The sequence below is a fragment of the Oreochromis niloticus genome, linkage group LG18 (genome assembly GCF_001858045.2).
Source record: "Oreochromis niloticus isolate F11D_XX linkage group LG18, O_niloticus_UMD_NMBU, whole genome shotgun sequence".
In the NCBI taxonomy this organism is placed as follows: domain Eukaryota; kingdom Metazoa; phylum Chordata; class Actinopteri; order Cichliformes; family Cichlidae; genus Oreochromis; species Oreochromis niloticus.
In genome coordinates, this window is record NC_031982.2 from 26,728,245 (window position 1) to 27,274,253 (window position 546,009).

At 40.2% G+C, this 546,009-nt stretch overlaps 17 protein-coding genes and 1 non-coding gene across 44 annotated transcripts; 7 read left to right on the plus strand and 11 right to left on the minus strand.

Annotated features, from left to right (window-relative positions):
• Positions 1-209: 209 nt before the first annotated feature.
• On the minus strand, positions 210-81,062 carry kirrel1b (kirre like nephrin family adhesion molecule 1b). Of its 2 annotated transcripts, none has more exons than XM_013272702.3 (15): positions 80,651-81,062; positions 32,879-33,028; positions 26,901-27,050; positions 25,254-25,411; positions 23,111-23,261; positions 21,632-21,737; positions 20,788-20,936; positions 19,366-19,493; positions 18,809-18,935; positions 16,761-16,861; positions 12,945-13,161; positions 11,246-11,353; positions 8,299-8,426; positions 7,504-7,578; positions 210-5,957 (listed from the first exon to the last, which is right to left on the minus strand). In XM_013272702.3, exons 1-15 carry the CDS (start codon positions 80,694-80,696, stop codon positions 5,292-5,294), a joined length of 2,460 nt encoding a protein of 819 aa, XP_013128156.1. In that variant the 5' UTR covers positions 80,697-81,062; the 3' UTR covers positions 210-5,291. The 2 variants fall into 2 exon arrangements, with proteins under 2 accessions (XP_013128156.1, XP_013128155.1); XM_013272701.3 differs by having other exon boundaries at positions 7,504-7,614.
• A 2,009-nt stretch (positions 81,063-83,071) lies between these two features.
• On the minus strand, positions 83,072-180,059 carry cadm3 (cell adhesion molecule 3). Of its 8 annotated transcripts, none has more exons than XM_025900158.1 (12): positions 179,768-180,059; positions 177,994-178,151; positions 143,263-143,412; positions 122,638-122,790; positions 116,286-116,423; positions 105,037-105,207; positions 104,373-104,463; positions 95,455-95,627; positions 94,640-95,074; positions 94,193-94,213; positions 89,636-89,761; positions 83,072-87,294 (listed from the first exon to the last, which is right to left on the minus strand). In XM_025900158.1, exons 2-12 carry the CDS (start codon positions 178,082-178,084, stop codon positions 87,176-87,178), a joined length of 1,668 nt encoding a protein of 555 aa, XP_025755943.1. In that variant the 5' UTR covers positions 178,085-178,151; positions 179,768-180,059; the 3' UTR covers positions 83,072-87,175. The 8 variants fall into 8 exon arrangements, with proteins under 8 accessions (XP_025755943.1, XP_005476798.1, XP_019203781.1 ...); XM_005476741.4 differs by having other exon boundaries at positions 89,636-89,752; positions 179,770-180,058; XM_019348236.2 differs by lacking the exon at positions 179,768-180,059 and adding an exon at positions 178,273-178,714.
• A 1,877-nt stretch (positions 180,060-181,936) lies between these two features.
• trnar-ucu (transfer RNA arginine (anticodon UCU)) lies at positions 181,937-182,010 on the minus strand. The gene has a single exon. It is a non-coding gene; the product is annotated as a tRNA-Arg (tRNA).
• Positions 182,011-183,613: 1,603 nt separating this feature from the next.
• sdhc (succinate dehydrogenase complex, subunit C, integral membrane protein) lies at positions 183,614-187,388 on the minus strand. Its single transcript, XM_003447458.5, has 6 exons — positions 187,256-187,388; positions 186,324-186,383; positions 186,122-186,223; positions 185,302-185,363; positions 184,172-184,335; positions 183,614-183,873 (listed from the first exon to the last, which is right to left on the minus strand). The coding sequence occupies exons 1-6, from the start codon at positions 187,270-187,272 to the stop codon at positions 183,769-183,771; spliced, it is 510 nt and encodes a 169-aa protein (XP_003447506.1). The 5' UTR covers positions 187,273-187,388; the 3' UTR covers positions 183,614-183,768.
• A 1,270-nt stretch (positions 187,389-188,658) lies between these two features.
• atp1a2a (ATPase Na+/K+ transporting subunit alpha 2a) lies at positions 188,659-239,548 on the minus strand. The gene is made up of 24 exons (XM_003447457.5): positions 239,379-239,548; positions 238,440-238,514; positions 237,152-237,211; positions 236,196-236,399; positions 232,319-232,432; positions 231,738-231,872; positions 229,198-229,315; positions 224,979-225,247; positions 223,160-223,358; positions 222,050-222,159; positions 215,829-215,963; positions 213,756-213,835; positions 212,050-212,159; positions 210,826-211,001; positions 207,395-207,531; positions 205,527-205,677; positions 204,632-204,800; positions 203,583-203,737; positions 199,830-199,953; positions 197,099-197,244; positions 196,867-196,997; positions 196,502-196,603; positions 196,202-196,293; positions 188,659-189,550 (listed from the first exon to the last, which is right to left on the minus strand). Exons 1-24 carry the CDS (start codon positions 239,388-239,390, stop codon positions 189,522-189,524), a joined length of 3,033 nt encoding a protein of 1,010 aa, XP_003447505.1. The 5' UTR covers positions 239,391-239,548; the 3' UTR covers positions 188,659-189,521.
• Positions 239,549-242,997: 3,449 nt separating this feature from the next.
• mpz (myelin protein zero) lies at positions 242,998-257,721 on the minus strand. Of its 3 annotated transcripts, XM_005476750.4 has the most exons (7): positions 257,498-257,721; positions 255,966-256,132; positions 253,253-253,466; positions 252,343-252,472; positions 251,786-251,828; positions 246,595-246,624; positions 242,998-245,568 (listed from the first exon to the last, which is right to left on the minus strand). In XM_005476750.4, exons 1-7 carry the CDS (start codon positions 257,541-257,543, stop codon positions 245,557-245,559), a joined length of 642 nt encoding a protein of 213 aa, XP_005476807.1. In that variant the 5' UTR covers positions 257,544-257,721; the 3' UTR covers positions 242,998-245,556. The 3 variants fall into 3 exon arrangements, with proteins under 3 accessions (XP_005476807.1, XP_005476809.1, XP_005476808.1); XM_005476752.4 differs by lacking the exon at positions 246,595-246,624 and having other exon boundaries at positions 257,498-257,720; XM_005476751.4 differs by lacking the exons at positions 242,998-245,568; positions 246,595-246,624 and adding an exon at positions 246,714-246,899.
• A 13,212-nt stretch (positions 257,722-270,933) lies between these two features.
• Positions 270,934-336,985, minus strand: lig1 (ligase I, DNA, ATP-dependent). The gene is made up of 27 exons (XM_019347486.2): positions 336,794-336,985; positions 336,169-336,231; positions 333,086-333,266; positions 327,737-327,893; positions 326,028-326,165; positions 322,831-323,214; positions 322,570-322,678; positions 318,371-318,457; positions 316,881-316,937; positions 315,758-315,816; positions 313,508-313,621; positions 313,185-313,351; positions 312,714-312,790; positions 311,595-311,686; positions 309,135-309,234; positions 308,826-308,911; positions 307,772-307,887; positions 304,013-304,108; positions 298,364-298,474; positions 295,637-295,708; positions 292,226-292,370; positions 291,571-291,653; positions 289,380-289,532; positions 281,140-281,193; positions 275,124-275,267; positions 273,747-273,839; positions 270,934-271,132 (listed from the first exon to the last, which is right to left on the minus strand). The coding sequence occupies exons 1-27, from the start codon at positions 336,808-336,810 to the stop codon at positions 271,058-271,060; spliced, it is 3,030 nt and encodes a 1,009-aa protein (XP_019203031.1). The 5' UTR covers positions 336,811-336,985; the 3' UTR covers positions 270,934-271,057.
• Positions 336,986-338,925: 1,940 nt separating this feature from the next.
• On the minus strand, positions 338,926-348,593 carry LOC100705068 (ETS translocation variant 3-like protein). Its single transcript, XM_013272695.2, has 6 exons — positions 348,467-348,593; positions 347,201-347,258; positions 343,161-343,392; positions 342,544-342,694; positions 341,631-341,721; positions 338,926-339,429 (listed from the first exon to the last, which is right to left on the minus strand). Exons 2-6 carry the CDS (start codon positions 347,256-347,258, stop codon positions 339,149-339,151), a joined length of 813 nt encoding a protein of 270 aa, XP_013128149.2. The 5' UTR covers positions 348,467-348,593; the 3' UTR covers positions 338,926-339,148.
• A 12,806-nt stretch (positions 348,594-361,399) lies between these two features.
• On the minus strand, positions 361,400-388,156 carry pip4p1a (phosphatidylinositol-4,5-bisphosphate 4-phosphatase 1a). Its single transcript, XM_003447455.5, has 7 exons — positions 387,889-388,156; positions 386,769-386,962; positions 378,211-378,317; positions 375,682-375,787; positions 369,351-369,403; positions 367,212-367,302; positions 361,400-364,168 (listed from the first exon to the last, which is right to left on the minus strand). Exons 1-7 carry the CDS (start codon positions 388,004-388,006, stop codon positions 364,025-364,027), a joined length of 813 nt encoding a protein of 270 aa, XP_003447503.1. The 5' UTR covers positions 388,007-388,156; the 3' UTR covers positions 361,400-364,024.
• A 1,109-nt stretch (positions 388,157-389,265) lies between these two features.
• dnaaf6 (dynein axonemal assembly factor 6) lies at positions 389,266-393,043 on the minus strand. Of its 3 annotated transcripts, none has more exons than XM_003447495.5 (7): positions 392,498-393,039; positions 392,256-392,324; positions 391,832-391,898; positions 391,626-391,731; positions 391,305-391,401; positions 389,768-389,853; positions 389,266-389,588 (listed from the first exon to the last, which is right to left on the minus strand). In XM_003447495.5, the coding sequence occupies exons 1-7, from the start codon at positions 392,780-392,782 to the stop codon at positions 389,459-389,461; spliced, it is 840 nt and encodes a 279-aa protein (XP_003447543.2). In that variant the 5' UTR covers positions 392,783-393,039; the 3' UTR covers positions 389,266-389,458. The 3 variants fall into 3 exon arrangements, with proteins under 3 accessions (XP_003447543.2, XP_013128166.1, XP_013128165.1); XM_013272711.3 differs by having other exon boundaries at positions 389,467-389,588; positions 389,748-389,853; positions 392,498-393,043; XM_013272712.3 differs by having other exon boundaries at positions 389,271-389,588; positions 392,256-392,714.
• A 509-nt stretch (positions 393,044-393,552) lies between these two features.
• On the plus strand, positions 393,553-394,788 carry LOC100704527 (MICOS complex subunit MIC26). Its single transcript, XM_003447494.5, has one exon. It carries the CDS (start codon positions 393,640-393,642, stop codon positions 394,258-394,260), a length of 621 nt encoding a protein of 206 aa, XP_003447542.1. The 5' UTR covers positions 393,553-393,639; the 3' UTR covers positions 394,261-394,788.
• A 299-nt stretch (positions 394,789-395,087) lies between these two features.
• On the minus strand, positions 395,088-401,382 carry eif3f (eukaryotic translation initiation factor 3, subunit F). Its single transcript, XM_003447454.5, has 8 exons — positions 401,237-401,382; positions 400,753-400,823; positions 399,166-399,245; positions 398,940-399,077; positions 398,756-398,847; positions 398,454-398,590; positions 398,183-398,296; positions 395,088-395,942 (listed from the first exon to the last, which is right to left on the minus strand). Exons 1-8 carry the CDS (start codon positions 401,346-401,348, stop codon positions 395,865-395,867), a joined length of 822 nt encoding a protein of 273 aa, XP_003447502.1. The 5' UTR covers positions 401,349-401,382; the 3' UTR covers positions 395,088-395,864.
• On the plus strand, positions 401,317-419,351 carry kcnj9 (potassium inwardly rectifying channel subfamily J member 9). The gene is made up of 10 exons (XM_003447493.5): positions 401,317-401,455; positions 401,757-402,333; positions 402,467-402,582; positions 403,175-403,634; positions 404,768-404,981; positions 408,272-408,473; positions 410,059-410,251; positions 410,501-410,698; positions 412,982-413,112; positions 418,048-419,351. Exons 4-10 carry the CDS (start codon positions 403,337-403,339, stop codon positions 418,312-418,314), a joined length of 1,503 nt encoding a protein of 500 aa, XP_003447541.1. The 5' UTR covers positions 401,317-401,455; positions 401,757-402,333; positions 402,467-402,582; positions 403,175-403,336; the 3' UTR covers positions 418,315-419,351.
• An 11,469-nt stretch (positions 419,352-430,820) lies between these two features.
• On the plus strand, positions 430,821-445,381 carry jcadb (junctional cadherin 5 associated b). Of its 2 annotated transcripts, none has more exons than XM_005476754.4 (4): positions 430,821-430,979; positions 436,754-437,186; positions 439,171-443,057; positions 443,269-445,381. In XM_005476754.4, exons 2-4 carry the CDS (start codon positions 436,861-436,863, stop codon positions 443,277-443,279), a joined length of 4,224 nt encoding a protein of 1,407 aa, XP_005476811.1. In that variant the 5' UTR covers positions 430,821-430,979; positions 436,754-436,860; the 3' UTR covers positions 443,280-445,381. The 2 variants fall into 2 exon arrangements, with proteins under 2 accessions (XP_005476811.1, XP_019203591.1); XM_019348046.2 differs by lacking the exon at positions 430,821-430,979 and adding an exon at positions 431,083-431,486.
• A 5,234-nt stretch (positions 445,382-450,615) lies between these two features.
• svilb (supervillin b) lies at positions 450,616-504,085 on the plus strand. 13 transcript variants are annotated; one of them, XM_025900031.1, is made up of 41 exons: positions 450,616-451,116; positions 461,010-461,073; positions 462,137-462,228; positions 462,331-462,388; positions 462,481-462,629; positions 465,268-466,096; positions 467,070-467,153; positions 469,437-470,738; positions 471,183-471,353; positions 471,537-471,574; positions 471,693-471,754; positions 471,910-472,046; positions 472,265-472,360; positions 474,160-474,451; positions 475,393-475,458; positions 477,351-478,062; positions 480,819-481,335; positions 483,766-483,898; positions 485,211-485,267; positions 487,040-487,117; positions 487,604-487,751; positions 488,044-488,139; positions 488,822-488,902; positions 489,070-489,247; positions 489,336-489,514; positions 489,819-489,974; positions 491,109-491,245; positions 492,212-492,359; positions 492,453-492,598; positions 493,835-494,010; positions 494,172-494,319; positions 494,632-494,911; positions 495,185-495,336; positions 495,603-495,708; positions 496,152-496,359; positions 496,445-496,578; positions 497,722-497,877; positions 498,886-499,029; positions 499,161-499,282; positions 499,662-499,817; positions 503,263-504,085. In XM_025900031.1, the coding sequence occupies exons 4-41, from the start codon at positions 462,381-462,383 to the stop codon at positions 503,347-503,349; spliced, it is 7,869 nt and encodes a 2,622-aa protein (XP_025755816.1). In that variant the 5' UTR covers positions 450,616-451,116; positions 461,010-461,073; positions 462,137-462,228; positions 462,331-462,380; the 3' UTR covers positions 503,350-504,085. The 13 variants fall into 13 exon arrangements, with proteins under 13 accessions (XP_025755816.1, XP_013128153.1, XP_013128154.1 ...); XM_013272699.3 differs by lacking the exon at positions 450,616-451,116 and adding an exon at positions 458,313-458,722; XM_013272700.3 differs by lacking the exon at positions 450,616-451,116 and adding an exon at positions 458,313-458,722 and having other exon boundaries at positions 487,607-487,751.
• Positions 504,086-505,385: 1,300 nt separating this feature from the next.
• LOC102082590 (acyl-coenzyme A thioesterase 1) lies at positions 505,386-513,140 on the plus strand. The gene is given in 6 exon segments (XM_019348047.2): positions 505,386-505,548; positions 507,832-508,293; positions 509,431-509,615; positions 509,975-510,503; positions 510,506-511,631; positions 512,880-513,140. Coding segments are annotated over 4 exon segments (1,248 nt in total). The 5' UTR covers positions 505,386-505,548; positions 507,832-507,836; the 3' UTR covers positions 510,583-511,631; positions 512,880-513,140.
• On the plus strand, positions 511,544-521,414 carry LOC100705734 (acyl-coenzyme A thioesterase 1). Its single transcript, XM_019347487.2, is given in 9 exon segments — positions 511,544-511,629; positions 512,593-512,655; positions 515,409-515,547; positions 516,107-516,167; positions 516,373-516,827; positions 518,217-518,235; positions 518,600-518,787; positions 520,717-521,078; positions 521,081-521,414. Coding segments are annotated over 8 exon segments (1,488 nt in total). The 5' UTR covers positions 511,544-511,629; positions 512,593-512,635; the 3' UTR covers positions 521,325-521,414.
• Positions 521,415-532,131: 10,717 nt separating this feature from the next.
• Positions 532,132-536,413, plus strand: LOC112842744 (acyl-coenzyme A thioesterase 5). Of its 2 annotated transcripts, XM_025900032.1 has the most exons (5): positions 532,132-532,584; positions 533,143-533,235; positions 533,357-533,553; positions 535,371-535,472; positions 535,599-536,413. In XM_025900032.1, exons 1-4 carry the CDS (start codon positions 532,230-532,232, stop codon positions 535,458-535,460), a joined length of 735 nt encoding a protein of 244 aa, XP_025755817.1. In that variant the 5' UTR covers positions 532,132-532,229; the 3' UTR covers positions 535,461-535,472; positions 535,599-536,413. The 2 variants fall into 2 exon arrangements, 1 of the variants encoding a protein (XP_025755817.1); XR_003214753.1 differs by lacking the exons at positions 532,132-532,584; positions 533,143-533,235; positions 533,357-533,553 and adding an exon at positions 534,938-534,987 and having other exon boundaries at positions 535,371-536,413.
• Positions 536,414-546,009: the final 9,596 nt, after the last annotated feature.

Here is a 546,009-nt window from a genome sequence, read left to right on the forward strand (position 1 = left end):
TTCAGAGAGCAGACAAGCTCAGCAGCTGGATGAGGGACAAGTGGACCAGTTCAGCTTCTTCCTCGTTTCCTAAGGCTATATGCCACGTCTCCTTCAGTCTGTTCTACCAGCTGTTCAGCTTTTCACTAGGGTTTGACTGATATATTGTTTGAAAGGCCACAAAGGGCACTGTTCATTTTTCCCAAAGTGCCACATATACATTGATTACATGGAACTTGTAAGTATTAAGAAGGTCAAAATACACATTTAAAGTGGTTTAGAGTCCTTAAAATTTTTAGCACCAATCAAAGTGCAACAAGCCTGAAGATTAACCCTTCCTATTCTAACAGGGCACATTATGCGAGGTTAAATGATACTACTATACCACTCAGAATTCTCGGCCATTCAATTCAGTTACAGGAGTTTGGATCAGGTCACAGCAGCTAATATTACCCTAATAGCATCAACCATCCACCTTTACACTTTTAAAAATGTAATCTATGCAACCTAATGTAACAAAGTTGTGCGCCTTTCTGTTTTGACTTAACAGTACTTTAAAAGTGTGTTGTAATAATAGGCTTTCCTGTTGTAAATCGTTAATTGGCCAATCAACATACATTAACAGAGTTTTATTTGTGTTTTACTTTAATTCTGAATGATACTATATGAGTGAACACTAGAATAAAATGTGGTGTTTTTTTTATCAAGAAGCAGATGTTGACAATTATTGTTGCTGATGAGCTCCATTCACTGCTCTTCATTAAATATTGCATATAGAAAATGGGTTTATCAACTGTGACTTGCTTTGACAGCTTTGAGTGTTTCCTCAGTCAACTTCTTGGGGTCCCGACGTCATGAAGAGGAGTGAATCTGGCAGCAAAATCGAAGGATGCTGCAGCTTGAAAATCACAAGGAAGGCCTGCCTTAGAAAACATACTCTACTCTGAGACCATAATTTATAAAGTGAACATCATGTTGTGTTCAGTGAGAGTTGGAATGATCGACAGAGCCGATAAACTCATCAGGAAAGTGTTAATTGAAGTCATAGATAATAGGCGTTGGGGCTATTTCTCCATAGACTTCTACACAAACTGACTTCTTCCTTCACCCAAAGTTGTTTGCTTTGTACTATACTGCTCTGTGTCCCTTTGTGTCATTGTCATTTGACATAGAAGGTTTATTTCTCATAGGACTAACTTTCATTTGAACTTTGCGCATGGACTGACAAATTTAAATCTGCCATTGGTGATTAAAATGACGACATCATTACAGGTTAATGAAACAACTAATGCACATCACCTTGGGATACCAGTACCATTTTGATCTCAGATGAGGTTTGATATAAACTAGATTACAGAGTATACACAGTATTATGCAGTAGTAGGGTTTCAAAAAATATTTTCAAATATTCATTTAACTGTTAAATATTACATTCTCTTTGTGTAGCCTAGCTGTTGTCAGGAGTGATCTCCATCATGCCAGCAGGTGACAACACGACTGTTTGATCGCTATTATATTTGCTGAAAATATCAGTCAAACCCTAATTTTTAAAGCCCAGTGGTTCCCACATATTTCAGATGACATGAAAACACACTTGGGTTACATGTAGCCAAAACACACGCACACGCGCTCCCACACACACTCACAGTCACACATGAGCTTACATAAACACAATAAACACAAATGGCTGTTGCATTTGTTTTTCTGCTCAGTTCATTTTTTGCACAGTCTTTTGGCACTCACTGGAAACTCCAAAAGGTAAAAATGGACACCGAGCCACTTCAGTCACTCTTGGCCGGGCCTGTCACAGCACAGCACAGCATGGAACAGAGCAGTTAGCTGTTGGTCTGGCCTGAATCTAGCCTGCGTTGGCCTAGTTGAGGCAGAATTTTGGCTATTTGTGGCCTGGCTGGGCAGTCGTTTTGGCCACGGATGCACAAAACCCTTCTCACTTTTCACTGGGTTGATTAATTAGAACCCCTCTATCTGATGCATACAACATAAAATAAAGTACTGTCTTTAAAAGTTAATACGCACGCTTTCAACTACAGTGGTGATGGATCACTATAAAGTAATAGAAAAAAAATTAAAATACTGATTTTCTTAAAAAGAAACATGATTATGGAATAATTTAACAATGGATGAATGTCATGAGCTCATGAAGCTATATATTCTCTAAAAAAGACACCCGACATACAAACATTTATGCAAGCAAGATAGATATACCGACCCCATATGTTGTAATCTCGGAAGAAAGCTATGCTGTGATGATTTTTTTCCATGAAAAGACAGATTCATCCTCTAAATTTGGAAGCTTGTAGGTGGCAATTAATATGACACAGGGGAGAGAGTAGAGTACTCCTTCTACATAAGAGCATCAGTACACATTGCAGTGAGAGGTACATATGGAAAAAAGGGGAAAAGGACATAAAATAACAACCCAGTGGAGTAAACACCTCTTCTCTTCCAACTCACACATCTTTTCGTTGCTGAACCAAATCTAAACACATGTTCTGCATTTTTGGCATCTGTGGTGTCTTTTACATATTCATATGTCCCCACTGTCAACAAACCGTAAACAGTAAAGAGGTAAAATCTAAGTACCTGGATGGCCTGGCCATGTATTTGTTGGCCTCAGTACCTCCTCTGTGTCAAATGTACTCCTTCTACACAAGGTCGTAACGACATTGTATGTCAGATGCAAAATACTGCGCAGCTACAACTCTGTAAAAGGGTTGTAAAGAGGTAATAGTATGCAATACCAAGGCTGTGATAACCATATAAATTTAAAAGGCTGCTCCATCTGCCATTCTTTTCTACGAAAAGGTTTATATAGTGACCTTGGAGCTACAAGGTTCAATCTGATGTTCTAATCAGAAACGGTGTGTCTGTGGTTTCATTTCTCTGTGTTTATTCAAAACAGAGGCAATAAATACATTTTTTACAGCCCCTTAGCACACAATTACCATAATATACCGAGAGGGGTTGATAGGGCGGCTGATACACTCAATGATTACCTCTGGAGGTGCTGAGATTTCAGGCTTCCCTTTGCAGCCTGGGGTCTTATTTTAAAACACCACTATTATCTGTTCTCAGATTTTAACTGCTGTAGAATAAAGGTACAAGTGGGTGAAACTTTATTGCTTCTGCTCTCTCTTAACTGTGTCTGTCCAGTAAAGTATACACAGTACAGTATGTGCTCTTAGGAAAAGGTACAATTCCCAAGAGTTGCTAAAATGTCTTAATATTTTGTGAGCAATAAAAATAGAGATCAGCCGATGAACCTTATAAGCTAAAGGTCAGTATATAGTGAAGACTGATGCTGCTGCATCTAATCAACAAACACGTCACCAGAAGGTGAAGTTTTGAAGTTATACCGTGAAGCAATCCAACCAAATCTCAGTAACAAAGTGTGCAAATTGTAACAACTTCTGTGTGGTAATCATTGCAAATGGCCAAATTGCTATTCAGTGACATTACTTTAGAGGAGCAACATTTTAAATGCTGATCATAACCCGGAGGGGTTAAAGGTCAATCACACGCATCAAAAGCTGACACAACATAATGGGAAAAATCTCGGACATAACATACCACCAAATTCCTGCTGCAGTGAGGAAACCAGCATACTTATACATACTTCAAATGTACAAAGTACCATATGAGCTAGATAGAATCCTCTGTACTTTCACTTTGATATGTTTGAACCTTCTCTTTGCTTGCAAAGTTTACAGCACAGCTCAGACTGAGCAGCTGCTTCTTCTCCATCCATTTCAATTGAATGTCGTCAACATTTGAAAAAGGCAGTCCAGTCAGAAGACTGGAAGTCAAAGAAAGAGCTTCACACCAAACAAAGATATCCATCAAAGACATTTGCCTTTGCCGGATATTCATCATTCTGAAGTGAAGCTCTTCATGTTTTTCTAATTTAAGTCTACAACATCCACTTTAAAAACACCATCCATCTCTTTGTAAAGGAACGTTTCCAATACGATGCCACATACACATTAAAAAGTGAGTGTCACCCAAAACGCTGAACCTTTGGTCCACAACTCCTTATAAAAATACTATAAAATGTTTCTGAATGCCATTTTTTTGTTTTTTTTTTCAATACCGGTCCGTATAAATATGGGAAAAAAATCTATTCTACTGTGCAAGTGATAGAAACACATACGTTTTTGACACTGAGGATAGGGGAGGTATCTTTTTGTACAAATTGCAGAAATTCATTTAATGAAAAAGCACTCCCACCTCATTTCACAAAAACCATTTATAGCATTGACCTTGAGTGAAATGTATAGAAATGCATCATGATGATAAAAATGAAAGATGGGGTGAAGGAGCATAGAAACGCTTGCTACCGCTCCGGTCATCTTAGATGTGGCATGTACAAAATCTCATCATCCAGAGCACCTCATTGTCCACGCTTTACAAAAAGAAGACACGTCTTAATAGTTCGTATGTGTTGGCACATAAGCATTGGCACTCTGGTCACTCACCTTAAGAAGCTTTGTCCCATTTAAATCAAGGTAGATCTTGTAAGGAATGGCAATTGGGTGAGTTTTAGTGAGGAAAGGGGAGTCAAAAAGTGCCACATATACTATTAGTCCAAGCTGCCCCATTGATGCAATACATAGAAACAAATAGGCTTGTAGAGATCTGTGTGTGTGTGTCTGCACGTGTGTGTTCTGCAATTTGTTAGAGTCACTAAATGTAAAACATGTGACTAGCAGAGGGGTTTGCTGTAGGTCACTGTACTGCATCACAATGTATAGTTTTGTACAAGGAAACATCTTTAAAATGACCCTAATCTCCATGTGCGGTTATTTACAGAGATGGGGCGGCAGGACCATGTGATGGAAGAAAACGGTCCAAGAGCAAGATGAGAATTGCTGGAAGAGAAAGGATCACTCGGCATCCTCTAAGCTCCTCTTCTTCATCATGTCTTCATAGTGCTCTTCTTGACTTTTTGTCTGTTTTCTCTTGATTGTGGCTCTCGCTGTTGTTTTTATTGGAGCATAAACATTGCAGACAGAAGATCTTCTTAGATGTGTATGAATATCGCTGTGCATGTGTTGCATGTATTGCTGTGAACCGTACGATATGCGATGCTGCTAACTGCTGGGTGTTTTATCAACTCAGAAATTTAGCCAAATACCATGCAGTGGTTAGGATGAAAACAGAAAACAGATTCTTAGGTGTTCATGTATAGATATGAGGGCATTTTTTGAAAATTTCAAAGATTTTTTTTATGTTTCTGTGTAATAAGTACTGCTCCTGCAAAAAGCAAATCCAAAAGCCTGTATACCACTTTCTCACACATGAGTCTGCATCCGTTGTGTGTGTCTCTGGGAATAGTCAGAGGGTGGAGATGAGTATGAGAAGCGAGTGGAGCTTCCATACTTTCCCAGCCCTGTTTCAGGACTTTGTGGTCCTGGTCCTGGTCCTGGTCCTGGCCCCGGTCCCGGTCCCGGTCCTGGTCCCGGTCCTGGACCTGGCCCTGGCCCTGTCCCTTGTCCCGTTGGGTACATCTCATAGGCTGGCCCTTCCTCTATGGGTGGAGCAAAGCCCATGCGGTAGCTGGGATACTGGGAAGGGTATCCGTAGTTGTCGTAAGCCAGTTGGGTGGAGCTGTCCAGCAGGCCGCAGTCTCCAGGGTATTCTCCGGGTGACTGAAGAGCTGGATTAGCAGGGGCTTGCTGGCTTTGTGCTGCCCTGGAGAATGTGTTGAATTGGGCATAAGTAGAATGGGACATCCTGGAAGGTGGACGAGGGTCGTAGCAGCCAGCTCTTGAGCCCGGCACCGCACTGGGGGGAACTGCACCGCTGGCAGAAGCAGAGGGTCCACTGGAAGTGGCTCCTGCTGGTCCGCTGCTTGGGTTTGGAGAGCGAAACTCTCCCTGGTAGTGGACGACCCGGGACTGGGGGCGCGCCTCATCATGGGTTGTAGCACGGACATTGTAGTAGCCATTGGTTGGATCCTGTGATCAGAAAAAGAATATTAATCTTTCAGTAAATCCTAATATCTCTCTCTCTTCATATACCATCTGTTCTGTGCTTGATTAGCTTAGTTTCACTTTGTTTCTATTACAAAAACAGTCTTTTTTGTATAGTGTATAAAAAAGCCAGCTTGGATTTTTCTTTGAATCAATTAGAGTGGCCCTACCCCCAACCCCCACCCCTCATCTGCTGGCCAATGGTCTGAATCCACGTTTAAGACATGTATGCCTCTTTTAAATATAATCTATTCTTAGTAAGGCCTTAATGCTTTCTATAGACTACTAAAGGGTTAGTATGCCAAGCAAGTGGTGAATATTTTTACCACTTGTTTGGGTTATGTATTTTATATCACACTGTTGCTACAAAACAAATCAAAAGAAAAAAAGTATAATAATCTAAAAATAAAAGTTAAATTAAAATTCTAAAAATCTTGCATTATGTTGTCTTATATTGCAGCAAACTGTAGAGTGTCACAAGATATGCATGGTGGATAATGGTGGTGTGCTGTTGTTTCATGCATACACACAAAAATGTAATGATATGAGTAATGCAGCACAGTGTATGTGTAATAGAAATTAATTATTAAATGCCAAAATATTACCAAAGACAGATATGTACTCTAATTACATTTACCATCGGTACTATCAGAACTTTAATAATTACAGGGGATATAAAGGGTTACGTCCAAATATTTAATATTTTTTATTTCTTGACAAAACTGCTGGGAAAAACCAAAACCAACAGGGCTAGGACTATTTACAAAGAGTTGTTTCTACACATGCTCTTTGCATTTGGTAGTATGGACTAAAATTCAAAGCAGTGTTTTTGACTTTGACTCTTCTTTGAACTTGCACCTCCTCGTCTAGGATTGAAATCAATATGAATTCCTCCAAGCAACCACTGTCTGCCATGCCCACAACAAGCCGAATATGCCAAAAAAGGCTCTAACTTACGGTTCGGTGTAAAGATTGTATAGAAACAATGAAAAACTCTGCTAACACTGAAATGCTCGATATCAAACCTGAAACTTCAGCATCCTGTGGAGGACTTTGCTGCTTTATCGCCCAGTTTAAAATGCTTAGGAAAGTAATCAAGATGTAATCAAGTTAAATATGCTACATCACTGGTGAAGAAACTGAAACAGTTACGTGTGTATTTATTGTCTTTTACTTATTTAGTCTAGAAAAGTTAAAACTATGCTATTTGCAGCTGTGTGCCAATCACAGCAGGGGCGAGCTGCCTAAGAAATCTGGCCTTTTCAAGAGATACCTGATCATCAGACTCAGTGAACTCAGATACAGATAGTGGAGGTTTCTAAGCCAGGACACTCACACTCAAAAAAGGCACTACAGAAAAAGTGGCTTTTAACTGTGATGTAAAGCCACAGGAAAAGGTATAGCAGGACCTGAAGAACATGATCACAAATCTCATGCACCATGCCAAATGTCCAGCGATGCTCTAGATAAGTGTTTTTTTTATTTTAATCGAGTACGAGCATGCCAAAATATCTTCGCTGACTCATCTCACCTTGAGCTCGTACTCCTCCCGGGTGTCGCTCTCGCTTCTGACGTCCTGCTTCAGGTCCATGTCATCTTTGAATGGCTGAGTGGAGGGAGAGAGGGAAACAGAGGGCAGAAACTAAACCATCAAACAACGAAACACACACACGGAAAGAGGGAGGGTGAAAAAGGAAAGGAGGAAGAAGAGAGGGAGGGGAGAGGAAAACAGAGTTTCAGGTTTTGAATCCCAAGAGACCGGAAGACGAGAAACGGTTAGTTGTTGGAGAAAAGGGTGTTTTTGCCCGAGCTTTAAAACCGCGTCAGAGGAGCTGCGTCGATTAGATTCTCCAGGACTTCCGGGGTTGAATTCTCCTCTAAAAGGAACACAATGTAAAAATGAGTGTGTGTCTGTATATTTGTTTATTATTTCTGTGTTTTTTGTGTGCACAAATATGTGTGCAGTGAGGAAAAACTGTGTATTTTTTCCCCAAGTTAGTTTTTCTCTTGTATCTATGCGTGAATGTCTTGTACTTATTTCTCCTCATATGTGTGTATACACATGCTTCATTGTGCTTTATTGATTTTGAGTCGAGTGTGTGCGCGCATATATTTTGACATCTTTTTTATGGGTTTGTGCTTTTTAGTGTGTCTTTAGTGAGGCCTTGTGCGTGTGTCTTTGTTCCCACTGTGTGAGTGTGAGAATGTCTGTGTGTGCCGATCCTGCCAAGTCGCCTTTAGTGTCAGTGTATCTGTACATTTAAGGCCATTGACCCATACGCCTCCTCTCCACGGCCCCCGGTGACTCAGATGGGAGTCTACTCACGGAGTACATGGCCTTGACCATCCGGGTTGCTGTGGAGACGTTGGCCGCCTCCTCCTCCAGGCTGTGGGTCTCTTTGTTCACCGTCTCTACCTTGATGTCTGGTTTACCGAGGGTGACACCCCTTCGACCTGGAAGAAAAACACAACCGCCGGTTATAATGTGTGGTAATGTTAAGATAAATGATTGACTTCTTTTTCAGTCTAGCTAGAAAAGTAGCAAGAAAAGAAAACTTCAGCATTATTTTTTGTTTTAAAGTTGTTCAGCTTGCCTGATTCATTATTTGCCTTGGCATGCTGACAGCCTTAAAAGAAATGAAAAATATCACAACATGAGCTCTGAGGATATGACAGTGAAAGAATATGCTAAAATATCTTCACTCTACTTGGGCAATAATTTCTTTATCAGGGGTTGTTTTGATTAAAATTTATAAGAAAGATGAATATCGTTTCAGCAGATGTCTCTGTCTGCAAATCCAAGGATGATTCATTATTTGTTTTGTTGTCTTTTATATACGAACTTCTCAGTTTTAACCACCTTTGTCCTTTCCTTGTAGGTCTGATATTAGTTTTTTCTTATTTGTTTATGTGGTTATCATTTTGTATTCTGTGTTTATGTGTATTCTTTCATAGTTTGTGTATCTTGGTCTGCTGTGGTTGTTAATCCATCTGCTTGGCTGGACTTTGTACTTTGGGTCGGCTACTGTTTCGTACGGTGGCCCTGAGAGGCCAAACGGACTGCAACTTAAGAAAACACCAGCAATAAGAAAAACGCTGCAAAAGCACACAAAACACAACAGAAATAGGAAAAATGACAACGGAAGTGTTTCTGGGGAGACAATAACCCAACGGACCAGTTGCAGGAACCCAAAACATGGTAGGTGTGTTTTGTCATGATTCATATAATACTGATGACGGATTTTTAGGCTAATAGTTGGGCTAACACACTTACCTCTCACCTTTTCTTTCTTCACAAAACCGATAGATCCTCCACTTCTTTTAAGTGTCTCCCAGCGCAATTCTTAGCATATTTTGGTTCCTGCAACTGGTCCTTCGGGTTATTGTCTCCCCAGAAACACTTCCCTTGAGCTTTTGGAAATCTGTTTTTTCCTATTTCTGTTTTCGTTTTTCCTATTTCTTTTTTCTTTTATCCTATTTCTGTTTTTGTTTTTCCTATTTCTTTTTTCTTTTATCCTATTTCTGTTTTTGTTTTTCCTATTTCTTTTTTCTTTTATCCTATTTTTGCTTTCGTTTTTCCTATTTCCATTGTGTTTTGTGTGCTATTGCAGCGTTTTTCTTATTGCTGGTGTTTTCTTAAGTTGCAGTCTGTTTGGCCTCTCAGGGCCACCGTAGTTTTCTAAAAGAAGACGCTGTGGAAGTGTCTGTAAATTAAAAAAAAAAAACTTTTCAGAACAAATAGCATACCATGTGAAAGCATCTAAAAAATTTTAGCCAGTTTTTCTCAAAAACAAGCAGCTCCACAGGTACATTTGAAATAAAAACAAAATTATAACGTGCTTTAAGTGTAGACTTTTAGCTTCACTGTAGGAATTACAGTCATTCAATAAATACTTTCCCATTTATAGAGCTCAAAAGTAATTGGACAAACTGTCATAATTTTAAATGTTGGGAAAGTTTTTAATACTTGGATGAGATTCTTTTGCAGTCAATGAATGGCTGAAGTCTGAGCCCTGAGCTGTTTCCTTCCTGCAGCCGTTTCACTCCTCAGTTGTTGCTCATCTTTGGGTCATTCTGCATTCCTTTTTTTACAGTTTTAATAAATGAGAAGCTGCTCTGTAGAGTTGAGATCAGGTGACTGTCTTGGCCATTCCAGAATATCTTTTTTTTTACTTTGAGAAACTCTTTTGCAGCATGCTTTGGCTCACTATCCATTACTATAATGTTATTATAACATGTGTGTGCTTTCTCTCCTTCTCCATACGTTTCTTATTTTTATTAAACCCTTTGAATTAAAGCTGGAAAACCTAAACTCCACCTCACCAACACATTTTGTGAATTTCAACTTGGTAAAAGTCAACCTGAAATGTTAAGATTAAATATATTTACTGTGTGCAAAGAGCTTTATTGAGCTAGGATAAAGCTGTCTTGTCTATAACTGCAAACATGTAAATATTAGGGCAATAAAAGAAGTGTATTTCTATACTGTCTCATGCAACCTAAAATGCTCAACTCAACATGCTTCAGTCGCAAAGCAGTCAATATTTGTCAGCACAAACAACTCACTTCCACAGCCAGAAACCTTAAAAGTAGAGATTTAAATCTGTGAAGTGTCGCGCTGCATCGTAGACGACAAATGAAAGACTGTTTATCTGGAGCCACAAAGATGTTTGTTTGAGTTTCTATTTCCAAACGGTGTCTTTTCTGTAGAGGTGTTATCAGCTCTGAACCAGAAAAAAATACACTCTTATCCACAGAAAATCCCTCTGGGGACTCTGCCAGTCACCTTCACTGTCTTTCCCACTTCTTTATTTGAGATGGAGCAGCTCAAAATTAAACAACTAAGAGACACTGCTTGTTTTTAGCTCCCCGTTTAACGGAAGCGTGATTTGTGTTCATAAATACTAATTGGATTGCTGCAGGCTGTAGAAATAACATATAGGAATTCATAATTTAAATACTATTCACCTCTGAATGCTCTTGTTTTCTGCTCTGTTGTTTATGTACTTTATCTAGCGTAGAAGCAGCTTATAAATATAAGTCAAAAGAATTGAAAGGGAAATGTACAGTAGGCGTCTTAAGGCAGTTTGCCATATTATATGAATATTCATTAATATCGCTTGCTATAAGGCTGGCAAGTGTCCCTTTTTTCCAGGAAAAGCAGAATGACAGTTGTAGAGAGTGGATAAAAGAAAGACTGATAGACACACACACAGTATAAGTGTGTGCATGCCCCTACACAAACACATTAGAGAGCGACTGTGTGCACTCACTGCCTTTGCGTTGGCGGTACAGGAAGAAGGCGAGCGGCAGTAGAAAAATAAGCAGCAGAATGGAGGAGACCAACGTGCCACCAGCGATAATTCCCACTGGAACAATATCTGAAACAAACACATGCAGAAAAAGGGTATGGGGTTGAGGGACAGCTGCTGCCTCATTGTTACAGAAACCTGCGCGGATGCAGCGTCGTTTAAGCACAAATCCACTGGTGTTCTAGCTTAATATTGAATCTCTGAGGGCTGCTTCTGTTGATAAGGCGCAGAAGCAGCAGTAGTCAGACAAGGAATGAAATGCTTTAAGTGAACATGTGAGGGGAAAATCCAGGCTCTGTCTCTTTTTCTCGCTTTCAAAGATGTTTGGGAGATTTTCTGAAGCCGGCGAAATCTGACAGTTGAAACAATAGCAGTTTGACAGAGCATGGAGAAGCCATTTTCTCAATGTAATGTGGCATACCAAGCTCTGGCAATAAAATATGTAACCATCCAGAATGGACTAACAACACTATCTATCTGTTCTCCGGCTGAGGCCACAGCTTAATAATCTTGTTCAAGGGCATTTGAGCTTGTAAGAAAGAGAAGAACATCTTGTTCGGGGACATTAAGTTCCCCGTCTGATTTTTTTTCTGTAAACAAATTCAGTGCTTAAAAACTCAGCTGTTTGCCTTCATCACAAAACAAACGACAAAGCACACAACCAACCGTCATCAAATTTGGAATTAAGTTTCTTAATTATTATGATGAAAACTACGTGATATTGCCTTAGATAGATGAGTGAGGAGCATCTAGACATGAAGAGATATAGAAATCTTTAATATGAAACATCCAGTTGATATTTCATTGTTCATATTAATAGTGTGTTGATGCAAATTCCTGTTGCCTATCACAAGAAGCTCACCCAGAAAAAAAAATGTTTTCATGGTGTTTAAAGCCCAATGAATTAATTTAACACCTTCCTAATAAATTATTTCCAAAGTCAATTTTTTAGAAAAATTGGAAACCTGGAGTATTTCTCACAAAGTTTGCCACATCCGAGTGATTTATACAGAAATGCCAGAACTGGAAGTCAACAATGAGAACTTTGCAACTCATAAATTTAACTACAGTTAAAGTGTTTTGCATTCACAAAAGGCTTCTCTTAGAAAAGTCCAGTGTAATGTTAACATCCATGGTTGCTACATGTAATCTTTGTCTTCTTCTATGTTTTTGCTTTATGTATGTAAACTTCCACAATGCAGTAGCCAAACAGAAAACATAACTTTAGCATTAAACCAGGAAGGCAGGAAGGGTTTTGTGCTTTTGCCAATGGAGTAGTTGTGTATCTATGTGTTTGAAAAGACAAGGAGAGCAGCTCATGCAAACTAGATACAAATTTATGATATATATGATAAATATTTTAATTCTGTTTATTAACTACTGCAATCTGCATTGATCACGTGCCACGGCAAGCTTCATCTGTGCTTTAAAGATGAACAAGTTATATAAAAAAAACAACTAAATGATGTTATTCACCCTAATCTAAAACCCTAACTTCAACACGGTCTCTACATAATGATGCATTCTAATTACATTGTGCTAATATTTGAATTGATAATAGCAAGTAAAGATGACTGTAGTTTATTTTCTGTAATGTGTATATGTGAGGAGTACTCAGCATGATCACCATGTTCAACATTTCCCTTCCCCCCCTTCATACCTTTCTCCTCCAGTGTGATAATCATGGTGCCAGGTCCGAAGGAGTTCCAGGCAGTGCAGTTGTACGGGGAGTGGAAGTCTGACTCCATGACATTGTTGATGGTCAGGGTGGAGAGAACAGCCCCGCCTTGAGATGGAGGTTTACTCTGCTCCACTGTGTACCTCTCCATTAGTGTGCCTTTCTCTTTTTCCCAGACGTTTTCCTTCCACGCCCAAACCTGTAACAAAGATACCAAAGGCCTGACTTCTAAACCTGGACAACCTGACAGAGAAGAGGCCAAGGCTATCACACACAGCTGGTAAAATACATTTTAAGACATCAGTAAAACATTTTGGAGTGCGCACCGGCTTTTGCATTTGTTCTGTTTCTTTAAAGCCTCTAAAAAAGCAGCCCAAGTGTACTTCAGTTTTAGATTAAGTTAAGAATAAAGACTTGATATATTTGTAAATATATAAATATGTGCCTAATCAACACATCTCCTCCAAGCTGTATTAATGCGATGCTGATCTAATCACCAGCATCTGTAATTTGTTTGATTTTTATCTAAACTCCAACATTTTCTGCTGCAATCATCCACTTTAACCTCAGGGATCAATAATGCTGATTTCACTTTTTCACGATAGCCTCACATCGAGGGACACACACACACACACACACGAGCAACAGATGGGCAGTTGTTAAGACGTGTTAAAAGAGACAAAAGCGAGGAAATACATTTTAAGATCGAACGATCATATTTTCACACCTTGGTAACTGGTACACTACTCCTTAATTAAAATATGTGCATCGAGTTTTCTGAGTGGGTGAGAAAACAGTTCTGCTTAAACAGAAGAGACACACACACAGTGCAGCAAGTGTACACGAGCGGTAAAAACTCGAGCAGGTTTTTCTACTTAAAATCTCCTGAGGTGGAATTCCCCGGGTATTAAATATAGAGCATGACAATATCAAATATACATACACCCAAATGTTGGGCTAATGTACCTCTTAACCTGGCTTGAAAAAATAAAAAGGCGAATGTCATTGAAGACTCAACCAGGGACAGTTTTTGCAGAACGCTTCATTTTCTTCACTCTCGCTCTCTTTTAATCGCACTTCCTCACAATAATTATGTTGCACCACCTTTGTCTGCATCTCTGTCCCTCTTTCTCAGTCTCTCATTGCTTGCATTATGGACACACACACACACACACTGCCCATACTTTTTCACACACACACACAGCATCATACTTCATATTTTATGAGTCCCTGTGTCTCTGCATTAAGCCTAGACTATAATGTCATATCACATTATACGCTCTGAGCTCTCTGCCAATGCAGCAGGGGGCTGAAGCTTTCTAAAAGCTCTGATTTCTGTCATGTCGACACTGCACAATTGGATAATTGACGCTGAAAGGTACAAAATTTTACTCTCCCTCCATCTCTCTCCTTCTCATTTCGATCTACTTCACCCCCACTCTCTCTCTCACTCATTCTAGCCTTCAAACTCAAATGGCGTAAGTGGATTTATTTCAGTTCTTTTTGCTTCTTTTTGTGATATGAGTGCATACTGGTCATCGTGTTCTTTTTGAAATTTTATATCGAATGCCATACCACTTATATTTTAACTTATATAAAACTCACTTTAAATTAAATTAGAGTTTGGTCAGGCATTGCTCTCAGTGACTTTAGGAGAAAAACAGCACACACAGCTGCTGGTATGGCAAATTCAGGCGGATACTCAATTACAGTTTTCTGGAAAGGCAATCTGAGAGAAAGCTTTCTTTTAACAGAAAAGATGGTGCTTACTTTGAAAAGGATTACTGAACTGAGTTTTTGGTGTACAGCCCGATTCTTGCTAAAATGGAGACGGTCTGGATGCTGATTGTCTTTATATGTGGGTTTGAAATTTATGTGATTATGGCATTTCTAAGTCATACTGATGGTATTTCACAAGAAAACTGAGTCAGTCTTTAGGAAAAATAGCCGGAAAGTGTTCATTTCACTGATCGCAATCCTACATCTTTACAAAGTCACACCTGAGCTCAAAGGAAGACCTTTAACCCACACACAGCACTGGAGGAGGTGTGGGTTGTGTAATGCCTTACTCAAGGGTAACTGTATAAAAGCAGACTGAAAGGGGAAAAAGGTTCACTCACTGATACAGGATTCAAATCTTTCAGCAACACATCTCTGTAACCTTCCAATCAGGCGATAACCAGCTCTGAGTAATGATACATGTGACAGGGTCACAATATAATATCTGCATATGAATAATGTAGAATCTGCAGGAAAGGAGCATTGCATATGGTGACAGGTGGTGACTGGTTTCTGTCTGTAGTCCACTTGAGGTACACGTGTTATTAACCCGTCATGTTTACGTTTCAATAAATGCACCATTTTATTTATATATTTACATTTTTGCTCTGCATTCACGAATAATGAATACCTCACAGTCATGAACAGGATACTAGAGCCATTGGTCGGATATCCTGAAAACACTCACAGGCTCAAAATTTTAGCTGGTCTTGCCAAAGCCTAAGTAGGTAAACTAGCATATGAATACTTCAAGGTGAATATATCATAAATAAATTACATTTTTGCCAAAAGAAATCTATAAACAATCTACTTTTGTTTTTTTCCTTAATTGCAGGACACTTTTTACTCCTGTGTTGAAAAATGAGTCTTACATCATAATAAGAGGAAGGGATGATCAATACTTTGATTGATCCTGATATAACTAAACTACACCAAAGGTTGTAGACAGTGAAATAAATCTGAAAACAACACTTGGCTGGCTTTGTAATGTGATTGATTCCATCACTGTGAAACTTGTCATGTTTACAATCGATTCCCAAAATAGAGGTACAAGCATCACTGCATCCCTGAGAGATGGTGGAGGATTCGGAGGAGATGATTCATTTAAAGAAACTTCAACATTTCTTGGTTCATTTTCTCTTATAATTTCATTTTTTCCCCACATATTTGACTTTAAGAGAACAGTAAACATGCATGTATGGTGGATATTGCACGATTACACATTGATGTGAGCTTGGGCTATTTGTAACAGCTAAAGACTTCCTGAAAGTTGACATATACACGTGCATCCACTGACTGACCAGAGCCAATGTATTTTTTCACTGGTGAAATAGTGGTAATTTGAGTGTCCTACAAAACCTGGGTGGTGACATTTAAAGGCTTGTAGAAACAGCTTTGTCAATAATAGAAAAATATGTCGTAGCTATTTTGTGATGGTGTGAGAGTTACAGCCAATTTCATACCTGCCTGTCATACACCAATTTGTTGTAAATTGTAAAAACTGCAAACACGTTTAGCCGTGATTTATTAATATGATTTTGAACATTAAAGTCATCAGAGATTTCCACTTTTTAATCACTTTCACTTTTCAATAAAAAGACTTAAAATGCGCAACACACCGCAAGCCATTCAAACACAAAACCTTTACAAATACTTTTGTAACGTGTGGCGTCAGTCGAAGCTGAATCGAATCTACTGCACTCCAACATCTCACTGGATCACAGTGCACAGTTTTGTGTGTGTCCTCTTTTTTTTCAGCCAAACACTACAGCAGCTGTTTTTGATGAGTCACACCTTCCACCACAGAGGAGGAACAGATTGTTCCCCCGTAATCATTGGAGAACAGTCGCTTATGTCGGTCTTTCAGCCTGTGTGACACAGGCTGGAGAGAGAAAGTAAAAATCATTTTGTTTTTCGGGGTGGACGAGGCGCTGCGATCACGATTCTGTCTGAGGCAGATGCAATCTGAAAAGGTCAAGCACCTCTGGAGAAGATTACAACTTCCAAGGATGGACTTACAATCTTATCAGGTGGAGGGGTGCTGGCGATGTAACACTTGATCTCCCCTCTCTCCCCTCTGACAGCGTACTGAACTGGATCACTGGAGATGATAGGGGGGCCTGAAAGGGTGAGATAGCACAAGGCAAAGAGAGAGAGAGAGGGGGGGGGATACATGCACAGAGAGGAGGATTACTACAATTCATAAAAGAAATCGTATTAACTTGTAGAATTAAGAGAGAACCCCAAAAAGCAAATGAGAAAATATTTTTTTTCTTATATAGTGTTTGCTATTAGACCGCGGCACAAATAACTGCTTTATTAAGGAAAGAAGCATCTAGTATTAATACGTCCCATAGACAGTTCTTCAACCTCTATACCTCTATATTTTAGACTGCATTGATAATAGTGTTTCCTCACTCTGGCTATGTGCTCGATGATTGTACACAAAGAGTTTTAAAAAAGGCCAAGGAAAAGCTGAAAGATGCATTCACAATCTGGTCATGCACAAAATCCATGAAATGTCTGTTGCAGGTGGGTAATTTTAATGGTAACAACAACTTTCAGCAAGTTGCAGAAAGATTTTGCTGTTATCTACTGCTTTTCACAAAAACACTCTGAGCAAAGTCACTGAAAACCTGCTCGCTGCAATACTGTCACTCTCTATCACAGTGAATGAAAGACTGTTAACACAGCACCCGCACTGCAGTGCTCTCCTTTTCAGTAATGAAACCGGGCTAATAAAAGTAACACGCATGTAACGGCACTGTACGAGAAATAAAAATAAATCCGAGTGGAAAATAAAGTTACTGTGAGGAAAATATTTTAAAGCTGCTTTTAGCACTGACCTTTGTATTGATTCACAAGTTGAAAATAACATCCAGTCATCTCATTTTCAATTGTCATGCATAGATTTAATTACTGTGTTTCTGGACTTGACTGCAGTGGTTTTAATCATCAGTCCGAGCTCTCGCAACTGAATCCAGCTGAGGAAAAACTCGGCTGCCCGGATTTTGATCTGGCACTAAAAAAATGATCACATTACTCCAGTGCTGGCAAATTTGCACTAACTGCCTGTTAAATTCTCTATTGATTTTAAAATTTTATTCATTACTTTAAAAAATTGCTCTGAAGTATATCAAAGAGCTATTAACACCATATTTGTCTCTAAATTTCCGTAGATTGGAGAAAGAGGCTCTGCTGTTTTGTAAAAGGGGCGTTTGCCATTCGAGCTGCCCATGGGTGATAACTTTTCAGTGTCTTTCATCTCTCTGTTGTTTGTTATTTCTCTTTTCTGCCAATTTGTTCCTATTTTGAACTCATTCCACTTATTTTTATGTACTTATTCTGAACTATGAAACCAAAGCTGGTGTGCTATACAGTAACCGTGCTCTGCTGAAGTATAAATAGCTCCATTAAAACAATGCATCATGCTTTGCAGTGAGTCATGGGAACGAGGTGGATGATACAAATACTGTTACTGTGTTCACATTAAGTGTCTGATTAGTGAATGAGTGCCAAAATAATCAGCAGATCATTAATAAAATGAAAAAAGCTTTTAGCTTTTCATTTGCAAGGACATACCAATGATTTTTTTTCTGTCCCCTTTTCTTGTTTGACCAGGAACTTGGCCATTTAGTGAAGATTTAAGGGGCATTTGTGAACTCTCTTTTTATCACTGTGTTCTTGGTGAATCAGTTTTGATTTATTAAGTACCTGCTGGCCGCTCTGTGAGATTTTGAAATATTGGGTTTTGGCCTGTTCATGACTGAAAAATTAGCTGATTAGATCGTTTGGGTCAGGCCAGAATAAATCAGGTCAGGTCGACAGGCCCATACAGTACTGTGCTCCATTCGCTCAGTGGCTTCAGCTGTCAGAGCGATTCAGATAGATGCATGCTTACATTTAACACTAGATCAAATAAACACATCCTGTGTGGTTTCATTATTCCTTGTTCGACATAGAATTAGGGCTGTGCTTTGTGTAGGGGGATCTCTTTACACATGTTGTGAGTTTTGCTAATATCGACACTTTTCTTGATAATGCAGAGTACGTGAAGATTAACTGACCGTTGACAGTGAGCGTAACCTCGGTCTCTCCCACGCCAATTCGAGGCACGATGGCCTTGCAGACATACTGGCCTGCATCAGCCTGGCTCACTGACTTCAGATGCAGTTGGTTGTTGTTGCTTAGCACCTGGACGCACACACACAGGTAGGGAAAAAAAAAAACAGGCTGATGAAGAGGAAAAGAACAGAGATAAGCAGACTGGAGAGAAAAAAGGAGGGTGGAGGGAGGATTATCTATTTTTAATTCATATAGCATGTTGATTTACTTGGAGGGCACCATTAGTTTTTTCCCCTCAAGCTTTTTTTAACTTGTTAGCTAAAAATTAAAAATTTAAGATATGAAGATGGCTTTACAACTGAGCAAACATTAACAAAATCTAGGTCCTTAATATAGATGTGCTTATATATTATATGGTTAGGACTACGACTACATTAGCTGTTCTCACTTTATGTTCTATATATTTCAGTAATTAATAAGTATTTACAGAAATAATACTTTAATCCATCATGAATTGGTGATCTTATATTTAAGTTCAAAGGTAAAAATGTCTTTTTACCATGCTGGAACCCTTTTTAGTCCAGGTGAGGGTGAGAGGAGGGTTTCCAGACCACTTGCAGTTCAGAGTGACGTCTGCATCCACATCCACTGTAACCGGCCTGGGCTCCACTACCAGTATGGGGCCAACTGCAAGAAAATAGCAATCAGTTCACCAAATGAGCAACAAAAGGATTCCTACCAAAGTCAAAGTCAAATTTATTTATATAGCTCCTTTCATACAAAGCAATTCAATGTGCTTTACAGAGACAAAAAGCAAAAAGCATTAGGACAAAACAAAAATACAATAATTACAATTATATTTCATGTTAAAACTACAAAAACAAAATAGTTTTTAATCCAGATTTCAAAAAACTAATAGATTCTGCACACCGAAGACCAGAAAAGCACTTTAAAGCCTATTTACACTGCTTTGGTAGTTTTTGCACTAATTTTAAAATTCCCTTTTTAGTCTTTAAGGTTCACAAGTCTACATGGCCTTGCATCAGACGGCCTCTGAAAATGCTATTGTTTTATGAACTGGGAATGCCCCGCAGAGTCTCCGGTTCTTCTCTTTTATCTGTTCCTCAAAGCAAAACAACAAACATGTAGTGATGCTTTCAGCCATTACACTTCAAGCCACAGCGTTACAGGGAGGGCAGAAGGAGCCCATTAGTACGATTATTAATGGCAGTAGTAAAATTAGTAGTAGTAGTAGTACTAGTAGTAGGAGTATTCACTTTTGCTGTTTTAATAGAATAAAGATTTTTATGTAAATATATTGAAAATTTTTGTCAAACTTATAATTTTAGCTATTTTTATAATTTTCAGCAGTCTTCTACACTTTATATTGTATAGAACACATTATATACAATATATAGTACTACAATAACACACAGTTTATTACTGTGTTTCTGTTTATCGTAAAGCATCTTGAGGTGGCTGCTGAGTTGATTTGGTGCTACATAAATAACACTGAGTTGATTTTCATTTGATTCGTTTAAAAAAATATTGATTAGTTGAACTGTCTAGAAAGTGTGATTACAGAGAAGAAATTATATTTTATTATAGCAGAATTCATTCATATTCTCTAAGAAAGAACTGTTCATTTCACTATCATAAAGCAAAACATTTTTGTGCAACATTTTTCTCTTTTTCTCCTTTTTCACTGCGTTCTTTTGAATATGTCCTTAACTATGAAGAACACATTGCTTCTTTCACATTTTGTTATTTACCTAATTCATTTAAGTGTCTTTTTAACATTTCTTTATGTTTAGGAATTTGACATAAAACTCTATTTAAACTGAGAGAACATGCAATAATAGCCTATTGGGAATTTACTCTGCGCAATACACGGATGGTGTATGGTAACAATATAAATGCACAAAGCGCATTCATGTCATCAGAATCCCACTCAGCTCAGGAGTGTTTGCACTCTACTCACAGTGCACGTCCACAAGGATGCTGACGTTAGTGCTTCCCACGGCGTTAAACACCTGACAGGACACGGGCTCGGTGAAGAACGAGTGATCTGCGGTGGTGACAAACACGCTTTCTCTGGCTCCCTCCAGCAGCACGCCACCTTTAGCCCACCTGACAGTGAGACACACAGCACAGTTCAACATGTTTCTAAGCGTTGTAAATCATTGTTATGTAGACCTCCCAGCGGGATGTTTCAAAAGCATAATGGCTTTTTGAGGTTATCTAAATGTTAGATTTCCACCATAAGACAATGATTCTTTTTATATTATCAATTAAGCTAACATTTACACGACTTTAATACGAAAACCTGAGGGAATGATTGCAAGAAATTTCTCTTCATTTCTGTTATCCGTGCTGTATCTTGCCAGATACCTGACTCAAAATCAAATAACCATATTGCACATCTTCCATTAGATGACATTTAATGTTCACTCAGTAGGCCTAGTGCCTAAGTACCTGGCAGTGTTCCCACACAGGGACCCTCTGTTGGAGTCTCAAACCTCAAATTACAACCATCGTGTTAAACTCCAGCATTTTGCAGTTTCAGTGCTTCAGTGCTGTCGCTTAAGATAAAAGTCAGCGTTTAGCTGTACAAATGTTCAGTACTTTTATCAATTCTGTTCTCTAAGCAGAAATTGCTATTCAGGAGCAACAGCAGGGAGAGGGTATAAGCGCACTCACACAGATGAAAGAAAACATATTGGCTTTAAACATCTTATCTGCTCTGCAGGACAAGCATCAAAAAGTTTCTCATAGCCTGAAGTGCACAAAAACCTATAAACACATATTAAAAAAAACATCCAGACCTGTAGCCCATGATAGGAGGGTTGGCAGTGGCCTGACAGGTAAAGGTAACCCTCTCTCCCTCAAGGACAGAGCGAGGCTCGATGGACAGGGTCACAGTGGGAGGGTCTACACAGGGAGAGATACACGTTTGATATATATTCTAAATGAACTTAACAATAATGTGAACATAAAGTGTATTTATAAAATATGCATGTAGCAGATGGCAATCGAGAAGTACCTTAAACCTTCATTCTTTTAAATGTTCAACAAGGGACACCTCCTATGGTTGCAAAAGGAACTCTGGTAGTAAAGAAAACTCTGGGTTCTCTTACTCTGAGACCTCAGTGAGCACATTCTGATGAGTTTTTTGTTCTCATTTGAAAGTTTCAGTCCTTAGTGAATATAAAAGTGTGCTCATTTTATATATTACAGTCCCCATTAATATCCAGAAGAACAATAAAGCAGATTATGACTTAGGGTGGAGCTAGCATGTGAATGACAAGCAGCTACTGAAAGAGCAAGCAGCGTCACCCAGTTTCCCAGATCTGCCCTCTGCTTGAAATTTCTAAAATGCTGATGGAGAAAATGCTTAAAAAGCCAAAGCTTAAAAACACTGGACTCTGCAAATCAGAACTCACAGCGGTGCCTTTATCTTTTATATAGAGATCATGAGTGTGAATAATATAATGACTGCATACTATATGAACAAAAGTACTGGGCCACATACATATTACAGCCTTGGAAACCTATGCCGTGAAGCGCCCGGTGCACAGTTTTTGTGCTGATGTTGCATGAATGCCAGAGGAGGTTTGGAAACCTGCAGTTATTAAGTTAGCAGAGTTTTGGGAATGTGTCTGAGTTTCTAGAGTTTCTAAATGCTTTGCAATAACTCTTCTCACAGCTGATTTTGGAATATTTAGGAGGAACAGTGGCATCCTATTACAGTGCTACACTTAATTTCAATGAGCTCTTTAGAACAATCCATTCCTTCACAAATGTTTGTGAAAGGCAGGCTGCATGTCTAGGTGTTTGATTTTATACATCTGTGGATATGGGACTGTCATTCATATAACGTCGTTCAAGGAGAAACTGGTTACTTATAGACTTCTGCACTGATCCTATATCTTAAGTAAAACAGTTATTAAAGCTACTTTTTCCTTCTTGACAATAATTCCTGAGTTCTTCACCATAAAAACTTTCTGGTTCAGTAGGTGATGAAGTACAGTAGATTCCTGAACTGCTTCAGGCCTCCAAATATGTGCTAAAACAACACAAATCAAGCTAAATCAATTTGGAAGACATCCAGATCTGAGAATGTATTGAAAATTACTGACATGTATATTATTTTTTGCTGGTAATTACTTCAAGTTGGTGAGTGCTGGCACAGCTAATTAAAAATATTTACAGCTTTTGCAGTTTGCCTGCAAAAAATTTGTTCTGCTTCGTCACCAGAGCATCTATGTGTGTTTAGAGTCTTGCAGACAGGAAGAGTAACATACGGTGAACATTGAGGGTTAGGGTGGTTCGTTTCCCCATAGGTACAGCTGGATTGCTGGCCACACAGGTGAAATTGCTGCCACTGTCCGTGTCGACTGGTGTGATGGGCAGGTAGCTCCTGGTCGTAACCCTTTTCCTGTCTGGCAGCACTTCCTGTTCGACAAAGAAAAAGGCAGAGACAGGGCAAGCATTAGCAGGGGAGACGATGGGATAAGAGGAATTTAGGGAGAAGAGCCCACAGAGTAAGATCAAAGAAAAGATAGAAGAGAGGAAGGATGAAAAAAGGAGAAATAAAGGTAGAAAGACAGGTGGGGGAAGGAAAGAGACACTGGTGAGTTACTAATGGAGCCATGAGAGATGAGAAATAATTGAACATAAATAGAAATCCATGGACAGAAATAGAAAAAAATATATAAAGTATGTGAAGTTAAGAAGGAAAAGAAAGATAGAGGAGAAAAGAATTGATAGATGAATCAATAATGTAAACAGTTCTTAGTGGCAGTCATAAAAGAGACGCCATAAATCTTCTTCAGACCAACATAAACATAAAATCCAGCTTTCTTGGAATGAGGAGGTGGCATTTTTTTAAAATGCAGCCACAAAATCTGTCAAGAAACTGTGTACAGCTTTCAGTGTAGTTTAAATGCGTGGTCAGTAACAGGGTAATATAAGAGCAGCATGTAATATGTATGAGCATGTGTGGGGGGCATAAAGCTGGCTGTGAAGAGATGTAAAAACATCTGTGTTTGAGTGCGTGAGTCAGTGTTTGCTGCTGCATCTCTGTGCATATAAAAGCGCGAGTGTGCATATGCGAGCGAGTGTCTATGCGTGCGCGCGCTTGTAGACCTGCTTTCATGTGTACAGGAGAATATGCGGGATGGCGAGGAATCTGAACACGGAAGAAATGTAACACTGCGACTGTGTGCAAGGTGTCACCAAATACATTTCCTGCCTATATGTGTGTATAAAAGAAAATCTCTGGCAGTGGGTTAATAAAACATGTCTTGGATCTTTGTGTCTTTCAAGTTGTGTCACAACTGTAAAGCGAGGAATGCAAGAGATGTCTGGAAAGCATGTGCTCTGCTTCCGGGTAGAGGACATGGCTGACACTCGCAATATAAAGTCTACTGAAGTAGGAGTGTAATTAAACACATGTGTTGAGAAGGTGTGCAAGTGCTACGGTATTTTTTTTTCTAATACAAAAATTATGAAATACCACAAGTACATCTACTTAACCACTAATTTTAATTAGCTGCCCCTGCAAACTCCCTTTAGTGCATCAACTGAATTGTTAAAAGACATAAAAATAGAGTCTGTGGTATTTTCTAATTCATCACTATGGATGAATGAAGCAATGCACAGCAGCCCAAAGAGGGAAATGCAATGTGCCTTTTAGTTTGTTTGTTCTAGTATTAGTTGTTTTTTACACATTAACATTTACATCTACTCAACATGCTGTGTTAACACTGCTGACTTTGGCATCTCTCTACAGCTGACAAAGAGCAGGAAATTTAGGACTGAAAGTTTGTCGTGACCTCTTTTAGTATGTTTCATGGCTTAATTTTCATTTCAAAATGTAAGAACTTTGGTGTAACCGTGGTTTCTCAGTGTGAGGGGAAAAAGGTAGTTTAGTTTGATTTAGCAAAGAGATTTCAGCAATGTTTCTGCACCTTCATTGCTGCTACTATAGCCAAAAAAAGCCTATTGAAAGTTTCTGTCTGTTGATTTGTAGGTTAAAATGTGTAACCATTAATCATTTCTTAATAAATATGGTGAGTGTATTGTTGACTAAACAGTAAGGAGCGCTTTGTGTGAAATACTAATGATCGGCACACTATTTCTCGACTGGAGGACTTCTGGGAAGCCGCCTGGCCCGAGGGTGTGCATACTGTATTTACCCGTCATAACACGCCTCCAGCAAAAAAAAGCATATAAACAAATAAACAGACAGAGTGGATTATATTACAAAGATTGCATTGTTCTACAGTTTGTATTACATAGTCTTACAGCGACAAGTGAACTCATGATCATCAAAATCATCATTATGTGAGCTTTACAAACTCCCCCTGGAAAAACACACACACACACACAGACACACGTGTGGCTGCTATTATCTGCATGTGTGCATGGGTGTGTATGAGTCACCGTGGAGTGGTAGGCCCCCTCCACAGGAAGGCCATTCTTGGTCCACTGGATGTGCGCTGCAGGCTTGGCCCCACGAGTCACACAGGTCAGGTTGTGTGAAGTACCAGCCATCAGCAAGAGCTCGGGGGCTCCCTCGACCACTGGGTCCTCAGGGGGGACTGAAGGGGTGATATGCAAATTCATATTTTAAAATGACACATTTATGTAAGTTTGAACACATAAATAAAGAAAAAAACTTTACATATACATATAGTACACCATAAAAACACATAATACTGTCTAACCTTTCATACATATCAAAAGACTAGAGGCATGATTTTCATGTGTTTCTTTTTTAGGTATTGATGTCTTATTTAACACAATTAGCTCCTTGGTTAAGCTTACCGTTTAAAGGAGTTGTTCACCCTCAATTAAATTTATATATTTTCCTCGTGCATTTCCTCTCTTGTTTAATCTACAGATTTTTTATGGTTTGAGTTGCCCAGTTCTGGAGATACTAGCTTCACCCAAGTGCCAAAAACAAGCAAACAAACTAAAAATCAGCAGCGATGTCTCTCTCCAGAAAGCATGACCCAGTTACTCAGAAAATCCACAATTTTGTTGTGAGCTGTTTCATAGGAGCTATTTTCTTACCTCTGTCTGCATCCGCCCACCAAAGGAAGGATGCAGCTAGCTAACATTACAGCTCAGCTGAAGGAGGTCGTCTTTAATGTTTACACCCTGTCACACTGTCACTAGAATGAGTTTCTCATCACGAGTAGATGCACGCTACCTTCTGCACAGAGGTATGGTTATTGGATGTAGTTTGGTGGAATAAAATTAGACCTGCATAAAACTTCTAACTGGTTTGTCGCCTTGTTTGGTTATATTTAAGGGAAAGCAACTTCTCTATAGCCAATATCTGTAAAAATGGGCAATTTACCCCAAAACTATCTAAATGGACCAACAGCACTCAGAGTCAGAGGAAATATATACACATTGGGTGAATTACCCCATTAATGTAAGTATATGGCGATGGTTAAGATGTCCCAGGTTATCAATCATATTGGCAGTGCTATGTGATTGTAAGTGACACCCATTTGACTAATTATTACCAAACCTTCTAAATCTTGGTAAGCAAAAAATAGAAATACTGGTTGCCTAACCTGAAAGTTGCATATACAGCTGCAAAAATCTTTCTTACTTTGAATTCTTGTGCTTTTACAAAACCAGCACAATGCAGGGACATTTTGAAGCTAATAGGTGAGACCTAGGTGTTGGTTAATTTGTTTTCATGCAATATTTTGTGTATTAGTGTAGGCTGAACTGAGATTTGTTTTTTTGTCAGACACCTTCCTGAAAGGGTTTGGGTAGTGGCAGCTCAGTTGTTTTTAAAGCTACAGACTCTCAAACAGCACATTTGGGACTATAACAAAAGCAAGCTGGCACAGAGGCTTGAATGAATGAACAACTTCTGCAATTTCCACTTAAATGTTAAGGATGTGGGAGATTTATATTAACTTATGACAAGGTTGGTTTAATGAAAGCAAAAAGGAAACCCAAACATTTACTGAGAGGATTCAATGCATAATTACATAACTAGTTAGAGGAAAATCAGAAAAATGCATCAGAAGAAGACCCCTGTATCAGTAGCAGCGGGGTACTTACTGAGTACATTGAGCTTGGCCCTCCTGGAGCGCAAGGCGGCCTCTGTGGCCTGACACTCGTAGAGAGAGTCATCAGAAAGCTCGGCGTTGGAGATCTCCAAGTTGTACTGGCCGATGTCAAGAGAACGCAGGATACGATACCTGGGCCACGCTGTTGAACAAACCCAGCAAACTTTCAGTTAGAGAGCATATAATTCACACTGTGACTCATTTACTTCAGTCTGTTTTTATTACAGTGACGCCAAGTCACATACTTTTTTGTACATAGTGAGCCAACTTGAAGGGAAGACTGATTGTTCTGAAATGATTGTTGGAGTGCAGGAAGAGACATTAAATGCTTCTATTACAGACATGAGTCATCACAACAATACTGGATTCACTGAATGATCTGTATCTGCTGTTTCTGAGGAGGAAAGTATATATTTTTTAGAAATACTCGGTGATGATTTCCTGTTGTGAAATATTTTGTTTCCACGTCACTTAGAAGAAAACAAGCTGGTATTTTTCACATTTACCCTTTCTTGTGAAATTGTATTGAAATCTATGTTAAAAATTATGGTTAAGCTATTCAAAATCTCAAATTCCTAAAAAAGTTTAGTCTATGCTACAAGTAACTGATAATAAAAAGAAATGTTGCTAATTTAAAGGTGGCATTCATCTGAATTCAGTAATATTCCAAGATAGAAAGTAGGCCTTTCTATCTAGTCTCTTATTTTCTGAAAAGAGATGTCACTCTTTCATTTTTTAGGTGATGTTTTGTAGACTGTAGACAAATTTCATTCACCTCTGTTTTGTCTGGAGGTTGCAGTCAAAAGCTGAAACTTTATGACTATAAATTAAAACTCTGTGTGTGTCTGTAACAGAACATACGTCACAAAAAACAGTTTCTCGGTAATATTGGTGAACTAACCATTTAAACTGTGGTTCCTTGAGGTACTTGTCATGTCTTTTATATAAAGACCAAAAACGAAAACCCAAAAAGCTCTTCTCCATCTTCTTTCATCCAGTTTTTAATATTATTTCTGTCCTTCATGTAACTGTGCAACAGAGGACTCGGACCTGATTTGTTCACAGGATAAAGCAAATGTAAAAGCTCTTTTGAAATGGATAAATGCTGAACCCCGATTGTTTTACATCCATCACAGGCAGAGAACAGAGAGCAAGGCGACACATATTTATGGGAAAGTGTCAAAGCTTTTTATCATAATACACAGATAACATGATTTATTGAATACCTTTTTTCATTAACCACAGCATCTGGAGATCACAATGATATGATATGCCCTCTACACAAACAACACAAGGGGGGTAATGAATGCATGAGGACACACGCACAACGGCAGTATAGTAACACAGTTAGCGATAAACAGCTAAATGGTTTTTGCACTAACACTGATCAAACGTGGCCACATATTCAATAACGCCACATCAATTCCTGCAGAATTACGGGCTGCGCTGTTCCAATTACAGCACCCTCTTTTTCTCTCTTTGAACCCTCAACTCGCAGACAAAGACATAATTGAGCGTGACATCCCACTAGGGGGCACTCATTGATCCTCCGTGCCCAATCCTAACATGACATCATGGATTCAGATGGCAAAGGCAGGCAAGCAGGCAGGCAGTTGGGGTGCAAGGAGGAAGAAGGAGGTTGGGTGGAGGGGGACAAAAGTATTAGTGGAGATTACATCATCCACTCCAGCACCTCGCAGCATAGCAACCACAGAGGTGAAAGCACCCTGGGGAGAAGGAGAAGAAGGAGGAGGAGGAGAGGAGGAGGAGGTTGAGGATGAACAATAAACTGCCACCACTTAAGCCTGCAGGTAGTGAGAAGATGCATGTGTGTTTTGGGTATTTGCGCTGTTACGTGATCCACACATGTAGGTGGCTGTACACTGATCATATATTAACTGGATTTAAACTGTATTTATCTGACATTTTACAGGCACAGCCAGGTGATGTCTAGAAGCTGTTTTGGTCTGTGAATGAACGCAGATCTCCTGCGTATGTGTGGGTGAGCTAACTGCAGGTGAGAATTGCACTGCACAATCTGTACGCCTACACTGTCATCCACAGCTGTATGTAATCATACAGGGCGCATAATAACAATCACTTATACATCATACAGCAAACATCTGCACCTTAATGGATCACCAATGAATTAATAATATTTGCTGGTGCAAATGTTTACAACTTGCAGACTTCACGACATGGCTTCAGGTTCAGGTTATGAGATGAGCATAAGGCTGAGTGACCGTATGTCACGGCGGGAAGAATGGCAGCCGACGACTAAGCATAAAAGATGGACAGAAGGCGATGATAGATGGTTGAGAAGCAGGAAAAGAGACAAAGAGGACAACATGTTTATCAAATGTGTTTGTCAGCAGGTCCACGCTGTAAAAGGCTACAAGGACAAAGAGAGCATTACCAACAACAAAATGAGAGCGGGAGGAGGAAGGGACGGGGATGGGACCGACAGAGAGGAGAGTGAAGAAATAAAAAGCAATAGAGGGGATCTGGGAAGCCAGCAAGTGATGGTGAAGCTGTAGTTTTAAAGATGAAGGAGCAGGAAATAAAGGCAGTGTGAGGGAGAAAGAGAGAGCGAGAGAAGGCGAGAGAGACGTGCAGACCTTTACTGAACCTGTGAATTAAATTGAGTTGAACACAAGATTCACATCACATGTCAGATTATCACTTGTGTGACTGTGTGTGTGTGTGTGTGTGTGTGTGTTTTGTGTCAGTGTGTGTGGGCGGTGTGTGCGTGTCTGTGTGGGTGGATGGGTATGTGGTGTTTTTTGCGTGCTATACAGCATGTAGCGTTCTTTGTGGATGAATTTACAGTGTTATGAGAAATGTGATGGGTGGTTTAGAGCTGAAAGTCTGTGAGTGCTAATGTGATATTTGTAAGTGCTAATACAAAAGTTTTTCTCTTACATTTTGTGAGAAGATGAAATTGCACATTAAAGCAAAAAAAAAAAGCAGCATGTTTATGTATAAATAAAAGCTTTCCTAACTATTTCTCAATAAATTGTTTAAAATAGCTTTAAAGGCAGAATGAATGAAAGCTGTGCAGTTAGTTTTTCTTCCATCTATCCTTTTTCTGTGGATTATGCAGAGTTGGATCAAGGTGGTTGTAGGCTTAGCAGGTCAATTCTAATGTTTCTCTCCTTAAAAACATTCTTCAACCCCTAATGAAGGATTCAGATGTGTCCACAGGTCAGATGAGTTGTATCATCTGTCTTGGGTCTACCCTATGAATCACAGGGTCACATACCAGATGGAAAATCAACTGTGAAAGCATCCAGTCAAAGTTGCTAAAATGGTATTTAGATACGTACCCGGGACCGGCTCAACTCGATCCATTCACGAAGGAGCACCAAGTCCTCTCAAAGACCCCTTGGTATTTTAAAATATTTCACATTGCATCTAAGAACCTCAGCAGCCTTTATTCTTTCAGTTGCTACTCAAAACTTGACCCTAGGTGAGAAGACTGACTGGTTAATAGAAAGCTTCACCTTCCAGCTCAACTCCCTTTCCACCAAGTGCTCTGGTACAATGTTTGTGAAATACTGATCCCTTGATACTTCAGTTGACACATGTATAAAACACATGTAAACTGGAAGAACAATTTTTCCATCACACCTCAGTAACTTTTCCAGCATTAAGAGTTAGTCTAATGTGGTATGGCAGGAGTGAAGCAGGATTAATCCTTAGTCCAGAGTTGAACAGCCAATCAGAACCTCCCTTTGAGCACCATATATGAGCTTAGCCAGGGATGCTGAGCAGTTACATTACAAATTACAGCAGACCTTTTCTCCCTTATTCTGGTTTCCTGTTAGACAGACGCTGTCCCCGACCTCCACACGACATGAAAACGCATCTTCGCCTAGACGGTTTAACAAAGTCCGGAGCTTTCAGACTCTCATGGAGAATTTAAGAGCTCCTTCACTACCTCTGAAGTTTTGCCTCCTCCACAGAGGATGTGTTAGTGGGATTCAAGAGTTTCTGAAAGTGCTCTTTCCACAGCAAAACAATATCCTCAGTGTGGATTACTGCTAAGCATAGCCTGGGCTAAGACTTGCTTTCCTTTTGCTGAGTAGTCTGAAGGTTTGTCAGAACTTCCCTGGATCAGCTGAAAGTCCTTCTCCACAGACTCCTTCACTCATCCTGCATTTAAATTTTGGATCCACAATCACCATAGCTACAGCACTTTAGACCTGCTGGTACGGTCTGGTACATCCCCCAGGCTAACTAGTAGGGATCAGTAATACTACATACTGCTTAGACCTTATATGTTACACTGCAAAAGTATATTTGCAATACTCTCAAAAAGCCTATTCATTTAACATAACATGTGAGTTGGAGAAACTCAAAAATCATGATCACAGAATAATTTTTTTTAAACTTATGAAAGTGTCAAAAGTATTGACTTAATTTTTGACACTTAAAAGTTGTCTTACTGCTGAAGTTAACACATTTCAGTAGGTGCAGCTTTGCCTTGAAGACACCTTTCGCCGTTTCATTATGGCTAAGTGAGCAGTTGGCGAGGTTTTGCAGTCAGCAGTTTCCATAAAAACTATGGGTGATCACAGCAATCTGCTATAGCGGCAAAAGCAACAAGGATTTTTGTGCAGCACCGAACACGTGTTTAGCAGACATGTTTCTCCATCCACAGCAAACAACCTTTCGTAACGACTCAACAGCTGATTGGGAATACACGTTATTCCGAAGCTGCCTGTGTTTACCAGGGGGTCTCTGACTGGTCTCTAGTCCGGGGACTGGGGATTTTAGCGATCAATTTCACCGTAACTGCTAGCAAATGACCAGGGAAAAATCCTTTTTCACGAGTAGCTAGTGATTTCAAGCCAGTTACCAATTGGTGTGTAGGGATGTATAACTGCAGCCTTAAACAATAAACGATTGATTTCCAATAACTTGAATTGGGTAAGTAGTTAAGAAAATGGGCAGATGGAGAGGAGCTTTCATGGACTGTTAGTTAGGTTTTTTAGAAATCATCAGTTTCTTTTTTCTATATGCTGTTTTCTATACTTCTCAAAAACTACACATTTGTAAAAGTAATCATCTTATTTGCATTTTTATTTATGTGTTTATATATTATGTATAATGGAATAGCTTTCTTTCTTTCCAACACTTTCATTTGTATAAATCAATAATGCACAGCCGATGAAGGTGACAAGATATGGTAGTTACCTGATTAATGTGTTATAGGGATGTTAAATCTGAATACTTGATATGCTGCACATTCTTAATTCTGTTTCAGTGAGCCTATCAGCTCATTTTTTTACCTGAAAGTTATCCTGGACAGAGGTCTATAAGCAGCCTTATTCATAAGCAATGCTAGCATTCAGTAAGCCACAGTGGTCAAAAGCTTGTTTGCATATTTTGAAGAAAATGAAGGTGAGGTTAGTTGAGAATGACATTTTTTGCTTTTCTTATTCTTCTCCTGGCCTCTCATTCTTTGATTTTGCATTTCTGAGTTTCATCTGATTATTCCACGTATACAGAAAAAAAAACGGGTTTCTGTTGTGGCTTTGACCCTTTGACTCTCACTTTTGGCTGCTTGTGATGTTTCCTCATCTTTAAAATGAAGCATATTCTACTGTTGCACTCATAGTAAGTCATTCTGGATGTGCGTGTCGGCTTAAAATGTAAATGTGAATGTGCGTCTGCTTTTGTCAGCAGTGTGAGGGATTTTCTCTAATTCAGCATGATATACAGGACTCATTTTTGCCCAGATTGTCACTCACACGCTCTTAGCTCTCTCTCGCATGGTACAGCGTTCATTCCCTTAATGTTAAAAAACCCCTACACTTTTCAACCATAATAGCTTTTGTCAGGGTTCTTACACTCCAAACTGAACCAAAACCGTAGCTGAGTTATTCCCCTTCTTCACTTCACTTTGATCCCTGCAGTTGGGTGAAGCTGCATTTTTTTCTGTCCCTGTTCTTTCCCCTCCTTTACCTCGAAGACCCTCTCCAATGCCGAGTGCCAGGCCATCCTTGGTCCACTGGACGATGCCGCTGTAGTTGAAGACGACACAGGACAGCACCACCCGTTCTCCCAGCACCACTGACTGGTCCGCGGGCTCTTGGGAGAAACGAACACACCACACTGCAACAGAGGGACAGAGAGGGGGATCAATTTTAAGTTCCTTTCACTGTGAACTGGCCATGAGCTGGCATTTTTATTGCACTGTATCGAGCTACACAGTCCCTCTCTGGTCTTATTGACTTCTGTTTGTCCATATGGAGGTTGCTGGGTAATTTGTTGTGTGCTTTTATTGAATATAGGGTGTTTTTATTGTTTCTTTTATTATGTGTTTTTACTATGACTGTATTTTAATATGAACCCGGTTTGAGTGAAATTTCTCTTACAGGAATAAACATGAACTTCATGCATATATAGTGTTCATTATTATTATTGTCTTTTTAGCTGGTCAAGAGTCCATTGCTTGAATTTTGTATATTTTTCATTCCTCTGTGTCTTTTCTCTCTGTTTTGTCTCTTTGCCTCCATTTTTGGTTTTCCCTGGTCTGAACTGAGGCTTCTGTGCAAAAGTGTGTGTGTACATGCATGGATGTGTAAGCGAACACTTGTGTAGCAAGAACATCATTGCAAGCTGTTATACAGCCTGCTCTTTTTCATCACACACAGTACAAAGGATTTTGCTTACACACACACATTTCCTGCAGCAAAATAAGCCTTTTGGCTATCGCAGTGCCACTAAAATACACAGATAGAAAACTACAAGTGTAGAGCAGGCATACATTAACGCGCTCGCTTAAAGAGAGAGTGTCAGGTGAGGAGGCGAGGCACTAACCCGGCGCTATTTTCAGCCGTTTGCATCATCAGGTAAAATTGTTTCATATTCTGGAGAAAGTCTTGCAAGAAGGCACGTTAATTAAGGCAGAGAGAGAGAGAGAGACTGCGCTGCCTTAGATGACACATGCACACGAACGTGCATGTGCACACATACACAAACACACTGAAACTTACAGAGACAGATGCTTTTTCACACATGCAACAACCAATTTATGCAGTTGTGCACAAACGCACTATATCACTAACACAAATGCAGTAGCATACTCAGTCTGTGGAAGTGTGTATATGTGTGCACACGTACACACACTTCCACAGAGTTTGCGTTTGTCTTCCCGTGGGCTATTCTGTTCTTGGATCATGGTTAAAACAATCCTATTAGCTAATTAAGGCAAAACTGGTTAATAAAGCGAGCCGTGGCTCTGAGGGACACATCTCAGTGGGATTCAACCACAAAGGTGCAAACAACAGGGCGATTTACTGATTTGTCAGGAGGATTACATGACTTGTCATGTTATTTGTGTGGAAGGCTCGTTTAATGAAGGCAGGACATTTTAAAACTTCACAAGAAGAGCTTTGATGTTTCGTCAACTTTCCTTTTGAATGCTGATTCAAGAAGACAACTGTGGCGACTGTGAGCTGATAGCTGTGTAATTTATTTTGAAGTTTAAGGGAAAAACTGCCTTAACACACTTCACCATTCTTAAAGAGGCTGTTGCTTGGTTGTGCTTTTTGTTGAGATATTATTTCTAGAAGGGACAGTTTTTGCACTTAGTTCAAATGTTTAAACAACCTGTTAGGTTTTGTGTTCACTCTTATTTTGCTTCAAGTTATAGAAACCCCAAAGGAGGTCAGGTTATTAATTTTCATCAGAGTTTAAAATCTCATCCTCAGACTTTTTAATTCTCCTTTAAGCTTTTGGCTCTTATGACATGTTTAAATAGCAAACATTTAACAGCATGTTTCACCTTTTTAGTTTGTTTTGTCTCTTTTTTCCCATACTACTGTATTTCTTCTTAATGTAAAAAGTTTTGTAATCATAGTTGTAGAGTCATGTACTTCTGTATTCAGTAGTTTCAAATAAAGGCAAACTGTTCATAAAACACTGGCATTTTTAGGTGGAACGTGGGAAAAAGAACTTTAACTAGTTCAGTCATTGGTTAAAATCCAAGCTGCTTTCGACTTTCAGCCCCTAAACTTCTCATTAATCTACTGGGAAAGATACAATGACACCCTCAGATTTCTGCGCAATCAAGCAAAATGCAACACACAGAATATGGAAGCTGTGCTGCATTTTCAGTGCATGGTACAACTCGACCACTCTCTTGTTATCACTCACTGTGCACACATGGATCACTCACAGTTCAACACAAGTTCAACACATCTTGTAAGGTTGCCAAAAGGGAGAGTAAAAAAGAACATACAGGAAAGCAGTCGCTCCAACACAAATAAAAGAAAGAAAAATATGTGTGTGTGCGTGCAAGGAGTCATGCAGTATCACATACACTACATAACAGAAGATTAAGAGTTTGTTTAAAAGTCTGTTTACTTTTACTGCATATTATTAGAACGGTGAGATAAAACAATCCACTAGCACACGGGTCAAAATAATTAAAGCATATGTACTTTTATATACAGTATGATTTACTACATGAATATAGAATGTTAATGCATTTTATTTCTTCTGATATGTTAAACAACCCTGACACAGAGGCAAAAATATCCATTCTAATGTTAGTTCTTGCAGGCCATATTTAAATTGCTTAAATTTCTTAAACAGCTGCTGCAAGCCACCCAGAGACCCACCTTGACTCCATCTCCTAATTTTCATGTTATAGCTAATCTAATCCATGTTGTTCTTGCCTTTTTCTGTACTTGGGGTCTTATCGCTGCTCTCTCTCTGTCTTTTTCCTTTTTCCTTGTATGAAGAGTTCCACCAAGTAAAAATGAATGAAAAGAAAAACAGCAATCTTCTTTTGTCTATAGTTCTCCTGATTGAAACACAATTTTTCATACCTGGTCTATGAAAAACAGGTGATAATGTTCCCAGGCTGTAAAAATGTGCATTCTTAGGTCTTTAATCTTAAAAAGTGAAAGTCAAACAGAATACCTTAAAATAAAACTATGAACGTGGGAGCTGCTGCTCTTTCTGAGTGGAAAAAGAAGGAGCTGCTGGGTTGTGCCTGCTAACTTGAGTGATTTACATGTGGGTCATGTTATGCATGATTTATGCAAAATTAACAGCTATTATGAGCAAAGGCCCTCTTCCTCGTGTATAACTCTGTACAGAACAACACATGTTCTCAGGGGACCGGCTGTGATGTGTTTACTCTGTGTGTATCTGTGTAGGAGAGAGAAAGAGAGAAGTAGTGACAGAAAGACATGAAGGAGGAGACAACAAACATTTCTGTTTGTGTGCTGTGAAATGCATGAATGTGTGGGTATGACTGCGTGGGTATACACTGATCAGCCACAACATTAAAACCACCTGTATAATGTTGTGTGGTCTGTTCCCAGCACAGTTCTGATCAGTCAGAGCAATAACTTAAGACCTCTAGGACTGTCAGTGTCTACAGTGGAAAGTTAGCAGTGGATCCTGCAGCGTGCATTTGTGGTTTTTGTTTTGGAGGCTGAGTTAATACCTTTAACATCTGTGCTCCAGAGCTGCATTTGCACTGAGGCTGGGCACAACGTTGTGTTGGAAGAGGCCAGAACCACTGGCCAGTGTAATCACAGGAAGTGTTTTTGCTCTGCAACAATGCCAGTGGTAGGTAACACATGTCAGTGTTTTATCCAAATGTATTCAAGGACTCTCACAGTTTAATGCAGAACATTAGATTTTAACTTCACCCGTCAGTGGGTTTAAAGTTGTGGCTGCCTGGAGTAGATTTGCGTGCATATTTGTGATTGAATACGTGTGTCTGCAGTTTGTCAGCTTGAAGCAGGGATTCAGATCAGAGAAGTGAGAGCTGTACAGACAGAGAACAGAGATGTAATTAACCCTACGGGATACCCCACCAACCCGCTGCCTCCAACAGCATACACACACCTCTGTCTCTCTCCCCTCTATCATTTTCTCCATTTTCAAACTCCCCGTGTATTTCTTCTAGCATGTGGTGAGTTTCTCTACATTTATATTATCTTTGTGTTACTCTTTTTCTAGCTTCTACATTTTCCTCAAATCTCTTTTTCTTTTTTCTTGTCAGTGTTTCCAAGTTCATCCTGTTTAACTTTGACTAGCCCACCTCTTTTAATTCAGTCTGACTCTTTCCGTCCTCATTTCCTCTCCTTCTTTGTGTATTTTTTTTCAATGCAGCAATGCACAATTTTTATAGCTTCTTCAATCCTCCTCTCTTTTGTTCTTTGGACCCAGCTCGTTGTTTCTCCACCTCCCTCCATCTTCTCTCTTTCCTCTCCCGCTTCACTTCACTACCCCTCTAGTACTCCAGTATTTCCCTCATTATCTCTCTGTATCTATGAACATTTTTTCCATGTTTTTTATATATTTCTCACTTTTCTTCGCCCTCTCTCCTATTCACTGTTTTCTGCTGCAATTGTCTCTTTCTGTCTCAACCTCCTCCTCACTCTCCTTCTCATCTTTACATCCCTGCATCATTACCCTTGGGGATAATCTTGGGCATATCTTCTCTTCCTCTTTTTTATTCTCATTGCATAATGACCCATTGGTACAATAGACACAGCTTCACAATAAAAGCCACAGTGCCCTTGCATATTATCCGTAATACCTTTAATATCTTTTATTCACTTTGGTCTTTTTTCCCCTTCAGGCTGAGCTTTGTTAAACATCAATACAAGCACTATCTAACTAGCCCTATCAATTTCTACTTGAAGTGTACAAGTCTTTCTGTATTATAAAGAAATTCTACGTTTTGCATTAATGCTGAAATATTAACATTCAGTGGCTGACTTGGACTAGAGGAGCTGCACTAGAATCTCACACAGAAGTGTAGGCTGAAGGGGGAAGCTGAGCAGCAAGGATGATTTTAGCCAGTGAATTTGTACTGTCAAATAATTCATAGACTTTCATAATGAGTAACCTAGGACATGATTTCATGTGAACATTTATGCAGGTGATTAACCATGTAAGAAATGTTTGCCTTCACTTGACACTTGACTTGATAAGTAGTTGTATGCCATCCATCCATCCATCCATCCATCCATCCATCCATCCATCCATCCATCCATCCATCCATCCATCCATCCAAAACTGCTAATTCAGACTCACAGTGGTATGGAGGCTGTCCCAGGTATCATAAGGAAATATGGTGTATACCTTGGTGTCTATTGTGACTGCTCCCACAAAGCTGATGTATGTTTCAGAGCATATTTAATGTTGTATTGTGGTCTGCATCAGCACTTTCACAGCTGTCATTGTATAACACTGAATGCATTGTCTTTTCCACTTCAAAACTCATCTTTTCTCCAAATGAAAAGCCACTTGCAAAGAAACAACACAATACGAATACACATGGCTCTTGTTTTGTCAGGGGGCCTTCCATACCTGATGCCTTGATGGAAAACACGATTCCCGGACACTGTCAACAATGCTTTCCATATGCCGGGTACAGAAAAGACTTAGCACCTTGCTTACTGCAATCAAAAGACTTTAACAAAGGATTAGAAAGAAGAAAGTTTAAAAAGGGTGCTGTTTGGGTTGAAATAACCACTTCCAAAAGGTTAGGGAATGATTACTTTAGTGGTTAAAAAATGTTTAAAGGGGAAATGGACAGTAGTCTCCTTTGTGAAAGTCATAAATTTTGTCAGCCCATTGATTTACTTTAGGAAGGAGTTCGGCCAAAGGTTTGCTCTGCACAGACAATCACAGTCGTAATCTACGCAACCACCAAACGATGAATGCAGTCTTTTTTAGAAAAAGACTTTTACTATTTAAAAAAAAATCAAGAAACCGTAGTACCTGTAATAAAACTGCAACTCTTCCGCAGTTTTGACAGCTGACAGTGAAATAAGATGGTAACCTGACTTGGTGTCAGCGCTGCTGCACAGTACAGGTGTGTGTCCCCATATAATATTTGCCACTATCCCTTTTTGCTCAGTTGTCTTTCCTGTGATAAGTACAAGTGAATCTATCACATAACTTCTTATTCCAAGTGCAGTTCACAGGTTTTTGATTAGCTCAAGGATAAAAAAAAAAAGAACAGAAAGAAATAGGCTGAGTGCAGCTGACAGGAATGTATAAAACTGGTATTTCAGGCAGCAATCAACTTTTCAGCGCTGTCTCTTCTCCTGTGAGCTAAACAATAACACTGCTCACTCATATCAAATCATAACTTTCATGCAGCGCTCTCCTTTTTGGAATTTGAGTTAATATGAAAAGGAAGGAAGTCTTTGTAACAAGAAGAAATCGGCTGACATTTTAACTGCCTTGACTTTAAAGTGGGATGTCTTGTCATCTTATTAGACATGGTCACAGTACTCCCTGAGGAACGCAGCTGCTGATTCCAAACAGCGAAGACCTCCAAGGTGGCCATCAGAGGCCAAATGCAATTTCCTACAAGCAAATGTAGAAATGAAAAGGCAGTTTGTGAGGTTTGTAACCCTAAACTGCACATCTCTACACCCTGAAGCATTCATGCTTCTAACCCCCACCCCAAAAACTGCCACGCTGACCCTTTCCTTGTATTCATGTCCCAGCTCTGCCTCTGGGCTATGGCTCGCTCCCATTTCAACTACCACACACCACTCTCACTCAGGAGAGAGAGCACGCTGTGTCTACGTGTGTATGCGAAAGCATTGTTCGTGTTTACACGCATGCCTGCATGCGTAGCTGTCATTGTTGTGTTGTGTACGCCGCACGCATATATTTGCCATTTCCGAAAAAGGCAGCAAAGGGCAAAGTGTGGCTGGAAGAGTCAAAAAAAAGGTGTTTGCCTCAAAGAGAGAAAAGGAAAAAGAAAGTGTTTGTGTGTGTTTGTGTGTACGTGCATGTGTGTGAAGGAACAAAAAGAAAGGCATAGAAATTAAACAGCATATAGATGGCTAACATCCAGTACTAGGAGAAAAATTATGACTCGTAATAAACTCTCCAGGCATTTATGTGATATTGGTAGCTTATAAGACTAATATATAAAATCATAACACTGGGAGAAGAAGAAAACGTGTAATAACTTTCTGAATAGTTACTGGGGTAGGCGGTCTGCCTCTGTCATCTATGACAGTGAGACATCACATAAGCGTATTTAAGCTATCATGACAGTTAGTAAGTTAGTTGGTGCATTACATTTTTTAAATGGTCTAAGAGACATCATTGTGGTGTCTGAAAAACATTTTCAATTTTGGCTTTCATGCATACATTTTTTATGCTTCCATAGTTTTAGAAATAATTCATCTACATTGCCGTATATTTTAATTTACCACTCCAAATGCTTTTGGGCCTTAACAAGCAAAGTGCTGTGTTACTTTGCAGCATGAACATGACTGTCAAATATTTGATGTCTGACAAAATTTTTATCTATTATTGACTTGTAGAGTCCAGAAATTCACAACCTTCAAGCTACAGGCTGAAACCTAGAATATCTTCCTTTTATGTGAAAGTTTGAATGTTTCAGTTATCAAAACAAATCAAATACCTACAACACAGACGTGGTAATTGAAGTATTACCTGAAAAATTCCTCTGATAATGTATGAGAGATATATTACACAGCCACAGTTAAGGACGGAGTGCAAATCTGTTTTAACTATAGTTATATTCTTTACAGAAATGCGGTGCATCTATGGTACATTTAGTCTGCAGTATATAGGAAGGCTTGGCACACAAAGCAACTACAGAAAAGATTTTTCTGTCATATTACAAAGCCATGTCTCCCTCCAGTCATTTACAAACAAAGGTCATGAATACAGTGACCTGTTTGTTTCTGATTGGCCGTGAGGGGCGACTGCATCATTCCTGTGGGTTGATATGCTTACCGCATCCTTGTTTATTTGATGTTTTGGAAATATAATTTATGTAACATTTATGCCCCCAAAGCACACAGCATTTAACTGACAGAGACGTACACGAGAGCGGACAGAGAGAGACAGAAAAGGACTCAGCGAGACAGACACAGTGGGACAGACACGGAGATCATAACTTTGCCGCTGTGTGCGTCAGTTTTTGCTGTGTGTTTGCTGTAAACAGTAGCTCCGTGATTTCCCAGTGCCCCCCCACCACCAAATGCTGCTTTTATTTCTCCTCACAAACACCTCCAGCAGAACAGAGTAGCAGCGTGAAACCAACCGTAGAGGTGATGCTGAGCAAACCCAGCAGTTATTGGAAATCACACGCGCACTCACAGGGGCAATTACCAATGCGTAGATATAGAAACGCACACTCTCATACACACAAGGGCACTCCAAAAAAGTAATGCGCGCAAGATTCATGAGCACATGAGCGTACTTACAAAAGCACAGGCACCAATCACACAAATATACACAATTACACTGCCAAAAACATTTGCACTTGCACTTACGCACACAGACACACGCATGTTTCTTCCCCAGTTATTGGCTTACATTCATAAAACATTTGACTTATCTGTTTACTTGAAAATCACTTTAAGGATCTTTCTTGAGCTTCCAAATTTTAGGGATCACCCAATAACATGATCCTCCTCTGGCTCCCTCTCCCTTTAAATTCCATTGTTTGTTTTTCTTTTCATTTTTGGCACAGTACTAGTCTACATTTACGCTGCCAAAGAATATACAGACAGAACATCTGAGTGAATAAAGGCAAAGGAACATTACAGGGGAACTGTTTATCACAACACAATGTGGTTGTTCAAGAATAGTTTTAAAGGGCACTTGAATCTATTAGAATTCTGGTCTATCATTTGTAGTTTGGCTATGATTTATGATTGCTAATAATAAGAAACTCAGTATTAATAAGCTTGAAGAGGCATCTAAAACCATAGAAACTGCATACTTACAACTACAACAGGTAATAATTCATGAGCCTTCTGAGCACCAAGCAGTTTCTGGGCATTTTTTGCTCTTTTTGTATTTTCATTCACTTTGTTTGTTCTTAAAGAAATCTGACTTGTTACAACTTTGGTCTAAATGTTGGTCCTCGTAACTAATTAGTAAAAAATGAGAATGCAGGAACATCAATACTAAATGGTAGCACGGTGGTGCAGTGATTAGCACTCTTGCCTCACAGCAAGAAGGTCCTGAGTTAGGTTAGATTCCAAGTTGCCCATAGAGTGAGTGCGAATGGTTGTCTGTCTCTGGGTTAGCTCTGCTTCAGACTGGCGATCTGTCCAGGCTGTACCCACGTCTCACCCTGTGGTAGCTGGGATAGGGTCCAGCCCCCATGTGACCCTGACAAGGATAAGTAGAATAGAGTGGATGGATGGATAGATAGAAACAGCACATCACACCAATCAGCCTACTCAAGTTGTACTTTCCATCCATGTCTGTCCAGACTGGTATGTGTAGTGAACACTCTGAAGGAACAGGGAGACACTAAAGATGAGTGTCACTATCCAATCAAATGTTAAATTACAGTCTAAAGACTACAAGACATTACAGTGAAACTGACCTTTGACCCTTTGGATCATCATCACATCATAATCTCAGACAGTTAAATGTAATGTAAATTTTTGGCCATCATGGTGGTGAGGGGGTTATCACGTGCTGCTAAGAAGTTACTGGGTTCGAGTCCACTGGGTAGGTGGGGACTTTCAGTGTGAGCGTGCATGTCTTTCCTGTGACTCTGTGGGTTCTCTCCAGGTGCTCTGGCTTCATCACACAGCTCAAAGCCATGGATGTTAGGTTAAGTGGTGATTCCACAGTCAGTTTGACCATAGGTGTGAATGTGAGCGTGAATAGTTGTTTTTCCCTGTGTTAGTCCTGCAACAAGCTGGCAACCTGTTTTATTACACACCTTACACCAGTGGTAAGCATGCACGTCCACACCCATGATTTGTTGCTCATTTCTGATGCTTGGTCACTACAGTCACAAGTTTAAATACATCATTCAACTACAGCTGATGACTAAATGTTACAATGGCATCATGAAAAGATCAGAAAATCATCTGACTCATCATCATGAACTCTTTCTTTCTGACCAACTTTATCAACCACTTACAGAATTCTCGCTGTTCTCTATGGATATGTTTATGCATGTGTTTTTCTTAGTAGGTCGGTTGCTTTTCCCTGCTTTTCCTTACTGTACTTTTTCTCTGGTAAATGCCCAACGCCTATCAACTGTAAAAATCAGTTTCGGTTTTTGTTTCATGCAAATGTTTCAGAACAAAACCTTTTAAGGAAATGAAGTGTTTGTATTTACTGAAATCTGAATGTAGATGACTTTAAATCTGAATACAGAACACAGAAAATGTTAAATTTGTATAAACAGCAAAATGCAGTAACAGAGTTATCATAAAGTACTAAAATGGGACCAGTTATACTCCATACAGAATAAATAAGAAAAGGCCCATTATCTTCAGCAGTCGGGATAAATAAAGATCAGAAACTGCAGGAGGAAATACAATATTCATTTGAATTGATGAATCACTACTCTTAGTATTAGTTAATGGTAGCCCTTTTAGCTGTTCCACACTAAATTGACATTTTCCTTTTTGATATTTTTTATTTTAACTAGCTTAGTACAGACAAGAGGAAAATATTGAATTTGCAGTGCCCTTGAAAGGAACTGACAGCTACCAGCAGCATTTACGGTGGAACATTTTCATGTGTATTTGTCATTACTGGTCTCATATAAGGGCAGCATGGCGTGTTGGTTACAGTGCTAACTCCACTATCAACTCCACTACCTGACCTTTCTGTGTGGACTTTACATATTCTCCGTGTGTTTGCATGGTACTCTTGACATGCAGTTAGTGAGGTTAGGTTAATTGGTTGTCTGTCTCTATGTCACCCTGTGACATGAGGCTGAGATAGCCTCCAGGCCCCCTGCGATCCTTATAAGTGGAGAATGGATGGAGTCATATAACACACCTTTGGCCTTAATTAATTTATGATTTATTGCATACTGGCCAAGAATGTGTTTTGTGAGGTCATTGTGACCTTGACCTGGCATAGAATGTCATGGCATAGATTCAACAAAGTGCTGGGAAAGAATTTGGTCCATATCGACATGATAGTATCACACAGTTCCTGCAGATTTGCAAAAACTCGCAGATACAAATTTGCCATTCCACCATATCTGAAAGGTGCTCTATTGAATTGCCATCTGGTGACTGTGGAGGCCATTTGAATAGAGTGAACTCATGTTCAAGAAACCAGGTTGAGATTATTTAACCTTTGTGACAACCAATGACAGCCCAGAAATGAGACCTTCTATTTCTACAGATCTTCTACTATCAAATTTTGGTGAACTGCAGGCTCAGTTTACTGTTCTTAGCTGACAGGAGTGGCACACAGTGTGGTCTTCTCCTGCTGGAGCCCATTTACTTCAAGGTTCAAAGTGTTGTGTGTTCAGAGATGCTCTTCTGCATATCTTGGTTGTAATCAGTGGTATTTGAGTAACTGTTGCCTTCCTATCAGCTCAAAACAGACTGGCCATTCTCCTATGACCTCTGACACCAACAAGGCATATTCACCCAGAGAAATGCCACTGACTGCATGTTTTCTTTTTTTTTTATAGCTGATTCTCTGTAAACCCTACAGCTGGTTGTGTGGGAAAATCCCAGTACTCAGCAGATTCTTAAATACTCAGACCAGCCTATGTCCGTCTGTGTGACAGTTATGCCATGGTCAAAGTCACTTAAATCAGCTGGAATTTTGCTCATTCTGATGTTCGGTTTGAACTTCAAATGGTTACCTTGACCATGACTACATGCCTAAATGCATTGAGTCGCTACCATGTGATTGGCTGATTAGATATTTCTGCTAACAAAGTTGTACCACTGTGTATATTTACCCTTTTTACTTTTAAAATATGAACATTTTATGTATTTATAGTCAGCTAGTACAAATATAGTCAGATAAAAACATTTAACCTCCCTACTCAAATGAAAGGAAATCTAAAACTATTTCAGTTTATTGTTTTTCAGGTAAAAGTTTTTTAGCTCCTAATTCATTTACCTTCAAACAGACAACTGTAGAGAACACCACAGGAGACAAAGCTTAGCTGCTAAGTACATACTGGTGTGTTCTCATCACAGATGTGTCAAGATTTTAAAAGAAACAAATACTTCTTCTTCCCCTCTCTTCAGTTTAATAAAAGAGAATTCAAATTCATCTGCAATTCCTTTGAACGATAACCATTTGAGAAATGTGACTGCAGCAGCATTTATGATCTGTGTCTCAGCAGTGTTGACAAATCTCTTTTGGTAAACTGGCGCCGAGTTCACAGGTTGTTCTCTCACCTTCATGCACGTAAAACGACCTACACGCATACATGTAGCATGCACAGTGATGACAGAGTTTTACTGAAATTTAGCTTAGTCAAAAAAGTACTAGACTAATCATGACCGTACTGCAACCAGCTTGGTTAGGCTGCTGTTGACTTCAAACAACTGTGCTGTATTAGTTTGACTCTTTTCCAGAAAGCAGGCTGCAAACCCACACTTACATGCACACACACAAGCACGCACATATATAAAAACACTTGTACATATGCAAAAGTACACACACGCACACTGGCAGCAATCCCTCCCCTGTCTTCCTATCTGCCTCTCCCCGCAGCTCTCTCTCAGTCTCTCTAATTGACTTCTGCTTTCTTACATTTCATTTCATCTCTTATTTCAGTTTTATTTCCCACTTTTTTATGATCCCCTGTCTTCAATTATTCATCCCTCTCTCTTTCTCTCTCTGATTTCTTTCCATCTGGTCTTGGTGATGTTTAATTCACCTCTTCATTTGGAGGAGGGGGGTGTCTGCTGCTGTGCACCGTTAATTGGTTTTTAAGAGAGGTAAGTACACACAAACGCACGCACACTGACATACGCACATGCTCGAACACACACAAACGCGCACACACACACCCTCCCCTCCCTCTGCTGTTAGAGCACACTGTACATGTCTGCTAGCATTAACATCACCAAATGAGCACGGAGTAAAAAAGCATGTGAGAAGAGGAGGGCAATTGTGTGTGTGTGAGTCAGTGTGTGAGCGGAGGGGGAGATTATATTTGCGTGTACGTGTCTGTGAGTGTGAGTGCATTTGAGTGAGCAGGTCAATGCTGTGAATGTTGCATTCGATACAAATTAGACCGAGCGCATGGATGAATATGAGCGTGTGTGCGTATGGGTGTGTGCGCGCTTCGGCACTTATAGGGTTGTGAGGACCCACTGGGGACTTTATGAATTAGGGCATTTTTTGAAAGTGAGAACATTTTAGTCATTCTTCACCTTTTTTTGAAAGGCTGTGTGAGGGTTAAGACTTTATGTTGGGGTTCAGAGTAGCAGGGTGAGGACTGAGTAAACCATAATCATATGGTGAGGTTTTAGGTCCTTACAGGTATACAAAGATAAACACGACTGTATTCTCCAGCCTGACTGTTCAATCCTCTCTTTGTACCAAATCTGATTGGTCAGAGAATCATCCAGTGTTAATTTTAGAGTGAGGAATGTGCAACATGAGTGGACTTTCCGGTTTTGGTTTATTATTTTTGCCACAGGAAGATAACACACTTCCTGCGCATTTTCACTTGACCACTTGAAACGGAGACTAACAGATCTAAAGCTTGTCCATGAAATTTCTGTGAGGCCTTTTATTGAAGAAATTTAAATCATGTCATTGAAGTTGTTGGTCGGGTTGCATTTTATCATATCACAGTACAACAATGAACATGACAAAGCATGTAAAAATAGTAAACTACCTCTGAATTAAGATGACTTTAAGCTTGAGGCTTTTACTGTGAAGCTAAACTTTTTGTAGCTGCTACTACTGGTAGATAATTAAGCCTTCAGAGACTAAGCTGGATGTGAAGCCTGCTCTATCTTCAAAACAGAAAAAGGAATGGTCAGATTTATTGTTCAAGTCATGAGCCCTGTTAGCCTTGTTCATGAGTAGTTCTTTGGCTGTGGTTACTAGTTGATCTAATTCTGGTTTCATAGGGGAAAATGGAATAACCAGTAACTACTTTGAGATTACAATAGTATAAATGTTAGTTTTTAGGTTTATTCGAGGGTTATTTAAGCTACTAAAGTTAGCAGGTAGAGTGCCCAGTGTATGTCTCTAAATGTCTAACATGTGGTCCGCCTAGTCCTCTGTCAATTCAGATGGTTGGACTTCTCAAAAGCAAATGAACAAACTTGAAAATTAATAATACTCTACTGCAACTTAAAACAAAGTTGAGAAAGTATGGAATCACACCAAATCAGTCTAAAATTCTAAATTCTAAGTTATATGTATGTAAAAAGATCTGCAGACTTATAGAGTTGAGAAAAACTAATTCTGTAGGTTCATTAATGGAAGCAACTTCCACATTATATGTCATTCGTGTCAGTATGTTTAAAGCTAATGCTGTCTTTAGTATTGCCGCAGCCATAAAAAATAGTTTACTTAAAGTGAGCACTGAAGCACTTGAAAATAATGTGACATTGCGAGATAATGGGTTTTTACTGAGTTTCTTTACGGGAGGAATTGCATGGGAAAAATGTTTATGGGCCTAATGCCAAATAAGTGTGTCAGTGCATGTCATTAAAGAGAAGTCATTCACATAAGTGCTTACTGTACGAGGCTAGTCGTTGACTGCAAAACTGTTTGTATTCCCAGACAACACTGCCGCCACATCATTAGCCACATCCTCTGACTCCAACCTGGACGTCGGATCAGAGGAATGGAATTAAGTCGGGGCCAGATTAGTCATTATCCAAATAACAAGCTCGCTCAGCAACGGTGGTGTGATTTACCCTTCAATAAGAATTGGTAAAGTGAACTCGACTGAGGCAGAGGAGATGAGGTTCTGCTGTGAAGTGTAACGGCGAGGAAAGAAATAACCTCGTTGTAGCCCTGAGAACAAGACGACAAAAAGCTCCGCTGCAAACAAGGACAGAGAGTACTTTCATTTTAATGATGATGAAAAATGGTTGGAGGAAAAATTGGAACTACCTTTGCCAAACAGATGAGATGTTCACACAGTTTCTATTTTAATTGTCAGTAAGTACATTTTCATGGCGTTCCTGCAATAATGCAGAAAGAACAAGAACCGGGCTGCCTTCCAAGCGCTTCTTGGAAAAGCCCAAAGTAAATGTCAACTTTTCTGCTCACCGGAGGTAAAAAAGAAGTTCTGCAGGTTAAGAAAATCTCTGTGAGATGTTCTGAGTAAACCGTGACCTCTCAGTGAAAAAGAAACATACATGCTGTCTCTTCCATGTATAATGCTTCAGAGGAGCTTGCAGTATGCAAAATGCATTCCTTGGTTTGCATGTTGAAAATAAAAGCATGAAATACAGCTCACTCATGCTGGCACAAAAGCACAATGCCATTCTGGCAAAAAGAACTCAGTTCTTTAAAGTCTGTTTGGGAATTCAATTTATTTATTTTTTTTAGCGTGGCTCATAGAAAGACGCGTAATTAGAATTTTATTTTGATCCCCTGCATTTCAAAAATTCCTTTTCCCAGGGCGACTGCCTGACATTTTACTTGCAGTTCCTTCGTTTCTTAATGCAAAGATATAATAGAGCTGCATAGCGAGAGTGTGAAAGCTTGCCATAGCTGTTGCGTTGGAGGCCCTTTTTTGTCAGAACTTCACAGCCCAGCAGCATTCAACATTCATCATTTTTTTTTCTCTGATGTAAGTGCAAGATACCTCTGCTACTACAGACTTTGAAGATCTGATCTCGGTATTGCAAAGAATGTAAAATATGAAAAGGCTCTTTCAGGTCTGTGGGTGCTAATTTGGACTGTGTCACTATATGTTTTATATCTGAAATGTGGAGTTAGAGTTGACTGAATCTCTGCTTTCACTGTCTAATGCTTTATTTAGGAACAATGTTAAGGCAGTATTGAAAATTTGGGTCCAGTAATCGATTTTCTTTTTTTGATAGCCTGCATCACTATGTCAGGCAAAGAGATGTAATTATAAATAAGAACATTAAACTTTAATGTTTCTGTATTTTTTGAATATTTAGTGAGATCAGTGCTTCTGACAACTTGGTGCTCCCCCATTACTGGGCTACATTTCTCAGGGATCATCTTTCAGTCAAACAGTGATGTGGTAAAGTGACTGCAGCTCAACTCCATCAGGGGACTCCCGATTTTCAAGAATTTGTCTCGAGGGCACCGGGAAGCTCATAGCCTTAATAATAAGGCTAAATGAGGTTTGTCTTTGGGAAGATACATTTTTAAAAGTGATCTTTGTGAAATTTGCTGCGAGGGCAGAATTAAGGTAATAGGATTTTATCACTGCTCTAGCTGGTCTTGCTCTCTCTCACTATCACAGCATTAGTGAAGGACAAGCACAGCTGTAGCCTCTCAAAGCAAAGACACTGACAGAATCGCAGAGCTCAGACTGCTGCACAGAGTTTTTTTCTGCTGATGAAACTTGAGTGGAACTTTTGTTTTGTTTTGAGTTTTTTTCTGCAAAACTGATGAGGCTGAGATCAGACTTGCTGACAATTTTCAGTGTACAAAAAATGTAGAAATACCTTCAGACTGACAGTCTGTATGTCTGACAATAATTCTGTGTATGCCTGCCATATTGTATTTAGAAATATTTAAAAAAGTATACCTAATTTTACTATATCTAGTTGATTCTGCTATGTTTATACAAGGTGTTTTGGGGTATAGTTTATAGTGCATTTACTGTAGGGATTGTACATATTCCAAAGCACTCTTAATTCCTGTCATTTGAATTTGATTTCATAGGTGACAAAGACATTGGTCCAAATTGAAAATAACTGAATAAAAATTCAGGAGCAGGACCGAACTTTGTCCCTCCTTCTCATACACCTAAAATCGTCTAATTGGCCAATGCAACAATGTGTTCTTGTTTCCATGCCACTAGTTTCCCTCCTTTGTTCACTTTTGCTGTCTGTCATCCTTTTCATAGGTACCAGGGGATCTCTCGATAGCTGGGAGCTTATCCTCATCTCATTTATCTGTTATCATAGCCATCTTCACTATGAATAAACATTGTGTTTGCATGTTTGATTTCTGCGTTCCTTCCTCATGAACCCCACATTAAAATCAAGCATGTGAAATTGACCTCGGTGACTTCTCAGGACATTATCAGTGAAGAATTGCTGACTTTGAAGGATGTGCCCCTGAACTCTGCAGCAGAAATTAGGCAATTTTCCATTTTTCATTTTAAAGCATTTCTACTTTGGCTCATGAAACCGGGGTGACTGCCTCTTGCGTTCTCCCACGTATTCAAAAACAAATAAACAGAAAATTGTTCATTTCTTGTGCTCCAGATGATTTCCCTGAAAAAGGCATTACCCAACACTGAAAGTTTTATAACAGCAAATGTGGCAGCTCTTGTGAAATGGGCTTTCACATGAATCATTGCTGTTGAGGCACACTGTAGGCAAAACTGACACTACAGTTACCATCCAAATGTTTCAGGTCATTACTTAAACCAAACCAGTTGGTCACAACACGTTTAACGGAGCAGTCGAGGACGCGAACGGACAAACAGAGCCAGTGATTGTCGCTCGGTCCATCTGTCCGTCTTTCTTTTTGTTTGTCTCTTCGCTGTCTGCTTCGATTTGTATCTGGCTGTGGATCACTGCGTCTCTCTCTGTCTTTCCCTTTCCCTCTGTCACTCTCTTTCCGCTCATCCTTTTTTCAGTCTGTAGGCGTGTCTGTCGGTCTCTGTCAATCAATCGGCACTGCTGTTGTGTGTGCGTGGGGGTGTGTGTGCACATCTGTGAGCGAGTATGATTTTTCTAAACTCATCTCCCACTGTCTTCTTCTCTCTAACTCTGTGCCCTCTCCTCTCTCTTATCTTTCCCCGTCTTGCTGTCAGTCTGTCTATTTCAATCCGTCTGTTTATCTGTTTATCTTGATCTGTTTTGGCTCATTTTTCCCCCCCTCTTTGAGCTTGTGTTGCTGTGTTTGACACGCACATAAACATCAACACACACGAACACACATACATCATCCTGCTTTCCTTCTCTGAGCTCCATGGGGACATGTATGTGGGACAAGGGGGGAGAGAACAAACATATCAAACTTCAATCTAGGCTTTTCACTCTTTCCTCCTCCTTCTACAAACCCCAACCCCTGAACACACGCACTCACACATGTGCGCTCTCCTCCTCCTCTTTCTCCTCCCCTCCTTCTTCCTCTCCTCCTCTTCCTCAAGACACGCTCTCCCCTTTGCCCAGACCCGGCAGGCTGTTTGGCAGGGCAGATACACAACAACTGGTGCACATGTGCCTCCATTCAGACACACACCCACACGCACAGACACGCACACATATAAATAAATGGGGAAAAACTTGAAAAACATACAAACAAGCACACGCAGCCATAGAGACACATTAAAAAGTGCAAACACACACATACACACACTGCCTTTTTAAACTGCTAATTGGCTTGTTGACAGTGAAATATTTAAAATGAACCATGAATAATATAAAGAGACATCGATTGTATATTTGCTGTGTGAATAAAACATGAATGCCCCGTGTTTCTTCTCTCTCTCCCCGCTCTCACCCCACTTCTCGTATCTAAATTAAATTCAGTTCAATAAAGCTTTACCAGCATTAGGTTTGTTTGAACAAAACATAAAGTAAAGTGAATACAACAAACTATGGAGACGCTCTCAAAAAACATTCAAAATTCACAGCAAACTACTTATTTTTCTCGCTCACTTCCCACCTCTACTCCACCCATCCAGGTGGCTCGGTGTGTTCGCACTCCTCTCTTTCTACCGCTCTCTTTCTTTCTACAATCTGCTGTATGGTGCTGAAAAGTAAAGGTGACAAGGAAGCGTCAAAGTAAGTAAAGTCAGTAAATCACCATTTTTTAATGCAGCACATTACAACGTAATGCATTTCTGTATTCAGGTTGCTTTTTTAAAGATAAATAACTACTACACTAAACTCACTAATCCCATTAGAGTTAAAATCATGTCCCTTTTTTGCATTGTAAACGTTCTTCAAGCATCTGTACGATAGTAAGAAAAAAAACATAAAACCTGTTTTTCCTGCTGCACTTGTGCTACAATCAGCTGGTTTCAGCTAAGCAGAAAAAAATGATGGAGCAGTCTACAACTTTTGAGGAGTAGAGAAATGGAGATTACTTCAGAGCAAGAGCCCGATGGTAAAGTGCAAACTGCTGCTACTGGTGCTTAAACAATAAGCATCTGCATAAACAACATGCTAACACAAAGCTGGTGGAAAAACCCAGAGTGATGTTAAAAATCAGTGTATACCAACTCCAGCCAGCAGTCACAACAGTATAGCAGAATCACTATGACGATCACTTTGAGCTGGTTTTCCACTTTGCTTTGTGATGTTGGTTAGTGTTCAGACTTAATCATATAGATCGTGTATTTGTCCTCATTAGGATAGGGTTTTGTGTCAGTGTGTGGGACTGTCGCCTAAGGTTTATATTGTTGTAATTGTAACTGTAATTATGTGACAATACATTTCAGGCCATGTTACGGAGTAATGCAATAGTAAAAAGAAGTGAAATGGGAAGAAGAACCAATTACTTTCCCCAGGGAGTAATTAAGTAACATAATGCATTTCTTAGTTTTTTTGGTTTTTTACGGTAACGTAATTCTTATTTGAGTAACAATGTGTATTTTGAGCAGAAATAAACATGCTTATAAAGTTGTAAGGTTAACCAAGTAGCCTTTGGTACCTAAATTTTACCACATAGCTTTTGCTGGCTAACTAACTAAGCAGCTACTAGTAAGGAAAAGTGAGTGGAAACAAAACAAATTATTGAATGAAAAGAGAGTAAAACACAAAGCTCCCAAATGAGATATAAAGTGAATCTCTTTGCTGACAAACTTGTGACTTCATACCAAATAGAGACTGTTATCGCTGCCTTACTGCAACTAGTGTGACAGCAGTGCACCAATGTCAGAGTACACTTTGTGCACATCAGTGGGACACCAGCATCTTCTGACACAATGACTACGTTTGACATCCTGTGGCATTTACACCAACCAAGTCATATTTCTGTGTCTAATTTTAACGATACTGTTTAATGTTTCCATAAATTAACGAACACAAATTATTCATCTGTGACGGTAAATTAGTGTGTCAAATTTTATGTAGCACAGAATCACAAGTTTTGTCTCAAAGGGTTTTCCATAAACCACACAACAACCTCTCTTCTTCCTCGAGTCAAAACACCACCAAAAAAAACCTCAGAAAGCCCTCTCTCCCTCTCCCTCTGCCTTCTGGTCTTTTTCCTCTCATCTCTTCCTCCTTCTTCCCCGTGTCTCGTTCGTTTCAATCTCTTTTCTAACTACTCCTCTTTCTCTGTGTTTTCCTTCTCTCCTCTCTTTTTTCCCTCCCTCCCTTCCTCTCTTATTTCTCTGGAACAGTTTTAATTAGCTGGTAGCCTGAGGTCAACCTCTGCTCCTCCGCATTAGCACACACACACACACGCACACACACAGACACACACACACACACACACAGACATGCATGCGCATTCACTTTTTATATATGTGTTAGTATGTATGTGAGTGTGGGTTATGACAAGCCAAATTGATTTCCGTCACTTTATTTTAACAGCAGATAAATGTACTGCTTCCTGCTTTCATGTTCAGAGCAGAAGAGTCGGAACTCCCATGATGCTGAGCAGGAATATGACAGAAAGGGTGCACATGTACAAGTGTGTGTGTGGGTGTGTGTGTGTGTGCAATACTAGTGGGCGTGTGTAACGTGTATCCATTAGTGTGTACTACATGTATAATAATATGTGAGTATGTCTAGTCTTGTATGATGTTTATGACTGCATGTAGGTGTGTGTGTGTGTGTGTGTAGACTGCAGCCCTCTGGAGGTTCTTGCAACATGCGACATTAGCAGTGACACAGAAAAGGTGCATTACTCCCATTTCATGTTACACACACTAATATGCACACACACACACACACACAGACACACACACACACACACACTACTTCCTCTTCAATAAAAAAAAGAAAAGAAAAAAATCCTGGACTTCTCTTCCAATTTGATGAATTTTTCATTTGGGGTTTTTTTACTCTAAAATCATCAGTGAGAAAAATCTTGTTTTTGTGACCGACTGCTGCGGGGAGAAGGGAAATGAAATCTCTGTGGAGATGGACCGGAGGACTCGCTTTTTAAAGACGTCTCTTTGCTTCCAGACGTGGAGTCGTGGGACTAGTGTGTGTATGTGCACTTTATGCAAGTATATGTTTTTTGTTAGCAGGATTTCTGAGCGTCTTATCCATGTGTGTTCATGTGCTTTGTGTGTGTGTGTGTGTGTGTGTGTGTGTGTGTTTGTGTGTGTGTGTGTGTGTGTGTGTGTGTGTGTGTGTGTGTGTGTGTGTGTGTGTGCACCAAGAGGTTGTGTCTGCAAATATATCTCTGTCAGTGTGGGTGCAGGGTTCTGTGTGTTTGCAAGAGTATGTCTGTGTGTGTGTGTGTGTGTGTGTGTGTGTGTGTGTGTGTGTGTGTGTGTGTAAGGGAGACAGGGACACACAAAGCAGAAGGTTTTTCATTAGACAAAGTATGAAGGAGGTCAAGGAAGATGCAAAGGAGGCTGGCAAGGAGCAGAGCCTAGTCACAGGACTATCAGCAGGGAAGCTGAACTTCAGACATACATACACACAGATACACTATACTCTATATTCAGTATACGCACTCAGTAAGCTGATGAAAAAACTGAAGGGCTTGAAGAGGAGCTCTGCAGCAGTACGCAGGTCCACGTGAGCCAACAAAAACAAGTAAAAATGTCCCTAATTATGAACAGATTACTGTTTGGGTGTAACAAGTTAAAGTGCTTCCTTTACTTCAATTTTCCAATGAGCAGCTTATCATAGTTAATTTTTTACTGTTGTTCCTTTTAACCTTTTGTTGCCAAGAAAAGAGAAAAACCTGACACATACGTTTCTATTTCTCTCCCTCTCCATGTCCGGTAGCTGAACTCGCTGCTATCATAGCCCACGTGCAACTTACATTTACGTTTAGGAATTATTTGCATTATTTTGAATGCACATTTTTTAAGGAAAAAACCAATAACAACAGCCATGAAGCCCCGCAAGCTAGTAGGTTCAAGTAACTTGAGCTGCACTGCATCAAAAACACATCAAAAACTGACATGTTAGTGCTGCAGCTGCCCTCAACCCCTCCACCACCCCCGCATCCACCTGCAGACTCTGGGAGGATATTTATTTATCACTCCCCGCTTTTCCATGTAACACGTTTAGAGCCTAGATACCGAACTCTAATTATATTCTGCTGGTGAAATAAATGAGTCGCATGTAAGTCGACTGACTGAAATGCAAATCGTTCCTGGGTGATAAGTGTCTGTTGGAGCTCTACTTCAAATTTGAAGAAGCACCTCTTCACTGGTGGCTCATTGAGAAGGATAATAATGCAAGTGCAACAGCTCCTCAGCACCAACACCAGCTAGCTTTTAATTTAGCGAAAGCTGTCACTGCAAGGCAAATTAATGAGCTTGTTGCTGGTTATGTGATAAAAAAAACAACCAATATCAACTCAATCTGAAATGAGTTAAAGGTAAATTGAAATGAGGATAAACCTACTTTGGACAATACAACTAGCATGGCTTGCAAAGGAGTTGCATCTTGAGAACAACCTTATAATATAAAAAGATTCTTGTCTTTGTCTCTTTTTATTTTGTTACTCAATACTACTTATACTCTCTTGTCTGTGTTTAAGTGCAGTTTACCTCAACTTTCTGCTTTGTTTGCAACAAATAAACTGCCCCCATCCACTGCAGAGATAACAATAAGCTATCATTTAGTTTTATAGTGCCTCTATCCATTTTGTTCACGTCTACCGGCTGGTGCTAAGTAACAGGGTTAGCTGCATATTTCAAACCGTACTTTTCTAAAGCTTTTTAACTCTGCCCAGAGGTGGATTTAAGAACATTAAACATTTTAATGCTCCACATTAGCCATAACTTTCTTCAAATTATGAAGGTATGCTCTCCACACTGTGGATTTATTATATGCATGTTTGGTCTGATGCTCCGTGTTGTTCATACTGAGAGAAATGTTAAAAGTCAAGTTGTTTGTTCACGATATTTTTATGGCGGCACGGTTACATCAGATGCACAAATTTTTGCTGCCTTGTGCATCCTCTTATGTATGTTTCTACCAAATTTAAGCTGACACATTTGGTAGTCTTAGAAACTTTGAGAGCTTCACTAGAATTTAAAGTAATTATGGGTCTACATACTGTGTATGTAAAGGCAGTAAACACGGGTCCACAAGGGAAATTTAACTGTAAGAAGACTAAATCAAAATTAAATAAAAAGACAGCAAAAAAGGCGGTTAGAGCTTCTGAACTTTTAAAAACTAGACAATGTACAAAATACAGCATGGCAATATGTAATAATAATTTTGGCTTTGACCAGATATTTATGAATGTAAAAATCTGTTACTACCAGGTTCACTGTGCATCCATGGCATTTGTTCAAAGCTTGCCCAAGCCTCAAACTGACTCATCTTGGCCTGAATCCTATACTAGGAAATTGTTACTGGGCTAGAGCGGTGAAAAAAACATCCACTTTCTCCTGTCTTCCTCAGCAGGAACAACTCTAATATCAATGCAGCTACAAGGGAATGGAATGGGTTTGCTGAAAAACTGCATTTTGATTCAAGGTTATAACACCGGCTGACAAAGGTAAATGTATGAGAAAGTGAAAGAGAAAAGAACTAAAACTAGCTACCACACCGAACTAGAGTCAAAGTTATCTCAAACACAGGACCACTGACTTGGGAGAAAGATACTTATTTACTTGCCTGATGCAGTAAATGATCCACTGTGTCGATTCCTTTTGTTGAACAAAGGCGTTTTCACTATGCGCAATCAGTCATTAGCAAGAATCTATTATTTGGTGTAAAGGGGAAATTTAATTTCGCAAGCAAACTCTTAAATCTAAATGCTTTATGGCTACAGCATTTTGGGATTATTTAGACTGATTCAGAGTGTATAGAAAACATGTCAATGGCCTGTGGTCTGAATGGTGAAGCGAAGTGTAGGGGCCTTAAAACGGAATTCTCTCTAATGGCCAGTAGGGGGAGACGCCTCTAGTTACAAAGAGAAATGAGATTATATACAGGGGTGCACATAAGTGGTCCGCAGGTGCGCGTTCGCTGTCAAAATAAAAGACGCGCATCGGATAAGAAGTTGCAACATGGGTTTGCGTACATAAGATTTTCTGGACGAGGACCAACATTTGTTTAGAACTCTTAAAGATGTCGAAGAAGCAAGCTCCTTTAAGCAATTACTTTGGTGTTCCTCCACCTCCAAAGAAATGTCAGAAGGAGCCCGAACCTCAAAAGAAGCGCGTATTCTCGGAAAAGTGGTTGCAGGAGGTGAGCTGGCTTCAAACAAATGATGAACGCACAGAGATGTGGTGCAGAATATGCCGTGAAAATCCCACTCTAGCGGACAAAGACAGTGCCTTTTCTATGTACGCAAACGCACGTTGCAACTTCTTATCTGGTGCGCGTCTTTTATTTTGACAGCGAATGGGCACCTGCGGACCACTTATGTCCACCCCGATTATATAGAAGTTAATGACTTCAACATGGTTCTAACCAGTTTATGGTTTCAATCGGCTGTTTTGCGGTTTGTTTAACACCACTTCAAATATGCTGTGTAGTCCTATGTAAAGTAAAATAGATGATAAAGCAGCTTCAGGGCGTGGGTATAGTCGACAAGCCTGTCCGCTCACGCTGGCTACATCCACTTCTTCTACAGACTACATTAGGAATGCACACTTCTAATCTGTTTCATTGTTGTCAGCACTGACAATGACCTGGTGTAGCAGAATGGGTACTCGTAATTACTACATAGTTTCATGCTGATCATTTGAAGCACTGAGTTGCAATGCTAATATAGCCAGCACTGATCCTTTGATTTCTACTTGTTCAGGTTTGGTGCCTTTTGTGGGTTACAATAACAGAGACACAACGTTATGCAAAAAATTAGTTCAAAGAAATCAGCATTTGCCAACAGTAGGAGATCCTCCTCTATGCACAGGTTTTCATTTTTGAAGATCATTTATCATCGTTACATATTTCAGCCTTTCAGCCTTGGTCTCCTAAATATTTGGTAACAAAGTAATAAAATTAAGTCATTTCTGAGATTATGTACCTGATTTTGTCAGGTTTTTGTTTATTTATTTGTATTTTTTTCATGTTGTTTGTTTGTAAAATTGTGCAATTTTGTTGCTCAAATGTGTCTGGAACCTCAGGAAAACGCTCAGTTAAAGGCTTATACTTGTGAGGTCTGTGTTGCTCTTCTCTAACACATAGGGTAAGGGGTAAGGGGTTAGGGCTGGTTCACTGTGATCATGGGTTGGCAGCATGTTTAGATAGGAAATGAAAACTTGCTACACAATTTAAAGTTAGATTGAAGACACTAAAGACACACAGTCGTGAACTTGTGTCTTGTAGCAAGGTTTAAAACTCACAAAAGTTGGAAAAAGTTGTAATTTCTTTATATAAAGGGAAACCCGTTAAAAGGCCGGGACCCCACTTTGCCCTACTCCCCTCCTCTACCATACCCCGCATGGCACTGAGAAATAAATCTGCTATAATGGTCCACAAAAAAATGTGGGGGAAAAACAGAATGATTTCTTTAAACACTCCCTCACCCACTTTGAATGTACTCTAACAGGAGTGAATAGTAAAATTTGCAGGGACTATTTTCAACGGTGGATCAATACACATTTGGTGCTCTAGTGGAATTGATTCAAAATAAACTACAGCAGCCATCATGGTAATAAAGGAACATGTCATTCAGTTTAATGTGTTTTCAATAGTTTTGGAACTACTGCAGAGGTCTGAGGCATGGAGGGATGAGCTTCATCAGACCCCGACTACGTTCAGAAGAATCAATTTAGTGTAAGTTTTCGGGATTTCTTAACAATTAGAAACATTTAGATGATCGCTAACGGTAAGAATGCGAAACACCGCTGAGTCAACTTGTCATCCCTAAGCAAGTAAGAGGTAAAGCCTGGCAATTTTGAGATCAACAAATCTGAGGCTCCGCCTTGACAACTTCAGAACAAACATGGAGGCTACCAGAATGTTAAGTGCTGCCTTGTCTAACATTAAACTCCATTTTCAAAGGTCAGGACCGCAGTTGAGGCGGTGATGAATCAAGCACTTCATTCCTTTGCTTATAAACCCCCCCTTTCTGTCGCTATCTGTCTAATCCCTGTACCCCCAACCCCCCTTGTACTTCTTCTCCTCCTCCTCCACCGTTTCCTGTATTTCTCTCTCATTTCTGCCATTTCCTCCCCTCCCCTCTTTCTGAGGTTTTCTCTGGCCACTTAATGGAATGCATGGCATTTCCTCCTTTTCTCCCTCCCCCTGGTTCTTCTTCTCCTTCTGTCCTCCTCTTCTTCCCATCTCTCTCCAGCCCCCGCTTTCTGTAATGAAATGTAAACTTTGACATTTGTCAACTTAGTCCTCCTATCAACAATTTGCAGCGTCCGGAGGTTGTGGGTTTATTGGAGCGGCTAAAGCACCACAGGCGGCGAGCCCTGACCCCTCACCCTGTTCCTTCACTCGTTTGTTTATTTGATTTTTCCTCTAATCTCATCATGTTTCTCCTCTTCCTCTCCCTCCTGCTTTCTTTGTGCCTGTTCTTTCTTTCCTTTAGTTTTGTTGTACTTTGTCTCTTTCATTCCCCTTCTGTGTTGCTTCATAATCTCCTTTTCTTTCTTCACCCACTCCCTCCTTCTGTCTCACTTTAATTCAATTCTCTGCTGACTGATAATCTGTTTTTCCTTTTTTTCCCCCTCTCCGCTGAGCACTCTCATTCTCTTATACTCTCTCTTTCATTCTCCAAGTTCATTGATAAGGTCTTTTGCCCTTTTTCTTCCCTCCTTGTGTTTCATATTCCAGTCCTCACAGCTTGAATCAATAGCAGTTTCGCAGCTAATTCCACAGCTCTGCATTAATACCCAAAGGCTCCAGTCTCCTCCATCACCCCCTGCCTTCCTACTATGAATATTCAAATGCGTGTTATAATAAAGTGGTTTTTCTAAATGCATTAGCACGCAGAAGGGAGAGGAGGGGTCCGTCCAAAATGAGGTTTTCACCATTTTGAGAGAAGTGAGTAGAGGGAAGCCCATTTGCAACATGATTCACAGAAACAAAGAAGAGGATGCTTTATAAGAGATGATAGGTTACTTCTGCTCCATTTAGAGTCTCGAGATCTCCGCGCCTTGTTTATGATGATGTTTTTCAACAGTTTTTTTTGTTAAATCTGCAGAACGGGCAGAAGAAGGAAAGGCCAGAGAGTACCACTGAGAGCTTAATGAAGTGGTTTTCCACACACATTACCGAGCAAAGATTTAACTGGTACAAACAAAATGATTGACAGAGCAGCGCTGTAACAAGTGATGCTGGTTCTGAGCCAGAAAATTCCACTTTGATAACACTTACATCCAGTGTTACCAACCTTTCAGTGTTTTTCCTATCTGTATTCTGAAGGTTTTTACTAAAGGGCGTGTTCATGCATAATTCAGGAACTAATTAGAACATAATATTCCTAAAAACATGGTTTTTCTTTTTGGCAGTGAATAGTATTTAGTGATAGCATAGTATTTTTTTTTATAGAAAGAATTCTAAAATCCCCCCCAGGGAAAAGTGTCAAAAATACAAACTTGATGAAGAATCAGTTTGTAGATTTTCTCATACAGTTTTTGTTTTTCACACACAGTGTTGGGGCCAATACTCAAAAATGTCATGTATTATACATTACTTATTAATTATAAAAAAAAACAGAAATTCGTTACACTAGTCATTAGATTATTTGCACATTACTCTGTACACACTGACACATATCCCTAACCTAATGAGGACAAACATACAATCTTTCTAAAAGTGTTTAAGTTTGAAACCAAAGCCGAGAACACAAAGTAACACTGAAAACCAGCCTGAATAGACTTCAAAGCAGTTACCACTATAATTCTACTGTGGAAGCATGCACAAGCAGAAACAGAGGCTGTTCATTACAGCATTTGTTAACTGTTAAAAAAGGGCTCTTTTTCTAGCTTTGTGTTAGCATGCTCTCTGCTTGCACAGAGGCTAAGCTATGTTAGCAGTACAATGGAGCTGTTTGCACTTTAGCATTTCTTTCTTGTGCTTTCGTGCTATTAAAGTAAGTAATAATAATAATAATAATAATGAGTAAGTAATGTCCATAATGCCACGCCTCAGGTTTTAGATGCACTACCATTTCCTTTCTCCCCTGCACAAAAACTGAAATCAGGTGATTGTAGCAAAAAATGGTATGGGGGTTTGCTCTAGATGCTCTTTGGGCAGACAGCTGAGAATCTTTGCAAAGAAACTAATTGTTACAGTAGCGTGATTACTGAATTTAATTGCACGTTGGGTTACTGTGTTATTGTAACGTGTTAGACCCAGCACTACTCACAGCTAGCACACAGCAGGTAACGGTCCACTTCAGGACCATTCACACTACTATAAATACAGTTTAAGGGCTGGGTTGATAGGGGACACAGCAAAAAGCACACACGATGCTCGCTAATGATGAACATATCGGATCAGAGCGCAACATCAGTGCACTACTACAGATTTTGTTGTAGTTAGCAGATTAAACTCTGGCTAATGTCTTAGCCAGCTGTGGCAGACATCATTATGTCATTCTCTATTGATTAAAATCTAGAAAAGTTCAGGGCTTCATAGTCGAAATAACAAAAATGAAACAAGTGTTTCAGATTTGTTCTCTGCAAAAGCCTGGCTTGCATATTAAAACATTTTCTAAACACAGTTAAAAATATGATTTTGTATTGATTTTCAGAAAGTTTCATGGTAATATAATTGTAGCCTAGTCACATGTTGTGTTTCCCCCTTGAGGAGTTTAGAGTTTCTTCTCAGGTAATGCTTTTCTTCCCTCTTTGTCCTTATTTTGCTTTTAAACTTACCCTGTTTAAAAGGACCAACCACAGCCAGCATGTGCTACCATAGCCAAAGACTTCCTTTCTTTTTCTTTCTTTATTTCTCTCCTTCTTTCACCTCCTTGTTTTCTTTCATCACACATTTTCTGTCCCTCCTTCCATCCCTCTATTCATCTCTCCCCAGCAAATCCAAAAGTTGTGTCGCCATAGCAACAGCTGCCGTCTGCGAAAATTACCTAAATCCCTCCCTTTTTTTCTCTCTCTCGCTCTCTTTTTTATACTGTGTGTTCCCAGTGACATTCAATGGATACTGTTTTGATGTGGGAACAAACAAATGAGTTGGGGGTGAAAAAGGAGAGGGGAGAGAGGTTGATGTTAGGGGGAACGTTGGAGCAGAGCAGCAGAGCAGAAAGAGGAGAGGAGGGATTAGAGGTGGAAAAGCCTGGTGGCCAGACAGGCAGCCAGTGAGCCGGAGAGAAAAAGAGAAAAAAGAATGAGACAGAAAGCAAACACAGGCAGGGACAGACACAGAAAAACAGCCAGTCATACGGCCGTGCAGATACATAAAACAGAAAACAAATAAACAAAGAGCAAGCAAAGAAAGGCAAGCTAAGGGCACACAAACAAACAGAGAATGAGACAGACAGACACACAGAGAGACTGACCCAGTGAAACAGGGCAGCACGTGAAACAGGTAACAGAAGAGAGGAGACAGACATGTGTCGCCATGGTAACACTGAAACCAGGAAAGGGGAGCGAGAGAAAAAGAGGTAGTGGTGTTGGTGATGGTTGGTGGTGGCGGTGAGGAGGGTGAGTGGGGGTTCAGAGGGGGAGATATAGGAAGCATGCCGTCCCCATGGTAACACAAACGGAGGGATCCTGAAAGAGGGGAAGCGAGACAAAAGACACATGATTCCACATTCATTTAATTCTCATTATGCAACACAGTGAAATTTGAGCTGCAGTCCTTTTATGCTAACAACAAAAAATATAAACGAATAATAAATAATTTCGTCATAAAAAATAATCATGAACAAAGCTAATTTTTTTGGTGAAATGAGTAGGAACTGTATGTGTCTATGATTTCTAAGAAACTTTAACTCGCCAATGCTCAATAGATGAGTGCCGGTGATGTTCTGGGAGGGCTTTATTCACTTTATGATTTTTTTAGGATCCTTTAGTCTTTTCATGGTTCCTTAAGAAGCACAGATGTTTCTAGCTTTCTTCACCAGGGTACAGATGTGTGATGACTATGACAGGTACGCTCGACGCTGTTCACCTGCTCCGCTTCAGCCCCGCTGAAGTAAACAGGGGTGTCTCTCTGGCTCAGTTTCTCTAAAATCAACACTTATCTCCTTAGTGTTGTTGATGTTCAGTAGTGGGTTGTTCTCTGTGCACCAAAATGAAAGATCGGCAATTCTCTCCTGATATGAACTCTCGTCACTGTTTGTAATCTGGCTGATGATCATGATGTCGTTCACAATTTCACAATAATTCTCCCTGTGTCTGGGAATCCAGTCATGGATATACAGCATGAACAGGAGGGGGGTGAGCACACAGCCCTTAGGGGACTTCCTTTGCTTAGCACTACAGTGCAGACTGTGTGACTCCCCGATCTGAACTGTCTGCGGTCTGTTTGTGAGGAAGTCCTAAGCGAGAAACCTTATTCTTCATATTTCAGCATCCTTCCTGTCATCCCTGAGCAGAGTTTCAGCTTGATTTGCATCACTGTCTTTATGTTGTATGATATGTTTGTGCGAAAGCTGAAAGCGCTTCTCTGAATGTGGCCAATTAGTGTCTCCAACATGCCACTTCGTGATTCTCAGAGTTTGCCAGTGAGAAGCAGTTTTATCTCTGTGATGAAGAATGCATGTGGTTGTGAAGAAACCCTGATGGATGGTGTAAATCATTACAGCTTGCGGCATTATTCTTGGTTGGACAGCGTACAAGGCAATCTGTTGTCTTATCATGTCTGTGAGACAAGGCCAGTTTCCAGGATCATGGCTGAGCCAATTCTGCAAAGACAATCACATTCAATTGAGATAAAGCCTCAGTGGAAATCATGTAGTTGGGAAACTTCCCCAGAACGCTTATCAGACGCTAGTAATTACTCTTCAGCAAACACGCCAGCAGATTTGCAACTATTGTAGCACTTAATCAGAGCATTGTGAAGGCAAAAGGGCTTGTGGCAGAATGTGACGAAATGAGTCAAGTTGCTTGACCTGAATGCACTGCTGACTACAGCAACTGTCATTGCCAGGAAAAGACTCACCAAACACAGCCTGAGGATTTACACGGAGAGCTAGTAGCAGCAGCAGGGTCTCAATGAGCCCACTGTCACTGAACAGAACTGAGCCCAACATGCGAAACACCACAGAGAGCAGAAGCTAACAGCTAACAAGCTACTTCTGTTGGCGCCTTCTGTTTTCAAAGCTTGTCAGGAGCTGCGACAGCTGAGCTCACACGATCTAAAAGTAACTTTGTGTGCATATTTGCTTTTGGACAATACTGTTAAAAGTGTCACAAAAGCTGTTTAAAAAACACACACATAGATACACACACATCCTGACAAACCATCAGTATTCACACTGCCTCCACGCTCTTCACAGCACAGAGTGTTACTGCAGGTATCGTTGAAATTTCCCCCTTTCCAAGGCATATTTACCATTGTGTCGGGTCATTAATGCACTCTCAACTCATAATTACTATATTTCCAACAGCATTTTAAGGCAGCATAATTGCAGCGTGCTGCAGATGGCTGTTGGCTAACTGGCTTGCAGTTACGCCTAATGGCTATTTGCTATCGGTGTAAAACAGGCTAATGGTTCACTGGCCAGCAGCTATAGCTTAAAATAGACAGCTGTCCTGTGTAGGCAAAGCCAGAATTGAAAAGACTATGTGCTCCTCATTATCTCCTTCTGTGAATTTGCCACACAACAATGGACCACAAAAGCAAAAGAAGAAAATGATCTTTTCCTTTTTTCCTGTTCGATGTCTGAGTGCACTGAGGCTCAATCCAAAAAGCTTCATTTATGCAACAAAACTGGACTGTGTTTATGTTTAATTATAATGGCCATGCCTCCTGAAAAAAATAATTATCCTTGTGCAGCTCTCTATAACAAATGTAAATTGATAAAGACAAAGCGGAACTGTTGTTCAAAGCCAAAACTGTGTGGATGTTTATATGCAGTGAGCTCCATGAAATAACATTTGTGCTGTTTTTGAGCAATTTTATCTTCCAACTCAACAGGGAAAAAGATGGAGACAGAGAATGTATATTCCCTTTCAAACAAGGAGACTAATTACAAGGGATTAAGTAACTGCGTGGGGAATAGTCAGGAAATCTTGCTCAAAAACCTTTTGTTCCAAACCCCATTAATTTCATCCTGCTCGGTCTAGTGTATAATGGGTCGACTTTATGTGAGCTTTTTCAAAGGACAAATCTGCAAGATATTTTCTGTGCTGTTAAGAACAACATCCGTTTATGAAAGCAGAAGCATAGAAAGCCTCAGTGTGAAAGGCTCAGGTTGAGCTGAGGCTGAAAAGTCGTGCACCCACACTCTAACTTTGCAGAGGAAGGATTTCATGTTGGAGAAAGTTTGATAAAAGTAGACTACCTTTTTAATAATTCAAAATGAAATAATTCTTAGGCTGCTAGTGTGCTTTGCAAAAAAAAAAAAAGTATAAAAAGTGTAAGTTTGTATCACTTTTTAAAAGACAGAATCTTGTCTTGAGGTCTGTCTCTCTGTTTCAGAGACAAGTTATGCAGTGTACTAACTGCATCCTTACGACATTTGAAGTAGAAAATGACATATATGAAAACTGAAACAATACTGACTGCTTGCACAGCTTTAAACCTGATGTACAAATATCTCTGCTTTGTGATGTTTTTGGAAACCTTTGTTTTGATCAATTAAACAAAGCTCCTAGTGCACAGATCAGTGATGTGAGTGAGGACTTTAGTGACTGTTGTGTTGATAAAGCCCATTTAGGATTGTTTGAGCACGGATGTTCATTCCGACCAGATGGAGGTGGTTGTTTTACAGATGATTCTTTTACTGAACTCATCATAAGCGACCTCTCTTTCAGGACCCTTCGGCATCCCATTAAAATACACTAGCCGTCTTTAAGGGCCTTTTTTTAATATGCAGTGTGAAGAGACAGTGACCAGGCTTCAAAAGTGTAAGAGGTGAGTAAAAATGATTGTTAAAAGTAGGTAATAAGATAAAATGAAAAGCTCACAAGCACAGCACGATCCTTCACGATCCACAAACTTCATTTTTGCCACCTCTGCCCCTCTTGCCTTCTCTGTCATTTCTTTGGCTCCAACACTACCACAGCTAGTACATCATGTGCCTATCTCTTTGTGACACCAGCAACTTCTGGCACCGCACTAGGATTTGTCACCTTGGGATAAAAACACCCATAAATAAGTGCATTAGAGGATAATGAATACCACCTATGACTCATGGATGACATGTAGCAGCGAAAGCTGTCGAAAGTACGGTCGACCCCCGGTATAGGGGGTCGGTATTAGGGACCACAGTGGCGCACGATTAGCTGAGACCCCCTCTAAAAACACTTATAACTGTCTATTATAATAGTTCAACATTAAATATACCTTAAACTATCATCCTAAAACACTTTAATATCATTTCAAAGCCATGTTGCAACAGGTCTCTCTTGAAGGCCTATATTTTACTGACACTTCCGTGGTGAATTTTCCACAAATAACTTGGAATTACATTCCACAGAAAAATCCACAAATCCACAAATACTGAATCGCAAATAGGCAGGGGTCGACTGTACATGAAAGCTTCATATACAGTGAGAAACTTTGTAAGACAGAAGCAGCAGAAGTAAAAAGCAGCAGAAGCACACCTGCCATTGCTTTTCAACACTCACATCATCATTGTGTCATGGTCATGGACCTTTGACCAGAGAGTTTTTTAGTGATTGGTGATGATTCAATTACTGCAGTGTATTCAGTTGACTTGTCTATGGACTTTTGTGTTTTGAGTTTTTTAGCTGTATATAATAAATAATAAAACGTTTGCTTTGTGTTACTTCCTCCTGATTTTGCAGGACCTGCATTTGTTGCCATGATGCCATATAAATGCACAGAGTTCCTAGTTTACAGCACTGATGGTGCACTGGCACTGTATGTGCAACAAGCATCGAATGGAGCTATCCTAATGCACCTCATGTCACTTTGCTTCCCTTTTGAGCACCTTTGTGCCCAAAACAATATTCTTGATAGCCACCCATTATCCATGCCCAAACCATAAGGTCACATTCATAATGCTAAATGAAAACCGTTCTTGTCACAAAACCATTAAATTAGTCTTCTTTGTATTCGCTTGTTTAGGCAATTGGCTTTAAATTCTCATATGTTTCATGTATTAAATTTGCCACTTATATTGACAACACTAAAGTTTCCAGCAGGATAATGAATTCTGACCCTCTCTCCCCACGCGACCCTTGTCGGTTCCTATTTTGGATCACCATGTAGCTTCGGCGCTTTCAGGGAAACAGTTCGAGGCCTCTGTGGTCAGAGCTGTCTGAACTCTGGGACTCCCAATCAATCCTCTCCCCCTCTCTCTGTCTCCCTGTCTGTGTTTCTCTCTGCTCACTCACCCTCTCTACACAATGATGGAGGTCATGTGTGGTCAAGAGTTGAGAATGGACAATCAGGCAGCAGCCATATACCCACTGTTATCACTACAGCTCATATCACTGTCTCCCTCTCTCTATATAGTGCAGTCATACTACTCTACTTACTATTTCTTTATTTCACATTTACAGTTTTGAGAAGTAAAGCAACAAAACCTTTTTTACTTTTACACGTCTCAGTCAACTGATTTGATACTGTTGAGAATAAAGAAAGAAATTGTTTGTCCAGCCTTGAACATGACTTTTGGAGGCTACGAACGCTCATCGGAATTGCTTGCTGACTGCTTGTTAAGACACAGTTTGCCCTTTTTAAATATGAAGAAATGTCCCATGGTTGTAGAGGATTTGGACAGAAGGACTGGAAGCTGCTTTTATCCATCCATCCATTTTCTTGACTCCTTATATGAAACCTATCGCAGCTCTCATAGGATGAGAGGCAGGTTTCATACTGGGCTAACATCAAGACAGGCAACCATTTAGAATGACCAGTTAAGCTAACATACACATCTTTGGACTGTGGAAAGACGTTGGAGTACCTGACAAAACCCATGTACAGGTAGAACATGCAAACTTCCACAAAGAAAGTGGAAGTTTGTTTCAAAAACAGTGTCCTGAAAACACATTATTTTTAAATTTTGAATGATGAATTTCATTTTAATACAGTTTGTATCATATTAAAAATTATTAAAGCGGAACAAAACTTACCAAACTCAGATTTTAAAAAATAAATTTTTTAAAACAGCTACTCATAATAATTTTATTATGATCAGCTAGATTGTGAAGCAAGGCTGATGTGTCGCAAACCTGCATTCTTTCTAATGGCCAGCAGGGGGAGACTCCACTGGGTACCAAAAAGAAGTCTGGCTGTCGAGAAGTCTAAGGAAAAGTTGGCCCTTGGCTTGCTTCCTCTGTGACCTCAATGAATACTTTTCTGATGACTTTGTGGTTTCAATCACTGTTTCTACTCTCACTGAATTCAACATGATGTTCATTTTACATATTATGTTTCCCGTTAGTGTCCAGAAGGATGACAAAGTAGAGTTTACTTTAGGTGCATGCATCGGCGTAACTTTGTGCTGAACATTGGGTGGGTCAAGATCTCTGTCTAAATAAATAAATAAATCTGGGTAAATTCCCAGATGATTAAACATGCAACTACTTTGCTGGTAAAAACTGAAATGAGTAAAGAAAATCAACAGCCTATTTTTGCAAGATAATTCATAATTTTATTGGGGGGTTAAATTGGTTGGGTCTGATTATTGCGGGGGTCATAACCCCCCCTAACCCCCCTTGGAAATTACGCCCCTGGGTGCATGCTCACTCAGATTCATTTGTTACATCTAGTTTTAGAAATACTAAGACAGAAGTGGCAATTCACTACCACTGGGTAACGTCACGGTAGCTATGCGTTTTTTGTACACTTCACAGTCTTCAGTATTTTGACAAATATCCTGGTTGGACGTGATTAATTGCTACAAAAGTGTTGGCATGGTGGCCAATTGCAAGTTAAGCAGGAAGTCCTGAACCCACTACATTTAAACTAACTCCTATTTCCATAAGTAAAGTGATATATCCCCCTTTTCACAGAGTAATTCATTGCCTTTTTAATTAATTTGCCCAGCACTATCTGCTGTAAATTCACTCTTCCTTTGCATATCTCTCCTTCTACCTTTTCTCCCAACATGTTTTTTTTAAAGTTTCTTCAAGTTCTTTTTCTCCCTCTTCCTCCGTTGCTATGGTAACTCTCTCTCTCTTTCTATCCTTCCCTCTATCTCTCCGGTGCACCCCCTCTTTCCCCTCTCTCTCTCTCTCCCTCTCTCCTTTTCTCTCTCCCTCTTGCTCTCTCTCTCCAGCGGCTGGTTGGATGGTTGCTATAGAAACAGACTTATTTAAAAGAAGAGCTAAGAAATTATCATTTTCTCTAGCTCTCCCCAACACGCTCACTTTTGCTCCCTCACTTCCTCTCTCTTTCACCCACCTCCCTCCCCTCCTCTCTCTCTCTCATTTCCTTGCTTTGCCTCAATCACAAGCGAGCAGACCTACTCTTTTATTTCCATTTGGCCCTCTCTGTATGACGCTGGTTTTCATTTTCACACAAGAACATACACATAAACCAACAACCTGCAATCTCTTTCTTTCTTCACCTTCCCCCCCACCTCCACCCGCCGCCTCCACCCTATACACGCACGCACACACAGTCGCTTTCAACGGTCGCTTTCACACACACACTTAATATGAATATACAAAATCTGTCCTGAAAGTGCCTTTTCTTAATGAACATGCATAATACAAACTTCTCTTTCAGCGTGACAAAACTGCCTTCTGTCTTTTGCGCTGGAGACATTATGAAAGAGAAACGGGGCACTCAAACAACCGAATCCATCAGAATCTAATTCAGCAAAAAGCAAACACAGTGGTAGACGTAAAACATCCACAGTAAAAAAAAAAGAAAAGAAGAAAAGACAAGAAAAAGAAAGAAAGAAAGGTTAAGGGCTTTTGTTTTGAGATTTGACAGTGATTGTGTGCACAGTGGTTTTATGTTCAAGTCACCACTGAAATTAAAGGTAATGGTTAACATAATTTTTAACATACGGAAGTTTAACTTAATGCTTCAAAATAACTGTTCAGAAGCATTTCTTGTTGGGTCCTGAATAAAGAGGCTTCAAGAAGATCATTGTTTTAAAACTGCTATAAACACGTTAACCTTAAATTTAACTATTTCCCTTTGGAAAATCAGATTTTAGTCCACAAAAAGAGACTTAGGTCCCTAAAATGTTTATTTAAGCACTTTAATAGTGTGTCTCAGTTTGGTTACTTTTTTGTAGTAGACCTAGACTAAACAGACTAATATTATCTCAAATCAAACATGATTCATTGGGCACTTACCAGAAATAATGTTTGCACTCTTACGCTGGCTATTGCCTACATTTGCAACTTGTTGTGCATCTGACAGCACATCATAAAAAATTCTTGTACATGTACAAGAATTTTACAAGAATTTTACATGTACAATTCACTGCAATTCACTGCAATTCACTGCAGTGAAGTCAGTTTTACACAAAAATACTTAAAAGTGCTGGTAATGCATGGTTTACCTGTAATGCCTGAAAAGCACCATCAAAGCTGGCGATGTATCCTCCTTCTGATGGCTGAAAACTGTTGGTGGTGGTCTCCCACCTTGTCACTGTGTAGCCAAAGTGGCAACCACTGAGGGCAAGAAGTGTGCAGCATTCCATCTGAACTTTATGACCATTATGAGTACACCATCTGTGTACTCATAGAGCACTTCATGTAGCTGTACTTGGTAGTGTGAGCGCATTTATGCTCCCAGAATAGAGAGCACAAGTACAGGAGGACACAATCTGAGACACAGCATAAAGTGTTTTTCATAAAATACATTATGACATTTCACAGAAGGAAAAGCACAGGTATAAATAATGAAATTCACAGCGACTGAATTTAATTCAATTCAATTAGCTACCTTGGTTGCAGGCACCTTCACAGCTGAATGATTATATTATATCATGAGTAACACCTGTTTACTTTTCCTGCAAGTTTCCTGCAAAAACACCCAGTTACAAACAACCATCACGACAACCAGTGCAAACATGCAGCTCTTCCAAAAGTATAAAGTCACAACGATTCAGTCAAATTTCCTTTCCTGAACAATAGCAAATCTTCCACTGACATAATCTCCACCTGTGACGCCATCACTTCTTCCAGCGCCACAGGGAACAAGAGACAAGCAGCGTGACGTCACCGTCCCCCTTCGCTGCCACCGCTGAGAGCTGCTCGCTTATCTCTCCTGCACCGGAGCGTATCAGGCTTCACCGAGGGGAGATAGTGTCACCACCCTCCCCACCCACACCAACACCTCAGCCAACCCTGCTCTCGCCTTCTCCTCGCTCTCTTTGCCTCATCTAGCCTCGCCAAGTGAAGTGGAGCCCGGGGTGTTATCAGTTCCTGATGGCTATCGACTTACATTAAAACATAAGAGGGGAGAGAGGAGGAACACGCAGATAGACAGACATAGGCTGGATGGAAACACACACAGAGTGGGTGGTGATGGATACCGGCTTTCATCATCTGTAATCATGTTGTCCATCTCCATCTTTAAATTGCTGCTGCTTCTTTTATCACCGTTTAAAATCCACCAAAGGAAAAGAAATAAAAGGGATACTTTGAGCCTTCAAAAAAAAAAAAATGTCTTGGTGGTGGTGCCTACGCAATAAAATCATTTGGTTACACAAGTTCAGTTTCTGATAAGGGAATAAGTTTGAAAAAGTCTCAGTGGGAAAGATTGGAAGGCGCTAAATTTTAAATTAAGTTAAAATGGTGCCAGTGGATACTCGGTCTGTAGGGTGTGAAAAATTGGAATTATGTTCACTACACACTGGATATGTGAAAGAGAAATTATTAAAAATGACAAACTTTTCCTTCGGCAGATGCTTTAGTTTAAGTACGATATGTGGTCTTCATAGACTTTAGTAACTTAGTCAAGAAATAACTTGAAATGCAAAGATCTGGTGTTATATATTCAGTGTATGTAGTTGTTGTAGTGTAGAACTTGTTGCACTGAGGAGCATTTCTACAATGGCAATAAGGAGTCGGCTCTACTGCCATCCATCCATCTTTTCAGCCGCTCATCTAATTCGGAGAGACGAAGCCCGTTCCTGCTACGACCATGCAAAAAGGCGGGGTACATCACTGCATCACTGTACCACCTGCTTTTCATAGATCCATATGCTGAATTACATATTGAAACACACAGTCAGACTTTTTGCGATAACTGAACATGAGATTTGTTTCTGTTTTTCCTTTTATCCATAGCTTTCTGGTTGGATCAAGATCAAGTAGCTAAGACAACAAAAATCTCAGGAATGACAGTTGATTTGAAGGTTTCCTTTTCGACTGGAAGGAAATATTATCTCAGCTGTTTCTGTTGTGGTTGGGAATCAGTAAGGTGTGTAAAACCGATATTGGCAAAGTCCTTTTAAGAGCAAGTCTCAGCAGTCTTCTTAGAAACAGCAGCTATTTCAGTCTAGTCAAAGCATTTATCTGACTTAGTGGTATGAGAACCACAACTTTGACTTCAGTCATCACCGGGATGTAAAAAACTGCATCTATAGATAGAATCATTGCTCAATGAGTAGATATAGCCACAACTGAAACATCTGTGCATCTGTCCAGCAACATGATTGGTTCACATTTCCCTTTTTGGCTCTTTGAGAACAGAGACAAGACAAATGTTCTCATTGATTTCAGGATCCATATCTCTACCTGATAATGTTTCTGATAAGGGTAAGGGTTAGGAAATTCACAACTGGAAAATTAAAATGTGCTTTATCTATAAAATAGATATGTAATCCTGATACAATTTAAAGCCTAAACCATGATAAACTCTTACCACTTGCATACCATTCAGCGCAAAAAATTTTTTGCTACTTTTTATAAATTTTATTCCACCGTTTTTGCATGATTTTCTGTTTTTGGAGACCTCTTGGCCACCTTTTAGTCAAAGCATTAAGCCTAATACCCAGCAAGCATACTCAATTATCAAAAATGTAAATGTGACAAGTCAATAATCCTTTAGCTACGACCTCGCTTAATTAAGTAATTGTTTCATTGATTACAAGGAACGCTGCATTACGGTGTTGCATAAGGTACAAACACACACATTTATCCAGCAGCATGCATAATCCAGGGCAAAGACAAAAGGGAAAACCTTGTGATAGTGATCTTGTAATGGATCAGATTGATTTAATTCACTGCGCCGGACAATTTCTCATTCTTATTCCTCAAGATGTCTCTGAATGGATTTTATGTGGGAGGCCCATTCAATTGTTCTCTCTCACCTCCACACGAGTCTCTCAGACAGCCAGCAAGCGAGAGAAAACACAGGCAGACAAAGAAACGGAGGGGGAGAGAGAGAGAGGCAGAAACATAAACTACCTCCACACTGAGCTTATTTGATCTCACAGCCCTTTTTTGTTGACATTCTTCCTCATATAAAAGGAAGCACTTTTATGCTTTTGGTGCTTTTATGCTTGATGTCTGCATTTCTTTGAAAGCCTCTCCTTGGAGAGGGTGGCCAGTTTGGTTTCTCACTTTCCCTTCCAAAAAAGCTAAGAAGGGTTACTTCCAGCCTTTTATCACTTTTATTGAATACTCGTGCAGAGAAAGGAGACCCACTTTATTTATCCTTGGAGGGCTGAGGACTGTGGTCGAAGGCGGCGCTTTGTGCATTGCAGCGTGCTGCTTGGAACAGCGGTGAAATATGCTGGAAATGCCTGGAAAACTCCAGGCCCTGCTCTCCCAGGAGAACCCCATCTATAATAGGCCTGGCTGTTTCCCTCTGCTCCCGAGCAGCAACCCTCTCCACACATAAATCTCTGCTCCCCAAACCTGCTCTCCCCCTCCTTCACTCCCGTTAACTCCCACTCCTCCTCTGCATTTCATTCCTGCCTTCATCAACACTACTGCATCTTCCTTCTTCCTCCGTTTTTTCTTCTTCTTCTATTAGTGCCCCTTTTTCGGTTCCACATCCTTTCTCTCTCCTTCATTGCAAATTTCTCTCCAGTCTCACCCACTTTTCTTCTCATGCCTGATGTACTTCTCCATTTTCTTGCTCCTTTGTTCCAATCCATATATTGCATTGGCCTCTCCAATCCTGCTGCTTTTTCTCCTTGTGCCATCTTTTTAGAATTTCCTTCATCCTCCTCTTAGTCTTTCCTACCAAAATGTATGTCCTTCCCTAATCTTTAATCCTGCTGTCCTCTTATGTCCAAACTCCCCTCTTAATGCTTCTTTCTCCCTCTATTCAGCATTTTCTCCGTCTCTCTGCCTCCTTTAACTATTCATCTCCTGTTTGTCGCCCCCTATATTACTAATCTACCCACTCCTTCTCTTCTGTTCTGTTCAGCTCCTCTATTTTATCGTCTTCCTCATTTCTTCCCCTCCATTGCTCCAACAGCCCTTCTCTTCTCCTCTTTCACCCTTAATCTCCACTTCCCCTTTATAGTTTCCTACTCTGCTATATTCATTCAGTCTTTTTTCCTCTTCTTAGCCAAATTCACCTCTTATACTACGCATCTCGGCTACACTTCAGAATCTCATTTCTTCCTTTTCCTTGTGCTCTCCTTCTGTTCATGTTTCTTTCATATATCTTCCTGCCTCCTCTAATCATAGATAGAAGACTGTTGCTCTTCTGTCTTCCAGATTTATGTCTCGCAATCATCCTTTCCTCCTCTATTTTCTTCTCCTCTATCTCCACACAAATGGCTCACATCATTTCTATGGCTCTTTCACCTTTCTACCCTCGTTCTCCCACCAAAAAATCCTTTGCTATTTTGCCCTCTTATAGTTCATTTTCCTCCTCTTCATTTTTTCCTTCCTGCAAAGCTTCTTTTCCTTTCCTTTCCTTTCCTTTCCTTATTTTACCAGTTTCCTTCACTCCTTGTCTGTCCTCTTCCTCCAATTCTCTCTCTAACCCAGATCCCCTTCTCTTGTTCTCGTGTTCTCTCATCTTATCCCACCACTTTCCCGCTCTGATCTCTCAATCCAACTCACACTACTCTTTTTCCAGTTTGAATTACTCTCCTGCCATCATCCTCTTTTCTTCTCCTTCTCATGTCTTGTCCCTTATTTTATCTTCTTCTGTGTATGTCTTCTTCTCTTCCTTTTCCTTTCTCTCTGAGTTTATGACCCCTTCCTCATCTAGGATGACATATCTATAGACAGATTGATGGGTGTCAGCCCTAATACCAGCAGAAGCCCTCTGTTAGCCTCTGCAGACTCTTCCGTCTTTCACTCCAACAAACACATCAGCCTGTGCAGAGGAGAGAAGGGGGAATTTGCCGCCATCATTTTAGATCACTGGATTATTGGGGCATCGTAGTGAATTAAGCGCCAACTAATTGTGGCGGTTATTTTATTTATTTATTTTAATTGCTGCTCCTTGTCACCTCAGATTATGCTTCTCCAACCATAAGGATATCAGATCTGTCAGGTACTGCAGGGCTTTGGGATGAGCCCCACACACACACACATATACAGAGAAGCTCCACTTGCCATCATGTTGTCTGAACTTCTGCTCTTAAACAAGGCTTGTCATGCTATTTTTAATTATTTTCATTGGCGAGTAGAGTTTTCTTCAGTGAGGTGGATTTTTTTTACAACCCAATTAGAACAACAGAGTCAGCCAACCTTGTATACTTGTTTTTATGGTACGATCAGTACACTATGGCACTAATGGCCAAGGTTGATTCATCCTGAAGCCGCTCATGCAAGAAATGCTCATCAGTTGTGCTTTAGATGATAAAAGTCATTAAAGTGAAGTACATGTGCAGTAGCTGTGCATAGTGAATAGAAGCAGCAGTGCAAATAAATATTGTTCGCGCATGTATCTAATATCTGTTGAAAAGTTTTGATATTTACGACGGAGCACAAGAAGTCATTTGTTTGGATTTGGTGCTGACAAAAGCTCTTTTGTAATCTGTTGTAAAGTGGGGAGCTGCTCTGAGGCCCAGACCTTTGAAGGCTGAAATTCAAAGTGTGCTTTGTTTTTGTAATTTCATTGACTGTAGATTTGTTTGTATAAAAGTACTGGGTCTAAAAACAAAAAACAAAAGGCGATGCGGCGGTAAGAACATGTTGAGGCAATCAAATATAATTGATGTCATGATTAACTGATTTAAAAAGCTTATCATGCCATGCAGATATGTGACTTGCAAAAGCCAGCAGCCTACTGCAGGATGCATGATTATTTAACAGGATAAGGTGAGCAGGTTCAACTTCTTTGCAGATGACCTTGACTTATTAATTTATTAATTTTGCACAGTGGCATCCCAAATGCAATAACAAGAGTTCTGAATGTCTGTGAAGGTTCTCAGTCATCCAGGTCATCATAGTCTAAAGAGCTTGGAAAGAAAAGCATCTGGACTTCTTTAAGTTGCTTGAAGATGTTTTACCTCTCATCCAGAAAGAACTGTAACTGAAAAATGAACTGAAGAAGCTTCTTGAATGAGAGGTGAAATGTCTTCAAGCAACTTAATGAAGTCCAGACGCTTTTCTTTCCAAGCTCCTTAGAAGAGTTCTGAATGAATTCTACTGATATAAATAGGGGAACTACTTACTTCAGTAGTGATAATATGAAACCTCAATGTATGGCTTTATTTAGAACATTATGTTTAACGCTCAGGTTTATTGTGTCATGTAAAAATGAGTATCCCATCCATAGAATGAGGAAAAGTTTGGCAAAAAATACTAAAACAAAATTAGGTCAAATCAGCCTGAAATATGTTTTTTTTTGCTTTTGTTTTTTTTTAGGTTTTGGTATTTTGCCTTTGTAATGACAGTGAGAATTGCGGGAAAATGGAAATATAGGGAAAGAGAAACAACGAGCATCAAAGGTCCAGCTCGCCTTGGCTGCCATGTTACACCCATCAACACGACCCTCTACACTCATACTGATGTCAGAACTTTCCAGACACACCTACTTGAAACACTGTAATAAAATCACAGATCACGAGTCAGATCGCAGTTGTTACTGTTAGGTAGTAGTGGTAGAAGAAATCCATTAGTATTTATCTCTGTGACGTGAAACTTAATTTTTAAATAGATAGTTTCATCACATATAAATGTTCCTGTTAACTACACAGGCTATAGCTGTGTTGTTGTGCAGTTTTCAAAATATTTACATGCTGTAAATGCCAAAAAAGATTTATGTCTTTACCCATAAACCCCCATCAGAGAGTATTTTTGTTATCTTGATGATTCAGAGAGGAATTATACAACTGTTTGAGGGCGTTACAGTAGAGAGCTTGAAACTAATCATTTGCCTCGCAGAATCTATTACTGTACGAAGTCATAGTGAGTCAAATCAACAATTCGAGGGATTGTAAAGATTTGCTGTTATCCAGGTCATCTTAAAGTTGAGGTTTTTTGAAGATGATTTGAATGACAGTGTTTTGGGTTGAAGGTAAAAAGGAAGTCCGGTTGCTTTTGACTGAACATTTCTAAATACATCTTGAGAAGCCTTTCTGAGGATCCTTGGGTGCCCCTGGAGCCCAGTTTGGGTGTAAATCTTTGCTGATGTAAACCATCAAACATTGATGGTCCAGCTGGGTTGCTGTGGAAGCAGAGACTGAAGCCAGTAGGGCTCTTTTCTCTTTCTCTCCCTCTCTGCTTCCTGAGCACTCCTGCTCTGCCTCTGTTTATCCTCAAGCATCCCCTCTTGTCAACAGATTAGGACTGAACCCCGCTGTCTCTTCCTTTCGTCGTCTCTCTCTGCCTCCATCTCTCTGTCTTTTGGCCTGTCTCTTTACATCTGCGCTTCTGCTCTATTCTTGTGACGAGAGAAAAGAGTGGAAGGAAGAGGAGGGGGAGATATAGGAGAAAAAGAAAGTGTATATATGTGTGTCTATGTGTGTGTGTGTGTGTGTGAAAGAGAGAGGCGAGAGATGGGACAGGTGCTTGCAGTGCAAGAATTGCTTTGCTTGCCTTGCTTGCATGATCAGGCTGCAAAAATGTTCAACTCAAGCAAAAAGGTCTGTTCAAGAATCGACTCTGAGAATCAGGCTTCCTCGCCTGTGGCCAGACCAGCGCTGGCAGCACAGCGACAGTTCACGGCGGCAACACGCTACATCAGACCCACGCACACACACACACACACATACAGAGCCCAATCGTAATTACAGGGGCCCACAGATGCGCGGTCAACCACGCAGAGATGTGGCTGGTCTGTGTTAGGGAGCCAGACACACCACTGGACTGAACAGTAAATCAGGCTGAGAGACCGTCTGAGGTAGAGACAGACAGCGGCAGAGTCCAGGCAGCAGACACCTGGAAGAGTCCAAACAGGCTAAACACACATTAAGCTGCAGATGCTGCATGTAGGGGACGGATTCACTCTGATCACATTTACAGGCTTACACCAGCTCAGCGGGAGACACTGATCTGCTTCTCTGCTCCGTACTCGTCTGTTTGCTGCTGTTCTCTTTATGTTTTGTTCTGCTCTGTTCTCTGCTGCTCAGGTTCTGTGCTTGTGTTGTCAAAATCACCTTGGTTCACCGGCCACAAGCGTCCCAACGGGCCAGACCAGTAAAATCTCCTAAAAAATCTACAAAATGTTCTCTTTCTTTTAGCATAAAGAAATACAAGTGGGCTTTTCTGAAAGTTCACATGTAATAAACGATGAATTTCCAGGCAGTCTATTTTGTAAACAGATGGTGATGACTTAAGAAATATATGACTAAATTTTCCTTGTAAGTCATTCTAGTGTCATGACAAAGAAATGCTTCTGTCATTAACAACATGTTTAGGAACGACTTCTTTACTTAACCACTTTGCTTTGACGTGGTATGGTAATGTCTTTGCCAGGAAGAAGGTGACTTGCAGCACAGCATTTCAAAATACAGCAAAAAGCCCAAAAACAGACCTTGCAAAGACATCCACTGCACTGGATTATGATGATTAGCAGGTATCATGTTTGAAACCCCTGATATACACTTTTTCTAACCTCCTCTGCTGGTTCTGTTGTTTTGTTCTTCCCTTCTCTCATTTCTTCTGTTCTTCTCTTTTTTATATTCTTTTGTAATTTGTTCTGATCCATTTTGCTTCTGTTTTCTCCCGTCTGACATAACTCAGTTCTGGTCACCTTTCCTCTGAGCTGAGATCTTCTCTGTTGTTTTTCTGTTCTGTTCTTTTCTTTGGTGGCTCTGCTTTGTTTGGTTTGCTTTATTCTCTCTTTATTCTACAAAAAACAAACTTTAATATACTTCACCCGTGTCTCTCCTTCTCTTCAATCAAGCTTATTACCAGTGCTCCTTGTAGCCATAACACCAGTTAATCAGATCTCTTTTCTAATCTTCAATTTCAGATATTCAGACTTTGACATATTATTCCTTAACATCTTTAACCTTCTTGCGTGAAGCACGAATGTCCTGCTCTGTTATAATCCTATGGGGTGGTCAGCTCAGCTCCAGTCTGGGAGCTCCTCTGACTGTCTGTCTAGGTAGATCATTGTCTGTGGTTCATCACACCCTCGGCCTGCGGCACCAGGGACCCAGGTGCTGAAGCAGGTACACACACACACAGACACACTCGCACACACGGTTGAACTGTTCACATCAGGCCACCTCAATTAATCACCTCTGTCTTTGGAGCAGTGACTGCCCTCAAACACAAACGCACACTCATCTGCTCATTCACTGAGGTGTGTGTGTCGCTGTGTGTATGAGAGAGGGCAATCTATCAAGGTGATCGATAAATAGGAACATTAATATTAGTAATGGGACTCTCTTTCAGTCCACTGAATATGTCTCCGTCTTTAAGGTAAAATATGAATTTTTCTTGGCACCTGAACGTTTGCAGCAGGACCGCGCGCACGGACACGAGCACGCAAGACTCTACCTGCATGCTAAGAAGGAGTACTAACACACACAGAGAGACAGACACACACGCACGCACGCACGCATCGACTTTCTCTCTCGAGGGACAGTTGTCTGCGCTGGTCTTTACACTACTCTCACTGCACACAGGCTCGATACAGAGACTGAAGGCACGATCGCGCCAAGCGCGTGCATGCTGCATGTGTGTGTGCGCGTACATGTTGGAAATTGATTCAGTGTGACTTATGTTAAAACCCGGCGACCAGACTGTGCATTGGATCCTCGCCTCATCAATCATCCCCCGGCTGGCAGGTTATGCGCAATGTGTGTTTGCATGGGCAAGCGTGCGCGCGCATTTGTGACCCACACTGCGTTTTCGTATGTGTCAACCAAATCTATCCATGCGTTTTAAAGGTCACGTCAAAGTAATGTCGTGTGCAGATGCTCCACATCTCTCCCACAAACGTGTAACTGAAGAAAAATGAATGCAGCCACTCTGGGCCGTTTGTGTCTGTACTCTAAAATCTAATTTTCCCCAACGGGGCAAAGACCCCGAACACCCCACGACTCTTTCCCTTCAGCTTCTGGGCTGAGGGGCTGATGATGATGTCCAGGGCGGCACAAATCTATAACAACACGCTCACAGAGAACCACGCGCACGGACTCATCGCCAGACATAAATCCACAATATACAAGCACTGCCAGCACAGACCGAAGGAGACCCACAAAGCTCACAGACGCCCGCACAAACAGTGGAAACAATAAAAGGGTGGAAAATCGGGTATTTATCAAAAACTTTCGTCTGTTTCTCGTGTCTTACTCAGGTCACACTGAGTGTCTTTAAACATCACTCACCTTGGTTTAAAGTGATCGCCAAAGTTATGATCCACAAAGCTGGCATGGTTCAGCCGAGCGCATTCAGATTCCTCCCCTCGGCTCTGCCTCCCCAACAAGACACCATCAATTCCTCCCGACCGGGTGAATTTAACTGGAATCCTCTTTGAGTCATGAGAGTGCAAAAACACACATTTAGAGAAAAAAAAATCCTATTCCTCTTTTCTTCTATTCCCCTTTTCTTTCTTACACTATGTCTCAGTTTTTTTTCCGTGCGTAAATGAAACCTGTCTCCACTTTTTTTGTTGTTTCTCACTCTTGGTCCCTTTTCCTCTGTGCGCTTTGGATTCCCATTTAAATAGAACTGAATTCCTCTCTCCCTCTTTTCTCTTACTCTCTCTCTCTCTTCCTCTGTGCCCCCCTCCTTTCATACAATCAGTAGCGCACACCCCCTCCCTCCTTCACTACCACCACCTCCACCTCTTCCACCCCTCCCGCTCCAAATCTCGGTTTTAGAGAGCACAGAGAGGAGGGCGCTGCTGCGGCCACAACAAGAACTGCGTTTAAAAGATAAAACGAAATCCAAACAGTCCGGTGTTAAACTTTACAAATGAATGCTGCTTAAACGATGAAAACCCAGATCATGCAGATTATGGATGTGAATAGTTCATAACCTTTAAATTAAAGTAGCAAAGCAGTGTAGATATGCAGTTAAATGTTTAAGAAGCAGTCAGATATTTTGGAAATTAATTCGATTCACATAAAAAACGATCAGAAATTTGCATTGTTCAAAGCTTTAGGCGCTTTGATCATTTCATGCCAGATTGTGTATATCTGGCTTTGGATGACAGGACTGCAGATTTTCATGTGCCGATCATAGTTTTAAAATACTAGAGTAAATTCATGGCTCATCAAATTACAGCAAAATAGTTTTTGAATAGCTTTTGAGAGCTAAACCATAAAAAATAATGAATGTTGAATATTTATACATGTTCCTATTACTGTTACTATTAGGACTACTGCAATGACAGTGGCCCAATCGTATCCAGTGTGCTAATGGGAATATCTGCTTATAGAGGGAATCCGTATTCATTTGTATTTATTTATTTTTAAAGCGTAAAAGCCACCAGAACACCTGTTTAACTGCAGCTAAGAAGTTTCATTGCCTGCAAATACAGCAACATGTAAATTGCGTTAATAAAAATTGCATAATTCACCACCCAAACGAGGTCAGCTTTGTCAGTGCACGCATTTGTTGGCACCTACATCAATGCATTTTTGTTCAGTTTGAGCGGGATCACATTTCTGAGGGTGAAAACTGATTAATTTATTATAACGGCATTCTGTTTATTCATCCCAACTACGCTTTTATATGTCTTCAAATGAATGGAGAGCACGCATCATCCATCTGTTTTGATGCGACTACATACTGTGTAATTAACCAGTAGCATGTGCACAATATAAGGCTGATTATTAACCTCCAGTACCAACATGTGCTAACAATTTTCCCCAAACCGCAGAGCAAACTAAATGAGAGGAAGCAAGGAAAAGATAAGAGGAATGAAAGGAAACCACACAGAAGAAAGACTTAATAATCGATTTCAGACATAATAACATGAATTTTGTTGCCAGTGTCCAATGTAAGTTAATAGAATTAAGTGAGAAAATCAGTCAGTAGCTTTCTTAGTTTTATAACCAAAGATCATTTCTGTTTAAACGAGAGTGTTCAGTTTACTATGTTGCACTGCCATCTGTTGGACCTTCTTTTTAGCTGCATGCTAGAAACAAAATATGCAGTGTGGCTCGTATGGACCTGTTGATAACCTCATTCTGCGGCTTTTAGATTTATGAGCCATTTTATCACATCAATTACTTTCTGGGGGGAAAAGTGTTTTTCACGCACAGAGACTGATGAAAAGTAAGATGTTTAATCACTGGGAAGAAAAAAACAGAATCCGCTGACAAAGAAAAGAAAGCTCATAAATCTCATAAGTCTGTTTAAAGTCCTAATCAAGTCACTACAGATCTAGCCTATAATATTCTTTTTTATATATATATATATATTTCTTATATTTTAGCTAAAGAGTATTTCCACAGGCGCAATGCTTGGATTCAAATTGAGTCAAGAATCAGAAACTGTCCAGTCCATCTAGTTCAGAGCGAGATGGGAAGCTATTCTCAACCAATATTTCTCTGATATGATGAATGTGAAGGCATTTTAAATGTTAAATAACAGAGAGCGCCTTGGAGCTCTTTGATCTTGAAAAGTCTCAGTTTTTTAAAGACGAGTCTGTGCTGAGTTATTAAATGCGATTAGCAGAATATGTGTTTAACCACATTTCATATTAAAAAAAAGTTTCATAAGAAGGCTCTAATGGGCATTTCAGACCTGGAATTTTTACTGTTTCCCAGCATAAAGAATAAGCAATAAGACACGTGAAATTAACCCAAATGCATGTTTATTGAAGTCAACAACTGAACTGTTATTTTAACAAAAATAACCCCAAAAAACAAATACTTTATGAACGTAACAGCCAACAGATGCAAAACCCACCACTGCATGCGGTTGGGCCTCACCTTGATGACATCATCAGCCATAGTACAAATTAACATACATGACAGCACTACTCCCATGTGATATGGATATTTATTCAAAAGGAAGACTTGTCATTCAAAATAATAATGATAAGAACAAAGACATTGTCTGAGTTACTGAAATAAGAACATTTTTGTGAATGCAACACACATGAGAGTGAATCTGAAGTTTGTCTGGGTCAATTATTACACGCTTCACACTCATACACAAACACAAACACACACACACATATGTACAAATACACCATAGTAACAGACATCAAGCCTGCTGTGCATATCCAAATATATGTGTGGATGTGTTTGTATCCAAAGTGTATGTGCAAAGTATGTATGGGGTGCGCTCGTAAGAGTATCCGGTAAAAGGCAACACTATATACATGAAATTAATTAAAAATCGTTGTTGAAACAATAAAATATGCAAAAAACTAAAAGTCTAACCTTCAAGTTTTGGAACATCTAATTTCAAGGAAAGGGAAAAAAAGATATCAATTGAAATGAAAACAATGAGATTATGCACACCTTTAACGAAACATAATTTAAAAATTAATTGGCTTATTCTACTAAATGAAAAGAGATGGGCGGCAGCTAGTGTGCGGCTGCCTGAAGAGGAGGTGGCACGTCGAGTGGAAGGGCAGGACAGCTCGCACCGACTGAAGAGGGAGAAGAAAAGCTGTTGTTTGCTGGCATCTGGTGACAGTCAATCATTACTGCACTGATGCACTGAAATACAATTAGACGTGAGTGCACATCTCAGTCCAACACTATACCCCTACGTGGTTTTGATAAGGGCAGAACGAGTCCTGCTTTGCCAGTTGCTTCGCTGCTTTTCTGCTGTGTTGAGGAGGTGCAGACGGATTTCACTGGGACATGTTTGCAGATCAGAGAAAAGCAGGGAGGTCAGCCGGTCAGGCCGCCGCTTCTCGTCTCAGGAGACGAACTTGTCATCGCTGCTCATCTGCAACACTATCTACACTTTCCAACCATTTCTCATGCAAGCTACATGCTAGCACACTAACTAAGACAAAGGACAGGACAATAAATTACAGGCAAATACAGGCCCATTAGTTTTTAAAAGACACTACACTTTGGTGAGTATGAGTCAGATATTCCTTTCTCCATTCACAGAGCAGAACTAGACTGAGGTTAAATACAAATCAATGGTAACATCTTCAAAGTGGACAACAATCTCTGTGAGACAGAGCCAATCCTCTGATCTGCAGGCATGATAGCAGTGAAATGATAGCAGAAGAGTGTTGTAGAGCAAACATCAGATAAACAGTGCGAGCTCAAACACACAGAATCCAAGCACTGTTTAACCCGGGTTCACTACAACATCACCAGTCACTAAATAGTCTCACCAAGAGCTCTTGGCAGAAAAAAAGAACAACAGCTGACCCTGCTTCAGGTCACATTACCCTTTGTAGAATAGCTAGCTTATAGACATACTACTTGCTCACAAAGAAGAAAGCTAGGTAGCGGTTAACAACAACACGGGGAAAGGAATGCAAAATCACATTCCCTGAACATTCCCATAAAATGTGTACAAAAACTATCAAAGACATAACTGTCTACAGGTAGACTGACAACAACAGCAAGTGGATTCCTCTCCAAACACTCCCAAACAGTGCTTCGAAGAGCCATCAGCACACGCCAGCAAAGCTATAGACGCTACTTCTACTGTACGTCTATGTGAACTCGTGGATGCGAGACCAGGAAGGAGAATCAGACATCAATCAGAGATGGAGTGGGGGAGACGAGTGATGAGAGGAGGGGACGTGGGGTGAAGGTGGATCAGGACGCAGACGGGATGATTGATTAAAGAATGCAAGGAATGGACGGGCAGAGCAGAGGGGAAAAAAAGAGAAGAGGACATTTAAGTTACTAAATGACTTTCTTCAGTGTTAGCGCCGCCCAGACTCGGCACTCTGCCCACCAAACCAAAGCTTGGCATGTGTACAGTCCAGAGCCCAGAGCCTCTTAGTTAGATTGCAATCAATTTCAATGACCGGGCCAAGTGGAGCTTTCAGTGCTAAGGCGAACTTCCAACCTTAATAAAACACTGTGCATTTATGGGAACCTTTTGCTAAGCTGGTTAATGATTCCTGCTTGCAATAACACACATACACACACAAAAAAAGAAAAAAAAAAAACAGTAACAGAAAGGTTTTTTGCCAGGAAGTTTGTCATAATGCATGTAGCCAGTCCTATTTGGCCCTGTAGTGAAAAGCAAGCAAGCATTTTCACCTCTGAAAGCAGCAAATGTGCCAACCTCTTAGAGGAAGTCATGATGTCACTACTCAATGAATTTAGTGCCAGGTGGCCTCGCCAAGACAAGCAGTCTGCTGCAGAGAGAAAAACGGCGAAGGTGAACCGTGGGATCAGCGGGGCCAGCTGGAAGGAAAGCCACAGTGGTCCACAAGTACAAACACTGGGCAGCAGTATTTAAGATAAACTCCACCACCAACTTGTCGCCTTTCAAAGCTCTTGACCAAAGGTGTGCTGCTGATTAGCATTTAGAAGCAGAGGGCCGACAAAGCAGGGAGAAACTCCCATCATGTGGCGAAAAAGGAACGAAGTGCATAAACAGTGTTGAAAACCTGAACATCAAAATCAAAACACAAGTTGGAAATTAGATTCATGGACTCCTGGGCTGACAAACTGACAAACACTGTAAAACGTTAACACTGACAGTAACATACCGAGACACTGACGAGAGAAAATCCCTCACGAGTCCCCAAAAGATCAAATTAAAAAAGAAGAAAAGATCAAAGAAAATCAGAATATACAAATATTTGCAGTTAATGTTAGTCTTCATCGCAACATCATTGTTGTTATGTTTCTATTTTTTACCCAGATATTGATATTTCGACTCTGCATTTCCACGCATGTAATAAAAACAGGCAGGCTTTTTTTTGAGTATATAAGTTACTGTAATGCAGTAACAGACTGTATGAGTTACAGGAGAGAGGGATGGAGAGAGAAAGAGAAGGGGGATAGAAGGAGAGACAGAAGGCAGAAACAGGACAGAGAGAGTGTATTTACAGCACACCAAACATTTTCTGTCAAGTAAAAAGAATGCTATATAATTCTATATATATATATATTTATATATGTATACTGGAGCCCCTCGGCTTTGCAGCACAAGGTGGGAATGCTGTTTTTGCATGGGTGTTGCATGTTTTTGTGGCGGTGCATTGTGGAAAACTCAATGGCTCATACCAGGGTTTGCGAGGACGTAGGAAGAGGTTTGATGGCATAAAAAGATTAAACCGTGAGAGAGGGAGATTATGTTTGTCAGTAATAATTTTCTTTAGATGGATTTCTCTGTCACGAGGAGGCTTATAGAGGGATTCTGCCTTGTTAGATGTAGAGAATGAGGAGAAAAAAAAAGTGAAAAGACAGACCTGGTTTGGATTAAATGTTGAGAAGACAGGTTTGAGAAGTGGAATATCAGCTCGACATGTTGGAATGTGACTTACAATTTTGATTTTTCACGGCGCTGACAGTTCAAAATAGGATACGATGCTTGTGTGACATTGTGTTAATGTGTCAGAATTCGGATGCGTGTTAGTAGGAGGCTCCCGTTTGTTATTCTGAGCATCTATGAGCATTCACGTCTGTGTGAAAACAGATTTACCCTTTAACTGACACAAGTATGTTGCATGTTCGTGTGTGTGTTTGAGTGTAACATTAGTTCATCCGTATGTCAGTGCAAAATCTCACTTCCCTGTATCAATGCAAAGAGGGTAGTATCAGTTGAAGCTCAACTCAGCCCAGAGTCCTTTCCCTCCATTCCCATCCCATCATCCCTCCAACAGAGTGAAGAACTGAAGCATCGTGAAAAAAAATCGAGGTTTCCTTTCCTTCACTCTTCCCCTCTCCTCCAATCCACGTCCTCCAACTTTTTCTCCGCCTCCTCCCGCTTCTTTCCTCCACCACTCTGTTCTCTATCTAGATAAAGTACTCTTTCTTGTCCTCTGCTCCGGAGTGACCTCCTTCTGCGTTGATGATGGCTGTGTCGGCATCCGGGGCATCATCTGAGCCCTTGGCCTCGTGGGTCAGATACGTTCCTGTGGCAGGAGAGAGAAAAATTTGGAGAAGTAAGATTAAATAAGGCAGTGAAAGTGTAACATTGTAACTGTAAAAATTAACCAGACAAAGGCAGTGTGTTGCTGGCTAAAGGTCCAGCTGCTGTATTTCACAGGGAGAGATAAGAAAAAGAGCTAACTTCACTCAGAGATGGAGAAAGATAAGAAAGACAGGAGAGGAAGAAGAGTGGTTATATTTAAAGGTAAGAACTGCTTAGTGGTATGTGATAAACTGGAAATTTAAACCTTACATGCAAGTTCTCGTGTTTTTAAATCAGATTATGACATTATGTTTTTTCATATTGTGAAATGTGCTGCAAAATAAACTGAGGCAGACTAACTGTGCTATTATAAGGCTGCATGAAAATACTCTGCAGGTTAGTGCAGGATAAACAGGTTAGCTTGCTGTACTGTGATGGATTAAAGTAAAGTGTGTGACTGGTGCACAGTGGCTGTGGTTTCATGGCCAGAGTTAGGTTACATCAAGTGTAGCAGAGATTAATATGGATTTTTGCTGATGATGCTGAGGTCCATTGACTGAACTCCACCTTCATACCAACTTTATACCATCTAGGAAAAAGGCAGCATAAAGCGTGTACTGACAGTGTAGATGGAAATCAGCCAGGACAACTCATGAAACATCTGCTGACATCTGGTTCAGTTCAGGTGTGTAAATGACAAAGAGCAGCAGGTCAGCTGATCACAGCCTGTACACTAAGAAAATCTACTTGAGCTCTCGATAGAAATTATTGTGAGTTATATTCTTTTCCGTACAGTGAGCCATTGCAACCAATTTTAGGTTTCCCCACCTGCTGAATCCCACTTTAACCCCTGACTGTACACATTTTTCTGTTTAGAGGCAAAGACACCCTCTACAATGTAGCTAACAGAAAATAGATATGTATTTTTTTTATTTTCCTTCTTTTTCTTCAGATTCAAGCTGAGTATAATTAGAATAACAAAAAGGTAGACTAAAGTTTGCATTCCCATCTAGTCATTCATTTTATCATTATGTTAATATAGCACCAGGTTCAGTTAGCTTTGCACAAAAATAGAAACGTCCCCCAAAGAGATACTTTTTACTTTCTTACTTTGAGTACATTTGAGTACTTTTTTGCTTTTCTGAGTAAGAAGTTAAATCAGTACTTCAACTTTTACTGGAGTAGTTAATAACAGCAGTATTTCTACTTGAGTACAGAACGTCTTCATGCCAAATATCTCTGGGGAAGAGACTAACCCCAAGTTGCTCTCCGATGCCTCCATCGCAGTATGAATGTGTATAAATGTAAGCTAGAAAGCAGAGAAAAAGTGATTGTGTGAATGGGTAAGAATGGGTGAATGCTCAGGTAGCGTAGAGAAGCTATTTAAGAACCAGTTTATTACTATTACTATTTTAATATGATGTTGGTGCCTGTTTTAAAATAATGTTAGGTCATCATAAGTCTGTTGAATCAAAGGTAATATGTTAAATAACCCCATCACCTATAAGGCTTTTACTTCTTACACAAATTTAAATGTAAAGGTCTGAGTGTTATTAGCTTTTTATCGCATGTACTGGGAGCTTACTTCTAATGAATAGGATAACTAGCATTGTGCCCACTATACTCATCACAAATGAGAACTATATCCATTTGCTGACATACAATTGCCTGAAGCAGTCAGAGGTAATTGGTAGTGAAGGGAAACGGACATCATTCCTAGTAGATCTGGCACTTGTAAACAACAGCCAGCAGGCAGTCGCTTTCAATATTCTACCAGCTTGAAGCACCTAAGTCAGGGATTGAATCTGGTTGACTGCGGTGGTGGTGTTTGTTTTAATCAACCACCCCACCTGGGTGCTGAAACAGGTCTTTATTACCTGTGAACTTTGCATTACAGTATTTACTGTTTCTGTCCTAAAATTGGACTGAACGCATTATTTTAAATTCCAAATAAAATTTGGTGATGTGCTGAAAAGAAAAGGCTGGTGATACATCGCCGATGACAGGCAGTCTAATTTCACAGGGCGGTTATGCGAACCAAAATGTTTTAAAAAGAATTAAACATTCTCTTAGTGTGAGTCATTCATTTTCTTATTCTGATTTGAGCATAAATAAATTCATTAATTCTGAGTTTTATGCTTATAATTCACATATACTGTAGGTGTAACTGCATTTGCATTTCTTTGTGTTCCTTCATTTGTATGCATATTTGCAGGTGTGAGGTCCAGTCTTGGAGCGCATGTATCCATATTTATGCAAGTGTATCTCTGTGTATACTCGTGCACGCATGAATGAGTGTGCGTCCGTGTGTTCATGAGTCCGTGTTTGTGGGAGGCAGTGACCTTTGTGTCTGATGAGGTATCTGCCGAGGACGATGAGGAGGCAAAGCAAGATAAAGACGATGACAGCCACTACCCCTCCGATCACGGCGTGGTCCACCCCCGAAGTCGTCGACATGGCTGTGGGGTCTTAAGAAAAGGTCGGGCAGTGTGGAAGAAAGGAAAAGAAAGGGGGGAAGGGGAAAAAAAGAGAAGGCATGATAAAGAAAGAGAGAAAAAAAGCAAGAGAAAATGAGGCAGAAGCAGTGAGAAATAAGGGGAGAGCATGACAGAGAGACAGAGATTGAGAACAGAGGGGGAGACGAGGGGGTGGATGAATATTGGTGGAAACGGATGATGAAAGGCGGTAGAAATAAAGAGAGAGAGAGAGAGAATAATGGGGAGAGTGACAGAGAGAATACAGAGCGAAATGACAAGAACAGAGAAGAGAAGACTTGTCAATATATAAAACCCACTGAGGCAAAGTTTCAGAAGACAAAGACGGGGATATGAAAAAGCCAGGCAAAAGAAAGAAGGCCACTGAGTCACCTTAAAAATTGTTTGCAGTCTACAAACCAAGTACCAATCACTTCGTGGGAACCTTGTGGGAACACACACAGACTCTTGATGTTGGCTGAAATCCTGGCCCCTTCAGCTGTGGTGATTTCACTATGACTGATTGATTTTATGCTCCTCTTTGAATTAAAATGTTCGGTCTTGAGAAATCCAAGGCAATGCACCGAACTGTACCAGAGTCCCAAACCTCCAGGGGCTCCCAAAGCCCCAGATTCTGCTTTTAGGATGATTTGATTAAATATACATTTATCTAACAGATTCATTCAATCACGGAGGATTTTGAATGAATATGTTTCATATACTCTAGCACATTTAAAAACTTTTTGTTGTTAATTTTAAATCATTGACATTCCATCAAACAAGTAATGAGTAAGAGTTCTTCATAACTTACTACAGTTTAAAATAATTGTCATGTATTGCAGGATAGTAACACTTAGTTTTTTAATGATTTAAAAGCTGTATTATCAATATATGTTTAAAAAAAGATACACAAGTTGAAATTGTAGTGCAACCAGAAAATGCAGCAGATAATTTATTTGTTGCATCGTTTGAAGCTTTTGATTCATGTTATTAAAACTTCTGTTTTCAGTGATATTTGGGTTTTGATTCTCTGTTATTTCAAATGTTTTGAGTCTTCAGTTTAGTTTTAATCCAGTACTTTTTACAGTATTCTCCTCTGTATTTCCTTTTTTCCTCCTGTGTCAAGTTTATTCTTTTGTCTGTGTTTCCCTGTTTAGTTGTTTTTACCCATTTTGTGCTTTGCTTTGCTAGCTAGTTGTGTCTTGTATTTAGTTTTATTCCCCCCCGTGAGTGTTTTATATTGTCTGCACCTGCGTCTTGTTTCTGTCCAGCTGTGTCTAATCCCCATCAGCCCTTATTGTGAGCTAATGTAATCCTATCATTCCTTTGTCCAGTGTCACAGTGTCTGTTTACCCTCTCAGTCTGTTTCCTGGTTATTCCTGCTTCCTTCTGGATTTATGTTTATCAAATTAAATATTCTCAAATTTAAAGATTTGGTTGACCTCAGAACTGCGCAAACAATGTACAAAGCAGCAAATAAATCTTTGCCCCACAACATTCAGAACTTGTTCCAAATAAGACCAAATACTCATGACCTGAGAGGAATCCTTATGTTCAGCAAGCCAGTAGTAAGGACAAATGTAAAATATCAGAGCATTACAGTCAGAGGAGTTAGTGTGTGGAACACCTGTACAGATGAAATCAAGACAAGTACATCCATACAAAAATTCACACGATTGTTCAAAAATAATAAATTGCATGAATATAGGAAATCTTCCTCTCAGTGACTGAGTTGTCTCATTGTGTCCTCATTTTTTTTATAGATCAAGGCCTGAGTAACCCAACCTTAAGTGTTCATTAAGGTGTCACATAGATATAAAACAAGCTCAGAGATTAAGCGGGTGTTATAGACAGGGTGATTAGTTTATGTAAAAATGTAGTTTGTTGTTGTTCTGGTTTACGTGCTGAAAATGGTTTTATTTGTGTATGTTAGATGTGTTAGACTTGTATATAGTTAACCATATATGATCAAATAATGCTGAATCCTGGATATGGATTTGTAAGCAATGAAATTTGAAATAAGGGGGTAGGAACAAGAAAAGTGTAAACTTCATCCTACTCCTTTTTGAGCACACGCATTCTGTAGACATAGATGTATACATGAAAACTTGATGATTTTTAAGTTTTATTTTTTTTGTTTTTTTTCTGTTGTTATTTCAATTATATTTGCATGTTCGAAATAAATTATATCTATATCTATCTATGTTACTTTGATCATGGACTTTATTACTGGACTGTGTATTTTCATTTTACTGTCTCTACATATCAGTATCTGGATCCTGAGTTTCCTTCTCTCCACACGAGTTTGCTCTGCAGACTCATTACACATAAATAGATTTCCCTAACCATTATGTGTAGTTATTTATGAGTCCTTACTAAGATAATATGACACAGCAGTTCAAAAATAATCTTGTTTCTTATTGACTGCTTATGCTCTACATGACTCTGCTTGGATCAGCTGGTTGTTGCTTTTGTAGTGTTCCAAACAAAAGTTGCAACCAGGGAAGTTGCAGGCCACCTTCAGATAGACAAACTATGCAACATCCACACATACAGATGAAGGCTGCTTCTCCCGTCTCTTCTTTATTTTGTTAATCTTCATTTATTGGCCGTTATAACAACTGACACCATCAAATCAGCAAATAGCTCAGCCAAGTCACGCTCTACATGACATAAAAGAAGTGTCATAAAAATACAGGACAGACCTAACGGTAGCACTTTATAATAATGTCACACTATTAAGCATTTGCAAGATATTATAAAGGTATTAGCAAGTGCCTAATTCATCATTTATATAACATTACTCCTCCTTAGTATGCCATTTATAAACACAAATATGTTTATCCATCTGTTACACCGGAAACAGCTATCACTGCTACTACATAACCGCTAGTAACAATGATAATAATAATCATAGTCATTTATCTGTATTTATAAACGTCAAACTAAGGAGGAGTAATGCTATACAAATGATGAATTAAGCACTTGCTAATACCATAATAATGTTCATAATTATAAAAGTGCTAACAACTTAACAAAAATTTCATTTATGTAGCGTCTACACTTTAACACAATTATTTCAGAACAGTTTTTCATTTTTCTTTTCTTTTTTTTTTGACTTGGGTAAGCTTGAATAATGTTCCATTGACTTTAAAAGAAGACACCCTTTTCTCTTCTTTAAAGAGTTTTTTTCTGTTTGTTTGTTTGTTTGTTATGTTTTGAAGAGATGAAGGTTTTTCAGCCAACAACAGAAAATTTTAAGTTCCTCTTGTTGCCTCACATCAGCCACTTAATCAACTTACTCTTCAGAGGAGAAAGCGATCTAAGTGGAAATAACACGAAACATCAATCATTTCGCCTGGCTCTTTAGAACTGATCAGACACTGGGTGTTTATTATTTGAAAGTCACTCAGGCAGGAACAACTGAAATGCAGCATGTCTTATACCAAAAAAACAAAAACCACACCTTAAAAAGATATTAGAGGAATAAAAAGGAACGATTTTGGAGAGGCTGGTTTTTATCTGGCAATCAGCAAGTTAAAACAATGTGGAGGACAAGCTATTTGTCTTTACACTCAATTGGATTGCAGGAAAGAGACAGTGAAACACAGCAATAGCTACTGTCAACCAGACATAAAACTGAAAGTGAAGATGGAAGAAAAGAACATTTCACAACCAGCTGGGTCACCAAATGATGTAGTGAAGGGCCTTTTTGTAGGAAAAAATATATTTCAGCCAATTGGAGACGTGAAGGGCCTGACAGTGGTGAACCAGAGGCCAGCTCTAGACAGAGAATGGGAGAAAAGAGGAAAAGGGGAAAGCGGAGGGTAGGACTCTGTACGCCGGGCAGAATAACACACAAACACAGAGAGTCGGGCACACACTCTGGTTGGCCAGCGTGGAGGTGAGAGAGGGGCATGCTGACGAGGCGAGACTGAGAATGAGCCCATAAATCCTGCTGTCAGCATCAAAGGAAAGCAGACAAGACCCAAGAACACCTCGAAGCCTGACCCCCCTCCCTCCTTGGTACGCACACATACACACACACAGAGAAACACACACAGAGGAAGTGGAACACTGTGTAAATGACTTGTACCACTTAAGGGGTCATGCTAGTCTGTGTGTCTTTGGGAGATAGAAGTGAGTGTGCAGTGTGAGTGTGTGCTGCATGTGGGAATGGTGGGTACTTGTGTCTGGAGCCAGTCTGTGTATGTATGGGCAACAACAAAGCATTATGTGGGCAGGAGTATAAAATATTCATCCCTCTACTCACAAGTTCAAAGTGTCCCCAGACTACTTTTTTCCCCCCAGAATCACAGACAGACAAAAACAAAACTACAAAGAGTCAGGCGGACAGACAGGTGGACGAAAAGTTGGAACGACAGAAAACAAAAAAACCACAGGTGACTGGTGGAAAAGTTATACCTGTAATGTTGCGTGCTTCATCTTCAGAAGTGGATGGGTGGATGGATTGTTGAATGTATGGATGGAGGGAGGGATGGTTGGTGGTTAGGTAAGTGGAGGAATGTTTGTTAAGGAAGAGATTTGGGGTTCAGGATAATCAACAGGAGGAAGAGGAAGACAAGAAAAAAATGTGAAACAGCTGTGACACAGCCAAACAAATGCCATTTTTTCCTTTATGGAGTGTTCCGTCGTTTCCTTTGTTGCCACGCTTTTTTCTGTGTTTGCGTGTGTGCGCGCATGTAACACAAGGTCAGAATATTTTTGACTGCTACACAATTCAAGATCAATTTCTGGTACAGCGGGAAAACATAAGAAAGCTTCAAACGTTTTGGATTTTCTCGGCTATACTAAGTTTCTCGCATCTCTTTGCTTACAGGTGTGTGTGCGTAAGTGTGTAACTGGTTTTACCTGTGAAAGTGTTAACTCCATTCAGCTGGACTGAAACTGGGGGCGTAAGGGAGGAGGCAGGGGATGAGTAGGCGGGAGTGGCAGTGACAGGAGTGATGCTTGAAGAGCTGGTGGAAGGAGGAGTTGGGGATGAAGTGGAGAGGGGGGAAGAGGAGTCTGGAGAGAATGGCAGGTCGGGGAAGAGAGCGTTGGAGAGGGTCGTGGTGGAGGATTCAGAGATGGTGGTTGACACATCAGTTGATGAAGGGGAGGAGTTTGAGGAGGAGGAGGTGGTGAAGGGGTCAGTAGTGGAAAAGGGGTCAGAGTAAATGGAATCAGAGCCAGAGCCGAAGAAGCCATCAGTAGGAGAGGAAGATGGGAGGGAGGAAGAGGGGGTGAAAGATGAAGAACCAAGTGAGGGAACTGTGACTTTTGGGGAGTCTGGGTCCACGGGATCTTTGAGGAGGTCGAGAAAAAAAATGAAGCGAAGCAGGAGAAAAAACGGGTGAGCAAAGCGCAAAAACGACCACGAATTGAATCAACGGGTCACATAAAAGCAAAGGGAGAGAAGCGCAAGAAATGAACGAAAGCGGTTGGATGGTTGTGGTCAGGCGCGGTTGGATGAGAAAAAAACAAAAAGAAAAAACAAAGACAGGAGGAAAGAAACAAAAGAAAATCAGAAGAGAAAAAAAGATGGAAGTACAAGCAAAGCCACAACAAACAAAAGAAGAAATAAAAAAAACGTGATGAAGAAAGAAAACATCCCCGAGTCCCTCTCCTTCCTCTTTCTGTCACCACACATCCCTTGTTTCCCTCTTTTTGCTTTTTCTCCTTACCTTGCACCAAGAGTGTGTACTCCCCCTCGCTGCTTCCAATGCCGTTGTCAGCGTGGCACACGTAGACGCCATTATCTGATTTGTTGAGCATCAAGAAATGCAGGACAGCACCATCAGGTTTGGCCTGTAAGGGGAGCCCTCCATCTTTCTTGTCCCACGTGTAGATAGTGGGCCTGGCAGACAGAGAGAATGAGAGACCTCAGCTGAAACATATACAGGCTGAACATTTTTTTTTAAAGTTGCTTAAATTTAAAGAAAAAAAATCAAAAGATTCTACAGTGATGAGAGATGGGAGCTGTGACAAGTGCTTCTGGAGAAAGAAAGAAGGTTGAGCGAGAAAGGTGAAAAGAAGGAATGGTCAAAGGAGCGGGGAAACTGGGAGGAATACAGACAGAAAAAGAAAAGATAAAAGCAGGAGAGCAGAGCAGACGAGACACGGTTAGAAACAGGAGGAGAAAAAAGGAGGGATGGGGAAGTTGTTGCAGGAGACAGCAAAGCAGATGAATAAAAAAGAAAGATGGAAAAAAGAATGGCACGGCTTGAAGAAGAAAGGCGCTTAAAAGCGACGGAAGGAGAAGAAGACAACAGAGTGAAGATCAGCATTTCAAATCAGGCTGCGCTAAAAAATCCATTCTGCATAACAGATTGTGAACGAGAGAGATAGCGAGACGAGCTTTGATAAAAGAATCAATTATGTAAATGTGCAAGTCCTTAAGCACTGTACAGTAATTAGGATGACGGGGAGTCTGAATCGGGGACAGACCTGAATATACTGGACTGATTAATCACTCTTGGAAATGTGAAAAAACTCCTAGCGACACCTAAAGGTGCGATCCGTAACTTCACGGCTTTGGCCAGGTTGGCATTCGTACGCTAAATGTAAATGGCAGGAATTATGAACCTCTTTGAATAAGCTACTTCAAACCAGTATTTTAAAACCCAGTTGGATGAGTCGCAGCTGTAAAGGAGTACCTCTGTTGGTCTTTGCTGCTGGGTGAAATTCTCCAAATGGCTGAAAGCTAATGAAAAACACAATCTGCTCCCTTGACACTTCCCGTGGAGCAAACGCTTGGAAAGACCAAGTGTCAAAGTTTCGAGTACGCTTCATTTTAGGCAAAGAAATCCTAACAATCCTGAAGGGAAAGCCTTTCAGTGCTCCGAGGCAAATAAAACATGATTATTCAGCCATAAAATGTTTAAAAACCAGCATGTCATTTCAGTGTATTGTGTGGTTACCTGCAATAAAATGTAATCTTCTGTTGTTTTACACCGCTTCCAAATGCTTGATAATGTGCAATTAACCGAACAATTAACTCCACATTTACAGGCTGTGACTCGTGTAGTAATATCAAACATAATGCTCGATATACGTTTACATACAGCGGGGCAGCTTAAGTGGAGAAAGCGGATTGGTGAGATCACGATAATGATCTGATAATTCCCAGCGTGCAGGTCTAAACTCTGCGCTTTATTCTTGGCTGTGAGCCCCGCTTAGGTGGAAAGTTTTCAATTAACACACATGCATTAGTAAACACTGTACAAAAGTCATGATACGCTTGAAGACATTCTTTATTGCAATTATGGGTACTTTGGAGCTGCATACGCCTCCCTCTCCCAGTTGTAATCATTATCACTGAGAAGAATGAGCTTTTGGGTATTTCTGCTAAATTATTAATATAAGATTTGTTAAATTAAGCTAATTTATAAAATCTTTGTAATTCAACAGTTATTTCAACCGAACATATCATGTGATCAGATAATGGTATTTTTACAATTAGAGATTATAAATGGATAAGCCTTGTGATTTTTTATGTTGTTTTTATTTATGATTAAATCCCAGAGACTACACGCGAATCTCATTGCTCTCGCTCTTTCACACCCACTCTGTGGCACTCAGTCCCAAGGTCACTGTTTCCTGCAGAATATAGACAGCCTTGAAGCTGCTCTAATTACCTTTTTTGTATTAACAATGGGTGAAATGATTATGCCACTAATTTTTTTTTCCGTTTTCATCAGTTGAAGCTTGCAAAGAAATTGGAGCAATAGATGCTAAAGAGCCACAGCCGACCCTTTGGGAGTTTTTAGAGACTAAAGCTGCAAAGGTAAAAGAACATCGCTCAGCAGACTGGACATACAGACTGAACTTACAAATGAATGGCAATGTTGCTCTGTGTGTGCACGTGTATAAATAAACTTCTGTTTGACAACCTGTTTGCTGTAGATACACAACAGCGGTATTTAACTTACAGCCAGTGGGCCAAACTGGGCCCACCACAGGCTGGTGCACTTATTCATTAAATCAAATTTACTGAAGAGGCTCCAGCTACGTTTAATGTTGTATGAACTCCTTCAGTTGTAACCAAAGCATTTGTAACTAATTCAGATAATAAATAAAGTAAAATGGGCTTTATCCGTATCCACAGGCATCATATCTGTACTTGCATGAAATTAATGCGGTTTAAAAGTCACTAAATCTGAAAATAAAATTGATGACTTGGGGGCCTTTTATTCATTATTCACTCTTTATTTATTTAGTGCTGTTATGATAATTAACTGGACCCTGATCTCCTGTCATTCAAAAAAAAGTGACCCCCAGGCAAAGAAGGGTATGGAAAGGTCCTGCAGGCTGAGTATACCTGGCTGAATGTGGCAGCAGCAATGTGGCTGTATGGTACCGACAAACAGTGCGGTGCAAATGCCTTTCCTCATTTCTTTATACTTTCCTTCCAAGCAGACTTTCTTGTATTTTTAAGGTGGTCTTAGGCAATAGTTCTCGAGGCGTTTTGATCTTTTAAGGTTTTTCTGCTTTTTCTACTCACTCTCAACTCAGTTGTTTGTGCCTATCTTTTTTTAGAGAAATTTTGGGAAGTACAAATTTGTTAATGTACTTAAGTAGAATTTCCAGATTGTCTGTACTTTACTGGAGTATTTATTTATTTTTACATTTACTCCCTACATTTTTAAACAAATATCTGTACTTTCTACTCTTTACATTTTCAAAACAGGCTTGTTACTTTCAGTTTAACACATTTGAAGGGACTTATTATTTCATGTCACTGCGGGCCTTCAAACATTAAACCGGTGTGAGCCTAAGCAGTAACACATAAAAGACAATCCTAATAGCAATACAATCACCAGGGGTTATTGCATAAAAAAAAAGATGAAAGAGGCAAAACCATATAAGCTATGCATAATTTATATTGCCAGTCAAAGTGGGCCGGTGTTTGTTTTTTTCTTTGAACAAGTGGAGATGTTTTTAAGTTGTGTACGCAGTACTTCAGTACTTCTAGCTAACCCTACAGAAGAAGAGCAAGTACAAAGGCAGTAACATTTTTTAGGTGGCAGGTAATTTCAAATGTAACGTTATTATCAGGTCAACAAATATCAGCAAGCGCACAAACTGTGTGCAGTTTGTCGCACAGTGTGTCTGCCAGCGAAGGGTCCAGCTGCTGTTCTTCACAGGGAGAGAAAAGTGTAAAATAACTTCACTCAAAGATGGAAAAGATCAGAAAGGCAGGACAGGAGGAGAAGAAGAGAGGTTAAACTGGAAATTTAAAGTTTACACATAAGCCCTTTTTTGTTAAATCAGATATTGGCTCTCTATATGATATGAAGCTTTTTTTTTTTCATATCTTGCAAAACAAACAGAGTTATACCAACTGTGTGTTACTGACAGGTTGCACAGTGGATGTGGTGTTCCTGGTTATAGTTAGGTTACATAAAGGATAGCAGAGATTAATATGAACTTTAGCTGATGACACGTAATTCACTGAATTCCACCTTCATACTGGTATAAAGACAGAATAAACAGGGTCAGTGTAGAGGATAAAAATCAGCCAAGATGGCCCTGCTTGCATCTTTTTAAATATAGTTGTCTAACTCCACAAAGATCAGTAAACCTCAGAACAGCAGCAGCAGGAGCACAGATCAGCTGATCGCAGCCTATACACTAAAAGAATCCACTGGAGCCCACAATAGAAATTATTGTGAGATATTATTCTTTTCCCCACTGCGAGCCACTACACCTAAATAAAATTTAGACTAAAGTAAAGTTTATATTCCTGTGTACTAACATCATTTTATTACAGCAACATCGCACAAGGTTCAGTTGGCTTTACACAAAAATAGCTGATAGAAAGGTTCAAAAAAGGACTTTTTACTTTCTTGCTCTGAGTACATTTCAGAGCCTGTACTTTTTCACTTTTATTTGAGTAAATAATTTAAATCAGTATAGAATATCTGTACCTTTGCCACTTCTGATGAACCAATGTCTATGCATAACAAACAACAAAACAAACTATTTTAAATCTTCATGCATTTAACTACTAGCAGCCTGTTGCACAAACAGCAGGCTGCCTTATTTAATATAAAATAAAATACCAATGATAACACATTTTGATTACCATGAAATAGTACTTTTGCAACAGTAAGGTGATTTCCAAGAGTTAATAGCTTAAAACTTGGCACATCTCCGCAGCGTGTCCTTTAAAAATTTTGAGAAACTGCACAAGTATAGCACAAATGAAGAAGTCGCAGGGCTAAAAAGATACCTGCAGCAGATGAACATTATGTAAAAGTCACGTCTTTAAAAAATAGGAAAAAATCCAGCAAAGACCTGACACAGGACCAGAGATGCATCTAGTCCTTAAGTTGATTCATGTTTGCCGAAGCCACATCAAAAATGTTCTCGGAATGAAATTGGCAAATGAATGTGCTAAGTTACACAAAAAACTGGACTGAAAATCTGTGAAAAACAGGTCTGGATTTGGATCCAAATGAGAAATTTTTTGTTGAAATTGTTGTCATGATGCACGGTCATGAAAGGTCAGGAAAGAGGTACAACAGTGAGTGTCTACAGGTGTAAAAAAACACTCATAGTTTGGAGCTGCACTTCAGCCTGTGGTGTTGGGGATCTTATGAAAATTGATGGAATTATGAAGGCAGAAAAGATTTTGATCCACCATGCAATACCATCTGGAAAGCATCTGATTGGCAACAACCTCATTTTTCAGCATGACAATGATCCCAAACACACTGCCAACACAGTAAAAGCAAACCTGGATAACAAAACACAAACAATGGAACAGTATCAGTCATGGATTGAGTCTCCCAAGGGCTCAGCATTATTGAAGCAGTGTGGGATCATCTTGACAGAGTATCGAATAAAACACAGCCAACATCCAAATAAGAGCTTTGAATGTCCTTCAAGAAGCCTGGAAAACTATTTCTTGAGACTACTTGAAGAAATTAGAAGAAAGCGTGCCTAAAAGAGTCCATGCTATGTAGAAGAATAGAGGTGGTCATACCAAATATTGACTTTCAAGCTGATTAGAATTATATTATATGAACTTTGTTTTTGCCTTGCTTACTGCATTTCCATCTATGATTGCACATCTAAATAAACTGCTGCACCTATTTCCCATTTTCCTAGCAACATATAAAGAAATGAGATGTGCTTCAAGACTTTTGCACAGTACTGTAAGCTATATTACTCTTTGGCTACAAATATTTGGTCTTTTTATGATAACTGAACTACAGGACATGGACGGCCTTGTCTGCTAACAAGCTGCAGGTTAGTAATCTTGTAATGTGTCACCTGCTGTTTTCTAAACATAGCCACAACCTTGCAGACCTAAGGAAGCTTGCAAGCATTAGGTCAAGGTTATGCCAGGCTTTTAAGCTGTAAACATGTTAAGTGAAAAGTCTGGGGAGAGTTTAACTCAGTTATGTGACTTGAAGAATAGAAATGTAAAGCGATTGTGAGCACTACCCCGTGTTCCTGATCAAATAAATGGGAACTATAATAGAATGTAGCGCACAAATCCTTTTCTCTTCTATTAGAAAGTTCTTGCCGCTGGGCGTCAAGGAAACACAGTATAGAATTTGATACGCTGTTATTCTTTTGAACCTGACAGGATGTGACCACAGAGAGAAAAGTGTGTATCCTGGAATGGAGTGTGACATTCATTGAGTTTGATTGGGGCGGGCGGTTAAAAAGGAGGACAGGGAGCTGAGTGGCTGGGTGTGTCGGAGGAAAGGTGTTGTTGCAGTGATTGGGTTTTGACTGACAGCTGCAGGGGCAACCTGTATCTGATTCGATTGGACACTAGCTCATCCACAAGCAGCGGTGCACATAACTGAGCACACTCCCCTCTCTCTCCCTCACACACACACACACACACACACACTCTTGTTTGCGCTCCCCCTTTCTGTCTTAGTCATTCTCTGCTTGTCACCATATCTTTCTGTCTCCCCTCTGCCCACGCTTTTCTCCGCTTACCTCTCCTCTCCTGTCAGTTTGTTTTCCTTTCCTCTCTACCTTTCTTTTCTTTGCCTCTTTTTTTCTCTCTTCGCTTCTTCTGTTTTTTTTTCACTGCCACTCAGCAGTCATTCTTATCTAAAGCCTCTCCATGTACTCCATGTAAATTTTTACAGTGGGTGATCCCAATAGGAGCACCCTGAACATTTGCCCTGTCAAGGCCATTTCAAAGCAGACACTGCAGATCCATTTATTATAGCAGAACAAGACTATTCCTTATGCAGAACAAACGTGATTCAGTGGATGGTTGAAATGTTTCCCAAACAATGGATTTCTAGCATTGGTGGTCCCCCGACTGTGGCACACTCTCCATGCCTTGCTTCCTTACTGCCTATAATTTATCCACAACCATGCTGCCTGTTACAGCACGTACATGCAATGACAGTCACCTCCTCCTCCCCCGCCCCCTGTGCGTTCCACCTGCCAATCAAACTTACCAGCTAGTCTTCTTCCTAGCCACTCCTGTGATGAGCTGACAGGGAAAGAGAATGAGTAGGGAAGGGATGACAGCAGAGTAGAGGGAGAGCGAGGAGGGGAGGGATGGGGGGTTTAGAGGGAAAAGGTGTGAGGAGAGATAGATGAGAGTTATAGGAAAGGACGAAGTGAGGAGGAGGAGGAGGTGGAGGAGGAGGAGGAGGAGGCCAAAGGGTGGAGGCATGACAAGGCGGAGAGGCGCGAACGAGCTATGAGTGACAAGGCGGCAGAGAGATACGTGGTGATGGAAGGATGGAAGGAGGAAGAAGAGGGAGAAGAAGTACGGATCGATGGAGATTCATCTATAATGCAGAAAGGCCAGGGGAAAGTGCATTTGTGTGGGCAGGATTTAAGATGCGGCTTGCAGTTTGTTTCTGTTTGCATGCGGGTATCAGAAAAAACATGTACACGCTGTATCAGTGAACACACCAGAGCTTGTTTGAGCAGATTTTTGTTTTTGCTAACTGCGTCCGTGTGTGCTTGCACACAAGTCCTGTTTGAACAAGAGACCATTTGCACAAGAAGGCATCAGAAACCGAACATGTTAATTTTTGATTGCTTACAAGTGTTTCTGTGTGTGTGTGCGCTTACTGTGACTGCTGTTACCCGCATAATTAGTGTGAGTGTGTGTGCACTTGTGATTGTGTACCCATGCTGTGTAACCTTACACCTTTACAGTGAGAAAATGTGACAGTATTTACATGCGTGTCTATTTCATTGTATGTTGCTCTAAAATGCCTCAAAATTCGATTGAGGTCCTCCACACAACCGGGGTGAGAGCGTCGATTACAGTAAAGCCAGCCTGAACTGTTCATTACAGGCAGGGCTCCCATCGATATATCTTACAGTAAAACAGGCCAAAGTGCTATATAAGAGGCAGCATTTATCTGAATGTGGTCATGAACTCAGGTTTACTAGACAGGAATCATGTTAAGCAATTGCACTTACTTCAGAAAAGCTACAGGCACTCCACAAAAGACATATAAACCCTGAATTAACTGTCAAGAAAAAAAAATGGTAGCACATGTTGAAATTTTAGAAAATATTTCTGCTTTAATGATCATTGAGTACTTAAGGCCCTGCGAACAAGAAGAGGTGCAAGGAACGCGACTTGAAAAGTATCTTTTGACATCAACTACAATGACATCTCGCTCCAAGAGTAAAAGCTGATGTCTTTTAACCATGACCACTAATGATTCTATAACCAATCGTAGCACTGTTAGGTCTTCATTTAGTCCATTTTTAGCCTGCCTTGTAAAGCCTACAAAGTAGAGATCAGAGTAACACTTACGCAACTTTAATACAGGGGCGGAAGTGTGAAGCTAAGTGGTTGCAACACCTTTAACTTTGGGCTTTTGTTTGTCAGCGACTGATCATATTAGTTTTAAAAGCTTTCCGGTAACTACAACAATAGGTGAACCCATTAGTGTCGACATTCAGCGGTGATCCTGCTGTCTTCGGTTCAGTAAGAGTGAATTCAGCTTGTTGCTCAGTCTAACCTGTCAGGATCAGTTGAGCACAAAACTAGCAATTATTAGCATTGTATAGAGAGATGGTAGTTCAGCATCCTGTTATGTTGGACTGAATTATTAGTTACTGATAGTTAAACCTTGAAAAAAAGGTGCAACTTGGTTACTTTACCGCTCATCCAGCGGGATTCTTCGGCTCTGAAAGAGTCACTGTGATTGTCGTTTTGTGATGTTTTTGTGTCTTTCACAATCATTTTTTCTTTGTTCGGTGACACACTGTGAATCACAGCTCAGCATACAAGAGCACCATCAGTCACAAGTGGGAGGAGCTTTACTGCCAATTCAGTCAATGACAAGGTTCACTCACTCCAGTCATTTAAAAATATTTCAACTGTGAATCATTCAGCCTTGGTTTTCTCGCAAGCTGCTAGAAAATCCTGAAACGTGACCATGACATTATGTGCTACATAGTTAAACCAGATAAAGGATATTGTTTGGGTTAGTATCTTTTTTATTCACTTTTTAAAATATTGTTGTTATGACTAATATTTGTGCCTCGACTGCATACGTGTGACTGGGTGCAGGTGGTGTCTAGACTCCGGCTAAATCAGTGAGCACTGTACGTGTTTAAGCACTGATGCATCTGGTTGTCTTACTCAGGGTTGCCGTTGCCGACACACCGAAGAGAAAACTTCTCCCCCTCTCTAGGCAGAGTGCTCTCAGGGTGTATCACCACGTTCGGGGAATCTGTAAGTGTACGACAGACACACCCACAAATATACACAGAGACACAAAATATAGTTATATAACAGAAGACTCGTAACCATGCAAACTTGCAGACAGCACAATCCCATTCATCCCCATCTCCATCTACTCCCATCTGCATCCTGTAGGCGTCACCATCTCTCTGCCTCCCACAATGACATAACCCCTTACACAACATCACTTTCCACTGGCGATGCAGTACTGTCATATTTCCCACAGGGTGGCAGCAGTGACACAGACTCCATAACTCCAATTATAGTTTCATTTTAGATGATAACCCCCTCTCCTTATTCACTGTGACTCAACTCTGGCTAAGTGCACCAGCAGAGGAAGGTGAAATTCCTGTGTGGTCATGATTACAGGAAGCTAATGTGGAATTATTGGAGCAAAGATCAAACTGAAAAAGGGGAAAATGGGCTTATACTGCCCAATAAAAGAAAAGGTCAGGATAGAAATAAAGAAACAGAGCAGTCTGAGGTTTTCCATTGCATCTCACCCGTCCCTGAGTGGCTTCTGTAACAGCCCTCCTTCCCCCCAATTTCCCAGTTGACTCACACAACACCCGCAGAGCCTGCTCGCTCCTCTTGTCCCCCAGAGTAAGAGAGGGGTGGTTGACGGCGCAGGTGATGAGCGTGTTGTCATCGCTGGCGCTCACCTCCAGGGTGAGCTCGCTGCTCACGTTGTACGTGGGGTTGCCATCAACAGTCTCCACCACCTGTGGACGGCCTGAGGTAAAGAGGAAGAAGAAGAATACGGTCAGGAGGAGAGCGACTGCATCTCAACCTGGGACTGGTACAGTAGTCTTGAAAAAAAAAATTCACACAACTCACAAGCTATGACACAGAAAAGGACTTTGCACTGTAATTAGGATGTGGCGGTTTCATGTCGCAGAACTGTGCAGAACGACAATGACCCCCATTTGTTCCCATTAAATGAAAAATGCTTTTGCAGTTACCTTGTGCCCTCGGGTGTTTTGTTCCGCGATGTATCATTTTGTTCCGCATACACTGTATGTCTGACAATCCATTTCAAACCATATTTTTAGCAATGTGAGAAAACATCATTGTTTTCTCTCGTCATCATCATTTTTTTCCCTGCTGACTCATTCAGCAATGCATAAATCATTCTGTCCAGTAAGACTTCACATCACGGAGAATCTTTGTGTTCAAAATAATTAGCTTACTGTACCTTAACCAGAGTAGGCATTAGTGAGTCAACAGAAAATTACTCAACAACACTTATAATTGATCCATATTTTAAGTCATTAATCAAGCCAAATCATTGCACACGTTCTTCGTTGTCAATAAAAGGATGTAAATCGAAGACATCTTCTTTCCACTGTTTAAAAATAGTCTTATAATTGGTAACTGCAGCACCACATTTGTTCCATTTTGCAATCAACTACTGTGGTTGTGGTTGAATTTCCTCAAACTCATCCACTGACAGTTGAACACATGAAAACAGTTTCTTCTGGCAACACTTATTTTTAAATTCTCATGTAATCAAAACACATCTCACAGCTTTGTATCTATCCTCAAATGTGTTTTCCATAAGGGTAAACCTTGCACGATGGCAGCTCCAAATGGCAACTGAAAATTTCAGCTCTCTTCAGCACCCACAGCCACTGCAATGTAACATCAGTAAACTGCATACAGCACGCTCATGTTTACTAACCAGGCCAGTCTGTGATGTTTCATGCTGAAGGACACCAAAGGGACAAGAGAGGCTAAAGATCTAATGCTGCTAAGTCCAGCTTTCTTTGGACTCGCTTGCTCGCTGTTGCTTAGGAGACGGATTGCATTGCATATGATTTGATCCATCACTGTAGACAGACAAGCAACTGTACTGAAACAAAGTATTTATTCTGGCAAATAAAGAGCATCTGCAACATCTTCCACACAATCTGTTGAAGCTCTATTTCTCAATTTAAAATGATGAAACAGGTCAGATTTTATAGAAAAACTTTTAAGTAACAATATGCTCCGATTTGCATATACTGTAGAAACACTTCAAAAGCTGTTATACTTCTTTCCTTTAAATTTATGGAAGCTGCCACGAGAAACTGTGCTGAAGAAGAACTGGGCAGAGGTGCCTGCGCCTGAGCGAGCAACAGCAGCAGCGCTGCAGTTATAGTATGAAAGCATAAACACAGTTGAGTTGTTGTCAGCCAGAAATCGCATTCTATTGTAAGAAGAGATATCAAACTGGGTGGTCAGACCGTGAAAGTGGTTGGTGAATCTTGGAAAGTGGACCAGAACCTTATCATTTACTCCTGCACGGGTTGACGCACACACTCACACATGCACACACAAGCATGGGCACATGTAGGTCAAGCTCATGAATAACATATACACAGCGGAGACAGATAGTGGCAGGAAAGAGGATTGAAAAACACACACCTGGTTTTTTTTTTTTTTTGTTTTTTCCCCACTGTCTCACACTTTCTCTCAAAAACTCAGATATTATAGACACCTCCCTCTCTTCTCCTTCCTCCCCCAGAGAACTCTTCAAATACCACTGAATCTAATGACATCTCTCTTTTTATTACCATGACCAGTCCTCTGACCCACAGAGAAAATTAGTTTACTTTCCAGGTGCATTTCAATAATCGTATGCCACTCTAAGGAGTCACTTTCTGTCTCTCTCACTATCTTCTCTCTCTCTCTCGCTCCACACACAAATACAGGCAGTATATTGCCTTTATTAAAGACCACGGATCTCAAAAACCAGACTTGGGAATGGTGAAGCCCTATTTGTTTACTCCCTGACTCTTGTGTACAGTATTTTTGAATTCGTGCAATTGAGTTTTAATACGCTTTTTGGGCCCAAGGGGTCATGGCACCGATTCAACATATTCATTAAGGAAAAAACAAGATGCAGTCAGTTTAAGTGCTTTTTCCCAAGACAGCTGTGATGCACATTTGCCCATAATTCACATTTCCTCAGTTCATTATTAGATAATCAGTGCAGATTTGCATGTCAGCTGCTGCAAGCGGAGCAATAACCAAATCAGACTGGAAAACAGCAAAAGGTTGTGCTACATTGGATTATGCATCAGCTAACATATTCTACTGTTTAAAGGGTCAGTTTACCAAGAACCTGAAAGTGGCTATAATTATTTAATAGTTAAAACATTTTGTTCATTACTTTGAATTTAAGTCTTGCTTGTTTTATTCCAGAGTGATTGTAGCAACATACAGAGACACTCTGAAGTCTTTTTAACTGTAACACATAAGCATATCCATGCAGATCAATTTGCTTTGTCCCCTTGGTCTGTGATATTCATCTTGAGGTCTCCTGTCTCCATCTATATAATGTGGACTTTAATAGAATCTGGTGCACACAGCATTAGAGAGCGAATCTAAAAAGAACAAAAAAAAAATTCTCTGCAGAAACAAGGTCCTCGTTACTGTTTCTCCAATTAAAGTGGTTCATTGTGGAAGAACTAGGATGTTATTTCTGGAAACATAGGTCATTGTTAAATTTTTTAAATATTTTACTTCTGACTGCTGTGGGCATGAAGCACAAAACTCTATTCATCATCACCGAACTGAAGATGAGACAGAAATCTTCAGACAAACTCAAAACCTGAACAAGATAATGGATATAATGTGTACTGAAAGTCGCTGTAATGAGTACTTTTTCTATTAACAATGTCCTACATGACTCTGTGATTGGGGTGGATTCTAGCAGGGAAGTCTCTCCCACAGTCTGGGAGGCATTCAAAGATTATCTGGGGTGGGGTGCCTGTAACTCAGGCTGTAGCCAAATATCATCAGGAAATGTACCCAACCCCAAGTTGCACTCCAATGTATTCACTGGAGTGTGAATGTTAGATAGAAAGCACTTAAGCATAGAAAAAAAAAGTACTTGTATGAATGGGTGTGAATGGATGAATGAGGCAAGTTGTATAAAGTGCCCTGAGTGCTCAGGCAGAGTAGAAAAGCACTATATAAGAACCGGTCCATCTATCTTGGAGAGCAACTGGTCTACATGGGAGAATAATCTGTTGCTATAGTTTACCTGAGGATTATGGCTATGAAAGCGAATCCAGGTTCACTACTTCTTTTGCCTCCATCAACCAACATCAACTTTCTTCAGAGTTTGTTCTTTTTTCCCCTCACTGTTATGGTGGTTTCAGACAGTGTTCTCAATCTCTGGGTTTGTATAACGTCAATGAGAGGAGATGTCCTTAATATGGTCACATCAGGCACGGCATTAACCTACTGTTCAAATCTGTTGTTAATGATGGGCAACCAATCAGCAGACATTTGGCTTAATGAAAGCGGCAAAGAGAGCTAAAACAGCTTGGTTCAGACAGAAAGGCAGCACAAGTGTCTGGTATACAGTAAGAACTAGCTCTCATTTCTTTATATTTTGCCAGGAAAGTGATAAATAAGAGCAGCAATTCATTAAAGCATGTGCAAACATAAGTGGAAACACATTATACAAGGCAAAAATAGAGTAAGTATAATCTCAACAAGGCTGAAAGTAAATATTTGGTATAACCACCATTATTCTTTAACACTGCCTGAACTCTATTAAGCAAGCTTTCTTGCAATTTCTTTAAGTAGCCTTCATAATAACGAAGTAAATGATGAAGCTGTTGCCAATTAGGTGCTTTCCAGATGGCATTGCATGGTGGATCAAAATCTTTTCTGGCTTCATAATTCAATCAGTTTTGGCACAATCCCAAACACGACTGGCTGAAAATATGTCTATGTATATGGCTGAAAAGCAGCTCCAAAGCATGAAAGAACTTGACAGTGCTTTACGCTCACTGTTGCACCTCTCTCCTGACCAATACTGATGAACATTTAGACAAAACAATTTCAAAATTGGATTAATTACATCATTAGAACTGTTGCCAATGATTTAGAGTTCAGTTCTTGAGTAATTTGACCTACCTCAGCCTGATCTCCCCATTTCCCTTCCATGAGAATGGCTTCCTGTGAGTCACCCTGCTGCTAGCCCCTAATATATTACATGATTCATTATAATTAACAACAGTTTAAAAGTTTATGTCACAAAACACTTCACAAAAATACAAAATAATTACAAAAACATCTCATACGATCAAAGTAATGCCTTTAATGACTGCTAAATCTTTAAACTAAATCTTAATATTCAGTGTTAGGAAAAGTGTGTGCAGCATTCTCCTTCATTAATATTTAAGCTCAACGATACTCCAGCACCTGCTAAAAATTTCATGGGATACCGACACTTTTCCATAAAACTCGTATTCCTCGATTAAAAAAAAGGCGGGCAATCGGCACATCCTTGAAACTAACTTCCCCCAAGGTGGTGATGCCATGCAGATGAGGTGGTGGAGCTGCTGATGCATCAACCCTCAAGCGTACAATCTGCTATAAAATAATCATATTAGGAAAATCAAACAACTGGATGCAGCAATTACTGCAACCAGCGTGTTTGGTACTTCATGGCTAAAGAAGCGTGCTTGTGACCAGAAGGTCCAGATTAGAGCGGAAAAAATTATTCAATTAATCCATTAGTTCATGGACCAAATGTCCCAAAATCGCTGCTTTCGTAGTCAAAGCAATGAAGCCGCCAGTGAGATTAAATTGTTTTGTTTGTGCTAAAGACAGACTTGACTGTGTGGTGTCCTTTAATTATTGCACTGGGAAAATGTGATATTATCCAATCAAACTGTGATTTTATTTTGTTTGAAAAAAAAAAATCCACTGATAATAAATAAACTGATATTTTAACGTTTGAAAACATTAACTGAGGAAAAACGATCATCATTTTGCCAATGCTTTCACTTTTAAATCGAATGTTTTGCAATATGATTTTACAATATCTTAATGCCTATCTTGACTCATAAAGATGATATTTTATTTTCAACATGCTACGAGTATTTAGTGACTCTTTTTAGACAAAGGTTTGAGCAAAATTAATCCATTACTAAAAAAAGAAGAAAAACAGCTCAGTGTGGGGAGCTAAATGAAATTAGTGAATAAGTTTCAAATTTACTATTTAAAATTCACTATTATGCCAACTGGTACTTTACCCCCCACCACGACCAGTTGAGCTGATTATAAGACTCCAGTTTCTCAAAGGTGTGAAAATGCATGACTGTGATAGGAAGAAACAAATGCACAGCAAAAAGCCTTCCTGTGAAAGAGTAGAAGGTTTTAAAATAATCGAAACAGTCATCAGATTTAATCTTTAAGTGGATTAGGTCCAGAGAAAGCACTGAAGTCTGATTTAAGCGTTCATATGAGGTCATCTAATTTGGAAAGAAAGTTAATTAGTCTTGTTACTGAATTACTGAGTGAAGCTGATGGGATGCATTTGTCTTACTGTGTCCATGTGTGTCCATATTCGGTGGTTCAGATGACAAAGTGCTATACTCAGGTTTAAGATATAGTATTTCCATTTTCTTCCACTTACTAGTTTAACTTTATTTCAATTAAGTTTTTACTCAGAACCACTACATTGAAAAGGGCACTGTTTTTTTTTCCATCTGCAGTAATTTATATTTGCAGTTCGGGCTCTTTTCTAAGATCTCTCAGCCTTAAACATGCATATAGTGACATGACTTTTGTGATTTTGCTTCTCTACATTGTCGCAGTTGATTTTAAATCAAACAAAGAAGATGTGGTTGAAGTTCAGACCATCAACTTTAATTCAGAGGTTTAATTCAACAAGTTTCACATGAACTGTTTGGGAATCAGAGCCATTTTTATGCATAGTTTTCAGAGGCTTAAAAGTAGTTTCACGGCCAGGCAAACTCTGCTCATTAATGATCATTATTAATCATTACCTAGAGTCCACTTTTCTCCAAGTGCTGCGAGTTTTACACTTTAAGGAACTGAAAAACTTTTTCCATCACTCTGTTTCTCTACCTTTCCTTTCTCGTCCATTATGTTGCTACACACAGACACACGCCCATGTACCCTTCACCATCCGCCCTACGTCCTGCATTATGACAATTTAGGTTGGAATTCAACCGGTATGGCATTAAGTGCCACCATAAATCCCCATTATCCCCAATCCAATACATCGATGTCACTAAATGATCCATAGCCCTTTCACACAGTACAACTAATACAGTCTTCAAAGCTCTTAGCCTTTCATTCTTCTCAATTACCACTCCCTTTCCCGCATTCTCTCTTGCTCTCTCCGCTCACTGCTAAATCCTCTTTCTGGATTTCTCTCTCCATTTCGTCAGCCTTCCCTTCTTTTCCACTTCTCTCTCCTGTTGCGCTCCCCAGTCCCCTCTTCTTTAAAACTGGTCCCCCTTTGCTTCATCCTTGCCCCCCCAATCTACTCCCACTCAGACACAAAGCTGCCTCACTTCTTCTGCAGTTTTCTTAATTCCCCTTCAGCTCTCTCTTCTTCCTTCTGTCTCTCTCAACATCGGCTTTTGCAGCTTCCATCACTCTCTTAGTATACTCGCAGTCACTCTGTCTATTTTCATGCACACACATGCACGTGCTCTCGTTCATTCATTCACCTCTCTCTCTGTTCGCTGTTTTCTCAGCAGCCCCTCACTGTCACTTACTTGATACAAAGAGTCTTTCTCACACACACACACACACTTTACTGTGCTGCCCTCATTCCCTTCTCTCTCTTCATCTCTCTCCATCTTTCCTTTACTGTCAGTGAAGCTGTCACAGACATTGGTGAGAAGCAGTCTATGGGCTCATCTTTCCAACATCCACACGCTTGGACTCACACACAAACATACACCGCAACTGCATGAATGAGAACCTGTAATAATAGCACACTGACCCGTGGTGCTCTTCTGTGATCTAGCCGGAGATGAGCACTGTGTGTGTGTATGATTATTATCTGTCCATTACTAATGTTTGTGTATTGAACCGAATGGGTTTGTGTTTGTGTGTGTGTGTGTTTGTCTTTGTGTTTGTGACAGAGTGTGTGTCATCCCAGCAATGACTGATTGGTGTTGCGCAGTGTCAGGATGGCTGAGCGAGGCCTCAAACACAACATCATTCATATGGAGTTGATCTCCTTCAAATCTCTCTTGGTGTGTCTCTATTTCTCTCTGTGCTTACTCAGTTTCAAAGCCTGGGTTCATCCAAATTCCACAAAATAAACTATGTCTGTATACTTTACATGCAACCCTTTCACCAAGCCAGATCAGTGATTCAGCAAAACCTTGAGGAACACTTAATGTTTTACAAATTCATTAATTTTTGCGATATCTGTGCAAGGCAGGGGCATGGACCCGGTAATTTTGTACATGGTGTTTAATATCCTAATCATGACAAGGTGAATGATGTCATCTGGGCTATTTCAGTGGGAGGAAATGAAGCTGCTAAATGAAGAGGGCAAAGTTCAAAAGAAAAGGACTGGAGTCAAATAGTCAAAAAATTTACCTCCTATGTGTTTTTACTCATGAGTTTTCCTTGACCTTGGTGGGAAACGTGATGAAGGTTGAGAGATAAGGAGTTTGACAAAGATACATTTACATGCTGGCTGCTTGATGACATGCATCTGTTATGTTAAAACTACAACATCCTGAAAATGAACTGTGATTACACCTCACCCCATGCTTTTTTACCATGTTGGTTTATAAAATATCAGCAACAATGGTGAAATTAAATGGTTGTGTTAGGAAATGCTGCTCACCCGCTGTCCACTCCTATTTTGTTCTCCTGCTTAAGACATTATCTACATTGAAAATTGCCTTTTTAAGGCTTCTGGCATCTCTGAGGTAAAATTAATTATTGATTATCCTAAAAGCTGGCAAAACAGCAAATTACAGCACGAGGGAGAAGACAGCAGTAAATTATATGATGATCTCTAGCTTGTCAGTTATGTTGATTGTTTCTGTTCCTGCGCCGTCTGATAGTGTGTCACTTTGAATTCTAGGACAGCATTATCTGCTCACCTTTTATAAAGGATGGCCCAGCTTGTATCCAGTCCTACAGGAGATAACAGAGGCATGAAAACACCTTTCCATAACATCAGGAGAATGTTATGGAACGTGTTATTCTGGCTGACACTTCTGGGTCACTCAGCTGAGAACCTTCCTAAGAAAATTTGACTATTTAACCACAACCATGTGGCTGTAGCAGGAATAAGAAAGTCTGAACAACACCTTTATATTGCATTATGGGAACTATAGGATGAAGTATTTCAGAATTTATCCCATAAATGGAACAAGCTGTGAATGCATCAGTTTTGAGTCACGTAATATTCTGTTTTTCCACTAGAAGTCTGCTAGAGTGGCCATTTAAGATATGCATATAGTTAAGAGACAAGAAAAACGACAAGAAAAAATACCACAAAGAATTGGGAAGGATTCTGATGACAGTGAAATGAGCAAATCACAGAATACAAACTACCTTTCTATCAAGTCTCCGAACTTCCGTACCTTTAATTTCCGTCTTGCTGTGTAAAAGCCTCCCTACTCTGTGGAATGACATTAAACACTATGTATGTAAATCATGCAGTGTGGCTATGTGCAATGCAAATATATAGCTCCTGGGGATACGACTGTTTCTTTAGATGAGGTCGAGCATATGAAATCGCCACCATGTCTGTGGAAAGACATGCTGCTGTTGAATTTCTAAATGAAACTTATACTGTACGCTATAGAGCGCTACAAACAAAATAACATTCACTTACAGTGTTTATCTCAAAAACTGGGCAAATAAGACCAAAATTATTGGTGTAGCTAGCCTGTTCTCATTGCTGTTGCATTTAAAAGCAATGGATAAGCATCATTAGATGATATGCAGGACTTATGTTGAGAAAGGGACATATTTAAACCTTAACCGCAACCTTTTATTTAAAAAAAAAAAAAGAGCCAAGATTTTTTACTAATCATAAGTATAAAGTAAAAGCAAAATTAAAATGCAAGAGCAAGACAATCCAATAAGCAATTGACATTAAAGTTAAAAATAAAGTCCAAAGCCTGGCCGGCAAACTTGTGACCACCACTCCAGCCTCTAAATGGAAATGTTGCCACTTTGCAAAAAAGGAGTGCTATCTCTCTGTATACAATGGCACCAGTGACAAGGACAATACTGTGTGTATCTCTGTGATGGCAGTGGCATCAAACAGAACGGCAGTATTTGGGCTATGAATGCTTTGAAGTGGCATTACAGGTACATACAGGAAAAAAGCATCTATTTGTATTTTGGGTGAAGTGAGCCTTTAAACAGAAATCCAGTTTCTAAAAAGCGACAATCTCCGCGCTCTTCTCCTTCCTTTCTGTCTCCTGCTTTTAGTTCAGCTGTAACAAAAGGACCAGATAATCTGTCCTCAGGCGGGCAGCTCTCCCATTACTCCTTCTCTTTGTAGCTTTAGTCCATTCTTTTGAGTCCTTTCAATCCATAATTATAGCAAACACTAACACAGTGCCAAAGCATCAGGGCAAATGATGGGCATTTTTGCATTACAAAGCCTGAGCGTCCATTTTTACATCAATAAATCTTTATCTTATTATATTAATGTAATTACTGTAAAAATGCCTCCTAAAGACGATTCACCAGTGTAAACACCGCAGCGTACTGTATATAAAGTAGGATTTGCGGCATCTGTTGGAGAGCTGTGACGACAGACAGAGAGCGCTGTTCTTCCAGGACAATGAGAGCTTAAAGCTTACAGAGTTTTTTTTTGGCTTTTTTTTCGTGTGAGGGCAGATGGTGGAAGGAGCGAAAGGGCGACAGAAACAACACTTCAAACATGTTTGTTCTGCTCGGTAAAGCAAAACAGAAAACCTCTGACTGATTTAGAAACAAGAAGCAGGGGGGGTTATGGGAAAGATGGTTGCAATTTGGAGAAACGAAAGCACTGCCAATACCACTGTGAGTCAGAAGCTGCCAATCGTCTCCTTGATTTTCAGCTTATCTGTTTGGAAGAAGCCAGTTAATTTGTCCTCTCATGACATCCTCTCTGTCTTTGCTGTGCCTCTTCCTCTTTCTTCCTTCCTCTTCTCATTTCTCCCGTTTATCTGTAACAAAAGACTAGTCAGCCTGACCTCATGCAAAGCTCTCCCTATCTCGGTTTCTCTGTTCGACCTCATCCCTTCATCCTCTCCTCCGCCCTGCCTTTTATTGCTGGATTCTGTCGTTATCCCTAGCTAGATCCGACCCACGCTATCTCTCGCTCTCTGTTGTGTCACTCCCAGTTGCAGATATGCTGCGGCTCAACATACACGTGCACTTGTGCAAATAAGCTATGGAACAACACACACAAAATATAATAAAAGCCACCACATACACGTCTCCTGGATACATGTGTCAGTAGAGGATCAGAGTGTGAAAGAATGATGGGAAAGAAGGGCACACACGCAGCACGTTTCTGGACTCGGACTCACAAGCAGCTTGCTCTCGCACATGCACACACACATATGCACACACAGGTTCAGGGCACACAGAGAGACAGCAGGCAATATGGCAAGGACGCAATACACACACAGCATGATCTTGCAAATGCTCAAACGTGAGGCATATGCGCACCAATGTCGCATACACGCTCGCAAATACCCATACACAGCGTACAATCAAGGATCACAGTCACCCATAAACACTTGTGACCACAGAAACCTCACACAAACACACCACAAGTAAAAATCACATCCTTGCATTCCTTCAGAATATCCTTCCAGCTGCATAATGACACACAAGCTTTCCTAAACAAACACACAGCCACACCCATACACTTCTTACCAGGAGTACAAGCTAGAGTACAAAAACTAACACGTGCAACACACATTTTTCTTGACCTCACAACACCCTCGCGCACATAACACAAAATTATAAAGACAGACACAAAGCACTGCACACACTGTCCGTATCTCTCACCTTTCAGCAGCTGGTCTCCTTTGTACCAGTGCAACGTGGCGGGGGGTTTGCTGCCAGTGCTGGTGCAGGTCAGGGTGACTTTTTCCCCCTCCTTCACTGCATGCTCAAAGCCTGAGATCTGAGGCTTGCCAGGCACACCTAGAGAGGCGTAAAGAGTTTTAGAGTTAGAAAGAGAGAAAGAGAAGACTTTTATGCAGCAGGGCTAACCTTGTAAAATTAAGGCCAGTTGCTGAGTTTCTAACAAGTACTGCATGTGTCTGCAAAGTTGTGGCCTATCAGCAAAATGTGCAGCAGCATCCTCAATATCACAGACAAGCTTGAATTTATTTGGTCAACTTGGAAAGCTCTGATAGAATCCAGCTGGGAGAAAAATAATGATGCAGGCTTGCTATGATTTGCACCCAATATGGTTCGTAGCCATTTCACAGCAGCTCTGACCTTCCAGAAGAATCAGAACATGCTGTCTCTATTATAAGTATCTGCCATGACTGGTGCACTAGACGTTTTTTTTCCAGTTTTGCTAACAGGCGCCCAATTAGGATGTGCAGATAATGACTGTTTCAGTCTCAGAAGGAAGTGACTTGCTTCTGTTAGTTAAACACAGCACAGTTACACCTCTTTGGGCTGAATGGGCATCCGAGTTTAATGTTTGCAGCCCAGAGGCAAAACACTCCCCCAGTTCCAGCTTCCCAGAGCAAATAGAACAAATTATTTTTTGCTTTGTCTTTTAAAATAAAATGAGAAAACAAGAAATCTGCATGCCTGTCTGAAAAGCAGTAAGACGGCACAACTTGCAGAAGCATTTAAGCTCAGTTGGTGAACTGCTGTGACTAAACAGCTCATTCTCATTACTAGGCTGTCAAATACTGACGTTTTTGTCAAAGCTGCTGGTGTCTCACATCTTTCACTCCCAACCCGTCACTTAGGGATGCTTGTGTCATATTTAAATGACCAGTGTAATTGTTCAATTTGCAGGGTTGATGTTGTGAAGGGGTATACTGTAACACCATCCATCCATCCATCCATTCTCTTGCGCTTATCCAGGGCTGGGTCACAGAGGCAGCAGCCTAGCCATGTACTTTAACACATGCTACAATATTTTCCTGAACCCAGCTGAACCGAGCCAGCAGTTTTAAGTATCTAAACTAGTGGATATGAGTCAGATGATAACAAATCAGTGAGGAAAAATAAAGGGAAAAATGCAAAGCACAGCATTCCAAATGGGACACAAGCTGCAGTCTCCTGGCTAAGAAATCTGTGAAAATCTCCACCTTTGCAGCTTCCTAAAGCAGACATTATCACTTTTTAAAACATGGCCGTGATCCATCAGTGTCCAATATTGCCGAGAGGGACACGATCGGCGTCTGACAGAAGGCCAGTATTTGATGCAGTGAGAGGAAAATACATCGGATGAAATGGATGTTGGTGTTAGTGCAAACAATACATTTTAGAACATTCGGAAAGAAACTCCTGTCTATAAAACTGCCAAAGGACCCAACCCATGCATGGGGCTGTAAGGAAATTTATAGCAATGCCTTTTATTGCAAAAAAGTGTACAGTAAATCAATTACAATTACAAAAGTGTTTTCTTTTTTTAATTTGTGTTTGAATTAACTGCAAAACACATTTCACTGGGTAATTACACAAAAAACATACAACAAACCCTTAACTCTGTCTAATTTTTCTCTTTATTCACAAAAAAGGTCATATTCTCCTGCTCATTTCACAGTCTCATGAAAAATTTGAAACGCTCACCACATTTTTAACAAGACTTCAAAACACGACGGTAGCTTACAGAAACCAAATATAGAAGAAAATATTCCCAAAGGAAAACGATTAAATCCTTCATTAACTTAACATTACAACAGTACTTGTGGCACACATATTAAGTATTCCAACAGTCGCAGTGAAGCCCCAAATGGCACGACGGCTGTCTACTGATGATCATGGAAAAGAAATTAATTCAGTGAGAATAATAATAACGCATTATCCCTTCAAAATCAGCAGCAAGGGTTCTGCATGTATGTATTTCTACAGTTTCAGTCAGTCTTCCAAATAGCATTGCATTCATTCTCAGGTCAGCTCATAATGTCAAATAGATTATATTTTGCATACAATATTAATTACAACTTCCAGGATTCATTATCTAAAAGTCAAGGTGAATGCTATTTGTGCAAGAATACTGGTGGCCTGGGTGACCATTTACAGGAGTGAAAGAGAGGGACAGAAACACAGCATGAGCCAAAGGTCAGGTTAAAAAGAAAAAAAACTTGAGCCGAGTGAAATACCAGATGCCCTCCTGCCAAACCAAAATTTCATGCTACTCTCCCAAAGGGTGTTCTTCCAGATTCTGGCACAGTCGGTTAAACACATTTTTTGCTTAACTGCTATTTTAACTTGGAGCACAAGTGAAAACAATGCAAGCAGAAAAAAGACTCTAAACATCCATTCTGCCAAATATTTCAGTATCCACTTTTCTTCACCACCATGGCTGAAGGTAAGAGGAGAAAATTTTCTAAACTTGCAATACGCCATCTGCAGCTTTTGCGGACGGCACATTTCTCTAAATGTTGGCGGCGCTTACTGTCATTCTGCTTTTGCAAATAATAAACATTCGGTTTGACTGCAAACTGTCGTCTTATGCATTAAGGCAGGAAAGACAGAGTTGCTTATATAGTAAGAGAGAAAGAGATAGAGTTGAAAGAGCAGAAGCAGAGATGGTTAAGCCAGATTATGTGGATTTAGGACCAGGGCATAAACGAGTCCCAAAGAGAAAATGTATATTTTATTACTTTTTGTACCAAAATATTCATAAAATTCAGGAAACAGCAAATGACAGAAAACAGATTAACAGAATGTATTTCTACTATTTTGCCCAAACCACTGCAAAAAGACGAACAGAAGTGCCAAAAAAAGTGCTGTGAACTAGCCATGATATACATTTAAAAAAAAAAAAAAAATGTGGTCAATTTTTAATGTAGCGGTATTTGATGTAGTGCACTGTGTGCGGAAGCTCTCTGGCAGTAAAGTAGCATTGAATATTAATAAGGGAATAATACTGGATATATAGAATTGGCTGGAGAAGTCCTGTTGAGACCCTTTCCTCTACAAGTAGAATAAAAGAGAATAAAGCCATTATAAATTATTCTATGGTTAGCTCAAGAGCGGAGGCATGCCACACGTTTCCTTCTCACAGACACACGCAAACTGGCCACGCTCACCAGTTATGTGCTGATGTGTGATTGTGCACGACGGTCAGAACAAGTCAAAACAAGGATGAAACATGCACACACAAACGCTGCTCTACCAAAACTCGATATCTTTGCTTGATTTTCCCATAGGGGTCCATGCGTTTTTTTAGACATTTTACCATACATTTTTAATGGGTTGGCTCCCTCTCAGGAGCCATGAAATATTTATTGAACTCAGAATACAGTGTCACAGCCGTCAATTACAGAGAATAAAATACGCTTGAAACACAATTACTGCAAAATTGAAGAAAATACTGAGAAATGATTCTCGTGTTAATTTGGCTCTTAAGAGCTCAAGTGGACCCGCCCTCACGCTTGCTTCAAAGTGTACCTTCCCCTCCCTCTATGAATTAAAAAAAATCATTATTGAGCACACTGCTTATGTTGTCCAGGGGAACTAGGTTTTATTATTTTCAATATTGTAGCACTGACAAAAAATTTGGGATACGTTTCAACAATACTGATTGAATCTATCATTTTGGTGCTGTTGATTGACTAATTTCAAATATGGGGAAAAAACCTTTGCCCGCTGAGCCACAGAACAATCGCAGAGCAATCATAAGCTGCCTTGCCCCACCCTAAACGTAAATCTCTTGTTTCCACTAAGTGCATTCTCCAAGAGAATTAGGCTGAAACCCTCTGCAGCTTGGTTTTTCAGCCAGGAATTTGCTGGCAAATTATAAAGTGCTGAATCAAAAAAAAAGCGAGAGGAAATTGCATCTCATCAATATCACAAATTAACTTACAGTAAATATTAATTCTATCTCCATGTTAGGAGGAAATGCAACATGAAATAATGGAAGTCCACTTTATTGAATACATACTAATGTGAGAGTTTTCAGCACAAATAATGACTTAAATTCATTACACACCAATTTAGAAGTGGCACTGGATGCCCTTAAGTGTTGCCTGTGAATTTGTCCATCATTGCCTCCCAGAAATATCCCGCCAGCTGCTTTTTCCATGTATAAAATAATTTTTTATTGTGTTTATGCGTTGGTGCATTCCACTATTGCCAAGTATGCGAAGTAAAATCATTAAATATAGACAGAATAAGCTGACACAGAGAACCAGTAAAAACTCAGCTAATAAAAGTCAATACCTGAAAGAGCGTCCAAAGCCAATTATGCCAATATCCAATCAATAAAACAGCCTACTCTCCGCTGACGGGATGACGGCAATTTATTCAAGGCTGCAGGCATTCATTACACTTGCATTACCCTTCATATTGCACCAATGTATTCAATTTTATTTTTATTTTTATTTTTAGTTTGGCTTTTTTTGGGGGGGGGGCTTAATATGCGCAGTTTAATTCCAATGCAAAAATACCAAAATGTACAAAAGTAAGCTAAAAAAGATTTTTAAAAAACAACTTCTTGTTCAGTAAAAACTGAAAAGCCAACTCAATTTCAGAGAAAACAGACTTCTTTCACGGATTACAAACTTATTCATCTAATGCTTTCCTGGAGCAGTGGAACTAAATTAACAGTTTCTATAGATGCCCCAGCTTACTTACCTAAACCTGTGTCCATATGAGGGCAATGTTGAAAGAAACTGTTATGACACCCCCTGATGTATTTTTAGTACTGTATACTGCTGTCCGAATGGTGGGAAAAAGGCAGCAGAAGACACATTGGTTTATCCGGGGCTCATTCTACAACAAGGTAATGACCCAAAACATTAGGAGAAAAGAACTAGATGGTAGTCTTTAAATGATGGAAGACCAGACTTAAAAGCCATTGAGCTGGTTTGAGATGAAATGGACAGAAGCAAAAACAAAGCAGCAAACACTGGGACACCTGTAGGAACTGGAAGATAACACATTTATCATTGTGCAAACTGTTCTGTTAAACTTGCATAACTTTTCACTTTTTGGTGACCCAAAAATTATTTCAATTTTGGAAACTCTGAATGTTTTTAATTCTTTGACTTATTGGCAATAATATCCATCTTATAGAAGATGAGTGGAATTAAATGATCTCCACAACCTTATGCACAGATTTAAGCAACAGTATGAAATGATTACATGGAAGACTATTCAGTACTAGCATTTAGATGTTCTGTTAAATATTTAAATATGTTTTCTTGTTTTATTTAGTGGGACAGAAGATTGGCAGAGTAGACCTTTTGATTTGCAGTTGGGTAGCTTAACGGCAAATAGTTGTTTTAGGTGCTTTTCCAGCTTCATCTATACTCTGAACTATACTCTCTCTGTCTTTTACTGCACAAATTAAACACATTGTGTTTGATTCAATCATTCCCCAAACTTTGTGAAGATTCAGCATTAAAATGCTAGCTTACCAGTGCAAGTCTGACTTACACTGAACATTAACAAAGGCAAACTTCATTTAGCTTGAGGGTAAACTCTGCGAGTAGGTTGCACTAGCAAAATACCATGGCGATGTATCAAGATGAATTCAAGCCACTTGTTTACAGCTCGACAAGTCAAGTTGGACTTTTCTGCAATTTAAAACACCTGTGTTTACTTTCTGAATGTGCACTCTGAATGCAGCTTGGAATAATTGCAGTAGTATTTCCCATGAAAGTGGGAATAAACAACTTGAAAACTGAGTGGGGTGATAATAGCATATGTCAGAAGCTTTGAATGATCCATTTTAATTTGTCACAAATTAAGACAGACTGCAGTCAAGCTGATTTGTACAAATGTCAATCAGCCTCAAAAGAGGCAAGCTGAGGGTGAACACAATGAAGACAAGAATGCCGTTGTGGACCATTAGCCCTGAGTGTGAACAAAGAAATATTTTAGAAAAGCCTACAAGAGACAGAGAAATATGAAAAATATGAAAACCTAAGGATCCTTCAAGGACATACAGGAGACAGGAAGGTTAGACTTATAGTAAAGAAGGTTTTATTGAAATTGAAAAATGAGCAAAGCGTCTTTCTTTTATACTTTTGTCCTTTTATCTCTTTACCTAGTTAAGACATATGAAAAATCCATAGGTTTCTTTCTGGATAAGTTCATATAAAAATATGTTTGACAGTATCAAAGGTAAAGCAGTTTCTATACAAAATGACAGATTTCTCCCACAACATGAAGAGTGACTGATAATGTGTACTTTATACATATTTTTGTGACCCACCTAGCACTGTGACGGTGGCGCGGGCGGTGCGGACTGGCATGGTGAAGATGGAGCAGGTGTACTCTCCCTCGTCAGACAGCTGCACCTCCGAGATGGTGATGGAAAGCTCGGTGGATGTCGAGCGATGCAGCTGGATGCGGTTGTCTCTCAGCGCTGAGGAAGAGAATATCAATTATTAGAAAATGTACTTTATGAAGTGTTTGAGGAGATTTAGCTTGTATTAGCTGTGTTTGTTTAATTTATCAGTTATTTTTGCCTTTAAACTTTAGTTAGAGAGCTAAATAGTGTTTTTTTCAGTGACTGCTATATATGGGTTTCTTGTTTTAATGAAGTAAAAGGGAAAGAAATAAAAAAAGGAAGAAGACAGAAGAGAGGGGAGCATGATCAAACACAGCAGAGAAAAGGAAAGAGGCAAGAATGGAAAGGAAAAAAGGATGCAAGAAAAGAAATTACGAAAAAGGAGGGAGGTGACAGAGGTATGGGAAGAAAGAATACCGTCACAGACAGTTAAAAAAAATAAAGTGAAGCAGGGAGGATGGTGATGGAGAGGAGGGTGTGCAAGAGGTGAGACAGTAGGGAGAAAGACTGAAAGAACAAGAAAATGGGAGTTAGAAGGAGGGGAATGGGTTAGAAAGGAACCCATAGGGAGAGAAGAGAAATGAATAGTTAAGAAGGTAATGGTGAAGATGAAGGAAAGAAAAGGCTGATAAATGTTTGTAAGGAGTATATGAGGGGGAACAGCAAACGCACAAGTTTGAAAAAAGTACGAAAAGAAACAATAATGAAAGGGGTGGTGGAGCCGAAGTGAGGAAAACAGGAGGTGGGAAGAGAGAAAGAAAGTGCGCTAAGGAGGATGAGCAAGGAGGGGAAGGGCAGAGTGAGAAGCAAAGAGGAAAGTAAGAAAGATGATCCGCAGAATTTAAATCATGGGAAAGAGAAAGGTAAAATGAAAAGAAGGAGGAGGGAGGGGGAGAGGTGTTTAGAGAAAGAAAAAATGATGTAAGACGGAGAGGAGAAGGAGGAGTGACGAAGATGAGGTGAGAGAGGAGTAAAAAATAGAGATGCAAGTGCAAACGAGGCAAAGGAAGACAAAGAGCAAAGAGAGAATGGAAAGGAGACGCAAATTGAGAATGAGAGACGAGGAAAAGTGCAAGAGGGGAAAAAAAAGCTGAAAAATAAAACAGAGGAAGCATAAATAGCGAGGAGAGTTAGAGAGTAACCAGAAGGAACAGAAGGGAGAGGAAAAGGAATGAGGGGGATAAAGAGGAGGGAGGCGAGAAGGGGGAATAAGAGAGACATAAATGGCTTTGTCATCAATGAGAAATCCAGCCATGAAAGAGGGAGAGAGCGCAAGCGACCGAGATAGATGATGATGATGAAATGCTACGAAATAACCGCTCGTTTCCGTGATAGCATTGACCTCTGCAGTGTTTGTGCACTGTGATTGCTGCCGGTCTCCCTGCTTCCTATCTGTCTGTCTATCTAGATGTATATCTGTCTATCTCTCTGTCTCAAGAAAAACTTTTCAGCTTTGTTCTCTGTGCAGAGCTGGCTCTCTGCAAATAATGGCTAAACGTAAAACAAGCAGGCTGTGATAAAGCAGACACCTGGAAAAAGCCACCATGCTTAAGTACAGTGAATAGTCAGATTTGTTTTCACATTCAAAGTTGTTTTTTTAGCAAGTTCTTCTTTGTGTTTTCCCCCAGTTTCAAACTAGGACAGCTATGTTAGTTTAACTACAATAAAATGGAAAGTCAGTGCAGACAGAATCATTATAAGAGCGAGACAAGGATCTCAATCCTTAGAAGGATCCATCCATTCTTCCAACCATCATATACTGCTTCTACGAGTCCTAGTCGTGAGGGCCTCAGTCTACCCTCTTCCCAGTCACCTCCTTCAGCTCTTCTGGTGGGACACTGTGCTATCTAAGCTATTCTATCCATTTGTCCTGGGTCTACCCCAGAGCCTGCTCCAGGTTAGGCATGCCCAAAACATCCCACTTTGAAGTCAACTGGTGGTTGAAGTGGTTTGGGAATGAATGACTGAGATTTTGGTCACTAACCACAGCTAGTTGCCTTAGATGAGGATGGAAATAATAATAATAATGGGTTGGATTTCATATAGCGCTTTTCAAGGCACCCAAAGCGGTTTACAATGCCACTATTCATTCACTCTCACATTCACACACTGGTGGAGGCAAGCTACAGTTGTAGCCACAGCTACCCTGGGGCAGACTGACAGAGGCGAGGCTGCCATATCGCGCCATCGGCCCCTCTGGCCAACACCAGTAGGCGGTAGGGTAAAGTGTCTTGCCCAAGGACACAACGACCAGGACAGAGAGCCCAGGGATCGAACCGGTGACCTTCCGGTTGCAGATACGCGTCCCAACCCCCTGAGCCACGGCCGCCCCTGCTCAGATTTCACTTCACTATGTCACTATGTCTACCAGTACCACACACCCTCCTTTGCTCTCTTGTGAATGACAGATACTACTCCACTTGGGCAGCAACTCAATTCCAACACAAAGTCGGAGCTGAGAACCAGACCTGGAGGTGCTACTTCACACTCAGCTGGAAACTGCCCTGTAGGAGGTCATTTGATGAGGGTAACAAGCACCTTGAGGCAACAGTTGTTGTGATTTGGCGCTACATGAATAAAATAAAATGGAATTGAACAGAACCACATCATCTGCAAAAAGCAGAGATGACATTCTGAGACCAAGGCAGCTGACACCCTCCACAGGTGCGTCTATAAATTCTGTCCATGAAAAAATTATGAATAGAATCAGTGACAATGGGCTGCCCTGGCTGAGTCCAAGATCCACAGCAATACAAAGAGTAGTGGATGTGTGCTTTCACTTGAAAAGCCTTTCAATAAAATAAAAAATTGGACAGCAGAGGTTCAACAGCCTCAAATGGGTGTTGAGAGAGATATCTACTTGTTATCATAGTAAAGATGTAAGTGTGCCTAATTAGTATTTTCTCTACCCATAACATGAATTTTTAAATCTCATTTTGAGACAAACTTTTTAGGCAGTGTTTACTATTACTGGTAATTATGTGCAGGTTTTTAATATTCTGGAGACCATTAAAATTCATGTTACTGCACCCTGCCCACTCATTTATAAAGGGTAGTCAAAATAACTGACCATATAATCACCCTGCTCTCCGACCAAGACGTTTGCTAAGAGTCAAGGCTTGCTTTGGAGGGACCTCCTGGCAGGACACACCGACTGCCTGCAGAAGAACTTTTCTTGGCTGATTCAGGTCAAAAATTAAAGTTAGCTAGCTTCAGCTTAAGCTATTATAATTTTATAAAGTGTTTAAATTGCTTCAAATTATTCACCTGTAATTAAAACAAAACATATTTGAGCTGTGGTGGAAGAGTCATGGAAGGATCCAAAAACTGAGTTTACCCACTCTGCTAAAATGGTTTTTAGAGAAAGAAAAATTGAATTTAAATGGTCAAGCTAAAGTTCAAGGCAGGGGGTAGGTACATGTACAGCTTATTTACATATCTGTCTGGCTCTTTGGTTGACCACCTTATTTTAAAAAATATACTTCTCCTCTCCTCTAACACCAGCCCAAGCAGAATACTTGTGTCACTATAACATGTTTACAAAAGAGCAAAGGCACAAAAACTAGGAAGAAAACAGCTAACTTGGCAACACTGTTAACCTGCTCCTGTTGATCTTGCACCTCTAACAAATCACACTTATCAGTGATTTCAGTGTATTAGGTGAAACCCTGCAGAAACTACTAGTGGTCAGCAAAAACAAGAGTTTCAGGGGGTAAGAAGCTATTTTATCTTGGAAATCTTGAAGGGAGAGCATTAGGTAGGTCAGTCCAAACATGTGTGTCAAGTTTCATATTGTCTTGCCTCTGTTTTCTTTTCTTATTGTTTATCTGGCGTTCTCGGTATTGAGCCACATCTGTGGCTGCTTGTCTCATCACCCTTTTGTCATTCTTTCTGTCTCACTATTATCACCCTTTCTCTTCATCTCTCCATCTGTCTATTCTCCCGTCTTTGTCTTGTGCACTCCCACACACATGCACACATGCGCACACACACACACACAGACACACACACACACACACACACCTTTGTTTCTCTTGGTATTTTTTCCGTTATTTCATCCAACACTACTTTATCTTCATGCCTTATCACTAAGCAAGGTCACTACATTTGTCTTCATGAGCTACCCTCTCTGTGTGGGTGTGTGTGTAGGTGTGTGAGGCATACGGTCACTCACTCTCGCACACACACAGACACACACAAACACTTATCCATGCCCCCTGGACCTTGTGCTCAACTATCAGTCTCCTTAATTCTCTTCCCCTCATCTCTACTCATCCCCCCACCCCCACATCTTGTTCTTCGTCTTTCTCTCTTACATCTCACCCATTTCTAATCATTCCAGACTCCAGGCTCTTACACTCTCTCTTTTTTGGGGGGTTATTTCTTCTTTCATTATAAACGATGTATATTTCTTGCCAGTACAGGTGTGATGGATTTTCAAAAACGATATGATATCTAGTTACGGGGACGTATCGATCCAGAAGCCCCTGAAAATTGTACATGTGCCGTGCCCTGCTGATGTGGGCAACATAAATAGTCTGTCAATAGGTCACACGCTGATGTTTGGTTTTTGTTCCTTCGCTTAAGGGATATAATGAATTTCTTAGTTTTGAGATAAACTGGATTGGCGCAAACGTTATATACGAGTGTGCCTGCTTTATGGTAGAGGAATATAGCTCAGAAGTGAAGCCCTGCTCATTTTCTCACAGAACTTGTTAGGTGGCTGACATTTGGAACACATCCAAAGCTTGGACAGACATGAAACTCTGAACATCTAAGATTAGACTTCACAACTTTGAACACACACAGACATTTTTCAAACTTTCTGAACCAATGGAAGGCAGTGCTCTAGTCTCCTCTGCTGAATCTGAATGTTTAGAAAGCAGAATATCCAAAACTCTGCACTATTTGCAAAGATTAAGATGTTAACGTTCTCAATGGTATGGATATATGACAGAAACATAGCCTGGCGTTAGCAGCCTGTCAGGAGGCCAAAAGGGCAAAAAAATACACTGCATATCAATGATGGACGTAGCCTCTGGGTCTGAAAAATGGAGCTAATTTAGAAGCGCCTCAAACCTACATTCTGATAAATGGTCAGAAGGCGGCAAATCCACTGGCTGCAAAAAATGCTTAAAAATCTATTTTAAAAAAGGCCATCACTTGATTTAGGGCCACAGTAAAAGCTTCCCTTATCAGTTTATGAAGTCAATCATTAGCCTTATTGAAAACAACACCAGCTTCAATTTAAAAACGTATTGTTCGATTTGAAGTAAAACAGATGATAAAACAGTGTTTGATTTAGGAAGAAGCTTCTTTGTGATGGGTAAGTCACTACCATGTTAGGGTCCTCGCTTTGTCATTTGGATCCACCCCTCACTCGTTGCATCAGGATTTTAAAAACGCAAAAGGGGGACAGTCAAGTTAAGGCTTCAAAACAGGGTTTGATAAACCAATAGGTCCTGGAAGCAATGTGCGTCTTTCTATGCAGTCTATTGTAAAATATTGGTAAAAGAAAATAATCAACAAGTCCAGCTGGTATTTCTTTTGTGCATCTCTGGCTTCAGTTTCCACCAAATGAATAAAGTATTCCCTTTATTATCTATGTTTCCCAGGAGCATGCAGTCTTCAAGCTTAACATTTTGCTGCATGCACCAGTATTAGGAAGCCAGAGTTAAAGATGCATTTTTAGAAGTGATGAAATATACAGCTGTTGATTTCCCTTTTATTTCTGGTTGAATTCAGAGACTGTTGCGCAGTATTTTGTTCCAATTTGTAACAAAGGCTCCTTTTGAATTTGTTACAGTCCCTTTTTGTGCCTCTGACTGGGTTCTTCAGCGTAGCAGCTTCAGCTGCAGCTCACAGGTTTCGCAGCACAGAGAGCCATCTGCTAACCAGACAATAACCATGAATTCTCAGTAATAAAGCTGAAATAATTAAGTGTTTCAGAAGGAGAACATGCTACCATGTAGATGTCTGTTCTTGCCAGCCTCTTTTCCATTCCTGGGTAGAATCATTTAATACTTTTGTATTAAAATCTCATATTGAAAACATGACAGCACTTAACATTTATGATTAATACACAGTATATTCTGATCCTCTGCAGATGCACTTCACTTGTTTAACACCGCATACCGTGTCACTTTTTATTCTGCGCTCCATCAGGTATTTCACCTTTCATTCTAAAGCTTCACAAATTTCAGGGAGGAAACACAATATGATAAACAGGAACAAAAATCAATAACCAAAATGCATAATTAAATCTTAATTCTGTATCAATTACTAACAGCTACAGACAATTACATGCATTCACAAAGGGATTTCATGCTTTAGCCACACTTTGTCCAGAGGTGCAATGGAAACACACACACATAGGCACTAAAGAGTAAGAAATTTCCACATTAATCACAGTACAGGACTCACATCAAGTATTATTACAGTAGAACTACCGCCATCTCTAATAAAAGCACTTCAGTGATAAAATCTAGCAAGCAAGAATCATATTATCTGCTTTTTAGTTGCAACTATACTGTTGTTTTAGTGTTTCTACTGCAAACTCCATAAACAGTTTACTACCGCAAAGTATAATTTGTGTCCTTGCCAAGGTGTCACTGTGAACAACGGAGACACGATATCAGCTCTGTCCCAATTACCCTGCTCCTTGCACCATACAGTTATAGTAATGCTCTTGAATGAAACGTCGGCCTGATGGGATTTATCACTAAATCGCTCGCAGTAACAGTGGCTCATCAACAACGTTTAAAGCCTAAATGCAATCAACAGCAATCAATTCTAGATTATTATTTCAAAATTTCTGTCTGATTCTTTTGTCAAAGAAAAGAAAGGCTGCATACTATAAAAGTATCTACTTTTTCCTCACATGCGTTAGTAGCATTCATAGTATTCGACTGTATTCACAAAGAAATGCACATTATTGTGTAAAACTTCCTCACAATTTATTACTAAATAGCTATATACAGGATCAAGAAACCCTTGTGCTACTAGCCTAAACAAGTGTAAGTGGTTTCTAAATGGTATCGGGTGGATAGATTTAGCCTTTGTGCGCTCTTACATACCAAGTACAAGATGTGTTTATCAGTGTACACATATTTTTTACATCCGTGCTGATGGTGTCTTTTCATCTTGTGCTTTTTGTGTGTGTGTTTGTAGTTCTTTGACCAGACGTTGGTTCTTGTCTGCCGCTCAAACTCGAGAGTTGATACTCCCCCAAAGGTCTAACTGTTGATCTGGTCACAGTAGCTATTTTCGCCTACTCATCTTCCTCCTGCACCTCCTCCTCTTCCTCCTCCTTCAATCTTCCTCATGCTCTTTCAACTTCAAACATTCGGGTGGGGTGGGCTGGTAGTGAGGTTTCTCTCGCAACACATACCGAGTGCAGATCCATGTATATTTTTTTTCATCTGCTTCTTTATGCCTTTCCAGCCAAGTTTCCACTATGCTGAGAACTCTTTCAAATTCAAATTTGCTTTATTGGCACAACAGGAAAGAAACCCGTGTTGTTGAAAAAAAGTACATAAGTTACAGACTAATATTTTTTTTCATATATAGTTTTTATATCTCTGCCTCTGTCTTCCACCCGGCTTCTCCGTGTCCTTATCCTCCTCTTCGGTTCAAACCGAATCAGCATTTCACCCCTCCCTCCTGCGTCTGTCACAATTGTTCTTGTCATCAATCCATTCTTTCTCCAACCCTGCCTTGTTCTTCTCTTTCCACTTCTCCTGTCCACCCCCCATCTTCCTCTCCATCACTCTCTCATTTTCCCATTTTGTTTTACATTTCAGGCATTTAGCTCACACTCTCATCCAAAGAGACAGCCTCTCTTCTTTCTTCTCTCTCTGTCTTTCTCCCACACGTCTCACCCATCCTGCCATCTGTTTCTGAATATTCTTTCCAGCTCCCTAATTATCCATCCTAACAACAGCTGATCTGGGTTCAGTGACCACAGGCTTCCCTTGATCATGCCGTCCCCACTGATCTGAGAGCGTCAATTGATCCTGGATCAGTGCGCCAACTACGAAACGCTTGATAAACGCACACCCCTGTCTGTTTTATCTACTTTGCCATCCTTCCCACTGCCTTTTGCTGCCTCTAGATTCACTTGTCCTTCTCACCCTACTTTCAGATTTCAAAAATAGTAATTTAGAGGCAGCGGCATGAATGTATGCAAAATCAATGGAAAGAAGCAAGCTGAGGCAGATGAACTAAACTTTGCCCAAGGTGGTGCAAACTGAAGCAGGGAGGCATTAGTTCCAGTTGAAACTTGAGAGAGAAATGTCCCCAACGGTGTAGCGGCTTCAAGCAACATGCCAATGAAATCCTCCCATGTAGTTTTTACAGTAGTGAAAAATGTCCATTGGGGATTTCTTGCAAATAACACTGACCGATGACACATCCTAAGACCCTAGCGAAGACATAGCTTCAGCTGGCTGCCCGGTCCAAAAGGATTAAAAAGGAAGCACATCAGAATGAAGTATAACAATAAAGCACAGAATATTTTCTCAACTTCCCTCACCTTTATAGAAAAAAGAAGTCAAGACAATCGTTATCATAATAGCTGTCACTGTCAGCCTGCTGCTTTTGAATGTCTGCATGCTATCATTAACTTGCTCAATTTTCTAAGTCAAAAGATCAGATTCATGCAAAGTAAAGTGAGATTATTTTCGCCTGATGTTCCTTTATGTCCCACAGTGTTTTGACTGGACTGCTAGTTGATACAGTTCTTTTTCTTTTCATCTTCTTTTTATAAGGGTGAGAATTTCTCACGTGGTTTGTTATTACTAAGGAAAAGGCTTTTTTTGCATGCCTCCAAAAACATCAACACCATAGATTTACCCTTGACGAGGTTTCCTGTGAAGTGAAGTCGCTGCATACGTGACTTCACCTTGAATTTTTCCTGGTTGCACCTTGTGTCAAAGTCTATGGGGAAACCAACTGTAATGCTCATGTGTTCTCTGACCTCAGTAGACTCTTTTCTGAACGGATTAGGGTTTCATTTGCTATATTCACAACCTACTACAACAACACATCATGTTAATTTATAAATAATGGTCCCAAACTAATGTGTCATTGATGTATTTGCATCTGCAGCCTGGAAAGAGACAACTTTTCACCACTTGACAAACCTGTTACAAGTTTTGTCCAAAGATGAACAATGCTACAGTCACACTAGGGAAAACAGAGGTTGGAGATGCATTAAGACAGTGATAAAATCTGTTATAATGCCGATTAATCTGCAAGAATCAGAAATCTGTTGCCATCTAAATTCATAAAAATTTACATTCGAAGAACGAATTCTGAAATTCCTGCACAAATAATAACATCAATGCTGCAGAAACGCAATCTAACTGCAAAATACAGAACTGCTCAGCAGCCTTGCTTCTACAAAAGACTATAACCAGAATAAAGCCAGCTGGCAACCACTTGACTCTACAAGAGAAGTTGTGCTGATTGGTGCAGACTCAGACTGAATGCAAGACTGACTGGAACATCTTGGCAATGTGTTTGAACTTATAAATTAGTTTGCAGTTATTTGCAAACCCTCGGCAATCTCTCTGAGAGCGATCACGGTCAGTCTGGGTGAGACCACGGCTGTTTGGATACAGGCTGCTTCACAACCTTCGACCCATGCAATCACCTTGTGATTAAAAGTTGTTGCCTAGAGGCAGACGATGCTGCATGCTCAACCTCTGGGCAACCAGGCAGTCACCACAGCTACTTGCAAGAAAATTTCAATATAATTACCAGACAGCCAACACTTTTTCCCAGCTATAAGGTTCTATTTTTACTCTAGTATGACTAAGACAATGACTTCAGAGTGATTTTGAGAATGACAAAAACATAATATAAAACAATTTTTTATATGAGGTTTTAGAGGCATTATTTCTTTTACTTTGGGCAAAGCAAAGTCTGAAGTTATTGTCTTTTTTCTACGCTACAATAATCAGCTGCTGGCTTCATTTTTTTAGTATTCTAATGGTATAGATCCTCTGATCATCAAATAAGTGAGAAGCCTATTTCCCCAAATGCCAAACAATTCCTTAAAGGGAGGCTCTGCTCTTTTATATTGAAGGCAGGCTTTAAACTGTAGAAGAACAAAAGGAAAAACACACTTGCACTAATGATGTGCTGGTGAAATATTACATTATAAAGATGAGATGTTCACAGTCACAACTCTCAGTTTCAGCTTTTTATTTATAATTCTATGAATCAGGGTTCAGCGCAACCTGAGGAAGGTCGTAAGTGGCAAAATGTCACTTTATTGATTTAAAAATAAAGGAGAAAAAAAACAATCCAAGAAAAAGAAAAGATAAAAATTAAACAAATACAGTAGCGGCATGTGTATGCCTGCACTGCTTTATGTGTGATTTATTCATTTAATTTTATTTCTGAGGGTGAGTGGCAAAAGGCCAATTTTCGAATCACACAGTGAATTTCTTCATATATTTACTTCATTAACCTGAAAAATATGACTGTATATTTGACTTTGAATTCCCTATGTGCCTTTCTCTTTCTTCTCCTCGTGCTTATCTGCCAGTATAGCTGATTATTTTAAGGACACACGGAAAAATAAGAGTTCAAATAATACAAAGAGAAACTGTATAAAAAGCCATCTTTCAAGTGCTGGATTTCAAAAGCATCTCCTGCAGTCTTTCGGTCCTGTGATGGTTGTTGTTAATACATTCTCAAGAGAGCCTTCCAAGACACCAGGAAAACTCTGACTGATGCGATGTGGATCAATAGTTTTTCAGAAAATGTCAAAAAAGCATCTCATGCGCTGCATTTGGAGTACCGCCTCGCGCTGTGTTGTGAGCACTCATTGTCAGTTTGTCTCCATCTGTGAGAGGCTGAGTGGGGAGCTCATGCAATCAATTTCAATAATTCTGTGCTCGTTTCACTTAAGATTGCTCAACACTGTAAACTTTAAAAGTGCTTAGTGTGCGTTTATAATGAAATGATGTACAAGTTACAGTCATTTTCACCACAGTTAAAGTCTTCCTACTACACACCCTCCCACAAGGCACAAGCCCTTCCTGTCCACCATGGTTTGTAAATCACCAGAGAGCCATTACCTTGTTAAATTGCACCGAGGCAGATGATAGCTGTCTGATGTCTGCTCATATGCTTTTATGGAAAGGAAGGAAGGAAGCCACATCACAAATAAATAAATTTATAGATGGACTGAGAGCATATACACAACTTTCTGGTAAGGAAATGTGCCTGCAAAATCTTAAACTGAGTATTTATGCCGCCGGCCTCTTTTTATTATTCTACGCTGTAAAGCATATGAGGGCTAACTACGCTGCAAACATGGTGCCATAAAGCTGAATGGAATAAAGACATCTTAAAATATCATAGCCATTCTATCTATTTTAAAAATAGAGGAAATAGTAAGTGTGCGATGCGGTGGAGAAACGGCTGGAAAAACCTGACCTAGTTCCACATACGTGTTAGGCTGCGCAGTTTTAACACTTTTGTCAATCATACAACACAGTTTAGTATGACTCAGCTGTTTTTTCCCCCTACAGAGTTTGTTTTTTAATCGCAACCAACCAAACGAACTATCCCTATTAATCCTTATTTCATAGGCTGAAGGTTAATCATTGGGTAGCACGTAAATATAAAGTGTCTAATTTGTTCTGTTGTCATATAATCCTTTCAAAATGGAGGGAACCAATCTTCATATTTTTGGAGACGTCACCCAATATGCATTTCAGAGTTTGTGCTTAATGTTTGAAATCGTTCCGAGATGCTATTTAATTTCACTTCTGTGGGAATGTAAAGCTCAGCTCTGTCCTACTGCTATTTAGTCTGTTAAGACATTTCTGAAGCACAATGTGTATAACACTGTTTTTTGTTACAAGAGAAACTCATTGGCAAATGTAGAAACGCATTAAGATCATTTCACATTTTAAGCTTGTGCTTAATATAACTGTCTAGCTAGTTAAACGCTAATTGGCGCATAACATAATTGAATTTCTCTCATAAAAATACAACTTATGGTGAAACAAAGTGGAAAAGTGCCTCAAGTGAAATGTAGAAGCAGCACATTCCCGTTTCAGTTTTTCTCTGCCTCACAGTATACACGATGAAAATTGTTGCTTTTGGACTGCAGTTCAAATAAAGCAATGAACAAAAAGATGTTTATGTGATTAAATGATAATTCAATGAAATCCCACAAGAATTGAACAAAAAGAAATAAATTAAAAGTCAATCTAAAAAAAATGGCAAGATGAGCTCAAAGGCAGAGCGTTCAATCACATTATGCAAGAGTGATGTTTGATTACGCTCTTGCCTGCTTTTAATGATAGGGTTTTCTTCATGCGGACACTTTTGTCTGTTTCGCTGGATCATTTCTGCAGTTTCAGTTCCAACACTGATTGATTAATACAGCACTACATTCCCACTGGACTATGACTTTTGGAGAGAGAGGTCAATGTCAGTGCAACAAGTTATAATGCTTAATGCCTTTTCCTTCAAGCAACTTCTTCCATAGCTTGGAACTGGATATCATATCACATTTTATTTTATTAGTAGTAATGTTAGGGTCCTTCTAACCTAAGACAAATAAGGAAGAAGAATCTGTTTTTATATTATGACTGCTTGTTACATAATATAGGGGGAAATGCAAAATAATTTTGACTCCTTTATATTGCATTTCCTGTCTATTAAACTGTCTATCTAATTGCAATGGGGCAACTGAGTCATAGACTTGTCACACCTGCTCCTGTCAGGTGTTTCCATCAGAAGTAAAACTGAAAAAAAGATTATGAACCAAAACCACAAAACTGAGCCGACAAGCTGGAGAAAGTCACCGCAGGAGAGAAGTCTGTATCAGGGGAAACAAGGAGGCAATATTATAATCAAACTCTCACTCTTGTATAATTTTATTGAAAGTTCTGCCTCTGAGCTCATTTTTATTCACTTTAAAATTATTTATTTTTTTCTGAATTTGGGGGAATTTTGCTCATTTACCGCAACATTTATTTAATCCCAAGGATGTCACAGTGTACTGTGGGAAAACGATGCAAGGTCCCCCAGAGGTTAGGGTTTCAAAATGAACAATAAAGTATGAAAAATTATTATCAGGATGCTCACAGGTTTGTCTCTTTTCTGACAGAATACACAAGTCGCTCAGCCTCATCCTGCCTTCCGGTGGTCTTGCTAACTATACTGTAGCAAGCTCACCCCACAGCCGGGAGTTCAGACGACCAAACAACTATGTCAAGCACGCTAAAACAAAGTTTCACAACTATTTTTTTAAAACTTAGTGACTCTATATAAAGCTACTGTAAGAAATGACTAAGTGACCTTTCACAGATGTACTGAAACAATTCCACTTAAGACTTGTTTTTGATAAAATAACAAACTGAAAGTTCTCAGACCGAAGCAACTTTCTGTGAATATTTAACTCCCTTATGTCCATCATTTGGTCTCAGTATCTCTGCCCCCCTCCTTTCCCCTGGCTTGTCTCCTGACAGTTCAGCATTAATGTATGAACCCATCTGTTTTCATGCCTTCCTAGCTGGCTAATCTCTTCTATTAGCAGCAAAAGGTCTTTTTTTTTTCACTCATCCATCCATCCATTCACTCCCACATGTTCCCTCCAGGGTATATGTGAGTCCTTAAAAGGGTCTTAAAATAAATGATCTCAAATTAAGGCCTTAAATGTATCAAAATATCCTGTGTTGGCTACAGTTATCAGATCATTTATTTATGCCATGCAGTGACAGGCTCCTCTGCACTAAATGTTCACGCTTGGATTAATGCAGGACAGGATTAGCTGTAAAAAGCATTTTTTTTGTAATTGTATCTGCTTTAATAAACACAACTGGGCTTTATGTCCCTCAACAATTAATTTCCTGTTTTGCTTCATCTTTATCTGGGCTGTTGTAGCTGCAGAACTCTCATTAGCTCTGCTCCACTGGAACCAGACTGGTTTCCTCAGTTTTGTTCTTTTACTCTATTTTTTAAAGTGTTCTCTTTCAATTCACTTCCATGAAGCTCTAAAAAGGATTTGTGCTTTTTTTTTAAAAAAATGTGCCCCTTTTCTCTGTTCCCTTCTCTGTGTCACTGCCTCTCTGTATCACCTCTCATCTATGCAAAGCAGGGTCAAATTTAACTGATATCAATGGTTTTGGCTAAGTGATTAATGATAAAAGTCAGCTTGAGCTTTCAATCTACCATGGAGAATTGGATTGAGTTGATGTGACCCTGTGATAATGCCAGCAACGCCAACATTTCATATATCACAGCATGGGCTTAGATGTTTCATTTTTCACATTACTTGTGAATAAAAATGTATTTATAAATTGAATTCAAGGTCTCTTTCCAAGTTACTTTCCCTGTATCATTTTTACAAACCCAATTCTGCTCTCTCTATAGTGTCACATCTACCACTCTGTCCTCATCCCCTCCATTCATTTTTTCATCACATCTCTCTTTATCTCCTCCCCTCCTGTTCTTCTCCTTACTTTAATGATGGTAAAACTGTCATGTATGCATCAACGGCAAGGTTTTCATTTTAATAGGGATACCTGTTTAAAGAAAAACAAGCATCCGTCATTCCATCTTTGATTATTCCTTTTTCTCCTTTGCCATCTCAGATTTTGTCACAGAGCAGTTTCGTCAGTTCCACAGTCTGTGTGGTGGCCATCTCTGTAAGGAGTTGTCACTCATCATTTGCTTCGTCCTTTCTTGTGCTTCTTCTTTTATCGCTCACCATGCTGTTCGTTCATCCCTCACTCCCTCCCGCTACAAAGCCTGCTGCATGCTGTGCTATGTTGAAACATGATGGTGAGAAGTTCTGATTTCTCTCATTCCCCGTTCTCGTCTCCTTTTCTTTTCCTCCCCTCTGATTTTTTTTTTCAATCGTATCTCTAATTTTTTCCGCTTTTTTACTCCTGTTCTGATATGCCCTTCTTTTTTTCTCCTCACTCTCATCCATCTATGTCTTGCTGTCTCAGTTCTGAAGTGCACTGCCTGCGCTTTACTGTCTGGGCCAACCGCGTAGATGACTTGCTGCCTCATTTCTATCTATCATATCCAAACTGGACAACTGAGGAATTTTTAGTCACTCTTTTCCCGCTCTCATACTGCACTTTTTTAAAGCCAAGCATCCTTTCATTTAACCTTTTTAATCTGACTGACTTTTTTCTTTCTTGGCTCGACAATTACAGCGAACTACCAAGAAAGATTTTTTGGGGAATGGTAATGTGTGGAGGGCGTTAACTGAAAGATGAAGAACATTTTCACAAATTACTGTTATAATTAAACACTGCAAGCTTTTGACACTTTCTTGAAATATATATGGCGCTGTACAAAAGTTTTGAGCAAGGCTTTCTTGTCATTTTGGAGGAATGGGACTAAGAATAAGTTTTATCAGAGGGCAGCTCAGGTTAGTGGCTGTCAAGGAGTCGTTCATAAGGAAGAGAAGCAGGGAGAAAATGCTGCGGTATGCTCAGTTACACAAAAACTGGCCTGAAAATGATTTCTATTATTCTATTATTCAGTGATGAATCTAAATGTGAAATTTCTGGTTTGAATCATGCTATTCAGTGTTTTTATTTTCCACTATACTACATCACTGTTTCATTAAATCTCATAAGCTTTGTTTCCAGCTGTTTTCAGTAAAAGCCTTACTGTTACCTGCTTAAAACTAATGACAGAAAACGCCAGGTGATACCACATAAAACAGTGCAAGCATTTATCCTAAGCAAACTAAAATGGCGTTATGAGAAATTCAAATGACTAGACTTAGGAGGTGAAATCATACATTTCAACAACTACCAATGAAAAGAAAAGGTCTCCTCTCATTTGAATTCTTGCAATCAGTCCTTCAAGGCCATTTCCTTGTGCATCTTGGACATGCTTTTCTGCTTTTCAATGCTTCGATCACGGTAATAGCATCTGCTAAAAGTCAAAATGCTCTCTCATCTTCTTTCTCTTTCCTCTTAGACAACCGTTGTCTTCCATTTACTATCCAGTCTCCTTTCTGCCTCGTCATTATCGTCATTATCTGTAATCTTACTCTGTCAATACCTCCGTTGCTTTATCTTTTTATATCTTTACTGTAAAAAAGACAAGAACCTGACGTTACCTTCCTTCTTCCCCCATCTGCTGCCCTTTAAAGAAAAGACATGGTCGAAGATTTCTCAACTCCCTTCACACCTTCCACCCCTCCAGCACCACCATTCACCCAGATCTGGTTCTTAACTCTGCTTTTTAACCCACTACAATGGGTTCCTTCTCCCTTTCCACCACCACCTCCTTCTCCAATACTCGTCTCAATTCCCTCCCAAGTAGGGGTTCGATCTGTAAGTGTTGTATCATTGCAGAGAAGAGCCTCACTTTCTGTCTTCAATCTCTACACTGTGGTTGAAGCTCCATCTGGAGTAAAGACTCGCTGCTCTCTCAATTTGCCCTTCCCCACCTCTGTTCCCCATTCTCTCGCGCCTCTCTCTGTTTTCCAAATTGTTTGTTTCAAAAAGTCTGGCCCTTTGCAGTGAAAACTTCTCAGCCTGTAGCCATCTCTACTCTCGCAATTCTCAACCCCATCTCTCAATTACTTGAATTCCACTGTTAAGCGTGTATTACTGCATATGGGAGGCTTTCTATCTCTCTCGTCGGGCTCGTTTGTAATTCCCCAACTATCCTATCACTCCTTCCTTCCATCCGTACCACTCTCTCCTTTTTTCAGTCCCGAGTGCCAAGCCTGCTCTGTGATGCTGGACTACAGAAAATGGACAAACTACAAGAAAGTTTCAGAGAATTTTTTTTTAAACGTATTTGTCTTTAACCAGCACTTAGGCAGTATTTTTTGTCATAATGTCAAATAAAGAAAAAGCGACTTTTTTTCTCACAATCATAGCCTATTAATGTCGCTCAAACTAGCTGCTGGGCATGCTCCTTTTCACTCCTCGTGATGTTTTGAGCCATGGGTTTGAGCCAGCACAGTCAACAGGCATGATTAGAGCCAAAACTCCATATTTAATGTCAGTCCTTATTTACAGTGTCATTTTTTTAACCCCACCAACAGCAACTCTTTTTTTTTCCCCCCCTTTTCAAATGCGAGGTCTGTTGTGTGATTTTTTTTTTTTGACCACTGTATCATTGAGTGGGAAGTCTCTCTTTTCAAAATGTCAATAAAAGCCAGCCTGGCACACCAGCTAGTTAGCCCATCAAGTGGCACAAAATGGGTTATTAAAAAACTGCGACAGATTTTCTTAAAAACAGTTTGAATTTTTCGCTAAGATGCACTTTAGCCCCCAGAAGTTTGTTTATGTCGTCCGTTTTCATTTGTTGCACTTACTGAGCGCTTTTGGCACCGTGCAATATTACAATAATATGTTGCTTGCCATCTCGGTCTCCTAATGTCGGTGAGGCTTTTCTTCTCTCGAACAAAGCATTTGACCCTGTTTATGTGAAGTAATTATGGTGCCTCATTCAACAACATTGCAGCAGGAGACATCTTTATTGCACACCCGTCCTCCAAAAATTCCATTCAAACAGAATTAATATTCTTCAGCAAATATATTGGAAGCATATACCTTTACAATAAATCAAAATAGACTCTATTTACATCTAGTTATGATACTTCATGCATCCTTGATACATGAGATAGTGTGCAATATGCAAATGCATCCAAGACATATTCAAGAGGAAGTGAAATCCTTTTGTTTAATTCACTTTTAGGGGTCATTTTAGTGAAGCATTTTACCAAGCTGTTGAAAAATCATAAGTGCAGCCATCTGTCCAATGCATATCCATAATTTTTACGCCTTCCAAGTGTTACTATAGCTGGGGTGGTTTTTTTTACACATGCTAGGTTGTGACTTTGCCTGCAGTTGTCTTTTCTCAAATATACAGCAGCCAGTCAGTTTCACAGGCATCCTCACTCTCTCTCCATCCGTTTGCTTTAGGTGAGGGAGCTGCCTGAGTAGAGCGAGCCGGAGGCAGGACACATGACGCCCACTCATTTGCTGTGAATTCACCAGAGAATTAACTGTGCTATTCTCACATGAGCACAATCAGACATCACATTGTACTACAGAGTGGGAAGGTTAAAGACCGTTTAATGTCTGTTCTCACGTACATCTCTGATGGGTAATACAGAGAAAAGTGCAGACCAGAACTTCTTGACATCACTCTGTGTTAGAAAGCACCATTAAAGTAGCCTTTACATGGGTTCCCTTGCAATAACACACATCACAGCTAAAGTGAAAATAGCCATTGTTTTTCCAAGTTTTTTGATCCTCTAACAGTTCAGGGGCTTAATGATCTGTGTGTGCGCGTGTGTGTGTGTGAGACAACTTGTGTATGTGTGTCTTCATCTTTAAGCATTTACTTTGCTTGAGGGACAGAATGAGTAGGGCGAGGAAAAGCTGGAGCCACGATGATTACTCAAGCTCAAAACTAGTAATCTAAGCCTTGGAGCAACGTGGCGGATGACACTACTTCACCATTTATATCCTTATAGTTCACAAATACAACTCATTTGTGACACTAGCACTTTATGAGCAGTTGTTAGCTGTTAATTCTATTTGCTTGTCTGCTATAGCAACAATCAGAAAGTGCACAAATTCTCCTTTTTGCCTTTTCTCAATTATACCTACTTGTGACACAAACAGGGAAGCACTGAGCTTTTAAAACCCATCCATTCATTTTCTTATCTCCTTATCCAGGTTTGGATAAGAAGCTAAGGATCCTCCTGTGGGGAGCTGGAGCCTATTCCCAGCTGTCATTGGGTGAAAGGCAGGGTACAGCCAGGACATGAGCTTTAAAATGCTTCACCAAACTGTGACTTTTGTTTTAGGTTTGTGGTCTCGCACTAAAACAAAATTTATCTCACAGCTGTGTAAGCCCTGCACATTCCATCAGTGCTATTCCCTATAACAAATCATGAAATAGGAATATACTGGGGTGAGAATTGGCCTCAAATAGTGTCCTGGCAGTCTTGCGGGACTGGTGAATACAAGAAAGAAGAAAAAGAATATATATATATATATATATATATATATATATATATGTGTATATATATAGATATAGATATAGATATATATATATATATATATTTTTTTTTTTTTTTTTTTTTTTTTAACTTTTCATATTTTCCACCTGCACCAGGAAGCATTTCCTCCGAGTCATTAAAAATGGATTGTCTTGTGTGAAGTTTTATCTAAGGTGTTATTTCATCTGACCCAGGAGTCTGACTCGATCTCAGTTTTACAGCCTTCTTTCTAACAATGATATTTAAAAAAATGGAAAACTGATACACGATGTTGAAAGTACGCATGTTTTTTGTTTTGTTTTGTTTTTTCAGATTGTACCTGTACTTCCAAACTTTTAAAGACAGGGAAAATTGAATGTGTTTTTGTTTTTATATGTTATTATGCAGTAAGTCTTTACTGGGCCAACAATATACTAGACCAAATTTTGCTAAATGTGGCTGATCTACTAACATCAATTTGACACCCCTGATCCCCAAATAGTGTCCACACGGGTAAGTCCATGTGTTCAACATATGTTATTATCACAATATATTATTGCCAACCCCGTATCACAGCAAAACGTGTAATAGACATGCTGGTCCACCGTGTCCATTCCAGACTTTGCTTCTTCTAAGTGTGAAATGGACACGCATGTAGAAGTTGCAGTAAGCTGGAGTGCCAGCAGAGGGAGATGTTTTATTTTAAGCCAACAAGAATACAAGCGTTTAAACAGACATTTTTAGCACATTTACATGTATATACATATTAGCCACCTAGCTTAATGATTTCTGGTGATTAAGGACCCTTGAACCTACTTCATACCTTCCTTGCTCACTAGCGACTTTTTGGCTTTAAATATATTATCTCCCCTTGCTGTTACGGCAACTTCTGCATCCCAAACGGCGTGTCTATTGCACGCTTTGCCATGATATCAGGTTTTAATTGCACAAAAGGCTATGGATAAACTAATAGGTTGTTCAGTACTTTTTACATACTAATTTTCTATAAATAACCATCAGTGCAAAAAATCTGCTGCCTAATGGGAGGAAAAAAAAACGCTAAATGTCTTTTGGCTTCGACAGCTGGACAGGGGATGTTAACAGCCCTCAGCCTGAAAGTCATCTGTCAGGAAAAGCTGGCTAAAGCTAACACGGTGCAAGCTAAAGAGGCACTTAGAAAATAAACATCCTTCTGAGAGAATCTTGGCTTTTTTAAAAAGAGCACTGCATCTAAACCAGAGGCAGCAAGACTTTTATATGAAAGTATCTGAAATTCAGGTGTCAGGCTGAGTCCAGATGCTGCAAGTGAGCTGGCAAAAATCGAATCGAATAAGAACTGGTGACTATTTTGCGTCATATTTTGAGGATAAAGGTGCGCACTGAAATTTTGGTCTTCCCTTTGGTGTGACTTGAGCACAAGTGGTTTGAAAAGCACTGATCCAAAACACATTTGGCAAAGTAAATTAGCAGAATTTGTACATATTTTGTAATTAGCTCCTAATGATACTCTGATAGTTTCTCCATCCCTGACTTCCTCTCACCTCTCTTTTCTCCAAAGTACAGGGTCTGCTGTGCAGTGTTGGACCACTGCAGTGAGGAATTGTCGCTCTCTGCCACCCGGCAGGTCAATGTCACCGTACCCCCCACGGGCACCGTCTCATCGGAGGTCATTGGCTGCAAGGGGTCGTCTTCTAGGTAACAGGAGAGAGGGAAGAAAAAAAATCACGAGACTGAGTGATAGAAATGCATCACAAGTCAGTGAGATGCAGTGCTCATATGAAAACACAGGCAAAAATAGTAGCACACACCAACACACAAATCAGATAAACCCACAAAATGCATTACCCGCCTCGATCTCACTCTTTCTCTCTATCTCCCCCCGCCCATCTCTTTCTCTGCTTGTCAGATTATCTATATATCTCTATCTGTCTTTCTGAAAGCTCAGACACAATACGCACACACACAGACACACAGACAAGCTGTCAGAGGGACAAAAAAGTAGACAAATGGCTATCTACTTGTATGTCTGCGAGGCCAGTGTAAGAGCAATGAGTCAGTTGCAGCCCTGGCATCCAGGGACCATCCGACCTGAGGGACCAGCAAAGATGAAGCGACTACGGCAGACAGTGGCTCTCGATGGGTCAAAGCAACAACAAGAGCGCTGTCTCATACCTCTAATGGCGTTCTAACTCTCCTTTGTCAATATCTGTGTCAGTTTTTAACGCCATGCATATGCATCGGCTGGTCCAGAGGAAGCTCAAACAGGACAGGCATTATGGAAATGAGCAGGTCAGAGGAAAAGGAGAATGAGAATATAAATGACCCGACATAATGAAAGGATTCTAAAGGCTGTAGCTGAAACTGGAACACCGCAAAAATCACTGAAGAGTGAACTGTCTGGGTGTGTAACAGTATTCAAATTGGCTCAAATTATGGTATTTAACAGTGCTCCCTTGATAACGGGTGATGGTGCAGGCTAATTCTCCTCTGCATTCAATGAGGGAGACAAATTATGAATCAGAACCAGAGATCTATACTAAAATATGGAGTCCTTCGTTACGGTAAGTAAAGCCTAACATGGTCGCTGCTGTTTCGTTTGTTTGCCACGTGAAGTTCCACGTATCTCGGCCTCGTGTGCACCCTTCGCACCCTCTCCTCTCCTACTATCTTCCAAATGTGCCGGTGCTCACTCATTCTAATCTCAACCAAAAGGAAAATATGACATAATTGACGACAAGACCAAGCCAACGTGGGGGAACATCTTATAAGAAAATACGCCTCAAAGCGGTCTCCTCACCCCTGAAAATACGGCGCATATAAATAGTTTAATTGGAACCAAATTGTCAAGCGGGAGACAGGTTTATATTCGGGGTGGAGCGTTATCGCATCCTTGCACCGGCGGTGGAATTGATTTTTTTTTTTTTTCTGCAAGAAGAACATCTGCTTAAGTGCGCTTCAGCGGAACTCCCATCAAGACACGCAAAGGAGGGGCACACAAAGAAAGGATGCAGAAGAGGAGGAGAGCAAGCTAACTGAATGTAGCATCAAAAACGCACATTTGCAGTACATGAGCCGAGAGCACCTGGGAGAAACTATAGGCATCTTTTTTTTTTTCATTTTAAAACTGGCCAGCAAGTCCAGCATCACAGAAAACATCAGGCAAAAAAAGCCTTCAGGTTTGCCTCTGGGCTATAGGGTTTCAGAGCGATAATAAAGGTACAGCTGCTCTTTGCCAGCGGGATTCAAAAGACACTCAGAGACTTCCAGAGCCCTTCATGTCAGGAAGTCGCTCACTTGCTTTCTCTCCTGTTTTACTGCAGCTCTGACCTTGTGGTTAGTTTATCTAAGCACCATGATGGCTGAGGGCTGAATGTGTGGTCAAGTGTACCGCGGATTAGTGTCTCCTTTAATAGCATCTTGGGCTAATTCTTGTGGCTGATCGCACAAGCTCCTCCACTTGGCATGAACACTTTGGGTAAATTGGCTGTCCCACTGCACTACTCATCAAGCCAACCGCAATGAACGACGACAGGTTAGCCAATCTTGCGCTGTCTAGCTGCCACAGTGTGCTGGCATTTTCTGATCAAGGACAACCTGAGTTTGAGGCTCAGTGTGACATTTGTGCTGGTAAAACAATATCAGTAGCCAATTAGTGACTTTTCAGTGAGGAGACGCGCTTTTAAAGTGGACATATTTTAAAGGATCCTTTACATAATGTTGAATATTTATCACCAGAAAAACCCCAGAAATGTCGCTTTTTATCAGTGGGACACTAAATGCCAGACAAAGCTTTTCTTTTGGTCAAGTTAATATCAACCAATTAATCATTTAATCAAATTGGAGTAAAGTTTTCAAAGCCATCACGTCACATTTTTCTCATAAATTACACTTTATCTCCCAGATGTTTCTCCAAACTTCAATCTGAAGTCAAAACTTGAAAGCGCAACAATTAAATGTCTCGACGTTTCAAACTAAGCACGCCCCTGTAATAAATAACGACCCAGAGCCAAGGAGGTTAACTTTCAGAAATGTAGCGGCCCTTGTTATTATACACGTTTGTTTGTCTCGTGGTTATTTGTCATATCTCGGTCTTTTATTTTCATTTAAAATTATTGATCTGGGGTGCTGGTTTGTTAAAGGTTAGAGAAGTGAAAGGGTCTGAGGAAGATTGCAGATTCGATCCATGAACTGGCGTGGTAAATGTGAAAGCTGCACTTGTAGCTCGTTCATTAACACTGCTGGAGTGTCTTGGAGCAAAACATAATTTCCAGCTACTCCAGTAGCACTTAGCAGACGCCCAATACATCAGGCTCCGGTTGTTGTTTGCCACGAAAACATTGTGTGTAAATTAATGAAAGCTAACAAATAAAGGTTAATCTCACTCTTATGGACCATAAGGCCTAAAATGCTTTAATCATGATTAACAGGCACTCTGCATCTTAAATTTAAAGCTCCACTAATGCATACAAATTATTTGAATTGTACAGTATACGAGCATGCTGACGTTTTTAGCACAGTTGGTCAAATATTAATCAAAGAAAAGTTTGGCTTAATTAAGTTGAAGGACCATGTGTGTAGAATTTAACTGCAAGAGCATAATTTATCAATCTTTTAGCAATATCTCAAATCGACTTAAACCATTATTATATGGTCAGAGGGGTGCGGTTAGAAGCAGCGGGTATGAAGATGGATGCTAGAGATGTTAGAGTATTTGAAATGAGTTATTAAAAAGTTTGTGTGGTTAACATATTTTATGATACAGTCCAGTGTGGCGCACCCAACCCATCTGCTGGTTGAAACTGGTTCATACAAGTGCTAAAGAGTCTCTCGCCACTAGAATCTGGCTCCGATAATCCTCGGATTCAGATACGACCGTTCTTTTTACCTTTGAATCTCCTTAGCAGCAAAGTTAAAGGAGGGAAATGAAGTTCATCTGGAGTTTAAACTGTTAAGTCAGGTTAAACACTCAAGCTGCAAAAATAAAAGGAGAGACCGATCTATCCTTAGCAGACGTTAAGTTAAACTGTGGTTTGCTCCTCTTTTTTTCTCTCCTCACATCCACGCCTCCCCTCACCAAGCTTAGAGCCAGCGTAAGACACGGGTATTTAAAGCAACACAATTTACACTTTCCCTAGCCAGAAACAAGGTGAGAGAACGCAAGGGTAGAAGGCTGACTGGGATATCAAGTCAATGGAATGAGGGAGGGAGGAAGGAGGACATAGAGAGAAAGATAGATGGATAAGGGTATGCAGAGGAGGGTGGGTGACAAAACGAGGTGGGAAACTGTGCGCGTGTGTGAAAAGAAATGAGAGGGAGGGGAAAGAAGGAGCTAGTGAGACAACAGAGGAAGTGAGAAGCGCTCGAGGGATCTCCAGTGACAAAAAAAGAAAAAGAGAGAGGGAAAAACTTGAAGGAATAATTCCACATTTTTTAAACATATGGTTTATTTGTTTTCTGTCAGAGAGTTAGATGAAAAGATCGCTATCAATCTCATGTGTATGCATTACATATAGAGCTGCACTGCAGACTTGTTCAGTTTATCCAAAGAGAGACAATATACCAACTAAAACCTCTCTTCTGTTACAGTCAGCTGCATTTCATATCGCATTTAATTACGTTTTGGGCGGTTTATTGTGAAAATCTATTCATGCGCACTGAGTTTGGATATAATTTTCAGCTTGTGGTTAACTTCAAAAATTCAAAGTCAATCTGTGAAGATGTCTAGACAGAAGGTACTTATTCAGTCAAACAAAAATAATTCACACAGTGCTGAAGAAAAGTGTTGCCATAATGTTTTGAACTTTGACAATGAACCGCACTCCCCAGGCTTTACGTTAGAATGAAATTAAGCACACATGTTTTTTCTTTGCCTTTACAAACTTCTGCAAACAAACAGCTTTAATGATAAAATACAATACTGTGCAGTGGGGCTTAAGTTCAACCTGTATAGCCCAATGTTACCCTGGTATCTATGTATTTAAGCTAAACTACATAAATATGTATAAATAAGAACAGGCGAAACTAGTTTAACCAGGTCCTGACTTCAGCTCGGTACCACACACATAGACTCACACACCCACACCCACACCCACACCCGCACACACTGGATTAATTTTAGTCGCCTTATTTCACTCTCTGGAAGTGTGTTTCCCAAAAAGTTGAACTACTGCCTTGAGAAAAAAAGTTCCCTCTTTATTCCTCCAATTTCTCTCCCTACAAAGAACAGACAGTGAAAAATTCAAACCACCTTGCACATCTCCATGTTCACCCTCTTTTTCCTTCTTACTCCATCTGTCTCCCTCTAGCTTCTCCCCCCTCCTTCCCTCCATCTGCCCCGATGTCCTCCCTGCTTTCCTATCATCCCCCCTCACCTCCTCGCCCTTCTGTCAAGCCTCCTTCCCCTCCTCCTCTATTACTGATCAACTCGCTTAATTCTCCCCATCCTTAATTCCTTATTTTCCTCCGTTTTTTGGTCCCCCAGGGTGGATTTACAATGTTGTTGCTAATTAACTCAGGTTAATAAACTTTATTTACTGTTAAACAACTGTGTGTGAGAGCACCTTCACATGTAGGTCTGGTCTAAGTGTGCATGTGTGTTTATGTGATAAGATTTCTATCCTCATATTTGCGCACATGTGGTTTATATTTGTAAGCAGAGCGTATTTGTTGCTTTGCAGGGAGGTAATTATCTGACTGTGTCTCAGTATGTGCACGTCTGCGTGTGTGTGTGAGCCCCGAGAATCTTATTATCGAAGATGTTTGCATGCCAGTGCGTGTTTGTGCTCAAGCACACAGTGGTGTTTGGGTTTTTTTTGTGGTTAGGAATATATCTGTTTGTGCACAAATACGTGGGAAGAAGCGTGTGTATCTGTGTGATTTATGAGATGCTTTTTATCTCCATGTGGTTGAGGCGAAGTGCATGTGCACGCTACCCTGTGCATTCCTATGCGTGTATCCATATTCCACTGCAGCTGCACTGAGTCCAGGGCTATGGTGTGTGACAGACACAGTCATGTGTCATGGTGCCGCTGATGCTGTACACATTTGATGGGAAACTCAGCCAACAATGTGCGGGTTGATACGGCGTGGTATGATACAGGCCATTACACACACACAGAGGCATCCACTTGTGCAGACTACAAGAAAGCTGACCCTCCCCCCCAACACACACACACACAAACAGCCCTCCCCCATACAGACACACCCTCACGTACTCACCACTCACCCCCAAAACTGTACACAGGGGCATAAACACACACCAGACGCGAGAACATTAATGGATAAAAATGTGCTTAAAAAAATGCAGCATTAGATACAGCTGGACTCCAGAAGGAGAACATGCGAAAAGCACATGCATGCACACTTTTTCCCATAATGTACAGAGGACACATTCAGAAAGACATACACACAAACATACACCCACCCTGACAGATACAGAGCAGCCTCCCCCACACCATCCATCTATGCCCAGCTGTCCCAACTACCACCCCCATCCCCCTGGGTAAGTGTGCGCATATCTGGGACTGTAAATATGTGTGTGTGGGTGTGCGTGCCCTTCTGCCCACCTCTACCATCCACAAGTTCACTCCCACCCAACTATTGCACCCCTCACTCCACGCTTTACCTCTCTACCATTACCGTCCGGCTGTTACGACTCACAAGATGCAAATTTAATCCAATTTTGTCTTAATTCCTGGTGAGTTTTTTTTTTAAAGAAGCAGACCCCCCGTTCACGTCTGACTTATGAAATGCAGATCATTGTCGAAAAAAAAGGCTCTTTACAGCTTTGCAGCCTTTAATAGAGATGCGATTGTTGCAATCCTCAGTCTGGTGTCACATTATTTGGGATCCTGAACAAATTACTTAAAATCTTCAAGGGATGTGGATGAGTGTGGAAGTAAAGGGGGGGAGTGCTGGGTGGGACTGGATGTTGGGATTTAAGGACCCCCTATCTGCCACCTTAGGACAAACAACCTCCTCAGCCCTTAGTTTTTACCCCAGCCCGCCTTTTTTCTTAATCAGTCCTACTTGTGGGGGATTCTCTGAGCCCCCAACAGGCCCCACCACCTCCCATCAAGTACCCCTCCACTACCCTGCCAACCCACCCTTCCTATGTTCGCTGTCAAACATAGTTAGCTCAGAAATCGGGCAATCCCCTCCTTACCCGCATCCTCCACGAGCTAGAGCCCTCCCATTCACACGCACGCACACACCGCCACCATCATAGCCCAGCAGTGTCTGCAGCAGTAGTGAGGCGCCAAGCCGCCCGCCCACCCTGCCACTGGAACAGCACTATGAGAAAGAAAAGGGAGCGCAAGCAGGGAGAGAGGGAGGAAGGGGGGGATTCAGTTTGCAGAAAAGGGCAGCAGCTTCACTGCTGACAAAAGAAAAAGAATAATGATTTGCAAGGAAGAGAAAGACAGAGAGAGTTGGGATGGCGAGAGAGCAAGACAACGATAGAGAAAAACACAAGGGAAAAACAGGGAGAAACAAATGAAAGAGGGAAAGGGAGAGTGAGAGGTGAGCGAAGGACATGGCAGAAATAAGCATATATAGATTGATGAGAGCAATGAAGAGAGATGACAGGGTGACTTAGAAAGGGGGCAAAAAGACCGAAAGAGTGGGAAAAAAAGAAACAATGAGAGCAAGATGGAGGGAAGTAGAGCAAAGAAAAAAGAAAAATGAGAAAGCTGACATATAGCATGGATGAAAAAAATGAAGAGGTGCTGACATAAGTGGTGAGGTGGGGAGAAAGAGCAGCAATAAACGGCGATAGCCGTTAAAGATAGGATAGGATATTTTCAAATGCGTGGCCACAAGAATATTCACACTTCTTGTTATCATTCCTTGTCTCGCTACTGGTTTGAACTGATCTCTTTCTAAGGTCACTTTACTAGCCCTCGAAATTTGTTTCATCCTTACAAAATCAGAGTGAAATAAAACTTCAGTAGTGTGAGTGAGTCAAATCAAGTGGGTATCTTCCGAAGCTATGGCCTTTTAAGCATTAAATTCCTTTTCCATGTTTTCTAGGTTAGTATTCCTATGATGGGAGCAATGTTTTTTGGTTGTCACCAAAGTGAGCAATTGCTTCAGTGTTGTAGAGCCAAAGAAGTCTCAGACTCTCTACATGTCACTAGTTTTACAGATATTTTAACAGGTCATAAATTTGCACCGGTTCAGCTAAGATTAGGTTCAGCACAGGAAAGTTCTGTACCCTATGATTTAAAACAAACCCTATGCTTAACATCCAGATTATCAGATATTAACCGTACCCATCATCTTTCCCTTTAGTCACCTTACAATTTTAGTTGCCTAAACCCATCCGCACTTTAATCACTTATTTGAATGTTTCTCATCCTCCATCATCATACTTGGAATGCACAGCTGTCTGTGAAAGAAAGTGCCTAATTTTCTGTCCTTCTCTTTGTATAAAAAAATGTACAGGCATAAAAAACTGTGGCTAGCTTTGAGTAAAAGCTGTTCATTTCCTGCAGCTCTCTGAGCCACACAGGTTTGTGGTTGGGCTCAGCCAGCAACATCAAACTGTAAGGCTGAAGAAACCAACCTCAGAATGTAAACACTTCATACTAATTTAAAATGGTGAAAGCACAATTTGACCCCATTTTTTGACGCAGTGGAGTGAAACTGAGTATTGCTTCAGAACCAATATGCCTACTGTACATACAGATAAAATGTGCGACTTGAATCTGAACCTATACTTTAATGGCATATATGCTTTATTGAGTTGCTAATCAGGCTGAAACCCATTATTCAGCTGCTGTTTGTTACATCATAATTACCTCTATAATTATCTCTGCAGAGTTTCAATACAGCTTTGTCAGCTAAGCTTCTTTAAAAATAAATCGGATACAGTGGGGTTGGGAAGACAGAGGAAGACAGATGCTTTAGATTTTAAAGAGAGAAGCCCTGTCCTGAACCAGCACACACACGATTTCATAAAAAAAAAATCACCCACCACAAATCATCACATGATATCAAAAACAGCAACCAAGCTTTATCTGTCCATCTGCACTTCCGCATACACACACAGGAAGATAAAGAGAGTTAAATCTTTAATGCTTTGGCAAATGCACTGACTGCCCTTGCCAATACGCCACTTAAAGAAATGAGTAGTCAATTACCAGAAGTCTGCCCTTTTGACTAAGATCACTGGACTTGCTATGGTGAGACTCAGAATCTGCTCTCTCTCTTTCTCTGTGCTCATCTCTCTGTGAAAGATGGGTGTTGTCTACCCATTTTTCAAAACAGCAATAACAAGAAGTCTGGAAAAAATTTGTGTACTGTTCTGGAAAACAAAAGTGTGTCGCAATCAGATACTTGGACTGTTACATAAGCAGGAGAAGTACACACACACACACACACACACACACTGGGTGTTCATTTAATATAATTTACGTTTGAGTGAAATTACACCTTGATGATGTTGCTTAATGATGTCTCTGTAATGATTCTGAACAAACTGATTAAAAACTCGCAAAGTTTTTGTTTTTTGTTTTGAATGACAGGTTTTGTTTGATGTAAGGCACAACAGCAGAACACAGCCTGCTGTATTAAGAAATGGTTAAACATTAAAGTTTGTAATATTATATATGAGTGTAGCCTCAAAGTATGTGAACAAACTTATTTGTTAAATTAAGTTTAAATTCCAAAACATCTAAATCTTAATTTCACAGAGGAAGGAAGTGATCCTCCCACATTTTTGGCAACAGTGTATTGACTGTCAGGTCATATTCTCAGGCTTCAGTCTGTGTCCAACATCAGTGCTTGACCCTTATAAATGCTCTTACAGCTGAAAAGTATTAAGTCCCTGCAGCCAGACTTTTGTGGACAGCCTCCTAGAAGAACGGAGGCCGGCACAGCTGCCAATTAGTTTCCGTCCATCCATTTTCTTAGCCACTTATTCAAAAACCAAGGCAAATTTAGAATCTCCAATTAAATTAATATGCATATCTTTAGACTGTGGGAGGCACTTACAGGCAAAGGAAGAACATGATACAAACCCTTCACAGGAAGGCATGGGAGGCCACAGTGCCAGTTTAGATCCTAGATTAGTTTATGAGAAACATGAAAACATACTCTGTATGGCAAAGTACAGAAAGGCAAGTACAGTCGAGCAAAGTCACCACCTTCAAACTCAGCAAACTCACTCTTGTGCTCTCACATAGTCACACACACACCTATCCGCTCGTAAAACCTTCTGATAACAGGAGGGACTTATAGGACAGGGAAAAGAAGGATTGTGCTCTCGATGTCAATGGAAGGGACAAGATTAAAAAAGGGGAATTCAGTGAGCAGGGTGAAGGAAAAGACTCAGCAAGCGGTGATGGAGGGACAGAAGGAGGACAAGATCGAGGGAGAGGGGTGAGTCAGTGAGCCAAGGGTGACGAGGGAAGATATGCTTCAAATTAAATCATTTGGAACAAAAGAGGATTGTTGCCAAGCAACCCAGCCAGAACAGGGTTACCAGGGCAACAGAGGTGACCCGAAGCTTGACCTAAGAAATGGAGTCGCCCTTGTCGTCCATCAGCATACACACATGGGCACACAAACACACACCTCCGCCTTGCTCTCCGTGCCTGTTGCTTTCAAGGTCCATCTGACAAACACAAACAGACAGAAGGTTTCTCCTGGAAAACGCAGAACACAACCGAAATGTCAACCCGAGGTACAAACAAAGTGCAGTGCTTTCAATCAAGGCCAGTTTTAAAACTGAGTGGGGCCAGGGTTAGGCAGTTATGATGTTAGGCAAAATCACCAGCTAGTGAAGCACAACACAGAAAAACTGTCCAATGTCCAAGATGGGCCTGTAGAATAGATGAACATTGCTGTATTTTTCACAGGGTTTTGGCAGCAATATCAATATACAAACACTATTTAGAGCTAATGGATGGCTCCCTGATTCTCGCTTAGTGAGGGAAAGCGCATATAAAGGCTTATTTAAGGACCTATTAAGTTTAATAGAAAGGAGAATTTAGTTTAAAATTATGGCTATGATGTTACTCGGAAAAAAAGCGCTAACAAAATACTGCAAAGCAAAAAAAATCAAAGAAAATGCAGAAAAATTTACTTGGAATAACTATCTGCCAACAGAACAGGACAGTTTCACTTGTCAAATAAAGTAAATCTAAAATAATCCTTAAACTCGTACAATCAGTCTAAAAAAAAGTCCATTTGTTTAGACACAAAGAAAAACATTGGGGAAATCTTCTCAGAGAAAATTGCATATTGTGTTTAAAAAGCGCAATCCTGATTAAAATTATTATACTGGTACTTGGAATTATATTGGCTTGGTTAAAGAAAGAAATTATTCTCAATGTTGTGATAAGTGGTGAATCATTATCAACAGGAATTGAGAAAGCTTTGGTTTCTCTTCAAAGGTCTTTTTTTAACATCAAGCAGAGCATCACTTCTGTTTCTGAAGAATACCCCTAGAATACATCTGATATCACAAACTCATCAACTCTGCAGCCCATTGCACTCATGGTGTCACAGCTGTGTTACGCTGTTATGAAACCAAGAAGTACACAACATGAGCAAATGCGTATTGAGGCTAACATGTTTAATTGCTATTTCGCTAGCTGGGCCCACGTCCTCATTTTAGGTTTGACAGCGTTTTAGTAGGTAAAGGTGAATGGCTTGGACATGAATTGAGCTGCGGTTTGGGGAAGGCCTCGAAGGGGACTGGCGACGGCTCCTGGGCCTGGCAGATCCCCATGTACTAAATAGAAGTGAAGAAGTTAAAGAATTGAAAAGGTGAGGGAGGGTGGGGCACGTAAACGAGAATGAACAGCTTACAGAACTGAGGGAACCTATATAGATGAGAACCAGAAGGAGCGTGTTTGGAGGCGTTGTCCCGCTCCTGAAATTCTGATACATAATCTCCAATACAGAGCTTCCTGAGACAATGACTTGGGATGCAAAACTACTTTTGTGCACTTCATGCTTATTATTAAGCAGTAATAACTGTAAATTATAAGAAGACCAATACAAAAAGCTATTGCTATTGGCTATTTATCAAAGTTAGTGGCTGAGATGATAAACACATTACTGCTGTTATTTTCTGTCCTGTGTTTTGTTCATTGGAACATGTGATTGCTTTGTTGTGGTATAAGAATGACAACTGAATATTGAATTCCACTAGATCATTATGTGCTCTTATTACACAGAGGTGTATTATGTATAAGAAATGAAAGGGATTGAGTCGTTGAAATAATAAATCCTGCCTTTGACAAAGTAATATCCTACTTATCAGTGCTGAACAAAAAAAAAAAAGAAACAAGTGAAATACTTTAACATAAAAACTGCAGACATATCTTCTTGACAAGCAAATACGGCCTTGATTTGAGATAGTTCATTTCTTTTTCTTTTTTGCAGTGCACAAGGTTTTTAAGGCTGATTGACTAATTTCATATATAACCATATATCATCCTATATTTATTGGGATATGTGCTCGATGAAAAGTGTTTTGGGCTGTTTTATTATGACACTAGAGTTCCTCATGACTGGAAGAGTTTACAGCTGAAAAATAAACGTGTGTTGACTTGGCTGTTTGATGGACAAACTATATGTAATTGTGACACTGATTCTAGACTACCTCAACCACAGCAGAGGATTTCTACCCTGAAATTCAATGTCATTTTATTTGTTTGCGTCTTTACAAAAAAAACTAAACATGTATGAATAGCATGGAAATCATTTGAGAAAGATTTCGGACGAAAAGACGAAGCGTTAAGCTGTCAGTACGCTTCACACGTTGAGCAGCGTATAAAACATTCTCATCCAAACCCCTCTGACATGGGAAATGGTTTGTTTCCCCAGCGTCATTCAGAAAAAGTATAGCCTAAACATTTTTACCTTTACACATGGTTGCACTACAATGTACAAACCACTTTGTTTCAGCCTTCGACATAGTACTTACAAGAGCAGCCTTTATAGTTTCAATCATCCCCTCTTCCAGTACAGACGTGATCAAAAATCCACTGAAATTACTTTAGAAAACAGCCTAGTATGTTTTAACACTTCCTGTTTTCTTCCCTGCACAATTAAAAAAATTATTACAAACCTGTTCGGATACACTCATACTACAAATCATGATACTTGCAGATGCTACTGAAGTTTCTCTAGTATCATGTCAACTCTCCTGTCTGGCTGCTTCCGCTTGAAATCACAAATAAACGTGTTCTCTCGTCTCGTCATGTAATTGTTGCTGAAGTACATGAGAATGGATGTTCGGGCTGGGCGTTTTTTTGTTTCGTTTCAGGCAGACCTTCTTCCTTTCTTCTTTCCACTCCTCTCGTCTCTGACTGCTCAGCAACATGACATGAAAGGACGAAGGAGTGTTTTTGCAAGCGTGTTGATGATGGGGGGGGAGTGTACAATTGTGCGTCTCCCTTGAAATAGCACAGAGAGATAAAGCAGGGTTGAGAGAAGCAGAAATGTTAATGTGGTCCAAAGTTTGCAGTCTGTGTAATGTGTATGAGTCTTTGTATTTCATGCAAGGCCTGTCTTCTCTTCGCTGAAAGTGTGTGTTTGCAGGTGTACAAGAACTCTTTCTGCTTCGCTATCCCGACATGTTTCTTGTCTCGAGGGACCACTTTGAGAATATGTCTTCGTTGCTGTGTGTGTGTCTGTGTGTGTGTGTGTGTGTGAGAGAGAGCGAGAGGAACCATGATCAGCGCTCCTCTTCCCCCATCATGTCTACTGGAATGTGTGTATGCCTTGTAACAACGAACCCCAACTAACGAACGCAACCTTTCAGATGGCCCCCACGGTTTGTCACTCCCAATCAAGACAATGGAGATCAATGAAAAAGCAAGACGAGGGATGAAGAAGACAAAAAAGACGGGGAGAGCGGTGGCGGCTTCCAACAATGGCACCACAGACACAAACAGTGAAACAATAGAGCCTGGACAGTGGCGGTTTAATCTGCGTATGCTATGAGTGGCGGGGTACCGCTACACATTGTTAGGGTGCCCCTTGTGGGGTAACTGACTAATTAGGGTCACTCCAAGTGGTCTTAACTGTAATGACTGCCTAGACTGGTAAATTGGCGCGGCCCTGTGACCATCTGGTGACGCCCTTGACAGAAAATATGAGGGCAGCCCCTCACAGTATACGATGCAAATGTACACAGATGCACACGCGGCTGAAATGCTCTCTGATTTTTTTTATTCAATATCACAAAATGCAAATTCAAATCATAATATACACTCTCATTTATTCTGATTGATGCATTTCTACTGAATTGCATTACACTGAAATTAAATTATCACTTAGCTGGAGACCTTGTGAAATTTTTATCAACAACCCCTGGACCGTAATCACTTTACAAATGCGAGCAAGGCAGCATACAGCGCACACCTACACACTATAAATACATGCCACACAGAGGGCACTAGAAGATGGTGTTATTACAGTAAATATAGCAAATAGGTGGGTAAAGAATCAGGACAAGGCACTACTTATGCAACCAATAATCTTTTATGTATTTAAAAAAAACTGTTTTATTCCTTTAATGTCTCAGTGTAACTGACATCCGTTTGATAGTACTTACCATAATGTATTCAAACTGAATTCATCTTTGCACAGCATTTCCATGTAAATTTTATTCTTGTTCTTCAAGGTAAAAAAGGCTCAGAGAGAACACTTAAAGCACTACAGATCACTAAAGTACTTTTCTTGACAATAAAACTCTTACCATCTTCTTAAGATCAATTAACCCATTACACTGATTCCATGGTAGGTTGAGAGCTCCATTATACTTGTTGGCAGAACAGAATAATCAATCTATAAACCCAAAACAAAATCATTTAAAAAAAAAATCAATGTTCAAGATTTAAAATATTTTTCAGGTCTTTCTTTGTGCAAATACAGTAGAGAGGAACCATCACTTTAAGCAGCAGCCTAACTATCTGACACAACATATAATAAGGTAAATACCGGCGAGATCTATCATCCTGTCCCTAATGGGTGCTATAAATTTATATTATCAAGTTATATGTCAAGCTAAAAACCTGGAAAAACACCCAACACCCCCTGGTACATCGTCGTGCATGCAAGCACAGGTGGCATGATGGATGTACAGTAGGCTGTGCAGATGTGTGTGTACTGCACCAATCAGTGTCATTTAAAAGGACCACATCAAGAAATCTGCAACTGCCAGAAACTACGAAGCAAATGTTGGAAATTTACCACTATGGATTTCATATTCATCCACTTTCTGCACTGCTATCCAGTTCAGGGATGCAGGGCGGCCGGAGCCTGTCCCAGCTGTCGTGGGGCGGGGTACATCCAGTCTATCACAGAGGTAGCTCCCAAGACACAGCGTATAATACAACATGAGTAAAGGTTGGCTGAAATGCCGCTGTGGTGGGGCGTGTTCTGCTGGTGGAGATTGCCACGTGCCACGGAGATTTGTACTTGTCATGTGTCAAAGTAACATCCATATAAATACCACGGTATGACTTCCCACCAAAACACTGTAATAAAATGAGAAATCTCATTCACTTCATCAGTCAGTGGTTTCAATGTTATCCTGGTTGTCTTAACTGTTCACACACACCTTACTTGGCCATTTCCTGAGAGAGTAAAGTCTCACAAACTCTGGTATTTCAAAACATAAGTAATCCAAGTTAGCAGTCTGCATGTCTAGAAAATAGTTTCTAGTAAGAATCTATTCTCTTTTTTTGTTGGATAATCTGACATTTTTCACACTGTACAAAAAAACATTAACATCCAATCCACAGGCTTGCACACTACATTTAATTCCCCCGGCAAAGCTACTGTACAGCAGCACATTACTATGATATACTTGCGCTCTCCATTCATACACTCAGTCCTGAATCTGAATCTTATTTAATGTCACGAGCCACATTTGCCTGGAGTGGAGCCCTACAAGCTCAGCTCTGAGAGGAAAGGACTGAAGTCATCTTTCTTCTCCTGCCGTCTCACTCTGTTTCAGCTTTCTCTGTCTCGCTTGCTCTGCCTCTGTATCTCTCCATCTCTCTCTCTCTGCTGTGATCACACCCACCCCCTCTCTCTCTCTCTTCCTCTGTCTCCCTCTATCTCTGCTTCTCTACCTCTCTCTTTCCCTCTGCAGTCAGTGAATTCCCCTGGGTTCGACAGCAGGAGACTATTACACTCACAGACGGATTCTCTCTCCTCCAATTTCTCTCTGTCCTCTTCCTCCCAGCTCTGCCTCTCTTTCATCATTCCTCTCTTCCTCTCCTTCTCCTCTGTCTCCTCTGTTCCTCCTGTGCTCTAAAGCCTCTATCCCCTTATTCATTCTCTCCATCAGCATGAATGTGTGTTTTTGTGCATGCACAGGTCTTCCCACCCTCCCTCCTCTTAGTCTTCTTTCCCTCTTCATCCTTCCCTTCCCTTCCTCTTTCTCTTTTTCTTCAGTCAATATAATTGGCATCGCAGGAGTGCTCCCTGCAGAGTATGCTAAAACAGCAAGCACAAAAACAGAGGGAGAGCAAGAGAAGGAGGCAGAAAGGGAGAGACATAAGGATAAAGGCAAAAAGACAGAGAAAGCAAGAGGGGAGGACAGAAAAGCAGAGAGCCTGAAAAGAGGGAAGAAGATATGACGAAAAGGGGACTTAAAAGTGATGAGAGGGGAGGAGATATAAACATAGAGAATGGAGGGGAAAATGACATATAAAAACACAAGGAGGCAAAAAGAAAACAAAGGCAAGAAGAAGATTTCTGAGAAAAATAAGAAAGGGTTGAAAGAAAGGAAAATGAGGAGAAAGGAGGTGGAAAAACAAGAGAGGAAGTAAGATAAGACAAAGCAGATGAGGTAAAAGTAAAAAAAAGAAAAAAATCTGAGAAGGAACAAATAAAGCAGGAAGCGAAAGAGCTGCTGTGACACAATAAAAGAAGAGACAAAAAAAGAATCCCGAAATAAAATTACAGGGTGTTCAGAAAAAGAAAGGAAGACAATGTGGAAATAAGACAAACAAAAAGGAAAGTGAAGACAGAATTAAGATGCAAATGTAAGACAAAGGCACATGCAGAAAAGGAAATGAGGAAGAAAAAATAGGGGAGCAAAGTCTCAACCACGGCAATCAGCAACCAGAGAAACCAGAACGCATCCATTCAATTCCATTCAAAAACCAGCCAGCCACTCAAGGCAAATTCAGCCATATATCTCCTCCTGACTAGACACACAAGTGCCAAACCACATTACACTGCAAGACAACCATCCTGAAATAGCCCAGACCTCAGCTGCAGCAGCAGCAGCACTCTCTGCTCTCTCTGTCTCTACCTTTACAAGCTCTCTGCAGGTTTCACAAAGAATAATTTAACTTTTTTTTTCTTTGAACTTATGGGCAATATTTCAAGGTAAATGACCACGTCTTACCAGCGTAACTCACAGATTCCTTACAGGATTCAGGAAAGGAGAGCATCAGACTAATGAGAGCTTCTGCACTGGTCCCAATTAACAACACAATGTCAGCAACAGGAAATCTTCTTGGCAAAAAGCACATTCATCAAAACTTCAGGTGACCCATCCTGAAAAAGAGAGCTGACGAAGCTGTCCAGCCCCCCGACTATGTTCTCACTCAATTGGCAGAAACGCAGGTCAGGGCAGTGCAAAGATTACTGCGAGTATAGTACTTATATTGCCAAAGACTTAAACATCACAAGACTTCTGGCTAATGAGTCTCACACTAATGAGCTAATGAATCTCCTGCTGACACTCCGACTTGCTGAAATGAAATGCTATCTTTTGCAGGCTACAATGTAACACACATGTAGGGCTGCGACTAATTTTTGTTTTTGTTATTAATTCGTCATTCATTGTTTCATATATTAATTGATCACCTCAGTGGGGAATGTGTCAAAAGATAAAACAAATGAGTATCGCAACATCAGAGAGGAGCCTTAAAACTGCTTAAACTGAATGAATGTCACAAAGTCCAATGTGTTGAATTCCCACTCCTCCTTTTCTCATTTTCTCTAATAATAAAGAAAACTGCACTTATGTGAACCTGCACCGCCGTGCCACTTGTGGAACAATCAAAATAAGCTATGCACATCCTATTGTTCAGTCCAAAAACAGATTCATCCACACACTAAACCACTCGCATTAAAAGATTTATTCAGCTAAACAAACCATCACAAAGCAACCCTTACGTGGTCGTTCTGTGGCCCTTCGCTCGCCACTCGGCCTTTGGACGAAAGCATCTGCCAAATGGATGAATGTAAACACCAAGTAGCGCTTCACACATTGTTATTTCAACGTATCTTATCACAATTTAACTATGTGACAATTACGAAATTACAGAGAAACACTGCGGGTTATCTCAGCTTTACACTTTTATTTGGCTTTGCAGCTCACAACTTTATGATTTTGGCTCAGGCCGGAAAATGTTATTTTCAATCCTTCATTTATTTATTTATCTTTGAAAATTGGCTCTAGAAACTCACTGTAGCTACTCAGCAATAAAAAGCAAACAGACACATACTTTCCCCATACAGGCTTTTCCCTCAGGAGTTGGTGGAGGCCAAAAATAGAGCTAAAAAGGGTAAATATTGGCCTAGTAGTCACCAGATGGCCAAACAAACACTAACTGAATGATAACGGTTATTTGCATATATAAGTAAGAGGATAATGTCAATCCATATTAAGATATTGTTTTGGTTCTCTATTTCTCAAGCTCTCAAAAAAAGTGTCTAGTTTAGCTTTATATACTTTGCAAAGAAACAAAGTAACACCTTCATTTTAAAAAGGAGAATATGAAAAGGGGAAAAGAATATTGTTATCAGAAAGTAGAATATATGAGATTAATACTCTTAAAGAAAAAAGTGGACCAAATGCCATGTGAATAAATCCATGTATATATAAAAAACTTGAATCATTCATCAACATATGTGACATCAAAAAGATTGTATTTCATTTCTTTCACTTAAAAAGAAATCCAGATGACACATATTTGCCATTACTGTTAATGAAAATATGCCACAAGCTTTAATACTGTAATGTAAATTCTTGTTAACAACATGCAAGATTTCCCAGATTTCCTCTGAAATCTGACACTCTCTAAAATGCAGCACAGAAGCCCTCCGAGGCTGACAATCTCCCTTGTAATAGTGTCATTTGTTTATGGTAATTACTTTATTGTCAAAATCTGGCTAGGGTTTACAGATCTTACAGTGCAACAAATAGAACACGATAAAACTGCCAAAATGAACTTATTTGAGATTCAGTACAGCTTATAAAAATTCTGATATTATGAGCGGGCAGTGTAATAAAAAGGACAACATGAAATTATCTGTTAAGGAACATGAAGTCCAATTTTGTTTGCTAAAGCAGAAATGATGAATAAAACATTACACAGCCTATTGTACTGCTAACCATGCTCTGCTCTGAAATAATCTAAGACGGGACATGCAGGACAAAGAAACTTATCATAGAGTGGTGGAAAAATAAGACCCTTAATGCAGACGTTTCACACATTTTCACACTTCTCAAGGCCTTAAATTTAGATTTATTTTAAGGCTCTTGCAATTTTAAAAATCCGTGGACGCTCTCGCTTGCTCTGTATTTCTTATTATCCCTCTGTCTCCTTTGACTCTGCTTCTCTCCCTCGCCATGTGTGTCTCTTTCCCGCTCTACCTCTATCTAATCTTGCTTTCTGAAGCCAGGGAAGCCAAAAAAAAGAAGGGCAGATTCTATTCTATTCAAATCCAAAGCCGGGAGAGCAAACTCAAATCCAGCTGAATCGCATTTAAAGCTGGGTTCCACTCTAAATGGAACTTTGTCGACTGACTGTTGGTTTGGGCACAGGGGCTACTGTGATTGACACTCTGTCTACAGCACAGCTGAGGCGACATGTTGCAATGATGACTTCAAGTTTTTATTTTCCATGTTTGTAAAGTATTTCTATGAATATAACCAGAATTCCAGTTATTGCTAGTAATGCACAGATTAAACTTTTGATTCACGAGCTTTTCTTCTGGAGTACACCACCATCTTGCTAAAACATGTCAACAACTAGTAGGTAGATTGCCATGCAACTTTGTTCACGTCTTAATCTTCTCTAGAGGCTGAATCCTAATGACTTCCTTGAGACCAGCACTCTCCATCATATTCAAATTGAAGGTTATCAGTTAAATATTGGATGAATTGCAATGAAATTTGTTACAGACATTCACGTTCCATTCACGATTCTTCTTTCCGCTGGTCTCACAGCAGATCATCTCCTTCAATCTCAGCATCCTCTTCTTTTACACTAACCCTCTGCATGTCCTCCTTGACAACATCCATGAGCCTTCTCTACATTGGTCCTTTTTCCCGCCTGCCATGTTTAACATCCACTGTCCCTCCTCTGCACATCTTCACATCCACCAAAACTATCTCAACCCTGACTCTCCTATTTTGTCTCCACCCAAACACTGAATTTCAAGTTTACTTTTTCGTGCCCCATCATCGGTAAATAAATTCAGTCTGTCCACTTCTTTGGGTTATGACAAATAAAAAAAGCCTTACCTGAACTTTTTGTTGTGCATATTAGGATGCCAAAAAGGTCATTTCATTACTGTTAAGAATTTTATTTGATGCATTTTCTCCAGAGCTAAAGAACTTGAAAAAAAAATCAGCAGATAAGAATTTTCCCTCCAAAACTCATGCTTAATTCAGCTTAGACTTGCTATTTCGCATCCACTGCGTGGTAGACTCACTGCATCATCAGCACTTCCACCGACCTCAGGTAGCCACAGATAGCTGATGGCAGCAACACTGCAGCAGGTGGCTGATGTGTGAAAGTGCCAAGCAGCATGCCATTCAGTACAATAAAGCAATCATTGTTATCCTATTGTTTGTAAGAAGAGGTCAAAGAGGTCAAAACAGCAACTCAGTACTGAAAAATGTTAAATATGTCTTCTCTGGCCATGATGAAGGCTTGGCTTTCACATTAAGCCCACAGGCAACACAATTTACTAAAAGGCAGCTTACAGATTCAGCTTACTCAGGCAAGATATCAATCTGATAGTTGGCCATAAAGCATTCCTAAACTTAAACTGGAAATGTGTATAAGAACATTAGCTTACCTCACTATTTTACAAGTATTGGTCCTTGTTATAAACTGACATCATCAGCATGTCTTTGTAGGCATGTTGTGAGGATAATTTTAGCACTTTGCTAACCTTAATACTACCCACAGTAAGCACAGCCTCAAAGAACTGCAGACTCTTTCATGTTTTAACATGAAATTCAGTTGTCTGTGCTTGCCATAGGCTTTAAAGGTAAAAGCCCAGTGATAACGAATCATTGTTAATGAAATTCTCCTTCAAATTAAGTGAGTGAGGTAGGATGTTAAGGTCAGGAAAAAAACTTTATCACAGATAGAAGTCAATTTCTGTCTGTGACAGTTTCAAATATCAGCACCACAGAAGTGCCAATGAAAGACAATTAGATTTCCTGTTGTATCGGAGCTGAAGGGCCTTATATACGGCAGGTGGAAGATTTCAAATACCATGGCTAATCAACTCCTGGATATAAATTATTGTCATTCCAGTGAGCAACAAAGTACATTTCCCAAAACATTGTCATCCTCTGTTGGTCTTTACAACTTAAATCTTGCATAAAATGTGCTGCATTGGTATATATCTCTGCAGACAAATCTATGCACTAACACTGTCATGGTTAGGGATTCCCCCTCGGGCCACTGGCGCTCGAAAATGTATGCAGTCATAGCGGCACAGTGGGAGAAATCATCCGACAAATGGCAGGTGTTGTATCACTTTTCTATTTCTTGTTTTTAATGGATTTACTTTCCTAACAGAGCAGATATCTGTGACTTCACTTTGAAACTGTTATATAAATAGTTATTTTATCAGACTGTCTATCATGTCTGGCACTCTGAATTATTCATACTTATCTTAGTAGTATTAAAGTAGAGCTTTAAAGGTCCCATTTCAGTGCTTTTTTTAAAACAGAGAATAATATGCATGATGATTTGTGTTGAAGCAGTGCATGTGTTTTTATTCCTCCCAACAGTGAGGTGCTTTTCAAATACATGAGCCGCTGTGGCTTTGTTAATATTGGTGTATGAGCGTTTGTATGTCTCAGCATGTGTTTCCCCATACAATAAGAAACTAATAACAAAAATTAATGGGATATTTGTGAATAGCTAATAGAGTTTTGTTTTGTTGACATTTCTATGTGTAACAGAATAAAGTCCCACAGTAAAGTGCTCATATAAATGTTTGAGAGTGGCTCACAAAATGTGCTCCTTTATCAGGTGTTTTTTTTCCCCTTCAAATTGAAGATGTCAGATTTGATTCAGGTGGAGGTTTCATTTTTCATTTCAAACAGTGCAATATCAGTTGATTGGAGGGAGTTAAGAGATTCAACTCTGACAGTAAATTTGATAGCAGTACTTGAAAGACAATTAATCAAGACACCAAGATCGCCGCCTCCTTCATTCGGTTCTCAATTCACTGTGCTAGCATGTGCCCCCTGAAACCACTGCTATTTGCATGTATATGCATGCAGTGCGGGATAACTATTGTTTAGAGGATATGTGCCAGTCAATTTACGGCATACTGGCTGAGGCTAATCCGAAACTGCCAGTAAAAATGATTGAATTTTTACAATTACTTCACATCTTAACATGTCCGCAATTTAGCTGATACTCTAAACCAGAACCAAGCACAATGCCTGAGCAGATGCTGCAGGAGTTATGTGATTTTTACCAAGGCCATATTTCCAGGCCACATTATTACAGTGGGGCTTCAGTATGTGACATTTCACTTGCTGTGTTTTCTCACTCAGAGCAAAGTGTGAAACTTTAGTTTGACACAAGCTCTAAAAATAAAAATGAGGACGTTAGATTTGACTTGATGTGACACTTGAAAGTAAAAACATAATCAAGTCTTTAGTTTTGACCTGGTAAAATGCAAAACAGTAATAAGAAAGGACAGAAAATAATTGTTTAAGGTTAAAAGAAATGATTATTTATTCTGGAACTGTGAAAATATCTTTTACTATTTAAAAAAATGTATTAGAAATGTTTCTTTTGGTGAATTCAACACTCCAAACACGTCATCTCATAGGACAGAAAGCAGCAAATTTTTACTTAAATTGTTACACGATTATCAAAGTTGCAGAATGATTTTCTGTTTATGTACTTTGGACTCTGCAATTAGTTAAGCAAAGCCTGGCATGCTGTGGATTTCCAATCAATTCTCATGCCAGGGTTTCAAATAATATTATTCAGATGGTGGCACCTGTATGTATCTATGTCTGCACGTACCCTCTCTCATCTTTAACGGGTGGGCCAATCTGAACGAAACGTTGCATGAACATGTTTTTAAAAAAAGATTGATTATAAATCCCAATCCTTTTGATTTTCATATATATGATCTTCATCTCATCATCCTCCTGCAAATGCAATGTTACATTCTAAGATTGTGTTTCTTTCATGTGTCACATTCAACATACGGCACCCATAACATTCAACAAAATTTGTATCCACAACCGAATTTTGTGTGAATCACCATTTAAATTATTTATAAAATAAATCAATATTTGTATTATGTCACTATTTAAAAATTACAGGTTAATTATTACCAGCCAACATTAGAGGACTCTATATAAGTATCAAACACAAGGTTTACAATTTAGGTTTTTTTTGTCTTTTAACTTGAACTCATTTCTATGGCGCTCGACTACATTGATACCTACCCTTTAGCACTTGAGCACTGACACATTGGTTGTGGTATTACTTGTCACAGAGTGATCAGTCTTCTTTTGCAGAGCAACAAAGTCCACATTTGCATGTTGGAGAGATGGAGGAGACATTGATTTATGTCCCATTTGACATCTTACAGATTTTTAGTTTATTTTGATCGTTCACTTGCTGGTTAGGTCTTAGGCACCAAAAACAACTTGCTTAAATTTACCACATTAACCCTAAATGTTAAAAACTTAAACTTCATTGCAAAGCAATCCTTTCAGATTCCATATCTGTCAAGTTCATCTCACGACTGCAATAACCCGGTGTGTCACTGCACCAGCAGCGACTATTATGAGAAGTCTAATAAAGTTGGTTGGTTGCGTCCTGTTAAAGTTTAGCCTTCAAACTTTGAAAACTTCTTAAGTGAACATATCAGCCTGATACAATGCAAACTCACATAATGGCCTTGAATGTAAAGTATACAGTAAAATTAACATTGGGAATTACGCATTACACATAAACTCAATGTGCTTAACATAAATGATAAAAACTGAATGCCCAAGGGCAATAAAAACATCATAACAGGCCTCACAAGCAAATAAAATACTAATATAAATATTTCTAAGATACTGTATCTTATATTAGATTAAATGGTAAACTTTTGTCCAAATAGAAGCATTTTACTAAGCTACACTAAAAACTTTTTTTTTTTTTTTTTTACACAGAGGATATTGAAACGTTTGAGATATATTCTTAAAGTGCTTTCAATTGCATGAGGGCTTGGAGTGGTTTAACACTATTGAATGGCAGCTGATTCCTCCACAGACTTGCAATACACAGCAGTATGAAGAAAAGCCAACATGTAGCCACCCTTCCTCTGGCAGCTGACCCTATGACGTCCTGAGTAAAATGCACTGGGTGGTTGATGAAACCAGGCCAGCTCTGAATCTTACAACCCTGAGGGGAAGAACCAGAAAATGTCACCAAACTCTTCAAACAACAACAAAAAGATGCTCTCGGAGGCACGCTGCTGAGCGCTGTCACAGAGTCAAGCATGACACCTCCCATGTACAAGTCTATATACCTCCCCTCCCTCCTGCCTGTGAAGATATCAACCTGAAAATAGATCAGTGAAGCTGAACACCAAGCCGCCATAAATAAATCACAATAATATTTAAATATTCATTGTAGAATAAGAGAATAAGGGGGGAAAAAGCAGAGGATAAACTCCTTCTTCTTTGGTTCACACATCAAAACAGTTTGCCTTGAGGAAGTTTGACTGCATTATCAAATTCTCCCTTCAAGGTACTCATCAAACATACAGTAGCTTGTGTAAGAGGCTGATAGTCGTCACGCCTCGGGCTGCCCGTGTGAATGAACAGCAGATAAGGGCGTGTAGCTCATTAACTCAATTATATTATTCACTTCTGCCGTCTGTCGATGCACTACAAAAATAGGATCGAATGTGCCGGTAGATATGAAGTCATCTTCGTTGACACACAGGCCAAGGTAGAGTGATCATACTGTAAATATAAAGAGATGGGGGTTTCCATTCAGAAAATACATCAGCGTGGGCTTGTAGAGCCTCGCAGCAGGAGCTTGGTCAATAAATCTGTTCTTTAAAAAAAAAAAAAGCCTATCCTTTTGTCACACAGAAGCAGGAAAAAATCTGAAACAATCAAAATAGCACTCGACATGCTGCGGCATTCTCAGCGTGGAAAACGGGAGGTCTGGCATGCACTCCTCAATCCTGCCCCGCTGTTTGCTTTTGATAGCAAAAGTCATAATGACATTCAAGTACTCACCAGGCTGAGAAATGAAGCTCTGACAGAAGGAGAGAGAGATAGAGACAGAAGGAAGAGGAGAGCATGGAAGTGTGTGTTACTCACGTAATACTCAGATGAGTGTGTGAGTGCATGTGTAACCTACTGTACGTGTTAGGGTGGTGAGTCGGGTGAGACATAAGTTGGTTTTGTGCCAAGTGGTGCAACTCGCTGCGGTGGAGACAGCAATGTTCCGCTGAAACCTAAGTCTGTTAATAAAGTGCGTGATTAATTTGCTCTGTGTCATTTTCCCAGTGTCCTCCTACAACACTACTTCAGAGATGACTTGAAGAGCCATTTAATTACTCAGCACTTTGCTCACTCGGAATTGAAGAATTGCTGGTTGGACAACACCTTATGGGGAAAAAATATATGCATAAGCAATTTGGGAACTGTTACATATCAAACGCCTACACTGTGTATATACAAGAGGAACACAGTGCGGGGAGTATATATATGTATGCTGTATGCGGGCTCGCCGGCTAAACACAATTTTTCATCTGGCAGTCAACAGCCTGGCTCACAGGGGTATTTTTGTTTAAGTAAAGAACAGAGTGCCTTCAAAGCTCCATTTGAATATATGTTTGTGTGTATGTGTGTGTGTGTGTGTGTCTTATTCATGTCTTTATGCATAAATGTACACATGCGTTTTCCTGGAAGTGTTTTTGTGTGGTCACAAGCATCTGCTTGTGGGTTTGCGTTGCTGCCTCTAAGACCCTGTTTATAATTGGTTTGAGCTGGTGTCTTGGGCCATCACATTACAAGTAAATATCACCATATGCGTTTGTCTTTATCATGTTTCTTTAAAGTGTTGAGCTGACGACTAGTGCTCAGATTTCATTAGTGTTTATGTAACCCTTTTTAGGTCAAGAGTTCGCTTACACAGTTATCTTGTCAGTTGCACAATCAGATATCATCCGATATTATCCCACATCAGAGAAGGACATGCACATGAGAGAGGGCTTTCTGGCAGAAAGCCACCCCAGAAACAGTTTTAATACAGCGTTAATACTGTGAAAGGCTCTGTTTTAACAAACTACTATCTTTTCCTCAACTTAGCCATGTAGGTACTTTATCAAAAGAAGAAAAATGCATAAAAAATCAAAATACAGTGTTAGTCTAATGTAATTTGGGTTTCTCAAGGGTAAAGTCCTGTGTTTGGCCCTCATCTTCAAATTGACTTTATTGCGCTACAAGTCTTCCACTACAGAACGCGTTGTGGTTTAATATTTGTTCCTGAGTTGCAAAGCTTTGACATCACAACAACATAATTTGTTAGTTGTAATGATGGTCATGGAGCTTCATTAATATGATTATGTAGGAACAACACTAGCACGCTACAGCACTCTTAGGAATACATCAGGGTTGCATTTGTGTTTGCGCAACAAAAACACCAAAAGCTAAGCTAAAGTGGTTTAAGAGATTAGAGCGATGTGTCTTGGTCATCTAAGAATCTCACTGAAACTGTCCACAACCTAATTTCCAAAACTAAAAGCAATGACTTGCAAATCATTTTCAATACAATCCCAACTTTTTTTTCCAGAAATGCAGTTGTTTATTCATGTCTATGTGTGTGAATGGCAACGTACAGTCAAGAACTTCATGTTCACTGAGCAAGGAGCATGTTTAAGTCTGCGTGAGAGGAAAGCTGGCTGAAAGACAGATAGATAGACTGCGTGTTTGTGTGTGAGTGTGTGCGTGCGTGCAAGCATACTGGGGTTTCTTAACAGTCTGCCTAGCAGAGGGTGAGAAAGCGAAGTGAAGGAGAGTGAATCAAAACGAGGTGTGTGTATCTTAGAAAACTGGCAAAGGTGAGTGTGTGTGTGTGTCAGTGTGTGTAGCAGATTCCCATGCAGGGATAAGCAGCTTAGAGAAGAAGCATATTCTTTTCTAAGTAAATCTCATTAATTTTAATTAGCTGTATATTTAGCCCATACACCTGGATTGGGTGTAATTCCGTTTGTATATATAGCGACAGGTGAAATGAGTCAGGTTGCAATTATATTGCTGAGCAGTCTCGCATTAGCATAATGTCCTGTTTTTTGATTGTGTCGCATGGCTAAGAAGGATATCAGAGGCAAATATGCATTCCCTTCATTTTCCTATTGCATGCTCTGTGTAGCGCGCCAGGGCTCGTCCTTTTAAGCGTTCACCTTTTTTTTCTCTTGTGAGTTCTTTCTCCCTCCCTCGCTCCCTACACTGTTTCTTTTCATTTTCTCTCCGGTCTGTGCACCCCATCATTAGAGTGCGCTCACTTTTTTTTTTTTCCTCCTCCCTCCCGACCCCTCCTCCTCCATTTCCCTGCCGTCATGCACCCTTACTGTATGGTTTTCTCTTGTTCACGTGAATGCCTCTGTCTTTCTCCCTCTGTCTCCCTCGCCCTCCCTCCTTTCCTGGGTAATCAGCTTATCCTATGTGTGTCCAAGCCTCTATGTCTGCGTTCCTCCTCTCTTTGTTTCGGATTCATTCAGCAGGCAGATTAGAGATGCCTATTTGGTGCCTTTGTCTTCAACCGGCACAGTAATGCTGAGTTACACCGTGTGGTGATGGCCCCATCGTCAAAAGTCGCATCCACTCACCACGAGTTCATCGTAGCTTGATCGGTGCAAACGGTCAGGTCCAGATTAAAAGCCGAGCCCGGACCTTTCCACTGGTCAGCGCAAGTTTAAAGCCTGCACTTGCATTACAATGACTCACTGATCATAAGACCTTATCTACCGCTTAAAATGACGCATTATATTTCATTAGTTGCTAACAGAAAACATAGATGTGACACTTTTTAAAAGCTCAAGGATAACAGAATAAAGCAAACAAGATTTTTTCATACTCATTAGCAGACTGCTGCTTTTTTTTTTCTTTAAAGTGATGACTTCAGTTCCTCCACTTAAGACAAGAATAGATGGGAGCAGCAAATCTCATAAAAGTGTAATGATACTAATTTAGGTCACAATCGCTGTGTACAATGAAAATGTTCCAACAATGAAAATATTCACTGTATCAGGCGAGTACCTGTCTAGGTTGTGACACTGAAGGAGAAGAACAATAACAATAAACCAAAAACACTATAAAAGAACTTGAAATGAGGTGCATGAACACAGAGGAAACTAAACAAAAAGACAATTTACTTCCTCTTTCTTTTAAAACATTTAGCAGTCTTGCATAATTTACACCTTGTATTAAAATTCAATTTCTTTGGATCTCTGTAACTCAGAAAAAACATGGCTTTACAGAGAGTAAATACATGGCACGATCTTAACACTATCAGGTCCTCCACACCACCCACAGAGATGATCAAACCTCAGCCAGGAGTAAATACAGTGTATATTCACATCCTGCAACCACTGCAGAAAAGTCTAAACTTCTCCAGAGTTTGCCATTCCTTCAGCCTCTCCAAAGACACCTACAGTGGTACAATACAGTACCACACTCAGATCCCATCAGTTTCTCACTCCTATCCACTTTTTCCCCTAGCCTTTACAGTAGTTGCAAACTGCAGCAAAAAACCCTCGTCATCATTTTTGTTGCCTTCCAGGAAAGACTCGTAAAAGACGACCTTTTCCACTTCAATGAAAAGTAAATCCAGGCTCTATGGTATCATGTCTAATGATCCTATGCCCGTCATGGCTGTTCTTGTTGACAAAGCAACCTCCCCAAATGACACCCCCGCTTTGCATTGGCTGCATTCAAATATTTGATCCGATTACAATGCAGCCATAAATGATGATGAAAACACATACACTAAATGCCAGGAAGTGCATTAATTCAAAGGGCATTTAAATAATACAGACTGAATTTCAATAGCAGATCTGCAGTATATATAGAAGCTATGAGCATTCAAGCAGGGTGGTACAATATGATTGGGAGGCATAAGGAGTGCAGCAGTGCAGTGGAACCATAAATGAATTCCACTGAGCGGTAGCTGTGTTACAATGCAAAAACTTTAATAATGATACTGTCCAACAGTTTCAATGCAGAAAACATATCTCTGTAAACAATAAACTTGCAACTAAAACAATAAAAAATATGCCTTGTATAGGAGGCAATATTGAACTCTGCTCCGGCACAATAATATACCATTAAAAAGTATTTGTATCAGATGTTAGGATCCAACTGGCACTCAGTTTAACTGATAATCAGCCAGTCGATGGTAAAGCTATTAAAAAAAACTTTGACGCATGTGCAGATAAAGGACACAGATTCAAAGACCTTGTCACTCTGTCTGCTGATTCACTTTAATAGCGCTAAAGCAAAAGTGTCAGACTTCAGATTTATTCTCGTTATGCTCGTGAGAGTTTATACTACATTAAGTACCAATCTGGAGAACTGCTTCACAGTCCTTTTCCTACACTGGTTCTATATTTGACACTTATATTAGAGGCTCAATAAGACTCACCATCCAGTCAATGGACAGTGCTATCCCCAGCAGAACTAGGTAGAGTTCCCTACACAACACACAGGTGAATTGAAATGGCTTCATGGTTGTGGTATCAGTGATAAGATCCCCCCACAGACACACTCTCTACCACGAGTTGAAGTGATGGCATCATCAAAAAGAGGCAATATATAAGAGCAACCTCTGCTCTTTCATTGGTGGAGCTCCTGCGCTCAGGGGGAACCCTCAGCACTCAGACTCAATCAATACAAATGCTTCGCTTTACAGCCATGCACTCGAATCTTCCAGCACCCGGTCATAGTTGGAGTTTACACACAGCACAGTGATGTGCTTCAACAAACAGATACACCTTTCCAGGAAGCCCTTGGTCTGACCACCCATGCGTTAATGACACCATTGGTGATTTCCACCCCTGCAGCAATCAATTAAAATACCCGCCAGAGAATTCCAGCAGATAACATGAGAAAAGCAGGCAGGTAGGGATGGGGGAATGAGCGTGAGGGCCTTGATCAAAGGAAAAGCCAGATGAGTGCTGAACACAATATGGGCTCTTGTTGGTGGAAACATGCTAAATTAATTTATTTCAAGGCTGACGCTGTTGTTGTTGTTAGGTTTGTTTAATCGGTAGTGTGTTTGTGAGGTGATGGTTTTGAAGCTGGCTGCTCTGTAAATGCGGGACCCCTATTTTTCACAACCCTGAGTTGCTGCAAAGTGATGTGTCTTCTGCGAAGCACCTGAGAGGGCGATGAATGGGTTGCCGCTCATCAAAATCTCAAGAGCACTTCTTTCTTTTAGTTTCTTAATGGCATTTGCTGTTATTATGATGGCAGCATGCAAGACTGATCTGTTCTGATGTAATCTCACATTGCCTGAGAGAGCCTGGGTGGATGAGATCTGCTTCAGATTGATGAGGTCTAATGGAGTCTTGTTTGGGTGCAGCTGATACTTCTAACATCCGAAGATACTGGCGCGCCACTGCATTTTAATTCTGCTTAATTTAGCCACAAATGACTTATCAACACTTTTGCCTTGTTGAGCTGTGACTTTCTCTTCCTGCCGCTTACGCATGTGTAATGTTTCAGCATGTCGAGAGATGTATGAGCATAACATGAAGAAACAGCAATGTGCATAATGTGTGATGCAAATCATTCCCGGGGACTCTAGTGCTCATGGTTAGAGCTTTGTTGGGAGTTTAATCAATCAGCCACAGCACACTAATTAATCGGCATGATGAACAGGAGAAATAATTGGTTTTCTGCCAGATGTGAATCTGTTTCAAACTAATGCCAGCCAATCAGAATCCAATTTATAATCAGAAAACTGATCTGGACAAGAAAACACTTAAAGGATCAGAGAAGAATAAACACACAAGACAATAGAAGTAATATGGCTTTAGATTTAAAATTCCGATAGCAGACAGTCTCCTGGAGCTTCACTACATGTTTTAGCATGTGTATTTTAGATGCTTAATTGGATCCATATAGTGCCACAATCTCCCTCAGTCTCACAGATTCAAATCTGGGATATGTGCTGGATTATGTCATTGTCGTTTTTCTCTTAAAAGACAAACATATTGCTAATTAACTGGCATGATCAGTATAAGAATAATTAATTGGGCTCCTCCCCAGATGTTTCTGAATGAATCTGCAGAAAACTAATGAGGGCTGTCTGGTTTTTCTATTGAAGCGGCAGATGTCATTAGCTACAGCCCACATTGACAATACTGATCAGCCCACACTCCAATCAGACCAGGTAACCAGTGGCTGAAACTAATAGAAGAGCACTGGAGGAAATAAATAGCCAGCACTGAGATTGGAAACCACTGGTTTAGCCCCATGCCAGTGGAGCCAAATGGAAAAATAGCTTAGGCCTCTTATTAATGTCACAGTGGCTAGGCGGTAATTCCCCCAGGCTCTGTGTACCTCGGCTTGTTAATGAGTCACTGCTTATCAGTCAGCCTTGTTAACAGGCAGAGGCCTCCCATCCAAACCGCCTACTGCTATTGTGTGCTAGCCGTACTGTGTATTAGCCAAATGTTCCCCCATCTTGGCACACAGGAAGTCAACACCAAACAACAGCAACACACACAGGAAGTGGGCTTTTAGCCAGTGAGAAAGAGCTGCTCCTGGGGGAAAGGAACCCATTCTGCAGCAGTATAAAGTGAACCACTGGCAGAGACACACACATGCAGAGCCCTCCCGCCTATAAATCTTACCACACTAACAACTGGTCCACACTGCTCCCGTCCTTTAATCCTTATCCATTACTAGCCTCAGCTGGAAGCATCGGGATTCATTCAGTGTTTCTGACTAGCAGAACTCGCTGAAGTAAATAAACTATTAGGCATGTTTCCTGCCATGAATGCAAACACTCTACTGGAGTCTGAGATCAGACTGCCATCAGGCTGCCATAGCGTTGAGGGCCAGGTGGTTGATTGGAGGTCGCAGCACACTGTTCTACTTGCTGTCAACTGAGTGCTTCAGCAGACGGACCCTCACACTACACAGCAGTCCTGTGGTAACTGGGTCAGCGGTACAGAACCAGGGCACAGCCGGCCAATTGCATGCCTAATCTGTGCCCTTCTGAGAGGCACTTTCCATCTACAGCGCATGGCTGCACATCCAGCTGTGGAAATGGATATGTCAAATGGCGTGCAATTAGTGTCTCCCTGATTCGTTCACATGCTCCAAGGATGCCCGGTCACAGATAAATCCAGAGCAGAGTTAGTGCTGTCCTTTCCATGACTTTGACATACATCAAATGGAAGTTCGAAGTCCAGGATTGATCAACAGTTTAAACTCATGAATGCTATCATAATATATGATCAACCACATATTTCCTGGGAAAGTATTTCTTTTTTCTTAATTGTAACACTCTGACCGATGATAAGACACAAACAGTCCATTTTTAATCCACTGTGGACTCTCAGTATAGCAATAATAGACGGTCCTACTCTGATGGCTCATCTGCTTTAACGTTGACTTGCTGAGCTAATCGTTTTCCTCTCTGATACATAACACTGAATTATTTAAGCTAAGTAGACCCTTCTCTTGCAAGGCCACTTAGCATGGAGATCTCCATTATGACGGCATTATCTGACTGTCTGCCCCACCCTACTCCACCTTCTACTAACAGCTCTGCTGCTGTGTCACAACATTCAGACAGATCGGAGCGGATGTGAGTGATGGGCTGGTGCTTTGCGGCTTATGCACTACATTTCCCTCTATAACTGCAACACCATTGCTTACCACATTACTCAAATGTCAAGCACAAAACAGCAAACACAAGATTTATTCATGAATATATCTATTTTTCTGTATCTTGAATTTTTTTGGCATTGTTCCTTGGTGTTGTATGTGTTGAATAAAGGCTGGGTTCCTTGTTTGCCAGTGGGAAAATCTACAAGTTTTCATTATTTCTTGCATCAAGGCCACTAAGACAAATTTCAATACTACTGATAAAAAAAGTATCCAGTCTTCTTCTGATTAATGTATTTCTATATGGTGCAAAAATATATATATTTTCGAACATTTTTGACAAGTGATTCTGACTGATTTCACTGCAGCAATATTATTAATTTGATTTTTGTGGAATTAATACAAGTACTTGATCATTCTTTGATGACACATATTACTGACAAAAAGACATGGATGCCAAAATTGTTAACTCAGCACTCCACGGTTGCTTCTCATCTCTCAGCTGTGCTCTTTGACGTGTTTTCTCATCTCCTAAATGCTGTCAGACGTCCCAGGCTTAATTACTCTCCTTGACTGACATGATAATGTAAAACAGCACTTAGGTGAGACCAAAGCAAGAATTGGTCACGCATGGTCAGGCCTCCCTCCAGGCACACCTTAATCAAATGTGACATGCGTGTGAATGCGGGCCAAAATCATTTTCGGACCCAAATAACGAACCAGCGCCTGGGTTTCAATGACGAGCTACACAGTTGGGGTCAGCATCCTGACAGGAGATTGATATTTCATCATCAGCGCCTCAGTCTGAGGTGATTGTTTGTGCATTTCTCATCTTCAGCAACTTTCAAGGTTTTGACATGCTTCCATTTGCATTTGTATTACAGCACCCTGATCCCAACTTCTTGACATACCCATATTCTTTCTCACTTTCTACCACACTGACCAATGTGAGCTCACACCGACAATCCTTCGCTGCCCCAAATTGAATTCATAAATGCATGGAAACTCAAGTATACCTATTTCAACAGAAAATAAAAACAGCTGATGTGGATAAACAAATTCAAAGTACAGTAAATGTAGTCCGTGTGCGTGCATATCTATGGGCGTATACTGTGTATGTCTCCATGCATATGCATGCAGTGTGTATTCACAGGTGCATTCAGATTTGTGAAATAGTGTGGGTGTGCATAAGTGAATACAAGGGGCCTCTGAGAATATATATTGGAAATGCAAATCAGGGAACATCTATTAGGAGCCTTATTACCTGCTATATTGTCTCACAGTTCTTTGTCAAACTGTGCAAAAAAATACCAAGTGTAATGAGAAACATGCCGACAGGATTCTACCTATGTCAATCAATTTTCTGTGGATTGAGGGCCAGTGGTGACGCACCATTTTACCACTGGCAAAATTCGCCCTCTAAAGGTTGTATTACCAGCAGTCAGTCACTTGAGTGTTATGTAATTGGAAAGCACATCGGTCTGTATATTCTTGCCACTCACAGCAAGGATGATATCATTACAAAGTGCTTCTCTCATCAAATCCTCTCTTACCATCCGCTTTGAGCCGCACCCAGCTCATCGCAGTTTGAGCTTCAGCCATAAGGACTGTCATGTGTCTGTATAAGAGTTGAATTTGCACACTGCTTTGTTCCTACCTGAGAAAGCACAAGACAATCACTCTTTATCTCCAAGTGTATACTCATGAGAAAGACAGAGAGATGCTGAGCAGGTAAACATCCAAGACTGCTAATGATGAGTGTTTGCCTGTGTTTTTGCGTCTTATGCGACCTTATGCAAGTCATTTAAGATGTCACTGACAGAGAAAAAGAAGAGGAAGTTACTGGGCAAGTGTGCTACTCTGGCAAAGGACCTGCAATGCATTGCTGAGCCCTACACCCACGTGCGAGTCACACACATTCCTAAAAAACAACAGCAGAAATTCCACTGGGGTCTGGGGAGGTGGGAGTGTCCCATGTGCTTATTAACGCCGCTCTGATTGCCTTGTCATAATACAGAAAACAACGAAAAAGCCTCAAGTAAACAGATAAGGGGCACCACCAGAGACAGAGAGAGTGGGTCAGGGAGGTCAGGGGCCCAGGGAGAGACAGTAAGAGGCAGACAGATACAGAGGGAGAGAGAGATGTGCTTACCAAAGCTAGTATTGCTGTGAACTGCAGCTGTGAAGAGTACTGTCAATAAGCTGACACTCCATAATGCAAAGGGGGCTGATGGGAAGGCCATGTTCGGGCACACAGATCCGCCTGTCTCACTGAATCCTCAGGAGGGCAGAGGAGCTCTGGAGTGTCACCTGCAGGGAAAGCAATAGAGAGATAAAGAAAACAAGCAGGCAAGGCCAACTGGCCACTAATTGCATCCCCTGCCACTGGTTGGCTGCAAATGAATAAACGCTTGGCCCACCCGTTACTCACGCGTTGCTCCATGGGTATTCATCGATCTGGTTGTGTCATACTATACCGACAACTGATTGAGGGAGGTGGGAGTAAGGAGAGAGTGGGCGGTGATAGAGCCAAACAGAGGAGTAGACGGAGATGGTGGCGATGTTTAAGTGTTAATGAGGGGAGACGAGAAGAAGGGGGGGGTGGGGGTGGTGTTCATATTACTGTGAATTTATTCCACTTTAACAAGCTGTGCGCATGTGGAAAGAAGGAAAACGAATGTTTCTGGGCCCATTTTCAAGCTCCAACTAACTCATGCTAATTAAAAATAACGCTAAGCAACATTCCCACAATTGGCAGTGAAAGAAAAAAAGAGAAGAGGAAAGACAATGAAAGCCACAGCAGCAGCGGAGAGATACACCTGCCGCCCGCTGAGAATACACGGTGCGCTTTGCACTAGACCGGAGACGGACCGTCGTGCTTAATAGCTTCTCTGGCACTCGTTCTCACTCTCTCTCTCTCTCCCTCGCTTTCCTTCTCTTCCTCTTTCTCTCACGCACAATCCTTAAAATAGCAATAGCTTGCGCAGAGGTGAGCCCTCGGTCCATCTGTGGACGGCTCCCTCATGGTCAACGCCGAGAGGGAACCGGGGCTGTAACGTTGCCTGCGGGACGGACGCGCGAGCGGGCGGTTAGGGCGGGGACAAAGGGTGGGATGGAGTAATGGGGCGGAGGGGGGACGTGGAGAAGGAGGGGGGGGGGCATGTCATGGGAAAGGGATGTTGGGGACTAGAGACGGGGTGGGGGGTGTCTATGTTTATTGTTGCTCCAGCCCTTCCTGTTGAGTGATAGCGAGAAGCGAAAACAAAACTGGAGCAAGTGCATTCATGGGAAATAACACGGAAACTGAGCGCGAAGAACAGAAGTTCTTTGCTTACGCTTAACGTGGAGAGTGAAACCAATAAAGATGATGACAATAATAATAATAACAATAATGAAAACAACAACAGCTCGCGCATGGCTACCTGCATTGCTGCGACGGACCGCGAGAGCACCAAAGGACTGGTTCTCAGGTCGGAAAACCAGTCCTTCTCCCGCGCTTGCAGAAAAATCTGGTGCTCTTGAGAATTTGGGAGACTCTTGAAAAGGCTGGAGAGAGGTGGCTGCTGCACACCCCGCGAGTTGCGATCTTTTTTTTTTTCTGCAAAAGAGCTCGGAAAGAAAAAAAAAAGGAGGAGAGGAGTCGGGAACAGCGCAGACAGCCCGACAACAAAACGTACATTTAGAGTAAATTATGAAACACGCAGGGATTATACACTTCTCTCCCTGGACAGGCATAACGGATTACACAGAGAGAGAGAAGGGAGACTCGCAGTGCGCACACGGACACATTCCTGGAGACGGAAAAGCGTCACCACTGACAGGTGTCTCCTGTCCGCCCTACAGGCTACATTCTAACACTGTACATTAATACAAACTGTGAAACATTGCACGGCAATAACCACACACACACACACACAGACACACACACCGGTATAGTCCGCCTCCGGAGTCGGGTTTTGTTGATGCTGGTCTCCAATAAGGTCCCCAGTAAGGTCCCTCCTTTGATGCGCAGCAGTCGCTTGTTCGGAGCCTTCTTTCAATCTGCTTTTATCGACTTTTTTTCTCTCCTTGTTCCTTCTCCCGACTCCTTGTTTTTCTTGCTTTTTCCCCCTCCGCTCACTCTCTCACTCTGTCTTTGTATCTCTATCTCTCTCTTGCTCGCTCTCCACGGCTACCGTTCACTGCAGCAAAAACAGACTGTCTGAAAGACGAGCGGGAGGGGAGGGGACACGGGAGGGAGGGATGGAGGGAGGGAGGGGATTTTAATACGATTTGGCCCGTACCACCGGGATAACAGGGCCAGAGCAGGGGCCTACTGGCTGAGAGCAGCATGAAGGAGATGGAGCGGATAGTAAGATCTTACCATAGCGAAAAATCATCGTAATGTTGCTATAATACCCCACAGTGAGTCATCTGACCTTATCTGCCTTTATGGAATTTCATTTTCCCCTGTTGTACATAAGCTCGCTTTATCTAAAGTTTCCATAGCCTACAGAGTAGGTACAACATTTTTCTCCTGAATTCAGACCTACATATCTCATATCGGGTCATCTGAAGCTGATTGTCACGGTTCTCAGTGGAGTATAATGTTTCTTATCATTGATGCTATGGAGCTATTACTTATATCTTGCAGATAGGACCACTACTATTTCCCATCGGTTAGATAATTTGCAATGGTTGCCTAATGATTTAACCGAGTCCTTGGCCTTGTGGAGTTGTGGGACTTCCGTTTCCTCCCTATTTTCCCAGAATACTGTAAGTCCTACTTTGCTGAGACGTTATCGTTTCACAGTTTGTGTAGTAGTCCACCAATGTTTCATAATGGTTACACCCTTGGGAGTTTTACATATGCTTGCAAACGTTAAAGGGGAGAGTCCTTGTAGTTTTGACGTTTTTGACGTCAGGCCCGTTTGGGAATCAGGATCCAAGGGTGGAAGGGAGAGAGCGAGGAGGGGGGAGGGGTTGTTCAACTTGCCAGAGAGGATTAAGGATTAGTTTGCGGGCGGATTAGGTCTGTGTGTGGGGAGGCATGATGGGGTTAAACATGGATGGCACGACAGCCCAATCAGTGGTGGTGGCAACAAACTGAAACCGAGGAGGTGGGGTTGAATGAAAAAATAAATAAATAAAAAAAAATATAAAAACCATGGGGAGCGCGGGAGGAGGGGGGAGTGGTAAGGGGAGTCGTGGCGTTTGAGAGATCTTCAAGCAAGCAGCTGCTTTCCCACACTGAAAGCAAATAACAATATCAGCTCTGGGCTCCCAGATTTGGGGGGTTTTAAAGATGGAAATACTCCACCTTCAGGGATCCTTGAAAGGATTCCAGAAAGGTCCCCACCCTGATTTCCCTTAATTAAAAATACACAATGACTTTCACCAACTCTTCTTCTCCACTCGCACTGTACAATGTAGTTATGGTCTTTAATTCAATACAGAATCTGCATACAAAAAACCAATTTTGAGACGACACCATTTTCTAGCACTATGAGTCATTTATGTTCAAAGTAAACCGGAGTCTTTATCTCTCCCTCTGTCTCTGAACCGAATGGGAGGATGGAAACGCGGCATCTGGCATCATTAAACACTTGTTACGAGGACGGCAAAAGGCTTTAAACGTTTAGCTGCTGCCGCTGCTTCAGGAAAGCTTTTTGCTCTGGTTTAAATGAGCGCACTGCCCCAGGTGCCGAAACCGTGAGCGTGCGCGCGTGTCCGCTGGTGAGACTGTGCAGTAATGTGCTCCCGTGATAACTGAGCGCGCAGCCTGGACAGTAAAGCTGGGAAGGAAGCCCCGTGAAGTTCTGCTGTGTTTCACGCCTTTTCCCTATTTCAAATCTGCATATTTTAAAGAGATGACCTTTGCGCGGTGACTAGGCTCGTGTGAAATTACCAGGCCAGATGCACTGTTTTTGAGCTTCTGCAAAATAAACACGACTATGAATCATCTTATTTCCACCCATCCACCCTTGCCGTCGACAGAGCAGAGCAGCCCTGTTATGCAAATTTTATCTGCAAAGAACATTTTTAAAAAATGTAAGCTTTATTCTTAACCCTTCTCATTAACGGAAAAAAAAAATACAGCCGGATCCTTACATCCACATCTCTGCCGGGACTCGAACCCGGAGCCTCTGGATTAGAAGTCCAGCGCGCTATTCCATTGCGCCACAGAGACTGAGGCACCGTTTTTTCTATCAAAACCGGGTTTATACTCCCCCTCCCAGCCCTGCGCAGCATCCTCACCATCCCTCAGCATCAGGACCGCAGCTCCGTGGTGTAATAATTTGCCAACCGGTAGGGGGTGCTGCCGCCGCATAATCATCAGTGACTTAATGTCTCATAGAAACAGTGGGAACTCCCGCTTTTCATCCCCCATTGGTTTCGTGCAAGTTATCTCGTCAAAATATCATTATGGTGATGTTATCAGAGCAAAACTAAAAGATGGAACATTGTGCATTGGAAATGCATCAACAACTATGAGCCAGAGTGCTTGTTGTTTGTAGGGGAATAAAACAGCCAATACTTCTATTACCCCCCCCATTTCTTTTTTTTACTCCCCAAAAATGAGAAGAAATTCCACAGGGTTTAGTGCAAACAGTCTATAAACAAATTCGGTCTTGGATCCCACAGAGCCTGAGCAATTTTCCCGTCCATCACAATAGAAAATTGCAGACCAATGGATGTGCAGCTCAGGTGGAAATGTGCCTGTTGTGTGGATAGGACTTTGTGTGGGGAATCCTGCGTATGCCAAATTAACAGCAATCAGACAAAAAACTCATGTACAGAGAGGCATTTTGCAAGTGTTGATGTAACATTGAGCTGGCAGTGGTTAGGTATAGCGATGCCTGTCCAACAACAGAGATGATATGACTCTGTGGAGATTACAACACCATCAAAAGCACTGAATTAACTCTTGAATTTTACAAATACTGGCAAAAACAGTTTGCTGTGTCCTTTACAAACAGATTGACAAAACACATGACGCAACACCCAAAAATATATATTTTCATCAGTAAACCAAAAAGACATTCTGCCTAACAGGCATTTCCCCTCCAGGCATCAGTTACAAATTAATGAGCCAATTTTGTTGCAGCTAACTAGACTAGAGGCTAACCTCAGAACATTTACCTGTTTTTTGTTGATCTGTATGCACTTGTTACTGTACGCAGCACAAGCGGGAGTTGGATCTGACTTTACATCACAGCTTGCTTTTATTCACACTGCAGGACAAAAGCGGGTGAGATGCAGTGTGTATCTCCTGTGCGGCTCAGTAGGAGGTAAGGCCCGAGGCAGGCTGCCGGTGAGGAGCCTGTTCACATGCACAGCTTCCACCACTGAGTTGCCTCTCTACATTTCAGCCTCTCTCTTTCCTGCCGTTAAAAATGTATCTGAGCATCTGCAGCATGGATAAGTTAAAATATAAATGACAGCCTACAGTTTACAAAAAAAAAAAAGAAAACAAAAAGATTGCCACAACCACAAACACACCTTTCTGTGCACAAACAACATCAGCAGGCACACTGGTTGAACTGGCAGTGACTGAGCACTCAGGGCAAAGAAAAGTGATTAATGATTTTGACGTCACAGCACGATTAGGCAAATTACATAAGGCATGTAGGACATGTCTAATTTTGGCCGCTGGTTGTTGTTCACACTGAGAACAAGTGTGAAATAAACTGGGTCACATTTGCATGCACTTTGCACTCTGCTGCATCATTTGCTGACCCCAAAGACTCTCCAAGTGTAATTAATTCAAAAGAAGAAACATCAAAACATAATTTCTGAGTTTAGAATAATATAATCCTTTATTGAACACTTTGACGACATAAGTCTGCATTAGGCCACGGTACATATACACAAAACAAAACTCCCACAGTGAAATTCAGTTCGCGTTCACTTTAACTCGCTCTGTTCATCACGTCTGGTCCTGGGCTCAGATCATGAGCAGGGCTATTGACGTGATGACGGACAGACCAATGACTGTGTAGCCGGTGCGGTAGACCTCTGGAATTTTGAAGCCTTTGCCCATATCCCAGCCCTGATTAGATAATAATAAACAGAAGAAGATCATAAAAAGAACATTAAGCACACAAAAACATCCTCAGTTTATAAATGTTGGCAAATGTAATCAGTAAAATTAGTAAACATGACAAAAGCAAAACAAAACTCTGTATCCTCTTAAAAGCTTAAGCTAAGCAGTCCAGACACCTCATAAAACATGCAAATAGAAACACTACCAAAGAATTTCAAACAGACTCTAGTGTGAGGAAGAAAAAGGTAAGCAGTTCCTTGGTTAAATCGTTAGGCAATTTAAAAAATGAATTATTAAATCTTACCAAGTGGCGGATGCCATTATAGGTGTGGTAAGATACTGGGAAGGCAATCCCGAATTTGGCCAGCCCAGTAAGAAATGGACCAATGGACAGTGAGTGGATTAAATCCAGATAGTAGGGATAGCTCCCTGGCAAAACCAGAGCCGCCACCGCAAATGCTGAGATAGCTAAACACAGACAGAAATCCTGAGACCACCACACCTTTCATAATCAGTAAGAAATTAAGACATGTAAAAAGATGCTCCACATGCAACATTTTCTCTCCATAAGCCACTTCACCATATGATCCAGCTCACCAGTAATTTTTCAACGTGTAAAAGACTCGGTTATGTAAATACTTTTTTTTTTTTTTTGCTCTTGCTGGAGTGACAGCCAAATAATGGCTCTGGATCAAACCAGCGCTTCACGGGCTGCCTGCTACAATGTACTGAACACAATGGTTCATTTAAAGCTTCTATTTCTGTACTGCCTGGATGATAAAGAATATAAACTAAACAACTCTGTGTGAGAAAAGACATTCTTTAAAATATTTATATACATACAGAAAGCTGCATTGAAAATTAAATGTTAAATACTGACTGTTATGTTTAGATAGACTGATATGGCTTCCTGTCAGCTGGTGACAGTTTTACTTCCCTCACTGTGAATTGAAGTCGATTTCAGGCACGTGATTACTCATGTGACTCTAATAGAAAGCTGAGAGTCAGTGAGTGGCACTTAATGTCCGAGAGTTAGCCTAGCTGTTGAGTTTGGCCCTTATCAAGCCAATTAACACATAAACAAAGCTGATTCAGCTTTTACAGCATGTTCCATGAAGGTCAGCAGCACTGATATACAATACCACAATGACACGTGTTTTTACTCCAGGCGAATGACTGAAAGCTGTTAGCCATCTAGTGTTAATTTTCACATGTTGGGTTTAATTGTATTGAACAACTTCTGTTTTGTAATTCCAGTAAATGCACTTAGCAGAAATCAATAGTGACAGACTAAAATGCCCTGAAGACATTTCCAGGGTCACTCAAAAGCTGACAGCGGCTGTATAGCTTCTTTCAGAACTGGTATTTTAAGGGCTAAATTAATCATTTACTAGCTCTAACTTTAATTTTGGATGGAAAAAACAAATGTGTTACCTCCACTGAGCCCAACTCCAGTTCCTCTGTGGGTGATGGACATCATCATGGGGACAGACCACCTGAGACGCAAAAAAACCCCAAAAAACACAGAGCACATTTAGATTTCACACATACAGGCCTCAACTGATGATTATTTAAAGTTTTAAAACAGTTTTATGCTGAATGAGGCTTTGATTAACAAGTAACAGCACTGCAATTTTTAAATTTTAATCATGGAACTTTTATTTTGTCCCAGTGATCGATGCACATGCAAAGTTTTCATGCATAAATATGAATATGCTAATGCTCTAGTACAGAATAGGCTAAACTCGGTGAAAGAGTATGACTTAAATCACTGGATTACAGATTGGAGAAGCTAAAAATTGTTGACAGTGTTAAAAAAAAAGGTGCCCTGAGTCATCACAATGATCCCAAATGACAGAAAAATATTAAAGTTAAAAAAAAGGCAGCTGAACCAGGAGGGTAGCCTAGTGAGAAATTACATATACCGACATATACTGAACAAAAAAGGGTTTCTTTACTGCAGGCGTTAGGATTCCAATAACTTGGTGACAGTACATTATAAGGTGCTTATTGCACTAAATCTCAGGTATTTGTGGGTTGCCCTGCTGTTTTATTAACTTCGAAAGAATGAAAAACCTGCACAATCAGAAAAAATGACTTTAAAAGTAATAATATTTGCAGCTCAGAAAATGTGTTGCTGCAGATTTGAGGTGTCTCTGAAAACATAAAACAAACGGAGCAAATGATTTTTACTTTAACTGAGTCACGTCTGAACAACACTCTGAGTAGACACCAGAAGGTATGCAGTACATACTTGTAGATGGTGATATGGGGAGACATGGGTCGGTTTAATCTGGAATTTTTGTCCCAAAACTTGTTCATCTCCTCCTTGGCTGTGGATCCCATTGGAGCCACACTGAAGAGGAGAGAAAATGGGGTGGTTACAGAAAAAAAAAAGTTTGCAGCAGCACCTATGTGTGCATTTCTAAGCACTAACAAACAAGCACAGAACTCACTGTCTGTACAGGACACTGTACTGGGGTTTGGCGAGACAGACACTCTGACGTCCCAACGTCCTAAAGACAAAAAAAAAACAAAAAAAACAAAACAGGTTTAGATTTGAATCCTGGTTTACTTCAGAGTAAACCAGCAGCACCATAAGAAAGATATGTTGTTAAGATGAAAATTTTTCAATAAACAAAAAATAGGACACAAAGGAAGTTTGAGTTTCGCTATTATTCACACTGTAAAATTGTCATTACTGTCAATAAAAAAAATGCTTAAGAGAGAATGTTTTGTAGTTCAATGTTGTATTTTTATAGTTCTATAAACAGTTATGGTCATAAATTTTGCATATTCTTTGGGAAAACCCAGCAATATGTAAAGCTAAGTCTTAACTCCAGCTCTAGGGAGAAGAGAACAGATGAGAAATGTCTGTTAAACAAACTCCAAAGGGTAATAGGTTCACTTCTATTAAACAAAGATCTGTTTCACATTTAAGTTAAATCAGACAAAGCTTGACAATCATTTGACCTGGGTAGAGTTACGACACTGGAACAGTGTAGGTCGATTATCACTTAACAGAAACCTAAATCAAACAAATTCAGATTATCAACAGCGAATCAAGCATTTGTCAAGCGGTCATATGAAGGTTAAGGCGCCAAATAACCGCTTACGTCTGACATTATTAAAACTACCTGTCAAAGTCCACTCTCAGATAACCAAGAACATCTGACGCTAGCACGATAGCTACAGTGAGCTAGCGGCTTTCGCACCACACTTGCGGTACACAAGGATAATAAATGGAGACTACAAGTTACACCGAGGCGCGTCGACCTCAAACGTGCAATTAGCTTATTATACATTTTCTCTGAGTGCCTTAATAACCCCAAGAACAAGGAGTAAAAGCTCCCCGAGCCCGAAAGTTATGCACCAAAGATAAACTGACCTTAGAAGCAGCGCCATGTTTGACGGGCAGTGAGCGGAAGTGACGTTACGGATGTTGTTGTTCCGCGGCGTTATCGAAAAACCTTGAAGAGCATCTAATCTTGAAAAGGAGTTTGAACTGTCTGAGTGCTGTAAGGTATGGCGTAATGTTGAAGCTGACGTGTAATAATTAGGTTATTTTACAGAAAATGTCTGTTTTACTGTTGAAAAAATGTTTTTATCTTGAACCTCTTTCCAGCAAAATGCATCCGACTTTAAACGAAGTCCCATATTTATTCAACATTTTAAGGCTGAAATCAATTTTTACTATGAAAAACTAAAATAACTACAAAAATATCTGTTTCCTTTACTTTTATGAACTTCATGTTAAACATCAGAAATTTAAACAAAAATAAAATACTCACTGAGACATTTTATTTTTTATTTTTTTTAAAATAGGTAAATCCCTATGCTAATGGAAATCAAATCAATATGAAAAATGTAATGAAAAGGAAATGTGACTGTATAAGTAAAATGCAAAATTAGGTTAAATGTTTTAGAGTTTACTTCTTGATTTCCTCTGGGTGCTCTGAGTACCTCCCACTGTCCAAAGACAGTTATCAGCATCTGTAAGTGAATGTGCGGGTTGTTGTCTGCCTCTCTGGTACCCCTGTGATGTACACAACCTGTCACCTGTCACAACCTGTGCCCTACCTCTCAATCTCACCCGATGTAAGTTAGTATAGGCACAGTCTCCAAAAGTTGATTCTGTTCATCTGGACGTAGCGTTTTGTGGGAGAAATGTTTCGTCATTCATCCAAGTGACTTCTTCAGTCTATAGGCACAGTCCACTTGACAAAATGGACTGATGCAAGTATTTGTACAGCTGTGTGGCTTTTAATTTAAAAATAATTGTAACAACCCAGATGCCCTTCCTGACACAATCCCAAAGGGATTTATGTTTTCTCCTGAGGTTGAACTTGGGAGCTTTTGCTTTTTAGGCAAATGCATAACCCACTACACTAAGGAGCTACTCTTTTATAACAGTTCCTTGTCAGGATTTGGTTGCTTTTCTTTCTGTAACACGACAGCAACATGCAAACACTGAGTCTTTGTTTTCAGAAAAATTCCGACATATTTTTTTTATTCCTTTCAATCCTTTGCTTTCGTGGGTGTGAGTATTCTTATCCACCGGGGAAACGACTTTCCTAAATCAAATCTGCACAGGATGCCGAAAAAAATATCAGATTCATCTCCTTTTTCATGTCCGGTGATGATTGCAGTTTAAGTCTGATTTTAGAGGAGGGACACAACTACTTAGTGTGTGAATTCTGTCTGAATCATTTTTATTTTTTTCAATGCCTATTTTGTCTGGGTGCACCGCCCGGCTTAGAGAGCCCAAGAGAAGTCACAAAGATAAAGGAATATTTTTTCAAGAAGATCATTATTGGAATATCCTCCCATTCATCAATTACAAGAACAAACTAGCCCACCAGTCATGTCTTCTGTCAAGTAAAATGGATGCATTGAACAAGTATTGTAAAATGGGAGCTCCATGCACTCCACACTCATAAATACAAATAATAATAATAATAAAGTTAGTGATGCCCAAAAGCTCTTCTAGATATTTCCAATTATCTCCTCTCACACAAGAATCAGCCAGTACATTAAAAACATCTGTGTAATATTGTACAGATTGTGTATTCCAACAGATAAAAGAGAAAACCTGGCAGAAAATACTTTGGGTCTTGTTGGCTTGTTCCTTCATAACCTGCAGATGCTCAGTTTGATTGGATCCAGCATGTTTGGAGATGACTGTCCTTGGGGTCTGCAGCAATGTTCAGAGGGGTGGCACATCAAAATCAGGTTGCTTATATGACTTTGCAATAGGGAACAATACATATAGGTGAGTAATGTTTAAATGATGGGCAGACATACTTTGGAATACATTTTATTTGTCAAATTTAACACAAACAACATCTGATACTCCCTTCCAGCCAAACAGGCCACAGTACACTTTGGTAGCAGCTTGTGTAAGGCACAAAGGTTTACATTACTATCACTATGCTGGAAATGTTTTCTGATAAAGAGAAAAAAAGAGAAAAACTCAAAAGCCTATTTTCAGCAGTATTTCTCTGATAATCAGATTTGTGAACTGATCCATGCAATATTACAACTGACAGACACACACGCACAGTTTTACACTCATGAGCGCAAACAAACACATCTATGCATACACACGCACACACACACGCAGACACACACCTCAAACTGACATTTTCTGAATGTTAATAATATGTCTCCAGCTCCACCCAGCCTGGAAGAGATGAAGAGAGAGAGGCAGAAAGACAAAGAGAGAAAGTGTCAGGGAACAAAATGACAGGCGAGCATTTTTCATAATATCCTTTTGTATCGCTCTATTTGTATTCATCTCATTGCCTTTGTCTCCGTACATTTCCAAATGAATCCCCTTATAACTCTAAGACTTTGATCAGCCGCCCGTGACACACAGATTAACAGAAATGATGAACTGTCACGATAAATTGTATTTGTCTCCCCGTGTCTTGCCCCTCATCCGCTGTAAGGCTGTGGCAGTGAACAGATTTTGAGCCATTGTAAGGTGCCCATATCATCTGCATAATCTTCAGTACATATCTCAAGAGTCTTCATCAGCCTGCTTTAATTTCCTTTCTAATCATTTTCAGCTGGCTCTGGTGGTGTGGGACAGGTTTAAGTTTCCTGGTTTAAGTTTTACATATGAACATGAATAGGCTGAGATCAGGTCTGCATGCTATATACTGCAATTGCAACAATAGGGTGTGAACCCTTTAGAATTTTCCATATTTTTGTATAAACATGAATGATTTTGTATAAACATGTCCTAAAATATCCAAGGAAGAAAAACAGAACAGCATTAATTATATTACACAATAATATGACTTGGTCCTTTACATTTTGAGGAAAAAATAGTCAGTATTAAAGATCTGTGAATGGCATCTGAACCTCTGTTTTCAGCATCCCATGTGACACTTTTGTGAAGCAATAAATGCAAGTATAAATATGCAGTGATCAGTTCTGCACACTGCCTTCGAGGAATTTAGTCCATTTCAGTATTGCAAACACAAAACTTTGGGTTTTCTCACACAAACTGCTTGCTTTGGGCTGTTCCACAATTTCTACAACATAAAGGTTAGGACTTTGCCTCGACTACTGCAAAACATTAACTGAATTCTCCCACTAACATTCCTCAGCAGAAATATTTTTGTGTTATTAGTTGTTTTCTGGCTTTATGCACTTTTCTTATTCTTATTCTTGACTTTACTGTGAATGTATTCAAATTAAGGCTGGGTGACATGGAAATTTTTTTTTTATATCAGTCACTGAGATATATTGTGACATATATCGATAGATCACAATATATGTAGTTTTTAAAATAAATAACATAGGTTCATAATTCTTTCTGAGGAAAAAACAGGAAATGATGGATACAAAAAATATTATTTATATTATTTTTTGGTTTTATCTTCTGCGGGAATCAGCTCTTGTTTCACCACAGAGTGATGTGATGTAATGTAAGGATATTGTTTCCATTCTTGTGTGGATTTCTGGCACAATGTCTTTCATTTTGTGAATATTAAAACATTTCATGAAGGAAAAATTAATGAACATTAAAACATTATTTTAACAAATACTTTCTCATACTCTTTTTAAAAAATTTGTTTTAGTTAACTCTACTCTGCACACCTAATGCTCACCTAAACCTGGATCATTAGGGTCATGTCACCCATGACACCAGCGGTGATCATGCATGATATGACAGAGTGCTGAGCGAGTCAGAAAGGATTTTACTCAGATCTGTGGAAGTGGAGTCATACTTAGTGCTGTCAGGAAAGGAGGTGGAGGAAGGCCAAACATGAGAGCTGGAAGGTGAAAGCTCAGAGGAGGACATACCAGCGTTTGAGGAGCCTGAGCAGGGTCAAAATGATGACACCCAAAGTTCATTATGGATGAGGAGTATTGCGTAAGCTAGGGCTCTGAAGTCTTGGGATTTGGTTTCTCGACTGCCATATAGGACACCGGCCTGTGAAGCGAATCATCTTTTCATGATTTCATCAGATTGAAGCAGAAGGTTGCATTTTTTTAAGGAGATGTCACCTTCGAGAGAGCTTTAGCCTTTTCCCCGTGATCGGACGTTAAGATCATTTGTTACTCTGATCGACTGGCCAATCTTGAAGAATCTGTCTCGACTTATTGAATTGTCTATAACTAGGAAGCAGTAAAGTTGGATCCTAGGTTATCTAAGTTATGTCATGAACACAGATATGCTGAAGAATGTTTTCAGCTCCAGAATACGTTACGTTTTAATGCTACCTTCAGCATTAAAACTTAAAACCACTTCCTTCTGGTTTGTGTCGTCTGACATCTTTTAGTCTAAGACCTGGTTTGCTCTTTACTGTTTGATGTAATCAGAGGTCCAACTGTCTTGGCAGTAGTTTCAGTATAGTTGAAATTAAAGTGAAAAAGGCAGGAAATGTAGAGTTAGCATATATATTATATATGCTTATATTATATATACTTTAAGGATATATATTATTAATTAATAATAATTAATATAAATCAACAGGGTAAAAGTGTGTGTGTGTGTGTGTGTGTGTGTGTGTGTGTGTGTGTGTGTGTGTGACACACACACACCAGCTTCTCAGCTGAAAAGGCTTCTAGAAATGTGTAATGGCTGAAAACATGATACAATTTAATACTTCTTTTAATACTTCTTATTATGGAGGGTGAGTACCATCACATTGTTGCTGCTCAGGCTCCTCAAATGCTGATATGTCTTCCTCTGACCTTTCACCCTCCTGCTCTAATGTCTGGCCTTCTTCCACCTCATACCCCTGACAGCAATAAGACTGACCCTCCCTGCCACAATTTTGAGAAAAATCCTTTCTGCTTCACTCTGCCCTTTGCTTCCTGAAGTATGGACAAAGGTTAAAAATGCAATGTGATAAGTCCTTTTGTCCACTGACTAAAATTTGTTTCGGGTGCCATAAAATTACTTTACATTTCTGAAATCATATTAACTCTTTGACTCTCAAAGAAGATCTCAAGAAGCAGTTTGATTTTTAGTAATGGAAACATAATATCTGCAAAATTATTATCACCCAATTTTATGGTCATAAAATTGGAAGCTGCAGTTCTCATCATTTTGGAAAGTAAATCCATGTGCTGTCTTAGCTCAACACCCACAAATGTGGGATGTCCTCATTCGTCAGGATGTCCTCTTTACAGGACAGTAGGACTCATATAGATTGCATAAATGATAGCTGGCATCAAAATCTCATGTCCTCCACGAAGGACAAAATCATATCTCAAGAGCCCACACGGTATCATTTCTTTTATATAGATTTAAACAGTTTTAAAGTTTTAAATAGACTTTCCAACTTTCAAATGTAAACAAAGGAGAAAATAAATAAAACCAATTAGTGCTGTGAAGTTGTGGGATTTGGTTTCTTAACTGTCATACAGGACACCGGCCTGTGAAAGGGATCACTCAATTTTGATCCACTTATGCTTCACGACAATATATCAATTAATAATTAATTAATTCTTAAGAAAGCACAAGAAGTGCAGTTCTGACTCAGTGAAGTGGGCAGTGAGGCTCTTATATGGATCAGATATGTGACTTGACCACAAATCTGATGTGGTAGCAAAGTGTGACTCAGATGTTCTCCTGTCTCTTTACACTCCACACGCAGCTGGAAAAGAAATGGCCAGGGAGTCGGTAATGAGGGTCAGTTACTTGAATCATTCACTTAAACCTGACATTTTTGGCTCTGTTTACATTACATCACATCTTTTACAATAAAGTAAACTGTTGCAGTTGCATCAGTGTCTCTTTGTTTTTTGTCACGGGGCATGGTACAAGAGAAAGTGTCTGGGACTGTAAAGTCTTGCATTGTGCAGGTAAACATTCAGCTGTGGATTTTGCAAACATCCTTCTTTGCATCTGTGCAACTTTAAATAGACAGAAATCTTTCCACACTACTGAACATTTCAACGGCGTTCTCGTCTTTTGAGCCTTGGGCTGTGTTCGATGCGCTGTCATGTTTAGCAATGCTTCGTTAAAATTTTATGTTGTCATTTTGTCTTTTATCCTGCTCACACTCCTAATGTACTGATGTGCATGGCTACAGTAGCCCAAACATTAGCACATGTGCTGCTGTCAGTGGCTCCTCTTACGCTGTGCGTGTCTTAACCTGATGTTGCTTTAACTCTATTCCAACCAGGTGACTGATAACACGTGGCTCTCTTCTTGTTGTCACTGGCCTGTCAATCGGTTGTCTATCAAAACATAGCTAGAATGATTAGTGTTGCCTTTACATTGACCATGTCCAATGCTTCTTTTGACAAAAAGATAATTTGGAATAACTGTCTTTATCCTTTTATCATCCAGCCCGAGTTCAAATATCATTCAGGCTTGTCTGTGTCTCCTTGAAGCCCTGCAATACAAGCCATTGTTCAGTATTTTGATAGTGGACGAACATGAATATTAGACAGTGTGAGAGAGGTCCTTAGATGATCAGAAGTTTCCTCTGGTTCATTTGTTACCTGCCAGACTGTTGAACATCAGTCTTGAACAGTATGTATGACTGTGGATTTGTGAAGTGCAGACTCTTTAAATATGGTGATGAGCATTGACAAAGAGTCTGTGAAAGTTCTCAGAAGTATAACTTTGAAAAACATGTGCTCCAAAGATAAGACTTTAACAGATCCCTGTTCTTTAGGCTCATTAAAACATCACACCCTCACACCTGATTTTTAACATCTAATTAACTGCTAAGTCTAGAGGTTCACATGTTTACAGATATGTAATACTGCATAATTTCTCTAAATAAATAAATAGCCAAGTCTAATATTCTTGTCCCGTTTGTTTAACCGTGTGCGCTCTTCTTCAGAGACATTTCGATGATTCTGTAAGCCATATATTGTTGGAGATATATAAAATAAAGGGTCACAGATGTTTTCATACAGCAGCATTTAGCACAAAGGAATGGTTTTGATGTTTGTGAATAATTAGGCATGTATTTATAAAATGTATTACCAATCAAAAGTTTGGGGCCACTTAGAAATTAGTTTGTGATTGATTGGTCATTAATTATCATTGAATTCTGTTTACCACTAGCATACCTAATATAATGCCCACTTTTTGCATTGGTTGCTGATATTGTTGAGGTGTAGTTTGCACTGTATATACATATATATATATATTTTTATTTTGTTCATGTCAGCACAGCAGAAATGGTTGCACCAGTTAAATAAACTACAAAGAAATCCTAAATGAAAATACACTAATATTCCTTTTCTAAGAAATTAAAACCATGTGCGAATTCTGGAGTTTCCATATAACAGTGCCTACTACGTCCTTAACAAACCACAACAGTCTGGCTCTTGCTCAGCTGTGAACCACAGTCGCTCAGTTCTCTTTCTATTATGTTTGCTTTGTTAGTGCAGGCATTATTTAAACATATTTAATTATTTAGCAGTTTATTTAATGTAATAGCACTTATTTATTTGAATAAGAACACTGATGAGTTTCAGAAGAAAACACTTCTTTTTATGGCTTTTTTCTCCAAACAATAATCAAACCAACAAAGGCTGATGCTCCAAACACTCAACTGGTCATTTTGTTTTGCTTCTTTTAATCAGCAGAACAATTTCTTTTCAAGTGTGCTAAGGTAATTAGAAAAGTCTTTTTTTCTATGATGAATGATCAATTAACTTTTTAACCTGAGAAACCTTAGATATCACAATGGAGCACAGAAGTAATCATTGATGAAAATGGGTTTTTCAATGGGCTGTTTCATTTCTAAAATGGATATTTCAAAACAGAGACATTAAGTGAACCCAAAATTCTAAGCAGTAATGCATGATCTTAATCCTTCCTGGATCAGCTTTGACTGAAAACTTGGCCCGAGTATCAGATCACATTAGATTTCAATGACAGAGCAAACTGCCAGAGAGTGCTGCATTTACTTGCTATTTTGTGAGAAATCAAACCTGGAAGACAATAATCAGTGAAGTGTTGCAGAGGCTGCATTTTTGAAAGCTGCAGAATTGTTCAGCATTGACTGGTTTGCATTCTGCTGGGTGGCTGATAGATTTCAGCTGCTTTACTAAATGCTGGGAATGAAGGGCCGTTTGTGGAAAAAGCACAGCTTCTGAATGATGTTTGACAATACGTGTAAAAATAACAATAATATTCAAATCCGTCTGGAAAACTTGGTGAACTACAAAATTTACATAAAGTCATATAAAATGTGAGAGCCCAAAAAGACGGCTGCTTCCAGTGTTGAAAGATATTGCTCTCAAACCCATGAATCACAGGAGCAACCAGATGAACCAGAAGAACCTCAGTGATGGAGTGTGAAGCCTGCATTTGCAAGTGTTAGAAGTTGTCAGAAATAAACTATGCTTTTAATATTACACCAAAATTAAAGCTTACTTCCTCTGCTGTAAATACACTACACTCAACACTGTTGGCTACCTGTACTTTCATTTTTAATCTCAGTCCACACCACTTCAAGGTGCTTTTATATATATAAAAACTTTGTGCTTGTTTGGAATGACATTGAACTCAATCTTCTTCTGCGTGTCACCATCTGTCAAATGCTTGCTGGGATGCTTTAGGTGAGATCAACAGAGCAGAGCTGTGGCAACACTGTCAATCAATGTGTCCTTAAAGGACTGGACAGTCTTCTCTTTTATGGTGTTTATTTTTACAAGGACGGAAGGCTGAGCGAGTTACACAAGGTAGAAGGAAAGCTTTTAAAAGTTTGGCACATGTGGTGGTTGAGATAGGGGTATCAACAACTATACCGCACCATCACTTGATTATTATTCTAGCTTATTAAGAAGATAAATAAGCTTAAAAAAATCTTTTAATCATGGTTCTCTCTTAATAACTGCTTACCTCCTGGTTGCCTCCGCAGAATAAATTTACGGACCTCATCGTAAATGAAGATGAGAAGACTGTACGGTATGCCACAGAACCACCAAAGGATCCTGAGGGGGGAAAAGGAAGATGACTCACAGGCAGAGTGCAAATTGTTAAATTCATTGCAGCCATTTTTGAATATTAAGGATAACAACATGGTGTTTAAGAAGATCACAGACTACATTTAAAGTCCAGAGTGACAGGCTAATGGCAGCCTATTAGGTCTTTAAGAGGTTATTTTTCAGTTCAGTGGAGATATGCATATGCAGAGCATACTTCAGGGGGTACATGCGCAAGGCAACGTCCATTCCAGGGCAGTAGGAGAGGAAGGCAGCCAGAGCTGTTTCAACAAACAGGCCAAAGATCAAAATCCTGTTCCTGTTAGGCAGAAAAAAGGCGCACATCAGAGAAAAGAAAAGGTTTATACAGGTTTATAAAGTACAGAACATTAAAATAGCAGTGACGATATGATCCCAGTATTAGCAACCTCAAATAAAAGAGCCAAAATCATTTTTCATTTTGAAGAATAAAAGTACCTTTCTGACTACCCTCATTTATGCATCTACATGCTTCAGTTCCTCCTTCCATCAGCACTCTTTTCCTTTCTTCCACCTCCCTTACTTCACACCCCACTCACTTACTTCATCCCCTGCTGAAAGAGGGAGTTCCTCCTTGTCTTGCAGATGATGAGATCAGCCCACTGGACAACCACAATGCTGGTGAAGAAGGCTGTGTGGCAGGTAAATTCCACAATCTTCCTCTGTTCATAGGTCTGCCAGGATGAAACACACATTGTATTACTCATGCGTGAGAGTGGAAACATTCATTTATTCATTCAGGTCATGTCGGCGAGTGTCAGTCCCCATTCCTTACCCACTGCTGCCCAAAGCTGTCCTCCAAGTCATTGACTTCACGGTCATCCCAGTCGATGCGGATGCCTACTAGGTTTCTTGGGAGGAAGCCGTTTTCAGCCAATATCACAAAGTAGGTGAAAAAACCAGCCAAAGCTTGGATCATACCTGGATTACAAATGTGAAAGCCCATTCATAAGACAGCAATGCAAAAACTCATTTAGAGGATCTAAAAATAATGTAACATTTTATAGCTGTTACATTTCAAAGGTTCATAAGGTCCATCAATGGTTTTGTGACTTTGTAACTTTTCTAATAAGTGGTATTATACTGTGGTGAAAATTAAAAGTTTCAGTTATTTCAGAGAGGAAAGCGATATTGATTTATCACTGTCCCATTTAAAACACAGTAAATATTCTGTCAGTGTTAATTAGTTAATGCAAACATAATTTTCCAAATAGATTTGTGGTGAGAAGTTTATACATGGCTTGGATTTTGTGGTAGCTTGTTTTTAATGATTTATTTAAAGCTAGGGGCAGCACAGTGGCATGGTGGTTAGCACTGCTGCACACAGTGCTAACCACCATGCCAGACTGGTGGTTCAATTGGTGGTTGGTGGTTCAATTCCACCACCAGTCTGGTTTGCATGTTTTCCCCGGCTTCCTCCCACAGTCCAGAGACATGCAGTTAGTGGGGATAGGTTAACTGGAAACTCTACATTGCCCATAGGTGTGAATGTCAGTGTGAATGGTTGTCTGTGTCAATGTTTTTTTTTTTTCTCCCTGTGACAGACTGGCGACCTGTCCAGGGTGTACCCTGCCTCTTGCCCTAAGATAGCTGGGATAGGCTCCAGCCCCCTGAGACCCTGAAAAAGGATAAGTGAGAGAGAATGGATGGATATAAATATATAAACACACACACAGGATCAGGGATGTACATACCCTAACTAACTGATTAAATGTCTCTTAGGTTGTGGCACCACAACTAGATGCATTTAGTAACCATCAATAAGGTTTTGGCATGATTCTAGCTGAATATTAAACCAATCTAAGGGAGAGAAGATTCATTTAAATTGGTTGGTAAGCCTGTTTACTTGTGTGGATTAGAGAAAAATCCAAAATAAACTTGTGCACTAATTTTTGTTTTTTAAAGTCATTAAACATGTACAATAATTCCACCCCAGAAAAAGAAAAAAGAAAAAATAGTTAAAAGCCCACATTTAAAGCAACATCCATGCCAGTGATGAGTGTATTTGAACTTGTGACCACAAAAGTATGTGTTGGTTGTGTAGAGTTTCATCTGGCTACTTATTTTGTGTGTTTAATTTATCTTCTGTACCTGTCTTGAAGCACTCGTAGTTAATCTATGATTTTGTTAATTAAACACTAATATAGTTCCTATTATTTCTTATTATTAATACTGAAACACCTATTCATTTCCAGCAAATGTTGTAGGAAAGTGCAATCCTGTAAAGCAAACTGATGTGGCATTTTAAGATGACAAATGCAAAGTCTACCTACACCATCAGCAAATACATTTTGAACATGCATAGCAACTGTATAACTTGTGTGCCATAACAATTTTTCACACGTATTTTTGAATTAACAAGCAGGACAAGGGATTAAACTAAAACCTGGACAATATATACTGACTTATATCCCTACAAAGTGTATGTTTTAAGTCTATAGTAGCCCAATCCATTAGTGTTTGTCAGGGAAAAAAGCAGCATAGATTAATGTATTTTCATCCCTCTTTCCTCTGTGACATTATTTTTTAAAGGTAAATAGCTCCAGACAGCTGAGTACAGCCATAATAGGTGTTAGTGACTTTTAATTTGATGTTGGCAAATTCATTTTGTCAGAGTAGGCGTAACATTTTCAGCAGGATGGACATCTTACTGCAGAGTATGAAGGCTTCACTTATACCAAACCTTCAAAATGACTGATTATGGATTAAGACAATGGTTATTAATTACTGTGTTGATGAAATTGTTACATTAAAACTCTTTGTCAGTGTTTATGTTTAAGGTTTTTATGACATCATCTCAGTGACAAGAAGCTGGTTGCACCCATTTTAACTTTTTTCTCACTGGCGGTGGTTTGTGCTGCTGTTGCATTCACCAAGTGTCACTCAGGATCACATCATCAGTAGGTTTTTCAGGACTTGTGGCTGTGATGTCACAGCAGTGGTTTGTAAATGTGATTTGTTGTGCCCTGCAAACATTTTGCCCCAGCAGTGTTTATCTTGCACACATTATGGGAGTTCATGAGTTACCGGCTGTTTAGAGCATGTTCAATTTTAAGATTGCATGTCATCCAGTGAGGCCCTGTCATAGTTTGACCTATTTAACAGCCTATAAAATGAGGCCAGTCTTTGATTTTTCGCTATTCCCAAACCATGTAAAACCAAAGATGAAAAAGCATGGATTGAAGTGAGGCTCCAACGGCTGGAACACGACCAAGATTAAGCAGAAAAAAAAAAGTTGCACTCTCTACTCTCAATTTGCTCGAAATGTCACAACAATTAGAGGAAAATTGTGGGACTATCTGCTCACCTCTGGATCTATTTTCCTTTACTGTATGTGCCTACACATTTACAAAGCCAGTTAGAAATGTCAAAATTTCCTTTAAATGTCAATATTTTATGTTTATATGCCTTTGATGTTTATTATCGCTGAAACTTCACAAGAAGAGGCCTGTCACAGTGAATCAGGTTTACGAGCTGCAGTGCTGAAAGATTACGAGAGGCCAAACCTATTTGTCCGTATGCCATGCTGATGAGGCGTTCGTTGACCAGCTTGTCTGTTTTGGGGTTTCTTGGTTGTCTTTTCATAATGTCGCTCTCTGCTGTCTCATAGGCCAGGGAGATAGCTGGAACCTGGAGGGTATGGGAGGAACAGAACAGAACGACCTCGGTTTCAGCTCCCTGTACGATGAATGTGCAGGAATTTGTCTTTGTGGCATCTGTACAAAGGCATGATGACAATGCCAGACACAGGGAAGACTAGACTGTTAATATAATCACTCAATCACTGAGTAGAGGGAGAAAAGGGAGAGAAACGACAGGGAGGGAGGGAAAAAAAGAAGTAACGACAGTGATAGAGAGGGAGGGGGGGAGAAGAGACAAGAGGAGAGAGACGGATAGTGAATTTCAAGACATTCATAAAATAGCAGGCTAGAAAGGTCCCTGTAATAAAGATCGTATATTGGCTGGTTTTACCAGGTAAGCAACAGAGCAATATGTGTGACTTAGGGCAGGAATCTTTGGGTCTTAGGAGGGCTTTGAGGTGTGGACTTGGCACTGTGTGAAACTGAGCGCATGCTCTGTGGTGTACAAATCCACTTTGTTTTGGTGTTACACTCCCTTGACCCACTGCAGCAGTGAAGAAAGAAGAGGATAGAGGATGAGAGAGGGATGTGTAGACAGGGTTTGGTTTTTTTTTGCACCTTTGAAAGTACATGTGTAAAAACTAAGTCTCAGTGTTGAAGCATTCTTAAGTGTGCTACATCTTGCTTTGATAAGCATCCATTTCTGCATGGTAGTTCTTGCTAAAAATAATCCTAGCAGACTCCAAGTGCTGATTGTCACTCCTAAATCTCAGCAGAGCCCTCCAGCCTGTAGCTTGGAGTGGAACGTCGCTGTTAACAAGCTGTTAACAGCTTTGCCACCATTGGAAATTTGTACATTTCTGCACTTTTGTACTGTACAATAAACACTTCTCGAGTACTTTTTTTTTGGCTAGTCCTACTCTTCAAAGCTCACATCCAGCTGTTTGCTCAACCAGCAGTTACTGGATACATGAAGACATGTTACTTTGAAGGGAAGGGTTTTTATATGCAAAACAGGTGAACATATTTGTGTGTTAAAAAAAAACAAACTTCAGTCATGTCATCTTTAAAGAGAAATTCAACCAATAAAGAATGCAGTATGTCTGTGATCTGAGACAGCTGAGTAAATATTTGTCAACAGGAATAAATCTGTTCTGCTGCTAGGAAACCAAAGAAGTTCAATTTTGATGTCACCCAAGTAAAATAAGTCTGAACTGCTTTATTAACAATGTTAGCAAGCAGTTCCTCTTTATTTTTAACCTGTGGGGGGAAAAATGTTTCTTGGCAGTGGGAGACTATTTCTAATGTATGTTCCTGATTACGTGAGAAACATTGTATAACAGCCAGTTTCGGGTGCACGCTAATGGCTCCTGGGTGAGAGCAGGAAAAATTAAAGTTAAAATAATGGACACAACTGAACAAGTCTTTCTGAATATATTCATTGTGTGATTCTTTTTTGTTGTAATGATGGATTACGCCCCTCAGGCAAGCAGTGTGCCAGCAACCCTCTTTTTTTTCTTTTTTTTGCTGCTAGAAATACAAAGGAGAGACTGGCATCTGGAAATACTAGAGCTGTGAAATGTAAATCTGTATGCAAGTGTCACTCGGTCTTTGTTCTACATGAACAAATGGACGTCGACGGTGAGGCAAAAGTGAATTTCTTCCCCCCCAACTGAAAGAGCAAATGAAACCAAACATTTTTCTTTTTACCTTCAGGCATTCATATTTGACACCAGTATTAGTGCCATTTTCGTTAATGTCACCTTTAGCTTGCCGGTAGCTATGCAGCATGCTAATAATTAGCACCTTCTCTTGAAGACAAATCATTAAAATTAGCCCACATTTAGCAGGTGAAAGCTCACAACTCAATAAATAAAGATTTATCTAAAATATTATGCTGCGTTATGAGTTCTAAAGGTTCTATGCAGAAATGGTAAAAGTTGAACAAACAGCAGTATTTCAAACACAAAAATAGGTATATAACATGTAAGACTTGACAATTTAAGTATGTTTTGCAATTGTTGTATATATATTTAAAAAACAAAAAAACAAAAAACGAGTCTTGCATTAAAGGTGCCATTCTACTTGGGGATCAAGAACAAGTATTGGGGTAAAAGTCCTGAAACTGAAATTGTTTTGGAGCTCTCATGAGTCACATATTGGTCTGAGCACTGAATCCTACTACAATACTACTAAAGAATTTGATTGCATTGATTGATTGATCATCAACAATGTAAAAAAGACAAACAAATGAGGATTATGTTACAGCTATGGCAGGGGAATTGTAGGATTGCTTTATTTATGTCGCTCAATGCAGGGACACTAATAGTATGTAGCCAAAGATTTCTGGTGAAATACACAGTTTAACCATTTTTCATTGTGAGCACATTTTGTATTGGTGTAAACAGCATGTGTACATGTGGGATGAATAATGTGTGTGATAAATAGCTTTGGTTAGGTGTAATATGTAAAGATGTGCTAATTAGCTTTGTGCTTATGCTAGTTAGCATAGACGGTGTAGAAGATGGACATAGCTTCCAGGGTTGTAAAAAGACTTTCTCTTATATTAGTCTTTTGGGAAAGTAGCTATGACCTCAGAAAATACTACGCTGATGTGTTTATGGGCTAAGTCACTAGTTTCAGGTCAAATCGAGTAATACAATATATTTATTTTAACCGTGGTTATCATTACTGTCAGAAGAGGATTATATAAGACATATTCATTGGCTAATGACTTGTGATTGACAATGTGTTAGCCAATGAGCATGTGACTGAGAGCTTGTCAGTCATGAACCGCTGCATGTATAGAACTCTTTGTCAGATCTACAACTCACTTGCAAAGCAGCAGTAATACTCTGTTACAGCTGTTGAAACCACAACCATATAGTCATTTCTGTTTTAGTTCTTGTAAGGCTGCCTAAAGTCCTCATAAAGGGAGCATGTGCAGCTGGTGCATTGTAAGATGAAATGGCAACAGCAAAAATGGTCAACTCAAGGCTGATGATTCAATCAATAACTGATCATGCCTGAAAAAGGGCAAAAAATCAGTGAAACTGTTGCTTATAAGAAATAACGCACCAAGTCTTATGACTGGCTTTAGGCACTAGATTTTCATCTGTGACTCAGAAAATTCACACTCACATTATCTTTGGGCTGATGCAATAAGATTATGAATTTGTCATGAAGTCACTCACTTGCAGCTGCTTAGCATAGTTAACTGGAGAGGAAGGAGAAATATTTGATTGAGTCCAAATGAGTGATGTTAATCCTAAAGCAGTTAAGTTGAGAAAAGACACAGACAAATATACTGATGAGATAAAGCTTCAGGTTAAACGAAGCCATGAAGCTGGAAAGATTTACTTTTATAAAGTATTTGTGCTGTCAAGAGTCCAAATACACTTCAGATAAACACTGCGCTCTATTTAAGAAGTAGCATTACATAATCAAAATTGAAAATTAAATCTCTGAAGTCTTTAAAATAACATTTTTAAACTATAAATTGTTCTAAAGGCATCTAAGAATAAAAACAGCTGTAATGTAAACGTCTTAACTAATGTTAAGACTGTGCGGTGATGCTTGGAAAATTTTGCTTGGCTTCTGGCTCAAAAAAGTTGGTCAAGGAAACTATTTGAGGTATTATTGCAAAGAGATACTTCAGTTTGTTTCCTCAGTGCTCACCATGTCTGTGCCCAGGTCAATGCAGAGGATGGTGACCGTTCCCAGAGGAAGAGGAACACTCGCAATGATGAAGAGGAGGAAAGGCGAGATCTCTGGGATGTTGCTGGTTAATGTGTACGCAATGGACTTCTTTAAGTTGTCAAAGATGAGACGACCTGCAGCGATGGAAAAGACAAGAATAGATAGATACATATTCATATATTAATATTACTGTGCATATGCATTTGGGTGAAATTATATACTGTTATAGCTTGAACATTGTCTTTTAAAGTGGGTCAGGGTCGAGTGAATTTTCTTACTTAAATGAAGGTCACTCTGACCCCTTCATCAGCATATCCACAATACAAACGGATTTTTTAAAATCTAAGACCATATTAAACACCCATAGCTAAATTAAATATCAGTCTCTCAAAGCAAATCTAAGGTTAAATCTCAAGTCAAATCCTTGAGAGCAAAGGCATGTCAAATTACAAGTATTCCTGAGAAAATTGTAGGTCAAAATCCGTCCTTCGGGTCGCCGAATGTTCTTTATTAATACATCACATTTGAACATTTACATTTCCATTAAACTCATTTTTTTCCTAATCTTAACTCAAACTTCTCAGAGTCCTTTCACCGCGACACCTACATAGTGCTGAGTAAAGTCTTTTAAAATTATTCTAGTTAATTTTATCTGTTTGAAAATTTTATTGTGTATAGGGCAACGTTAAAAAAATGCTAAATTAGCTGAGAGTTAATTTTCTGACTGAGGCCTGACTGTAGTCGTACCCTCATGTCTACACTGCAGCACACACTCTGTGAAATCAACCAGACTTCTGCTCATATAAACTGCTATTCATTCAAAATAGAAAATCTCTGGTCTCTAGTGCTAAATGACAAAAGAGCTTTCTGGGAGCTTTCTTTTTTTTTTTTTTCAAATTCTTGATCCCTTTATTTCACTGACTCACTTTTTTTCCCAATGTTTTCTTTCCCTCTTTGTTTCCTCCTCTATAATTTTCTCCTTTTATGCCTCCATTCTGACACCCGGCCTGCCTTTCCCCCACACTCACCCTCCTCCACTCCGGTGACGATGGAGGCAAAGTTGTCGTCCAGCAGGATCATATCAGCCGCCTGCTTGGACACATCAGAACCGGCGATCCCCATGGCAACGCCGATGTCGGCTTTCTTCAGCGCCGGAGAGTCGTTTACTCCATCGCCTGTCACAGCCACGATCGCCCCCTGTACCCACAAGGACCGGCGAACAAAAAGTGTCAAGAGGAGAAAGATAAGTACCGTGATTTAAAGCCTTTCTCCCCCCTCCGCCCCTTCTGTCTTAATAATGTCTTTTCAAAGCAGCTCTGGGGAGATTAAATGAAAAATGGAATTGAGTTGCAGTCATTCAGTCACGAGGAGTGAGAGGGAGTGAGCCAGGGTGAATTGTAGCATGACCTCAATATATGGGGATGTGAATGAGTGCACGCACACATAATTTTAAAGTTTTGTACATGAAAGCTCAGCATTTAATTTAAGGCACATATAGGGTTTAATACGAGTTTAACATAGAGTTAATCACATGCTTAAACACACAAACAGGCCTCCATAGCAGGCGCACACACTTAAATGAGCGTGAGGACAAAAGCCAGCATTCATTCATTCAACCACCTGCACTAAAAAACAGCTCAAGTACACAAACACACATACAGACAATTGTATTCAGTATTAAATGGCAGGAAGACACACACACACATGCACACGCCTGTATAGAACCATACCTCCACACTTAAACATAAACAGGCACATTCAAGCATTCATTCAGTCTTTATCACAAACACCCAAATGCCTGCATTCATCTATATAAACGGCACACATTGCAATTCAGCTTTAAGCTCTCAAAAAGACCCAATCACACATTCACACACACACTCTGTCTCTCACTCACACAGACACACATGTGTGACCCTTGACCTGTCTCTGGCAGCCTTCAACAATGATGAGCTTCTGCTGTGGAGAGGTTCGGGCGAACACTATCTCAGTGTGGTTCCTCAGCAGGTCGTCCAGGTACTCAGAGCTCATCTCCTTTAGGTCAGAGCCATGCACCACACACGCCTTGGCATCCCTGGGAAACACACAAGCAGGTACAATTATGCAGAGGGTGGTAATGACATTTCCCTCAAGTTTGTCATTGTCAGGCAACCACACAAATGCAGCAGCGGGAAACATACATTTCCATGCTCTGTGTCTTAAAAGAACAGTTTGACATTTGGGAAATATGTCTGAAAGTAAGAAAATTAGCCAAGCAGCAAATCCATTAATGCATTATATTTCCTTTGTCTAAATTACACAAAAATAAAAGTCTAATGATGAATATTTGCTGTTTTGTATTATACAGAAAATAAATTATTGGGGAAGTAATTCAGCCTCCTGGAGTATCGAAGTACATGCTTATGTTTTTCTGTCATCAGGATTTTCTGTACTATATTATTATTTCAAAACCCATCTACTAGACTGCTGATTATCATATGGTGGGAAATGGCTGCAATTTCTTGGGGTGTTTCCTGTGTAGTGACTGGATATCCCGGTCAAGATTTCTGTTTCTGTCCAGAGCACATTGTTTATGAATGCAGATGAATGAAATAATAATAATAATAATAATCATAATAATAATAATGATAATATTTGCATGTATTTGTGTATGCTGGAAAACCGTGTGGTTGATTATGTGTCTGTATGTTTTAACATGTATACTTATCTTCACTGTGTGACTTTTATTCAAACTGTGAAGCACTTTGTAGCTGTGTTTTGAAAATTGCTATACAAATAAAGCTATTATTATTATTAGTAGTGGTAGTAGTATTATTAGTATTATTATTATTATTATTAGTGCTCTACATATTACACAGACTATTTGATTGATTGTAACAGAAGTCTACTTAAACAACTGGACTGAAGAACCTGGAATAGAAACAAAACTGTGAAGACTATAAAGGGATCCAGAGAGTTTCTGTTATCAAGAATCTTGTCCCTAGTTATTTCTGTCTACTTTGTACATCCTTCAGACAATTCAGTTAAATTTATTTCAATTCAATTTATATAGCACCAAATCACAACAGCAGTCGTCTCAAGGTGTTTAATATTGTAAAGTAAAGACCCTACAATAATGGAGAGAAAACCCCAACAGTCAGAGGATCCATTATGAGTAAGCACTTGAGGACAGCGGGAAGGAAAATCTCCCTTTTAACAGGAAGAAACCTCTGGCAGAACCAGGACAACCATCGGCTGTGACTGGCTGGGGGTGAGGACAAATGTCACACTGTGGAAGAGAGCCAGAGATGAATAATAACTAAGGAGTAGAGTGGTGTATAAACACATAAAGGATGGAAAAAAGGTGAGTGAAGAAGAAATGCTCAGTACATGATGGGAATCCCCCAGCAGTGTGCATCTAATCCAGCCCTAAATATAAGCTTTATCTAAATTTTTAAGCATAATCTTAGAAGTAGAGAGGCTGTCTGACTGAGCTCCATTAAAGAGGCTTTCTTTTAACCTTAGTGACCTTCAGAGGTCCTAGTAGACAGATTTTATTACCTTCAGACACATGTAACAAAGTTGTTTCTTCTGATTCTGATCTTTATACTACGCTTTTGAATGGAAAGATATGCGACCGCTATCCTTTTTTTAAAAATTTAAATCAACTGCTTCCACTTTACATGCACAACACATCCAGAAGACACAACATGGTTCACAAACTGAAACACTCTCACAGTCACACAGACACTTACTATTAGATGTTCAAGCACACAGTCAGAACCTCCCTTTATACACACACACACACACACCTGGGGTTAACTTGGCTCAGAGGGATGTTTAGTCTCTCAGCGATGTCCTCAACCGTTTCGTTGCCCTCAGAGATGATTCCTACACCCTTAGCAATGGCCTTGGCTGTGATTGGGTGGTCCCCGGTAACCATGATCACCTGACCATGGACAGAAGGTCCCCATAAGTCACATGAAGCCTGACTGTATCTCATAAGTATGCCATGTATTAGAGCATTCCTAAGCTACAGTTTAGTATAGGCTCTGCAGGCACATAACTCATCCAGATGTGTTGTGTAGTTAAACTGGGAGGGAGTGGGGTTATTAGGGGTTAAAAGTCCAAATCGTACAGTAAATTCATTAAATCTTAAATGTGATGCTTTCTTATAGGCAAAACAGGATGATTTTACAAATAATCCATCAAAATCTTTGTCTCTGGGCAAAAGCAACTACAGAAGCAACTACTGAAATGCTAGTATCCCCAAAAAACCTATTCATCCACTTTCGCCAATCCCCAGCACACCTGCAGAAGGTAACAATTCTTATGCCGGTTTTAGGCACCGTATTTTCGTCTATTGTTTAGTTCGAGTATCATCCAATCCTTTGTAATCTTCCAATAAAAAGTAACTGACAGATGCAGACTTTGCTAAGAAGCCCACTTTTCATTTCATCACAGAAGTGACAAAAGAACATACTGGATAATGGAGATTATTTTCTATTCTTTCAAAGTCACCCAGTGGAAAATAATCAGTTCCCTGATGAGAAGCTGTTGAAAAGGAAAGTTATAAAACTAATAAAAAGAGGGGAAGTATATATAAGTATACATTTAACTTGGATATATATAGACCACTATAAAGGAAATCTGGCAAATATTAGGATCTATAACCATATGTACTGTTCATATAGTACATTTTCAGCAGCACATATACAGGCTGCATGAAGGTACATTAAACATCACACATCATGTGATTATACAGCATAATGAGAATTTAACATCCAGCTAAAGGTATTTAAAGAAACAGGTCCAAAATTTGTTAGACAAAAACACAGTTTTTGTAGTTTTACCTCTGTAAACCACCAAAGTGGATTTCAAATCAAATAATCAAGAAGTGATTAAAGTGCAGACTTTCAACTTTAACTCAAGGGGTTTGACCAAAAGTGTTACATTAACTGTTTATGAAATACAGTCATTTTTATACACAGTACCCCAATTTCAGAGGCACTTCACGATCTTGATTGTTTGATTTAAAATCCACTGTGGTGTTGTACAGAGGCAAAACCTTCTGTCTTTGTCCAACAAATCACCCAACTGTACAGCTACAAAAATTATATTTCCCTGGATCATTTTAAAGTTACTATATTTTTGATTATTTATTTGTAGAAATTGTTTAGAAATGGGATCATTTCCCGTATGTTTAAACTATTTTGATAAAGACCAAAAGTGAAAATCTTACACTGCAATCCATAATGTAAACTTTAACTAGATTTATATGTTTTAGAGCCACTAAAACAGAGATATAGCTTAATACATGTCCTAATGCCTCAGTCAAAAGAAAGCTTATATATTCAACTAAAACTGTCATAAAACTTGGAGTTTTAAAGAAGGGCCACCTCCACGGGACAAGACTCAGCTGTCCATCTGCATCTAAAGGACAAAGGTCACTCTTTCGAGGATGCCAATGTTCACATTTTGGACAGAGAAGACAGATGGTTTGAAAGAGGAGTGAAAGAAGCCGTCTATGTCCACTGTGAACGACCATCTTAGAACAGAGGTGGTGGTTTACGACACCAACTGTCTGCCATCTATAATCCAGTTCTGAGATCCCTTCCCAAGAATCTTAACACCCACTCACATCCTGGGCCATCTGACCTCAGGAAATCACATGATAGGGTGGGGCTAGGTTTCACAATGAGCTCACCCGAAACCTTGGTTGATTGTGACCTACACCTGTTTTCACACCTTGGCTCCTGTGATTAGGTAGAGGATCATTAGGGGATCCATTGTCCCTCTTGGGGGGGACACTCCCACAGAGCTTAAATCTGGGACTCTCCACCATTTGACCCTAGAACTGAAGAAGCTTCTCGGATGAGAGGTGAAACGTCTTCAAGCAACTTAAAGAAGTCCAGACGCTTTTCTTTCCAAGCTCCTTAGACTATGATGACCTGGATGACTGAGAACCTTCACAGACATTTGAGTTTTAAACTTTTTATCAGATATGTTTTTTAACACAAACTTTCCAGCTGTTTTCTACAAAAATAAATATAGCAGCATTTTCAGTCACTTCTGCCTCTAGTTCACTTTTAAGCCAATTACAGAGTGTCTTTCAAAAAGAAGCGTGATAACTACTGTACCTGAAATTAAACATGCAAAATCCTCTTCCCATATTTGTAGTTGTTCCCCTGAGTTAGAATGCCTCATTCTCCTCATTATCCATTTTTATCTCTGCTGGAAGTTGTTTAACCTTCCTGCGGCCTGGCTTATTACTTTTCTGACGAAAAAAAAAGAAATCTGCTCTGTGTATTTGGAGTCGATTAACATATAATGACAATTTGCAGTAAATCACTGAATCTGCATTTAGCTAAATGGATTCTTTTTACAAATTGCTATCAGAATATATTCCGCTCATTCTTTATCACCTTCCATGCTTTTTATTTTAACGCCAACAATTCAATTTGCCAATTATTTTGAATTCTTCATCCCAAAACCATAATTTATTCGTAAAACTGTCAGTCACTTCTTACCCGCAGATAGTCACACCTGCAACAGCAGCTCTGTTAAACTACCGAGCAAACTCTAAAACTGTTCGAGTACTTCAGCCAGCCTTCAAAGTGTTTATGCAAAACATGCCATAAGCATTTTCATCTATAGTCATAGTCAAAGGAAGATGGGTTTTTCCATCTGCAGTGATTTATATTTAGCAGCCTGCTGTTCTGTGACCTCTACACAAGCTATGTGGAAAGCATAAAGTGGGGAGATCAGCAGTATGACTGTAGCAGAGAACAGGCATCCCTTACAACACATATGACAATGAATAAGTCATATACAGCATACATGACAGGAGGACCTGGGATGAAGGTGGACTGCAAAGTCGCTTGCAGATGCAGAACATTTCCGACAGCTTACAGCAGCTTAAAATAGCATTCCCGTGTGAGTTTTGCCAGAAGGCTAGCTGAGCCTTCTGGCAAAAAGTCTGATGTCAATGCTAGCCCACACTGACATCAGCTGATCTGTTGGGATTGCGGCTGAGCTTGACTTTGTGCCGTGCCTGAACTAATTTGTCCATTGGTCATGATCTGTCATGGTCCTGAGAAGTGATCAGTTGTCATTTGGACTTCACTGTGTGATTTGAAAAGATATTTGACATGCAAATCCCTTCGTTAAAAAGCTTGATGAATGAAGCCAGGGGGAATGGAGTACCAGGAAGTACTATAAATGAATCTGTGGAAAGAGTTACCTTGATGCCAGCAGAGCGGCATTTACCCACTGCGTCAGGCACAGCGGCACGCGGAGGATCAATCATGGAGATGAGACCCAGGAAGCAGAGCTGCATAGTGGGGAAGTTCGTGTCGTCACAGTCGAAGGTGAATCCTCGAGGGAACTGAGATGAGGATAGATTCAAGTGGCAGAAGCCTGGAAGAGGAGAGAGATCAGTGAGGTGATTGTTCATAACAGACTGAAATGAAATCTCAAAGTACACTGCAGCTACTGAAAAAACAAGAGAGAAACATATTTTTTAACTTTAAAAAGAGGCTTGTTTTTTACCACCCCCAAGAAACGTATAACAATAAACAATACTGATTTTTGATGGTGGACTTTACTGTTACTGTTGCTATTTACAGGTAAGCTCGTTAAGGAAATGTGAGTAAGATTTATATAAGAAATACACCCTCAGAAAATACATCTGGTTGCAGTAATCCTGTACATTTCCATAAGCTTATTCAGATTCAGAAGTCGCAGATTTGCAACACAAATTGAATCGGGCATTTTTATTAATTCATGATACACATCGCTTCCGTCATATATCTCTCTCTCCAATCGCCCAAAGTGAGATACTTAGGATGAAGCACCACACTCAGTCTAAAACGGGAGAAGCACCCGACCCATCATCATCATCACCTAAGGCATAACTGAGACACACTAATTTACACAATTTCAGGAGTTTCACTCTAAAATGGCACCATTCCATATTCCACTGTTGTGACGCCTACTCTAACAAAATGATGATAGCACATAATTATTACCTATGGCACTTTTTAAAAGATGCCAGGTAAGTTTTCTCCTTGGTTGTCAAAATGATGACATTTACAGAGTCAGAATGCCGAACACTTTAGAAACACCGAAAGCTGAACTTCCAGTACTGATTTTTTTTAACCCCAAATGTGCTGAATTTTCACCTGATACTCCTTAAAACGCTGCAAACAAATGTTTCTAATATTTTGTGTAACATTGGTTATAAGTGTTTGCTCTGTGTCAGCTCCAATCCAGGGCAAGAGCCCAAAACTTCTTTTTTTCAAGAAAGTGTTGCAGTGCAAGCATTCTTTACCTTTATGGGGACATTAGGGCAAACTACCCTGTGTACCAAGGCGATTATAAAAAGTAAGTGCTGTGTCCAACTGCTTCTCCTCTCTACCTATTCCCAAGCAGACTGCTTTTATTTGGTGCCACTAGATAAACGTACCAAGCACCCTTTCTCCCAGTCCACCCAGCTCCAGATAGGCACTTTGGAAAGCCTCTCTCCACATTTCATCCATAGGCTCCTCCTGGCCTTGTATCATAATGGTGCTGCATCTGTAAAACAATGAATAATAAATTTAGAACTACGGTGCTTACAATAATCAGTGTGTTTGAATTACATAAGCAGGATGAGCTCCAGCTAAATGGACAATATGATATGTGGTGTCAAAAAGATTTGCGCCTTTAAAAGGATAAGTTGTTTTTTATCAGCCAACAGCAGCTTTACTGTGGCTTTATTCTAAATTCAATATTCATGTCAGCACTGAGTTGGGTTTGTTTTTGCACCACTGTTACATACAAAGTATATGCGCACACTGGAGGAACGCTTAATCTCATAATTAGGCAGAGATGTGGACAGCAGGAAGTTAATCATAATCCAAACTTTGACATGTAGTGCCCTCAGCCACAGCTTTTTTCTGTGGCTGTACAGCATAAACTGCAGACCCCTGTAGTTCACAACTCTGCTTTTGTTTTGTTTTGTTTGCTTCTTTTAAAAGTAGATACTTTCTTAGCATAAATGGGAACTTCTAGGGAGTGATGTAAGTATACAATAATTGGTAAAACACTTGAATGCAGCGCTGACAGCTCACATAAAAAACCTTAAAACCATGGTAAAACAATACTCTCATACAACAACTCTTATTAACCGTAAAGTGGGGAAAATAACACAAAGAAGTAAACTGACAGTGGCATCCAGGCTTTATTGTGCCTATATGAAAAGAAGGAAATACAACAAGATTTTGACTTGTCGGAGACAAACGTAAAAAAAAAAAAATCAATTCCCTTCAACTTGCTACAAGGCATCCACCACACAGTGAAGCAATGCAGAAAGAAAATGAAGCTGCTCAAACAGGATTACAAGAAAACAAAGGACCACAACAAGAGGTGATGTTGCATTACCAACCGCTGGCCAGCTATTACATCACGTTAGAGTTCCCATTAGCAGTGCGAATGCAAGCAGAAAGAAGGCTTTGAAAGTATGCAGCTCCCCAGGGACTTTCGCAGTTAGTACTTACCCCCGGGTAGAACTTTTGCTGCAAAAGTAGCTGTTAAAGTGCAATAACTTTTTCCACCCCGACCACCAAGTCATACTGTTTTTTAAATCAACTATTATCATTTTTAAAATTTTAAAGGGAAAAAAGAAAGTTTAATTTTAGTAGAATAAATGTCAACATGATAGGATGAGAGAAAATGTTCAGTCAGGTTAGTTTAACTTCATATTTTTCCCCTGGTCATCTACCGCCCACCTCTAGTGACTCTACGCCCTGCCGTCTCTAACAGTGGGGCATCCATCAGACTGTTAAAGAGTGCCAAAACGAATCCCAATTATGTATGTGCACAAATGTTAACTTTTCTTAATCTGTACCCACTGATAATTATTATGCATGAATAAAGACAAATTAAAGGATATTGCTGCCATATTTTAAACAAAGCCTATGAAAAAAGATCAAAACAACAGGTCTTATTATGTTGCTGGATTTTAATCTTTTCCCTGACAGTAACAAAGCAATATATAGAAAATTAACAGCCTGCATAGTCTTTTTTTTACCGCAACCGCAAAGCAACAGGAAACATTAAATGAAAAACGAGTCAAATGTTGTGCTATTTTCCTACTGAGACATATAATCGATCCATTATTGATTAACCAACCTGTCCAGGATTCTTTCGGGAGCTCCCTTCATGACCAGAATATGACCAGAGGGATTGTCCTCCGCTTCATGGATAGAGAGCTGAAAGAAAACGCACAGGAGGAAATGTGAGGACACGACACTGTGGGATTTGTTTTAAAAACAATGCACACATGTGGTTCATTGTGGATTGTCTATCGTCAGTCTGATTTTTTTTTGTTTTATTATTTTTTTATTTTGTTTTCATTGCTGTCATATTTTCCAACTGGTTCAAAAAATAATAATCTCAAGGTTGAATTGACTGAGTGTACCTTGAAAGTCATATGTATGCCTTATGTTGAAGGGGGCATTCATTTACCCAATTGCATGTATTCCTCTGGTGTAGCACCTTGCATTATCCCTTCCCCCATACCTACAGTAGTTTGTGTGCACACACTCACTCACACACACACACACATTCCCCAAGGTAATTTGTATCTGAGTCACAACATATCTAATCTCAGAAAACCAGAGCAAAATTGCTTTATTTCCCCTCCCCTAACACAGACGTGCCTATTTTAAGTCAGGGAACAGGTGCACAAGATGCATGCAGGAAGTACTTTGTTTGCTTCAACACTGCTGCTGTGTAATTCATATGCTGGTTCAAATCTCCACACAAGCTGGGAAAGACTGGGTGTGGAAGAACGAAGCAAACACACATCTCTGTGCGTTAATTGTTGCACTTCCCCTGAGCAAGGTGTTAATGCTCTGCGTGATGGCTTCATATAGTTCAGTATTAACTTTTGGCTCTGTTGGTGTTGACTGTTAGAGGATGGAGTGAAGCATGTGGATTAACGTAAGACCTTTCACAACTGCCTCTCGACTACAGATACTGTATGGGAAATGTTTGTTCAATTTTATTAAAAAATAGCTTCTCCTCAAAATTTTTTAATCCACTTTGGTGAAAAAATAAAAATGCAGAGCATGCTTGTCTTTGCTCAGTCTCATAAGAAGCAACCTTTGCAAATGTTTGATATTGTCTAGCATGATGGCAAATTTTAATTAGGGATGTACATCCTGGTCTTCTCACCTGTTCTTCTCCCAGCATGTTAGGCCTTTTTATTCAGGCACTGTTTATAAGCAGGTTACCAGCCCATTTACAATTCAATAGCATATTCAACATACAATAAATTTACAAATGGAATTTCTGTGCATTGAAAGGCAACAACAGAGCACTTTCTTAGTATCCCAGCCAAGCCAGTTCATAATCCTGATGTATCTTTCTAACATAAATAAAACACATTGCAGAGCTTTAATGCTGCAACAGTTTTTCCTGTGACCAACAATGCTGCGTTTGTGGCTTGTTGGGCAGCTTCCAAGCATGAATGCGTGCAGCAGTGTGAATTTTAAGCAGGGTGTCTCTGGTAAAAGAGCAGACATGTTCAGGCTGCCTCCCCTCAGTAGAAAAAGGTTAAAAAATGAATATGCATGATTTAGTTCTGGCATATAAGGAAAAAATTCTGTTTTTTTCCCTTTCATGGACGTCTTGGAAATCTGTGTGAACACCTCACCACAGCTCTGACAGAGCTGTGAAAGATCATTTAAAGTAAATAGAGGAATAACCTGTTAGTTGAAATGAATGAATGAATAAAATGAATACATTAAAAATAAAACCATTGGAACTGCAACCCAAGAGATCTGGACCCATACTGACATTTTAAAGACTTTGTGCTTGACTTTAACTAAGTTTCATGACATTATTTGGTTTTGTGTAGTCTTGCTCACACTGATTACATAAGAAATCTAGATTCTTACAACACTGAAAAAATTATTTTAATACAAAAATTGACAGAAAAGCAACCAGATTTATGTGATAACATATGTTAGTGAAGCTGTCATAAACATAAAATTGGTCAAGATTAGAAATAAATACCTCCTCTGGCTAGTGTGCAACAATATCTATTTACATAACAGTTACTCCATTACATTTTTAGGTTGCTTAATATATTTATATATACAAAAACCCAGAATGCACCGTGATAAATTTCAGCCTTGTGTTAATTTTCTCATCAGTTCAAGCCCAAAGCCATGACGTGACACTAGTCTCATGCAATACCTGATATTTGTTGGTGGAGTTGAATGGGATCTCTGCCACTTTGGGGTTTGCGGCTCTCATGTCACGAACACTCCCACAGCACACCTCGATGCATTTCAACAGAGCTGACTCTGATGCGTCCCCCGCTGTCTCCCTCTGGGGAAACACACACAGGAGCACATTAGCACAGTCACTAACATATGCATATTAGGAAATGAGTGTTGTCTGTCTCATTGCCTGTGTTTATCGTACTGCAGTGGAGGGAAGCTTTGGCATTATGTGTTATTTAATTGATTAAAACACTAGCTGAGATACCTGAGAGGACTTCCTTTACATCCATTATGTTTCTTATTAATTATGCAGGTAGTGGAGTATGATCTGAATTACCAATGCTGGCCACAACATTGTTGTCTAAGTTAATAACTTAATGTAAAAGAAATGAATGTTTTTCCCTTTTTTTAAAATCTACAAGATGAGGAAGAGTTTTATTAAAACAGCTCAGTTTCTTCAGGAGAAATATAGCTAATTAGTTGGGTACATATGCTGTTTGTAAACTCTCAAGGGCAGCTTCTAAAGGTCTTGATGATTTTCTAAATAAATACTGTTGGAAGAAGACATTTGAGTATTGCCTGTTGGCAATAATCAGTAGCAAAGTGTTTGCGAAGATTGTAGTAAATGAGTAAATTATTTGGTTATATTTTTCCAATAGTGGCGTGAAGAAATAATATACTCGGGGAAATTCAGGGAGAAAAGGTTAATTTTGATGCTCGATCTATTTATCTGGCATGTAGGGCAGCAACAAAGACTTTACACTTCAGTCTGTCCTGGGGCCAGTTTCTCAGCGATGCTCCAGCTGTAGCTGGGGGTCTTCAGGTCTGTTTCCACAGACCACCCACATGTGTGTCGCCGGTGGTGAAGAACTGTCCTTGATGGAGTTATTTTCTCGAATGCCTGAGTAAACCATATTTAATTAAAGCGCTCTTTAAATCATTTGTGCTAGCTGTTATGATGACCTATAAAAACCTGAACCCACTGTTTATAGCTGTGCGAATAAAGGCATGTAAGAGGTGTGTCATTTCCTTAAGATGATAGAAATTCATCTGTTTAATGTTGCATTTTAATCTAAAACGTGATATTTTTCTAACCCAAACCAATTAATTCTACTCTTGCACAAACACTGAGTCCAACAAAACACAAACTTCAGTATAACAAATTATCTCAGATCATATTCAATGAGGTCATTTAGCTTGACGGCAATTTTTTTCTGTGTAGCTACATGTGACCTTAATTCAAAAGAAAAAGCTTCATTAGTCTTAAGATGTGTAAACTGCTTCCACATGAAGACACATACAGAGTAACTTCAAGTATAAGCTACACTATATGTGTTTGTACTATCGCAGATGAAAGACATCCAAAGAGAAAGAACCGTGGCAATATTTTTGGTCATGGCTGGAAAACAGATTTTAATATTGCACACAAAGAGGGCTTCAAAGTTGGCCGTTATAACAGTCTGTGACTAAAAGCAGCCTGGGAAAGAAATTTAGAAAGACCATCTTACAACGTGTCTGCTGATAAGATCTACATCTGCTAACCAATGAATGGGAAAGGAGCTGGGAGATAACGCGCTGATCAAAAATATATGGGTGTCAAAGTGGGAAAAAGCAAACCTAATGTTTGGGATTCTAATAAAAAATGTAATTTATTGAGCTGTGGCAGCACAAGATTGATGTGTCCTCTAGCTGTTTTCAAGGAGGTTGTAGTATGGAGCGAAATATCGTGGGAATTGATGCCGTGTGGGGAGTGAATCAGTGGGTACAATCTGCATACATCAAACTTGATGTTGTACCTAAGTTTATTAGATCCATGTCTCAGAGTGTGCCCTGCAATAAACTTTACACAGATGGTAAGAAGTCTCCCAGTAGTATTATTCTCTTATTCCTAGAAGCAGCTTGTTTGATATTTCTTTGTTTTTGGAGGTTTATCAGCTTTAACTTGTCTGATAAAGTTGCTTGCTGTGATACTTGGATAATTTTAGAGAAAATTCTCTTTTGATAACCTGTGAAATCCACCTTCATAAAAATTCCATGATATTAACGGCATTTCAAACCGCTCTTAGAGCCAATTTATTAAAATCCATGCTAAACTGATTGACCTGACACCCAATACACCAGTGGGAGTGAAACCAAGACAAGAAATTTCTCTTTGTTTCTGTTTATTCATTCATGAACAGCCGCCAAACAAGGACACGCACTCCACAAGATTTGTCCTTGTTTGTGCCTTTTCATGAATGAATAAATAGATCATGGAAATTCCATTTTTCCTCCTTTCCAGAGTAAGATGGGGAGTTGTTCGCGTAATGTTAACGGAGCCTCAACTGCTGTGTTCGAGGGCTGCTGGGATATACGCATGTCACTTAATCCAAGGAGGAATTCTGGGCACCTTGAGGGGTACAGAGGCTGCACTGGCACCATCTGCTCCCATCTGAGTCAAGAAGCTGTAATCCCTGTCACTGAGAGCCATACTGAGAATTTCTTCAGGTCAATGTAGCACAGTTTGGAGGGGCAGCAGTCGGTAGAAGACGGAGATATTATTGACTTACCTTCCCAGCAGTGTGTGTGTTTGTGTATCTGTGCTGGGGGAGTCATTTCCAGGGGGGCATTGGATTATCCTCTGTGTATGTGTATTTATGTGTGAGAGAGATGCCAAGCCAAGTGTCAAGTGGTACTGACAAATTATTTTTATGGGTTGTTTTCATTCCCCTGTGGCTGCCATGCAGCTGAGGATGGGCTGACCGCAGGAGAGAATACAAACTACCTTTGCTCAAGTATGGCATAAGAAGATGGTTTGGTAACCAGTCCGTTAAACTCAGATAACAACTTTAAAATCTGATCAGAAGGGCAGGGAACATAATTGGCATGCTGGCCCCATCTTTTCCCTCTCGTCTCATCCGAGAGATGTTTGAAGAGACAGCGAGAAGGGAGGGCCTCGAAATTACCAGAGACCCGAACCACATCCTGTACAAAGAGCCGGAGCCGATACCCTCAGGCAGAAGGTATGAAAACTCAACATGGAAAGTAAAAATTTCCACTATCAGGGATCTGTGTAATACTCTTTCTGATAAGAGACACAATAACGGCTACTCTAATGTAAAGCACGCTGCTTACGTTTCTTTTGAAGTGTTTACACTTTTCTTGAGCACAGTCCCATTATGCTTTTCAGCGTTACGCATTTCAAAGGAGCATATTGTGCTTTTAACCTCTAATACACTCAGTATGAGAGCTGATGGCGTGATTCATTTAAAGATAAACTGTATGATCATTCAGAAAACATACATCTTTTATATGCTCATATTTGCATAATGCAAACAGCAGTAGTGGCATGTCGTGCTGTTGTATACCTACGCCGCTCTACATTTCAGAGGCAAATGTTTTCCTTCTAGCTTCGCTACATTTGTATTATTTATGTACACCAGTTAATTTTCAGATTGAGATTTCAAATTGAATCTCTGTTAACAACGTTAACCTCATAGATTAAATTGCCGGCAGTATGTGCAAACGTTTAAATTAGCCCCCGCTTGAACAACTGCAACGTGCAAACTGCAAACGCCAGATATATGATGTAATAAGTATTATAATAACATGATCAGGTCTATTCTTCAGCGTGAACTTTAAATACATTTTAAATTTATTATGTAGTTTTACATTTTTTTATTAGGGTCTTTTACACTTATACTACTTTTACATGGCTTTATTGCCACTTTGAGTTAAGCACATATTCAAGCATATAAATCTTAGATCGGAAGTATCGCCATTTTGTCTGCATGGAACATTAAAAGAAGCTAAGATGTGTAACAAGTGCTTTGATTTATGTTACAAAAGCTGCTGCTGTTTGACTCTGCTTTTTGCATTTTTCTGTACTTTAACTTTAAAGCTATTTCAGCAACAAATGCAAAGGTATGTGAAGTTGATCTATCTGTACCTGTGGGCACGACAACAGCACTTATAGGATTAACAGGTTTCAGTCTTGTCATGAATTAAACTGACAGAAACCCAAACATTTTGTTTTTTAAATCTTTTTTTAGATTTAGTGAGTGAATACTGATTTCACCACTTCTTATTTTGGAGTGACAACTCAGCTAACACTTCCCACATGTTGTTAAGTTCACCCTACTGGCAAACCATGTTGTCAAAAATCATGTCATGAATAATGTGCATGCATTATTTGATCCAAATATAAAAGACCCACTCAGAATACCCTTGGATTAAACTAAAAGTGGTATACTCCACCTTTTTAGGGAGTAGAGATAATTCATGAAGCTGAAATATAAATGCAAAGTTTTAAGTAACTTGATGTTATAGCGTGAGCGCTGCTGTGTTGCATGGTATACATGGGGCAGGTACATATATATTTTTCATGCTGCATTGCATATAACCACTTATAAATCCCAAACGACATTTATCTTTCAGTACAGCAGGTTATATTTTTTTTCTCCAAGGATGGTGAAGCGCATCCTTCCTTACCCTGCTTTTGATTGGTGAATACTCATTGCCTTCATTGGTTGGTTTGGCTGGGTTTGGACATGAGGTGTGATGACTAGCTGGAGTAAGCCAATCAGAGACAAGAGGAGAGTGGGTTATGCCCACACAGTGTATATAAAAGATAGATGTAGCCTCTGGGGCTAAAGCCTTGAACCTCGGTTCTTTCTGCCAGCCAGCAGTGCGTGACTATTTTGGTTGCAAAAAGAAACCTGGTAATAATAGAAGTGTTTGAGAACACGCTCATTTTCTCTTGATTTATGACCTCTGTAACATTTCCTTGACATGTTTAAGTCTCAGTCTCTAGTCTTACTGAATACAACATGATTTTTTTTAAATATATAAGGTTCTATTTAAAGTAAGATAGAATATATTTAAAAAGTGCATGCTTTAGACTTGTGATTGACAAGTCACTAACCTATGAATGTGTGGTGTCACATCCACCCCTCAGCTGGTGAGATATGGTTTCAAAAAAGGAAGATGGTGATAGAAACAATGCTCAACTTAAGGTTTTAAAACAAGAGTCAAACTTATGTGTTAGGTAATGTAAGAGTGGCTTCATCCATCATTTATAGAGGCTATGTTCATGCATTTTCCATATTGAAGTTAAATAAATAAACATATAGTGCCTTCAGTGCTACATTATATGTGTCCAGTGTTCAAATGCTGGTACAGCACTGAGTCAGGAATCGGTCGCTGTCCCTGGTTTCAGTTCTTGGGTTTTGAGTTTTGTTTGTTTGCTTGTTTGTTTGTTTAGTTGGTCGGTTGGCTGTTGGTGCAAGTATAGCTTCTTGATCATTTTTAGGTGAAGTTATATCTATCTGTATATCTGTCTATATATAGAGAGAGAGATATACATTGCTGTGTTTTTGTTATCATCCTAGTATTACTTCTCGTTGTATTTAAGCTGTAGTCATTGCTTAGCGTGTGTATGGGATCTCTGAGTCACATTTTGCTTCAGATGAGTGTCAGCTTTCTGACTTCACAGAGTACAGTCACTTTCAGTTTTCTGTCTTTATTCCCCGTTTCCTTCCCCTCTGTTTTGTCTGGCATTGTCCCTCTGTGTAAATTAATTCAAGCATGTTTAAAATGTACTTTCATATTTCATGTCTCTGGTTCATTTCCTGTTTTACTTTGTTAGTTTTTTGTGTCTTGTTTTCAGTTTCACTTCCTCCCTGTCTGATTGTCTGGATTGTCTGCGCCCATTTCTTGTTATTCTCCTGTGTCTAATTCCTAATCAGTTGCCTGTATAAATTGTCCTGTCCCTCTATTTGTCTTGGTCATGTCATCCGCTTATGTCTGTTTAGTCCTGTATTGTTCTGCTTTGCTTTCAGAGTTCCTCCGTAGAGTTCTGGTCTCCCTCGTGCCTTGTGGATTAATGTTTGGATTTTATTGTATTGGACTTATCTCCTAATAAAGCTCGCTTTTAGTTGGATTCTTCACGCCTCTTCTGTGCTGCACTTTGGCTCCTTTACACCTCTACCCTCCACACACAGCACTGTTTGTTCAAAAAGCTTATTTATATAGCTGCCTCTCCCTGTTTTATCTGAACCAAATTCATTGTGAATACTGCTCCTCTTCTTTGGAGATGAAGAGAGCAGAGGATATTGGGGGGAAAAAATAAAGATTATACATACTTCTTCAGGCACCAATACACCAATAAGTGTGAGTGACTGGCAGTATAAATATATATATACTTTCTTTTACCATTACGGTGGGAAGGTGCTCCTGTCCGGGTTTGAAAACAGCTCTGTTGCAGAGGCCAGCCACGCGAGACAAAGCAGCCCAAGTAGGAGAGCTCTTGTCAAAACCCAAACCTGAGAGAATAGAAGAAGGAACTGTGTTAGGCTTTTTTTTAAAAGTAGGACTCATGCAGTATTTATGCTACTGACTTAACTCTCAGTTCACAGAGTACAACTGAATATTGTAGCTAAATAATAGAATCGGGGTCAGTTAAGTTGAACAATCACTGTTTCCTTGACAAAAGTGATTTTTCAAATCCCCAGTCTCTAAAATGCCATTCATTTTTAACTAGAGGGACTCAAAATAAAAGGTGTTTGGAAATGACTTGTATCAAAATTTCAACCCTCCCACCCAATTGCACTGAAAATGACCTTCACTCTACTGCAGGTGCCTGCATTCATTTTTCATATTTGCCTGGACTGTGTACAACGGGCTCCGTCACTGTTATTGTGGAAACAGACTGACACACTATGGCTGGGATTGTTGAGCTTGACACGGTGCAGTACAAAAGGCTAAAAAGGCTGCAGCAGCTGTAAAAATTGTCTGCATACTTTATGGAGAAAAAAAATTGAATACACTGTGTTTTTCGTAGCTCTTGCCCCGTTTCTCTTGTACAGCCTTTGTCAGCACCACTGGCTATTCCTTGTACGAGTTCACAATTGTCTGACTCAGGACTAATTAGTATTCATGGAACACCTGTTTTTTCTCCTGCCAGACCTTTTGGTTATTGCTAAAAGCTTCTTTAAAATTTGGCTCGATTTTCCACAGGAGTCAAGAATCCGATTGGTTCCACAGAAGCAGTCTTGCAGAGGAATTCTGGGAAAAGACATGTTTGTAGCTGAGGGTTATGCCGCCCACCGCATACCGCTGCTCAATTAATCCAAGCAGTAGAGTGAACAGCCTTGTTGGTTGGCGGTGTGAACATTGGACAGATGAATTTCAGCAGGTGGTCGCACTCCCCCCCCTCTGCATCCCCCACTCCATCTCTCCTTTATATCTTTCACTCTCCAAGCTCTGTTTCTCTTTCCTTACTTTTCCCCTTGTTTTCCTCCTCTCCTTTCATCTCAGTCTTACCAGTCTGGTCCTCGGTGGTGTCCGCATCATGGATCTGGTTGTCGAACCACATGTGGGCCACCGTCATACGGTTCTGGGTCAGCGTGCCCGTCTTGTCGGAACAGATGGTGGAGGTGGAGCCGAGAGTCTCTACGGCCTCCAGGTTCTTTACCAGACAGTTCTTCTTGGCCATTCGCTTGGCAGTGAGAGTCAGACACACCTGGGAGGACGGTGGGAGGTGAGGGCAGAGAAAGAGTAGGGGAGGGAGGGAGAAAGAGGAGAGGCGAGGATGGATGATTGTGAAAGCATGTGTACGCAGCAGAGCATTCAAGTGTTTGTGCATGTGAAACCATGCGTGGTCCGGGTGCCTTCTCAATGAGAGTGTGTGTATGTGAGTGAGGATCTCGCTGGTTAGTTAACAGCAGGTGAACAAGAACATAAAAATATGATGAGTCGACATATTCCATATGTTACCCACATAGCAACTAATATATCACACAAAATGTACACACAAGCATTTCCACACATACCTTACTGTATGATGTATTTAAAGGGAATGCAACTAAAGAAACCAGCCACTGGAAGTTAATTTATTTTCTGTGACCACTGAAATGTCGACTGATGGCATTTAAAATGCCAGCTGGCATCCACCTCAACCTACTCTCTGTTTGTTGTTGCAGAAAAAGTTAGCTACATTTGTTTTTTGTAAGAACAACATTCGGTAATAAATCACTTTGCTGTGTTCTGTAAGATCATTAGACCTACACCTAACATTCAGCGAGGGTAAATTAGTGATAGGAAAAGCACAGGTGTAACTAATAACATTGATGATGGCGTGGTTCCATGTAGATGTGCCAGTAAACCGTGACAGTGAGCCAGCAGGCATGCCATCAGGGCTTTGGAACTGGCACATGTAAAGCTGCACTAATCAATATGTTTATGTCAACAATATCAAATGGGTATGAAAGCAGCTGCTCGAGATGAAAAGCCCGTGGGAAATTAATGCCACCTACTGCTATTTTCCTAATTTTTGTAAAGCCTTTAAGTCTTTTTTGTTTGTTTTTTTGGTTTCATTATTGCTGCCTGTGATCTTAAATTCCCATTATCAATAGACACAGACAGACTTCTGCTATACAAATTTAACAGGTGAAGAATGTCCATCAAAGCAAGAAAACAGAGCTTAAAAGCAAATGAACTTTACATTTTCTTACAGTAATTTCAGAAGCTGGTTTCTGATCTCCCAAATTGCAAAAACACAAAGAAAGCAGCTTTAAGCAATCATGCTAATGATACCTTGTACAACCAAAAGCTAGACTGCAACCAAATGTACAAAAAGTAATCAAACATACCCACACACTACAGTCCACCCACCAGTCAGCTCCTGCTCTGCTCATTATGGCTCTTTACAGTTTATTTAAACAAAATCTCACTGTTAATGTAAAAACATGTACCTGTAAAAGCCCCCCCTGCAATCAACTTGAATCATATTCTTTGTTTAAAACTATCATTTCAAACACCATTTTGTATCTTTGTGCAGCACAGCCAGTTTCTCTTTCCCACATGGCTCCATTCACTTTCTTTTCCCTGAAGCATATTATGGCGTGATCTTGCTACAGGGGATTATTGTAAACTGAAGTGCACATTGTATCCTTGCAGCAAAGACAGAAAGAAGCTGTGCAGGGACATAAACTCTCGTTAAACCGTTTAAACTGCTCGGCTATTTATAGAAAATCTTGCAGATATATTTTTGAGAAAATCATTATTATAAAACTTATTGTTCTAACAAAACAACAAACAAGAGGGAGAGAGACACACAAACACTCAGATACACTATACTCACAGTGACAGTAGCCAGAAGCCCCTCAGGCACATTAGCTACAATGATGCCAATGAGGAAAATGACGGCCTCCAGCCACGTGTATCCCAGGATGAGTGACAGGATGAAGAAACTGACTCCCAAGAAAACAGCCACCCCAGTGATGATCTGGATGAAATGCTCGATCTCGATGCTGATGGGTGTCTGGCGGACCTCCAGCTCAGATGCCAGGGTGGCGATGCGACCCATCACCGTTCGGTCACCGGTGGCTATCACAATGCCACGAGCTGTACCTGCAGTAGGGGGTCATTAATTTAAATCAGTCATTCTGTTTACCACAAAGGGACATTACCGATAAAATTAGTTCAATGCAACTGCCTTGACTCAGTTAAAATTGGTTTACAGGAGATTTCTGTTCTGCAGGGCATAATACTGTAATTAGGATGACTGTGCAATAGATAAAACAAAAATAGGCCGCAAAAAAACAGCAAAACATGAACAGCTGCACAGTGGCGACAGTATGAATTAAAATAAAATGTGATGATGATTTCACTCACTGGCCCTCTTTCCAACAAATAGTGTTTATATCTTTGTTTTAAATGTGTAACTAAAGTTATTGCTCGGATGTAATACAGGGTCTCATTCCAGTCTTTAGTGTAATTAGGAACAAGTGCGTGTGAAAATGCTCTTGTGCTATGTCTCAAAGTACAGCAGTAACTATTAAATAGGAGTTATTATTTTGAATCTAAAAGAACATTTTAATGGCTTGCTTAGTCATGTAATTCTGACAAGTGAAGGTGTTTGAATGTGAGAGTGCAAAGCTGTGGTTGGTCCAAAGGGGAAGGCTGCCATGAAGCTATGAGCTTTGTTATAAAGTCTTGCTGTCAGTGATTTCTTTTTTGGTGGGGGTCCAAACTGGAACTCAGTAGGATATTTTTGAAAGAAGAGTGGCATATACAATACTGTGCAAGAGTCAGGAGCCACCTCTCATTTCTTCATATATTTCTAGGAAAATGGGAAATAGTTCCAGGATTTATTGCAACATCCTGAAGCAGAGATGGAAATAGAATATGCAAGACAAAAAAAAAAGAAGAGTTTGCACAATTTTAATGAGTTTGAAACTCAATATTCTGTATGACCACCTCTATGCTTCAGCACAGCTTGAACTCCTTTGTGCAAGCTTTCTTCTGTTAATGACGAGTTGAACCAAAAATGTCAAATTTGGACTCCTCACTCCCATAAGACCTGTTGCCACTGATTTTCTGTGCACTTTTTGTGCAATATGACATACCTCAGCCTTTCCTCCCTGTTTTCCTGACAGCCACCTTTCTATAGAGACATTTCTGATGAGGCTTCAGTGAACAGTAGATGGATCATCTGAAGAGTCAGATGCATCTCTCAGGTTTTGTCAGGTCTTTGCTGTTTTTTTTTTTCTTAAGGACATGACTTTCAGATACTGTTCATCTGCTGTAGATTATTTTTTCAAGGCTGCCACTTCTTTTGTCCTCCACTTGTCCAGTTTCCTAACATATTTCAAGGACTCACTGCACATCTTACACAGATATGCCAAGTTTTATGCTAATAGCTCTTTGGGAATCACAGTGTTAGTGCAACAATACTATTTTACGGCTGTCAGTCCGTGTTATGTTCGCCATTTTTTGTTGGTTCATCTAAAGAAATGCAAGTATGTGTTTTTGCAAAGTGTCTAAAGGCACAATTTAAATTTGATTCTTTGGTTTGTTCATTATGTATCAACAAAACACTGCTCCATCCCTCGAATTTAAAGTTATGTGCATTTTTTATGCCTGAATGATTTGTAGATCAGCGTTAAGTGGCTTTTAAAAAAAAAAGCTAAATATTATGAAACGAGGGGTGGCTCAAGAGTTTTGCACAGTACTGTAAATATGTGTCCTAAGCAGTATGTCTGAGGTATTATCTGATCCTTTAATAGAAATGTAGTTCCTGGTTGGGGTTCTTTGTGAATGGGTTGTCAGTGAACCAGGCAACAAAAAAGAAAAAAACTCAGTGATATTTGTTGGGAAATGAAAACACACGGTTCTGTTTTCCTGACATTAATATTCAAGTGATTAGATTTTAGCCACTCATGCAAATGCTGAAGCTCACAGGAAAACCTCTAGGCTCTCTGGACCAGAAGCCTGAGGTCCACATTCTGCATTAAATAGATATAAAACATTCACCAAACACACCATTTTTTTCTGTGCAATTAAAAATTAAATTAAAGTCTTTGAATGATTCATCAGTTCAGTAGTTAACAACATCAATTTGTTGTAGTCGCTAGTCAAGAAGCATCGGTTTTTCAAATGATGACTTTTTTTCTTTTTAAGGCAGCTCTTCACATGAGAGGTCGTGAGATTACAGACCACTGGGTGTGAGTTACAGCTTTCAGCTGAGTGACCAGATGCTCTCGCTGCTGTAGTGAGACTCAGAGTTCTCAGAGTAATATGTGAAGGGGCAAACAAGTGTAAACAGCGTGGATACCGTGGACACTGCAGACGATGCACTCTAATGTGTAAACAATGACGAGGTTCGATGGCGAGACATAACTCGTGATAGATGGAGGTGAATTACAGGTGTTGGCCAGCGATCGGTGGTTGGATGGACTGAGCAGATGCTCGAGAAAGTGGATGAGGAGAGAATCCAAATAAGCAGACTCTACCTTATCCTCTGAAATGTGAAAACTGTGAGTTACTCTGCGTAACCAGCACAGTTTCTGACAGAGATTTTTCCGTATGTAGGTATGTCTTTGATTTTTGAAGAAAAGCACACTTAGTTATATACAATAACTAACCGCAGATGTTGCCAATTAACGATTAATTGAATCATAATTGTGAATCTTTTATGATTTTTAAATCGAATAGACATGCAGAGGTCCATTTTCAGCAACTGTCACTCCCGTGTTGCACTGGCACATTGTGTTAGCTAATGCAAGTTTATCATGTTTGAAAGCTAATTTATCATTTAAAAACCTTTTTCCAATTATGCTGGCACAGCTGAAAACTGTTCTGCTGATTAAAGAAGGAAAAAAATAGCTTGTTGAGCGTCTGTAGCATCACCCTCTGTGGGTTTGATTATAGCCTTAAAATGTCCCGCAAAAAATAACTTTCTTCTGAAATTCATCAGAGTGTTCTTGTTCTAAGAAACGAAGAGTATTCTGTGTGCTAAATTGCCAGGAAAAATAAGCTTTGTACAACTGTGCTCTACTCGTTTACAAACCAGCACAATCTGGTGGGGACTATTTAATGAAGCTTCCTCTTGAGGACCTGAGCGGTGTTTCTTAAATTGTACTTGTAATCTTGCTCAGTCTCTCCCACGTCTTGTTCTACTCTGGTTAGGGTCAGTTTGCAGTACACTCCTTTTATATGCAATCCTGCTTCTTTTCAGGAAGCCCTCCAACTGAATAGCCTTCGATTTTAAAGAAAGACTTTCAGAATGTCCATTACATCTGAACCCATAAAAGCCGATCTTCCACACACCCAGCCAAATTTATTGTTTCTTTAATCAGCACATCTTTCAGCTGTGCTAACATAATCAAAGCCCGTTAACATGCTAAACCTGCATTAGGGAGCATAATGTGCCATTTGAACACAAGAGTGCTGAAAATGGGCCTCCGTACACCCACACAGGTATTCCATTAAATTACAGCATTTCTGATTGGTTTAATGTTCAATTAGTTGGAAACAAATGTGCATTTCAAAAACAAGGACAAACACTTCTGAGTTTGTAGATAAGTAGGATGTACTTTTTTTAACACTTCACTTTCATAAAAAAAATAAATAAATCTCTAAATTAAGTCAGAAAGAGCTCCACAAACGTGTGGCCAAAACGCAGATCTTCAAAGATAACATGCAAGTGTTCAGAACTGTTCAAAAAATCTAGCTTCTAAAATTTCATGATAACTCCATCAACATTAGATGTTCTTTTAATGTACATCTTGTTCAAAAATCTATCTGATAAATCTGATAAAATCCCTTTGAAACTTGATGACTGACAGCCACTGACCACTTAAATTGCCAGTGACTCAATCTCAGATGAAAATGCTTATTACTAATCCTCATGCATTCAGCATGAGCAGCTACACACTGCGCGGTGCAGTGTACGGATCATGTACTGGAACACATTCACGGATGGGTGGTAAAGCAAAATGATGCTGATCTCCAGATGGCTTAAAGGAAGACATTTAGAGCTGATAAGAGACAATCTTGGCCAGATGTGGCCTACTGACCCTCGACACAGTTTGTGGAAAAGAAACAGATGTTGCGGGTCTCCAGAGGATTCTCGTGCGTGAACTCCGGGGAGCGCGTCTGAGGCTCAGATTCTCCCGTCAGAGAGGAGTTGTCCACCTTCACAGGGAGAGAGAGAAAAAGGATGTGAGCGCGGTGTTATCAGAGAGACTGAAGAGGTGAAACTGACAGAGTGGAAATGGGAAAAAAAAGGACTTTATAACAACAAGTGATATAGCGCTCTTGTCTTGTCAAAACTGTGTTCTGATCTAGGTGCTCGCTGCAACACGGTGTAGAAATTTGAACCACTGAGAGAAACTTTCACCCTATTCGGCAACAGCAAGTGCAGCTGCAGAAAAAGCCTTTGATATTTTCTATACTGGTAGGACCTACAACATTATCTGATTTCCACACAAGTCATAAAAAGCAGATAAATTAGACCTAATTAAATACAGGTAAGATATTAGACTTGGTAAAACGATACAATATTACATATCAGTGAGGGAGAAACGTGTGTGAAACTCTAGGAGTAGCATTCAATTTAAAGGTGAAATGAATCAGGGATGACAATTAGGTGAAAGTGAGCAGCCCGTTTTCATGGTAGGTTTATTCCCATCCCCATGTACAAAATGTATTATGGCTCAAACAAAGGAGATTTCTGAGGATCTGAGAAAAACGGATGTTCAGGATCATCAGACTGGGAAAATGTTGAAATGTATAATCCTTCTCTGGAGAATATGGACAACTTCGTAGTCAGACAGACAAAAGAAATTAAAGATCTTTGTTGCTCACTTCAGGTGTGCTCAATGAAAAAAACAAAACAAAACAAAAAATACTACAATTAAAGGCATTTAGTAGTCTGCCTGGTCGGTCACAAAGGAACTCAATGCGAAAGGCCTCTTTTACATTGGCTAATGATTCCACCATCAGAAGACTAACTAAACAACATTGGTGTATATAACAGGATCGTAAGGTTTGTGAAGCCCATCTGTATGTCTGCTACCAACTGCTTAAACAAGAAGGCTGTTCTGACAGTGCTTTATGGATCGGTTCAATGAGAAATGTTGTAGAAAATATACATATAACATATATTCACTGACCACAACGTTAGGTGCACTCGTTCATCTGTTGATGTAAATATCAAATCAGCCAATACCTTGGTGTATGGTCAAGATGACCTGCTCAAGCTCATTTAAGTGACTTTGAACATGGCACGGTTGTTGGTGCCAGAGGAGGAGGTGATAGCTCCTTAAAGCTGAATGCATCACATCAAGTTCAAATGATATCAAAACGGTTTCTCCAACGTGACAAAGAGTAAAATGGGCTTCAGCGACATCAGATCTCAAATCAACAAAGCACCTTTGGGATGTGGTGGATTGTGGATGTGCAGCCAACACATCCATGCCATCTGGCATCTTTTCGTCTTCTTGCATTTGATTTTTTATTTAATGTTTTTCACTTTATTGAATTGAAAAATTGAAAAATTATTATTATCATTATTGTTATTATGAATGCATAATGATATCGTGTCAGTGGAAAGCCCTGGGATAGACACTAGTGTTTCCAAAACCTTGTTGAATCCATCCATGAAGAATTAAAACAGGCAACTGCCCACATTTAGTTTAGATGTTTAATCAGTGACCAAGTCAGATATTTTTTATTTCAGTTATCTAAATCTGGTCCTCTTTATTTTCTTTTAAGACCTTTGTCAGAGTCAGATGAACCTTTAGGTCATATTTATGCAGAAAATATTAAGAAATCTCCAAGCGAGCGCGCAGACCTTACTCTGACTCGACATAAAAAAAGACGAAAATTTAATCAAAACCAGATTAATCTTTCACACAAAATATGTATACAAAATGCCCTTTCCCTGGCTCATCAGTATGAGGTGAATTCTACAGGAACAATCTGACTCAGTTTTTCATTAAACTGCAAATCTGAAGCAGACAACTAGCCGCTCAAACATCGTGTTTGAATGTGATTACGTGGTGGCTTGGAAACGAGCCAAAATGAAAGCATTTTCTGGGTGATGTAAATATGGTCATAGCTAACACAACAACAGTTTTCGCATGTAAAACTGCACATTGCTTCTCACAGGGGAAAAGGCTTTAAAAAAGAACATGTTTAAAAAAACATTCAGAAAACATTATTGAAATCATTTTTAAGGGGAACTGGGAAAAGTGGACAGTCCACATGAAATAACAGGAAGTGAGACAGTCTCGTCTTATGATTACTGTAGCATTGTTGTGGGTTGGTGCATCACTTTGATCCAGACTAAAATATCTTTCAAGGACTGACAGCTGGTTTGCAGTTTATCACAAGGCCAAATATTTTATCAGTTATTTGATTTATTTATCATTCTCGTCCATGTCACCTGTACTTTGTTTACCTGCAAATGTTAGCATGCTCAGATGCTCTTTATGATAAACAGTGTGCTAGAAAAAAAGAGAAAAAAGATAGAAATACCAAAGTCGACTGAGCTACTGTAATCCCACTGCGACTTCCAGGATCCCCAGGGACGGGCCCAGCACCCCTCCCCTACCTTGCATCCGCTGGAAGAGATCACTCGAAGGTCAGCTGGGACGCGGTCTCCCCCTTTGATCTCCACCAGATCTCCCAGCACCACAAGGTCTGCATTGATCTGCATCTTCTCCCCCTCCCGGATCACCATCGCTTGCTGGCATGGAGAAAAAAAGACGAGCAGGGAGAGGGAGTGTGAGGAAGAGAGAATGTTTGGGAACAGAGAGAGGATTTAGTCAGATGAGGAGAGAGGAGAGATATAAAAAGAAGAGAAGCCAGGGGGTATGGAGGTATGTAAAAGACAGATATAGACGAGAAGGGAGACGAGAGGAGGAAGACAGGTAGGGAAAAGAGGCGCGAGAAGTGTGTGAAAAGAGTCTAAATAGATTAAAGAATTAGGCAATCAAAGTGCTAGAGGTGGATAACGCAAGGGGAGTTTTTATGCAAACACACTCACAATCCAAAGTTGGCTCAAACATTTATTCTTCCTTTGTGCAAGCTTATTAGGTTTCCACTCAAGTGAGTGTGTAAGCCCTACTTGAGGGACGGCTTATTGATTCAGAAAGCTCTGAGACTACACAAACACCAAATGCATCAACTTACCTGTGGCACCATTTTCTTGAAGGAGTCCATGATTCGAGAGCTTTTGGCTTCTTGGAAGTAAGAGAAACAGCCGGTGACGATCACCACAGCTGCCAGCACCACACCCAGATATAACTGAAACGGAAAGAAAGCCATGTAACGGGGAGACGGTGTCTTTATCAACTTAGTTTGGTTCATGTAAGGCACGCTTAAGCGCAGGAAATGGGGATTTATCAGCTTGAAACGGGTCTTAAAACAGTAAAACCTTAAATGTACATGTGCAAGAACAGAGTTCAGAGGGAAAAACCTGAGGGAAGCTCACAGACTTAGTGAGAGATTTAAAAAGAAGAAGTCATCCCAGAGCCGAAATCTTCTGTACTATTTTTGTTATCTTGGACGGTTCAGTTCTCGTCAGTCCAAGTGAGCATCTGTCACCCAAACCCAGAAAACCAAGGACTGAAACTCCAATCTGCGAGGCCACTAAGAGATGCTCACTGAGCTACAGCCTGGCTTTTTAGACTTATGGTTATGTAAAAGCAGGAAACATTCATTCTGGTGTATTTTTATTGCGTTTTTGGTGGCTATTTTCAGGTCTACTGTGAAAAGGCTGTTATGGGTTCAGCTCTCACTGATGCAAACAAGACAGCCAGGCACTTTGGATGAAAGTATCTGCCAGCTGGTGTACTGTATGTCTTGGACTCGTGGAAAGAAAAATTACAAAATCCTGAAAACTTTCCTTTTTGGAAGGTGTAGCTTTCATTTGACAGCAACAACAGAATGTTTTGCTCTTTTACACTTCAGTGGGTTATTTTTTCTTTCTTTTTTTAAAAACACTAACACTGTGCAAAATCTTCTGAACCAGGAAACATATCTGTATCCCCTGAAAAATCACTTGTCAGTACTTAGAACATTTTTCTCCATTTCAGTGTTCAGTTTGCAGGTCCTGATTTTGTCTCCATGTGAGTTTTGCAGATTTTAGCACAGCTCTTTTACCTCCTCTCACTTCAGAAAGAAATATTTCTGTTCACCAGCTGCATGGAAATTATAGAAACAACAGCTGTCAAGGCAGGTGACATTTAAATCAACAGGTTCTTTCCCAAATGTGAATTTTAACACCAAGAAATATATTGCGTTATTTCAGCGGCACTTTCAGAAGCCTGCTGGAACATTTTCTCAAATTAAATGCAATTCTTCAGGTCAATAAAATGCATCAAAGTAATGTAAAATTAACTTTTCATCTGACAACAACCATATGTGGAGTACACTTAAGGTGGAATTTCTTCTGTAATAGCTGCCAGTACACTTTGCAAAGGCTCAAAGTGCCGAAGCTGCAGGCTGTCAGGGCTTTGAAGTAGCTTACCGGAGCATCCAGCTGTACATGCTCAGCGCTAAATGGAGAGATTAAACTGCTGGGGGATTAATGTGCACGTGCACGTGTCTTTCTACTGTACGTTACTGTATATTATGCAAGAGCCTAATGCTGACTGGAGTCTGAAGAATGATGATGATGATTGCATAATGAGTGAGAGCCATAATGTGCAGCATGGGTGGTGCTTGGCTCCTTTTGCTCAGTGGTTGGTCTGGGTATTTATTCGTGCGACTGCTAGGACTAATGCCAGTGTCACTGGTTGTTTTTGTGTCACACTCGGAAGAAGGCAAGGACTCTATGTCACGGTGTAACCGATATTCTGTACTTCTGAGGACCTAAGCCTGCTGTGTCTAAAAAGTATTTTTGGATTCACGTTACACTTTAGAAGTTGAGTTTTCCTCCTGTTCCTTTTCTGGTTTCTTTCTTTATTCTGTTTTCATGTATGCTGTCTCTGTATTGGTCCCTGTGACCAGTTGGGTTGTTATGGGAAACTCAGAAAGGAGATTAAGATCTCAAGACAAAAACCTCTCCTGAGTAAAGGTCACGTTAAGAAAATATAACCAGGGGAAAAAGAAAGCCAAAGAAAAATCCACCTTAGTTGGACTAACAATAAGTGTGTAGCCACGTCGTGATTTGTGATGTGATACTTTTTAATTCTGTTTTTTTCTTCATTTTGTGAACTGCAAGGTAAATGGCATCTCCGTCCATTATACTCAGCTGAAGGCAGACATCTCTACAGCCAGTAACAGCCAAACCATCTAGATAGATAAATACCACTATAAGCAGAGGAAAAGCTTGTCCTTTGAATTTTCTTTACTCTCTGGCCTTTGGTTTAAGATTTGATTCAAAGCAGCTGAAAGGTGTGAGGTATGTCTTTAAAAAACGATTCTGTATTTATATGTAGTCATGTGAAAAATAACGTTTTCACAGGACTCCTGTGAAAACCTAAAAGTACACCCCCTGACTCAGTGGCTTGTAGAACCACCTGTAGCAGCAATAACTTGAACTAACAGTTTATCAGTCTCTCACATCATTGTGGAGGAGTTTTGGCCCACTCTTCTTTACAATGTTGCTTTAGTTCATTGAAATTTGCACGCATTTGTTTATGAACAGTTTTGTTAACATCCCAATCACACCAATTCAGTCAGGTTGAAGTGTGGGATCTTTTTTTTCTTTTTTAGTCATTCTGTTGTAGATTTGCTGCTTTGCTTGGGATCATTGTCCTGTTGCATGACACAATTTGGGCCAAGCTATAGCTATCAGAGCGATGGTCTCACGTTTGACTCTTGAATACTTTTGTGTTCATACTTTTGAGTTCGTGGTTGACTGCACCCGGGTCCTGTGGCTGCAAAACAAGCCCAAAAACATCACCCCTGCTCCACTGTGCTGACACAAGTGCTAATAGGTGCTAATATGCGATGTTTGCTTTTTTCTAAATGTGGCGCTGTGCCTTATGGTGAAACATCAGCATTTGGTTTTGTCAGTCCAAAGGACATTATTCCAGAAGTCTTGTGGGTTGTTTAAATCCAACTTTTTAAAACTAAGCTGAGCTGTGCTGCCATGTTAATTTGAGAGAAAAGAGGCACCTGGCAACCCTTTCAAACAAGCCATATGAACATTTAGGTGTTCAGTGTTTTTCTAATGGTACTGTCCTGAATTTAACATGTGAGCTGCAGAGCCGGAGATGTAGCTCTTGGACTTTCCCTTAGCATTTCACAGTCTGAAATTTGGGTGAATTTGCTGGGATATCCACCCCTGGGAAAACTGTGGCATTGTGTTAACACATACCTACCTCAGACCAGCAAACTGCTAAAACATCTGTTTTTATGGAGGTGGTCACATTTACTGCTCATCAATTAGTCAAGTGTATCTGACTGGCATCACAGGACTGCTACTCACCCTCTTAATCCCTACTGAAACTTTAATGCTATACTTAGTTTTTTGCATAACTGTAGTGGAGATTTCTTTGCAGTAATTTCATATTTAAATTTTTATCCCCACTGGAGTTTTGAGGGGGTCTAACAGAATGGTCAAAAGGATGTGTGATGTAATCAGATGAATTTTGTCAATGTTCTCACCCCTTTTATATACACCTCTGCAAACACCCATTTGGTTTATATGTGATTGTTGGTACAACTCTGTAACTTATGCTTATGGGAAATGATGTTGAGTCCCACCAAAGATAGAAAAGGCAGGAAAATCCATAAAGTTAGTAATATTTTGCTAGACCTGGAGGATACTTTAACTTTCATATAAAATTAGAATTAGATAAATGCTCCACATAAACCAAATACATCTGTCTGAACAAGATGTTAAAATTATGCTTTCTTATGCATGGACATGTGCATTTCCAGCTCTGTGTATATATCTGAAGGAGCTGTATACAGGTGTTTGAGTTGACACCCTATATCAGTATATATAATGCATTTTATAACTGCAGCTGCCTTTGCTTTTCTGCACGTCTTACTCTGAGTGTGTGATTAATATGTTAGGTCCATATGTGTGCAAGTTTTACAAGCAGTTTCTCACATTGTCATTGGGCGGCTCCTCCTCCGTGGCCACCTGGATACTGTAGGCCAGGAAGCAAAGGATGGCCCCAATCCAGAGCAGAATGGAGAAGCCGCCGAAGAGCTGGCGGCAGAATTTGACCCACTCCGGCGTGGTTGGGGGAGGAGTCAGAGTGTTCGGACCATCCCTGGCAAGATTCTCTACAGCTCTGGCATTGGTCAGGCCCTGGGGGAGAGCAATTTTTAGGAATAAATGTCTTTCTGCTGTCACAGGCAATCTTATTACAACACAATGGCCCAGTTTTCACCTTGGCTTAAAAAGCAATTTTACAGCTGTAGTTGCAGAACATCAAGTGTCCCCGTCTGGCCTATTTAACATCATAGAAAAGATGCTCATCTAAGATGCTCTGTTGGATGTACCTATTGAACATTTTCCTCTTAATTTCTTTTTTCCAATATCTCATTTAGCGAAATCCCGTGTAAATATCCATAGTGCTATGATTTAATTAGAACAGATAATCACACATCTGATTAATTGACTGTCTTTGGAGCTTGACAAATGTTTGCCATTTTTACATCTTGCACTATTTCTCATGGTGTAGAGCTTTGATTTTTTTCCAAACTCATCTTTAAAAAAGAAGATAAAAAAGATAAAATCTTATTGACCTCACCTCGAATGTTACACTTAGAATCAGCAGCAGATGTGGTGAAAGCAAAAACTGTGGTTTATCTGCAATTTGTTTTTATCCTAAAGTGTGTAAGTTTCTTTGAGTGTGCAAAGGATTAAAGATGAAGAGGTGGCACTGGGGAGAGTCTATGTTGACCAAAGTAATGCTTGGTCTCCGTTTGGATGTTGCTCTTCAGTCTGGGCAACGAGAGATTGCATCTCTGTACGGGATATTACAGCAGCGCTTTCTTGTGTGCTTGTGTGCAAGTGTACATGTGTACTTAAGAGAGTTTGTGTGTAGCTGACATTACCAGTCTGAGGTCCACTGCATATCGTTTCCCCAAATCATCCAGATCTATTTTGTGGTCATCCTGCAAAAATAAAATGTTTCTTTGATATTGAAGCCTCAAGAATTGCAGCAGCACTGTCTCTCACTAATAAAAGAGTTTATTGTTTGTATCTAACAAGGATCCAGCAGACAGACAGACAGACAGACAGACAGACAGATAGACAGATAGATAGATAGATAGATAGATAGATAGATAGATAGATAGATAGACAGATAGACAGACAGATAGACAGATAGATAGATAGAGCTGAACTGAAGATGAGTAAACTCTATTGTTTCTTGAGTGTGTAAGCCAATAAAAACTGATTGTTTCCTGCTGCAAACAGAAGAAACCCATCCTGAAACACTCAATTTTCTTGTTTGATGGCATATTTCTGCTACTGGTCCAATCCCAAGACATTTCCACTGTGGGTGAAATGGAGTTTGGCAGTGTAGCAACAAAAATGTCAGCCATCAGCTGTCAGCATTGTATCAGTCACACAGGATGAAGGGTGAATTTCTTAGTAAGACAGGGAAAAATCCATATTTTTCCTCACCAACAGCCGCCTCACTGGCTGCAAGTAATTTGGCCACAATCAAGTAAACAGTTAGATAGTTAGGTTTTATTTATAAGCACCTAAACCTAGTATTGATTAGCTATTGTCTGGTGGTAGTGAAAAGGATTTCTGTGGGGAAAAATGCAGGAAATCAGTAACTGAAGAAGTATATGAGCCAGACAGATCAAAGCAAAATTAAACACTTCATCACAAAACTTCTCCTAAGTGTTGACAGTATCAAAGGGATTCTTTTCTTTAATCAGTCACAAGCCAATCTGATAACTGACAAGAGCTACTTTATCAGAGATAAAGTAGCAAAAGGCAAAACTTAGCCCACTTTTCATGGACATCGCTTGGCTGCATTCTGACAGCACCTCAAAGAGCTACAGCTCTGCACAAGACGAAACTCTGCACTACACTGCTGGTGGCCCACAAATTATTCAGTATCTTTCCGAGTACAAAGAGAAGCAGCCAGAGGGTGGCTGAGCAGATAGGAGAGGACAGACTGGCTCACAACTAGTCTGCAATTGACTGCACTAAACATGTTGGATTGCCATTTTGTTTATGGGTCACTGTTTTCATTTATAGCCTTGTTAAATAACCTGGTGTCTTTGCAGTAACACTATTTGGGGATCATTTGGTAGCAGCGGCATTGGAATCAATCACTGTGCCGAATGAGTATGAGATGGAGCAGTGACAGCTTGTTTTTCTTACCAAGGCCACCTCCTTCTTCAGCTCATCCAAGTCCTTTCCCTTCTTATTCCTCTTCCCTCCGTTCTCGGCGCCACACTAGGGGAAAAGAGTGCGATAACTATACATTAGGGTATCATTGTAAACCTAAAATAAGTGGGAAAAGTCACTTGCTTGGTAGGCACATTGTGCCCTGCCATTTACATTCATAGCAACAGAATGCAAGCATCAATGTGAGCACAATGGACTTTGTGTTTTCTGGTTTATTTCAATCTCCTGACACTGTTGGCAAACCATTCACCGAATATGGACGAGAAAATATCTTTTTCTAATACTGCAAGTTCCTCATTTGCGAGCGCGAGCGAGAGTGTGTGTGTGTGTCACGAACAGTTGGAAGAATTGTGCATCATGGAAATCATCTGCCGCTGTCAGTCTCCTCCTGGCGGCACGTGTGCATGTCAGTGAAGGAGGGATATACAGCGTGAATGAGAGGAGAGTGTGAGCAAGTGACACAGTGAAAAAGTAATCAGAAAGAGCCAAACAGGGAGCACAGAGCCGGCGGAGTGCCTGAAATGTGTCTGGCATAGCAATTTCCCACCACTGTGTGTGAGGAAGATTACCAGGCTGTCCTCCCATAAAGCTAAATGGAATGGGCCTGATGGAGAGAATAAAAGCAAAATTACATAATTACCCAAATAAACAGCAAGCCGAGAACAAAACTTATTGAGGAGGAAAGCCATTATCCTGAGATGTTACTGTCTTTTTTTGTTTGTTTGTTTTTTCAAAAGGCATCATTCTGACACTTAGAGACATCAAGTGCTGAAGACGCATTTAGGAAAGTCTGTGATGCATGTCCACACCATATGCTGTCATTGTACATATATTACAGTAAGTAATGAGCGATGTTCATTCATTCATTTGCTGATATTAGAAAGAAAAGCTTCAGAAATCAAGAGAACTCACCCCTTTGCCCATGTTGGACGTCCAGACGTCAGCGGGTTATAATGTGAAGAACAGCACTCATGGACCGCGGCCACAGTTGAGACTCTCCTCCCATGTGTGGAAGACACTGGTGGCTTTTTTGGGCCTGGCACCCCCACTACCAAAAACTCTTGTCAGGGTAACCTGACCCATATACCCCGGCTCCACTGGCCCTCCCCATTACTCCACTCCTTTCCCAGGGCTTCTTCATATTCACACCCATCAACCCTACCGTGACCAAATGGTCCCACACACACACAGCAAGTACCTGCACCTGCTTAATACGTCACTACCTCCTGTCACAACACACACGGCCTGTTAGAGAACAATGGCTCTTCAATCACTCGTGTCAACACTACAAGTGAAACCTTGCTAGCAACATAACATGCAGCATTTCTAACAAACATCATAATGAGGGACCGTTAGTGACCCTTAAGAATTCTCATTAAGACTCATTATCATGCAAAGGCAAGTACAGTGTCCAGCTGTTTTGTGAACAGTAATGATAGTGAGAAACTGCTGTGTTATTGTATAGCGCTGAAATGATTTCTTCATTTGTTTTGTGCATGAAATCAATGTGACTCACTGCCAACACAACACTTAAATTAGCTTAAAGTCCAAGTTATTTACTACATAAGGTGGGTCATGACCACTGCGCCCACACAACAGATGCAGCAGATGATCTTGTATCTAATGTGCACCAATGTCTTATCACTTTTTGCCAATTGCTTTTGGAGCAGATTCTGTGCTTGGTGTCTGCTTGCATTGCATCGCATCTAATCCTGTATGAACTTTGTACTTTAGGTCTAAGCGCCTGTACAATGAGTTTCTCTGTAGTAAAGGTCTTTTATTTTTAATGGTATATTAGCATGGTTGTTTGAAATTCAGCATAAAACTGTGAAGATAAAGCTTCTTATTAAAGTGTCTAAGATATAAGCCAGAGAAGTGATCGTACAGGTCAATTAAATGAGTAACCTTCTAAGAGAAAAAGTATCTTTAAATCTAATTTGGAGGTTGTATATTTCACTGATGATGACCTAAATCTTTGTACTAAATGTCACCAATTTATTAAGAAAAAGTTATAAATAAATATGTGCAAAAATGAAATCCTCACACATCAAAACCCTTTAGAATTTCACACTGGACTTAATTACAAGAAATATAAAAGAGAGCTATAAACACTCACAGATACTTTGATTCATTCGAAAAATAAAGTTGAATTAACAAACATTGCTTCATTTGTGGCAAGCAGCTGATAATTGTGATAGAAAATGGTATACATGAGTGTAAGCAGACAGATAATGCCTTCAGTGCATACTTAGTCTTTTTACTTGGCAAGGGAGTTAATCCCAGTAGACTCCTGTGTAAATAAGCAGATGCATATTTACAGCCTGGTACAAAAAAAGGGCTTTGATCAATTTCCTTGTTCACGGCTGTGTGGGGAAATTTTTTAATAACTAATTTATTTAAATTTGATCAAGTCTAAATTTCTCAATTTGAAGGGCATAGAAATGCTGCTACTACCTTGAATGACAGGTGGGTTCTGACTAGGCGCAAACCTGCATCGTTAGCTGAAGATGCTTAACTACTACTACTCCTTAATCATGTTTGTGCTGTTTGGAGCATTTATCATGCAGTTAGCTCCCAAATAATGTGCTTATTGCATGGTTTATTGTGCCACAAGACTGAATAATAACTCTGATGCTCAGTTCTGGTAAGTAAAATTTGAATATTATTAGCAATTTAGCACAGCTGTACTGTAATTAGCAGTTATCTGTGAAGGTGCCTTGCTAACCAAGTTAGCAGACAGCTTAGCCCTTTTCCCTCTGTGTTATTATCTCAAAACTCAGAGGTTATTGTCTCAAAATTTCAACTCAATGAATGACCGCCTCTAAGTTTCAACAAACCTAACTTAAAATTTTGAATTATTAAGTCAAAATTTTGAAACACTATCTAGAAAGTCCACAAACCAACGGGTAAAGTCAGGGTGGATGTGTTGTTGTTGTTGTGTCATTCTAAAAAGGACATTTTTTAACAATAACGCTACACGAAGCTACCATGTATTAACTACATATTTGCCTGTTAACCTTCTACTTATATATTTAGGCAATCTGTATGTTTTGACTGATGAGTGACTTAATTCTCATTTATTTATTGATTTATTTATTGGTGAAGAGGATATCAACAGACAGGAGTGTGCTGATGCTACTGTGTCAACTTTAAATCATTTAAATAAAATCTGATGATGCTCTTTTAATGTTAATACTTTGTAAAAGTTACAGATATCTTTTTTCAGCTTCTGATGTGTTTATCCAAGAAAAAGTTTAGTGTAATAATATACACTTTTTATATTTTACAACATAGTTGTTTGTCAATTCTAAATAGGCAGCTTTAGCTGGTGAATACATGACCCAGTTTTTAAAGGTCATAGTTAACCTGCATGGTCCGATTCTTGCATCCTCTACATTACTGCCAAACAGAAAGAAACTTGCAACTTTGTGCAAGTCCATGAATAGTCAAATTTTGTTTTTGTCTTTTTGTTTTACTTTTGTCCCACCAATCCCGAGACTGTGTTTGAAGCCACAAATCCTGTTCTAAAATCCTCACAACACTTTGTAACAGCTGTAACAGCAAAATATACCTCAATGTATGAGCAACTTCAGGGATGGCTGAAGTTGCTCATACATTTGGAAACTTTGGGTGGCTCAGGCAAGCAATCTGGCTTTATTACTCCCCAACTAATTTCTGGCTAAAGTCTGGCTTATACTGGGCATTATCATCCATCCAGTTTAACTTTGGGAAGCGCAGCATATAAGCATCTGTTCCACAATGTTACAAGATAATACAAAAATTTCATCTGCATTAGCTTTAAATTGAATTTTTAACACACTTAATTATGGTTGTTAGAAAAAACCAAAATAAACCTACATTTGCAGCATTCCGTGGTTTCCCATTGGCCAGTCAGTCATACACTGTCTCCGGGCAAGTCAGCGCACATCTGTTAAAGACTCTGATGTGAAAAATGAGGCATAGTATTTTTGAAAAGGTTATGCTCACTAAATCCCACCAGCATGTTAATTCAGGGGGGAAAAAAATCCCCTAAAAAATTGTATGTTATTTTGCCATTTTGTGAAAGGGTGGTAAATGGTTGCTAGGCTTTTATTTCCTGTTCATCATTATTACTTTTTGATTGTAGGATTGCAAAGGGCATGATGAGGAGAACCCATTTTAGCGCTCACCTGCCACCATCATGCAGGAAAGCTTAAAAGTTTAATTTCAAAACTGAATTCCTTTTGTACTTACAAGAAAACCACCTGGTGATCACTGTGCAGCATTTAAAACCGCCAGATTACATCCACTAAAATGGTCTTTTTGAAAATGCAAAAAGCTTTCAGATAGCTAATAAGGTTAGTGCTGTTCTATAATGAGTTTTACTTCTCTTCCCAGCAATAAGCATATTCAAATATTTCAAATGGTAACTATATCATTTTGGAAGGACCTTCGTCTTTTGAAAAGTTCATAAAAGTGAGTCTTGGCAGAGACGTACGTGACAAATTTACAGAAAGCTTAGCACTCGGCACAGAAAGAAAGACACGGCAGGCACTTTCAGCTGGGTTTACTTTTGTCTTCTGTTGACAACAGCTGGCGACGTGGGGATTTTATTTTTATTTACGTTCTCTTTACAACATATTACAGTCACCAAAAGTCGTTAGTGCTTCGAAAATGATCACAAGCATTAAAATAAATGTAAAAAAATGTAAGAAGCTCCAGTCATTTCAAATGAAGGAATGTTATTCTGCAACTACGACTAACACGGTTCAAAATACATACAAAACGTGTTTAAAAGGCAGTTTTAATGCTGTTTGTCTTACGTCAGGTGTCTGTGTGGCTTTGCTGAAAAAAGAAGAAAACATTCTAACTAATCCATTTGACTGGATAGTTAAACAGCGACTAGTGAAACCAGTTATATCGATGTGGATTTTAGCACCTCCATTCCTGTTATGAATTTTAAAGAAACATTCAAGTCTACGCTTTCCACCCTGCATATTAAGCTCACCAATCGCAGTCCATCTTTGGCTCAGGGTTGGGGAAGGAGCACCTTTAAAAGAAAGCTCTGGGGGAAGAGGAGGCTCTATCTGTAGTGATACATATGGATTTTTGGCTGGGCTTAACACACCAGATAAGTCTCTTCCTCTAAAGATTTCTCCCACAGCAAGCACCTTCTCCCCCCATCTTTTTTTTTTCTTCCCAGCCACATCGTGCTGCATCTAAGGCTAACCAAACCCTTATCCACCCTTCATCTTCTCTCTGACTCCGCACAACAACCTTGATTTCCCTTCATCTTTGAATAAAACATACCATAGAGACAGCCACACAGTACCTTCCATAACACACAAGGTCAGAAATATGACATATTCCAAAGAGTTACATTACATTTCTTCCCTGCCTCCATAAACATGTTCTCCATGTGTTTTCTTGCACACATGTAAAAATGCCTCAGAAACATTTGCTTTACTTAGGGTGACATACTGCTTTTGTTTTGTTTTTTAAATTTCACATGTAATCTCATTTTTAACACTTTTAACAAGACACACATATACATAAAACACGCAACGGCGACCGGAAGAGAGCTAGCTAGATTATAAGTTTTTGTTTGGTGTCTTCAGTGAGGACTAAAGGCGGATTTGTGCCCATCTGTTTCTTTCCTCTGGAAGTAGTGGGCAGAGGAGAACCTTTTGGCTTTCGAACCAGCAGAAAAAAAGACAGTAAAGGGCCGGAGAAGAAGGGCTGGCAAAGGGATGTGCCCCGGGGGGAGGTGGCGCTTGAAGGGCAAACGAGAGGGCGTTGGTCGATCACTGGTGAACACGAAGGGAGGGGAGAGAGAGAGAGATGTCCATCACCGAGTTGAGAAAAGAGAAGAAGGAAGAGGAGGAAGGACAGAAGAGAGAGGAGCAGAGCATTGAGCTGTAGGCCTGGCAGTCAGATAAGGAGAGGCTTAAAGAGAGGAGTGGATTGTGTATAGGCCTTTTCTGTGGGGGAATAATGCAGTGCAGACTCACTAACCGGCAGGAAGAGGAAGAGATAAAGGAAGTCAAAGACGTTAAGGACGGCGAGAACGAAACAGGGAGTTTAGAGAGAGGAGATGATTCTCAAGATGGGGGCAGAGATGAAGAGCGAATAACAGAGGAGAGGAGACCGCAGAGGAGGCAGGGAGGGAGATGTAGAGAGAGATATCTTGTTACCAGCACACGCTAAAATAATTAGCCCTGGGTTGGCGAAGAGAAACGTGCAAGCGGATTAACTGGACCTAAAATAACTCTGAAGCTGCACCTCTTCCTGGTAAGCTCTTTTGTCGGACTCGTGAGAGCGTTGGCCAGTCTCGGGGGCCGTGACGTCATTCCAGGTTGTCAGTCCCCGGCCGTCGAGTCAACAGCAAACCGCCTCATGCACTTAGCGCAAACAGCACAGCAGGGCCCCCACCACCACCACCTGCTCTGCTCGCCTCTCTCTTCCACCCCCTTCCCCCAATCTCCTGTCGTCTGAAAAATGTGCAGCTGTTACAGTAAGCCCGTACGCTCTTATAGGACCAGAAATAGCCCCCTTTAGCCAGGGCAGGGACACAGCGACAACCTCCATTAGCTCAAATGTGAGAGGATTGAATCACCCCAAGCTCGAGGGCTTGAACCTCTATCTGCGCCGGCTGAGAGCAGGAATCATATTTCGCTCCCACTATCACTCTCCTGTCCCTCTCTGTCTCGCTTTTTCTCTGTCTAAAGTCCAGAGTGCACTCGCAGCTCCGCATAGTGTGTGTGTGTGTGTGTGTGTGTGTGTGCGCGCACGTGTGATTGAGTCGTAAACATTAAGCGGGGAGATTCAGGGGACTCTAAACACGAGGGGATATCTTTCAGGTTCCTCTTAAGGAAGTTATGTGCATAGTTAGGCCCTAAACAGTTTTACAGTTTGCCCAATGAGCGCATACAGGATCCCCGGCGAGGCGTTGTGAAAATTATTTGACACCGTTGCCGCTGATATAGTAGGACTATTCTTACAGCCAGTGCTGTCTTGAAAGAGTAGAGATAATGGAAAATAATGGGGGTTGCATCAGGCTGGGCAGAAAAGGAGGGAGCAGACTAGAGGAGTGGAGGCAGTCATGGAGAAGTCAGACCTTTATCTACAGGAGGAAGAAAAGAGGGAAGGGAGGTGAGAGAGAGAGAGAGAGAGAGAGAGAGAGAGAAACAGGATAGAGCAGTTAGCATATAAATCACTTCTGTAATTTGAATTAACAAGAAAGTCAGGAAATTCACAGTGAAAGGAGGAAGAAATGGAATAGGAGAGCGGAAGAGAAAGAAGATCAGTGTGAGGTGAGAAAGTTGGAGTTTGACATGTCGCCTCTGAAAAAAGCAAATTGGCTTGTCCCCGCAGCCAGGGCTTCGTGATGCGTATCGGACGCACTTGGAGAAAGCTCTTTTTTTTTTTTTTTTTCGGTGGATAGGATCACAATGAAAGGAACCAGAAAGGCAAAACCCAGGGAGCAGCTTTTTAGATTTTGTTATCAAACCAAGCCGTCTTAGGGTCTCGCTTCAAATGGCATATCTTATGACCTGACAAAAGCACTCGGGGTGCTGGCTGGTGTAAGAGATTATCACGACATCTAAGATCTCAGCCAGTATAGCTGCGTTTATAATCATCAGCCTGTGACAGGAGCAGTTATGATTTGACTCATTTATTCAGGGACTCAGGTTAGCGTTGTGGGTTGAAAGCAGGTATGTGGTTTCTCAATGGACTTCCCACTCTCTTATCTTCGATGGGTCCCCCCCATCCCACCCCCACCTCCCTCCCTCGTGGTCTGTTATTTGAAGGTGAGCTGATTGGCGAGCCTGGAGAGGAAGCCAAGCGGTTCGGACCTCCCTGTCCCTCCTTCACCGCTGGGGCCCTCCTCACCATTTCTACGAGTCAGCTCCAGCTCGATGGTCATCAGTACCCGACCCGAGCCCTCCTCTCCTCCTCCTCCCCCCACCCTCTCTGTTTTTCTGACTATGGTTCGCTGCTGCTGCTGCTGCTTGGGCTGGGCCTTCCCCACCGCTTGGCGTACGGGCTGGAGCAGCCGGTCAGCGAACCCGCCCCAGCCCCTCCCCGTATCCTATTTCTTATCCTTGCGTGACTCCTGCTTCTTCTTTTCCGAGGTGGCCGCCTTCACCTTGGAGGGGTCGGCGGGAGGCACAGGGCCCTGTGGGGGGAGGAGGGAGAGGGGAATTGGGGGAGAACAGGGGAGGAGAGTCACTTCAGGAGGAAAGGAGCGTGAGGAAGAAGAGAGAAAGAAGGGGGGGGGGTGACACAGGTGTGTTAGAGGTGAGAAGATGAAATATGGGGTTAGCAGGATGGGTGGAAATGTGAAGAGGAGAGAGAAAAACACATTTAGGTGGAAGAGGAGGAGGGTGAGGAAGTAGAGAGAGAGTCCTTTTAGGGGAGGGGGTAGCAAGTGAGGGGGGGCGGTGTCCAGAGCTGTAAGGGGGTGACAAAACAGGTAACCATGCGTTAGGATGGGACCCAGTGGCAGGTAGGCTCCATACACCTGTGACAACTGAGTGACAATTGATGATTAACAAACAGACAAACGCACACACACACACAGACTAGATTTTGATTGGCTATTGAGTAAATATTGCCCTTAAATTATTAACATATCCAGTGCCTTTGAATTTGGCCTTGGTTTGTATGAATTAACTCTTTGTCGTCCTTGTCTCGGTCAAAAATAGTTCCCTATCTTATCAAATACTCAAAGCACTTTACCAGCCACATTCACCCATTCACTCCCACACATTCACGCAGTGCTTTTTATACTGTACATACAGCACTTTTACTTTCACTTATCAAACACACACAGATGACACATCAGGTGCAGTTTCAGGGTTTCGGAATATCTCGCCCAAGGACGCTTTTGCATGCCGACTGATAAAACCACCGACCTTCTCATTAGTGGACGACCTGCTATTCCTTCTGAGCCACCGCTGCATCCTTCAAAGAAAATGTTTACAAATGTCTCAAATTTAGCTGGAAAGTGTTTTCATCTAGGTTACATTTCAGTGCTGAACATTGTTCCTCTGACTGGAGTTCACTACAGAGTGAGGACCTTTAGCTCAATGCGAGGAAGCTGTTTAAACACTGTTGAAAGTGCCGTTGCAGATGGAGCCAGGGCAGTTAAACGCCACCCATTAAACTCTTTTAAATTATTTTTAAAACAAAGATTTTTCATGTTTAAAATAAAAATAATTTTGCATTTAAGTCTGACTTTGTGATTTACAAATAATTATACTGTTGTCATTTTTTTTTCTCCCGTTTTTATGTGTTTCGCTTGTTGTTCAAATACATAAATGGTGAAAATGCAATATGTTTGCACGACCGTCTTAAAAAGAAATGCGTCTCTTGGGGGTTAGCCTGTTAAATATGAAACATGTTTTTATCCCAGACACGTTTCATTCGACCATTAAATACTAGGTGCCTGCTACATATCTTAGACTTTCACAGTAACACCAAGAACAGAAAAATTAAATCATTTCCAGGGTAGCTGCACTTTGAGGCACAGCGTCCCATCACATTTAGAAAGGGCAGTTCCAGGGTCAGAGTGGCAACAGAAAATTAAATATTTCTGAAGTATCTAACTGAGCTACTGAATAAATAATAACTAAAGTGTGCAGGGGAATAGTTGTTATAAATCTTCAACACTGTTTTGCTGTAGCTGTGGTCAGGGACAGACCTGCGTAAATCTCTTAACATCCTCCAGGCCTCCGGTTACCCTTTGAGGGTTTGGGTTAAGGTTAAGTTAACATTATGCATCATAGCAGAAGAACTGAGAGCTAGGTACACTTCACTTAATTTTTAAAAGTAACATGCTCTAGTTTGTAGAGTGCACGCTTGTTTAACCTGTGGCTAAAACACACTCTAACCCTAACCCTGAACAAGCCAAACTCTTTATTTAGCTTCTGCTTATGTAACTTTGCAGTTTTACTGGCTGTCCTTCTGTTTATCGTTTGTGTGTTTTCTAAAAAAAAAAAATCTCCTATAAGAAATCTATAAACGCAGGAGGAGGAGAGAGAGAAAATGAAGTAAAGTGTTGCTTCATTTGAGCACAACAAATCCAGGAGGAAAGACTTGACCAAGTGGAGATAAGGTCAAGGCAACACTTAACTTTACAATAACTGTATTCCAGTGCATTAACCCCTGAGTTAACCTATTGAAAACTATCACAAGCGCATGATAATGCTTTGATGGAGCCTAATAAAACTTTGCTCGTATGTAATGGTTTTTATAATGCCATTCTTTTTGAACCCCGGGTCAGCACAGTGTTGTCGTGTTACAGAGAACAGAGTGAAGAGGGAAGCGTGCCGGATATGAGGCTTTGAGACTGAAATACTTCTCCTCTAATACGTGAGGTTAGTCAACAGTGGAAAGCACACTAGAGGCGGTTTCTACCCACTGAAGCTCCCAGTAATAATACCCCGCTGATTGCATTAGAAAATTTATCTTCTTTAATTACGCACTCTGCAGAAGCTGCACACACAGACGGCAGTTGAGACACACAGTGCAACCAACTCGACAGGGAAGCTGCAAGGGCCGTCCGGTGTCATTATCTTCGATCATGCTTACATTCTCTCATACATCACTGTATTGTTTACCATTATGCATCCCACGATAGGCTCGAGTTTTGCACTGCAGTGTTTTCCATAGCTCCCACGCTAACGACGGGCTTGCTTCGTAAACACACTCCAGCCTGCTTATGCAGAACGCAGTACCACCCTCGTTACAGGGGCTGCACACACTTCAAAGGAAATGTGGGTACAGTGGCAAAATAGGAGGGACTGGCGGGGAGGTAGATAGGTAGGTAAGTGGCTGCGTCCCGTGCTGCATACTAAAAAGAGAAGGTGACAGGTGAGGAGGGAGATTGAGAGGTAGATGAAGAGCGAGAGGTAGTGATTTTCTGTCTGGAACCAAAGCTGATCAGAACCCAGAATACCTGAGGAGGGAGAGGAGAGAAACTGGAACGGGAGAGAGGAAGGGGGCGGCGGGGTGTGGAGAGGAGGGTGAGGAGGCAATCGGCAGAGAGAGAGAGAGAGGGAGTTAAAAAAAATGAAAGAGCAAAGAAGGAGTTACAGATAGATGCTTCTCATGGTCAGCAAGGTAGTCAAAGGCATGGAGAGAAGAGGAAGATGCGACTGAAGAGGGGGAGACGGGACCGGATAAAAGGAATCTGAATGAGAGAGAGAGTGTGCGAGGGAGGGAGTGGAGTGAAGTGAGGCAATTGGGGAGTGGAGAAGAGAATGGGTGGGTTGTGTGTGTGTGCCTGTGTGTGTGTGCTCAGATCGATACTGAGTGCACTCAATTATCATTCCAGTACAGTATGTGTGTATGCGTGTTCAATCCTGTGAGCTTTCTTATGTGTGTGGCTGCGGGGGTAAAGTCCTCTTCCACAACTCCACCTAATGGGGAGTAGCGGGCACCACAGGGTTCCTTTGTCTCTCTGTCTCGCTCACCCCGTCGTTCACTTCCCTGCCCAAAAGCCTTTTTTGAGATTTGTAGTGCAAGCCCAGCAAACAGAAGAGCAACGAAGACGGCGATGCTGATGCAAAATTGTGTCGTGTCAGCAGAGCCTCCTAATAAGGGCTATTTGATCAAACAGCCACTTATGAGCGCACTATAAAATCCCACGAGTCCTCTCTGTGTGTGGTGCAGCTAGAAGACCAGAACCAGCTCAGAGGAGCAAAATAAATAAATAAGCTAAAACACACTGGAGAGTGAGCTCAGATGGAAAAGCTGTTTTCGCTGTATATTTTTCTTCCAAGCAGAGACTTGCAGGAGAGTAACTGCAAATGACAACGTTGTCAAATATTTCAGTGTCCTTTTGGCGGCGAGTTATTTATTCATATATGCACTGTCATCCGCCGCAGGCACTTGAGAGCAACTGACTGCAGCTCAAGAATAACCTGACAATCATATGACAGTAGAAAGGAAAGAAGAAGACAGAAGGAGGAAGCAGGGCTCCGCGGAGATGAGAATGAGTGCACTTGTTTAAGGTAGGAGGAAGTCTCGGTCCTTGCCGGTGTCGCCATCTAGGTTTACGCTACAGGGGCAACATGGCGCACTCCGGAGCCCGCCACCGCTTTACAGTTTGCTTCTACCTGTGGCTAAATGACTCGCTGTTACAATAACACCTTTGATCTCCTGCCGCGGATATCTTTACACGTCTCTCGTTTCAAAGCCGAGTCTTGATTGTTGAAAACGCCTTGAACTCAAATCCTTTGACTTCTGTCTCTCTATTTTTTCTTTTTTTTATTATCAGCATGCAAAGCATACAGTCGATTACAACCCTCCAGCCCCTACATTACCACAGAGTAATCAAACAGAACTTGCCCTGGTGCCTTGTATGCACAAAAGAATACAAGCCACCAAAATGTCTGATTAATCCACCTCTTGAGGCTATCACACCCCCATGAGGAACAGAAGGGGGGAAAAAAATACCCCAAATCCTTGGCGTGCAGCAGCGTAAAACCACTGATAACAGCCCAGACCATAATAGGCCCCGTGATTTTCATTTGACTCCCAGTGAGCAAAATCAGCAGCTCCCGTCCATTTCCCCACTGCGAGCAAATCATAGTCCCATTCAGTAAGGCAATAGCATTAGTGCCATAACCTGGCCTCGGCCATTTCACAGTCACTGGTTTGAGTTTTTCCTTCTTTTTTTTTGTTTTTTGCCCTGTGGCTGTTTACTGGCACCATACTGTTAGGACCCCTCCCATCCCACCCCCGAGGGAGCTGAAGCAGTGGTGAGGACCACGAGAAAGAAAGGTGGGACGGTGTGGGCTTTAAAGCACTACGAACGCTGAGACGGCACAAGAATTTTAACAGCTTGAACACTGTTATTAGTGTTAGCGGGCCCGGCTTTGAATGGCATGTTATTTTGTTGTTGATATGTTGCTGAGAGGAGGAGCCGGCTGAGTGTGAGGGCATACTCGAGCTGGTTGGACTGGCATTGGGGGAATGCGATTAGGAAACTGTGCCGTTATGCACTGTCATGTTGGATGTGTGCTATTGTGTTGCTGCACTGCAACAGAGGAGATGAATATTCCCTCTGACAACATGTTTCCTGAGCCCAAATACTCAAACACTGAATGCCATTGTAACCTCTCCAAAAGCACATCATTTTACTATTAGCGCCTGAATGTGACAGCAAACCAATCTGTTGCTTTTGGTGTTGTCGGCTGGATGTGTATATGCGCCGGTCTGTGTGTGTGTGAGTGTGTGTGGTGGGGCTGGAAGGAGGCAGAGGAAGAGAGGAGCGGGGGCAGGAAGGAGAGGAAGAGAGGCGTGTGGAATAAGTAGAAGGGGAAACTTGCCTGTCTCTGCTGTGAACCCTCTTTCTTTTTCTTGCCATGTTTGCTGGAGGGGACAAAAGAAAGACAATGTCAGGATGTCGAATCTATCTCTCCCTCCAGTGGTCACAGGGCTGCATTGCCTGGCAGCCATCATAAAGAACATCAACTTAATCTACTGGCCCTGTCTCAAGCACAGCCCCCAGGTGCTAGATGTGTTAAGATCTCATAAGACTGGAAGATTGGAAGGGTATAAGCAAGATGATGAATCTGTCATCTTCATGATCTAGTAGATAATCCACTCAGAAACCTTCACTTCACTACTTTTAATCATCTCGCCTTGGACCTATGCAGTACTGTTTTTAGATTAAATCTAAATCGAGAGATCATTATCTGTCTCTTTACAGCTGACTAACTTCAATTTTAAACCCCGCACACCTAACCAAATCAAATCGTGGCACAGCAGCTATGCCAGCTTGGCCACGCAGGTGTCCATGCCAGGGATGGGCTCCGGCTTCAGCTCCAGTCCCTGGCAAAAACCCGACTGGCAGAGAGCCGCCGGCCACAGGCCGGGCACTGACCTGACACTGAGGCTGAAGACTCGGCGTGCCACCAGGAACCTCATCAGGTAGTAGATGACCACGATGAGCAACAGCAGGCCCAGGACCACCCCGATGATGGCTCCTGTGATCACGCCAGCCTGGATGGGCACTACGAGTGGAGGAGAGGAAAAAGCAGATGAGGAAAGGTCAAAAAGGACAAAGATGGAAAAGTGGCAGTGAAAAGCAAATGCCAGGTTGAAGTCAGGAGTGTTCATAAGAAAAAAAATGTGCAACGAACCAAAAAAAAAAAACAGTAAAGGAGATGGAAAAGAAACGATCTTGTCATTTGTGGGAGGAAATTGGTAGGAGAGGAAAGGGTAAACAAAGCTAAAAGGAAAGTGAATAAGAGATGAAAGCAGCAAAGAAAAGTAAAGCAAAAGATAAAATAAAGGTTGAATGAAAGATTAAAGATACCAGCACAGTGGAGGTAGAGAAGGAGATGAAGCGACAGAGAGATAAGGTAGAATAAAGGTGAAATCAGAGAGAGAGTCATGGAGAGAGGTGCTGAGGGAGAAAGTGGAAGACGATGGCGTAGGAGATGGAAGAGAGAAATGGGAGGAGAAGATGAGAAGGAGGGGGAGAGAAGAAGTGAAAGGGAGGCAGTGATAGCAATCACAAATAGAGAAAGAGATAAAATTGTAATTGATTTCATTTAACGGGAGGTGCGAAGAATTCTAAATGAGGCAAAGCAACGACTGGTTTGAAGACAGTCGCTTGATTCTGATGAACGGCGAGAACTGAGATTAATTTCAGAGTTTCAAATGATTAAGACAAATGAGAACAGTTCACTTTCAATGGAAAAAAAAAAAGAATCACTGAAATATGGCATACAGGACGGGTGGGAATCTAGCAAGCAGGAATTTAATTTAGGAGACAAACCCCGTCTCACCTTTCTCAAACACCAGCAGTCGGACACTGGAAGGCCGGCCCACTATGTCAGGGGGGTTCTTGGCGTCACAGGTGAAGGTGCCGTTGTCGCTGAGCTCCAGGTTTTTGAGCAGGATGGATCCGTCACGGCGACCTGGGTTTCCCACAAACTCCAGTCTGTCTCTAAAGGGACCCTTGTTGTCCAAATAGGCAGCACCACCAGTGTAGTGGAAGATCTACAAATAACAGACAACACACTGTCACTCTGACTAATGCTGCATTTGGATGTTTAGTAAGTAGAGCAGCAAATCAGACCTGAGAGTTCCTGCAATAACAAATTTTGCCACCATTTGTGTGCATTTTTTAAAAATATAGAGATGCACGAAGCACCTGTCAGGGGGGCACTCATGGAGCATTAGAAAAAATTAGGGCACAGCTTTTAAAACTGGCAAGCAGCTTTACACGAGGGCCAGAAAATAATATTCAAAAGCAGCTCCTGAGGGGTGTAGCAAATGTGACGCCAATTACTGGCGCACGAAAAACATATACAACATTTATAACTAATATATGGTGGATAATTGATAACTGAGGGGGTTTGGGGAATTCCAGGGAGTGGACCAAATCCCAGTGAAACATATGAGCAGTCTATTGTTTTGCATTTATAACCTATTAATTATTAAGTCCATTCAGCGTGCTGCCATTACTGCAGCAGCAAGTCTACAGTGATTACCACTGCCTGCTGACACTGACTGCAGTGACCTATAGATAGTTTAACTGACAGAGTTAGCCAGTTTACTGTTTATTGATGCAGACGTTGTGCCTGTTTGGTTGCCCTATTTAGAGGTTCTTATCTTTCCCAATAATACAACAGTAGGTTGATTAAATAAGCCCATTCTTGATTTATTCCACCACCACAGCTCCCAGAGCCAGAGCTAGCTACCTGTTTCACTGTATTAAATTAAGCAGATGCACACTAATCACTGTGGTACTGCAGTTAGCCATGATGTTGTTACTGGGAACAAGGCACTTTTTCTTAATAGTTTTGATCTGTTCCTGGTGCACATCTTTTGTCCTCTGCACACACAGGTTAATGTATATGGTCTCAAACAGGGCAGCTTGCAGCTTATTGAAAGCTTGTATATTTCACTCCTGCTGGACCAGCTGAAACTGCAGTATTTACTGCACAGTGTTGTCAAAGGTAGTTTTACATGTAAAGCAATTTAAAAACCGAAAACAAAGGAGAGCTTTGCATTCAGATGTCTGCATATTGTCGTGACTTCCGGTTCTCCTTCCTGGAAGAAGTGCCATGACTTTTAAAATGATGACATGCCGTCACCAGGTATCGATTATTAAACATTAAATGGCCACAGTGGCAGAATCGGGGTGATGCTCTGGATTTTACAAGGTCAAGGTCAAATGTGGCTTTTAAAGATTCATCTATAAATAAAGACCTGAGGCCTGCTGTTACCAAGTCCCATGTGAAAAGAAGAGGACCTTTCATATGATTAACGTGTCAGAAATCAAGTATGACATTTTAAAGGGACAAATGCAGCGTGACAACAGATAGAGATATGAAACTGTAAATCTGTCCAGGCAGGGAAAGAAATGAGCGACTGAAGATAAGTGAGGAAAAAAATAAATAAAAGAAGAAGAGAAATCTACTTTCAAAGTGAGGCCACCGCGGGAGACAGATGAAGGCGAAGGAGGTGAGGGAAGGACATAATGAGAGAGGAGGGGAGGGACAAAGAAGGTAGAGCTGTGGAGGAGGAGATTAAGGGAGGTGGACAGAGGGAGGCGCAGTCAGGATGGGGAGATAGAGAGATTAGAGAGATGGCAGGATGATAAGGGCAGGGAGAGTGAAATTAAAGAGCAGGAGGCAGGTGAGGAGTGGGGAGATTAGCAGAGAACGTTGCTTTTAGTTAGTGCAGATGTTAGAGTAAACTGAGTACTTGTGTATGATGACATTTCAGATATGCACAGTACTGCATTTGCTGGATTAAACATGGATTTGTTTTTGGATAACCACGCTCCCTCAGCGCTCTACAAATCACTTTGTGAATTTTGGAAGACATTTAAAATACAGACATCCGAAGATTAAAGAACATCTCCCGAGAGAAATCAAATCGTGTGGCCTCCAAAAGAAAACCACACCTTCTTCCTATTATCGGTTTTCTTCCTCTGCTTGCCGTGTTTCACAGAGATGGTGAAAACAATAAAAAGTCTTTTGGCAGAAAATATAGACATTGTTGGCAAGTCTAAATTTCTGTCAGTGCAGCAGACTTGTGTACTTCCCTCCTAAATATTTATACATGACTTGAATGTGAGAACAGTGGGAGTAAACAACATAAGAATGTCATTCATGCAAATAAGAAGAAAGAAGGAGGGAAGGCTCTCCTGCTGCAGCCCGCCTTAGTGATTTACATCTGGCTCTTTAGCTGCCAAATGCTCCATTATTTCAACAGCTAGACGCAATCGTTGGCTGTCTGCTGTTTGATTCTGGACAAGAGATGTTTTACTGACACAGCTGCATGCTGCAGATGAAAACAACACTGTTGTGGACAGTGAAACAATGACTTTATAGATGCCACGCTCGGTGATGTTCCGCTGGAGTTTCATCAAGCGCAGCTTTGATGCGACTATACTTGAATTGCTTGTTCCTTTCAAAGTAGCCGACTTATAAACACACAACCTCATTTTGCATAGCGTGTGTATATGTGTGTGAATTTGAGTATTACAGATATGGCGTCCCGTGAGCCATCAGGCCTGTATGTCCAGGAGAAGGTGACGTCCTCCGAGGTCCAGCGCCAGGAGAAGAAAGAACAGGAGAGTCGGATGTCAGAGCCCACCAAGGCGTGCCGCTCCCAGCCAGTGTAAATCACTATAGCCTGGGACTGCTCAGGCACTGGGAGACACAAAGCAGGTTTAAGTGGTTAATTCACACATGGAAAGAACAAAATATTCTGGGAGCTCATATTATTTTTGATACTATGAGCTGACCTTCACTATATACTGTGTTCATGCATCTAAATCTGTAACTATAAAAACACATATACATAGTTGTTAGTATGAGCTGGTAAAAAAAAAACAAAAAACATGCACTGTTTCTTAGAATACCTTGAGTACCTTTGTGAATATTTTTACACCTAAACTGGTATCAAAAGACACAAAGTAGTCCTCTTTTAGCATAATCCTAGGTGCATGCATATACATCCAGATAGTCACTGACAAACTGCACATTAAGTGGGGTCAAATGTGCCATTGATTCAGAGTTGCACTCAGTAAATATTTGAGTTGTCTCTAAAAGGGGAGCTTCAGTATGGATAACGTTGGCCTAATCATGTGCACAGTTTATGCTTGAATAATATTTAATGATCTATGTTAATTCAGTCTTGGCTGCAAAAATCAATATTTTAACTTCCTCAAAAAATGCAGTCAGCATCTCAAACAACTACCAAAGCCCCTCGGAGCTGCACAGCCTCACCGCTGAGCAGTATCATTTTTTGTATTGTTCACTTTCCCTTGGACCACGCCACCAACGAGTCACAGTATTCTCACTGCTGTATCAACATGAATGCCCTTAAGCACTCTGGAGTTTTCAGCACCCAGGGAGTAAAGTTCGCAGCTTTCACTGTGCACATCCTTGAGCGATAGCCAACCCCCGCAAAACTTGTCAATGAAATCACGCTTGACGTTTTTAATTAAAATTCTGACAAAACATCTGACAGGAGGGAGTTTAGAAAGCTGCCTCCTCGAGAGCAAAAACCCTCAGTTAAAAAGTCGTAATGCTGCTGCTCTTTAACGTTGCAAGCTTGGAGACACCTGCTTCGAGAGAGAAGCACAGATGGACAGTGCTGACCCATTACTGGAATGCATGCAAAAAGAGACTGCATCCTCTACAGGTGTACTGTTGGCCTTTTAGATTAAATCAATACAGCAAATGCCAAGATATCAATTAAAATGCTTTAGCTAAGTGTTAATCCAGTGTGGTGGGAGGTATTAGAGTGCACTCTGAGATTAATTCAGTATCAAAGCTATTAAACCTTTTTCATTGTCATCAAGTTCATTAGTTTTCAGGTAGCACAAAACACACAAAAACCCACTTTGCCATATCCTCACATCAGTAGAAAGATCATTTCTACATCATCAGTTTCAGTAGATTAAGTTAAGTGTGAGCTTTTTTTTGTTAGAGAAGTCCTCAAAAATGAAGTTAAAACTTTAAAAGAAGGTGTTTTCTTTCATTTTTCCCCCCCGTTTCTTTTGGTTTTACCTATTCCCAGGAGGGCAACCGACGTCAGCGCCAAAAACGTCAGCATGGTCTCTGGCTTCTACGGAGCTCCCAAAAGACTGATGCTGCAGACCCGACTGGAGTCGGTCGAGGAAGAGTCCCTCTCTGGAGGGAGCGTGAGTGGAAGGAGGAGAAAGAAAGAGGTAAGAGTGGAGGGGTGCAGGATGCCAGGACAGAGGGCTTCAAAACAGGACAACAACAGAAAACCCACTGTCCCATGTTTTATACCCAACCACACCCCTCGTTCAGGCCTCAGCCCGGCCCATTCCTCCTCTCCTCACACTCCCCTCCTCCCGGCTCTCTCCATTTCCCTCTCTGAATTAAATGAGCGCATGTTATCTTTTGAAGTAGGAAAGAAAGGCAGGTGACAGACACCTGCGCTGTACAGTAGTTGGTGAATTAATTGGATAAACAATAGGCAACTGGGGGCGAATTTGCAAAGTATGTGCGACATTACAGAATGATGAATGCAATGTGTCACATTAAACCCTCACCTTGATGTGACTGAGCTGACAGGAGATGCTAATTAACACTTAGTGTGTAGGTGCAGGTAAAGGCGTGCAGCAGGGACTCGTGACCATATGCGGCTGCTCTGTATGTGATCACTGCTCGCATGTTAGTGTAACATGGAGAAAGATGGGAGGCTGGTTTCTGTTTACACTGAGGGAGGAGATCCAGCAGAGAGGTCAGTCCAGGGCCCTCTCCTCCTTCCCCCATGCCTCACCCCTCATTCTCCTCTCCTTGCACTTTCACCCCGTGGCCCAAACAATGCACCAACTATTTTCTCTCATTGTTCCCCCTCTTCAGATTCCTCTCATTTGCTGACGTCTCGCGCTTGAACACAAAGGAGAGAGAGTGGACAGGGCCTGACTGGTGTTTGCCTGTCTGTCAATGGGGCTTTCTTCCTCTCCCTTTCTTTTTCCCTGCCCAGACAAAGCTGCGTATTGAGATCGCAGCACCCACTCCTCACTTTTCCAGTGGCACAGACAGCAGTTGAGTGTGGGGAGAGACATGCTATATATAGATGAGTTGATATGAGGACAAGAGAAGAAGCACAGACGTGAAAGTGAGGCAGCGGCGAGATATAGGCGCAGGGTGAGGAATATATGAGAAGGAGAGCAACGGTGTGAGCGAGAGTGAAGTAAAAAACAAAAAGTCTGATTTCTGGAGGTTTCATTCAATCATTCTGTCACCCGTCATGAATATGGATTCATTTAGCCGCTGGCGTATTTGTAGTGAATACAGGCTCAAATTAGTAGTTCTCCTCTAGCTTCAGCAAACACACAAGCTGGATACACTCAACATTGAAGGGTAAATCATATCAACCTTGATTCAAGTCCTGCTACCTCTCTTTAGAATTTGTATATGATGAGTGAGAAGAGCTGGCACTTGACAAGGACGTCCACTTTACCCACTTCACGTCATTATTACACTGAGCCCACTTATCCAAGTTTCCTGGGATAAAAATCAAGGCTCTCGTTTTGCAAGGTAGCACAAAGCCAAGAGAGCAGCAAAGCGCCGAGCATCAGATCAACTTTCTCTCACGTTTGAGACGACAACATAAATTTTTTTTGCCACTTGTGACAGCCACTCGTTCATCTTAACACCTCAGATACCCCCCTGACGGATCAGCTGAACAAAATGGACCATCTGCCAACTTGTTGGCGCCATCAACTGTCTAAGCTTTGGCTTGAATGTCTAAATCGCGACATCCTTAACAATTATTGCAGATCCTGCCTTCAGGCCCCAGAGAAACAGGGGGATTCTTTATGAGTCTGGCAGGTGCAGAATGTGGCAAGCACCCAAACTCGTCAGCACCGAGCGATGGTGGCAGCGGCAGCGGCTGAGCTTGGCAGGCAGAAACTGTATCACGTATAGAGCGAAGGCCTCCATTCCTGGCAGTGATATAGCACACTAATGCAGGAGAGGGAGAGCTCATCTGCTGCTAAATTATACAGAGAGGAGAGGTAGAGGAGAGGGGAAAGAGGTACCAGCGGGAAACACGCAGGGAAAACTCGATCTGTAGACCAATTTTAACTTCTTTTTTTTTCCGGAAAATTATACACAAGTCCTCAGCTGCACTTTAGTCATATTGAGGTGGACAAGGCTTCACATCAATTGGTGTTATTAGAGATGACTGAATACGCAAAGTACCTCAGGCTTTAGCGACTGTGCGAATGAAACCATCTCAGCTGTCTGCCTGTATAACCCATCAAGCTTGTTTTCACGGGTGGAGACAGTGGCCTCAGTTGTATTTGGTGAGGGCATGTCATTAGACACCCATATAAATTTACAGAGCATATTTCCTTGTGATTTTCTCATTTCCTTTGACATCAAATTATTTCCAATGGAATGAGGAAAAAAGAACATACCAAGCACACTTTGAAAAGCCCACAGATAAACACAGGCTGGGAAGGCATCCCGAGCTGTAGATGTTAGGGGCACTTGTCAGCTCTATCCATGTCTAATTTTTCTGCAATGTCGAGTATGTTTGTCACAGCTGAGTGCAGCACTGATCACAAGGCAGGCTGGCAGACGTGCAGAAGGGGAATGTCTTTTCAAAATGTGGAGGGCTTCTACGAATGAAGAGCCGCTTTAAGATGGGACTGCTGGAGGGTTTCTTGCCGGTCGAGATGGGAAAAAGACAGAAAAGATACACACCACAGAGGCTGGTTCATACCAAGGTCAAAAGACTAATGACCGTCAACAGCGATCCAATGGAGTGCACTGCAATCTCAACCCCTTAAGCACAAGCATCTCAGTGTGGGCCAAAGTGAAGCGCTGAGACGTGGGGAACAACAACTGCTGCCATCATAAACCCATCACAAAGCGGTCTCGTTAGCGACTGGATCGACTCGCAGTTTCGCTCAAAGGGGTTGAATAATCAAGCGAAACATTTCCATAACCAAATAAGGCAAATGAGCCATGGCGAGCAATTGGCCAGAAAACTGTCAAAAGTTCAGGCTAGAAGGCAGGATTAAATATAAATACGGCCGTGTTATGCCACCATGGGTTCCTAATAGGAGGCAGGTTAACGATGCAGTGACAAAAAAAACCCCCAAAAAGGTCAACAGAGGAAAGAGTAGATGACCAGAAGTATGACATAGGTGTGTATTCATTAGTAATCTTTGACATTTAGAGAAGTTATTTTAAGTAGTGGGAAGTGTGTTTCAAAGAGCAGCAGCTGCTTAGAGTTACAGTTTGAGACTCGTTTGACTCAGTTTAGATTCAAAGGTTTTATTTTCACTGTTTCTGTAAATGTGTAATGATATGAAAACCTGAAACAGCAACTGCTAATTTCTGATTCTTTAGTGAAGCCGTTGTTTGTTTTCTATACTCTTCATAGCTATCCAAATCTATCCTACTTGAAAAAGTAATCACCCCCTAAACCTAACAACTGTCTGTGCCATGTTTGCAAACAAGAACTGCAACCAAGCGTTTGCAATGACTGACGAGACTTCCACAGCACTGTGAAGAAATTTGGGCCATTCTTTGAGCAGAACAAGTCCAGACTGACTACGCCACGCCAAAGTTTGAAGCTGGTGTGTTTCAAGTAACTGTCCTGCTACATAACCCGAGTACATTTGAACTTTCTTCCACAGGATTTTCTGGTAGAGAGCAGAATTCATGGTTCCATCAATTATGGCATTCAGGTTCTGAAGCAGCAACTCCACACCATGCAAACTACCAACACCATGTTTGACTGTTGATATAATGTCATTTTAATGAAATACTGTTAGTTTTGTGACAAATGTAACAGGACTCAAAACTTCCAAAAAGTTAAACCTTTGTCTTTTCAGTTCACAGATTGTTGAGTCCTTTTCTTTTTATAAATGTGAGATCAGCCTTTATGTTCTCTTTGGTCAGCAGTGGTTTTCACCTTTAACTCTCCCATGGATGCCATTTTTGCTGAGTCTCTTTCATATTGTTAACTGAAACATGAGAAGTCTGCAGTTCCTTTGCGACCTCCTGAATAAGTCGTCAATGTGCTCTTGGAGTAATTTTTGTAGGCAACTCCTAGGAAGGTTCATCACTGTTTCAAGTTTCCTAAGTTTTCTCCATTTGTGGATAATATCTCTCAGTGTGGTTTGCAGGAGTCCTAAAGCATTAAAATGGGTTTGTAAGACTTTCAAGACTAATAGATGTGACTCAATATTTCTCAGTTGTTTCTTTACATTGTGTCATAATTTGTTGCTTTTTGGGGTCTTTTAGCCTACTTCACTTTGTTAGTAGGTTCTATGTATATGATTTATTGATGTGCAATAATGAGGCCTGTGTGTGTCTACTCAGATTTTCAATAAATGTGGTTAGTCACAGTTAATTCACACAGGGTCAGGTAACTTTTGAAAAATAGGCAAACAAATAAATCAGAAAGCGGGGAAATATTTTCTCCTCGATTGTGACTGCAATTGTGCAAGAGGGAAGGACACACTTTGCACCAATCACTAGTGAAATCAAGCTTTCATGCTCACATCCACAGCTATGCCCAGTTTAGAATTATCAGTCACCTTCTGCATGCATGTCTGCAACAAGCACTCTGAGAAAACCCTCAAATGCACAGGAAGAAGATGCAAAAACCGCACGCTACACCCAACCGACCAACAGGTTTGTACAAATTTGGAGCACTTGCTAGCTGGTTTTCATTGTTTACTGGATGTAGACTGGTGTTTGTGAAGGTCATGTTGTCTAACACAGCTCTGCACCACTCCGCTCCCATGTCAAATAGTCCTTGCAGAGCCTAGGGGTGTGTTTTGATGGTCCCACTGAGCTCAAACCAGATGGGATGGCGTGTCACTGCAGGATGTTGCTGTAGCCCTGCTGCTCAAAACAGTGTTGCTTTGAATGCTGAATAAATTTCCAGCAGTCTCACCTGCTAAGTCCCCCCTCCCCAAAACCCACACACCATTACAGCTCATCCTCTGTCCTTCATGGTGTGAAGCACACATGCAGATGCTCAGCAAAGTCCAGATTTACACCTCATCTAATGTGCATTTGTTGAGTTTATTGGCCTTGCTTTTCTTAATGTCCTTCAGCAGTGGTTTCCTTGCAACAGCTAGAGTATGACAGACTGATTCACACAGACTTCACCTAGCAGTTGAGGTTAAGATACTTGAACTCAGGGAAGCACCACTGTGGTGCTTGTGGTGCCTGAGGTGCTTTTTTCAGACTGACTGACCTTCATGTCTTAATGTAATGATGGACTGCTGTTTCAGTTTACTTGGCAGCGCTGTTGTTGCCATTGAAAAGGGGTTTATTTGCTGTGCTGTACAAACGTTAAGTTGGCACTGGGAAAAAAGATGTTTTCAAAGAAAATAATAGGTTAATACATTTTTTTAAAATCACTTTTGATGACTCAGGTGATGTGAAGAATCACAGACATAAGCAGCGTTGTTTTACACTGTCAAAACAGAGGAGGGGGGGACATTAAATATGTAACTGTGTCCAAAGTATAGACAGCCACAGCATGTGATAAAATTGTAAACTGTGATGTAACACCTGAACACATAAAAACCAGCTGAAAAGCAAAACTGAAGAGAAGTTCATCCTGATGAAAGGGAATAACTCATTAAAAGTGTTTTTTTTTTGTGTAAACTCTGAAAAAAAATCTTTGATGTCTGAGCAAGCAGAGAGACTAAAGGATGAATGTGAATATCTACACACAAGTGTCATTTACAGGAAAGGATTACAACGGTTATATTTCACAGTGACGCCTCAGCCATTTGAGTTCAGTCATAGGTTCTTTTTTTATTTTTTATGTTGTGGAGAGTATTCCAACTTTTCTCCTTTATTGTCTGGTATTTTTTCACTGTTTGTGCTTAATAAAAAAAGTCAATAAGATTGAAAATATGTCTAATAAAATTGTGGGTGAAAAGCAGCAGTGTCACACTGCTTTGTGAGTCCAGATTCTTAAGCAAAGGGCAAGAAACTGTCTGTGATGTATCACATTGTAAGTTGCGTTTGTTGTACTTGGCATCCACTGTTGTTAATCTAACTCTATCAAGGTTATTGTACTTAATCAAAACTAAACAAAAAAAATAAAGATAAGTGACATTTTAGTTAACTGAAATAAAAACTAGATTTTAGGGTAAAAAGATATTTTGTGCTTACAAAACTTGTATAGGAAAATTCATACACACTGACAGTTTATTAGGTACACCTTATTAGACCCCCTTTTGCCTTCTAGCTGTTTGGTCAGAAACCTGCACATCTCTGGAAGCTCTCTCCCTGTTTCTCACACAGATGGAGCAGATACTGGCCCTGCTGCTGGACCTTATGTAACCTTTGTCTCCTGGTTTCTCCTTCACACTATTAAGGAGACATCCTTTCACAACTCTTTGGGCTTGCCCATGAAGGTGAAATGGAGGAAACTGATTCTGTGGACAGATGTGCAATATCCACGTAACGAATTTAGACCAGAAGTATCTACAATCAATTAATCAGTTACAATATGTGTACCATATGTGCACACAGTCAATCTATGAGAGCCAGAAGTCTGGTTGGGTTTTAGGGGAGCAAATACTTATTCCACTTAATGTCACCGAAATCAGTTTATAACTTGTGTTTCTAACTTCCATAGAAACTTCTATAAAAACTAGACTGTTAATTTCTTTGTAAGTGAACAAACTTACATATTCAGCAGGGGATCCAATCATTCCCACACTGTATGGATGCAGCAATCTGGATGGGCTGGACTTCCTGTGCTTCAATGGGCTGTTGGCACTCATGCTACCAGCAGTGACACTGTCAAAAAGCAAACCCAGAAGGGATAAAGAGAGAACAACGGTCTGCTGCAGACAACGTAACTCCTTATTTGGAGGTACTTTTATTTTTTTTCTTTCTTTATTTATTTCGGGGATTGTCGTCTCCACCGTCTTACTGACAGTGAGCAGCTGGTTGTGAACATGTCATCATTCAACTTATGCTTGCTCTAGTGTCAAGGGATACCACTGGGGGGGGGAAATTACAGCTTTCCATAAACAACATGTGTTTACATTCAAGTGCCACAGATCTCAAGCAGCAGCAGAAATTATGACCTTTGTCCACTTTGAGCACAGAATGACTGAGTGTGGGTGGTGGTGGTGGAGGGGCAGTCAACAAAAGTCTGATTTTGAGGGTGCTGCTCAACCATGAGAGATATCGCTGCTAAACTTTTTCCCTAATTAGGTCTGTTTTTGTGCTTAAATCTAAATAATTTAAGCACAGCAGTGATTTGTCATGGCCTGTCAGAAAAGAAAAAACACTGGAAGACAATTACCAACGCCACTGTTTGTGGTTTAATTTCAAGGATTTGTTGGCACAGTTAAACCCAACTCGCATTAGTTAAAATGAGCTGATGAAGTGCACTGATGAGTCACACTGAGCGCACAATTCTGCACTGTCTCTGGTGTTGAGGAGCTAATACCCTGTTAGAGTGGAGACTGGAGGACGAGGGAAATCATATAAAGGGTCTAAAACAGAGGGGGCCTGACATCATCAAATCCGAAAGGTTACTGGCCAACGCTGGGTGCTCAAGCTCAAGAAAAACACTATTGATATGCCGTGGGTTCGGCCGGGCACAATGGCAGGGACTGTCCCTCCCGCTCTCCCTTGTGGCCTGGCATCGCAGAGATGTCACAGAGAGCACCAAACAAATGGACGGAGGGATAGAAAGGGATGGAGGGAAGGCGAGGAGGTGGAGGAGAACAAACTCATTGTTCTCAGGGTGGAGAAAGCGCTATTGTGAACAAGACAGATAGCTTATGTGGGAGAATGGGGTGGGGAAAGAGAGAGGGACACAAAAGGACAGAGAAAGGTGAAACCTGGCATTTTTTATAGATGCCCCCCCCACCCCACCCGTGCGCTTGGAGGTAATCCATAATCCTGGCTTTAGGGTACACTTCCTGAAAGTTTAAAGAGGAACACAGCAGGGACAGTTTCAGCACACAGGAGCAATCTTCAGCTTGCCTTTCATGTGCATCAAGCCTAGAGATCCTTTCTCCTTTCAAATCGTGCTTCACATCCAAGAGCCTCCAGTCACTTCTTAACATGTGGATAAACAGTTCAACAGAGGCAGGGAGCAGGTAGGTCTGCAGCAACTGCCCCCTGGGTCCAGTCTGAGCGGGTGACTCAATGTGAACTAACAGCACAGCTGTTTGAACATGGGCTGAGACCTCAGTGGAGAGATGGAGGCCGCTGTGCTGCAATGCCCTGCAGGCGTTCGATGCGTGCCAGCTGCCCCCCTCGGTAAACATCAGTGACACAAATACACGGGCAGTTAACCAGGCGCACACACACACACACACACATACACATACACACACGTGTTCATGGAAAGATGACAAAAACAGCCTCATTCAGACATGCAGAAAAAAGGGAACGAATGCAGAACAGTGTCAGCATGCAGGCGCTTAGACCCAACAGCAATCCAAGGAGATTTGATCATTTCCTCTCCACTGACACAATGACACAAATTAGACACTCTCCACGTCAACCTTCAGTTACCCACAACAATGGACAATATCATACAGCACACACAATATGGGATTAAATTAATTACATGTTTTCCTTCTCAATATTTCACGCTCTGCTGCCTGCGTGATTCCCATTTGGGACTTTTTTCCTCAAACTGGATGTTTAAAGCTCATTTCAAAAGCAACAGCACAGCTGAACACTGCTGGTTGAATTTCAGATTTCAGTAACACCAGCAAGCCCTTGTTCTTACTTTTTGTTTTTTTCCTTGAAGATGAGATGTGATGATGATATTCAATATGTGCTTCAGATTTTCCCAAAGCTGTGTGCAGGAGAGACGACACATTTAAAGCAGAAACTAGACTAAAACATTTCAGTCTTTACACGAGAAAAAGGAAGACTGAATAAAATAGGAGGAAAAAATGTGCTGCAGATAAACAGAAGACAAAACAGGCAGGCAAATCTGGATTTGGAATTTCCATGATTATTCAGCCACAATGGTGTCCTTCTCAAACTCCCCCTCAGCAGACACAGGACACGGCCCACACGCACAAATAATAGGCAAACCACCAGCCGTGCAGTATGCATACTTGCATGCAGAGAAAGCATAACAAATAGCGATCTCAAGAGCTTTCGACTATGGGAAATATAAACCACTCTGCATGTAAATACACTGACAATAGTGTGCCACATGCTGCGTGAGATGCTGCACAACTGGCACAATTTTCCAAGTCTATGCAAGAAGCTGTGAGGATGCACAGTGGTGCCTTTAGCTAGATGACATCTGCATGCCAGTAAGCAGGCAGGTATAATGCTTAATATGTTCATCATTACAGACCGAAAGGTTTGCTAATTAAAAGTGCAGCTGAGGGTAATGACTCTTTTTTTCTCAGTCATAACACATTGGAAATTCAAATTCAGACAAGATGAAAAGTAACATTATCAATGAAGTGATTACAGTTCATCATTAAGGGAAAATGAACCCAATTTCACAACAATCCATCCAACAGCAGTGGAGCTTTAATTTGCAACAAAACAGGTAAAGTCAATGGATTTTTTGTGTGTGGGGGGCTGAGCAGCAGCGTGATCCAGAGGTTTGTGCTGCCTCACGCACCAAAGGGTCTGGGTTTGAATCCACCGGGACACATTTGTGTGGAGTTTGCATGTTCTCTGGCTTCCTCCCACACAATAATCACCCTAATAAGACGTGCTTATTAGGTAGATGAAAACTGAACAGTTATGGTTAGAGGCAATCTCACTTTGCACTTTGAGTATAATTAGCTTAAAAAATACACAAGGAAAGCTCTCGATGCTTTGTAGATACTGAAGTAATATTGCTATTGTGATTCTTTTTTCTTAGTGTGATAATGACAAAGTCAAAATAGTCTTAACTTGTAGTAGATTTTATAGCAATCAATCTTAATCTGTTGAGACATTTTATTCTGGACCACATGCAAAGCCCCACCTTATCTTAAAGACCTCATAGTATCTTATTATTCCCGTAGCATACTTCAGAGGAAGAGCCTCCAGCGATCTGGCCCATCTTCTGTGGAATCGGTTTCCAGGTTTGGAAAACAGGCGCCCTCTCTACTTTTAAGATTTACCTTCAAACTTTCCTTCTTGGAACTGAACCATCCTTTAGTCATGCTTCTACAAGCTCAAGCTGCTGGTGGGCCTGTATTTATATGCCACTACTGCATATAATCAACTTTGTGTCCCCTTTGGTAATCTGAAGCTAATGGCCCCTGAAACTGCTCCCTGTTTATTATATTGTTTGTTGTTATGCTCTTTTTCTCTTTGTTCACCTCTTCTTCTCTGTTCCCCCCTCACCCGAACAAGCAGAGACAGATGGCGGTTTCCCCTGAGCCTGGTTTTGTACATCACACTGTATATAAAATCTGGCCATCACGATGTCACCTTTTGGTTAGTAAGGTCTCACAGTGAGGCCTTGGCATCTCGGGGCTTGAAACCAACAACAAGTGAGGATGGATCTGAATTAGAAAACAAAGACACTCTGTGATCATGTGATGTTGAGCTGTCAGTCATAAGGAGGGTATGCCACAGAAGTGCACTGGTGAAAAGGCTTGCTGTGTGGAAGCATATTAGTGGAAAGTTGACTGGCAGGAAAAAGGGCGGTAAGAAAAGTTGCACCAACAAAGGGTCGACTGCAGGCTTGAGAGGATCGTCATGAAACATGGAGTCAAAAGCTGGTCTCAGGCTGATGTGAGTGCATCAAGAGCCACCAGCCTCAGAAGTCTTCAGGAAAGGAGCTCCAACTGTTGCTTTCCTAATCTAAAGCCACTGCTGAACAACAGACAAGGTCAGAAGTCTTATCTGGCATAAGGAGGAAAAGAACTGGACTGTTGCTCAGTGGTCCAGAGTCCTCTTTTCAGATAAAAATATACTTTGTGTTACATATGGAAAACAAGGCTCCGGTGTCTGGAGGAAGACTGATGAGGCACTGGATCCAAGGTGTTTGAAGTCTAGTGAGAAATTTCTGCAATCTGTTGTTATTCGGGGTGCTATGGCAGGTGGTGGTGCTGGTGGACTATGTCAACGCAACAGTCTAACAAAACATATTATAACACTTCATGCTTCCATCTGCTGAAAAGCCTTATGGGGAGCTGCCCAGAGTGCCAAAACTACCATCCAATGCTTTGCAGTCCATATTAATAATACCTTTAAATTGGCTAACCAAGTCACCTGAAGATGAAGATGAGAAACACCCGAGGCATAAACAGAGAAGAGCTGAAGGCCGCCATCAAAGCAACCTGGGATTTAATAACATCTGAGCACAGCCACAAGCTGATCACCTACATGCCACGTCACACTGATGCAGTAATTCACTGCAAAAACTCAAAATCTTACCAAATATGAAAATGAATTTTCACTTGTTCCATTGGCAGATTTTTTCACTTGTTTCAAAGTAAAATATCTTGTTTTAAGTGAAAAAAAATCTGCCAATGGAACAAGTGAAAATTCTCTAATTTTTCTCTAGTTTCAAGATTCACTGTCTTGAAACATGTTTCTGTACCTCACTGAAATGTTGCTCAGTAGCTGATCGTGTCTTATTTTAAGTGTAATGAGATCATTTTGACTAGAAATAAGACAAATATACTTGGTAAGTGTTATGGCCCGTCTAGGCGCGGCCAGACCACAACATAAAGGGTGATCCATCCCCGTCCAACCCCAAGCAGCACGTCACACACTTAATACTTTGTGACAGTGATTTATTTACAATGAGTGCATTTAAACAAAGGAAGGGAGCAAATGATAACTTCAGGGTGAACCCAAGGCCAAAACAACAAACAAAAAGGTAGCCTATCTCAGGAGTACATAACTTACCTATTCAAAAGAACCAAACCAAACGACAAGTACTTTCCTCCCTACCTAACAAAAACAGGAGAAAATTAATCAAACAAAACGGCGGTCCACCCCTACATGCTCTTACATCAAACCAACATAGTGACACAGTGAACGGTCTGCCGGCTGGGTTGGGCGGAGGATGAATGACCTGGCAGTCCTTGGCGGTGTCTTCTTATGCTCTGCCTCCTGGTTGTTAGCCAATCGGTACAATCCATCCACCCTGGATGCACCAATCATGGAGGAGCACCTGCACACTCAAATTTGCATATTATAATTACGGCAACAGTCGTAACAGTAAGCTTTTGCAGTGGATGTTAAAACAAAGCCCTAACTAAGTATTCAGTACATAAACAAACATACTTTTCAGAACTGGACATTTTACAGTGTCCAGAAAAAAAACCTTAACTCTAAAATAATTTGAATGACTGAATTTCTCGTTTTCATAGACAAAATTGTAAAGTCAATTCAGTTTTATCTATATTGCGTCTAATAACACAGCAGTCACCTCAAGGTGCTTGTTATTGTAAAGACCTTACAATTATATCAGAAACCAAAACGAGCACTTGATGACAGTGGAAAGGAAAAACTCAATTTTAACAGGAAGAAACCTCCAGCAGAACTGTGCTCAGGGAGGGAAGTCATATCAGACACCGTTTATATTTCGCCGTACCTCACAGGGAATCATCGAGTATCTTTCTTTACCTTTCCTTACAATGTAAAATGCCCTGAAATGACTGTTGAATGGGAGTTTATGGTGGATTGACATTACCACCCCTAGAGCCAATACTGTGGCTTAGTCAGTAAGCACTGCTGCCAAGATGCTTACAGATACAAGAGCTTATTTGCAGTTCACCAGTTTTCCCCCACCGTTCTTACTGCAGCTCTGTTGCCCTTGCATGTGTGACTCGCAAAACATATCTCTCAAGCAGTGAGCGTCTGTCAATGTCAAAATATTTCCCGCTCATTCAGGATGTTTAGCATTAAAAGAGATTCTGAGGTGCTCACACAGACAAAAAGCACAAACACCAAAGTAGTTCAATCTCCGCGAGCACTTGCTGCCTCTCACATGGAATCACTGTGCAGAAAACTCACAATCCTCTTTCACCACGTCATAATCACCCATCCTTGGCGCTCGAACCGCTGCGACTCTCCTTCCACACATCTGTGATTGATTCATGCTGGACAGTTAGTGGATTTCCATCATCTAATGCAAGCTGTGAGTGCTTCGCTTTTGTCCTGCTGTTTGAGCAACTGTCAGCTCCGGCATCGTCAGCTACTAATAACATTTCAGGCAGTTGGCAGTCTCTTTGGCTCGTACTATTATTACCACACACTTTGCCGTTGCCTTTTTGAGGAGAAATAAGGACAGTCTAAAACATATTTGCATGCAAACCATACTTTTCTGGGTTTACTTGGCGGCTGTGCAGAGTGAATTTCTGATAGAGATCTGATACCGGCAGGTATGCTGTAACTGCTGAATCGATGCAGGTTTTAGGAATTCATGTGCATCGCATGTGGCAAGATGTTTACGCAACTTTGACTCTCAAAAGGAACTCAAAGTAAGTAAAAAGGAGCAGCCTCCACAAATCAATGACGTACACAGGACGCTTAAAACTGGCAAGTGCCTTTATTTTCATTCAACAGTACACAAAGAAAGAAAGAAGCTATTTACAATTACAAGAATGAAAATTCAATTATTTATTATTCCCTGCTGATGACTACAGACGATCAGTAGTAGTCCTCCGGGTCAGCTTTATCCCCCTGATTCTGGATCTGCTGCTGCTTCTTGTACAACTCGGCGATCTGCAGAGATTGAGAGGGAGAGAGATGTTTAGAGAGAACAAGGGAGACGAGACGAGACGGTTTGCGAGAAAGAGGGGAAGCAGGGTGGAGGGAGGGAGTGAGGGAGAGACTATCATGAAGTGAGGTCAGAAACATGAAGAGGAGAAGCTAAAAATATCAGTTTGATTATTCATATGCTGGGCTTTGATGTCGGTGACTCCCAGCTGCTGAGTGCGAGACGGGGGCTGTGTTCACTTGGGCTCATCGGAGTTCGGGGGCGAGGGAGGAGGAAGGCGGGACAACGAATAATGCGCGAACAGCAGGCCCACCCAGAATCAGCAGTATCAGTACCAGTACAGCAGGGTGGCACGGTGAGGATGGAAAACAATGAAACATCACATTATTTCTCCTCCGCATGATCAAGGTAAAGCTTTGATTCTCAGCCCAAAAGTGGTTGCATCCAACATGATCTGGCTCGTCTTCATGTTTTCTTAATTCCCACTGACTCGAATGAGGTTAAGGTTTATTTAAACCGTGCACTACGTCAGGCAATGTGAACCGATGTGCTGTGCTAACGAGCGTGTGTGCATCTTCACTGATGACAACTGACAGATGCATCATTTTAATGCTGCTGATGTTCCTACTTGATTCGCTGCAGCAAACGCCTATATCTACACTCTATAAGTAACAGATGGGCATTGATTCAACTCAGTGAATAATAACATTTTATTGTAGTTCAGTCTTTAGAAATGCTACACAAGTTTGGGCGCAGGTGGTGTTACACTACAATGAACCTGGCATGGAGTTTCCCGGTGAGGCGCGGCGTGCGTTTCAGAGCTGGTGCATCTAAGGCGATGCATGATGCAAGAAAGCATGTCGTAAAATGTTTAGCAGGGAATCAAACTTTAAAAATCTCGTTTCATTTTGTTGACTTGTTAGAGTCAAACGGTTTTGAACGTAGGGGATCTCTTTTTATCACGCCATGAATCAGAAAACATGGTCAACAGCAGGAGGAAAAAAATAATATCAATGTTCATCGTGTTTTCAGGTAAAAGATGTTCTATAAGTCAGGCTATGAATGATACATGAACGCAACCTTCAGAAAACAAAACTTTGAGAATACAGAAAGCAATAAACATGGAGACTTCAGTACGAGTTTCAGGCATCATAAAGAAATTCTTCTTAACACAGAAGTGGAGACTTCTGGTCTCTGAGTATGAATTAAAAAAAAGACTCTTTTACATCATGTTCTATTTGACACGTAGGCCCAACAGACATGGTAGTAAATTTAAAAAAAAAAACCCAACAACTTCATGTCTATTTTGGACATTTCTTATCTACATTCACATGTAATTTAAGGGGGATAGTTTAATTGCTAACTCTAAATTGCCCATAGGTGTGAATGTGAGTGCGAGGGGTTGTCTGTCTCTGCGACAGACTGGCGACCTGTCCAGGGTGTACCCTGCCTCTCGCTCTAAGACAGCTGGGATACTCTACAGCTCCCCCGCGACCCTGACAAGGATATAAGCGGAAGCGAATGGATAGATGGATGGATTTTTAATATGTGCATCCACTTTTGTAGCAGAAAGACCATAACTGGTTATTTATTTATTTTGTACAATGAATGAATGATATAGGCTTGGAGATGAATTTGGACACACTGTTAAGGAAACTGATTGAGGGATTAAAGAAGAAGTATTTGGTAGTTTTAGCCCTACAGCATAAAATAGGTAAGTACAAATTCCAGTATTTTCTGGCAATATTCTAATATATATCAATATTTACCACTATTTCACTAATACTACAATCTAGGGGAGAAAAACTAAACAAAAACAAACTGACAATATATTTGGAAATATACTTTCAAAAACATAAAAACATTTGTATGCACATGACATTTCCTGTATAAAGTATACAGTCCATATACAGTCCTGTAACTCAGGTCAGCATAGGGATAAAAATTTTATATGCTCATGGGTCAGCAGCCAGGTCATACAGAGGCAGGCAGACATCAACATGGCATTAAAAAAACAAAAAAAAAAACCTAAGGAAACTGCGGAAAGTTGATTTGTGTTCTGGCCAAACTTTCTGGGAGTTATGTGAAACACAAATCCACTGTTAGACTAAAATAACAGAATTAATGGGTTGTGCTGCTGAGCTTGGCGTTGTCTACTTAAATTTGTTTTTCTGAAGGTACGACTGTCCTGCAGTTCTCTACTGTACAGTACAAATTATGCTTTGCTGCCTCACAATATATTGCTCAGAACCCACCACTAAACCAGGAGGTGCTGCTTTAACTGACTGTAATACAGCTCTGTTCGACATGCAGCAGGAGACCATTACATAAACCAATTCCTGTATATAAAAAAGACTGTCCTTGGAGTGCTATTCACCCATGAAATTTTACAGGACGGCTCTTGTGAAGCGACCATGATGTTGATGACGCTTTTCTATACAACACGGTCAAACAAACATATGACTGAATTTTACTAGGTCGTGATCTTCCCTCTTTGACCTCATGATCCTTCACATTTTGTAGTCCTATAAGAGCTCTATCTGACATTGTTTTATATGTGAGTCTACTGCTGGTTTCATATTCATTGGTGGAGGGGGGACCAGTACTGATCTAATGTACCTGAGCTGCGGCCGTGGCATCCTCGGGCTTCTTGTCGTCTCTAATCCTAAGGAAGCGAGGGAACCTCAGAGAAATGCCCTTCTCTGGATCCACCTGAAGAAGAGCAGATCACAAGAATTATAATTAAAACAAGCAAACAACCTGTGATACTGGGTTATCATTTGTTGTTACTTCTAAAGTACCCCCACGTACTGGATATTTTGTTGACTAACATGCACTGAAACATATTCAAGCCCTGCTAGCTCAAGGTTTGGAAATATCAACTCTTTCTACTCCGGTTCCAAAAACCTCTTTGAATTATTTGCCTTGTTTAGTATTTTACTGGCTTTAGAAATTGTACTGTACATTTTCTTTTTCAGAACAACCAAGGCTGCTTGAAAATGCAGATATATTGAATGCGAAGGGTGCATTTAAGATTTTTCAGAGCTGTAGTTACAGTTTATCAAATGCGAAAGGGTTTTTGTGTAAATTTGGGGGTCAAATGTAATTAATAAGTATACAACACTGACAATAACCTGACTTATTAATTCAATCTTTAAAACTTCTGGTAAAAGTTGCAGTAAGTACAGGATATTTGCACAGATATGAATAAAGCTGTGCCTTGAAATTTTGGCTTTTGAAAAGTTGGGAAAATGGCTTAGACCACCATAACAGCACATGAATTAGCGAAGGTCCCAGCAAAGCATGGATACCATTCTGTTCATAAGTACCTGAGCTGTTCACATGAGAGCTCGAGCTTCACGTACACAGAGGGGATGAGCATCATTAGCAAATGCACATAGCACTTTTAGTTACATCAAATTGCACTGCTATAATTTCTCAGAAAATATACACTCTTTTTCAGGCTACTGCCTATCGCAGAAAGCTGTAGCCACATTATGTGTGAAGCCTCAGGGTAATCTTACAAATTACCTGTCAAAACCAACCTGGGGATGACGGCATTAAAAGAATTGATACTGCTAATCCTCTTTTTGGTTACTCATCCAAACATCTGATATTCAACTGTTTAAAAATACGATGTAAAGAAGGTTTATTGAGAACGAAATGCAACACCTGGCAAATTTCAAACCAGATTTTTTTTAATTAATTGTAACGTTTTATCCATCCCAGTGTTGTTTTACTTTGCCTGCTGTTAAAACGAGAGCTATATTCTGGCAAACCTTTTTTATTTGCGCTGAGGGACTCTGCATCTAACATGCAGCCAAACCACGGGTAATAAACAAGTATCTGTTCTATTAAAACTGGACGCTTTTACAACATTTTTAATAACTCAATTAAGAGGCACTAATTATGACTTTTCACTGTAGGCAACAGAGCATAACAGGCAGAATTTATCAGTGGAAACACATGGAGGGCGGATTAAGACACTGAACTGACCATTCCCATTGCAGCTTTGTAGACCGGAGACAGTGAGAGGTCAGCGCACTTCACCTCCCAAACCTGCACAGCATCCAGCCACACGTCGGGCTCGGCTGATTGGTCAACGCGGTAGTAAGCACGGGGCTTAGGCAGGATGTGCTCCTAGAGAACATAAAATGAAAAATTAATGATTAAATCACTAATTTATCCAAATTAAGAATAAAATGCTAGATACATTTTAGAAATGTGTACCCAGAGTTAATGGTGATTTCTTCAAAAGAACTCAAATTCGTTCTTCTTACAGTACAATTATATAAACATTTCAAACACAAAACTCTTCAGATATGCACAGCTTGTGCAGGGCACTCGGTCACACATAAAATGTCGTGATTAGAATCCAAGTTGGATGAAATAACATTTTTACTTTTAGCATGACATAAACTGAATGCATGTAGTCACATAATCAGACAGGCACCACCAGATTACCTTTAGCATCTGACTTTTTAACGCCACTCAGTACCAAACAGAGAAAACATCACAGAGTTTGCAAAAGACAATTCATATGCCCTCAGTTTGTGCATATACACCCAGTTAACTGGAGTAGAGGTCAGTTAGTTCAGGTTTATTACATCCCTGCAGCATCAGATGGCAACAAAATCCATCAATAAAGTAGCGTTCACACAGGAAGAGCCTAGCAGCAATAAGGCAACCAGCAAAGGAATGTCAATGTACTTCAACAACATTTAGCGACAACTGTTGCCAGCAGGTCCTGAGTTGACCTTAAATGACAATATGAGTCCAGCAGTTGGGTGGCACTAGCAGTCGTTTAAAAACAGCATAGAGTTCAATACAAGGTATATTCAAAAAGTCCTGGCTTTACACATAAATGTTTGCTTAAGTTTTAGGTGCATAGTGGGATTTAAGGAAACATCTAAAATGGCCCAAATAGCTGACCCTAAAAAGGATTTGGGGCAAATTCAAGTCTGGTAAGTTTTTATTTGTGCCGATATTCTCCTTCCCATGTTTAAATATAGTAAGCAGCAACTCTTATTATTAAAGCAGCTGTTGAAATATAGCAGCCATGACAATAAAACTTTGACCTCATGCATTGTTTGTCAACTGATATACTGTTAAAATCTCCTTCAGAGTACTTTATCCCACGCATGCACCCAATGCCGTGGGTGTCTGAAGGAAAGCATGAAAAAAGTGACTCATGCCGAAATGAAAGATTGCCATCATTTGAACAGACTGATGAAGCCAGCAGTGTTATGTATCCCACATCTGAAAACAACTAGAGTGTACATACAGTGAACATGCAAATATGCACAGTGTAAAAATAGGGCAATGTATGCACAGAGAACCTGGTAAAAAAGACAGTGATGGAGCGCTTTTGGTTGCCCTGCTGAATTGTGCCGTGTCTCAGAAACCACATCCCAGGAGGCAGACACAGAGTCTCAGCACTCTCATATTAAAATGGTACCTACTTTCTTGGTGGGGGCAACATGATTTCAAAGACACATTATCACACACCTACACGAAAGATTTCATTTAGAAACAACCTGATATACTGCACTTTTTTTCTCTTTATTTTAAACTCGATATTTACCTCTCAGGCTTCACCGCCAAACTGTTTCTGTTCCCGCGAGGCGACCGAGAAAAAAAAAGTCAACTTCTGCAATATTTAATAGTACCATTTTAACTTTGACACGAGCAATCATTCTGTCAGCGTAGGTGTCATTCTCTTACAAAATGATACCCATCTTGTTTTGGCGTGAAACAGCCATTTCAGCGAATGTGCCTCTGAAACGGTTTAATGTTAACGAGACTGCTGCAGTGTCCACAGAACTGGGTCATAGTTAAATAATTCTGGGGGAAAGAAAGCTCCAGCTGTAGTGGTGCTGTTTCCCCGCACACATTATTTATACTGTGGGCATTCAAGTGACACTCCAATACAGAGTGAATTACAATGCATGAGCTGGTAGGCGTGTAGAGTCTTATAAAATATTGATTTCTGTCGGAGCTCAAACCTGTGGCCTTTCAGTTGTACTTGGGGATACACAGATACAGCTATATAATAGATAGAGTTATTATTGTAATCATTAGATGGGTCAAGTATCAGGTGGAGTTAATAAAACTGTAATATTGCAATTTTACACGCCTTCCAGAGCATCATAATTATACTTCACACAAGCCTAAAAAGGTGTGTGAGCTATTTCAGTTACATGCAATTATTCATGTTGATTTAAATGTATTTACACCACCAAGAACCAAGTGAAGAACTCATCTTCGGGGCATGTAAAAGTGACTTATTTAAGGTGGAGTGGCAATTATATAATCAAGTACAGTTGTTACTGCTGGGAAAACGGCGCAGTTTGTGCCTGCTGTGGAACATTTTGGCTTATATGATGTGAAACGGTAAGCTTAAAAAAAGATAAAAGAACTTCTACTTCAGAACGAAACAAAATAGATTTTAGATTTAATGAAATTACAGATCAATTCAGGTTTACTACAATTTTTTGTACAACACGTTCTAGACTCTCACAACAGCTGCTATCACAAAACACAGCTGGAAATATCGTCACTCTGACCTGCAGCTACAAGGACGCAGTCATTTTCTATTTATGATACACTTTTAATGTGAATGCTCTACATTTTAAGCACATGATTAGCAATGACGAGGAGAAGCTGCATTTAGGTATTTAACTCTCTTCCAGGCTTTTAATGTGAAATGTGTGATCAGTAAACTAATAATAACATTTTATCAAGGTCACTGAATGAGAAACTGAAATTCAGTTCAATTCATTTTTAATTGATGATTTTCACTTTTGAAATGATATATTTTAGTTACATATTTTTAAATAGATACTGTATTTGTTCCTTGGTTGTACCTGAATCTATAACACATTGCTTCCACCAGAAGGTGACAATAAGGCATCAAAAGTATTATTAAACAGTATTATTATTATTATCAGTATTATTAAGCAAGAAAAACACAAAGAATGTGTGATTATTAATAATAATAACAAAAGAGTGCTACAGGAATGTTTTTTGCAGGCCATCCTGCAAGTTAGGACTCCACCCTATGCCAGAATCATACTATCCATGGATATACTTTTAACTTGTTAAAAAAACCTGTCACATCATGATAATGATATAAAATGATAAAGTGGCGTCATGCGTTTACTTTGCCTAGCACAAACGACGATGACAACAAAGTCCAGACATGTCTGAGAGCGAGAGCAGTGTGTCATTTTAGTACTTAAAAAGGGAGTTTCTTCAATGACATCCAATAGAACATGATAACGCAATATGCAAGACAAATGTTGCTGCTAACAATGGGAACAGTGAACTTGTTTCACCACTTGAGGCAAAAACACCACTGACTACTGCTAGGCTATGAAGGCAGGTAAAGCAGAAATACGAGCAGCGACCCAAATGACTCACCTGAGCATCACTTGAGCACTCACTCCTTGCACTCTATATGGCAAGAAGAGCCAATGGTGGATGGAAATTACTAATGCGGTTACACAGCAGTAACGCAGGACTTTAAGCAACTGGTTAAAACGCTCAACTAAACCCAAGCTAACACACCCTGAGTAAAAAAATATTTTTAGATTTAAACTTTATTATGTGATCATATTGTGCAGGCTCCTGAGGAATTACAAGGTTAAGTTGCTTTTCCTATTAAACTGTGTTAAGCAGTTGCATTATTTTTTTTTTTTTACTGAAAACTTCTGGAGAAAACGCTGCCGAGACTACTATTGTGCTTACAGTTGACTTATGCCATGTCAGTGGATATAATGCTGTGTCACTGCTACATTAATGCTGTGAAGGCTACACTTCAAATTAGGTAGTCTGTCATCAATGACAGTAACTCAATGGAAAAGGAGGATGGAAAATGCCTTTCATTTTGTTTGCACATAAAAGCTGCTGCCTGCGAGCTAAGATCACCAAAGAAATGTTTAATTTTTTCCCCTCTATTGTCATAAATATGGTTATTGCAAATTTTCAAAATATCATGATATAATTGGGCTTTACTGCCCCATTACCATTTTGGGTTAATGTAGAAAATATGTGAAAAATAAAAGTTTATGGTACTTACATAGTTTGTTCTTCACAAATTGACACCACTTCTATGATTTTTGAAGCCTAAATGTAATTTTCAGTTAATAATAAGCTATAAACGACTGAACGTGAGTGTCACCACTGCTTAGCTGTTTTGTTCAGATCAATGACACTGAAGTTCTGGAGTCTCATTTAGCCATTTGTTACAAAATGCCTCTTTCCTTCAAAAGTGCCAACTCATTCCCAAATCATTTCTGGGAGACTTTATTTGAATGTCAAATTGTACTTTTGCTTAAAATCTATAATGAATGTGATTCAGCATCAGGCCACAAAAACTCCACTATCAGTCAGCCTCTAATGTGTACTACTCACAATCATTTTCAAGCATCAGAATAAAGATTAGACTGAAAAATGGGGGAGGGGGGGCAGCTCCCGGTGTTACAGCACAGCAACTCGCCACCCAGGGGATTGTGAACCGAGCCAATCGTCTCCCCGTCTCGAGTCCCTTCGGCTTGCAGCACTGCTGCAACTAAAGCAACACGGCCACACCACTGGCCTTCCTTAATTCACCATCCATCACTTTCATTACAAAGCAGCACAGTGCAGGCTCTATTGGTCTCAGGAAAAAGAAAAAAAAAGAAAAAAGGTTACACCACTTTCTAAATCACTGCTTCACTGTAGTGATTCTACACTGTGCAGCAGTTTGTTACACCAAATTCAACCCTTTAATCTCTAAAAGAGATGTTTTAAAACCCCCACGGTGTTCACCAGGTTTGCTCAGTCTGTATTAAATAACGATTACTTTGTTTTATAAATAGATGACTGCATTTTAAAAACCCCTGTCTCTTTTATTCCTGTAAAAGAAGGAATAAATTTAGCTGATAAAGCCGGCAGAATACAAAAATGAATTTACACTCTCGTATCGGCTATCATTTTCAGAGAGCAGTTGTCAAGTTTCTTCAAATGCTTCTGCTGCTCTGCTGCTCTGGAGCAAACCTCTTCAAATATAAATTGAAAAAGAAATTCATTAACCAGCTTCAGAGCACGCCAACACAGTTTCACTAAACACATTTTATTTCATTGGTAAAATAGAAATGATTCATGGTGCCTGCCCGGCATTTCCTAAACACACCAAATGAACACCTCTGAAAGGCATGTGCTACTTATTTTAGGTAGGACGTAACACGTGCACAAGCCTGGAGGGTAGAAAACATCATCTGTAATCCCTGAGCTTATTCCTGTTACTTTTCTCCTTTTGGATAATTAAAGGTATCCTCGAGGTGCTGTTTACAAATTGAAGTTGTATCTTAGGAGTTTATCTGGACACTGGTCCTGTTATTTCGATACTAAAACCTTGGTTCATATCTGAAGAGACTGAATGAACAGAGAATATAATCTACGAATGCATAGTTGTGGAATTTCACGGCTCCAACCCCCCAAGAACCTCAGGCAAACTCATTGTGGTTTTGCTCTAAAATTTACTGCATCTGTGTTTATGTTACTATCAAGTAGGTACTTATCAAACAATGAATTCAAGTAATCCTAAAGCTGAAGCTTCAGACGTCTTTACACAGTACTGTCATCTGTTATCTCTGAATGAAGTCTCTGAGATGGGATATATATACTTGGTATGGTCTCCTCAGGCACACAGCTCTGGCTTTGAGTGGAGAAGCCGGCCATTCAAACCTTATGTTTGCGAGGGACAGTCTATCAGAGAAAAGCTAGCTTCAAGGAAGCACTAAAAAAGCCCATTTGAAAAGACTGTACCAAGGCCCAGTATAAGACAAATAAAGATTGTTTTGAAATCACACAAAGCTAATCTTGTTGAGTCTACAGTTACATATTTGGCTCCCGTATATTTGCGATTTAAAAAAGAGGAAGAAAGAAAAAAAATCAAGACATCAATGTAAGGAAACAACAGTGTGACTGTTTAAAGAGTAAGTGCAACAGCCTTGCTGTGACACTTTACCTTTAAGAACTTGTAATGCTGCTCCAGATCTTCATCCTTGAAGCCTGTCCCGATCTGGAAGAGACGAAAGGAGATAAGAGGCACGCACACACACACATATACATATACACACACACACACACACACACACACACACACACACACACACACACACACACAGTCTTAGATGTGTGTGAGGCAGCAGACATTTGGCAGCAGGCTGCAAAACAGAGAACAGCAAGAAAATCCCTCCCTACACCACGAGCATCTTGTCTGCCTACTTCACATTAAGCAACATGTCACCTCTCAAAAGACCTGAGCCCGCTGAGACACAAGAATCACCCAATGCGCTGACACACACAGAATAAGCGGGGAGGAAAACAGGCTGGTGTGTCATGCAAATATAGGATTTCCCAGCTTACAGATCTGCATGTATTCTGCAGATCTCCATGATAAGCTTCACTGTGTGCTTTAAAGGTAGCATTCAAGAAGATTTGGAGGTTAATCCAAGCATGTGTTCATGCATTCGTTATCTGTGCTGGTCAAGTCTTCTACCAAGCCAACTGCAATGTATTTTTAAGAGCACCTGTTCCACATGAAGTAGAGGTAAGCCAATTACTGCACAACTAGTCTGTTTTGTGGATAATCAGAGCCTCCCAGCAGCTTAATCCAATCAATACAAGTGTATGTGCGCAAGTTAACAAAAGCAAACAGCAATGCTCACCAACATTCACATTTTTGACACAACAACAACGAAGCAAAATAAATTATTCTATTTTGGTAGTTCTGGGCTGAGCTTCCTATTCTTGGTCACCTCAGCCAGGTCCACATGTTTGATTTGCCCGATTGTTATGCTGGATGCCCTTCCTGACACAACCACACAGGGATTTGTTTGTTAGATAAATGTTTAAACCACTACATTATGCAAACACTCTTAATTTGATGATTTAATTTTTGGTTTTATAACTCAAAGCACAGGGAGATCAGTGTGAGCTTCAATGCAAGCCCACTGACTCACCATGCTGCAAATTTAAAAAATATATTTAGTTAAAACTTGACAAAAACCCAGCAAAGAAAATGAAAACCCAGACTTGGACGGAAATAAAGTGCATGAGCAGCAACATGGAGAAGCGGTTAGCACGGTCACAGCAAGAAAATTCCTGATTCAAACAACTGCCTGGGAATGCCCCATCCAATTGAGGGGAGTATGGAGCGCTCACTGTGGCTGAATGGGTTCCCTGTGGTTTCCTCTCACAAAGACATGCTTGGAAGGTTAACATATCTTATGTGACCATCTGTGAGAATGTGGGTGCATGTGGTTGTATCCGCATTTGCCCTGTGATGGACTGAATAGCTCAGAGTTAATAGATGGAAATCTGTATGTTTTTTCAGTTTTTAACCTTGTCAAACATGCCTGAGGAGGCGTCGGTTCATTGAGACCGACTGCATGTCAACTGCTTTTACAAAATGTTTGTATTTTTAAATACATGGACTAAATCCTGCCCCTGACAACTAGCCCTAATATTACTTTTAGTAACAAACAAACACTGAAACTAATAAAAATGGATCCAAAACTAAACACTGACAGCTGTGCACGAACGTCCTTGTCTCTTGCACCCTCTGCATGCCTATTTTCTTTCTCCCATATGTGGGAATTTTGTGTTTGTGACGTGTGTGTGTGTGTGTGTGTTTTGCAGTACCCTCTTTCAATTTCTTCATGGTGGAGAAAAGGTTGTGTGGCTCAGGTCCTATTTGTTTGGCAGCACTTTTCTTTTCCAATAGGCTTTTTTATTTTTCTATTTTGACGAAAACCTCTCAGCTTGCTGCTCTGACTCATTCCTGCCTGCCTAATATCAAGCTCCTGCCAAAGACTGCAAACTGTAAATACACTTCTAAGGTATTTTAATGGGCTCACAGAGAACAGACTCAACAAACAATCATTTAATGAGATGCGTGTTGACATAACTACCAGTATTTGTTAGAAAAACCTAGCAGAATAAAGGCAAACCAATGGTTTTGATGTACATTAATAAACTGTGGACATAAAGTGGAGAAGACTGAGATTTAGATCTTGTTTTCCACTGTGAAAGTTCTCAAAACTACAGTATTTCAGTACTGGTCATTAACAAATTACCACTGAATCAGTCTTAACTATGTATAAGTGCTGGTTTCTCATTGTGTACAACTACTTTACAAGTACTTGTTTTAATCATTTAAATGACTGTAAATAGCTAAATGTATCTCTCAGCTGTCACCTTCCATTTCATTAGTGTCCCTTTTCTTCTCTGTGACAGCAGCCTGTGTGAACTGTGTGTCCACAGCAGCAGTACTGCTCCCAAATCTGCTGCTCACTCAAGGACACTTCACAGGACATACAGGTGAAATTACATTTGGGAGATGGAAATGTGGTTTAGATTCTGCTTTCGGCTACAGAGAGGGTTACTGAAGTTTACAATGTCAAAGACAAAACATTTATTCCTTTGTTGTTTAGCTGACACTGGAGAGCAAAAGGAAGATGAGTGCAGCACACAGGAGAAGTGGCTGCTGCAGTCACATGGCACACACTGACAACTGCAGAAAAGATTAATGGCGTGTTTCCATGTGCCCACTCATCTCATGCACATGTGAAAAAATATGTACACTCCAATTTTACTGAACATAGCTGTCCACGTGAGACGTTTAGACAGGAAACATGATCTGAAGTATTTTTTTCTTCCATTGTACAAAAACAACTGCAGGAGTTGACTGCTGCTCAAACTGAAATGCAAGTTCAACACGTTACACGACTTTCAGACTCATCTAATAATACTTTTCAATTAAGCCCAAACATTCAAAGCTAACTATCAGCTTAACCACAGTTAAAGTTGGTCATTTTAAACAACAAAAAGCCTTTAAAAGCTAAATGCCCTTTGAAGAAGTGGGAAATGAATTAAAAAGAAATCAGGAAAAATGTTAAGACTGTTTCACAGTCAGATACTTTGCTTAGAGTCGTGGGAAGGGCCTTGAAGGTGGGGGTGCTGTAGTGTGTTACAAAAGTTGTCGGTCCTGCAACTAGTAGACCCCGCTGCACACAGCAGACACGAATAAACACCCAAAACTGAACTGAACCGCTCAATAACAGCCGAGAAAAAATACAGCGGCTTGCACACAACATAACACAGATGCGACACTAAGTAAACTGCACAAGACGGACACACACACCAGTCAAACTATGAGGTTTGTTAAGACAAAGCAGTGAAGACATACAATAAAACTATTTGTGCACTGCTGACCAAAACCTATCAAAATATGGAGCCAAATTTATAAGTACCCTTTTGGTAACAAAGGCAGAACTGTGAAATTACTGCTTGATTACAATGTTAAACTGCACAGCGGCAGCTTGTAAGCCAAAGCCTGACCTTCATCTGGGTGCAGGTTATAATACTCCAAATGTGACTTGGTGCTCAAAAGTTTAGGCGATAAATGTCCATGAGGACATTTAGCTAGTGCGAGGTATTGGCTGATAGCTAATTTTGAAAAATGCACCACTTCTAGAGATGTCCAGTATGTACCGTCATTTAACCATGATGCTTTTATAAGGGGGAAACAAAAAGTACTTTTACTTATTTTACCCCCAGTTTGCCTTTTGCAACTGGAGGTGCTGCAACACTGGCAATACCCCCACTTCTCTTGGCGTTGGTTAGGCTGATATCAATGCATTTATGTTCACCAAAGACAGTTAAATGAGTCATTTGATTGATTTGCTACTTTCCTTCTGAAGTGGAGCCTAAAAATAGGTCAACAATGCAGCCATATGTGATCTAATGTGTACTTGAGGCAAGAATAGTGCCACTGAGTTGTGAAAATTCTCATGGTGACCTAAAAAATTTAAGACAGTTTAATAATCTTTAGGGCTTTTTATTAGTACTTGTTAAAGTCATTTTAAGACTTTCTAAAGGCCCTGTAAACACAGGTGACCTAAAGTAATGCCTGACTGCCTCAGTCAGCTGAAGGGCCTACTCTGTAAACATGGTTTAAATGATGCCCTTCGTCTTTGAGAACTTTTGCTGAAATTTACTGTTAATGCCCAACAAAAAAAAAAAAAAAAAAAAGGCATCTGTCCAGAAAACATTGGCTTTGTTAAGCCTTTACGTCTGTGAGAGTGTCAGCAACACTTACATCTTTCTTTCCCATGTTTTATGTGTGAACATGAATAGAAATGGAAAATGAATGACACTGCCTACAAAATCCCAAATGTTTCCAAGCCTGATTTATAACAAGTAGCCCAAAAAGTGCCAAAACATCAGTCAGTTAGCTTGCAACTTAGTTATACAGTTTTTGGCTCTGGCTTTTGAAGACTGTTTGTCCCCGTGTATTTTTAAAAATATTTTTAAAGTTACTGTGCATGGAGGAGGTGATGCTCCAACATGACTTTAGAAAAGCACAAACTGTAACTGCCAAGTTGCCTTTCAGAGAATTTAGTCAGTACAGCACATATAGTATGGGACATCACACCCCCGTGTGTCCTGGCTGAAGAAACCTGCATTCATGCCTTTAAGGTGGATGACCTGTGATAGCATGCATACCACCCCGCCTGCACATATACCCCATGTCATCACAGTCATTCCTCAGTTCTTATGCTCTTCATCTCGCTAAAAACATATCTGCTGAGTTGAGATAACTATCTACTCCTAGTTATCTCTGTTGTCTGACTGCTTTAAGTTAGTTTAACTGACCCTGCTGGTGTTAGCTTCCACCGCACAGTTGGTGTGTAGTTTGCCCGCAGAGTGCCAATTTAGAGTGTTCCTGTGCAGTGCTTTGCTTTGCGTTTTGGTATGGATGCTAAACAGAAGCAAGGAAAGCAGAAATCTACGGTTCACCGTTTCTCTTCGCACAACGGTGATCATCACCGGTCACTATGGACGATACATGGAGCCGTCCCAGGCTGCTTATCTGGCCCTGTCCCAAGACCATGGTGTCGGTGGCTCTGCAACACTGCTGTCTAAGCAGAACAGATTCTCCGCGTCACATCTGGATTCATCAAGCTCATGCTTTGCGTATCTAGCCAGAGGTAGAGCTCTGTGTAAACAGAGGTTGTCCCACCAGATTACAGAAGCTCTCTCACTGGCGTACAGCACCAAGGGCCTCGCTTTGCCCCAGGGTATAGGAGCTCATTCCACCAGGGCAAACTCACAGGCTCTTTCTAAAGCCGTAACTGTAGGTGATGTTTGTACAGCAGCTAGTTGGGCATCACCGCACACTTTTGTTTGGTTTTATTGTTTGTACATTACAGCTCATGCTGTCCTTAAGATGCTGGTGGTCCAACTCCAGTTCAGTGGCTGCTCTGCGGGGGTGTATATATATGTCCCATACTATATGTGTTGTATGGAGTGAATCAGCTGAAAGGGAACGAACAGTTACGTTTGTAACTTCTCTTCCCTGAAGGAGAGGAACGAGGTCCAACACGAGATTCCCCGCCCCGCAGCTTGGCTTGGTGAAGAGCAGCTATTGAACTGAGGGTTGATTGATGAGAGGAGCTATATGTGCAGGCGGGGCTGTACGCATGTCATCACAGGTCAAAGGTGTGAATACAGGTTTGTTCAGCCAGGACACGCGCGGACACGATATCCCATACAATGTGTGTTGTACCTCTCCTTCTGGGAATAGAAGCTATAGAGGTAATTGTTTGTTCTTCACATAAATAAGCTCAAATAAAATGGGGGCAAGTGGATTTCACAGTTGGAGATTTTATCTGATCTGAAAGTGGCCAAACTCTGGACAAGTGAGAGTAAGAGTTGGGGGGACTAAAAAATAAAAGCAAGACTGGACGCTGCAGGCCAAGCTGACAGGATAGTTGTAAACCCGTCACCTCTGTGGCTCATTCGGCATTTTTTTAAGTTTGGATCTTTGAACTGGAAAACTAAAATTAAAAATTGCTCACAATGTACTGAAAAAAATCTCCTAAAAATGAAGGATTTTCAAGCACTACAGATAAAATCAACACGAGCAAAAGAAAAGATTGATATAAAAATCAATGAAGAGCTAAAAACCAGACTTCTACAATTTTCACTCCATCTTTTGTTATCCACAGCAAGGGAAATAATTATTTCACCCACTGCTGAATTTGTAACTGTTCAATTTACAAAGAAATGAATGGCCTTTAATTTTTTTTCATTTTAATAAATAGAGAAAATACCAACCAAAAATCTAGAAAATAAAACCCATTACATAAAAGTTATAAATTGATTTGCACGTCATTGACTCAAATAAGCATTTGATTTCCAAACAAAACAGTACTTTTTGGAGAAAACCTTGTTGGAAAGCACAGTGGGAAGATGATTCTTGTAGTTAGTCAGTGGGTTTACACACATCTCTGGAGGGATTTTGGCCCATTCTTCTTTATAGAAAGTCTATAAATGTTTTCGGTTTCTTGGCTGTTGCTTGGCAAATCAAAGCCTCAGCTCTGTCCACACATTTTCTATAGGATTGAGGTTTGCAGAGGTCACTCCATGACTTTAATGTGCTTTTCCTTCCTTTGCTGCCTTAGCTATATGTTAAGCGATATGCCGGTCATTGTTACGCGACCCATCTTCAGTGTTCTGGGTGAAGTAAAGATCTTCTCGTCCAAGATTTACACGGCTCTGTCCAGTACTCTTATCAGCATAACAGCCCCAAAGCATAACATTTCCACCTCCGTGCCTGTCTGTGAGGACAATGTTCATACTCAGGACCATACTCAATATTTCTCTTCTTCCAAATACGGCAGAGTTCGATTTTGGTTTCATCTGACCACAGCACTTCCTCCCTCGCCTTCTCTGAATCAATTAGATTTTCCTGGCAAACACCAAGTACTAAATCATGTTTTGCTTGGGGGACAAAACACCTATTTCACTCAGTGACATGCAAATCAATTTATAACTTTTACTTGATTTTTTTCTGGATTTTTGGTTGATGTTCTTGCCCCATTAAAATGAAACAACTATAAACATTACAAACTGTTCATTTCTTGTCAAAAGAGCAAACTTCCAAATTTAGCAGGGGATCAAATAATTATTTCCCCCACTGTACATCTGCCGAGCTGTACTTACTCAGGATAGTGATCTCAAATATGAAATCTATTTACAGATGAAATAGTTTAAAAAAGAGAAAACTACCAGCATTGCCTGAAAAGTTAACGTGGGTCTTTAACGGGCGCTTTAACCTCCATCGGCTCCACTGGAGCAGCTCATGGGCCAAAAGCGTAAACGCTGCGGTTGTACCAATGAGCTCCCAGGTGTGAATGTGTGTAAGTAGATGTTGTAGAAAGAATGTGTGTGTGTGTGTGTTCGCTGCTCTCTAAATCCCTTTTCTCCGGATAAAGACATAAAAGTTATAGAGACGGAAAAAAAATGGAGATGAAAGGTTTTAAGAGGACAGAGGAGAGGCTGAATTTATGCTCTGTGCTGGAGTCATACTCTGACTTGTTCACACTGTCATTATCTCACACACGTACAACTACACACACTGAAGTGGTCACGCATGTTCCAATATATGCTTACCACTTATTCCAAGACGCATCCAGTCACACCTCCACACTTGTGGACACAACGATTTTCCTCTAACTCGGACTTGAGGGGAAACACGACAGTTCAAAGCGCGAAACAGACTCACAAACACAGCTCCCACACACATAAGAGGCAAAAGCAGCACACATACACACAGAAAAACCTTCGCACTTAATTAACACTCCACACTCTACAGCACCTTAATACAAAGATGTGAAATATGCATTGCACAGAAGACAAACAATAAAATATGTCAAAATTAATTATCTTTAAGCAGAAAATTAGCTGCACTATTAAAGACTTTTTAACACTATCCTCCCACACATCACATGTTTACATGCATCAAAAGCCACAGGTCAAAATTTAATTACACTGATTAACATTTTGAGCTGAAGGACTCAACAGCTGCCTGGAAATGTTGACACACTTGTTCTGGATGAAAATATTAAAATAGTGTCTCTGGAGACGTTTAATGTGGAACGCCAGGAATGCAAGGCCATTCAAAGATGTTTATAGAGCGCAGATATTCCTTACAGTCAGACTGGGAGAAAATAAACTTTGTGCTACTTTTCTGAAAGGAAATTGAGGATGTTGTCATCTAGCTGTTTTTTTTTTAATCTTTACTGTTTTATGCATATATAGAGCTGCTTGTTTAAAAAAAAAAAGTCTTATGTCTATGTTTTTTTTTACATAGACATAAGACAAAACACACACACACACACACACACACACACACACCTTGCAGACGGACTGGAACTCTTCATTTTCTTCATCGTAACAAGCCAGCAGGAAGCCCCCATAGGTGCCTGTCCTTTTTCCTTTCCCCAGATAGGCCCCAATCACACACAGGTCCACTGTGTCTCCAACTCCCTCCAAGTAGTCCTTCTTCAACTGGGGGAGGATAACAGCATGTGAGAAATACATTTATGTATAAATCACCCCAAGTTTTGGCCATCGTTCAACACAGGCAAATAAAATGTGTGACTTTAAATGTCTGCAATTTAAAAAAAACAAAAAAAATCAGTGTTAAATGAGTGTAATCAGTTATGACTCCAGAGGGTACCAATTATCTGTGCATAAATTAAATGCCTGAGGGTATGTTCATGTGTTTTGTTTTTTTAAACAGTATTAACCGTCACAGTTTTCGAATGCTGCGTGAATTAGTTGAAAACCCGATAGTTTAAAAATGTCCTCCAGAAATTCAAACTCAGTTTGGATGAAACTGTTTTAAACAACAGTGTAATCAACTGAGGTGTGCAGAAAAACCCCCAAATTCAAAATCTGTTACACTTATCTGTGTTTATATTTTTGAGCAGAAACCTGAGAAAAAAACATGTCTGTAATTAGAATACGAGGTACGGATGAAAAATTTCTGAACTCTGCAGCTGAAAATCAAAAACGTGATTTCGACTCGGCAGATATTCCCTTCAAGGCTGTCTCATCGTGCACCTCTGCCCACCTTCGATGTTAAAGGCTTCGAGATCACCCTCTTTCAGTCCCGTTCCCTCCCCTTTTTCTTGCCCTTCTGTGACGTATACTGGATCTTCTCCGGTGTGTAAAAATGGCGCTCATTAAACTTGACCATCATTTTGGAGAAAAGGAAGTCTCAAAAAAGTCTCAAGAAGGCACATCTGGTAAGCAAAGGCTGTCTAGGTTTGCTGAGTGCTTACAGACGCTCCTGCAAAGTTCATGTTTCTGATTAATCTTCTCACTTAAACAGAGCTAGGGATTGAAAATCTCACCATTAGAGATGAAGTCACATCCATGTGAATATCAGTGACATAGTAACTCCTTTTCCTCATTAGCATCTCATGGCATTGGTCATTATAGATATTAGTATAATAGTAAAAGTATAATTAGTAATATGAAGGTCTCAACCAACATGACCACTTCATCTATGATCATGCTCATCTCCATCTGTATGCAACATGTGCTAATAAATAATTTGGCATTTCTGTAAGTTTTTTTTGAATATGCAAAATTCAACAAAATCAAGCTATGTTAGCTTTATTAAATATTGTTAAATAGATCAGGAGTAAGAATTTGGTAAAAGTGTAAATCGTGTGCATGAAGGTTATGTGAGGAAACTGGAAAAGTGCCTGTAAAATGGCAAAAGTGACCTTGAGCACAGCTTGGACTCATTAGGAGATAATTGTTTGGAAATTTCACAAAACTCTGACCAAAAGTCTAGTAGAAATAGTGGTTTTTGTGAAAATGGAAAAGTGCCTGTATGAGACCTTCAGCACTATTTGGATGAAGACCAATTAGGTGATCATTGTGTTTCCAGTTTGAGTACATTTTGACTGGTTTAGTAGGAGGAACAGCGACTCTTTTGAATTATGGAAAGACAGATGATGGCTGTTTCACTATGGCATAAGCAAATTAACAAAACAAAAATAAACATCAAATATCAAATGAGCAGGCTCCTGATTGTACTCTACATCTGACATATTACCTGTGGGCTTGAAAAACTGCAGATTCTTCAAGTGAAAAGCTTTAAAAATTGCTTGAGTTGTAGCCAGAGTCTTAGCGCTCATCGCCATTACTGATTCAACGATTGAAAGTCATGTCAGTTTGACAAAGAAGTTGTGTGAGTTGTTTGTTTTGGGCTTGTCTGTGGTTCAGGGTAAGAACGGGACTTTCAGGGAGTGCAAGAGAAGATGACCTTGAAGGCTTTACCTTTAAATAAAGTACGATTTGGAATTTTACTTGGCAAATGTTGGGGCTTTCCAAGCACACCATGTAGCTACCAAGAAGCAAAAAATGAATTGCCTTTCTATAGTCACTCTAAATATATGTGTGTTTGTGTCATAACTTTATGATAGGGTAAGTGCACATCCGTTGTTAGGCAGTGTGTGTGTGTGACGTGAATGTGAATGAATAATGGGTAACAAAACCAAAGTGCATCACCACACATACACACACACACCTTGAGCCAATTATGAGAGCGCTTGGCAATTTCATAGGTGGCATCCTTCTCTAGAGTCTTCACCATGAGGCCCTCGCAGGAGTCTAAACACACAAACAGATTAATACTCCAACACACGATTCCTGCTACGCAGAAAGGAAATTAAGAGATTATCTTTCAGATACATAAAAGGTCTTTGTTTTCTTTTGAAATACACAAAACAAAAGCAGGTTGAGGACACAAAGACAGCCAGTGGACAAGGACACAGGCGTATAACTCAAAGAGACGCACGGGAAACACAGCTCTATGTGCTTCCTCGTAAACAGAGCCAGACAGACAACGCAAGAAAATTCAATTACACAACTAACAAGTCCTGTCTCTCTTATGCAAACACACAACACAACAAACACACACGCCAAACAAAGGGACGGCATGCAGGGAAAGGACGACTACTACACACAAAGCCCTCGCACAAAATCACAAATGAAATGAATCTCTCGCACAGCACACCCCCACACACACAAAAAGGTTCAAGACGCACAGGGACAGCAGGCGAGGAAAAAAGAACACAGTCGGTGCACACACAAAAAGTTATGAGACACAAAGAGACAGCAGGAAGGAAAACAAGTTAGAAAGCCTGTCTCCATCTAACCGGCACGTATACGCACGCACACACCTCGGACAGATTGCTCCAGGAACTCGGCGATGGTGTCGGTGTTGTCGGAGTCGATGGATCGGGCAAACACGAACTCCCCCTCCACCTCTGAGAAGCTTTCTCTCAGTAGAGCCCGACGCCGACACAATGGCTGTCGCACCAGGGACTAAACACAACACACACACAGAGAAACACACACACAATTACAAATGGCAAAACTGTATCATTACAACCATTTCCTCTCTATAGCTCGGAGCCTTGCGATGACAAGGATGAAATGCCATCTCAACCATCTACCCACTCATACACAAACACACAGTCTCAGAGTATACTCACAGACACACAGCCACGGCAGCTTTGGGCACACATACAAACACCCACACGTATACATGTGCACGCACAGCCACACACACGAGCAGCCTTAAGTCTGCAGAACACACAGTCTTATGCGCGATTTATACCCTTACTCGAAATGTATGCAGACAATGAGGCCGACGCAGCCTGCAACGTTCTGCAATTACACCTTCGGTGATTGTTCTATGCTACAGTGTCGACTTTCTTTTACACTTACATATATGCACTTTTCCACAATCAATGGCGATTGAAGCTTGTACGAGATAAACAGAGGCTTACTGCAATTTTTCCTCAACCTGTAAGGAAACTGGAGGGCTGCTGCTAGCGGGCTGTTGAAGGGAAAAATGTGGAGTGAAGTTGAACAACTATATTTTGTCGGGGGGAATTTCACTGATATTCAACTTTTATTTTAATTCATTTGACTGACAAAAAACTGAGGTGACAGGTGTGAGCTTTATTTGAAAATCACTGCTTTTACTGAAATTATTGCAACTCAGAAAACAGAAGAGTCTATGCACAGATTGGTGGAGCTCTGAAAACAAGGAAATGTCATACTGGCAGACCAAAAGGCTGCTGCTTTTGCATTAAGAGCATGAAAAATAATTACAGCCTATTACATTTTACATTTTATTTTACAAAAGTTGGTTCACAACATTTCTAGGTAGTAGTTTGGTGCAAGCGACGCTGCAGCACAGCCAACCTTTCGTTCCACACATTCTTTGTGAGGATGATTCTAACCATCTACTAGAGTTTAATTTATCCGTTAAAAATAACTGAAAAGGCCACATATTCTTCTAAATATCACAAGTCAGACAACACTTGGCTAAAGCAGCAAAGCACCCACATACAGCATTGACAAGAGGACAATACACTAAAGGTCAACAGATGCAGGTTTCATCAATTAATGATGACACTGCAAGGTTTTTTTTTTTATGCTTCATTTTATTCAGCTTAGTTGCAGCTCTGAAATACTGCTGCAATTTCTGACTGACCAGAAACCCCAAAACATTGTGGGAAGCTGCTGGGGATCATACCCTTAGGAGTTCAGATTTTGACTGGAATTGCATTTTTTAAACATCTTCACATTATGTCTACTTTTGTCTTTTTGACTATAATTGAGGTAAATTTTACATCTATATTGTCATTTGACATGTGTCAATTGCCTGTAGTTGGCAGCACATGGATTTATACACTCTGACAGTAGCTTGGCACAACAGCTAGGCAATGCCAATCCTTAATGATGCTCTTGTCTTTATACATGTCATTGCTCTGAAATAGGACTTTGGCATATTGTGACACGGTGACATGCATTAATACAAAGCTGAAGTGTGCTCTGGCATAGAGGTTGTCGGACATGCACCTGGTATTTTGCAAGAATATATAGCAGTGAGCAAGAGGGGGCGCAGAAAAGAAGCCAAGTTTGGTGCTACATTCACTATCATTTCATCATGTACACCAGGGGTTCTCAAACTTTTTCTAGCATGCCAATTTCAGAAGGTGAAAAAAGTTAAAGCCTTACAACATTCTTGAATTTTACTTAAATGCAGGTCAACACAATTCATCAGCAAATTGTAGATTATTACAGTTATTTTTTGGTACTTTTCAAATTCCAAGTGCCATAGCTGCAGTATTACAGTAAGAGTGAACATACCCATCTGTAAATACACAACATATTCATTCATATCCATTATTGCGAGAAGTTCTAGCCTAGTTGACCTCAGCTCCTTGACCTCTGCCAATCTGCCATATCTACAAAATTCTCTATATCTATCTAAAGAGAGAATTTCTGTGACTCTTTACAAAGTTTTTTTTTTTTTCATTCTCTGTGCCGTTCTTCTGTCTCCTTTCTGCACAAGAGTTATGGAGGCTGTGTTGCCAGTGATAAATTGAAGTTTGGGCAGTATTTTGTGTTCAAACTCAGGAGGACTTGTGTCACTACATGGAATCAAGACCGATTTATAAAAAGAGCAAGTTCAAATCCACCAAGGGAGAGAAATCTCGAAGGATAATGAGACAGATGAAGCTGGACTTGAACTAGTAGTTTGCTGTACGGCTGCCAGCCAGTGCTCATAGGAAGCTTTGTATGAGTCATACAAATCCGTTTACCCCAATGCGTTAAAACCACAAATTTATTTATTTTCCCTCCTTTTATATTCTTGTCTTAAAAAAATGAACCCAACAAAATGAGCATATGCAGTGTATGTGTAATATTAGGTCCCTAAAGTAGATAAATAATTTAAAAAAAAATAGCACCAAGGACATGACCTTGGTGTCCTGTGTGGTGGCTACTGCTGACTAATAGCTCTTGCTGGTTGGTCAGGCCTTAGCAGGGGAGGTAGCTGGTGTGAATAGCATTAAAAAACCCTCCCAGGACAACAACAGCGTTAGCAATGACAAGGACTATAGGGCAAAGGCAATTGGATGTTTCCAATTAATCGAGGAGAGAGATAAACAAAAAATAAATTAATAAATAAAGGGCAGCAGCCATAAAGAAGACAAAGCATGCATATACAGAGAAAAATTAATTCATCACATTTGCATAAATGCCATATTAGGAGGAAGTAGCAATGAAATGGGACAACTTAAGAAGACAGTATTGGTCTTTTAATTACATAATTTTGTTTCTGTCCACTTGGGAAAACTCACATGGCACCGGAAGATGGAAACAGTAATTAGGATTTTCTTTAGCAGTCTTAAGAAATGTGCTTAAAAACTGAGCGTTATTTGGATAGAAACATATACTCTATCCCACACTCAGTCACAGTTACCACCCACAACACACACAAACAGCCTGCAAACTGCACCGTCTCACTCTCAGACAGACAGACACACACCTACCCACACACACACGCACGCACACACACCCCGTTGGAATTACAATGAGCATTACAATCATTATGTAGTTACGGCCTCCAGAAGCAGCGTCATTGGCATTCAGGGCCGATGCTGGCAACTTGGCGGGCGACGAGCACACGGGTACTCACAAACAATAAACACGCGCGGCGGTTTAAAGAAAGAAAACAGGAGTGTTTTAAGAGATCTCTGGGAAAGATTTTCATCATCATCACTAGGCCTTACCTCGCCATTGAGGTAGAGGAGGTCAAAGGCGTACACACACACTTGGACTTTGATCTCCGAGGCATCCACATCCTGCAGGGAGACATCAACACACATGGATACATTTTAATATTTTTCCCTTTGACAAAAATATGCAAATAGACGCATCTTATTCACAAATCGCTACATCCAACCTTGGGACTTGTTACAAAGAGCTCTTTGATTTCTCTCCCTGTTCATGTTGAAAGTTAACCACCCAGCCTTCCCGTCTTCCTCTTAACAGCATCACACCTCCCTGTTGTGTTCGCCCTCTCTCAGCCTATTACTTCCTGCTCCTCTGCTCACTTCACTCACCTCTTCTGCTTCTCCTTCTCCTACTCTCACCTTTCTTGAACCTCATCCTGTTTATTCCACTCCTTGTTTACTCCTGCTGGTTTCTACTTTCCCAACTCGACCTTATTACTGGGTTTCCAGCACACCCCTGATGGAACCTAAGGAATGTTGAATTCCGGGGATAAGGCTCCACAAGCGATTTACAAATCCATTACTCTGTCTGTGAAACCATTCTTTATTAGATACTAGCTTGTTTCAAACTAGTGATGTATGAAATCAGGTTGCATCATTAAAATTTAAAAGGATACCCCTGTGCAGTTTTAGACCACTAGTAGCACAACGAAGCAATGCTTTCCAGAGAAGATTTCAGGAGCATTTGTTTCCATGCAATCACAGCAATACACATTCTTAACTCCTGATTTCAAAAAATCCCAGTTTTCTGCAATGGCAGTGACATGCCAACAAGTGCAATGCAGCACAGACTGACTCAGATGGCTACCATTTAATGAACCTGCCAATTGTGGACCTGCGAGGTGTCCGCTTCTCAGACTACAGACTCTTCCTCAGTTGTGCATTATGGGTCTCCCAGTTCTCCTTCTATTCTGGTTAGACTGTGCGAATTTGAGAAGGGAGCAGTGCCCATGGCAGCATGAAATCTTCAGTTTTTTGGCAGGCTTAAAACAAAATCACTGACCACTTTTATAAAAATATTCTTTTTTTGGACTGTAATTGAACCCACAGAGGCTGATGCACAACAGAAACAGTTTCAGCTGTGCTACCATAGTTAGAAAAGGCTGACCAGTCAGCATGATAACATGATAAACTTCTCTTAACTAACAAAATGTGCCACTGGGACTCAACTGATGACTTCTGATAACAAGCCTCTGTTTGCCTATTTGGGATACTTCACTAATAGTCATTATTTATTTCAGATGAATATGACCTTTCCAAGTAAATATTCTTAAGTCATCTCAAAATAAGGTCAAAAAAATGCTTGATTGAGTTTAAAAGCCACTGTTCAAATGTGTTTGTATACGTGAAAAGAAAACATCAATACCACAGCTGATCTTAAAGGCATCTGATTATTTTAAGTATGAAACACTCTTCAAACAAACTTTGCCTCCTAAGTTTATTCTCAAGCCAACTACTGTTGTTTTAAATCATCATGATCATTAACATCAGTGTACTGAAAGCCTACTTGCCCACGTGGCCTAAATTACCCCCTCCAAACCTAAGCATGGTGATTTTTAAGATTTAAGGTTTATTTTTTAAAGGCATGAGCTACAACAACTAACTATGTAATCTATCAACCTACCAATTTATGTCAGTACTAAAGTACAAACTGACACTAAATCAAATCTGTGCCAAATTCCATCCGCAACTAACTTTCATACATCTGTCACCAACATATAAGAAGCTCATGATGAAATACATACTCAGCTTCATCAACATTTCCTTCAGGTAATTATTAGTTAGATAAGATAGTCAGATTAGATAATTTTGTAAAGTGTGACTGGCAGGTTCAGTTCTCCAAACTTCTGTGAGTGATCTGATAATGACTGGATGGAAGAATTAAACAGCAACGACTAAAAAAGTTTTAAAAAAATTACAAAAAAACACCGCAATCTTTAAACCTGAAGGATTTCTCTCTTTAATTCTTCTTTTCACACCCTCATTACTTTCCTCTCTGCTCATTAATAATGTTTAATTAGTGCATATCGGGTTTCATCTCCTCAGCAGAAATATTTCATTTCAGGAAGCGTGCTTGTGGTATTGAAGCAGTTGAGATGTTACAGAATGCCAGAAGGGCAAAACAATCAGTATGTGCATCAAACCGTCATTACAAATAATCATAGTTTCATGGTGGCAGTAACAGTATCCCCCCAAAAAAAAATGAAAAGGAAAAGAAAAAGTCATCAAGATAATCATTTTCAGCAATTTCCATCACCATGTTCTCTGTATTTTCCTCCTCATTTCTCTTTTCCTAATTTACAAGGATGGCATCATGCATACAAAGAGAAAGTAAAGAGAGCAGTTTCACACTAATGTGATTGGTGTAGTGGAAAGAGGCCGTTAGTCTGATCAAAACTGAATAAACACCTTGCTGACATTTGCAATCTCAGCCACCACCACCACCCTTCTCAATCCATTTGACTCTTCCTTCTCCTACTTATCAGTCTCCCCCTCGTTCTGTCTGCTTTTTCTCCGTCCATCACCCTCAGTCTGCCGGATCATTTCACACTATTATCTCGCTCTACTCTACCTTCAAGTCTTTATCTCTGTCTTGTTTTCTCTCTTCAACCTTTTCACTCCTCCTCCTTTCTCCTCTCATTATCTCCTACTCTCTGCCTTTATGACACCACAGCCATTTTATTTCCCTTTCCTCTCCCCTATTACATCCCGCTCTGTCCATACCTTTCTCTTACGAGTGGTGAGGACCTGGAAGGGCTGGATCTGTTTCTTCTCGTGATCCCAGGCCACTGCCTCAGTGTCCAGGACACAGGATACAACAGAGTCCTTCTTCACCTGCGTGAAAAACCATGACAGAGCAACAAAGAAAAATAGATAAATAAAAAGATAAAAGATTGCACTCAAGAGTGAGATGAGAAAGATGAGAAAGATTTTTTATAGATGAAGGGGGGAAAAAAGCCAGACTGCATATAGGGAACATCTGCTGTAGCAAACAGAAGACTGCTGGATTTACTTCAATGAGACTTTCAATCTTCTGACAAACTCAGACATTCAAACTCTGTATGAGACTCAACTTGGCGCTTTTCAAAGACATGAACAGAGGCAATCATACTGAAGACATGTTCAGGTCATTTCAGGACCCGCAGCTGCCCCCAATTTGTTGCCAAATGCTTTGGAAGACAGCACATTAACATTTTTTTATGCCCTACATTTATTGCTACTCTTGAGCAGTCATGTCTGATAACTGAAGCCTCTTCTTTTCAGACAGTTTCCAAACTGTTAAGCACGCCCCCTCTTTTGGTCGGACGCCCACGTCTGGTCAAAAGCTTCACAAGAAACATTCTGCAGTTTGTTGTTTATCATTTCTGCATTAACTAAAGGCTTTGGCAGCTGACAGTTATTTCCCTGTGCAGGAAGACACTGATAGGGTTTAAGCTGCGGATAAACCGTCTAGCTCATGGGCAGATTATATTGACCATCACAGCCGAATCCCAAGATCAAACTGAGCAAACTGAGCGGCTGCTAATTAGCTGAGCCACCAAATCATGTGTGTGAGGCTTTAATCCCTCACTTCCTGGTCAATTTGGGACCTGTAGGATACCTCGAAATGTCTACATTTCTAATCTGAATCAGACTGGGAACTTATTAGCGAAGGAAATCTGAAAGGTAATCAGACACCTAATCAAAGCTAAGCGTAACAGACACTTTAGCTTGTTTGCAAACAGTCTGAAATATCAAACACAATCAGTTCTCCTCATAAGGTTATTAGGCTAGTAATGAATTAATTACTAATTAATGCATCTGTATTAATATTAATGTATTAATATTAATTCACAATTTGAAACATTAAGGCTCTGTGGTAGCTTGGGGAAAATTGGTTTTCCCTTATTAAAATGCAAAATAATGCAGCAAGGTGCTGTAAAATCTAATCAAACCATCTTCTCCATGCAGGCAACCTGGGTTAGTTTGAAGTTTAACTCAGTCAGTGTGTTCACCAAGTGTGTTGGCACACACAGATACACTGCCACGAAAACATAATGTCAAGATAGGCAATGTAAATGATTATTTAAGCATTTTCTTTAATTAACTGTCTGCCACATTAATGATCAGTAATCAATTTCTGAGACAAAAACTTCACATAACCAACATGAGCCATTTTCAAAGCGCAAGAAATTCAGTATCTTAAATTATGAACCATTAACTTCACAAACCCATAAAAAGGAAAATTACTTAGAAAGAAAGAAAGGCAATGCCATCACTCAAATCTATCTCGAGTCATCCAAATAATCAAGCAAAGATGCCAAAATCTGACACTATGTCTGTTTCTTCTTGCAATTTAGGAGGCGATAATGGTGAGAAAGACAGGTGAGAGACAGCGAAGGAGAAAAAGTCTGAAAATAATCCAAGAAATGCTGGTAAGGGGAGTGCAAAGAGAACAAGGCGAAGGAAGAGGAGCAAGGGAGGAAGGAACCAAAAAAAAAGTTAAAGAAAATGTTTTAAAAGGAAGGAGGAAAAAAATGGTGCGAAAGAAATGGTGAGAAGGGAGACGGGGATGAGAAGGAACCGAAGGCAAAAACAAAAAAAAGGTGAGAGAAGGCACCAGTCAAGATTGTCGACAGGCAATGAAGAGAGAGCGAGAGCAAATATGTAAGAAGTGTAGAGGGAGTGAGAGGAGAAGGGTATAAGTGGCAGAGAGGCAGACCAGAAAGGTGAAATTGCAGACAGGTAGTATCAAAGCTTAAAAAAAGATGAGAGGAAGAGAGGCTGAATAAGACAAGAGTGGAGAAAGAGAGGTGGGGAAAAAAAGAAGAGAGCGAGCCAGGAGTAGTGAAGAATTGAACAAGTATCATCAAGACGTAATGAAGAAGAAAGGCGGGGAATGATTAGACAGGCAGACATGAGGAAGTGGACGGAGAGAGCAATAAGGTGAGTGTGAGAGACAAAGATCCGTGTAGCTTTTAAAGTTATTAAAAAAAAAAGGGAGGAAAATATCAGAAAGATGAAAGTCAGTGTGAGGGAAAGTTAGAGTGCAGATGTTATGAGAGAAGATGGGATACAGGGGTTAGATTGACTGAGGTGAGATATGAGCTATCATTTGAGTCATGTTGGCAAAAAGCTACTGTCCAGCAGGATGAGGAAAGAGATATTATTTTCCTCCCATGTGGCAGAGGTGTGCTAGTTCATGTAACCACCGTGTGAACAGCTCTAAAATCTTAAAACTAAACAAGGTCAAATAACTTTAATCTTATTGTGAAAAAAATCTTATTTTAAATAACACAATTAATCCCTAAAGCTCTTTCACAGCAGTCTGCTAGCTTTTCTTTTTGGCTTTTTTAGACCTTTTATAGATCTTTTTCATAGCTGACATTATAACATGTCAAAACAGGAAAACCACATAATAATATAATATATAATCGATAACATTAACGGTGGTTTTATGCCACTTAGATGAGCTGGGTCCGGGGTTTGTTACTGTACACCGACTGGAAAGGCTTCCTCGACTACTTAATGGACCAGAGCAGCCGTTAATGTTAGTTCCACCTAAGCGTTTCCTGCTTGATGAGTCAAACTGTCTGAAGTGAAAAGGGTCTCCTAGAAAACTGACAGTAAGGAGATATAAGGGAATGAAAGAAGAGAAAGATAGGAAAATCATGCAAATGTTTCTCAGCCAGCTTTCAACCATTTGAATAAGGATGAAGTTAATCAGTTGTGACTTAAACCCACAAAGACGTGAGAGTTCCCCGTCGTTGGAAAGCATTGAATGTAAAAGAGGATATCAAGAAGTTATATAAAACAAGTTAGTGTAAATTAGGTGGTCTTAAGTGAAACGTATAACACAAATATTGTTATTGTTTAACCATTTACACCCCACAAGTCCCAAGTTAGAACTACCTGTCAGTAAGTATAAGCACATCAACAATTTATCAACTGTTGGCAGACGCAGCCAACAGTTGATGGGAAAGAAGTATTGTAGAGATGAGAATCGAGAACTGGGAAACTGGTTCCAATCTGTCCAGTTCATCAAGCTCATATGCCTCCAAACTTGTTATTTCATTTAAACCAGAATTTTACATGGTTGTCTGAAGAGTGCACAAGGCTGAGCAATGTTGTCCAACTTGTGGAAGTGGAGGTTATGCACACCGCTGTTACACACCAGCTTTTTTTCCTACACTGTGTTCAGACCATAGAGTTTGGAGGGTAAAGGCACTGTGACATCAGCCATTGGTTTTGGCTCCACATTCTCAAAACCTTAACTTTAGCATTGTGGACACCGCCATGCTACAATTCTGGAGTCAGAAGCTGTATCCTTGGACCAGATGGGGACACTAGGCCAGATATGTTAGCGAGCTTTCACTATAAAGTGCAGAAATGCAATGCAGACAAACACGTCTGCTTGTTAGACCTGTGGAACAAAAGAATAAGGAACTTGAATCAGGAAGCACAAACTTCTTCAATATTATGGACAACAAAGCAAGTCATACTATTAGTCAGATAAACCACTGAAAATGTTTTAAGAAGCATAAACAGCATGAACGTAATGGAGATGGTCAAACTCAGTTACTCAAATGAGCTTAATTGAAGCTGAGCAAAAATTTTACTACCCCATTGTATCAACTTCAAAAATACTAATGGCTGCTGGTGCTGACCTCAGGCTCCTAGTAAATGCACCTATGGTAGAAATGTGAAAAGCCTAAAAGATTTTCTGAAAAGTTGCCCTCTGACCATTAACTTGAGGTCGAGGTCACTGCGATTTGAGCAGATGGAACTATGGTATCAATTTTAAAATCCAAAGTCATCTCGTTCTTGAGTAATCATGATAACAAACTTGGTGTCCACACCACCCATGACGTGGAGTGATGATAATACCCCATCAGCTTTCTGTGGCTGAAGGGTTAAAAACCTCCTTCGGTCCAGTTTTTTCTCCTCTAGAGCAAACAAATTTTGATTCTATCAGCGAAATAGTAAAGAATAAGATATTATCATTGATAAATGTTATAAATATCTTCTTATAGATAAAATGTAGAAGTGAAACTAAACTCAAGCAGCACAGATTTAGTCGGGGATGAACTCAGAGAGGCATTTAAAAACAAAACACAGCCGCACATAAAGAGCCAATCAGTTTAACACAAGACACTGATTAGATTTGGGGGGGTGGTTATTCCCTGATGATATGTTCACAGGTTGGAACAATTAACGGCTGACTGTACTGACGTCCGGAGGGAACATGACCTCTGTGAACCATCGTGAGTCATACACTGGAAAATTAGTTGCATGTTTGACCTGCAACTGCAACCTTCAGGTCTGCATCTTCGCATTCTCACCTTGAAGTCAACAAAACACGTCTGGGATCTAATTAATGACAACCTTGACACCACAAAATACCTTGCAACATGAGGAAACAAAGTGTGAACTCTACAAAAGGTCAAGTCTGACCTGCAAAACTAAAATACTTAAACTGAAATTTACCAAAATTATGACATGATGTGATTCTTTTGCTTTCTTGCTACCGGTGTTGTGGTGCCATTTTTTTTCCCTGAATTTGTTGTGAGAAACACCACCTGTTTCCACTAACAAGCTCTAGTAATTAATAATATCTTAATAAATTCTTGCACATAGAAATATTACACGTCTATTCTGAGAATTCATCTGATTCGATAATCTGCTCTAATTAGCACAGACCAGATGGGAATTTATTTTAATGTCAATGACGTTTCAACAATAGCTGTGCATCCAACAAAAGGCTCGAAAACAAAATAAACGAGAGCAGAGTGCAAACTGATGTAGATTCATTTGGTACTTGACTGCAGTTCCTTACTACAGCAGAAAAACACACTCAGCAGGCACTGAAGCAGTGAGCACGCTCAGATAACCTCAGGCCAACTGCCAAAGTTTCAGGTAGTGGTGCTCTTTTTCCTCACTCCCCACGCAAGCAGATCCTCACTAATTTGGCAAGCCTTCCCACGGCTGAAATTTAAAGGTAAAACTGCAACAACGTGTGTTTTTGACATCTATTAGAGAGATGACAAGCTGGTTAAAATTCCCATCCTGAGTGGACAACTCAGTAGTTTTAAAGCAAAAAAAGAAATCTAATGGCCAGCAGCAGCTCTCAGTGATTGCAGGGAGTGTAAGGACAGGAAAGAACAAATAAACTGAACAGGTGTTTCCAACTGTGACAAATCTAAGGCAGAAAGGAGAAGTATGCACATGGAAACGAGACAGATGAGAGATAGGCGAGAAGAAGAACCAAAGTGACGAGGCAGTGAGCAGGATAAATGTGTTCAGCTGTTATCCGCTATGCTGTAAAAGGCCTCATTTGACAATCACACTCTCCTCTCTCCCAAAGGGCTGAGCTGCGGTGTCGAAGTGTTTTACCTTGGGAATGCGGGAGATGATATCTGGGTATTTGCTGGTGTTGTCTTCCTGGTTGCGGCTGAATATTCGAACCTCGCCACTCTCCAAAATGTGAATCTGTAGAGGAAAACAAAAAAGTCACAATAAAATAGATAAACACAAAACAGCATGATTTATGTGTTGGTTAAAACATGTAAAATTACAACAACAATAACAACATCAACAAAAAGAGACTTGTGATGTTGCATACAGATACAGATGGATCGACTTGTAAAGAATTCATGGACCTCAAGGAGGAAGAACAACAGCTATTGTTATTAACAACTAACCACAGGAGATACATGTGTAGGTGGAATTCATTACCGGCTTTTATTATGCCAAGATAACACTATAATAGTTGAAGTGTCAGATAGGACAAACGTATTCGGGCAATTATAAAATCATAACTTATGTTGTTCAACAGGATATTTAAAGAAAAACATTCAGTCTACACATGAGGTGCCTGCTACATTTATCCTCCTTTATGCAGAAGATACATTTAAAATCTCTTGTGCAAAAGTGTTCTGACTGGGACAGGCAGCTCACTAAATACACAAAGATAGACACGATAACATTCACAGTCAGATTTTACCGATTCCAAATCATTTAAAATTACCTTCAATTCATTTAGTAAGACCAGTTCACCGAGATTTAGTTGATATTACTTAAAATTCAAATACTCCTTTTGGCCAATTAAGTGGGAGCTTTGGGGACAGAAAGAAGAAATAAGACCTGGAAATGAAGAGAGCAACTACCCACACAGTAAGATTATGAAATCATGCAAGCATTATCAATACATACATGCACACAGGATGGATCCCTGACCAATTAGCACCAATTTTCTGTTGATCTATTCCGGTAATCGGTTCAGTCTTCCAGACTAATGACTATCTTTATGTAAATATGTATTCTGACGGAACATACAGCTGACAACATTTATGGTCACTCAGAGGAGAAGGTTTTAGGGGTCATCATTAAACTGAGGCTTCAACAAACAATTAGTCTCCCAATTATTTTCTAGATTAATGGATTAACTGTCAGCCCACCGAAATGTCCAAATGAGCAAGTAAATGGCAGAAAATCACAATATAGCTACGCTGACACATAATGTGTTTCAGCAGTCCATCTCATGCAACAGGATAAACACCTTAGCTTAATCAATCCAGCTGTCTACATATGCAACATAATGGCTTGTGTTTTACTTTTATTATTGTATTGTGCTTCATATACAAAACTACAGTAATTGTCTATTAGGCTCTTAATTCTTCCAATACACGGGTTATCTGCAGTTCACTGCATAATGTGCATAAACACATCTTATGTGGAAAAAGTTAGCAGCTGCTCCTCTGCTAATGCAAGACAGTCTAGTTTGATTCAAGTGTTACGTAAAACAAAGAAAAAAAGATGATGCATACATCTAAAAGAGAAAATATATTAAGTTGTAGCTTCATATTTATATTTTAGCTGATTCACAGTTCAAAATATTCTTCATTTATTTTATCCTTTGTTTAGGTGCAGCCGCTCAGTTAATCCAGCGTATGAAACAAGCCGTTTTAGCTCCTCTCCCTTTAAGCCAACTTTCTTCTGGGGCTCCTGTACTCACAGCTATAGCTGTGTGCCTGATATGAGATATAGGGAGATCCACTAACATCAAACAGAGTCAAAAGCAGACTAAACTGTTTGAGATAGAGCATTTAGAAGAATCTGAAGCCTGAGCTTTAGGCTCACAGGGATTACTTGTGCATACACTGAGCTCATTATTTGAAAATTTGCCCATGTTTAACATGAAAATCTACCAGTGTAACAGTATGCATATTTCAGAAAATAAGGAAAAGCCTAATAGTTCCCCTTTAAGAAACTAATGCTGCATTCCATTTGAAGTACAAAGTCATAAATTCTGACTTCCCAGTCAGACTTTTTAGCTGGAACGCTGGGTAAAGTTGGCCTTGAGGTGGCAGTAGCGTGCATAAACATGGAGTAAAACTGTAGAACATTTCATCTGTACCAGTACCGCTTTGTATTTGTGACTAAATAAGCCATACACAGAGTACAGACCAGGCTGTATCCATGAGTGTACTGCTGCTGTGTTGTTAAACACGCCAAATAAAGATAAATAAAAAGCCTTTGTGTTGTACTACTGGGCGACTGCTAAATGGCTCTAATATCCTAGGGAGCAAAACACTGCCTGTTTTTCTGACTGGTACTACTACCAAGGGAAATGAACCACAGTGGGTTTACCATTTCTGCTGGAAAATTTGTTCTGGTAATAAACTTATTTTCACTGCATTTGCCAATCAGCTAACTGAGTTAGTCCAGTGACAGACAAGATCTTAACGTAGGTGAGAGAGAAACACCGTCGCTCCTTGTGTCTTGAAGTTTCCCATACTGTGTCGAGTGCAATGATGACAAACAAGCCATTGTTACACACACTGTTGGGTCAGCTCATCGTCAGGCTGATCTCGCTCCCTCTCTCTGTATAAATGTTCCCTTTGGGTTTTCTGTCTTGTGTGCAGGTGTAGTCTGTTCTCTTTTCAAGTGTATGTGGGGACATGTGTGGCTTAAGTCACATGCTTCCAAGTTAACAGTCACTTTTTCCATACGCTCATTTAGCTATTGCATGTCTGTTCACACTGACATTATGAGCTTTAAATAAATTTAGTGATTCAAACTCAAAGTGATATTTCACAAACTAATTGGAACTTTTGCTCATTAATACTCAGAGAAATGAACATTAGCACAACAACTGTCCACTTTTAACATTTTTCTTTAGTCTTTTTTGTCCTTGTGACATCTCTTCTATTCAGCTCATTTCTTTTCTAACCATTACATGTGTTTAATCCCCATTTTTCATATTAACTACCTAGGATATCTGCAGATTTTGTCTATTTTTTAACCTTCAGACAGGGACATCTAATTATTTTGCTCATTTACAGTTTTTTTTCTTCAGTTGTCATACAGAGCAAAGCTGACTTTCTGTTGGCTGCAATATCTGACCACACAATCATACACACACACACACACAGAAGGTTGAGTAGTGAATCGTGAGTCCCCCTGCTGGCCATTTAAGGTAAAGTCCACTGCAGTGAGGCCAGAGAGAAGAGGAGGACGTCATACGGCTTGCTCGCCGGCTCGCTCCCTCTTTGCATCCAGTTCCTCTGTTTCTGTTTCTCTCTCTTGCTCTTCATCTTTCTTCTACTCAATTCAACTCAGTTCAAAGGCACTTTATTGGCATGACTGTCCAAAATTAACAATACAGCTGGAGGGGTTTACATTACAATCTCTCTCTTGCTGCGTTTCTGTACGTCTCCCTCGAAATTTCCTCATACCCTCTTTTCTCTCCTGTTGTGGTTTGGACTCCCTTTTTCTCTGATCTCTCTTGTCTTCTCTGTCTCTACCTTCTTGCCTCATGTCTCTTCATCTCCCCCCTTCCACCAACTCCACCTCCTCCTCCTCCTCCTCCTCCCCTCTAGCCCACAGTGGCAGAAGTAGCTCACTCTACCCACAGGCCCAAGGTATAAGCAGCACTACTGTTTATCTTAAAAGAATAGGCACAGGCACACGTATACACACTGTCAAGTGAACAGGCAGTGAGAGTCACAGAACAGCAATACTTCATACTCAAAAGAACACAGCCAAAAGGTATATGCATGCAAAATTCAGCAGGCATATGTCTGGTGCCAAATGCAAGGAAAACAAACAGTTGCACTCTGTCACTTTGCCATCATGTGCACAAACACAGACCTGTGCACGCTCGCCATCGTATTTGTACTCGCAGGTGAACGCTGCCTCGTCAAACTTCTTCATCACTTCGCCAACACCCTTAGTTGGGTGAGCCAACATGGGTCTCAGTGGTACACCTGGAAGAAAAAGGGTGAATGGCGGGAGAACTGGAGTAAGTAAACGGCTAAAAACAACCAGACAGCCAACGTCATACATTTTTCATGAATTATAAATAGAAAGTAATTTGTGGTTTGGCCCAGGAGAAGTTTCAATTCATTTGCCATTTTTTCTGGTTCTTGTGTAGAGAAAGCACTAGCCCTCCTAGCGTTAGTCTAACAGGGCTTCAGGTTCCAAGAATCTCGTATCCTTTTACAACAAGAAATTAAAATAAAATAAACCAAGAAAACGTGAAATTGGCTTCAACGACACATTCCCACATGACACATCAGCATCACACCCACAACTGTTTCTGTGACAAAACCACAGTCGAAATTAGTTTGTTTGTACTCCCATTTGGCCTCAATATTAACGTTCTGACTCACATTCCCTTGGGCTGTGCTGCTAAGTTAAGCTTCAAAAGCAGCAGACATAGCATGATATAATGAAAATATACCAAACAAATTCCTTTAATTGCAGCTTACAGAGCAAGAAGCCCAATATGAAAGGACTGCAACATTTTGTCCAAATTGGCTGGTGTTATGCAAACACTCACCAGCTCCTTTAACTATCTCACATTTCAGAACAAAACAGGCCCCTGAAGAACAATTATTTACCTGCCAAAATAGCGGCTAGATTGCTCTAACTGACCAACAACGGCCAATTTAGTTTCCCAATTTAGTATCGTTCAGATGGTGGCTTGTATTAATTTCCTACGTTGGTGCCAAGTCTCCTTATCACAAATAGCCTGACAAGAGTATAATTGGGAGCTAATCCTTAGTTTAGCGTATCTTCTATCTTTCTGTGATAAATGACTTAACTACAATAACTGACTCACCTCCACTGAATGGATCAATAAACACACACCAATCACTGCTTAGGATCTTATAACCTTTCTGCCTCTTGACTGGTTGCTTACCTGGAGTGAGCTTGCAGTGATTGGGCAGCTGGTCTATGCCCTCTTTTAGCAAAACGGGGATCAGAACGTCGTAATTGGGCATCTCGCTGTATGGGAGAGAGCAGGGCAGCGAGTTAGACATGAGACAGGGTGACTGGAAAGAATCCCCCACCCCACCCCCCAAAAAAAGAGAAGAAAAAAATCAATATGTTCAAAACGGAATGTGAGGGAGAATGAGGGATGGGACTTAAAGGGGGCGATGAGGCATTGTGGTGGTGCCGAGGAGAGAGTGCAAATTGAAACAAGGGTGTTTGTTGAGGCTTCAGTTACCAGTAAGTCTGTTTGAGAATGAGACTCTTCTCTTCAATCCACGCCCGCCTGCTCTCAGCACTCATTCCCTTCCCTGCGTCGATCACAGCGGGAGGAAAACCTATAAGGAAGGGGGGGGGAATGCATTTCAAACAGATCTTTGCAAGTGTTTGAACATTTGTATGACCTAACATTTGTTGGATGAGAGTTCAGAAGCACTTCAAAGGCCAGGAAATATACAAGACTTGCAGCAATTACTTGAGTATTGCTGCACTTCACTTTTTTATTCATTTATTTATTTAGCTCAACAATGAACAGTGAAGATTGGATTTAATTCCCACTGTGAAGTCCAAATTAATTATATTGTTTCCCAGTTTAACATGAATAATTATGATACATTTAAACTATGACTGAATAATAATTTATTAAGTTAAATTATTCATCGCCATGATCCTCTTCAGCCCAACAAATAATTTGCTCCGAGTTGACCTGCCTGATTAAATAATGGCTAAATAAATAAATAAAAATGTTAAGAAAAACATTTCCAGACCAGGCCACAGATCAATGCAAATTTCCCCTATGAGCCTCTGGTCTAATTGACTCTTATTAAAGCACACCTCCAGTCGTGACTAAGCAACGCATTTTAATAAGTCTAGTGTTAGTAAGAGCAGTGCTGAAAGTAGGTGGTAAAGCGAGGCAGTCAAAACTTTCTTCGTAAAGAGATGAATTTAGCAACAGATCAGGTCAGAAAACGCGTTAAATATATCAAATTACATATCAAACCTGTTCCCATCCACGGATGATGTACACTGCTCTTTCATGCATTAAATCATGTGAAGCTGATCTATGACTGCTCTAATTCATGTGAAGAATATTTTAACGCTGATTTAATGACTAGCCTAAAAATAAAGCACATCATTACTTGCTCTAACACTCCACCTCCTCCTCCATCGTTGTCACCTCCAAGATAGGATTCAGATTCAACTTTTACAAAGAATAATTGGATCATACCACCAGAAATCTAATTATTTTAACCATTTCAAGTATGCAAAGTTCACCGTGTGAGAAAATATATGAATTTGAAATATACATTGATCTGAAGTTCGCATGAGACTCAAACAATCAGATCTAAGCCCTTTTGCAAATTCCCACCAAATAAAAGATTGGTGCATCCCAAAACTACAGGGCCAAAAGTTGGAATTGTGTACGTCAGTGGCTTTAAGAAGCTACCACAACAAAAATATCAAATGATTTGCAGATGCAGCCCCCAGAATCCGTCTGCATGATCTTCTTCCCACTAAAATCACTTAAGTTCTGCTACATAATGCTATTTAACGACTGGGTCCCAAATCTGCCGAAATGTTGGCTGGTTCTTGAAAGGGACGGGAGAAGAAATGGCTCAACAACAGCTTATCGTTGGTGGAAACATGTACTTGATCACAGTGTAAGACACATTTACCAATTTGATTGTGCTTTGATCCATCCATAATCTCCTCCTCCACCTCCCAATCTGTGTTTTGTTTGGTTTTTTCAGTGCAGAGAAGTTTATTATGAACTATGCCTAAAGCTTTCAAAATGCAAGTAAGGCACAGAGGGATGACATACTTCATATCTTATTCTTTTCCCCCCCTAGTTTAGTAGCAGTGAAACAACTCCCGAATCATTTGCTGCACAAACTGAAAAGCCTGCAGCTTGATACTGAACAATCTGACAAGGACTGGGAATCGGGATTCTATTAGCCCCAACAGTGTGACACAGTAAACTCGTTTGGTTTCGCAAATCAAGTAGAAATCATTTCAATATTTAGTCCTTTCACTGTTAACCTCCCTTCTCTCCTTTTCTTGAGTTTGGTGTAACGCAAAGAGTGATGATTTACATCAGAAGGTACTCGGCTATGTAACAAATTCGTTTATAAATTAAAACAACCAGTTAACCAAAGCTCTGTACACATCATAGGGCAAGAAACCTCTGAATATGTGCAAAAGAGCAAGAAAAAAATAGGATTTGAAAAACTCATAAGACCAATTAGTAAAATAAAATAAAATTAAAATTTAATGCCAAATATTAGTATAACCCAGAATGAAAGTAAAACATGGATGTCTTTAAATTTTTATTAAGTGTCAATAGAGGGAAGGAAGGGAAGGACAGAGGGAGGGAAGGCACTGAATTGTAAAATGTCAGAGTATGCAAGAGATTTCAAGCCACCACCACAAACCCACTAACACTGACTGTAAAACAGCTGGATTCAGGTGAGATGCAGAGACGGAGTAAGAGAAGTTCTGATTTCAGAAAGTCTGTACAAGGTGTGGCAGCCACTTAAACCAAAAGTTCACTAGGAAAGGATCTTTTCATGGTGAGTGCTCACAGCAGGAATGATTTAAACAGGAAAAAAAACTTTCTTTCTTCTTCTTTCATATACTTATGGAAACCTGGCTGCTGTTTAAAAAAAAACAAAAAAAAGAACTTTTCCTTTAAAATTACCTTGTCCAGGTGGGGTCAGGCATACAGCTTGGCTCAGTGCAGAGAGCACACTTTGCTCAGCAAGACCAATCCTCAGCTTCCCAGCCAGAGACCTGTCCATCAGAACCAAAAGTTCAACAGCAGTCAGAAGACACGCCTATTTGCACCAACTCTAGTCAGTTATTTGTACCTAGCTACCTTGAACAACACCTGCGAGCAGAGATTGAAAATAAAAGATAATAATAAAATATAAAAGATACCCATAAAAAGGTCAAGCCAAATTTTGCAGCCTTGACTTGAGTTTTTTTCCCCTTTTTCTTTTTTAACCAGACCTCAGGAGTTAGCAGTGAACCTGACTGAGAAAGCCAGACATACTGCAAACTTAATTATTTCAAATTACCAAAACTAAAGGCAATTACAATTTTGTCTGTTCACCTGGATCAATAACAGAAAGAAACAAGTTGGTCAACAAGCTCCATCTAGAAGAATCTTTCTGTAGGTGAACCAGTGGCAGGTTTTTCACCCGGTTGGCTTTTGGCAGCACACCACTAAGAGGTCACTTAATTAATTAATAACTGTGCTATCAAGTCCTCCCACCCCTACTCCTCTTTTTACTGTGTGCACATTGCAAGATGGAAGTTCCCAAGCCCCCATTTATTTTTCCTATGTGGATTATGTTCAGTTATAATATTAAAGGATGTAATGTTAAAGGAAAATTCTTGTTTATGAATAATCAAGTTAAATAATCATGATTTCAATTAATAACAAAACTAATGGATGTTGATTGTGATTAACTGTGTTTAAGGTTTTTTGCCATAATCATAGAGCCACACTCTGCTTTACTTTACATAGGATCTAGTGATTGATAGAGAATTAGGGCAATATTCCTAAAAGCTCCTTTTTGCAACCATTAGAAAGAATGCAGGTCTAAGAGATTTCTGCTTCTGCAGTAGTTTTCAGACTCCAAGGCTACATTCATCTTTTATATACATGGCTAAACACTTCCAACATATACACAGAGGGTTATGGAGTTATTATGCATTTCTGCGTCTATAAATGTGCAGATGCCCATGTATGCCTGTGGTCACACGTGCAGCCAAGGCTGTCTGTGCATGTGTGTGAGAGAGAGTCTTATTTTACCTGACTATGTAGCGGGCCTCTGAAAAGCGGCATGCCACAAAGAGGCCTTTGATGATGTCGATTTTCTTATTCATGGCCTGAGGCAGGCGGGAGGAAATTGAGATTCACAGAAGAAGAGCGAGAAGAGACAGAATGCAAAAAGACTGAGGTCACCAGCGAGTACAAACTCCATGTTCAATACAGAGGAAAAAAATTAAAATAAAAAATGACCCAGCAGCAACCATGAAGGGAAAAGGAACTAATTGTACAAGAGAATCAACGCCGGTAACAACTTATTCAAATGGTGGAAAATTAACCTTGCCCCTCTGAAGTAGACAAATAAACTATTAATTTCTTGTTCGATACACAGTCACATTAACATTTCCTTTCTTTTTTCCCTTCCATGACCTCAATACTGAGAGGCAAATAGAGCGAAAACAATATTTTCCCAAGACTGCTCTCCTCTAATGAAAATGTTATTCTGTGGCTCACCGAGTTCCCACTCATGCTGGCAATTTCCTTCAATTTCCTGAACACGCCCCCTGCTGTCAGACTGGCCGGCTGAAACATCATGCGCTGGTTGCTACGGGAGCTCTCGGCCACTAGGCCCAAATCTCCTTTCTCCTGTGCCTCTGCTTTGATTTTGTCCAATTGTCGCCCTGGAAACAAGAGTGAAACGGTAAATAGCAGCAGCCTCGCTGGCTGATGAGCTTCAGAGAAGGGTGGCATCAGCAGTTAGGCTGGGAATGCACAAGCAAGTGTTTGGGTGCAGCAGAGTGCTTCCACATGTTCGTGTGTGCGTGTGCGCCTATTACCAGTGGCCTGAGCAACAGCTTTCATCAGCACCGTCTCGCCAACACCGAGCTCCATCCCTAGATAGGCAGGACCGAGTTGGTTCAGACACAGATACACGCAGCAGAGCAGGTCATCTAGGAAAGAGAACACATATGAAGGCTTTATTATACTCCAAACACAGCAGCACACACACACACCTCCAGACAAGTCTACAAAGAGAAGCACATACACACAAATAAAAACAGATAGCACCAAAAATGGCACTTAGCCAACAGTAAACACACATACAGACGCAAACTCAGGCACATGGATAGACACACTCAAGCAGCGACTCAAATACACAACCACACTGTGAGACACCGGCAAGCTGCACAAATGTGGGCACTGAAAACTCTTGACGCACAAATAAACACCCACAAAATCACATTCAAATACATACAGACAGGCAACACAAGACTAAGGGGTTTCCGCCAGAAAAGTTGTTGACTGTGGCAGCTTTGGCTTCAACCAGCAATCTTCCCTTCTTCCCCAGAGTCCCCTGTTCTGGGTGCTGGCTGTATTTGTTATAAAAATATATCAGGTATCTTTTTTTATTTTTTTAAGGCATGACAAATTCCCTGGATGGAGTTTCCACCAACTACTGCCATGACTAGACTGGATGTAAAATTTCTTGTGGTTCATTTATCGTGCATCAAATTTGGTAGATTTGCAGCTGCAAGTTTTTAGTAATATTAGCATCACTGATATATGTAATTGTTTCGCTTTGTTTTTTTTAAATTCTCTTATTTAAAGTGTACATTAGGTGGCAGAAAATCTGTCAATATCAAGAGTTTTTTTTAAAGTCATTCTTGACAGAACAAGCCAAAGTTCTCTGAAATGTGTTTCACCCACAAAGGCCAAAAGTCATGAATTTTTTAATATCTTTGTGGTTTTCACTGATTTAATTTGGCAAAAAAAGGACAAAAATTCCAGGTAAAAGTTTCAAACAACAGCTTAGGGCTTAAGGGGTTAATATAGTGCACTCCACCAGTTGTAACCTTACTTTTCTGGGACAGACACAACAGCAGAGCTACATACTGCAGATCTAGATCTACACACACATAATGGATGAGAGAAGAGAGAGAGAGAGACATGCTTTCAGGCTGCACCACTGAGAGAGCACTGAATCATATTTAACAGGTTTTTTTCAGCATCCAGGAATTTCTTGTTTACCAAATGGTCAAAAATAAGAGGAAAGTGCAGAGACTCGTTGCTTTTACTTTATGTAATCATAAAGGCTCATTCATAGCCAAAAAAACCCTGGCATACAAGTATGACTAATTACGCCTACCATAACTACTAATGGCTCAGTCACACTAAGGTAAAAATATCTATGTATCTATCTATTCATAATTCTATATCTATCTAGATTTCTCTCTCTCTCTCTATTTATCTATGTGAATCTCTCTCTTGCAGTTTAAATCTAACAGATTCCTAATAGTTGCAGTGACTAACTTCTGGCAAACCACATTCAACTGCAATGTGCTTGCGCAAGTTGCCTGGTCAGAGGCCACCTGTTTCCAAACAACTGTAGTCCGACACAGACTGACGGCAATCACTCACAGACAAATTGGTAAATGTTAGCAAATAGCTGCGATCCCAATTTATAAATGCAGATAAATTACCAATATATTGCAATGAATCTGAGGCAGTCAGCCCAACTCCTTCAATAAGGGGCTTGACTCAACTGGTTGCCAACTAGTTGTACGCTGGTTATATTCCTACATTCTTAAAGCGTCACTATGTGTGGAGGAATTTCTGAATTTTTGTTTTAAATTTCTGAGGCTCTGGAGGGATTTCTGTGTGCACAGATAGCAACAAATTTGTGATTTTCACCAGCTTATGACATTTAATTGCTATAGTGTCACAAAAAAATTGCATGTAATCGCAAACTTTTCCCCATCCGAGCTCATTGAATTGTTTCTATTTGGACAAAAGCGGTCAGCAGAACAGTAGGCTAATTAGCTACCTCGGCTCATTTAATGCCTGCAGCTTTTGTGTTGCTGAGGCCTGACACAAACACAATTATATACACAATGAAACACAGGCAGAACACCACACACACAAACACCATCAGATTCCCACATTCTCATACACACATCGGCCGACTTGTCCTCCCACTTTTATGTGCAACCTGGCGTCATCATCATCTCCTTGATAGAGCGGCTGGCAGCCAGCTGCCTGTATAGCTACATCAGCATGCATTATGGCAGAGATAAAATAGCATTTACCTGGGGAGAGCAGCAGCACAGAGCGAAACAGGTTTGACAGTGTCTCGATGTTTCTCAGCCTAGGAAATGACAACAGGATTGCTTTTAGACAGGGAAGACGAGTTAAACGAATTTTAAGGCCATCCTGTAAATACTGGTAGGTGGGAAATGAGATTAGTCTGGAGGTTTTAATCGGAAATAGGGGCTTGGGAGGCAGATGAAGAGTTCATTTATGAAACACTATACATCAGTTTCAGATAATAATATGTCACTGCCAGGAGATTTGTCATTCAATATCCTTCAAAGATAAAAATGTTTTCAACTAGCAGCAAGATACAAAGGTTACAAATCATTATTTAAAATGTAGGATTTCTAAAAATAACATGCAATTTCTTGTTGGGTTTTTTTTTTTAGCTGGTTTACACGAACCCAGGTTTACAAAACAAAAGATGGAAACTAAGGTGGGGAAAAGTTGACTTATTTTTGTCAGGTATAGTTACAATACTGGCTTTCATATTAAACACGACCATCCCTCTGAGCAGCCTGACGTCTAAAAGCTGAGACTGTTTTTTCCACTCTTGTATGACGGCCAATATGCTCACATCAGGCATGAGCACATAAGCCCTGCTAACCCGCTGTTCAAACCTTCTGTTTACAAGAATCAGCCAATTAAAAGAAAGGAGGCTTAAATGAAGGGTGGCCTTTAAGAGAGGGGCTAAAATGCTTGTTTTAGACAGGGCAAACTGAGGAGCAGCACCGCAGCTCTATATGAGGCAAATAAGGATTATTTTAACTACTTTAGTAAAACATAAGAATAAAAATATGCAGCTGGAAGTGAGCATAATAACTCCACATTACAATATATTTGAGCAATCCTAGAAGGTGACCCATTTTAAAATTTCTTCATGTTCCCAACCCAAACCAGTGAATTATTCAAATTTTCTCACTTTTCCTGACTGGCGAGCACTTAACTAATTTAGTTCCAGAAATTCCCAGCAGGAAACCTGAATGGTAATTTTATGAAGAAAAAGAAACTCTGCAGTACGTGTGTGTGCTTTGAAAGACTTGCAATCATTTTCTTACTAATGATGTTCAACTCATTCAGGCATTTAAAAGAAAAATTTCCCCCATTGGGAGGTCTCACCTGCCAGAGTCCTCTTCAATCCTCTCAAAGGTGCGAGCCACTGCCAAGTAGGGCACTCTGGAGAGTGATGAACACGTAGTTAGCAGGCAAAGCATCAACACTGACAGATTTTCCCACTCGCGGCGCTGAGCTGACTCGGCTATTCAGAGCGACTAGCAATTAATGCAACAGTAGACTAAGCTTTGATTCAAGGTTATCAAAAACCTCACAAAAATGACAGAAGGGAGGGCGAAGGTGACAACGCCATGTTGAGAAAAGTGTGTCGTTACAATAAGTTTGACAGAGAAATATGGTGGGAAGTGCAAATTTTTTTTGAAATATAATTTTATCTTTAGATTTTTTTGCATATATTCTGGATATAAAGCTACTATATGATAGTGTGTTTTTAATCCTTACTGCGAAGCTCTGACATTCAAAGTGTTTATTCAATTTCAGAAAAGAACACAATTTAATTCAGAGGCTGATATTTAGCTTTAAGAAGCAGCAGACTTCACCTGCGCACCGCTTAAAGCAGGTTAAAACAATCTGTACAGCAGTCGACCCGAGAATAAGCCGAGCACATAAGCAGCATGCCTTACAGCGTGACCTTGATATAAAATTCCATGATTTCCCTGTGATTACCCATTACTAAGTCAGAGCACTTCCCTGGCCTGAAGGTTTTCATTCCTTCAGTTTTTTCCCCTTATAAATAACTCGCAGATCTTCACAGAAAAACAAACAGGCTGGTGTTCACTTCAGTTTGGCTCAGAGGGAAGAAGGGGAAAAAAAAAAAAAAAAAACCACCAACAGTGTGATGACTCTAATCGCTGTTGAGTGAAAACATTGCATCCCAAATCTTGCCTGTTTAGTGAGTAGATTAGCTTTGTCTTTTATTTGACAGCCAGAAGTGGGGAGTAAAAGCAAATAATCAGCAGAGAAAGAGACAGGTTGACGTTCGACTATAGTTCCTGTCCACATTGCACTCCCAAGCTTTATTATTACCCTGCTTGGCATAATTCATGATAATCAATCTCAGGGCATCTTGTTTAAATAAGTCTAGGCACATAGGCAGGCTGTGATTTCTGTATTTACTTTAGGATTACACAAATTCTCCAGTAAAGGGAAAAAATAGGCAGCTGCCTAGTTAAAATAACGGCTGTTTTTCCAGTGATCCTTCACATAAAATTCTCATAATTTCTGCCTTATGCAAAGATAGTTGATCATCCCACATGCTCCCCCCCCTCCTTCTGTCTTTCTTCTTTATATTTTAATGTCTGATGTCCAAGCGACTGGATTTGGTGGGTGGATAGAGAGGCTTATGTGAAGAAATTATATTATTTTGGAGACATTCTGAAACAGGGAAAAGCAGTATACAGAAGCAGTGATAGAAGCAGCGAGGAGTGCCAGTAACTGATGCACGCTGGAAACAGTTAAAGATACATATGAATTTCAATCAAGACATTCAATCAGAGAACTTGTGTTCCTATTTTTGCAGCAGATAGGTGACTTACTTCTGGCCCTGTTTCCAACAAGCGTGGTCCACGGGATGATATTTTGGTCTCGATGGATCATAGTCTGTTTGTCCTGAGGTTGCCTCACTGAGGAAATAACACAAATTTTAAAAGATAAAATAAGAGAGCACATTTGTGTCCAACTAAATGATGGCAACAGCTGTTACAGTCACTGGTGCCAGCTCAGATTCCTTTGTAGGCAGAGAGTCACGCACACAATTATCATAACAATGAAACAGTTTAAAAATGTGAAGAATATTTTGGAAGATATTCTAGTAGCTTTTCTGGTTAGCTCACAAAGAAAGAAGCTGAACTATTGCAAAGTTTATCCGAACTGAACGTGTAAGTAGATATAAAAAAAAAAAAAGAAAAAAAAGAAAAAGTTCTGCATATTAAATAGAAAAGTGTTCCCATTGTCAGTAGTTATTGCTTCCAAAAAACAAAACAAATGACTGGGATAATTTACAAGTTTAAACCGTCTCTTTTTTACTGCAGTAACATACAAGATGCGAGTTTCTTTTCCTCAAACAAAATATCATTGTCTGAATTCATTACACAGAGATAAACTAACGCTGTGAACTTTCTTTTGTGTGCAATACCTGTCAATCCCAGAGTGTCACACACAAGGTAGTGATAAAAAAATAAATAGTTAGGAAGATGAAAAATGCATTCCCTGCTTTCCACAGCCAAAAATAGTTTGGATCTTGAATAGTTAACATGACCTGAAAATGACAAAGCAGTAATTTGCTGCTGGCTTATTTACATGTGGTAAACGCATTGCTTTCTGTAAGGGAGACTGAATAATTGCAAAAGCAATCATAATAAAGAGAAACGGATTGGTTTCCAGCAGTAGAGAGTGCATGCCTGAGCTGAGAATACAACAATCATCATATACGGTGTTTGCTCGTTGTAGGAGGTGCAGGAAAAGGAGAAATTAGCACAACTGTAAAAGTTGTAAATAATAGCAGCATGGAGCAGCCTAATGACTCTCACACCTTGCTGAAATGAAACAAAGGTAAATAAAAAAATAATGCCTGCATTGGTCCTGTTGTCATTCATTAAATACTGGTTTGGTAAATATGTATCCTGGGTATGTTTATTTGTCACATTTCATTTCACAAAGATAAGAAAACAATGTTCCAGTCGTGCCTGATGCGGTTTTACACATGAAGAAAGATTTCTGCTCTCTTAACTCCTGACAGTGCTTATTATTTAACAGTGACACTGGATCAGAAATCAGAAAGGGCAGATCCTAAAATCAAAGGTATCGGTATCGAATCAGAAATGCAAAAGGCTGGTTTGAGTCCACCTTACTGACTGCTCATCAGCTTTATGGGCTTTGGTAAGGACGCATGGAGTATTGCTGGCTAATAAATTACATTCTTTTTAGGATAGAATAGAATAGCCCTTTATTGTCATTGTACATGTACAACGAAATTATGGATGCTCCACACAGGTAGGGATGGGTATAGTTTAGGTTTTATCCGATACCAGTACCAAACAGGTACTTTTGAAACGGTGCCGGTGCTTAAACGGTGCTCGAACCGGTGCTTAAAGAATGGAGAACACAAAATTGGTCCAAAAACCTCTCATGTTCAGCTGTTTCTTTTGTAAAAAGATAACAATGTTAGCCTTTTCTGCAGCTATAGGGCATATATGGTCTCACTCTTGGCTGGAAGCAGTGCTTAAACAATGGAAAAAACACAAACTTTGTCCAAAAACCTCTCATGTTTAGCTGTTTTCCACTTTTTCTTTGGTCATTTTAGCCTTTTTGGCCAGGGTGAAGGGAGTATCTGCCATCAAACAAGAAGACAGCCACATGTAACTACGACGGTGTTTGCTAGTTCACCTTACATGCATGAATTTAATAACGTGGTTAGCCTACTCAACGTAAATTACACACGAACAACATTAAGCTACTCACGCAGAGAAGAACGGCTGCTGCTGCCATCATCATCAGTCATCATTCTGCTACACTGGCAGGGCTAGGGGCCAGGACTCTACTCTTCGGGTTCTTGGGGGATGTTGCTAACTCCGGGTCTCGCAGCAAGCTATCAAATACGGTGCATTTCTCGGCTTTTAAAAAAACGCTATGCGTCGCCAGGTGTTTCATCAGATTCGAGGTGTTACCTCCTTTGCACAGTATCAGCTTAAAGCACATGTTGCAGGCTGCTGAGTTTGCATCTTTTGCTGTGAAGTACAGCCAGACTTTTGACCGTTTTGCCTTGGGCATTTTTAATCTGTAGCTCTGCTCTAAAAGAACGTACGTACCTGGCCCCGCCTACTACGCTTGCAAAGGTAAAATGATTGGCTAGAATCCAAAGTGTATGACATCTCAGTAAAAAAAAGCACCGAAATAAAGCACCGAAATGTGCGCTGCTTTTCAGTCCGGTTACTACCGTTTATGTCAGAACCGGTGCCATTACCGGTACCCATCCCTAAACACAGGTATAAAATATAAATAGTAAGACAGCAGTAATAAATAAACAGGAGAAATATATAGAATCACAAGGAATATATAGAAACCAGAGGAATAAATAGAAAATAAGAGAAAGGCACACACTGGAGAACAGTTATAGTTCTGGTAATGGAATATCAGGAAGAAATTACGTTAAATAATGCAGAGCGCACACAGCATTAGGAACCCCATTTAAGCCCAGTCTCAGTGATGAGTTTTGCTTCTCTTTTGCACTCTGCATCACTGTCTGTTTACATGAAGGAGGGGCAGACACACACACAACACACACACACACGTCGCAGCTGACTAACAGACTCTGGACTACAGTTTATTTGCGATGATGATGATAGTGTTCGTTATCCGTGTGTGCAGCAAAATCTGCTCCCCTCTTCACCCCCAACACTTGTGTGCTCTACACTGAAGAGCTCTGCATAATTATGGTTGAGACCAAGTAGCTGCAACCAGCCAGGCCCTCCTCCTCTTCACACGAGCGAGTCTCTTTAAATCAGGAAGGAAGAGGAAAGAGGACAGCAGAACCTGATGACACAGCCTGTTTAATATTGAAGAGGTGGCGCACTCTTAAGCATGTTTTTCAACTGTAGACTAAAAGGTACAACTGTACCGTAATGAAACATCAGTGCTGGTGTTAATATTCACTAGCAAATTTATACAAGTCGGGATTTCACGGATTGAAAATGGCTCAATGCGACAGCAACTGTTTGAAGTAATTGGGACTACTTAGATAAAACATTTATAAGTATTTAAAGAAAAAGCTTGATAATGCCCACTTATCCAGGGTGGGTGGCACGCCTCCTGAGCCTTGAATAGAAATCTGTAGAATAGAAAGCACACTCATTTATAAATATACACTGACAGATTTTAATCTATTTTGCTAATCCTATTACTGTCTTTTTGTATTTGTTTGTTATTTTTAGGACTAGAATAATCACCCAGTCGATCGTTTTTTTGTCCTTTTTTCCCTCTCGCTTAATTGACAATTAATCATCAGGAACATTCCTAAACAAAACAAGCACATCGCTGTAGTGATGAATGCAAGAAAATAACCTTGGTTTGATTCACTTTTTAAGGAATCGATGTCATATACTATTGAATTTTTCGCATTTACTGCAGATCACTATTAGTTAACACCAACAAAATGTAATGACAGCATCATTTCACCTGTTTTGGCTACAAGTCTTGATAGAGACTGCTCAAAGGCAGACAGTATTTCTCATCCACCCACCCAGCTGTGCCTTCACAGCCATCTTTTTTCTACATTTATTCTTTCAAAGCTCAAAGTAACCATGCATTTCTCTCTTTTTCATCATTTTTGTAGATGCCTGAACTATATCTTTACAAAACTGAAAAAGGAACTGAATTCAGTGTTTCTTTGCAGTGTGAGTGCCTAGTTTGAATCAATAAAATATAACCTCTCTGGCAGCTACCATCAATCAACATAATAAAATGATTAGGTAGTCACTGAAGAATATAATGGAAATAATTCTCAGTAGCTGCTCTCCTTCTCCTCTTCTACACCTTGTCACTAAATTTTGATCCTTCTTCTTTTCCCCACATGCACGTACAGTTTACACTTTAGTAAGAAGAGGTCAGGGGTGAAGCTCAGCTGAACAGGCCGACATGTGGATAAGTTTAGTGTTCCAGCAAGATAACAAACAGGCAAGTAAGGTGGCAGGCTTATCAAGCCTGAGCTACCTGTAACCTCCTGTTGCGCCTGTCTTACCCTTTCGTGTCTTTACTCTCCTCCTCTGACCTCTTCCTCTCTGGACTCGTCTTTTTCTCCCCCTCATTCTTCTCCGGCTTCTCCGTCTTCACTGCTGCTTTTCTGGGAGCTATCGAAGGAAATAAATAAAAGACAAGGTGAGGGTGATGCAGGGGTTGAAGTGGAGAATTATTTTACCTTGTTCTCCAAACTGATAAAAGCACAGCACATTCACATGCTGTTTTTTTATGCAAGCACAGAACTATGCAAATTCCTTCTCACCAAAGAAACTGCTGATGGGGGCTTTCCTGGCCGGCTCCTTATCTTTCTGCTCTTTTGCTTCTTTCTGCCTTTTCACCGTTTGACTTTTCGGGCTCTCTTCTGTGCCTCGCGTGTCCTTTTCAACCACCTCCGTTTTGGCTACGGCAGGCCCTTTCTCATCATCGTCATCTGTCTTCGGCTTTGCTTCATTTTTCTTTTCCGCCTCCTCAGCTTTCTCCTCTTTCTCATCAGAGCTCTTTTTCTCCACCTGCTCCTCTTTTTCTACAGTTTCTTCCTCTTTGCTCTTGTTCTCCACCTCCTCGTCCCCTGGGTTGTTAGCCTCGGTCACTGCCTTTTCCCCCCTTTCTTCCTTTGTGTCCTCCTCCATGGGTTCATCTGCGTTACCTACACAGGGACAAGACAGAAAGGGAGTGGAGTCATTGAAGAGAAAAATGCCAGCAGGTTTACTGAGGGCAACCCAGTTTTTTTGTGAGCCCATGTTTGAAGACGCAAGCGCCTCCTTCAGTAAATGCCGCAGGTTATATTTCTGAGGTTTCCTTTTCACCTGAGAAAGGCAGCTAAGAGAAATTACTATTGACAAACTTGTAGCACCGACTCCCAGCAGTCAGAGCTGGGGTCATGATACTGGCTGGGTAAGGAGGGCGGCATGAAACTTTAATTTTCTCATTCAAACGTTAAAGTAAGTGGTGGAATGGACCGCTAAACCCAGTAGTCACAGCTGCTACTTTACTAGACAACTTTAGAAAGAGAAGGAGAGCCATTTCCCTGTCTGTGGAAAAAAAAAAAAGAGTGGGGGGGCACCAGGCTCAGCTGCTGTCAATTTTTGTTGGTTTTTTTTCAAACACACTAAAGTGGTTTTCAAGCACACTTCAGCTTTAACCTTTTTTAGATGTTTCTCAATTGTCCAATACAAGCCTTTAACCTGCCATTTCCCAAATTTAAACTGCATGTGATGCGTGACTGACCACATGTGGATTCACGCTGAGAAAGTACAAGATGCTCTACCCATGCAGCATCCAACCCCAACCAAATAGAGTATTTGCAGTAGTGAGAACACATGTGGAGTGAACCGCTCTGAGACGGTTTCTAACCTTTTAGCTCTGTCCAGGTGGTGATGTGATTGGTTCAGTTTGTTTGCCCGTGTGTTAGGAGGACTACTCAAAAAGTTAATGGACAGACTCACCTAAAAATCTTGTGAGAAGATGGATTTAGCACAACTAAGAAGGATTAATTTTCTGGAGTTAGCTCTTAACTCAAGGCCATTTAGAACGACTGTTGGTAATTATGAGACAGGGCAAAACTGGACATTGCATCGTGTTTGAATAGCCTTCATCTTCTCAAGAAAATATCACAGACTAATATGATTTGGAGTGAATTTTCAGCCTTGGTGGAGGTATACACTGTCGGGCTGCTCCATTTTCTTCATAATTCTGCCTTTATTGAGTGTCTGTGTCAAAACTTAGACAAACCGATTAAACAAAGCCAAACAGGCTCTGTGGATGGTGAATTTCTCAGTTTGCATCTCACAGATGGTAAAATGAACTTTGCTTCATCACAGTGCAGAGCTCCTACAGTTGCAGTAACAGACTGAAATCATTACCCTTTATCCTCAATCCTTTGAATCTCAGGCTGTTTTTGTTGCATTTCTCTCTATTTGCACTTCACCATAATAGTAGACCAGGACTGTCAAACATAAGGCTCAGGGGCCAGAATCGGCCCACCGAATAAGGAAAGGTAAAGGAGGGCATCATTTTTTTATTTTTAATTGTATTTTCAAAAGTTTTGCTTTTATTTTACTTTTATTTTTTTATTGATAAAGACTTCCCTCGTGGTCATTCATAATACATCTATATAATAAAGTAAAGTAATAAATTAACAATTAAATGGCAACAAGTCCCTTTTTTCCATCATCTAAAAAAAAACATACATTTCTATAGTAAAGTCACTACGCAGTTGAACAAAAAAGGACGTTTTCTGTAAATTAACAAAAAGTTTCTGTTTCATAATCACAGGACAGTCTGGACAATGAGCTACCAAAACATTTTCTGTCATTTTAAATATTAATTTCTTACATAATCTTCTTAATTTCTTATTTATCTGAATCCAAAGAGATGTGCTGACAAATTTCTTTCATTTGCTTCATAAGCATTTTTTAAAACTGAGACATACAGTTGAAATTGCACTTCTTTTTGTTATACTGAGATATCTCAGGGATTAAATGTGTAGTTAAACTACAACTAGTGGAGCTGTGAAATGAGTTTCATCCTCGCAGTAGTCTGTACATAAAAGATGAACATATACGCTGTTATGTAATCCAGTTTTAGCACGAGGGCTGTTTCACCATTTTTCTTTAGCCCTTTATTTGCAGAAGAGAATTGAGGATTAAGTTATGAACTAACATTAGCTGGCCCGGACAGAAGTGGACATCCATAAACTGTGTCGGATCCTGTGGGGGGTGACTCGCTTTCGTCCCCACTCACAAGTCAAAACTAAAGGAAATGCACTTCTGCATTGTTTGAGATGATCTGTCAGTATCAGAAATAGTCACTTCGTCACTGTACCATAATTCTCTGAACAACATACATCTACAGGACTACAACTAGAGATTACTTTGTTTGATTCAATAGTCTACATTATTTTGTGTTCCTCCACTCATCGTTAAGCTCAGAGAAAAAGGCCATGATGAAACGAAACGCATGCCGCAATTTACCAGAGCCCTGTGACAGCAGAGACAGCAATGAAAATGTTTAATCTTTCACTTCAAATCTTTCAAATTCATGATTCAATAAAGAGGAAACACTTATTTGTGGAGCTGGAACTGAAAAGTGTTTGCCTGGTGATTAATATCTAATTAATTATCCAAGTTGTTGCTCTTTATTATTGCAAACCAATCGGCCATAAAATCTCTGGAAACAAATGGCTGGATGAGACCATGTACAGCAAGAAAATAAGCTGTTTGGTACTGTGACACTGCTAAACAAAAAGTATTCTTTATATGTTTAGTCAGGATACAATTGAGAGGATGTTTCCAAAACTGGATTTTAGTAATGATAATATGTGAGTTTGTTTATATAGCATGCTGATTTTTTGCCCTTATAGCCGCTGTGTCTGTGCAACTTCCCCTCCCAAGTGGACTTTCCAAACCTGTACAGGAGCCAAACTTGGTTATCAGCCTCGCAGCAGAAGCGAAAGCATACCTTCACCGCTGGCACTGGTCTCCACACGTGGCCGTTTGTTTCGCTGACCCTGCTCCTCCTTGACCTCTGCCTCTTCTTTCGGACTCTCGCTGCCACTGCCGCTCTCATTGAGCTTCCTCTTAGGGAACATCTTCCTTGCTGCACATATCAGGACAGGCATTACATTAAAAGAAGATGATTTAAAAAAAAGAAAGAGGCATCCCAGCTGAAATCATGCCAGGATCAAACAGTAAGAGAATGTGGAGATGAAAACAGGACGAGTCTCCTCTCTTGCTGCAGATGTAGGGCAAGAAGAAGAAGGGAAAAAAAAAGGGAGAGAGAATCATAGATACATACTTTGCTAATGAAAACACTAATTCCATCCTGAAGAATATTATGCAGCACAGCAGCTTACGGTTCCAGTGTAAATTACCCTGCAATTTTATGCAGCAGTGGTGCTCGAGGGCAATTTCAGTTTTGGTAACACATCCGCCTCTGTTTTGGCCCTTGTTAGGGGTTCTAGCACAGGTAGCAGTGCTGATGTTTTTCTTCTGGATATTATAATGAAAGCATTAACCCGGGACATTAAGAATGCAATTTCTGGTCGAATTAGGGAGTTACTTTAATGTGATGTTTTCTCCAGCAGTGATGGTGGTGGGGCTCTTATTGTGGCAACGCGCCACTGGTGAAAGCAAACACTGCAGTCATCAAACACAAAGAGAACGGGACGATGAGAAGAGAACGAGCCACTTTTACTGCTGCAAAAACTAAGATGAAGGAAACAAAGTGGGAGAGGAGGTGCTTCTCAAATGAAGACAAAGCTGGAATGCTAGAAAACTCTAAGCAGCTTAAATTCTCTGTTCAAACTCCAACATATCTGGTGTTATATGGGAAAGACAGCAACTACAAAGAGCCATGTTAAAAAAAAAAAAAAAAAAAATCACTAGGCCATTCAGTTTCATTTTAAATGCAGAAATTTCCACACATCATCTGATTAAGAATTTACAAATAAGAAACAGCAGCTCTCTTTCAGTTTTATCTTGCAGATGTGAAACGTTCAAGCTGCTGTGTACCAACTGAGGCTATAAAATAATAATCACTACATATGTTTATGCCTTGTTTTTTTTTTAAAAAAGCCCAAAGTTTCTAAAGCTTGCAAACCCAAGAAAGCACCCAAATAAACACCGACAATCAGCTGCAATAATAGGACGACATGCTCTGCTGGTTCGATTAACTCCCAGTCAGCACAAACGATGCACTGCTAAGACAACATAGCAGTAATAATATTATTATCACAATGCAAAGACGTGCAGAAAAATAATGATATAGGCTCCAGGAGGGTGTACTCGTGGTACAGCAGATGAGATTAATGATAGCGCAATCACGGTCTAGTCTCGTGGTTGTCAATCTAAGGCAGACCAGAGTGTGGAAAGACAAATGAAAGAAAAGGGTGAAAAATGAACTTCACCGCTTCTGGTGAACAAACTTCTTATGCATTCAGTTCGAGATAAATTTCCTGTTTTCTCCCTCATTGTGAAATAATGAGTATTTTGAGCCATTAGGCGCCTGCTAACAAGTAATCAAATAAAACAGCTCGAGGCAGGAAAGCTATTAATCCTCTGCTGGTGTCAAAGTTCAAAATGGTGCAAGTTTGGAAAACGAGCTGAAAAGCACAATTCTGAAACAGCTTAATTAAGACAAAGTTAATAAAAATCTGTTCAGATGCTGACCAGTCTTGCGTTTGACGATCCCAGTTGGGGAGACGGAATTGGGAGTGCTGGGGGTCCCCGGTGAAGCAGAGGTGGCTGGAGTGACAGGGGTGGCGGGGGTGGCCGGGGTTACAGGCGTGGCTGGGGCCGATGGTGGAGACAGGGGGTGGGAACGGCTTTAAACGCATCATCCTTCTGAAAGACACAAGCACGAGTGATGGCAAGCATTATGACAAGAGGCGCATGAACAACAGCTTGAACAGGCAAAATGACTGCAGATCATGGTTTGTTTGCATGGCCGTCATCATCCACAGATATTACTGAAAATGAAAAGGAAGTGACAGCAACAATTGTCCAGCTGTCTGCAACAATATCATTTGGATCGCTGTGGATTGTTTGTGTGGCTCATCCTTGTAGCCTGTTCTGCTGAGGAACACGAGTACTGTGTATTATTTAGTTGTAAGAATGATTTTTTTTTTTTTTTATTGCTGAAATTGTTTATTGAATGTGAAATAAAGTAATTTGATGAAGACATGCAGTTTCTAATTTTAGGACTAAGTTTTGGCAACCAATAACCAATACCTTAAAATTATGCTTAAATCCTTGAAGCTTTAAGACTTTTTAGGACCCATCTTAATGCCACTTTTGTAAAACTTTATGATGGAGAATATTTTGACCTAGTAGCTCACAAAAAGTGACACGGGTGCTCATTTAGGCATGACGCCAACATGTTTAGATGCCGCAAGATTTATGGAAAGAAGTGAATCTCTAAAAAGCGTTTAAACACCATTGTGATAATGGGAGACGTGGCCTGAGAATTAAACGTTTGTAAAAATGGTTATTCTGATCCAAGACAGGCTTTAAGAGCTCTAAATCAAGACTAGAGTGAAGGTTTGCAAGAGGGCAGCATGGACCTCTGTGGAAACTGGATCAGCTGAATCCAAAGCACGATCAGGCCGAGGAAAAGTGAGTGCACTGAGAGAAGATCAATACGAGAGGCTTTGTTCACTGAGAAACAGAGAAGCAAAGTCACAGATAACAGAATTAGCTAAATAAAGAACACAAGACTCCCTCCAGCAACAGTCCTGTCAAGAGAAGGCAGTCTAGCAATAGTCTCAGAGGATGGAAGGGTCTCTAAATCACATCTCGTAAGGGGAAACAAGGTGAAATGGTTGGGGTAGGTTAAGAAAGAAAGACCAACACAGTGAAAGATCGACCCAAACAAAAAACAAAACAAAACCAAAAAAAAAGTACTGATGAATCTATGGCAGTAACAGGAAAGTTTATTTGAGGACACATTTGATGCCACAGCAGATCGAACCTACAGTGAAAGATTTAAGGAGCTGGACACCTGCACTGAAACAACTCCACACCGACCGAGGAGAAGCAGCATTCTTCTGGGACAAGCTTCACCCTCTTATTTGCAATTCTGCACTGCTCTGAAATACTGAGCCAGCCCAAACACAATGTCAAGTACTTTTTCAAAATCACCTGACCATCACCATGCTGAACATTTGAAACACTCAAAATCTGACAGTGTTTTTACATGTAACGCGAAGCAAAGTGCAGTATATGGATAAAGGTACTTGGCCCCCTCCACATTACACCTACAGGTGCCCCTCAGCGATGAAGCTCTCGGTGCACAAGTTTTGTACTGATGTTAATGCTACAGGTGGCTTTGAGTCAGCTGAGCACTGGTGACTTCTGCACAGCCCTGCTCTGTAACCTTATGGGGTCTTCCACTTCATGGCTGAGCTGCTGTGGTTCCTAAAGACTTCCAACTTTTTAATTAAACTCCTTAAAACTGATTGCATAATATCTAGGAGGAAAGCCATTTCATCAATACACTAGTTACAATAGTTGCATCCTCCTATATAGTACCAGTAAGCTCTGCAGAATGACACATTCTTTCACAAATGTTTGTAAAGGCAAACTGAAAACACCAAGAATCAAAGATTAAGAGGGAGGCCCAATACCTTTGTCTATATAGGCAAGGCAAGTTTATTTATATAGCACAATTCAACAACAAGGTGATTCAAAGTGCTTTACAGAGACATTAAAAACAAAATAGATAAAAAGCATGATTTAAAATTGATTAAGACAAGCAAACAAACAAACAAAACAGTATATAAAATCAAAAATCAAAACAGTAGATAAAATCAGTAGTTAAAATGTAAGTTTTGGAATTTAAGCTTAAAAGTGTGGATTTGGTGCTTTATTCAAAAGCAGCTGAGAACAGGTGAGTCTTCAACCTGGATTTAAATAAACTGAGTGTTTCAGCTGATCGGAGGCTTCCTGGGAGTTTGTTCCAGATATAAGGAGCATAAAAGCTGAATGCAGCTTCTCCGTGTCTGGTTCTGAGTCTGGGAACTGATAAAAGACCGGATCCAGATGACCTGAGAGATCTGGAAGGTTCATACTGGGTCAGGAGGTCACTGATGTATTTTGGTCCTAAACCATTCAGAGCTTTATAGACTAGCATCAGAACTTTAAAGTCTATCCTCTGATGGACAGGCAGCCAGTGTAAAGACCTCAGAGCTGGACTAATGTGGTCCACTTTTTTGGTCTTAGTGAGGACTCGAGCAGCAGAGTTCTGAATGAGCTGTAGTTGTCTGACTGATTTTTTAGGTAGACCTGTAAAGATGCTGTTACAATAATCAAGCCTACTAAAGATGAATGCATGGACTAGTTTTTCCAGGTCCTGTTGAGACATCAGATCTTTAATCCTTGAAATATAGGGTACATTCCATTCAAACAAACTATGAAATGAGGTGAACAAACATGAATAGACACCAGGTAAAGCTGACAGAGGAAATCAGAGTTTGCAGCAATTTAAATAGACCAACTTCAGTGAAATATTTGCTTCATGCTGTCACAAAGCACCCATCAGCTGGGATTCTCCTCACAACACAGACGATCAAAAATAGAGAACAAGCTTACTGATGCTATTTGAGGGCAGCTGTAGCTGTATGGTTCAGTTTCACTTTGATATAGAGCAAAGGAACAAAGAGGTTGGAGAAAAGTGAGACAAATTTATTTACAGCTCTCATTTGAACTCTTCCTCATCCTATTGGCCTCAATAGCAAAGTAAATGACTAAAGTATAATGATACTTTAGTCTCAATGCTAATGGTTTAAATTCAGAGTCCCATTTACTTTGCAGGTCTAGTCACTTGACTTTCTATTGTCTCAGATGGCCCTTTATGCATGATGAAAGTTTTCTGTGCATTTTGTGTCAACGCACCACTTGACAAGAAGTTCCTTGTGAAACGGTCAAAGCGAGGCTGGGGTCATTAATGCTGCTGTCATTAAAGATAAGAGAGAAGCAAATACTATAGTTACTGAAGTTAATGAAATTCATGGAGATTTTAGTTGAGATTCAAATTTTCCACTCATTATTTTATGGAAATGTTCTGTATTACATTCAAAGGAGAGATATGTTTAATAAATATAATTATAGCACAGACGGTGAAAACGAAAGCTAGGAGCAAGAGATAAAAGCAAACCTGATCAATACTGAACATCAATTCGTTTGAGAACAGCAAAAAATGAATAATTATATGAATAAATACTGTCTAATCATTTTAAGTAACAATTGCACTATGCTTTAAAACTAGTTTACCAATGTTACAACCCTGAGTATTATGTAAACCTACCTGCCCTGCTGCCTCCTAACCCTAGTCCCTTTTTTCCTTCTTTCCCTTTTTTTCCCTTCTTTTTCTTTCTTCTTTATTTTTTAATTATAAGTTAAAAATGTGACAGCAAAGAAAGTGTAAAAAGGCATACTACTGTTATGTTCAACTGCTGTCTCAATAAAAGAGATAATAAAAAAAAAAAAACTAGTTTACATCACGGAGGAGGGAATTTTTAAGTCTGGAGATGGACTGACTGAATTGGTCTCCCACCAACTTCCCTCAGAATAAAAACTCAAAAATATAAGTCTTAAAAAGGAGTTGGAAAGTGAGCAAAGAAATCAATACAAACAGATAAAAGCAAACCTGATCAATACTGAACATCAACAAGTCTGAACAGTTAAAAAGTCATAAACACGTGAATAACAGTGCTTAATTTCACATAACAATCACATTAAAATAAAAATCATTTATTAAACTATTTTGATCCCCCATCCCCCTTCCCCAGCTGAAGGTTCCCTTCTTTATAAAGACACAAGCAGCTCACTGAATTGGTCACGTCTCCCACCAACTGGCCTCAACAACATAAAAACGTATAATAATAGTTGGAAAGAGCGAAGGACTCAAAACAGAAAGTCAAGAGCAACACAAACAGCCAGCTTCTGCCACAGCAAGGGGTTGCTGTAGAAAGGCAAACCGAATCAATATTAAGCATCAACCATCAAGACCTGGAACAGCAAAAACTACATTTAAATCAAGCAAACCAATGATGTTAAACATCTGGATTCAAGTAAAACCATGTCACTACAAAATTAAGAAACAAAAGGTGGCGTTGACATGAAGGGTTTCCTGGGGTCCACTGACAAAACCTGCTGTTTTTCCAACATTGCAGGCTATTTCTAATGTTCATTCACCCTAATAATAAGTAGTTCAATACCTACTTCAATACTGCACAGTGCAGAAAATTAATTATTTACCAAGTTATTATCAAGCAAACAAACAATTTGGCATCACAAGATTACTTAAGGTATTTTGACACTTCATTTACCATTTTACAGACTAATAACAAATCGGATTATTAATTACTGATGAAAGTGATCTTTAGTCGCTGCCCTGCATTTATCTGCGGGGGAGCTGCTCCACTGCCAAGAGTACAAGAGTGGATATATTAGTAACTTGTCACAAAAAATTAATAATTACACCCATATGAAAGGGATTTGAGGTGAGGGCAGCCTGACAAACATCATGTATCATCATAATCACTTCTCTCAATCAACAAATAGTGAATAATTGCTGACATACAACAAACAAAATAAACAGGCTGGTTAAGAGAAGTGTTTATCAAACAACAGGTGGCTGAGAGACAGCCAAAGCTGATAATCAGGTCTTTTCATTACATGGCTTATTGACAAATGTATTCAACATTGTGATTCACCATACAATTACTAGGCCTTTGTGTAGCATTGTTTTTCCCCATAACCAAACCAACAATAGGCACTGATATGCCTACAGGAGCCCTAAGAGTCTTCGTTACACTCGTTTCAACATTTGATGGGTAACACGCTGCTTCAGTGTTTCCACAAAGCATGCCTGCTTTTTTGTTTAGCACCATGACATCCCATCAATCTGTCAGTCTTTTATTGGTGAAAACGTCACTCACAAATTGCAGCTGATGTGTTGAATTTAACAGATTAAATGAACTCTGACGTCCCAATTATAAAACCACATGTCGCTTTTACCTTTTCTGTTTTATCAGGAGCTTCTTTGTCTCCTTGTCCCTTGCTGGGAACTTGTTCTTTAACAACTGGGGCCTCGTCATCATCGCTGTCCAGGATTTGACGGCAGCGTTTCACAACCTTTTTGATGGGCGACTCTGCTTCCTGAACACCGTTCTGCACCTTCAGAGGACTCTTGACAGGCCTGGAGATGACCACAGAAACACACTTCAGATATCACAAATTTTAAATAAAGCATTAAAAGGGACCTATTGGCCTTATTTCCATCTCAGTACTTTTATTCTGTGCTTTTACTTGAGTAGCTTTGCATGATTCACAGTTCAACATATTATTTAGCCCATTATTTATAAATTATTAATCTACATTAACACGTCAGGGGTTTTTTGTCACAATACATTTTATATTAAATGGTACATGCCCTTCTCTACTGTCATTGTAATCCAGTGTTAGGTGGTTGCCAGGCAACCTGAGAGCATCATAATATAATATATATTGTGATAAATCAGACGTCACCAGCACAGAATTAAAATTGTGCTTTTATAAGGTGTGGTTACTTAACACAAGCTACTGCTTGTGTAGAAAGAATTCACAAACATGGTATTATAGTTAGAGATAATCTATATGTATAAAATAATCAGCAACTAAAGCTTTAAAATTAATAAAGACTCCCTGCTGCTGGAATAACTGCTTCCAAGAGAGAGGGGACCAGCTGTGCGAGAGAAGCTGTGCAAACAGCTTGTTTGATGAAGGACTTTTATTTACATTTTAATGTTAAAACACTGAAAAAAACAAAACAAACAAACAAAGAAAAATAAGTATTCGTCATTCAGGGTTTATTTCAGTCAGTGTGCTTTACAGCTGAACGCTGGACATGGCATCACTGACCCAAACAGGTCAGCAGCTAGAAAGTGAACTAGCTTTCTAACTATATCTATATATCTTTTTTTTTTTTGGGGGGGGGGGGGGGGGGGGCAGTATAGCTCATCATCTGTCTGAAAAAGCTGTTTGAGGTCTCCCACTCCTTTTACATTTGTCTATTTATTTATTTTTAAAGGTACACTTTGCAATGACCTTCTGCAAAGTTTAACTAAAGCTGTCACCACCAGGGGGCAGTATTTTGCTAACTTGTGTATTGTTTACAGATGTGTGAAACTGTGATACTTCTTTTTTAAGCTACACTAATTTCAACAACGGACTTGGTCTTTTGCTATGCTAAAAAAAAAAACAAGCGCTAATAACCTGCCTGACTGCTAAAGATACACTGAATACACAAACCTTTACAGAGTATTACATAAAAGTACAGTGCAGCCCTTGTTCAACTTGAGGTAAAATATCTTCTCTCTGTAGATATTTAGGACATAAAGCCATTGTTTCTTCATATAATATTGACAAAATTATTTACATTTGTTAAGTTTTAAACGGTTTTAAACTCGCAATATTTAAAAAGCCACCTTTAGGAGACTTTATTCTAAATGATTGCCCATCACAAACAGAAGGCTTAAAGAGTCGGTTCACAGGAACTACTTACATGAACGCTGACTTTATTATTCAAAACTCTAATTGTATTTGATATAAACAGACACCATTTTAACAGTATATTAATGACAGAAAACAAGGAAAAGCATAAAAGAACCCTTTAAGGTTAATTCACGTAGTAATGTTGACCCACAAGGTGCGATATTAGGCATTTTTTAAAGGATCAAGTCAACAGTAAAATCTATCATAAAAAAGAAAACCTATAAAATCAAAGTAAGACTCGTAAAAAGAGGTCAAAGCAATGATGAGGCGATCATTACAGAAAGGAAAGTCAATTAAAGTGAGTTTTAAGACGTACTTAAAAGATTAAAGAGTCTAGAGATAATGAACATTTTATCACCAAAGCAGCTCGGAGATGAGAAACTGAAGTTCTCGTCTCTTCATCTTTTGATAGGAACTACTGGACACAAAGTTTCACTCAGCAGCGAAGATAACTGCACATACGCCACGCGTGGGTGGGCTTTCAACACAAAAATATGTTTGAAAATGGTATCAGTATGCACCATATCAGCCACCTCGCTTTATGCTTCTGCCTGAATACAAATGCAGGTATTTTAACTGCATTATAGGCAGTAAAAATCTCCATCCTTCTGATAATATGACAGTTTTATTATGTGGTTTATTCCTTAAAATAGCCCTGTTTGTCCAAGTATAAAGAAATTTGCAGCCCAATTAAAAGTTTTAAGGGTTCAAAATTGGCCTCGATGCAGTGACTATTTTACGAATGAGTACATTAAACTTCACTAAAAGAAAAGCCAACTCTTCTAAGTTCAGGCTGTATAATTATTATGAAAACAAGACATCTGAGAGAATAACTATTAATAAAAAAAACTAATAGTTATTACTTTTGCTCTGCAGTCCTTTTCTCAGTGCAGGTGCCAGACATAGGTGTGCTTTTGCACCTCTATTAAAAACCAAAGACACTCACCTGTGGCTTGAATTAAGATGAGAAACAAAGAGAGGCCAGTGTAAATAACAACAGTAAAACTAATTCAACAAAAGTCTAATTAGAAAAGATATACAAAAGGGTTTTTTCTGAAGGTTTAACAAAAATGTATAATGCTTAAACAGTCGAGGTTTTACAGCAGCAGCCGCCAATGCAGAAGTTCTAACTGACACTGCACCGTGATCATCTTATGCAAAGTCTGACTCATCATTCTTTGAATAAGATAAGACTTTTTGGGCCAAGCAATTACTATGTAAGGTAAACCTGAGGTTTTAAACTGATCTATCCTCACAGAAGCAGCACGAGCATATTAAAAGCTTAAAGAAAACAAACAGGTGCGGAATTTTCATACATATACATCAAAGCTGACACCAGGACCATGATTTTTAGCTTTTTTTTTCCAGGTTTCAGGCTTCAGTTTAATAAGGTAACACCTACTCTTTGCCTGAACTATATACAGAGGAGGCATGCTTACATGTGGAGTCAAACTATAATTTGTGTATAGATTAATTCAATTGCTCTGAGAGATTTAAAACACCCTAACGTCAAAGCTAAATTAACAGTGATTCCAGGCAACAGATTCTGGAAAAGTCTTACAACTCACTTTTTCACAGGCTCCTCTGCAGCTTTCTTCTGAATGTCCTTGCTCTTGGGCTGAAAGAAGGATCTGTAAAAAGACCACACAAGCATTCACTGACTTGATACATGTTTATACCAACACATGTCTGTATTTAGTGCATTAAAGTGTAATAAAAATCGCTAATAAGGCCGCACTTTTACAACAACACAGAAACAGGTTTGCCTGTAAATTAGAAACTTGCTGAATCACAGATTACCATCTTTGCTATCTAGTGTTACAGCAATGTGGCTCCTCAGATCACAGCCGCTTTAAAAGATCTCTATAAGGTAGGAAAATAGCCTGCCTTTAACGACCATGTATACTTATGTATACTATGATACCGTCTGTGTCTGTGCAGGAGATAAAACTATATTTCCAAACAAGTGATGCAGATAAAAGCATGCTAAAGCTAGCTTACAGGTAGTCCGATTCACACCGAAACAGACATGTTTTTTGTTGGTTTTTTTAGTGTAACCCCCTCTAAGTCACACTTAAACCCCCCCTGATCACCACTTATTACACAGCTAACTCTTCCAGTGCACAGACACAAGCATCATCAAGCTAGCGCTAATTTCCAGCAAGCTAACTGCAAACTTTGGCTTGCACTTACGCGATGCTCCGCTGCATGTTGTCTTTAAACTCTTCCTTCACCTGATACCCGGTTAAAACAAACGTTTAAATCGCAGCAAAAAAGTCCAACATTCACACACACGAAGACACCAACTCCCGCGCTGCAGAGAGGCAAAATATTAATTTGGAATATTCGGCGCCAAAAGTGGTATCTCAGCCAAAGATTGTCAGAGGAGAAGATGACTCACTACGGGAGCCCAAAGCGAGCGGTTTCCGCTCTGTACGCATGCGCACTCACGTACTTAGTTTATCCAAAGAAAATTTTATTTTTACTGTAGCTACACAAAATGTATTAAATAAAACTACTCCGTTGCTACTGATAAGATGTGATTGTGCTTAGTCTAAGCTTATACGCTACTGTTAAGATAGTATACAACTCACTATGGGATGGACAAGATGAGTAAAATATAACAAAGCTAATGGTTTGCTATGTTCATGCAGGTATATAAAAAATAGTACTTCTTTAAATTTTTGTCACACTTCTCTTGAATTGGCTGCATGTTTCCCGATGCAATCTGTATGAAATGGTACCTGAATTTAATTCCTGGTGTTTTTCAGTCTTCCCAGCAAGTACACATCAGAGGCCATGACTGATAATGGGGAGGAGAACATTTTGAAAAGCTAAAACACTTTTAAAGTCTGCAATTTACACTGCCAAAATGGTGCCAAGCAAGCTAAAAAGGCATGTGGGAACCAGGGTCAGTCTGATAAGGAGGTGAATGCCAGTTATATAAACTGGTGTAGCAACGCAGACAAAAAATGAACCAGCGGAGATAGAGGCTATTTTTTTTAGTGACATGAATATGAGCCTTGACATTTTGCCTCGACCGTTGGTGGATCTTGGGCACAAAAGGTTTGAAAATCTACAGTCATTCCAAACCAGGGGTGTCGACCCCTCTTTAAAGATAGTATAGTAGTATAGTAATCTCCAACTACAAGACGCACCAAGCAAAGGCAGTACTCCGAGAATGTGCCATTTGTCAAATGCTTCCCACTGAAAGCCAAATAATAGACAAAACAGCATCTTAAAATTACAGTGAAGAACAGTTTTAAAGGTTATGGGGCTCAAAGAGAACAAAAATGGTCTGTGTGTGTCTAAGCTTCTTTTTATTGTCATTGCGAGCTCTAGAAAGGGAACATCTCATCCAGCAGTTTTATGCCAAGCAGGCCAGATCAGTAATAGCACCATACCCATCCTTTAACATAAAGAAGTACAAGTGAACGCTCCAAGAAAAAAAAAATACATATAATAAACAGATTGATATATCTTGAAAAACAACACTATAACTTAAATGCAAATTAAGCTTTTGGGAGGTATTTTTTGTAACTAAACGACTGTAATATTTAAATCTTTCACAAAAGGGTCCAATCTCTGTCCGGATTGGATGCTTTTGTGTGCTGGTTCTGGCCACCCCTGATCTAATAACATTAATAATAACTTAGTTTTGTATAACAACTTTCAAGAAACCAGAGGAGCTTTTGTAACAAAAGTATAAACAAACAATCTAGGCTTACTTGATTCATAATACAAAAAACCCAACAAAATATAAGCAAAAAGTGACAAAATGCTTCAAATATAGATTCCTCTGAAGGTTCCATAATGTTGCTTTAGAGCAATATTATCAACACCCCCTAAAAAAATCTACAACATAATATCAGGAAAAATAAATAGTAGATAAAATATAACGCGTACTATCTTTACTGATCAGAGTGGCACCTCTGCTGTTTTACACCTCTCCGATCAGTCTGTCTCCCGGGAAAATGGGGTGTAGTGAAAAGTTCATGAGTTGTCAAGGACGCTGCTGCCCCCTGTTGTGTCGGGGTGGTAACTGCAACAACACCGGCTCCTGGACATGACACTGCAAAGACGACACGAAAGCGCCCTTTTCAACAGGATTTTCCCTGGGCCTGTTTGAATGCATCATTTATGGAGCTCGTATTATTTTCATGAAGACTGGAGCAGGGGGCTGGTGAAATGCTAGACAAACAGCTAAATAATGCAAGCTGAGTGCACTGCTTTATTTACCCAAACACAAGTGTCATGTAGTTAATTGTTTACAAGTGCAATTCCCCTACTGTGGCGTGAAGTGCTGACAGAAGAAAAGAAGGATTCATAAATATTTCTATGCAAAAAAAAAAAAAATAATAAAAATGAAGAAGAAGAAGACAACATGGTCCAACTAAATAAATAGCCCACAAAGTCTGTGCATTTTAAACCACAGGTAGTGAATAATAAACTATTGTACAACAAGCTCAAACAGCACACAAAAAAGCTTGTGTTTGAGAGATTTGAGGAAGGAAAGCAGTCCATCTGTTGTAGCTTGTTTTCTCTTTGTCACTCTAACCGTCTCCCTGCTGCCTTCTCCTCATCTTGAAGTTGAGTCTGCTTCGCTCCCTCATACAGGCTCCGACTGACGTAATGGTTCACATCCCACCCTGCGGGGCTCTTGTGCAGCCAGCGAGCATTCAGGCTCAATTCCCCCAGCTCCCTCAGGTTGACTCCTGGCCGTGCAGGGGTGGAGATGACGGGGAAAGGGCCGTGGAGAGCCCGAGGCACGGGGAGCGGTTCAGGAAGGCAGCACGGGAGTAGGAAGGGGTGAGGCAGAGGCTGAACCGCTGTCAGGAATCAGAGTGAGAGTCAAATCAATCAGAAAAGTAACCCCTGAGACATATGCAGAGCTCAAACACATAGTGATTTATTAATACCACTACTCTGATACATTGAACGGGCTTTAAAGCCATTCGGGGGGGAACCTAAAACTAGTTCTAAGTAGTTAAATTAACTGTCTAAAGTAAATATTTTAAGTCTATAATAGATAAAACACAAAGAAGAACAGCAATCTTGAGTCTAAATCTTCATTAAAAATGTCACTTTGAGGTCAAATTATGAGCTATTTTTAGGTCTTAAACTCATATCACAGTAAGACTAAGTTTCTGGATTCTTCGGGAGGAAGCATGTAAATTAACATTAAATTAGCATCCTTCCCACATAAATTCAGTCGTCTTAATATTTTAAAAATCATAAAGTAACTGCTTCCAGGAAACATGCACTATTAAAACTTCCAAGGTGCAAAGTACAGAGCATTTTTTAGCATTTACTTTCTTTCATGCATGTTCAAGCTGAATGAATTTATTCACTCTGGAGGAAAAGTCTTCAAGGTCAGGATCGAACTCCTGCCTTGCATTATTTTCCATCACCGTCACCCTGTTTCACCTTGAAATACATTAAATTATAGAAGAGGCAAGCCATCAGAGTGCAGTCTCACTGGAAATTGAACTAAACGCAGCTGAAGGAGTTTAAAAATCTGCAGTTTACAGGCATTGAATAGTGAGTTATGTAATGTGAAAGTGAGTGAATATGAGGACAGTGGAAAAGCAAGGTAATGTCAGTCCAGCTAAAACTACAATTACAGCTTTGTTAATTACTGAATCAAGTGGAGAATTCTCAGTAAAGTCCATGAAACCTACAGTAGCAATCAATTGATCCTTTCAATGAGTGTGTCTGGGTCTCGAAAGCCTTTATTAGACTTCATTGAATCACATAAAGTTTTACCATGAATTAAACGCACCATCCTTCTCCTGCACTAGAGGAAAGAATTATTAAAAAATAGTTATAAATATATAAGAATAAGAACATCAAATGTGTATTAATCCAGAGCTAGAAGTAGTCCTGAGTCAACTGAATTACATTATATGGACAAAAGTACTGACCTTCCTGCACATGATATGCTACGAAGCTCCCAGTGCACAGCTTTTGTACTGATGTTAATGAGAGAAGCAGTTTGAAGTGCTACAGTCATCGGGACAGCAGAGAGTTGATGAATTTTACACGCCTCATTAGTAGCTCCACAGAGTATTAGTTTGCACGTTCACCTAGCAAATGTGTGCCTTTCAGGAGTCAAGCTACAGTGTTTTGGAGACTGGGTGATGCACGAATAAACACTAATATAATAAACAAAATGAAGCCATGAAACAAGCAAAGAAACTAGCTCACACAATAACATTCATTGCTCCTTTGCAAAAGGGTGTTTTAAAAAGGTCAAGATGACTGTTAAGGAAGGTATGAAGGTTAGGGGCTCCAAAAAGTAGCACTTTTTATTTTTGGCTCATACAGGTTAAAAAAGTTCAGTGCCGTCCACAGTGTTATATCATCAAAGAGGTCCAACAAGACCTTCAAGGGGGTTGTGGTTTACGTTTCAAGTTTGTGAATCATCTGCACAGCTGTGAAATTAAGTTCCATATTTTCTGAAAATTGATCCTAACAGCAGCATACTGAGTGAAATAAGTACTGGACCAGGAATGGACCCTGATGATAAAAAAAACACCCAGCCTGGTGGCAAAGCTTCTGTCTGTTAAATATGATTTAAACCATTCAAAAACAGCCTCTTTAACGCCCACGCCATGATCCAACGTTACCACTAAGGTATAAAAGCACTAAAATGGCAAAATGCTCCAGGTCTGCAATTAATAAAAGATGATTAAAAACTTTTCAAAGTATTCTCTCACAGATTGCAATTTGGGATTCTTTGAGAGCCAAATGTCTCTTATTATGTGTCTGTAGTCACTTGGTGCCTGCAGTGGTATATTATTAGGTTGACACATTTGCTTGGCGAGTGAAAAGTTGCTGGTTAAATTTCAGCCAGAGACACAAATCCCCTTTGGGATTGTATTAGTAAGGGCATCCGGTGTAAAAACTCTGCCATATCAAACATGCAAAGCTACCCACTGTAATCACCCCTTGTGGCAAGGGAGCAGTGAAAAGCAGCTTTTTTGGTCTTCATCTGTGTTACCTGGACTCTGCAGACCTCGTGCCTTACCTCTGTCCATCACTGACCCTGCTCTTCCACAGAGAGGAAGGCCACTGTCAGCAGCGAGATGAGGGAATAGAAGAGAGCCGCTCTGGACGAGCTGGAGGGATGGAGGTATATGGAGGATGAGATGGAAGGATGGTTGAAATGCAAAGAGTGCAGACAGACAGCGAGTGCACAAAACATCAAGAACACCAGGTGAAGATTAATTTATTTTTAATATACGGAGGATCAAAGCTCCTGGAGCTGAAAGGAAAAAGGCACTTCAGATGATGAAGACATTAATCAACTTAATTGAAGTATGGTGTTCCTGATATTTTGCACACATATCTGAAAAACTTAATTAGAATATATGACATTAAGAGTTTAATTCCAAAACAGTACTTTTTTTAATAGACTCTGCTCATGCAGCGCTTTTCTACCTCAACAGACAAAGCGCCTCCCTACTAATCCCCACTCCTACAAAATTTATCAAATAATTAAACAAGGTCTGCTGCTTTTTTTAAAGGCTAGTAGGTAACCTAAGCCCTTGCGCTGCCCATGAACATGATATAACTTTAACACGCTGACTCCCCTCTACTTTAGAGGATCAGTCAATTGCTTGGTTTTACATTAAATGATAAAATTTCACTAATGATTTTTATTCAAGTCAACCAAACTCATATTAAATGATAAAGTTGAGGCAATTGTTTCTATTAGAGCTGGTTCATTTTTTATATATCAAATAAGGCAATTATTTTCTTTCAAAGTGCTGAGGAATGAAACTCTTCCTAAAGGACTCATTTTTTGAAAAACTGGCCAAATGACAGGTTACATTCCACTCCACTGTATTTATAGTGTTATATAAAGTGTAAAATAACCCAGAAGCCAGTTTTCCACATAACAAAGTCCTTTAAGCTGAGGTGAAGACGTGATGAATGACCTGATGGCTCGGTGCTGGTGGTGCTGGCGGTGCTGGTGGTGCTGGCGGTGGGTATCCCGGATAGTTGACGAGAATGAGTTTACTGAAGTTGAACTTGTAGGTGAATCGTTTCCCTTTGGTCTTGTGCAGGATGCGTTTGTTGTAGTAGTATCTGGAAGTAAAATGTTTTCTCTGTCAAGACTACACTCTGAAGTGTGTGTCTAAGGTACGCTTTGCTGTTCCTGTAGGGCACTTTAGATTTCTTTGTTGCTTCCCAGGCGGCATGTTTTGCATCTGTGGGCATTTTAGATTTGAAAATTTAATTTGACAACATGTGTTGGCGAGGAGCCTGAGGAGGAAGCTGCACGGAGAGAAAGGATTACTCATATGTATATATATATATATATATATATATATATATATATATATATATATATATATATATATATATATATATATACTCTGTTTGTATAACTTTTTTTAAATTTCAGTCTTTTTTTTCATTACAGGGAAAATTCAAATAAACATAAATAGTCAAAATCAAATTAAATGAAAAAATATGTATATTATAGCATTATTTGTCTTGAATTAATTTTAAGTCTTAAGTTTTCAGAATATGTTGATGCTAATTTACCCACCTGAGGGCCCGGCTGAGCTTGTCGTAGTTCATGTGTGGCTTGCCCTTCCTCTCGCCCCACAGCCTGGCCAACTTCTCAGGGTCCCTGATGACAAACTCGCCCCACTCCCCTCCCCAGCCAATGGCCCCGCCCTCGCCTCGGGCCAGTAGCTCAAGTAGGAAGTGCCAAAGCTGGATCTGTCGGGAGCCGGGCGACCAGGTGGGTTTGTAGGCCCAGTCAGGGAACAGCACTGCTGGAGAAGCAATTAGGAAACAATAAGGAAGGTCAGCAATCTAAAATTCAGTGGTGTGCGTTTGAGTCCCCATTAAGGTTGCTCATTCATTTGTCTCAGGAAGCCACAAATCACACTTTGATGGGCTGGGTTAATATCTTGCATTATTGGTAAAAATTAGATGAGAAGCCTGAAGTTGACACGGTAGCTATGCAAGTAAGCAAACATGAGCTGTAGACTGTATATAAATGATGGGAGGAGCTGAGCATTTAATTGTCCATTACGATTTTACTTTTTAGAAGTCAGATGTTTTTCAGAACTAAGACATGGACGCAATCACCAGGCATGCATACTCTTAAATCACGCTCTGGTTTTTTGCCTAATTCCTCCATATGGAGCCATAATTAGAAAAAAATAAACTGACATCAGATTTTATTAAATAAAACTTTAAACCAGCATTTGAGACCATAAACCCACCCAGAATGTGTTTTTATAAATCAAGTTTTTCTACTGACTGAATACAATCGAATGTATTTTTTCAACCACACAAGTCGCCCCTTGCTGGCCATTACAAAGACTGCAAGTTTAACGCTAAATACACTATCATGATAACATGTTACTAGTAAGTGGAGTTTATCCAGTTAGATTCAGTTAGTGTGGCTGTTTCTTGTACTAAAATCTTGAAAAAGACAAAGGACTTAATTATTGGAATGATTAATTATGAAAATTTATGTTTTCAAATGATGTAGGGCTCAAATTTATGGGGCACTGTAAGGGTCCAAAGACCTCTCTGTTTTCTGTGTTATGAAGTATGTTTTACATTATTATGATTCATATTTAGAAGGTACTGTGTCTCATGTTTTATTCAGATTGGGGATTTTTTTTTCCTTTTAATCTTTGTGACAAGCTCAAAACTGCTATTAATGTAGCAGAATAAAAACGCCACTGCATACATTACATTACATGCTAACAAGCTAATTTGCCATAGATCACCTCTCTGTCAGAGTAAAACAAACATATATGAAGTTTGCTGTGTGAAAGTTGTTTTTTTTGCTGAAACAAAAATTGCTGCACATCATGAAAAGAAGCTCCTAATATAACATCTTATTATCACCATATCAGATCGTGGCTCCAATAGGCTTTGGTTTCTCTTTCTTTATTCCACACTGATTGTACGGATTTTTGCAAATGGGATTTTGGTCGTAGAGGAGTTTCACTAAATCTCTGTTTCATCCAGACATGTCATAAAAAAACACACACAGACACAAACAATGAATATTTCTCATCATTTGTTTTGGTGGTCGTGAAGCTTTGTTGTTCTGTGAGCACAAACTAATAACTCTGCGACTATGAGAAAATAATTTCAAGCTTATTCAAGCTCAGCTCATTATTTTGGGTTCAGAAATATGCTCATCTGTTACAGAGGTTTCTTACTGCAAGCTGGTTATCTGTAAATTCTTCCACAAGAAAATAGATTGTCCTTGGATCTGTCTGAAGCTTTGCTATTTGAGGCAAGACTGTTAACTTCAACAAAATTAATAAGGTGATGTGAATACATTAAAGCATGGATGGTTGTCTGTCTCTCTGTGCTAGCCCTGTGATAGACTGGCAGCCTGTCCATGGTGTAAACTGCCTATCATCCTCTGGCAGCTGGGAAAGGCTCCATGACCCTGAACTTAATAAGCAGTTAAGAAAGTGGAAGGATGCATGAATTACTGTTTCTAACTTGTTGGCTGATAAAAATGACCAAATTACCAAATATGTTCTTAACTGATAATACGTAATATAGTTTATAAGCTGGTAAAAACTGAAGTGTTAAAAGTTAAGACCAAGGTTTTTGTGGGGGAGTTAGAAAATAGATTACTAGCTGATTAGCTTGTAACATATTTGAATTTAGCTGAGCAAATAAACTCTAAAATAACAGCTCTGATGTGTCACCTCTCTGGTGAGGATGAAGCTACTGCTTGAGGCCAAGAAATACCTGCTAGATATAGTGGGGCTTGCCTCAATGCACAGGGCATTGGAACCTGGAGAGGGGCTGGACTCCATACTACTCTGGAGTTGCTCCTGTTGAGAGGCAGCGAGCAGTGCTGGGTATGCTTGGCTATCAGTTCGGTACCTGCATTGTGGGGATTGTTGGACTTCTTTGCTTAACCTCAGCTTGTCTATATTAAGCATCATGGCTGAGCATAAGGGTGTTCTTTGGAGGTGGCATGAGGACTGTAGGCCAATAATCAATTTTAGATCTGTGGTTTCATGTTTTGGACACTTGGGAGAAGAACAACAGAGTTGTGAACTGAACCCCAGCTTGCAGTGAGTTGAATCAAATAGTGGGGGAGAATGCTGAACAGGCTTAGTGTACCTATACATATAGGTTCAGGTATACCAGAACGTTCATAGACGTTCCACATTTGGCAGAGTGTCAGTAGCAATCTGAGGGACCCTGAGGACAGACAGTCCAAATGGATCATGTTCTGCACCTCCATTGTTGAGGTGGCTGTATGGAGCTGTGGCCACAAAGTGCTTGCCTAGGCAATAATCCCAGAACGAGATGTTGGACATTGGAGATGAAGAGAGCCGTCAAGCTGAAGAAGAAGTCCTACTGAGCATGATTAGCCTTTGGGACTCAGGAGGCAGTTGACAGGTACCGCTGACCAACCAAAGTGCAGCTCTAGTAGTAGATTTTGGTGAAACCATGGAGAAAGACTGTCAGTCAGCCTTGATGCAATTCTGGGAAACTGTCATGTGACTCAGGAGGAGGAAGCAGTTTCCTGTTCACACTGTATACAGCAGGAGGTAGTCAGGCAGAGGAAAGAATATTTTGAGGATCTCCTCAATACCATTGAAAAGCTTTCTGTAGTGGAAGCAGAGTCTGGGAATGAGGGAGATGATTTGCCCATCACTGGAGATGAGGTCACTGAGATTATTAATCAACTCCTTTGTAGCATCTCTGGATGTTGTGGGTTTATTGTAGCTGAATCACCTCTGCAACAGTGCATGGAAGTCGAGGAGAGTGGACTGGCAGAATGGACTGATGGTTACCCACTTTAAAAGGGCAGACCAGGGAGAATGCTCCAGCTTCAGGGGGAACATGCTCCTGAAGCTTGTCTGGGAGAGAAAATAGCCTATTTGTTAGTTGAATCTTGGATTCTGTTGGAACAGTAAGGTTTCATGGAACACCAGACCATCTCTCTGTCCTCTTGTGAGTATCCCAGGGTGCATGGCAATTCGCATGGCAATGAGGGAACATGAGCCTGATATCCATGGCTAGTATCTTCTTCACTTTATTTACTTCTAGTCTACTAGTCAGACTCCCTCTTGGCTCCATTGTCTTGTTCTTAGTCTTCCTTGAAAAGGACGTTTACTGGTATCAAAATCAGCTTCTCTACTTAACTAGAATAATGTCCTAAAAGATCCCTGAGTAAGTAAACTGATGGTGCAAAAGCCACTGGCAAAAACAGTTTTGCTTCGGAAATAAAACTGAAAGATGTTCACGCTGATATGCCATACCTCGTGGACATTGAAGCTTCAGTTTTAACTTAAGTACAGACTAAATATTAATATCACAGGTCAAAATGGAGCAGCTTGTATCAGTTGCTGATTGGTCAAGACGGCATCAAGACTGCACGACTTGCTGGCGCTGACATGATGACATATCATTCCTTTGTTTCTCGTAGTTTTATCTATTTTTATCATGCATCCGAATAAGATCTGCACCGAATGAATACATAATAACTCTTACATAAATATGAAAGCTATCCCACACAAATGTCTACCCACACATATGTAAATAACTGAGATGAACGCACACCGACACACACGGTCTTACTTCTGCTCCAGTAAGGTGAAGAAAGGTGACCGACTGAGGAGCTGCAGCTGCACTGCATCTGTCACAAAATACAAACAGATAAAACTCGTCAGTGTCTGACTACAAGAAAATATCTTATAAAAAATGATAATTACCTCTCATCTGGTGTGAAATTAGCCATCACAACAAAGCACAAATGCAACTGATTGCAGCAACTTATCCTTTCACCATCACCCACAAATGAAATCGATGGCAAAGCCAATCTCCCAATTGTATATTAGATCAATATAAGTAAATGAATATAATGTGTTATGTATGCCCTGACAGTTTATAATGTGCCTGGAATTGCATTTGACTCAATAGCTGGTTTTACAGTGGCTTAAATGTGTGAAAGCACCATTTTCCCTGCAGACATTGTTTAATACTCTATATTTTTCTATAATTTCATCCTATAAACACACACACACACACATCGTCCGCCCACAGACACAATGACCTTCCCAGGCGATTCGCAGCAGCAGAGACACCCACCATCTTCCCTGCAAGGCTGAAAACTCATCTCTTCAAGAAGTACTTCACATAACCCTTTTCCCCCAACTGAATGATGCCTCCTCTGCTATAAGCCCTCTTCCATCGGCTGTAATATCCTCTTATCTTGGAGCAACAAAAAAAAAAAAAAAAAAAAAACGATGTCTGCCTTCAGCTCTTATTTTATTTCCTTCTCCCATGCAGCACTACTCTCACACATGATCACTGCAGGGTCACAGGGACATTATCAGGAAACCGCGGGAGCCGAGCCAAAGTCGTTGCACTTTTTAAGGCCGACGATTAGACAAAAACAAGCTCCAAGGTGGTCCGCTTCAAAATTGAAAAACAAACTAAAACGTGATCAAAAGAGGACTGCAGATGAATTAGAGTTAATTCAGTTTAGCTTTCTGCGCATTTTTATGCAGACTTTGGCTCTCATATTTAAATTTCCCCCCTTTTTATTGGTTGTTTTGGTGGGTAACTACAAATTAAAGCCTCGGCTTATTTATTTATTTTTTTTACCTCATAAGAGCAAAAAGTGCCTAAAAATGCAAATCCAACTCCACCGTAAATCTAATGGTAACTAGTTGAAATCATTATTCCAGAGAAGCACAACATTTTCACAGGGGTTATTTTTTTAAAGTAGGTGACTTTAAGGTCAAAATTTAACTAATCATTCAAAATAATTTTGTTTACAAAGAGCAGCCTAATTCAAAAGCTCCTGTGCAAGTGTAATCATAATGCAAGTGGTCCTGTTACCTTGATTGGAGCCGGAGTGGAAAACTCTTCGTTAAGATGAGTAACAATGATCAGTTTGTCTGCCGGCCCACTTTCAATCTGGGAGGACTGAAGGATGGATGGACCGAATCTTAAACCCTCTATCTCATCTCACCCCCTAACCACACACAGACACACACTCCCACCTCCCCCTTCCCTCCTACAACATTACTCCCTCCTTCCCCCAGCCCCAGAATTAGGAAGACTGGGGCATGACAAAAAGATGTTGATTACACTGATGATGAATGAAGAAACCCCCCCCAAAACATGAAACCATCACTCATTAATGACTTAGAAATGCAGCTTTGATTAGCTGCTGCTAGATCATCATCGAACAGTTATTTTTTAAATATACTAACATGTTAATTTGTGTAAAAAAAAATAGGGGCAAATGATTGTTATAATTCGCCAGAGCCGTTAAGTGCACCTTTAAATTCCACAAAACGAAGAGCAGCAGACTCACATTGAAATCATTAAAATCTCCCAGGGAAGTCATAAATGGACCACAATGTGTTAATTAGCTAAACTTTTTTATTTATATATATTGTTGCAAAGTTTTCATTTTAAGAGTTTTATATAAAATTTGTCATTTTAAAACATCACCTTTTGCATAGTCCTTTTTGTCACCCTTATATGGTTTACTTATGTTTTACCCCTTATATGACTTACTTCTTGTAAGCACAGATGAGCCGAGGTCAACAGCTTCTCACAGTGCTTAGATGATTATATGTGAGAGTGGGTCAGAACTAAAAAGCATGAGAAAATAAGGTGTTAGGAAACAGGTGAAGGTACTTTTCTTCTGTGTCATGACTGGAGCATATTAAAGTGAGCTGAGGAGAGAGATATGATTGAGCAGACTGAAGGTGACAGAGGGTTTCTTTTTCCTCGCCGAATCAAATAGATGATGAACTCAATACCAGAGCCACACTTTAGTCAACGAGAGCCGCTTTTCACTTGACAGGAGTGACTTTGGCCAAGGTCAACAGGCTGTTCAATACTCTGCCGCACAGGCACAGGAGGTCGGTGTAGAGGTGGAGGTAGCGGTGACACATTTTGCTCAAGCTAATGTCCTGCTATTGGTCCCACAGGCCTCGAGCACTTATCGTACTTCTGTGAAGGTGAGGGGGCATTCCTACAGCATGCAACACTAGACAAATAAATAAAACTACTTAAAATGGTTCAGAAGATGTATTAGTGTAAATTCTAAATACTTTGATAATTCTAAGCAGTTTTTTAACTTTAATGTTTTTAATAACAATACATCCATTTCAAATAACTTTTATAATTGGAAGAATTCAAATAGTTTTACAGAAAAAAACTTTTGGGGTTTTTTTTGCCAAGCAAATGAAACACTGTGCTTGAAAGTCGCAAAACCCTTAAAGCAAAGATGTAAGCTACACATGATAAGTCATTTTGACTTATTTTTAATATTGATTCCATTTTTGTTCCCTTTCTTTTAACTTAAAAATGTAAATTACATGCTTTTTATAACTGAAAACTTAGTTTTAGTTTCTTCCATGCTTGTGTTTACACATCATTAAAGAGAACATTTTGACAGATCGGTAAATCTTGAAATATCAGTTCTGCTTTCACGTGTGTTTGTTAAATATGAAGCTATAACTGGAAACAGTTGAAAGCCGTGTAGATCTGCTCATAGGTAAGCCTAAGGGTAAACCCGCAAATCTGTATAAAAAAAATGACAAGTTTTATGTTGACAGGACACGTATGTACAGAATTACATTTTAACCAGAGGCTATTATCAGCTTGTTGCCTAGCAACATCGCAGTTACAAATGTATAGAACTAGGATAGCTTTTTTTATGCTAATACACAATTTATGCTAGTGTACAGCAGTAGCTAAGCATAGAAGATTCCTACTTGTTTCTTAATAAGGTAATTATGCTAATGAAGTATTGGAAAGATTGTATTTCTTAAAATGGAAATATTATTTTTGATACGTTGATATCAGCTTCTTTTCAACACAATCACACACACAGACAGCATCCAAATCTATATTTTGTCGAGTCTGTGAGAACTGGGTTACGACTTAATCCTGCATTACTTAACCCGAACAAAATGTTGTGCTGCTGCATTTGTTGGTGGATTAGCTGTGATTTAGTGTTCCCTATACAGCAGGAAAAAAGACATAAAGAGAAGCTCCTAGCAACAATCTGCTTAGGCTTGTGATGCACATGCATCCCTATACAGTCCCCCACCCCTTGCACAAAACACACACACACACGCACACACACACACACACACAGTCCCACCCGCATACACTTATCGTCCCTCAGATGTGATAGCTGACACCGGAGGCTTTTAATTCCAGTGTAAATACAAATACTCTCCCAGACAGCTATCAATTATGCATGGCACTAATTGAGTTGAATGTTGTGCTTTTAGCAGCCTGAGGACCCCGGGTCACATGCAGAGCTTGAAACCAAACACACATAGATAATTGCACATATACGAGGATCCATGCCGATACCATTCAGTTCCTTTTCCTTCACTTCAACCTTAAAAAACAGAAGTGAGATGACATTTTTTAGCCTAATACAACAGACTACATAATAGTTTACTACTTTAGGCTGGCTTTGGAAATGTTTTGGTCATTATATTTTATTATGAGCAATAGCCGGTACAAACATTGCACTTAAACTACATTACGATATGAAAATGTCTGTATTTTGAGGGAGAAACGATGAGGATTTGACATTCAGTGTCCTTCACAGTGCTGCAAATCTAAAATGAAATCTAAATATGTGGAAAATGATCAGCTAGACTCCTTTGGCTGACACCGAACACTGATATTAGCCATAAGTCTTGTGTTTTAAAATACACAAAACTAAAGTTTGATGAGCTGATGAGTGAGGTCACTCTGACAGAGCAGAGTGAGTAACTTCTCAAATTCTTTAAAAAAGTATGGTATGGTTTCATACGGGAAAAAAATCTACAGTGCCTTTAATCACAACATGTGGTCTTTTAACCTGTAACCTTAGCCAAAGTGCTTTTGTTACAACAGCAAAACCACTGGATCCAACCTCATGTTTGCACACTCTCCATATACCCCAACCACCTCTTCCTGGCTTTAAATTTATTAAAATATATTTCCTAATCAAGCCAGGCTTTTCTTTTTACATTTCTTTGAAGGTAATAATAGAGTTGCACATAAACTTATTTCTAGAACATCTGGTTTGATCTCACATGAGATGTAAAACAGGCCTCAAGGGGTCTGACAAAAGTAAAGACTGGTTCATCTCATAGTGCAAAAAGAACAGCCCAAAAAAGACTTTATTGGAAAATGACTCATTATTTTTTGTTACATTCATCTAATACTAAAAATTATTTTTTATTCTTCTAAAGGACAAGTTTCTTGCTTGAATGATGCGAGCAGAGCTTTTTGATTTAATATTTGTCTAAGCATGTTTTACTCAGTTTGAATGAAAGGTTTTGATTTCCTCCATATTTATAGTACATTAATCCAACTTTGGATAGTTAAGAGCGAAACAACTTTTGTGCAACAGATACATTTAAAATAGCTAAAGGCTCGCTTTTAATTAGATCTAAGCTGTTGTCAAAGTCTGTCTTTTTATGAATCCAGAAATTGCTTTAAAGGTCTTAAAAAAGTAATTTCACTTTCTTCCTGTGAGATGAAAAGCTCAACACTTCTTTCATGTTGGTGCAATAGATATGCAGCTAATGTTAAAAAATACTCCTACCATCACCTCTAAGGCTGACTAATTAACACACACACACACACACACACACACACACACACACACTCACTCACACACACAGAAAGGCATGTAAAAATTACATTTTGGTTATGTGATGTTTCCTAGCGACCAACAGTCACTTTGAGTTTCGGAATCTTGTTAGTGGGGTTGCCGGGCAACAAGGCCAAATAAAACTCTAAGGAATTAAAATACAGCACTCAGCCTGAAACTGCATATCGTCATTTTAATATTTCTACAAGATGTAATATGTTAATGAGCTTTAGATGTGCCGGCTGGTAGTATTATTATTATTATTAAAGTGCAGCACAGGATGAGATAATAGGGGACATGCCATTGTTCATTTTGTGCTTCATATTTCCCAGAAATGTATAATTAGTTAAATTAAGAAGATGGAAATTACATGCAGTAAACCATGATTTGAGGGGACCAACCCGGGGACAGTTGCCCACTTTGTCTGGCTCCTACACTAATTTAAATTTAACAAAATGCACTGCAAGCTACATTTAGTTTCTTCTGCTTATCCAATTTGGTGGATGGGGTGTTTGGGTCACAGGTCGCCAATCTGTTGTGGGGCTAACACATAGAGTCAGTTTAGAATCACCAATTAACCTGACCCAATGGAGTGTGGGAGGAAGCTGGAGTACTGGGAGAGAACCCACACAGTCACAGGGAAACTCCACACAGAAAGGCCTCAGACTGAATTTGAAGCCAGGACCTTCTCGCTGTGAAGTGAAACTGCTATATCACCTTTCTCAGTTTAAAACAAACTTTGTGATTAGTTTAAATATTGTTTGTTCAATCAAAAAAAAATCAAAACGGGGTTGCTAAAAAAAATTATATTTCATTATCTATTACGCCTAGTTGTTCTTGATTCATTATTGAGTTGCTCTTTCTGTAAAATGTAACAGCTGAAACTGACACCATCAACATGAACATCAAACTGATGCCTTCACTTTGCTGTTTCTGTGTGATCTACAACTTCAAACCCCTTCAAAAATAATTAAAGGAACAACTGGGGCTATCATACTTAAGCAAATAACTACTGAATGGTTATATTTGATAGAAAAGTCAATATAATTATATTTGCTCTTAAATCTGAAAAGTTTTTGAAACCTTGTGGGATTAAAGTCCCTTTTAAACGGTCAAAGGCACTTTAAAGACAAAGTTAAAAGATCTCCGGATCTTTTAACTTTGTTAGAGAAGCTTTATGTATGATTCACAAAAAATAATAATCCTTTTTCATCTCGAACTGGTTGAAAGGTGTATTGTGAGGGTCAGGTTTGTTTGTTTTTTAACTCTTAAACTGCCTTATGATACCATGAGGTAAATAACCCCACTTTTCAAAAATACTCAACTTCAGAGCTGTCCTTAGAAAGACAGCTGATAGACAGTAAAAAAAAAATCCTGCTGTTAGTAGTGGATTTAAACAGACACTTTGCAGACACACACAAACACACACTCACACAACAAAGGAAGTGGCCTCATAGTGAGTATAAAAGCTGACAGTTTGGAAATTGAGCCTTCGGACTGATGGAACTGCAGCACCCAGAAGCAGATGACAGAAAGAGAACTGAGGCTTGCAGCACTGTCTGGGGAATATTACAGTAAAGATGCAATATAAACACAGATCTGTGTGAGGAAAACCCCCTCCTCTGCCTTACTTACTCTCTAGTGTTTCTGTGCCAGATATTAGCCCAGTCTATCACCAAGAGGAGCTGTGCAGGGGGATAAAAAAAAACAAACAAATATAATGAAGGACTTCTGCCAGGGTATAATAAGACTTCACATTCCCTGAGGGGCAATTTAGGTAGTGGCGCACAAAAATGGGTCCTGAGACGGGAATTTGCTTTCCACCAAGATTGTCATCCCTGCTTTTTCCCCCCCTACTCTCTTCTACTTGAGCAAGCTGCATTATCTCCTCTGTGTGTGTGTGTTTGCGTGTGGACAGAGGATGAGGAGGATGAGGAGGATGAGGGATGGGGGGGTTAAGTCTGGATTTGATCCCTGCTAAAAGGACTGTTTGTTTTACAGCTGACGACCCCAGAGTTTAATCTGGTGCTTAGCTGCCTGCTCAATCTCTCCTTCTCCTTCATCTCCCTGCATCCTCTCATCCTCACTGCCTCTCTCTCTCCCTCGCTTTCCCCTTCGTCTCTCTCGTTCTCACTCATTCAATCGTATCATCCTCTCACAGAGAGTTACCCCCCTTCCCCTCCTCCCCACACTGAAACCTCTCCATCATCCTCCTCCCTCCGTCCTCCATCCCTTGTCATCTCCTTATTTCGCTCCTCTTTCTTTGTAGTGCCAGGAGCGGTTGTTCGCGATTTACATTTAACTGGATCCATCAGGTTGTGTGTTAGGCGTAAAATTAAGCTAGTGTTACATCATGCGGTACAGTGTGTGCGTGTATGTGTGTGTGGGAGTATGTAGAGTTGGAGTGCAGCGAAGGTTTGAGTCCCTGAAATGTCTCAGACTTCCTGTGTGTGCGTATGCGGCTTCTAGATGTGCGTGTGTGTGTTTGTGTGAACTGTGTGTGAGTGAGGGCAGGAGGACAATAGTGAGAGTGTATGTTAAACAGGATGATGGTATTGCAGCAGATGAGGGTCATGCTCCGAGTCTTAAGGGTCAAATCCTGTTAGAAGTAAGAGGGATCAAGGCTTTAGCGAGGCACTGCCTTTTTTCTTAACTGCTGCAATATTCACTGAGAGTGTGCAAGGGGAGCTCTGTGAGTGTGTGTGATACATCCTGTGTGTGTGTGTGTGTGTGTGTGTTTGTGTGTGTGTCTGTGGAATAACTCATAACCTCTTAGTCTGATCTGGTTGAGTAACAGATAATAAATAAAGCAGGAGGTAAGGTGGCGGAAGAAAATGACAGATTGTGCAGGAAAGGTGAAAAAATCATCAGGAAACAAAGACGGCATCACTTAGATTTCCCCTTTTTTTTCTTTCCCTGAAGCAAGCAGTCTCAAAGTGTGGCCCGTAGGCCAGTGCTGGCCTGTGGTAATAATTTATGAGGCCTGCGAGTGTGTCAGTCATCCTGCTGCCTCCTCTGAGGTCTAAATCGTCGTTGGCGACGACCCAACCCCTAATCCGAACTCTGGGAAAACTCCTCTGTTTTTACTAAGTTGTTCTCCCAAGTCTTGGCGATCAGAGAACAAAAAAGAAAATAATAATTCTAACTGACAAACATCAAAAACTATTTAAATTTTTCCTAAGTTATGTCCGTTGTGCCTTTCTACTGGCTTACCATTTAAACCTCAGAGGCTTAACCCTTTATCACCCAAGCGTCATACAGGCCGCTTGGATTTATTTGTAATCATTGCTGTAAAATTAGAAAAAATCGTTTTCATCTTTCAGGAACCACCCTGATGATGATTAAACATCTCAAAATCGACCCAAAAAAGGACAACTAACACAAACCCCCCCAAACCTTCGACACAGGAAGCAGTGACTAAAAGTCACACCCGCATTTTGAAGCAGAAAGCAGAAAACTTGGCACAGTAGTGACTAACTGAGCAGTGACTACTAAATCGATCACAGGCCTGATGGGAAATAAGGCCGATCACTCATGGACCTGAAGGAGAGCTCGAGGAGAGCGCAGCGTTTTGAGAAATGAATCTCATCTTGGGTGCACTTCACACAAACGTACAGCGAGAATGCACTTTCAGTTTGAAAGCAGAGACTTTGATAAACGTTATAAATAATAATAATGATGATAATAGTAATCCAAGCCAAGATCCAGGCGTACAGGTGCCAAATATCAGCCCTTGATACATCAGCAACAGATATTGAAGAACAAGAGGACTTTATAGATGTGACAACAAATGTAAAAATCATTGTGATCATTGTGTGCAGCTCTGGAAGCTTTCTGGTATTTTAATCTTTAATAATAACAAAAATGAAGCATGGATTTGTAATTATTTTGTTTAATGTATATGCTGGCTCCGTTAATTGGCACTCAGTCTTCAAAGCTTTGAGATCACATTTGTCTCTGTTTGACTGTATTTAATTTAATTTATGCATCAATATGTCTCAGCTTTAAGCCCTCGCTTGCATTGTCTCCCTACAGTTGTGCGCTATGTGTAAGCGCAAACAATGTGTGAGCACAGGCAGTGCATTATTTCATTATGTTTGCCTTGTTGGAAGACAGAAATCAATCAGTCATCACCAGACTTCTTGTTTTCCTGGCTGTACCAATCAAATATTCCTCATGCATCATTTCACATACATCAAAACAAAACGTCAACCCTTGACCCTTGCAGTAAGGTGATCTGGTGGCTCTGTTGAAAGCGCTTTGCTGGCATGGAGCAGGCTCACTTATCGCCTTAAAAGAAAGGGTCACTGCAACTGAGTGGAAAGCTGATCGTCTTTATCCTGCAATGAAACGTGTCTGTCATGAGGGTTTTGACGCATTGGCGCACCACCGATGTCATCACGGCACATTAGGGAATGTCTCTTGGAAGAATGGAGCAGAGTTCTGGTGTCTTAAATAAACAATTTCAAGATGCACTGAAGCTGTTTGATGGTAATCAGGGCTCACCTCCTTAAGATGATCTGCGCTTGTATGTTATATTGTTTGGAAAATGTAAATATTCCCTATTAATATATAGTACTTTAGGTGGAAAATGTTAAAACTGCTTTATTTGATAAAGATAAAGACTTGGATCAGTTTTGAGCTGTGCACTGATTACTCCTGACTTCGCTGAGATTTTAACCTGCGGCTGACCTCAGCATACTTCTGCTACTACTTCTCCAGCAACCTTTCGTACTTGTTTAATTTGTCCAATGATGTGAGTCATTTAAGGGCCGGAAAATATATGAATGTTTTTCTTGTTTTGCGTGTGCAAGTGTTTGATTTTATTGTTAATTTATTGTAATGTTTACAATATCTTATATCTAACAATAGCTAAGCCTTTAGGAAGATATTTCCTTTCCAAATCGAGGATATAAATGACTCGGTTAATTGTGATTAGTGAGTTAACTCTCTTTTTTTACATAAACATGATTGAAAACAATAATTCATTACAGTATGACATTTTAGAATATTTGTTACACACTGACTAGACTCACCTTTGCTGTTTTGCCTTCAGAGCTCTCTTAATTCATGGTGGCACAGTTTCAACAAGGTGCAGGAAACACTCCTCAGAGATTTTGGTTCATATTGACATAATAGCATCACACAGGTGCTGCAGAGTTTTCTTCTGCATGAGCTTTGTGACGTGGCATATTAATCATCCTGGTTGAAGCAGCCATCAAAAGATGGGTACACTGTGGTCATGAAGGGAGTAAACAGCAATACTCAGGTAGGCGGTGGGGTTTAAATGATGCTCAGTTGGTAGTGAGGTCCTCAAAGTGTTGCAAGAAACTATCCCACACTGTTACACCACCACTACCCTGAACTGTTGCTACAGGGCGGGTTGAATCCCTGTGTTCATGTTGTTTTAGCAAAATTCTGACCGTGCCATGACAAATGTCACAGCAGAAATTGAGACTGTGAACTGTAGTTTCCTGTTTTTAGCTGGCAGGAGTTTTCAGTCTTCTGCTGCTTTAGCTCATCTGTTTCAAGATTTCACATCTTGTCCATTCAGAGATGCTCCTCTGCTTACCTCGGGTGTAATGAGCAGTTACTGGAGTTACTATTGCCTTCCTACCAGCTCAAAGTAGTCTGGCCATTCTCAACTGACCTCTGACATCACCTAAAGAACTGACACTCGCTGGATATCCTCTCTTTTTCGGACCATTCTCTGTAAACTCTGCAGATGGTTGTGCAGGAAAATTCCAGTAGATAAGCAGTTTCTGAAATACTCTGACCATCTCGTCTGATGTAAACAACCACTTAAATTACTTTTCTTCCTCATTATGATGCTCGGTTTGAACTTCAGCAGTTCGTCTACATTCCTGAACTCACCAAGCTGCTGCCATGTGACTGTCTGATTAGACATTTGTATTAACAAGTAATTCAGCAGGTCTACTTAATAAAGTGGCTGGTGAATATAAAACACAAATAGTGGCATTAAAACACCATCCCTATGTGTAATAGTATAACGGGGGTCATAAAAGACCCCAATCTGTCATTGTGTTTGTTAAAATAGCTTGGTCCCCCGAGGCTACAATGTTGAATTACAGTGGTATGATTTTGCCTTTTCCCCCGCACCCTGAAGACACATTAAGTTTTTAAAAATATTCTTCAAATGAAAACAGTTCAATTAGCCAGAATGCCATTAGTACTTTGACACATGCTCTAATTATTAGGCTGCCGTTCCTCTTCGTTGCGGATTCTCTCTGAATGTTGGCCTAAAATAAAAGCAGCTCTGTCAAATGTGCACGATGCACATTGAATATACAGAATTAATTCCATTGCTGCATTTTAAAACAATCCCATCATGCTAATTTAAAATAAGTGTCTTTTTCCCTTCTTTTTTTCCCCTAATACTGGATTAGCCAAATAGCAGTGCCTTTCATACATTGGCGGCTGTACAAGGCAAACTGATTTGAGTGCAGTGCTGACCCTCATAATCCGAAAGTAGAACAAATACGATGATTTACAGCTTTGCGTTCTCTTTCCTGTTATTTCATTGTTTTTTAGTCCCAAATCATCAAAGCTGTCACTGAAGCACCTCACAAGGGAAAACTGTCAAGATGGCAACGACTGAACAAAAGTGAAGAACAGAGACTGTAAAGCTCTCCGAGGAGGCAGAGCGGTATAATTTCATGAATGAAAAATTAAGTCAATACAATTACAATAAAATGGCCCTGGAGCACTTTTGAGTAGGAGTGCGTATTTATGTGAGATAACGGCTCAGTTGTTGTGTTACAGAATAAAAGTTGGCTAAAGCCTGAAAACCAGGAGGTTATGAGTGCAATTGTCTTCTTCACTGCTTTTTTTTTTTTTTGTCTACTCCCCTCCAGCCTCCGTGGTTCGTGCGGCTCTCTGGGGAGCTGTGGTTTCTGAAAGGTTTTTCAGTGTCCTTAATCTCTCCATCTCTTTGTGTCCAGGCAAAAAATATATCCGCATGAAACTCGAGAAGCCGACAGGGGCCAAGTTGTGTGAGAAAATGATGAGCTTCTTTCCAGCATTTTGTAAGAATAAAAAAAAAGTGAGAGAGAAGATAAAACTAATTTGGCTTCAGCACAAAGCTTTTAATTAGTGATTCTAAAACGGGAGACCTTTAAGTTCAGCAAAAAGAGGAATGCTTTGATTTCACTCTTTTTAATAACTAGCAATGATCCTAATTAAAAGAAAGGATGACAGTTTTAATCACGGGTTTCTGTTTCCATCATTATCCCAGAACCCAAACAGTACATAAATACAAATATCTCGTGTATGTGCAAAGGTGAATAGTGTACGTCGGTGATTCTAAACAAACCCCAGACCACCAATTATTTCACTAACTGCAAGGTTTGGTTTTTTTACACTGGAAGAGCAAAAAAAGACATCCAGACGTGTTAATTACCCCGTGGCTAGACACTACCTGGACCTACATATTAGCAGCACATCCACATTACAAGTCTTTGGAATTAAACATTTTCCTCTTTCCAGAAGAAGAAGTGAAGATTTAACCAAAGGGGAGCTGGATTTATAAATTAAAGGCCACTAAATATCTTGGCTTAAATGAGGACTTTATTTTTCTGAATAAATTTTGCTGCTTATAGAATTTTAATTGAAATAAGATAAATACTGTGGGCCAAATGGGTGCCATTTTCCGATATCTTATATCTCGACACCCTTTTAGTCTCTTACATACTAAAGTATAATACATTCACTTGGCCAAGCATAAGTAAATGAATAAATAAATAACAAGCTGTTGTTTTTCTGAATTAACAAGCTATCTTAAAATTCCTGAAGAGCCTCTATCGACTCGAAAGCTTGATTTCATGAGCAGTAAGCCCTCCTCCCACCCCTGCTTAGTTTAATGTGCTTTTATTTGGTTTAGGCTTGAAAAATGTGGAGATACTGGCATCGCTGTATCCTGAGTCATCACACAGCCAGTCTGAATGATCCTGGAGAAACACTGCAGTGTCCAGCAAATAAACAGTCTGTATCAGCACTATGTGTAATGCTCGAAGATGCCAGTATATCCCAGTGTTTCAAATCTAAACAGAAATAAAAGTGTGTTGGGTGCAAGGGGAGCTTATTGCTCTGGAAATCAAGTTTGCCTCTACGGCAAGATACGAGAAACAGTACTGTGCATTCGGAAAACCTAATAAAAATACAATAAAATTACAGAGGAAACTGTAGTTCTAGCCAGTTTTAGTCACGGCTTTGATGGACATGTTTATTAACATGTGGGATGTCTACGTGACTGTGAGTCGAATGCCTTCACAAAGTGTTGTGCTTGTACTGAGACGCTGCTTCAAAACTTGGGAAATTCTGCCCCTGACAAATACAGCTCAATTATAATATTTATGAAGATTAAAACAAGTAAAAGCTGAAGTAAAACGAAACATTTTAACCCTTTAAATCCAGGATCATGACACAATTGCCAGAACATTCAACTGTCTTGAAAGTGGAGTGTTGATCTACATCCAGCATTTTGATGCAATTTCTTGCTCATAGCTTGTTTTTCTTAAACAAAAACATATGAGGGGGTTAAGGTTTAAAAATGAAATCACACTGATGATGTAGATGTGTCAGGAACTTGTGTATCTGACATGATACACAATAATTATGGTTAAGCAATGGAAACTGAACTCAAATGATCAAATCCACTCTAGAAGTTAACTGAAAGCAAATTGAATGTTAATCAAAAAGTCAAAATGAAAGAGAAAAAATAAACTATAATAACTCTGGTTTGGGCATCAACTGGGAAAAGTGTGATGAGGACATTAATGGAAGCAGATAAGGCTACGTCCCATCTGAGGCAGCTTCTTTTGAATTATGCCGTCGATGGCTCAGAGTTGAGACACGTTCATTTTTCCCAACAGATATTGTAAAAGCACTAATCTGCTTTTACAAACATGACCATGGCATGAAAATAAAACCATTGTAAATGCTATTCCAAAGAGAGCGCCTTGAAGTTCTTTGATTTTTTTAAGCTATAAACGGTTTGATTATTCCAGGAAGCACGAGCAGTGAAATCCTCTTTTCAAAACCCCAGATCTGTTTGGAAGACATGAGCAGAGAATAAAGGCATTCGAAAATTTTATGTTGGTAGATAAAAAGATCTCACATCTCCAGTTTTGTACATCATCATGTCTTTATTCGAGTGTAAACAAACTCCGAAAAGAGCATCAGCCAGGTTCTTGATTATTGGCGTTAACATGATTAATTTGTTTTGCAGTCGTGGGTAAAACACAGTCACTCCACTGCAAAAAAGGGTCCTTTAAACAAGTCATCTTGCACCGTGTTCTATTATCTCATTTCTTTTTGTTTCCAACAGTCTTAAAAATTAATGCACCCACCATAACTTTAAACAGGCAGATCGTTCTATTAAAAGAAAAAAAACAAACAGAAATAAAACAAAAACAACAAATGTCCTCAGAGCAAGAAAATGAAATCACCTCCCTCCACACCCCACGTCGTTCACAATAAATAAGACTGTAAAACTGTAAAAAGCTGAATTGTTTAGTTGATCCTAGTTTGCAGTGCGTATAATAAATAACATGACGCATCCATATTGACCTCAGTTCAGTCTAGCAGGGTAACTTTATCTCTTCATTCTTGCTGTATGCAGTGTTTCTTACTTCCGGCTAAGGTGCTGAGTGTGTGTGTGTGTGTGAGAGAGAAATGCCATCGCTCAGGAATGTGATTCAGTGTTGTTTTGTTGGCATGTTAATATTTATGTTTTGAACACGAACGTGTGTCCAGAGGCTCGTTAGGTTAGTAGCTGATCACAAAAAAAAATAAAAATTAAAAATCATTAAATATGTAACAGTTGAAGGAGCTGCAAAAATAACCCTCTCAAACAGAACAATTAAAAGTTGAGCAGCGATCACAGCAGTAGTGTTAAGCTCAGAGTGCAACAGAATCCGTTTAATCACTTCCATCATACAACAAATATATTTACAATCAAAAAACAAAACATAAATCATTAAAGAAATATTACCACATTCAGATTCAGAACCACAGACGAGTTACGGACTAGCACTGTGTGAGAACGTATTCATAGTGTGTGTCTGTGTTTATGTTACTGACCTATTCTGACCTTTCCATGCAACATCTCCCGCTGGTCTTAATGTGAAAACTTCACCGGTAGCAGCCTCCGTCTTCAGTGACCAAAAAAGTGACGTGTGTACTGTTAAGTGATCCAGAACTGAACCAAAACACAAAAAGGACAAAGCGGCGTGGTTTTTAATGTCAAAATAAGGTGACTTATGTGAAACTTGGTGCATTCGGACAAAGATCTTGAAGCGGTATGGGTTTCTACCCTCAGCTGTGAAACTCTCATGTCATGCAGAATAAGCCCAGATTTCAGCACTTTAAAAAAAAAAAATCCTGTTCCTGTGGTTCAACAACTAAACACACGTCTAAAAGAAACTCCACACATACTCTGAGGGTTTTGCAGATGCAACAAGGCAGATATCAGTATTCTAAAAGTCAGTACCCATTTGTGGTTTATTTGTTTTGGTATTCTGTATTTCAGAGAGCCACGCTGTACAAAATGCACCATGAGCAAACCGCACGCACGTATCTTTTGGAAATGGGAATAAGCGGGGAGGAAGGATTCTGTCGAGCTCTGCTGTTAATGCTATTTTGACTGCAGAGAAGTTGGTGCAAACCTGTTGGCTGCATTTTGGCTCCAAGAAAAAGAAGCTTTCAAATGCGGTTACATTCTTGTCGGACCACAACTTTCACGCGTGTCACTTCTTTCCCGACTGAAAAAAACAAACCGCGGTGTGGAGGAAATCTGTCTCCAGGTCTGGCTTTGAAGACGGAGGCTGGTTTGCCTTTGACAAACTGCTTTCTGAGCTGGTGCAACTCTAAAAGAGCATCCTGCTTTTGTTGTGTGATGGTATGCATTAATGTGGCTGTGTATGTATGTTTGTGTGTGTGTGTGTGTGTGTGTGCGCGCGTACGTGCGAGTGTTGAATCCTTCTATCACACCTCCTTTTAAGGCTTTCAAGCTGCTTTGGATCAAAGTCAGTCCCAGGGGATAATTCAGCATAAACACAGAGTTCAGAAACATCATAGCCTACCTTCACGCGCTGCTGAATTCAATTTTTCAGACACTTTTCAACACCTACTTGATCTTTTTGATTCACAAAAGGAGGCTGATGTCCCTCCAGCCGCTCATCTTCTTACTGGCATCAATTTGTTAGCTTCATCTGACTTTTGTTTTTCAGTTTAAAAGGAAATGTTAAATGCTGAAATACTCAACCTAATGACAAATTAGGATTAGAAAGGGCAAGTACCCCCCGCCCCCCAAAAAACTAAAGAAGGCCCGATAATCACATCTAAGACTTAACTTTAAGCCCTCGTCTTAGAAGTTGCGAGTGCAGCAGATGCGCCGCAGACAAAATACAGCGCAGGGGTAAAGAGAAAAAAAACTGTGTTAAAAAAATGTTAAAATGAGCCCCACACTGGCCACGAGATTAGAACAGATAAACAGTACATTAGGCTATACGCGTCATCATAATTACCGATAGATATATATAGCAGTCGCAGCCGCCACCATCCAGTTTTAGAAACACGTTGGACTAAAAGGGAAAGGGACAGGAGGAGGAGAACTGTTTCTTTCTGTAGTAGGGATTTAAATAAATATCGTGTTTTGTTTCGTTTTTCTTCATTAAAGCCAACTTTCTTCCGGCCAGGCGGTTTGGAAAGAGAGATACGGCAGATGATGGAGAGGTGTTGGTGGTGGTGGGGCTTTATGTGAAGTTCTGCAGGGGCTGGCTGACCCTCATGCAGGCCCAGTAGAAGGCCCGAGCAAGGGTGACGAGAACCAGGAGCAGCAGCACGGCCCACGAGGCGTAGATTCCCTTGTAGGTCTGAGCCTTCACCCACGTTCCAGCCTGCAGACAAACAACAAGCAGAGGGAGCATTCAGGCATCCATCTGCTCCCCACAAAGCCCTTTCAAGAGGGACCTGTAAGCAGCGGCAGAATCAGGCATTTTTTATAAAGCTGGAGAAGCTTGTTTATTTATTTAGTTTTTTAGGTGGAAAATGCAGGTATGACTCTGCCATGCAGAAGAACAAAAGGATGAGAAGAAGCCAATTTCATGTAAATCCTAAAATAAAATTAAAAACATGTGGAACAGTCACTCCTATTATTATTGGTGATTAAACACAAATGCACTGTTAAAATGTGTCCATGTGGGAACAAGTGTGGCTCCACAACAAAAAAGTCCTGCTAAAAAAAACTGAAGTTACTGACTGTAACTCCAGTTCTGTGATTACGTGCAACTCAGATGGAATTTTGGATGGCCATGTGATTCTTGGGTTTTTGTTTTGTTTTTTTACTTACTAATATTTTAGTATTTTTAACTTCTAATATAAAGCACTTTGGCAGGACTGTTATTTTGAATTGATGGTATAAAAACAAAACTAAACCGAAATGCAATAAATTGGACTGGATTACTGAGACTTTACAAGATTACTCCTTTAAATCAATAACATTTATTTAACCTTAAGAAATGTCTTTAAAAGTGGATTTTCTTGAACTCTGAGTATAAATCAAACAAAAAGCAAAACAAAAATACCTACGTTTTAAAAGTTTCTTGAGTTATGCCTGAATTGTGATACTGCATTAAACTACATCACAGCCCAGCGTAACAGGTCTTTTTCATACTATATTCATTAGCACAAGGAAACTGCTTTCAAATAAAATATAATGGGGCTGTAACTGATAATTATGATAATGGAATAGCTAGTAGTCTGACAGTGTAGACATATGCCACTTTTCTTGTTTCCATAGCTCTGAAATGTGTGCATACATCACAGTCTGTTCTCAAGTTTCCTAGCTATCCTGCGTTTCCATAAAAGCAGCTGCTCAAGATTTACTGTCTGTAAGACCAAGACAGACAGCTTTAGTTTTACTCGTGATGGCAAAGTGATGCAGACACACCAGTGGACAAGGACAAATGTAAACAAGCAGGTCGCCTACTACAGCGAGTACTCAGCAAAGTAGTATAGACTGGGCTTTAGATTAGGTTAGACTGTGTAGTCTGTCTTGCAAGGCCAACCGCCATTCAACATGGGAAGATGCAGAGAAGAGCGTGACTTTACAGATGTGTAAAGAAAAGAACTGCGCTGGATTTATAACACAAGAAAAATATCATACATTTAATTGAAATTTCAAGGCCGGCCCAAACTAAAACTATCACATTTTCAGCTTTTAAACTGACTTGGCAGCAACACAGTTTCTCCTCTCAAGGACAGAAAAACAAAGACCAGTTAACATTTAGCCCCATATCCACACTTAGTGATTAATTCACCAGCACCACACTAATGCAGTGACAGGTTTTTTTTCCCCCCACAGTTTTTCAAGCAGAAGCTAATATTCAATACGTAGGAGTGACTGAGAGATAAGAGAGAAAACAGCTTTGCCATCAAGTATTAAGTGTGCAGCTGCTCAGAAGAAAATTATTTAATGAAGATGGCAAAAGTGACTTTGAGAAAACCCACAGGGATTTTCTGAGAGTATGGAAATATAAATTCCCTTTTCAAAGTCAAAACACTCGAGCACAATTCACATGGGTATTAAAAGAAGCAGGAAAAGAAAAAGGATTTAGAGGCGTTTCTGTTGTCAAGAATATCTAAACTTAATATTACCATCTATAATACACTATTATGCTTCCAAATGTTCAGGGCCAGAAGCAGAAATCCAAAAAAGCTCTCTGTATGTTCGATAAAAATAGAAATCATGAGGTAATCTCAACAGTTCAAGCAGGCCAAAAGACATCAATATGCTTTCAAGCTTCATCTTTCTTCTTCTATAAACGATGTGTGAACTTTTAATCATTCATGTCGTTCTCAAGGGTTTTTTACGGTTTAACAGGCAACTCTTAACAGGCAAAAATCCAGGATGTCAAAAACGTCACAGTGTTGAATCTTAACTTCTTTTTTTCCTTAAACTATTGCGTTTAAAACTCATAATTAAAATTCAGCCTGGAAAGTCAGCTTGATCGGTTACTTGTCTGTGGTTCTTGCTGTTAAAAGGTTATTGACTCAAAACACCCCTAAAGATTAAACTGTCAAAACTTGCTGCTCGTGCACCACTCATATAATTAAAAACACCTTTTCATAAAACACAACCTCATTCCACGTCGTGACATTTATTGCCACAACACCAGCATTACGCAATGCTTTCAATGCAGCACATTTAATGTTTGGATTACTGTTCTTAAAGCTGCCAGGCATGCAACCCTCTTATGCTCAGCCTCTTTTGATGCTCATCTTGCGCCCTCTGCTGTTCAGAAAGCACAATGTCCTGACCATTTAGCCCTTCTGTGCATCACTGTTAGACTTTTACACCCCTCATTTACTCTAGACTCTCTAAAACAGCTGTTATCTCCTTTATTATTCTGATAATATTCCACTGCAGCATCTATTTACAATCACTTAAATGCGGGCAACAATGCGGGTTCTGATGGATTTTTGCACACGTCAAACTGAGAGAACAAGAGGCGACGAGGCAAAGCAGGAGATCAGAACTCAGCACAAATGTTCTGTTTTGTTATTCTGTGGGTGTTGAAGGCAGCGTCGCAGCCTGACACAGCTTACAGTTAAAGCAGGTTGTGTTTGTGCTTTTTCTCAATGACAAATAGAGGCCTGTCACACCGTGTCTGCAGAGCAGCCGCGAGGCGCCAACCTTCCATGTTAAACAAGCAACGACAAAAGAAAAGATAGCAATCATGTTGCTTCTCCCTGCTACCTTTGTTTTATCTGTAATTGTGGACTTTTCGCTTCATAAAACAAAACAGGAAGGACATGAGAACCATTTTCTAAAAAGATAAATGCCCGGCAGACAGCTATTCATAATCTCTTTTTTAATACTGAACAACAGCTCCTTGACTCATGTGGGTGTCAGACTGGCGTTGGGCGGCGTGTGCTCACCATCAATCCGGCGGTTGAAATGCTGAATAGCAAGCAGAGTAGAAAACACCACAAGCTCCGCCTCCGTGGATACCTCTGACCAATTGAAGACCTGTAGAGGAGAGATAGAAATTAATATTGCTTATTTAAATGCACTACAAACCCCTGCAGGTTTATGTTTTTTTCTTTTCAGACTCATAGTGTGAGAAATTCAGCCATTAACTATATCAAGTGCTTCCTGTCTTTTCCTTACTCATAACTGCTGTCCTCTTTATTTTAATATCTCCAGTTTTTCCCAAGGAACTCCTGTAATTTGCATGAACCTTAAACTTATTAGGAATAATATCTGCATCAGTACCGTTTTGTGTTTATCTAACATTACCCAAGTTGCCACACTGTCCAGCCTCTCAGTGAAACTCTCTCCATACACAACCCACAGAGTGCATACAATTTCACTTAGAATACAACTGCACTTAAGCCCTCCTTACTGTGAAGGAACAGGGGAAAAAGACTTTTAAAACACACCAAATAAATGGTAGTTAGAGCCACGTGTGCCACATGAAACAGGGAGTTTCAGACCTTGATGAAGTAACAAAGATATTCGCCGATTCCAGCTTTCCATAATCAAAATGTTAGAAACACAAACAACGTCTCTTTCCTGCCATACTGAATTAGGAGGTAGGACAGTGAAATTAATTTTCCATCTTCTGAGCTGGACAAATAACACCAGCCTGTCTGTGCAGCTGGCTGCGTGACCAGTGTGCAGAGATACTACAGTAATATTCAATATTACTTAACTCACACATCACTGACCTCCCTTTGATTTTATTTACTTAAGAAAATGCACTTTTGCGAAAACATGCATTCAAACCTAATGTTGGCAGGTTTGTACAACTAGTGTGTTCACCCTCACAAATAGACTGCATGCAGTACACTACAAGTACCCAGATTATGCAAAATGTAGAACACTTGTCACCCTCCATGGCTGCCATCGTGCCCAAGCGGCAGACGGGGAGGGGCCACTGAATAATTTTCAGCCAGTAGGTTGGCATTAAAATTACATGTGTTTGCTGTTTATGTGTGTTAAAATTTTCCTCAGTATTAAAGGATTTAGTATTGGGTATGGGGACAGCGCCTCAGAAAGTTATGAATGCATGCAAAATGTGGCTGCTAGAGCAACAACCTTGAATCATTTGCCATGTTTGGTTTGAGACAACGCTGCCACCTTTGTCACATTCAGGTTTTCCAGTCAGGTTCAACAGCGTGACAGCAAGCAGCATGAACAATATCAACCCGAAACTGGAGCAGCTAAATATAATTCAGCCATCATTAACTGTGTGTGTGTGTTTTAGGTTTGTTTTTTTTACACCAGAATATTTCCTTTTGTGTCATGTTAAAATACACTCTAAAAACAATTACAATAACTACTTCTGGCAGCTTAATTTTAGTTTGCATTTCTACATTCTTCATTTTTTAAGTGCAAGTTCAAAGCTGAAATGAAACATGGATGATGGTGGTACACCTGCAGAAATGTAACTGTCCAGACTGAATGCAGGTTCTGTAGATGCTTTTGTTTTGACAAACTACAGTCTTGTGACTAAATCTGTTCACAAAAACTGCACTTGCACACCTGTGCACTGCAGTAAGACAGCTGACATACTGGCACATCTCTTCAGCACCAGAACAAAAGGCAACTATTTGCTTTGTATATCTGTTCTGATTATTCAGTTTATCTTTTTTTAAACATATAATCAATAACATGTATAGAACAGCATCCTATATTATTGCAGATGTATCATGCAATTGCAATAGATACTAGCATCCTGCATCCAATTCTTACCACATTAAGAAGCTCATGGAAACAGTGATACAGTAATCTGTAACCAGAGGTACTAAACATACATGGACATACAATGTGACAGATCAGAAGCCTCATGACATTTAATACTAATTGAGGTCTGAGAGGAAATGCGTTTACAGACAGTCCCACAAACACGAAATAAGAGATTTAATTAAAGTGACCCTGAAGTCACTGCTTATTACCTTTTTGTTACTGTGTCTGAGTAAAACCTTCAGCTTAATGCCAAACGATATAAAAGCAAAAAGTACGTACAGTGAGAGGAGAGTGGTGTAATGGATGATTTGCTTATAGCTACTTACACTTTCCTGCAGTGTGGGCACCTGGCCAGTGTCCGATCTGTGAACTCTGTCCACTGAAATTACAAAGAGAAAGATGTGAGCTTCGGCTTCAGCTAAAAACGTTTGCCAACTTAGCAGTTATGGTGGCGACACACTTACACTAACTTTAATTCTCTTTTTGACCTCTAACACACAAACTAGTGATTCTGCTTCTGTTAGGTTTATAATAAAACGGGCACAAAAATTTGCCTTTGACTTTGCTCAAAAAAATAAAAATAAATAGAACACCCAGGAAAAATTAAATAAGTGTAGCTGTGCAGCAGATTGATAAGAAAATGTGAGCAGGTGTTGGAGAGAAAAGTCCTTCACAGTTTGTTTATAAAGTGCTAACAGCAGATAATTTTTTTCTTTTTTTTCCCCATCTATTTGTGCTGGTCAGAAGATTTTTTATCATCAGGACTGGATACTGAAGGGAGTGAGAAGGTGTGAAGGACCCACTGCAACTGAAACACTGCAGTAAAATAACACCCTTCTAAATAATCAAAATTCAAATACAATTATGTCTTCCAATGACTATCAGCATAAATAATCCAGATGAAAACACAATGTTTCTGCATTCTTTTTGTGGCCGACATTTTTTGTCTTTTCTTTAGCGTGTCTTTACAAACTCACAGTCTGAGGTGAGTTTATCCAGGATGACAGGAAGAGAGACTTTGATTAAAATCAGAAATAAAAATTTTCTTTAAAGTTAAAAGAAGGCATTGTGTTTTATCAGGACCTCAGTACTGAGCAAAATAAACCTGATTAGGATCGCTGCTATAATTGAGCAGCCCCAGGTTAACTTACTTTTTTTTCCCTTTTCTTTTTTTTTTTTTTTCTTTAGATAAATGTTGAGTTTTCCTGGCTCAAAATTGGCTTTTGGCACAGCTGAGTCATAGTCAGTTTTAATTGACTTTACTCAGGTCTGACCATTTGAAATTTTACCAAAATTTTAAGCTTGAGTAATCAAACCCTACTTCTAAAACAGTTTTTATATGTAGGGAAAAAAACATGCAAATGAAGAGGACTTTCTTTCTTCTGACAGGAACATTTATCGTTAACATCTCTCAATCATATAGATATCAGCTGCAAGGAGCAAAGAACTCCTCGCCTCTCTTCAAGTCACATCAACCGTAATGTACACATAAGGCTCTGCTGTGATGTGAAGAGCTCAGATATATGTTAATGTCACGTCATGTTAATTTATCAATAGAGCTAGGACAAAACAAAATGCTCCTGATGTAACAGTGGACCCAGGTCATTTAAAGTAAAAACGAGCTTTACCTGACAATGTAAAGTGGGAATTTGGCACTTGAATTCAACAAACGTGTGATGTTTCAAAAGGAAAGTTATCATGTTAAATAATGGAAAAATAATCAGGATTATAATTTTTGCTACAGTCGTGCTCCTCTACATGCAGATTAATTGTCTTTAAAGTCACGCAATTTCCTTCTTGCAGAAAAATATGTAACTTTCACTCATATAAAGTAATAAATGAGAACATAAAAATTAGGCTTGGTTCATAAATCATTGCTCTAATTCCAATAACATGTTAAATCAGGGCTAGACAACTTTCTTTTTCTTCCCCCCAACAGGGAGGTACAATGATAAAGTGCGAGAAGGACCATTATTAATGTTAAACTTGATGAATTTTGGTAGACAGAAAAAAAGGCTCTTTTTTCTAAAACCAAAAATTTCCTATCACAAAGACATGAAACATCATCTTGTCCTTTAGGCTGCTCCGCCTAGCGAATGATCTACCAGTTAAGATACTGCACAATCCCAATATTCTACAGAACATAATAAATGTTTAAGCTGAGAAATTATATTATTTCACAAAAGTTTTTGCTCTTTCTAAACTCAATGGTAGCAACGTGTCTCAGAACAGTTGGGTCGGGGCAACAAAAGGCTGGAAAGTTAAGTGGTACTACAAGGAAACAGCTGGAGAAACATTTTGTTACTAATCAGGTTAATTGGCAACAAGTCAGTAACATGATTAGGTATAAAAGGAGCATTAGAGGGGCAGCTTCCCAGAAGTCATGGTGGTTTGAAGTTCAGTAATCTATGGGAAAAAAAATACATCTAAAAACTTGTGGAAAATCTTTAGAATAATGATCTTCAATGTCAAATTGTGAAGACTTTGAATATCTCATCATATGAAGTGCATAAAGCCATCAAAGATTCAGAGATTCAGGAGAAATCTCTGTGCACAAGAGACAAGGCTGAAAATCAATATTGAACGCCTATGATCTTCTGGCCCTCGGGCATGATTCTGTCACGAGAATCACTGCATGGGCTCGGGAGCACCTCAAGGAATCATCGTCTTTGAAGAGTTCATTGTGCCATCCACTAATGCAGGTTAAAGCTCCATCATGCAAAGAAGAGGCTGTATGAGAACATGATCCAGAAACACCACCAGCTTCTCTGGACCAAAGCTCATTTTTCATTTAAAATGAACTGAGGCAAAGTGGAAAACTGTTGTGTGGTCACACGAATCAAAATTTTTAAGTGTTTATGAAAAACATGGATGTGAGATCCTGGACTAAAGAGGAGAGGAACCATGTGGCTCTTTGTCAGCACTGTTTCCTAAAGCCAGGATTTCTGATGACATGGGGATGCATCAATTCTTGCACAACTGGAAAGACATGTATATATATTTACAGGTGTTAGAAGACGAGGGAATCCTACTCAGCAGAAAATATGGATGAACCTGTTGCAACAGCTTGACACGTGTTGCTGTCATCAAATTCAAAATGACCTTATTATCTTCTTGAAATGGTACATTTCCTCAGTTTAAACATGTTCTTTTGTGAAAACATTATGGATTCATGTGAAATTTGTTTGTTCCCAAGTAATTCACTTCAACATCCATTAACCAAATACTTCCTGTTAATTTTTTTTCCCAGGCGAGACCCTGGAGGGCAGTTTCCCTTTAAGAATGTTTAAGGCCAGACTCATATGGTTCACAAGCTAAATGTGGCTATTGAGCCCTTTGTTGCCGATGTGTGCAATAGATGATTTTGATGTAAGGTAATATTTTGCTTTTTATGTCAGGTACAAGTTATGAACTAGTCTTGAAGCCCTTTTTTTGCTTTTTCCTAAATATAACTACTGATATTCAATCCAAATATCCAAATTTTTGGCAGCAGGTGCTGCTTGCCACACAAAAGCAAAATACGAAAAATTGTTCTCTCTCATGGACAGTTACTTTCTTCCGAACGTTGGGCCGTGATACATTTGTAAACCCTGCAGGGCAGAATTCACTGTGTGCATGCTGTACATTATTCTTGTCTTGAAAGAAACACTGAGAACATTATCACCAGGATCTGCAACAAAAGATTAACTGGAACGCCACCCAGGGCACAGATCTGAACTTTTATTCAGCCGCCCTGTCTTTAAGCAAGTAGGAAAGGTGCAGCTGAATGCTAAACGCCCAGCACCATCCATCTCACCTCGGAGGTGGGTATAGTCAGAGAAATCGAGAACGGCGGTGTATTCTATTCTTCTCCTTCTCCCAGTATACCCGCCTCCTCTCATCCACCATATATCTAAACCATCCTTACCTGTCCCACTGATTGTTAAAAGAGCAGCAAGAAGAATTTCCCTTCCTCCCTTTAGCAGAAAATGACCATAATATATCAGCAGAGAGCTGATAGGGTTATTGATCTGTACCAATAATTCAACATATACTTGGCGTAGTGCTTTTTGGATGTTCAATAATTCACTCACTACAGTACATTTCACAACAAAAACCTTGCAGGGCTACTCAAACTGTTACAGGTTTGTAGCTTTGGCTACAGACGATAAAAGCATCACCCGAAAGACAGTGTTTTACATTGATACTATGAATGAATGAATATTCTGAGTTACAGGCCCAATTTACTCTACCAACTAAAATGTGTATCTCATAATATTGATGCTCAGAGTTGGTAATAGAAAAAAAAATAATCTTTTTGTCAGATTTGGAGTGGGAGTAAAATTGATTTAAGTTTTTGGTAGAGATTAAATATATTTTTCAGCCTTAAATTTAAATTTCAGCACACCCCTCTGAATCTTGAGCTCCTGTAACTGTGAAAATACTCCCAGTATTAAGTAAAGTAAAATTTTGCATGATTTTGTTAGATATGCTAATGTTATTGTACAAAAAACCCCCAAACAAACTCAAACAGCTGAAACTGAGGGGGAACCTTTTTTAAGATTCAGCTGATTTAATATGGAATATTAACCACACAAATTGTACTGATGTTTCAACTCCTACACGCTGCTTCAGAGGTTAATATTTATAATCAATAGATATATTTTTAAAAGGGACCTGATGTGCTTATTTCTAGTTCCATAGTTATATATTAGTTATGCATATTTAATCCACTAACAGTACAAAATAATCTTTTGTTTCTCTAACAATGTCTGAAACAAGCTGTTCCTCTCCCTTTTCCTTGCAAACAGAAGGTTGAAGGTGGAGCGAAGAGCTCAGGATAACCATATTATAGATACCCTCCTCATTGACATCCTGCAGAGCCAAGAGCAGAAAAAAACTGTCTGAAACTGAATATTCAGAGGAGTCTGAAGACTGATCTGTTGACTTGTACAAACCCTGAAGTCATTATTTAAAACTATGATCAGCCGCCACTGTAATATAAGCCTGGAATTAAGAAAAGCAAAACATGTTTCTTTTAACTATAGCAAATATTAATGACATCCTAATAATTAGACTTTAGGAATTACACATCTTAAAATCCAAAGCACTGTACGCACACAGCAGACAAACAGAAAACCTAACAAAAAGTCTATTGATTAGTTTTTGGAACTTGAGCCATTACCTCACCAAACTGCCAGGTTATGGTCTCTCTGAACTGCTTCGTAAGATGTATTGTTGTTCCAAATGGCTACACAGGAAGATGAAGTCAAAAGCTGGCCGTCACAGCGACGGGAAAGGCGTGATATCTTTTTAAAAACAGCGATAAGGGTGTCAGCTTCAGGGAGACACTGACAGACTGTATTGAGTTGTACATATTAAATGTGCCACAAATAGCTAAAAAAAAAATAATGAAAAAAGGAAAAGTAGAAAGAGGAATACACTGCTGTTTACAGATAAGAGGAAAGCATGTGTGTGGTGGGGGTATGACAGTATCTGACCAAGCGACACAGAGTTCAGACAGACCATAAATCCTGCTTAAGTGTGTCACGCGAGGACACCTTGGAGAGCATGGCCAGCTCGATTCACTGACTCTATAATTTTCACAGCTGAGCTCAGACTGATGTCGCATGTACTGGTTTTACATTTCTTTGCACAAAGGATTAGATTTCACTTTCAATCCTAATCCAAACTACTTATTGAAATAGTAGTATAACATTTTAAGAAATTAGTGAGGTTTAGTTAAAGAAGAAAAGATCAAGTCCTTCTCAAATAGGAGTCATCTTGGCACCAACTTCAGGCTGTTATTTTTGTGGTAACACAGCTATATATTACTGGACATCTTACTGGACACTAAGGAGTGCCAATACATCTTTCTCTGGCTCATCTACTAGAGACTTGAACAAAATTCAGGATAATTCATGTTGTCATTCATACAGAAAACCTAAATGCAGGGGTCGAACAAATCTCATCTTTGCTGTTCGTGTTGTTCAGGATCTTTTGAGCTCCATCTCTGTGTTCTTTTAATGTATCTAATATAAGTGTACCTTCATACATAGATGTGATTTCATATACATCTATGTATGAAGGCGCACTGTGGTGTTACAGGTGGTTAAACCTCTTCTAAGGTTGGACCTGTGACTTACAGTGCAGTAGAGATTTTCCCAGACATAGATTAACCTTGTCTATTCAGTCAAGCTCTCCACTGAATTAAAATAAAGGTCTAAACTTAATTCAGGTCTTCAAAACATCAGAAGATACTGGGAGATGGGCATCGTTACCTTGGACCTTAAGTCGACTTAAATAAGCCTAATCCACAGCTGGATTCAGCGTTATACTTGACAGACACGTTTGAACCCACCATCATTTAAATCAGTAATTCTCAAACATTTTCTGGCATGCACCATTTAAGGAGGTTCATCCCCACATTCCAGAGATTTTTAAATCAAAAAAATGAAAAATTATTCAAGTTGACTTTTAAACCCTACCCATATATTAATTCGATTCTGCTTTACTTCCCTCACAGTTTGAGAACCACTGCTTTAATCTAAATGAGCAAATTCCCCAAAACCTTGAAGGCAGACCTTTTTATGATTCAAAATCCTGTGGTTATTTCCCCTAAAGCTTCTCATTTATTCTAATTAAATAGATGTTTTTTAAAAAGCAAAGAGCTGGTACCAGGAAGGTGTTGCTGCAGTGTCCACAGGAGACGCGAGCTCCAGCTGGCTGGGGATCAGGACTGGCCGGACCAGGGTGAACCGGGCCCAGATTTATTATCCTCTTACTGGAAGGAGACAGACAGACACACAACGTCAGCATTCGCACCAGAAGCAACTCGAGATATTATTCAGTGCAAGTGCTAGCTAATAATGCAAGCTGATGCTGGGAGCAGTCGTCTCAAGGGCTGACTGCAGCCTCATGAAATCCATCAGCATCCACTCCTCTCATTACTACACACACTGCTTTCCTACAATCAGCTTTCTCAGATGGCTACAGTAGCTCAGAATCACTGATCAGGCCACGGGGCTGAGATGTGTCTGGTTTAGTCAGCATGTCTGGTTTGAATGCAAAATAGTAATACTGGAGGTAAACTCTTAAAAGTAATTTACTGCAGGAAAAGTGGCCAAAGAGGGATGTGCACACACAACATATTTTATTACTACTTCAGGTTAATGGATGTCTTTTGCTAAAGTGTAATACAATAAACTATGACATATGAACAGTTCATTCAGTACAATTCAGTTTTGTTTATTTAATATTCACAACCTTAATAATATAATATTAGAAACTCCAACAATCGGACAACTCCCTACGAGTAGCACTTGGCAACAGTGGGACAGAAAAACTCCCTTTTAACAGGATGAAACTTCCAAGGCTCAAGGAGGGGAAGCAATCCACTTCATCCGGTTGAACAGTGAGAGAAAGAAAGTGCAAAGAAAGGCAGGACAAATGACAAACTACAGCAGAGAGGGCCAGAGTTTAATAATTGTTAATGACTACATATAGCAGTGATATAAACACACTACTGTGACAAGAGACGAGTGAAGAAGATCTGCTCAATCTATCATAGGGAGACCCCCAGCAGCCGAACTAAGGGAGGATTCAGGGTCCAGTCCTAACTATAAGCTTTATCAAAAAGGAAAGTTTTAAGCGTAATCTTAACAGCAGAGAAAGTCTCTGTCTCCCAAACAGAAAACTGGGAGTTGTTTCCATTGTAGAGGGGAATGATAACTGAAGGCTCTGCCTCACATTCTACTTTTGAAAACTATAAGAGCCACAAGTAAGCCTGCAGTCTGAGAGCGAAGTGCTCCATTAGGATAATATGCAACAATGAGGTCTTTAAGATAAGATGGGGACTGAATATTTAAGATTGTGTATGTGAGGAGAAGAATTTTAGATTCTGAATTTAGCAGGGAGCCAAACAGAATATGGTGGAAATAACAATCGCAAAATATTAATGTCAAATGGTGTTGTTTCTCCTGCCAATACATTTACATTTTGTATGCCATTGTTAAATATGCAACATATTCTCATTCTGATGAGGTCAGGTAGGATATTTACTCGTTGTTTAAAATGTATACAATAATGTCAAATGAAATTAATGGCTATAGAATTACTGATGTCAAAAATATTTGTCTTGAGCTGCATTCACACACCAAATAATGCAAGCCTTTTTATCCCTGAGCCTCACTTCATGATCTGCATTTACAACGACACATTAACTCTGAGTTTCACATCTTTATGACAACACATTTTGTAACAGTCAGTTGAAATTGATGCTTGTTTACACAGCAGCATAAATCTGAAAATTAAAAAAAAAAAAAAACATCTAAAAATGTTGCTCTTGCACATTTTATGCCTTGGGCATAAACAAAAATCTTTTCTCTTACAAATTACACATGGCAGCTGCAGCATAATGTTGAGACGACATGCCAAAGCTGTGCATCTCCAGTGACTGACATCAGCCATCTGCTTCTTACTATAACAGTCCCATACTATGAAAAAAGTCCCCTCTTTATGTGTTTAGGTAATTTCCTGTCAAGAGACAACCAACTGGATCTGAACTTTCAGCAACCTTTAAAAAGAAAAAAAAAATATAGAAGACCTACCCCAAAAGTTACATTTCATAAAACCTAACTAACTTTTCCAGTTAACTTTGCCCTTCTTTGTTCTGAAGAGGCTGCTGTGCTCATTATGCCCTCTGAGATTATAATATGAAGGAATTTGCTAAGTGTTCATTTGGTTGGTAGCTGCTCCGCAGGAATTCGGCGCATAATTAAAAGCAGATAGATGCTGAATGAATATTGTGATTTTTTTTTTCTTTGCTGCGAGGTTCAGAATAACAATTAAATCTCAACATAACCCCCACATCTCCAAATACACATTTAAGAAAGAAAAAAAAATACACATAATGCATCCACTGTATTATCCACACAGACACACCTCTCATAATACTAATGACATGCAGAAGTGAAACTCACGATGCAGTTGTTCTAATTAGGCCGTTATTTCCTCATCCGGCTGGCTGAGCACTGCATGTAAACTGTGCTGGGAGCATAGCCTTAATTGAGGGACTGCTGCTCCCATTGCACCTTGTTTCCTCTGCTTCACTTCTCTCTCGCAGAGAGATGCAGTGTTATTGCAGTCTCACAGTGGCGTGCGCACACACACACACACATTCACAGACATACACAAATAACTTCTCACCAATATGGTCGGGGACAGGCAATCCTCTGGGAAGTGACTTTGCAGATGAGCAGACAGTTGCAGGGGCATCGCACGTACTTCTTTCCTGCTGGGGCATTCTTAATGGGCTGCAGAGGGAGACAGAAACACACAGGAGGGAGAGATAAGACCGCAGAACAACACATTCGAATAGGAATAGATAACAAGCCAATTATTCATGATGGACGAGAATTAACCAATACTACACGAGGGAGAGGAGTATGCCAGGAGATATTGGCGGTGAGTGTACAGAAGCTGCAGGTTAAGGAAGCGAGTTGTGATTTATTATGAGAAACTGTTTAAAAGACTATTAAAGAGTGCAGTCAACAGACAACTAACCAAATGAACACCTATGGGAGATTTTGGACTGATGTGTAAAGCCTTGTCCACATATAAAAACAACTCAGGGTCCATCGCTTTGTACCTGGTTGTAAGTGGACATACATGGTGGTGACTGTCATAGTAACACCACTATACAACTGGTGTAATAATCACATTTTAATTTCAATTACAATTTCAGCTTCCGCTGACAACTAAAACAAGATAAAGTTTTGCAATAATGGAGTTTGCTTTTGCTTGTGCCTCTCCATAAATGTTTAAATTCACTCTCTGCCAGACTGTGGCAGGTCTAGTTACGTTCAAACTTATTTATTTAAAACTATTCAGTTAAAAAAAAAAAGTTTCTTCTATTGTTTAAGGTTTAAAAAGTCTAATTTTTACCCCTCAAACTCAGCATGTAATCGTGTCAAATAACCACAATCATTTTTGGGTGTTGCTGTTGTTCATCCATCTCTACAGTCTTGAACATCCTATAGAATATTTCTCAATGAATCAAGAAGTGCTGAAGTCCGAGCTGAAATCCGTTAACAGTGTTAAGGATGCACTGATATATTGGCTGACCATTAGCATCATCAGGCTTCGAGCTTGGTTGAGAGCCACTGGCCAACAAGATGGCATTCACTGATGAAAGTGGGCAGTGTTTATTTGTTGTGTAAGGGCCAAAAGCACAAGCTATATATAAACAATATTACTCAATTTCGATTCAGTTTTATTAATAACGCGCCAAATCACAACTTCTTTTAGCAACCTGAAAAGTTGCCCCCTGGTGGTCTGCTAAAAGAAGGCATATTTCCCATTTACATTCACTTCTTGTTCCTAGACGCTACATCATTTCCATACTTTAAACAGTATATGGATTTTCTGATAATAACAAAAGCAAAATCAACAGCTTTTCCAGTCAAGTTATTACTTGAAAGCAGGGAGGTGGGTTGCAACTAATTTTTTTGTTTTGTTTTTACCAGCCCAATGGTATGATGTAATGCACTCCTATTGGCATATGGTGGTGCTAAAGTACCTAGAAAAACAAAAATGAACTGATATAATGCCTTTCTACTCCATTTAGCACTTAAAGCTAACAAGTCACCCAATCACACACACACACATTCATAGAATGCTTTCTATCAATCTCACACACAAACATACCCACACACACTCCAATGGCTATACTAGGGATCATTCGAGGTTCAGCATGCCCAAGGACACTTCAACATGCAGAGTGGAGGATTCAGGGATCGATCGACCTGTTCCAGTTGGTAGATGACCCACTCTACCCCGTAAGCCAAAGCTGTGAAGAAAAGCTGCTAATAATAATAATAAAGCACATGTGGCGCAGTGAGATTAGAGACCGATTATTTTTTGAAATATCGGAGTGCAGTACACCATGACCCCATGTGCTGCTGCGTACACGGCAAGTTGAAAAAATAAAAATAAAACAGAATGCATGAAATGATTTTTGGTGCCTGTGGCGGGGCGTGGTCGGCGGTGCCGCTGCAGGGGAGGCGAACGCACCTGCAGGGCACCCGCCAGGTTAAAAGTGTGTTGGGTCAACTGTTGTTGTTGTTGTTGTTGTTGTTGTTGTTGTCGTTGTCGTTGTTGTTGTTGTGTATGTTAGGCTGGCGGCTATAAAGCTGCAGCTGTGTAGTAACAGCAACGGAGTGATAAGTGTGACTAAAGATGCTGAAAAGCATGTTTGTGGAAATGTCATCATCGGGTCTGCCACGGTTCTCTCACAGTGGCCTTAATGTCTGCTCAAACAGGAGTGCTTCATCAATTTCATAGCACACACTTGGAAAAAATAAAAATAAAACAGGGTCACTGCTTAACAGATGGACAGCAGCCTGCTCAGCCTCCTAGTACTGAAGCTCAAGATGGTAAGTTTCAAAATAAGAGCAAGGGGGCTGTCAACTCGTCACTTGGGAGGAATAAAAAAAAATAAATAAACAAATAAAAACAGAAAAATTCTAAAGTGAGTTGCCAAATATATTTATGCAGCGATTATTATGCATAGGCAACCTGCCCAAGTGATGTTGGAAACACCACAATATTACACACCATCATCCAGAATGAAATAACATCCCGCGTGTCCATCGTGCTGCATTTTGCCACAGCGTCATTAAACCCTGGCTAACCAGATCAGATTGTGTCTTGTTCATTTCCAGATCCATTATCAATTCCGCTTACAATGCCCGGAGGAATGAAGTTCTTTTCTCCACTCAAGTGAAAACTAATATTAGGAGTGATCATTACACAGTGGATTAGCCAATTTTGTACAATTTTAAAGTTGCCGTGGTAAAAGGATATTTCAGTCTTAATGTTTATTTCCTACAAAAAAAAAAAACGTAATTAAATTCTCACTGTTACAATGATCCGTTTCGGTATAAGAGATTAAAAAAGGGTGACGTTCGTGTTCCAGTTTAACTGTGTAATATTACAATCGCAGAGGTTTCTATCATTCAGCCCATTTTATAAGATAATCTATCAGTTAAGCAAAATAATGAGCAGTTACAGGAAACTAACCTTGACCACAGTCTAAATATTGTCTTCGGTGAGACAATAACTCACGCAATGCTGCATGTGACAACTCCATATATAATAATTTCTTCCGCTCTATGAGCTATATCGCTGCTCCCAAGAGACTGCATCATGATTATAACCATTAACTGCGATAATAAACATTTTTTTAAAATGCAAATCTGAGGCTGTAAAATAACAATTAATACTGCTTACTTGCAATTACTGTTCCTGATTGCCATCCCACGCCTGCTGTCAAATTAAAACAGGAATGAACAAAATTGCACATCAAAATCTTACTAATTCATGAGTCTAATTACGGATAATAAACATCCTGCAAATTACACATATTTACTTAAAACAAATAACCGCTGTCTGACATTATCCTCTACATATCTTTTGGATTTGAGCCAACCCCTGATGTATGTAATAAAGCACGTTTGCACTGTCGGATCGACATCAGTGTAAATGTTTTGCATGTTTCATGAGGTGGTGGAAAACAGGATATCCTCACACCTCTGACATATTTCTGGATATCTGCATATGTCGCCTCCATCTGTAAATTCCTCATTATGCCCATTGGTACAGCTGGACACACTTCATATTTCTTCTTCCATGTGCACACAGATTTGCATGGCTAGTGAAGCACACTTGTGGAGTCTCATCAACGTGTGAATCTGGCAGCGGTAACTGTAGAAATTACACACCGTGTTACCATCAGCACAACTGTCAAATTGACCCAATCATTGGGATCTTCTTCCACGGTCAAATCCGTGAGTTAAACTTGGTAATTGAAGTTGCAGGTGAGCATCTGTTTACTGCACACCTGACCAGTCTTTAGCTAGTGGTAGCAAATGAAGAACTTGCCAAATTATTTGCGATACCTGTGTAATTACAGCATTAGAATAATTAGACCGGCTTCTAAACAATGTCAAGCTTCGTTTAGAGCTATTAGTATTGTTTGCTGAGCATTTCACAATGTTTGATTGTGTACCTCAACTCTATTTTCCCATCAGCATTCACTCCAAACAAGGCTGGAAACTAGAGCTCAACTATTATGGGTCATTTGAGGCCTCTGATGATTGCTGGAACTAAAAATGATTGAGATTCATCAGCCATACTCTTCGTGTTTATACATTTTAGAGATGTTCCCGGCAACTAATTTACTAATTGTTTATTTTTTTAAAAAGTAATCAACTAGAATCTTACAGCCAAGTGTGTGTATTTAAGAGCCATTTGTAGTCAGATTGTTCAATAATCACGCTGTGTTTTAATTGTCTTTGACAGGTGTGGCTATATAACAGCACACAAACACACAATATCAGATTAGCTAGCAGAGTTTGGTTAATATTAGAGGCGCCACATCCATGTACTAAATAAGAGAGTGAAAAGGCAGTCTGTCCGGGCCTGTGGGGGACAGATAAGATTCATAAGATTTTAAAACCAACAGGTAACTGCTATTGTGCTTAAATAAGAATAATTACTTTAACCAACTAAATTTCTGCTGATGACTAGCTAGAGCAGCAACTGTTAAATGACTAGTTGTGCACATCCATAATACACACAGATACATGTAGAAGGTTAAGTGATGGGGTTGCTGTTAATCAACACTCCAGCAATCCGATTCCCAAGCCAGTTTCCAACTTGTCATTAAGACACCACTAAGATCTGCTGTGATGCAAAAAAAAAGGTGACCGGGTGTCTTCCTTGATGTAGGATCCACAGCATTTTTAACTGTTGTCCCACAATCCCATATACTGGGACTACATCCAACATTTTCTTATTTACTAAAGTCAACAATGAAGAGGAGACATTTACTCTAAAGCCTGCCTTTCATCCAAAGCTGTCCTCATGGGTCAAGGGCAGCTTTTGTTACTTATGCTGTGCTCAACAGGGAAAATTGTGTGTCAAGAGAACATGATGCAATGGACCACAAATAAAGGGAAATGCAACAGTAAAGAGTGGAAAAACTACTTGAAGAGGATGAAACTAGTAAAAAGCTTTTCCTACGTTTCTGCCTCTACATTACAAGAACACTGTGGTTTAAAAAAAATGATATCCCAGTCTATGCAGTCCAACTGAAGTCCAGTTATGATTAGCAGAGGGAACAGCAGCTGAAATAACAGTTAACACTTTTAAAAGTTATTGTACATAACTAGAGAGAGAGCTGTGAACGTTTCATTTATCATTAATCCCTCTATAATCTGTCCGTTTTGTTTTTGGTAACATGTATTGTAAGCAGTGGTGTTGCAATGCGCTCTGCTAAACAACCTGTAATGAAATCACTTATGATCAACTCCAAACCTTTTTTTTCCCCCTTACATTCAGTTTAAAAGTTTGTCATATAGGATAACATATACACCGATAGCAATAGATCAGGCAGTCTAGACAATTATTATCCCAATGGGCTCCATGAGACACTGGGCCCTGCTGTGGAGGGCCACATGAATAAGCGGAACTCAATTCAATGTCAATTTTATTTTTTTTTATTTTTTTTAAATTGATGCAGCCCTGCTCTACTGGAACTAAGTGCTAATCAATAAATTATTTCTAATAATTTGTCTTAATTTATGAGTATTAGAGACATATATCCTATAAACACCTATTGGAATGCTAATGTGAAACTCTACAAATCTGCAAGTAAGTCTCATCATGATTTGATTTTTCTTATTTCTTTTACTTTTGCCCTCTCACAGTCATTCAGCCTTTGACCTGGAAATCAATCTCACTGTGTCATCCCGGATGACTCAATTCCTAACATGCAACTGCAGGACATAGAAGAAAGGAGAGGAGGCTTGATATATGTAGCTATAACTGAAGATGTAGAACTATATCTCTTGCCAAAGTATATTTAACTTGCAATATATTAAACAGTTGTGACACACAACTTGAATAGCAGGGGTTACTTTCTGGTATTTCTGTTATTCATCAATGTTGTATGTGAAAAACAAAACAAAGATAAGTGAAACATTTACATTCATGTCATGGTGCAATGACTTATTTGACAGCTGAGATGACAAATTTGTAACAAAAAAAAAAAATATGCATAGCGGATTTCAGCTGAGTCATGTGATACTTAGCTGAATTCCCTCTAAAATAACGCTTTGAAAGTGAGGATGTCACAGGTTGTTTAAATGCTTCGTGGCTGACTTGCCCCTTCCTCCCCTCCTAGTATCGGACATCTTTCTCTGAGAGGGACCAAAGGAACCACTATACCCACTACATTGGTCGCTTTGCATGCCACCAGTGGCTTAATAACAGCTACATCCATTTATGCTCATCATTACAGCACAGGTACCTGTTGCATTATTCACCTGAACAACACGTGTTGCCAGTCAGACAACACCTCCACATCAGTGCTGTTATTTTTCCAAATGTTTCTTTTTTTTGTGAATCTGACATTGCCATTTTATCATTAAAATGGCAATGTCATATGTTGCCGTTCGCCATACACCGGACAGCAGGTATAATGGGGCCCTAACACTTGAAGAGAGGAAGCGAGGAGAGAAATGAGTTCAAATGAGATTGCACTCTCCTGACCAAAACAATCAAATTAAGTTTAGGACAAACTAGTTTGCACCAGATGAGCCCTGGAAAAGCAACTGTGTTTTCAAACCCTGAGACTACTCAGCTGATTTCCTGCAAATCTAACTTGACGCGTGGTGATTGGGAAACAAACAAAAAAAAAGTATGATGTAATTTCTAAATGTTTAATGGTGTGTGATTGCTATGCACAGTAGGCTGAAAAGTGTTTCATTACAGTATTTTCACAAGGATTATAGGAACCATTAGTGACCTCACGGCAAACTCTGGGGATTAACCAGAGTAATGAGGATGCTGATTCTGAAAAGAGATGCTTTTAAATTTTCATGGCTCTGAGCAAAAAAAGGGAAAAATTATATCCACCTTAATTATATTGACATAGAGGGTGATATCAGAAAATTTGGCGATGTGGTCATAAGACATGTTTTTTTTTAATTGTAGCTGGGCAGTATATTGGTATATTTTAAATCCCACTCTTCTTCTAACCAGATAACATTATTTATATTTTGTCTGTGATATAAATATATTAGTCTGTACATTAAAAGCATGGAACATATTGAAAAGTTACCTGTATTAACTGTATATAAACATACTTCTGACAGAAACATAAACTATTTATAACACTAACAGCTTACAAACTTACACAGCTGAACAGCATGCTGGGTAATGTTAGCCAGCCAGGTAGCATAACAGTCTATTAACAGCTGGGAGGAGCTCTGTTAATATATTCAAGACTGATGGAGGATGAAGGACTGTGTTTACAGTATTTCAGTTTAAAAAGTTAAAAGATGAATTTTGCTTTGAATTCTGAACCCAATTGTTTCTGCGCTGGACTTTCACTCAGGGTACGGCTCAAACAGCCTCCAGACATATCTATAGCCATGTGATTCAAGGATATCATGTTACTAAAGACTAGCAGGGGTTATTCCTGGAAACAGAAATAATAACTCTAAATGGAGATTCCTTCACAGCTCTTCTGTGGAAACATTAATGCTAAAGACCCATGTGCTGATTTTGTTTAGAAACAGCTGAAAAAAATAAAGCGGGATTACTGCTCTCATGCCCCTCTGAAACTCTCTTTGGGCTTGCAGTAGTGGTGCATGAGTCTTTTGGGTGTTGCGTGGGCTTAAATGCTAAATGTTTACATCTGACAAGATATGGATATAGGAATGTTTGACTAGGGAAGGTCAGAACTGTCACAACTGTGTCATAACAAATGAACTGAAAAGCAGAACAGACAGCCTTCTGAAGACCGGCATTATATCCCTGTGTTGTACATTTAATGTTTGTTAACAGAGCTTAAGAGCGGATTATTTACTGTTTTGGTTCTGTGGTTTTATTTTAATTATGTTTTCTTTCTCTTTAAGTGTTTTATACTTTATATACTCCTGGAAGAGAATGGGCCACTGTAAGCCTATATAAAGGCTCAGTTACACCAATATATTAATAATACTACAACTACAACTTCTAATAATACTGAGATGTACTATTGAACCACTATAATCTTAAAAATACCACAAAACAAACATTTTGCTCATACCTTCCCTACATCACACATTGGTTTGCGCATTAACATACTGGAGGCTCTGGTGTGAAGGTGCTCAGTACCTAAAGAGACTGCACACACAGTAGCTCCTTGTAAGTCACAAGGTATTCACGCCCTACTTATAATACTCAAAAAGTTTATCTAATTTTACAAAATGAACCTCACGTTGTACTAAATAAGACGTGTTCTTTTCTATGTTCTTCTGTTGTCCTAAATCTTTTTTTATATGTGTTAAAACAGTTTATAGTAACAATTCAATTACAAACAGCTAGATGATGAGCTAGTACAGGAACAGTTGTAATTTGTGCTACAAAACAAACAAAAAAAACATAGAACAAACAAAACAAAACAAAATGCAATCCCTCATTTTCAGATCCAAAAATAGAAAAAAAAAGCCAACTTAATTCACATTGAAATTGTTTGATTCATACTGGGGTTCACCTTCTTCCATCTGGACAAAGGTCTATGGTCGCAAAATGTAAAACAAATATCTTTGATCAACAAACTGTATCATCTATTCCTTTGAGCTGACATAATGTAACCTGAAGCAGCCAACGGGCTTTACACCTGGGTCTACAGATTCCTCTGGAAACCAACCTACCGTAGCTTCATTGCAAACCCCACACTTCACCACGTGCTGGTGAATCTTGCCCTCCACAGAGATGAGGCTCTGACACACCCTGCAGCTGATAACAGGGGCACTGCCACTCTCTGGTGAGGTGAGAGGGGAATAGGGCGGAGGGTCCTCCCCTAGGAGCACCGATGGCTGCGTGGGGCTGGGGAACGGAGGGAAACCTGAAGGCAAGGGGAAAGATACAACAGTAGTAAGGACTAGTGAAGGGACACAGTCATAAGAGTTGTGCAGTGAGCTGGAAAAAGCCTCAATTCCCATGACAAATACCCTGTTATTATAAACAAGATAATAAGATTTGGTCTGGAGTTCAGCAGAAAGGAGCTTTAGAAGAAAAACACTCCTGGAATGCTGAGCGGGCTTAGGTTTAACAAATGAGGCTGGATATTTGTGAAAGACATTTGTGAAAGGTATTTGTGAAAGCCATTTACTCACAGTGTGTGAGCCCATTTACTCACAGTGTGTGAGTAAATGGCTCAGTTCCATCTAGAAGTCATATGCAACATGCAGCTTTACTTTTACTGCAAGCAGCCCATGTTTCTCAGTTGATGTATTCAGGCACATTTGTCCCTTTCTAGGTGAACGATCATTGGTCGTCGCTCTCCTTTGCAGCATCCCTCGGCAGCCTCCATAATGGCTTTCTCACATGCCAATCAAATCAGGTGTTTCTCGTATGCTAGCTAGCTCAGAGAAACAGTTATCTAGCTTGTGAATAAAATGGGCTCTCTTAAACCGCCAAATTATGTGCACTAATTTGTGTTAAAACCGTAAATAAAATATAATTTTATAATAACGTTACCGAGCTGCATGACTGAGGCTTTGCGGATGGTTTGCCGGTGCTAAGCAGCGCTAGCTGTCAAGCTAGGTTAGCCAGTGAGCACAGCGTTGATTCCCTCCTGTGCTTTCTTCCATTATTTTAAAACTATCGGTTTTATTCAAACATTTAATGCTTTGCAGCTTTACACCACATACTGACCAAACACAATCACACTAGGGTGACCCCTTCTTGTTGTGATGGCTGAGCTAGAAGAAGAGGCTAATAAAAGCTAAGCTAACTGAGGGTGGAGGAGAGAGCACCATGGATACTCACTCGGTGGTTTGTTGGGCACACCGTACGGTCCCGCACCTGGGGACAACCCGCCGTTACCGCTGCCGAGAGCACCATCGCCCAGATCTGATAATAACGGGGACCTCTCGCCGTCCGCCATACCGAGAGCGAGGCGTGGGGATTAGGGGGGGAGAAAGCGGAGAGAGATTGCAGACCGATACGGCGTTGTATTGTTGTGTCGGAAATGCAGGCGTCACATGATCACACCACCACCACTACGACCGCTGCTGCGGTAACGATGCCCGGGGGTGTGGCACTGCTCACCGGGGGGTGCTACGAGTTGCTAATGTAGGAAAGTTACATTGGAATTATTTGTGAATTATTTACCCCCAGTATTCGATGCACCACTATAACAAAGGCAGGTAGCTAGTTTTTTCTCCACTCATCAATGGAAAATTACTAAAATACTCTACTTAGATACTTTTCTTTGAACATGGTAAAAAATTAAACAGAGTCCTTCAGACACTTGACTTGAAATGAGGAGAATGAATGAACAATTAATAGTTAAAGTTTAAGCCTGCATGATGAAAACCTTCTGTGTGTCTTTCTATATAAGTTGTTATTAGCAGTAATATTACTTGCAGTAGTATTAGAAATAGTAGTGGTGGCACTGGTAGTAGTAGTATGATTGATTGTTTCCAGAACGAGAACAAGTATAAAGATGATAAGAGTTAGTATTTAATTCAGTAAATGCAGCATCTCCGTTAAGTTTTGTGTGAATATAAAAGCATTTTTTAAAAATGAAGGCTGAGCAATTTTCTTGTATATTATCTTCAGGCAGCACTGAGCTCTGGGTACTCCTGTATGGAGTTTGCATGTTCAAAACTCTTCCCACAGCCCAAAGACATTAATGAGGAAAGATTCATTGGTAATTCTAAATTCTCCTAGGTGGGACTGTGACTGTGAATCTTTTTTCAGTCACTATATATTAGCCCTGCTGGTATAGGCTCCAGTCCAGTGAAAAGTTGTATAAAATGGCCTCAAAAGACCTGAATTCAAAGATTAATTAAGCTGTTTACCACATTAAGATGTGTACACCATGGAAGTCAGTAATAACAGCTACATTAAGTTGTTGTATTGCAATATGCACCATGAATGGTAAATGTTATGCAGATAAAAGATTGCTTAAAAATAGATAGTTGCAGGTATCATGTTCAGTGTTCCTCAAAATAAGGGTTTCCCCAACCTTACACACAGTACGCTTGCATAATGGTGAGCAAAGGCTGAATACATCTGTACATGTTGTATGTTTTTTGTTTATTTTTATCAAATTTGCAAAAAATTCAAAGTAATTTTTTTCATGTTGTCATTGTAGGGTATTGGGTGTAGAAATTTCAGGCGAAAAATGAAAATAATCAATTTTGGAGTCAAGTATTTATTAGAAATCCACAATTTAACAGTCATAGAGGCTGTGATGACACAAACAATAGCTTAAACTCACAAAATTCATGAAAAAATTCATGTTTTTGCTGATTATTTCCCAATTCCTTTCTGGTTTTAATCCTTAATGTGTCAGTTTGTATAATGGTAATTGCTGCTAAGTCATCCTTTTTCATTGCATATTGATAAAATCCATAGGACGCTTCATTAGTAGAGTCACCTCCAGTTCCTCCCTCTCACTGAAGAACTGGGCCTTGCTCTCATTTTTGTGGACCGGATCAGGGAGATGGAGCCCCAGTTTGCTGAAAACAGATGGAAAGGCAGGTTACAAAAAACAAGTAGCACTCAGGGGGGGATGATATACTGAAAGACATTAAGAGTTGTGTGATAAAGCAATCAAAGCTCAGATCTTGGCATGCATAAGCCTCTAAGTCTTCAGGGAATTAAAAATGAAAGCTTACATTTTCAAAGGATCTCTTACTATTTTGGCGTCCGTAGATCAAGGAACTTTTCTTTCACATCCAGCACCACATCTGTTGCTTTAGTGTCTGGTAGTTTGATTTTAACCTACACGTGAGGGAAAAGTTAGCATCTTTATTATTCTACACTGTTCACATTAATATGTTGTTAGTTGTTTCCTGCTTTGAATATAACTTCTACTTCTACTTCCACTTTTTAAAGGTTAACACACATTACACGTGAAACATCCCAGTTTGAGACCTGAAACAGCTAGTGTACTATGTTGATTTCAAAGCAGGATAAATGGTTGCATCATGAAGGGCATCCAGCATAAAATGTGTGCCAAATCAAATATGTGGATCTGCTGTGGAGATCCTTCCAGTAGTTGAAAGTACCTAAATAGTTGCTGTAATTATTGTGCCATATCGGTGATTATTCCAGAATCAAGCATCTTACTATGACCAATCTAAAAGAGTGAATGGATGTAATCTCAATATTTATAAGTGTTTTAACACAAAGTATTTTAAATACAGACTCCAATTATTATTTATTGGAAATATTTTTACATATGTTTTAATGCATGCTCAATAATACAGGTGAGGAAATCCCAGAAAGTTGATTCTTTTCATTTGGATTTCAGTAGGAGAAACACTACATCACCCATCCAAGTGACTTTGTTAGTCTCAGCTAAATGCAGGTTTCTCGAACCTTACACACAGTACGCTTGCATAATGACTGAAACTAGCAGCATTGCTTAACAAAGAGCCAGAAGGTCTGTGAATAGTCCTCATGGCCACTGAAGAGTGGTCATGACAATGCGTGTTCTGATCATGAAAGCAATGGTGCTTCCTCTCATTATGCTACTGTATTGTTTATAAGTTTGGGGGAACCTGCTGTCAGCTGAGACTGAAGGAGTAACCCGGGTGAGTGATGAAATGTTTCTCCCACTGAAATCTAGATGAACAAAATCAGCTTTATAAATCTACAAACAAGACTTTTGTTTAGATTTTGTTTAGAAGATTGGAAGTTAAAGACAATGAAAAAAACACCCTGATCTATGATGTCTTCTTTGTAATTTGTTGCTGATCAAAGTATTGTAAGTCAGCAAGTCAGTTCATCTGTATTTTGGAGTGAAAATGATACCAACATACTAAAACACACAATTCCCTTAAATATACATAACATTTCATATTTACACAAAGTAACAGACAAAGACAATCTTAGCAATTTGAGAACATTTTGAAGTATCTGTCAGAGATCAGGTGAACAGTAGAGGAAAGATAAGCACTATTAGAAGCATTTAAATATTTTTTACGTATATAGAGCCTGGTCACTATAGGGTTAACCTGTCTCACCTGTGCTCCTCAACATTTTTAGACTGTTCCTTTCTAAAGTCTAAAACTAACTACGTCTTCAACAGAATTATCTGAAGCCAGCCAACATTTAATAGGAGATTCATGCCTTGCTGCTCTTGATCACAACCTTGTGCATTTCATTTTAGTATCAAAAAAGTGCACTGAGTGAAGTGTTAAGAAATCTTGTGACACTTGGCAAGTTACCAGCATGGCTTCACAACACATGGAGGATGGATCCTTTCTGCTTAATCCCAAGAAGAGATCCTCTGTTCCTACACTTTGCTTCAGGATTATTTCATACCTGCACACAGAGATTATAAATGAAGCAGACACACTAAAACCAAACACAATAAATATCACATTACCAGACATTACCTTGAACAGAAGGAGACTAAACTCAGAAACAGACAGTGTTTGAAGAAGTATGAGGACTCTTTTGAACCTTTAAATATCCACTTTTCATAACGTTTGATGCTTTTTTACATCCACTGTTGGTGTGTGTCTCTTTCTGCATTGCAGTCTTACTCAGGTTGTGGCCTTGGGTCAGTCAGATCATCATACTGTGAGCCTTCGGCCACTTCTTCTTCACACCAGATATCTTTGCTGTTCTTCTTCGTGTATGCGGTTGACACTAATTAAACAGTCACATAAAGAGAGAAAGGCAGATGCAGAAAAAGTATGTATGCTTGAATAAATACTTTTATGGAGTGCTTATAATTGAAAAATAGTACCTTGTTTTTCTTTTTTGGGTGGGGGGCCAATGTGTCCGGGACCCAAGCGTGCATATGCTTTCACATCCTGTTAACATAAACTAATATTAGTGTGGGGGAGACTTGGCTTAATGGTTACTGTAGTTGAAATACAATGATACATATTCTCTCCACTTTATTTTACTCCATATTCCCCCATTGGTCCTCCCTGCCTACACCTGCAGACTAATAAACCTTACACCACTTTTCTAAATACCCTAAAATGTATATTTTATTGAAAAATTATTTTTAAATGTTCATTTTGCTAGTGTTGATTGATTACCCTTGCTATATACATAGGATTAAAATTTTGCTTGTTGAAAAATGTAAAGAGACAACAATTTCCGAGGAAGATACTAAAAGCTAGTGTTAGCAGGGCTTTAACATGGATGCATGTAGATCTTACTTTACACTCCTCATCTTCCTCTTCTTCGTCCTGCTGACTGGACAACAAGGCAGACAGAGCCTGGAGGCTCTGTTCGGAAGATACCCCAAGACAATCCATTCAGAAAAACAAAACAAATAAACAAAAATAAAAATAAAAAGCGCAGCGGACACAAACAAGGAGGAAAAAGCTGCTAAACTATAAGCAACTATAACAAAACAATTATTTTAATTGGTGCTAGTATACTAATTTTAGCAGCTCACGTTTGGATTGTTGACGCTTTCTGTTTCCCTGGAGACGCCAGGCTTTCCTGCTGCCATGGAAACCAGTGACGTCGAACAAATTACGTGGCCAGAGTCACGGTTACGCAGATAGCCGTGAGCTAAGAAGCCTTGCCAGGGAATTTCTAATATAACGATCTCCTCTAGCTCTCTTTTTTTAAAGCAGCTTTGAGAATAATGCATACTGTACTGTATACGAGAAAAACTAGGCACTGAGAAAACAAACAAATAAACAAAAAGAAACAAAGATGGTGGTTTTAAAGACATGTTTTAGGACAGAGTTGTATAAGAATGAACGACTGCTTTATTAATGTAATGTCCCACTGACTATTTGAATTTAACTGAAAGGTAATTCACGTAATGGTTTAAAATAGGTGTCATAATTATGCCTGAATGCGTTAGCAAGATGGCTGCTGGGTGACTTTTATAGGACGCTGTTACAGGCTAAATGCTTGTACTGTAAACAGCTGTTAAAACTGTTTAAAAAGAAACATTGGAGAAAAAAAATAGTGTAAGTGATGCAAATACTAATAATTTAATCCAGTTTAGCCTACCTCAGGTAGCAGACCTTGCCTTAGCTTTGACTTTTACGTGGAATATTTGAGTATCATATTATGAGGGCAGTGGATCAGAACAGCAGATATCCCAGTTAGGCACAGAGGACTTTATTGTAGACTACTAAAATAAAGCAGCCTGCTTAAGTCCTCATTCTAACTTCCTATTTGAAAGTTGTCATTAAAAATATAGTTCGTATAGTGTATTTAGTTTACCCATACCTTCACAATCTACCTTTAACAAGTATGTTATTCCTTTTTTGCAACGTTATTGATAACGAACCCATTCAAACATATCCATGACAGGCAGTCAATTTATGGTGAAACAACGCTTTGTTTTTAAACTGCATATCTTTGGAGTTCCAAATGAAGCATGGTTTGGAGATGTGGGCACAGACATCATTACTATCTGTAAAGAAAGCCTTGTCCTCACAGATATACTTTATTCCTCCTGCCACTGTTGGCGCGCTTTCAAGAGTAGTAAAAGCGTTTGGGTGAGAATCAGAGAGGCGGGGCTATCTGCCTTGTCCCTCCGTGGATACCGTAGTGAATGCATGGCCCGCGGGGATCATGTTGAAGGTGACAGGTAGTGCCATGCCGGGAGCCCTGCGATTTTCACCGTTCACCGTGTTTGCTGCTGCCGGTGACGGCGAGAAGGAACCAGCGGTGGCGGCGGCTTCGTTAAACGTGGACGAACTGTCTCTGTACACCGCTCCCCCGGAGAAGTTTCGGTACGTGGAGCCTAAAGCGGGGCAGCTGGAGGAGCGAGTCGCCACCCTCAGGAAGTTAGCGGAGCCGTACACTGCTTGGTGTCAGGTCACCTATGAGAAAATTAAACCCAAAGTTCAGGGGGTCTTCCAGTTTGGGAACGACGCATACGCCTATGTGAAGAACCCCCCGAAGGACTTCTACCCCCGTGCGGGAGTCATCGGCTTTACCGGAGTCCTTGGCCTGGTTCTTGCCAGAGGCTCCAGGATTAAGAAACTCATCTACCCGACCACTCTCATGACCCTGAGCGCCTCTCTCTACTACCCGGAGAAAGCAGCGGCCATCGCAAAGTCAACCGGAGACTCCGTGTACGACTTGGCCGTGCAGAGCTACGCAGCGGCGGAGAAGATCCTAAACCCCCAGAGCAAAGCTGAGAAGGTCAATAAACCCGAAATGAGCAGCGACTCCGAGACCAAACAGTGATGACCCCGGCGTGACTGCAATAACCGAGCAGTAGCCAATCACACAGCAGCTTTATCCCGATACTGTAAACTGAGCGCTTTCTAGACAGCGTGACTTTTTCATGCCTACACTTTGCACTAAGCTTCACGTGAAACTCAGGCCGGGCAAAGGGAAGGGGGGGATTTGCAACTTGAATGACTTCCTTCCGATTTGAATGTGTATTTATGTAGAGATAAAGCAGTATCTTACATTAAAGTTGTTTTACCGCCTTGATTCTGTGTCCTGTAATGCCACATGCACAAACAAGATGGTCAGCACCAAAGAGAAGAAAACTAATTCAGGATTTTAATAATCAGTCGTTTATTTTAAGTTTTGTTCAATGGGGTGACAAAGACCAAAGTAGGCAAGTCGCATTTGATCTGAAATTGTGTATTAGTTTCAAGTTTTATTTGTCATATACAGGTAACAATTATTATACTCACAGATTTTAAACATATTGTATAAAATAAGTTTTGCTAAAAAGTCATAATCCTACATAAACTCAAAACATTTGTAGTACTAAGTACTCATTAGACCCATTTGCATTATACTGCTCAGTAATGCTCGATATCTCAGCTTTATATTTTAATGCTTTTACAGTAAAAACTTCAAAGTCATTCTAAAGCTTTAAAGTAAATGGTATGGAGTAGAAATGGCTAAAATACTGTTGAGTGGAAGTAGAAAACAGCATGACCCAGAAGTACTTAGAAGCACTAGTTAAAACGACATACACACCCACCATCACATCACCTACTAATTAGTAAAATCTCAGCTTTGAGTTGAACAATTTTGCTATTGCCAGCTTAGGATTTTGAAACTGGATACGCCAAAACAACCAGTGGTTCAGTCTGAAATTAAGTCCATGCTCATTGGTTAGCAACTTGTAAATAAAATGTTATTAGCCAATGAGCATTTCCTGGAAAATCATAATTTCTGACTTCTTGACCAGAACTTAGTAAATTTAATGTTTTATGAAATATAACTAGTGACTGAGCTCACAAATGATCAGGAAAATGTTGATGTTAAAAAGGACTGGAAGGCCGTTAACCTTACAATTCTATATAAACCAAAGTCCTTTTACAGGCATAAGTTCCCACTGCCTGCTGACCTTCAGAAAGAATTAAGGCTTGAGGGGCCTCACACCCTTAAACTATGCCCATCCTTTACACCATGATTGAACTCTAGTCAAAATATATTGGTGGAGGGCCAATCAAATGTCATGGGTAGAACAGCCAACCCATGTCCCCCCTCTACATATGTCCATGATAAGATATAAGGTCAGTTGCCTCCTTAAAAATACATTATTACAGATCAAGCATCATGAAGCCTGCAGTGCAGCAGGTTGACGCAGTAAATGTGAGGTGTCTAATAAGCAGAAAGGGAACATGTGTTAGCAGTATGATCCTTCCTTTAATGTTCATTAGCAACTTGTGACAAACCAAGCAGCCTTAAATTTAATTACCATCTTACCACAGGGAATGCACACTGTGTGACTGTTTAACATCTTTATTTTCATATCAGTCAAAAAAAAAAAAAAAAAAAAAAAAGTACAAAAATTAAATATGAATGACTTCAAGGAAACCCTCTCAGAGCAGCACCAGCTTCTCATTGAGAGCAATCTGTGCTTGGGTGAGGTTGGACAGGTAGGTCACCATCAACAGGTCCTGCAACAACGAAAGAGAGCATTTAGATTCACACTAAACTAAAGTTAAAGATTATAACAGCATAACAAGGAAACAAGATTAAAGGATGACAAGTTTGGAAAGATAATGCCCAGATTAATGAAGCAGAAATACTTCCATCTTCTAAAGCTTCTAATCCTGAGTAAAACAGTATGATGTAAGTAGAGCCCAGAGACCATAAATAACCATAAAAACAGGAGGAGAGTTTAATTAAATGCCAAAAACAACTCAGAGCTCACCTAAAGCCTCTTATATAAGAGATATGACAATTCAGTTTACTCTTTTTATAGCCAATATGTTTATACATGGAGAGAAATTAAGTACATTATTACCACAACAATAAAATTTTCAGTCACAACAGGTCGGCACAACGGGTAGCTCTGCATGTTCGTTTTGGCAGTTTATTGCCAGATGCCCTTCCTGACGCTAGATTTGTGTCTCTACCACAATAATAAAAATGACAATACAAATCATTATTACAATTAACTACAGTGTTTTCCCATATATCGACTTTGTCTGCTACTTAAATACTTGAACACGCTATTGAGGTATATTTAATGTTTGACTTTGGCATACTGTTCTTGCATTTTTCCCCAGCTGAGAGATCAACACCATCTGCAATCAGTGAATCCTAGCGCTGTGCGATATGACCAAAATCTCATATCCCGATATAAGAATTCTATCGTCCCGATAACGATATAAATCACAAAAATGTAACATTTTCTGTAAATTATGTGAATCTCGGGCATCTCGACTTGCGGGAAGTGTTTCCAGCTGCGCGTCATGTAGCTGGAGTCGAGTATTTTCACAGATGCATGAAACTATACATTTTTAGACATAAGTTGTAACGGCCGCCGTTTTCTTTGTGAGTATTTATTACACGGCGTGCTGCGGGGAAAAGCCTGTTCTAACGTTTGAGGCTAAGGTTTATTTTTTTAGCACCTGGCAGCTTCTCATCCGTAAATAATCTGCTCTTTCACGTGATTGAGTTTATTTTGAAAAGTCTCAACAGGATCTTGAGCTTTATTGTGAAGGGTTTATGTGGAACAAACAAGTGGACACGCGATGGTGTTACCGTCGTTGTTGCTAACCGCAACACATAAAAACAAGCGCTTGTCCGTCTGTAGTGTGGTTATATTAAATATAAGAGAGAGAGAGAAATTTAGAAATTAATATAGCCACTACAGTGACCATCAAAACGATGAAAAAATATTGCCGTAAACAGTTTATTTTGCGACACCACGAAACAAACGATAGCGTAAAATGAAACGATAGACGTTTTTATATCGTCATCCGATATATATCGTTATATCGAACAACCCTAGTGAATCCCCTCACTCTTAACTTTTCTAGTTCAGTTGCTGTTAACCAGCCCGGCATGGCTCTTCTCTCCTCATCTTTTCCCTACCAACTATCTTGGTCATAAGTTGTTTTTTGTGATGACATCCCTTGTGCTGTGAAGGTATAGCTGCTAGCCCGGGGGGGGGGGGTCAGGTTAACCAAACAATATACCAGGCTCATCAAGAACAAGGACGCCTTTTGCCAGCTATGAAGTTCATGGTGAATCAACAGGATGAGACCCTCACCTGAGAAGCAGTGGGTATTTATTTAGCACTCATGACTTATTTAGGGATGAGAAACTTGTAAATGGTCTCCTTGATCTTTAGCATTAAAAAAGGTATGGGTGGACAAAGCAGCAGGGAGTTTAGGTCAACAGTAAAGGGTGTTTCTGACTGTAAAGTCAGACTTTCATGGGCCACCACCAGTCTGCTTCCACTGCGGGAAGTTTGTGGGTGGAGATGGGGCAAAGACAGCCCCAAAACGCTGCAGACTCATCTGCCTTGGAAGCTACAGGCAAGTAATAGGGAGCTGAAGCAGCGAGGCAGCTGTTATGCAATACCAAACGTGCACAGATTGTTTTATGTCCTCTGGATTGATCTGTCTGGACAAAGACTGTAAGACAAGCGAATGAGCTTGAGCTTTTAATGGGGGTAAAAGCATAATAATGTAAAGGAACATGATGCACTTAATTTTAAAACATGTGCGTGTCCACCAATATATTTGCTTTTACACATGAGGGCAGATAGTATTGATCAGCTCCAGTGTCTATTAAACTAGTCTCTACTGCTATTTTTTAAGTGCCATTTGGTTTCTGTTTCGATCAAATAGCAAAGCAAAAAAGCAGTTGTCACTGATATAGGAACTTAAACACGAGCACTTACATTGATGTTGGAATTGAGCATGTTCTCAAAGTCCTCAGGTGAGATGGTGGGCACTTTGTTTACCAGATCCATCAGGAAGCGGCCCACGCTGTTGTCTGCTGTCACCTTGCCAGACTGAAACAGAACAACATGAACTTCATAGCCATCATCAGCGCAAAACTTAATTACTGCTTAAATGTTCCCAGGTGACTAATATTAAGTTAAATTGGCAGGGATTTAATTAGAAAAGAAAAAAAAAAAACCCAGGGGACAAGTTTGTCTTGATACTCACCAGCACATCCTCAATGTATGCCAGCACTGTGGTCAACATGTCCTGTACCCTGGCTGCAGCACCACCAACCTGAGACAGGTCAGAGGTCAGCCCCTTGGTACGACTGGGGGTCAAACGTGTTCGCTGTAGCAGGTCCACTAAAGAACAAATAGAGAGTATAATATAAAGACTTCTTTCCTTACATATGCACCCAAGCGAGTTGTTTGAGACACTGGGATTTAATTATTTGGCATTTCACAGATACTTAGTCACGAAGCATTTGTTTTCAAACAGTCGCCTTCATTTATTCTTTGTATTCTTACCGCCTATCCTCTCAGTGTCATAGTACACATACTTGACAGTCAGTGGGGTGAACATCACACCAACTGTCTTTCCTGGCACACCCATCTGCGCACTGTGTAGGAGACACACAAACACATTCAGAGAAGCACTTTCAGGCTGTAGATGATCACATAAACACAGGCGCTGACAGAAAGATCAGCCAACCTGACGTAGGCGCGGATGTTCATTTTGCCACTCTGCAGTGCCGTGTCCACGGTCAGGTGAATGGGATTAGAGGCCTCACGGCTGTAGTACTCGTGGATGAGCACTGAATGTTCTGTGATATCAAAGCCTGTGGCATACCTGTATGAAAAGATGAACATGTGCTAAAGAATACGGTTTATTCCACTTTTAACAAACTTTAAATTGTTAATATGACCGACTGACGCACCATCCGATGATGACCTCTGTGGGTGAAACCCTCTTGTGAAGCTCATACATGTTCTTGGCAAACTCCATGTCCACAGCAACCTGTGGTCAAAAACAATGCATTTAAGCACAGCCATGTACACTTTCTTTTCTTTTTCAGTTGCTAGTCTCTTAAACATTTCTACAGAATCATCTTTCACTTGTGAAAGAGTTCAGTGATAATTACATAATACATGTATTAGTCATAGTTACCCTGTAAGATATTTTGTAATTCACTGTCTCACAAAGCAGGATTAAACATAGTAGGTGGTAAGAGATAAACATTAAGAGTTTTTTTTTCCCTTTTAATGGGGTGGGGGTTAGAAATGCTGAATGCCTTTTGATTAAACTCAAACAATTAACAACCCCTTGTTACTGATAAAGGAACAATCGTTCTGGAGGAGTCAACACACATCAGGTAAAAACATGCCATGATCAGATCAAGGTTGATCACTCAGAAGAACTCTGAATTGATTTTGATTTTCAGTGCTCCCTCCCACAAGTCTTGCAACTGCATTTCTGAGGGGGGTGGGGGGGTTGTTTCTATTGTTTACTCAGCTAGCCAAAAGTAGTGCTTTGCAAAATCATTACAAATATCAAAATGAAGTAACTGCTACAGTGGCACAGATGACACCCACAAAAGAACTCAGAGTATAACTATTATAAAAGAGTATTACTGTAGAGCAGTCCATCTGGATTACAGGGTTTTTCTTGTTTTGGCAACCATCAAAGAAAGGACTTTTTCATAAATGCAGTTTTCTTTACCAAATAACAAAAATTTAAAAAAAGAACAGGCAAATGTACAAACTTCTACCCAGTAAGGTAACACAGACTCTTTGCCTTAAGTAAACGGGGATGCATAAGGCTTACATAGTCACCCCTCATAAGCCCATTGTGAGTCTGGAAAAAAACCCTAGAAACTAACATGATTTAGCCCCCACCCCATACCTGATAGCACACCACCACCTATAGTTTTCTGAGGGGGGTTGTTTCTATTGTTTACTCAGCTACTCAAAAGTATTGCTTTGCAAAACTATTACAAATATCTAAATGAAGTATCGCTACAGTGACCCAGATCATATCCAGAAAAGAATTTCTTGTAACAGAAATTCTTGTACTTTCTTGTACTTTATTAATCCCTAAGGAAATTATGGAGCCATGTAGCCTCAGCAGCCATTTAGAAAAACTACCAGGAATTTATTCAGCCTGGTGTTTAGCAGCCATATCGAAATTAAAACGTTAATGGACATTTAAAAACCCAGATTCATCTAATTAAAAACACAAAAGCACAAACACACACAAAAGTTTGATAAATTTTAGTTATCTTTTGCTTTGTTGATGCTCCTAAGATTTTAATTCATGACTCTTTGAGTTTCGGATATCTCTAACTGAATAATGCGTTATTCTTTAGATTATTTGCTGAATGTCGGTTTCGTCTCTTGTGCCCCTTTGTTTATTACTCGATGGCCGATGTGGAATGGCTACTGTATTATTGGCCCTTTCCACTTGGCTTTAACATCAACAACAGATAAAATTATGTTAGCTGCAAATAAAGTGTTTAGTGACATACCTCATCTTCAGACTCATTGTGAGGGACAGAGAAGCAGTTGGTCACCTCGATAGAGTGCTTGTCAATAGTACCTGAAAAAAGCAAATGTTTCAGTTCTTACATTATATTGTTGTAGCGACGAGCAGCTTCATTGTAAGTTAGAAAACGAGGATTTTCCATTAAATCGAGACAGTAACAAGCGCTAACATCAGCGATAAGAACAGCGATCTTTTCCTGTTGCTAAGCATCAAATGAGTGCAAACCCCACCAAAATGGAAAAAATCCAGGTGATTTGCTAAATTTTTAACTATATGAACAATTGAGTGGGCGGCCAGCTGTTACGAGTGATGCCGCTAGCTAACTAACAGTAGCTACTGCTAGCCAGCTGCTGAACTGAACCAGCATGTGTTAGCAGCTAAGCTAAAAGCAGCTAACTATGCGGCAACTGGTTTCGTGCGAAGTCGGTCCAAGCGGCGCAGGACAAACATATTGTCTTTTTACTTACCCAAAAGGGTTCCAATCACACGACTCGCTCCCTCATTTCTTCGCTCGTAAGAGTCGCAGATAGAAGCGAGAACGACGGGATGAATTTTCACAACTGGCCCGAAAACCGACATCTTGGAAAAGGAGGGCAGACTACTGATCACACTGCCTGAAGAGACCGACTGATTACCGGCTTCATGGACACATATACCGCCACCTGGAGGCTGGCGGATAAATAGCGGTTAGTGAGAATAATGCTAATTATGATCAAGTCATTGATATCATTGTGATACAATGTTGTATGACTGTATCTTCCTCTATAAGCGGAATTTTTTAATTAGTGAATTATTTTAACAGGGAGTCTGATATAATAATAGTAATAATAATGTTATTATGCAAAAGCCATAAAAAGGATTGCATCAGAATCAGACCATATTTAAAATGACATATACAATGAGCTTTATTACATCCAATCTATATGTTTATGTTTCTGCATTTTTGCATTGTTACTGCATCACAAAGGCCTTTAATTTCCCCATCAGTGAACTCTGCAGATGCGGAGGGTCTGACCGAGAGGAGGGAGAGGACTGTCCCTTCTGTTGTGGAAATGAGAAGCGTCTGAGGCAAGCAGGCAAACAAGCAGGCAGGCTTGATAGGGGCTGGGCTGATGACAGCATCCTCTACCGCTCCACACCTGACCGACTCCATCAGATACACAGATGATGGAGCTCTCCGCGCTGCCGGGTTATTATCCTGTTGCCTCCATTTCGCACATCCACTGCCAGACACACGTTCTGAAAAAGCCTTATCGTTAATCAGAGTACTTGAACTGTTTTTTTTCGGGTTTGTTTGGGTGTGTGTGTGTGTCTTTAGCTTGGGCTGCCCGCTTTTTATTTTTTGTGAATACTGAGCGGTCGGATCGAGGTGGTCTTTGTTTTCCAGGAAAAGCGAACAAGAGTGGACTGATTATGCTGCGTCGCTCGTAAATACCAGAAATGGGTGTAATTGAACCAAGGTTGCGAATCCTGGCTCGTTCTTGGACCCGATTTTCGCCGTTCTTATGGCAAAACATCTGCCCAATCCGGGTCTTACACATCTACAAGTTGGTGCACTGAGCAGGTAGGATTTTACTCGTTTATCTTTGGTCTGTGTGACATTAAACCAAACCGTAGCTGAGCTGTTTGGTTTCTGTAGCCCTCTTGCCGGCTCACAGACACTCTTTAACACAGGCTATTTCTGATCCATCCATCAGGCGTAGTGCGTCATCTTGACTGTCACCATCAGTCTCCTCTGGCGTCCAATCCGCCAGTTGTCCAAATGGACGCACATCATCCAAGGCTATAGAGGACTAGGACTCCATTTTACTGAGTAAATATTTCACCACGTCTCGTTATCCATGTATATATTTAACTCAGCTTCTTATATAGGACTTATGTAAGACTATTTCAACAGGCCTGCTGTATAAATCCAGCAAATTTAAAATAGCACTAAGTGCACTTATACAACACACACGTCTGGGCCACACACACACTCCTAGCCGGAGGCTTTTTATGAAACATACAGACCAATTAAAGTGGCTCTGATATGCATATGCCATGTCGTGCACCAGGATTAGGGGGTCTTTCGGAGAACTAATTTATTCTCCCATTGTGTCTGATTTCCAAGGACTTTCAAAGTTATCCATATTCAGTCTGAAAATAAGGACTTATTCCTTTATTTTATTATTAAAAGACTTCAAATGAGACTTTGATAATAGTAATAAAAGCACAAAAAAGAATACACATTTATTTATAGGTTTTTTAGAATTTATTATAGCAACATCAGAGTTCAAGCACTCCTGCAAGGAGGTCCTGTTTCTTTAAAGAAATCATTTGACAGTGAATTATTGTGACAGTAAAACAGATAATCAATTCCATTGTTTCATTTGATCAGATCATTGTGTTCTTCTGCTTTATTCCAGGCTTCAGACAAGCAAACAAATGGTTCAGTCAATAGGTACTGGACAGACTCTGCCTTAGGGAGGATATCAATAACACATTAATACTCTTTGCACGCTTACATACACACACACACACACACACACACACACACACACACACACACGCACACACAGACGTAGACCATGGCTCTGGAGAACTCCATCTTCCCCTCCCGTCCGGACTCGCTCTCGCTCCCTGTGGAGGAGAAGGTGGAGAGTGAAGAAGTGGAGGTGGCCACGGAGGTCACAGCCTCCACGGGAGTCTTCAACGTATCGGAGGAGCTGGGCCATGTCGTCACCACAGAGACGACTTCTTCCCTTCCGAACTCGGCTCCGGTCAAAAGATCGTTTCAGTCCAAGCTGGCTGAGCGGGAAGCCAATGCTAATCAGCACAGGAAGAAGACACAGGGGACGGAGAAGGAGAGGGGACGGTTCGGGTGGGGTGAGTGACTCTCAATATGACATCTTGTACTTGATCCCCCTTCTGTTTGGAACAGTGCACTCACTATGTTGTTTAAATGTTATGGCTGCTTTCTGGACCTCAGTTCAACCAGACTGAAACGCATCACTATTTATCTCTTTGTTTCTGATAAAAATCTCCAGAGATTTAGAGATATTGACTTACTCCGGAGTCTGGATGAACATTTTCTCCATTCAGCCCTGCACCCTCTTCTCCTCCCCATCTGTCTCGCAGTAGTAGTAGTGAATCTTTTCTAATTTAGACCATACTGCAGAGCTTCACCCCTCAGCAATTTTGACAGTCTTGCTCATTAAGCTCTGCTCTGTTTGCTCCAATCTTTGCCGTACATCTTCATACAATAAAAAGAAAGAAAGCCTAACTAGGGAACTAGGGAAATGTGCAGTTTATATGACCCTTTGGTGTTTTAACTCCAACTTGTGATCAAGAATTGATGTCATCATTGCAAAGGACAAAAGTCCTACAAAGCAGAGCCAGACCTTTTTCGCAGAAAAGGCAGATTTTGTTTTACCTTAAAATAAGTCTCCATAGCTTGAGTAGCATGCACTATGATTGATATTCATTGATTAAAGCGTATGTGATAGCGGTTTAGTGTCATAATTTCAGTTCTGGCTGGGTGCATCCACAGTAAAAAGCCTATAAAACAAAACAAAACACAGATGAAGTCCAGTGTTATAGCTTTTCTTCTCCAAGCGTTTGATGATGTTGTCCCGTCGCACTTCATCTGCTCCGTTTTATTCACCTGTCATTTTTCATTCATGTTTTCCCTTCTTCACCAGTCTGACTTTCCTTTGAGCCACGCTGCATCTCCCTCAGTAGTTTTGTCCCTTGCTACCTCCCTGTGTTTATGCTCACGTCTCTCGAAGTGCCTTCATCCAATTCTCATTGTCTGACTGTAGTCAGAGTTGTAGCTTTAAAACCAAAACATTTCAGAAAGGGAGCCTCATGCATGTTTTTGAAAGTGTTTAATGGAACAATAAAGAGCTGTCTTCAACACTGTAAAGGATCAAAAGGCGATGACACTTTTCCTCCCATTTGTTAGCCTCACATATTTCTAATCAGGCCTCTTCTCTTCTGTCTCTCTGCCCTTCCACCAGCCCGCACTCGCCGTAAGAGACAGCGCTACGTGGAGAAGAACGGTCGATGCAATGTGCAGCATGGTAACATGCGGGAGACTTACCGATACCTGACGGACATCTTCACCACTCTGGTGGACCTCAACTGGCGTTGCTCGCTCTTCGTCTTTGTCATGGCCTACGCTGTCACATGGCTCTTCTTCGGAGCTATCTGGTATCTCATCGCCTACTGCAGGTAAGTTTTAAGATAAAGTCATGTGCACTAATGTATTTGGATCTATTGCAGTGTGGGAAATCACCATTTGATCTCCTGCTGAATTTGTAAGTGTGCTACCTTGCAAAGAAATGAACAGTCTTTGATTTTTACAGTAGGTTAATTTTAATGGTGAGAGATAGAAAACCCTAACCCATCAATGAAAATTTCAGAAAAGAACTTATCACATAAAAGTTATAAATTGATTTGCATGATTTGCACTGAGTGAAATAAGCATTTAATTAGACATGACATTCAGTGGAGAAACTCTTGTTGACAAACACAGCGGTAAGATGTTTCTTATAGTTGGTCACCAGGTAGTCACTCATCTCTGGAGGGATTTTGTCCTACTGCCCTTTACAGAAACTCTCTAAATCATTTCGCCTTGTTGGCTGCTGCTTGACAACTCCAAGCTTCAACTGCCTTCAGAGATTTTCTATAGTTTGAAATTAGGAAACTGGCTTGGCCACTCCATGATCTTAATGTGCTTCTGCAGACACTAACTTGTTGCCTCTGTGGCATGTTTTGCGTCATTATCATGCAGGAAAACTCATCCATGACACATCTTCAGTGTTCTGGCTGAGGGAAGGAGGTTCTTGTCCGAGATTTTATATTACATAGCACCGTCCATTTGCCCCTTAATGCAGTGAAGTCATCCTGTACCCTTAGGAGAAAAACAGCCCCAAAGCATAATGTTTCCACCTCCATGCCTGACTGTGGGGATGGTGCTCTTATGGTCATACTTAGCATTTTTCTTTCTCCAAACATGACAGGTCGGGTTGATGACAAACTGCTTAATGTTAGTATCATCTGACTACAGCAATTTCTCCCAAGATTTCTCTCAATAATTTAGATATTCACTGGCAAACTTAAGATGGGCTTGTGCATGTGTGTTCTTGAGCAGGGGGACCTCGTGGACTCTGTGTCGTAGTGTTACCAGTGGTGCTTTTGGTCACTGTGCTCTGAACTGCCTTCATTAAGCTCCCTCCATGTAGTTTTGTGTTGATGCACCACCTTTCATCCTCACTCCATGAGGCAAGATTGGTCTGATTGATAATTTTATATTTCTTTCATTTCTGAATATTCACACCAACAGTTTCCACCTTCTCACCAAGCTTCTGGCTAATGGTCTTGTAGTCCATACCAGACGTTATGCAGATCTACAATTTTGTCCCTGACGTCCTTTAGCAGCCTCTTTGTCTTGTGGTGGAGAGGTCTGAATGGGAGAAATTGATTCTGTAGACAGATGTGCTTTATACACATAATGAGTTGACATCAGGAGTATCTGTAATTGATTGATTGATTGCAATCTGTGTTCTACATGGGCACAGAGCCAATCTGTGGGGGCCACAATTCTGGTTAGTTGTAGAGGATCAAATACTTATTTTACTCATTGACATGCAAATCACTTTATAACTTTTGTTTTTTGTTTGTTTGTTTTTTAGTTGTTATTCTGTCTCAATTACAATGAAATTACCATAAAGACTAGAAACTGTTCATTTCTTTGTAAGTGAACAAACTTACAAATTCAGATGATCATTTCCCACAGATTAAGTCCTGATCCATAGGATCCTATTCTGAATCTAAGTGATACCAGGAATATGGGACCTAATTTAAAGTTTATCTGTTCATATGGTAGCAACACATTATGACCCAAAACAGGATTTTCCCTTATCTGTGTGCTTTTTTGCTGACAACAAATCCTCACATTAAAGTTTCTTGTGTTGGGAAATAGTCTTTTCATATCTAGAGTTAGAAAAAAAGACAATATTCCTGGCAGACAATCTCAGTTGGACAGAAATGAAAACAACAGTGTATGTATGTAGCGAAAGAGTTGTTTTTGAGTTACTTGAAAAGACATATAATTTCAAAGAACATCTCTTCCTACTTTTGTCACCTCTGCAAACTCCTCAATCAGCAGCCCTTTGATGTAGAAATAAGTTTGGAGCATTCAGAGTTTCATACAGATGTTATTAACCACAGTGGACATTGTGTTGCAGCAATGTTGTCAATTTGCATTAAAAAAACAAAAATACATGTATTTCTGTTCTCTGGCTGTGATGTAGTGGTTTGCTTAACATTCACTTTGAAACAGAGGTTAATAGAATTTTAATCAAAGCCATTCGGAGCTCTTTTAGACCTGTAATTATCAGAAAATTGCAGAGAAAGCATAAACATGGATTTATGTTTGCAATTAATTTGAATTCAAGCCTATGTAATAACTCCAAAAATGCAGAATTTAACTTTTTAAACAGAATTTTGCTCATAAACTTGGTGCTTTTCTTTAACGAGTGCAAAAATTGAAGCGATGTACTGTATAAGATGTACTGTGCTAATCAGGGAGCTTCAGCGGGGATGGCAGGGAAATTTATTTTAGCTCTTTTCTTGTTTGACAGCTTAGTGCTAAACTAAGCTGACTGCCTTCTCGGTGCGGCATCATATTTAGCAGACAGCTTTGAGAACATTATTGATCTTTTCAGCATATTTCCCCCAAAGTCCAACCATTCTTTAAGTGAGCATTAGATTTTTACACGTCTACCGTAAAGGCCAAAATGAAGCTACTTTCTCAGCCAAAAAAGCAGATGACAAAGCAGTATTAATATTACAGCGTATTTCATCATGATGTGCTACCTCTTCATGAGCTGTGACTGCTGGATCTCTGTTCTAATTAACTAACGTATTCATCTCATAAAAATTGTGACCCTTTTTTATATCAATTGCAGGCCATTCAGTTTTGTGCCAGAAAGCTGTCAGTGTTGCTGCAATCCCTTTGTCACCAGCACAGGTCAATAAAAGTCATAGATTATATAAATGACCTAACACCACTTTCGCTAATTAGCGCTCCCTCTCTGGCTGGAGCTGTGTTAATCGGGGACATTAGTGTGTGTAGTGTGTGTTAGGACAGAAATTCTGCAGACTCTTAGTGGCACAGGATTGAAAAAAAACTCCAAAGATGCTGAGAGCAAGTTGCGCGTGATGATATATGATGAAAGTGGCGGGTTTCTGCAGCCTCGGCAAGAAGTGACAGCATAAATGTTGGCTTAAGCACCATGTTTAAATCTGATGAACAGGATTGCTTCTATTCATTACAGGAATTAGCTGCAAGGTGGTGGAAAATTTAAATGGAGAGATGAGTCGTCATCTATATATTTCTGCACCTCCAGTCTAAAAATATAAATCTTCTCGCTCTCAGTCTATTTTTCCCTCTTGACACCCACTTTGTCACCTCCCGCCTTCCCTTTCTCACACATTCTGCTTCTCCTCTTCCCAAGGGGTGATCTCGACCATCTGGAGGATGAGACGTGGACGCCGTGCGTGAACAATGTCAATGGCTTCATCTCGGCTTTCCTCTTCTCCATTGAGACCGAGACCACGATTGGCTATGGTCACCGTGTCATCACCGACCAGTGTCCGGTGGGCACAATGCTGCTGCTGCTGCAGGCTATACTGGGATCGATGGTTAACGCCTTCATGGTGAGCAGCTTGACTGGCAGAAAACAGAGATGGGGAAATATTTAGAAATCCATCCATCCTTCTCTCCATTTCGTACCCCTTACCTGGGTTCAGTTCGCAGTCTAAGCAGACTTCTCTCACCCCAGTCACTTCTTGTAGCTCATCCAGGGGGAAAGTGAGTCGTTCCCGAGCCAGCTGATCCTTGCAGGATGACTGAAACGCACAAACCCCACCGCCATGATAACGTGGCAATTCAAAGATACACGGATGATATGATTATTCAGACTTTCAGACATTCACTTTCTGATAAATTTTGTTACATTTGTTGGTTCTTTTTTGCCCCATTGTGTTTCTATTTGAGCATTTCCCCCCTCCATTCTGTGTCGCCCTGCCTCTGTCTTCATGTCCTGTCTTTCAGTTGCTCCTTCTTTTACTCTAAAGGTAAAAGTGTCTCAGTTTCTTCTGTTTAAGATCGACTCCAGCTTTCCTGTGATCCTGAATCGGATAAGTGGTAAAGAATGGGATGGATGGATGCCCTTTAGACTTTGTGTTTTTGTAACAATACAAGTTTCCTTTTCAATATTTAAACCAGGCGCATGTCCTGCATTTGGCACCTCTCTTTTTATCTCCTATTAAACATGAGTTTAAATTCACGCAGTGCCAAAGTGAATATTCTCAGTAATTTTGGGATATAAGAATCTTAAATAGATGTTTTCATATTTAGAATGAATACTGCTGACATCTGTGATGATTTGTTATCTGATTATGTATTAATGACGATGTAGACATGAGTGTAACATATGTAGCAAACGGGATTGTCAGATGTGTTTTAGCAAAGCAGGAAATCAGATTAGAGAAACAAACAGAAATGAAGAATGAAAAACAGGCTTCTGAACTTCTGAGTCAGTGTTCAAATTCAGCTAACTCCTTTTGTGCCTGCAATTTCTGTTTGACCCGAGTCTGTTTGCTTAAAAGGAAGCTTCCTGTCAGCTCAGCTGAATCAAATAAAATAATGATACGCTGTTTTTGTTAGCTTAGAGAGGAGATTGAATGAAATACGGTGGAGCCATAATGACGCAAATTATATGCAGATGGTATTCTTCCTAAAAAAAGAATATTTACACAGAAAATGCTGATGAAGCTCAATTTTTTTTTGCACAGTGTAAGCACTCTTTTGATGAGGATGAATTCACGCTCCGACATCCAGGCTGAATCATGTTTATGCATGTTTGGGAGCTGGAAACGTTCCAAATTAACAACTGATGTACAGTTAGCGTGGGCTGTTTTACTATGCATATAAAAACAGTTGAGTCTGGGGTTAACTCAAGTGTCACTAATCTTTTTAAACAAGAAAAAATGGCAATAGCAAGCTCTTCTGAAAAATGATCAAGGTTAGTTTGTATTCAGCGGCCACAATAAATGTGTTCCAGATGTGCAGACTACACCGGAATTATTCAGCTCTTTAGCTGATGTGTTTGTTATAAACACCAAGACATATTGTTCCTTTCATAATAATCCTCTGCTTTTCTACTTTGTGCAAGGCTCCCTGTGGCTTTGACTTTTTAGCAGGGCCCACGTTTCACATTGTTCCTTCCTCTCTGTCCAGGTGGGCTGCATGTTTGTAAAGATCTCGCAGCCTAACAAACGAGCCGAGACGCTGGTGTTCTCCAAACACGCTGTTATCTCGCCGAGAGACGACAAGCTCTGCCTGATGTTCAGGGTGGGAGACCTTCGAAGTTCCCACATTGTGGGGGCCAACATCAGGGCCAAACTCATCAAGTCTAAGCAGACTCAGGAGGGTGAGACAGTTAATAATGAATCTTTCTTTTTCTTCCTTTGGTGACAAAAACTGTAATAACTACATCTATTGAAAAATCAAATGGCCCAGTATATAACAACAATAATAATAATAATAACATACTTGGCCATATGAACCACTCATTCTGAGATCTCTTAAGAACATTGTGTCTTTCTAGTATTCTGTCATTTTACACCTGAGCTTCCAGGTACGACCTCTCTCCTCATCTCCACTTTATTGGCTCTTCCAGGTGAGTTCATCCCTCTGGATCAGACAGACATCAGCGTGGGCTTTGAGACGGGCGATGATCGTCTCTTCCTGGTCTCACCATTGGTGATTTCCCATGAGATTGACGCACGTTCACCCTTCTGGGACATGTCGCACGCCCAGCTAGAGAAGGAAGACTTTGAGATTGTGGTCATCCTAGAAGGAATGGTGGAGGCCACTGGTGAGAACACCAAATTAAGAAACATCCGCGAGTTTAAATCTATTAATTTAACCCCTAAAAAAAGCATGTTTTATTTGTTGTCCTTGATTTTAAAATGAAGAGACTCCACCTGTGGGTAGAAACCTTGCAAGCTTTTTAAATCACCCTTAAAACTAACCACAGCACTGAGCGCTATTTTGGGGATTGCGCTCATACATTATTTTGCCCCTTTTATTAAATCTAGCCCCAGGTCCTATAATAATCAGCAAGTAAATAGTAAAAAAACAAATCATCAGATTTAGTAGATTAGATTAAATTAAAACACTGAACATAAAAAATAAGGAGAAACTCATTTCCATGTATGCACAAGAAATGACAATGTGGGTGATGAAAAAAACCTAGAAGTCACGGTCTAGCAGTCTGCATTCTGACGATACCCCATCAGAAAGCAAACTGTTTAAAACTGGAGACTCGTCTACCCTTGGGCAAATCACAGAGCCCTGCTGTGCTTACTCACTCTTGATAAATCATCAGTAAAAGTGGAACTTTTATGCTATATATTTCCAGCGCCATATTTTTATTTTTAGCCTCTGCCAGAGTGGCTTTGCGTGATTCACAGATTCCATCCATCTTCTTCCGCTTATTTAATTCATTGTCGTGAAGTGGATCCCAGTAGTTGCTGGGATTTACAATCACCAATTAATTTAACCCCATCAATGTCTTTGAACTGTGGGAGGAAGCTGGAGTTCCCAGAGAGAATCCACACATACACAAGGAAACTGTACAACATACAACCCTCCTTTAGCTAATTTCTTCTATTTGGCTGCCCCTTGGAAACAGATGGGAGGGGATTCCTACCCACTCACCCAGCCATCAATCCATCCAGCCAGCCAGCCACCCACCGACCGACCAATCCATCCATCCAGTAAAATAAAAAAACTATTTTGGACACTACTGGGACTTTATGTCATCACAATATTAGAACCGAGTCTGCTAGATGAATAACTACAGACTACTACTACTACCACCGCATTTTTGTCACAAATATAGAATACATTGAGCAATTTGTCTTAAATGAATAAATGCAAATATTTAGTGGCAGTTCCTGCCTTGACTTGCTGCCGTCTTTCCTCTCGTCCTACTACGTTTTTAGCAAAAAACAGACAATGCATGATGGGATAGGTAACAAAATACTCATACTCAATACGTAGCTGCTACACACTAAGTATTAAGTGAATACAGGCAGAGTCTATATTAATCCCTCCTCCTTGATGTCATACAGAGTTAAGAGAGTCAAGAGTTTTAAAGAAAGTGTACGGAGCAGTCTGAACTTTTGGCTCATAGGGATGACTTGTAAAAATCCTTTAACAGTATACTAGAAAAGAAATAAGGAAAAGCAAAACTTGAAAAATCATAAAAATATATATTTTCACCATACCATACCATATTAATTTATAAAGCACTTCTAAAAAACAACAGTGATGAAAAAAGTGCTAAACAATAGCACCAAATATAAAAGACAAACCAAGGCCACACGGTAGATGATATAGAGACACAAAAGAGTTGTGGAAGTTAAACAATATAGGAGTATATTAAAGTATGTTTTTACTTTCTCCTGCTAGTCTTAAGTGCATCTGGATTTATAGGATATTCATTCCCAAAGTAATTTGCATGAGCTGGGACGTTCCAAATAATATATGCTTGTTTGCAGAGTTTAGCACGCGCTGTTTTTAGGATTGCTTTAACTGAAGCATTGTGTTAAATCTACAAAATCAAATATTTTAATATGTCTGATATAATATAATGTCTGATAGGAACAAGCACCCTGGAAGGCTGTGTTTATCTTTTCTCCCTTATCCCTCTCTTATATCATCTTACGTCAGATTCATTCTGAGAGGATGATATACTCTACTAGTTTCCTCACAGTTTAGCAAAAACTCAGTGTATCGGAGCTATTCAGGATGTGTATCTGTGAGGTAAAGGTGGCCTCTCTGCCTACACCAAATATTGATTCCCTTAGTCAGAGCGCTGTGTTACAAAGACGTAGCTGACGGTCATAACTCTGCTGCAGAGAACATCCTTACAACGACAGCTTGCCGGTGAAATTGTTTGTGACTAAATGGGTAAATGAATTATGTTTGTGTAAGAGTTTTTGGTGTGGTGCTTTTACTCTTCTGCTTTGCCATAGCCAGGCACAGTGAATCCAGTTAATGTCAAATCATTTATCACACAGACCAGAACAAAGCCGTGAGGGGAAATGTGTATTATGAATCTCTATAGTCATCCATTTGTTTGTGCATGCAGGGATGACATGCCAGGCGAGGAGCTCGTATCTTGCAGAGGAGGTGTTGTGGGGTCACAGGTTCAGCCCAATGATGTCGCTGGCAGAGGGCTTCTTTGACGTCGACTATGGAGCCTTTCACCACACATTTGAGGTAATGTCTCTTGAAGAAGATGTGATGAGGGCAAGCTAATAAAGCACAGCATGATTTGTTGCACACGAATATTTCATCCGTCCAGCCTATCACAGGTGTCATTGGATTCGGAAAACATCATAAGGTGAAGGAAAGAGAACATTAGTGTTCAGAAAACCTGCTTCACTTTGAGTAAGACACTTCAAAATGTCACAGTGGATGACTGTCATTAGGATGGGCTACACTCATTTGGCTTCATCTCGATGTTTTCTTCTTGTTTTGTTATATGCAGGCTCTATATGTGGACAAGCATGTGAAAGTTACCACTTAAATCCTAAGGCTAGAAATAATTTAAAATAAATGGTGAAGTTAAATCTTTGTATTTTCTCTTTCCTCTTAAGAGATGTTCCACTTTATTCCTTTATTAAAGCTTTCTGCATATCTGAAGTAAAAATAATTAACAATAAGCATCCGCACCAATGGAATGAGTCTGACTTATTGCCAGCTATATGGACCAAGCTCTTGCAACGGTTGTGTGAGGATGGAATGGCTTGTAGGGGTTGTTGGGCAAACTCCCCTGCAACCTCAGGTATCCTCGAGATGTTAAAGAGTCCAGGTCCAGTGATGAAAACCGCATTGCTCCTCCTGTATCTGAGGTTCAACTGACGGACAGACTCTCCTTTTGAGCACCCTGGCATAGACTTTCCCTGGGAGGCTGAGGAATGTGATTCTACTATAGTTGGAGCACACCCTCCAGTCCCCGGTCATATTCATCATAGAGGCATGTCAACCAAGACAGCCCTACAACATCCAGAGCCTTCAGGAACTCTTGGCTAACCTCATCCACCCCAGGGGCTCTGCCATCAAGGAGTTTTTTTAACTGCCTCAGTGATGGACCAATCATCCTCCTTGTCCCCAGGCTCTGCTCCCTCTACGGAAGACGCATCAGTGGGGTTAAGAAGGTCCTCGAAGTATTCCTTCCACCACCTGATAATATCTTCAGCTGAAGTCAGCAGCGCTCCACCCACACTATTCACGGTGCAGGTAGAGCACCACTTTCGCCTCCTGAGTTGCCTGACGGTTTGCTAGAAACTCTTTGAGGCAGTCCAAAAGTCTTTTTCCATGGCCTCTCCAAACTCCTCCCACACCCAAGTTTTTGCTTTGGCCACTGCCTGAGCTGCGATCTATTTGGCCTATAGGTACTTACTAGCTGCCTCCGAAGGCCCATAGGCTAACCAAGCCTGATAGGACTCCTTCTTTAACATGATCCATTTGGATCATATCCCAAGTCAGGCCTGTTCCCAACCTGAAGGCGTAGGGAACAAACCCTCTCATACACCAGGAAAAACCCCAACGTACAAGCAGCAAGCCTAGGGGATACTAAGATACCTACTCTAACCTGCCACCTCTCGCCACGGGCAACTCCAGTCTGAGACAGAGTCTAGCCCCTCACCAGAACTGATTCCAGAGCCCAAGCGGTGCGTTGAGGTGAGTCGACTATATCTAGCCGGTACCGCTCAACCTGAGAACTAGCCCAGGCTCCTCCCCCACCAGAGAGGTGATGTTCCATGTCCCAATCACTTGTCTCTGTAGCCAGGGATCGGTCTCCAGGATCTCTGACCCTATGGCGCCTCCAGCAGGGCGTGGACCTACAGGAGGGTAGGTATATGTCCCTTTTTTCAAATGCCCCGTGGGCTAATTCCTGGCCATCAGGTAAAAGGTGAAGATGAGTAAAGGAACCTTCCTGAAATGAACATTAGAAACGCCATCTTGAGAACTCCTGTTGGGATAAAGTAATGAAATGAACTAAAAATGAACAAAGGAAGGAAATGAACGGTACAGCTTGAGAGTAAAATAGCTACACAAATGTAAGGCTTCACTGTTAGTCCCTCAGAGTTTAAGAAAAAAGACAATTTTCTATCATTCATCATCTGAACTAAGCAACAATTCTTCTAGAAGCACCAAGATTATTGAGATAGAAAAAATTAGATCTACTCTTTGTCTGTTATCCCTATTCCTGTCTCCACCTACACGTGTAACTGGCAGCTGAATTCTCACATTCTCTTGGGGTTGTTGAAAAGCATGCTGGGATGTGTAGGAACTCTGACTAAAGTATTTATTTCATGTTTATTTTTGTAGAGATGTGGACTGTACATTACATGGACATGTGCTACATATGTGGGCATTTGTAGCCTAATGCAATGAGTCTTTAAAAATATAAACAGAAATATTAACTGAAGTGAGGAGACAAACACAGAAAATATGGTGAAGTTTGATTCATGTTCAAGTTTGCAGGTTTTTTTCTGAATAAAGGAACTTTTGGCTCTATGGAAAGATGTTTTTGCCAAAGCAAAATCACACAGATTGTCATAAGATTATAAGTTTTTAACTAGTTTTGTGATTTTGGATGAAATTTACTCAAAATAACAGACAATTTGTAAATCAAATGGTTTAAAATAGCCTGAGAAAACAGATGTCTTTAAAATAATATAATGCAGTCAGAGTTGTAGAAGTGGATGAGGCAGATTACACTAAAAAGATTAGGAACTCGCATTTAAGCTGGCAGAACTGTCAGGCTGTACTTAGACACAGTAACACTTTGAGCTAAATCCTAAGGTCTTCATGCTAATATGCCCAAAGTGACATGTTGATTTCTAGCATATTAACATGTTACTGACTGGCAGTAGACACAATGCACAGCTGAGTCTGATAGCAATGTCTTTAGTTTTGCAGATATGTGATTATGGAAAAGTAGATGGTGGTTTATGGTTGTGGTGGCGCTGACAGAGGGAAAATTGTAAGGATCCATTAAAGTAATTTGATATGAAGACAGTGAGACAATGATGAGGCGTGAGAGATGGGTTCATGGTGGGGGTGGGATTAGATCAGCTCGGCTCTGAGGCCCTTCTTGTTTGCAGTGGTGATGGACAGGCTGACAGATGAGTTCATGCCAGAGTCTCTATTCTGTTCACAGAAGAAGTTGTTATATGTGGGGAGCCAGGCAGAAAGGTGAAGATGCAAGACATAGAGGTAATGAAGGTAGATGAATTTAAATGCCTATGCAATAACTATGCAAAGCAATGGACAAAGCACAAGAAAGGTGAGGAAGAGAGTGCAGGCAGGGTGGAGTGGAATACGTGAAAGGAGAGGTTTTTATAAGATGGTAGTGAGACCTGCTATACTGTATGGTTTGGAGACAGTGGGACTGACAAAAAGACAGGAGGGCGAGGTGGAGGTGGCAGAGTTGAAGATGATAAGAGTTTCACTGGGAGTGACCAGGACGGCCAGGATTAGAAATAAGAACATGAGAGGGACAGTTCAGGCTGAGCATTTTAGGAACAAAATAAGAGATACAAGGTTGAGATGGGATATAGTGGACAAAGGAATTTGAAAATACTCCTGACAGGCAGGAGGAAAAGAGGAAGACCACACGGAAGATTCATGGATGTGGTGAATAAGGACAGATGAGGATATTAGGGATAAGGTGACCCCTAAAGAGAGCAATCGAAAGAAGAAAATAATTTTGTAATGGTTTTTATTTTGGTTAGTTATAGTTTTTCAAAAATAAAAGTACTAAATGTTATTATGATGAAATCAGAATGTCAGACCAGCCAGTAGACATTGTCTTCTCAAGCCATTGCACTAAAACAAGTCCTGCAGTACTTGCTCTTGCCATTTTACCAAATTTGTCTGTAATTCAGTTACATAGTGATCATTGGATAATAAATACATTTTTAAAGTGTGCTTTCATACTGCAATGAAAAAATATCTGTCTATTTTTTTTTTACCATTTTGCTATTTTGTATGCTGTTTGTTTTGTTAACTTTCCTTTTAATTATTTTATAAATTGAGTTAAGTTTTGTACGTCCTGTTATTGGCTTTTCTAAAGCACTTTGCTATTTGTGTCTATGTAAAAGTTGAATATAAATAAATGTTGCCTGCTTGCTTGGTGGCATCCATTTCCAAACAAAATGTATGACAAATGTTAAAAGCATAGTTAGATCAAAATAGAAACTTCAGAAACATAGGACACTGTTTGGGTGGTTGAAGGTGAGCGCTATCAGGTGGAAGTTGCTTGAAATTCTCTGCTGCTGCTTCTTTGATGTGTGAAATCAAAATACAGATGCTGTAAAGCAGCGTCTGGTGCTTTGATGTTCTTAAAGCCTATGGAAGATGAATGCACATGCTCTTATATAGCACTTTTCTACTGTACTTGAGCACTCAAAGCACTTTATATAAGATGTCTCATTTTTAGCCATTCACACAAGCACTTTTTTCTACATATAAGGGCCACCCCAAAAGCTAGTATACTAGAATGGAAAATACTGAAATGGAACTACGTGTCAATTCTAACTTGTCGAATACATGATGGCAATTACAAAGTCAAGTCAAATCAATTTATATAGAACATGTTAACACAATAGAAGTTAATCAACATGCTGCAGAGTAAACAATCGAGGCATCATTAAACCATTATAATAAATTAAAAATAAATCAAGCTAATGATCTGATGATATACTGTCACCTGAATCTAAACTGAAGCTGAAAAGGTCAGCAAGGACAGGTGGGTTTGAGTTAGATAGAAAACGATTACAGTTTATGTTGCACTTTTGGGTTCAAGCTCCCTAGGTCCACATTTGGGATGGTAGAGCCGGTCATCTGCTAATCAGAAGGTTGGTGGATCATCAATTCCTGGTTGCTCCAGTCTGCATGCCAAGTATCTTTGGGCAAGATACTAACCCCAAGTTGCTCTCTGACGCATCAATCGGAGTATGAACGTGTTTGAAAAAGCATACCAAACAGTGCTTGTGTGAATGGGTAAATAAGGCAATTTGTGTAAAGTGCTTTGAGTGGTCAGATAGAGTAGAAAAGTGCAATAAAAGAACCAGTCCATTCATTTTGGACTACACAAAACTTAACAGAGAAATTCTCATCTTACTTTTCTGCTTCCTCAAGGTGGACACGCCATCCTGCTCAGCACGAGAGCTGTCATTAGCTGCAGCCAGACTTGACGCTCATCTCTACTGGTCCATTTCCAGCAGGCTGGATGAAGAGCCCACTCTGGCCAACCAGGCGGCCAAGCAGCCAGACAGCGGCTCGGCCAACAGCAAAGGAGGGGAGCCGACCTTCATCGTCGGGGAGATGACTGACATCCAGGAGCAATCAGGACTGGGCGAGCTGAATGGCAGCGTTGCCACCGACCAATCAGAATCCGAGGCCTAGAACAGAGAATGTTTACAAAGACCTTCAGTATATCGCCACTACCACGCCACAGTTTCCAGACCTTTACTTTCAGGCAACAAGTAGTTTCATTAGGCTCACTTCTGCAGTATACTCCATATCTTATGTTACCATCTGAAAGAGTTTATTTCTTGAAACTTTTGTCTTTTCTTTGTGCGTTCGTCTTTGTTAAAAGTGTACTGTATGTGTGCTATCTCCTTTCGATTTGTTGTGTTAGCTCCAATCACCCTTGCCTATATCTACATTTAAATGACAATACTATGCTTTAGGTGGGGTCAACAGCAGGATATCCTGTGGACCGAAACAGAAACGTAATATGTCCTGCTGGGTAAAAGGATGGCTTTATGTGCAGAGTTAACTATATAGATTGTACACATTTAAATAGGTACAGTGCATAGATGCTTTATTTTCACATGCACTAACATCGACATGGTAGTAGCCTCACATTTCGTTAGATGCAAGGATTGTTCTGAGATTTAATGCACATCCATCAGGTGTTAACAGGGTGGGAAATTAACACCAGCACACAGCCGCTGGTACATCTGTCTGTTTGGCAACAAACCATCGTGTGGTGCTAGAAAAATGTCTGAACACCTATTTGACCTGACAAAAGTGTAAAAGCATCTGTGAACATCGCAGCTGGCTTCCTGCCCAGAGATTAAGCACTATTTTCTCTTCAGGGGACACAAAATGTTAATGTTTGTTAAAACTACTGATAGAAATTTGCTGCACTCGACACATTACGGTGAGTAGGGTATGTAAAACCTTTAACGTAGAGACAGGTTAACACTCAAGCGTATTCGTGGCTTCGTTTCACATGCAGTGTGTGTACAACGAGGGTAAATGTATCTTTTGTCCCCTGCCAAGTAGAAACTTATAAAGCACAACAGTGTCCTGCTCAATTCAGCCCAAACTCCTGCTTCTGCTGCTGTGTATATATGTGGTCATTTTTACTTGATGTTTTTAATATTTAAGATGAAACATCAATTAGAATGAATAAACTGCAGTATATTCCAGAGGATCTGCATCTGTTTATGTGTTGTTCTGACGAGGTACGACATGAAATATGCAACATGAGCATTCACAAGTTTTCATGTTTGATAAGAAAACTGGTATTCAGTCCTGAAAATTTGTTTAATCCTTTTTACTATTAAATCATGTAGTCTAACGATAATAGGCTGAAAAAATCTTCTCAATTATGGTAAATACCGTTCAAGGTTCCTATACTTTGCTTTTTAATGCCAGCATATACATCAGCAAATTTCAGTGGTGCAAATGGTACTTTCTACCCTCATACACTTCCCTTAAAATGAATTATACACAAAACATACCCCATTTGATAAAATATGATGAACTGTTAAAGTATTAGCTCTATAGGCATTTTATTAGGTACACCTTGCTAGTCCCAGGTTGAAACCCTTTCATCCATTGACATGACAGCATGACCCAGTTGCTGCAGATACGCCGACTGAACATCCACAATGTGTCCCAAAGGTGCTCTACTGGATTGAGATCTGGCGACTGCGAACCTGTCGTGTTCACAAAACCAGTTTGAGCTTTGTAAGATGCTGCGTTTTCCTGCTCGAATAGCCTTTAGAGGTTGGATACACTGTGGTCATAAAGGAACAGACATGCTCAGCAAAAACAGTCAGGTAGGCCGTGGCATTTGCTCCCCTACACCATTACACCACCAGAAGCCTGAACTGTGACACAAGGCAGGATCAATCCATGCTTTCATGTTCTTTACACCAAATTCTGACCCTACCATCTGAATGTCACAGCAGAAACTCCTCCGACCAGGCAACATTTTTCCAGTCTTCTGTTATCCAATTTTATTTTGGTGATCCGGTGTCAACTGAAGCCTCAGTTACCTGTTCTAAGCTGACAGGACATTTACTGTTGCTTTCTTAAGCAGTCTTTCTATTCTCCTCCAACCTCTCGCATCAACGAGACATTTTAACCCAGAGAACTGCAGCCAACTGGATATTTTCTCTTTCCTGACCTTTCTCTGTAAACCCTAGAGATAGTTGTGTGGGAAAATACCAGTAGATCAGCAGTTTTTGAAACACTCGGAACAGCCTGTCTGACACTAACAACCATGCCATGTTAAAAGTCATTTAAAGCACCTTTCTTCCCCATTCTGATGCTCAGTTTGAACTTCAGCAGGCCATTTTGACGAGGTCTACATGTCTAAATGCACTAAGTTGCTGCCATGTGATTGGCTGTCTAGTACCCAATTACCTAAAGAAATCAAAGATTAAAAAACCTAATTTAATTACACCTAAAAGTTGGTCTTCTGGATCCTTGTCAGATTTTTTTTTTGTTATTTTGGGAGTGAGAGAACCACAATAGGTAGGGTGCAGTTGTAATAGCATTTACTTTGGGTGGAAATTACAGAATAAGTCAAAATACAATACTATCAAGACGCATTCTCCATGATAACAATGGTTTCACAATACGGTAAGTCTGTAATGCTCAGTACATTAGCACACAATCACCGTAGGACATCTGTGTTCATGAAGAAGAAAAACGTGTCTGAGAAGCCAAAAAAGAGCATTATGTATTTAATAACTGTACTATCGTGTTAGTGTGAGTTATTCTTTAACTTTAATTAACAGTTATCCCTGATTTTCTTTTCCATCCATTGTCCACCATCTCTCCCTTTTTAAGGCTGTTTTGCGTCTTCTCTGCAAATAAGTTAACTTCAGTTTACCATCCGTCACCACTCGGGGTCAGAGAGTCGTGACTCTGGTCAAACAGGTAGGGAATACATTTAGAGTTCCTGTATGTGAAACAGCTGAGCTTTTATTTTTAAATTTTTATGAGTATGACTAAAAGGCAGTCAATGTTGGCCTGCTTTTAACCTTTTCTATTAAAACCAAACATAAAAAATGGCCTGAAATCATCTGAATCTATAAACATCATGTCCCTGACTAAAACGTTTAGAGACATACAGACCCTGTGACCAAATTAAAAAATAAAATTGCGGGTAATTTAGATAGTTAATTTAGATAATGCCTTAAAATAATCCCCTGAATAAGTGCTCAGATTGCATTCAAGCAGTACGACCTACTTCTAAAAAAAACCTAATTTTTGTTCTCGTTATGTACATTCAGCTGCTGATTAGCTTCTAATTAACTAATGGTCCATATTAAACTTCATCAGTGTCTCCAGTAGCAGACTCACTGTACTCTACATCTCATTAGAAATTCAAGGGCTGGCTGTCAGCAGCCAGAGAAGTCAGCATATTGGGTTACTAGGCAGAATCTAGGCTTTAAGAAAAAAGACATGCCTTCTCTGTTTTGGCTGCTAGATGGCGGTAAAGATCCCCACACATGCTCCTCCCGCCAGTCACACAGCCCTGTTGGCATATAATGAGATGGGGTCCCCATTTCAGCTGTCTCCTAGGCAACCAGGGCTGGGGACAAGGAGAGGGCAGGGTGTGCATCTGCGTGTGTGTTTATATATACATAGATGTGAGTGTGTGTTGTTGTGATTTTGAAGGGGACCCTCAGAAGAGAGAGTTTATAAAGAAAGTCAATGTCAGAGCTGATGTGACATTTGTAGTTTAATATTTGTGTAAGAACAGATGATGATGATGATGCTCAGCAATGACCTTCAGCTGCAAAGAACAAATGCCCTTGACTGTGAACACTAAGACATGCAGGATATTGACTGATTTCTGTGTTGTTTTTATATGTCAAAATAAAATCATACAAATATCACACAGAAATACAGGTTTTGTCATCTAAATGTCTCATTTTGAAACAGAAAGAGCCTGAACCATCAAACTCAACAAAGAAACAGCAAACTTACAGATAAGACCACACTTTTACTTTCACCTCACGTTGTGTGACATATCAAAACTGGGATCAGACACGATTTGCTTTTTGAATAAATGGCTAAGTGCAAGTTTGATAGTTTCTAGTGATTTTAAGTTCGCCCCTCAGCCGAACCCCAAGTGCACATGTTTCCGAGTTCTAATTATGATTTTAATGAGAGGCTGTTTTGCATGATCCCTGCTGAGCTGAAATCAATGTTTTTCTTGATGGAAGGAAGTCATGACAGTCTTGTTTCAGTCTAAGCATTCAGAGGAAGCAGGTGAGGAACATTTATAAAATTAGTAGATATAAAATATCCGTTATAAACTCCACCAGTTTCTGCAAGTCAAATAAAAAACTTTTTCTAAAAACTTTTTGGAGTCCTTGAAACTCCACACGGACCCGAAGCAAAACTACTCAGCTTTTTGAATCTGATCTTAAGGCATTGTGTGTGTGGTCTACAACTACTATAGCAGCGGTTTTCACACATTTTGTGCAAAAAGCATATCAAAGGAAAAGTCAAAATTACAAAGCATACCTGATTCAAATCTGTGCAAAATACATGGAGAATCTATGTCACGGGTGTCAAACTCATTTTACTTCTTGTGCAACATACAGCCCAACTGGATCTCAAGCGAGCCACACCAGTGAAAAACATTTCTTTTCTATAATAAGTGTAAAGGAGCAGGAGTATATCCTGAAAATGTTCACATTTGGACATTTTAATGAGATATGCATTTACAGAAATATGATAACCAGGCTGAGATGTCTTGAGAAAAACAAATGCATTTACAAGAAAATGTCTCATGTCTGAATGTTGTATGTTTATGCCACACAACATTGAGTGAGTCTACTGTCACTGAACAGAGATCACAAATAAAAAATACAACATTATTTTATGTGAATGTTACCATTCAATTTGTCTGGGTCTAAAACTATGTTTAATTATCCATGTATTTCACTTCTGTGTAACATATGGGGATAAAAAAAAAACACATGATTAAAAAAAGTGTAATGGCTTTGCTTCAGGTGCCATCATGTGGGATAGTTTGGATCCTCTGCTGGGTGGTTGTAGCTCAGGTGGCAGAGCAGGTCAGCCACTAATCAGAAGGTCGGTGGTTCGATCCCAGGCTGCCTCCTGGCTGCATGCCAAATATCCTTGGGCAAGATACTAACCCCGTGTTTGCCTACTGGTGGTGGTCAGAGGGTCCGGTGGCGCCAGTGCCCCAGGGCAGCTGTGGCTACAATGTAGCTTGCCATTGCCAGTGTGTGAATGACTGAATGTAGTGTAAAGCGCTTTGGGGTCCTTATGGACTGAGTAAAGTGCTATACAAATGCAGGCCATTTACCATCTGCCAGGTCGCTTCTGGCCACATGTTTGATACTCTGGCTCTGTCTTTTTTGGCACGACAGAAGTTCTTCTTTTGGTTGTATACTCAGGTGATAGCACCTGGGCATGACGCCTGCAATACTTTTTGTTTCTGTGCAATAACCTTAACTTATATTACATATTATATAAGTATATGTCTCTCTCTCTCGCTGTATATATATATATATGCATTTAACTTTTTTTCCATTAGACAGTATCATTTTGCTGCCTCTGGCTCTGGTTCGGCACTCTTTTGAAGGCTTACTTTATTTTCCAAGTGCCTCTTCACATTGCTTGGCTCAGTGTTAGAATTATTGAGGTTTTCCCAGCAGATTGTGGACTGAGGGCTTCTGACCAGTTGAAGCACTGGTGGTTTCTTTGAAGAAATTTCATTCCCCCACCTCCCAAATTTTATGTCCTTCTCACTGATAACTAGCCTTTGATGCGTCACAGTGTAATATGCCATTCATCCTGCAAGTTTCCGAACAGATTTGGATTCTCATTAACACAAGTTTTTTTCCAGCAATATAGGGCATAAATTTAACTTTGTAGTTTTAAAGCAAAATTAAAATGTATCCTTTACTTTATGCATCCATGTACGTAACAATATAAAGTGCACACGGCACATCATCTGGGAACCTCTGTCCTAGCACTGACAGTTTCAGAATTACTCATAACCAATTGTAAGCCATCACTGTACTGTGACTTTACAGTCTACAGTCTACAGTCTGTTACATGTTGGAGCACCTACAAGTGACATATTTAACAAAAGAGCATGTTAGTGTTTTATAAGAGTCTCCTAATGTGGTAACACCGGCACCTAAAAATGCCAGATCAAAATGATTAGTGAGACCCGTTTCATATTCAGGTATGGAAATGATCTCCTTCCATAGTAGCAAAAATAATTTGAAGTTCATATTACTGCACTGATTGTTTTTCCCACTTCTTCCAATTCTCCATATTCTGTTTTCATACTGCATGAACCACAAGGTCCCACTGTAACACTCTGAAGTCACTAACCTTCATCAAGCCTCAAAAAAACCTCAGTCAGTTCCTTCTTCCTGCTGTTCTGCTGATGAGAAAAACAGGCAGCAACACCTCTTGTATGTGTAATGACTTCAATCTAAAGTGAGATCACATCCTGGTAACAGCTGCTCTCAGAATACGGGAAATTAAAGCACAACATTTAGGCAATGTATGGAATTAAGTGAAGCCTAAAATTAAGTGAAGCCTAAAATCTAAAATCTAAATTCACCTTCTGATACCAAAAGAAGACGCCTCACTTCCAGAGTGGTCTCCTCACTTCCAGAGTGGATGTATCTCTGAGACCTCTAGTTGATTACCTTAAAAGCATTAAATTAGATGTAAAAGCAAAGGCTTGCACCCAGTTAAAGCAAACCTCCCATGTGAAGTAGAGCAGCGCTGATACAAGAGTTAGACCACCCACTGTAGCATACAGCAGGCTCTGAGGCAGGCTATGGAAATGGCAAAGTCATTTTCCATCTGCTAAATGACATGATTTCACATCACTTACACAGTACAGACTGTTTTCACATAAATCTCCCCACCATATCCAGACAAGTCTGGATATAAAGGTCTAAAAGTAATCAAGATCAAGACGCATGATTAACTGCAAAGCATGCAATTAAAATCAAGCTCTTGACAAAAACAGCCATTCAAACAGAAATGCAAATAAGAGCATCTAGGGATGATCATGTGCTGGTGAAAACGATAATATGCGGGGCCTAAAAGAACTACTAAAAGAATCTCGAGGTGTGTTTGTTTTGTTAACTTCCAATTCCAAGTTCAAGATGTAATTTGCAGCACAAATTAGATATGCAATTTGTACTACAACAGGGGTTAATGTGAGGTAATTTTAGTGACAACTGAACATATGAATGTGTACAATCTGTAGTGAAGAATTTAGATGTTTGTTTTATGGTATTCTTGTTGTTTGAATGCTTGTGACCAATCAGGTTGCATGCAGGTGAAATGTCTGTGTCGAGACTGCTGAAATGCAACTGATTGATTTAGTTTTTATAAGCATTTTAAAAAATGTGTCTGGATTTCTAAGCAAAGACTGAAATCATGGTCCCCCAATATCTGGCTGGCTCTACCTGAAGTCCCAATAAATTGGCTGCTTACCCCAGAGGCTGATTTATTTTACTATAACACTGTAGAAAACGACTGCGCAGGAGTCACATCGTGTAAAAACCCAGCATTTTTTCAATAGGAATGGCAGAAAAATATGCCATGCACAAAAACCATCCAGATCTAAACTGCATTTAATAACTTTAGAAATATTTTTTTTAAATGAATTCAATATCTCTAAAATATTTGCCACTAGTTCAGATTAGTGCTAAACCTTTACTTTCTTTGGCAGTCATTTTAAAAAGAGAAACATGCACGAGTACTGTAAGGCACATGCTTCTGCCAAATGGCATATGTTACCATAAAGCTAACAGCCTTGATAGTGTGACAGAGAGCAGCAAAAGAGCTGATGCAGGGGTCTGTGTTCAGCTGGTGTTCCAGCATTTTTAAAGGAGACCTATTGTGCTCATTTCCAGCACCATATGTTTATTCTTACACTCTCCTAGAGCAGGTTTTCATAATTGACTTTTCAAAATAATCCTTGGTGCAGCAGCTGATCTGTCTGATTCGGGACATTTTAAGACATCGTCCCCCTTTAAGGTCATCATCTCTTTAAGCCATCGTTTTTCTGTTGGCTGCCTCTCCCACCTAAAAAACAGCAAGTAGATGGGGGTCATTGTGCTCTGGGTCAGAGCTATGCACCTGAGATGACAATATTAGGGATATTTGAATTCACTGATATCATACACAGCTGAAAAAAAGACTGGAATGAAGTATTTTGAAATCAAGGGTTTAGAGCAGTCTGAAATCTGAACTTTGACCCATTTGACCCCATATTTGACACACACATCATTCGTTTTAACAAGGACAAACTTAAGGTCTCATTATATAAATATATAAATATTTAAAAACGAGGTACAATTTTTGGCATTCATGCTTGAAAACACAGAAAACTGTTGAATTTCTTCATCAGCTGTGGATTTTCTAAAGCTCTGAATTGCAAACATTGTCATTATTTGAGGTGTATATTCTAAACGTTGTGACATGAATGCATAAAATTATGTTGTGATATTATATGATGCAACCGTACAGTGTAGGAATAAAACATAATAACCACTTTTAAATATGAAGTAAAAAAGAAATTATTTCAACACATATTTTTTTACATGAAGTATTTTGATATGAGTGAATGTGAAGCATGTACACTGTTTATGATTTGCTTTTGGACATACGGATGAATTTTAGCCAGCATGCAAAGGATGAACATAGCTTTTACTTTTGAAAAGTGGAAGTCTTAATCCTGTGAAAGACCTTAAAAAATATTTAAAAGAAACCTTTACTTGTTTATGTACTAAGCACTTTGTCCACATGAGATTAAGTGTATCTAAGTGATGCAGACTGGGCTAAAAGATGAACTTCCCAGTGCTCTAGTGAGAATTTGCAGACAGAGAGCTGTTGGAATAATCTCAACACGAGGCGAACTAACTAGATTTTCATTAGCTTGCAATAGTATTCAAGTTTTTTATCAAAATTTAGCTAAAATGCTATAAATAAATAGAAACAGCAACTCCTAACTACTATCCCAAGTTCAAGGATGTGAAGAACATGATTATTATTCATTTTTAAACTACAGAAGAGCACTTTCAGGCTGAAAATTGTTAGCTCCGGGCTATGGATGATATTACACTCATTATCAAGGATTTCCAAGTTGCCAAAATGCGTTACAATTTCTGCAGTGTGTTATTTTATACACACAACTACAACGTGTATGTTCACAGGTGCATTGTTCAGTAACATATTTATGTCTTAGTCGTATTACAGATCTGTCACTCATTGCTTGGACAACCTAAAAATGAAGAGGGCTCTGCACTTACACGTAGAACGTAGCTAACTGGGAGTTTGCTGCTTGAATGCAGTGTGAAACATCTTCCAGCACAGTGTGCCTACTCAGTCTGGTTTTTAGCAGGGTGTTGGCACTTGGGGAACAAATATAAACTGGCACAGGACCATGTATGGCTTCTATAGTCAACTGTGTTTTTAACATGTGGCTTTGGATGAGTATGGGATAGAAATCGGCTTTAGTTAGTAGCATTAAGTTTAGCTTTGAGCCAGTGTCAGCTAGGTGCATCATTTATCATCAGCCTGACATCCGAGTGTCCTAGAACACGGCTTGTATTGGGTCAAGGCATTTTGGCCATTTGGGATCATTTAAACTGCACTGCCACCCTCCATTTTGAACAGACTTTATTTATATTATGAACCAGGCCAGAAACAAGTGAATATGCTGCCATCATTTCCCAATAACGGTATGAATCGTAAATAAATAGTCGAATTTTCAGGTTTTTTTGTGTGTGAATGTTTTATATTTCATCTCACAGTAGTAGAGAGACTAAAGTAGACTTAGTAGACTAAATTTTATAATGCTAAATCTTTAAATGATATATTAAAATGTTGTACATAAATATAGCAGAAAACAATCATTTGCTATGTGAAGACATGGCGTTAATAGAGATTAGACCCCCATTCTGTATTTGTTGTAATTGAGCTTTAGTGTTGCATGTTTTAGGTTTTAGTGTACCAAAAGACACTCATGTGTACCATGAAAGTGCATGGCAGCGCCTTCTTTCAGAAACTGCCGGCACTCCTCACATTCATGATGTGAATAAATCAATTTTATTTTCACTGCACTGCAGCTCTGAAAGTTTGCAGACATTATCAGACATTCACAGCGCAGAGCTATATGTAAGAACACAAATGTCCAATTTAGATGGATGGAACATTAAATGGACCTTACTCTGCATAGGCAGGATAGAATAGAAAGCACAAGTCGCTACAAGAAGACTAACTAGTAGAAATCTTATAAGAGGATGGGGCTGGGCATGGAGAACCGATGGGGTAGTGGGTAGTAAGTTTGGGAAGGCTGGGGAGGGATTCTGGGTGGAAGTTAAAGCGGCACCTCCCTTTGGCAGTGGAGCAGCATTCTTACCAGTCCATGCAACCCAGAGGATGAGGGTGTACACAATGCTTTTGTCGGACAAGAAAGCAATTTCACTTCACGCCGGTACTCCTCACATCCATGAAGTGAATAAATCAATTTTATTTTCGCTGCACTGCAGCTCTGAAAGTTTGCAGACATTATCAAACATTCACGGGGCAGAGGGCAAATATCCAATTTAGATGCATCTACCATTAAATGGATGTTACTCTGCATGGTCACTTTTACAATGTCTGTGCAGTGTCTGATTTATCCCATGTTACAAAATTAGTAGAATGCTATGTTTAGTGTTCCCTGTATACTCTACCCATCGCATAAACCAAACTGGACTATTTCCACTGGTGAGGATGTGTTTCACAATGACAATCTCCAGGTATTCAAATTGGATTTGCCAAATTTTGGGTGAGGTTCATGAGAGAAAACAACGAAAGAGTGACACCCCGTGAAGTCAAAACAAAAATAAGAGCAGTCAAAATTAGTGCGGTTTTTCAGAGATGAAGCTGCAACACTCTCAGACAGAAATAGTACAAAAAAATAAAATTTTAAAACATACAGTTACAAAGGGTTTCACAATTTGGATAAAATACACACATCTAGTGCACACACACACAAAAGCATTTATTCTTACATGCACGCTTAAATGCAAACAAACGTGCAGGGCACATGTCCAGTCAACCCGATAGGCTAAAACCCAAAACCCAGAGGTGCTAAAATCTCCAAATTGTGTGCCCGATTTAAAATAAGTGCATGAAACACTTCAAAGGTGAATCAACAAGGCCGACTGCTGTAATATTTAAGCAGGGGCCAGCACATGCAATGCTCTGAATGTGATTAATGCAATTTGTAGACAGTTTATTGTAGACTTTAACGTACAATATCAATATACTGACTCTGCTCAGAAATTAGGTCAAATATTAATTGTACTCTTAGTTATTAACTGTTTATTTAAGTTAAAGAAAACACATTTAATACATTTGGAAAAGTCTCATTCTGAGTCTTTCTTGCAGGCTGGTGCAGAGGTTAAAACTGTTGCCTGCCATTGAGGTTTTGAAACATCTGGGATGTGGTTTTCTCCCACAGCGTAAAGACTCATATTTTAGGTTAAGTGGCGATTAGAAATTGTCCAATACATGCAGATGTGAGACAGATGAAGCTTTGACTGGTCAGACTAGAAAAGTCCAATACAAATGCTACTCCGTCTCCAAAATGTATGAACGAATAATAATAAAACAACATTTTAAAAGGTTATTGACTATCCCTGTACCCAAGGGTTACATCTTACACCTTTTATTGAAAGGACACTATTTGTACAGTTCCATTGAGTTATAAAAATATCACCAGTGTTACAACAGACCACAAGGGTGAGCCCATCAATGCTACAATGTCAGTATATTGTCACAGACGTGACACGATGATGTACTGCTAAAGCTTTGCTGTTTTGGTTTTTGAGATGCTGGTGCTCTAGTGTAGTGTCCAGCGGTTATAAATTTTGTATATAGTACATTTCATTTGTTCCAGTGCTCAGTAACTGGGAACCACAGGGCACCCAGTGCTGGTTCTGCTGCTGTAAATGAGTACAAACAAAACTATGGCTTTGAGCAGGTTACAACACTTCCTCATCAGTGAGTGGATCTCTGGGACCGCACGATGTCCCATCACTCCTCCGAATGAGGGATCCCTCAGAGTGCAGCATGCCACAGTTGGCACAGGAAGGCCTGAGCCCAGCACATTTAATTAGCCAAGCTGTCTTGGCATTGGATGGGAGGGGGACACACACACAGTGACGAGTCATCAACATCACCAAGGGTGCGGTACTGCTCGCTGCCATACTGCACATCCAAAACTTAATGGCAAAGGGACGCATGGGTATCAATACAAACAAAATATGGGAAAACTGGGAAAGATAGAGCTGTAATTGCAAATCGGTTTAGCAATGCAGCAAACTTCAGCACAAGCAGTGTCTGACCTTTCCTGCAGAAACATAAAAGGTGTGGCTCCTTCAACATTTAGTGCATTAAACACTTGTGGCAGTGGGAGACAGACCTCACACTCCTTATGTCTGTACTTATCATTCAAGCCTATAGGCAGCACTGAATGAAAAAAAAAGACTGTTGCTATGAAAAAAAAGGAAAGTTAAGAGAAACAGTTTGGAAGAAACCATTCTGACATCCCTTTTTTCTAGCTCCCTGCATGTGAGGAGCCCACCCCACCTCAGCTGTAGTGAGGAGAGCCCAGTCCAGGCAGCCAGCAACCAGCGCGTCTCTGCCTACCAATAGGCATGCTCGGCTCAGGCTCTGTGCAGTGCTCTCAGTCTCAGCAGCTGAAGCTGGGCGCAGGGGAACTGCAACGGCGGCGCCAAGCATCTTCCCAGGTATGCGTCTCTCTGTTGCTACGCCCTTATTCTGTTTTTGCAATGTTATGGCATCCTTGCAGCACGCTGGTTCCCGCTTTGGCGACACTGGTAGATTTCTAGGGAGGGGTTGCTTATCCTCTTTTTTCCTTTTTCTATTTTTTGTGTGTGTGGCTCACGTAGCCTTCGTGGTAGCGCAGGGCAGCGGGTCTTGGTAAACACTCGCATCTGCAAAACCTCCTCGTTAACCGCGCGTCAACTTGCACACACCTCAAAATGTTCGCCCTTCGACAGAACAGCGCCGAGGCGCCGCTGCTGCTGGCAGCGAGGCGGGGATGTGCGCTCCCTGCTTTACTGCGTGCATTTCTCGGAGAAATTTTTGCAACGGGGTTATAATTTGGCCAAGCGGCTTTCGTCAAAACATGACCGCTGACTATATATTCAACTCAAGGTGCGTGCAGGTGGAGGATTTTTACCCCCCCTTCCTCGCTCTGGAAGGCGCTGGACTTGCGGCACTGGGTGAAGCAGGTAGCCTACTGGGAGCTGATTTGAAAAATCATTTCATAGCAGTCAATTTTATGTAGGCTGTGCCATATAACGCTGCAGTAGGCTATAGCAAGGCTATAATAGGTCATGCTGTATGCATAATGCACAATGCATCCATCTATCTATCACAACCTTGATATTTTATTGATAACTGTGTGTTATGATAAAACGGCTCTATTTTAATCATGATTCATTCATACAGTGAGTTATCCGGGGAGAATGATGGTGAGGGAGATGTTTTTTTCCCGGAGAATCTGATGGACATAGTTATCACAGGGTGCTCTTAATTGCAAACGTGCTGAACTTGTGTTTTGAATGAGTTTACATAGGCTAAGCAGTTTTTTTTAATGATTAGGCTGATCTGTGGCGCTGTGTTTTCCCTGTCACTAGGTAAGATGTAGGTACACTCCCTTAGCAGTTGGGTGGTGCTGCCTGCTAGTGCTGATGTGTTACAGTAACCACTACCTGTGCATGCAGTCTTCCAGGCCTGGCTGCACACCAAGGAGTGGTGGTGGCGGGTGGAGGGGTGTTCCTGGAGGATTCTTAGGTGGGAGGGTGGTCAGTGAGATTGGATTTTATAAGTTAGAAGTGAATTCATGCACCAGCCTCCAAGTTAAAGTTGTGTTTTTCAGGCTGGGCAGTGAAGTTATCAACGGACGGTCCTCACATAAAAATTGTTCAATGTTTCCAAAAGCAGAAAAAGGACTTCTCTCGTTATCAGCTAACGAATGACCCTCAGCAGCAACTTTTACATCAGCTGACCTTACTTTTTCATCTTCCTGGCACAAACCTCTCACACCCATTGGTGTATCAGTGATGTTTATGTTAAAAAATATATCTTTGTTGTGATTATTAATCATAGTTTTGTTGTTGCTATGCAAAAAAAAGTCTGGTGTGCCATATTTCCACTGCAATCATTTGGAGCTGTGACCTTGTCAAAAAAGAGCCACCATGTGTCTGGCTCGCTCTGGTTCTCTCTGATAAAACTCTGTGTTAAAGAAGCTACTTTTCTATATGAGCCCGTCCTCACGGATCTGGATTTGGCTGATTCAAGAAGCTCTCGAGTTGATTTTTGCTGCATTAACCACACTACCTATTCGCTCCACTTGAACAGCCAGTAATAGTTGGAGGACTTTTACATCAGAAGCCCGGATTTCAGCATGCTGATTTTGAATGCTATTTTGGGCTCTGTTTAGCCTTGTTTAGTCAGTGAAGTTTCAATGAGATTAATGAATTGGCTAATCAATTTTCACTCGTGTTGTCCTTGAAAATATGGTCCCATACAGTGTGGTTTTAAAGTGGGGATTTCCTGCTGGGCTCTTTGCATCTGGACAGCATTAATTATCTCCAGGATTTGGGCTGATATGAAGCATTACACTGAATAGTACAGTATAAAATAAGCTCCCACACCAGGGGTAACTCCTAACTGCAAAGTGGACAAAGTTATGGAGGGAAAATGTTAAGGTCACATTAAGGTCAAGAGGAAAAAAGAGGAACAGAGAGAATTTTCCAAATGATTTTAATGCAGTGATTCTTTATGGAACGTGTGCTCTGTGTCCTACAGTAACATATAACTAATAAATTCATTAAAGTACTAAATATTGTAGTAGCATACTTGTTTTTGTAAACATAGTCCAGTTTAGAGCTAAAAAAATATTTTATCATTTAAATTAATGAAAGAAAAAGTAATAGAATAAATACAGGGCTGATACTGACACTATATAAAAAAAACAAAAAAATATGGCATGGTAAACAAGACTTTGTTGTAACAAATGAAACTTACTTTTAGCTGTCACTGATGCTATTTTTTAATATTTAATATAAAATGAATGTTACACAACAGATAATACATCAAGTTGACCTTGTTAAATGCCATCTTACTTGTCAGCAAACCAAAACCAATATTAAGCTGATATATCAATCAAGTATATTTAGAATGAATGAAGTCATTTTAATGAAAAAAGGCAGAGAGTTGCAGGTTTTAGCTTCCCAGATGGATTTTCTGATAGTCTTGGAACAACATGTTTTGGTATTGATAGATGGTGGGGGGGGGGGGGGGGGTGTGTCAAGGAAATAATCAAACTGATTACTTGAGAATGAAATAATAAATATAATGATACAATTTTCTCTCTTAAGCTGTCTTTAACACCCTTTGATGTAAAAAACCTGTACAAAGCTGTAGTGTTTATATGTGGACTTATATTGATTATCAGCTGATATTACCTATTTCATGATTTATCAATATCAGCCAATAAATTAAGATTTAAAAAGTAAAGAGGAGATGAGAGAAGCTACCTTCAACCATGTTAAAAGTGTTGTTCAGCAGAGGGCACTCTAAAGCTTCCCTGTGGCAAAAAATATTTCAAACACCAAAAACACAACAGCCAGCTGACCCAAGCAAAGTGTAAACAAGTGAATAAACAACTACAAATAAGAAATATTAGGGAAATCTCTGTATGTTTTGTGTGTCTGAAGAAAAAAAAATCAGCTGATTGGAATATAGAATTTTTTAATTGCAAAAAATATTGGTGCCAGTATTGGTCTTAAAAAGTCTTTGTTGACTGAGCTCTAATATTTATCGAGAATACTGAGTTGCTTCCAAAAAACAAGAAAGAAAAATATCTTGGATTGTAACATTAAAACAGATGTGATGCCCTTTTATGACATAGTCATAATGTTTTGGATAGAAGAAAAGCAGCAATTGTCCATTTTCTGAGATGAGCCAAGATGCATCACGAATATAAAGAAGCTTATTTTCATCTTATTTAAATATATTGTTTTATTAAAAGTTATTAAAAAAAAGTGCCTTTTTCTGTTGCACACTGGACAATTTTCTGATAACGTCCACAGAGACCCTGTAAATGCAGTTTGTGCCTTGCAAACTATTATCAGTCAGATGTTACTCTGTCTGCACATCTTTGATTTAGATTAATTCCTTTTTTTTTTTTTGACTTTGTCACATGACCTCCACCCTTAATCTATGTTAATATAAACATTAATGGAGCTGCAATTCAGCAGTTTCCAGCACAGAAATAAGTAAAAGTGTTTGGCTGTGATCAATTCCCAGATGAGTTGTGTATATAAGTCTATTTTAACACCAACATCTTTGATCCAACAGTGCACTTGTCCTTTAAGTGACACCTTCATAATGGAAAGTGAGCCACTATTCAAGTCTATGATTTGCCAAAATGCTACTGTGTGCAAAGCCTTTGATCACTCTGTTACTGTTTTATAAGCCATCCGCTGTCATCTGCAGGCAGGACAGACTGTTATAGCCACTAATTAATATATCAGACAGGCAGGCGTGGTTGTGCATTCACATGTACACACAAACAAATGAACAAACTAACAGACAGTGAAACTTACACTGCATTCGAGCACCAATACAAAAGCAGTCTTATTTTTTTCCTACTTGTTGCTGTTTGTTTTGAGCTAAAAATAAATAAGTGGTTTTGTACTGAAGTACTGTCATGTAAGAATAAGTTTTTAAGACATTTTTAAGACTAAACTCCCCAGTTTCTGCTTTTTTTTTCTCTTTTTTTTATTTGTCTCGAGTTTTCTAACAGAACAAGCAAGTCAAAGACTCACCTTTGTTATTTAGTGAGTGATAATCTAAACACGCCATGTGAAAAATAGTGTCTATATAGTAAAAATCATTTATATGTCATACTTATCATTACTCAGAATATGATGGGAATTTAAATGTTATTCATACTCTATACTATGACCATTTCTGGCCATTTTCTGACATTTTTCATACTCATAAATTGTTGATTTACTTAGACCGTAATCATCATTTTACTTGTTAATGAAAATAATCGCCAGTTTATGCTTTATAAAACACATCTATAAAGCAAGTATTCTGCTTTATAGAAAATAATTAATTAACCACCACAACATTATGAGAGAGTTTTGGAAAACCGAGAAATTGTTTATTTGCTTTTTTAACTGATTTGTGACGATTGCTATACCTTTGCATGGTGAAAGAAAGTTTGTGGCTTGGTTGATTTTTAAGCCAGCAACGTCTTTGTGAGAGAATATATATGAAAAAAAGACAACATGATGTGCCCATTGGGGCCTTTTTCTAGGGAAGAGAAATCTAAGAGAAATTAAAGAACATACATGATAATAAGAGACTGGAATCAGAGCAGTATAAGTTAAAACGTTAAAATATTGTTAGTATTTTAATAATTTTTTCATTTAATTTTTTTAAACTTTCACATCTTTATTTAAAGTTCACATAATTTTTTATTGTTGACGGCGCTGCAACTCAGACTTCATCTTTGAACTATAGTTTAAGAGTCAAGACCTAAATCAATTTAATCAAACGTCATTAATGCATCAGATTTTTTTCTGATGCCATTAGGATGTAAGAAAACTGACAACCTTCACACTGTGTGTGCTCACACACAGCACAGGCATGCGGGAAAGTATATATTGTGTAGATTATTTTATACTGGGTATATAATACCCAGTATTTTTCTTTTTCTGATGGCATATGGGAGTGGTGTGCAGCACTAATAAGTTAGCAAGAAGGCAGATATATGATGCAACAACACTGGTAGTGATTACTTAAGCATATCTGAAACTGACTGATTGTACGGTGAGGTATTTAATCTCTTATAACTTAATATATAAGAATATGTTGCAGTTTCTTTTAAGATAACTGCTCGCTCTGAGTCTCTGGAGAACAATAAGTGCTTGTCATGACTGATGACGAATATTCCACCTAAAACCTGCTTGCTTTGCGGTTATCAAATTTTCCACTGCACTGCTGTCTGACAAAGGGTAGAGAAATCATTATGTAAACAGTGGTTTAATAGGATGAGAACAATTCTCAATTTGGCAATTGTTACATTAGATAATGGTTTCAGGCACTTTGGGAAAGTTGATAAAATGTCATTGGAAAGAACAAAGGGTGTGGCTCATAACACACACTTTCTGGTTTATAGACTTTTTCAGTGTTCAGATAGTGAGCTTTAAATTCACCTTTAAAACTGTGGCTGTACATCCGGGGTTGCCGACAGAAACAAGATTATGTCTGGGGGAAAAATTCATGTTTAGCTCATGTTAGTGTTTAATTTTAAGAAAAGACTTGTGGAGCTGTCAATACAGCACGTGCTGAAGTAGTTTAAACACATTTTGACAAGGAATGCCACCCTTTTTCTTTCTTACGAAAGTGGCTCTGCTCAGATATAGTTGCATGCACAAATAATCCTCTTCTACCTCTTCCCTTGTCCTCTCTTTAGTGATGGCCTCTGCTGAGCAGCCGTGCTCCAGCTTCCACCAGCAGCACTGCGCATAAGGCAACACACCCACCTTTGCCCTTCTGCCCAGAAGTGAGAGAGACACCACCATGTACAGCGTGGAGGACCTTCTCATTTCGCACGGATATAAATTGCCCAAGAGCGACCCTCCGTCTGCCACGCCTTATGACAAGCGCCCTGCTGATTGCCAGCGTGAACTTGTGGACAACAGGGCTGGCCGGGGGACGCTGAACGGGTATGAGGCAGACCGGGGGGCATCTATCACTGGCATCTATAGCAGCAGGCAGGCACTGGTGAAGGGCTACCCCAGCATAGACATCGAGAGTGGGGATAGGAACCAAAGAAGAAAAGAATTCGGCATTGGTATCCTAGGTGACACTCAGCCCTTGGGTGATTCTCTTGCTACAGATAGTGGGTGAGTGTTTTTTCCCTCTCTTTTGCAATCCCCCACGCCCTGCACCTTCCCTTTCCCTCTCTTTCCTCTCCCCACTTCTCACTGGGGCCTGTCAGTATTGCATGCAAAACTGAGTCTGCACTGCGCAGGGTTTTTTTTTCTCCTCCTCTTCTCTTCCCTTCCTTCCAGAGCCGCAGAACACTGTGGCTGCAGCAGCACTACTGACATATCTTATGCTGGGATATGAGGAATTATGAAAGGTGCCTTTGCAGTCGTTTGAGCTGTGTACATGCCTGCACAGAGACATGGCTCGCATCTCTGTGGAGCCCACCCAGGCATTGGAATCATCTACACAGCCTCCACCAGGCAGGCAGATGTAAACAGCAGCACTAGACAGAGAGCAAACTGAGGAGGACTGAACATGCCTCAAGACAGGCGCGTAATCACTCCACTGTAAACACTGGCACACTGAATCACGCCCAGCACGTGCTCTGTGATGTAAGCATGTTGCTGGGCAAGTGTGCACAGCGCAGCTCCCCTCAGCCATACAGTAGCATATGCTGCTGAGGATGATCCATTGACTTTGCTGCTTAAACGAATGAGTACAATGACTAACAGGGATTTAGTGCACTGCAGATACTGGACGGAGGCTAATTGTTCATTCAGTCTTCTTTTTGTGATGTTACGTTTTAAAAACTATGACACATATATATATATATATATGTATGTATGTATATATATACAGCAGATGATTCTTTGCATGAAACAGTTTTATAATTTCACTGGGAAAATGTAGTTAATATGTTTTTCTGAAAGAACTGATGGTTACATTTGAATTTCAACAAGCATTTAAGCTTGCAGTCCCTCCCTCATTATGATCAGCTGTCATCAGGGCGTCTAAGAACGTGCATGGATGTGAGTGATGACCCGGGGAATATTTATTGATGACAATTAATTTAAAAAAATCATAAAATTCAGTGTAATGGAAAATCCCTCAGTGTACATAGACTTTTTTTTAGATGTGTTGTCATTAAATATATTTTTTTTGTAATATATTTTATCTAAAATAATTGTTTAAGCAGTGCAAGCATGCACTACGGCCTTATCCCATACCCAAGAGGTGATTATGGGACCAGAACTAAATTTATCTCCAGGCAGCAGTGCTTTATCACACTGTACTGGAACCACTGTTGTGAACCTGCCAACAGTAACTCGTCACACAGTTGCCATTTCATATTAGGTTCATCAAGCGTTTTTAAAATTATACAAATGATTTTGGTTGGATGATTGTTGCTCATGCATACTCACATGAGATTACAATTAAAAAAGGCTCTTCTTCTAGTTTACTCCTTCACTTTGGGTGTAACACAGTAATGCAGGTTTAAAGTTTATTGTATTTTTGGTTTAAAGGTTTTTATATGTACTGTAGGCCAAACTGGTTCCTAAAGTATGTGATAAAATAATGAGAGGGACAGAGCCACTTTCTCTTTTGCGTCAGATTTTTTTTTAAAGAGTGGTATTTGCCGTTCAGATGACCAGTTTCCAAGATAAGGTCAGCACAATTTAATATGCAGATCATATTGCAGTAGCATCACAATTTTGTGGTGTCTTCAGGGGACTTTGGAGCTGCTGACTTAAGCATTTCTGGCTCATATGTGCTGGCTCTCTTTGATTAGGTTGTTTTGGAACACCTATACTGCCAAAGCCAAAGCACATGTCTGGGACTGGCATGGGCATGCCACTTTTAATATTTACCAGTGATCACATTTCAAGTGGATGAAATTATTTTAATCTATTATCAAATAGACTGAGATAATACAATATTGTGAAATATGTTTTAGGTATTAACTCTTTTCATTCTAGATAATTTTTTGTTTGTCTGTATGTCCCAGCCTGATGGTTCTGATGCTGTTTAGCCGCAACTCATTTAATAACCTCTGTAATGAAAGAAACCCTGTTAAAAGATTCGACTGTTTTATTAACACTGAGATTTTTTCTTTTATAGGTTCTACGATGTTCCCAGTTTGACTTATTCAGAGCCGCTGAGCCATGACGAGAGGGATATTTCCTACTGGCGGAGGCGAGGTCAGGACTTCAGCATCCTTCTGGACTATGCTGATGGCAGGGAGCTGAGGGCCTCTGCTGGAGCGTGGAGGCCACAGGCCCTGATCACAGCAGAGGAATACAGGGCAGAGAGGCAAGCGCAGCAGCTATGGGAGGACATTTCCTGGCTAAGGGACCCAGATGCAGGCCCTGGTCAGTTGAGAGTGACTGGGGAGAGGAAGTGCCAGAGCCTTGGAACAGAGGAGTGGAGGCCTGCTGTGGGCCTGGGAAGGCAGCTGTCGGATGGGGATGGGGAACGGTGGGCTCAGGACCACTACCGACTGAGGACACCGGAGGGTTTTTTTCACCCTAGAACTAAAGCAAAGTCTCAGTCTCTTCCCAGAGTTTTGTCACCTGAAGGAAGTGACAGAAGAGAGCTCATTCCATCAAGGCCTAGTCTACCTGATAGACAGAGGATAAGCAGCACTGTCTTCTCTGGGCCATACAGTAGGTACATCTATGGCGGCGGCCGGGACCGGTGGGGTAGGAGTATTGGGCCAAGCAGCCATGTTGCACTTTTACCAAAGCCCAGGTTCAGCAGGCCTTTAAAGCCTCCATCATACGAGATTCACCAGCAGACTAGGGGTAGCGCAGAAATGCTTGCTATTGACCAGGGTGTCAAACAAAAAGACAGGCCTATCTATTATCCAAGGGGTGGGGACCTAAGACAAGACTATTTCGCACAACACTCTGCCATCACTGGAATGGAGCCTCCTGGCTACATCCCACCCCCATCTTACAGAAGAGCCCTACCCCCAAGAGCAGTTTCAGTTAACCGCAATGAAATGGCAAACTTAAGATGGAGGGCAGAAGCTTTGCAGATGCCGAGCTCAGATCCCGGAAGGTGGTTTTACAGACAGGCGAGTAGTTCCTGGCTGGAACCTTATGGAGAACGTAGTGCGTCCTATCGAAAACAGGTACTTTCTTCTGGACATGAAGAACAACCAGGTCATGCCCGACAGTTACCCACTGAAGACCCAAGAGCAAAACAAATCTCAGGAGGGCCTGGCGGAAATTCTCTAACAGATTTAGACAAGATGCGCAACACCAACAAAGAGATTCCGTCCGCTAAGATTTTAGGACAATCTACACATGATAGTGCCTTTCCTCCCCAACAGGGGCCAGCTCTCAATACTGAAACCCGAAAAACAGCTCCCAGTGACAGCGACAGCAGTAATCGATGGCCCAACAGGGGAATAAAAAAAAGTGACAGTGTAGCTTCTGAGCAAACCCGTACTCCATTTTTACCTTCATCTATTCTGGGTAAACCACCGCCACCTCCGTGTAAGCCGGCTGACCAGGGTGTATCTGAAACTGTGACAGAAGTAAAAAAGGCAGAGCCACCCGAACCACCGGAGAAAGACAAAACCAAGAATCTTAAGAAGAGGCTTAGTGAAACCATTTTTTGTTTGGTGTCTGTCCCTGTTACTCCGCAGCTCACTGGGACAATTCGTGATCAGAATAATAACAACGAGAAGTCACCAGACCCAGCGGACAGTCCCAGTGGCAACAAAACTGGCCATTTAACAAACCAAAGTCTCCAAAGCACATCTTCAGCTGAAGCTGAGCTGCAAGCACTAACTGGTAGCATAGCGAGCAGCAAAACGAGCAGTAGAGCAAGCAGCAAAATGTTTAAAAAACTACCCTGTAGACCCCCTAAGATAAATCATTACAAGGAGCTGAAGCTGTCAGGATCCTGGCCTGCAAACCAGTATCGAGACCAGGAGACACAAACTAGCCCAGAGGCCCGAAAAGCTGCCCCTGAAAACAAGGAAGCACAACAAGACCCTGTTCCTCCTGGCACCGAAGTAACCCCTGATAGCAGCGGAGTAGTGGGCACTGCCTTCAGTTTTCCCATAAAGGGAGTGAAGAGCCTAAAACTTTCAAGCAACAGCGCCTTCTCCCTGACCTCCACCTTCTCCAACCAGCTGAACAAGAGCACAGCTCAGCAGCCAGCAGTACCACCCTCAGGAAATGTGGAGGAGATCAAACCAGCAGCAAACAAAGGACAGGAGAAATTTGAACCGTTCCTTTTGAAACCGGCAACCCAGCGACCATGGGATGCAGTCAAAGAGCTGGAGACCATCAAAAAAGAAGTCCAGGATCAGCAGCAGCAACAGAGCAGCAAACAGCCCAGTGTTGACAAGTGCATAGAGGACCTTAACGAGGCCTACAAAGACATCTTGGAGCTAGGTACTGCCAGCAATAAAGTCCCAAACGGTTCCGTCCAGATCCCTGAGCGTATCAAAATCCGACTGACATCAGAACCTCTCAACAAGCCCAGCAGCCTTAGGCGCAGTGCAGTAAGCTGGTCTGTTGACCCAGAATACAGGGAAGTGAAGAGCGCCTTCTCCAGGCCTGCAACAAAGTCGGTAACCTTCAGCAAGCAGCTTAGGGAGGAGCTCCCGGTGCCACCTCGGGAGACGGGCTTCAGAGAATACAGGGTTGTTGCGCATCTTTCACGCAGAAGGAGCAACGATGGCAGGACAGTAAAATTAGACCTGCCAGATGAACCTATCGAAACACCTCTTTGTGACTTTAGTCCAACAACGCACACCACAGCAGCTGAGGTGCCATGGGCAGACAGACAGCCCATGCAGGATGCCTCTACACTCACTAGTCCTCCAGATTATGAAGACATATGCCAGACTTTGCGTCAGTCTAGAGACCCATCGGATGCCAGTAAAGCATCCGCAGGCCATTCCAGACCTAATGACACAGAGACTCTTCAAGATCTCAGTGCTGAATCAGAGGAGGAGTGTCCTATTTGTAAAAGAGAGCTTGAGAATCAGATGAGACAGGGTCCATTGCCTCCACTTCACGAGGAGAACAGCTCAGACAGCTCGGCCAATCAAAATGGCAGTCCGCCACAATGCACTGCATTAGAAAGTCCAGCAGAAGATACAAAAACAGAGGAGCCAAATGCATCATGTTCAAATCAGACAGGGTCTGAAGTGTGTGCTGAAAAAACAGAGCAGCATTCACTGACACAGGAGAATGTGGGAGAGGGTGAAAAAACAGACAACGCTCAGGCAGAAAACTTGGACAGTTTATGCATAGTTAATCCTGCTGAGAGCATACCAGTGGATGGAGCTACAGAGGATCTCTCCTCTGCAGCCACAGTATTAGCAGCTGATCAGCCTACAGACCCCCAAGTCACAGAGGAACAGAGTGTTAATGAAAAAGCAACTGACGAAGAAAAATCAGAAGATAAAGAAGCCACTGCAGGAGAAACACCTGAAGGCAGTGCAGGCAAACAGACAGCTGAAGTGAAAACTGAGGAACAAGACAATGCAACGCCAGTTGACAAGCAGGAGCAAGAGAAGAAGCCATTTGCTCTCCCAGAGCATAGACTTGGTCTACGGACTCATCTGGGGCGAGACCTCCCTGGGTTACCAGAGTTTCCGCCTGATAGACTGCCACTTTCCGTTCCCCCGAACCTAGACCGCAGACTATCTCTTAGCTTGGAGGGTGAGCGGAGGAGCAAGGGCCCCTCACAGCGAATTGAAGCATTGCAGAACAAACTGGCTATTTCTCCAGGTCGGGTGGCAGTTGAGCGACTCGCCCGGATGAGAGATGTGGATGTTATGTATCGTGTGAGGCGCTTAAGCATCAGGAGTACTGACTCTGGGGAAGGGGAGACAGAGGCAGAAGGGGACGGCAAGGAAGAACAAGCAGAGGAGTTCGACCCTGCTCCTCATATGGACAAAGACAACGAGCAAGAGGTCACCAACTCACAGGAGAGCCCCGAGACAGTGTTGCAAGATGAACAGGAGTCACCTCTCTCAGGTAATTATTGCCTATAACAGCATAGAAGTGAAGCCTGGTGGATGTAAAGATGATAAGAGAGTTTACTTTTTTTAATTCGGTTTTGTAAATTTTCCTGATTTTGGACCTTGAAAACCTTTGCCCAATTAGACAATTTTGATTCATAACATAATGGATATTTGCTAAAAAAATACTCCTTTGTGAATGAATATCTTTCTTCCTCATGTCCCAGAACCCCAATGATCCCAGCCGAGGGGAGACAGTGTAGAAAGACTGCGTCCACCATCTCCATCTGAGGTTTTTAGCTCCAACACTGTGACCTGGCTGCCTACTAGAATGCCTTCATCTCATCTTGACACTGAAATTGCCTTCTTGTCCGACAAGAGCATTGTGTACACCCTCACCCTCGGCGCTGCGTTGACTACTAAGAGTGCTGTTCCACTGCCAAAGGGAGGTGCCTCTTTAACTTGTGGGGCAACTTCCACCCAGAATCCCACCCCAGCCTTCCCAAACTGACTACCCACTACCCCATCTGTCCTCCATGCCCAACCCCATCCTCTTATAGGGTTTCTACTAGTTAGTCTTGTAGCGGCTTGTCCTTTCTATTCTATCCTCCCTATGCTTTTCTCATTGGCAGACATTATGCAATTCTGTCGTGCATACTAGAATTTCTAAAAATGTCCGCAGCGAAAACATTTTTCGCATACCTGAACGTTTCTGTTTGTTTACGGGCGAGTTGTTGAGGATTATGAATGTAAGTGTTTATGTTTAACCTAATGTAGACATAGAGGGGTTTATTGTCACAAACATGTTTTGTTGCATTTAAACTACACCAAAATAACCTGCGTATTTGATTGTGGTAAGGCGACAGCTGTTTTAGAACTGGACATCACTGTCTTTGGCTAAAGAACTGTTTTGATTTTGATTTTGATGATAACTCAGCCTTTCTTTTTTAAAAAAAAAAAACAACTGAATGACATTGTGCCCTTTCTCATTGCTTTTGTACACACTGCAACCATAACCCACGGAGCTCTTCAGTGAAGAGTGACTCTATACCACATGGCATGACAGATCAGTAAACTATAAGATAACATTGGCCCTACTTTAGAGGGGGAGAGTTGCCTTTCTTAACTAGATGTGCGATTCCTGGTTGGATAAGGTGAAGTCTCTGATTAGTCCCCTGATCAAGTTCAATCTATAGCTCCCATTTCCAGGTAATTTCAGGAAGCAATAAGGGCACAGATTGAGTTTAAATGATGGTTTAAGCAACTTTGATAAACATTAAAGATTGATATAGGGATTTAGAACAACAACAAGAAAAAAAAGTTATGTAGAGCAATATTGTAAAAACAGCTCAGTGGTGTAGTGGAGCTACCTGTAGGAACCATTGTCAGGAGTTTTAAGTGTGAACGTGTCATTGAGATCGTATTACAGGGAAATGGATTCGTGTCAGGGTATAGGGGCGCTTAACAGGGGGTGGGTGCTTTACTTCATGATATATATATATATAGATATAAATATATATCTACATATATATATCTATGTTCATACATCTGTTTCGCAAAGAGGCGACATTTCACGGAATATTTATTTTTGTTATCATCAAATTGTTAATCAGTTTGCATAATGTACAAAATAAAGTATATTTTAAATATTTTAAGAGAAATTTTGTATTTAACCATGACATTTTATTTCTCCACACCTATAACAAGCTGAAAGTATCATACAAGTGTATAGTATCATATTGAGAGTATACATAATTTTCTAGTGCTTTAAAATCTTAACAGAGCGGTATAAGGAGGGATGGCCCTGTGGTGTGCCTTGATCACACGATTTTGGTTTGAGTGAGCAAAAGGGTTCATCACTGCAGGAGTTAAACCTGATGGAAACTTTTTGATTGTGCCATGATTTCCTGTTTGATAGTGCTCTTTCACACGCTAACAGAGTCAGTGTTGGACGCTCCTTGTGATATTTGACACATCAATCCATCTCAGCTGTACGTTGGTGGTCAGACATGACCTGTGTCTTATTTCTGTCTTTGTATGTCTTCCAGTTTGAATCATGTATCGTTCTGTTGTTGGTTCCACAAAAAAAAACATGTTTAGAAATAAAATTGGGAATTTTTTTCTTTTCCTTCCTTCCTCCCACCCTTCCTTCGTTTCCTCTTCCTTCTAACTGCCTCCTTTCTTCCTCCGTTTCTTTCATCTCACGGCGTGTTCATTTTGTGTAAATTGTTGTGCTGTCACTAACGCTTATTGCACTAAAAGATGCAATGTAGGATGCAATTTTAGGCTAAAAACCACATATCTGCATAATGTTTCTTCGAATTAAATTTTAAATTATGAGTCTAATGCTAAACGATGATTGAAAAAATTGCCTTTTGGATTAAAACAAGTTTGCAGGTACGTGGGTTTTTTTTTTTTCATAAAAGGACTGTTTCACTGGTGTAACATATTTAAGAGATCTGTAGGAATCCATCACTGTTTAATCATCACCTAACTGTTATGTAGCATTTTACAGTTGTAGCATTTTTATCAACTCAGACCTTTGTCTTGGTATTTCAAACATTTCATGTAAATCCGAAATAATCATGCCGCCTTATGATGTGTGCATTACATTACACTCCAGGAAATGCCAAATATTAACGTACTAAGCACTGTTTCATACCTTAGGTTTTTACCAACAACTTACTGTTCTGCCATCCCTCTGGCTGGAGAGGTACAGTAGCATTGCGGATAGTTTCTGCTCTTCATGCTGTTTATCTGTAGGAACATTGAGTCCAAAACTGTGAACTTCAAACAATACAAAAAGCATAATTTATTATAAGTACGAGAGGAGAGTCGGTGTTTCAAGACAAGCTCATAGTCAGCATCACAGGGAGGACAAGCTGGCACGCCCATAATTACTAACACATCTCATTTTCAATTCATTTTGAAGACTAAAGGGCCTCGCCTTAGTCTGGTGTATAAACTGCCCCTGACGACATTTAAATAGCTATTTCAGTACATACGCCCCCCTCCCCCAATAATTGGCATGTCAGGTACACTTGAACATAGTGTCATTTGACTTTTTGTACTGCAGGTTATGTGCAACATGAAGTAATTATGCACACTTGTAATATTTTCTATTTTCATATGAGATTTAAGTGCTTTTTGTACTCACTGACATCTTTTTTTTCTTCCTTGCATGAAATGCAAGACAGAGGAGGAAAAAAAAATGTTTTTCATAAAGTATATTTGCATTTGGTACTCCAATAGTAAAACCAGTGGGCAAAACATGTTTCATAATTTAATTTACAAAACTATGCCAAGTATTTAAAAGCTATTTTTAGAGTAAATCAAAAGAGAACTCATTCATTTTTTTCTTTTAAGACATGCCTTTATCTTTGTATCTATAAATATGAGCATAATCCATAGTCATATGATTGTGCTACTGTTGTATGATACTGCAGTCTGATTCATAAATAAACTCTTTGCATGAAAATGGTGTTTGTGACAGTTGCTGTTGTGTGTATGTATGCAATTTTTTTTGTTTTTTAGAAACGTGCACTTATATCACATATGTGCCAGGACATAAGGAGCAAAGATAATAAGGGGTGCATATGTATGAAATACAATATATGATAAAGACTATTTTATATTACAGACAAAACCAGTTATGTATATAACAGCAGAACCAGTTACAGTTACCATTACTCTGATTTCATGTTGGTTTTTGGAAAAAGTTTTTACATTGTTGGCCCCTTTACAGGTTCATCTCTGGAGCTAAATTATACATCTGAAAACTGATCTGAGAAAATGAAAATTGCTAAATCTGTGTTGTTGATGCTGCCATACAGGCTTTGTATACATTGTTTTAGAGCTTGCACATGAGGCATCTGATCTCAGCTGCTGATACTGTCCCGCAATATGAAAAACGAGAGAAAATCAGCGTAAGTAACTGGGCTCCTCCAGTGGGTAAGTCATTATTATGGAAATGTTTCATTTTCAAAGAGCTGACTTTTATTCTTTGAGCAATGCTAAGGCAATGGAAAGCAAGCATACGTGTATAAGCACAAATATGCAAGTGTTTTCACACATGTTCACTTGTGTGCTGGCAATTTCAGCCCAATTACCGTGCCAGACTGTCACACTGAGCTCCACTTGCTGGATCAAAGCGTTGGCAAAGACAATACTTGAGCTGAACCTTGTAAAAACCTCCCAGCATGCTCTCTGGGAGACTTGGAGGGCATCCATCCTCTTCAATTTCCTCTGTGTGCCATCTTTTTTTTCTAAGATGAGAGTGAAAAGTCAGATTACTGCTTCCTCTTATATGATACTTTATTGATCCCAATATAGGTAGGCTGTCTTTTCATTACGCTGTGGGTGTTTTTTGTTCATGGGCACAGCGTACAAAGGCACTGCAGCGTTGTTTCTTAAGCTACATGCAGCTTCTGATAGTCCCAGTTACCATATTTGGAACGCAAGCTAAAGGATCAGCTGCGACATTAAAAACACTGACAGATGAAAGTGTTTTGACATCAGGAGGGTGACCTCCACTATATTAGCCAGTATAATGGTTATGTACACAGTACAGCAGTATAATATTTTTATATACTTTACTCTGAATGCAGCCATAAATAATTAACCAGTAAAAGGCTTTATTTCAGTCCTGTTTCACACTTTAATCTTTCAGTCTTTAATGGTAAAATGCCATAGTTAGTGTTATTTACAGAAAGCTAATTAAGCTTTAGTTAGCTTTCTCCGGACGTTTAAACTGGAATTTTGGACTTTTTTCAGAAAAGGTTTGTTGTGGTCTTACCTTTGTTTCTTACTATGACTCTGAACATTTTCTGTGGTGCTCGTTTTTAACTGAAAGTTGTCTCAGACTGAGGTGGTACTTTTCCCAGTCTTGAACTTTCAAAATGGCCGCCTGTAACCTTGATAAGAGCTAGCTCAGGTAAATATGTAATAAAAATTACACCTGCACTCCTTCAGTTAAACGAAACTGTTGATTGTTGTACATTAGGGGCTAATACAGTGCTACTTAATTAAATTATAAAGTCTGTACTACTAGAATAGTGTTTCCTTATATAGTTATAGGATGCTAATTCAGTAGCTAAAATATTTTGACTGCTACTCCGCAGTGCTATCTCTACCTTTATTATTAAGAACCTAGAAAAACAATATGTCACTAATATATACTCTGGGTTGATCTACTGCTACCTATCATTTCTCGTAAGTGGTTAGGTTCAGTATAATATATAATCTGTTTAACATTTTAATTATTATCCCCCCCACATCTAGCTTCTGTGTCTTGTATGGATTGACAGCATGTGGAAAAGGAGTTCCCAAGTTTATCAAGGTATCTTGCAGGATAATGTGGTTGGCTGTGTGCCAGCTAAAGCTCAGTATAAGCTGGAAGAAACTGCAGGACAATGAACCTGAACATTAAAGCAAATCTAATTCAGAATGGCTTCAAATAAAGATAGTCTGTCTTTTGAAGCGTCCAAAACCTTAATCCAATAGAATGCCATTAAGATGTACATTTACACTGAATAGAGCTGAGATGAAGGATATCTGCAAAGAAGAATGATCTGAAACTCCGTCTGAATACTGTTCACGTTGGATCCAGAGCTACCAGTTGAGATTACTGCTGTCCAGTCAGGTGATGTACAAACTCTCGGTAAATGCTGGGGATTTGTAATGGTTGTGATTAGAATTATTTTTGTCTGTAACTCTCACTTAATCACCAATTAATGCAAACAGCAAGGTTATTCCAAATCTTCATACACTTCATTGTATCAAGGAAAGCATCAGTTCTCTTTTGTCTTTTTGTGTACTTGGTATTCTTTGAGTGAAACAGTCTGCCTTTGTTCTGCAGACCTCGCTGCCATCCATCTCCAGCTGTCCCTCCATCACAGCTGCCTCAGCCTCTGAGTCAGTCCAGTTCTCAGTAAGTTGCCTACATATCTGTCATTACTGTACACCTGTCAAGCCTGCTTGCCTGTGCTGGATGTGGAATAAGTAAGTCCATTAATGCCACAGTGACAGTTGCCCTCATTTTCTTCCACCCTTCAGCCTGTCCACATAAACTTGTATTCCTGACTGTAAACAGGATTTTTCTGCATGCAAAAACTTTCCCATGAACACAATTGTAATAAAATTATTTCTTAACCAGTTTTGTTAATTTTAGGGTCATTTTCTCAACTGGAAAATATGTTTTGGTTTACCAAGGCCCCGAAATAACAGACAAATGGATAGATTTCTGTTAGGTAAGTGGTCATTGCCTTTATTGAATGCACATTAATCCTACTTGTGTGTGTATTTAACCCCAAAGATGCATTTTATATAGGAAAAAAAATAAGAGTAAAAGTAGATATACCCAAAACAGATGTCTAAGGGAGCAACATGTTGACTGAAATTACTGCAGTGTATTGATTACGCATCTGACTGTAACTCACAGATGAAACTATATAAATGTGGTTGTACATGGTCTGTGATATCAAGACAAAAAAATGAGAGGAAAAGGTAAGAACAGAAAAATAACATTTTTCTAATGTGTTGTAGGGAGATAAAATATGAACATAAGTACATAAAGTGATTTCTTTATCTTTAATCTTTGTTCTGTAAAATGTTTGAAGGGGTGACCCGTCCTGCAGTGACAATGCAGCACCACAAGATGGAGACAAACAACAAATAAACAGAAAAAGGAGCAAAACCCTAAATTGACCTGCTCCTCTTTTGCCACAGGACCCAAAGAAGACACATATCGATAGCCACAACTTAATCACCTGGATATGCTGATCTACTTTTATATAGAAAATACAGCGTTAGGATTTATTTAATACAGTTTAATGTCCCTGCTGTTATCAAACGTCTTAAAAAAGCGCATAATTGCTTTACTGCGTTTGTGTTTGTATTTTACTGTTTCATTCACTTTGTTTAAAACATGGCAAGGAGTCCTTGTAGTAGCAGATGAAGTTAAAGTAGTGATTTGCATTTGTTTTTTTGTCTGTATTGGACATGAAAACTTTTTAAACTGTATCATACATGTGAGGTTTTGTAAACAGTCGGCTCAAGAGTTCCTGTTTTGAGCATCTCACAGCTGTCCTGTGTCAGCAGTTTGACATGGATCATGTTAGTAATCTGTCAAATTTATGTGAAAATTCTGCACAATGAGGCTCCATATGTAGTGACAGTTGTGCCCCTCAAACTCCAGAGATGAATTAAAATGTCCTAACATGAAATGCAGCATCAACCCAGCGTTTGATGCAATCCTAGTTGTTCTTTGAACAAACTGGTCAGGTGACTGGCTGAAATTAATGCAAGTGAAACAGTGCGCTGTGTACGACCCTGGTGTCATAGAGCAGGCGTTCCTGCGCAGCCTGGATCACGCTGTGCTGCTGGATTGTAGTTGTAACAGCTGATTCGAGCCTCCTGCTCCGGGAGCCCGACGCTGCCTGGCTATTTATGGCAGATGCCCCTCAATTGAGGCCGCTCTCTTCAGCCCATACATGGTTGCTGTGGGATAAGGTTACAGCAACAATTTTGGCCCGCACTCCCTAAACTCTTTGGAAGTAGCGCGGTGTCGCCTCTGACCCTCAGTTTAAACTCTATTAGACGGGCGATACAAACCTGATTTGCAGAATGGACATTTCAGGAACCACCTATCTTCACCTTTGGAGTAGTTTGAAGAATCACTAACTATAGGAGTATCCAGACACCCAGCCTGTGTACCTTTTCTCAGCTTCACCCCTCTTTTCCCTCTATCCTTCACCCATCTCCTGCATACCCCACTCCCTCTCTTTCTTCTTTCTCCCTCTCCCTTCTTCCCTTTCTTTGCTTGGCTGTTCCAGGACTGATTTATTTATCCCAGAACCACAGAGCTAGAGGGAAAGCACCGGGATATATTTGTCGGCTGCTGAGGTTGGACCTGCTTCACGGTAGATGACTTAGGCTCTCTGTTTGGGTTTACCTGCTCACACCTGCACCTCCTGCCTCCTCAGCATCATTGTGTGGTGGTTTGATATCTCTCCTTCCAGGATAGATGGACTTCACCTGTGAACCACTTTTCTCGATTCCTTTTTATTGGAGCTAACGTGAGTTGCAAGTATGATTTTATCTCTTCTGGTTTAATCTTATGTCTGCTATCCTAAATTATAAGCCAGCACATCACATATAAACAGATTACATGATTGCAAATTCCTTAATTTCTATGAAACGTCAGTCATTTAGCATAAACATATACAGGGCAACAATGCTTAAAGATACCGGTAACTTTCTGCTTGTTTGATTAAGTAAACCTGGCATTGTGTGCAATCACCAAATGATGTGCGGTTAAATTAGATGACATTTTTAAAATGCTGAACAGATATTTGTAGGCGAAATGCTTTGTAACAAGACCTCTTTAGCTCAATGACCATCTGTATAATGTTTCTAAGACTTTGATTTGATTATATTTTTAGAGAAATCTTTATTTATAGTTTCAGAGTGGTACAATACACACATACTCGTAGATGACTGTTACTCCTGTAGGTGGTTGTGTTTGCGGGTTCACTGACTTTAACAACAGTCCTATAGTTTAAATGTTCTCTTTATGATTGGAAGACGTCCTTCATTGTCCCTCTTTTTCTGTCATATGCCCGAGAATGGAGGCAAACTTTACCTCCAAAAAACAAAACTGAATAGTATTCAGATGGTATCTAGCTTACATTTTCTTCATAGCCGAGTCTGCTTCTTGTTAGTTTTGCACTTATGTCTCAAGTAACCACATGGGTATTAGCATTCCAAGCCCCAGATTATAGCTGTATGGTGGTATGCAAGTGCAGCTGATCTGACGGGTATGTGCTGGGCCGGTGTGTTGTTCCGGCATCGGTCGGCATCATTTCTCCACAGTTTTGTTTTTATAGCATGTGTGCCTCTGTGAGGGGTGGGGTGGTGGGGGGAGCATGTGATGCCGTACGGCAGTTGCTTGGTGCTCTGCACCTGCTGCACTCATCAAAGTGAACAGACAGGTTTACTGGCCGGCCCCAGGCTTGACCCTGTGCCACTGGACTCTGTTCATCCACATATGAGAATTGAGATTGGCTCAAACCTCCAAGTGTTACGAGCTTATGTGTAGCCATTCACCCAGTTAGCAATACATGCATACATACATACTTTGTTCTGTTTTATTGGATGCGTGTTTGATCTACTTTGAAGAACAGCAAGGGTTTATAGTGTGTTTCATCGCTAGAAAACAAATATTCAAATTATAAGATTGATTTGTTTCTTTCAAGGAAGCAAAAAATTCACGTTTATAAAAAATTATTTTTCTTTTGAACACCGAGTCAAAATAACACACCAGATAAATATTTGTTAACATGCAGATATTATCCGACAGGACATATATCTGCTGATACACTTGCTCTCTGATGTATCCATCGGTGTGTGAATGGTAGATAGAAAGCAATTCTGCATAAAAAAGGGCTCGTGTGATTGGGTAAATGAGACACGCTGTATAAAGCGCTTTGAGTGCTCTGGGAGAGTAGGGAAGTGCTATATAAGAATTGCAGGTTGACTGACTTTAACAACAAATTTCCATCCTTTTAAGCATAACGTTCTCATAACTTTATCAAAGGGAAAGGATTTCTCTGGTGTGCAATATTCTTAGGTGCGGTCTAGGCTAGTTAGAGCCATTTCTACTTCTTTAAAATCCTTTCATCACTCTTCTGCAGCCTGAATGAGAAACTTTCTTGACCCCTGTCTCCTCAGCTTAGCATGATTTCTGATTGTCCTGTCTACTGTCCGCACTGTGAGTGTGTTAGGCAGCATTCCACAGGGTTTTTTGGGTCTTCTAATAGTCTGGCTTTACTCTAATTGTATGATTAATGTTTAGGTTAAGGGTGATAGAAATCTCTGAAGTTGGCCAATGGATGCAAACTAATAAATGAGTTCTTTAACACGAGATCTTTGTAGATCTCGTGTTAAAGTGCTATGGATAATCTATGACCGATTTTTAGCATGTGATTTTTAGTGAAAAGGGAATTATTATGCTCCTTTTCAGCTCTGTATTTTTATTCTTGTCCCCTTCTAAAGAAGTTTTGTGTGATTCACAGTTATAAATAATCCTATTTTAATCTCTTATTCAACCCCAGTGCAGTCTCTCGGTTCTTTAACACTGAAACAAGCTGGTTCAGCTCCTTTCCCCCTCCATTTAAGCTAACTTTCTTCTGATTGGCTGTAGTTTGTAAACATAAAGTTTGTACACCATAGAGCTGGGGACTTCAGTGCCAGAGCTGTGTGCCTAAGGTGACCATATTAAGGACATCCTCTCTTACTGATATCATGTTCTTGCTTGATAATGTTTTGCAACTCATCACTGAGGGTTTGTCACCTTTGTTTTGGTCATTTTATTGTCTGTAATCCTGTTGATAATAGTCAGTCTGAATCTCCAGCAGTGTAAAATGGGCTTTAATAAAAGCAGTGGCTAATCATGGAGTCTGTCTCAGCTCAGTTGTCTGGTCTTTATCTGGCAAACAGTAGAGAAGCTGCAGAAATGGATCTGCATTAATGCAAAGTACAAAAGTAAATATGCACTGTATCTAATTGAACTGATGTTTCTCCTTTGTCTGCTCATGAGTTGCCTTAAGCTACTTCATAATGTTGTATGATGTGAAGACAATGGACAAGGTACCCTTAAAGAAAGAATAGCCAAATCATTAAGTAATCATTTCTCGCATGAAGTCGTCCTCCCCCTCCTCTGTTACTATTTCTCTCTCTGTCTCCATCTCTCTTTTGTTTTCCTCCCTCTCTACTGCTCTGAGAGTTGCTGAACTCTAGTGTCTCTCCTTTGCATTGACCTCTGTGCTCATCAATATCCATATAAGAGCAGAGCGGGCAGATTTCTGTGTTGAGCGTCAGGCAGAGCTGATGCAACTCAGGAGAGAGGAACACTGATCTGAATCTAAAGAGGGAATGCCAGAATAAATGTTTAAGGAAGGAGGAAGCATGAAAGTTCCAGCTGTGCTCGCTCTGCCTCTCATTTGACCTGTGTGTGCATCTTGTACGTGTGTGTACATGTGTCTACATAAGCACATGTATCTCTATGTGATTCAGTGCACAATAGCTAATCAAAAAAGAAGAAATTCTCCTAATAAAGGCAGGCCAACTTTGAGCATATTGTCTGCTGCTGCTGGAAGTGCAAAGTAACATGTAGATTAATAATCAACATTTTTCTGCGATGAAATAAAAGCTTTTTGCTGCTCTACAGTAAGCACCAGATGTGCTTATTTTTACTACTCTGGGAAAAGTTCTGGGAAAAGAAAATGACAGAATTAATTTATTCATGTGGCCTAAAACAAGATGTGAGTAGTTAGCGGGAACGGAGATTCATACACTGTACAGAGTATTAGAGAACCTGAAAAACAATGCTGAGCAAAGTAACCCATCTGCAGTGTGACATCACAGCGAAGTTCTGGAGAAACATAAGAAGAAAAAAAGAGAGCGTCTTAACGTTTAAATTTAAGTGCCTGGTTTAGAAAAGAGTCACACAGGGACCAAGCTGGGCTTGAGGCTCACAAGAGGAGGCTGACTGCTGTTTCTATGTAATTATCTTTTAAATCCAGATTAAAAATAAAATCTTGTGAATAAAAAATACAGATTTATGAACCATCCATCCATTTTTTTCTCAGATACTGTTCTTGGGTCACAGGGAAGTTGTAGCCCATTCCAGCTCATATTTGACTAGATGCACCCTGGACATGAAGCTAATTTAGTATCAACCATTAACCTAACATATATACTGGTGGACTGTGAGGCAGAGCCAGAGGATTTAATTTAAAAAGAATCAAGTTTGTAACCCTGGATCAGTTTTAGCTGCTGGCTGCTGATAGTTTTTGTTATTCGTCATATTTTGGCTAAATTAACTCCAGGGTCAATCAACCAAAGCAACAGACAGTACGCAAGAGAGGTAAGGAAGAGGAGTGGGCAGAGACGAGTGTCTCATCCCTCAGAGACGAGTGTCAGGGATGAAAGTATAGCAGCAATGGCGAAAGGGAAAGTTTCAGTAGTGATAGTGAGACCTGCTGCGATGTCTGGTTTGGAGGTGGAGGCACAGACAATATCGGAGCTTGAGAAGGAGAAGAAGGTTAGAAATGAGTATGTCAGAGCGACAGCTCAGGTTCAGTAGTTTGGAGACAAAGTTAGAAAGTGAAGGTTGAGAAGGTTTAGACATTGGCAGAGGAGGAATAGTGGAAATACTAGACAAAAAATGCTGAAGATGGAGCTGCCCGACAGGTAGGAAAAGACCAGATTCATGGTTGTAGTGAAGTATGACATGTAGAAGAGGATGCTAAGGGTCGGGTGAGATGGAGGCAGATGATCCACTATGGCAACAACAAAATATATAGAGTGTAAAGGAAATTTGGGGAATGATTCCTCTGTTTAGTTAATGAGTGTGTATAGTATTGATTTTTTTATTGTGTCATTATGGTTAATATTTGGAATCATTTAATCGTTTTTTTCTTTATAATGTTGACATATAGCAGTTTAAACTCACCAAATGACTTCATGGAAATTATCTTTCATTGACTCACTAACGTGGCTGCAGATTGTCATGCAGTGCAGCAGGAATGGTATGCACGGGAATTAATTGCTTGTTTTTGTGAGTTGAAATATTATCTTTAACTCGGAATGCAAAAGCACAACATTGTACTCGACACAAGCCACCCATAAGTATCATCACAGAAAGTTTTAAGCCCAGTAAAGCTAAGGTTGTCAAAACAGATTCAAACAAAGTATCATATGGTGTTGCTGTCTGTAGGAATACCTCCAAACTTAGCCGAAACTCTTTATGTCCAGCTTGGGTGTGATTAGCAGAGAGATGCTTTGATGCTGAGTCATGCTGGGATTTGTTAAGTGGTGTTTACATGATGTTCTGGGTGTTGAGTTTTATTGAAGGTTGCATGACAGCGTTTGTACATCCTGTGCTGAAAAGTGATGAAATTGTAGAGCAAAGTTTCACATTGTGTCTTCCACCTAACAGACCGTGAGACCACCAAGTGGTCTGAATGTGCACATCCATCCCTGTAATGTAGCTGACGGCCTGTTAACATCAGAGTTTTGTAGCTATGATTTATTTACAGATAATGTTTTGGCAGGATATCCTAATTTCAAAAGTTAAGTGTTTTTTATCAATTTAAAATTTAGATTTACTGATATTGTGCATTAAGAAAGCTAATTTATTGTTCAAATGCACTAAAAATTGCACGAAAATTGCGTAAGTGAGATATTTACAGCTGACTTTTTAAATGATATCCCCATATACAATTAAGGAGACACTTCTTTATTGGGTTACTGTAAATTTTGAAGAGGATTGCAAATCAGATCTTAAACCTGTGCACTGGTCGTGATGTCTGACACAAGTTCCCATCTTGTCATCAGCTCATCCACTCATAGTCCATCTTTATTACTTGGAAAGCTTGAAGTATTACATCCCCTGCCAGTGTGGTTTACTTCTAAGAAAAGCCTTATGAATGACGTCTGGCAGATTTTGAAATGATAAATTTGTATGCAACCAGTGAGACAGAGAGTGAGTGAAAGAGGAAGTCTCGTGTTTGTTGCTACTGAAAGTGGTGGAGAAACCGATAAGACAAAGTGAAATAAAATGAATGCAATAAAGAGAAGAAGAGAGGCAAAGACATGAGAAATGAAAAGGAGTTGTTGGGAATGAGTGGGAGAGACAAGAGGAGTGTGTGAGGCAGATGCACGGATGACAAATCTGGGGAAAGAAGAGAAGGAATGGCAAGGAAAACAAGACAGAGCAGCGGGGAGAAGGCGTGGAGACGGTCCCCTGATAAACACAGGCAGGCTGGCTGACGGGGTGACCTCTCTCCGAGGCAGCCACTCACAACACATGTTGCCTTATTAGGGGCGTCTACAGGGTGCAGAGGCAGACTGGAGGAGGTGGGGGCAATTTGTGTGTGAAAGGGTGAGAAAACGCATCACGCAGAGAAGACGAGTGAGTAAGCAAGTGATTCCAAAACTGTGCAACAAGATTTTGTTTTTAAATCAGGTCACCAATCGTTAAAAACAACTTCATCTACCATCTACAGGAAACACTACAGCCTGCATACATCCTTGCTCCAGGTGCTCTACACATTGTGTTTTTAGTGCCTTTTATTCCTTGTATATTGCAGCACAGATAGACATTTACTGTCACAAGTAACAGAGAATCATTGAAACTGTGGCCCAAAAACAGCCATGAAATCTCACACCTCAAAATTCTGAATTTTGAGGTGTTTTTATTTACCTTGTACTTTTAATGTACTTTGAACTATAAATTGTTTCTTAATTACCATATATAATTTTAACAGTAAGCTAAGCTACCTAATGTTGTCTTTGTGATCCACACTTTCTGCTACAAACATTACATATACAAGGGCAAAAACAAGAGTGGGAGAAAATGGATGGATGGATATTTCAGAGTTTGAGTTCTTAAAAACAAATACACGCTCATAGGATGTGCTGTAAATATCAACAGAGCTTTTCATACATTCTCCCAATATATATTTCCATGTGTTATATCACTAAAGGTGGCCAGCTGTTGCACTGCTGGAGGAGATTATGTCACGACTCTCTGAACTCTCACTGTGACCTCCAGGGTGCTGCGTCGTCCTCACTCGGCTCACTGATGTAATGACTGACAGAAGTGGCTTCTGCCGTTTCTTCAAATAAAACTGCCTCTGCACCAGCACTACGTGATTATCACCACATTTCAGGCCTGACTTGGACTTGTTTGAATACTTTTAGCAGCAAACAATGAACATGAAGCAGGTGCTGAAGCAAAAAGCAATGATCTTACAGCACAGTTTTGATGGAGTATGAAGAGAAGGAAACCAAATTTAAGGCCCTTTCTTATCAACCACATCCCTGTATATGAAAGCCTTACTGACTTCAGGGTGAAACTGATAGCCTTGCAACTAGAGTGAATCATTGCTTTGGGAATACATTGAATTTTATTTTCTTGTAAACTGTAATACTATTAAAAAAATGAATAAAAATTTCACAGCCAGACCATCTAAGAGCCTAATCATAATATTAATGCAGTGTTTGGCTTCAGTTTATAGAAGTTTGATGGCACTTGGCAATGTTGGCTGAAGCATGCCCTTACTATGCCTGTGTTAAGCTACCATCTGACTTCCGGTAGTCCTGGGCCCCACACCACCACCTGCAGTCCTCCTGGCATCCTCCTCCAATCCTGTTCCAGAGTTTTCATCATCAAGGCTAATTTCTGCCTGTAATCTGATTAAGGCTCTGAGCTGCTTTAGCACCCTGCTGTGCTGTCTCTCTCTCTTTCTCTCGGCTCACTTGCGTGCACGAACACACACCGACATACACACCGGCATTGCACGACTGCCAGTCTACGTAGGCTGTAGCTTGCTTTGTGGCTAGGCCAGTCACTCTGCTGTAACTGTGTGCGTGTCCGTGTGTGTATATATGTGTGTGCATGCGGGGTTGTGTCACCACCTCCATCCCTCCTTTTCGGCTTGCTGGTAGCAACCTTCATCTTCACTGCTGCCACTCCTGCTGTCCACCACCATTACCACCACTGTGACCAGAGGGGAGTATAGGCGTAGGCTATCCTTCTGTTCTTCTCCCTAAACATGTTTCGAAACCCATGGATCTCTAGTTACCATGTGAACCATGTCCAGCCCTGTGGCACAGGTAAGGCCTGCTGAAGAGGAAGAGGCTTTAGGAGGACTTTCTTAACCCACTTGAATTCCTTCAACTGTCTAGATTAGCTTGGAAGATCCATGCAATTTAGCTCTTAGCTAAGAAAAGTGACAGACATTAATAGATGAGGTGATTCACCTTGAGACTTCTTATTGGTTGGATCAAACAGTTGTGATATGAGATTTAAACTATGCAATTCTTTTAAAATTAAGATTATGGTACTAAAAGGTGTTGTTTAGCTATTCTCATTTAGCACTTTACATTTCAACAGGTGGATGCTCCTGTGGATGCCTTGTCTTGTAAATGCACTCTTCATGAAATGCTTTGTAAAAACATCACAAGGTGTATGATGGGAAGAGACTGTAGGGAAAGCAAAGCCCTAGTTCACTCAGGGAGTCTATTTTGCACCTCTGAATATTTATAGAAAATCCCTCTCCTCTCCACGCTCACTTTAGGACCGTCAGCAGCGAAAGCCGCTCTCTGGCAGTGCCAGCTTTGATGCTTGTGCTGCTTGTTTTGTTGACAACCTGCAGCCGTTTCCAAGGAAAGACAAGCTGACATCTGTACAAGGGGCTTTCCACCAGAGGAAGTATGTTAGTGAAATCACAGACTGACAGATACATGCAGCTCTACGAATTCCCACAGGCTGTGAAAACGCTGAATGTTTGTGGATTTGAGAAGAGATAATGCCAAAGGTTATGGCGTTTATTGATCGCACATGTGAAAATAGAGTACAGAAGTTGTCATGGACAGCTTTTCAGAAATCTGTGTTTTGTAAACAGAGGAGAGCATAAATTATAAGATGAAGGAGTCTAACAGGGTTCTGGTTTTTCTGATTCCTCTGAAGTCGCCTACATGTTACAGAGAAACCCTTAAACTTGATTCTTGTCAGGATTTTGCCTCCTCCAGAGCCACATCTTTACACATCCACGCTTCCTTCCTACCCTGCAAAACAAAAGTTGCACAGCATTGCCACACAGTCACTCAGGGGCCAAAATAAGATGTTATGGAGGCGTCTGAAGCAGTAATGTGATCGGTCCCCTATACTGGGATACAACTTTACAACAGACTGCTGTTGCTGTGACATGTGAGCGAGAAGGTCAGATATCAGTTGGGAACTGGATGTGAACTCAGAGTTTTCTTTTTTTGAAGTGAGCTCATTGTGGGGTTGGAAATTTCCTGTGAGAAATGAACCAAGTGTTTCGTTTGAAGGAGCACAGCAGCACCTCTTGGTTAATCGCTCTGTACTATCAACCTATTTTATATCAGTCTTGTGTTTTTACATCAAAATAATGCTGTGAATTATTTCAAAATGTCTCTGTCTGTCTGTTTCTGGCTTGGTAGGTGTTTTGTCCAAACCTGGACATGGTTTCAGTTAATATTAATCAAGTTATTTATTGACTTATTTTTGTTTCCTGCAATAAATGTCATTGGTTACTTTAAAAATTAAAAACTTAAATTCCTGTTAAGGTGCCCATGTAAAGAGAGTTTCTAATGTTGGTAAAAGGTTGTTGTTTCCTCATGAAAAATGTGATTTTGAATGCGTTGAAGTTTTGATTTGCCTCATCTTTAAATGTTAAAAGAAAATAATATAAGACTATATGTCTTGTAGTGATTGTTGGATTGGTAGGTGTTATAGTACCAATCGAACACTATCAAAAAAACTCCACGGAGCTACACTGGTGGATATGTATGTTGTTTGAGGTACTTTTGAAATCAATTATGGATAAGGACCGAGCAATTCAGTTGTGGATTTATACAAGTTTCAAACACAAAAACACATATTTAAAGTGCAGCTAGACAGGATTTAACACCTCTGGAAAGTGACCGAAGCAACAAGGCTTTTCCATTCCTTCTTGATTGTCTCTAAGTGGTACAATTATAGCATAGTTATACCATGTATGGTACAACCAGGGCTACCAGAATTGTGTGCTTGTAAATACAATAGAGCAAAGATTGTGCCAGTCTTTTGTTTTATTGTGAAGTTTTGGGTTTGTTTTTTTTTGTTTTTTTTTACATTTACATGTAATGTTAAAGGTCAAAATAGCTCTATCAGCTGTTCAGAAGGTTTTAAAAAACTTTCTTTATGATGCATATTGAGCTGTTTCTTGTTCTTTTTCTTGAATTTTGTTTCAGGTTTTGTCTTTGATTAATGGATAAAGAACTCTGTAATACATTATAGGAGAACATACAGTTTATTTTGACACAGATGCTTCGCCAGCATATAAATGTATATATTTATTATTCAAGTTTGACTGTGTCTTGTTTCTGTTCTCAGGATTTGGATCTAAAGCTTCTACAAAACTTTGTACCTCCACCTCGCTGCCAACAGACACCTTAAGGTGAGTAAAGAATAAACTCTCTTTATGTGAAATCATGATAGGATACCAATATTAAAACAATTTTAAAAATGCATTTATAGTTATATAGCTACCTATAATGTAGCTACTTAAAGTAAATGATATGCAGCATTTACTGTCATTTTATGTTTTGTTATCTAGACACGCATTGAACCAATCTATATGATTTACTCACTGAAGTAAATCATATAGATTTACTTGAGTGCTTTAGCTTATCATGCTTAGTAACCACTAAAAGCTGAGATGCCTGGAACAGCTAAAAGGAAACCTTTTAGTTCACATGGAATTAGAGCTATAATACCTCCTTCAGGACCACTGTGCACCAAGCTCCGTTTTGCATTAGTTTACAGGACAGCATTTACCATTTACAGCGTTAGTGCTCTGGGGCTACAAGCTAAATAGCTTCACTTCTATATAAATTATAAGACAAAATTAAAGGTATCTGGTCCTAAAAGTAAAGAGTACAACCCTAAAATCGTATTTAAATGACGACAAGAACAGCTCAATGTGATTTAATTCTGGATAAGTAAGCATGAACAATGTAGTTCAGTTTTAGCTTTATGTTTACATCACACACTTACATAACCTTAGCTCAGCATCACTTCCAGAACTTTAATGCGCACAACTGATGTTAAGATTTATGTTTAAGTGATGAATAAAATAGTTGGAGAAGCTACTGGAAACAAAAGAAGGGTGAGATTAATTATCCTGGCTTGTGTGATCTGTTAATGCTGCCAAATAAAATCATTGAGAGAAGACCTTAATTGGCAGTTTCTAATTAAGGATTTGATGACCTAAATCTTAAGTTGGATCTTAATAGAAGCTACACCAGCTGAGCTTCAGCGTTACCTGCTTTTACCTCTTTAGGACAGGTCAGCTGAGGAAGAGTTGTTGTGAAGGCTAAAGAGGAATCTAGCTGGCTATGTGAGGTTTAGAGCATCATTAATTTTCTTTGGGTTGACTTTGGACTTCCTGATTAAAAGAAGAGAAGTTTATTGCGTCATAAGTTTCATATTGGTTTGTGTCTTCTTCTCTTCTTTTTCAGTTTTCAGAGTGACTTCTCCTTGAATGACAAGACCGCTTTGGTCAAGAGTGTTTCAGATACAGATGCCAAACTTCTGGTTGTCCTTCCCAAAGGTGAGCTTCACTTCGAAACACTTACAAAAAACAACACAGAATAAATTAATGTTTAGTTAGTCGTGCCATTTCTTTGACTCTAATTTCTGGTCCTACTTTTAGTTTCAGAGTTGAAGAAATATTTTGAGGGAGCTGTCACAAAGGATTTGGGAATGAACAGGTATTTTCAAGAATGACAACGTATTTTGATGTAAACATGTCAAAGACTTCCTTCACTTCTAACCTTCACCTGCTGTCTGTTGTCTCCAACAGGAAGGAGAGGATAGCCCGGCGCCTGGAGGGCATTGAAAGTGATGCACCACCTGCACTGGTGCCTGGTGGATTGGTCGCCAACAGGATGCTTGAGGAGGATCCCCCACGATACACCCGCGCCTCAGACCCCTGTGAGCCTTGCGTGATGGGTAAGCATGGGATGATGCATTGCTGAACTGTGCTGCTTTAATTGGACCACTGAAATATGTCACAATTGAAGAGGACTTCATTTCCAACTCTATATATGCTTTAATAGACTCTATTAGAGTAGGTTGGCATAGTTGGGTTTTGTGCAGACCCACAGCTCATTGTCTGTCTGAAACAAGGGGAAACCTCCCTCTTTAACACAGCCTATCCTCAGAATAGCAGAATTTTTTATGCAAGGTGCGTCAGCATGCACAGATCAGATGGAAAGTACAGGAAGTCAGCCTCAGGAACAGCATAGGGAATCCTGTCAGCTTTTAAAATACAAAAACTCAACATGACACTTGTAAAACAATTTGGAGCTCTTGAAATAATGGAATGAAACCACATTAGGGATGCAATGTCAGTCTGTGTATTCCCAGAATTGGTGTTATCTCAACATACCTTTGAGCAATCAAGCACCCCTGAAACTGCTTGTAATTGCATGTTGCCAAAGTTTGCAAGATGGGAAGTAAAAAAGTGATACGAATGTCTGAGATATGTTCTGTTTCACCACATCAAAAAAATGTCACACTTGTGTAAACTGCATCTGTGTTTTAAAAAAAAATGTATTTTGTACAATCATGTGAAAAGGAACTCTACACAATCACTCTATGATTCAGCAGTAGTGGTTTTCTGTATGACTTTATCAGTCTCTCACATAACTGTGGAGGAGTTTTGGCCAACTGCTATTTACAGCATTGATTCAGCTCATTGAGGTTTGTGGGCATCTGTTTATGGACAGCTCTCTTGAGGTCCCACCACAGCATTTCAATCAGGTTGAGGTCTGGACTTTGACTGGGTCGCCGTAACACCTTGACCATTTTTGTTTTCAGCTACTCTAAGCTGTTGTAGATTTACCTCTGTGCTTGGGATCATTGTCCTGTTCCATGACACAATTTTGGCCAAGCTTTAGCTGTCAGACTAATGGGCTCTTTGATGCTACAATACATTGGTAAACTTTTGGTGAACTGAATTATGGTCGACTGCATGGTGCCCAGACCCTGCAGCAAAACAAACCCAAATCATCAACCCTCAACCACCGTGTTTGACAGTTGGTCTGAAGTGTTTATTTTGTTATACTTCTCTTGTTTTTCTTCAAACATGGTGCTGCATGTTCTGGCCAAACTTCACTTTGGTCTTGTCCATCCAAAGATGGACATTGTTCCAGAAGTCTTGTGGTTTGTTCAGATGCAGCATAACAAACCTATTCCATATTCTTAGAGAAATTGGGCTTTCTCCTGGCAGTGCTTCCAAACAAGCCATACTTGTTAAGTCTTTTGCTAATTTTACTCTAATGAATTTTACCATACCATGCTAACTGAGGCCTGTAGAGTTTAAGATGAAACCTGGAAAGAAAGCTGGAAAACCTGTCAAAATACAGGTAAAAGTCCAAAATTTATGCCATCCTTCCCAAAAGGTTGAATCTGTTTATCTGGACGTAGCGTTTTCAGTGGGAGAAACGTTTCTTCAGTCTCAGCTGCCTGCAAGTTTCCCCAGCCTTATAAACATTACATTTGCACAATGAGTGGAAGTAGCCCACTGAATGAACAATGGGCTGTGAGGTCAGTTCCTTGATCATTAATGTGCAAATTGTCATGACCATTGATCAACAACCACTGATCAGAGACCACTGATCAATGGCCATGAGTACCATTCACAGAGAGTTGGGGAATGGCTGCAATCACAGGATTGTAAGATGGTGAAAGATGTACCCGTATCAGGCTCCTCGATTCAGAGATGGTCTTTCCCTCTTCACGTAAATGGCCTCCTTGACTCCGCGCTCAAACCAGCGTTCCTCCCTGTCCAGGATGTGTACATCCTCATCATTGAAAGAGTGTCCACTGGCCTGTAGGTGTGAATAGACTGCAGAGTCCTGGCCTGAGGAGTTAGCTCTTCTGTGTTGTGCCATCCGCTTCGTCAGTGGTTGTTTGGTTTCCCCGATGTATAAATCCTGGCAATCTTCCTGGCACTTAACAGCGTACACTATGTTACTCTGTTTGTGTCGGGGGACCCGATCCTTGGGGCAGACCAATTTTTGGCACAGCGTGTTTTAGGGTTTAAAAGCCATGGAGACGCGGTGTTTACAAAAAATGCGCCTCAACTGTTCCAATACTCCTGAGACATATGGGATCACTAAGGGTTTTCACTTATCCTTCACATTTTCCAAAGCCATCCAGCAGACCTGGATTGGGGTCTTGCCGGCATGATTCTGGCCTGGGATTATGTCATTGTGTTATCACACACCTGAATGCTCCAGACCAGCAACCTGCCAAAATATTGGCTGTTATAGTCCTGCTCACACTTGCTGGTGGTCAGTTAATAAAATGCATTTGATTAGCAGCACCTGGCATCTACTTATCCCCTTAATTCTGAAAGAAGCATTAGGGATACGCTATTTTTTCACAGGCCTGCATTGAGTTCTGTGAAGAACTTTCTTTTTCACATGAATATATACTTGATCTCTTGAGCATTGTTCTGGTGTAAGTGTGACTTCATTTCAGCATTTACAGTTTACATCCGTTTGACATGATTTTGGTATCATTTTTAGTTCTCCAGGGTTATTCCTGATAATTCATGAAGTATTTTTACTATTTACCACAGTGAAACGCTACAGCCGAGAGGAGACGGTGGCTCCACAGAAGCAGGTGTCATCTCCTGACAGGTCACCTCAGGTCAAAGGTGGTGCTGGCAGCAGCCGCCCAGAGCCAGTGTTGGTTTATGTCGACCCAGTAACACTATCCACCTCTTCTACACCCACATCTGGCCCCACAGAATCCACCAACCTCAGTTCTAAGGCTGAGCGCATCGCCCGGTACAAAGCTGAGCGCCGTCGCCAGCTCTCAGAGCGTTATGGCATCCTCCTGGATCAGGAAGCGGACAGCGATTATATACCACGCTACCGTTCCAGGCGTGATCCAGACTCCGCTGACAGACAAACTACTGCCAGGCGAGACAGAGACAGACCAGAAGTAGAGACAGAAGCACGCGACCCTAGGGTGCCGTACCGCTCTGGAGTGGGCAGGGTTTCCATGAGGACTCACACAGATCCTGCGCCTATTAGCACATCGAGCCCCTCCCATTCAAACCAAGCCCCTCCACCTTCTCAAGAAAGACCAAGCCGATTTTCAGAAAGGGAAAAGGTGATGAATATGGAGAACTATCGGCGTGGTGGAGCTCAGGAGCGCTCAGTCTCTTCTAGAACAAGGACTCAGGAGCAGCATCCAGCCCAGCCCCAGCAACAACAACCCCACCAGCAAGATGCTGCCCAGCAGGAGCCAAGTCCAGCCGCCACCCGGGACTATAGCATTGCAGCAGTGCCCAGCTCCCCTCGCACTGCCCGCCGGGCATCCCTGCCCTCCACTCGCTACGGCATCTCACCTGGGGATTTATTCATTGAGCAGCAGGCCCAGAGCATCCTCAACAGGCAGGGGTAAGATGACAAAATAAAACAAAATGCATTCAGTCAGGTTAAACTTTGTTATCTTTTACACTAATACCAAAATACAGCACAAGTATAAGTCAATATAACTCCAAAAAATTAGATTAGAATGATGAAATACTGCATAAATACTAACACCCCACATAAATTATTGTTAGATAAAGTTCTGTCATTGTATTGCTACTTTAGCATAACATTATTGATTCTCCTATTTTGACTAGTTTTACTCTATGCACCTGCAAATACTTTAAGATTTTTGCATCAGGTGATCATACCATAACATTTCTGATGCTTCTCTTTCTGTTAATATTTCTTAATAACCCTTTAATTACTTTTTTATCATTACAAATTCAAATTATTATAAAATATTTATTTGCAATCTTATTAGAATTTGGTGTTTGTAAAAAGAAAGCTTGAAAGAAGTATTTTATCTTTTCAAAATCTATAATCTGTGGAGTTTATGGCTCCCATTATCTGCTGAGCTTCTTAGCTTGTGGCTTTTACCACTGTGTCAGTGCTAGGATCTTTCTGGACTGTGGGCCCAGCTCAGTCACACTTGCCCTGCTCCAGTTTCACATAGAAAGCGGCTCTGGGGAGCTCATCAAGGAAAGTTTGTACGTGAGAGGGATGATTACAGGGCTGGATTTTGCTTTCCTTTAGAGGCGAACCTCACTTAACAGCAGCCTGGTTCATTAAGCTAAGAGTTTGTCAGTTTCTATTATAAACCTGAAGACGCCACCACAAAAGGAACAAGAAGCTTAATGGATGTGAACGAATTAAGGGTGATGACACTGTGGCAAATCTTATATGAAGCCTATAAATAATGTTCTTACTTATTAAACTTGACTCTTGTTGTAGTTGTAGTTGTCGCACAGTCCAGCTAAATAGTGCACCTTTGGTCTCTAAGAACTTGAGCTGAAGTTTCTCTCAGGGTTTGATACTGATGCATGAAATCATCCTGTAGCCTGGCCGCCCTGTCAAAGAGCGACTGGTCTCTCAACACAGACTCAGAGAGTGATGCTCAGACAGACTTCACCTGGCCCTCAAGGTACAGTCCACTTGGGATGCCATTAGCGTGAAAACCCACCAATTGCCCACTGTCCACTGGGAACATATGGTTTTATGACACAGCACTGAGGCACTAAATAAAGTCCAGGTTATGATTGCTCATGTGATATTTTCAGATGAAAACCAGGCTGTGCTTTTTTTTATGCACTCCTTTCCTGAGAATAATGGTGTGCAGAAGGAGTTTGAAATGTCTTAAGTGCAATTTTCCTAAAAGCCTTGAATAAAGCCTTGAACAATTTTGAAACCTGCTTACTGTATATAATATAATACTCTTGACAATATTGTGACAAGTAAATGTAATAACATAATAAACTTGAAAGAAAAATGTTTCCAGTGGACAATCAGCTAAATCTTTTCCGTACATCAAAAGCATAACTATTCACAATTATTTTTAATTCATTAATAATTCCCACTATAATTGACATCATAGTCTCTCATTTAACGGTTGTTTGGTGTTTTGAGGGTTTTTCCTTTTTCAACTGACAAACTTTAATTTCTAACATTTTTTAATTCAAAGATTTACCTGAAACCGCATCTCACACGATCAGTTTGAAATTTTCAATAATGCATAGTCACTAGATTTTAGCGAGCAGTTAATAAGTGTTAGTGAACCGGAGTTGATGGGGTGACAGCATTTGAAAGCTCCAGACCCTGACCCGAGTCGGCCGCAGAGCTACTGACTTGGCACTTGTCAGCAAGGCTGTAATCACATGCCCCCTCCTCAGGTTCTGGCCTGTTAGCTTCTATGAAACTATATCTCAGTCTTACACTGAATCACTTACTTATAATGTTGTGGCATAAGGAGCTTAGATGAATGATTTTAAATCTTCTAAAATGGTTTTGTGAGGTAAACTGGTAGAAAACTGAAGTTTTATCTGCGTTTGTGTGAAGACTTTGGCTATATGTGGATTTCTGGTGAGGACAGTGGCATAGATAAGCAATACAGCTAGTTTGCAAATAGCTGGTGAAATGATGAACACTAAAATTCTCGAATGAACACTCGAATGAATAAGTGAAATTAGCAGAAGTTAGTCAGACCTTTCATTAGACTATTACGCATGTATGGTTGAATTGGTACACATCACAGCAACATTAAAAATAATGGTGCTTATTTGTAAAGTTCTTCTAGGGCGGTTATTTTAATCACTTTTTCTTGAGTGTACCCAAATGACTCTGACTTCTGTTCTGTCCTTGTCAGCTGCTTATTCTAGCTAGTATTAGAGTACAAGAAGGACTCTTTTAAGTCTCTCATGCCATGTCAGATAAAGCAGAGGCACATCAATTATGTGTGGCTTAGTGGTGTACAATGAGATTAGTGTAACCTTTAGCTACCAAGGGATAGAAAGTTGTAGATAAAAATAGTTTGACTGACTTTTTTGGCATCTGAGAGAGAGAGAGGGACACTTGGATTCAAATTTAAACCTAGGACATGTTATACTTGACCTTTTTGTGTAGGATTTGAGTCTGGAATTGGTCTCGTGATAGCCTCATGTTTGTGTTCTTTATGTCTGACAATGTCTAGTTGGAATTAATGGAATTGAAATTAGCTTTGGCTGGGTTTTTTTCTTCAGACAATACAACTGTTGTCAGTTTATGTAATTATTTACCAAACTTTGTGTAAGGCAGCTTTACTGGATGTGATTAAATAGTGCCAAATTTGGCGAGTATCCCCTTTGCACCTCTATATTGCACTGTTTCTGATTCAGATTTGTAATTTCACCATATATTACAAACTTACACAGAAAGAATTTTCTGTCAGTCTGACACAGCCTTTTTGATGTTAGCTGTCCAGCTATGACCTTAAGGCCAAAGTGCATCAAGCCAGCCACATGACGAGGAACAAGTTTATTTTATTGTTGACACTTTTGCATTCCCTTGGGTCAGACTGTCAACACAAGTTCTAGGAAGAACCCCTTTATAAAAGTGCCATCGTGTGGCAGATTTGGAAACATGCAGCTTCCCAAAAATTAAAATTAAGTTCAAGAGTTGCCAATTTTGATGGTGAAAGTGAAGGCGATCAATCACAAACTGTTAATGTGCATATGGAAGAGGGCCGAACAGGTAGAGACAAACTTCAGAGGAACAAATTTAAATTGGGTAAGGGCTTTAATTTCTATTTCTATTTATTTATTTATTTTTTTAGTGGAAGTCTGTATTACAACTTATATCCCCTTGTGTTTGAGTTGAGTTTTGGACTTAGAGGAAATGGCAGTTTCTAATTGAACTGGAAGCTCAGTTTCCCTTGTGCATTCCTTTTTCCAAGAATCCGAGTAAGGGAACGATTTTCCAGGGATGAAACTGTCAAGAGGCCTCCTGACTGCAGTCCTGATAGGCACCAGGATAACAGACACCGTATTCAAGGGAGCACAGCTCAATATACGCGACAGCATTCAGAACCCACCCAGCAAAGGACAGTTCCCCAGCCTCAGCCCAGCCCAGGCCACCGTCCGATCCATGGGCAAACACCCTACCCTACTTCGAACTCCGACTACCAACACTCTGTCCCTGCTGTGGACTCTCAGCCCTATTTGGCCATGATTCCATTAGAACCAAGTGCCAAACCTTCTGAACCCCCTGAAGTACAACCACGAAGAAGAGTTAGTTCTGACCAAATGTATGCTGCCCACAGGGAGGCACGATTGGAAGCGAGGCAAGCCCTAAAGGAAGAAGCCCAAACAGAGGGCCTGTTAAAGAGCAGGAAAGCTGTGCTGCCCTCAGAGATACGGCGAAGGGAAAGGAGTGTGGATGACACACATAGGGGACGACATGAAGATGCAGACTGGCAGAACAAAAGTCCAGAACGAAGGAGGGCAAGTCGAGGTGAGGAAGACTGGGATCGGGAGAGACCAAGGGAGAGGGGGAGGGAGAGAAATGTTGAAAGGATCAGAGAATGGAGGAGAGAGCTTGGCCATGACGGCCTAGAGGAAAGAGCATTTAGATCATCGCAGCCTAGACAGCATCAATCCTCTGACCCTTTATGCTATCAAGAGCCCCAAATTCAGCAAGCAGGGCCTCTAATGCATCAGCAGCACAACAGACAACATGCTGCACAACTTCAACAACAAGACCCGCAAACGCAACATCAGTATGACCACGCGAGACAGCCAGCGGAGAGTCAAAGACAACAACAGGCTCAAAGACAGCAGGAGTTGGAGCTACAAAGACATAAGACTGTACGTCAACAGCAAGACTCCCAGGAGAAACAACATCTTCAAATACACCAAGAGTCTGAGCATCACAGGCAGCAGCAGGCTCCATCTGGGCACCAGAGGCTTAACTCAGCCTATCTCCAGAAGGGCTCCTCTTTGCCTCAGGCCAGACACAGAAGCACGGAGATGAGTGGGGGGTCCAAACTCAAGACACGAACCCGCTCCATGTCAGATATAGGTATAAGCCAGCATTCTGTCCTGTATGGTATGGACAGGACAGGCGTAAGCAGAGAGGCATCCAGGACCGGCCCTGCACCAGGAATGGCTAACGGAGAGACGGGCACCCTGGACACAAGGGTGTCAGTGGCACAGCTGCGACACTCTTATCTGGAAAATGCAAACCGAAAACCAGAATTGTAGGTCCACTGAGCATGGGCTCTGTGTTGCATCGCTAAATAACTGTCTAACAGTGCATTAATAAGCTGGTGCAAATAAATAATACAGTGGCAATCTGAGAAAATAATGGTGATGTGTTTTATGAGGCATGGAAGGAGTGAAATACTGTTGTGTCTCATTACATTTCTGCAAACTAGCATTAGTTACTGTTTTGACAGTTGGGTCACAGCTGCATGTTACCATCAAGTAACTGACCTTTATATTTGTGTTGCAGTTAGGCTGTGTTAAGTGTGTGCAATAATATCAGTGTGAGGCCCTGCTTTTATTTTATTTTTTTAACCCAAGTGCGTCTGAAGGTAATATGTTAAATTAAAAAAACAAGACCAACCATCTTTATTATTAAATGTACTTTCCCTTTTTGTTGTCTTCGTCATACTTTCCAAATTCATCCATTCCTCCAAAAGTGAGACTACTAAAGTAGATCTCTCAGCTGTGGAAGTAGATCCATCTAGCAGCAGCGATCGGGACAGGGGTGTTCGCAGACCTCGGCGCTACATCACTCCAGGAGACAGTCGAATGTCGGAGAGGTTTCGGACCCAGCCCATCACATCTGCAGAGCGTTTGGAGTCTGATAGGTACAAGAGGAGCTTTCTGTACTAGGAACTCCTTATAACAAGTCCTTTACAAAGGAAAAAACACAGAATGGCATGAAAGAGCATGACTCTACACTGGCATTCAGGTTATGGTCCTGTGGTCAACAGATTAAATAAAATATGGCATAAAGTCAGAGGAATGATGCATTTTTATGTCTTCTACAGGTCTCGTCTGAGCCCTTCACAACTACAGGATGCTGAAGGCGAGTACAGTCTGTCAGAGAAAATGTATTTAGTTTAAAAACAGTTTAAGGAAATTTTCATAACTTTTGCAATATATATAATTATGCATATAACATAATTCTTTCTTCTTAAAAGCAGATGAAGAAAAACTGGATGAGAGAGCCAAGATGAGTGTGGCTGCAAAGAGGTCTCTCTTCAGGGTAAATCATTCATAACACACGATTAATGCTGCACACTAACCGTTTTAAAATCATAGTTTCAAAAGCTGAAATTTGGCTTAGATCACCTTTTGGTGTTTTATTTTATCCTGAGTTATCTGAGTATAGAAACAGGTATACGTTTTGTTTTGATACAGGAACTTGAAAAAACATCGGAGGGTGGTGTTCCCAAACCACGCTCACGAAATGCCGCTGTAGAAAGGCGTCTGAGAAGAGTTCAGGACCGCTCACACACACAGCCTGTCACCAACAAGGAGGTGGTGAATGCTTCAAGGTAGTTGGGCCTTTTGAAGCTTTTCTTTTCTTTTCCTATATTACTTCTCCTCATTTTTTAAAGTCATTTCTCTGCTCCTATCTGTAATTTTCTGTGCCTCTCTTGTCTTTTTCTTCCTTTCTCCTTGACACATCTTAAGACACTTCTATTTCTGTCTTCCATCACCTTAATTTCACTGCTTTTTTTTTCTTTATATATCTCCTTTTCTCCACTTTAAGTGATCCTGCCACATCTTCACAACCTCCGGTTTTCCACAGTAATCTAGATAATGTGTCCGGACCCAGAGTAGGCAGCACCAGTGTGACTAGCATCAGGTGGGCTGGGCTGCTTTCCTGAGTGTACATGTGCTATTAATGTACTTAGTCAAACAACTCTGCTCAGACAAGTATATAAAGTCTGGTGATGTGTAAAATATCTCCCTGGACCCAAAAGGGTGGATGCTGGGGTGGTGGATGGGTTGAAATAGATGGCAATGCAGGGCAGCAGCATTGACATAAGGGAGAAATGGTAAGTTTTCCAGCATAAAAATAAATGTATGAATTTTATAGAAAAGAGGGTGCGTTACAATGTATAGTAAAAAATTATATTTAGTACTGAAGGCATCTAGCCAGTATGCTTGATTAAAAACAATTTAAAAAAAAAAACTCTTTAATAATGCACTTAGAGAATTGGGGTAATTTATAAACTGGATTAATTTATGTTATCCAAGAATTTACTGATATATTGTTTTTTATTTGGGTGGCGTTCGGTCTTAAAACAGTCCAAAAGCAGGAAAAGTCAGACGCAGGTAGTAAAATACAAATTGTCTTTAATAAGGCATTAGGAGAAAAATGGCTATAAAACGTGCTGCTGAGCTTTTCTGGATAAGTCACAAATTAGGTTAGGCGGAGAAGGTCAACTGAAGGTCCAAGAAGTAAACAAGAATAAAGAACAAAAGAGAGTAAAAAGATAGCCTGAAAAACTGCACATGAACAACATGATGGAAACATAAATAACAAGGACAACACAAGGGACAAAGTATACTTATGAAATAAACCTGAAAGTAACTGAACACACAAAAAATTAAAAACAGACATCAAGAAAAACAATTAAGAGCTAACAGGTAAAAAAAAAAACCCTTACATTTGCTTCAAGCAAATCCCTCCATTGAATGACATCCACACATATGAATTAGAGAGATCTGCATGATGTTTGCGCTCTAAATAAAGCTAAAACCCACAACCACACCTAGTTTCTAACTACCCTTTCCTATTTAATTTGCCATGTTGTTTGCAGTTAATAAATCTCCATCTCCCTCTCCTGGTTGCAGTGCTGATGTGCTCATCCAGCTCACCTTACCTTGTTATTTCTGGCCCCCTCATGTCCTGCTTCTTAGCTGTGTGCACCTTATAGGAGATAGAAGACGCTGCTTACACAATAACTTATTCAGAACTTTAAACGTTCAGTTTCCAAGCATCACTGCTTCTTGCAGTGGTTTTCACATGCAGGTCATGAACCTCGGTGGAGGAAAAGGTTGCATATCATCAGAAAGGTCAGAGGTTGCGCCAGTTAAAGCGTGAGCTCACGTGTCTTGCAGTTTGTTTACCAGGCCAGGTTTAACTCAGCACACTACTGCAAACATTCAGCTGCATTATATGATTATCAGTCATCTGTGGGCTGATCTGCTTATGCCTCTGTTGCTGTGACTGTAATCTGCCACAGCTGCCATGACCATTTACTCATCAGGTATTTGCATGTTCTTTTTTTAAAAATTCTTCTAAGGTGAGACTTAAGTCAGGTTTTACTACCTTAACACTTCATGACTAGTAAAAACTTATAAAGTATAAAGACTAGTATAAAGTATAGACTTTGAAAATGCTGGTCTGGAGGTGGTTAAAGTATCAAAAACAAATTTGAAACTCTGTAATAAGGTTTTTTTGTTATTGTTTTTTTTAAATAATTATTACTCTATTAACTCAAAGAAATCTTTTTTGTGTGCTTTCAGTGGCACAATTTTCCATTTAATTCCACTGTATTCAAGTCAAAGGCAGATATCACTGTAGTATAAAAATGTCCCAGGTTAAAGTAAACATTTTTAAAATCAGTCACTGACATCCCTTTGTCTCTACCCCAGCATTCAGGGTTCCTCTCAGCCAGGCTTAACAGTCCAGGAGCAGGACAAGGAAAGCCAGGAGCACCAGAAACCAGCTCAGGCTTCCAGTGCAGGGGTGGAGGTAAATGGCCAGGAAGGTGTCCCAGAGGAGCCAGACCTTTCCACGCTCAGTTTGTCTGAGAAAATGGCCCTGTTCAACCGCCTCGCCCATTCTACAGGCAAGACTGGTGAAGGGACTCGAGGAGACACCCGCCAGCGCAGAGCTAATGCTCGTTTTCAGACTCAACCTATCACCCAGGGAGAGGTGAAGAAGGTACAATAATGTCACCTTTTGCAATGCCAATATACAAAGACCTCTAACAACCACTACTAGTTCTTCTACTTTTCTTCTAACATATATGAGCAACGTTCTGTGCAATACATATGTTATGATTAGATTAGTTTTATTCAAAACTGACATGGGATTAGGCATAAAATAAGGCACAAAAATTGGTAGAAGTATATAGAAAAGAGACTGAAAGAAAAAACATGAAAGACTGCAATGTTCAACAAAAAGTGCAAAGAAAGCAGAGAAAATTGGCTGAAAACAAACAAAGGGAACAATCACAACTAACAACAATGAAATTGTGTAAGTAGTGATAAAATGAAATGAATGATATTCGTGTTTATCACAAAAGCTGTAGTGTAAAACCAAATTTCTGCAGGAGGTTAACAACTTTCTTGCAGAACTGATGTGCAGACAAAAGTGTAGTTTAATTAGAATGAACAATAGATCATCTAGATATCATAGAGTTTTTTTTGCCATAAGATTTGTGAGCAGTTTACTTTCAGGTTACTTCCAGTGACTGTAGTGAGCACCATGAACAGTTTGCCTCAGTGCTTTAGGGACAGCTGACGTGATTCTCTGTGCAGAGGGATGACTTTTACATAGCACAAAAAAGGTCACAGAGTTTATTTTGCACTTTTTTTTTTTTTTTTACATTACTAGCCTCCATATGTCACAAATGACAAGAAGTCCACAAATGGGAGGCCTGACACAATTTTCGTTTATCACATTAATGTTGTTGTTTCCAGAGCTACCCTGAATTTTATAATACTGCATATATTAGTAAGGGTGAAAAATGAAAACGTTCCTCCCCGGCATGTTCTGACAAAGATAACCTGACATCACGCTGAGATACTTTATAAAAGGTCGACTTTATCTCCACCATGTTCTCAGCAGTGAGTCATAGTCAATACCTGGTTTCCACACAGGAAGATGAGCTGGCAGTAACCTCTGCGGTGTGCAATGGTGACTTAGAGACCAGTCAGGAGGAACATGTAAGACCCCTGCTGCATTTGTGGAGCTTATGATTGGTTGCATTGAAAAATCCCGCCAGGACTGGGCCTGCTAGAAGCCAGTGTTTGTGTCTGGATGATCTGATATCGTCGTGTTGGTGTTGTTCCCAGATCATCATGAAAATGTTGTTCCAGGGTCAACATCACAAGTGACCAATCAGAATGTTGTGACGTTATTCTTTTGCGCGCCAAGCCATTCGTGCATTTATGAAATTCCAATGTTGCAAGGACAATATCAATTCTGCTTACCGTTTATTAAAGGGTTAGGGTTAGGGTTAGGATTAGGGTCAGGGTCCGTTGATCGGCGGACAGAGGCGGTTTCTCGCAGTTTAAGTACAGTTTTTTGTTTTACGGCGGTTTTTCCCGAAGTCACAAAACTATGACGTCACAACATTCTGATTGGTCACTTGCAATGTTGATCCTGGAACAACATTTTCATGATGATCTGGGAACAACACCAACACGACGATATCAGATCGTGCTTTGTGTCTAGTGGCTTTTGGTGTCGGTTAAAAATGAATTTTATTTTGCCTCAGTGTTAGATGTGTGTACTCTTGGCGAAACAGCATGTAATTAAAAGTTCTGGTTGATTTTTTTGTTATCTGTGGCTATTTTTTTAATGGTTGCTGCTTCTGGGACATGCTTGTTCCCTGCATAACAAGCATGGGATATTCAAATGCAAGCAAATGCAGCTTTTTAGTTTGTTTAGTCCTGAAGTAACTTCTGTTGCAAAGGAAATGCTTACCTGTGGATTTAATATGTGGATAGATGTGATACTGAATGTGTGCAAAATTTGGTGAGACCTTGAATTGCAAACAAAATCAGTGTGTGGTAGTCTTTTGTGGAGCTTTAGCATGTTATTGATGACTGGTTATTTCCGTAAATATATAAGCCACCTGTGCTGGAGCACCTTGAGGAAGAGACATAAACTACACAATGTAGGAAATAACATCAATACAGCTTTGATGCACTTTTCTGGCTTTTAAAGTTTAATTCCTAACCACAGATGACATATAAAAGAGTAACTGCATCGTGTAGTTGCTTCGCTTGCCTAACAAGTGAAAGAGCCTCAGTTTGTTCCCAGGAGGAGACAAAAACCCTTGGCTGTTGTGTCAGGAAGTCATCTGGAAAGTGTGTACTTAGGTCAGATTAGGGAAACGACAGGGTTGACTGTCTTTTATATACAGTGTGTGTTTCTAACTAATCCTTTGACTGACTCTTGTTTGAAGGATTCAAATCAAGTGTCAAATTTTAAATCCAGCTTTATTTTTTTAGCTCATCATGCTCCTGTTGTTTAAAGTATCAGGGTGTCTTTATTTATTAACTTTTTGTTGCTCAAGCATTTCAGATGCATTTTAATTCAATTCAATTTTATTTATACAACTCTAAATCACTTTATATTAGGTGCTTTATATTGTGAGGTACAGACCCTACACTGCACTGATAACTCCATGATGCCACACTGGTTAACAAAAATGGAAGTATGAACCTAATTAAAAGGAAATTACTGATCCGTGTTTAAGTATGACGACGTGGCTAAGATGTATATTATCAGGTAATTGTGTGAATGACAGGTACTGCTGTGGCTTCAGTTGTGCTGTGATTGCTGCTTTCGTTCCTCTCAACAGTCCACATGTTTCTTCCCTACCTTTTGGCCTCTTTGCCATACCACTTTACTCAACCTATCATCGTCTGTCTGTTCACCATCACATCCACATAGGCCTACTTTCTGCAACATATCCCTCCATTGAGTTCTAATTTATCTGCTTTAATTGTATTCACGTCCTCCGTCCTTCATATCGATCCTTTCACCTCTTCTGTTGTTCTATCTTTTGTGTCCCGACTTTCTCACATGACTCCTGCTGTTCTTGCAGCTGAGAAATAGTGGCGAGATCAAACTGGAGCCCCTGTCAGCCTCCCTGGTTCGATCGGTGGCAGCTGTCACCTCCCAGGCCTCCGTCGCCATGGTAACCAAGGCGTCAGGCAGCAGTGCCGGTGATGATGATGGTCTCCGTTTAGAGAAGTCCACTGCCGTCACCTACATCCCTGCCCAACAACAGGCTTCCAGTAGCACCAGCATTCACCAGGAGAGGGCGCCGAAGTACTTCTCCATGACCCAGAGTGGGGACCCAGGCCACCCAGAGCCTGAGCTCAACTCCTCCCCTCATCCTTTCCCTGAGAGCCGGGAGAAATTTGGGGCCCCTCCTGCTCCCACCTCCTCAACTGATCACAGGCAGGAGGAGGAGAGCCGGAGAGCACCGAAAGAGGAGGAGGTGAGGCAAAGACAGCAGGGAGGAGCCAGAGAAGCCGGCCAAAGCAGCAGCATTAAGGGTAAGCGGCACTCCCCCGACAGGGACAGAGACGACAGGCAGCAGCATCCCCGGCTTCAGCACTTTGCCGAGCCCTCTTTGTGGGGGGGGGAGTCAGAGTGTCTGCCCAGCTGGAGAGCCGCAGACGGAGACTCCCACGAGAACAGAGACAGAGCGGAGGGAGGAGGACGAGGAAAAGGAGGCTACCTGAGGGAGGCTGCAGCAGCTCACAGTTCCTCTACACAGGAGCAGGAGAGAGGCAGTGGCCCGGTCTCAGGTAGGGAGCTTCTCTGTTGATTATAACATAAAGAGATGGAGATAATTGGGGGATTGAGAGAAGGATGGACAAAGAGAAATAAAAACAGAAGGGGCAAAAAGAAAAGACAGAACGGAAGTGACAAAAAGACAGAAGGAGAAATGTCTGGGGAAGGGGCTGCTCTCATTATCCTCATTGTCTCATGCAGCATGCTCCCACGCATGATTGGTTTTTGCCGGCTACACACACACTTGTCCCAGCTGGGGGTGTTTGATTTGGCTGATACAGAAAGAGAGAGAGAGAGGAGAGGGAGAGGCGTCTGAGACTGCATGTAATTAGCATATTTTTCCATGAATTTACCTCGTGGCTTCTTTGTCTGGAAAGAGGAAGCCCTTTCCTGACATGCTGTTGATCAGCTAAGATTTTTATATAGAACTGTCTCTCCTCACTGCCGTGGCCTATACAGGGGCTGTCATCCCTTTTGCACCACATTACGCCTGTGGCTTAGCTGTGCACATGCTACAGTAAAATAGGCCTGACCTGTTTTTATGTACTAATGCACAGAGTGTCCAGGGGTGGTCCTTTCCCATGCATGCACACAAACAGTACATGCAGAGATGAAAGCACTCATTGAGAGAGTGCAGAGCAATTGTTGGGCACTTAAATAAAGCAGGTAGAGGACAAGAGGGACACAATAGAAGGCTTGTCTGCAGGCTATAGCCTTATTTACTTCTGCATGAGTAAATCTTCACTATTGTAAGATCCTTTATATGAGCTTATCATGATTCACTGGGGAATTACCACAACATGCCTAAAAGCCTTAATAAGACACATGTTAAGCCTACTGTGTAGTTGTCCTTCTGACTGTGGCCAGAGTTTTTCACCATACTGTGAGGTATCTCCACAGTATGTTTAATACACATTAAGTGGGGATAGTCTGGGATTCCTCCCTGCAGGAAATCTTGACTATCTCACACTTTACTTTTTATGCACCATTTACTTTTTCTGTATCAGTGTAGTGGACATTTTTTAAAAGAAACACAGAAAACTGCACTGTAATGCAGCGAGGCTCTCTGCTATTCTGTACTGCTTTCAAAAATATTTCCAATGTAATATTATTCCTGCTATCCCTGCTGAGTCAACATACATATACATTTACTTTTCTGTCCCCTCAACTTTGCCTCGCTCCAGAGAGAGTGTAATGAAATAACAGTCTCATATCAGGCTTTTCTGTTTTTGTTTGCCCAAAGGGCCATTTGTCACCTGCTCACATTCATAATTAAGCTTCTTTTAATAGCTCAGATACCCATGTTCAAAACTTTGTGCACACTTTAGAGTATGTCACACATATCTGAGCTTTCAGGTGATTCAGAGGATATTCGTGTGCATCTCAGATATGTTTCTGAGGGTGAAAACGCAGGCAGGCAACAAGATAAGATAGCACACTAGCAACAAAACATATTCAAAAAGTTGCTCAAAGCTTCATCTTCTTACATATAACTTGCAGATTAACAATACAGTGTTTTTTCAAAGTAAATCCTGTGCCTCTTTAATGGTTTCACTGGTGGGAAAAATGCTTTTGCTCAAAATATTGAAGTGAACGTGTCTTCTAACGTCTGCAACTATGTGGCTCAAACTTAAATCCAACAAAATCGTTTCCCTGTGAATGCATTTCATGTTGCTGCACAAACAGATATATGGTAACCTCATCTTCGTGTTTAGTAACACGTGAATCCATTTCCAGATAATTATTGGAATATTTATTCTGTGATTGCTTGCAAAAAAGGGTTCTTTCAAAAAATGCTTCAGGAATGTTTTGATATATTCAAATTTATAAGAGACAAACAAAATTATAATTAGTTCAGTGAAAAGAACAATGTGGTCATTTCCAATAAACCCAGCACTAAAATCTCAGATGGAGCTTCCCTAAATTCATCAGCAAACAAACAAAAAGTGAAAGGTAGATTTTAAAGAGCCTTTAAACTAACGCTACACCCACACAGTGCGTTTTAAAAGTTGACTGTCTTTGACTTTTCTGTTAGTTTAGTTTAGTTTTACCTTTTAGAGCATAATGGCTTACAAATTATCCTTCATCCATGCTAATATGTTTTTATTTCAAAACACTGCTAACATCTACACTGTTCCACCATATTAACACCAATAAAGGTGGGACTATTGAAAATACTGCTGAACCAGATGTAGTTTGAAAATTCTCAGTTCAAGATATAGACTGTATATAAAAGTTGAACATAGAAATGCTTTAATTCTTTCCTTTGGTTGGAAAAACGAAATCTGAGAACGTAGAAGTCTGAAAAGATGAAAGGTGTAATGTTGTTTTTCAGGCTGTTGAAAAGATTTGAATTTAACCCAATTCCCAAACAGATTCATGTTTACTCTCACTCAGCAATTTTCTGTTGAATAGAGTTCCAAAAAATTCTAAATGGTAACCATTGTATATATAAAGTATAAAAAAATTTGTATGCCATTTATTGTAAAACCAAAAGTTGTTTGCATGCACAGGGATGAAGTGGTAAACAGTGTCATCTCACAGCAAGCTCATCTGGGAAATGTACAGAGGTATCATAAAGGACGAGGTTTCCTCTCAGATTTCAGACAAGTGTAATCACAGTGGGACATATTTTCCCATCTGGAAAAGTTATCTTTTTAATATTTTTTCAACAGGTTTTGATGGAAGGCCTGTGGCACATAATCTTTTATGTAAATATCTGTCATTTTGACCAGTTAATATACACTATTGCATTCTATTTTTCTCCCAGATGTGCCGGATCATCACGCGCCACTGAGGCCGCTGATAGCTAAAGTGTCATCCAGGACTGTGTCTCACGTTTCAAGCAGCCAGCAGCAGCAGAAGACCATCATTCAGCCTCCCCAGACCCTCCCTAAACCTTTCACACAGCAGCCTCCTCCAAACCAACCCAAACCTCCGTCATACATCCAGCCCCAGCCGTACTCCCAGGCCCCACCAACATATCCCAAACCTTTCAATCACTCGCCACAAACCCAGCCCAAACCTCAGGGATTCGTCCAACCTCTCCCTAAGCCTTACCAGCAGGCAGCACCGCAGCCTCAGCTCAAACCCCAGGTGCCTCCGCAGACCCCCCCCAAACCTCAGTCCCTGCCCCAGGCGCTCGTCAAGTCCCAGTCCCTGCCCCTGGAACACATCGAGGACTTGGGCAGACACAGTGATCATTCTGGGGACCTGCTGTCCCCCACAGAGTCCGGAGACCAGCTGTCTGACAGCATGTCCAGCAAACAGATGTCCATAAAGGAGAGGTGAGTGACAGCTAAAGGTTTTATCTAGTGCAAATGTACTTGTATAGATTTATTTATTTGCTGTAGATGTAAAAGCAGAGGGGAAAAAAGATGTAGAGGATACGATTAAAATGTCCAAAACAACGCCCAAATGCAAATTAGTATTCAATTCCAAAATTCCGATTTGTGGTCTCTGGAAGGTGCTGCGCCTCATAAGGACAAAACTCTATGCTGGTAATCCCTCGGAGCGCTTATTTGGGCAGCTATATTGGAGATAAAAAACATGCTCAGGTTTGAGAAACAATATCTGGTATAAAAGGCTTTTTCTCCTGACAATTTACACTTCAACTACTTACCTCCAAAGTTACACAACATCATTAAATGTCAGCACGATTGTCCTCTCTGACTCATCTCAGCAGAGAAGAGAACAAGTTCCATGGTAATACCCCCCAGATACAGAAAAATGATATTTACACTTACCTACATCGTTACGAAATTAACGAGTTGATATGTCTGCCACCACACAGCTGAAACTGTTACGAAGTCTATTGCTGCCGTCTTTGTCGTTATGCCTCATTATGTCTTTGTCTATTCATGAAGAAAAATTAAATTACAGCTAATAATGATCAGCTCAAAATGATAAAAATAGAGAAAAAGGCCTGACCTCTGAAGAGGTCCTTAGAACGTAGTGCCAAACAAATCTGGCTTTTACTTAATTCACGAAATTGAATCTCATCCATTTATAAGGTAAGAACTGCAAAAGCTCTCACAGGGACATTAATCAGAACACAGACTCAACTTTATTTCAGCATTACAGAAATCAGTCAGAGGTGGACAGTGCACAGCCTCGCATTAGGGGTGGGTTTAGTGAAATTGGTTCAGTAAACATACAAAAACATTTTTTCACATAAATGAAATAAGTGCAGTGTAACCAAAAGACCTGACACTTCTTTTTTTTCTGAATAGAAATACCTTCAAAGGCTTTGCTCCAAACATGGAATACAAACAATGGCACACATGACCGTGACTGGGATCCTTTAGGTGAATGAAAATTCACAAAGAAAATCATTCTTTAAAACTTGTAGCCTAGCAACACTGCAGCTATTACTGAACTTACATTTCATTCACAAGTTCTGGATCCACTCAGAGTTCGGCTCTTTACAAGGTGTAAAATTAATTGGCAGCAAAGATCAGATTTTGATTATTTTCTGCTGGCTGAGTCAAAAAAGCCAAAGCTTGCTAACATTGTAGTGTTGATAAGACTGTGTGTCCTTCACTGCCGTATATAGGTTTGTTTAACTCTTTCACATCTATGGAGGTGGGAGAGATTCATTATTAGCATCACTGTGTTTCACAGCTGGCAGAGAGCTGAGTGGACTGCTAGAGTCCTCTGAGAATTTGCACATTCCTCCTAATGCCCTCATTTCTGCCCTGTCCAGACAAGGAGAGGAGATGATGACATACTTTCCTTTACCCCTCGGCCATTCATTATCAGGGCTCCTCATGCAGTCTTTGGAGGCCTTTGTTACAGTTTTTCTCGATTGCTTAAACACATTTCTTGAAACTATGCCTCTCGTATTTTCAAAACAGTAAACACAAATCCATAACTTCTCACCCAATTTCCCAAACATCGTATTGTCAGGTCAAAATGAAGCTCTACACTCAAAACCATTTGCTCTTGCTGAAAAACCAAACTTTGCCCACAGACATCACACACACGGCCTCAAAAACACATGCACGACAACATAGTCGTACACATTGGTGCAATAAATGTAAAACAGTATTCCCAAAACTGGCAAGTTATGTTGCTTGTGGTTCTTCCCCTCAAAAACCTTTTCCCATGATGAACACAAAAGACGCAACCAATGTACATACAGTGGGACATTTTTATTAATGTACCATACAGTACAACACACACCAAAAACATTATTCCTATATTGGCCCTAGCTAGGCAGCGGGGGTAAAATCCTCTTGCATGCCTGATCCACCCCTAGCATGCATCTACTGATATGTCTAGGCAGGCCTCTTCCACGGCCTGGAGGAGGTGCACACGGACATAAGGTTCTCTGTCGTACACCTTCCACCGCCTTGCCGAAAATACCTCCTCTACCGGGTTTAAAAAGGGAGAGTATGCAGGCAGAAAGATGTTAGAAAACCATGTGTTATTGGTAAACCAGTCATGAACCATAGCAGCACGATGGAAGCTGACGTTATCCCAAACAACAACGTAGTGAGGCTGCTCTGGCTGTGCTGGTTCCCTGTAGTCCCGCTGAAACATATGTTGTCTCAGACCATCAAGAAAAGCAAGTTTACCAGGGACATTTACAATAGCCCGATGGCCAATTATGTTCCTCCACCTCCACCTCTTCCACCTCCTCCTCCCACAAGATTGGTTATTAATTAAAAGCCTAATTTTCGCCTGTTAAAAGATGATCTCTTGTCTTATGTCAGAGTGGCACTGCTGAAGAAGAGTGGTGAGGAGGACTGGAGGAACAGGATCAATAAAAAACAGGAAGTGGTTAAAGTGGCCTCCACCGAGCAGCCGGCTCAGCCATGGGAAACGGATCAGACCGGCCAGAAGAAGGTTAGTCTTTACCTTGTACAGTATAATAACTGCAAACCCTCACTGTGGTCATATTTAGAGTGAGTCATGTTTGAGTTTGCAAATTTAAACCTAAGCTAAAGAAAAAAGTACCAAAAAATGTAACTTTTTTTTTGTATCAGTAAAAATGTTTTTACAGTGATATCTTCAAGCATGAAAATTAAATCTCTCTTTCCAGTATCCCGCATTAAAATAAATTATCATTTATGCAGTTGACACTTTTGTGATTATATTTATTAATTTATTTGATTCTAAGTCAGACCCATTAACTAACTGTGTGGCTGACTTGCAGTTTTGTCGTGCTTCCCAGATACTGGGCTGGTTCATGTGCACTGTACATAGAGAAACTGCACTAAAACCCGTCTCCTCGCATAAATGTTTGTGGTTTCTACATCGCTGTGAATAAAACTGTGTGTGCTCAAATATGACTGGCAGGTCATTCTCCACTTGGATTAAACTTCCTGGAGATTTCAGTAAAGTGGGCACAGGTTTCTAGCTTGGGTTCCAGCAGATTGTGGTTGTAAAACAACATTTGTCTTAAATATCATGACATGACCAATACAAATGAAACCAAATTAATAGGAATACATTTAATCCACTGTTTCAGAAAAGTGTTATATTCGCTTTCCGTTTTGCTTCAGGTATATTTTTACAGAGCCTTTGCTCTAACAGTTTTGGTTAAACATAGTAAACACCAGTGCCTCATTTCCCTCCCTATCCTTCATCGTTACCATGCCAGCTTCTGCCCCCCTCTCTTTCAGTTAAGTACTCCTTTTCATTTCATTCCCTTTAGCCCATCTGTTGTTTGAGCGCAGTGGTGTCCGACCAGCGTGGCATCCAGCCCTCAGACAGCAAACACTAAATCATCCGCCTCGTTCTGCTTGTAGAATTAGCAGTCTGGGGTATTACAAATGAATTTTAACACAATCGGGCAAGCTTCAGGCTAAGTTTGACTTAAACCTCGAGAGGTAATACTTGAAAGCTTATCTGACAGAAAGAGTTATTTTGGGAATCTCTTATTAGTATTTATGCATCTCTGTTGGCTTAAACAGCAGCTAGAAAGACATTTATAAGCTCAAAGAAGTTCTAATTTTGGGATTTGGGACTAGGGCACTTTAAAGGACTCCTTTCCTGCAGCTCGTACACTCAACATTAGTATTCTGTGAGGGGAAATCGCCTGCTTAAACGCTGGTTGCTAATCCTCAAGGCGATCTCACCCCTAAAACCCATTAGCAACAATAGCAGTAGCCCCCCCTCACTCTGACGTGTACTTCCCCTGTGTTTAACCCCTCAGGAGGAAGGGGTGGTTGTTCAGGACTCCTCCTCTCTGTCTGTGTCTGAACAGCTGTGGGTAAGACCTGTTGGTGATTAGCTTGGTGTGGGATCTCTGTTTTCCTGTCACAGTTTTGTTTGGATGTTGTGTGAGGCTGCTTGTTGCTTTTCCTGAATCTGCTGGTCTGTGGATGTTCCTTACTGAGATGGTCGTTAGAAAAACAACATCTAATATTTAACGTTTAACACATGGTCTTAATACTAGATTGTATAAACTCATTAGGGCTCTAAATATTTTAATTAAGCGCTTCTTAAGTAAAGTGCTCATGCTCAGAAATACTGTAGCATTTGATGAGCCATCACGAGTTCACTTTGCAAAAGTCACATCCCCACAGGTTGGCTAAGAAACTGATTTAAAGGCCAATATATTATATTTAATGAACCCTGGTATGAAGATATGTGGCTTATTATATTTTTTAAGTCTGAAATAAAATACACTGTTAATGTCTTTTATAGTTTTGTATTTTGTTGCAAAATTTAAAAATAATTCCCGCAACTCGTAGGCCACCATTGTTGTTAAGATTGTAGTGTTTGGTTGCAATTTTTGGTTCCTTCTATGACATGGATGATATTCAGCCTTTTTTATTTAAACCTGAAAATAGTTTAACAAGGAAAGCAAAGAGTAAAACATAATGGGCGTTAGTCAAACTGTATATCACAATGATGATGTTCACAGAGGCGATACGAAGAGAATACGGAAATATCTGTGTTTGTGCAGCATAGCTCCTCTTTGCCGATCTAGAAGACGGCAGTTTTATATATTCTGATTTTCTTGATCGATTCCATTAGCGATAATTTGTATTTAATGTTTGTTGCCCTTTTGGAAATTCTATTTGTGTCTTGTGGCAACCGTCAAACAAGTATAACAACATTTAACAATAAAGAAATCGCTGTTACACACATTAAAAACCTTAGACAAACAAAAGAAAGTGCTGCAGTACAGATGCAGCAGCAGCAGCAGCAGCAGCAGCAAGACAGCATCTATTTTTGGTCGCTATCCGAGGCCTGTTAGACTCCTTATGCGAGAAAAATGTAGACACAGTGTTTGTTTTATGATCAGCAGATCTTTTAGTTGACTAAATGCATCGACTGCTTTGTCTTTGTGCACAAGCACTTTCCTCCCTCTTTCTCTACGTGTTTACTTTTTACTGGAAATTGCAACCAAAAGCAGCACTTTAACATTTTATGATGCTTCTAATATGGAGTGCAACCAGTTTACATTGCAGATCAAAATATGTGTTAAATATTTTAAACTTTTAACCAGTAAAAATATGCCGCACATGTTTGACAGTGTGAACAGGCAACAGAGACAGACAGCAGACTAAAAGGACATTTTTGGCATGTTAAGACCCACAAGTTTGAAAGAGACGGGGTTCCATTAAGCTTTATGTTTTCATTGCACAGGTAATGTAATTTTCTCCTGGGCGAAATGACTTTTGCAATTTGCTGCCTTGTTACTAACAGTAAACATTAACGTATTCAGCAACCTTTAATAAAAGTAAGTGCATTCTTTATTTTTGAGTGTTTTATTTAGAGACAGTGAAACTTCCTTACTACTTTTGAAAGGCTTTTGTCATTTCTTAAATGAATAATGAATATTTAAAACCAGCATGTTTTAAAGGTAAAATTAAATTAGCGTCATGTTTACTGTTTAATAGTCAAGCTGCATTCCTGATTTCTGGCCTTGGTCTTCTTTCCTTTGCATCCATCGTTTGTCATCCTCTGTGTTCATCGTTTTTCCCTCGTTTTCTTTCCTGTCTTTCAATTTTCCACCCACTACTACATCCTCAGGAGCCTGTCTTCTCCTCTACCTTTTCTCCTCCTATCTCCCTTGGCCAAAAGTGTCAGTATATTGACCATCATAGTCAGGTAAGGTCATGCGCCTAGCATGCTGGAACAGGCAGCATGTACTGGAGTCTTATCGTTCTTGCTTGGTCTGCAGCTACTCATGTGTTGAGCACTTTCTGCGTTATTGAAATTGATTTGGTTACGCCAACACGAGTGTACAGCCATCACTTCCACTGAGGAATACAGTAGACTATATATAGCAATGCACCCAGCATGCTCGAATGCATCCAATCTTTTTATAACTGCTTGGTTTGATACTGTTACTACATGAATAATTGAGCCTTTGGGAACAAAGCAGTGAATTGGAGCTACAGAGGTGATGCAGTTCTTCCATGTATTTGTGTTAAGTTTTAATCTTATTAAAAACAAGTCCCACATGACGGGAAATACATTGAATTGAAGACTAACAGTTAGCGTCATTGTGTAGAGACGATTGCTTTTCATGCAGGGCTTGACATTTTAACCTAATAATCATTCATAATCTGATAATTTGACATGTCTGTGCAGAAGACGGGGGAGGAAATTGAAGCCCAGATGACCATTGAGGAGAGGAAGCAGATGATTTCAACTCGTGAGGATGCTTGGAAGGCAAAGGGCAAAGGAGCAGCTAATGACTCCACCCAGTACACGGTGGCTGCACGTATGGTCAAGAAAGGTGGGTGCCTGGGGTGGTGTTTAAAAATGCTACAGAACAAGACTTTGAAGCAACAGTAGACACCCAAAAAATTGATGTATTTGGACTCTAGTGCTATTTACAAATCTGCATTGACTTAGTTGGTGACACTGGCTGTTGAAATGTAGAGATGCACTTGGCTTCCGGTGCTAGAAATGCCAAATGCGGAGTCTTTTTTTCATAGGCATTAAAGAAAAATCCAAAGACCTTATTGTGAGCAGGTTCATGTAGTAGTTATGTTGCTTGCTCTAAATTTGTGTTTATGTGTCTGCAGGCCTGGCAGCCTCCTCCTCCGTTATCAGCCCAATACTGTCGCCTGTCTCCACCAAGCTGAAGAGCAGCACGCCAGCTGTCAACAAACCACAAGAGGGTGAGATAGATTTGCAAGTCATCACTGTCACCCCAGAGAAATCGCTGTCAGAGCTTTTAAAAAACTAGTTTGCACTTTACAGAAGCTGATGGATTTAAAAATAATTCATAAAGTTCATAAAAAAATAATAGCTAATAACTTAAAAACTGTAATAATGGCACAAAACACAAAAAAGCTGGATGAACTTGTGTGTTTAATTTAATTACTTTAAGAAAATTTTAATTGGTCCTGATATGTTTTTCTTTATTTTCTGTCAAATATAACTTAAAAAAAATTGTGGATCCTCATATTGAATATGGCCAAAGTTTCAAATAAGTAGGCCAGTTTATGTACAAGTATGAGACAGAAGCTTTAGACTATTCTAGGTCTGCTATTTGTCCAGATATCAGTGAGAGCTGGTAATCCTGTGAACACAACAGCCTCACCTACCTACTGTTCACAATTTTTGTATGGAAATAGGAGAAGAGCGTTGGCTTAAAGGGAGAGATGCTAAAACAGCTTGAAAACAGAGGGAGAACTAAGAGACTATGCCAAGGCCCAGTGCATGATAAATAAGGATCATTTTGAACTGTGAATAATGTAAAGGCAGACCAGAAAAAATACAGGGATAGAAAGGAATGTAATGAGAGCACCTCAATCTTAATCACAGCTGTTGTTTTAAAACTTGAATTATGTCTTCCAGAAATTGAGGCGAGGCCGGAAATGGAGTCAGATAAGAAGCTTGACAAGTTGGAGAGCTTCTTGGGGCGCCTGAATAGCAAAGGTATGTACATCCGCAGTGACTTTGACCTCAGCTTAGGAATATATTTCATTTTAAAAGCATTTTTAGTGTCAGTCCCCCAAAAATATCAACACCTTACTCTGCGGTGTTACCTTCAAAGAATCTGTATAGATTGCATTCCTTATTATTTTAAACTGTTTATTTTTCAGTGGCAGGTTTGCAGGAAACCACTATAACAGTGACTGAGAAGGCCGTGAAGGAAGTGATGAAGCTGGATGACGAGATCTTCTCCAAGTTTTACAGGCGTGTCGCTGAATTTCCACGCATGCCCACCAGGATTGACATCAGTGAGGATTTTGACAGCATATTTGGCTCCCAGGCTCCCAAGTAAGAAAAAAAGCTTCTAATTATACATCATCGGCCTCTTGATAATTATTTTCCATTGTACTCATACTCATTTTTTCTTCCTGACTAGGCTGACTTCAGCCATGGTGCAGCACAAGCGCTCAGTTCGTCCTTCTAGAAATGTTCAGTCATCTAAAAACCCTCTGAAGATGCTGGCAGCTCGAGAGGACATCCGACATGAGTACACAGAGCAGCGACTTAACGTGGCACAGTTGGAAAGCAAGAGGATGAAATCCGAGAAGACGCAGAGTAAGAACATTACTCTGTGTTTAGGAGATTGTAGTACAGAAGACTTAATAGAGCCCCTCTGTTATTGTTTGTAATAAAAAAAGGCAACAACAGCAAAATTTGAAAGATTATTGTTGTTTGGAGCCAACAAAACTACATCCATTTTTAGCCTCTGCAAATTAGCGTGACCCACTTATACAGAAATTTCTTCTGCAGGGATTTTGTTACTTTAATGTTTAATGAAGCAGTTATGTTATTTATTTATTAATTTTTAGCCCAGTAGGCCTGTATTGTTTTTATAAAGTGTGTATTTTTCACATTTCAGTGAATAAAACCTCAGAATACTCCGAGGCTGCTCTGGCAGGTCTGGCCAGTAAAGAAAACTTCAGCAATGTGAGTCTGCGCAGTGTCAATGTCTCAGAGCAGATGTCTAACAACAGCGCTGTGCCGTACAAGAACATCATGCTGATGCAGATCAAAGGTGAAAACTCGCTTATATTGTGTGTTTGTCTTAACCTGTCTACCATTGTTTAACGCTGCGTCATTTCCAGCTCCCAGACATGGAATAAACCTAATCTTGGACTAGAACCTTTTAAATGAGAGCTTCATTCATTCTTCCTTTAGTCTAAAACTAGGTCTAGTGGCACCGTGGTGTAGTGGTTAACACATTTGCTTTACCCAGTTTAAGATCAGGAGGAGACACAAACCCAGCCTTGTGCTGATCCCAAATCTGAGTAAATGGGAGAGATGCATCTGGTGTAACAGCTGTGCCATATCAAATACGGGAAGCCCTCTGCTTGGGGAAAAAATTGACAGCCAAAACTACCTTAAGTTTTCAGAAACTGGCTGTTAATGTTTAGGTTCATACTGCAGTTAGTGTTCTATATGAAAGTCATATTGTTGCATCATAAACTGCATCCATAAACTGTGTAGCTGCATGTCACAAACATGGAATCTGCTAATTAGTGGTGAGTAGCAGCCTAATAAACCTAGGTTTTCCTTGAGAACTCTGCAATTTCAGCAATTGAATGTAATTGCATTAATAAGGCTTCAAAAGATACTGAGAGGGTTAAATTAGCAGATAGCTATCAGCTGTGTCAGCACCACCACCTGCTGTGGCAACCACACCCCTAATTTTAATGTTTCACAGTATCCAGTTCAGTGATTTGAACAGTGATTGAGGTGAAGCCAAGCAGACATCTTGCTGTAGGCGCCTAGGTTGGTAGCCTCAAGAAAGTCAAAAGTAGCCATGCCCCAAATAATGAATAAATATTACAATTATTATAAAATTTGAGTTTTGCATGTACAGCAACAAATAAAAGGGGAAATTCACGTATAAAAAACAGAATATTTTTTAAGGCTGTAATCTGCATTTTAATGATGATACATCAACAGAGCTAATCTGTGAATAATAAGTCTGTTTTTCAGATGTTGATTTGGTCATCTCAATGTGTAGTCAGGCTTTTGCTCCTGTGAAAATAAGAAAACAAATTGTCGTTTTATCCATCTGTCCTTGTAAAATACTTAAAGGCGCTACACAAGTTTTGACTCAAGCATAATATCTATGATAAATCTATGGAGAAAATGAATTAAAGTGGCTTCATATTTCTTGCAGGTCGTCGTCATGTTCAGACCAGACTAGTGGAGCCCAGAGCGTCGTCTCTGAACAGCGGGGATTGTTTCCTGTTGGTCACTCCAGAGCACTGCTTTGTTTGGATGGGAGAGTTCTCAAACGTTATTGAGAAGGCGAAGGTGAGTGTTACCACTCTGTCTGGTGTGGTCAGAGCTACAGTAGCCATACTGGTGTTTGAAAAAGATGATTCATTGATTATTTAACCTCTGATTTTCATTCTCTGCGCACACACCCACTGGCACATATGCCCATCTGTGCTCCTCGTCAAACACGTTTTCAGCCTCTCCATTTTCCCAAAGGACGTCTGTCTAGACAGTTTTTAATAAACATTTGTTTTCCTTCTCTGTGATCTTTACACACTTTATTGTGATTTTATGCACGAAGAGCCTAGAAACAGTCGGCCACATCTCTTTAGTATGACTTTTTTTGTTGTCTTTAATATTTGACATTCTTATGAAGTTTCACCTCTTACTTTTGAGGGGTATTAATGGCTACATCAACATCATGGTGAGGATATGGCTATATTTACTCTTTATTTTTCTTTATATGCGACTCAGATCTACTTTGTTCTTGTCAGTTTAAACAGCAAATCACATATCTATTCTTTTTTATTATCATTGACACAGCTTCTGTATGTGTTACTAAGTTAGATACTGGTCTGATTTTTATTTCACTTCATTTGACCTCAGTTTGAACAGTAACCCAAAATTTACACCACTCCAGTCGTCACCAAGATCACTCAACTCGGTCTCGGGGAGATGAGCGAGCTGAACTTTGTGTCTCTTTACTAGAGCCTTGTTAAGTTAAGAGATGCTGACAGTAGTAGTTAAAAGTGAGTCTCCACATCCTAAAAGTTTGGAAAACTCTTTCAGGGAAACCATTCATGTCACATCCACACTGCTCCAGGCTCAGATTCCACATCCACACATAGAATTAAGAAGTTTCCTCTTTGTCATCTGCTTACACCTCATTGGCCTCCATGTTTACTTCTATGCATGCAGATTCACACAGAATCTAGCCCATGAAACTGAAATCTATCATATTCAATGGCTGATAAGAGGATTATCCTTATTTCTTGAATGCAGGCAAACGATTTGGCCACGTTCATCCAGACAAATAAGGACATGGGCTGCAGGGCGAACCAGGTCCAGACCATCGAAGAAGGGGTGAACCCACAGAGTCCAGATACTCAGGAGTTCTGGACAGTCCTCGGTGGACAGATGGCATATCAGTGTAAGACATAAGCTTTTGTCTGTGCGTTTGAACCACTGCACACACTTGTGTTGATAATATCTTAACATTTTTGGTTACTATGTTTAATTGTAGCGGCGGGTCCACCAGAGGAGGACGAGCAGTTTGAGAATGCCATCGTGGAAACCAACTGTATTTTCAGACTGCAGGATGATAAGCTGGTTCCTGATGATGATGAGTGGGGGAAGGTCCCACGCAGCTCCCTCCTGACATCCAAGGAGGTGATATATAAAAGCCTCATTATAATTTTGATAGCTGCTTTTCATTTTTCAGCAGAATTTCACGTTTCCTTTTTCTGAACTTGGAAAGATTTCATGAACGGAGAGGAAATAGGATTTCATCACTGGTGCAGTTTAGCTTTATTTTTGGTTTGCATGTGAATGGGACACTTTTCAGCATTTCTGTCACCTGTGCCACACGAGAATGCAAACCACTGTATTTCAGAAGAGAAATATTACATGGAAGAAATGAGAGTTTATTCTAAAAAAATGAGAAGCAGAGCTATAGATGAAGGTCAAAGATAATGAATGGACTCTCTGGAGTCTAGATGGTGGTGGTGGTGGATCAGAGAAAGAATTTCTGATGCAAACTTTATATGAGATTCAAAATAAAAAGAAGCTGGAGATTCACTGCCCTGAATTTAAAGAACAGGGACTGAACCCATGCTAACTTTCTGGAGCTAGAAAGGACTATTTTTGGAGACCATCAAGCTGTCAGCTTACGCTTAGTTAGCAAGCTGCATGCATAGACTGTATACTGCAAAGACACCTTCAAATCTGCACCAAGTAACATACAAAGGGCTAGAGTTTCAGTCACTAAAGTGATGCACGGACTTGAGTGTCAAACATAAGGTCAAAGACTCTAACTTAAGATCAAAGTGGGCTGTATGATATAAAATGAGTTTGACATTCTTGGTCTATAGCAAACAGCAGACCATATAATCATATAATTTTTCCATTAAAATGCTTAAAAAAGGGAATAAAGCTGCAAATTCATATGAGAAATCCAGTTCAGTGACTGTCAGTCAAAGCAGACGTGCTCCTAAAAATGCAAACTTTAAACTTTAAACTATAATTTACTGTGGTAAGTTATGTATAAGACAAATCTGCCATAAACATGTTATAAAGGGGAAATTAGCTTCAGACCAGAACTGTTCCTTGTGTCAAGTTGTAAACATATTTCTCTGAAGTGTTGCTTTTTAAAGTGGTAGTCTGTGAGGACTGAATCACTTTAGGAAACAACCTTAATTTTTTTTAGGTCCTGAGGTTGACACAACATGTTTGTAGTGATTGTTGTTTTGAGTTTTTTGTATTTTACTTCTTATTTCTGGGATTTATATAACAACACTACATGTGTTATTGTGTATAATATAGATGATTTTGTCCGTATGTAACTTGAAAGGGGTTTATTAAGCTTTAAGCAGTGCTAACTGGGTGTCTGTGCTTTGTGTGCTGCAGGTTTTGGTGTTTGATTTTGGCAGTGAGGTGTATGTGTGGCACGGTAAAGAGGTGACTCTGGCCCAAAGGAAGGTGGCCTTCCAGCTGGCTAAACACCTGTGGAACGGGATGTTTGACTACACGTGCTGTGACGTGAACCCTCTGGACCCCGGAGGCTGCAACAAACTCATACCCAGGTGAGAATACACATGGCTGCTTCACATTTTTACTTCTGGCCTTAATCGAACAACAAAACAGCTTAGTGTTCATAAATGATCAACTTTATTTCTTAGTTTTTGAAAGGTTTTTGATTTCATGAACTTTAACGTCTCTTTGTTAACCACGCTCTTCTCCACAGGAAGGGCCAGGGCCGTCCCGACTGGGCAATATTCGGCAGGCTGACAGAGCACAATGAGACAATCTTATTCAAGGAGAAGTTCATGGATTGGACTGAAGTAAAGTCCCCAACGCCAAAGGAAGGCTGCGAGCTTGTACCTGAGCAGAAGGTGCAAATCAGGCTCTTGTTGTATGAGGATAAATAGCTTTACTCCACAGATTATCCACATCAGAGAAGCCTCATATATCGACTTTATCTCCCCATCTGTTTATTTGTTGGGCTGCCTCAGTCAGGCTCAATTCATTTTATCAGGAACAGTTTATTACACACTGGGACCAAGAATTAGAGCGCATATGCCTTTGGTTAGATGCTGCATGAAGCGTGTGTGTCAAAGTGCCTTATTTTGTCTGTTGGCTCAGTTTTCACTATCACATCTTAACATTTCATTTGATTCTAATCCTGTCTGTAATCTTTCTCCCAGGAGGCTCCAAGGCGAGAGTGCCGGCCTTACGATGCTGCCCTAATGCTGCCTGTCCTGCAGTCATCAGTTTCCATGATTTTGGATGGGGTGAATGTCGGGCGTGGCCACGGTCCAGTGGAATCAGAGGACTCCATGAGGACTCAGGAGATCGTCACAGTTTCTGTGGACGTTTGGCACATCCTGGAGTTTGATTACAGCCGTCTGCCACGCCAGAGCATAGGGCAGTTCCACGAGGGGGACGCATATGTGGCCAAGTGGAAGTACATGGTCAGCACCTCAGGTTGGTCTATAGTCATATTCTGACATGGTAAAAATGATTTACTTGACATTTTGCATTTGTGTGCTTTATGGCACACAAACAGGTAGGTGAATTTAATCTGTCAGAAACAAATTGACATTCAGCAGGGCAAATTACAAGACGTAAGCTCTGATAATTCATTACAACACCACGTCACTCAAAAAGACGTAAAGGTTTTTTGTTGTGTAGTGAAAAGAGCAGTTTCAGAGTGGTTTATTGATCCTTTTGTTGTCTGTTTCTGTATTTTGGTCCTAGTTGGTCGGAGGCAGAACCCAGAAGCAAGGAGCAGCGGGCCCGGGAAGGAGAAATGCTGCTACTTCTTCTGGCAGGGGCGACACTCCACTGTCAGTGAGAAAGGGACATCAGCACTGATGACGGTGGAGCTGGACGAAGAGAGAGGGGCACAGGTACAAGAGACAAGGCAGTCAGTGTTTAAAAACATATTATCAGCTCTGCAGTGAAGCATGGTGTAAAGAAATGTTACTGAAGTAACACACTAGACCGCTTCCATTGAATCATGCATCACGGGAGATGCCGACGGCATTAAGATGGCTAAGAATGAAAGTTTTGCACAATGTTCTCTTTACAACGTGCACACGTACAGAAAGATGGACAGTGCATACATTTTGTAATCTTGACTTTAACAGAGTAATTTGGCCACTGTGTGTTACAGGTGCAGGTGCAGCAAGGAAAGGAGCCGGCATGTTTCCTGCAGTGCTTCAATGGAGGAATGATCGTCCATGCTGGCAAAAGGGAGGAGGAGGAGGAGAACACTCAGAGTAAATATTTGGACATTTCCGTTTTTCATTCTATTTACCTTTATATATCACAGTTGCAGATTTCCAGTTAAGGGCCCTGACAGTTTTCTGAACCAGACACAGTGACTCCTCAAAGCGTTAATGATGAAGACGTATTTGAAGTATATCTGATTTGTCCTGGATATTTTTTTTAGTTTCTGGCTCGATTTAGAAAAAAAAGAGTAGAAAAATACTGCTGAATCTTTCCATGTCTTTTCCAGCCATTTAACATCATTATTATAGTTTTATCTAAAAAGGTTTCTGTTTAAATCATCAATTAATTTGAATTTTGCGTTTAAAAAAAAACAGCTGGTATTAAATAAAGAAAATAAATTGTTGTTGTTATAATATGATTTATGTTGGATTGCTGATTAAGGATTAAGGATAAAAACTTCCTGTCACTCACGCTTACCTGCTCTAATCAGGTGAGTGGCGTCTTTACTGTGTGCGTGGTGAAGTGCCGGTGGAGGGCCACCTGCTGGAGGTGGCTTGTCACTGCAGCAGCCTTCGCTCTAGAGCCTCCATGATCCTGCTCAACATCAACAAGGCCATCATCTACCTGTGGCACGGCTGCAAAACGCAGCTGCACACCCGCAGTGTTGGAAACACGGCCGCTCTTAAGATAAAGGAGCAGTGAGTGTTTATAAAGACAGAGTGTTTCCTCATTTTACACTCTCATCTGAGATTTGAATATCATTTCTCTCTTTGCTGCTTTCAGATGTCCTCTGGAAGCAGGTCTCCACAGCAGCAGCAAAGTGACCATCCATGAGTGCGATGAGGGGGTGGAGCCTCCAGGCTTCTGGGAGGCTCTGGGGAGAAAAGACAGGAAAGCCTATGACTGCATGCTTCAAGGTACAGGAAACAGTGTTTTTATATGTTGACACCATAGACTCGGCTTGTTTGAAATTTGTTTAACAATGAATTGTTATAACACCATTGTTGTTTCCTACCATCACTGTTACTACCATTGCCAAGCTGCTGCAGCAGTAACTGTAATTATAACTGAGATCATTTCTAGTAAAGTTAAAAATATCTCATTTAGCTCACATTATGAATTCAGTACATACAATAAAATTCATACAGCGTACTTGCTTTTACTACCACACAGTAAAATTGCTCTTTTGCATTCTTGTACATTTCACAATAAAGTGCATTGATATATTATCTGTAGGTCAAATTTTAACCTTTTTAAAAGCCCCTATGATGGCTTAATAACAATTTAGTTCAATTTTATTTTATTTATAACCAACTCAAGCCTCAATGTGATTTTTACTGTAGGGCAGTGAGTCCCAAATTGTGGGCTGGGTATTGCAGGTGCTCCACAATCTTAACAGAAATTCGGTTTGAAATTGCTCACAAGTATGTACAGTTACATATTTATATTCGTTTATATAAAAAGTGAATCAAAACTGGTAATAAAAGACAGTTAGTTTGTGTTATTGCGAATATTACTCTGACCTAAATTTTATGCTTATGCATTGGATTTTGTGTCCCAGTGCCATGTGTGTCACACATTGGCCATAGCACATGAGGCCAGTGTGACTATGCGACTGGGTAGCATTAGCAGTTCACAGTCAACAGCCTGTGTTTTTTGTTTTTTTAGTATTAAAACATTCAAAGAAATACATCACTCTCTCTTGTGTTTTGAATAGAAGATTTAAGATTGGGTGGGCTTCATGGGATTTTTTGGTTTTTAAAGAGGTCACAGGATTCTTGAATTTGGGAAAGACTGTTTTAGTGTAAAGACCTAATGCTCTTTACTCTACAATATAAGATTTTAGAGTATTTCACAAACTGCAGTACTTTTTCCTTTTTTAGGAATTAACAATAACAACAATTGTTTATCAAAAATATATAAATTAAATCAGAAATAACAGGTTTGATTTTTTTTTTCAATGTTTAACAAAATATTAAATCATGAGTTGTAGTCTAAAGCTCTCAAAAGCTACACTGGTCATCATCTGAGGAAGGATGATGTATCTTGTTGTTTGTCAGATCCAGGAAAATTCAATTTCACCCCACGGCTCTTCCAGCTGAGCAGCACATCTGGAGATTTTGTAGCAAATGAGTTTTTCCACCCGTCCAGAGCTCCAGACCTGGTCAGCTCGCTGCCCTTCCTGCAGGAAGATCTGTACAACGCACCTCAACCTGGTGAGGCTGAAACACAAACGTTTTGCGGGTGGGGATTTACATTCTTCTAATTCAGGCTTCCACCCATCCTAGCTCTATGAGCTTTGAGTGAGGAAACAGGAGTGTTTTAGACATACCATCCACCTCATTTAAAATCTATAGCGACTGTGTGATGCTGTCATTATCAATATGGACCAAAATCTCTGAATGTTTTCAGCGTCTTGTTGCATTTATGTTTTGTAAAACAGCCATGCTTTAATTCTTTATTCATTTCCACAATTTATTACTGTTCTTTTTTTGGACGATTCAGGGTTTGTGCGTCATTCATTCGTCTGCACAGTTAAGAACAGATTTGTGAGAACGCACTGTTTGTGAATGAAGACCAATGTTTTTATTGACTGCTGGGGAATAAAATGAGCAGCTGAGCTGTTATGAAAACAGTTTTATTTTAATTATGTTGAATTATTTGTAGACAAAATACATGCATAAACTGTACTGTGGGAGCTCTAATGTGCAAGAGTATTCATATTCATCATCTCAGCTCAAAGGTTGTTTTTCTTTTCATTTAGTTTCATCTTGTGTCATTTGAGTAAAATATACACCTATGTACATTTCTACAACCTGAACCTGTAGAACACGTCAGGATGATTCAATCGCTCCTCTTTAATACATTATTTATTTACATCAGTTAGAGGTGTTTTAGAATGAGATCAGTTGTATCTGTCCAAGATTGTGCCAGAGAGAGTGAGGATATAAAAATAGCTTCATCCCAACATCTCTTTCTCACATCCTTGCATAAACAAGACGAAGAGATGTTACTTAGGAACTGATTTTTTGCAAAATGAAAGACACACTTTCAAATCTCATTGTCTTTTTTATCCTCACACTGATGCTTGCACAGACTTAAAGGATCATTTGGGGGAGAAAAAAAAAACACTTTAAAATGTAGATGCGTAACTACAAATCCAGAACATACAGTATGCAGATTACACCGCATATTTCTTACTGTATCTTATGTCTCCGGCACAGCTTTGTTCCTGGTGGATAACTTCCATGAGGTTTACCTGTGGCAGGGCTGGTGGCCTCAGGACAGCGAGAGGACCGGCTCTGCTCATATCCGCTGGGATGCAGACAGGAAGTGCGCGATGGAGACTGTGCTGCAGTACTGCAAACGTGAGGCAAACATCCAACTATTTATAATGGGATTTTTTTTTTTCCAGAAACGTTAAAAGCAGAAAAGAAAAACATTAGGAAAAGGTTAATGTGTGATTTAAAGAGAACCTTGTGCTGATTTTCTCCTGCAGAGAGGAACGAGAAGAAGCCTCAGAAGTCATACCTGATCCACGCCGGCCTGGAGCCACTCACCTTCACCAACATGTTTCCCAGCTGGGAGCACAGAGAGGACGTGGCTGAGATTACAGAGAAAGTGAGCAAGACATATTGTTATCCTATACTTTTTCTCTTGGACTTCACTGCAATAGCTTTCCATATTCATGTTCAAAGTAATTCATATTTAATTTATACTCAGCCTTGCACCCCCTCAGGTCAGTTTCATGTCCGAAACAAGCTATTCTGACTCCCCTCATCCTTCTTTTAAGACATCTTTTTCAGTCCCAAATAAAAAAAAATTTAAAAATTGAATAAAACTTCCTTTCTTCCTGCACCTCCTTTTTTATGTACCCTCATCCAAAGTGGAAAATGTGATTAATATTTAGATTATGCTATATTTTTCCTTGCTCACTGATACACAGCGGTTTCTCACAATTACTACAAAGGAGTCTGTGCATGCTCTGTTGTGGCTGCAGGAGGCGGAGGTGTGTAACCAGATCATCCTGGTGGAGGACGTGTTGGCCCGGCTCTGTCAGAACACCTTCCCTCTGGCTCAGCTGCAGGCCCGGCCGCTGCCAGAGGGAGTTGACCCACTCTGCCTGGAGCTCTACCTGTCTGACCAGGACTTTGAGGTCAGTAAAGTGAAACAACTATTTTACTTTTGTTTTGAAGTTTTTGTTGGCAGCGTTTTAGTCAAAAAAAAAATCAGCATGTTTCTTTCCTTTTACCAGATTTTTTTATAACTATTTAATCTGATTGCAATGACAGCTCAGTTGGAATCAAATTAGTCACATGACTTACCTGTGACCTAATTAAAGTAGAAGTGTAATATCTATAGTAGCAGCTTTTTGACACAGGGAGGCATTTTTCTGAAGTGAAATTTTCACTTGGTTATCTTTTATTGATGAGAAGGAAAATGTAGCTGATGACATTTTAACACTGTGGCAAACAGGAAAACGTTGCCTGACTGTACCTATAAAAAGCAAAAACTGTTCCCTGGCCGTTTACAAGTGCGCATTTGCATTTTCACCATCAGCCTTTAGACTTACATAGACAGCAGACAACTTCTATGTCAATCTGTCCTGACTTACAAATTTTGAGTTTCGGGCTGTAACCTGGAGGCTAAACAGGAGGATTGTCCCCAGGGTCAGAGTGGCAGTGCAGAGTTCAGGTGTAAAAGTCCTGAGGCCTCTGAGAGAGGACATTCAGTGCAAAAAGCCTGAATGTGAGGCCACAGAGAGACAGTTGAAAGGAGACACGCCAGGAAAATCACCTGCTAATGTCTCCAGTTTTGTCTCTTTGCATCTTTGCCCTCTTCCAACATTTTGAGACAGTGCAGAAGCATACGTGCAGATATACGTACAGAATAAAGCTTCCAGAAAGCAAAGAGAAAACAGCAGCAACACTAGAAGTGCTGCAGAGATGCACAAACAGACAATTCTGAAATAGATCTCACCCAGATTTATCTGGTGCATATTTTTTCTTTTTGTTTTTTATTGGCACAGTTATCACATCAAGGTGAAGCAAAAATAACCTCAGTGATTCACATCAGTGATTTGAACAGTTATGTAGCAGGTACATCAACAAGTATAAATGGTGGAAAACCAGAACTGTACACAGTAACTAACCCTCAGTCATTAAAATCCATCTAACACCATCTAACTCTCACTTTACAGACCAGTTTGTAGGTGGATTCAGGTAAGAAGAGATGCTTGTGTGACTCATCCGCACTGATGACCCGTCCTTCTCTCGAGCACGTCAGCACTGTGGTTTTCTTCTTTATACTGAAAGAAAAAAAAAAAATCACTCCTGTCTCTTGAGTGTGGTGCTGGTCGAGGAGGAAAGGTTGTGCTTGGCTGCACAATTATGTCTGAAAAGATCATCCAGAAACACCATTACGCTGTTAGACAGTACTTTATATAAGCTGCAATCACAAAGGACTTGGCACTTCAACTCCTTCACACAGGAGACAACAAATACAAAATGACACATGATCCAAAATTAGCTTCCATCTCTGCTGGGAGAAAAGATGAAAAGTTACAACTGACCACTTGAATCAGTCAGAGAATTCAGGATTTGATTGATATACGCTGCGAGTGTGTACTTTTATACACTTCAGTTAACACCTCAGAGCTGAAGCTATGACTCTAATGTGCTCTGCAGCTTTTTTAAGTCCTTCTTATTATAAATGACATAAAAATTTATGGTTTACAACTCCTTAAATATCCTAGATACAGGACTTAAAAATTATTACATTATTTACTTTTTCCTAAATGATCTTATGTAGGACGTGATTTATAGATAGGCTAAGCTTTTCATGTTCATTCAGGGTGTGCCCATAATGGTAAACCTAAACTGTAGGCTACCTTTAATTCATACCTGCACATCTTAAAAATACAAAATTCTTAAACCAAGTGAGGTGCCATTTTTACAGCAGTGAAAACCCTAAAGATGATGATGACGATGACCTGTCAATAGCTTGACAAGGATGGTTACTCATTGATTTTGAAGCTAGTGGCCAGAAAGAAATCTAAACTGTGCATTTAGTTTGCTTCAGACGGAGGAGAACGGGATTTCATTTTAGGAAAAACATGAGATTTTCATGTTATTTTAATATTAATAAACATATCTAGCTAGCGTTCTTAAACTGAAAAATGTAATGTTATGATTAATAATAATAAGTTACATCCTAGTGAGTTAAGGGGTTGCTTATCTCATGATGTTTTCCTTGGTGGGAACGAGTTTAGACTTGTAAATGATGTGTTTATGCTCTTGTGATAATTGACAGGTTTTATCTGCGCAGCTGCAGTTTATCTCTCCGACCACGCCGCACTCCTTCCACACTTCTCTGCTCCTGCAGCTTTTCTCTTTGCACGCTCGCACACAACTTCTACCTTTCCTCTCAGTGCAAATAAATGCTCTTTCGTGATTCACCGTTAGCTGCACTGCAGTCTGACTCACTATCTGTGGAGCACAACATGGAGGCATGAAAAAACACCAACACTGGAGTTGATTTTTTCCCCCACAGGGCACAAGATATCACGTCATGTTAGAGAATCAATGAATTAGCAGATGTGATTGTACAAGAAAATATTCAAAAATATTGTTTTCATATTTATATTAAACTGAACTTTTCTGAAAATTGTGCGCTCTGAAAGATCTCACTGTGAGAGTACCAAAAAATATATAATCACTAAGCACCTACTCATCTGTTTATCCATGAATTGATCCAGTCAGACAGTCATGTGACAGTAGTGCAAAGGACAACATCCTGCAGATATGGCGCTGGAGCTTCACTCAATCAAACATGATTGATCAGGTGATTTGAGCATTTCTAAAGACGCTGATCTCCTGAATTTTCATTGCAAAGGTGAAGATAGATAGATAGCCAGGCAAAAAGGTGTTTGGTCTATCATCTGGACACAGGAAAGAGAACAAGGATACAGGAAACAGAGAAGAGTATTCCAAGGAAGAGGTTTGCAAAGAAGAAATGGGATGTGAGGCTGAATAACAAGGAAGGAGAAAGGATTTGCATCCACAGAGACCGACGTAGGGCACATCGGACATCTGAAGAAGCTTTTATGCAAACATGAAGCCGTGGATGCTTAAAACAGCTAAATCTAATTAGGGTTGGGCAGATAGGCACAAAGGATAGAAGGGCACAAGAATTAGGAAGCAAAATCAGTACAAGCCATGTGAATAAACTAACCTTCAGAGTAAAACAGGAAGTAGGAGAAAGGCATACCTACACAAGAAGACTAAAACTAAACATGATAAGAGAGACATTTAAATGTTTCCTGCCTTAGACTTTTATCAAATTATATTTTTTTGGTGCTTTGACAGTCAGTGTTTCATCAAATGCACCTGCTAATAAAACTTAACACATTCAGAGGTGTGTTAGTATAAAACACAGGCTGAATTTTGTCACCGAACAACAATACTGAACATGTTGAACCATTATTAGTTAGAGTTAAATTGCCTTCTCTCCTCTCTGAGGCTGTGCTTGGCATTCAGTGATGATCCTATCACAGTGCCTGTGCTCTCTTCTGAAACGTTTGTCTCTTTTTCTCACCCCAGAAAGCTTTGGAGGTGAACAGAGAGGAATATGAACGTCTGCCAGGGTGGAAGCAAGTGAACTTAAAGAAGGCCAAAGGACTGTTTTAATCGTGTTTTTAATAGGAGTTGGTACGTGAAGAGGTACAAGAGAGGACAGACGAGAGGGAGATGCGAGAAGAAGCCGCAGAGAGACGAACCTGCTTTCGATCTGATACGAGGAGAATGAGACTGGAGATGCACTCGCCTCGCTTATAGTGATGTTTTACTTCTCAACTTTGTCGTTACTTAACAAAATGAAATTCAAGCGGTATAACAAGCAGGTTAAAAAAAAAAAGACACCTGGCTTTGGTGCATACATTGCTTTTATGTGTGTCATAGCACTAAAATCACCGCTTATGGACTCGTCAAAGAAAAAGACTTGGACGCTTGTTGTCAGAGTGCCATGCTGTGGTTGTGTATGTGTGCGACTGTATATAATGTTTGTGTGCAACGTTAATTTGTGTAAAACTGTGTGTAGGTGCGCCTGTGACTTTGTATCTATGTAAAAACGAGTCCTGTCGTGTCAGATGTTGTAAGGAAAGTCGTCACTTCTTCTGTCCACACTGTCTGGATGCTGCCAGGCCTCGTAGGTAACTCATATTGCTCAAAACTGCTGAAGTGACCCTGGCTTACTGGGCACCTGAGAGTTTCATTAGGAGAGAAACAGCAGCTTGAAGAATCTGATTGTATAGTGCCTTGCTTTTTGTGTACAGTTTATATACAGAAATTCTAGTCTGCATTTTTAAAGACTTTCTTTGTGATATAAGACATAGTGAAATAAATCACAATAATGCTCAACTCAGAAGTGGAGTCATTTGTATCCTTGCTGGATACACTTTCATTTCATTGCAACACAAAAACATTCAATCATGCTATCAGGAAAGAGTGAAGGGGGAAATTATAGCAACTATTCCAAGTATTTTTTGCATAACTCTGTTTTTCCTTTTTCACTTTTTTTTCACAATTTTTTTTTCGTCAAGGAGCTGGTTCTTTTGTGGTTGTAATGAACTAGTTTTCAAAGTGTATTTAAGATTTTGTGTAGTCCATTAGGTGCTTAAAGGTTTAGAATAGGTTAGAAATTTTCTCTTCTTTTGATCTAACTTTAAGATTAAAATTAAAAAAATTATCATAAAATGTTGTCCCAATTCCAAAGACGCTGTGATGCAGAGTAGAATATAAATAGAAACTGAATGCAATGATTCTATGTTTTTTTTCACAGCACAGCACAAAAAACATCAAATGTTTGAACTTAGAAAATGTACCCTTATGAGGGGGAAAAAATGTCAGTTTAAATTTCCTGGCAGCAACATGTCTCAGAACACTTGGGCCAGTGTAGCATCCCCACTTCTTTTGGAAACTACTGTTAAATGTTTGGGAACAGACGAGACCCGTTGTTGTGCTTCTGGGAGAGGAATATTGTTGGGACAGTGTAGTTTTTGTGTGTTTTTTGTTTGATGGTGCAATAAGTCTTTTCAGTTGGTGAAAGGTCTGCAGGTGCTCCTGAGCACATGCAGTGATTTCCATGACAGAATCAATCATGGAAATCACCGCATGTGCTGCTTGAGGCAGCCTCTCTGAATCTTTTGATGATATTAAGCACTGCAAATAATGAGATAAGCATAGAAAGGCCAGTTTTCAGAAACTCTAAGTTTAATGCAAGTTTATTTTGTGAAAAATCGAACTGATCCTATCAGGACAGCTGAAAAATCTTCTGCTGATTTAAGAAAAAAATTAGTTCCCCATTGTCCGAAGTCTCTGTGGATTAACTATCATCTCAAAATTCTTGTGCTATTCTGTTTGAGTATCAACTTTTAATTACAGTGGGGAGAACTTATAGATGTTTTTTCTTACTTTGAGATTTGTGTGTTGTGCTGAATAGTGTAAACTAAAGACAATTAAAATGTGGGGTACTACCTCAATATCCGGACATGGGGGTAAAAAATCTGTACTATCCCACAGCTGGACATTTGTTTACCCTAACGCACCTGCTTAGCCCGTGTCAGCCTGTTAGACTGTTTCAGCGCCCTCTGCCGGACACCATTTAGCATGACATTAGCTGGATTCAACAGTTTTACTACTGCATTTACTCAGGAACATTGGTGCTTATTTACCAAAATATTTTCTAGCAGAGAGCTGAACAGAACAGAGTCTGCGCAGACTTTGTCATGATGCGTATTGATCGGGAAGGGGTCCGGAGTCTGTGAGAGCGAACAGCGGGCTTTAGATTAACCGGACTTAGTAAAACAGTAATTGGATCCATCCGCCTCGGTAAGTTTTGTTTTTAAGACAGAGAAGAAAATCTGAAGACATGTAGGCCACTCCCAGTTATGCTTCTGTGCTCAGATGTTTTGAAAGTGTATACAAAATACGCTTCTTCTTCTTTCGCACAGCGAATACCTTCGTCAGACCAGGCATGGAGATCTCTGCAGAAGTTCAGCACTATTTAAAGTATAGTTTATTTTCTGGAAGATTCACCCAGATTCTGCAGTATAGTTTCATACTTAACAACCTAATTAAAAGTGCGTTTTTAAAAAAAGGAGCAAGCTTCGACTTTACTGTTTTCCTGCTGAGGTTTGTTTTTGCTTTACTGCGTTTGCGTCACACCGCGCTTAAATTTTGTTGCGCTTCTACCCTAAATTTTTTTGGTAGTCTTTCTCCTTTGGTGAATTTTGACCTTTATTACAAGCATAATTTCAATAGACTGTAAAATTACTTTGAACATCATCTCGCTGAAGAAAATCAATCGAATATGATTTCGTCATATGGAAAATTTGCGCTTTCCTCTGTTTGTTTGTCGTTTGTTTCTGTATTAAATTGCACAATACAATCTTAATTGTGATAGATTATAGTGTTTTAAAAATATCAAAAATAAATTTCTGGCAGGTTGTTTCTTGTCTGTTTAACAATAATCACTAACGAAGAAGAAACACTATCACAAAACCTAGGGTAGAAGCGCAAAGATATTTAAACGACCTTTGGCCTAAAAAAAAAAAAACAAACAAAAAACTTGACGTGTCCGCCTGTGTGATTGTGCGCTTGCCCAGAATTTGAGAGGAGATTGGTTGTTGTATGGACATGATGCAAGAGCATGTCGGAGCACTGGGCTTAGGTTCAACACTGAAAGAGCTGTGTCGCTTGACACTTTATTAGGTACACCTGTTTAACTGATTGTTAATACAAATACCTATTTAGCCGTCCAGTGGCAGCAACTCCGTGCATTTAGACATATAGCCATGGTCAAGACGACCTGCTGAGTTTAAATTGAGTATCAGAATGTAGAAGAGATTTTAATTTGCATTTGCAAAGAGGTCAAAGAACGAGGAGCGCAACAACCGTCTGCATGGCTTTTAACAGAAAATAATAATAACAAACACAGAATCATTTATAGAAACAAGGTATGTACCCGCCGTGGTCACAGAATACAATCAGACAAAACAATCTGTACAGTCGAGTATATCTTGTAATAGAGGATTATATAAAGACATGATGCTATGGAGCCTTCCATTCAGCCATATCAAATTAAAACAGAATCTTTCATCACAACATATTAAGGACATCCACACTCGTTGACATCATCAGGATCCAAGAACAAACTGCCATCGGTGAGAAAACGATGCTTTAGAACTGCCGCTCCCAAAGTCGAGAGTGCTGCAGCCCATTTAAAAAACAGAAAACCTAGCGGTGCTCACCCAATCTGAAATCCTCCCTCTAATTAAAATACAAAAGAAATGTATATATTTTCTTGAAAAACAAAAAACAAACAAACACAAACAACTCAGGCTGTTGGCTATAATTTGCTAATGTTACCCAATCATATGCATAATGTTAAGGCCAGTGTGTGACCCCGCCTGCCACAGGGATACAAATTTCAATACATGAGCAGAAAATTAAGGTCAGAGTAATGAATAATATGACAAACTAACCACCTCTTACTACCAGTTCGAATTCACTTTTTATATAAGTAAATTAACTTGTATGAATATGTAACTACACATACATACACATACTTCTGAGTAATTCCAAACCGAATTTCTGTTAATACTGTGGCCCACCCGCAGTACCTTTACAGCCCACCAGAGGGCCCCACCCCACACTTTCAAAGCAGGAAAAATACCCAGTGTATTAAAGCTTGTTTCTTTTTCTCTGCATCATTGGCATTAAATTTATGAAGTTTTACTACTGAAAATTTTGATATATCCCAGTAGACAGCTGAAGTAAAATTAATTAGGTTGCTGTTTGTAACAAAGCATAACTGTAAATTTCAGACTTTAAAATTTCATGTAGTTAAAAAGTTATGAGGTTTAAAAAATGCTGAGACATTAAAAAGTGCCACATTTTGACCTAACACTGTATACTTTCTGGTCTGTAACTCCTGTAATCTACATAGTATGTAGCATCCCATCCTTAAATATCCTAAAGTTAAAAAAAAGTATCTGATTCTGATGGTGTCGAGTGGGAAGCATTCAAAGAATGTTTCTTTTTTATTTTCCTTGCAATGACCAATTTGTCCAAATATTGGACATTCATGGAGTTCAGTCTTTGATCTTTCAGAAAAGATGTCCTCCCAAGTCAGGCTGAGGCTGCTGCCGAGCACCAGGTGTCTGTTTGATGAGCCCGTTCAGCTGAAAGTGGCCGGGCTGCGGTCAAGGCAGGTGGTCACTATCAGAGCCACATCGACCGACGAGAGAGAAGTGGTGTTCGGCTCTTCAGCCACTTACAGGGCAGATGATGGCGGAGAGGTCGACCTGAACAGAGACCCCTCACTCAACGGGAGCTACGTTGGAGTGCAGCCCATGGGTCTGCTGCAGTCACTGAAGGCAGACACTTTACACAAGTACTTCTTCAAGAACAAAGCTCTGAACCCTCACGTGGTGAAGTTTTCTGTGCACGAACAGGAGGGGGACGGCAGGATGCTGGCAGAAGAGACAAACGAGAGGTTTCTGATGGGAGACGGGGTCAGTCGGGACCCAATCAAAGAGGGGAACATACGAGGAGTCTTGTTTACACCCCCAGGTACTGTATGTGGTTTTCCACTTAGAAGTATTCACTATCATTACAGTGGGTTTTTTTTTTTAAAGGTGGTGAAGGTATATAAATAAAAACTTTTTCAGCAAAGGATACATCACTTTTCTGGATTCATTTTCTCATTTATCTAATGCGTGAGTCCTGCTTGAGAGGGGAAATCAGTCTGAGTAGGCCAGGTTGAAATTCAATTTCAATTCAGTTTTATTTATATAGCGCCAAATCACAACAACAGTCGCCTCAAGGTGCTTTATATTGTAAGGCAGACCCTACAGCAGGGGTGGGCAATTCCAGGCCCCGAGGGCCGGTGTCCCTGCAGGTTTTAGATCTCACCTTGGGTCTACACACCTGAATCACATGATTAGTTCGTTACCAGCCCTCTGGAGAACATCAGGACATGTTGAGGAGATAATTTAGCCATTTAAATCAGCTGTGTTGGTTCAAGGACACATGTAAAACCTGCAGGGACACCGGCCCTCGGTGCCCACCCCTGCCCTACAGTAATACATACAGAGAAAAACCCAACAATCAAATGACCCCCTGTGAGCAAGCACTTTGGCGACAGTGGGAAGGAAAAACTCCCTTTTAACAGGAAGAAACCTCCGGCAGAACCAGGCTTAGGGAGGGGCGGCCATCTGCTGCGACCGGTTGGGGTGAGAGAAGGAAGACAGGATAGAAGACGTGCTGTGGTAGAGAGACAGAGATTAATAACAAATGTCTTGAAAGATGTCTCAGTTCCTAAAATGCATCTGGAGGACAGATGCATTTTAGGGTGGCTTGTCAAATTAGCTGTAATCATTTTTGCACAGCTGTGTCCTTTGTAGAAGTACTTATTGTACTACTTTGTGAAGTTATTTAAAAGTATCCTTAAATATAAAAAAAATGTCTTGAACACCTCTGAGATCATAAAATACAGAAGTAACTGGGCTGTAATGAAACTATATATGATGAAACTTACACCAAAATCATGATACATGTGTGAAAAAGATTTTTAGCCATATTTAAACTGGAATATATAGATGATGTGTTGAATATGGATCTTTTATTGTAGGACTTTAGGTTAAAATTGCACATTATGCATGATTATAACCTACTACTTACATTAATCTTTTGTTGTCTGTGTTCTAGGAGAAGGTCCGTTCCCTGCTGTGCTGGATCTGGGCACCTTCATGTCTGAGAAAAGAGCCTGTTTGCTGGCCAACAAAGGGTTTCTGGTCCTCAGTACAGCTGTGTTCAATGACAGACAAAATATGAAAGAGATACATCTGGACCCCTTTAAAGAAGCTGTGGATTTCTTACGCCACCACCCCAAGGTGGGTCCAGTGGGTGACATTTAAGCCAGCAGCATAACATTACAAGAACCCATGTAACTGTGTGTTCAGACCAAATGTGAAGCAAATTTTTTTGGGGGGGATGATTGCATGCATAGTCTGTGAAATGCAGTGAACTGGTTAAAAATCAGTCAGGTTTGAAGAATTGCTTGGCAAAAAGTGAGATACTGCTTTAGGGAGTCCTAGTTATGTGTAGTTATGAGTTATGTGGCAGAACACTCATTTTTTCTTTACTGTTCCAGTTTAAATGCCCAGTAGGTCACAACTTTTAATACTTCGGAATTGCCAGTTTCTGAGCTCTTTGTGTGTTTATCACCTTTAATCTGTGCGTTATTTCACAGGCGGGCAGTAAAGGAGTCGGCGTAATATCAAGATCAAAGGGAACGGATATCGCGCTCTCTCTTGCTGCGTTCGTGCCTGGTGTCCAGGCCGTAGTTTGGATCAATGGCACCAGTGCCAGTGTGGGCACTCCCCTCTACTACAAGAAACAGCAGATCCTCTCACCCTTAATGTTTGACTTCAGCAAGGTGATTACCACCAAGTCTGGAGCAAACCTTATCAAGTATGCTATTGAAGATCCCTTGGAAGAGAAGAACAAAGGAAGCCTCGTCCCCATTGAACGAGCCAAGAGCCAGTTCCTCTTTGTGGCTGCAGAGGACGACCTCAACTGGGACAGCAAGGCCTACATGGACGAGATGGTGGAGAGACTGACGCGTCATGGGAAGGAGAACTTTGAGACTGTTTTTTATCCTGGAGCTGGACATTTGCTGGAGCCACCCTATGGACCCTTCTGCTCCTCTGCTTTACATGGGATGCTTAGCTTCTCAGTGGTGTGGGGAGGGGAGCCCAGGGCCCACGCAGCAGCAGAGATCACCTGTGGAAGAAGATCCAGGAGTTCTTAAGAACTCACCTGAGTTGTGATGATGCACAGACTAAAGCCAATTTATAAACAGGATTAGAAAGGAAAAAAAACAAAACAACAACAACTATTCAATATATTATTTTATTTGCTTGTGAATATTTTCCGTTCCTGTCTTTGAATGCATTTCATGTTTGATTTTAATATCAGAATACTTTAATAATACCTAAGGAAATTAAATGGGTTACAGTTACTCCAGGACAACAGTAACTTCTTCTTCACCTCATCCAGCTCTTCTGACTGCTGCTGAGCTCCAAAGCCTTTTACCTGTTTGGAATTTGTGTTGACTGAATACATAAATACATAAATCAAGTTTAATACAACGGCAGCTATCTTTGAAAGAAAGAATGGAAATAAATGACATTTGTGTTCAGCCTGTGAGTGACCATCCTACAGCTATCTGGGTAAGGTCACTACCAGAAAACAGCAAGGAAGGAGACCAAAGACACCACCTGGGAGATATCGCTACAGAATACATGTTACAATACAAATGCGAACACACACACAGGAACAAAAGGTTAAACCATACAAGACCAACTCCAAGTTAAAGAACTGCATTATTATAGCACATTTCTAAAAAAATATTTCACTACCACAGTAATACAATGATGAAAATGGCAGCACAGAAAACTAGCACATTACTCATCAATGCTGCTCTTTTTTATGATACATAAAAATGTTTTTTTTAAATAATGATGTATTGAAAAACAAGACAAAATAAGTGTAAAAACCTGTTTCTTGTAGTTGTGAAAGTATTCGCACCACTATCAACTACAGCAGACTCCAAATGTGTGTTTGTCATCCTTTAATAGCATGTAACTGTAACGACAGATTAACTGCTAACAGACGTTATCTATTTGTTAAACTCAAAAATTAAACATTATGATTTAATTTATGACTGTTTTATACATTGACTGTTTTCTACAGTCAATGGTTTTATAGGTTCACCTAATTTGTTTATCAATCTGATCACGCTTTTCTGCTTTGGGGCGGGACGAGTAGTAAAGGTTCGCGTGAACCTGTGGGAGCTGACACAGAAGCTAAGTCCTAAGCATTGTGGGATCTGTTGTGGATTACATGTAAGTGTATCTCCAAAAGTTGAATCTGTTCATCTGGACGTAGCATTCTTGGGGTGGACCAGTTTTTGGCGCAGCGTATTTTGGGGTTTAAAAGCCACAGAGACCCGGTGTTTAGAAAAAGCCGATCCAGGAGAGAAGGACAACCGCTGCCCAGGCGAAAACCTGTAGTGATCCCATATGTGTCAGGAGTATCGGAACAGTTGAGACGCATTTTTTCTAAACACCGGGTCTCTGTGGCTTTTAAACCCCAAAATACGCTGCGCCAAAAACTGGTCCACCCCAAGAATCGGGTCCCCCGACACAAACAGAGTAACATAGTGTACGCTGTTAAGTGCCAGGAGGATTGCCAGGATTTATACATCGGGGAAACCAAACAACCTCTGGTGAAGCGGATGGCACAACACAGAAGAGCTACCTCGTCAGGCCAGGACTCTGCAGTTTATTTACACCTACAGGCCAGTGGACACTCTTTCAACGATGAGGATGTACACATCCTGGACAGGGAAGAACGCTGGTTTGAGCGCGGAGTCAAGGAGGCCATTTACGTGAAAAGAGAAAGACCATCTCTGAATCAAGGAGGGGGCCTAAGGGTACATCTTTCGCCATCTTACAATGCTGTGATTGCAGCCATTCCCCAACTCTCTGTGAATGGTACTCATGGCCATTGATCAGTGTTCTTTGATCAGTGGGTTTTGGTTTGATTGTTGATCAATGGTCATGGGAATTTGCATAATTATGATTAAGGAACTGACCTCACAGCCCATTGTTCCTTCAGTGGGCTGGTTTCAGTCATTATGCAAATGTACTGTTTATAAGGTTTGGGGAAACCTGCAGTCAGCTGAGACTGAAGAAGTCACTTGGATGAGTGACGAAACGTTTCTCCCACAAAACGCTACGTCCAGATGAACAGATTCAACTTTTGGAGATTTACTTTCCTGGATGATTGAGAATGCATCAAGACATGTAAGTGTATCATTGAGGTCGACTACCCGTGGTCCTGATATATGTTTGTGATCTGCAAGAGGTAAACGAGAGTGTGTGCCTTGACTTGGTGCTGTAACGTGAAATATGACGCTATCTATCGGCCTGTTAATTAGCGCAGTTTATAGCATTAAATAGCTTTATTTGCTATAATACCATGCTGTTTGTTTTAGCGTTGTGCTAAAACTTCTCAATTAAAGCATACTAACGCTAAGTCGTCATGACATAGCGCCTGGTATTGTAGCTCAACTGTTTCGATGTGTTTAGAAGCCGATGGACTCTGTGAACAGAGAGGGGGAGAGAGAAGTTTCTGCCCAGACGGAGCTGCTGTTTTCTCAGTCCTGATTCTCTTCACTGCTGAGAGCTAACTGTTTAGCTGCAACTGCTAACTGCCCATTTCTGACTACCCCTACTAACAAACTCATTGGACTCGTGAGTACTAACTGAACTAAAGTGCACGTGCTTAAACTCAAACTGAGCAGTTTTAGACCTCACTACACCCGAACTTAAAAACAGGTCTGCAACAAATACTATGCTTCAGGTTTAATATGGACAAGTAAATGTGTGTGTATGTGGGGGGCCCACCAGTACAAATATGTTTTAAGTTGATAGTAACTGTTTTAGTTGTACCCAGAGGTATTTCAAAGGTGAAAGCCATTCCACTCTAAAGGTGTAAGGTTTTATGACTGAAACCAGAGTTAGGACTTAAGAGACCTGGTGTTTTATTTTGAAAATCTTAATTTATATACCATGCAGTAATTGTTACATTGGGTTTTATTTTGGTTCATTTCATAAGAAAGTAACTGTTTTCAGTTTATTTAATTTTTTCCTTTCCCAAATAAATACCCAGTGAAGAATGAATTTTGTGTAAGATACAGTTGTGGTGGTATTTATTAATCTAATTAGAAGGGATTGGTAGTCATATATAGCAGTACTACGAACCTAGGCCCAATCTCACGCTAGCTTTTACCATAGCTTTGTAGGACCTGGGTTACAAGTAGAAAGCTGTTCAAATTTAATACTGACCTAAATTACTGGATCGGATATCGGAGAGAAATAAAAAAATGTAATCCGATCCATTAAATATCACAAAAGCACTTCACCTTAGCACGTCGGAGCAGTATGCGTCACGTGATAGAGCGGCTGTGGCGTGCGAGACCTCTCGGCGGTCTGGTTGAGTATTACTTTCTAGACCAGGATCCTTTTCTACGTAGCTGATGGCTGGTAACTGCGCAGGGGCGGATCTAGCAAAGTTTAGCCAGGGGGGCCGATAGGGCATTAACAGGGAAAAGGAGGGCACAAAGACATACTTTTCTTTCTTATTCTCATTGAAATTGTCTAGCTTTTAATAAATAATTATCTGACTCTTACACCCAACGTTTTAATCTATTGCTTATTTGCATTCAGCTTCTGTTAACACTTGTGTTCTTGTAAGTTTTATTAAAATTACTTTTATTTCATTTTGACCGTGCATTGATGTCCGTGGATTAGCTCTTCTCTTCTAATCTTATTGTCAGGTGTTTAGGTTTAATGAGAGTAATTAAATTTTGTTTTAAATTTAATTACCTTTAAATTAAAGTGTGAACCAGAAAGTGTAAAATAGCACACTGGAATGAATGTTCAGATACTAGTATGGCTGAAAAGAGGAATTAAACTGACTAAAATAGGTAATTCCTCAATTGACTGTATATTTGTACTGATTATAGAAAATTATATTAATTGAAATTATATTAAAATAGAAAATCTATTTTATTAACTCCACAATAATCATTTTGATATGAAGCATGGGAGGGTTTCTGGTTTAAAGTTGTCATACTGATATGGGTTGGGCAACAGTTGCTCAAATTTAACCAAAATTAGCACATTGAAACTTTCCCTGATATTCTAGCCAATCCTATTAAACACATTTGTTAGCCAGGTAATATATTAGATATGTAAATTTGTAGTTTCTTGACAATATTTTCATTTTTTATTTTTATTTTGTCCCATTGTATGAATATGTTATACATGTTTGTAGTGAGACACTTTATCCTGCAAGATTACCCAATACTGTCACGTAGACAGGAGCAGGTGAATTCAGTAACACTCAGAAAGGCAGCACTGTTGTTTATTTAGATTAAATGAGTAAAATACAAAAAGATGGAAATGTGCAAGGGGCTTGGTGCTCCAAGGCAGCTGCAAGGGGGCCAATATTTACAGTGCTCTCAATAACAACTCAGGATCACCACACAAGGAGAGGGGCCCAAAACCTGTGCACAGAGAGAGAGGGAGATCAGGCAATCCACAATTAAGTAAGATGATAAGACAAGCTCAAGTGCCTTAAATAGCAGTCTCATCAGCCAGGCGATCAGGAACAGGAACAGGTGGAACCTCAGAGGTACACACAATCAAGGGTCCTAAGGCATCCTGAAACAGGCTAGGGAAGAGAGAGAGAGCAGGATAACCAAGGCCCCTGACAAATACACACTGAATTTATCTCAAGGTTTTTGTAGTTTTTTTTTTGTGTGTGGATATTTTCATACTAATTTCTATATCTAAATACTGAATGAAGATCACTTCATGTCAAGAGAACAGTGAAGTTCAGTTTGTTTCTCTAAGTTCAGTCCACTTCTGCTATTTATCAGAAAGTAGACGACTGTGAAAAAAATATTCCTCTCATGCTGATTTAGTTGTTGTTCTGTCATGTGACTCAGTTGCACTGTCGACTGTTAGTGACAGTAACATGTAGTAGAGGTGAAAAAACTGCATGAATAAAATTAGTGATGTGTGTTGGAAGGAATCTTTCTACTGTGGCAGCAACACCAAGCTTTTTTTCTGGAACAAGAAACAGAAGAAAGAAACCGAGGAAGAAGGAAATCTCTCAGACAGACCCCAACCCCCAGCACAGAGATACAGATCACTGTCACAGTTCTTCCAGAGAGCCAAAGATCTCCAGGTATCCTATATAGTGGTGAAAGTAATCAGAATCACAATCGCGTTTATTAGGAATTTCGTTGGTGTCTCTCAAGCACAATAATGTAAACCCACTGAAGTTGAAGTAATGTTTCATTGAAGTAATGACGACCCATTGAAGTAATGTTTCAGTCATGACTGAATCCAGTTCTTCAGCATTAGTTAATGATAAAGTGTTGTATTGGTGATCATAGCTGTTAAATTAGCACACTGATCTCCCATACTAGAGATGGGACCTGAGAACCGGTTCTTGTAGCAAACCGGTGCCCAGTAGTTCAGTTTCTTGTGATTGTTAAGTCTGTCTGCCCATCAATCCTACTTATTGGTTCCAGTTTCACTTGCGCTACAATTAGCTGATTTTAGGAAAATAGCAGTGCGTTACGCAGTGTGGATATGGAGTTCTTTTAGTCTTGGATTTATTTAATGTATTTGTTGCTTTCAGTTGCTGTCACGTTTTTGTGTTAAGTACTGTTTAACCTGTGTGACACTTTTGTTTTGTGTTCCCCCTCACTGATTTTGTTAATCTTTGTCTTGTTCATCAGCCTTCTTCAATGGGTTGTTTTAGAGGTCACTTTTGCCTATTTCTGGAGTCCTTGCAAGTGGGTCAGTGTGTCATTGCATCCTTTTCTTAATTAAATCATTGCATCAGGCAAGGTGTATGACACTTGAATGCATACTGGATTTATGCCTCTCAAAACTGACTTACTGAAGTTAGATTTCTAACTTGATCTTCCATCTACTGTCTCATTACAACAGGTAGTCTGACAGAGAGGCGTTTTACAATAATAGACATTTTTTCTTCTTTCAGAAAAGATGTCTTCCCAAGTCAGACTGAAGCTGTTGCCAAGAGCCAGGTGTCTGTTTGACGAACCCATTAAGGTGAAGGTGGAAGGGTTGAGGTCCAGACAGGTGGTCACCATGAGAGCCAGATTAACTGACGAGAAGGGAGTGGTCTTCAGCTCCTCAGCTACCTACAGGGCTGATGGCAGTGGGGAGGTCGACCTGAACAGAGATCCCTCACTTGGTGGGACATACGTTGGAGTAGAACCTATGGGTCTCCTGTGGTCCATGAGGCCAGACACCATGCACAAAAGGTTTCAAAAGACAAAGTCTCTGGAGCCCCAGTTGGTGAAGTTTTCTGTGTATGAGGAGGAAGGCAGGATACTGGCAGAAGAGACAAATGAGAGGCTTCTGATTGGAGATGGGGTCAGTGGGTCCCTGTCAAAGAGGGGAACATTAGTGGAGTCCTGTTCACACCTCCAGGTACTGCAGTTTTTCCTAGCTTTCTGTCTTTATTTTAATTAAATTACAGCCTGATGAGTGTTTCTGAACAAATACAATTGTAGTGGTCCTGGGTCTTTGACCCAGTGTTTTGGGTTTTGTTGTGGTTTTATGATTGTTTCTTTTGCTGTAAGAAATGATTTTAGCTTTTTCCAGTGTAGTCCTGAGTTTAGTTCTTTTTAGTGCTCTGAGTTTATCTTTAATTCTGGTTCATGATTTCTTGTTTGTTATTGATAGGTTCCTTTTTTCTCCTTATCTTGTCTCTTATTTACCAATCGTTTCAGCAGTTTCTCTTATCCCTTCTGACTTACTCAAGTGTATGTGTCTTGGTCTTTGTGTCTATGTTTGTTTCCTCATCTCTGTGATATCTCTTCCTCTGTCCATTACTCGAGCTCACTCTCTTTTAGCTCTGTCATGTCTGCCGTCATCAAGTTGTGTGTCGTAGGCTATGTCTCAATTCAAGGGATGCATCCTTCGGAGGGCGTGTTTGCAAGCCGATTACATCACAGCAACGCAATGAAGGCTGTCCCAATTTGAAGGCTTTTCCAAATGCGGCCAACAAATGCATCCTTCATTTCCCCGAATTTGAAGGATGGGTTGGGTGTATCCTTCGTGGCCTAACCTATCCCAGAATTCATAGCGCATAACAGCCAATTCCCATTTCCAACAATGGTGGCAGCTACTTAGTTGTAATATTACTCCTATTACTCTTTGCAATACTGTATTAATTAAATTAGTACTTATAATATTTTTGTAATAATATAAAAATAATTTTCAACTGCGGCAATGGCAGAGGAGCACAGCTAAAGAGTTTGAAATATTACTCTTTCTGGGTCACAAAATAAACTTTTAACATATTTTCAAGCAAGAATGTAGGTGTGTCTGCTCGGTTTATCAAGACATCACATATTTGCAACAGTGCTCCGATCTTTTTAGAGACGTCTGTTACCCACCAGCTCGATAGCTGATGGGGTGGTCAAGGCTCACTAGAGCCGGCGAGAACACCGAATTCCCGGCACATCGTTTTCAGACCCCGTGTCTTTCGCTACTCAGGTTTAACATGATATATAAGTCACTTAGATAACTTAATGTTATTGTTTGGCTTTTTTCAGTATTTTATTTGTTCCAGAGTAAATTTGGCTGAGATTAACGTTATAGTTTTCACACAGCTGAATAAACGTCAAAGAGAAAACTGATTATCAGAAGTTTGAGATGGTCGAGAATTTACTCCAATGTCGTTGTTATATTTTAGATAGCAAGGAGCAGACGGCTGAGTTTATTAAACTCCACTGAGACAGCAGTGATGCAAATCTGAAGGCTAGACCGTCCCATTTTACAGCCTCGCACTTCTGGCCTTCTCTGTCTTCAGAGGGCCTGGCCCACGTAGACCGTGAAGGCCGGGTCCCCCAAAGGATCCAGCCCCTGTATTGAGACACAGTTGTAGTCTGCATCTCAGTGTATTTTGATAGTCATTGTCTCACGTGCTTGGTGTTCAGTTTTGCTTCCACTGTCTAATCATTTAGATTATGCCAAGCCGTGTTTCCCAGGTGTTCCCGCTCGTTATCCTGTGTATTTAAGTCCTCAGTTTCCTTTGTTCATTGTCACGTCATCAATTTTCATTTCAGTCTATCTGTAACTGCTGTCTACCTATTCTTCTTTTATTTAGTCACATAATAAAGTGACAGAGATTAGATCTTAAGGAAATCTAGAAATTAAAAATGAAATATGATTATTTTTTTGTGTCTATGTTCCAGGAGAAGGTCTGTTTCCTGCTGTCTTGGATATGCCTACATTGAGATCTGAGACAAGAGCCAGTCTACTGGCTAACAAAGGCTTTGTCGTCCTCTCTATGCGTGCGGCCGAAGCCATATTTCAAAATATGCAAAAGATTCATCTGGACCACTTTAAGGAAGCAATGGATTTCTTAAAACAGCAACCTAAGGTGAGTTATTTTAATGAGACTCAGAAGGACTGAAAAAGTTTTGCCTTTTCCAGAAACAGGTATTTGCTTCTTTTTTGTGGACCCTGAAATTCAGCTGCTGGATTCCTCCAGCTAATAGGCTTCCCAAAGCTCTTAATAAGGAAAAAAATAAATAAAATAAAAAGGTCACATTCTGAGAAAATTTCTCATTTTCTTTTGTTCAGAGATTTGGATAAATGAATTAGTTTCTCCAAACATAAAGCTGTAGCCAGCCAAGCACAGAACCCAAAAACGGGGAATTGGTTTGGCTAAGCTAACAATAAAATCAACATACCTGTTTCTCAAGATCTCAGTCATTATTTACTATAATCTTGTTGGTTGAACTTAAAATATGAACAATTTCATTTTTTTTCCTACAAAAATCAGTTTTACTACAGTAGATCAGCTTAATTGGTATGTAAAAGGATAAAGTCCAGGTACATAGTAACCATAACTATGAACTTTATTGTCTTACCATATGAACCTTTGCGGACCTTGAGGTCCTCTGGTACTGGCCTTTTAATTGTCCCTAAAGTCAGGACACATACTCACGGAGAGGCAGCTTTTCAGTGGTATGGTCCTCGTCTGTGGAACAGCCTGCCGGAGGACCTCAGGGCCGTAGAGAACGTACATGTTTTTAAGAACAGGCTCAAGACCCACCTTTTTAATTTAGCTTTCACCTAACGTTTATTTATTTTATGCTTATTTATTCTATCCTGTTATTCTATTTATATTATTAATTTAGGTTTTACCTAATATTTATTGATTTTATTCTTATTCATTTTTTTTTATCTTCTTACTCTATTATTTATAGAGTAGATTTATTTATACTGTATCCCATTCTTATTTATTTTATCTTTTTATCCTGTATGTATTCTTATTAGGTCATATCTCCAGTGTTTCCTCGGAGGGGGCTCTCTGCACCGGGGCTGTGATCGACCATGGCTGCTGGGGCTCTGTGGGTCTTCTCAGCCTGGCTGGGGGGCTTCTTTGCCTCCCTCCTGCTGTGTGCCCAGCCTGGAGGCTGCGGTCTGTGAAGGGCTCCCGGTGCAGACGGCTCCCTGTGATAGTGTTTGCTCACCTGGCTCATGTGTGCCCAGCCCAATTTTACTCTTCGTGTGTGTGTGAGTGTGTGTGGGGTGGGGGGGGGGATGTATCCATGATTGTTTATGTTAATGAGACTGTGGGGAGTGAGTTGGAGGGCGGGGCGGGGTGGGCTGCTTTTAACCATGTAAAGCACTTTGTGCTACATTGCTGTATGAAAAGTGCTTTATAAATAAAGACTGATTGATTGATTGATTGATTGATTGATTATTTAATTAAATATGATAATTTTAAGAATATCATATAAAAATTATATTATTGTGAATGTTTGACTCTTTTATTTTGAAATTAACCCTTTCACGCATAGTGTTCACTACAGTGAACTGATATTTAAAGGCTGTTTTCTTGTATTTGTGTCAGTGTTGATGGTATACTTGCACATAAACCACTACATTGGACACTGATGTGTCATTCCATACCCTGCCACCCAGAGGTCTTTTAATGTTACTATAGATGTATGACATGTTTCATTGTAATTATTATTTAACCCTGTCATGCATGAATCATGACAACCTCAATCAGGATTTTTTTTTCTCAAGTATTTTTATTCATTTTTTCATGTGTAAAGATGAATAAAAATACTTAAGAAAAAAATCCTGACTGAGATTATCATAAATTATGCATGAAAGGGTTAATTTTGCCATCAAAGGTTTGTCTTCACTAGCAATAATGCCTTATCCATTTCATTTGCGGGGATGATGAATGGTCACACTCTCAAAGTGCCTAAAAGGTGTAACAAATGACATTAGTCCTGAGCTCGAAGTGTTTCTATAAATTTTATCAGCTTTAGTTTGTGTTATTTTACAGGTGGGCAGTAAAGGAGTTGGCATAGTAGGAAGATCAAAGGGAGCAGACCTTGCACTCTCACTTGCTACTTTTGTGCCAGGTGTCGAGGCTGCAGTATGCATCAACGGCAACAGTGCCAATGTGGGCGTTCCTCTCTATCACAAGAAACAGAAGATTCTCTCACCATTAATGTATGACTTAAGTAAGTTGATTCCCACTGAGTCAGGTGCCAGCATTGGAAAGTATATTTGTGAAGACCCACTAGCAGAGAAGACAAGGGCAGCCTCATCCCCACTGAACGAGCAAAGGCTCATTTCCTCTTTGTGGCTGGAGAGGATGACCTCTGGTGGGACAGCAAGGCCTACATGGACCAGATGGTGGAGAGACTGAAGCGTCATGGAAAGGAGAACTTTGAGAGTGTGTCTTACCGTGGAGCTGGACACTTGCTGGAGCCACCTTATGAACCCTTCTGCCCTTCTTCTGCACACGGAATTCTTAGGTATTTATCCTCGTGGGGAGGTCAACCCAAGGCACATACAGCAGCTGAGGTCCAACTGTGGAAGAAGATCCAGGAGTTCTTCAGAACTCACCTGAGTTGTGATCCTGCACAGACAAAAGCCAAGTTATAAAAGAAAATGATAATTATAAAGACTGAGTAACAGAAAAATGAATAACATCAAATTAATTTACGACAACTTGTTAAAAATGTGTAATTTGTAGAAGATCCATGATTTGTATGAGTATCTTCCCACTTATCTTTCAAGCTTTACTTTGTGTCTGTGTTCACCGCAGTTTGTCCCTCCTTCAGCTGGCAATTTGTTTGTTCCTTCACTAAGTATCCTAAGTGTCATTGAGCTGACGGTACCATGGGAGGAAGCAATTGAGGAGGCATTTGAGCGTAAGAAGCTGCGGTATGCCAATTTGGCAGCTGAGGCAGAGGACAGAAGCTGGAAGATCAAGGTGCACCCGGGGGCCTGATCAACCCTGGCAGGGCCTCCTTGGATGAGGGTGTCTAGTGATAATGGCCGAAACACCCGATGAATCGAAGGTCCACTACTGAAAGTTGAGGCCCAAAACGATGTGTGCCGTTGATAAAGTTTCTGGGCTGCTTTGCCTCATAACAGCCATCCCCCAAGATTTTCTCCATTTAAAGCAATGCATGGCCAGGGATTGTAACATCTAGTCCTTTTACTGAACCTCACGTCTCTTCCTGTTATTGTTGTTAACGGTTTTAATTTTTCACAGACTTCTGTGGAGCATCATTTGTAGATTTGTTTGCTTTCCCTGTGCACTATTCCTGAAAGCAGGTTCAACAAGCTCCGAGTCCAACAATAAACTCTGAGTTACTTAACTCAGCACTAATTCTGTTTACTCTGTATCTGAGTATAAGCAGTAGACTTTGATGTAAAACATTCAAATATTGCTCTAAATTAATCAAAAAGGGGGTTGGGAGGGGATAAAATTCCTATAAGGTGACATGTTATTTCAAAGAAAATGGTGCCCTGCCTGTACAACTGTTATTTTTAGTTGTGATTCTTTCAGCAGGTTTTGTATTTGTTATAATGTTACAAGTGGCTCTGACTTGTAAAAAAGTAAGATATAGATCAACTTTTTTACTTCCAGGAGGTGGAAACAGAAAAAAGATCAGTAAATCAGTGGCAAGGTGTATCCTTGGTTGAGTCATCAGAAGGTTTGAAGTCCATCAGCTAGGGAACCTGCTTACCATGTGGAGACAGAACCCAGGTCAGGTCTTTAGATACACTGGGCCTGTATAATAAACATACTAGTTGTATCCAGATAGTAATTAAATACTTTATGCAATATGCAAAAAAAAAAAAAAAAAAAAAAGTCCTTACATATGTCATATAGTACCTTACTATATGTATATATATATATTATTTTTTTTTTTTTTTTTTTTTTTTTTTTTTTTTTATTATATATATATATATATATATATATATATATATATATAAACTCGACCTAAAACTGGATGTAATTTTAATGTTTTAACATTTTTGACGCAAAGGACTTTGCATATTGCATAAAGTATTTAATTACTAAGTCCTTGTCAAAAATGTTAAAACATTAAAATTACATCCAGTTTTAGGTCGAGTTTATATATATATACATATGTAGAGCAGATTTCCAACAGTCCATGCTGCACAAAGTGCTAACAATGTAAAATGCCACTAAACTGAATGCACAACAATGATGCAGGAAATTCTAAAAGAGAAAAAATACAGTGCGACTAAATATACTTTATTTAAGAAAGAAAATTCAGCAATTGTTGCTAGAAGCCTAGAATTTCGATTACCTTAAGTCTAAATCTGACAGAGGCACATACAAGACTTCTCTAGAAACATGTTTGATTTGCAGAAACAGATAAAAAGAATCAGCTTTCCTGACCTACAGTGTAATGGTTAAAATCACGAAGGCCAAAATAGATAAATATTCAGCATTTAAGAAGTTTGCCCTCATTCTTCCTATCACACTTCCCATCATTTTGCTTTGCTTTCCTTGCTTCCATCATCATCAATTCTAACAACTTCTTGACTATCTTCATCACAGACAGACCATATACAAGAATGAAGATTATTGGACTGATCTTAACCTGTTTACAGCCTCTTTCCACCTTTTGTGGCACATCAGCGGTCAAACCACATCAGGATGGGAGGTGTGGAGTTTCTAGGCTAAAAGGGAACTGATAGACAATCTCAGTCACTGACAGAGCTCTCATTTGGCAGTGTGACATGAAAGCACAGGATGCCCCTGGCACAACAACTTTTGTTATGTTGACCTTGCTGCACTCACCCTTTTTCTACATTGAGCAGGACATGGTATGAAGAATATCACTTACAGGTATTTCTTAACCTCGCAAAGTATTCTAAGTGCTCATGTTATACTGTTGCTAATTCAGTTCACTGGCTGCCCATCAAATTCAGAGTGCACTTAAAGACCCTTGTTTTAATTTTTAAAGCTCTGCATGGACAAGTGTTGCACACCAGACGGTCTGCAGACTCTTTTTTTGTCTCGTTTCTCTAAACTGAATTTTCCATCATCCATTTCTGCTCATTTTTGCTCTTTTATCTTTTTCTCTGCATATTTATTCCACAAAAACAACCACAATATTAACTCAGGTTCACAATTCGCATTTTACCTTGTTTCCCCCTTGTGGCAAAGTCCTGCTGTTATATTTCCCATGATTCAACCACAAATAAGTGAAATCACTGTAGTAGACAAGGTATTTTTATCGATCCATTTTCCACCAATAAATTCTTAAAAGAAATTACAATTTTGGCTATTAAGAGATATTTTACTGTTATTTTATCATTACATTAGAATCATATAATAAGCATTGCATTAAAGCATTTATTGAAGCTATTGACATTACATTAACGTTTGTATTACAGTGATTGTTATAACCTCATGTTAATCTTCTATTTACAGGTGTTGGTATAATCATATAATCTTTCATTACAGGTGTAACCATGATCATCTTTATACATATTGCCGCTTGGTGCTTATTATGGAGTTGTGCTCATGTCAGTAAGGGTTAAAAGCTACAGTCAGCGGGATGTCTGGCTGATCTATTGAGGGAAGTGACGTAGAGCGTAGAAGGCCGCACATGCTTACAAAACACATATATCATGTTATTCATCATTATCCTTTAGTCATTTATATTCTTTTATTAAGCTTTGAATAGTAGCATTTGATTAGAACATTTATTCAACATATTACATGTATGGTTTCAGTTAGGTTATTGCACACATGAAGAGTTGGCCTCTGTCCTTATAGACAGAGTGAATGCTGAGGTCGAGTCACACACGCACACATACAAGCAGCAGTTAAACTCATGTAGAGGGGAGAGTTCAAACATTTAAATAATAGTTTGCAAGGCCTTGTAGCTGTTCGATTATGCTTCCAGGAGAGACTGTTTGTTCCAGGGGATAAGCAGAGTTAGAAGATTACTGGGAAGGATCTGGCCTCGGGAAGAAGAAGATGTTCTTTTAATGTGTTAAAAGTTGTCAACATTGATTGTATTGTACCTACTTTACGCATGAGGGGGCGTTCTAATACCCTGATGTTCATAAAAACTATTGTTGTGTGGTTTTCGGAGAGAGATCTGGTGCTGTCTGCGTACAGTGTCCCATCTCCCACACGTGTGCATTAAAATCATTGTTTGACTTGACTCGGCCGGACCAGTGTTGTTATTTTGGTTTTCCTCCTGTATCCATCCCCAATATTTTGAACCCGTGACACTATATACTTGTAGGCATCACACAAGCAGCAGTGTATATCAGAGATTTTTTTATAAGCATACACATGTTAAGGCTTATCAATAGTTCAGATTAAGGCTTTATCAGTGCCTCCAGTACAACATCCAGGTCCCATGAAAATACAGTGAAAATGGCTAAGAGGTGTCTGTGAGCCCATTGCACCTTAAATAAGACCGAATGTCACACATGGCAGCCACATACCCTCTCTGTATAGACTCTGTATTCATCCCACTCACCAGTACAGATAGTAAAATTAAGAGGCCTGCCTGCAACTTGCAAATGACGACTACTACTCCCCAACATTTAATATAATTAAATTTTACTTATATAGCACCAAATCACCATAGTTGCCACAATGTGGTTTATATTGTAAGGTAATGATGTAGCGAAAACCCCAACAATCAGATGACTCCCTATTGGCAAGCACTTTGGAAAAAGTTAAATCTGTCAGAGGCACATACAAGAGTTCCCTAGAAACATGTTTGATTTGCAGAAACAGATAAAAAGAAACAGCTTTCCTGACCCACAGTGTAACGGTTAAAATCCTGAAGCACCATCGATGCCCCTGGGGTACTTGGACCTGGGGGTATAGAGTATGTTTTGGGAGTGTGAGTGTGTGTACAGTGTTCACTTCAGTTTGTTTCCACGTTGGGCGAGTGCTCAGTATTTGTATATATGTGCACAAGGGTCGTAATGCATGTTTGTGTCTGTGTGTGCCTGTTTGTCTATGTCTATGTGTCAGGTCGGGTCTTAGACTCCACCTCTCTGGGAACACTTCAGGCCCTTCCAGGAATGGGGGCCTATCTTTCCCCACCACACTCCCTGCCAGTTGCTGATGCCCTCAATCATTGGCACATTGGTGGTTCTCAGTGTCTGGGGCTTGGCACTCAGCTTTGTACTGGCTCACTCCCAGGGACTGCTTGGCGGGGCCTGGTGCCCATGGCTCGGTCGGGCCCCTTCAGGGGACTGGGGGGCCCGTGGCTCGGTCCGCTCTGGTGCAGCTGTGACAGTGCTGTAATTTAGCAGTGTGACATGGAATTACAGGATATCCCTGGCAGAGCCAGTTTTATTATGTTGACTTTGCTCTAGACAGCCTCTGTCTACATTGTTGAGCACAACATGGCTCCTTGAAAGTTTACAAAGTGTTCCAAGTGCTCACATCACACTGTTGCTAATTCAGGTGCACTGGTTGCTTCCATCATCATCATCTCTAGGGATGGGTATCGAAAACCGGTTCTTGTTGAGAACCGGTTCCCACTGTTTCAATTCCTTGGAATCGTTTGCCATTTTTGCAAACGATTCCCTTATCGATTCCAGTCGCCCCGAATGACGTCACCACGTTGCGGCGCGTCGGAGCGTACCTGGCAGGAAACACGGCGCCTAAGCGGCTCAAACGCTTAAAAGTTTGTTTATACTTTACGAGAACGGATGGCAACAGGGCAACTTGCAATACTTGCAAAGTAGATATTTCATTAAGGGAGGAAACACTACGAATATGCAAAAGCATTTGCTCACAAAACACGCGATGAACTTAAATGAATGTCTTTAATTCCGCTCCGGACTCGTGAATCTCAACCCAGCAGCAGCAGCGGTAACGTTTGCACGTCATCTCCCGTTAATGCGGCAGGTAAATAATCAACTAACAGTGCATATTATGTTAGCACGATCTGCTTTATTACAAAACCTGCCATTGTGCATTTAGGTGACCATGATGAGACAGACAGACAGAGTCTGGCTGGCGCTCGCTGGCAGTTGTCGCTGCAGTCTACCGGTAGCGTCTCTTTTCAGGCCCGAATGTCACCGAGCAGTGACTAGTTTGTGGTCAAAACCTTGCAGCCATTTGCCACAGCAGATGGTAAGTGAATGTGTTTAATTGTAGGCAGGGACATTACTGGATATTCTTGTGTAATCGCTACAGAATAATTTATGTTATACTTTGTTATTGCTACAGAAGAATATTTATTTTTTTATTTTACATTTACAATTTTTTTTCCTGGGGACCCTGTGACACCCCATTGAAGAGCCATAGGCTGTGGATCTCTTAAGATCTCACTGTTGGGTTTGTAAGGCCATGTTACTCCTAAATTTCTATCTTGTTGAAAGAGAAGATATAAAACAAAGTTCTAAGCTAATCGACCTTAGTGTTCTCTTTTTTAAAAACAAGAATCGATAAGAGAATCGAAAATGGAATCGGAATCGTTAAAATCTTATCAATACCCATCCCTAATCATCTCTAACAACTTCTTGCTCAGACAGACCATATTCACTAGCTGGGCCCAGGTCCTAATTTTAGGTTTGACAGCTTTTTAGTAGGTAAAGGTGAATGCTTTGACATGAATTGAGCTGCGGCTTGGGGAAGGCCTCAAAGGGGACTGCCGATGGCTCCCAGGCCTGGCAGATCCCCATGCACTAAATAGAAATTAAGAAATTAAAGAATTGAGAACAAGGAAGGAGGGAGGGGGGGGGCACGTAAACGAGAATGAACAGCTTGCAGAACTGGGGGAACCTATATAGATGACAACCAGAAGGAGCGTGTTTGAAAGCATGGTCCTGCTCCTGAAATTCCGATACATAATCTCCAATACAAGAATGAAGAATACTGGATTGACCTTAACCTGCTTGCAGGCTCTTTTCACCTTTTGTGGCACATCAGAGGTCAAACCACATCAGGGTGGGAGGTGTGGAAATGTGGAGGTCCTAGGCTTTAAAGGAACTGAGGGACAATCTCTATCCGTGACAGAGCTGTAATTTGGCAGTGTGACATGAAAGCACAGGATGTTGACTTTGCTGCACTCACCATTTTTCTACATTGTTGAGCAGAACATGGTGTGAAGAATACTTACGGGTATTCCCAACCTCATGTGCTAGCTCAGGCTCCTTTCAAAAATAACGCAAAAAACAAAATCCTGAGTGTTTCTTCTTCACTCTACTTTTTAAAAAAAGTGTATCTTTGCCCTTAAAACTTCCTTCTGAGCCGCATGCTCTCTCTACGCAACCATCACTTTTGCAGTTGAATAACAAGTGTTCATTCATCTCCACGTCTTGACCATTTCTGTCTATAAAGGATTTTTTTGTCTAGAATGAATCTTTACATTTTTTAAGATTTTTTCCTATACTGTGAAGGTCAGCATAACAATGCGACATCGACCCTAGATAGGATTCAAGGAGCTTGAATAGGTAGGCTTGTTTAGTAGGCTTGTAGGATCTGGAGTTGACTGACAATGCTCTCTAGTTCCATAGTTAACTGCATCTACATGGTTAATTTGCTATACTCTTAATCTCAGAGACTGGTGTGGTGTGTGGACTTTCATTCATACAGCCATAATTACTCCTAAACCACCTGTTTTCCTTCTCACCTTGCCCCACCTTCAGCATTCTCATAAAATCAGCCTTGAAAGGCAGTTATATTCATGGAGTGTAGTATCTGAAGCATGTACACAAATAGCAATACGGTGAACCCTAAAAAAGTTGATTCTGTTCATCTGGACGTAGCGTTTTCAGTGGGAGAAACATTTTGTCACTCATCCAAGCGACTTCTTCAGTCTCAGCCGACTTGCAGGTTTCCCCAACCTTGCAAAGAGAACATTTGTATAATGACTGAAAGCAAAATTACTGTGAACTATAAGGGATGGGCATAGCCATCTAACATTATATAGGTGAAAATCTGCAGATCTTGATATGTGTTTCAAAATTCAAGGAGCTACAAAATCAACACCTACTGTAAGCTCTTAACCTGGGAGAAGATATTTGAGAATTGTCAATACACAGAGAAAATTTATCATTATCCAGAACAGTTTGGTTCTTTCCAAAAGACCTTCTGTTTTGTCAGTGTTTAAGAAAATTAGCAGACAACCACAATTTAAATTTGTGTAATCAGTCAGTGAGAGAAGAAGGTGGGAATATCAAACTAGGCTTAGTGGATAGCGGGTACAGGTGTCATCAGCATAACATTACACTTAGGACTGTCTCTGTACTGTGCTATTCTGCTTTAATGAGGACTGTGCTTCCATGCCTCACTGCCAAATCCTGGCATACTCCTTTTCTAACATGTGTAAAATATTACTTATGCACTGATGTAGTTTCACTCAATGGAACTCCCTTGGAGTCATACTGAATCATGCTGAACTAGTTAGTAGTATTATGCCCTTAAAGTACCACATTTCTGAATGGAACTTGGTGTGAAACTTTTTCACCTACTATAAGAACATTAAAGACCATAGGGTCAGATTAAAAAGCGAATAATAGTAATTCCACCATTTAAATGTTAGTTTATTCCACTGGTTTTTATGATATATAAACAAAACAATGTTTGGCTCTGTCATTAGACCACTTAAGTACACACTGTATGGGGTCATCAGGTGCATTCTTATAGAGTTCCTTTGAGGTAGAGAAAAAAAAAATGCCTGTAACTACTAACCTCAATATTGTCTTTAAAAAATAAATAAATAAAAAGAAAATACTAGAAATGTATCATAATTTTAAAATACATACATATTTTGTATTTTAATCACTGAAATTTTCTGTATATTAAAAAACGGTGAATACATCCATCCATTCGCTTCCGCTTATCCTTTCCAGGGTCGCGGGGGGCGCTGGAGCCTATCCCAGCTGTCATAGGGCGAGAGGCGGGGTACACCCTGGACAGGTCACCAGTCTGTCGCAGGGCCAACACACAGGGACAGACAACCATTCACGCTCACATTCACTCCTAGTGACAATTTGGATTATCCAATTAACCTATCCCCTCAAACTGCATGTCTTTGGACGGTGGGAGGAAGCCGGAGTACCCGGAGGGAACCCACGCAAACACGGGGAGAACATGCAAACTCCACACAGAAAGACCCCGGCCTGATGGTGGAATTGAACTCAGGACCTTCTTGCTGTGCGGCAACAGTGCTAACCACCGTGCCACCGTGTATTTTGTGTATTTTTACAGATTTGTCATGTTAAATATTTGCCACTTAGATTTGTCATACCAATGAAATTACTTGATAATACGGTAAAAAAAAAAAAGTACTGTAATAAAAATATTCAGACTTAAAAGTGCAGACAAAACTGTTAGTGGTTGGGCATTATTATTTAATTTTATTTGAAAAGTCTTGTACCATTTAGTCTGTTTGGCAGTAAAAGTCATTGGTTAGTTCCCAAACCATAGCAACGCAGTAAATAAACATTTTATAGGAAGATTGATCAATGTAAGCAGAATAAATCTTCCTGTTGTTGTTATAATATAAAATATATATAATGTGTCAAGGCAACACATTGCCAGTCTTCCTCGGCACATTGTTCCTTTTGTTTTTCCAATCATAAGGTCCTTTTCTAATGGCAGTTGTTTTCTGATGACATATGAGAAATAAGCGAGTCATAGGCAAGGCAAGGCAAGGCAAGTTTATTTATATAGCACAATTCAACAACAAGGTGATTCAAAGTGCTTTACAGAGACATTAAAAACAAAAACAAATAAGCCTAGCCTCTTTATTTGTCCTTCCAGTCACATTGCTGGCTTGATTTCATCCATGTTTTTTTTTTTTTGTTGGTCTTACTGGTATTGATAAAATCTGTCTCCAGCACCACATTTCAAAAAGAGGGATTTGTTGACTCTCCTGTTTTTGTAATGTTCAAATTTCACAACTACGGGTGAACACAGAGAAAATCACACAGTGTGTAAGCTTTCTTTGTATTAGTAGAGACATGTCCTTAGATGTGAAGAGCTTATCTAATGATTTTATCATTGCCTTACCCATTGTCATTCTCTTTTTTAATTTCCAAGGTTGATCTGGCCTCATTATTTATCAGTGAACCTGGCAGCAGGCTCTTGGCCATTTCTATTTCATTGCTGTGCACGTTGAAGTTGGTGCCATTTTAGTTTTCATTATTTCACTTTCACTGTATGTAAACTTCACCTTTCACTCTTGCTGCTATCCTTTGCCCACAAATCACACCTATTAGTGAGTTAATCAATAACAGGTGCTGTTGTTGAGTGATGCTGATTTTGGTTAGAACTTCTTATTAACTTGGTTATTATTATGTCCTTGTTATATAAAATTTTGGACATGGACATGGAAAAATATAAATAGATGACCTAAAATGCTTTACATGGTTACTTACAGGCATTCAATTTCAAAGCGTGGCAAATAGTAATATAGATCCACGCTTCCCTCCGCCACTCCACCCCTTAAGCCCATTTGATTAATAGCACTTCAAGAGTGATGCGGTGAAGCTAAAAAATCCCTCTCAATAAATAAGAGAGCTACTGAGGGCAGTTATGTGTCTTGGACTTCAACTGTGATCAAGTTTGTTTTATGACTTAACCCTCGAGGAAGCTTTCTGGCTATTTTTCTATCTTTTTTTTTTTTCAACTTTAACTTTTAATTTTTCTGCAATTTGAAGCTGCATTTCCAGTGGTCTTTTTATATATTATTTGAATAACAGTGGTAACACTTTACTGTAACACTTTAGAGATTCAAAATTCTTTAGCTCCAGTTTTTGACACAGCTCTTTGTTGATTTTTGACTTTTTCATTTTTTGCATTTCTGTGGATCATCTTCCGGACTTTTGCCTCCTTTTCCAGGACTCCACAGTCCTCTATTGCTTATTTTCAGTCAGCTTCTGTTAACACTTCTGCTCTTGTAAGTTTTATTAACATTACTTTTAATTCATTTTGACTTTGCATTGATGTCCTTGGATTGGCTCTTCACTCCTGATCCTTTTGTCATCCTTTTGTCGTTATATGAGTGTGTAGTAAGACCACTTTATCTTGCAAGATTACCCAATACACACTGAATTTATCCCAAGGATTTTGTAATTCTTGTAGATATTTTCATACTGAATTTTATATCTGAATACTAAATGAAGGAATCACTTCATATTCTATTTCAGTCAACAAAACAGATGAGTTCAGTTTGTTCCTCTAAGTTCAGACCACTGCTCCCATTTATCTGAAAGTAGACATCTCTGTGAAAACACCACTAATCTTATGTTGTTTTTTTCTGGAACAAGCAGCAGAAGAAAGAAACAGAGGAGGAAGGAAATCTCTCAGACTTACTGAAGTTAGATTTCTAAGTTGATCTTCCGTCTACTGTCTCATTACAGCAGGTGGTCTGACAGACAGGCGTTTCACATTAATATACTATTTTTCTTCTTTCAGAAAAGATGTCCTCTCAAGTAAGATTGAGGCTGTTGCCAAGAGCCAGGTGCCTGTTTGATGAAACCATTAAGGTGAAGGTGGAAGGGTTGAGGTCCAGACAGGTGGTCACCATGAGAGCCAGATTAACTGACGAGAAGGGAGTGGTGTTCAGCTCCTCGGCTACCTACAGGGCTGATGGCAGTGGGGAGGTCGACCTGAACAGAGATCCCTCACTTGGCGGGACATACGTTGGAGTAGAACCTATGGGTCTCCTGTGGTCCATGAGGCCAGACACCATGCACAAAAGGTTTCAAAAGACAAAGTCTCTGGAGCCCCAGTTGGTGAATTTTTCTGTGCATGAGGAGGAAGGCAGGATACTGGCAGAAGAGACAAATGAGAGGCTTCTGATTGGAGATGGGGTCAGTCGGGTCCCTGTCAAAGAGGGGAGGATTAGTGGAATCCTGTTCACTCCTCCAGGCACTGCAGGTTGTTCTTAGCTTTCTGTCTTTATTTTAATTTAACTACAGCCTGGTAAGTGTTTCTGAACAAATATACACAGTTGTCATGGTCCTGGGTCTTCGACCCAGTGTTTTGGGTTTCGTTATGGATTTATGATTGTTTCCTTTGTGTAAGAGATGATTTTAGCTTTATACAGTGTAGTCCTGAGTTTAGTTCGTTTTAGTGCCTCTGAGTTTATTTTTATTTCCGGTTCCTGTTTTGTCCTTCTCTCATCCCTGTGTCTTCTGTGAGAGTCAGTTTTGTTCTCTGTGTTTATTTACCTACCTGTTTCAGCAGTCTCTGTTTATCCCTTCTTTCTTTGTGAAGTTAACGTGTCTTGGTCTTTGTCTCTCTGTTTGCTTCTTCATCTCTGTCATGTCTCTCCCTCTGACCATCACTTGAGCTTGCTCTGTCTTTCAGCTCTGTTATGTCTGCCTGTGTCAAGTTGTGTCTGAGTCTGTGTCTCAGTGTGTTTCCAGTCTTATTTTGATAGTCCCTGTGTCCTGTGCTTGGTGTTCAGTTTTCCTTCGCCTGTCTTGTGTGTAGATTATGCCCAGCCACGTTTCTCAGGTGTTCCCAGTCGTCCAGTCATTATCCTGTTTAAGCCCTCAGTTTCCTTGACACATCATCATTCTTCAGGTCAGTCTTTCTTCAATTATTTCGTCACATCATAATGAAGAGCTTAAGGAAATCTAGAAACTAAAGCTGATATTTGAAATATGACATTTTACTGACAGAAAGCTTTTTGTCTATGTTCCAGGAGAAGGTCCATTTCCTGCCATCTTGGATATGTCTACCTTGAGATCTGAGAGAAGAGCCAGTCTACTGGCTAACAAAGGCTTTGTGGTCCTCACTATAAGTCTGGTTGAAGGCAAATTTGAAAGTTTTGATAATGTGAGAACGTTTCATCTGGACCACTTTAAGGAAGCAATAGATTTCTTAAAACAGCAATCTAAGGTGAGTCATTTTAATGAGCACTTGTAAGGACTGAAGAGGTGCTTCCTACCAGAAAAATGCATTTGTTTCTGTTTTGTGGACCCTGAAATTCAGCTACTGTATTCCTCCAGCTAATAGGTATAATAATGCTCTTAATAAGGAAAAAAAATAAAGTAACATAAATGGGTTACATTTTGTGAGAGATGGTCATTTTCTTTTGTTCAGAAATTTGTATTTGGAAAAATTTCTCCAAACAAAAAAGCTACAGCCAGCCCGGCACAGAACCCAAAAATGGGATATTAGTCTGGCGAAGCTAACAATGAAATCAACCTACCTGTTTCTCAAAATCTCAGTCATTATTTACTATAATTTTCTTGTCTGAAATCAAAATATAAACAATTTAGGGTTTTTTTCTACAAACATCTGGTTTACTACAGTGGATTAGCTTAATTTGTATCTAAAAGGATAAAATCCAGGTACATAACTTTATTGTTTTATTTAATTAAAACAATTCAACGGACATCACATACAAAATACATTATTGTGAATATTGTATATTTTTTAACTCAGTTTTGCTAAAAAAAACCAAACAAAACAAGTTTGATGATGAATGGTCACACTGTCAGAATGCATATTAAATGTATATTTTTATTTATTAATCATGCACTAACAAATAAAGTCAGCCCTGAGCTACAAGTGTTTTTCAGATTTGATCACCTTTAATTTGTGTGTTATTTCCAGTGTTGGTCAAGTTACTTGAAAAAAGTAATCAGTTACTAATTACTGATTACTTCCCCCCAAAAGTAATCCCGTTACTTTACTGATTACTTATTTTCAAAAGTAATTAATTACTTAGTTACTTAGTTACTTTTTAAAAACACGATTTACAACCTGAATAGGTGATAAAGCGATAGATCTTTCACCCCAATTCTACTTTTTCTGCATAATTCATCATACAAAATGTAATCAAATGGAAATGTCTCTTTTTAGAACTTGTTTTATTAGTTTTAATCTTTTAACTTTATGCATCAAGCAAAAATTAAATTATATGCAACATTCTCTGACTGGAAGAAATTTGTTTAACATTTAAACCTATTTTCTGCACATTCCAGCACATAAAATAAAATATTTTTTTGTGTTTACACTCACTCTTTCAAATAGATGCAAGTGAAACACAGCAGAAAATAAATAAAATCAAAGACTAGCGGTCCTGTTGCTCTATTTTCACCTGTAAAGCAGGACTGAGGTAGGCGGAGGTTTACCCTGGTGCAGGTGTGCTGCAGCGGTCAGTGGAAGAATCCGCGAGTTTCTCTGTGAATTTCACATTACGTCGTAGTACACTCGGTGCTTGCTTGGAAGTTTAGGGGTTTTTTCGCTGTAAAAAGAAGTTTTCTTCCCACGCACAACGGACACTAATGTTTTTGTCACTTTTTATGGAATCAAACTCAAAATAAGGTCAGTACTTCCACGCTTTAAACGCTGCATGATACACTCTGTCCCGCACTCGATATATTATGATCTGTACACAGCTGCTGTCACGAACGTCGCACTCGCTTACGTCACTGTCATGAGACGTTCTCGCAAAAAATCACGGTTTTAGTAACGCAGTAACGCAGCGTTCCTACGTGAAAGTAACGGTAATCTAATTACCGTTTTTGCAATAGTAATCCCTTACATTACTCGTTACTTGAAAAAAGTAATCAGATTACAGTAACGCGTTACAAGTAACGCGTTACTGCCCATCTCTGGTTATTTCACAGGTGGGCAGTAAAGGAGTTGGCATAATAGGAAGATCAAAAGTGGCAGACCTTGTACTCTAATTGCTACTTTTGTGCCAGGTGTCGACGCCGCAGTATGGATCAATGGCTGCTGTGCCTATGTGGGCATTCCTCTCTGTCACAAGAAACAGAAGATTCTCTCACCATTAATGTATGACTTCAGTAAGTTGATTCCCACTGAGTCAGGTGCCAGCATTGGAAAGTATATTTATGATGACCCCCTGGCAGAGAAGAGCAAGGGCAGCCTGATCCGTATTGAACAAACAAAGGCTCATTTCCTCTTTGTAGCTGGAGAGGATGACCAAAGTTGGGACAGCAAGGCCTTCTTGGACCAGATGGTGGAGAGACTGAAGCGTCATGGAAAGAAGAACTTTGAGAGTGTGTCTTATCCTCAAGCTGGACACTTGCTGGAGCCACCTTATGGACCCTTCTGCTCTTCTTGTGCACAAGGAATTTTTACTTTTATATGCTTGTGGGGAGGTGAACCCAAGGTACATGCAGCAGCTGAGGTCCACCTGTGGAAGAAGATCCAGGAGTTCTTCAGAACTCACCTGAGTTGTGATGCTGCACAGACTGAAGCCAAAGTCTAGTTATAAATACAGCATCATTAGAAAGCTTGAGTAACAGAAAAAATAAATCATGACTGCTTCTTAACTATAGAAAAATCACAACTCTTTAACGTCCTGTAATTAGCATATTTTATAAAACTTTTTGGTGACTATCTTGTTGCATTGTCTGGCCATTTGTCTCAACACATTTCTCTTTGTTATCTGGTGAATCATTTGAATGCTGAAAGGAAAGGCAGAGATATGTAACAAAAAAATATTAAGAGGAAGAAAGTGTTCTGACCTCATAGTCTGGTAACCGATCTGGTGTTGGATATTTATGTTATAAGCATTTGTTTGACATAAGTGGGAAGTAGAGTATCCACAGAGAACCCACAGAGGCACAGGGAGAACATCCAAGCTGCACAAACAGTAGGAATGTACGTGATAGTGAATATTTTGTTCCTCCAATTTGCATGTGTTCCATTTTGCTGGCCTTGGACTGTATGTTTTATCCCTTCTCCAAGTGGGACACTGGACTGTTTTATCCCTCCAGTTTTTTATGATGATTGTACTAATAAATGATCTTTTAGAATTCTTCTGGTTGTCATCTTTTGCCCACACCTGAGGTCAAACAGAGTCTCTGTGTTTTACACATATGCTTTGTTATAAAGGCAAGTTTTAAGTTTAATTTTGAAAGTAGAGAAAGTGTGCCATGGTCTCTGTGTCTCCAGTTGGCTCACGTCAGGCCACAGTATTGTTTTTGTTTTTCTGTCTCTTTCTCTCTCCCCCCTTTACCCTCACTGCTTTTACGTGCCCTGGGCGGAGCTCATTACGGGGCTCTCGCTTTTGGACCACGCACCTGCGCCAATTGCCCGCACCTGCCGCTGATTTGTTCCAGTTTGTCCCTGGCCACTATTTGAGGTGGTGACTCAGAGCAGCTCATCACTAGAACGTTGAATGCCCTGTGTTTATAAAGCCCCGGCTAGTCTCAGAGTTATTGCTTGGCGTCGAATTAATTCTCCCTTCTGTGTGTAGATTCCCTGGAACTGCTCGTGTTTTCTTCCCTGGATCCCCGTGTGCAGTTGTGAGGAATGGAGTGTGTGAGCATAAAGGCATGAGTGGCAGAAGAGGAATGAGTGCAGATTGAGGAGAGTGTCACGGAGCGTGTGCGAAAGGAGAAGAGAGAGTGGACGAGCTCTCACTGAAGGTTCGTGTGTGTGGATTTCCTTTTCCCTCTTTTGCCCTGGACCCCACCTGTCACTTGTATATGTAGACTCCCTGACTCAGTACTCCACTATAGCCGGGTATGCCTTGAGTTCTAATTACCTTAACTTACTCAGTTGCCCTCAGTGCAAACTCCCCTGATTTAAACCCGTATAACACCTTTACCTTACTCTGAACTATAGATAAGAAACAGTACAACACACAAGATCTTCCGTGTATCAATAAAGTAAAAAGACTCTTGCAAGGATAAAATATAACAATAATAACAGTTACACAGTTCGTTACCGTAATGAGCCCCACACACACACTGGCTCACACCACCCGATTTCCCAAGTCCCCTCGGTGCAGGCCTGGATCGATGCTAAAACGAAATGGTGCTCCTACCTGGAACCCTTAGTCTCTAGTCACCTGTGGTTGCATTACTGTGCTGTTGAGCTAAAGAACGACAGTAAAAACGGAATAACCTTATTTGTGCGTCCTGCGTGTTCTGACCGACACCCCAGGTGAACACCACTGCTATTCAGCCAACGCCTATACAGCCCTGGGGGAAACCCAAATTTACACCTTATGAGCACCTTATGAGGCCAGCCTCTGCAGTTGGTAGCCTCTTGCTCTGTACAGGTCTGGTGATGCTTAAAGCAGATAACTTGTAAGCTCATCTCTGTACATCTCTGATACTATTGATCATAATATTTTACTATAGTGATTAGAGCATTCTGCAGATATTAAACATACTGTGTTGCAATGGTTTTGAATCATATCTAACTTAAAGACTCTAATTTGTTCATGTAAATGGAGAGTCCTCTTCACACACTAAGGTTAATTATCAATTTCCACAGGGTTCCGTGCTAGAACTTATTCTGTTTACAAAACACAAGCTTCCCTTGGACAGTATTATTAGAAGGCATAGCATACATTGTCACTGCTATGATGCCCAGTTTTATCTATTGATGAAGCCAGATAATGCACACCAATTAGTTAAACAGCAGGAATATCTTAAAGACATAAACAGCTGGATGACCTCCAATTTCCTGCTTTTAAATTCAAAACTGAGGTAATTGTACTCAGTCCTTAAATCTTAGAAATATGCTGTCAAGCCAAATGTTTACTCTGGATGCCATTACCTTGTCCTCCAGTAAGACTGTGAGGAATCTTGGAGTTATCCATTTGCAAAATATCTCTATTTATTTTGAGTTCAACCAAGAAAATTATAGTAAATAATGAAAGAAAGAGAAACAGGTAGGTTGATTTTATTGTTAGGTTAGCCAGACCAATTTCCCGTTTTGGGGTTCTGTGCTGGGCTGGCTGCAGCTTTATGTTTGGAAAAACTAATCCACTTATCCAATTCACTGAACGAAAGAAAACGAGCATCTATCTCAAAATGTGGCCCATTTATTTTGTTTTATTTTTTTCCTTATTAAAAGCATTATTATACCTATTAGCTGGAGGAATACAGTAGCTGAATTTCAAAGTCCACAAAAAAGAAACAAATGCATTTTTCTGGTAGGAAACACCTCTTCAGTCCTTACAAGTACTCATTAAAATGACTCACCTTAGATTGCTGTTTTAAGGAATCTATTGCTTCCTTAAAGTGGTCCAGATGAAACATTCTCACATTTTAAAAACTTTCAAATTTGCCTTCAACCAGACTTTTAGTGAGGACCACAAAGCCTTTGTTAGCCAGTAGACTGGCTCTTCTCTCAGATCTCAAGGTAGACATATCCAAGATGGCAGGAATCAGAATCAGAGTCAGAGTCAGAAAGACTTTATTTATCCCCAAGGGGCAATTAAGATACAACAGAGCAGCATGACGTTGAAGATAAGGACAGGGTATAAACAGGCAATAAAAGTGAGATAATAAATACACAGAATATACAGTATATACACAGTTTTAAAATTGGTTTTAAAATTTCTGTCAGTAAAATGTTGGATTTCAAATATCAGCTTTAGTTTCTAGATTTTCTTTAAGCTCTAATCTCTCCTACAACTGCTACTTCATTATGATGTGACTATGTGTGAGATCAGTGGTCACAGCTGCACCAAGGGAGTTATTTCCTGGGAGATAAATAAATAAATAAATAAATGCAAATATTGTCAAGAAGCTGCAAATTTATATATGTAATATATTACCTGGAGTGGTAAATATGTTTAAAAATATTTGCTAGAATGACAAGGAAAGTCTCAATGTGCTACTTTTTGTTAAATTTGAACAACTATTGCCCAACCCATATCAGTATGACAACTTCAAACCAGAAACCCTCCCATGCTTCATATCCAAAACAATTTTTGTGCAGTTAATAAAATAGATTTTCTATTTTAATATAATTTCAATTAATATAATTTTCTATATTCAGTACAAATATACAGCCATCTGAGGAATTACCTAATTTATTCAGTTTAATTTCTCTTTTCAGCTATACTAGTATCTGAATATTCATTTCGGTGTGCTATTTTACACTTTCTGTGTCACACTTAAAAGATTTTAATTATTTATTTAATTTATTTAAGTTTATCTTTATTTCCGGTTCCTGTTTTGTCCTTCTCTCACCCCTGTTTCTCCTGTCAGAGTCAGTTTTTACCTCTGTCTTTATTTACCTATCTGTTTCAGCTGTCTCTGTTTATCACTTCTGTCTTTATGAAGGTAATGTTTCTTAGTCTTTGTGTCAATAAGTGGAGCTCTCTAAACTGTTACAGTAAAGAGTAAACCACTGTAGTCACATAATATATAAAAAAGACCACTGGAAATGCAACTTCAAATTGTAGAGAAATTGTTTTAGCCAGAAAGCTTCCTCAGGGATTAAGCCATAAACAAACTTTATCACAGTTAAAGATCGAGACACATAACTGCCCTCAGTAGCTCTCTTATTTACTGAGAGCGATTTTTACCTTCACCAGATATAACATTTTGGACATGGACATGGAAAAATATAAATAGAATACCTGTTCTGGCTCCTTAAGAGTCGCCCTTCATGTTATGTAATGTTATATAAGTTCATGCAGTCTTTATTTGTTTCTGGCACACTGTTCATTTTATTTTGATATCCTACCGGAAGTGCTACTTCTCATTACTTCCTGTCTAACGGGAGAAGGACGGTTTGCTACTCCTGTGCCTGCCTATGCTGCCTCTTAAGCCAGCACAGTCTGTAAGTTGGCAGTAATGTTGTGTTTTACCAGTGAATGTTTAGCACTAACTGCTGTGAGTTGTTTATGATATTTTGAGAAAGTAAATTCACTCAATGATGTTATTTATTAGTCATTAGCCTAGACGCTAATTAGCGCTAGCTAACCGCTAACGTTAGCTTGTTAGCTTGTTTCGTTCTGCTTTGCTTTGCATAGTAACAGATCTTAGCATCTTCCAATTGTAAGAGTGTTTGCTTATGTCGGCTCACACGTGATATTTTGTGTTTGTTTACAGTTTTACCATTCATCCATTCATGTATTTCAACAAAGCCATGCTATGCATCCAATCAAATAAATCCACCAGAAAGGAACAACGGTGTGGTTTTTCTACATGGGATGATGGTTGTCTGTCTGCCTAGTTAAGTGCGAGGGCAGAATAATACCCAAGATGCTTTACATGCTCCCTTACAGGCATCCAATTACAAAACATGGCAAGTAGTAACACAGAAGCACTTTTCTCTCCACTACCCCACTAGCTTACCCCCTCACCCACATCAGTTGTGCTTGTGCGTCTGCACAAGAATACCCTCCATAGGTTGCTAGTTCATGAGGATGGTGGCTATTTTTCCAAAAATATGGAGGTGTCTTTGTTCTAAGGGCTGAAAACCCACAGGAAATGCAGCATCATTAGTGCGAGACCTGTTTCAGCACTCCGGTGCAAGTGGGTGGTGTACTAAGTGGAAGAACTTAATTCAAAAGCTCTGGTCGTCAACTGTTTTACATCACATTGTTTTATTTTCCATTAGTGTTTCACATTGGTAGGACAAAGAGTGTGAAGTGTTTTGTTTTTTACCCTATTCTGTGAATCAGAAGAACCACCCAGTTTGACAGGGCCTTTCAGGATGTAAGCCACGGCCTCACCGTGTGTACACCTGTGAGCATGAGCACGCTTGTATTTAAAAGGTTCCTTCATGTAATGATCTGCTAGAGGGTGTGGGGAGCCAAAGCCCCGTCCTCCAGGGCATGAAGCAGGTATGGAGGAGATCAAGACTCCAGACATCCAGAGGCCCTCAGAACACAAGAGACCAAGGAAGACCAACAGAGGGGCAGCCGCGCCACTATCCCGGAAAGACCTCAGGAAATCACATGATAGGGTGGGGCTAGGTTTCACAATGAGCTCACCTGAGTGTGGTTCAATTTCTTACTCTTAAACCCCCAAATTACTATCCAAAATATACAGAATGCTTTCTAAAACAGATGAATCAATATCACTTCCTACTGCAAAATGGGAAGCGGATTTATCAGTTAACTTAGACCAAAACTTCTGGTCTCAGATTTGCTTAAAAACCTTTCATCTAATTAGAAATCCCAGTCTTCAATTAATTCAATACGAAATACTACATAGAGTGCACTATACAGGTCATCGGATGTTCAAGATGGGCTTGAACATCTACCAACAACTGCTCACACTGCCAAACCAATTCACCGGACAATTATATCCACGCTCTTTGGTTCTGTCCACCAGTTCAGAAGTTTTGGCGCAAGATATGTGAAGACTTATCGAAGTGTCTGAAATGTAACATTCCAACTTCCCCTTTAGTGTGTTTGTTGGGCAGCGTAGATAATGTCACTACAGAAAAGAATATAGCCCATATGGTTTTCACTGCCCTATGCATAGCCAAGAAAACAGTCCTCATAAACTGGAAAAATAAAAATAATCTTAATTCTAACCAATATAGAAATTATCTATTAGATTACATTAGTTTTGATACAGCCTCTGCCACCACATCAGATCAATTGCTCTGGGCTCCTTTGATCAGCTCCAACACCTAGTGGGGTGGGGGGTCATAGTTTGGTCCCACCTTCGCTGTTGTGATTGGTGTGGGGGTAGGGACAGGCTTAGGGCATCGGGGGGTTCCCCAGGAGCATCTTCCATGGGGGGCTCAACCCGGGGTAGCGGTCATGGCCTATTAGGGGCTGTTAGGTGACGGTTTCCTCGTGGCTGCGTGCAGCGGGGCTAGGGGAGGGTCTGTGCTGACGGACGTGGGTTACTGACCTGGTAGCCTGGCTGCCTCTGGGTGGGTCCGGGACGGGCGTGAGGTTCTGGGGGCGCTCCGTCTCTGGGCTGGGGCCCTGGCCGGGCCTCGGGGGCTTGGGTCCTGGTTGGTGTGTTGCCGGGGTTGTGGGCGGGTGGGTGTGTGGGGGCCCAGCCCTGGCGCAGGGTGCCGCCAGTGCATCGAGCCACCTGGGGGGCTCTTCAACTGGTGGGGAGGTTGTCACATCTTGCAGGAGCTTTCCTCTCTTCAGGAACTCACTCTGCAGGAGGGGGAGATACAGGAGAGGTGGAGGAAGATCTCAGCCTGGGCGTCTATTGTCTTGTGTAGTCTGGAAGATGAGTGGATGACGGGGTGGGTGCAGTTTTCTCTGTGGTGGGGTCGGGTGGGCTGTCCCGGGCTCTGTGGGGCCAGGCGGCGCTGCTGCACTGGGCCCCGGTCCAGATGGGCCTGGGCCCCCTTTCCCTGGCGGGTTGCAGAGTATGGGGGTGCCTACTGGGGTCAGCGGGGGAGCTCGCCCCAGGGAGGGGTCACTTGCCCCTCCCTCCCTTCCCTCCCCATCTCCAGCTGCCTCCCTCTTCCCGCTCCACCACAATCACCCACACATGCAGGGCCTTGGGGTAAAGGTGTGTCACCAGGGTGCAGGGGAGGCATCCCCCCCTCTGTCCCCTTCTGGCTGCCTGTGCCTCAATTTTATCTCACAACTTAGACATTCACATTACTCACACTCTCATAACACATACATATAGGATCTTGGGGGTGGGCACGCTACACGGACTCCAAGGCTACGTCCACACGTACCCGGGTATTTTTGAAAACGCAGATTTTTCTATGCGTTTGCACCTTTCGTCCACACGTAAACGGCGTTTTCAGTCACTGAAAATGGAGATTTCTAAAAACGCCTGCCAGGGTGGATATTTTCGAAAACTCAGTTTTTGCATTTACGTGTGGACGAGAAAAACGGAGAAAACGCAGCGTCAAAGGTGTGCGCCTTTTTTGACGTCACACTGTGCGCCACGTTATTGTTTCGGTGAAATGAATTTCTACAATACTGTTACTGTTAATTGTACTCTCTGCAGTGTTTAAATGCTTACATATACACACACAGTTACTGTCCCTCCACACATACGACTCGGTTCTGCTTCTATGCCCCATCTTTGTTTACTATTTCCCACCCAGGCTTCTAGACTTCTGATTGGCCAACATTTCTACACGGTTAGGAATATATCGCCACCTGTTGTTTTGGCATGTTCCTAGCAGCGTTTTCCTTCATTTCTGCGTTTACATGTGGACGGGATTATTTTTTTTTAAACGAAAACGGAAAATCTCCGTTTTCAAAAATACCCGTGTACGTGTGGACGTAGCCCAAAAGACCATCAGGGTGTACACCTCACCCCTGGCGTCGTTGCCCACCTCTTAATTTTAAATACACATAGACATTGAGGGCTAGCAGGAGGGGCTATGCGCTTACCTGCTGCTCTCTGGCAGGTAGCTCCATGCCCTCCTGGGTTTTAAATGCACCTTAGAACACACATGCATCAACACTACATATGAGCGGGCGGAGGGAGGTTTGGAGTCTTCTCACACCCCCGTTCTCTGCGGCCTGCTGGAGCGGGGGGGCTAGGAGGAGGAGTTGGCCGTCCGACTGGGGTCTGGAATGTGGGGCCTCCCTGCTGCTGCGGAGTCGGGGCGGTCTGCTTCGCCCCACTGCAGGGAATAGGGTAACACCACCTGGGCCTGGGTGCAGTTTCCCCCTCCAGGGGCAAGGGTACCTAGACCCGGTTCTTAGAGTACGCTTGGGGAGTGTGATTGTGTGTACAGTGTCTCTCTATGTCTGTCTCCACGTTGGTTGAGTGTTGAGTAATTGCATATGAGAGCATGAGGGTGGGAATGGATGTTTGTATCTGTGTGTGCCTGTATGTCTGTGTCTATATGTCAGGTCGGGTATCAGACGCCACCTCTCTGGGGACATCTCAGGCCCTCCAAGGTATGGAGGCCTATCTCCCCCCACCACTTCCCCTGCCGGTGGCAGATGCCCTCAGACATCGGTGCGTTGGTGGTTCTTTGTGTCCGGGTGTTAAGAGAATATGATATATATGTGATCAGCTACATGAAATGTATTATCATTAAGCACATTTCTACATGACTTTTTACCTAGTAACTTGTGTGATGAACCGATGCAGCTACTAACCGCTTCCTGTCTTTAGAGAACAGAGAAGTGAAACCTCAGCTCTTTTAGAAGAACATGCAAATGTAGTGAAGGGGAAAAACCCGCGGCTCTAAATGACGTTATTACCTTTGCACACACACACACACAGACACACACACACACACACACAAAACATCTTGTATAAATAAAGGACGGGGACAGTTGTGGGGCGCAGATCCTGTGTACATGACTGCCCCTCGCGAGGAAAAACTTCTGCAGTGTTTGTGTGTTTTCTAAACTCAGGAGTCTTGGCTAAAGAAAGAACGGCAGGGTGATTTAAAGAAATCCCCTGTCATTTAAATTGGTCCTTCGAACCTAGAGATGGAAACAGCAGACTCATTTCTGTGACTCCAATAAGGTCTGACTTCTGCATCCTGACGCCGTGGGTAAACCAGTACCGAAGTCTGTCGACAGCCCTCTCCAGGTAGAGGTGAAAGCCCTGGGCGTAAATTCGTATCCAGGCCGGGCCTGGTCCACAGCGTTGGGGTCCAGCCAGATGACCTGAACAACCAGCAAAAGACAACTGAGGGTAAGAAAACACTTTTTAGGTCTAACCCGCCGCAAGGGTTTGAAAAGAGAAGCGCATAGGTCTTATCCGCCGCAAGGATTAATAGCGCATTAGGCTGACCCACTGCACGGGTGCACAAAAGAAAAGCGCATAGGTCTTATCCGCCGCAAGGATTAATAGCGCATTAGGCTGACCCACTGCACGGGTGCACAAAAGAGAAGCGCATAGGTCTAACCCGCCGCAAGGGTCTGAAGAAATAAACGCGTGAAATAGGTTGAGTTCGCCGGAAGGAACTAAGTTTAGACTGGTTTCAGAAGTAGCCGTCAAATACTTCGTGACAAATAAGGTTTAAGTTCGCCACAAGGAACTGTGTTTAGACTGGTTTCAGAAGTGACCGTGAATTACTTCGTGACAAATTAGCGCGCAAATGTCTATCTGTGTGTATGTATATTTGTTTTGTGTATGTGTTTGGAAGTAAGTTGATTTTACAGCACAATACGCTGCTGAACTACTTCCATTGTTTGTTTTATTGTTTTCTTTGTGTATCCCGCATAAGCTCAAGTACTGGTGATAAAGGGGAAAGGTAGAAGGGCGTGTCAGCAACCACCCCTGAGTTTAGTACCAGAGAAAGCTTTGCAGTTCTGTGATAATGGGGAATCAGCCCACAAAACTCACTGTTGACGAGCAGTGGTTAGAAAAGAAATGTCCAGGCGCCGGACAAATCAGTGCTTGTAGATGAAGAATTCCTAAGACAACAAAATGTCCCACTATACATTCACCCATATCAGGAGGAAATAATAATCCCTCATCAAGTGTAAAATTAGAGATCAAGGTAGAAGTTTAAAAAGAGTTGGATACAGACCCAACTGAATATATATATATAAATAAAAGAGGAATGAAGTGGAATAAACAAAAGGTTAAATTAAGGTTAACTTAAATTAAATTAGAGCTTATCTCTACTATATTCAAACTAATAATAGGAAGCATAGCAACCTGTAAATTGGTATTAACAATGAAACAAAATTGGGAAGACAAC

Bases quoted from the DNA above. Each gene is read 5' to 3' on its own strand.
- LOC100705068 (XM_013272695.2), bottom strand. From the start codon at position 347,258: ATGCAGTGCAGCTGCAGCTCCTCAGTCGGTCACCTTTCTTCACCTTAC. The intron at 342,695-343,160 runs GTGGGTAAATTA...TTTTACTTCCAG, and splicing joins AAGCTCAGCCGGGCCCTCAG to ATACTACTACAACAAACGCA. The intron at 339,430-341,630 runs GTAAGGCACGAG...GATTCCTGACAG, and splicing joins AGGGTCAGTGATGGACAGAG to CGGTTCAGCCTCTGCCTCAC.
- atp1a2a (XM_003447457.5), bottom strand. The intron at 211,002-212,049 runs GTACGTTTATCT...CTCCTCTTCCAG, and splicing joins ACTGGGAGAAAGGGTGCTTG to GCTTCTGCCACTTGAATCTA. The intron at 189,551-196,201 runs GTAAGCAGTTAT...CATCTCTTCCAG, and splicing joins TCTGCGGAGGCAACCAGGAG to GCTGGGTGGAGCTGGAGACA.
- pip4p1a (XM_003447455.5), bottom strand. From the start codon at position 388,006: ATGGCGGACGGCGAGAGGTCCCCGTTATTATCAGATCTGGGCGATGGT. The intron at 386,963-387,888 runs GTGAGTATCCAT...CCTTGCCTTCAG, and splicing joins TGTGCCCAACAAACCACCGA to GTTTCCCTCCGTTCCCCAGC. The intron at 364,169-367,211 runs GTGAGCACACGC...GTTTGTCTGCAG, and splicing joins TTTCAACCGCCGGATTGATG to GCTGGAACGTGGGTGAAGGC.
- lig1 (XM_019347486.2), bottom strand. The intron at 326,166-327,736 runs GTCAGCATCTGA...TGATATGTGCAG, and splicing joins GATCGTCAAACGCAAGACTG to CAAGGAAGATGTTCCCTAAG. The intron at 308,912-309,134 runs GTAACTGAAGCC...TCTCCCATACAG, and splicing joins ATTCTCAAACAGACTTACTG to CGAGATGCCCAATTACGACG.
- sdhc (XM_003447458.5), bottom strand. The intron at 186,224-186,323 runs GTGAGTTCTGTG...TCTCCTCTTCAG, and splicing joins TACAGTGTCCTGTACAGACA to TGTGGCTCCAATGGGATCCA. The intron at 183,874-184,171 runs GTAAGATTTAAT...TTATCTAATCAG, and splicing joins ATAATGGCATCCGCCACTTG to GGCTGGGATATGGGCAAAGG.
- cadm3 (XM_025900158.1), bottom strand. From the start codon at position 178,084: ATGGCCTTCCCATCAGCCCCCTTTGCATTATGGAGTGTCAGCTTATTG. The intron at 104,464-105,036 runs GTGAGTCAACTG...GTACACTTACAG, and splicing joins GCAGGCTCTGCGGGTGTTGT to ATTCCCCGAACGTGGTGATA. The intron at 89,762-94,192 runs GTATAACTTTTC...CCTTTTCTTAAG, and splicing joins TGAAGCACGCAACATTACAG to ACCCCACAGCCATGTCGACG.
- kirrel1b (XM_013272701.3), bottom strand. From the start codon at position 80,696: ATGCCAGCTTTGTGGATCATAACTTTGGCGATCACTTTAAACCAAG. The intron at 33,029-80,650 runs GTGAGTGATGTT...CCTCTGTTGCAG, and splicing joins GGCGATCACTTTAAACCAAG to TGTGGTGTGTTCGTTTCTCC. The intron at 27,051-32,878 runs GTAAAGGAGGGG...TTTGTTCAACAG, and splicing joins CATTGGAGAGGGTCTTCGAG to CGTGGCCCAGGTATCGTATC.
- LOC112842744 (XM_025900032.1), top strand. From the start codon at position 532,230: ATGAGAGCCAGATTAACTGACGAGAAGGGAGTGGTGTTCAGCTCCTCG. The intron at 532,585-533,142 runs GTTGTTCTTAGC...TCTTGTGTGTAG, and splicing joins CACTCCTCCAGGCACTGCAG to ATTATGCCCAGCCACGTTTC. The intron at 533,236-533,356 runs GTCAGTCTTTCT...TCTATGTTCCAG, and splicing joins GACACATCATCATTCTTCAG to GAGAAGGTCCATTTCCTGCC.
- eif3f (XM_003447454.5), bottom strand. From the start codon at position 401,348: ATGTCGGTTTTCGGGCCAGTTGTGAAAATTCATCCCGTCGTTCTCGCT. The intron at 400,824-401,236 runs GTAAGTAAAAAG...TGCTTTTTTCAG, and splicing joins TGTGATTGGAACCCTTTTGG to GTACTATTGACAAGCACTCT. The intron at 399,246-400,752 runs GTATGTCACTAA...TTTTGACCACAG, and splicing joins ACAATGAGTCTGAAGATGAG to GTTGCTGTGGACATGGAGTT.
- LOC100704527 (XM_003447494.5), top strand. From the start codon at position 393,640: ATGTTGAAGGTGACAGGTAGTGCCATGCCGGGAGCCCTGCGATTTTCA.
- mpz (XM_005476750.4), bottom strand. From the start codon at position 257,543: ATGCTGACGTTTTTGGCGCTGACGTCGGTTGCCCTCCTGGGAATAG. The intron at 256,133-257,497 runs GTAAAACCAAAA...TGTGTCTCCCAG, and splicing joins GGTTGCCCTCCTGGGAATAG to TGCCTGAGCAGTCCCAGGCT. The intron at 246,625-251,785 runs GCAAGTTTCCCC...CTCCCCCCACAG, and splicing joins AGGGTTCACAGCAGAGACAG to GGCCCTGTGCCTCCCGCCGA.
- kcnj9 (XM_003447493.5), top strand. From the start codon at position 403,337: ATGGCTCTGGAGAACTCCATCTTCCCCTCCCGTCCGGACTCGCTCTCG. The intron at 403,635-404,767 runs GTGAGTGACTCT...CCCTTCCACCAG, and splicing joins GAGGGGACGGTTCGGGTGGG to CCCGCACTCGCCGTAAGAGA. The intron at 410,699-412,981 runs GTGAGAACACCA...TTGTGCATGCAG, and splicing joins AGGAATGGTGGAGGCCACTG to GGATGACATGCCAGGCGAGG.
- svilb (XM_013272699.3), top strand. From the start codon at position 458,662: ATGTTTCGAAACCCATGGATCTCTAGTTACCATGTGAACCATGTCCAG. The intron at 471,575-471,692 runs GCGAGTACAGTC...TCTTAAAAGCAG, and splicing joins ACAACTACAGGATGCTGAAG to ATGAAGAAAAACTGGATGAG. The intron at 481,336-483,765 runs GTGAGTGACAGC...GTCTTATGTCAG, and splicing joins CAGATGTCCATAAAGGAGAG to AGTGGCACTGCTGAAGAAGA.
- dnaaf6 (XM_003447495.5), bottom strand. From the start codon at position 392,782: ATGTCTTTAAAACCACCATCTTTGTTTCTTTTTGTTTATTTGTTTGTT. The intron at 392,325-392,497 runs GTGAGCTGCTAA...TCTTCCGAACAG, and splicing joins AAAGCGTCAACAATCCAAAC to AGCCTCCAGGCTCTGTCTGC. The intron at 391,732-391,831 runs GTACTATTTTTC...CTGTTTAATTAG, and splicing joins ACCCAAAAAAGAAAAACAAG to TGTCAACCGCATACACGAAG.
- jcadb (XM_005476754.4), top strand. From the start codon at position 436,861: ATGTACAGCGTGGAGGACCTTCTCATTTCGCACGGATATAAATTGCCC. The intron at 437,187-439,170 runs GTGAGTGTTTTT...TTTCTTTTATAG, and splicing joins TCTCTTGCTACAGATAGTGG to GTTCTACGATGTTCCCAGTT.